At 41.3% G+C, this 497,095-nt stretch overlaps 2 protein-coding genes and 2 pseudogenes across 7 annotated transcripts; 3 read left to right on the forward strand and 1 right to left on the reverse strand.

Annotated features, from left to right (window-relative positions):
* The first annotated feature begins 2,425 nt into the window (after positions 1-2,425).
* On the forward strand, positions 2,426-419,661 carry KCNAB1 (potassium voltage-gated channel subfamily A regulatory beta subunit 1). 3 transcript variants are annotated; one of them, XM_071214579.1, is made up of 14 exons: positions 2,426-2,845; positions 290,478-290,521; positions 321,660-321,697; positions 326,603-326,682; positions 328,946-328,990; positions 332,285-332,329; positions 334,208-334,251; positions 351,905-351,991; positions 392,401-392,486; positions 393,159-393,279; positions 395,428-395,522; positions 403,069-403,189; positions 411,564-411,652; positions 417,867-419,661. In XM_071214579.1, the coding sequence occupies exons 1-14, from the start codon at positions 2,571-2,573 to the stop codon at positions 417,954-417,956; spliced, it is 1,260 nt and encodes a 419-aa protein (XP_071070680.1). In that variant the 5' UTR covers positions 2,426-2,570; the 3' UTR covers positions 417,957-419,661. The 3 variants fall into 3 exon arrangements, with proteins under 3 accessions (XP_071070680.1, XP_004454497.2, XP_004454498.2); XM_004454440.5 differs by lacking the exon at positions 2,426-2,845 and adding an exon at positions 22,101-22,534; XM_004454441.4 differs by lacking the exon at positions 2,426-2,845 and adding an exon at positions 156,043-157,854.
* Positions 158,003-210,558, forward strand: LOC139438752 (transmembrane protein 41A pseudogene; annotated as a pseudogene).
* SSR3 (signal sequence receptor subunit 3) lies at positions 396,081-436,702 on the reverse strand. Of its 4 annotated transcripts, none has more exons than XM_071214580.1 (5): positions 436,366-436,620; positions 435,042-435,168; positions 429,610-429,708; positions 425,689-425,820; positions 410,666-410,735 (listed from the first exon to the last, which is right to left on the reverse strand). In XM_071214580.1, the coding sequence occupies exons 1-5, from the start codon at positions 436,496-436,498 to the stop codon at positions 410,681-410,683; spliced, it is 546 nt and encodes a 181-aa protein (XP_071070681.1). In that variant the 5' UTR covers positions 436,499-436,620; the 3' UTR covers positions 410,666-410,680. The 4 variants fall into 4 exon arrangements, with proteins under 4 accessions (XP_071070682.1, XP_071070681.1, XP_004454494.1 ...); XM_004454437.5 differs by lacking the exon at positions 410,666-410,735 and adding an exon at positions 420,826-424,351 and having other exon boundaries at positions 436,366-436,702; XM_071214581.1 differs by lacking the exons at positions 410,666-410,735; positions 425,689-425,820 and adding an exon at positions 396,081-396,282 and having other exon boundaries at positions 436,366-436,608.
* LOC105745754 (6-phosphofructo-2-kinase/fructose-2,6-bisphosphatase 3 pseudogene) lies at positions 406,052-407,640 on the forward strand (annotated as a pseudogene).
* Positions 436,703-497,095: the final 60,393 nt, after the last annotated feature.

The raw sequence follows: 497,095 nt of genomic DNA on the forward strand, positions 1-497,095 counted from the left end.
CCATATCACTAAGAGTTGAATTTTCAATAAAATTTTACTTCTTACATTAAGTAATAATTTACGGAAATTTATAAAATCTAGTTTTGATCAATTCAATAGTAATTATCAGGATAATGCAATTCATAACAGTTTATAACATAGAAACTTAAGGATATAGAACATTTATTATATTTAATTTTTTATATTCATATTTTATTGCAGAGAATTATTTGTTAGGGTCATCTGTAAAATTTTTTCACATACACATATTTTACATCAGAATAAAATTCTGGAGGAGTAATGGACTGGAAAAATAAGTTCAGGGAGAAAAAGGTGGAATGTAAAATTTCCAACAGCTAAAGAAGAGCTGCTTTGTTCATGAATTTTTTAAATGGATGATGATAGATATCAAATAGCTTTGGGATTTCGATTCCATTGGATACATTTAAGATAGTGATGTAAGAGCTCCATTTTAAAAGAAAAATTCTTACAACATGCTGGACATTGCATCAATGCAAGCCATGGAAAAAGTAGAGGCCTGTGCCTCCTTGGTTGAGGGAGCATACGTCTCCAGTTCCATGGCAGAGACCCCTACTGACGCATCCCCAACAATATCAGACTTGAAAGTGTGACCCGAGTCTGCACTTTGGGGAGGCGGTTGCTATCATGTTGCAGGAACTCTTCAATGACTCAAGGAATGGAGGGCAATGAGAGGAGTTGGAGAAGCTGCAGGCTGCTGGTGCTGAAAGTTTCCAAGACCCCATGGCCTCAGGAAGCACAGACCCTGGCACTTGACACCAGCTGCCTCCTAGCCCTCTGATGCATATTGCCTGGTTGTCACTGATATAATTCTGGGCTACCCTGGGCACTAATATCAAACAGCCTTTACCTGAATATAGGAGAGTCCACCTGGTGTAATTTGCTGTTCCCATATTCTTGGCTTTGCTTGAGTCACAGCCATAGGGATCTCAAAGATACTGACGTGCTTTCCAAAAGAGCTTCCCATTTCTTACCTCTTCTTTCTTCCTCTTCTGCCCTTCTCAGAGCCCATAACACCTTGCTACCTCTATGATGTGTCATTTATAGTTTTGTCATAAACAGAAAAGTTTGTACACCTTCCTGAGCTCTTTACATGCCCCAGACATTTGGGTAGTTGGTTCAGGAGGGACTTAAGTGGATTAGCGGGCTGCCTGGGTCTAGTAGGCCACCAAATAGCTTTGTGGTAGCCAGCGGCGTGGGCACCGACATCATCATTACCTGAGCAAGAACAGAGGACACGTGTGGGTGGGCAGGCATGGGTCAGTCCCACGTACTTTTTTTTCCAAGGTTTATTTATTTATCTCCCCTGCCCCCTCCCCCCCCCATCGTCTGCTCTCTGTGTCCATTCGCTGTGTGTTCTTCCGTGTCCACTTGTATTCTCATCAGGCGGCACTGGGGATCTGTGTCTCTTTTTGTTGCGTCATCTTGCTGCGTCAGCTCTCCATGTGTGTGGCGCCACTCCTGGGCGGGCTGAGGTTTTGTGGGGTGGCTCTCCTTGCGCAGGGGCCAATCCTTGTGTGGGGGGCACCCTTACATGGGGGTGCCCCTGCGTGGGCCGGCCTTCCTTATGTGCAGCAGCACTGTGCGTGGGCCAGCTCACCGCATGAGCCAGGAGGCCCTGGGTATTGAACCCTTGGACCTCCTTTGTGGTAGGCAGACGCTCTATCTCTTGAGCTATATCCGCTTCCCAATCCCATGTATCTTAACTTCAGGGATCATTAACTGAACTTTCCTTCTTCCCAGGTAGTTTTCCTGTGCACTGGGCACCCTCCCACTCCACGCCCATGTACTCACAACTCCCACTGCTTTCTCCCACTCTGCTACTTTCATTCCAACTTCAGCCCTCATCTCCCGGGTTGAAGAAATCCCCCAGCCTTCCATCTCCCAGAAGTGTCAGAAAGATTAATTACAGAATTAGGACAAACTTACCAATCTTTCATTAGGAATGTAAGAATGTTTGACTTGTAATCTGTGGGTCTGGTGTCACTGGTGCACAAAAAGCTTCTGTCTCCCTAAAATTTATAAACTTAAAACAACATCTCAAGACTTATAGAAAACAAATAGCCCTCCTCTTGTACTGATATTGTTAAATTTATTTGAGGAAATTCACATTAAAACTTTTCAAACTCTAAAGGGACTCTAATTAAGAACAGTTAATGAGTCACCAGTTATCTTTTTCTGTAGCTTTAACATGACAATCAAATATAATTTACCAGACCCTAATGATCTAAGGCTCAGAATGATCATTGTTAAATAAAGCAGAAGTACTGACTTACAGAAGAAATAGCACTGAAAATGTGCACTGTGACAATGTTTTTCTTCTTTTTAATTTCTGTGTTCCAAGATCTCATAGGTAGTGGCCCACTTAAGCCTTTCCGGGGAAAGCTTAGAGATACCCTTTCATCCTAAGCCAAGCCCGGGCTCTAATTACAGCTTCGTGCAGGATAAGTTTAAGGGGGAAGTGGGAGCAGGCAGAAGCAGAAAATCAATTCAAATTACTTTGATGCCAGGGACTTGGCGTCTTCTCGGAAAGCCGGCCACTCACTTCAACGATGCTGGCCGCGCGCACCGGAGCGGCGGGCAGCCAGATCTCAGAAGAGAACGCCAGGTTAAGGAAGCAGCCTGGGCTCTCCATAGGGGCGAAAGACAGATCTCCCAAGAAAGCCTCAGAAAATGGCAAAGACAGCAGCCTCGGCCCCTCGGGGCAAACCCAGCTCCGAGCTCGGCAACTGGCCTTGCTGCGTGAGGTGGAGATGAGCTGGTACCTACAGCTGTGCGGGCTGTCGGCGGAGCAGAGCGCGGCCCACAGCCGCGGCATGCCTCACAGGTAAGCGGCACCCTCCCAGGTAAGCGGCACCCTCCCAGGTAAGCCCCGTCCTGCAGGGCTCCTGGGGGAGCGCGGTCACAGCACGCCGAGAGGGCTGCCCTGGGACCTTTCGCCTACTGCGGGCCATCTTCAGGGTCTAATTGCCTTTCAGATGATTGACACTTAAGAAGGCGTCCTCCAAGAGCAGGGACTTGGTGAAAATGGCAAATAATGACCCCTGGATTGCTATTCAGAAAACACACCTTGTAAGGAGGCCGCTGACTTTCAGTAGCTGACAGGAAGCAGGTGTTGCATTAATTTTCTGAAGTAAAAATAGGAGGAGTCCAAAGATTGCATGAAAATGCTCCCCTCCAAAACAACGGAAAAGACCCTTGCAATCCTTCTGCGCTTCCTTTACCTTGCAAACTTGGGGCCGAGGGAAGGAAATGTGTTTTGCCTGTTTAGAAGTTTACAGCTTGGTGCTGTGAGCTTGCGGAATGAAGGTTCAGTGTTGGCAACGGGGTGCACAGGGAAACACACTGGCCACTAATATGCGGGTCTGAGCCCCATGTCTGAGAAAGACCTAAACCATTAGGAGGAAAAAGCACTTAAAAAAAAAAAAAAAGAAGAGACACTTGTAAGACAAGTCCCTATAAGTTCTCTCTGTTCTTTTCTCAGCCTTGACTTCAAATAAAGCAGCATAGGGCTAATTGCACAAATCCCAGTGCTCTAAGGCAAAAAGTATTGAGTAAGGCATCTGGAGTCCTAACATTTAAGAATGCTCATTCTCTGTACTTACTACAAAAAATCTCTTAGGCATAAAAGGTACTTTTGCAAGGAAATTATAGTGAAAAGAAAGCCTAAAATAACTATTTCCATTAAATGGTAATAAACATGCATTAGAAATGAAATATGACTCCAGTGGAATGGTCAAAGTATCGAAAACCACTTTTATAGAGAATGTGTGGTAGTAAAGAATTTCTGGAAAGTATGCTGCTTATCAAAGCATCCCACTGTGCTCAGAGCTGTCCCATTTTTATATTTCTAATTCCAAAAAAACACTATAGGAAAACTTATTTAGCAATTGAATTAAATGATGCATACAAATTTGGATTATAAATGGATTCAAAATGACTGTCAAGGCAGTAACAAAATAAATATTTCCTCATTTAAGCCACTATTCAAAAATCAACATTTTACAGGGAGTACCAAATTAACCTTCTGGAGATGTTCTGTCAAACACCTTTGCTGCTCATGGCCAGAGTGATTCATGCGAATCATTTGTACAGGCTAATAGTTCACATTCAGGATAGTTCACATTCGGGATACAAGGAGGGTGGTTTCATTCAAAGGAAGCTTGAATGAGTCTGTTGCTGTGTGCCTCATATCTGTGCATCTTAAAGCCATTGTGAAAGAGCCTCCAGAAAAAGAGTAGCAAAGGAAAGACTTGATAATGGTTTCCTCCCATAATACTTTATTTACTCTAAACCAGAAACTTCTCTTGAAAGTGTCTAATACTGTATTATAAAATTCCTGCTTCATTGTCTGATGTTAGAAAAATATTTCTCAGGTAAGGGTGGTGTGTTAGTTAAGTTAACCAGATTTAGCCACCAACTTTTGGGGGACAAACCTGTCTTCATTCTTTTCTGCTTTACTTAAACAGCAACTTGTCCTATAGTCAGAGGAGATTGGATTTAAACATAATCTAGAATTATGGGTTCCATGGCAATCTGTGGAGAAATGTTAAGATCATTGCGTTGAGTCATAGTAACTTTGTATGTCCCTTGTTTAGAGTGTTGAAGAATAGTGAAGGTAGTATCTACTTTATTTTTAAAAAATTTATTTCCTCCCCCTCCCCACTGTCTGCTCTGTGTCCATTCACTGTGTGTGTTCTTCTTTGTCCAGCTTGCATTGTTGTCAGCGGCACGGGGAATCTGTGTCTCTTTTTGTTGTGTCATCTTGCTGCCTCAGCTCTGTGTGTGTGCAGGCCATGCTTTTTTCACATGGGGCGGCTCTCCTTGAGGGGCGCACTCCTTGCACATGGGGCTCCCCTATGCAGGGGACACCCCTGTGTGGCATGATACTTCTTGCGTGCATCAGCACTACATGTTGGCCAGTTCACCACACAGGTCAGGAAGCCCTGGGTTTGAAACCTGGACTCCTCATATGGTAGGCGGATGCTCTATCAGTTGAGCCAAATCCGCTTCCCTGTAGTATCTACTTTACATCATCAAAAATTAAAAATGTCTTCTCCCCTTTTGTCTGTGCAACATGATTGTTTCTAGGATGAAACTGTTATGTGCAGTTGGAACTAAGTCCATTTATAAATTAAAATTAGATGGGTTTACTGCAGAGTTCTATGTTCGTATATCTCAGAAAACTAAGGCAAGTCTTTTCATTGCCACTCCTTCTTTCTTTCCACCCCAAAGTTGAATCTACCTGCCTTACTTGAGTCCTTGAGCTTACTGGGACAATGGCAAAGACCAATGGTGCTATCCCTTCAATTCTGTCAATTACTTATAGAAAGTTTTTCTGGACTTTCAATTCCTCCACCTCCCCCCCCCCAAAGGTCATGGTCTGTGAAACATTACTTACAGGACAGAATACGAACTGTGTTGAAGACTACTTGAAAACAGTACATATTTGCTGCTGGCAAGAACTCAGTAGGTCTTTTGTTGATGGTCATTGGCAGAGAATTATGGAAGGCTCTAACTCCAATTTCCTTCTTGGGACAATAAAATTAAAGTATTTTATAACAGATGAAGTTTAGTTTAGGAGAGACTTGAGGATTATTTTATGCCCATATTCTATGGTAACTTGTATTTGAAACAATAAATGATTGTAAGAGAGCATTAGAGATAGTGAGGGATCGAGCATATATTTCAGATAGATTTCAGAAATAAAATTGCAGGAAGCAGGGCAATGAATGCACCTTAGTTTTGTGGAAAGTGGTTCTGTCCCCTTTTCTGGACTCTCATCACTGTTCATTACTAAAACTTTCCCATTGCCTCAAACAGAAGTGCCACACCCTTTATGTATTAACTCCCCATTCTCCCTGGCCTTCTCCCTGGCAACTTGTACTCTAATTTCTGTCTCTATGAGCTAGCATATTTTCTGCTCTTTTCTTTGTAGTTACCTTGGGGCTTAAATTTAACATCTTAAATCTATAACATCTTTTGCTTTCATATGGCTTCAATGCTTATACACAAATATGTTTCTATACTCCTCCATTTCCCCACCTTTATGTCATTATTGCCACAGAGAAAAGGCAATCCGTGGAGGGAACAGTGAGAGCAAAGGCACGATGTATGAAAGCAGGAAAGGGAGAGCTGCTTCTATTCAAAGGGGCCTCTGTCAGAATCTCAGAAAGGTTACTGTAGGCCAGCATCCGGAGTGTGGACAGCAGAATGGAAGAAGAGGAGACCATTTCAGAGAAGTGGTATTGGGCAGAGGCCAGGCTGGGAGAAGAGTGAGTGAGTGAGGCTATGCTCAGGAAGAGGCAATGGAGGAGAGAGGATGATAGCTGTAATCTGAAGCAGGGGAGTGTGTAATGCAAATGAGGAAGAGGATGGAGTCGAGGGCACCAAGTACAGGTGTTAGCGTTGGCAAAGGCAAGTGTTTGGTGTGACCTGGTATTGAGGGCAAGCCCTCTGAGCCCCATGGTCTGCAGGCTTGCACCAGCTACCAGCCAGGAGGCTTGGGGCAAGCCCCTTGCCTGAGAGGGGCTGTTGACTTAGGGGGCAAGAGCATAGATCTTAGAGTTAAGCTGCTGGGGGCAAGCCCTGAATCTGCCACTTAGTAGCTGTGTGACTTAGTCTCTCTGTGCCTTGATATCCTCCACTATAAAAGGTGAAGAATGATAGCACTGAAGCCATAGGTTTGCCATGGAAATCAAATGCCTGAAACAAATAAAGCTCACAGAATGGGGCCTGGTGAACAGTAAACATGCTATTACATAAAAGTCCTTTGTATATTTGCTGATATATAGTCCGTGCCCTTGTTATGATCATGAAACTATTATCAGATCAGCCACAATTAGGGAGGTTTCCCCTTTCTGGAATGTACTCACTCTGCTGTGATTCTGTAAATGTGTGAAAGAAGACCTCATTCATAAGACTGTTGTGAAAATTCCATACAGCGATGGAAAATACCTGGTGTAGATGGACACTCTGTTTCAGTAACCCCACCTTAGTCAAATGGATCAGGGCAGAGTATGGAGGGACGGAAATAAGCTGTAATGGAATACTCTCATTTTTTTAAACCAATAATTTTTCTTAGAAAATACTATTGATTAGAGTTTTTTCTTTTTCTTCTTTTTTAAAGATTTACTTTTTATTTATTTGTTTGTTTATTCATTCATTCATTCATTCATTCATTCATTCATTCATTCATTTATTTATTTCTCCCTGCCACCTTCATTGTTTTGCACTTGCTGTCTGCTTTCTGCATCCATTCACCATGCGTTCACTGGGAAGTGATCCTAGGACCTCCCAGAGTGGGAGAGAGGTGCCCAATCTCTTGCGCCACCTCGGCTTCCCAGTCTGCTGTGCTTCTCATTGTCTCTCATCTGTGTCTCTTTTTGTTGTGTCATCTTGCTGCACCAGCTATCTGCGTGGGCCAGCACCCCATGTGGGCCAGCACTCCTGTGTGGGCCAGCTCTTTGCTCTGGCCAGCTCGCCACGCCAGCCAACTTGCCTTCACCAGGAGGCCCGGGGAATTGAACCCTGGACTTCCCATATGGTGGATGGGAGCCCGTCTGCTTGAGCCACATCTGCTTCCCAGAGTTTTTTCTTATTAAAGAAAAAGCTTCTCCTTTTCTGAAAGATGATATACATTTTCTCAGAGCAGGCACATTTTCCTTAAGGCTGTAATTCTTGTAATGTTTATATAAGAAGCTGCATCGAAGCATCTTTCTAGAGATGTTGGAATACGAGGACATTTTTATATAGTTTAGTCTGATTTTAGTCATATGCCAGGAAGACAGCTTCCTAGCTCATTGTTCTGTTGCCTTATTTAATGCAAATCTTAGACCATCAAATGGGTGAGGAGCAAGAGGGTGAACCTCAGAACTGGATTTAGGAAGCCAGAGGAAGTCTCCAGCATTGCAGCAGCTCCTCTAATGAGGGGTGGGTTTGCCATGGTACCCAAAGGTGATGCCATCCTTTGACTTAAGGAAAAATGAGGCTGACTTTGTCCTGCGTGGCTGCCCCCAGGTGATGAGTAGGAAGTAGCCTATCCCTGAGCAACCCCACAGCAGAAGCCAAGTACACAGGGGCTTGCTTCTGTTTGTATCTCTGTGACTGCTATTTTAGTTACCTGGGGAAAATGAAGGCAGTTTCTCAGCTTTATATTCCTCTTAGTTGGGCTTTTGAAGGAAACCCTGAAAGTGTTTATATCTTGGTCCTTGGACCTACCTACAGGGTTCTGTCCTAATTGGTCATTTGTGATTTCTAAAGAGAGCAGCAGCTCCCGTTTCTCTCTCGCCCTGAGGTTTCTCTGCCTTTCCAGGAAACAGGTTTCTGTGATGGACACAGCATTGGTTGAGGGGCTGGAGCCATGTTTCAAATCCTATTTTGCTGTGTGTCCTTAGGTAAGGTTTTTAAAGTTCTCCAGACTCTTTTCCTTCTTCTGAAAAAATGAGAAGGCCACACAAGACGAGCCTTTGGACTCTTTTCAGCTCTGGCTTGTGTGGTGTAATACTATCACAGGCCAGAGCAAAGGGGCAGAGCGTGGTTCCCCCCTTGGCCGCTGACCTACGGAGAGCATGCAGTTGTGTTACCTCTGCAAAAAGAGAAAGGAGTTGATGCTTTGTTTTGGAGTTGTAGGGCCAGTGGAAACTTTCTCTTTGATTTTTAAAGTGCATTATTTATGGAGTAGGTGGGGTTCAGTGTTTCGAGCACCTCCTTCCCATGTATGAGGCCCTAGGTTCAATCCCTGGTTACCTCCTAAAAAAATTGGCTGACTACTGCCAGTCATGCTAGATTTTTAAAATTTCCTTTCATAGCAGGGTAAGAACTGCACAAACACCCTCTTTTGTAATGTTGCCGTTTATACGTTTTCACATATGGTATTTCATTTGCATTCATGCAGCACAGAGCACATGGTCTTACCTCCCAGCGAACGATTTCTTAAGGCAGCATGTGGGAATCACACCTTTCCCTCTCCTTTTGAGCTGCTGGCATCATGCCCTGCATTTGGATAACCAAGAGCTGGGGATGCTGGGGAGCAGCTCCGATGGAGAAGAATTCACGCACACAGGGGACTAGGGGAGGGTGCAAGGGCTGTGTGACAGAGCCCACCGCGAACTGCGCTGAGGCCCGGGGAGGCACCAGCGTGGCCTCCTCCATTAGCTGAATTTAACTCAATTTCAGAAACTGGGTTCAAGTTGGAGTTTTGGACCATTTCCCTCTCATCTGAGCTCTGAGAGGACACAAAGTTTAGGCAGTAACAGCTGTTCTGGCCTTTTCAATTTTAGCTTGTGGTTAGCACTAAATGGTGGGTGCTAATGCCCTGCTGGAGATTTTACTCTTGTATTATGTGCTGTGGCTCCGTGTGGAGGAAGAAACAACATGGCTTTTTTTGTTAGCACATTTTCTTGCTGTCTTTTTTTTTTTTAAAGATACATGTATCACACAAATTGTTATGTTAAAAAATAGAAGAGGTTCCCATATACCCCCCACCCCCCCAGCCCACTCCTCCCACATCAACAACCTCTTTCATCATTGTGGCACATTCATTGCATTTGGTGAATACATTTTGGAGCACTGCTGCACCACATGGATTATAGTTTACATTGTAGTTTACACTCTCCCCCAGTCCATCCAGTGGGTTATGGCAGGATATATAATGTCCTGCATCTGTCCCTGAAATAGCATTCAGGACATCTCCAAGTCCTGAAAATGCCCCCATATCACACCTCTTCTTCCCTCTCCCTGCCCTCACCAACTCCCATGGCCACAACAGCATTTTGAGGAGCACTTGCTCACGTTTCCGTGGCGGTGACGGTTGAAATAGTGCTTCACTTCCCCAACAGCCTTCACATTTATGTGAAATGCCATCAGGCACCGATCTTGCAGTTTTAGAGAAAACACTTCTATTCCAAGGCGAGAGCAATTGGGCATTTTGTGTGCACTGGTAACATACATTGCAACCTAATATCAAACAGAAATTTACCAAATATTTCTTTTCAAACAGAAACTTGCCAAATATTTCTTCAGTAATCAAGAAATGAAACTGGTGGTGGGGCTCCTGAATCCTGCCTATGATTAGGTTGTAGGTAAAGGCTTTTTCAAATGCAAACTCAATTGACTTTATTAAAGGTAACCCCAGCTGCTATAGGAGATAAACCCTGAAATTTCAGTGACTTGACGTACAGTTTATTTCTTACTCTTCTAAGTGTGATCTGTGGTAGGAAGTTCCAAGCAGATGGGATTCAGACTGATGATGTTACTCTCACTGCAACTTGTGGCTTCTAAGGTGGCCACGGCTCGGCTCGACAGTGACATCCAGGAAGGCTTTTTTTGGGCAAGGCCTGGAATTGGTGCCTGTGGGCAAAGGCGACATTGGCCAGAATTCAATCACATGACCACACTCAATTGCAAAGGAGGCTGGGAATTGTAGTTCAATTATGTGCCTAGAAGAAAGACAGGGGGAAAGCAAACAGCTGGCCAGTCTGCCACAGAGCAGTGGTCAGAGCAGGAAAAGGGGAGTGCTGAGGTGGAGTTGGGCTATCTCCTTTAATGGAGAGAGAAGAAAGCACTTCTTTACTCACTGCATTAATCTCTTCATTTTAAAGCCTGCCCCACTGGCCTGGCCTCTCTGTAGCTCTACAGTGTGCCAGTCTCTTTGGGCTCCCCTAGTTGTATCTCACATTCCTGTTTCACTGAGAAGGCCAATGCCCCTTCAGAAACCTGTAGGAGGTGATCTGATATCACCTTGGCAGGGACTGGGGACACTGGTAAAGTCAATAACCTTCCCCGTGCCAGTCTGTGCAGGTTCAGCTCTCATTTTGAACCTCTCAGAGTTATTTTCACAACCCTAAGAATCCCTCTGGGTGGTTGAACTGGAGCCTCCCTGCACGTGTTTTATTCCTCTCCCATTTGGTTGTGAGATGTAGATGCTGCAGTGCAGCAGGTGGGTCCTTTCCATGGTAACAGCCAGGACAGACGGTACCTCGTGAGGCAGGATCACGCACATGGAAATAAAAGTCAGAGAACACTTGTTGAGAGCCAGGAGAGCTCACCAATTCAGCCTGTTATTTCAGAATCAAGAAGGTGTGTGTTTTCAAGAGGAGCTTCAATCATGTAATCATTATACAGGCCTTTGTTTGTTTTGTTTATTAAACAGGTTTTCATTTTTTATCTTTTTTTTAAAGATACATAGATCACACAAAATGTTACATTAGAAAATATAAGAGGTTACCATATGTGCCACTCCCCATACTCCCCACTCCTCCCACATCGACAACTGTTTTCATTAGCGTGGTACACTCATTGCCTTTGATGAATACGTTTTGGAGCACTGCTATACAGCATGGAGTACAGTTTATGTTGTAGCTTACACTCTCTCCCAGTCCGTTCAGTGGGTTATGGCAGGACATATTAAGGCATCTACCGGATTCCTGAAGGCAGGTAAGCTAGTCAGTCTGTGTCCCAGTAGCAGTCACAACATGGTTTTGAATATAATAGCGATAAAGAAACCTTTAACAACCTTTCTGGCCTCTCAGATGAGGTTTTATCATGTGATCTTGAGTAGCTTCTCCTCCTCTGTGAGTCATAATCATTCAGTTAAGGTATGTGCAGATTTTTGTGTGGAATGCGGAAGAATTCAGGTAATAATTGGTTAAGAAAATTTGGGTTTGTATTTGAGATCTTTTTTTAAAAAAAATTATAAATCCCCTTTGAAAGAGTTCGCTTAAAAAAAAAAAGTCAAAGCCCAATGAGTATTATGTAGCTTAATCTTCAAATTTAATTTGATTACATCAATGGCATTAAGTAGAAAACAGACTGTCTAAAAGGGCTGTGGAATTATTTAATTACCTCAGAGACTAAGGAAGTTGTAGTCAACATAAACAATTCCACAGTGGGATACATTCAGAAGATCTGCTCTTTCTGTCTGTGAGCTGAATCATTTAAATGATGTGGTTGTCCAAACATCAGTTGCTTATTGAACAAAATATCAAATGCCTAATCTGTTTACAATATTTTAGATTCCAGATGGTCATTTATCCAAAAGAAATGACAGAGAAATATTAAGTTTAAGTGTGTTTTTAAAGGATTTTCAGTTAAATGAATTTCTGATAAAATCAACATACCGAATTAATGTAAAAAAAAAAAAAGGAAAACCATTATTTACATTCAAGGATTGCCTTTTATTACCGTATATTGAAAGTGAAAAATTTCTAACAATCAGACTGGAAAATCAAACAGAAATTCACTGCAAAGTTTGAACATGTATTATGGGACATGTGGTTGCATAAGACATAATAGTGTCTTTCCCTGAATAATAGTGGAGTCTTTTCTGGAAAGACAAAATGACAATACAGTTTTATTGGCCATGGTAAAAGTGTGATTGAAGTGCTGTGGAACAAAGAAAAAGGGACAATTCATTTTGTAAGGGAGCAGGGGAGACAAGGCAAAGCAGTGTCAGGAAAAGATAAAAAGATACACGTAAGATGTACCATTTCAGCTGGGCTTTAACAGGGAAGCACGAGGGTTTGTGGGAATGCAAACTAGTGAGAAGGTAGGCAGAGAAGGCTCAGGAGAAAGAAACTGTAGTCTGCAGCTCAAGAGCAAGTTTGACCCTACTCTAGGCTAAGAATCGGCTAGCCACCAAGCTGCTGTTAATGGGAAGAAAGAGCAAACGGGCATGATAATATTTCTAAATGGAATATAATCACAACTAGGTCTCCTATATCTAACTTTATTAAAGAATGACAACTTTCACCCAAGCAATTTCCCTCAATATCTGAAATTTTCTAATTTAAGTGTCAAAGACTTTAAAATTTTAAACGTGATGAAACAAGCTGACAACTCTAGTTTACCTTAACAAATGTCAGTTATTATGCCATGCTAAAATGTCCTCAGGGACTACTGAAGCTTACAAAATTATTTGCCTAGAAAATTAGAGGTCTCATTTTGCCATTTTATTTTTAAAAATTTGGCTTCTGGATTTTTTTTCTTACTTCATCGAAAACTTTTCTTGCTGTTGTCGGCACACCTTCTAACTGCCCTTTTCGATTAATTTGCTGTCTTTGCTCTGCTGAGGCATGGCAAATGAGAAGACCAATCTTGCTAGAATTATGACCAAAAAAGAGTAAATTATTTATTTATTTATTTTTTAAAGATTTGTTTTTTATCTATTTCTCTCCCCTTTCCCCCTACCCCCCTGTCCTGGTTGTCTGTTCTCTGTGTCTATTTGCTGCATCTTCTTCTTGTCCCCTTCTGTTGTTGTCAGCGGCACGGGAATCTGTGTCTCTTTTTGTTGTGTCATCTTGTGTCAGCTCTCCGTGTATGCGGCACCATTCCTGGGCAGGCTGCACTTTCTTTCATGCTGGGCGGCTCTCCTTATGGGGTGCACTCCTTTCACATGCGGCTCCCCTATGCAGGGGACACCCCTGCGTGGCACGGCACTCCTTGTGCACATCAGCATTGCACGTGGGCCAGCTCTACACGGGTCAAGGAGGCCCCGGGTTTGAACCGTGGACCTCCCATGTGGTAGACGGACACCCCATCCACTGGGCCAAGTCCGCTTCCCAAGAGTAAATGTTTTATGAGTTGAGGTAGTCTCCCAAGAGTTTTAAAACTTGGACTTTATGGTATTTATGTTCATTTGTTTATTCTTGGTTGTATTCTCTCTAGCAAGGTTGCTGAAAAGGTGACTGCAAGATAATTCAGTTGTTATTCATTTAAGCTAACATTTGAATCTGTTTGGAAAAAATGTCAAATGCTGAAATTGCTTCAAGTTGAAATTTATCTTGGAATAATCCCCAGGGATTTCAGAAAAGCAAACCTTGTAGAACATCATTTTTCAAAATGGGAGACTTGTACCAGATTTTATAAATTTTAAAAGAGAACATTCCATCATAAAGAAAGCAACGTGAAGCTATTCCTTCTCCTTCCACAGCAGACACACACTGATGGATTTTCAGTGGATCATTTTTTCAACAGTAGTGCCTTGGGACTGGGTCAATGGTTATACAGTGAAATACCATTTCAAGAGGCAATGCCGTATGTTTGGAGACTTAAAATATATAAATGTTTTTAACTCCATGGAGCTAGTATCGATTTCCCATTTTTCTGAGGAGCAAATGAAAACTCAGAAAGTATCCAAGTCATACAACTGGTGTGCTGAAGAGTAAAGGTTTTAATCCTATTCTTCTGAGCTTAAAGTGCATACTCTTGGAAACTTGCATTTTTTAAAAAAAGATTTGGTTTTTTAAAATTTATTTCTCTCCCCTTCGCAGCAACACCCGCCCCCCCAGTTGTCTGCTCTCTGTGTCCATTTGCTGTGTTCTTCTGTGTCCGCTTGTATTCTTGTCAGCGGCACCAAGAATCTGTGTTTCTTTTTGTCGCGTCATCTTGCTGTGTCAGCTCTGTGTGTGTGTGGCCCCACTCCTGGGCAGGCTGCGCTTTTTTCACATGGGGCAGCTCTCCTTACTGGGTGCACTCATTGCAGGTGGGGCTCCCCCACACGGGGGTCACCCCTGTATGGCACGGCACTCCTTACGTGCATCAGCACCGTGCATGGGCCAGCTTCAATATGGGTCAGGAGGCCCTGGGTTTGAACCTTGGATCTCCCATGTGGTAGGCGGATGCTCTATCCATTGAGCCAAATCTGCATTTTAGTCCAGTCCTTACAATAACTGATCACTAAATGTTGCCTATTTGCTTCCTTATTTTCAAAACAAAAAGATTTAACTAACTAATTTTTAGAAGTTCTTCCAGCTCTAATTAGACTCCTAAATAGTTCAGATTCATGTATTAAATATCTAAAAGAAGAGGTCGATTTGGTTGGATGAAATGATCCCAATAAGATCTCTCAGGAATGCATTGTATCACAAAATTGAAGCTATAAATTTTTGACCTTGTTTTTAAAGCTGAGATTTACTTTCCCTGATACCATGTCCCATCCCAGCTTCTCAGCCTTGTCTCTGACAAGTTCCAGGCATAATAATGTGTGGAAGAAGATATATGAACCCCAAGTGACTACAGATGTGTGGAAGTCTTTGCAACTTTCACTCCTGCTTTCTGAGCAGGGCTTTTAAGGAGTGATGGAGCTATTTCTTGGTAGATGAAGAACAAATAAGCTTTATCCAGGCAATCTTTCACTTCTCTTTAGAAGGGAGAGAGTCATATTTCAAGCCATCCCCTTGCATTTTACAGTCATGCAAGCCATAGTATCACAGTCATCTGAAAATTGTCTTTGGCTTTGCTGAGTCTGTCCAGATCAGCCACATATAGCCATATATGCTGAGCCCTGCCCAACGCTTGGGGGCGCAATCCACATAGACTACAATGGCGAGAGCAGCCTTTGGACTTGAGCAATGCAGTGACCCTCTGCTGCTGACAGTGTTGTAGGTATTATAACAATGACCTCTACCTATTGTGCCATTTATTCTGTGCCATGCACATCAAATATAATGCTTCCTTTACTCTTTACAACAAGCCTATGAAGCACTAGGTGAGCTGTCCACTCCAGAGCAAGAAACTTGGATTCAGAAAATGTTCATGGTCATTCCACCAGTGAGCTGTAGGGCAGTAGTCAACCCAAGTTCCTAAGTTCACAGCCTGTGCTCCTTCCACCATGCTTTCCTCCCTCTCCATGAGAATTCTGCTAAGCCAGGCCAATACAGACTGGGAAAAGAGGGGAAGGGGTTCTTGCCATCCTGCAAGCATTACTTCAAGTGGTGACTCCAGACATGTGACCACAAAACTATCCTGATCTCAAACCTTCCATGGCTCAACATTGCTCAAAACTAGAATGACATTGCAAGGATGGATACGGGCTATTACACACTTCATCAAAATCTATAAAGTAGTGTGAGGCAGGGTGTAAACTATATTGTAAATTTTATTCCATAGCTAGTAGCAATGTTCCAATATGTATTCATCAATTGTAACAAATGTACCACACTAATAAAAGATGTTGTTATTGTGGGAAAGCATGGGAAGGAGAGGGGGTGGGTCATATGGGAATCCCCTATATTTTTGATGCAACATTTATGTGATCTAAACCTTCTTTAAAGATTAAAAAAGGGAAGTGGACTTGACCCAGTGGTTAGGGCATCTTTCTACCACATGGGAGGTCCGCAGTTCAAACCCTGGGACTCCTTGACCCATGTGCAGCTGACCCATGCGCAGTGCTGATGCGCGCAAGATGTGCCCTGCCACGCAGGGGTGTCCCCCGCATAGGGGAGCCCCAAGCGCAAGGAGTGCGCCCCCGTAATGAGAGCCGCCCAGTGCGAAAGAAAGTGCAGCCTGCCCAAGAATGGCGCCACACACATGGAGAGCTGACACAACAAGATAATGCAACAAAAAGAAACACAGATTCCCGTGCCACTGACAACAACAGAAGCAGACAAAGAAGAACACGCAGCAAATAGACACAGAGAACAGACAACTGGGGTGGGGGCTTGGGGGAAAGGGGAGAGAAATAAATAAATAAATAAATAAATCTTTTAAAAATAAATAAACTTAAAATATATATATATTTATTTAAAAAAATAAAGATTAAAAAAAATTTCCCATCTCTCCCCTCTCTCCCCCCCCAAAAGACCTCAAAGCTTATATAACGAGATTGAGTTCCCAATTCCCACCCTTTCCATCTTTTTCTACCACCTCTCTCCCAGATCATGCTGTGCTCCCAACAGCCATATTTGGAGACACTTTTGGACATTGGGTTCCCAGCGGCTATTTCCTTTTCTTTAGCTTTAGGCTAAATGCCATATTTTGGCACCTTTTGGGACTTTCTGCAAAAAGAGCAAGAGCGTCACACCCACAGGAGTAAGGAAAGCTTTTGCTACAAATGCCAAAGCTCTATGTGAAAACCACAAAATTCTGGTTGTGGATGTCGGTCTGCATGAGATAGATGCGAAATGCCAGTGAAATCACAAGGGCCAGTCCAGCACACAAGGCCTTTACAGGCTGAGCAAGGGACAGCTAGACCCAGGTGCTCCCAAATCTACTTGATTTTTTCTAAATCAAGGCTATCATGTGTAAGTCTATGCCTATATTAGAAGTGTGAGAAATTGTACTTTGGGGAGGATGCTGTTTTTCTCTTATAGAGCCTGAGTGTATAGTATATTAGCAGTAGGAATAAGGAAAAGAGACAAAACAAGACTGAGGTGAAGATGCTGCTTTCTGGAAAAGGCAGCCGAGGCTGGCTCCCAGGGGCTCTCTGTCAGCGGCAGGCTACGACGTCATGGACTGTCCTTCCCCTCTCCTGTCCTATCAGGACGGTTTGGTCTTAACCCCAGAGAAAACGTGAAGGGAGGTGACGTGAAGGGGGGTGAGAAGGATTGTCTAGGAAAGTGCCAGTGAACAATAAACAGAGACTTTCAAGGTAAGATTTCTTTCTTGATTTCACACTTCTGAAAGGTGCTCTCTCCACACCCCTGCCCCTGCCCTCTACTGCTGATGTTACTACTTAATATCTCAAGGGGTCTTCCCTTACCCTCGCCCCTCTCCTCCTAAGACCAGGTTTGGGGTGTCTCCCACTGCTTACCTCTGCTTGGGCTCGTGTGGCATGCTCTGAAATTGTCTATGCTTGTCCTTCTCCTCCCCTCCACCTCCACTCCAGGGCACAGGAGATGTTTTATTCATTGAGAGAACACACACATCCTTCCCATACAGCTGGACCCCTAGGTAGCTCTGGCAGAGCTGAAGAGAAGATGACTAGGACGAGAAGAGGAGTGCCTCTGGAAGGTTCCCAGTGGGACGCCAGCTGACAGCTCACCCAGGTGCTGGCTTCTCTGTCCCAGCGTCACTGGTAGAGCACTAGTAAGCAAATACGAACAGAAGCAGGAAGAGCAAGTCCCAAACATAATCGGAATAGGAAAACTTGACCAGAACTTGGATGGTGCTCCTTGTCCAAACCCAGCTGTGCAGACTCCTCCGCTCAGCCACGGGCACAGAGTCCCGTCCTCTCACTCCACCAGCGCTGGCCTCGGCTCTCAGTTCTAGGCTGAGACGACGCTTTGATGACTGTGGCGTGGTCACAAGTGCAGCACACAGTGTTTAACACAACTCTTTAGCCGAGAACATGTTTAATCCAGGCTATAAATGTGTTTGCTATATTCCAAGAATCCTAGCAGCAATCTCATGAGCCTGGTATCTTACAGAACTAGCTAATAATTCATTGAATCCACCTGTCCCCAGTCAACACAGGAAGGCTTCTCACCTCTGTAGAATGTCTAGCCTGAGACTTTTTAAAGACTCACAGAGCCTCACACCTAGGAGAATCTTAGAGATTACCTTAGTCTAAACTAATAAAGAAACAAAGGGACAAAGAAGTCAAGATCTACCCTAGGTCACACAGTTATATATGAATGCTAATGGGTGTTGGTAAAGCCTGCCCAAGGGAGCTTCTATCTGTGGATTTTTCTGAGTCCCAAGGCCTCTTGCGCCCATTGGCAGAATGTGAACTGAAGCATTGCTTTCATCAGATGACTTGCCATTTCTCCCGCGCCCTGCCAACCCTGTGAGAGCATCCTTAAAAATTCTGAAAAGAACATGATAATTGTCATTCTAGATATACACAGAGACAGCAAGAAAGACATGAACCGTCCCCTGCAGTGGTACAGAGACATTTCTTATAGTCTTATCACATTTACTTTAAAACTATCTTAACTTGGACTAACAGCTAAAAGGACTAATATTAACAGTTCCCTTATAAATATAGTTTTTACCACCAACCTTCAAATGAGGACCTTTTATGACATTGACCGACTTTTGGAACTTTATGAAAAGAAACTCCAGTTTCCAGGCAAATATTGACTTCCTCATCCCTCTGTCCTTTCCTGGGTCTGATTCCAGAAGGCAGAGAAAGAGAGGGATGCACCAGAGAGGACTGTGCCTCATCTTTCTTGATCACTTTCCCAGCTCACCTCTGCTTCTTCCCTGGAGGAAACTCCTACTGCTTCACCCTTCAGGTGTTTAGACCCTGGAATAATCACTTTAATGATTCTCACAGTCAGATTGAACTAGTGGCTATGGTAAGTGACGGAACAATTGGTACCACTTTTCCTGAGAAATCAACTTTCTCCTTAACACCATTCCATTGCACTGTTCCTCTTCTGCCTTTTCTGGCCTTCTCTTCTTTACCAGCTCTTGTTTTTCCCTTGAGGCTCAGGGCCTTAGTTGCTGGGGTACAAACCAGGGAATCCAATGAAGGTCCCTGATCAGTTCCCCAGGAGATGCTGTGTGTCTGAAATAGAGATGGGAATTCTTTCTCGAATGCTGAAATCACTTCCCCTTTGAAGGCCTTCAACTGATTGGATGAGATGACACTCATTGCTGACAGCAAGCTCCTCAGTTGATTGTAGATGTAATTACCCATCTATGCAATCAACTCACTGATGATTAAAGTCCATGAAATTACCTGACCGAGTTGACACATTAGCCTAAACATCGCAGTCCAGTCCTTATCAATTTGGCAGTGACGCACATCACCTTAAACCATACTTAGTCTCTAAATAAAAGCAATGAAAATAAAAACAATAACAAACATCTGCCTAACAATATTCAACAGCCCTGCATACAACTGGAAGGGCACTAAATCCCTCCAGAACAGGGTGCAAGTCCTTGGGTAATATTAATTCTTAAATTTGATACCCTTAAATACTATGACATGAAACTAATGCAACTTATGTCATATGATAAGGGGAAAGGACATGGAAGAAAACAAAGTTATTTGTTTTATGTACGTATACAAACATACTCATCACAAAGCAAGGAAGAAATATTCATGACCATTATAGTCCTCATTTCTGTAACTGGTCACATGATTGAAGTTCACATTTATTACTACCTTCTTCCACTACCCATTCCATGTTCCCTTTATTGTCAGCAAGCGCCTTAGTTGGTTGTGGTTCTTTGTCTGGTGGGCAAACTTTCATTCCTGGATATTCTGGGCCATTGTTATTACTGGCTGGATTGGGTTGTTGCAATTTTCTATTGACTTTAATCACAGGGCATGGCAGTACTAAGGGAGGCCCTAGGGGATCTCCTGTATTCCAGGCGACCTTTTCTTTACCTCCATTATGTAAGTGTAGTCCTATTTCCCCTTGATAGTGAGGATCAATTACCCCAGTCAGCACAGTAATTCCCTTCTTTGCTTGTTGATTTAGGGCCAAGAGGAGCCCAAAGTGGCCAGGTGGCAGGTCTTAACTTCCAGTTCAATGGAAGAGTTGTTGTGTCTCCTGGCGGAAGCACTCCTCCTTTTGAACTAAGACCTGTACAACAGCAGAGTTTAAGGTTGCAGTGACAGGAAGCAAAAATTTTCCTAGTGGATCACTAGAGGTAATTTTGAGTGGTGCCACTCCCATTTCCACCTCTTGATTCCTGTCCTGTGAATCCTGGCTATGGGAGAAACAGCATCAGAGTTTGGACGCTGATTTAGCGCATACACAGCCTGCTGGAGAGCATCGTCCCAGTTCTGCAAGGTATTGCTGCCTAGCTGATACCATAACTGAGTCTTCAAAAGGCCATTCCACCATTCTATCCATCCAACTGCTTCAGGAAGACGGAGCACATGGTAAGACCAGTGAATTCCATGAGCAGGTGCCCATTCCCACACATCATTTGCTGTAAGGTGGGTTCTTTGATCAGAAACAATACTGTGTGGAATGTCATGGTGGTGGTAAGATATTCAGTAAGTCCACAGATAGTAGTTTTGCAAGAAGCTTTGCATGCAGAGAGGGCCAATCCATATCTATATGGGATGTAACTGCGTCTATTACAGTTATAACAAATCGCTGCCCCTTCCATGGTGGAAGTGGTCCAATGTAGTCATCCTGCCACCAGGTAGTAGGCTGATCGCCTTGAGGAATGCTGCCACATTAGGGGCTGAGTGTGGGTCTCTGCCGCTGGCAGACTGGGCCCTCAGCAATGGCTGTAGCCGAGTTGGCCTTGGTGAGGGGAAGTTCATGTTGCTGAGGCCATACATAACCTCCACCCCTTCCGCCATGGCCACTTTGTTCATGAGCCTATTGGGTAATGGCAGGAGCGTCTGGGGAGAGAGGCTGCACTGCAGTGCGTAGCGTGGGTCACCGTATCCACTTGATTATTAAAATCTTCCTCTGCTGAATCACCCTCTGGTGAGCATTCACGTGGACAGAACACAAATATTTTCATATTTTTGTCTTCTCAGAAAGTTCTATCCATATACCTTTTCCCCAGCCCTTCATTTTGGATATATGGTTTGTAAATTCTGTCTCCCATTCTATAATTTGGTTTTTTATTATGTTTACAGAGCCTTTTGCAGAGCAAATTTTTAATATTTTGATGAGATCTACACTATTAATTTTTCCTTTTATGGATTGTGCGTTTGGTATTAAGTTTAAGAACTCTTTGCTTTGCTCTAGGCCCCCAAGATTTTCTTCTACCTTTTCCAGAAGTTTTATAGGTTTACATTTTATATTTAAGTCTGTAATCCATTGTGAATTAATTTTTGTAGAAATATGAGGTTTAAATCAAGAGTTTTTTGTTTGTTTTTGCCTATGTATGTCCAATCATTCCAACACCATTTGTTGAAAAGGCTATCCTTCCTCCATTGAGTTATTTTTGCAACTCCGTCTAAAATCTTTTAGAGGAGAACAGTCATAGCTCAGTGGTTGAGTGTCTGCTTCCCACATACAAGGTCCCGGCTTTAATCCCTGGTGCCTCCTAAAAAAAATCATTTGAACGTATTTGTATGGGCCTTTTGCTTTTCACAACCACCTTATTGACATTTTCCAGCAGCATCTGAAAAAGAAAAAGGTTAATGGCTCATTCACTCAGATGAATCATGCCACCAGTAAAAAAAAATTGTTTTATTATGAGATATTTGATAACAGAGAGAGGTCTCATTATATAGTCATGAATCATCACCAAGGCCTTACGGTCCTTATGAGAACAGAAGATTTGGCTCATATCCCACCAAAATATTTCCTTTTACCTAAATAGAAAGTCATGGGAAAGACTGCCTGTGTTGTTTTTTTTTTCCCTTAGGGCCAATACACGGTTGCTTAAGTTTCACTTTGGGAACTTTAAAAGGATAAGAAAAGCAATTGGCCTTTGCGAGGCTCCTCTTTGTCCAGGCCTCAGTAGAGACGCGTAATCAACTGCTAAGCACTGCTTACTTGCATATAAAAGGGATAAGTAAGATCTACAGAAAACAACAGAAGCCAGATAACTCCAGTTAATCACAGCAAGATACAGCCAATCGTAAGGCTAAGGGCACATAATTTTGCTTGATGGTTTTTTGAAACATGCATCTGTATAAACCTGCTTGTGCAGACATCCCCAGCCCCAAGCTGGGCCTGCCGAAATCCTGTGAATCTGCTCTCAAATGTAAACGGCAAACGGCAGTGAGCAAGCCTCAGCCTCAGGCAGCCTGCTGGCCAGTTAGGCCCAGTGGAGCCGCGGAACGGAAATATCTGGAGAAGTTTTTACGTGCCCATGGAGTGTCGTTGCAGGAAACCACCAAGGCAGAGACGGGCATGGCATACAGGTACTTGTTCACTGCACAGTCATTGAACCGGGGCTCTGACCTTCAAAGGTAGTTACTATTAAAGAAATAAGGATTGAAATTTCAAAGTGAAACAGTATACAGGAAAAGTAAAAGAAAAATTAAGCACCCAGCCCTCTTCTTGGGTTGCCTTATTTTTTTCTAGCTATAAATGATCTATTGTCTATTGTCTCAAAAGGTTACATCAAAGATCGTGAAGTTCACCTGTAGAAGGGCCTAACCTTGTGCTGCTAGTAGAAATAACTTTGACTTTGAGTAGTTAGATTTAGTGGGTCAAAATGAAGAATGGGGAACTTCATCCATCTTAAGGGAATTTAAAAGCTAAAAGTAGAATTTCCTAAGGCTGCCTGAGCTCCCAAGGCTGTTATTTTCTTCTAAGTCAGAATCATGTGGTCAAATGTCTTGTAAAGTAGTTTATGAGAGCTGGCAAGTTCTTGAAATGACAGCACTTTTTATCAATGTAGCCCAAGATAAATTACTGGTTGTTCTCTAACCTTCCAATACCATCATTTATTCTGTGAAATATTAACAAAAGGGAGAAACATTTCTAGGTATGGGGTTGGACGTGTAATCTTTGTAAATTGCTCTGAGATGGGAAGTATTCTTTTTCAGAGCATTTCTTGTTGAAATATTCTATAAGGTATGCCCCTGTACCAGTGCTTCCTTGACAAACTCCTGCAGTTTTAAACATCATGGCAGGCGAGCAAAAGCTGCACAGAAGGACAAGGGCACGGAAAACTGCAGAAACAATCTGGCATTTCTAAAGAATGGTAGTCTTAGCTCAAGTCCAAATCTTCTACTTCACAGGGTAAGATTGTTTCGCGTATGCAAGACATCCCCATGATTACACTTTTCCATAATCTAAAGGTCTATTTCAGAGTAATAGCTACTGCTCTAATTTATTAGCTAATTTTATTAATAAAGCAATTTGTAATGACATGACTCCTCTCTGGAGAGCAAGGTATTTTACAGAGACTCCTTATGTAATAAAGGGCTCGTGCAGAAGAGGAAGGAGCTCTTCTAGATTTATAGGGAACAAAGGCCAGCGTGCCCCTTCATGCTTTGGAAGTGGAGCCTAAGAGGAATCCAACTACTCTTCCAAAAGAACATGTGACTCCAGGCACTGGGATGGGGGAGGAGAGGAGGAGGGACCCACATTCCTCACCCACCTTCTTATCTGAACCCCTTTTCCACAAGAAGGAGCCTTCTCCTCTCCATACCTCTCCACTTTCTCTCGCTCTCTTCTTGTTGCTTTCCTTGACCTCAGTGGTAGTAGTTACTGTGGGAATATAGACCAGGCAGAGGGGAAGATGAGCTGTTTCACTTTTTTATCTCTTGTTCTCTTTTTTTTAATTTTAAAAACAATTTATTGAACTATATTATTCATACACAAGTATACATAAACAATAAGTGTATAGTAAAAGTTGTGAGCTTACAAAACGAACATGCATAACATTATACAGGGCTCCCATACATCTCCCCACAACAAATAACTTTCATTGTTGTGAAACATTTGTAACCAATTACGAAAGAGCATTGTAAAAGTATTAGTATACTAATGATAGTCCATATCTTACATTTGGTAAGATCATACATTTTTCACCCCACCCATCCTATTATATATTTTTTGTTTATGAACTATGCAATTTCTCTAAAATGTACAGTCAATGGCATTTGGTATAATCACTGAGCTGTGCATTCATCACTTCAATCAATATTAGAACATTTTCATTAATAAAAAAAGAACACCCAACAAAAAACAAACCACTATCATACCCATATGCTAGCAATACTAATTACAAATCCTATGATGTGCTTTCATCATTTCTATTAATTTCCAAACATTTAGAAATAACTTCCTACCAATTCTGCACAAATTAAACCTCAACTTTCTATTCTCTAACCGCATTCTAGTCTCTGGTGACTTATATTCAATTTATGAACTCCAATGGGTTTGCTTATTATATTTCATTCATAATAGTGAAATCATACAATATTTGTCCTTTTGTGCCTGGCTTGCTTACTCAACATAATGTCCTCCAGTTTAATCCACGTTGTCATATGCTTCACGACTTCATTTCTTCTTAGTAATATAGCCCATTGTGTGTATATACCACAGTTTGTTTATTCACTCATCAATTGATGGACACGTGGGTTGTTTTCATCTTTTGGCAATTATGAACAATGTCACTATGAACATCGATGTGCAGATGTCTATTCATGTCACTGCTTTCAGTTTTTCTGAGTATATACCTAGTAGTGGTATTGCCAGGTCACATGGTAGATCTATAACTTCTTTAGGAACTGCCAAACAGACTTCCACAGTGGCTGTACCAGTCTATATTCCCACCAACAGTGAACAAGCATTCCCATCTCTTCACATCCTCTCCAACACTTGTAGTTTTCTCATTGTAGTGTTGATCTGCTTTTTACCCTCTTCACAAAGTCCTTCGAGGTACAGAAGAGTTTAATTTTCAGGAGGTCCCATTTACTGATTTTACTTCTGTTGCTACTGTTTTAGGTGTAAGGTTTAAGAGACCCTCACCTCCTACAATTTTGTCAGTGTTTCCCTACATTATCTTCTAGGAGTGTTATGGTCCTGGCTTTTATGTTTAGGTCTTTAGTACAATTTGAGTCGATTCTTGTATAGGGAGTGAGATAAGGGTTCTCTTTTATTCTTTTGGTTATGGATATCCATTTCTCCCAGCACCAGTTGTTGAAGAGACTGTTCTATCTCTGTGTTCTATCCACAAAAGTGGACTTGTTAGGCTTATCAAGCATTAGTTGAGCACTGGCTGATGATGCAACTGGAAAAAGACCTTGAAAAAAAGAGGGAAATGATAAAGATCAAATGGCTAGGAGACTTCAAATGAGTTTATATGGCTAAGAGGGATCGCACTTACATGCATCTCAGCAGGATCTCATAGATGGTTAAAGTAGATACAACTCCAGGTAGTGGTGCTCCTGAGGGCTATGGGGACACCCAGCTCCTACTGTCATGGCAGATGGCTCCGGAGTTTGGTGCCTTGCCAGTGGGCCCTACTTTGGAATTTGTGCTCTTTTTTTTTTTTATTGCACCGTGTGTGTGTGTGTGTGTGTGTGTGTATATATATATATATATATGATTCATTTATTTATTTCTCTCCCCTTCCCCCCTACCCCGGTTGTCTGTTCTCTGTGACTATTTGCTGTGTCTTCTTTGTCTGTTTCTGTTGTTGTCAGCAGCACGGGAATCTGTGTTTCTTTCTGTTGCGTCATCTTGTTGTGTAAGCTCTCTGTGTGTGTGGTGCCATTCCTGGGCAGGCTGCACTTTCTTTCACACTGGGCGGCTCTCCTTATGGGATGCACTCCTTGCGTGTGGGGCTCCCCTACGAGGGGACACCCCTGCGTGGCAAGGCACTCCTTATGTGTATCAGCACCGCGCATGGGCCAGCTGCACACGGGTCAAGGAGGCCCGGGGTTTGAACCGCCCTAACCCCTGGGCCAAGTTTGCCGCCTGGAATTTCTGCTCTTGAGTGTGATGGAGTTGGATTCAGATGTGACTCCTCTACACATGCCTCTCTGTCCCTTTTATTGAACCTGTGGTTGATGCTTGGGCTGGTGTATGTCCATGGTACTTGAATCTCTGGGAATGTCCATGTGCTAGCTGGGCTCTGAGCTTCAGCAGAGTTGCAACACCTACTCTACAGTTTGTTGGACTTACCCAGGTCAGCTGACAGAGAGGTGAGTATGGACAACCACCACACCAAGGAACCGAGAGAGTCTACAGCTGTGGGCAGGAGAGTCCCATCCACCAGCCATGTGGGATCGAAGTCTCCTCTCAACTGGGAGATGGAGTGGGTATTGCCATCCCAGGGTTCTCCTGATGGGGGGAATGAAATATGGATTAGAGTGGACTTACCAGTATTCTACTATAGAATTATTGTGACTCTAGCAATGGAAGAAATTGTATCATTGATGTGGAGACAGTGGCCACTGGAGTTGCTGAAGGCAGGGAGAGGGAAGAAGAGGTTTGATATGGGGGCATTTTCAGGACTTGGAGATGTCCTGAATGATATTGCAGGGATAGATGTAGGACATTATATATCCTGCCATAACCCACTGAATGGACTGTGAGAAAGTAAACTACAAGGTAAATTATAATCCATGCTGTGGAGCAGTGCTCCAAAATGCATTCATCAAATGCAATGAATGTACCACACGAATGAAAGAAGTTGATGTGGGAAAAGTGGGGGGTGGGTGGGTGAGGGTGGGGATTGGAACATATGGAAACCCCCTATATTTTTTAATGTAACAATTTGTGATCTATGTATCTTTTAAAAATAAATAAAAATATATATTTTAAAAAATTAGTTGACCATAGATGTGCCTGTTTCTGAACTATCAGTTTGGTTCAACTGATCAATGTGTCTATCTTTGTGCCAGTACTATGCTGTTTTGACCACTGTAGCTTTATATTGCACTTCAAGGTAGAGAAGTATATGAGTCCTCCAGCTTTGCTCTTCTTCTTTTAGGATGCTTTTGGTTATTCAGGACCCCTTTCCCTTATAAATAATTTGGTAACTGACTTTTCTATTTCCATGAATTAGGCTGTTGGAATTTTGATTGGTATTGCGTTGACTCTATAAATCTGTTTGGGCAGAATTGACACCTTCATAATGTTTAGTTTTCCAATCCATTAACACAAACCCTTCTTCCATCTGTGTAGGTCTTCTTCGATTTCTTTAGCAGTCTTTTAGCAGTGTTTTGCAGTTTTCTGAATACAGATCCCTTACATTCCTGGTTAAATTAATTCTTAGATACTTGAGTCCTTTTGTTGCTATTGTAAAGGGAATTTTTTTCTTGATTTCCTCCTCAGCTTGCTCATTACCAGTGTATAGAAATGCTACTGATTTTTGCATGTTGATCTTTTATCCTACCATGTTGCTGAACTCATTTATTAGTTCTCACAGCTTGTTGTAGATATTTTCGGGATTTTCTAATTAAAGGATGAGGTCACCTATGTACAGTGAGTGTTTTACTTCATCTTTTCCAATTTGGATGCCTTTATTTATTTTTCTTACTTAATTGCTCTGGCTGGAACTTGTAGCACAATGTTGAGTAACAGTGGTGAGAATAGGCATCCTTGACTTGTTCCCAATCATAAAGGGAAAACTTTCAACCTTTTCCCATTGAGTATAATGTTGGCTGTGGGTTGTTCATATATGCCTTTTATCATATTAAGGAATTTTCCTTCTATTCCTATCTTTTGAAGTGTTTTTATCAAGTAAGGATGCTAGATTTTGTTGAATGCTTTTTCTGCATCAATTGAGATGATCACATGTTTTTTTCCCTTCAATTTGTTAATGTGGTGTATTATGTGGATTGATTTTCTTATGCTGAGCAGGACTTGCATACCAGGAATAAATCTCAATTGGTCATGATGTTTAAATCTTTTGATATTCTGTTGTATTCTATTTGCAAGTGTTTTGTTGAGAATGTTTGCGTCTATGTTCATTAGAGAGGCTGGTTTGTAATTTTTTTTTCTTCTAGTGTCTTTATCTGGCTTTGGTATTAGGGTGATGTTGGCTTCATAAAATATGTTGGGTAGTTTTCCCTCCCTTTTCATTTTTTGGAAGAGTTTAAACAGGATTGGTGTTAATTCTTCTCAAATGCTTAGTAGAATTCACCCGTGAAGCCATCTGGTCCTAGACTTTTCTTCTGTTCAGAGATTTTTGACGATGGATTCAATCTCTTTAAATGTGATCGGTTTGTTAAGTTTTTGTATTCCTTATAGCATCAGTGTAGGTTGTTTGTGCATTTCTAAGAATTTGTCCATTTCATTTAGGTTGTCTAGTTTGTTGGCATACACTTTCTCATCATATTCTCTTATGATCCTTTTTATTTCTGTGGGGTCAATCACCAAGTTCCATCTTTCATTCCTGATTTTATTTCTTTGCATCTTCTCTCTCTTTTTCTTTGTTAGTCTTGCTAAGTGTTTGTTGATTTTATTGACCTTCTCAAGGAACCAGCTTTTGGTTTGTAGATTTTCTCTATAGATTTTTTGGCCTCAATTTCATTAATTTCTGCCCTGTTCTTTGCTATTTCTTTCTTTCTGTTTGCATTGGGATTGGTTTGCTGTTCTTTTTCTAGTTTCTCCAGTTGTTCAGTTAGGTCTTTGATTTAAGCTCTTTCTTCCTTTTAAATACAGTCAGTTAGGGCTATAAATTTCCCCTTCATCACTGCCTTCACTGAATCCCATAAATTTTTTAAAATTGTGTTCTCTTTCATTCATCTTGAGGTATCTACTAATTTCTCTTGCAATTTCTTCTTTGAACTACTGGATTTTTAGGAGTGTGTTGTTTAGCCTCCATATATTTTCAGAATTTCCCTTTTCCCACTTATTATTGATTTCCAACTTAATCCATTATGATCAAAGAAGGTGCTTTGTATTATTTCAATCTTCTTAAATTAATTGAGAGCTATGCTGTGGCCCAACATGTGGTCTATCCTGGAAAAAGATCCATGAGTACTTGAGAAGAAAGTAAAACCTGCTGATTTGGGGTACAATGTTCTTCATTTGTTCTGTCAGATCCAGCTCGTTTATCATATTGTTCAAGTTCTCTCTTTCCTTGTTGGTCTTCTGTCTAGTCATTCTATTGATGTGAGTGGTGTGTTGAAGTCTCCAATTATTATTGTAGAGATGTCTATTTCTCTTTTCAGTTTTGCCAGAGTTTGCTTCATGTATTTTGGAGTACTCTGGTTAGGTGCATGGGTTTGTAAAAAAATTTTTATAGCTTCCACTCTCTTGTTGTGAGACCACTTCTTTTTCCTTGTTTTCAGGCTGTACCAATCCATGGCAAAGACCTGGGTTCAAATTCGAGTTCTGCTGATTACTAGCTGTGAGACCTCCAGCAGTTACTGAACCTCTTTCTAATCTTCAGTTCCCTCATCTATAAAATGTGATCAGTAAAAGTGCCTGCTTCGGAGAGTTGTTTCAAAGAATAAATAAGGAATAGAGGGCTTGGCACAGTGCCTCCTCACCATGCGCTGACTACGTATTAGAAGTGGTGGTTGGTATTATTACTATTAGTTTTAATACTATTACTATTATGTCATCTAAGAATAAAGCAGAAGGACATCTGGTAGCACTTGCTTTCATGGCATCATGTATTCTTTTAAAGTCCTTAATAATAAGACTTTGGTCATCTAGTCCAACCTCCCAGCTCATGTCTGATTTCCACCTAGTTGTCTATAAACTCCATTCTCTTCTTCCCATCTTTTATTTATTTTTTAGCAAATCAATTTTATTGATACATAGTAATAAAGCACACAATTCATCCAAAGTGTACAATCAATGATACTGGGTATACTCACATAGTTGTGCATCATTCATCACTTCAGTCATTATTAGACCATTTTCAATTATTTCAATAATAATAATAAACAAAAAACAAAGCAGAAAATTTTTCACTTCTCAATCTTGCTATATTTCCCCTGCTGTACATAACCTTTAATATTTCCTGCAACGGTGGATTCTTTTTTATGAACTCTCTTAGTTTCTGTTTATCTGTGAATATTTTAAACCCACCATCACATGTGAAAGGCAGTTTTGCTGGATAAAGAGTTCTTGGCTGGCAGTTTTTCTCTTTCAGTACCTTAATTATATGATACCACTGCCTTCTTCCCTCCATGGTTTCTGAAGAAAAATCTGCATGAAGTCTTATTGGCCATCCCTTGTATGTGATGTTTTGCTTTTCCCTTGCTGCTTTCAGAATTTTCTCTTTATTTTTGGCATTTGGCATTCTGAATATTATGTGCCTTGGGGTTGGTCTATTTAGATTTATTCTAGTTTGAGTATGCTGTGCTTCCTGGACATGTGTATTCATGTTTTTCATGAGAGTTGGGAAACCATTATTTCCTCAAATACCCTTTTTGCCCCTTTCCCTTCCTTTCTCCATCTGGAACTCCCATAACACTTATACCGGTGTGCTTCGTGCTTCATTCAACTCCCAGAGCCCCTGCTCAATTTTTTCCACTCTTTTCTCTCTCTGTTCTTCTCTTTTTCAATTTCAGTTGTTCTTTCCTCTACATAGCTGCTTCTTTCATCCATGATTTAAAATCTGCTGCTGTCTGCCTCAATTTTTTTTTTGAGGTACCTGGGCCAGGGATTGAAGCAGGGCCTCCTATGTGGGAAGCTGGCGCTCAACCACTGAGCCACATTGGCTCCCCTGAGTTGGTTTTGCTGTTGTAGTTTGTTTATGTTCCTAGGAGGCATTGGGGAGCAACCTGGGATCTTCCATGTGGGAAACAGGCCCTTAACCATTTGAGCCATATCTGCTCCCTCTATAGTATTTTAAATCTCACTTATTGTATCTTTCATTCTCATAAGCTATGCTATTTTTCTATCCAAGAGTTCAAATTTTTCTTTGTGTTTATGCAGTGTCTTCTTAATGTCTTTTATTTCTTTTTTTTAAAGATATATTTTATTTATTTCTCTCCCTTTCTTCCCTATTGTCTGCTCTCTTGTGTCCATTTGCTGTGTGTTCTTCTGTATCTGTGTGCATTCTCGGCGGCACCGGGAATCTGTGTCTCTTTTTGTTGTGTCATCTTGCTACATCAGCTCTCTGTGTGTGTGACGCCACTCCTGGGCAGGCTGAGCTTTTTTTTGTGCAGGGAGGCTCTCCTTGTGGGGTGCACTCCACTCCTTGTGCGTAAGGCTCCCCTGTGCAGAGGACACCCCTGCCTGGCACGGCACTCCTTGCCTGTGGCAACACAGCACGTGGGCCAGCTCACCACATGGGCCAGGAGGCCCTGGGTTTGAACCCTGAACCTCCTATATGGTAGGCTGATGCTCTGTCAGTTGAGCCACATCTACTTCCCTGTCTTTTGATTTCTTTAGCCATGTTGTCCTTCAGCTCCATGATTTGATTTAAGAGATTTGTATGACCCTCACTAATTAGTTGTTTTAAGTCCTCTATCTCATTTGGAGTTTTGATTCGTTCCTTTGCCTGAGCCATATCTTCCTTTTTCTTAGTACAACTTGCAATTTTTTGCTGATATCTAGGCATCTGATTCTGATGCTGAGTTTACTCTCATGCTCAGTTTCTTTCTTGCCTAGGATTTACTGTGAAGTAGTTATGTGCTACCACTGTTCTTTGATCTTGGTTCAACTTGTTCTAGATATTTAGGATTGCCTGTGTTTAGGTGTTCAAACCAGGGCTAAGGATCCAGTAGTGGGGTGCAGGCCAGGTTCCAGGGGCCTTGAAGAGGGGAGCAGTAAAGGTACCTGATTGCCTCTATTATTTATTATTATTATTCCCTTTTTGCACACTTTTTTGTTCTGCCAGCAGATGGCACTCTTTGGCAGACCTCTCAGCTCAGACCTCAGGTGCTAGGAGGGAATGCAGTCAGAGTAACTCCTCAGGCAGGTGGGGGGTACAGAAGCAATGTCCTCAGGGCTGGCCAAGCCTCACAAACAAACAACCAGCAGGAGGCAGTAGGGAGGGTGTTTGAGAAGGCAAATTATCTTTAGCTCCCTTTATGCTCTCAGGAAAAACAATGTCCAAAGCTGCTCCACCCAGCCTGGAAGTGTGTGACCCCTCCAATGCAGCAGACCAAGTTTGCTGGCCCAAATCTGAATTTGTGGTAGACTATGTCCCTCCCTTTCCCCTTTCTTGGTGAAGAGGACCCCTGCAACCCCCTCAGTCTGCAGCCACTGCAGTCCAAAGACTGCTGTTTGCTCTGAGGGTGAGGGGATGGGTGCCAGCTACTGGTGGTGCAAATTTGCTCATGGGATTTTTCCAGCCAGCTGAGACTCCTTTTCTTTGTCCCTCTCTTATCTAGGTGATGTCTCACCTTCCCCTGGTGTTCTGATCACCACAGCAGCCTTCCAGACAGTCTCTGCTGTCCTCTAACTGTTTTTTCTGGGGGAGAGGTGAACCCTGTGCTTCTCTAATCCTCCATCTTCCAAGTTCTGTGTCAGGCTATTTCACTTCTTTAATTTGCCTCTGCATCTTTGTCACAGGATGAGAGGCATTATCATAAACTCTTGCATAAACCTTCAGAGGGCACCCTCCCCAAAAGAAAAAGTCCTGGTTTGAATATCAATGCCACATCTTTTGGTTTGTGCCAATGTTCAGAGGAAGATATGTTCTAGGCCAGTGCTTTTCAAGTTATTTTTAGGCAGAGGAACACTTTGTATTAAAACAAAACCCTCCCCTGGTTGAACGTGAGGGCCTGGAGCCCACCTGTTTGAGGGGAGCATTCATTGTGGTTACTGAGACACCCCTGCAGATCCCTGACTTGGAAGTACACGTCTGGGCCAACTCTTCATAATTCCTGGGAGCACAAGGCTCTGTGATCTTGGGAATGCCAGGGCCAGCTTGCTGAAGCAGGCTCTTCAGCAAGTGTATGTGCTGCTAAGTCACACTTAGTAAGACACGGGACTTAGGAGAATGTGGTTCCCAACTCCGAGTTTGAGGAGAGAAAAGCACAGTTTAATTGATAATTGGCCTGACGGAATATCCGAGCCTCTGCATTGTGATGAGCTTGCTGTGTTTTGCCTCCTCTCCCTGTTATACAACCCCGCCCCCTAACTGGAAGCATGTCTCCTTTCTCCACATTTCCATAGTAGTATATTGATTCTTCTTTAATTATTTTTACTTAAAATCTCTTCTTTTAAGCCCTAGATGGGGATTTTTAGGAATGAGAACTTGGGTTCTTGGCTCCTCATTTTGGTTTCTTATAAACATGGTTGTGGTTAAGTGGGAAGGTGGCTTTCATATTCTTATCTCTTTATCCTGCTTTGTTTTTCAAGACCGTGTATCTTAGTTTCCAGGCTGTGGTCACAAATACCACAAAATGGGTTGACTTAAACAGTGGGAATTTATTGGCTTATGGTTTTAATGCTGGGAGAAGTCCAAAACTGGAGCGTCAACAAGGTGACGCTTCCTCCCCGAAGACCGTGGCGCCAGCGGCAGCCCTCGGGCCTTTGGCTTTTCCGTCACATGTCAGTGGACTTGGCAGCATCCTCTCCTTTTTCCTCCAGGTTCCATTGACTTCAGACTTCTCCTCACGACTCTTTCTCCCTATGTCTGAATTTGATTTTGCTTATAAAAGACTCCAGTAATCCATGTTAAAGCCCAACCTGATTCACCCGCCAGACCTTAACTAAAAATAGCATCTTCCCGTGGTCCTATGTACAATGGGCTCACACCCACAGGAGTGGATTAAAAGTAAGAACATGTTTTTCTGGGATGCAAAATTCGACCTACTGCATCATGCTATGTAAAACGACCTCCAATCAACTGTGTCTTTTCTGTTTTATTCTCTTTGAAGGATTTTATTTCATGTGCACTGGCAAGAGAATGAACTTTAGAGTTAAACAGATCAGAGTTCAAATCCTAGCTCTCCAGGTTTGTAAACTATGTGATGTTGGGCAAGTATGATGTAAAAAATGCCTGGCACGTAGCCGGTGCTCACTAAATATAGGTGCCATTCCCACTTATCCTGTAGCTTCTGTGAATCAGTCTAAGGCGGATAAAAGCTCCCTTTAAGCTGAAACATACAAGCACTTTAGAGTATTCGCAGAAGGGAAAGAAAGAGTTTAAAAACCCTCAGTAATCCACAATCTGGTGAGAGTTTCTATGCTGAGCTTTAGCATTCTGGGAGGTCTGGAAGAGCTGGGTAAGCTGTTTTCCCTTCCTAATTTGGTCAGATGCCGTTGCAGCCTTGCAGCCTCCAGCCCAATACCAGTGGCTTGGGTCGCTCTGTCTTCTGTGAGAGCGTATTGTGTTGTGTTTCCATGGAGACTTGGTATTATTTCTAACTAAGGGTGACCAGGGGAAGAAAAAAAAATCAGTAAATATGCAAACATATGCATCGGTTAAAAAAAACCTGCTTGAACATGGTGTAAAAAAGTACCAAGTTACTGTGTAGGTCCTTCTGTTGGCTTAGAATTTTCAGCAGAAATAGAAGGTTTTTGTGGGTTAATTTTATTAGTGACTATAACACAGTCACCCAAAAGGGTGGTTCAGTCATTTCCAAGAGGCAGAAAGTTAACTGTCTCTAGTACATAGCATTGAACTCTGAGCCAGACTGTAAACACGAGATCAAACAGAGAGCCAAGTTTAAATTGTCCTGCAAGGTAGTTTTATGGGCGGAGCACAAAAATACCTAGAGTGAGTAGGAATGCAGCAAATGCCCAGCTGTGAAGCAATTTTATAATATTAACATTAGCCAGGAGGAACTCAAATGAAGTTCTACCCCAGAGGTCAGCAAACGTATCCTGTAAAAGGCAGATAGTAAATATTTTAGGTTTGCGGGCCATGTCCATCTCTGGTGCCAATATTGAATTCTAAACCTCTTATGTTTTTTATCGTAACGTTTTGTGTGATCTATTTATCTATAAAAAATAAATAAATAAAAATATTGAATTCTAGGTAATGTGAAAGCAGTCATTGACAATATGTGAATGAGTGGGTGTGACTGTTTGAACAAAACTTTATTTTTGGACACTGAAATGTGACTTTCATATAGTTTCCACAGGTCACAAATCTTCCTTTTATCTCTCCGCTCCAAACCATTAAAAAAAATGTAAAGACCATTCTTAGCTTGCAGGCTGCTCACAAACAAATGGTAGGCTAGGGAAAGGGCCCTTGTGTGCCAGGGCTCTGCTCTAGAGAGCAAAGCTTTCAGCTGCAGGAGTTAGTTATTTGTGTTTATTTTATTTACTTTATTTTTGTATTTGGTTATGTCATCGTCTTTTCGGTGTGCTGCTTCACTGCTTGGGGGCCTGCGCCTCACCGTGCAGGTCTGGGATGCCTATTTTCTTTCTTCTTCTTCTTTTTTTTTTTACCAGGAGGTCCTAGTGATGGAACCTGGGTCCTCCGTATGGTAAATGGGAACTCAATTGCTTGAGCCACAGCTGCCTTCCTGTTTATTTATTTTTAGCCATTCTTGTTTCCAGAGGTATTTAAGGTGCCCAAATGTGTACAGTTCAGAAAGATAAAAATAAATACAAAATCAGAATAATAAATTTGGCCAAGAAAGCCGAAGAGCAGGAAGATAAGACAGAACCCTGGGCTAGCGAGCAAGCTCATGCAACGTGAGACAAAGCACTTGTAGAGGAAGGCCTGGCTCTGGGCTTCCCAGCAGCGCCAAACCGCGAAGCGGGAAATGGAGCCCTTTCCTGCACTCACAGTGTCCGTGAAGTAGAGGCAGCTTTGTTGCTCAGTAACTGATCTCGAGAGTAGAAGGAAACTTCTCTTGTGGTTCTTCTTTGTGTAGTTAATAACACCGAACAATATCCTTCTAGCAAACATAGCATAGGCATTTTCCTTTGTGGTCTGCACGTTAATAGTGAGCATTGCATCAAATAATAATTCAGCGAAAGCAAGTGGTGGATAGTAGAAGAAATGGCAATTGTTTAATAGAAACAATTGGTCAATTTGAGATGATTTTCCTTTTCTAAAATTCCCCAAAAATGATCACACAGAATTAGCTATTCTTTCAACAATAACAGGGCTTGTCCAGGTTCATGGAATGGAATGATTGTTTCTCAAAAACACAAACGTGTGCTACTTGGCAACAAAGAACAATTTTCATAGCCTTTAGCTGATGGTGGGGAAAGGACAGTGAAAGCTATGGGAGAGGCAGGGGAGAGTCTTGGAATTATTGACGCGGGGTAGACCTGGGAGGTAATCTGCTCCAATTTCGGTTCTTACAGCTGAAGTAAACTGAGCCTCAGTCTTACCCTAAATTGAGTTTCCAGCTAGCAACAAAGCTGGAGCTAGAACCCTTGTCCCTTGGGTCCCAGTTTTTACCCAGTCATATTTTTTTTTTTCCTGGATTTTTTTTTAATTGACTTTGTAATAATATTACATTAAAAATATATATGTGAGGTCCCATTCAACCCCACCCCCCCGCCCCCCCCTCTCCCCCCCCCCAACAACACTCGTTCCCATCATCATGACACATCCATTGGATTTGGTAAGTACATCTTTGGGCACCTCTGCACCTCATAGACAATGGTTCACATCATGGCCCATACTCTCCCCCATTCCATCCAGTGGGCCCTGTGAGGATTTACAATGTCCGGTGATTATCTCTGAAGCACCATCCAGGGCAGCTCCATGTCCCAAAGACACCTCCACCTCTCATCTCTTCCTGCCTTTCCCCATACCCATCGTCCACCATGTCCACTTTTCCCAATCCAATGCCACCTCTTCTATGTGGACATTGGATTGGTTGTGTCCATTGCACCTCTATGTCAAGAGGAGGCTCAGATTCCACATGGATGCTGGATGCAATCCTCCCATTTTCAGTTGTAATCACTCTAGGCTCCATGGTGTGGTGGTTGTCCTTCTTCAACTCCATCTTAGCTGAGTGTGGTAAGTCCAATAGATCAGATTGTAGGTGCTGGAGTCTGTTGAGGCTCAGGACCTGGCTATCACATTGTCAGTCCAGAGATTCAAATCCCCTAAATATATCTTAAACCCCAACATTAACTGCACCTCCAGCACATTAGCATGAAAGTCTTATGAAGGGAGATCCCATCTGCGTCCAGATTCATCACACATAAACACCATTTCCAAAGAGGGGCCATCTGCCCTGGTAGTTAACCCCATCGGCCATGACCATAACTCCCATGGGTCTCTTTAGCCCTCAAAGGAACCAATATCTGGGGGTACCCAGTCATATTTATACCCCTCTATATCCCTCTTCCACACAACAACACACACACACTCACTGCCTCCTGGAGATGCCACAGACACAGTCGCACTCACTGCCATCTTCCTTTGCAGGCTCGCCTTTCACTGCTCTGCTCTGCAACCTGCCCCAGTCCCATTGCTCTGCACACTGTCTCCTCTTCTCTTCTGATCTTTCCCACCGATGAGTCTCCACTCATCATTTCTTCCCCTACCTAGAGTATTCTTACACATCCCCGCTGCTTAGCAAATCCAGCCCACACTCCCTCCCTCTTCTTCCACAGTATGGACCAGTCTTTGGTCCATTTCAGTTTGGACTGTTACTTATTTGAGTGCATTTAATGTGTGGGTGAGTGTTTGTATCTTACTCTCAAAATTATGTTGTTGCCTTGAGGATAAGTACTAAAGTTTATAGTATGCGTAATCCTCCAATGCTTTGCACTTAGAAAGTACTCAATATGTGTGTGTTGATTGACTGAGGTGCATCTATTCAGAAGCTGGGATGTAGAAAGAACGACACCAAGGAGCAGTAGGACCTTCCCTTTGTCCCACAGATAGGGCTCTCGCCTGCGGCGGCTTGCTCGGTCGGTAGAGGTGGGGTCTGGCTGCGGACGAGGGGTCGGTCCAGCTCTGGACGAGGGGTCGGTCCCGCTTGGGACGAGGGGTCGGTCCCACTTGGGACGAGGGGTCGGTCCGGCAGCAGACGAGGGATCGGTCTCACAAGGGGTTGCGCGGTTCGGCTGACGGGGTCGCCCGGCGAAGCCGGCGACAAAGGGGTCGCCCGGAGAAGCAGGCGACGAAGGGGTCGCCCGGAGAAGCAGGCGACGAACTGGGGACAAGGGAGGCCAGGCCCTTGTCGGGGGCTCTCAGGACTGGAGGGCGCACGGCAGAAGAACTACCGCGGAGACGAGGTAAACACACAGGTCCACTTTATTGAGGGAGAGGCAACAGTTTTATAGGGGCTGGGGAAGGCTGATTGGTCGAAGCCACACCCTGTTCTGATTGGTTGCCGGTGAAAGGTCAGTGGGCGGTACTGGACGGGGGAGGGGTGGTGGTTAGGGATTGGCTGTCGCTGTTGCTGGGGGAAGGGGCAGGGTTTAGGAATTGGTGGCTGCTGTTGCTGGGGTGGAGGGCAGACTTGAGTTTCCCGCCCACGCCTGGCTGTTGCTGCTGTCGGGGGAGGGAAAAGGGCAGACTGGAATTTTCTGCCCTGCGCCTGCACAGGGAGAAGGAAGAAGAAGGGTGCCGCCCCACAAGGCATCGGGTGGCGCCATCCGGGAGGAGGGGCGGCCGCGGAAGCATGGCTGCCGAGAAGGGGAGACCCGAGGGCACTCTGCGCCCATGCCGAGCTTCCTTCAGGGGTGGCGGTGAGTCCGACCAGCCACCCTATTATGGGGGCAGCGGCTTGGCTTGCCGCGGCTGCTCCCCCGCCAGGCCAGCAAACCACACTTCAGCCCGAGGGGTGACCGCACTCGCCCACAGTCTCTCCTGTATCTTAGATACAGCATGTTACTTACCGTGCTGAACTCCAGCTTTCTCATCTGCAAAATGAGCCTAATTCAATGTGTCACGTAAGTGCAAGTGCTTCGCTCTCCACCTGCCACAGGATGGGAGCTTAACAGAGTTGCCTTGTTCCACCCCTTTCCTTCACTAGTCCTAGGAATCTATTTTAGTCATTTTTTTATAGGTTGAAGGAAGAGTGTGTGATGATGTATTTTCAAAAGAGAGCCAAAGTGTCTACAAATTCAACTGGACACAATTTCTGAGCAATTTCTACCATACTCCTTTCCTTAGAAGCTTTTTACAAACTCTGTGCTTCTCTTAGATCCTCTTAGGATCCTCTTAGGATTTATTGGGAATGGGTTTTGGTTTTTATTTGTTTGTTTTTTTTCTTAAACAATAAGAATTTATTGTTTCACAGTTTGTAAAGCTGAAAGTCCTAAATCAAGAAACGGGTGAGACCATGCTTTCCCCCAGAGCAGGCAGCGTTCTGGTGGTGCTGTCCTCTCTTGCTCAGCCATCTGTCTCTCCCCTCTGGCTTTGTTTCTGACTTCTTCCAGTTTCTGGTTTCTTCTCACAGACTCCAACCAAATTTCCTCACTTTACAAACCCTCTAGTTGAACACATTAAGACCTACCCTGATTCAATTTGACAACAATTTAACTAATAATAACATCTTCCAAAAGTCCTATTTACAAATGGGTTCATTCACAGAGAAACATGGATTAGGATTTGAATGTTTAAAAAATATCAATGGTGGAAAGCAGATGTGGCTCAAGTGATAGAGCTTCCACCTACCATATGGGAGGACCTGGTTTTGATCCCTGGGGCTTCCCAGTGAAAAAGAAGAAGAGAAAGAGTGCCTACGCAGCCAGTCAGTGCCCGTGTGATGAGCCGAGTGCCTGCAAGGTGAGCAGAGTGCCCGCGTGGCGAGCCAGTGCCCACACAAGTGAGTCACGCAGCAAGATGATGATGCAACAAAAGAGAGATGAAAGGGAGAGTAAGGTGATGCACAGCATAGACCAGGAACTGAGGTGGCACAAGTGACAGGGAACCTCTTTCCACATCAGAGGTCCCCAGGATTGAATCCCAGTGAATCCTAGAGGAGAAAGACGAGAAGAAGACAAAAAGAGAAATAGATAACAGAAGATCATACAGCAAATGGACACAGAAAAAAAACAGCAGGGAGGGGGAAGAGGAAGGGAAGGAAAAAATATCCATGGTTACAGAGTGTAGAATAATGGAGAAGTGCTAACAGGACATTTGAGAGAGTATAACTTTAGTGGTCTCCCAGAAAGAAACAGAAATCGGCTAGACAGCATGGCAGCATTGGTGATGGAGAAAGGTAGACAGATTAAGAAGAAACTGAATCTACATGGCCAGGGAAGTGTAGGTATCAAAGATGACTCCAGAGTTGCTGGCTGAGGTGGGAAAATTTTGAGGAAGACCAGCTTATCAAGGTCAAAGCAACCGAGATTACTGGGAAGCTTCAGTGAAAGGACATTTCGTTTTCTTTTCACCTCATGCATGAGTTCCTATGTAATCAGAACTGCCTCATGGAGCATTGGAATAAATTGCTCTCCAAATGGTGTAATTCGAGGATAAAAACCATATTTTACTAATCTCTGAATTCTAGTTCCTGGCATTGTATCTAGAGCAAAAATGTTTGCGACAGAATGAAAACGAAAAAGACTGAAATTCTCCAGCTGGCAAGTATCTCTCCCATCAGCTTCCCACAGTGTCTGAGAATTTTCTTGGACTCAGACTTAGCATTAGTCCTCTGAGGCTGCTGTTAAATGGAAGCACTTGCCTTCCCGAGGAGGGCACCACGCTCATCTAAGCTAAAAGACAGGAGACCAAGGAGGAAAAAAGACACAGACCAGGCTTGGCCTGAAAAAAGAGAAGGTTGGAAGGATGGCTCTAGCCTAGAGCAAGGAGAAAGCCTGCGTGTCTGGGCGTGGTGCAGTGCTTCAGGTCCACTGTGCAGGGAAACAGGAATCAGGACCTAAAGGAAAGGGGACTGAAAACAAGAGGGGAATCCCACTGACCTCGTAGCTTTCTCAGACTACCTTTGGAGGCAACTGTTAACTGATAGCATTTTTATTTATCTCTAAATGAAGATTCAGTGAATAACTAGGACTTGTTTTTTTTTAATTGAGAATCTCAAGGAGTTAACTTTGAAATAGCTTTATATGGAAGTAAATAAGTTAATTCTCTCTGTAAACCTTTTCTTGGGTCTGTTGTAAGAACCTGATATCCTAAAAGGAGGATTGAAGACCAGCTTCCCTCTTTCTCTGATCCTCCCTTTCCTTATCTATACAGGAGAGAATAAAACCTCCTTCGCAAGATAGTATTATTCGTGCAAAGGGGCGTCTAGAGAGCACTCAGGAAAGAGTGTGCTTCTTGTTCTTTCTGTTTCATGATAGCATAGGGTTGAGGCAGTGTGGAAGTTTAAAATTATTTTTTTCCTAAACTAAACTGTCACCGCCTTCCCCTCTCAAAAATAGAAAAACAAACCAAAAAACAGAACCAAAAAAACACTCTTCGCTCTGCATTCCCGGGACCTGCTCTTTTCGTGGAATGCTTGGCACTTTCAGACCTGTTTGAAAAGTAGCTATGCTATGGCTGTGAAAATCAACTACCCAGAAAAAAATGCTACCTGTGCAGGGGTTGCATTTTCTAAAAAAAAAAAACAAAAACAGCCTACCTGATTTATTTTAGACTGGCCTAATTCTTGTCAGTCCCGGGCCTGTGCTAATTTGCTCTGAGCCCTCTAGCTCTGTCTCTCCTTGAGTCAACATTTCTGGAGGAATGTCTGTGACACCAAGTGGTTAAGGCTCAGAACCAGTGTGATTATTTGAAACCTGAAAGAACTGCTAGGAAGAATCTAGAAGACGTCGCAAAAGAGGTCTATTCAGAAGAAAGAGAATATGTTGGGAAGCAGTTATGGCTCAACTGATAGAGCATCCACCTACCATACGGAGGGTCCAGGGTTCTATACCCAGGACCTCCTGACCCATGTGGTGAACTGGCCCACGTGCAGTGCTGCTGCATGCAAGGAGAGCCATGCCACACAGGGGAGTTCCCCGCGTAGGGGTGCCCCATGTGCAAGGAGTGCGCCCCACAAGGAGAGCTGCCCCGCACGAAAAAAGTCAGCCCATGTGGAAGTGGCACTGTATTCACGGAGAGCTAATGCAGCAAGATGACACAACAAAAAAAGTGACAGTTTCCCGGTGCCACATGACAAGAATACCAGCAGACACAGAAGAACACACAACGAATGGACACAGAGAGCAGACAACAGGGGGGAAGGGGAAATAAATAAATAAAATAAAATCTTTAAAAAAACAAAAAAAGGAGAAGGGTGAACTTGGACATTACTGCACCTGCTTCAACTTTAAAAAAAAAAAAAAAACAGAATTTGTTTATTTCCTATTGAATGGAACAGAAGTTTTAAAACAAGTATATTTTGAAAGTGTCAATGTAGATATGAAATGCTTTAATTTAAGTAATAGTGAGAGAAGAGTGAGCTTGTATTTGAAATATTATTTGAAGATGGAAATTTAGTTTGCTTTGGAATTTCCCCTTGTGGTGTTCCAAAGTAAAGCTTGCTTTATTTAGGCAGCATAGTGAAAATATTTGGAAACTCCGGGCTTGAAAACAATGCTGGGGCATATGAACCTGCATTTTCTTGTACAGAAGCTGTTGACAGTGGTTTCATCTGAAAAAAAACCAAAACAAAACAAAACATATGAATTTTGAGACCTGATTTTCCTGACACAGGGTTAACTATAGGTCAAACAGGTTTTTACTCAAGAAAAAAAACTATTCCTGAATTTTTCTGCAGTGTCCCCTGAGTGCCACTAGGTCACGCTATTTCACAAAGAAAAGGAAGTACTTTCATTGCCCTGAAACTTAAATATGAGGAATCTTTCAACTTCATCTAGACAGTTCTAGACCAGAACTTAAATTTGAATCTATATATTTCCCTAGACTATAAAAATTAAGAAATGTCTCGTTTGATGTTACAACGGTAATTTTTTATAGTGAGTGAAAATAAGAATTTATATGGTACTTCAGCCAGAATTTTCCTGGGGTTTTAGAACCTAAACTAGTTAGGTACCTTATAGAGCAAATTTTCCATGTCCCAGACTTTCCATCACTGGCCATTCCTGAGCCACATACATCACAGATCTCTAGGGGTTGGTGGGGACAGATGAAAAGCTTGATGTCACAATATCACATTGCTTCAGAGAATGTCTGTTAGTGTATTTTGCTTCAGGTCAGTGTATTGTTGCACAGCTAAGTTGGAGATGGAGCAGATGCTCATTATCACTTACCACGGGACACCTCTCTCTACCAGGTACTGTGCCTCCCATCCAGTGATTTCTCAGTCTGCCCTTAGTTGTTTTCAACGAATTCTCCCTCAGATTTCGGATAGAGGTACTTTTTAATAAGGTGTCTGAAAAATACACCATATCTGAAGAAATGAACTTCTAATGGTGGGGAGCCAGGTAGTAGAGGAACTATTTTTCGACAAGCTATTAGTTGTCAGACCAGGTTGTTTTTTTTTTTTAAGTTCTTACTTGAAAATAATTTCAAACTGACAGAAAAGTTACAAGGATAATAAAAAGAACCCCTGTTGATGCTTTGTCCTTTAGCCTATTGTTAACATTTTGTCCCATTTGCTTTACCCTTTGCATGTGCTTTCTCTACTTTTTAAAATCTTTGAGAATAAGGTGCGTATAACACGGCCCCTTTCTTCAATACCTCTATGTCCATTTCCTGCATGTGAGGGTATTCTCTTATACAACCCTGGTACCAACTTAAGTAAAATTTACATGGATCTGATACTTTTATCTCATCTACCATCTGTATTCCGATTTTGTCATTTGACACAACATCCTTTACAGCATTGTTGTTTTTTCACTCCAGTTTCGGATCACATAGTGCATTTAGTTGTTACGTGTTTTGTTTCGTTTTTTATTCCCCTTTAGTAGTCTGGGCCAAAATTAACTTTGTACAGGGAGGAGGTCAGTGGGAAAGAGGGCTGGACCCCTGCGGCGCCTGCCTGGGTTGGAGGGGGCTGGGGCGCTGCGCAGGCTTGCAGCAAGGACTCCTGGTTACGCAGTGCCGGCAAGCGCCCTAATATCTTCCTCCGGATCGTTAGGTCCAAAGCTGAGAGAGGTGTCCAGGGATGCTGAGCTTATCAACCCACATAAACCCAGGGGCCCGTGATCATCCGCTCAGCGCATCCGCCGCGGGGCGAGGGGGAGTGGGGGGCCTGGAGGCACAGTCCCTGGCCCTGTGTGGGGAGCCCTCTGAGAACGGGCAGGAAGGCGTGCGGGGCGAGGAGCTCGGTGCTAACCTGGGCCAGGGGCAGATACCCCGCCAGGAGCGGGGCCAGGGAAGCGCCCCGGGAGGCCGGAGCCGCAGCCGAGGACAGGCTGCTGCAAGCGGGCCCGGAGCCCAGGAGCGCGTGGTCTGGGGTAGGTCCCGGCCGGCCGCGGGGCAGGGCCGGGGGAGCCGAGGGGCCCAGGCGGCCCTGGAGCCCAGGTTCTCGGAGAGTGAGACCGGAGAGTTTTAGACGACGGGGACTGGACCAAAGGCCTGTAGTCTTTTTTCCTGCTTCATCGTGGTCCTCTTAATTTGTTAAGGCAGCCTGATGGGGAAATCTCTGACAATTGTAGAGTGTGGGTGTAGAGTGTGTGGCTCCTTAAGTATCTAAGCCATTCATTGCTTTATCGTTGGGAGGGTCTGCGACAGGTCAGTGATTCATCCTGCCTCTGAAAATTCACAGCACTCTATAATTGAGCACACAGTGACAACGCATGCATTTAGAAGCTAGTCTTGGCTCTAAAAACGAGCGACGATTGCTTTCTGAGATTACCATTTTATAAGAACATATGCATAATTTTGCAAAAGCGTAACCTTCGTTGTAACGTCTTTGCAGCATTGATTAAATAATCCCCTTTCCTTTACCCCTATTTAGCCTCTTGGCATTGTTTTTATTCATGTGTTGTCTGCCTCTCCCACTGGAATGTGAACTCCAGGAAGGTAAAGACTCTATCCATATGGTTAATTGCTGTGTCTTCAGAATCTGGCATCTAGGGTAGAACTCAATAAATGCTGAATAAATGAATTATTAAACAGGAGAGTATAAATGAATTAAGCCTGTATCTACACTGGAAGACAATCTGCTGGCTTATCAGACAGTGTGGATCACTCCACTAGGCTTGTGACTCAGTCTCCCTGCTACTTCCTATCTTTATCAAAAGCATCCAAGGCATCCTCATTTGAGATCACGGTTCTTGGGGGACAGTATTGTATCCCTAGTGAACAGGTCCTTACATCTTGAATTCCAAGATGCTTTGAGGTTGCCACACAATACTTATCAAAATGTCACAACCCACTTTACTTTTTGGCGCCTCGGATCCATCTTTTTTCACTTTTCCTTCACTCAGGTACTTCGCTCAATGATGGAAGCCTCTGTATACTAAACCCTCCCCAGGAAGGTGCCCTGTGGTGCCGCTGTACTGCCATATCCACAGAGGCACGCTGGGCCATGGTTTTCATCCACATCCCTTATTTCCAGTCAGATGTGGGGCTTCCTCAGGCTGACTGACTCTAAGACCACAGAGGTAGGAAGGGCATCTGACAGCCACCGACAGGCGCTGGGCCTCCCTGCGCGGCCCTTCCCAGCCCCGGCTCCTCTTCTTTCAGCCCCGCCCCTTGTCCATCAGTCCCACTGGTTAGGTTCTGTCGTTTACTCTTTTCCTCGTCATTCTCCATTTCCAACTCACTACAAGAGTGTTTGTCATCTCATTACAACAACCAGGTGTTATCTCCCAAAAGATGGGGAACGTGTCTGGAGCGTGGGCTCTCCTCCTGGGATTCCCGGCCACCTCGCCACCCTAACTGGACTAGAGGAGTCTTTCTCTGCTCCGTCGTTGTGGGGGTCTGTGGGTTCTGGGCAGACCTTCTTGCTCTTGGTCCAGCACTGGCAGCGGGTGATTAACAGTTGCAGGGGGGCCCCTGCTGGGCCCACCAGGTCACTGTGAGGTTTCACACTTGAGTCTGGCCCCCACCTTGGCAGAGGGGAGCATTGTTAATAGGCAATGGCAATGAAGGGCCACACCTTTCCACTCCAGGAGGCCTGGTCACCCGTGGGTGCCTGGGTGAGACTCAGCAACAGTGGACCAAGTCTGGCCTTTAGGCAATACATGGATACCATCTTCCCTTTGCCCCTTCCTCACAGAGAGTTCCTCTCAAGAACCTTGCCTTTCTGATTCCCTATCTACCTGTTCGTGGTTTCTGGCTATCTGTCTGAGTTAAATATTTTCCCTATTATAGAGTGATCCAAAGCACATACTCTCAGAAGATGGAAATTCAGGTTGATGCAGCTTAATCTACTAATCCATATTTTATAATACATTGGTGGAAACTCTTTGTATGAAGCATTTTATATGACTGCTAATCACTCCCTGTTGTTTTTGGTACAACATCTATTTTTTTTTATATAACTATCTAGCTTATTACCTCCCTGATATATATATATATATATACACACACACATAGATTCTTCCTTAATTCAATAGTGAGTGATTGAGTACCCATCTTCTGCTATACACTCTTCCAGGCATTGGGGATACATCAGTGAACAAAACAGACTAAATTTCCTGCTTTCCTGCATATTTCATTCTGATGGAGGTGAGACAAAGAATAAACATCCATTTAAATACATTAAAGGTAAAACATTTCAGAAAGAATCGATCTCCTGGAGAAACACAAACCTGGGAAGGAGGAGGAGTATGTGTGTCAGGGGAAGGTGGCAATTTTAAATGAGGTAGTCAGGGAGGACCTCACTCAGAACACAGCATTTGAGCAAATCCCTGAAGGAGGTGAAAAGGAGAGTCATACAGATTCATGGGGGAAAGCGCCCAGGCAGAGGGAGCAGCATGTGCAAAGGCTTCAGGTGAGAGCACGTAAGGGGGAAGGAAGCCAAAACCGCAAGAGCAAGTGCGTGGGTGGGAGAATCACAAGAAGAGACATCAGGGAGGTAGAGGGGGCACTGCGAATTTGGGAGGTCACGCTTGACGATTCACTAGAAGGGCGCACAGGACTCAGCAAAGCTGTTAGATGCACAGTTTCCCTTCCTAACAGTGAGAGGAGGTTGGTTATAATCAGCAATGGAAGGGGCACGACCGGCAGGAGCCGGGAGAGACGAGGCAAGAAGCTTCCACTTGTCCTCTCCCCGTGAAGCTGTGTGGACAGTGCTTATTTCTCCCAGCAGTAATGGGTGCCTGCCAACCAGGGACGGGCACCGAACATTGGTGTCCAGCATTTTTTTAAATAATCGATTTTATTGAAGTGTATTCATAAACCACACAATTCACGTAACATGTACAATCAGTGGCATTTGTTATAAACACAGAGTTGTGCATTCATCCCTTCAATCAATATTAGAGCATTTTCATTACTCCAAATAAAGAAAAGAAAAAAACAAAAACCAACAGCAAAAAAATCCCTACCCCGTAGTACTCACCTCTCAATCTCTGTCCTTCCCCTGCCGTACATAACTGCTAATCGGTTTCTGTCTCTGTCATTTATTTGTATTTACATTTTGTATAGATGGAGTCAAATGATATTAGTACCTTTTTTCTAGTTTCTTTCACTTTGCATGCTTCCTTTTTTGTTTGATTTTACCACTGATGGAAGATTATTAATGTGTTACTATACACTACTGTCCATAGTTTGTTTTGGTCGTGTTTTTGCCCAATACCACCCTGATATTAACCTTTTGGATCATTAGCATACATTTGTTTTGTTTCAGAGAGAAGCCTTTTTATATAAGCACTATTGTGCAGTGTTTTCCGTGGGGATTGGCCAGGTAGACACATTTTGCTGCAAGGCTGCCTGAGTGTCCAGTCCCTTCAGAGGTCAAGCTGATATGAATGGCCCAAGGACCCACCATAAATCACAGTGTTAGCACGCACTCTCAGGCGTGGCCTTCGGCTCCAGGGTAAAAGATGATACTCGTCAGGCACAGCATTCCGAGAGGTTAGAGGTTACCTCCCAGCAGCCAGGGCAAAGGACCACATCTTTCTATGGGTAAGGTTAATCCTTTACTGCGCAGGAGCCAGACTGTGCAGGGCATTTTAGGACATTTCAAGAATGCTGGCTTCTAGTGTGGGATGGGAGCCTTAGGGGGTTATTGAGCAGTGGCGTGACATGAATTGATTTATTTTTTCCCTACTTAAAAAGTTTGTTTTTTAATTAGAGAAGTTGTAGGTTTACTAAAAATGTCATGCGGAAAGTACAGGGTTCCCATCTACACCCTCTTACAATATAGTCTTCCCTATTGTTAACACTGCATTAATGCAGTGCCTTTGTTAAGTTGATGAAACAATACTTTCATAGTTATGCTATTAACTGTAGTTCATAATTTAAATTAGGGTTCACTCTGTTGTCCAATTTTATGGTTTCATAAAATTTTTATTTGGTAATATATATATACAACCAACATTTCCCATTTTTTTTTTTTTTTTTTTTTTTAAAGATTTATTTATTTATTTAATTTCCCCCCCTCCCCTGGTTGTCTGTTCTTGGTGTCTATTTGCTGCGTCTTGTTTCTTTGTCCGCTTCTGTTGTCGTCAGCGGCACGGGAAGTGTGGGCGGCGCCATTCCTGGGCAGGCTGCTCTTTCTTTTTCACGCTGGGCGGCTTTCCTCACGGGCGCACTCCTTGCGCGTGGGGCTCCCCCACGCGGGGGACACCCTTGCGTGGCACGGCACTCCTTGCGCGCATCAGCACTGCGCATGGGCCAGCTCCACACGGGTCAAGGAGGCCCGGGGCTTGAACCGCGGACCTCCCATATGGTAGACGGACGCCCTAACCACTGGGCCAAAGTCCGTTTCCCAACATTTCCCATTTTAAACACTTCCAGGGGTGTCAAATAATTTACAATTTTGTACCACCATTCATTACTAAAACTTTTCCATCACCCCAAACAGAAACTTTGTACCAATTAAGCATTAACTCCCCATTCCCTACCCCCATCCCAGCCACTGGTAACCTGTATTCTAGTTTCTGATTGTATGAATTGGCATATTCTAATTATTTCACATAAGTGACATCATCATAAATATATGTCCTTTTGTGTCTGGCTTATTTCACTCCCCACTTTGTCTTCAAGGTTCATCTTGTTGTAGCATGCATCAGAACTTCATTCCTTTTCATGGCTAATAATATTCCACTGTATGTATATATTATGTTTTGTTTATTCATTCATCCATAAAAAGACTCTTGGGTTGCTGCCATCTCTTGGCAATTGTGAAAACTTAAATTGGCCCAACGTATGACGGGAATACAGAAGGAATTTCCACTAACTGATATTTACAACAGTTGATTATTAAAAATACTATTCAAACTCTCATCTTCTCAAGTGAAGGAAGAAAGACAATTGCTCTTATCCTATCACCTGGATAACCGAACCCAAACCAATTCAACTGAACCCAAAATGTTATTTATTCTGTGGGTCCTTTGGGGCTGTCAGAGTACTTTCTGTACTGCATCTATTTATGGACTGTAACACCTAGAAAATCACAGGACTAGAGGTAAATAGGGGTTCCTGATGACATGTTAAATTCTGGGAGGGAAGCCCTCATGCAAAATCCTAAAACTTCTCAAAATAAAAAAAGTTAAAAAGAAAGAAGTAAAAATGCATATTTATTCCTTCTACCTGCAAGTAGTAGGATCAGTGCTCTAAGCTGTTAAATAGCATTGGAATATATATCTGGTTCTGATACCTTTATATTCCATTTAACTTTAGCTCCCTCTCATTTTTTTAAACCATTTTTTCTCTCTTTCTCAGTTCACTTAGGTTTGGCATCTGGAGATTTTCCTTTCTAGATTTTAAACTTGTATTTGAATTTATTTTGTTATATTTTATCAGGAAATTCTATTTGCTTGGATGTGTGTGTCTGCATGTTTGTTTGGGGTTTTCCACATCAGTTAAATCTTTCATGTTGACCCACAGTTTGCTTTTGAAGTCAAGACAAATAGATACTATACTTAACAATCATAATGGATATAATAAAGTCAACAAAAAGAATGGAAGGACAAACAACCAAATGTTAGTAGCTATCTTTAGGTGGTAGGGATGCTGATGATTATTTCCCTTCTGCTATTCTTAACTCCCAAGAGGTGCATTACTATTACACAAGGAAGAAAAAATGTACAAAAATAAAATAAAAAATCCAACATATTTTAAGAATTTAAAATATATGGTTTTGAAGTTCTTCTTGAGATAACTTAAGATACCTAGGATCTAAAACAAAAAACAAGTATGGGGTTTCATTAGTCTGACCTATGATGAGATTTACAGATAAAGACTTGTTCTGAATTTAATCTGGAGAAGAATTTGGACCTTTGTGTAGATAAGATTTTGAAATGCATTCTATCAAAATACTTCTATTTTACAGATAATCTTGAATAACACAGAGTTTCTATATGAGATAGGACTTTTTTTTTTTTTTGCAAGAAACAGAATTCCTAAATCTAATTAGTAGTAAAGGTAAGAGGTAAGAGAAAGCATCAGAAAAGGGTAGATGTAGGGCATAAACAATGTGTACAGGACCCAGATTTCTCTTTCTCTATTTTCCTCTCTCTCTCTGCATTCGTGGACTTTCATTCTTGGTAATGGTTCTACTCTCAGCTCCGTATGGGACTTGGTGGCAGCTTCAGGCTCTCCCGTCATATCTTCAAGATGGCTACCCAAAGCTCCCAGAACTACAGCCTGCCTCATTCACTTCTAAAAGGAAACAAGGAAATTTCCCAGAAATTCTAGCTTTTCATTGATTCGTTGATGTTAACTGGCTCCCAGTCCACCGCTGAGCCACCCACTGTATGTGGGAAATGGGAGAAGCCGATGGGCTTCCACAGCAGGGGTGTGTTCCACCCTTCCCGAAGCACCTGGCTGAGAATGAAGAGACAGAAAACTCTTGGTGGTAGAAAAGGGGAATAAGGCATGATGAGGCAGCCCACATATATGGACCACACTCACTAACGATCAAACCTGGAGGAGGAGGTGTAGCACGGCCTAGTGGGTAATGAACTCATTGTAGTGAGGACTCCAGTGGATCAATCATCTAGAAATTGGGAATGAGGCTATTCAACCATTAACATATATCTGCTTCTCAAGCATTGGATTTGGTTCTTAGCTCCCTGCCTACACCCAAATCCTCTGACTCTATATGCAGGGATGTTTTCCCCTATTAATCTGCATCCCAAGTGGCTTGTGCTAATAAAATAAGCAGAGATCTTATCTCACTTAACTAAAGGTAAGAAGGAAAATACTGGCTTTAAATGCTATTTAATTTAGTTTGGGAAAGTAATGCATTTTTTAGTAAGGAACACATTAAAAACTCATAAAGTGGTTTATTTATAAAGAGGTTAGCCTCCCCCCTGCATTTGCCCCAATAAGTAAAGTTTCATCAATTACTCAGTAAGTATAATTATACAAATGCCATGTTTCATTTTGCATCTGATTACAGTTCTGCTCCTTCTGCATCCACTCTGTAAGCAAAGAGTAAGTGCACAGAACTTTATAATCTGAGATGTTAGGGATAAGTCAGTATTTATCTGCCTTCCAATTTTACAAATACGTTTTCTGAGACCTGAAGAAGTTAAGCAACCTGAGAACAGTCATGGAGCAGATTGTTAAGTTCTAGTTAAGAGCGTAACCAAAGCCTTTTGATCTACTAGTTTACTCTTTACAAAATAGAAATGTTCAAATCAGCAACGACGCACTGAGCACTGTTGTGCCCTGGGCAGTGTGCCAGTCGCAGAGCTCACAGCAGTGAAAGACTTGGTTGCTGTCTTCAAGAAGTTCCAAGAGCAGTCTAGCAGGGGTGAGAGCCATGTCAGTCAGAGTCCGGTATGATCCATGGGATATTGCTGTTTAAAACATAGTCATTATGTAGTAGAGCAAGTGATTAACGCTCTATTGAGAGTCAGGGTTGACTTCATAGAGGTGGCAGTTCATGCACAGGGTTATGAAGGATGAGTAAGAGTTCAACAAGGGACCCAAGACTGGGAGAGCACTTGATGTAGAGGGAACAGCATGTTTGGAGGCCAAGAGGAAGGAAACTGTGGTGATGGTTATAAGCACAAGTTTGAAGGAGACAGGTTTGGACTGAATACTGGTTCTAAGGCTTACTAGGTGGATGACCTTACACAATTCATTCACCTTTTCTGAATATTTGCTTTCTTCATTTGTAAAAAAAGAAGTAACAATACCTATCCCATAGGGTTATAGAGAAGATGAAATAATACAGCAACTATAAAGCATGTAACAATACAACTCAGGAGCAGGTTGCTACTCTTCTCCACCTTCCTCCTCCTCCTCTTCCTCCTCGCTCTTCCTTACTCCCCTTGGTGAGGAGAGTATTGGAAGAAGTTAAGAGGTAGGAAAGAAATAGATTATTGAGGTCTTAGGAGCTGGCCATGAAACCTTAGGTAAGAAGCAACACGATCAAATTTACACCCAAAAACGGCGTTTCTAGTAGAGCTGCGCATCCAAAACGGATGGAAAGCTACTTTGATAATAGAGGTGGCTTGAAGACATGAGTAAAGGCAATAGAATGGTAACAGAGAGGAAAGCATGGCTTAAGAGAGATTTGGGAGGTTAAATTAGCAGGAGGTATTCTGATACAGTTTTCCCCACTGTAGTCTGGTTTTCATTTCACATGCACGTCAAGAGGTTTCCCAGAAGAGAAAATGCATTGATCTAATTAGGCTCCAGGTATGTTACTCGGGCATCAGGAAGGAGGCAGAAGGGCAGAACTCTGTAGCAGCTGCAGTTGCTTTTGGCTCTTGGGTCTCTGAAGTGCTTCCACAGAATCATTTAAGGCATCCACATTTTCACTGCCATGAAAAGAAACGTCCGAGAGACATCATTGAACCATCAAATTCTTTATCTTTCTTCTAGCGTTAAAGCAGCTCCTTAAACTACTGCGTTCCTCCTCAGGCAATTATCTCTTCACCACAATTTATTAACTCTGAGTAACCTCAAATACAAGCCTCTCACGTAGTTTAAACTCTTCCTCCGAGGCTGGCCGTGTGGCCTCATTCCTGAAGTGCGCATGCGCACAGAGTGAGGCACCCGGAAACCTTCTGCTCCCCCAGCCTGCGTGGTCCAGTGCTCTACGCTTTGTGAACCTCAATTCCATCACTTTCCTTCTACTTTTAGAAAGTCTGTGACCTTTATCACATGTTTACTTTTCTTGTTTCACAGTGGTTTTAATGGTCCTTTTGTTGATGACCAGACTGAAAGATGAAGTAATTTATTTGTTCATACACACAGTAAACACACACACCTGAGAGGACTGATGTCGAGTAAAAGAATGTTCTTGTCTGACTTCTAACCTCCCAACACGTTTGTACTAGGCTCAGGTCAGAGGGGGATTCCCCTCCTTTCCCCATACCTCCTTTCCATGCTGATTTTAGCTGAACTAGTTTACGTAAAATGATTGGTTGTTGACTTAACTACAAAATGTCTATGTATGTGTGAAAATCAGCAAAGAATGATTGGAAAGGCATTTCAGCTCTTAACTGTAAAAATAACTGCGTGTTTTAACTTCCTATATAAAAAAAAAAACAAATGCTCACATGACTTTTTAGATATGGCACCATTTCGAGGTTATGTGGTCTAAATATTAAAAACATTGTAAGAGTTTACCAAGCCTCAGAGCAAACATTTAGAACGATGTGCTTGGAAAGCCTGATTTTCAGTATCGGGCACATAAAAGAAACCTTTGAAAAACTCACATTTGAAGTGCTTTTATTGCTTCAAATCATAAAGTGGCTTTCTAAACATTGCGCAGGGCCAAACTGAATGGAGTATGCCTAAATATACTATACTAATACTGAGTGTTTTTAGAAAGAAAGAACAAATAGTAGCAACAGCATGCTACCTGTTAATCTTTGTGAATTATGTGATTTTGCTGTTTCTTCTAATTTTAGGTCTATCAGTTATGCTACCAATCAACTAATAATTTTGATCACCTGCTATGGGCGAAACATTACACTAGACATTGAGGAGGGGAACTACCTCTCAATAGGAAGCCTCCCATCAGCTGCTGGCAGCCTCCTCCCTCCTGTCTTGAGAGGATAGCTGCCTTATTTTTATCGAATATTCAGCTGAGTCTTCAGTAGTCTTGAAGGAGATCACAGATGTTATTGAGGCATGGAATTTTTTTTTTTTTAATAGAAAAGGATAAAGTAGTCGCTAATTCCTCGCATAGACATGTAGTGTCTATGAAATTCCTTCAGGTCATTACTGCTGATGATTCTAAGGGAGGCCATTTGCGAGCTGGCTTTGTGACATTTTCAGTACCTATTACCCTTGGCTTAAAAAAAATTCACCAAGAACTTGACCTTGGAGCAGCTTGAGAAAGAGTCTGCCCACTCTGCTGCCCCTGAATGAGTAAAAACTGCTCTTCATCTATTTTGTTTGTTTAGCTGCTTCAGACTTAAACTAAAGGAAGCTAAAAACCCCCATTGACAGTTGTTTAGGACAGAAATAAGATCAGAAAAACAAGGAGGGCCATTCTACCAAGTCATTTATGGAATTCAACTAAAACTTAGGTGCTCTGAAGTCAGTAACTAATTGCAGAATTATAAATTAAATAATTCAGAAAATGGCTTTTAATACTTAGGCTTGGGGGTGGTTTATTCAATAGTACTTGACAATAGGCATCATACTGTGCTATCCTGTATGGTAGTCACTAGTGACGGGATTATTTAAATTATTAAATTAAAATTCAGCTCCTCAGTAGCATTAGGCTCATTTCAAGTGTTCAATGTCTATATGAAGCTGTGGCAACTGTGTTGGAAATTACAGATAATAAAACATCCCTATCATCCTGTAGAACAGCCCTGCATTAAAAGATACAATTCAAGGCAAGAATCTCAAACTCAAGAGCGTTAACATTGCCTTTACTTTTTATTTTTAAGATTAAAACGTTAGTAAAAATTCAATCTTATTTCTACATACTAGTAGTGAACAATCTGAAAAAGAAATTAAGAAATCCCATTGACAACAGTCTCAAAGAGAATACAATACTTGGGGATAAGATTAACAAAAGAAGCGTTAAGACTGGTACATTGAAAACTATAAAACATCCATGAAAGAAATTAAAGATGACTTAAATAAAATAGGCCCCAGATTGAGCTACAGATTCAACATAGTTCTAACAAAATCCCAGCTGGTTTATTCAGAGAAATTGATAAACTGATCTTGCGATTCATATGTAAATTCAAGGGACCCAGGATAGCAAAACAAAAACAAAAGCAAAAAAGCCGACCTTGAACAAAGCTGAATGACTTATACTTCCAAATTTCAAAATTTACTACAAAGCTATAGTAGTCAAGACAGTGTGGAAAAAACTGAGTAACAGGAAATAAATTCTGACGTTTATGGTCCATTGATTTTCAGCAAGGGTGCAAATTTGAAAATGCAAATCAAAACCCCAATTAGATACCACTTCACGCTCAGTAGGATGGCTCTAATATAAAAGATGAACAATAAATGGTGAGAATGTGGGGAAATTGGAACCCTCATACATTGCTGGGGGGAATATAAAATGGTGCAGCCACTGTGGAAAAGTTTAGCAATTCATCAAAATGGTAAAGTTGGAGTTAGCTTATGACTGAGCAATTCCACTCTTCGGTATATACCCAAGAGAACTGAAAACATATATGTCCATGAAAAACTTGTACACAAATGTTTATAGCATTAGTCATAATAGCTCAAAAGTAGAAAGAACCCAAAGTCCATCAACTGATGAATAGATAAATAAAACATGGTATTATATATTTATAAAATGGAATATTATTTGAAAATACTAGGAATGAAGTAATAATAGCCTACATGGAGATGAATCTTAACATTATGTTAAGTGAAAGAAGTTGGTCACGAAAAACCAAATATTGTATGACATGTCCAGAATAGGCAAACCCAGAGACAAAAGCACATCAGTGGTTGCCAGGAATTGCAGGAAAGGAAAAAATGGGAAGTGATCGTTAATGGGTATGGGGTTACTTTTGTGGGTGAAATTCTGGAATTAGACAGTGGTGGTGATTGCACAACTCTGAATGTATTAAAAAATCACTGAATTTTTTACTTTAAAAGGGTGAATTGTATGATAGGTGAACTATATCTCAATAAAACTTGTTTAATAAAATAGGGCATTGCATTATAAAATACATTTTAGAGAGATTCTTATCAAAGCTTTTAACAAAAATGGTAGCATTTAATAGGTATACAACAGTTACTGAAAAAAATTCCATCTTTTCCCCTACCAGTAAAAGTAGTACACACAATAGACCTTAGTGATACTCTGCGAAAATGACCAGGGCCAATGTGGAATTCTCACCATCTAAGGTGAACCTTTAAATTAAGAGTGCTACAGATGCCTCGATCGCTTTAACACCAGTTATTCTTCAACACTGAAATATAGTTTGAAACTTGGATTCAAATTTGCTCCTCTACTGTATCAAGTGATCAGAATAAAAGTAATGTCTATGACACTTAAGTTCTTCAAGCATTTCCTGTTCTTACTTTGCTTTCTACAGTGACCCTCTATAGTTTCTGCTTGCTTCAGATCCCTCCCATTGCTCATCTCATGGGCTTCTGCTGGGAGTTATCAATTACAGGTGCAGGGGGACAGGCATATGGGCCATGTCTGGCTGATCCTTGGCCTTCACCTGTTTTTCTACAGGGACTTGTCCAGTGGAAAAGCAGGTGATCCAGATAAGATGAGAGTGCTTTTTAAAAATTTGATTTGATCCTTTGTGGATCCCAGAACCTAAGGATGTTAAGTTTACAGCTGACACTGGCTCTTTTGCATCGCGTTAGAGAAGGCCAGCCTGAAAGTGACAAAAGATGGAGGCCAAGAGCCCTTACAACATAATCTGAGGCTCTGTGTCCAGCCATGCCTACTGTATAACATTAAAGTTCTCAGGTTATTTCAGTCTTTCCGTGCAAATGAAGCTTGTTTTCTCCTAGGAATCAAACACAATTTACTATAAAACTAGCTAGGAGAGAGTGCATTAAAGAAAAATTTTTCACCTAAACTTTTCCCGTAGACATTTTCTCACCAGGGACTATGCTATTGATTTTATCAATGATATCAGGAGCCTTCAGAATATTCAAGTTGCGGTATCTCAATGAAGAGTCAGGTTTGACAATAATGATTTTTCCATTCTTTGATCTAGAACACTTCTCAAAACATATGTATTAGATGCACATACTGTTTAAGTTCTTTCTTTTAAACATAATTCAGAGCAAGAGAATCTTTTATTTACTTTATACATATCCACAAAAGAATTCATCCATTTTCTTCCATTTTCCATGGAGGGAAAAACTGACCCAATCAAAAAGATAGAACAAAAGATATGTTTCCTATTTTGGCTTTTCTGTATTAATGACCAGAGAAAATCCCTTGTTCTTTTCATCTTGAGTTCACCATAATGGTATTAATATCCTTTTCTTCCTCTGAATCTTGATCTGGCATCCAACATTGATGTTTTACATTCAAAAGATGAATATTTCAAAGCTTTGCCGTTTCCTCCCTTCAGACATTGCCGAGGGATTTTTCCTTCCAGGAGCGGGAGGGCAGCAGGCAGGTGCCCAGGCCCCCTTCACGCCCGCACCCGCACCCGCACCGCGTAGTACCGGGCAGGGTGAGCGCCTCGACCCGCGGGACTCGGCGAGCGACGCCCGCGGCCGACCCCAATATTGCTTTTACTTTTATGACATATGTATTTTTACTTTCAGATGAACTATAGCACTTCAAAAAAATTCTACATAGATCCCTTAACTTGAGCCAGGCCAGGCGTGGGAGCAATAGTTGTTACCCATTGTCAACCTTATGGTAAATGTATCAGGGTCATTCATGGTAAGTATCGAATTTTACCACCTGACAGTGGGGTTGATTTAGTAACTTGTTACTAAAACTGTTACGGAGATGTCAGGATGTACCTAACCAAACAGCGTCTTGTGCGTGCCTTGCTATTTTTTGAGAGTAATGAGAAGCATTTTTCTGTCTTGGTGATTATATTATATGATGAGCATGTTCCTGGCCCCAGCTAACCCCTATGATTAAGGAATGAGAAATATGAGTTTTTGTCGTTCTTCATATTGAGCCAATTCCAGCCATAATTTTTTTTGGCTGGGTATCGATACTTAGATGAAGAAGCACTTTTAATTCAACTTTCATGTTGTTAATTCATTATCCTATGAAGCAGTGGCAGACTTTGTACAGAATTATCAATCATGTATAAATGTTATGTGGATACGATGGCACAAAGATTCATTTAGTGTGCACACAACCTTGATGATCTGCAAGGTGATTCATCGCTTGGTTTGCTGTTTTCCAGCTGAGGAGTTGGATGCTAATGCATACTAATGTACAAAAGTCAATGCTGGGCATTGAGCCTGCAAAGTCTTGCATATTATCTTATTCAACTCTAACTGGTTTTTAGCCCACTGGATACAGGGAGTACTGCCATTCAGAATCAATTGCCTAAATATAGTCAGGGAAAGTAGTGAAACATGAAGTATAGCTGTATGACCCCCCCTTCTGCCTGGGTACAGTTTGCCCAACACTACAGTTTAGATGTGACTAGACAAGAGAGGCAGGAAATGTAAGATGGGTGCTGGAGAAGAGAAGAGAGCATTATACTTTGCTAAGTGCTTTCACAGACATACCCCTTTGCCTCACTTTGTTCTCTGTGCAAAAATGGAAGACTTAGGGTTCAAATGAGGTAGTTCCTTGACAAGAATTCATGATCTGTTCACCTGTGTCCTATCGGCTCTGTTCCTTCCCTTGTGGCTCTGATCCCCTCTCCCAGGATGGCTCCCTCATCTGTTTGCTTGTTGTTTTTTGCTTGTTGTTTGTGCTTGTTGTCTGCTCATTGTTTGTCTTCCTTAGGAGGCAACAGGAACTGAACCCAGGACCTCCCATGTGGGAGGCTGGCGCTCAATTGCTTGAGCCACATCCACTCCCCTCTGTTTTTCATTATTTGTAGCTCTGGCCATGTCTATCACTAGGCACAAAAGGCACCTAGAGGGAGGGACCATGTTCTTATTCATCTTGTTTTCCTGGCTTCTAGCATGATGCCTGGTATAGGAGTTGTTTATTTTCCCAGCAGCAGAAAGGTGGATGTAACATAAAAGAACCATAAAGGAGTTGTCATGTTTGGCCAAGGGAGGAAAACATTATGCTTGATTTTCTTGGTTAGGGTGCTGCTCTAATCAAATTGAGAAGATGTTGTTTAGCCTCCTCTGGGTCACGCTGTCCTGAGACACAGAGTTAGATGTAGGATTCAGGTGTCCTTTTGCAATCCACTTACCACTAAGACTTTCTATTCCTTTTTATCTCTGACTCTTTAAGACATTCCGTCTCTCTTCATAGCAAGCCCAGCCAAAGGGAAAATGAATTTTTCCTCCATTCCAAGACCAGGAGTAGATTCCAAATGCCTAAAGAGGAAGAGTTGAAAAGCTGTACCAGGGTTTACACTTTTGTTCCTAGGGATGATTTCCAAAACCCTTTTGGTGTGAGAAGAGATCCTAATGAAAACAAATTATTTACAGCCTTATATTGTAAACTGGACTGTAGGCAGACAGAACTGGCTGGTTTGCTGGTTAAATTTGCAGCTGGGCACTGGCCATGGATATCGTGTGTGGTCAGTGGCATGCGTGCACAGGCCTGCATCAAAAATCTTGTTCTGTGCTCGGCTGGACATTCAAGAGAAGGGAGAGGCAGAATTTGCTAAGGCAAATTGACGGACTACAAAGAGCAGGACAGAACAGCCCTGTGGTAAGCAGGCCTTTATGTTTCACGTACTTAACAGCCCTAACAAAATCCAGTGCTGTGTTACTCCCTTGACAGCTGTCATAACTCCTTTTCAGATCTTTTTATGTTGTTTTCACCCTTCTTTTCCTAAGCAGATAACGTTTTCAATTTAATGTTTTTCTTTATAATTTTTTTATGTATACATAAATAAATATTATCAGAAATTGTTTGCGTTTGCTAGGCTGCTGGAAGCAATTTGCCACAAAATGGGTTTGCTTTTTAACAATGGGAATTTATGAGCTTACATACTTACAGTTTTGAGGCAGTGAGAATGTCCAAATCAAGGCATCAGTAAGATGACTCTTTTTCCTGAAGAGTGGATGCTGGTGATCCTTGGCTCCTCCGACACATGGCAAGACACATGGTGGCGTTTGCTGGTCTCTCCCTTCTCTTCTGGGTTTTGTTACTTTCAGCTCCTTGCTTGCATGACTTTCTTTCTTTTCCCTTTACTAATCCCATTTATAAAGGACTCCAGTAAGGGGATTAAGACCCACCCTGGGCCACGCCTTAAGTGCAGTAAGCTCATCAAAAGGTCTTAAAATAAGTTTACAACCATAGGAATGGATTAAATTTACAAACATGATTTTCTGGGATGTATACGGAAATTACGTTTTATTTATAATACTTAACCTTTACTTTTCCCTTTTTTTTTTTTTAAAGATTTATTTATTTAATCCCCCCCCTTCCCCCAGTTGTCTGTTCTCTGTGTCTGTTTGCTGCATCTTGTTTCTTTGTCCGCTTCTGTTGTCGTCAGCGGCACAGGAAGTGTGGGCAGCAACGTTCCTGGGCAGGCTGCACTTTCTTTCACGCTGGGGGGCTCCTTACGGGGTGCACTCCTTGTGCGTGGGGCTCCCCTATGCGGTGGACACCCCTGTGTGGGGCGGCACTCCTTGCGCGCATCAGCACTGCGCATGGCCCAGCTCCACACGGGTCAAGGAGGCCCGGGGTTTGAACCGTGGACCTCCCATGTGGTAGACGGACGCCCTAACCACTGGACCAAGTCTGTTTCCCTACTTTTCCTTTATGATTTCATTCCCTTTGGTTCTTCTAAGTTGTCCTTGATTTCATTTTCAGACATAAATTATCAGTTCTCACCTTCAAATGGCATTTGAGTCTTGTTTAACTGGGGACTTGCTCACTGTATTCTCATCCCCCTTCCCCCTAAATCACAGAATGGTTCCTGGAAGGTGTGGGGGGATTTTAAGGGTTGTGGTCATATGCAAAAAAGAGCCTGCTGTGACAGTGTGGACTCAGGTGGGAACCACCTGGCTTTTGGCTGGAAATCATGTCCCTCATTTCTTCCCATGTGTGGATAGTCAGTGAACAAGAGAGTATTTCCAATTCTGAGTTGGTAGTCTTTATTTTCACAGCAGATGAGAAAGACAAATTGCTTTTCCTTTAGAGGACTGTGTGTCTTGGTTCCAAAGTAGTAGTTTGTAGTCCTATCAGAGCCAATACTCCCTTTTAAAACAAATAGCTTATATTTCCCTTTAACTATTTTGAAATGAAATTCGTAGATTCTTTAACCTCCTTATACATGTGATTTCAAACAATCATTATAATGATATAACTGTAATGTAAAGGATAAATGAAAAGGAAAATAGTTTATAACAATGTAATTTGTATTTCTATAGGCTTCTAGATTCTTGAACATACTCACTGTTTTAGTTTGCTAAGCTGCTGAAAGCAGATAATATAAAATGTGCTGGCTTAATTGTGGGAATTTATTAGCATACAGTTTTGAGGCTGAGAATAATGTCGAAACGAGTCATCATCAAGGTGATTGATGCTTTCTTCCCAAAGACTTGCTGCTGGTGATCCTTGGGTCCTCTGCTACAAGGCAAGGTACATGGTGACACCTGCTGATGTCTCCCTTCTCTTCCAGGATTCATTACTTCCAGGTTTTTGCTTCTGTGACTTTCTCTTTCTTTGTCTGAATTGCGCTTTCTTGTAAAGGACTAAGACCCACACCGGGCCATGCCTTAACTGGGTAACCTTAACAAAAGGTCTTATTTACAATAGGTTTACACCCACAGGAATGGATTAGCTTTAAGAACATGATTTTCTGGGGGTACATACAGTTCCAAACCACTACACTTGCTATGAATAATTTTGGTTCTAAGAGAGTTAAGAAAACCTGAGATTCATACACACACAGACACACACACAAAGCACAGGAAAATATATACCAGAGGAATGAGGACCCAGGAGTAAAAGCTGACCAGACTTATTTGTATATAATGAGAGAAAAAGAAATGGCCTGAGCTGAAATAGACATAATTATGCCAAGACACATTGCAGAAGTAAGGAAGAAGTATGGTATCTCTGTGGTAAAAATGCTGGGCTTATTATTATTTTTTTAAATCAGTTGTGACTCTATTTTTTAAAAATTCTTTCCTTTAATAGATAAATAGATCACACAAAATGTTACTTTAAAAAACATAAGAGATTCCATATACCCCACTCCCCAACCCCCCAGGCTTATTGACTGACTGACTGATTCCCCCCCACCCCACAGCATGCTTGCTGTCTGTTCTACATGTTCATTCACTGCGTGTGGCACTGGGCATGGGCTGTCAGCTCTCCGTGAGTGCAGACCGTCAGCTTTCCGTGGGTGTGGGCCAGCTTGCCTTCACAAGGAGGTCCTGGGACGTGAACCCAGGGCCTCCCATATGGTAGACGGGAGCCCAATCAATTGACCCACAGCTGCTTCCCGCTGGGGCTTATTTTTAAGTGTCACATCAAAATAATTCTCAGTGTTATGACATAGGACAAGATAGTAATGAAGAGGCGTGTATCTCCTCTCTTGAAGTCCCCCTGTTTATCTTAATATGTAAAAAAGGCCCTGGAGTTTGTAGCCTTTGATAGGCAATAGGGAGCAGAGAATGCATTTAGAAAAAAAATAGTAATATAAGAAGTGATAAAGAATTGGCATTTATAATTACTCAAATAGTTACCTTTACCATATGTCTTTATATGAAATATTATTCAGCCATAAAGAGGAATGAAGTTCTGATACCTGTGACAACATGGATGAACCTGGAAGACACGATAGCCTCAAGAGCCATCATGTTGTTGCAGATAACAGAAGTGCATTCCTTTCTGTGGCCAATAGTGTATTTTTGTTGGGTGAAATAAGTCAGATATAAAAGGAAAAATATTGCTTGATTTCACTGATATGAAATAATTAGAATAAGCAAGGTTATAGAATGAGAATATAGAGTATAAGTCACCAGGGGATGGGACAGGGATAGGGAATGGGAAGTTAAGGCTTAAAATTGTACAGGGTTCCTATTTGGAATGATTAAAATGTTTGGTAATGTACAGTGGTGATGGTAGCACAACACTGTGAATATAATTAACAACACTGAAATACATATATCTGAATGTGGTTAAAAGGGGAAATGTTGGGTTGTATATATGTGTAACAGTTTGATATCATTGATGAATTCCAAGAAGTAATATTGGATTATGCTTGTAATCTAATCTGTACCTGGGAATGATTGAGTTACGATTAGGGCTTTAATTGGGCCACGTCATTAAGGCATTGAGTCCCCACCCCTTGGTTGGTGGGACGCACAGATAAAAGGCATGGCAAAGGACAGAGTTGAGGGCTTTTAATGTTGGAGTTTTGATTTTGGAGTTTGATGCTGAAGACTTAAACTGGAGCCCTGGGAAGTCAGCACGTAGAGGAAAGAGAAGCCAGGCCCAGGAAGGAAGGAACCTTGAAGCCAGAGTAAAGAAAGATCCAGGAAGATAGGAACCCAGGACGCCTGAACCCTCGCAGATGTGAGCAGCCAGCTTGCTCCAAATAGAATTTGGTGAGGAAAGTAACTTATGCTTTATGGCCTGGTATCTGTAAACTTCTACCCCAAATAAATACTCTTTATAAAAACCAACTTTCTGGTATTTTGCATCAGCACCCCTTTGGCTGACTAATACAATATGGTCACAGAATAAAAAAAAATGTTTAAAATCCTGGAATTTCCCTTCACAAACAGTGAACCCTGAATTAAACCACAGACTATAGTTAAGAGTACAATTAAAATTCCCCTCCCAAATGGCCTGGGCAGCCTCCTCTCTGGATTTCTTCTCTTGAGGATGGACCACACTCCTGGCCAAGGGTGGCCCAGCACGAAGGTGTAGAAGTGAAGGCTGAGCTGCCCATGCAGGTGTCCACATGGTCTGAGATACCTGTGTGGCCTGGGGTGTCCATGCAGGCTGGGATGTCCAGCTGAGATGTCATGTGGGCTGGGATGTCAGCAGGAGGAGCCTGTGAAGCTCTTTGCAGGAACCTAAAGAGTAGAGGATGGAAGAGAAGGAGAACTCCACCCACAAATGTTAGGCACGAGTTTATCCCTGACCCATACCCACTAAATGGCAGTATGTAATCACTGTGCCGATCAAATCATCTCTGCGAATTTCCAAGACACCCTGTAGGGAGCAATTGTACCACTGCTGTAAGCAAGAAGGTTAATTTCCTTTTCTAATATATAAACTGTCTCTGAAGATAACATGAAACAAACACCAGAGGTGTTTTGTTCTATGACATCAATAGAATAAAAGTGTGTAATTTCCAAAGGTGATTACCTTAAAGAAAAACTCACTGAAATGTATAGGATCTGTTATATTTGTTAAAAATAGCCAGTTTCAGTAGTTTTCTAACAACAACAAAAATGTCAGTGGCTATTGGGATTGGATTATTGGTGGTTTTTATTGTGTAAAGTAGTATGGTCTGATATATTAGTTAAGAGTCAGGAAAACTGAATTCTAGTTCTAGCATATCTATGGGAGAACTGAATGATTTCAGTGCATGACCTCTTAGATCTGTTCTGATGTCTAAAATATGAGAGGATGTTGGACAAAAATGCCCTATAAGCTTTCTTTTATAAGCTTGGAAGTCCAGGATCTGTTCTCAGCTACATGTGACATATGTTATTCATCAAATCAAAATAACCATGGATTTTAAGATGCACCTTTAATTTGTGTACCATTAAGAAAGAACTATACTGCTTATCATAATTGCAAAAGTCTACTGAATATTGAATGTAAGAAGCATTACAACTTAGAAATGTGAAAACATAAACTGAATCTTAGAATCTCTAAAACATTGTAACTCTTATCTTATATATCTAAACGTCCTTCAGAGTCTTGCAAAATACCTACCATAACCATTTACTTATTCATTCATTCAATAAATAAATATAATTATGGTGCCTATCATATATCAAGCAATATAACATGTGCATATTAAAATATCCTGAATGAAGGAATTTTCATAGCATCAACATGCCCAGTAAAGGTAGTGATGCCAACGAGAAAATAGCAAGATGTTCTCTTATGAAGACAGCAGAATCATCAAAAGCCTGGCCTCTAAAGTGAACATTTGCTCCATAAAATTTGTATTGAGAGATGGAAGTCAAGTAAACAAGAATTCACAGATCAGTTTCTTAGTCATTGAAGGACCTACATTCATTCCTCTTCCATGTTTCAATGAAAATCTTGTTAGAATCTTAATTCTATGACCCTAACAAAGATGCTTCTTCTCCTGTCATTTTTTTCTATTTTCTAGAAATAAGGCAAGAAATGAACGTTCCATGGAACCCTTTGATATTATGTCAAGTAATTTTACATGGTTTATTATTAGCTACACTGTTAATTTATGTACATTTAAGAAAACTTTCTATTATTCATTTGTATCTCGAGGCATAAATAATCCTCTAACGTTAACTTTTTATAAGGAATGATATTTCCCTGGTGCCATCATCCTGAGAGTCAGAATCTTGAATGCAACAGACAAGTGACAAAAGTAAGTGTCAGGCAGCCTCAGTAATTTTATCTCCAGGGATTATTATGCTGGGGACCTTATGAAGAGGGCAAAAGGATTAGTTGAAAGTGGGTAAGTCCATTCTGTATAATGGAAACTGTTGCAATGCTGTGCAGTAATTTTAAGCTTTGTTATATACAACAAAAAATGATGATTTGCCGTTGCTCAAGACGGAACTGGTGAAATCCCTTTGTCAGGGATGGCTAAGGGCACAGTTTCTGTTCTTGTCCTGTTTGAATTTCCCTTCTTGAGCAGTTCTTGCCATATGGGATGCTTGGGTATTTCTAATTGCTTTTTTTCTTTCAGTCTCTTCTGAAAGTTAAGCACAAAGTCCTATCAATTACATTTCCATGGAGTCCCATCTTCTCTTTATCGCCCAACACTCTTCACAAAGAAAATAGCTTACCTCTAGGTTTATAAGGCCTCAACTTCCTGCTTCCCTTAAATCCAAATGCATTGTGTTTTTTGAGTTTTCTGACCAGCTGAATCTCTTCTCCAAACTGGGATGAAGAGAGGATTTATACACGCTGCTTTCTGGGGGTCCTGAGGCACTTTCAGAGTTACGGTCCATTCTAGGATATAGCCTCAGGGTTTTTGTACCAATTATGTTGTGTTTCCCTTTTTGTGAGCCCTACAAAGATAAAAATTAACAGTTGATTAAATATGTCTTTCGAAGCCATTTCTATTAAATCTGAGCTTCAGATCATAGTCAGAAACTTAACACATGTACACATTCACACACACACACATCTACGTCATTTTCCGCTTATACCGTTTTGACCTATAAAACACATTCAGGAATATCCATTGTAACAATAAAGACTAGAGTATATGGGTTTCTCTCTGCTATAAATGTCATTGAACAGTCGTTTTCCTGAAAGATCCTAATCCATTTGGCTACATTTAAAATATAAATTTCTCCCCAGTGTTCTTTCAGCCACAGAGAAATTAGCACTGATTATAAAGCAGAGTGCTTGTAGGACGGAAAATAGGACAGGAAGAGGGAAAGAGATTTATACTTTTCACTTAATGGTAATACTTACTTTAAGCAATTTTAGATGTGCCCATTAAGGGCCAAAATGTGTAAAATGTCCTCCTTGACAGTTCTTTATGTTTATATAACATTTTCTTCTTTGAGTAAACCAGTCAAAAGCGAGCCCAACCTGCATTTTGGTGTTCTGAATGTGTATGTCCAGCTCTCCATTTTCCCCACACCTCCCTGAGACCTGAAACACTACAGAGTCTGCAGCCAAACATCTGAGAGTACATAATTAACTGTTTTCTTTGGACAGTTTCTGAAAATTCTTTTTGAAATCAATGACAAAAATGCCCAACCTTTCAGTGGATTCCATTTTGCATACTTTTCTCACAAACCAGAGTGCTCTGGGATCTTTGTATTTATTCTATCTGACCAAGTTTCAGGCAATTCCTAGCAGTCGACTGTATCTAAGGAACAGGACTGTTATTATGTTCCAGGTAAGAAGGTTCCTTAATAAGAAATCTCATTGCAAACCCTTTTCAGATGCATTTCGACTCAAGCTGGACACAATAGACTGGGATTTGTATTTCTTGGCAATATGCCCAGCACATAATATTTTTTAAAAATATACAGGAGTAAAGGAAATTTTAAGAAAGATCCGTGAACCAGGTACAAGATGAGCATTTGATGCCCACTGGATTCACACAAAAACCTGGCAATTTTCTTGTATCTGTATATATCAGAAGCTGTTATTAAACCAGATACCACAAGCAAATACACTCTAATTCCCTCTGTGGGGCTGTGCCAGGCAGTGGGACATTGGTGTTTCATAACACAGTTGTTTTTTTGTTTTTAAATGCGTTGCCCCACTATGTAATCTAAATAGCATTTTTCAAAAGGGAATTAAGGTTGAGGGTAAGTCATTATATCTTGGGGTCACCCCTCGGGCTGAAGTGTGGTTTGCTGGCCTGGCGTGGGATCAGACGCGGCAGGCCAAGCCGCTGCCCCCATAATAGGGTGGCTGGTCGGACTCACCGCCACCCCTGAAGGGAGCTCGGCATGGGCGCAGAGTGCCCTCGGGTCTCCCCTTCTCGGCAGCCATGCTTCCGCGGCCGCCCCTCCTCCCGGATGGCGCCACACGATGCCTGTGGGGCGGCACCCTTCTTCTTCTTTCTCGCTGCGCAGGCGCAGGGCGGAAAAATCCAGTCTGCCCTTTTCCCTCCCCCCGACAGCAGCAACAGCCAGGCGTGGGCGGAAAAATCCAGTCTGCCCTCCACCCCAGCAACAGCAGCCACCAATCCCTAAACCCTGCCCCTTCCCCCAGCAACAGCGACAGCCAATCCCTAACCACCACCCCTCCCCCGTCAGTACCGCCCACTGACCTTTCTCCGGCAACCAATCAGAACAGGGCGTGGCTTCGACCAATCAGCCTTCCCCAGCCCCTATAAAACTGTTGCCTCTCCCTCAATAAAGTGGACTTGCGTGTTTACCTTGTCTCCGCGGTAGTTTTTCTGCCGTGCACCCTCCAGTCATGAGAGCCCCCGACAAGGGCCTGGCCTCCCTTGTCCCCAGTTCGTCGCCTGCTTCGCCGGGTGACCCCGTCAGCCGAACTGCGCAACCCCTGTGAGACCGATCCCTCGTCTGCTGCCGGACTGACCCCTCATCCCAAGTGGGACCGACCCCTCGTCCCAAGCAGGACCAACCCCTTGTCCAAAGCTGGACCGACCCCTCGTCCGCAGCCAGACCCCACCTCTACCGACCGAGCAAGCCGCCGCATATCTAAGCCAGTGGTCAGTGATAAGTGAAGATGGGGGCCTTTTTAGGTAAGCAGAGGAAGTCATTGTGAGGGCATGACAAAGAAAAATGACCATAGGTCAAAGAACTGAGGTAGGGGCTGGGAAGTTATCAAAGCAGTAGCAGAGGCTGGGTGAAAATTAGTATGGAAATACTCTCTCCTGGTTTTACCAGCCTTGGGAAGAACTGAGGGTGCCTGATGCCTTTTATGCTAGAGCGGTCCCAACTTATCTACTAAGCCCTGCAGGCTTCACCAGTGCTCCTGGATGTATGGGTCCTTGTTGCTTCAGAAACTGGGTTTGAATATTTGTTCACTGGTAGGCCTTAAGTGTTTTCCTGCGAGGGAAACACATGTGGGGCTCATTAAAAGCACTTACCAAGTATTGCCCTGCAAAGTCTTCTTCCCTAGAAGGAAAGAAAAGCCTGGAAGATCTGAATGGTAGATGCTGAGACCTACTTCTATCAACATCTAAGAGAGGCAGACAGGACTCCTCCAAGAATTCTGTCTGTTCAGTAGAAATGGGCCCTGCACCTTTCTTACTTCGCTTCAACTGTCTTAGAAGCACAGCCCTGATTTCACTGTGGAGAGAACAGAACTGTTTTCGAGATGCCCATTGTTTCTGAGATGAGAGAGTGATAGAGGACATAGCAAGATGAAAGGAAAGAGAAAAACAGGAGAAGAGAAAGAAGAAAATTCACCCTCTGGAAGTGAAAGTCTTCTCAGTTTTCACCAATTATTTTAAAATGCTAAAACTCAAAAATGGTGATGCACTATTTGGGCAATAAGAACAACGATCATCTTGTGGTCAGTAGGGAAGAAAATGGGCGAGGTTCACCTGGGTTTTACTTCCAGCTAACCATCAACCCTCTGTGAGACTCTGAGTCAAGTCCCTTCATCTCTCTTAGGACCTCAGTTTCCCTAAGGAAACTCTAAGAACTCATCCAGCACTGACATTCTATGTAACTGAAAAAAACACAGCACACTGTACATTTGGGAGCAAAGATATTGCTCAAGTCAAGCCTCTTATATCCAATTTTACTGAACACAATTTTAGGAACCAAACACTTGGCATTTTCTCTCATTGTTCCCTTCAGGAAATAATTGGTTTTTAATGGTCTGTTCCTGGGTAGGAATTAAAAACATTATGTGGCTAACAGTGGACTGCATGCAGGGCATGTATGGAGGAGCTACTTTTCAGCAAATGAGATTTTCTTGATGAGATTTCAGCAGGAGGAGCTCTTTAGCTCTGTGACCCGCCGTCAGAGGGCTAACTAGTCAGCAGGATGAATGGTACTCAACAAAACAAAATTCTCCCAGCAGAGAATGGCCAGCTATTCTTTACCCATAAAGAAACAGGATGGGTCCTTTCCTGACATTCTGATATAGTCAGCGCAAAGTCAAAGGTATCAACAGGAAATGAAAAAGCATGTGCATGCCAAATCTCCTTTAGGTCTGTTCCTTCAAGGTGGTTAACTGCCCCTAAGTGTCAGGGGTAGGTGATGTCCCCAAGGGGTGGAGGAACTGAGATTTCATGAATGTGGTTGGATTCCCTAGCCTTGGTAACAGCAGCCCAGGGAGAGCAGAAGGCATGGGTGTGCGCTGTGGGGCTGAGTGCTGAGAGGCAGCAGGAAGCTGCAAGACTTGGGCTATGGATGAGGAGGCATCTGTCAGTGAGCTCTCATTTCTAGAAGACATGCCAACTTCTAGCTAATTTTGCCAGATGCTAGTTGTCCAAATTCTCCTCAAGTCTTCATATGGGCCCTTTTAAGGCAGCATGGTCTTCTCTGGTTGTCACATGGTTTATCAATTTACTTATCTGTTCATATTAATTTGATGGAGGGTGCAGCAAGGCTTGGAGCAGTCTCAGACAAAGGATCAGCTCATGAAGCTTCTGCTCTGTCCCAGTGGAGCTGGATTTACACATTTCAGAACCTCATTAAAGGAAAGCAGAGGGGTTTTAGGTTTTTGAGGCCCACTTGCCTCCTGTTTTCAGACCCCTTTTTCTGTGGAACTGTCTCCATTCCCTGATATGTCCTCTCTACCCTTCAAATCTCTTTTCAGCTCCTCCACAGCACGTTGGGTGAAATGTGATGACTTTATCTGTATTGTGTGTGATACTGACTTATTTTGTTTCTTCAGGGGCATCTGTATTTAAATAGGGATAATATCCATTAAACTGCAAGGGGATTTCAGGTTAAAAGTCCAGAAGTGGATTGGGGATCTTATGTAGAGTGGGTCTGAAACTGCATCCCTCATGTCAAATCAAACAGAACTCTAACCTCCAGTCACACATGGCTGGTCCTGCCTCACTAAACCCAGAAATGTCTTATACTTGCTGGGGAAACAGGCAATGCAAATTTGAACTTATGGTTCTTAATATTTTCTGTGCTAGATCTTTTTAAGAATCTGTTAAGAGCCATGGATCCCCTCCCCAGGTAAATGCAATTTGCACACACATATCCAATATGTGTTCATCAATTGTAACAAATGTACCACACTAATGAAGGATGTTGTTAATGTGGGAAAATGTGGGAGGGCTAGAGAGTGGGACATATGGGAATCCCCTATATTTTTTTATGTAACATTTATGTAATCTAAGTATCTTTTTTAAAAAATGAAACACTAGAAATCTGAGCTTAAGGAAACACTTCCATGGAAAGATTTGCCAACAGGCACCATCTCTGGTTGGTCAGGAAATTGCATGGGAAAAAGCAGTTTACAAGTCTCTCTTAAGCTCCCGCTAAGTCAAGCTGGGAAATTTTAAAGACACAGAATAAGTTGAACCAAAAATCAAGGAAGAGATGTGAAAAAAAGAAAACACTAGGCAAGAGAGAAAAATTGACTGAATAAATTCACCAACATATTGATGCCTAGACATCAGCAAAAAATTGGAAGCCATACTAGGAAACAGGAAGAGGAGGCCCAGCCAAAGGAACAAACCAAACATCCTGAAGAGATACAGGATTTAAGATAACTAATCAACAATAATCATTGACTCTCCTAAGTTAATTCGAAGAATTGAAGGAAAATATGACTAAAGAGATAAAGGATATTAAGACACTGTGTGAGGATAAAGAAAAATTTGAAAGTATTCAAGGAAAAATAACAGCTTATGGGAATGAAAGACATAATGGGTGTGATTAAAAATACATTAGAGGCTCATAAGAGCAGATTTGAATTGATCAAAGACAGAATTAGTGATTTCAATGGCAGAACATCAGAGCTGGAAAAGACAGGAGAACTGAAAGATGGAAAAACTGGAAGAGGGTCTCAGGGAATTGAATGACAACATGAAACACACAAACATACATATTGTCAGTGTCCCTGAAGGAGAAGAGAATAGAAAAAGGGCAGAAAGAATATTTGAGGAAATAATGACCAAAACTTCCCAACCCTAATGAAAGACATAAATATCAGTATTCAAGAAGGACAATGCACCCCAAACAGAATAAATCTGAATAGATCTTTTCTGACACTACTATTCAAAATGACAAATATCAGAGATAAAGAGAGGATTCTGAAAGCAGCAAGAGAAAAGCAAAGCATCACATAAAGGGAACCTCCATAATATTAGGTGCCAACCTCTCATCAGAAACCATGGAGGTGAGAAAAAGTGGTATGATGTAACTAAGGCACTGAAAGAGTACCTGCCAGCCAAGAATTCTGTGTCTGGCAAAACTGTCCTTCAAAAATGAGGGTGAGTTCAAAATCTTCACAGACAAACAAAAACTGACAGAAAGAAATAGTAAAGATCAGAGCAGAAATAAATGAAATAGAGAACATAAAATCCCAGGAGAGAATCACCAAAACCAAAAGTTGATTCTTTGAGAAGATCAACAAAATCAGCAAATCCTTAGCTAGACTGACAAAGGAAAAAAAAATGAGAAGATGCAAATAAATAAAATCAGAAATGAGAGGGAGGAATTATCAATGACTCTGCAAAAAAACTAGAAAATATAGACAAGATGGACATATTCCTAGAAAAACACAATCAACCTACACCAACCTTAGAAGAAATAGAAGACCTCAACAAACCAATCACAAGTGAAGAGACTGAAATAGTCATTAAAACCTCCCAGAGATGAAAAGCCCAGGGCCAGATGGCTTCACCAATCATTCAGTCGATCTTGCTCAAGCTCTTCCAAAAAAGTGAAAAGGAAAGAACACTATTGAGCTTAATCTATGAAGCCATCACCCTAATACCAAAACTAGATAAAGATACTATAAAAAAATAAAACTATTGATCAATATCTTTAATGAATATAGATACAAAAATCCTCAACAAAATACTTTACAAACTGAATCCAAAAGCACATTAAGATTATTTTACAACACAGTCAAGTGGGTTTTATCCCAAATATGCAGGGTGGTTCAACACAAGAAAATCAATTGGTATATTAAACTATGTTAACAAATTGAAGAAGAAAAAATAAATGATCCTCTCAATTGATGCAGAAAAGGCATTTGACAAGATACAGCATCCTTTTGTGATTGAAAACACTCTAAAAGTTAGGAATAGAAGGAAGCTTTCTCAATATGGTAAAGTACATATATGAAAAATCTACAGTTAGCATTATATTCAACAGTAAAAGACTGAAAGCTTTCCCACTGAGATCAGGAAAAAGATAAGGCTGCCCAACTGTCACCACAGTTATTCAATATTGTGCTAGAAGTTCTAGCCAGGACAATTAGGCTAGATAAAGAAATAAAATGCACCCAGATAGGAAAGGGAGAAGTAAAACTTTCACTATTCACTGATGATATGATCCAATATCTAGAAAATCTTGAAAAATCCAAAACAAACCTACTAGAACTAATAGATGAGTTCAACAAAGTGGTGAGGTACAAGATTAATATTCAAAAATCCATCATATTACTATATACTAATGATGAGCAATCTGAGAAGGAAATCAGAAAAAAAATTCCATTTATAATGGTGACTAAAAGAATCAAATATTTATGAATATACTTAACCGAAGGTGTAAAGGAACTATATTCAGAAAACTACAAAACATTGCTAAAAGAAACCGAAGAAGACTTAAATAAATGGAAGGACATTCCTTGTTCATGGACTGGAAGACTAAATATCATTAAGATACCAATTCTACCCAAGCTAATTTACAGATTCAACGCAATCCCAATAAAAATTCCAAAAGCCTTTTTTTGCAGAAATGGAAAAGCCAATTATCAAAGTTTTTTGAAAAGATAAGGGGACCTGAATAGTCAAAAATGTCTTAAAAAGAACGAAGTTACAGGACTCTCACTTCCTAACTTTAAAGCATATAACCTAGCTATAGTGGTAAAAGTAGCATGGTACTGGCATAAAGACAGATTGACCAATGGAACTGAATCAAGAACTCAGGAAAAGTTCCTCACCTCTGTGGTCATGTGATTTTTGACAAGGCTGTCAAGTCCTCCCAGTTGGGCCAGAACAGTCTGTTCAACAAATGGTGCTGGAAGAACTGGATATTCATATCCAAAGGAAAGAAAAAGGACTCCTATCTCACACCTTATATAGAAATTAAATCAAAGTGGATCAAAGGCCTAAATATAAAAGCTGACAGCCATAAAAATCCTAGAAGAAAATGTAGGAAAACATCTTCAAGATCTTATGGTAGGCAATAGTTTCTTAAACCTCACACCCAAAGCATGAGCAACAAAAGAAAAAAAAAAATAGATAAATGGGACCTCCTCTAAATTCAACACTTTTGTACCTCAAAGGACTTTGTCAAAAGGGTGAAAAGGCAGCTGACTCAATGGGAGAAAATATTTGGCAATCTCATGTCTGATAAGGGTTTAATATTCATTATATATAAAGAGATACTACAACTCAACAATAAAAAGACAAACTAAAAAAATGGGCAAGAAACTTGAAAAGACAATTGCCCAAAGAAGAAATACTAAGGGAAAAACGCATTAAAAAAATGTTCCACATCACTAACACTACAAGTGTTGGAGGTAATGTGGAGAGATAGGAACACCTATTCACTGTTCGTGGGAATGTAGAATGGTCCAGTCACTGTGGAGGACTGTTTGGCAGTTCCTAAGGAATTTGAATATAGACTGGCCATGTGACCTAGCAAAACCCATTACTAGGTCTATACCGAGAAGAACTGAAGGCAGTGACACGAACAGACATCTGCACACTGATGTTTATAGTGGCATTACTCACAATTGCCGAAATATGGAAACAACCCAGGTGTCCATCAGCTGATGAGTGGAAACCTGTTGTGTATACACACTACGGAATATTATGCCACTATAAGACATAGTTATGATGTGAAGCATATGCCAACATGGATGAACCTAGAGGACATTACGTTGAGTAAAGCAAGCCAGACACAAAAGGACAAATACAGTATGATTGCACTATTATGAACTAAATATATTGCAAACTCATAGAGTTAATAATTAAACCTAGGTCACCAGAAAATAGAATGAGGGTAGAGAATGGAAATTTGGGGGTTAATCTGTGCAGAATTGGTAAAAAGTTCTCTGTAAATCTTTGGAAGTGAATAGAAATGGTGAAAACACATCCTAGTGTTTGTAACTAGCAGAGCTATTATATGGGTATGAGTGATTAAAAGGGCAATTTCCCTCCCTCCCTCCCTTCCTTCCTCTCAGTGCCAGGTTCTATATAAGACACTTTAGTATTGACTTAGTATATTACTTGACATATGGTATATTGAACATTTACCACATCTCAGATACCCAAATAATCCTGACAATAGCCTTAATAGCGTGAAATTATTATTGTTATCATCCTTCTTTTATGACTGAGAAAACTGAGGGTTTGAAATATTAAGTAACTTGCCAGAGGTCTTCCAGTTGTGCACGGTAGAGAGCTGGAATGCCACCCCAGCTTCTCAAATACTATTCCTAATTCAATCCTCCCCACAATTCTGCAAAGTAGACCTGGGCATTTCCATTTCACAGGTAAGGAGAGAGCCTTGGGGAGGTGAAATAATCAGATGATGGTCATATAACTGGTCATGGCAAAGCCAGCTGTGGGGCTGGATTGGTCCATTGTGCCACAACAACTACCTGTGGACTCAGAGCATATTATAGAGCAAAAAAGGAGGGTACTGACCTAAACTTTTAAAAGAAGAGATGTTTATTTGGGTTTATTTAACAACTTTCTTCCCTTGGATGCTCAGTATCAGAGGGAAATGCTTGGTGTCTGGAGAGTTACTAGAAGATTTTATGACAGTTTTGTTATTCCTATGATTACCTGTTTTCTTCTTCTTTTGAATAAAGTAACACTTAAATGAATTATTCTGAAATGAAATTCCTTTTGTTACATAAATGCTTTTTGCACACCTACCATTTGCAAGGCTCTAGTTTAGACACAATGATGACTAGAGATATGAACAAAACACAGTCTATCATGTAAACAAGGCAGAATTCCAGATACCATACCGTAAGCTATAACAGAGACACAAAGTGTTTTTGTAGGTTCCGAGAAAGGAGAAGAGCAAATGTCACATGGAGAAGTTGGAAACAGAGATGGGCCTTGAAGAATGGGTAAACTACCCAGAAAGGGGAATTCTAGTCAGAGGAAACAACACAAGACAATGTTTAGAAAAGTGTGAAATGTGTCTGGGGCAGCAGCTGAGTACTCCAACTTAATAAAGAGTGGTGCACCTCTAGGTGAACACTGACAGCCAGGGTGAAGAGTTGGTGCCTTCTTTGGCAGGTGATAGGGAGCCAGTCAAAGTATCCAGGAAGGCAGTGGCTTGGTAAAGCTCTTCCTGGGGACAATCAATCAGGAACAAGGTATTGGAGTGGATAGATAGATAGAAGAGAGAGAGACAGAGAGAGAGAGAGAAGGCAGGGAATTCATCTAGGAGGCTTATCCAGAAGTCCAGTAATGAGGAAATGAGGTTATGGATGAGGGAAGTAGTCGTCGAGGTAGGTACATAAAGATCAGATATCAAAGAGTCACTGCAGAAATCTTAACTGATTAACATTGGTGACTAATTGGATGAGGGAGAGGGAAATGCAAGGAAGAGTCAAAGGTGGATCTAAAGCTTGATGAGTAGAAGAACGGTCATTAACTGACAGACAAAAGGCAATGGGAAGTGGTGGTATTTATTTGGGTAGAAAGATGTAAAATTCAACTTAGGACATCTCGAGTTTGATATCCTATAGGACAGGCACTTGAAAAAAATAGGTTTAGAACTTGGGAGAAAGATTGGAGTATATATGAAAGATTACTAAAATATGTGAAAAGTATTCCTAGGAAAGAGATTGGAGGTGCTATGCACCAAAATAATAACAGCAATTGTTTTGGGGATATGGGATTATAGTTAATTTGTATTCCTTCTATTTATTACTTTTATTGTTACTAAAAATGTTTGCCATGAACATTAATAACTTTATAATTGTATAATTGTGAGGTACGTTCTCCAAGTTTCTTAAGATCCAGGTAAGGGAAGCAGATGCGGCTCAACTGATAGAGCATCTGCCTACCATGTAGGAAGTCCAGGGTTTGATACCCAGGGCCTCCTGGCCCATGTGATGAGCTGGCCCATGTGCACTACTGCAGTGCAAAAGGAGAGCCATGACACACAGGGGTGCCCCCTGTGTAGGGGAGCCCCACATGCAAGGAGTGTGCCCTGCAAGGAAAGCCGCCCTGCATGAAAAAAGTGCAGCCTGCCCAGGAGTGGCGCCACACACAAGGAGAGCTGACGCAGCAAGATGATGCAACAAAAAGAGACACAGATTACTGGTGCTGCCTGACAAGAATGCAAGTGGACACAGAAGAACACACAGTGAATGGACAGAGAGAGCAGACAATGGGGGGATGGAGAGAGAAATAAATAAAATAAATCTTAAAAAAAAAATCCAGATAACATGGGTTTAAACCCCATTCCCTGCCTCATTGTAAATCCAATACCCTGAATATGTAAGAATTTAGGAGACCCTCATTAAATTAGTTTAGTTTGTGGATTGTCTAAACTCTCATAGGCACTGCCTCTACTGTGTACCTCATTTATCCAGAAACTTCCCCCTTCTTTTAGAGGAAGTTTCACAAAAACTATCTCACACAGGTCCTTGGTGGGTAGCAGAATTCTCTGAAGATTAGGGGAGCAGATTGAGTGGCCTTATGATCTAGCTATGCAAACAACATAACATTGACCAGGAGGGACATTTCTCTTTGTAAAGAGTCCCTCAGCTTCTTCGACAAACTCAGCTCAGTTCATGCCACTCAACTCTCCTTTCCTTCTGGGGAACGGCCACCCTCCACCCTCATTCCCCAAATCCCCATTTTCTTAAGAAAATCAATTTAGTCTTCCTTTTGTTCTGCTCCCTCTTTCCAGATTATATCCTGGGTCTTATCTTTTTTCATCCAAGTGCCCTTTATAATAAGGTATCTTCCTAAACTAAGTTTCATCTCTAAGAGGAATTTTTGTGTCAGCCTTTAATATGATTATTTCTTACTCTGCAATAATTGCTTTAAGGAATATATATTTTTAAATAGCTAAATATTGGAAGTCTTTGAGTTGGTTGAGACCATATGGGGAGAGTAAACATTGAGGGGTTGTTTTTTTTTGGGGGGGGCGGGGATATAAAACCCAGAAAGGGAGACAAGGAAACACATTTAGAGAGGTAGGAGAATCAGGATAGTATAGCATCAAAATTTCTGGAAGTGGAAAACAGTTTGATGGCTCCTCAGAAAATTAAGAATAGAATTATCATATGACCCAGCAGTCCCACTCCTAGGTACATAACCCCAAAGAACTGGAAAGCAGGAACTTGAACAGATATTTGCATACCAATGTCATAGCAGCATTATTCACAATTGCCAAAAGATGGAAGCAACCCAAGTGTCCATCAACCAATGAATGGATAAACAAAATGTAGTACGTACACACACACACACACACACACACACACACTGGAATGTTATTTAGTCATAGAAAAGAATGACATTTTTTTTTCCACCTGAGATGTCTCCCTCATCTGTTTGCTCGTTGTTGTGGTTTTTTGCTTGTTGTTTTGCTCATTGTCTGCTTGGTTTTTTGCTTGTTGTTTTTTGCTTGTTGTCTGTTTTGTTCTTTAGGAGGCACCGGAACTGAACCAGGGACCTCCCATGTGGGAGGTGGGTGCTCAACTGCTTGAGCCACATCTGCTCCCAGGAATGAAGTTTTGATACATGCCAACAACAGGGATGAATCTTGAAGACATCATTTTGAGCGAAATAAGCCAGACCTAAAAGGACAAATATTGTATGATCTCACCGATATGAAATAATTAGAATCAGCAAATTCATAGACTCAGAAATTAGAATCTAGATTTCCAGGGGCCAGAGTGGGACAGGGAATGGGGAGTTAATTCTTAATTGGCGCAGAGTTTCTGTTTGGGGTGAGAAAAGTTTTGGTAATGTATAGTGGGGATGGTAACACAACCTTGTGAATTTAAATAACGCTACTGAATCGAATACCTGAATGTGATTAAAAGGGGACATTTTAGGTGGTCCATATGCTGCTAGAACACAAATTTTAAAAGCAAAACAATCATAGGCCTACACAACACAAACAGTGAACCCTAATGTAAACTATGGACTATGACAGTACATTATAATATTCTCTCTTCAATTGTAACAATGGTACCTTGCAAATGCAAAATGTTAAAAATAAGGGTAGGCATATGTATTTTATGCTTGATCTTTCTGTAAATCTACAACTTCTCTAATAAAAAAAAATTCAGGAGGTGAGAGCTTCAAGGAGGGGTGGGAGTTAAGTCTCAAGGGATAGTGTTTCAGACGACAAAGCTGGAGACAAGGCCATTGAGGCCCCAGGATTCAGGGCAGGGGTGCTCTAGGGCCCAGACCCAGGACCCCTGTTGGGGCTGTGACACCCCTGGAAGACCTACTGCTTGTAAGAATAGGGGCACTCCAGAAGTCCCAAGCTAACCTTCTCAAAGAATGGCCTGTGTGCTGCCAGAGAGCCCAGGGCACTGGCTGGACAGCCAAGCTGATGCTCAGCTACTCACCCTCTCCTGACCCCAGGAATCACCTAAGAACAAGCCTGGCATTATGTCTTTCTGGCTGGCTGTTGCTTGCCCATTGCGCCCTGGACTCCAGCTTCTTTCACCTCAACTCCGTCTGCCCAGTGGGCTTGGATCTGTAGTAGGGCATCTGGGCTCCTGACTGTCACCTCCTAATTGTGGCAATCGCCGTATCTCCCGGTGTCTGTGTCCTTGTCTGTTTAATGACAAATAAACATAAATATACATGTCATATGGGTTATTATGAGGTTGAAATGAGAAAAATTGTAGGTGGAAGTGCTACTGGCCTGGACTGCCTGGGTTTGGCCACCACTTCTGCTCCTCATTAAAAACGTGGCCTTGAACAAGGTACTTACTTTTTTGCCTCTCAGTTCTCACTTCTATAAAATGGGGATATTACTTATACCTGTCTCGTAGGATTGTTATGAGCTTCTTTACATATAAAAACATAGAACAAATCATGGCATTTAGTAAATGCTATACATGTGCTAGCTATTATTATTATTTTCATTATTATTATTACTATTACTGCTACTATAAGTGATAATTAATGTATCGAACCACTTCTTGTCCCCCAAATGCTTCAAGTCAGTCAAAAGTATATACAATACTAAGAGCTGACTTAATAGAGAAGTAGCTCCTGCTCCTTCCAGCAACCACCTCCTGTTCCTGACTTTGTTTCCTGCCAGTTTGATTCTGCCCCTGCCAGCCCTGGTGTGGCTCAGCTTGCTGCAGCTCCAGCCTCCCACTTCCAACCAGAGAGAATCTCATATTCTCTTGGGCCTTGTCTCCTCTAGTTCTGTTTGGGGCCAGTGGGGACCCAGAGTGTGGTTTGTGAGGACAGGGAGAGAAAGCACTGGAGCTCTCAGTGCAGGGAATACAGACCTGGGGGAAATGCCTCTGTAAGGAAGGAGACACTGCTGGGTGCTTGGAGGCCAAAGAGAAGTTGCCAGTGGAGATGGAGAGATGGAAGATGCTGGCAAGAAGGAATAATTGATGGAGTGAGTGCTTGGAGTGGGCAGGAGGGGATGGGCTCAAGAACACAAGTCTTTTAGAACCAAGGTGGCTGGATTTCTAAAACAGTCTTCATAAATCAAGTGAGTTGTCTGGCTTTGCAGCCTCACATGAACAAAACACCTCTCTGGGTAGCTCCTCTCTGCCCCCACCCAAGTGACGGTAAGGTCAACTCAAAGTAAAACTGGGAGGTCTGTCAAATGTATCTTGTCTATCCACAGCCCTCTTCTCTATCTCTGCCTTCACGGGGCCCCGAGACTCCCCCGTTCTCATGCCTGACACGCAAGCCTTCAGGTTCATCCAAAATTGATGGCGGCCGACTATGTGGCAGTAGCGGACATTATTTAATATTCGCAGGACCACCATTTCTCTCTTCCCATAGGAAGAAACAAAAATGCAGGGAGTTTAGATGTAAAGCTCAAGAACACACACACAAAGTCACTGAGATGAAATCAAAAGCCACTACTCCTTGATCACAGGTCCAGAGATCTTTCCATGACTGCTAAGTGCCCACCAGCTGTCTTCCACGAGCTCATTCCCACTCCCGCTCACTTTGACAACGCTCTTCCAAGGCTTCCCTGACCTTGTTAACCCTCAGGGCTGAGAATCGTTTGCTGTTCCAGACTCCTTTCCTTGCCCTCCCAGCCACACTTCCTATTTGCATGTCAATGCCCCTGCTACTGCCACAAGCATCTCCAACTCACAGTCCCTGAATTTTCAACAGTGCCCTCCTCTTTATTTTCTTCTCTAGCCAGTCAAGGCCACAGAGTCCATCACGACAACTTCTGGGTTATACCTTCTCTATTTCCTCACCCTGTAGTTCTGCCCTCATAAATCCCTAGTACTAAACTTCAAAATTCAGAAATATCTAAATTTTCTACATGTAAGCATTGTGGAGAAAATCATTTCAACTGGGGAAGAGATGGGCCTAAAGTTCCCAACAGCCAGCCTCAGTGGGAGCCTCAGGGCTAACTGATGGCCTTTTCACTTGACCTTATCAGTTCTCTTTCGTTCACTACTTCAATTTTTCACCCTCCTTTTCAAGCTCCCTTTTTTGTGTCAAATTCCCTGGCTCCCATCTGATGACTTTGCTTTTTTCACTATAAAAAAATTAAAGACCATCTCCCTCAAAATTTGACCTTTTAATCTACAAAAATTATCTGTGTCGATTCTTGTCCTTACTCCTTTCTCTTCCCCTGCCACCACCGGATCAGCAGGCTTTCCTCCTGTTTAAAGCTAACATTCCTCTCCCAGATTGCACTGCGTCCCCATAGAATCCCAGCTCCATTTCTTTTCCCCTTGCCTCTGTGTTCCTTTCCCTTGTCTCTGCCCCCTCAGAGTATAAACCCGTATAAGTGTCTTCCATTTTACAGACAAAACAAAACCCCTTTCCTTTTGCCCTCTGCTCCCTCTACCTGCTGCTCTGTGTCTTTCTTACTTGGCCTAATGCAAAGAAAGGTCTACTTGCGCCTTCTCATTCCCATTGCACTCTGGCTTTCAACAGCCAGCACTTCGGGACATGTGTGCTTTTCTAACAGCCAAAAAAGAGGTCTCAGGTCTAGGTTTCGTGTTTGTTTTTGTGTCTTTTTCTTTTCAGGCCTTGTTTTGCTTGGCCTTTTTTAAAAAAAATTCTCTCAGTTGTCTGCTCTCTCTGTCCATTCCCTGCATGTTCTTCTGTGTTCACTTGTATTCTTGTCAGCGGCACCTGGATTCTGCGTCTCTTCTTTGCTGCATCATCTTGCTGCATCAGCTCTCAGTGTGTGTGGCGCCACTCCTGGGCAGGCTGCACTTTTTTCATGCTGACTGGCTCTCCTTACAGGGCACACTCCCTGCATGTGGGGCTCCCCTACACGGGGGACACCCCTGTGTTGAACAGCACTCCTTTCTCACATCAGCACTGTGCGTGGGCCAGCTCATCACAGGGGTCAGAGGCCCTGGTAGGTGGACGCCCTATCCATTGGGCCAAATGCACTTCCCTGCTTAGCCTTTAACCCCTCCCCCCTCTCTTTCACTCCTTGACTTTTCTGATGTTGTTTTCCTGGCTCAGCTCAGTATCTTTGACACCTTCTTTGAATTCTGTCTGGCTGACAGGTTCTCTTTCATCACCGGCCCTCTAACATCAGTACTCCTCAGAGCTCCATGCTTGGCTCTCCTTTTTCCTTTCTACGTCCCCCATGAGTCATCACACCCACAGCCTGGGTAGGTGGACTACCACTTCCAGCTCATGATTCTGAAATCCAGGTCTCTTGTCTGGTTGTCTGTTCTGAGAGCCAGATCCATATTGTTATCACTATCTGCCAATTGGATATTCCCACCTGGATGGGGCAGTCACTTCAACTCAGCAAGTTCAAAAGGAAATTAATTCTTTTACCACCCCAAAATCTGCTTCTTGAACTTGCCTCTCCCTTATTTCTTGGAAAAGAATACCATGAGGTACCAAGAGTGTCCTGCTTGACTCATTCTTTATTCCCAGCCCCTGCTCCATATGCATCCAATAAGTCATTAAGTTCCATTTATTCCACTTCCTAATGATCTCTAGAATTGAGATACATTCTCTTTATTTCTTACCTTAATAATTGCAAAGTCTGAGCTCTCTGACTTCAGTCTTCTCATTTTACTCTCCATTCCATAGTGAACCAATGATTTGAAATGCCAAAGTAATCATGCCACTCCTTTACTTAAAGTCCATCATCCATGGCTTCCCTAGCTTAGAGCTTCAAGTTTAGATTCTTTAGCACATTGTACAATGCCCTTCATTGAGCCCTCCATCTTCTTTAATGCTTAATACCTTATCAATTTCATTATTTTCATCTGAACTACATGACATTTCTCTTTTTTGCTCCTTTCATACACTGTTCTCTTTGAGAAAGAATTCCTCCCATCCCCTTGGTGAATTTCTCTTAATATTTCAAGTATATTAAGGGGATTACCTACTTTCGTAAATCTTTCCTCAGTTTCCCTAGATATTTAAGCTCAGGCATTATGCAGTCAACATTAATTCATCAAATTTTTTTATGACCTCTCATTTTTCTGATTATAAGTATATCATCATGGTAGACCATTTGTAAAAAATGAAAAAACAAAGAAAATAAAATCACCTACAATTTATCCACCCCCAAATTACCACTATTAGCATGTTGATGATTGTTTTAGTGGTTTTCACTGTTGATAAAAATTAAGAAATCATTATCATACTGTATATATTGTTCGGCAGCCATAGCCTCATTTGAGAAAATTTTCTATGCTGTTAACTATTCTTCAAATACCTGATTTTTTATTTAAAAGATTTATTCTTACAATTTCAAAAGAAATGCATGCTCATTATAAATAAAAGTTCATAATTATTATGAATAGTTTTGTGGTATATTCTTCCAGACATTTTCCTATACTTCTACTAACTTAAATACACATTTAAGATTTTATATTTATGGAATAATATACTTTACACCATTCTGCAACTTTCTTTTTAAAAATATTTAACAATGTGTCTCTGAAAAGGTAAAAAATTCTCTAATGGTGTCTCATAGCCCCACTGTCATTTCACATTTTTCTTTTCTGTTCTCTTCTATGACACTTTGAGGATTAGAAGACACGCTGTTTGCCGACATGTGGACTTAGGCTGTTATTTTTATATTAATTTGGAAGACTTTCAGACAGGCAGTTGTGACCCCTGAGAACTCCTCGCCCACAGGCGGGGGTGAGTCCTGGTGGGCCTCGGGGACAGGCCTCGCTTTGGCAGCTGGGGGCCCTTCGGTTGTTGCTGGGGTTGGCTGAGTAGGCCTCCAATCCCAAACCTAAGGCATGCTCTCTCCTCTTGCTCTATAAATGTGGAGGTGGTACTTCAGTTTATGTCGAATGTCATTTTATTCCATGATTCCATTTACCCAGCATGTTCTTAGCCTCTGCTTCTGATTAGGAACTGTGGCTTAATCTTTTTTTTTTTTTTTTTTGATGAAGGGAAGAAACTTTAGAGTTCAGCTGACGGGATGGGATCATGGGTTGAGGGGTCAAGTGCACTGGTGAATTTCTACTGCAGCCCAGTTAAACTCTTCCTTGATGAGAACCACAGGCCTCGGTCCAGTCAGACATTTCAGAGACAAGTGTTTCCTTTCCTCCCAGAAGAGAGAGTGTGTGCGTAAGCAGTGATCCATCCGCACTGCCAGAAGAAACAACAGATGGTGGGTCAGGAGCGCCACGTTCCCCTAGAAAGGACAGAACACTGTTGTGTGGTCTGTGTGTGCTATGCCATATTGCCAAACCCATTGTTTTTGATAAAGGGGTGGGGGTTGTGATGCTGGGGCTAGTAGTCCTTTGGTGCTAAGTTGTGAAATGCTTCTTTCTCCTTCTAACCTTTTTGCACCCTCCCTCCTCTATCCATTTAAATCTCTGGGACACCCACGATAGGAAGGTGTGGTTCAATGGCTGTGGTCATGAGTTCAAGGAAAGAAAAGTTTTTTTTGTCCTTCTTAGTACAAACTCACAATGACACATGCTGTTTACCTTTCAGGGACAGGTTAGGAAACATCTTTTTCCAAACTGTATAGGTAACATGGGTTCCTTCATAGGGTAAATCATAAATGAAATCTCTTCTGGATTCTGATATCAGCGCTGGTACGAATGGGCCTATTTTGACATGCACAGGATTTTGACCGAATAGCAAACCAAAAGGAATTTTTAAAAACAATTGTTAAGTTTATTTCAGAGAAATGTCTACAAATATACTAAAGAAGTTCAACTACAATTGATATCTGAGTCAAAAAACCTTAGCCCTGGGGAGACAATGAAGTCCACAGCTTCTCTTCACTATTCTTGCTGGTTGTCGTAGGTAACTTCCTAGAGTGGTTGAAAGCCCCTCTTCCTTATGCCTCTTCTCCCAGTGCCCACCCTTCCTACCTTTGTATAGCGGCAAACGACTTCCAGTGACCATCCTGTTTCTATTTTAACACTAGGGCCAGTAGATGGTGATTTTTTTTCTTATTCCCTATAAAACACAAAACCTTTAGCTTTAAATCCAATTTTACTCTTCCTATCTCAAAGTTTATGCATTCCTTATGATAGTATAAAAGCATAATAAGCTTCGAAACTTATAAAAAATTATCAATGTAGGCCACTTCTAAATACAATCAACCACTTATAAAGTACAAACATGAGTTCAAGAAAATAAGTAGCTGTTATTCATTGCATAATTAAAAATGAGACGGGGCAAATCACTAGACCTTCCTGAGCCCAAATCTTCTGTAAAACAGTGACAATAACACTGGCTGATGTCACAGGGTTGTTATGAGGACCAAATAAGATGGTGCCTATGAAGTACGAAAGCACTTTATTAATGTATTTTAGTAATGGAAATGCCTGGCAGAGAGACAATAGAAAGACACACCTCCTCCCAAATGCAGGGCAAAGACTCATAACTTGAGATTTGCGGCACTTGCTGGAGATTTGCAGAAGAGGTGGATTCACTTGTGGAAATAAACAAATACCAACTGGTGAGAGCACAGATGAGGAGCCTCCAAGTGTCAGATCAAGAACTCTCAGAAAAGCCCTCACCACAACCCTGCCCTTGCGGCAGCCGTAAAAGAGAGCTTGCACCTCGTGATTTTGTCATCTGTCACCAAGGAATCCAGTCCTTCTGAACTGAACTCCCACACCAGGACCAGTTTCCTTTATGGAACAGCAGCACTTTCGCTGTGTTGGGCTTTGAGTTTCACTGGGAAATGACGTCACAGGAATGTTTCCTCGTATGGACATTTAAATGTTCTTTCATCTTTTCTTCTTCAACTCTGCTGCTCCTATAAGTGAAAGCTGTATGTAGCACCTCATCTTTCTTACCAGTGAAATTCAGAAACTCATAGTGCAATTATAGTAAGTAAGCAAAGGTCTGCGAGAGGTTCAGTCCGGGGTTGACTCTTGTAGCTGTTGTGCATGGAGAGGTTTAAAGGAAATGACTTTTTAAAGAAAAAGTCTTTGACCCACAGATTTAAGCCTAAATGAAGAACTGCTAGATGCTGATAATGAGTTTTCTATAAATGTCAATTATGACAAGTTGGTTGATAGTGATATTCAAGTGTTCTACATTATTACTGATTTTCTGTCCCTTTGTTTTAGCAATTATTGAAAGAAAGGCAGTAAATTCTCCAAATGTAATTGTGAATTTGTTTATTTCTCCCTGCAATTCTATCAGTTTTTGCTTATGTTGTTAGTTATATAAACATATGGGTTTGTTAGGTCTCATGGTGAGTTGACTCTACAGTATAAATACACTTCTATATCCGTTGTACTATTCTTTGCTTTGAAATCTACTCTGATATTAATATAGTCAGTTCGACTTTCTTAAGATTAATATTTTGATATTCTTTTTTCTCATCTTCTTAGTTTTAATCTATTTGTGTATTATTTTAAATAAATTTCTTATAAGTAGCATATACTCAGTCTCACTTTTTAAACATGATTATTGATATGGCTGATGATCAAGTCTTTCATTTGTCTGATATCAGTGTATTTGTTTTCTATTTGTCTTCCCTGTCCTCTGGCCCTTTTTTCTCTCCTTTTGTCTTCTTTTTGGAATAAATGAGTATTTTTTTATGATTCAATTTTTTCTTCTTTGTTGGCTTATTATCTATAACTTTACTATTTTAAGTGGTTGCTTTATATTATACTTATGTTAATAAATCTTTACACAGTGAACCTTCATGTGATTTCACATGCACACTCTGATCAGTATTCAGATGAAGAATCAAGGAGAGCCCTCTGCAGAGTTCCAGAATTTACTATGCAGTCTGCCCTTTTCTAGTTGTTTGCTCTGTCAACTCTAGCTGTCTTGGCCTTCCCAGATTCTCATCTCAGTCTCCTCCATTCAGAGAAACTAACTACCAGACTCTATCTGAGTCTCCCTCTTTTCAATGTGGCCTGGAAACTTTCTAGGGCAAACCTAAGGCTCGCCTTGTTTGTTTCTGGTGTCTCAGTGATCAATGCCCCTTCTTGTCTTGCTTGGTGTCTAAGTTTTGAAAACCTTTGTTGTGTAAATTTTGTACATTTAGGAAATTGTATAAGTAGGAGATTGAATCTGTCCTTGTTACTGCATCTTGGCCAATATTAATTTGTTTTAAAACAGAACCTATACAGTCTATATTGGGGGCGGGATGGGGGTGGTAAGTGCTCTTTAAAATCCCTTCCTGGGAACCCCACCTAAGAATTTCCACTCACATCTCATTGACCATCCCTAGCTTTTGTCCAGATGTTTGCCACAGCCCCCCAAAAATACAGGTGTTCTGTTATTAAGGGAAAAAGTTTGGATATTATATAGGTACCTAACGTCTCTGCCTTAAAAGATTCAAACAAACAAAACAACAAAAAATTAAGCCTACTTAATTGAATATTTGAGTTATTTCTAATTTTTCACTATTGTAAACAGTTACAAGATTAAAATATTGACAGATACTTAATTTTTGCCTTTGTCCTTAATAGTTTCCTTATGTCTTATTCTTACAAATATGTTGAGGTTAATCGTATGTTTACTTTGAAGGATTTTGACTCTTACCATCAAATTGCCATTCCATTGGCACTATATTAATCTTTGTAGGGTTCCAGTAGTGAATATTTTCATTTTTAAAAAATCCACACATATTGTGGTAGTCTTGTGGATCCCAGAAAATTATGCTCTTAAATTGGTCCATTCCTGTGGGTGTGGGACTCTTTGATTGGACAGCTTCAGTGGGGCATAGCCAAGGGTGGATCTTGGTCCTCTTCCTGGAGTCCTTTATAAATGGGTGAGAGGAGATGGCAGAAGCAGAAATGCCCAGAAGCTGAGAGAGAAGGCCCTGGGAGCCAAAGTTGAAAGCAACAAGGCCCGGAGGAGAGGGGAGAGATGAACAGATTGCACCATGTGCCTGATTGCCCACAGCTGCAGTTTGGGGAGAAAGCATAGCCTGATGATGCCTTGATTTGGACACTTTCACAGCTTCAGAACTGTGAGGTTATAAACTAATAAATTCCCATTGTAAAAGCCAATGCATTTCCAGTATATTGCTTTGGCAGCCTTTAGCAAACTAAAACACATACACAATTTGCCAGTTTATTGAAGGAAATAAAGAATAATAACTGCTGCTTAATATGCATTTCCTGAAATACCATTGATGTTGATTTTTCCCCATTTGGATTTTATTGTGTTGATTGCCTTTGTCATTGACTATTTCTAAACACAAGTATACAAATATTCCTTATTTACTTCTAAGACTTTTTTACACACTGTGTTATAATCTAATTTCTAGAAATGTTGATCACAGGTCAATTAAGTATGTCACAGCTATTATCATCTTAGTTTATTTACCTTTAATTCTTTTTATAATAGTTTTGTTTTTTTATGAGATCTTTGGTCATGATAGGGCTTTGTCTCTTCAGTGGTTTGACAGCTGGCCGCTCACCATTTGTTGAGTCATCAATCTCACACTACTGATGAGAAAAGACATTTATTACATAAATACTTATTAAGCATCCACTTCTTTAGGAACTTCTTTAGGGGTTAGGGACATAGGTATGAACAAACATGCAAGGATTTTGCTCTCATGAAGCTGACATTCTGCTAAGAATTTGGAAGAGGAAGAAAAAACCAACAACAATTAAATGAATAAACAATAATCAAGTAATTATAAGAGCTTTGAAGACAGTATAAACAAAATGGTGTGAGAGAAATACCTGAGTGGAGGCTAAGCCACTTTAAAAAGAGAAATCAGGGAGACCTCTCTGAGGAAGTAACATTGAGATGACATTTAAATGATAAAAAAAAAAGAGTTTGAAGGAGAGAAGAAACATTCTGAGGAAGGAAAGCTATAACTGCAATGTGAACTCTGTGTATGGGACAAGCTGAAATAAGAGCAGTGTGCCTGGAGCATAATATGTGAATGACAGTGTGGCACAAGTTGAGGTCAGAGAGAGAGAGTTTAGATCTTATCCTGATGCAGAGAAGCCATCCGAAAGTTTTAAGGAGGGGAGTGACGTGGTATGATTTATCTGTTAAAAAATTGCTCTCTTTGTGTGGAAAATGGACTTTAGGGAGCCAACAGTGGATGTGGGGATATCAGATAGGAATCTATTACCTAATCTGAGTGAGAGATAGTAATGTGAGAGCAGTGGGAATGGGAGGAAATTGACAAGCCACAAAACGTTTTGAATGGATTTGGTGTGGGAGAAATGGGAAAGTGAGGAATTATTAATAACTCGTGGGCTGTATTTCCTTGAGCAACAGCATAGGAGGTGGTGCCATACATTGAGATGGAGACAACTAGGAGAGGAGCAGGTATGGGGGGTGGTGAAATGGAGGCTTGAGGGCTCTGTTCTGGACAGATCAAGTGTGCCATATCTGTTAAAGTTCCCAGTGAATTATCAAGTGGGCAGTTTGAGATATTAGTCTGAATCTCAGGTGCCAGGGTCAAGGGTAGAGATGTGGATTTGGGAGTCATCAGTGTACAAATGATATTTAAAACCTACATGAAACCATCTAAGGAAGATTGGAAGAGGAGAAGAACCACAACTTACCCCAAGGCATTCCAATGTTTAGAAATATTATAGAAGAGGAGTAATTAGCAAAGAGATTGAGAAGGAAGGCAAATGAGGTGGGTGCTGCAGTTTGAAATCATTTTATGAATCCCTAAAAAAGAAAGATTATGTTAGTGAACTAATCCATTCCTGTGGGTGTGAGACCCTTTCAATTGTACTATGTCAGTGAGGTGTGACTCAAGTTGAGTCTCTGCCCTCTTGCTGGGTCTGATAAAAACAGAGACAGAGAAAAAGGAAGCCACCATATTTGATCAAACCCAGTTTTGCCCACAGCTGAGCTGCAAAGGAGAAAAGCCCCCAAAAGTCTCAAAAAGCAGAGGCTCAGGGAGAGAGGAGCCACATGCCTGACAGCATATAGCTGAACTCAGAAAATGTAACAGCTTCTAATAAAGAAGGCCCAGAAAGAGATAAGCCCTATGCCTGGTAGCCCTCAGCTGAGCTCTGGTAGATGAAAGTTTCTGGAGGGAAGGCAGAGATTGGCAGCCATCTTGCTTCACCACATGGAAGCTGACTTTGGTGAGAAAGCATCTCTACTGATGCCTCAATTTGTATATTTCATGGCCTCAGAACTGAAATCTTTTCCCCCAAATAAATCCCCTTTTAAAAGTAAACCCATTTCTGGTACTTTGCATTGGCAGTCCTTTTGCAAACTATAACAGTAGGGGGAAAAACTAGAATAGTGTGTTGTAAACCAAATAGATGAAAGGTTTCAAGAAGTTTAGAGTGGATTACTTGGTGGAATACTCCTGAGGAGGCATATAAGATGATCATAGATGACTGGACACGGCAAGATGGAGTCTCTAGTGTGCTATGCCAGAACAGTGCAGTGACGTGGTAGGGGACAGGTGTCACACAGAAGTGGGTTGAAGAGAGAACTGGAGGTGAGGAAATGGTGACACTGAGTATAAACAATGCTGCCACATGTTTTTTTTTTTGTGGAAGGGAGTAAAGAACTTAGTCTACCTGACCTTGTTTTTCTGTATAATTGGTTGCCTGTCTATTCCTATGCTACTATCACATGTTTTCATTTACTGTAGCTCTAAAATATACTTTTAGTCAGTTGGGGCAAGTTTCACTCTATTATTTTCTTATAATGCTTTTAGCTTTTTTTCCAGCACTGATTTTTCCAGATGGAGATTAAGATAAGTTTTTCTTTTTTTTTAAAGTTAATTTTTAAAAATTTATTTCTCTCCCCTTCCACCCCGTAACACCCCCCTCCCACCCCAGTTGTCTGTTCTCTGTGTTGATTTGCTGCGTGTTCTTCTTTTGTCTGCTTTTGTTGTTGTCAGTGGCACAGGACTCTGTGTCTCTTTTTGTTGAGTCATATTGTTGTGTCAGCTCTCCGTGTGTGCAGCACCATTCCTGGGCAGGCTGAACTTTGTTTCGTGCTGGGCGACTCTCCTTACAGGGCGCACTCCTTGTGCGTAGGACTCCCCTACACGGGGGACACCCCTGCATGGCAGGGCATTCCTTGCGCACATCAGCATTGCACATGGGCCAGCTTCACATGGGTCACGGAGGTCCGGGGTTTGAACCATAGACCTCCCATGTGGTAGACGGACGCCCTATCCATTGGGCCAAGTCCACTTCCCAGATAAGTTTTTCAAGGTTTCCCCAATTTTGTTTTTGATAGATACTGTGTTAAATTTATGAATTATCTTGATAAAATTAGATTTTTACAATTTTGAGTTATTCAAGTCCAAAAACATGGCATGTCTCTTCCTTCAATGAAATTTTTATTTGTACTTTAGAAATGATTTCTTCATATAAGTCTGGTATTACTTAGTTTTCTAGGCTGCTGCAAGCAATGTACCAGAAATATGTTGGCTTTTACAATGGGGATGCCTTAGCTTACAAGCTTACAGTTCTGAGACTGAGAAAAATGTCCAAATCAAGGCATCATCAGGTGACTTTTTCTTCCTGAAGACCAGCTGCTGGCTATCCTGGACTCCTCTGTCACTTGCTAAGGCACATGGCGGCATTTGCTTCTGGGTTTCGTTGCTTTCAGCTTCTTGCTTCTGTGGTTTCCTCTCTGCTTCTTGCTTTCAAGTCTTTTTCTCATTGTCTGAATTTCATTCTCTTATAAAGGACTCCAGTAAGAGGATAAAGACCCACCCTGGGCTGCACCTTAACTGAAGCAACCTAACCAAAAGATGCTATTTATAATAGGTTCATATTCATGGGAATGGATTAGCTTTAACTTGATTTTTCTGAGGAACCTAAAGTTCAAACTGTCACAGGTATGCTTATTATTGTGCAATTATATTTTTATTGTGAAATAAATAATTTACCTTATATTTTACAACTGGATATATGTTAAGTTTATAAGAATATCATTTATTTTCCTATGTTTATTTTCAAACTTGCTTTTTTCCTTCATTCATATTCATTGTGGCAGACAATTGTATCACCTGCAAATAATCATAATTTTGCCTCTTACTTTCTAATAATTTTTCTCTGACCATATTATCTTTGCTAGAACTTTCAGATTAATATTAAATAACTGTTTTGATGAGGGCTATCTGTATCTTATTTTTTTTACTTTAATGGAGTTGTCTTTTGTATTTAAGTGTTCTTTATAATGTTGAGAGTTGATATGTCATAGATTTTTTTTACCATATAAAACCATGTGGTTGTACTTTATTACTACTTTATCAAGGTTTTTTGTTTTTTATGGATGTTGAATTCTGGAAAACTTTTCTGAATAACTAATATGTTCATTTGATCTTTTTATGTTATCAATTAATAAATTTTAAAGACTGAGCTTTGCATTACTGGGATAAACCTTACTTGGTACTCTGTAACAATCTTTCATTTTGCTGTGCATTTCAATTTGCAAACATTTTATTTGTGGTTTTTACCTCTATAGTCATAAGCGAGATTTTGAGAAGTTTTGGCATTAGTGCTGTGATAGTTTCATAAAATAAAATGGTCAACTTTTTATCGCATATGCTTTAGAACTGGGTTTGGCAAACTATGGCGTACAGATCAAATCTGGCCCACCACCAGGTTTTTAAATAAAGTTTTATTGGGAGACATTCATAACCACCCATTTTGTATTCTCTGTGGCTGCTTTTCCACTACAATGGAAGAGTTGAGTAGTTGCGATGGAGCCCTTGCCCTAGAGCAATTGAAATAGTATAGAGAGAATCTGTTTCTTGATAATCTGGAGGAGCTCACTCCTGAAACCGGAGCATGGGCTCCTTCACTTACCAATGGTGTGCTGTTGTATGACATACTTTAACTTTATTTGGACCATATGGACTATTTTCCTCAACTATAAAATGTGAATGACAATATATGGACCTAAAATAATATAATAGGGATTAAATATGTTAATGCATGCTCTAAGTACTTGCAGAGTGCTGGAAACATAACTTCTAAACTAAAAAAATAAGTCATTTTATCCTTGGACCAATTTCTTGATACTGCCTTCAAATCATAGTTCTAGGTTTGTGTAGTCCTTAACAAGCAATTTCCTGTCTTGATGATTTCTTACATTCAGTAATTTTGGTTTTCATCAGAGTATTTTTTCTAATCTGGATTCTTTAATAAATAAATGCCTTTTCAAATCTTATTGAGATTGTGAATTAAAGATTTTCTCAAGTTTATTCTGGGTCCTTTCAGCAAGTCTCTTTTATGCAAACATTTGCTTTGATTCTTCAGATCCTCTTCTCTTAAAAACTTCTGCGATATCTTATATATTGAGTGATTGTTTTCCATTCATGCTTTGAGAGGGACTTATTTTTGTTCATTCTTGGGGTTGTAATAGGTCCAGAGGAACTAATTTGGGACACTCTCCAATATTCCAGGGAAGAAAATGAGTTTGTAGTAGAAACCCAGACACCAGTGGGAGTAGGGTGAGAGGCACTGTTGTGTTAAGCTATAAGGTTGAAAGCTTCCGCCCTGTCTAAACACATTTATTTGCTATGTTTATTATTGCTTTCCTAAATCATCCGGTCAATTTCTGGTGATTACAATCACCCTATTAGAAACCACCCTCTCCAGAGAGTGTAGGGCTGAGATTTGCTGTCACACTGATTGCTGCATGGCCTCCCCTTGGCTCTAGCCTCTGCCACTTGTAACAGGTTTGGTTCAGGCTCCCATCTACTTACTTTCCAGGAGTGCAATTCTGTTTTAGGTCCCGACTCAAGGTTTGGTAGGTTCTTCTTTTAATCTGGCCTTGTGTGAAATTATATCTTACAAATATCCTCAAGTTGTTGGCATATGGAAGACAGTCTAGAACTAACATTCATTCTCTACCCCTGCACATTTGAGGGGAAATGAGGGCAAGATAAGTTGGGCAGGTTAATTGATTTTCTTAGCTTTTCAATTTTCAGGCACAAAAGAAAACATTATCAGTGAATGAGCCAATATGTACAACACCAAAATTAGGTGTCTCTTAAATACTCAGGCAATTGATAATTACATATTTGAGAGAATGTTGCAAATCACTTGTAAAGATAATCATAAGAAAGAATTCTGATTCTTCTCTTTGCCAATCAGGGATGGACAAGGGATCCCTAGAAAGGACATTTTCAAGGAGAAGGCAAAATTCCTAAGTTCATTTCTTGAGCTTAATATTTGTAGATTGAGCTATGCTGCCCTTTATATCTGTGCTCATCAAGCACTGACTCAGACAATACAAAAAAATCCACTTGGGTATGAATTTTTGGTTATTTTAATTTAAGCCAAAGAATATTGTGGATTGAATTATACCACAATTATCCCATTTCTCCACTTTGCTTTATCTGTATGGGTTAAGCCAGTGGAAGCTTCAAATGAAATTGAATTTGATGGCATTAATAAGTATAAAAATGACTTTGCATTAAAAAAATCAGAGTGAATAATAAGAAGACCTGGAATGGGACAGAATACCCTCGACAGTACCTAGGTAAATTCAGTCGTTCTTATCTTTTCTTATCTTTTCTCTCCCCTTATACATTGGTCATCAAGTCTAATTGATCATCAAGCCCAACTGGTTCTAACACCTATCTCTTCAAATTACCTCCTCCTTCCTTTCCACTCAGCTGCCATCCTTTGCCTTTGAATGCAATGGCTTCTGAATAGGTCCTTAAATGTGTAGACTCAGCCCTCCTCCCAGTCGTAACTCCTACATTGCTTGCTATAATATGGATCTGTCCTTCTCACTCCTTTACTTAAATGCTTTAATTTATTTAAGCATAAGGCCCCAAATCATTACCATTCCATCAAGTGGTCCCAAACACTTTTACATCTGGAACTTTTCCCAAGCTCTATGCTACATCCTCACCGAATGTCTTACAAATCCTGGTACACAACATACACTTCTACCTTTGTTCATTTGTACAGGCTGTCTTAAAATCAACTTCTCCCATTTTCTGCATTACCACATACCTACTTAATCTATTCCTTGTTCAAGAATCAGGTGAAATGTCATCCAGCCCCTCCAAGAGTTTGTTGCTCCCTTTCTTTTGGCTCCCGGAGCATTTTGCATATATCTTTATTTGGTGATGGTTGCTTTCCTAGAAATCCCTCCCCCTTTCTCTCATCCACAGCCCTTGGATTGTCCCATGGGTCCCTGTCTCTCCTCCCTGGTTGTTTGGCTTAGATTGCCCCACCTCAAAGCATAGGCTGGGCTCTCATGACTTAAGTGAATCAGAGTCTTATACTCTTCTGGCATTAGTGATTGGTTCAAGGATAATTTAATCCTGTCCAATCAGAGTAAACCCAGAACTCCACTGTGATGGAGACATGCATTTCTTTTCATCTGGGTTGGATGGATTTCTTGGGGAGAGGAGGTGAAGAGGATGTGGTTGGGGTATTTATGCCCCCACTCCCTCCTTGCAGGGGTTCGCCTCAGGCTGGCTGTGTCCCCTGTCCAGGGGTCGTTAGTCCTCTCATGACACCTTCTCGAATGACTCTCTCCTCCCTGGTTCTGGGAACAGCTTCCTCCTCCCTGCTGCTACTCACCCTGGGTTACTGCACTGTTCCTACACCTATGAAAATAAACCTGTTTCCAATTACCTAATTTGAGTGTGCCATCTGTTTTCTGTTGGGACTCCAAGTGATACGTATTTATTTTAGAAATTAAAAAAATTAAACCTGAACAATACAAATTGAATGCAGTTTTATACTGCTACATAAAACACTGTCATTTAAGACTGGTGAAAGAACAGCATTCATGTTACCCATATGAAAATGACTGAAACTGTAAACCATGGAAGGGAATTGCTTATAGGGCTTTTATGGTTTTATTCAAGCAGATCTTCTTATTGCAAAACCCTGGGTGGGGGGGGTGCCTTGCCAAGGGTAATTCTGAGTAAATTTAGTAATGTTTGACAATCAGAACCATTCTGCTTAGTAGGAAGGGAATGGGAGCAAATCAGGCATTTTTATTTGGGTGAAATGAGTTTGAAACTGGTACCAAGAACCATGAAGGGAAAAAGAAACTACCAAACTACTTAGTTCTTTTGGCCTTGAAATTTGTTCCTTTAGTTCCAAAGTCCTGAAATAATACCAACCAAGAGTTTGGCAGTATCAGCATGAGGGCTTGTTAGCTTTGCCTTGGAGGTTTTGTTAAGGTTGGACTATATAGTGGCCTCTAAGATTTTTTTGATGCCAGGTGGCAAAAGTACCAGTTTCCTTAGAACTGCATTGCAGCATCTTGTCTGGTTTTTGGTCAGGGCTGGGAATGTTCCCCTCTGCACTGCTAGTTTGGGAAGTGTGTTGATCATCATGACTAGCCATTCCTGAGTTTCCATTGGTCCTACCTGAACTTTTAAAAGTGCTGTTTTCATCTTTCAGTGTTTACCCCTCTCTTTTCCAAGGCCATGCTTCCCAGACTTGCTTCCCACCTTGTGAACATGGATGCTGCCTGTCTCAGCTTGGCTTTCTCTGAAGTGCAGCTGTAGTAGTGTGGAGTTAAAAATAACTACGTCTTGAGAGTCTTCTGGGCGGGGTGGGGGGGAGAGTGGAAAGTGTGTTCATTAAGAACTCTGAAATTTCCAAATGTCCCTTCTGAGTCATTAACCGGCTTGGCTAAGAACATCTCTGACAACTTGGAGAGTGAAGGAGGCGCTCCTGTGTTGTACTCTAAGTGTGTTATGAGTGTTTATGTTAATAGGGAGGGAAAAAATCGTTGCCCATGCTGATGATGAGCTGAATTCCATGCTGCGAGCATCTAGAACAAACTGTTAATTCCGGTGTACTTCAGCTGTCCAAGGATCCTGCGTCCTGACCACCTGCCCTGTTACCACAATGGGCACTAATTAGCTAGCACTCTTGCTATTTAGGGGCATGCTGTATACACAGGGCAAGCCAAAGGCTCTACAGTGAAACTCACTCATTCAAAGAATTGGAAGTGATGAACAATCAGATTTAATGAATATTTATTTTAGGTGTAGAGCTTTCAAGAATACATAGTAGCAGAAATGCATAACAGGAAGCTTTAATGGATGCTAAGTACCATCAGCTATCATTGGAAGCATTTACTCTGGATCTCTCTCATGTATCCAGAGCTAAAAGAGGAATAAGACTCAAAGATGTGTTGTTGTTGCTATTTAAAGACAGCCAAGTGGAGAGGCAGATTTGTACACAATTACATATAGAAGTTAAAGCATCACAATCAAATTGTGCAGTTTTAATGAGACACATTCAGTCTGCCTCAGTAGAAAGAGAGGCAAGAATCAGGAAAGGCTTCTGGAGGGAAGGTAGGTACTGAATTGGAATTGGATGGGATGGGCATTCTATGCAGAGGAAATGGCATGTGCAAAGCTACTGTGGAAGGGAAGTAGATTGCATTATATGTTCATGAGTATTTTGTTTGGGGTTTAGTCAGAATGGTCAGGAACGCTCTATTTTGGGGTGAGAATCCCAAATGGCTACTATATATGTAAATGTTTATACAACTTAATAAACGAATACCAATGTCAATAAAGCCATCTTCTAAGAGCAGAGGGAAAAAAAGATTGTGCAAATATTTCTTGAATTTCACTGACAGATATTCTAGTTTTGTTATTTTAAACAAAATACAGACTGCATGCATTTCAGTTAGTGCTGATACAGAGACTTTCTGGAATTTGGTTATATGAACGAACATTCCATACCAGGTTGATTATCTGCCTGGAAAATTCCACCATAGCCCAGGGGCAGAAAGAAGCAGGTTTGGGGTGTGTGTGTGTGTGTGTGTGTGTGTGTGTGTGTGTATGACAAACATGTTCATTATCGGTATGTTCCCAAACCCGCTGAATTCATTTCAAAGAGTTTATTCTCCTGATCAAGGCGAAACAACTCCTACATCTTGTTAATGACCTTCACCACACTGTAATCCTTATTCAAAAAAGGCAGAAAGAAAGATAAATTGTAGTGAAAGCAGGTGATGGAAATCAATGAGCTAATTTCATGCTAGTGGACTCGAAATTCCATATTAGAGAAAATGTTACAAGAAAGGATCTTGAAAATATTACCTTGTTATTTCTCTAAAACGGCTAATTCATCAGTGGATCTACAGATTCCCCTTCCCCCTGCAAGACATCTAGAATGGTCTAGGCTGATCAGAGATGCTCAGTAAGTATCTGTCAAGTTGTACTGAATTATTGAATTGCAATGTAAAGAAGCACAAACCGAGCCGAGCTTGCTGAGCTGAGGGGTGCTGCTCAGGAGGGTGGGGGGTGGCTCGCCAACCAGGAATGCCTCTACTTTGTTGTAGAACTTGATCCTGCTCTACGAAATCAATTGTTCCTCTGATTTACTTTGGGTACATTTCCCTTTTTCTGGAGTTTTGGGTCAAAAACCAATTGGAGACTAGATTTGAATGCATGCAGATTGCATCCTCAGTCTTTATGCTGTCCTGGATTTTCATGCCTCTTGCCTCTTTTCCCTGGACCTCTTTGCAGTGAGAAAAACTATTTGTGGGCCAGAAAATTTGGCATTCTCCCTAACTTCTCTTTGTGCTTTCTGGAGGTTAGAAGGTTAGAGAAGATGGAGATTGTGTCCTAGCCTGCATTAGAGAAAATCAGAGGCGGCTAAAATCCCAATGTTTGTCTAGAACTCTGCACTTTACAAAACACTCTCATCATTTATTCATTCACTGATACAAAAGATCTCAGGCATAAACCGAGTCCAGAGGTTGTGCTCAAATCACAGCCCAACTAAGTGGCAGCATGAAGACTGGAAGCCTTGCTTCCTGACTCCAGACTCTGTGCTCTTTCTGCTCCCCACTGTGCCCGCTGTGAGTGGGCTGTGGACTGGCCCTGGGCAAGCACCTGCATCTGGAAGCCCAATTTTCAGTCTTCCACACCTCCCACGGTGGCGTGCTGTCCTTCTGGAAACTTCCTTCCCATTTTCAAGTCCCCTTTACTTGTTATCCGCTCACAGAAGACATGGGGTAGTGAAACGAGTGGGTGGGTGCCTCAAAATATGATTTTTTCACAGGATTAGGTCCAGGTTGCACGGTTGAACGGATATGAAACGGAGATGGCAAAGATTTTAAAAGAAAAAATTCTTTTGTGAATGAGTAACAAAATCCGAGCTGCCAGCTGCTTTTGACGTCAAATGAGAGATCTGAAACAGTGCTCAATGTGAGTGTGGGCAGCAAAAAAACGGGGGGGCCGCAGTGGGGTGGGCCCCTCCTCCATCCTGAGAATAGCCTAGATCAACCAGGAACAAGAAAGTAATTATGGCAATTGAAATTTTACTTCTTAACACCTTGTTCTAACTGAGGGCTATAAATCAAAGTGGGAGAGCATGGCTAAGAGTCACGAAATGAATTACTGATTAGGAATCGTCTTCAAGGCTTGCTTACTGCATGAAGCTTTTCAGCAAATTGTTATTTTCTGATTTGTTGAGTAATTATCTGTAATGATTAATATGTGTCATATGCAAATATGCATTATTTTTAGACATTGGTCAATGCAATGGGTTAGATTTCTGGGCAATCCTTTTCTGGATATTGTCAGAAGGTGCAGATGCCTTTCAAGCCTAATGTTACTGTCTCAAGTCTCAGATCATTCCCTGGGCTAAATAACCCCAGGTGCTAGGCTAATGCACACATGCAGGATGATCAATGAATGCGTAAAAATGCATTCAAAGGGCAGCTTGCTCTTTGTTATCCTGTTACACGTCATGCAGATCAAAATATATGATGCAGTAATGGAAAAATAAGTTAATTTTTTTTTTACCCCTGGCCGGAAGATTTGCTTACCTTGATGGTTCTCATAATTCTGTGATAATTACTCAAAGGAAACAAATGACTCCAGGAAACTCAGAGGTACATTGTACAGGGACAACAGTCCCAGATGGTGTCCAGAGACTCTTGGGATTGAACTGCAAACACATGGCAGGCTGCCCAGAGGGGTTTCTTATCTGAGGTGTGGCAGGGCCAGCAGGGGTTGTTCACTGGAAGATGCTCTGAAGAGGACCTGAGCTGAAAATCAGAGGAAGAGGGAAGGCTTCTCAGGTCCCACAAGGAGGGAAACCAGACAACAGAAGTTGGTACTGATGCTGTTGAAAGCAGCTGCACAGGGCGCTGCATCCTCCATGTTTCAGGGATCCAATGATAACAGCAGTGGCTCTTTCTTCGGATGGGAAAAACATCATGACTGGCAAACATGGTTGTTTTTGAAAGGAACCGAATATCTTCCTGAGTCCAGATCCTGGTGGTAATTTATCCCAAAGATGTGGATATAGGAAACAGAGTGATGTGAAGAACAGAGGTGCTACAGTTCCATGGAAGAAGTGGTCTGTTCTTCATCTCTCTGATGGCCCCATTGCCTGGAACCCTCCAGTGTGAGCAGAGACAAGTTCTAGTCTTTCCCAGGGATATTTTCAGTGTTTCCATCTCTCTGGAGGACTTGAAAATTCTCCACATATAAAGGGATACAGTTTTAGTGATGTTTTCAGGAAATATGAAAGGTGGTATGGCAGATTTTTTTTTAATGGAATAAAAAATAAAAAGTTATTTGTCCTTCAATCTTTCAACAATCCACAGCTAATTATGTGTGGGCTCTGGGCCAGGTTTTAGAGACAGATTCAATGCATGGCAAAAGCAGACTCTGGAGTTTACTCTAGTGGGGCAGGGGTGGCAGTTAGGAAAGTGAGGGAGGGCCTTCCGGGAAGCCATGATTGGGTTGAGATCTGAAGGGTGAGCATACAGGGGAAGAGCAAAGAGAGCAGAGGGAAGAGAGGAGCAGGCTTAGATGAGAGGGAATTCGGGGAGTGCAAGGAACTGAAAGTGTGTGTCACATGGAGAGGTCAAGAGGAAGGTGGCAAGAGGTGCCACTGCCCAGGTAGACAAGAGTTTGGCCATGGGGCCTTGAAGACAATGTAGACTTTTGACTTAGTCAGTTGAGCGATAGCAATAGGGAAGTCATGCAAATCTTTTAAGAAATGGGGAGTGATGCTTCAAAATAAAATCACTCTGACTGCCATTTGGATAAAGGATTTTGTGGGGCAGGTAGGGAAGCAAGAAGATTAGGGTGAAATCAAAGCTACTTAGAAACTAAAGCCAATAAGATTTGATGAGGGACTGAGTATGGGGTGAGGCAGAGGATGCTGTCCTTCAGCAGTTCTTGTTTCTGTTAGAAGCACAAATCTCTACTTAGTTGTCTAAGTAAAAAAACTGAGAGTCATACCAGCTACTTTGCCTTTCTTGAGCCCCATATCTAATCAGTTGCAGGATCCTGCCAAGGCTACTACATACCCACATCTCTAAACAAGCCTCCAGGGAAGTGAGAGGTGTTCTACTTTCCTCCCTGAAGGATGGGGCGTTTGGGGGAAACTCTTGCCATGCATCTTGTCCTGCTTTTGTTGGGGGGGAATCTGGTAATATGTAATAAACAGCATCCTTTACTCATGTCCACACAAGATAAAAAATGGAAACCTCATTGAAAGTCAAAACTCCCAAACTTCCTCTCATTGACCCTGTTTATGGAAGAGGGAGAGATTTTGACATACCAAGGCAGGTATTTACCTCCTGCAGTTACCTCCTTAGCAGGTCCTCCATCTCAATGATTCTGGGCCTGACCACAGAACAAATAGATGCAGGAATCCACCCTGCCATATTCCTGAATGGCAACAGAATGATTTAACAAGTTCTTATAGCTCAGTCAAAGCCAAAACTTTAGTTTCTCAAAATCTTGGATCCGGTCATATTTTTCCCAGGAGAAATGAGAACTAAAGATTGAAAATTCATTCTTGTTACCTGAGGATAGTAATGGGATTAGTGTGTTTGCCCCAAACACATCAGACTGTTGTCCATTATTAGCAAGATCTTAAAATTCTGGTCTTTCTAAGAATGTATATGCTTGTTTGAAAATGTCTATTCTTCCACCTGCCTCTGTTTAAACTCTTTTTTCAATCCATCCCCTATCAGTTAATCATTCACTAATAAAAACATAATCCCCACTTCTGAGGGCTTACTCAATGACAGGCACTATTCTAAGCATGTTTCATACTTCATCTCATTTAATCTGTCCCTGAGAAGTAGGGACAATCAGCCTCCTTTTTGAGATAAAAATAGGGAGGCGTACAGAAAGTGAATAACTTGTAGAATATTGCTTAGATATTCGAGGTGAGAGTCAACACAGTTCATACTCTCAGCCTTTTCACCAAGCAAGGCATAAGTCGTGGACAGCTCATCTGTGATACAAAAATCCTACTCGATTTAATCAACATTTAATGACCACCGACTACGTGCTAGTTTCTGTACTCAGTATAATGGACAGAAAAAAAAAAAAGGATAATATTTCATTTCTTCTTTGCCAGGACTTAAAATCTCTTGGGAAGTTAAACCTAGAAGACAATGTAAAACAAGACATGTTGAGTGCTAAAGCAGAGGCAGGCAGAGGTTATGGGAGCAGAGGTGGTGGAGATGAATTCTAATTTGGGGGTTGGACAGCACTAGGGGAAGTTCAGGAGAGCGGTATCCTTTAGACCAGCAAACATTTGACACATAGTGGAGACAGGAAGACCATTCCACAGAGATGCAGCAGCTGATCAAAGGCCTGAGGTGAGAGAGTCGAAGGCCTGCTAGGAGAGTGGCCACTATGGTGACAGCACAGGCTACCTGGGCAGAGAGACTGGGCTGCGGGTGAGACTGGCTGTGGGTCCCCATAGAATGGGGAGCTGTGGAAGACTCTGAAGGAGGAGGTGACATGATCACGTTCCCTCTGTGGCAGAGTGAATGCTTTATCCATTCTTGCTCAGTAAGGATTATGTCTCCAAGAGGGTTAAACTCTGTGAAATTGCTGACATTTGACCATTTTTGACCCACAAAAATGACCATTTCACATGATTCAACCTAATATGTTTTAGGATTTTGCTTTTTGGCTATGAAAAAGACTTTCCATATCCCACTTGGCTATAAATGTGTGGCCTCCTGGCACTTAGAAATCCTCAGAGGTACTATTGGGGTCTACCAGCTATGCTGACTATCTTAGTTTAGCCAATAAGGCAATGAAATAAAATTGTATTTGTTTTAGCTGGAACTTGATTAACTCAGGACTGGTAACTCTAGCTATCATGGTGATCAGAAGCTGACTGGTTGTCAATGAAATCATAGAGATATCTAGGATTTATGGGGAGGAGGGTGCGTAGGGAGAAAAGATTAAAAATGGCTTTTGATGGCAAGAACTGCTGGCTACTCTAGACTGTACCGAAAGCCAGCATCAGCATAGACACCCCATTATTTCTAAGCAACTTTAGATGATGTGGGTTTGTGCTTACGTTTCCTCATTTATTGGGTTCTCTGGGTGTCTAATTGTGCCATGAACATTTCTCAGCATCGGGGATATGATTGGAAATAAAACAAATTTATTGGTGTACCTGGTTCTTTGTTTTTTGGCCCAAACTAGAATGAATAAGAGAAGAGTACTATCCAGAGAAATGGAGTGAATCTAGTGCTAATCCTGGGCACAGAAGCTGCAGATGGGAGAGAAAGTGTGGGATAGGGGAGAGATCTGAGGGCCTACTTAGAGCCAGACCCTGGGCTCTTGGCTCCTTATCTACTTTTAATCCTCAACACCTCTGGGCAAATTAGGTATTGCTACCCCTGTTTAACAGAGGAGGAAACTGCAAAAATGCAGCAGGTCGCCAAGCAGAAAGGCAGTAGAGCTGGGGCTAAGCCCAGAACTGTTTGTCTTCAAAGGGTAAGCTCTGTCCATCAGGATACCAGTAGGAAGGCGATTTTAAGTTTTGCATGACAAACCTGGAGGATCAAAAGCTTATTTGTTGATGAGCTTATTTTCTTTTCAACCGAGTGGAACTAGAACAGTGTAATCATAACCATTTGTTGGCAATGGCTTTGCAAGTTGTGGAAATAGAATTAGAATGTCAAGGTCAGGGGATTGGCCTCTGCTGAAGGCAGAAAAACAGCCTTTCAGACTCAAGGTAATGATGCCGCAGCATTCCTGCAAGTCAAACAGATTCCACAAGAACTACTTCATTAAGAAAAAGTACAAAGATATTGCTCAGAGTCTGCAAGGATAATGAGTGCTTGGTCCCAGTTCTGATGAATTTATGGAAGTTATAGCCCAGAAATGATGTGGATATTTATTTGAGGGACATGATATCATTACCTTGGCTTCTCTATCCCACATATGTTAAAACAAAAAAAATTTATATGGTTTAAAAACTTCAGATTATGTTGTGCTTTGAGATATACAATCAGGAAACTAGAGTAAATTATGCAAAGATTTTCATTTCCTCAGTTTTGGAAATGACTCTGCAGACCTGAGAAAAAAGAACTGATAAGTCCTTTCGTTCTCAAAAAATTTTTGTTCTTTTTAAAAGTCACTGAATTTCCACCACCGTTTGGTGTGGACAAGGAAAACCAGCAAGACTTGGGTGCCAGAGATTTTAGAGATCTTATTGCTAATTTTCTTCTCATTGCTTTAAAATACATGAGTCTGGAGCAGATTTGGCATTTATTATTGATATCAAAAGGGATCTCCAAGGGATGACAAGTCCCTGTTATTATGGATCTGGAAACAGACTAGGCATGATGCCTCCTCAAATATGAATTTAACAGTTGGGTACCAGTTACCTGGTGAAAGGCTTATCTCCAGAGGCTTGTGAACAACCTCCGATGTTGTAGGGGTGATCTTTTCATCCTAGATTCAGAAAACACCCTGCAGCCTAGCGCTGAACTCCTGGGCACACTCCCTCTCTCCGGTGAGTGATAAGCATCATTAAGAGTCCTGTCAGTCTTGATTAATTCTATGAACAATGATCAAGAGAGCCTTTTGACTTTGGGGCAAATGAAACTATGATGGACTATAAGACACAGAAGGGGTAAACATCTATTAAGAGCTTAGAGGGATTGCATAGAAATAAAAGCACTAAAGAAAGAATGAATTCCAACTGTAGATAAAAGGAAAGCACAGAGATGATCAAGTACCTTTGGGTTGTTCAATACTATAATTTTTAGGTTTCTAAATCTGAGTACTACTTAGTTACAATGTCGATTAGAGAGCTATCCATTAGTGTCTTTGTGTGAGCAAGTATAGACTATTAATCCACTGATCAGTAACTGATGCAAGGAAGAAGTTCTTTTTTATTCTTTTGACTTAGTGCTGAAATGGCTGGTCATTTCCAAGAATATAACTAATTTCGAGGAAAATGACAGAGGACATTGTTCTTGAAGATATTTAATAGGCCCAAAGAGTTTGAGTTAAAGGGGGGAAAAAGGTGCTTTGGAATATACCTGTACTCAGGATATAGTAAAGTATGACAATTCTAAGAGACTTGAAAGGACTTTGTCTCCAATTTCAGTGAGAATTGTCTTTTCTCATGATACTCTTGGCTTGGTGTGGGAGTTTAGAAATATATATATTACATGAAAGTGTGCATATGATTCTGTTTGATTCTCTTAAAAAATAGGGATGTCGGTAAGAGCCTAATTATCCCATCTTAAGAAAGAAGAAAAAGGGTGTCCACAGAAGTTTAGAGATTTTCTCCTGCTGATGCAATTGGTAAATAGAAATGCTTGAACTTGGACCCAGGTGACTCTGACACCAAAGTGCTCTTCTCTCCATGTAACAGGAGAAGAGCACCATTAGCAGGCACAGGGTTCTTCCCCAAACCCCAGCCACATCCTTCCAGGGTACCATCCCCATTCGAGCTTCTTTGACAAGCTATGCCTAAGGAAGGGACCTCTTTGGACAGAGCTTTTCTGCCTACACATGACTTTTTCCATTCCTGCCCCTCTGTCATGTCAACATTCACAAGGTCTGAAAGTGACACCAAGTCATCAACAGATATGGGCATCTGCTGCACATTTCACAGTGGAATCTTAGAGGCGTGGAGAGAGGAGGGAGGCAATGGTAGGACACAGCTTTAAACGTACATTTTTGCTGTATAAATCGAAACTAAACATAGAAATGTCTCTCCCTTAAGATTTCCTACAATAATTTATGGTACCCAAAGTGGTTGTATTCTTCCCCTTTCTTTACTAGCTTGTCCACTCACATATTTCTCTTGAGCACCTGCCCTTGCCAGGTGCTGTGCTGGTGAAAGGCAGACACGGGTCCTGCCCTTAGGTAGTGCCGGGTTCTCAGGTGACAGGGACAGGAGAGCAGAAGCTGGTGCTGGCTGGGAGGTGGTAGGTACCTACAGTCTTGGATGTCACGATTCACAAAAACCCCTTGGCCGCAGGCCCACCCTATGCTTTTGAACGTAACACCATCATTTACTTGGAGGGTCTGTGCTCCTTCCCTTGCAGGTCAGCCTTCCCCTGGGGTCTGCTGTGTTTTCCTTCTCCTCTCTAGCCTGCCCTTTCTAGGTTTCGTCATCAGAAACCCTTGCTGATGTGTTGGAGTCAAGAGGTGGGAAGGCAGGAGAGTGCCCCTCTCCTCTTTGACTTGTCCTCTGGTAGAGGGGCTCCAGAGCTCTCTGCTCGGACCTCCGATGGCTTCCAGGGTCTTTAGTGAAACAGCTTGTTAAGTTTGGGTTCCAGACTTTTTTCCCTCAGACCCAGGTCAGGGGAATGGGCCAGAGAAAAACCTCAGTCACAGACCCTATGTGATGCTCAGAATTACCTCCTCCTTCTGACCGCCAAGCTTTCTCCTTCCAGCAGGATGAGTTTTCTGTGCATGGCCATACTCCTCCTCCCAGGATGATGGGTGCCTCCTGCCAGGACTCCTGGAGAGGCAAGGGTGTGCCTGACCCTCAGCAGGGAGTCAGGGCTGGAGTTCAGGAGGCGGACACTGGGCTGTCCCCACAAGCACTGCACACTCTGCTGTGTGGGGAGGTTCTGAGGAGGACACGTGCCTTGGAGGGTGGAGCTTGAAAAATACTTAACAAGGGACAAGATTTTTCTTTCTATAGTTAGAGATAAAAGATGTGGCGTGATTGTGTTGGCTGCATGAATGGAAAGGATGACACTTATTCATGCTGAAGTGTAATCAGTGAAGGAGGATGAGGATATAAGATCATTCCCTTGTTTGAAAGGAAGAAAGCAGGGAGGTCTGGAATAAAGGGCGTATGCCGGGAAGGTACAGAAAAGACAGGCAAGGGATGAAAACAGAAAAGTACCAAAGGCCTTGTAAACTTGCTTCCAAAAATGTGATAGTTGGTATTATTGAGGAAAACATACATATTGAACACATATTTACTGAGGACTTAATTATGTTCCAGGCCTTGTGCTGAACATTCTACTTGTAAAGAGAAGAGCACAGGCTTGCTTTTTCTGACCTAAGCTTGACATCAAAGAACATAACACAAAACACGCCCTAGAGTGCGCTCCACATGCTTTTGCCACTAACCTAGGATTCACACCTTGTGCCAATGCTAGTTGACCTGGAGAAGGGCGCCTCAGCTGAGGGAAAGGGGAAGGAGGTGTTTTACTTTTTACAATTTATCAAAATTTGAGTGAGGGCACCTTATCTTTTAGTGTCAGACCTTGTGGGATAGTCTAATAATTATGAGTTCATCTCTGAGAGCGCAAAATCTTGAGGCAGGCTGGTGTCTTGGAAAGTGTATTTATTGGCCAGGCAGTCAGGGGCTCCGAGCCTGGCTTCCGGCTCTGCCACTTGCTATGTAGATTTCCTTGGACACAGCCTTCCCTGAAGACATTCATTCTTTTCTTATCTAGTTTCTCATATACAAAATTTGAAGTTTGGCTTTTAAGGTTCTATATGGCTTTATTTTGTATATATATATTATCACAATAAAATTTTAAAAAAAATAACAACATTGAACTGTACAACACAAAGAATGAGTCCTAATGTAAACTATAGACCTTAGGTAGTAATGCAATTATAGTATTTGTTCAGCAATTGTAACAATTGTACTACGCTAATGCAAATTATTAATAACAGGGAAAACTGTGTGTGTGTGTACGTGTCTGTTGTGTGCGGGGGCAGTACATGGGAACTCTGTACTTTCCGCATGAGTTTTCTGTAAATTTACAGCTGCTCTAAAAAAATAAAGTGAATAATAATAATAAACATGAGAGGCATATGAAAAAAGAGCCTCTGTATAGTACTGAAATTTCATCCTCTTTAGGGCCTTGTATTCAATCATTCATTAATTTCATAGTATTTATTGAGAGATCAATAAAGACAAGGAACTTGACTTAAAGAGTTTACCTATTAGAGGAAGAAGGCAATAAACAAGTGAACAAAAAAAATATAGATGTAAACAAGTGGGACCATGAGGTAAGAATGCCACTGGGGAGGGGTCTTGCAAGGGAGTGCAGGGAACTCCCCCCCAGCTGGGTGATGTTTACAGTATGCATTTGTTTTATGAGAATTATATAAGATTGTGCAATATATTGTATGTACATTATGGAATCAGTAAAAATGTTTATTTACTTAACAAAAAAAGCTGAGTTAAAATTATATGTGTACAGAGATCCAATTAGTTCTTTGGGTCTGTGGAAGAAACAATAATCTCCAGCCTTCCTCTATCCTATTTGCCCTTCCCGAGAGAAACTGCTTTCCATTTTTCAGATGAGCCTTTCAGTATCTCCTTGTGTTTATAGTTTTAGGCCTTAGAGTTTGTATTAGTCAGCCAAAGGGGTATTGATGCAAAATACCAGAAATCTGTTGGCTTTAATAAAAGGTATTTATTTGGGGTTACCAGGCCTAAAGCTTAAGTTACTTCCCTCACCAAAGTCTGTTGCCAAGTTTTGGAGCAAGATGGCTGCTGATGTCTGCAAGGGTTCAAGCTTCCTCTTAAGGCTCCATGGTCCCAGCTTCTTCCAACATCGGCTGTAGGCTGTGATAAGTCTCATCTCTCTCCTGGGGCTCATTTCTTTCTGGGTTCAACTGCTTTGCTCTTTCAACAAGGCCAGCTGTAAACTATCAGGTGAATGGCTTGTCTCTGTTCCCAGGGCCTCTGCCATGTCTGATGGGGTCTTCTCTTCTTCCTCATGTATCTGCTTCTCTGTGTTTTCACTTCCCAGGGCTCCAGGATCAAAACTCTAATTCATCTGTCTTGTCATTTTCTCTGTGAGTCCCTATCCTCAACATCCTACTGACATCAAAGCCTTAATCATAATTTAATCAAGTAAAAGTGAAATCTCTGAATCCAATACAATTGAATGTACCCAGAGGAACAGACCAGTTTACAAACATAATCCAATATCTATTTTTGGAATTCATAAACAATATCGAACTGCTACAGAGCTTTCTTCCCTTCCCTAGTCCTGAGTGCACAAGTGCACTGTCCCAGTTCTCCTAATACAGATTTATCTTCATTTTGATTAGAGTACTTTTGAATTATTACATGATTACACGTGGATGCAAACACTATCCATGGCTAAACTGTTACCTGTAATCACATAGTAAACTGTGATTACTCTTCCTTTCCTGCACAATTTCATTTTTCTTGGAATTAGTAATTAGCTTGTTTTTGAATCAAGCTTATTTTTCTATATATGTGCATGTATTCAACCACAAACACTCCTCCCTAAATAGTCATTTACATCAGAGGTGTTTTTACAGTCACAGTCTTAAAGCCGCATCTTCTGGACTCATCTCACCTACTCCATTCTAGACAGAGGGGTTTCTACGCCTCTGGTCCAGCTGTCATCCTGGGGATTTCCTTCACCTTGCTTCTTTGTTGGGTCCATTTCTCCATCCTATGTCTTTTTTTTTTTTTTTTGGTCTACTCTTTTTGTTGGAGTTTCCTGAAAAGGGGTTCATAGAAGGTAGAGTTTTTGAAATTTTACCTGTCTGAAAATATCTTTATTCTCTCTTCACACTTGATTGATAATTTGGTTGGATGTAGAAATCTGCTTACTGAAATCATTTGCCTTCAGAATCTGAAGGCATTGCCCCACTGTCTGCTATGTTTTAGTGTTGCTGTTGAAATGTCTGGCACCATTTTAATTTTTCATCCTTTGTACAAAATGTGTTTTTTGTTTTCTCTCTGGAAGGTTTTAAGATCTACTTCTTGGTCCTGGTAATATGAAATTTCATGTTGAATGCCCCATGTGGTGAATCTAATTTTGTCTGTTGTGCTGGGCATTCTGTGGGCATTTTCATTCTGGGAGCTCATATTATTGAGCTCAGAAGTTTTCTTAAATGATTTCATTGTTGATTTCCTCGTCTCTGTTTTAGAAGTTCTGTGATTCAAATGTGGGACCTCTTGAATGGTTTTTCTACTAGTTTTATTATTTTTTCCCCCTCCTATTTACCATTTGTCTTTATATCCTTCTAGGTGATTTTAAGATTTTATCTTGAAATTTTCTGTGGCAGTTTTCAGTTCTGCTATCCTGTTTTTAATTTCCAGAGCCCTGATTTTTGTTCTCTGCTGTTCCTTAAAAAAAAAAAAAAAAAGGTATCCTATTCTTGCTTCTTTTCATTCTTCTATATCTGTAATGATATTAACGAGAGGTTTTGTTTTTGTTTTTATTTTTATCTATTTATTTATTTTTCAACATTCTTCTCCCTACATAGTTATCTGTTCCCCAAATAATCTTTTCCTGGTAATCTCTGGTTGGTTGCTCATATTCAAAAGTAGATGACCTAAAAGATGACTGTAAACTTTGAAGATATGGGTGAGGCTTGTTGAAGGTAAGCTTAGTGTAGGTGGATCTGGGGGGGGTTGTGTGTGTGTGTGGAGAAATCTTTCATGTTAGGAATTTTAGGTCTTTCCTCCTGACTGATCATATTCCTACTTAAATTTCTTCCAGTCTCTCTCTGGAGGGTAAAGAGCTGGAAAACAGTGCCCGGAAGTCCAAGCTCACTTATACAAGTGAGCTTTCTGTATGGTAGGAGCTGGGGATTGAATCATTACGCGCAAAGGACGCGTTCTCAATCTTAATCTGCGTTCCTGAGGGTGTGAACCCATTTGTAAATAGGACTTTTTGAAGAAGTTATTATTAGTTAAGGTGGGGCTAAATTTAATTAGGGAGTCTTAATCCATATTACTATTGGGGCCTTATAAAGAGATAAATTTGGAAGCAGTCAGGGAAAGTCAGAGGAGTAAGAAGTCAGCAGAAAACAGAAAGGCAGGCGCAAGTAGAGGGCCATCACCGGGTGACGGAAGGCAGAGATGAAGCCAAGGAACTCCAAGGACCGCGGCAAGTCAGCACCGGGACCGACTTCAGGGAGGAAGCCCGGCTTCACCATTGCCTTGAATTTGAACTTCTACCTTCCGAAACCATGAGACAATAAATTCCTATTTTTAAGCCAACCAACGTGTGGTATTTGTTACAGCGGACCTGGCAAGTCAACAGTAAGGTTGTTCTCAGTTGGGCGAGGTGTCCAATCCAGGGGCCACATATTTCATCCTTTTTCTAGAATAAACCTCTGGCCTCTTTCTGAGATTGAGTGGAAAGTAGTTAGGGAGAGAACAGTTGCTCAATCAAAGAAGAAATAGGTTTTACTCCTGTCCCTTTAAAATGAAACTTTTTTTTTAAGGGAGTGGAGGAGGGACTTCTCAAATTGTTTTGGCCCCGTGCTACTTCTTTTCTACCCCGTTCATCCCCCCTCCATACGCTACCTAGTGACCCTTTTATGAGCCTTTTATGCCTCTCTGGGTAAATCAAGTTATCTGTCAGCCTTGCCCTTGCCAGCGTAGGATCCAGCTTTCTCAGGTCTGCTGTCAGTTTCCATACTTTCCACTGTGTTTTAACTTCCAAAATTTTATTATTGTGGTTTCATTTCCTTTTTTACTTGTCCTGTGTCTCTTTACTATGGATTTAGTGAGATTTCAGAAGGGAGCAAAATTCAATATGTGAGTTTAACCTGCCATCTTTACCTGTATGCCACTGTGTGAAGGCTCTGTTGCATGGCTGTGAAATGAACAGATTTATGCTTTAAATGACCATTTTTCTCTACTGTGTGGAGGGTGGGTTGGAGGAAAGTCAGAATGGAGGTGGGTGCTAGAGAAGGATGGGACCAGGGAAGGGACAGGCGAGGTAGAGAGAAAAGCATGGATGTAAGACATACCTTTCAGATACAAAAGACTTGCTGATAGACTGGATGTGAGGGAAGGGAAGGAACAAGTGTGAGGGCTACAGTTTTTATTGGAGAGATTAATGGTACTATTTACCAAGCTGGAGAAAGCTGGGAGAGAAAATTATTTCTTATTAGGGCAAATAATCATTTCATAGCTGCTCAGGGACCTTTGTAGACTGGGATCCAAAGACCATTGCACAAAGAGAAAATAATTTTAATGCTTTTATTTCCATGATACTTTATAGGTGCCTGAAGGGTGGAAGATGGAAGGGGCTGAATGTGGTGTTGGTATATTGCCAAATGTTTCTCTAAGTAAATGTTTCTGTTTTTTGTTTTTCCCCAGGTAATGAAGTGCATTATAATAGGGTTTTGGTTTAATGTAAGAACTAATCCAAGAAGCCACAGAATCTAAAGACATTCTCTCTGGTATCCTTATGAGTCTTAAAATTCCTGAGTATGCTTTTCTCATTCTCACAGTAGTTTTTAAATATCGTTTGGCTTGACTTCAATTCTTTGATTTACTTAAGAGCAAAATAACTCATTGATTTAATCCAAGTAACCAATATAATAAAAAAACTTAGCTGAAGCTACTTTTTGTACTTGCTAGTCAAAAATAAATAATTTGGTAATACTTTTATAATCTATGAACCAAATAATTTTATGGACATGGACAGTGATTTGTAAACAGTTACATACACCAACACACTAAAACAAAAACAAAAACAGAAACTACCTTTCACCATCCAATATTGTTTTCCTTACCTATTTGTCTTATTATAGTGACAATCTTAGTGAACTCTTTAACTCAAAGTTCAGTTCGGCAAATCTCTGGAGGCATTGTACAAATCTTATCAAGTTTTCATTGACTGTTCAATAGGATTATATAGTTTATAAAGAAATTACATACTTTATTTCAGAAAGCTTTATTCTGAATCATTCTGGGAGCAAATCTAGATCAGTGGTTTCTAACCTGGTGGAGCATCAGAACCACCTTCGGATGGTTAAAATGTAGATCTGGGGACTCCATTCCCGGATATACTGAATCAGATTCTCTGGTGTGAATTCCCAGACTCTGTATTAAAGTATCAACAATAGTACTTCCCAAATGATTCTGATAATCAACCAAGCTGGAAATGCAAATCATCCCTTATACCCCATCCTTTTAGCTCCTTTGAAAAAGTTTCTTTGTTCTGGAAAACATTCTCAATTTAGTGAGAAAGCAGAACATCTGGGTACAGGCTGCCCTTAGGCTCCCAGCAAAGCTCTTTCTCTTGGACACACGGCTAGTCTGAGGGCCTGCCAGCTTTACTCCTCTAAAGCAGGGGCCCAAATCTGACTGCATCACTGGGCAGGGGGGCGGGGGTGTTCAGAACACATAGATTCTGAAGCTCCAGCCCAGACCTGCTGACTCAGGGTCTCTGGGAATGGCATCCAGGAATCCGTTTTCAAAAACGCCCCCGCATTCTCCATCCTATTACTCATGATGTCACCTTCTTCATATTTTGTTTACCTTGTCACCACCTGTCTTCCCTACCACAGTGTGGGCTCCATCCTCACCAGGGTGCTCACCTCTGTCATCCTCACCTAATCTCACCTCACCTGTCTTAGTCCACTGTTTCTCCATTTCCTGGAGCATTATCTGGCACTGATTGACTGTGTAAATGAATGAATGAGGCTGTTAGCCCCGGAGCATGGACACTGCAGATATATGGCTTGACAAATAGACGTGGTAATGTAGGCAGACAATTTAGGAGGCAGTACCCAGGATAACTGGACCATTTTTAACAGGCCCAGAGAAATCTCAAAGGTACGGCTTGGCTGCTATCAAATAGCATATAGCAAAACCTGAAAAACTTTCCTCTAACTTCAGGCCCTGATTGAAGTTTGGGTAGAATTCAAATGATTCTACAACTACCTTAGAGCTTTTAGATTCATAACATACTTATTTTCAGTCATAGTTTTGCCTCTTTCAGATTAATTATTTAGACTGAAAATTTGTGATTTCTCACCAAATTTCGGGAATTGATTCTAGAAAGACATGGATAATTTTCCCAAATGGCATTGCTTTTCATGTCATTGATGCAGTGCCTGGGAACATCCTTATCTGTGTATAAAATTGTGAGAAATCAACAATATATTGAGATACGAAAATATGATGAGTGCTCAAGCTATACACCAGCTAAGTGACAACGAGGTAACTAAAAATTATCTACAATAGTACTTTATATTCCCGTTGCATAGGCCTTGATTTGAGATGGGTAGGAAATAAACTAAATATTCTTTGACTTGTAATACATATGGGAGAAAAGAGAGCAAGTCATTACTCCCATTTCTGAGATAAGATCATTGAGAAACAAAAATCTTAATTGAAAATGTTGGTTGTGGAAACTGTAACAAAAGTGGAGGATCAGGGAAGCAGATGTGGTTCAAGTGATTGGGCTTCAGCTTACCATATGGGAGGACCTGGGTTTGATCCCTGGAGCCTCCTGGTAAAAAGAAAGTGTGCCTGCATGGGGAACCAGTGCCTGGCAGTAAGCAGAGTACCTGCACAGCAAGCCGAGCATCCACATGAGTGCCCATACAGTGAGCCAAGTGCCCACACAGTGAGCTAGTTTCTGCGCAAGTGAGTCATGCAGCAAGATGATGACACAACAAATAGAGAGATAAGGCAGAGAGTCAAGGCAAGGTGCAACAGAAACCAGGAACTGAGGTGGCACAAGTGACAGGGAATCTCTCTCCGCATTAGAGGTCCCCCTGAGTCCTAGAGAAGAAAAACAAGAGAAGACAAAAAGAGAAATAGATACAGAAGATCACACAGTCAATGGACACAGACAGCAAAAACCAGCAGGGTGGGGGATAGGGGGAGGAAAAAAAGTGGAGGATCATATTTTCAGATCACTCTGTCAATCAAAGTGTTGCACTATGTTGCATGTGGAAGGCGTAATGAATTTATATTCATATTTTGTATATGGTCCTCCACTTTTTTAATCTTGAGTTTGTTATGGTTATCAGGAAAGGCTTTAAGTGCCTCTTTTCATTGTCCTTTCTTTCATGTTAAATGTAAAAATAAAGAGATGTGTCACAGCTAGGTTATTGCATCAACTCGGCCAGGTAATTGTGCCCAGGTGTTTGGTCAAGCAAGCGCTGGCCTAACTGTAATACAAGGGCATTTATGGACTCTAGTCACCATTGACTTTACTGCAGTGGTAAATCATAGATAGCTGATTACAATTATATCAATCAGGGAGATGGCCATCAGCAATGAGTGATGCTTTATCAAATCAGTTGAATGCCTTAAAAGGGGAAGTGATTCCAGCATTGAGTGAGAACTTCCCAGCTCGTCTTTGAACAGCCAACATCTCCCAAAACTCATCAAGAACTTTCACTGGACTTTCACTGCAGCCCCTGGTTGCATCCTGCCTGCGGAGCCTGGACTTGTGCATCCCCCTGTTCATGTGAGAGACACATAAAATCGCATACTGTTGACAGATATCGCTTGTTGATTCTACTTCCCTAGAGAACCCTGACTAACGCAACATGAAATCCAAGTGACAAGTTTTACTTCTACATGACTGTTAAGGAAATCCATTTTGTTGTTGTTGCTATCTGGAGTGTCTTAGCAGGGAGCCAGGAGAGTCCATCCTCAGCAAAATGGCAAAGTAGCTTAAGCTTGCCCCATTCACCACCCCTGCGGAGCTCTGTTCCTCTTCCCTCACCCCTAGGTTTCCTCCCCCAACCACCATTCCTCAGTCATGGTCACAGCTCATCAGAGGGAAGTGTCCATTTGGATTCCAGGCTTACTTGCATTCATGGTCCTCAGAGAGTCCACGCTCACCACCCTATCTGCAGCGTGAGTCCTTTTACACTTGCTCTCATTTATATCCCGCTATTTATTCCCTTCACAGCATTTGCCATAATCTGTCTGTTGGTTTTTTGTTTATTTATTATCAGTAATATTTATTTATTATTTATTATCTATTTATTATCTATTTATTATTATGAAACCTAGAATGTAGGTTTCATAAAAGGAAAGACTATGTCTTCTTCAACTATTAAATCCCCTATACCCCCAAACTAATGAAGACTTAAGTCTATCCCCTCTCAGAGATTATTTGCTTAGAAAGAGCCAGAGAAACTTTTAAAAAAAAGAAATAGCTCCTAAAGCTGCAGAAAGAATATCAGGCTGAGGGAACAAAGAAAGAAAAAGGAGAGAGAATGAGACACACACATGTGCTGATGAGGTCATTTACAATTTAAGTGAGTAATAGCAGACGTATTTAATTGTCTAAAAATATTACCTATGATAGACATGTTTTATGACTTCATGGAATTTTCTAAAATAGATTTGCCTAGCTTTGGATTCAACACAAGCCTTGGAGTTAAGGAGTTACAGTCCAACTGAGGAGAGGAATTTTCAGTCACAAAACAGTTTGACATTTCTAAGAGAGCTGGCTTCCTTCATCTGCTTCTCCTCCTTCTCCTACTCTTCCTCCCTTTTTTTCTTTAATTCCTTTCTTCTTTCTTTTCCACCCTCATTAAAATTATATCAAAGTAGTACATGCCAGTAGTAATGCTATAAAAATAATAGTACTATTAAAAAGTCAAATGGTATTTAAGGGCCCATATAACAAAATGCAGCAACTCCCTTTTCCCCAACTTCCAGTTCTTCTGACTCCCTCTTCCCAGAGACAGCCAATTTTGACTCTTTAGGTTGTTCTTTCTGGCATTTTTATAGATTACCATGCTTTTAAATAATATGTGAATAGTGCTGTCTTCTCATTCATCAATTTAAGACTTAATCTACTGAGTTTCTAATATGGTAGAGAGTATTTAACTTTCTTACATCGCCATCCTCTCTGCTTCTCCACCTCAGTATCCTCATATAATTATATTACTAATTGTGGTTAAATATGTATTCAGTGTTAACACTATTATGCTTTTGTAAATTTTACTCACAGCTGAAAACTGTAGTATTTGTGCTTCTCCAGGAGTCCAGCATTCAAGGGTAAGTCGTTCATTTGGAAGTCACAAGAAAGGGACCAGGGAAGTGATAAAAAGAAGAGAAGGCAGGAATAAAGGCTGCCTGATCAAGGGATTACCAGGATAGGCAACTGGAGATCAGTGCAGGGAATGGTATGGAACACACCCTCAGTGTCATTCCCCATGAAGGGTGAGAGAGTTGGGGGTATTTATACACCAGCTCCTATTAGTCATTTTTTGACAGCTGCTCCTAGGGTCCTTACTTCCTTAGTGCTTCCAGTTAAGCACTAAGGAATCAGTGCTGGCAGCAAGACCTTCTGAGGCTCTAGTGAAAGTCTCAGCAAAGAAATGCAAGCATTGGCAATTGGAAGTTGGCCAACACCAGCTATATAGTGCATTGCAATGATGCTTTCATACTTATTTTTTGTTTTTCCTGAAATTAATAATCGCCTTAAAATTTTTTTTTGCTTCCTTTCTCTATACCTATTGCTAATTCTTCCCACACCTTCCAATATTGTTTATACTGCAGTAATTTACAAACATCGTCACACCAAGTACTCCAACAGCTCTTGTTTTCTTGGAGACACCCCTGAGGACCTCTCTTTTTCCCTGTGGTCTGCCTGCTCTCAAGGCCTGCTACACAGATGACAGGCTTCCTGGGGCTACCTACTGCTTCATTCCAGGAATGCTCCTTATCTTTTGACTTGGACTCCCTTGTTTCCTGATCCAAGCATATTTCTCTTTCTTGGTTTACTTCTTGGTGGAGCACATTGTTCAGGGTTTAATCACCTTAAAGGACAGTTCAGTGGGAGAGTTTCTGTTGAGTCACACTCTCCCACCAGGATCGGGTACCCCATTTGCCTCTGCATTGTTGCTGTTCTGGAATGTCCTTTTCCTATCATCCAGGAGAGCCCCTTCGATACTTTCCTGTATTAGATCTTCTCTTGCTTTGTAGTCTAAGTATTTTTATTTAAGACTGAAAAACTAAAAATTTGTTTGGAAGCTCTAAGCATATGGGTAGTGCCAGTTGACTCTGAGCTTTGCTGAAGGATGAACTAACATGGAAATTCCTATCTAGGGAAACCTCCAGAGCTTGATTGTGTTTTGCTACTTTGGCTTTACTGTTCTTAATTTAAGGCTGGTGATTACCTTTCCCCAAACCCCCTTTCCTGCATGATTAGCTCTGGCCAGGAAAGAAACTTGCACAAGATTTGGAAGGCAGAAGTGAAGTAGGAGCCATTACTTTCAGAAGGTCAGATGCAGTGACATATAGATGGAGAGATACCCAGTGGGCTCCAACTTCCAGCCTCTTATCTCAACTACTAGCTGAACTGGCCAGTCATGGTCCTGAACCACCAATTGCTCAACTACAGTCCCATAGAAGCCCATAGTTTCCATGGACCTTACTATGATCTCCTATTTCACTATCCCACTCGAGCGGCCAGACATACACTTTGTCTGAAATTTTTCCACATGCTCCACAGCAGTGCTTTAAGCTATTGTGAATGTATTAGCTTCTTACTGCTGCTATAACAAATGACTACAAACATAGTGGCTTAAAACAAAACAAATACATTTTCTTACTGTTCTGGAGGTCAGAAGTCTAATATAAAGGTGTCAGCAGAGCTGCTTTCCCCCTGGAGGCTTTAGGGGAGAAATTTGGTTCCTTGACTTTTTCAGCTTCTAGAGGGGGCCTGCATTCCTTGGCTAGTGGCTCCTTCCTCCATCTTCAAAACACATGATTCCAACCTCTGGTTCTGTATTCACATCTCATTTTTTTCACTCTGCTCTTCTGGCTTCCCTCCTATAAGGACCACTGTGATTACATTTGACTCACCTGGATAATCCAGAATACTCTCTCCATCTCAAGATTCTTAACTTAATCACATCTAAGTCCCTGTTGCCATGTAAGGTAACATTCATATATTCTGAGGATTGGTACATGACTATCTTGGGGAAAGGACATTATTTTATCAGTCATGGTGAGTAATGACTTTCTCTGATCCTCCAATTCCTGCATGATTAGCGTTGGCCAAGAGAGAAACTTGCACAAGATTTGGAAGGCAGAAGTGAAGTAGGAGCCATTACTTTCAGAAGGTCAGATGCAGTGACATGCAGATGGAGAGATACCCAGTGGGCTCCAACTTCCATCCTCTTATTTCAACTACGGGCTGAACTGACCAGTCATGGTCCTGAATCACCAAATGCTTGACTACAGTTCCCATAGAAGCCTATAGCTTCCATCAACCTTACTATGATCTCCTCCAGAACATCTACTTCCTGAACTCCTCCCACATGTGTACAAGCTCTGGTACAATCCACTGGCCTTATTCAGATTCTAATAGTTTCGGGGAGCAGGTGTAGCTCAGTGGTTCAGTGTCTGCTTCCCATGTACGAGGTCCTGGGTTCAATCCCTGGTACCTCCTAAAAACAAACAAACAAAAAACCAAACAGATTCTAATAGTTTCACATGCAATCATTTGTGTATGTGTATTATTCTATGCAATTTTATAATATGCTTTATATTTTTTAAGGGAAAAACCTGTTACAATAATTTATTGGAGCTTTGAGAGGGAATAAAATCAGGTGCTTGTGTCCAATGTGCCCTCTTTATCTTAAAGTTGAATGACAGAAGCCACAACAGAGAGTTTCTTGAACTTGTGAGCAAGAGCAGAGTGTGGTCAAATTTTATTTTCCTTACTACTTTACCCACAGCCTATGTCAGCTAACAATGCTCTTTGTTGAGCTCATTGGGTTGTAAATATTATTTTTTCTTTCCTTTTGTTTTTGTCAGCACAGGGAAAGACAATCTATAACACACATCCAAACTAGGAGAATGTTTACGACCATGAGATTGCATTCTCTCTGTGTTAGGCTCCGTACCTGTGCTGAATTATAGGAGATAGGTTCTTTTAATCAAGATTGGGGAAAAAAAGATTGGACAAGAAGACTTAAAATATTTTTAAATTTTTACATTCTCTTCTTGAAGAGGAAAATTGTATTTCCTGTTTTCCACTGGTATAAAGAATTACTTAGGGAGTGGATGTGGCTCAAGAAGTTGAGTGCCTGCCTCCCACAAGGGAGGTCCCAGGTTCAGTTCAACAAGCAAAAATGATACAAGAAGACAATGAGCAAAAAAAGAGCAAACAACAGATGAGGGAGCCAACAAAAAAATTTTTTTAATTAATTAATTGAAAAATTTTAAAAAATTAATGAGCCAAGAGTAGAAGGCATAAATAGAGAGACCAGAAGGGTACATCTTTGGAAAAGTAGTTGTACCTGAATCCCCTCAAATCATGCCCATTAGTTGGGCATGCAGATGATTAAATTGTCTCAATGGGTGACTTGGACTCAACGCAGTTATGGAAAATTAGCATGGCATATTTGTACCCCAAACCAGAAGGTAGGAGTGGAGGCTGATGAGACAATCAAAACTGGACAATATCTAAACTAAGAGTCAGTGTAGATGGTAAAAGAAACCCAACATTTTATGCTCAGTCATCTATGTATATTGTGCCTCATTACAGAATGTCTTCAGGGGAGAGAAAGGAATACTATGTCAATTCTCTTTTTATGAGGCTCTTCTGAGAGACTGTGTTTATGAAATAACTGTGGTTTCATTTACTGTATTTGTCTAGGAACAGGTAGTAGAGATGATGGCAGTGATGGGCATTGAAAAACAGAAGTGATAAGAATTTTTTTTACTCTGTAGCCTTCTGTTCCCTCCTTGAGACGACTCCCTTGTCATTGTTTTTACACCTTGTTTTTTGTTCATTGTCTTTTTTTTTCTTTAGGAGACAATGGATCCGAACCTGGGAACTCCCATGTGGGAGGTGGGTGCTCAATTGCTTGAGGCACCTCTGCTCCCTGCTCATTTGTTTTAGCTCATTGTCTGCTTGTTGTTTGTTCATTGTCTTGCTCACTGTTTTTGCTCGATGTCTGCTCATTGTTTGTTTGTGGTCTTTAGAAGGCACCAGAAACTGAAATTGGGACCTTCCAAGTGGGAGGCAGGCACTGAACTGCTTGAGCCATTCCCCTCTGCAGCCTTTTATTTCAGCCTATCTGTAGAACTGATTTAAGACATCAGCACTGCATTATTGAAGAAATCTAAATGAAACCATGATGGTTTAAAATAATGAATGGAAACTTCATGAGAGGCTGATTACTACAGTGACTTAAGACTCAATTCATTCTTCTGTTTCTTAACCCTGTATCATGAAATGGTAGGTTTGAGTTGGACGGAACTCTTTTGATTATCTATGATTGCATAACAAACCACTCTCAAACTTGGTAGCTTAAAACAACAGCCATTTATTATAAATCATGAGTCTGGGAACTTTTTGTCATCTTGACCAGGCTAGGCTGATCTTGGCTCACAGGGTCATGCATCTGTGGTCAGTTGGCACATTGGTTGGAGGCCAGCTGGCTTAGAATGACTCTCTTCCATGTGGTTGCTTATCTTCCAGCAAACTAGCATGAAATTGTTCAAACAGTGGCTGCAGGTGTCTGAGATAGTGAGTGGAAATGTGCAAGGCTCATGAGGCCTATACTTGAGCAGGCATACCATCACTTCTGTTGCATTCCATTGGCCAAAGTCAATCACAAAGCCTGTCCACATTCAAGGATGTTCTTGATGGCGAAGAAAAAAATACTAACAAAATAACACAACCAACATTTTCCCATGTGTTATTTTCTTTATCTAGTAGGCATTTCTTTTCTTAGACTCCTGGCAAACTCTAACTCTGCTTTCAAATCCCAGTTCAAGCTAATTTCCTCTGCTAAACCTGCTCTGGCCCCTTTCCCCAATAGATTTGATTGCATCCTTTCACTGTGTCACCACCAACTCTCTTGCTATTGTGTTTGTAGGTACAAACCCTTAGAGTACTCTCAGTTCCTTGAGTACTGGTACTATTTCCCAACTATCTTTTGTTTTTTTTTTTTTTGCTTCAGTTTTTTTTTTTTTTTAAAGATTTATTTTTATTTATTTCTCTCCCCCACCCACCTACCCTGGTTGTCTGTTCCCTGTGTCCATTTGCTGTGTGTTCTGTGTCTGCTTGCATTCTCACTAGGCAACTCCAGGAACTGATCCTGGGACCTTCTGAATGGGAGAGAAACACTCAATCTCTTGCACCACCTCAGCTCCCTGGTCTGCTATGTCTCTTATTGCCCCTCCTCTGTGTTTTTTTTGTGTGTGTGTCATGTTGCTGCACCAGCTCTCAACGTGGGCCAGCACTCCTGCAAGGGCCAGCACTCTGCGAGGGGCAGCTCACCACACAGTCCGGCTCGCCTTCACCAGGAGACCCCAGTTATCAAACCGTAGACCTCCTATATGGTAGATGGGAGCCCAATCACTAGAGCTACATCCACTTTCCCCAACCATCTTTACATCTCCAGTTTTTTTTTTTTCTTCTGAATAATGAAATGATGGCAATTTCTGCAGTTTTGTTATTTCTCCCATCCACATTGTGTTGATGTCATCTTGGAGACACTTTTATCCATATTCATTTCTCTACCTTGAATGCTGTTCTAGTTTCCCAGCTGCTAAAACAAACATGATGTAATTGGTCGGCTGGAACAATGAGAATTTATAGCAAGGTGATCTTTTTTCCCCAAAGATTGTGGCATCCTGGAGCTGGCTGTTGGCAATCCTTGGTCCTTGGCTTTCCTGTCACATGGCAATGGACGTGGCAGCATCTTCTCCTTTCTCTTTTGTCTTCTGTTTTCCAGTTTCTGGCTGTTCCCCATGGCTTCCCTTTCTGTGTTCGATTTCCTTTGCTTATAAGGACTTCACCCTTGTTGGATTAGGGTCCATCCTCATTCAGCTTGGGCACCTCTTAACTAATAACAATTTCAAAGGTCTATTTACAAATGGGTTCATTCCCACAGGACCAGGAGTTGGGACACGTGCATTCCTTTTGTGTGCAACATGATTCAACCTCTAACAAATGCCTTAACAAAAATTAAGCTGTTTGAAAAGTTGTAATCAGTGAAACAATGAGACTATTCCTCTGCATTTTGCAGCTAGAGTTTTGAGCATTGGAGGAATTCACTTCTTGCAATGTAGCATTTCTGCTTTAATTTTTCTGTTCGGAGTAGTTTTCTTCTGCGTTTTTTTTTTGTTACGCAGTTGCAAGTGCCCAAGTTCTTAGCATTTAAAAGCACAGAAATGATTATGGTCAAATGCTTAGAACCCCCTGGCAGTTTTGCAAGATTCAGCCCTTGAAAGACCTTCCTTTAACTGGTCGATTGGCACCATGGGCAGTTGTTTCACAGTTCTGGACCTATAATGATATTTTTCTTTTGTAATAAATCTCTCTGTTTCTCAGCATTTGCCTCTTATTGCATGTTATTGAATGAATGCCTTCAGTTAAGACTCCCTGGGGTCGAGAGGGACCAGAGATGCTGTCTAATTTGATATTATTTTATTTTATAGACATGAGAATTGAGACCTACAGAGGTAAAATAACATATTCAAAGTTACACAATGACTTTAGGGTATTAGGGATAGATTTTGTACACTTGGAATAGTTCAGAAACATTCCAGAGGAAAAAACTGCCCACTCATATGGTTGTTTTTCTCTAGTTAAGTCAGGTGAAGTTCTGCGTGATAAAAATTGTCCTTTATCAGAGATGTTTCCTCTTTGAAAATACATCATTTATCTCTTGGGGCTAAGCATGGAGGGCAGCCCCTCTCTGAGCAGACCAGGAGTCCATGTGCCTACCTCTGGTCCACACGGATTAGAATTACTGACTAAATGCAGATTACTAGGCCCCATCACAGGCCTCATGAACTCTTGGGGATTTAGAACAGAAATCTACATTTTGAGCAAGTGCCGGGGGGTTCTGATACACTTCAAAGTTTGAGAATAAGCAAATATAATATAATGCCAAGCAAGTGCTTTGAAGAAAAGTAAACTGGAGTGAGGGAATGAAGGGAGGAGTATTATTTAGATGGGTTAGTTAGTGGATATGCCCTTGACCCGAGACCCAGAAAGATAAGAAGTGCTGGAGGAGATCTGTGGTAAAAGGGAGTAAGAGTAAGTGCAGAGGCTCTGACCAAGAAGGAGCTTTGCAGGTTCTAGGAGGAGAATAAAATCCAAACTTGTTACTATGTCCTGCAAGACCTTATATGATCCAGTCCTTGTCCATTGACAAGAACTATCCAATGGCCTCATCGAGCTGTGGGGCAGGTAAGGGTTGCTGGGAAATGTAACGTCTAGCTCAGCAGCAATCTATCGACACAGGCGCCACACACTGGATTGGGGAGCACAAACTTTTGGAGGAATCTCCTTTAGGAAGATTGTAGTAAGATTTCGTAAGATTTTAGTAGTAATTGGCCACCGGATTCGGCAAGGTGAAGGTCACTGATGACCTTTACAAAAGCCGTTTGAGTGGAGTCAAGGGAAAACCTTTGGAGTGGTCGACAACTTTTAGAGGATTTCTATTGTGTGTGAGTGAATAGCATGATGGTTGGGGTGATGTAGGTTCTGGGGGATGTTTTGTAAAATTGGAGGTTCTATAGCACCTTTGAATGCTATTAGGAATGATCTAATTGGAAAGGAGAAATTCACCATATAGGACAGAGGCAAGAACAAAGAATTTCAGAAGGGAAGAGTGAAAGTAATCCAGTGTACCAAGGGAGTGACTGACCTTAGAACATAACAGGGACAGAGCATCTATCTTTTAATGGGTGGGAGGCAAGTTCAAATAGCTTGGAAGTTTGGAGCCAGGATCCAAATGAGTTCTGTCTCAAAGCCTATTTTGCCTAAGACCAGCTTATGTTCAGGAAAAAGGGATTTAATTATTTATCTCCTCCTCCTCCTCCTCTTCCTATTGTGTGCCATATGGTCCTTTGCTCCCAGAACCCAGAGTTCCAGCTCATACCCTTTATTCATTCAGCAAGCTTTTAAAGCATGCTTTCTGTGCAAAGTGTGGTGTCTCTGAGTATACGATGTGGTATCTGGGTAAGGGGTTCTTATCATGAGGAGAAGCCTTCCCTCTCCCCGCTCCCAATGGAGTAGCTCTCAGGCTTCCCAGGAGGGTTGATGGTTTTGCCCATCTGGCCAGATTCCTGGAACTGTGTGTGGGAAGAGTGTCCTCTCCCATGAATGGGTGGCTTCAGGGGATGATGTAGGAAGGAGATTCCCACCCTCTCAGCTCCCCGAGCCGAAACACCCTGGAGACAGGTGGTAACAGATGCCACAACCAGACCTCCCTCCTTACCAGGGCCATCTTCAGGCTAATGGCTTCAGGCCATGGAACTAGAATTTTCCTTTAAGCACTGGTTACCTTCCTAGAAATCGGCACATAATTTGGTGGATATGTGAAAGAGAAGTCTGTTTATTTTACTATTTTCTTTTACCTGCCCAGGCTTTTCTTGAGTCTATTTCACATCATTCTTTGATGTGTAAATAATAAGTTGGAAGATACCTTGAGGAGGAGCTTTATGAAAACTATAAACTCAAATTTGACTTCCAGTGCACTGAAGAGTTTGGATTTCTGATTAACTTACTATGCAAGATGCTAAGAGACATGACCAGCAAAGAGAATACTTAGGTATACTGACAATATAAGTTTAAATAGACTTCTGTGAGATTGAAACTTCTTATAATAAGTAGTTTCTATGGCAAAATATGTTCTGCGTTCCAAACGATGGACATAAGCCAAAGTCCTGGAATACAAACCACTTGAAAGTAAGCATGCTTAATTGCATAATTGTCCTTATTACTAATATTTATGATAGTTTGCAGAAATATACAAAGGACTCTGGATGAGATGAAAGGATAATAAGGATAGGACAGATTAATATCAGATCTAAAGGTAGTATGGAGAAATGTATGACCAATAGTACTTGCCTAAAATGGGCAAAAATATTAAAATTTGAGTTTCCTGATGACCGGAGAAAAATGGGAAACATGATTAATCCCAAGATTCACAGTTCCCATAAAATGCAACCTATTTACAAACTGGAGCCTTTAAACCACTTCAAGGGAAGAACTGCTCTTGAAAGGCATAAGGGGGGCACACAACAGCATCACGTCGTCAGCCTTGTGGGCCACTCCCCTTTACAGGTCATTGCTCTGGACACTCACTTGGCCTTGTTTCTTGGCTCACATCTCTTGGTCTCTACTCTCTTGGTCCTGACCCTGATTGGACCTGATTGGTTTCCTGGTTCTCCATCCTGCACTCTCTTTGGTGGCACAATAGTTCCCTTTTGGTTTCAGTCCTCCTGGTGCTTGGCCTGGGTCCCTTGACTCTAGGTCTTCAGCACAGTCCCCTGTCTTGTTCTGACTCCCCTGTCATCATGTGGACTTCCAACCAGAGACTCATTACGAACTTCTAACTGGGTCTCATTCTTAAGGCTCTAACCCACGATTTTGGATAGTTAGACTCAAGGGAACATTTGCTTGCTCTAAAACAGTCTCCTGAGATAAATATTATTCATCCTTTTCCCTACGTTGTTTGGTTGAAAGGCAGTATTAGCATGGCATGCAATATTTTTAATGTGATCTGCTACATTTTTCAAAATGTTTTCTTTGATGATATTTGTTTGTGTTCTAATTTCTTCCTTCCACCTATAAGTGATTGAATTTGTTCTGTAAAATGATAAAGCTCAGGTTGAGTCAGGGTGGTGGCAAGCCCTCTACTTTGCATTTGTGATTTGCCATATCTATGTTAAGATGATGATATGTTCTGATATACACCTACATGCCTTGAAAGAGAAGGAAGGAAGAAAAGAAAGGAAGGAAGGAAGGAAGGAAGGAAAGAGAGAGAGGGAAGAAGATGGTCTAAGAGTAAAGAGATTGTTTTGGATATCTGGGAATATATTATAATAGTGACAGAAATATGGAAACATATTTGTCCCTCAATAAAGATGTTGTCAGGGTTTCCAGGAAAGCTGAGGGCACATCTTGTCACATTTTATAAGAAGCCCTTCTCCCATGAATTGGTGGCCTCGGGCTGATGTAGAAAGGAGATTCCAACCACATTCTGCTGGGTGGATTTATATGGACTGAAAAATTTACTGTATGTTTTAAAATATATATGCTAAGCAGCAAGAAGGAGCCTGGAATTTCCATGGGTGTGCGCCTTGAAATTAGATATTCTATAAATTGAAATTTAGGCTGCTAACTATATTTTAAACCTGTCTGTAAAGATTTATAAAGTTTGGCTGATCTAATTATATTGTAGGTGGAACCCTGCTGAGTGTCTGTCAAAATCCTTCTTAGTCAAAGTTGTATTAGAGACCCAGAGCTTGTGTTTTTCATGCACACTTCAGCGAAAATGTAGCATCTGAGAAGGAAGCTGTGACTTCTGGTTTTGACTGCTCTGGGCACCCCTGCTCTGACCCAGTCGTTAACAGTTTTAGTTTTCTCATCTCTGGCAAGTTGGGCACTTTTTCTGGGTGTGATGAGCCCCAGGAAAGGGGAAGATTGTGCGTTCTGTGCATTGCAAGTGGAAAGCACCTGACTCCTCTTACCGGAGGGCATTGTTAGGCCATACAGCCAAGGACACACAGCCTGGGACCTGGCCTGAGTGACTTCTTGTGGGAACCATGTGCCCAGGCATTGGGCAATGCGCTTTTGGATCTCTTCCCTGACAAAAGCCTTAATTCTATTCATACCTAAAGCTAAACCGCTCAACTGAAAAATGTCATCTTTTCTTTTGCCTTTTATCAGTATATTTTTCCCTGTTTTCCTGCTGAGTGGAAAGTAGAGCAATACTGTGTACATTTGATAAACCAACACTTTCATTCTTTTGTTGTTTATTCTCTTGGTGTTTCAAATTCTGCCGACATCTACAAGAGAAAGGCACAGCTAATGGCTTTGCTGTTGACAGCACTCTATTTCAAGCAGTTGAAAGACAGTATGATTTGCAATATACTTTTCCTTCCTTCAGTAAAGGAGTTACTGAGACTGTCTTCAAAGTAATTGTTCCCCAGAATTGGGCACATAATAAATTCCCTCGAATGCTCCCCATCGTAATCCCAACGTACTCAGGACAGACTCCAGTCTTAGTGCAGGAGCTTCAACGGGAACTCAAGGCAGAGAACAATCAGCAGCTTCCCAATACACGCTGTTCTCTAAGCTTTCAAGTCCTGCACAAATGAGTTATCTGAACAAGAAAGCTCACCATCAGTCACCTCACTTGTGAATTCTGTAGCTCAGCTCAACTGATGTTAAATGACCGTAAGCATTCCTTCCTGAAATAGCCAGTAATTAAGTCCTGAACTAATGAGAATCACAATCGTGCAGGGAGCAAAGCTTATATTGTGAGAAGCAGCCAAGAAAAGTTCAAATTAGCAGATTATTGAACGATTCGTGTTCTCACAAAGCACCGATGGAGCAGTAATATCTGGCCTAGCTCCTAGCACAACCATAATTAAATATTCGGGTGTTACCCAGAAGATGCATAAAAGGCAGTTTACTGCATCAGGCCTATATTTACAAAATCTGGTTTATTTCAATTGAAAGAAGCAGTTCAAGATTATCTATTATTTTTGTTTTGTTTTTTACCGTATTATCTCAGAAAATAGAGGTGTTTTCCCCCAAACACCGGTTTGGAGCAAAATGCATAGCTGATAACAAGGGAGCCACAGGACTTAATGCTACTAAACCCATGAGCAAAAAGCCAGAATCACCTTAGACCACAAATGCTCACGGCTTTGTGAAGAAGTTCAGTGATTCCCAGTCCAGGACTCCAACAGCTGCCAGTTGACATCCTTCCCTTTCTTCCAAACAACCATGTACGTAAAGAGAGGCCCAAGTTCTTAGACCTCTCTAGTTTCCATAGCACAGCTTCTGACACCAAATGAAAATATTGCAGTAACACAATCCCATTCAATTCTGATTCTAACTACCTGGAGTCAGGCCAGACCCCACAGGTTAAGGGCACTGCTCTCTAAGATTGACCTTCAGGTATCAGGCACAAGTTTGGGAGCTCAGGCCATCTACACTTCTGACCAACTGGCTACAAATTTGGGGGTTTCCATCACCCCCCTTGGATTTGATAACTTGCTAGAACAACTCACAGAACTCACTGGAAGCACTGTACGTTCGAGAATAGCTTTGTTATAATAAAAGGATACAAATAAGAAGAGGCCAAAGAAGAGGTGCTTAGGGTGGCGTCTGGGAGAGCCAAAAACAAGCTTTTGTCCTTCTCCACATAGAGTCAAGATGTATCACCCTGTCAGCACAGAGATGTATTTTCTCAGTCAAAGAAGTTCTTTGGAGCTTCAAGTGTCCTGAGTTTATATGGGGTTCCATTATGTAAACGTCATCAATAGAATCAATGGTCACGTGACTGGGATCAATCTGCAGCTCCCTCCCCTCTCCCAGCTTGGGGAGGTGGGCTGAAGTGATGTGGCTCAAGGCCTCAACCCCCTAAACCCATGGCTGGTCTTGCTGGTGTGGCCAACCACCACCAGCCCCCACCGCCCCAAGGCTTGGGCCCTCCCTGAAGAACAAAAGGCACCCTGTTACAGGAAATTCCAGAGTCAGAGTTTGCTTCCCCAAGAACTGGGACAAAGCCCAGCCAAATTTTCCATTATGTGAACTGGCAGCTTCATCATCAAACCAGGGCCTTGTTAGAAATGCAAATACTGTTAAGAAAAATAAAATGGCCACCTGCATTGGGCATTGCTTGGAGGGACCTCTTTCTGAGAAAGGATATTTCAGAAGGCAAAAACAATTGACCTGCCAGAACATTCCAAGAAAGGAAGGATGGAAGGCATCCTACAGAATTGCAGATAAGCAACACCTGGTGATAGTTTTGGTCCAGGAGAGAAGATAGCTTAGCAGAAGGACCCTACCACACGGATCAATGTACAGCTGCTCCCCACTCTGTAAGGCCCCTCTATGTAAAATGGAAACTTAACGTCAACCAATCAAAACGTTTCCTTGCCTGCTTTCCATATTTGCCCTACACAAACTTACCCTTTGCATACCCTCATTGGAGTTGCTTACCACTTTTGGTTTGGCACAGCCTAATTTGCAAACTGTTTGCTACCCAAATAAGCTTTAACAAAAATTTGTAAATGCTTCAGTTGAATTTTGACAATATTTAGACCCTACCTCAAACCTACTGAATCAGAAATTCTGGGCAAGGGAACCGGCAATCTGTGCTTTAACAAGTCATTTAGGTGATTCTGATACCTGCACAGGTTTGAGAACCATTGGTCTAAGCCAACCACGGAGGCTCAGGCCCCCTGCCCTGTGGCCAGTTTAGATGGGCCTCTGATGCAGTTCTGGTCAATGAGCTATGAAGGGAAGCAGAGGCATTTCCAGGAAAGTTTTCTCCTTCTTAAAAAGAGACAAAAGACAAGCACGACCCCTCATTTTTTCCCTGCCATTGCACATTGATGTATAAAGATACAAGGGCTGACCTCTCTGATGCCAAAGAACATTTTTATGTAACACGAAGTATTTATAAAGAGGTTGGTGAACAGCTATTACTATTTTTTTTTTTAATATTTTAAAGAAGCAGCAGCAGCAAGGAGGGTTAAATGTAGTTTATATGGAAGGTTTATTTGAAATATTCCAGCCGAGTAAGACCTTGTCCCATTGTCTGTCCTCAGTAGGACCACACCGCAGTCAGCCCAGAACTGGGCACACTAGATGTTACCTCAAGGTCAGGCACCGACCCCTGCAGTGATGGGGCCATCTGCTCCAGGCAGATCCTTGCCAAACGGTCCGTCTCCTGGAGCATTTTCCTGGGATGGCGGGAAATGCCTATATTTGGACATCATTCAGCTCATGGACCTCACTGGTCACCCATGCTAAAGCCAAGAGTTGTCTTTGCAGCTACTCAGTGGTCATTGCTCAAACCAGGAGCAGTGTTTGCAGAGCTCAACTGCTTTTCGTCAGGACTATTTGCTGTTCTTTCCAGGCTTATGCGAAGTTACATTGTGAGTCTGCAGAAGGGAGTCCCAATATTTGATATTTAGTTACAAAGCCTCATCAGGGAAAATGTGACCTTTCATTTGGTTCTATTTTCTTAACTGAGCCTTAAAGCAGATGAAGTATTGGTTGCTAAGAGCTAGACTTTGACTTCCTTTCTATTTCAGGTAGAGAGTTAACTTCATAATGGTTGATCTGATTTCACACAACCTCTTTTCCATCCTCCAATCTACTTTAACTTCAAAAAGCATTTCCTGATTTGGACTTTTGGATTGCATAATATAGTGCATATATATATATAAAGCATTGATTATTTTTTCTTTTTTAATACCAATTGTCTAGATGAAAAGGGAAACTGCAGTGAGCTTTGTTACAATGGCAGAACATGGAGATTAATTAGCAGACGCCCTCTCTTTTCCCAGCCGAGCTGAAGATGTGGCTGACACATGTGCCCCTTTCTGCACTTACACTGATTTATAGAACTTTCAGCCCATTAGTTGGAGGCAACTTTTAGCAACCTAGCCTGTCTGTCCCGGTATGCCTATTTATAGGCTACTTTGTTCCAACAAACCACTTTCATTCTACTCCTTCGTCTGAAATGTTTGGTATTGAACTGCTTCCATTATCCATGAGGGTGCAGTGAGCCAGATCTTATTTACAGTTGGAAGGCATTAATATCATTAGGGTGAAATGATTTAATGTGGCACATTAGGGATGAATGCACTAAGATTTTAGTATCATGGAAACAAATTGGATACCAGCATGAGGCAGTAAGACATGTAGCTGCCAGGGACCAAAATGTTCAAAATAAAACCACACTAAAAATGTTCGAAGCAGGTAGCATTCACCCCGAGCAAGCCCGGGCCCTGGCAGGGTCCCTATTGCCTCCTGGATAGGGTTAAGTGAGCTGACGTTTCGGGCTTTCCAAGATTTGACCTAAATGCTCTCTCTTCCCCCATCTCTCTCTAATGCCCACTATTTGCTGCACAATCCAACTTTATCACACTCCTGACTGTGGTCTATATTTGCCAGCATTTCATGCATACACGTCTTTGTTCATGCTCTGCCTTTTTTTGACACGACCTTGTCTTATCTTACAATGGGCTTCTGTGCCCTCTAACAATATCCTGCTCATTTTTCACGGCACAGACCATACATTACCTCCTTCATGCAGCCTTCCCTGATTTCCCCTCAGTCAAAACAAATACTTCTTGGCACTTAAAAAAAAATTCCCTGAACCTTTACCATATATTTCATTCTGTCCTGTGTTATAGTTGGCTATTTTTAACATATGTCTTTCTCATTAATTGCCTAAGGGGAAGATAATCTTGTTTATCTTGGAATGTTCCTTATTTCCCAGCTTAAAACAGTATCCAGCATGTGATATATATTCAGTAAATATCTGTTTCATGAATGGAAGAGTAATGTGATTTCTCTCCCATACCAAGGCCTCCCTAGAAGACGGTAGAAACACACAGGTTAAGTTGGTCTGCTGAGCTTGAATAATTTTGGTGAAATTGTTAGCATCTTTATGTTTTAGTGGATTCATTTTTAATTAAAAAAATAAAAAAGAGCTTTATATTCAGCACCAATTGTATTCCTGTTTTAATCTTAAATGCTCCCAGAAATCTGACCTTTCTCTTCTATAATATTCTTTGCTTGCCACCTTTTCAAACAATATTTCTCCACATTTTGATTAAATAGAAATTTAAAGAATGGAAGTTTCCATTCAGTTCTCTCTTAGGAAATGCTGGAAGGATGGTGGGGCCCAGCATTTATGACTGGTGCCGGTTTACACAGATCACTCAAGACTGTTCCCCCTCTGTAGGTCACTCTGAAGTACATTTAATGGGGAGGGTGGCCCTCATTTTTTGAAGCCCCCAGGCAAGTCAGACTGGCCACCCAGGGGGAGTGGCTATTCACTGTCTGGTCAGGATATTCACTGTTTCAGGTCCAAAGTTATATCAGATCAGCCTACTAAAGACATATCAGTTGGCTATGAAGATTGAGATATTTTTGCCCATGTGGGGGAAATGTAGAATTAGGCTCTTTTTTTTTCCACGTGGGCTAAATATTTTCCATGTGCCCCTCCAGATCAACTTCCTACCCATTTCTACTCTGCTTTGTGCCCCAGGAGGCCGCCTGTGGGGACCACATTCATGCACTCCTATGCCCTCTGGTTCCCAATTGGAACAGCCAACTGGCAGGAAACAGGAGGGTGGGAGGAGAGGACGTTCGGGGTATTTGTTCACTCAGCTCCTCCCTGTGGGCTGACAATGCCCCTCCCTCGAAGGCCACATTCTCTCTCAGGTGGCCCTCACCACACAGCCTCTCTCCCTGGGTTCTAGTCACCGTTCCCTTCAATTGCCCCTTCAGGCCCAGGGGTGGTAATAGAACCAGTTGTAAGAAGGCTCAATCCTTTTGGCCTTCTGATTTCTCTACACTCCCCTAGCACCTTGTGCAAATGGCTTCAGTAACTTTCAACCTGAACTTTCAATACAATTCTGACTCTAACGACCCTGATTAGTCCAGGTGCCATGGGTTAAGGGCACAGTACTCAACAGGATTGCCTTTCAGATACTAGCTATAAGTTTGGAGGTTACTGGGCCACTTGCACTTCTAACCAACTGGGTACCCACCAGATGGATGGTGACTAACTGGTGACTGGCTAGATCCAATAATTCCCTAGAACAATTTAAAGAATCCAGGGAAGTACTACACTTAATATAGTTTTATTTTAGCAAAAAATATGCAAATCAGAAGAAGCCAAAACAAGGGACTTATAGGGCAAGGTCTGGGGGGGTCTAAAGTGAAAACCTTTCATGTGAAGTCAGAAGGAATGGCCCTCTCCACACCCCCAGCACCTCAATGGGCATTATCAATCATGAACATGCTCTCAAGCTTCAGTGTCCAAGAGTTTTTACTGGGATTTCATTACATAGGCATGGCCGATGGAATCCATGCCAACATGGTAAACTCAATCTCCAGCCCATCTTTTCTCCCTAAAGGTTGGGGATTTTAGATTGATATGTCATGGCTCAAAGTTCTTAAACATAAAAGGTCTTCAACATACACTCTTCACATATGGTCTGGGGTCCCCCGTGAATAACAAAAGACACTTCTATCATAGGAAATTCCAAATATACAGAGGATATCTCAGGAGAACTAGGGACAAAGACCAACCAAGTTCTTTAATATATATACCTTGTTAATAGTCCTCGGATGGCCCATTATTGTGCCATCTTTTCCCTACCAGGACTTTTCTGAATCACTATGTCATTAAGACCAAACCTGTGTTGTTCCAAATTTGATTTTCTTTTTTATAAATCTCCTTCCCTTTGTTAGTAGTTTGGCGCCCAAGTCTTCAGTGAGACAGGTATTGGATAGTAGGTAAAAGAAGGAACTGAGTGTTTGAGGTTTCCTTCTCAATCTTCCTTGTGAAAAACTTCTCAACATTAACAAACATCCATGCAAAACAATTGAAAGATAATTTTAAAGTAAAAAGGGATTGTAGAAACCTAAAATTGGGAAGGATCTCAGAAATTGTCTGGGGCACTCAGCGCACTGGAGAGCACGCTTTGCCTACTTCATGCCCAGAGCCCGTTCTAAAGACACCTTCCACATCTACCATATTCTTATACAAAAAGAAGTTTGAAGTGACTCCTTCTTTAATTCTAAACCTTCTGCAGGCATAATAGAGCACTCTCAGTAATGTGAGCACAGCAGTTCTTTATACCGTTAGGGATTGGTGCCTTCTATAGCAGCCAAGTGCGAGAGCCATGGTTTACTGGGAGTTTCACATGACTGGCTGGTGCACTCAGATTTTTTTCTATTGGGGAGTTTGAATAGGGAATGCACAATTAGTCTCTGAAAGCAATGGAAGCAGAGATCAAGTAGCGGAGTCTCCACAATATTTAGAGCACCATACTAGGAAAGAGCAATACAGCCTGCTGAGGTGGAGGGGTGGGGGTGGTGGGGTGGTGCACAGAATGCAGGGCCACTAGAGTGAATGATCTCCCTAATTACCTGCCACTCAGTTTCAAGTAGGTCCTTTCCTGGCAATAGCCCTGGGTGGCCTTAGGATTAACTACTTTCAAATCTGAAAGAAAGAGAGGCTCTCTTCCAATAAAAGTCTCGGGATTGAGTATTATTGAACTGGCTTGGAACATATGACTATCCCCAGGCCAAGCACTGTGATCTGGGGAACAAAAAACGTTCATTGACTGGACTGGGTCACCTGCCCTCACCAGGAAGCTGGGAGTGGGCTCTATCCTACTTGAATCATAGGACTCTATTAACAGAAGAAAGAAGAAAGGATGCTGGCCAAGCCAAAAGAACTAATCCATGTGCTCATAGCATTTTTCAGTTTCTTATCCCCTGAAAGAGCCCAGCTAACACAGCTATTCTTCAGAGAAGCATATCCTCTCTTTTCTCTGTCATGTATCAGACATGTAGTCCCACGGGCACAAGGTGACTTCTTCAATGACAGCAAGCTTACCAAATCTCAAGGTGGGCAGCCTGCTCTGTTGTTGAGCCACTCATATTGTTAAAAAGTCCCTCCTTACAACTAGCTCCAATCAGTCTGTTGTCAGTTCTTCTTGGCTCTTTTTCTGTCCTATGCAACAACCTCCCAAATACCCTTCCTCCTCCACATGGCACCCTTCATCTATCAGAAGACAGTAAAGACTGATTACAAAGGAATTAAAATCAGGCATTCTTTTGTTAGAAAGAGCATATTTTCTCATTTACCTACATGTAACATTAAATAACTCACTCCTACTCAATTAAAAGAAAAAGCACCAAACCAAAAACATTAGGACTCTAAATACCCTCTCTCCCCTTCCCTGCTCCAGAAAGCTTTTATAACAAACAACCGTACTGCTATAAATAATGTGCTGTGCTGTTGAGTGAGCAGGAGCTGGGCTTAAAAAATGCGGCTAGTTGTGGAATGGCAAATCCCCTTCTGGATGCTGAACACAACCGTAGCTGGTAAAGACGGTCCAGTCTGAAAATGGAATGACTGCATTCAATTGATTTTTTTTTAAATGATGTTTCTCTTTAAAATGTCATTTAAAGAATTACAGATGGGTTAATTGATCTGTAAATGAACCTAGCACAGTAACACGTAGGTACCAGACCAAAGTATACTACCGGGATCTCCCGACTCACTGTGCTGCAGAAACAAACAATTTCAACACCACAGCAGAGCCTCCCTGCAGCGAGGGCTTTTGCCCGAGGCTCAAAACAAGAAGATTCTCAGTGGCAAAAAGACAATGTCCCAAATCTCTGGGCACCTTGCCCACCTGGACCTCCGCATTGCTCAGACTACCGAAATAGCCTTGAGTATTGTCCTCTGATAGAGAGAGGGGGGCTTCCTGATCTAATAAAATAAGACCCCTTTAATCCAGAATAGTTGATTGTTGGGGACATGGGATGCTCTTTGTATTCTTTGAGTGTCTTCCTCAAAATTTACAACTTGCTGCTTAAAGGCAAACTCGTTGATTTCCTAAACAGGCGCTTTGGGTAAATATTTAGTGAACTCAAATTTCCCACTCCCTATCAGAGCTGAGGTTTAAGCCATCCTTTGAGTTCTTGTTGCTCTCCTTTGAGTTGTCCCTTGCCCCTCACCCCCACCCCCGGTCCCTGGGTGCCCCAAGTTGTCTTGCCTGGTCTCTGGGGCACACCGCTGCACCCAGGATCTTTGAGTACAAATCATGCACCACCCCAGTGTCCAAGTCTTGCACCCTGTGACCTCCCCTGATGCCTTGGTGGTCTTGGTTTCTTTGTCATCCCATTCCACAGTGTGGGTGACTGCGAGGCTCCCCAGCACGTCATTACCTGAGCCCATTGGTGCTCTGTTATTTCTGTGCGCCATTGCAGACCCAGTGTCATGCCCAATTTGGGCCTTCTCTGGGATGCCCTTGGACTCTCCCTCAACTACTTAGAGTTACTAGTATCTCAGCCCTTTTCCCCACGCCAGTGTTCAGAGTAGCGGAGGATTCACGGACCCACATTGTTCTTTCTATCCTGTCTTGAAATTTCTCTCGAAAGTAACTTCCTGAATCTCTGACCTCTTCCTACCATAGCTGATAATAAATTCTATGTTCAGACCTCCAACCTTGCTTCTGATATGGAAAAGGAATTTTGGGGACACAAAACAGCAAACCTTCTCTCTCAGCAAAATCATGTTTTTCTCTGTTTTGTTTTATAACAGATTTATTGAGGTTTAAATTACATACCATAAAATTCAATGATTTTGGTACCTCAAAAGTTCCCTTGTGCTCATTTGCAGTTAATCCCTGCTCCCACTCCCAGTCTCAGGCAAACACTGATCTGCTTTCTGTCTCTATAAATGTGACTTTTCTAGACATTATAAAAATAGAATTACATAATATGTATCCTTTTTTTGTCTAGCTTCTTTTGCTTAGCATAATGTTTTTTGAGGATCATCCATGTTGTAGCATGTATCAGTAGTTCATTCTTTTTAACTACTGAATAAAATTCCATTATCTTTTATATATTATACATTCCATTATATTTTATTTATTTGCCATTTGATGGACATTTGGGTAGTTTCTTGGTTTTGGCCATTATGAATAATGTTATGAACATTCATGTATATGTCTTTGTATGGGCATGTGTTTCAAATCTAGAAGTGGAATAGCCGGGTTGTATGGTAAATTTGTGTTTAATTTTTTAAGCAACTGCCAAACTATTTTCCAGAGTGGTTGTACCATTTTACATTTTTACCAGCAATGTGTAGGAGTTCCAGTTTTTCCACACCCTCACCAGCTCTTGGTATTGAATGGCTTTTTAAAAAATTAATTAGTTTTATTTCTTCCTCTCCCCTTCCCCCTTGTTGTCTGCTGTGTCCATTAGCTGTGTGTTCTTCTGCATCCACTTGCATTATCCTGCAGCGCTGGGAAACCGTGTCTCTTTTTTGTTGCATCATCTTGCTGCATTAGCTCTCCATGTGTGCGGCGCCACTTCTGGGTGGGCTGCGCTTTTTTCACATGGGGCAACTCTCCTTGTGGGGAAGACTCCTTACGCGTGAGGGATTCCTGTGCGGGGATGCCCTGCATGGAATGGCACTCCTTGCCCACAGCAGCAGCATGGTGCATGGGTCAGCTTACCACATGGGTCAGGAGGCCCTGGGGATCAAACTCTGGACCCTACATATGGGAGACGGAAGCTCTATCAGTTGAGTCACATCCACTTCCCATGAATGGCTTTTTTATTATAGCAATTCTAGTGAGTGTGTAGGGATGTCTTATTGTACTTTAATTTGCATTTCCTAAATGACTGAGGTTAACCCCTTTTTGTGCAATTATTAGCCATTCTTATATCCATATTGGTGAAATTTCTACTCAGAATTTTCACCCATTTTTCCACTAGGTTGCTTACTTAATTAGGTTATATGTTCTTTACATATTCTACACACAAGTCTTTCATCAGGCATATAAATTAAAAATGATTTTTTTTAACCAGTCTGTAGCTGGTCTTTTCATTTATTTAATAATATCTTTTTTTTTTTTTAGTTTTCTCTCAACAAATCAATTTTATTGATACATAATAATAAACTCACAATTCATCCAAAGTGTACAATCAATGGTATTTGCTATAATTATATAGTTGTGCATTCATCACTTCAATAATTTTTACAGCATTTTCATTATTTCAATAATATTAATAATAAACAAAAAACAGACAAACAAACAAGTAAATTCCTTACCCTTCAATCACTCTATTTTCCCCCACTGTATGTAGCTGCTGTTTCTGGCTATTCCATCCAAAGTGTATAATCAATGGCTTTTAGTATAATCACAATGTTGTACTTTCATCATCTCAAAAATTTTAAAACAACTGCATTACTCCAAAAAGAAAGATTCCACATTCCTTAGCATTCCTTCCTCAGACCTACATAACCACTAATCTCCTTCCATCTTCATAAATTGATTTATATTTCCATTTTATAAAAATGGAATCAGACAATTTGTAATTCTGCATCTGATCTCCTTCACTTAGTATAATGTTTTTAGTTGTTTTTTTTTTGTCCTATATTAACATTTTATACTATTTATACATTTGTTTAGCTTCAAAGAAAAATGGTCTTATAGATGCAATTCTACCTATATTCATATTTCACATAATATATTTATATTTCACACATTGTAGTTAGTTCATAATAGGTCAATCATACAGAATTTGTCCTTCTGTGTCTTGCTTACTTTACTCAACATAGTGTCCTCCAGGTTCATCTGTTGATGTTTTATGGCTTCATTTCTTCTTACTACTGGGTAATATTCCATTGTGTATATATTCCACAATTTGTTTATCCATTCATCAGTTGATGGACACCTGTGTTGTTTCCAACTTTTGGCAATTGTGAATGACACTGCTATGAACATAGGTGTGCAGATGTCTGTTAGTGTTACTGCTCTCAGTTCTGGGTATAAAGCTAGCAATGGTATTGCCAGGTCCCATGGCAAATCTATATTCAACTTCCTTAGAAACTGCCAAACAGTCCTCCACAGTGACTGCACCATTCTACATTCTACCAACAGCGAATAAGTGTTTCTATCTCTCCACATCCTGTCCAACATTTACAGTTTTCTGACTTTTTAATAGCAGCCAATCTAATGGGTGTGAAATGCTATCTCATTGTAGTTTTAACTTCCATTTCCCTAATTGCTAGTGATGTTGAACATTTTTTCATGTATTTCTTCATTTGTTTTTCTTCCTTGGACAGTTGTCTTTTCAAGTCTTTTGCCCATTTTTTAATCGGATACTTTGTCTTTTTTTGTTGAGTTGTATGATCTTCTTATATATCATGGGTCAAAACGAATACAGTAAGTAATGCCTTTACAGTTATAACACTGAACATTAATGGTTTGAACTCTCCAAACAGAAGACACAGATGGATAGAATGGATTAAAAAAATATGACCCTTCTACAAGAGACTCACCTCAGATGTAAGGACACAACCAGGCTAAAGGTGAAAGGTTGGAAAAAGATATTCCATACAAATAATAACCAAAAAAGAGCTGGAGTAACAATACTAATATTGGACAAAATAAATTTTAAATGCAAAACTGTTATAAGGGATGAAGAAGGTCATTATATATTAATAAAAGGGGCAATTCTATAAGAAGAAATAACTACTCCAAATATTTACTCACAATATTTGGGGCAATATTTAGTGCCCTAAGATACATGAGGCACGCTGGCAAAGCTGAAGGGAGAAACATATCTCTACAATAATAGTTGGAAATGTCAATACATCACTCTCAGTATTGGATAGAACATCTGGACAGAGGGTAAATAAAGAAACAAAGAACTTGAATCATATGATAAATGAACTAGACCTAACAGACATCTATAGGGTGTTGTACCCCAAAACAGCAGGATATACTTTCTTTTCAAGTGCTCATGGATTCTTCTCCAAAATAGACCATATGTTGGGTCATAAGACAAGTCTTAATAAATATGAAAAGATTGAAATTACACAAAATGCTTTCTCTGATCATAATGGTACAAAGCTAGAAATCAATAATGGACTGAAAAAGGGAAAATTCATAAATACATGGAAATTAAACAACACACTCTTAAACAATCTGTGAGGCAAAGAGGAAATTGCTAGAGAATTGAGCATATATCTTGAGACAAATGAAAATGAGAACACAACATATCAAAACCTATGGAACACTGCAAAGGCAGTGCTGAGAGGGAATTTATAGTCTCAATGCTTACCCTGAAAAAGAAAGAGCCAAAACTGATGATCTAACTATATACCCAGAAGAACTAGAAAGAAAAAAAAAACAACAAACTAATTCCAAACCAAGCCAAAAGAAAGAAATAGTAAAGATCAGAGGAGGAATAAATGACATAAGAATAAAAAAACAATAGAGAGAATCAACAAAACCAAAAGTTGGTTCTTTGAGAAGATCAACAAAATTGACAAACCCTTCTCTAGACCAACAACGAAAAAAAGAGAGAAGACACAAATAAATAAAATCAGAAATGAGAGGGGGGACATTACTACTGACCCTGTAGAAATAAGAGGAATCAAAAGAGGATACTATGAACAACTGTATGTCAAAAAACTGGAAAATGTAGAAGAGATGGACAAATTCTTGGAAACATATGAACCACTTACACTGACTTTAGAAGAAATGGAAGACCTCAACAAACGAATCATAAGTGAAGAGATTTAAACAGTCATCAAAAGCCTCCTAAAGGTGAAAAGCCTGGGACTCAATGGCTTTACAGGTGAATTCTACCAATTATTCAAAGATGAACTAATACTGCTCTTGCTCAAGCTCTCCCAAAGAACTGAACAGGATGCTACTAAACTCATTCTATGAAGCCATCATCACCCTAATACCAAAACAAGATAAAGATACAAAAAAGAAAATTACAGACCAATTTCTCTAAAGAATATAGATGCAAAAATCCTCAACAAAATACTTGCAAATAGAATCCAAAGGCACATTGAAAGAATTATACACTACAATCAAGTGGGTTTTATCCCAGTTATGCAAAAGTTGTTCAACACAAGAAAATCAATTAGTGTAATAAACTTCATTGATAAATTGAAGAAGAAAAACCATATGACCCTCTCAATTGATGCAGAAAAGTCATTTGACAAAATACAGGACACTTTCTTGATAAAAACAATCTAAAAGATAGGAATAGAAGGAAGTTTTCTCAATATGGTAAAGTGCATATGTGAAGAGCCTATAGCTAACATTGTTCTCAATGGTGAAAAGACTGAAAACTTTCCCACTGAGATCAGGAAAAAGACATGGATGCCCACAGTCACCGTTATTATTTAGTATGGTGCTAGAAGTTCTAGCTAGAACAATTAGGCTAGACAAAGAAATAAAAGGCACCCAAATAGGAAAGGAAGAAGTAAAACTTGCGCTTCTCACTAATGACATGATCCTATATCTAGAAAATCTTAAAGAATCCACAACAAAGCTACTAGAATTAATAGATAAGCTCAGTAAAGTGATGGGGTACAGCATTAATACACAAAAATCAATAGCATTTCTATACACGACTGATTTGCAATCTGAGGAGGAAATCAGAAAAAAAATTTCACTTATAATAGTAACTAAAAAATCAAATATTTATGAATAAACTTAACCACAGACATAAAAGACCTGTATTCAGAAAACTACAAAACATTAATAAAAATAACTGAAGAAGACTTCAAAAAATGGAAGGACAATCTGTGTTCATGGATTAGAAGTCTAAATATCATTAAGATGTCAGTTCTACCCAAACTGATTTACAGATTCAATGCAATCCCCCCAAAATTCCAATGGCCTTTTTTTGCAGAAATGGAAAGGTCAATAATAAAATTTATTTGGAAGGGTAAGGGGCCCTGAATAGCAAAAAATGTCTTAAAAATGAAGAACAAAGTTGAAGGATGCTCACTTTCTGACTTTAAAGCATATTACTTAGCTACAGTGGTAAAAGCAGCATGGTACTGGCATAAGAACAGACAGATTGACCAATGGAACTGAAAGGAGAACTCAGAAATTGACCCTCACATCTACAGTCAAGCAATTTTTGACAAGGCTGTTAGGCCCACCCAGCTGGGCCAGAACGGTCAATTCAACAAATGGAGCTGGGAGAACTGGACAGCCATATCCAAAAGAAAGAAGACCTCTGTTTCATGTCATTTATTGATGGTTTCATCTTTACAAAATCTCCCTCTTTATTTTTAGTGATATTTCTGGTTTGAACGTCTATTTTGTCTGATAGTAATATAGCCACTTCAGCTATCTCTCTTATGTTCACTGATTGCATGATATATCTTTTTCCATACTTTCGTTTTCTCTTACATATTTTGTGTGTCTCTTATAGACAACATATAGTTGGATATTGCTTTTTAAATACAGTCTGACAATCTTTGTCTTGTCTATGGAGTGTTTAGACCATTCACATTCAATGTAATTATTGATATGTTTGATTTACATTTACTGTGCTCCTATTTGTCTTCTATATTCTTCTTTTTCCCTGTTCCTCCTTAAATGCCTTCTTTCTTTGAATTTTTTTTTTTAGTGAGTGCTCTAGAGATTACAATATCCACTTTCATCTATCACAGTCTACTTCAGATAAATTCTAACTTAATTCTGGTAAAGTGCTCTGATATAGTTCCATTCACTCTCCCTCCTTTGTACTTTTATTGTCATATATATTACATCCTTATATGTTACAATCCTAATGTAAATATTATTGCTTCACACAATATTATATCTTTTAGAGAAAAACTGAGAAGAAATGAGAAAAAATATATGTATAGAGCCTTTGGTATCAACCCACATGTTTGCCATTTCTATTGCTCTTCATTTCTTACTGCAATCCAAATTACTAACTGGTGCCATTTCCTTTCAACCTAAAGGACTTCCCTTCTTCCTTTAGTAATTTTTTTTTTTTTTTTTTTTTTAGTAAGGCAGGTATACTAACAGTGAATTCTCTTAGGCTTTTAAAAAAAATCTGGGAATGTCTTTATATTGCTTTCATTTTTGCAGGGCAGTTTTGGTTGACAGTGTTAGTTTGTTGGTTTTCTCCTTTCAGTATCTTGATTATATCATCCCACTGTTCTGGCTTCCATTGCTTATTATGAGAAGCCTGCCACAATCATATTGATGTTCTTCTAAATGTGAGGAATTGCTTTTCTCTTGTTGATTTAAAGATTTTCTTTATTTCTGTCTTTTGATTATTTGACTATGATGAGTCTAAGTGTGTACGTTTTTGTATCTATCCTACATGGGACTCCTTGACCTTAGTAAGTAGGTAGATTAATTTTTTCATAAAATTTTGAAAGTTGTCAGCCATTCTTTTTTCAAGTATTTGTTCTGTTTCACTCTCCCTTTTCCTTCTAGGATTCCCATTACATGTATGTTGATATGCTTTATATTGTCCCACAGGTCACTGAGTCTCTACTCATTTTTCTTTAATCTTTTCTTCTATCTGTTTTTCAGATTGGAAAATTTCTTTTCTTTTTCTTTTTTTTTAAGATTTATCTATTTATTTCTCTCCCCTCCTACTTCCATTGTCTGCTCTCTTGTCCATTTGCTGTGTGTTCTTCTGTGTCTGCTTGCATTCTCATTAGGCAGTTCTGGGAACCAATCCTGGAACCTTCTGGAGTGGGAGAGAGGTGATCATTCTCTTGTACCCCCTCAGCTTCCTGATCTGCTAAGTCTCTTATTGTCTTTCCTCTGTGTCTCTTTTTTGTTGTTGTTGCATCATCTTGCTGCCTCAGTTCTCCGTGTTGGCTAGCATTCCTGCGTGGGGCAGCATACCATGTGGGCTGGCACTCCACGTGGGCCAGGTTGCCATGTGGGCCAGCTTGCCTTCATCAAGAGGCCCTGGGCATTGAACCCTGAACCTCCTACATGGTAGACAGGAGCCCAATTGCTTGAGCAACATCTGCTTCCCTGGATAATTTCTATTGATCTATCTTTAAGTTGGTAGATTCTTTCCTCTGCCACTTCAAATTTGCAATTTTCCTTCTCTGTTATTGTACTCTTCAACTACTTTCCATATTCTTGTTGAGGATGTTCAATTGTTGCTTCATTTTTGTCATACTTTCCTCTAATTCTTTAATTATGTCTTCCTTTAGTTCTTTGAAAATGCTTTCAAAATCCTGGTCTGCTAAATCCAACTCAGAGAGCATTTCTATTGGCTTTTTTTTTCTTCTGAGTATGGGGTTTGTTACACATTTCTGTTTCTTTGCCTGTGTCATAATTTCTTGTTGAAAACTGGACCTTTTAGATCACATATTGTGGCAACTCCTTTTGTGATAATCCCCTCTCCCCATTATTGCTGTTTGCTTATTTCTCAATTCCTTGTTTAGTAAATTGCATAGGCTAAATTTGTGAAGTCTTTCTCTCCTTTGGTATGTGACCAAGTAAGTAAGGAATCCATCCTCTGCCGATGTCTCTGTATGTGGATTTGTGAGTGCATTCAAAGTTCAGGCCATTTTCAAGTCTGCCCCAGGTTTTATTTTCAGTCAGCTCTTTCCTTTAGTGCTCATGCTCCATCTTCAGGTTAGTCCTGGGTGTGTGAATAGGTTGGGTGCTTTGGTCTCCACTGGGCATGTTTATAGTGTCAGTCAAAGATGTTCCTACCAAACTCAGGGTAGTAGAGCTAAGCTGTTGGCTCTCCACCACTGGCTTGCCTCTGAGAAGTCCTTTCCACATATTGTCCACCATTCCAACCTGAGTGAGACTCCTTTGATCACAACAGAGAAGCTGCCAGTCCTCACAGTCTGCTCTGCCCTGGAAGAAACACCACAATGACTTGACTTGTGGGGGAGTGGAGTGGGAGCATCTTCTGACCAGAACAGCACAGATTCACTCTGTTTTTACCCACAACAGCAGATTTTTAAGCATAAATGCTTCTCAGATAGTTGTATCTCTTTGGTCAGTATCCAGAGTGCTCTAATGGTTATTTTTGTCAGCTTTGTGCAGCTTTTATCTGCTTTTTGAGGGAAAGGACTTAACAGTCTCCTCACTAGGCCTTACCAGAAGTCCTATGTCCAATATTATGATTTGTTATTAGCTATAGACATAAAGTGTCCAACTCTGAATCTCAGATCTGATCAATGACTTTTTATTCCAAAGAAGTCTTCATCTTCCCCTTTCAGTTATGAATGCTATTGATGTAATTACCGTAAGACATCATAATTTATGGGAAATGAAAGTACATTGGTTTAATGTTTTCAAAATTACCCTTACCATTTAGAGGCTGGTTCACTTTGAGCTCTCCTGGATTTAGTGTCTTTCTCTGCTCCTTGACTTCATCATAATCTCTGTGACTGGAATTCTCTTTTTTTATAACCACATCTGGGAACCAAGTTCCAATAGGATCTTGACTCTCTCCAGTCTTAGGTCTCCTAATACTGTGCCAACCAGATTTCAACATTTACCTCTGCTGATATAATGGTTCAAGTCTTTACCTACAAGAAAGGTATCCATTTAAAAAATCGGAGTGTTCTTGGTCATGAAAAAGGTAAAAATAATAATAAACTCATCATTTCTTAGGGCTTCTTATTGCCTTAATATTTCCCCCATAATTTTGCATGCTTTTTAGTTCCATCATACATATCTCATCACTACTTCTTCTTCCAAAGTTGCCCATGTGCCATCATCTTACCACCCCTGGGACAATGCTCCTCCTGGAGAGGCCTCCGGTTAGTAGGTGTTCCAGTCTCACCATGGGTGTGGTGATTGATGATCCTTTCATGTGGATTAATGATGAAAGGATGATCCTTTCATGTGGATCCAAATCATGTGGATTTCTTGTGGATCTCAGCAGGTGAGAACTGCTGGCACTTGTGCTCTGGACTAGGCCACATCTCCATACATCCTCAGGTTTCTTTGTGGTATCTTCAGTTTTTATTTCCCCTCATTAGACCAGAGAGCAAGGCTAGTTCACTGCTATTCCTAAGCTTACACCAATTAACTCACCCTTTATCACTAAGCTTACACCCAATTAACTCACCCTTTCCCCAAACTTATTGTAGTGGGTTGAATGGTGACTCCCCCTGCCCACCACCAAAAAAAAAATATGTTCATGTCCTGATCTCCAGAACCTGTGAATGTGACCTTTTTTGGGGGGGAAAAATATCTTCACAGGTATATTAATCAAGGATGTTTAGATGAAATCGCCCTGGTTACCCAGGGGGACACTAAATCCAATGACAAGTTTCCTATAAGAAACAGAAGAGAAGAGACAGGTCCTTGGAGAAGATCACCTGAAGACAGAGGCAGCGATGAGGGGATGCAGCCACGCGGAGTGAGGACTGCCACCAAAGCTGGAAGTGGCGGGAACGGGCTATCCCCTAGAGTTTTCAAAGGAAGCATGGCCCTTCAGACAAATGATTTCAGGATTCTGCCTCCAAAACTGTGAGAATATAAATTTCTATTTTTTAAAGTCACCTTGCTTGTGGTAATTTGTTATGGAAGCTCTAGGAAACTAATACACTGACGTTTTCCCAAACCTTCTCCCTATAGAGTTCAGTCAGCAGATTAAGTTTAAGCTTTGTGTTTCTTTTCAAATCATTCCCTACATTTGATTTCAGCTAAAATTCTCTCCATTTCCCAGACCCTCCTCATTCCTACTCTCTTGCCAATATTCCCAACATCTATATAGATATACATACTCTGTTGCATTACTCCCTTTTCTCACTTTATCACCATAGAACTATGTAAAATACAAATAAGAGCAAGGGCAAAGGATGAAAGCAGAGAACTGGGGAAAAACCTCAATTATTAAAACTATCCCAGAATTTTTTTTTAGGAGGTACTGGGGATGGAATCCAGGACCTTGTACAAGGGAGGCAGGGGCTCAGCCACTCATCTACAATCACTCCTCAATGAGAGTTGTTTTTTTGTGCGTGCTCGTTTGTTTATAGGAGGTACCGGGGATTGAACCCATGGCCTCATATGTGGGAAGCAGGTGCTCAACCACTTGAGCTACATCCACTCCCTTCAGAAATTTTAACATAGCTCTTCTACTTCTCTACAGCAGAGTCCCATCCAGTTTTGGCACTATCCCAGAGGTAGGTTTAACTCCATTGAGTCAAAAAAAAAATTAATAAAACACCTCTCTGCACCAGCTGTGTGATTAATTAAGAAAAATCCTGTTTCCCTAGGGAGCTCATTGCTCACATTAACTCGCTTACATTCTTGTCCCGTTAGTAGAGGCCAAAAATACGGAGTGTCAATCAGCTTTAAGGTAGCAGAGATTCATAGAGTCACTAGTACCAGAAATTCCTTCAATATTTGCTCTTCTCAGTGGGTTAGACCACTCCACGCCGGAGTCCACAGCAGGACTCCAGATCAGATCCACAGAGGATCAGAGAAACAGTGATTTAATGTGCTAGCTTCTTCTCCATGTCAGTCCGCGAAGCTCAGTGGCCATTTCCTGGATAATCCGCTCCCGAATACTGTTTGTTAAAAAGTAAGCTGAGTGTGCTTAGTATAAATCCTCTTGCATTACTGGGTGCTATGAAATAAATAAGAAAAAAGTCATCCGTCTTCCCTCCAGGGTAACTACACCTATAGGTAACTTGTCACTTCAAATCGCATTTCTTTTCTTCTGGGCATCGCTTTTTGTCTCCGTAGTACAAAAGTAAATATGTACTCACAGCAGAAAATCATGCTAGCAAAAAAAAAAAAAAGGAAATAAAAATACTTCTGTCAGCAGGTTTTACTTTATGGTTAGCTGATTCCAAACCTACATGTCTTCCTGCTTTGAAGCCTCTTATGGCCCCAGGCCGCCCTATACCTACCTGGCTGCCAGATTGAGCTTCCTAAAACACTGCATTTGTTATCCGGGACCAGAATCATTGATGAATTTACTCCCATTTTCCTCCCCCAACTGCCAGGAGCAGGGAGTCCTATTCGTACCTCATTCCAGGTCCTCCTGAACACAACCCCTGTTGGTTTGTGTGACAGTTTCACATGAAGTCTTTTAAAAAGTTAAGAGTGCTCCCAAAGTGGCCATTGTCCCCAGTATAGGTGATTCAGTCTCCCCCTTGGCTCATGCTGGTTCCTGTGTGCCCTCCCTCCTCTATGCCCTTTCCTTGCCTGGGTGCTTGTCTTGGTTTTCCAGCACTGCTATAATGAAACACCGCAACCTGGTTGGCCCAAAAAACAGGAATCTACTGGCTTGCAGTTTGGAGGAGAGACGACCAAATCAAGGTTATCAGCAGGCCATGCCTTCTCTGAAGCTCTCTGATGGTGCTGGCTGGCGATCGTTCTGTCTCTGTCACCTGATGATCTGTTTCCTTCTGTCTCCTCCTGTGGCTTGCACTTTTGTGTCCAAATTTCCTTGGTTTAGTAGGACTCCAGTCAAACTGAAATAAGGTCCACCCTGATGCAATTTGGCCTCATCTTAGTAGGATTTTTTTAAAAAGATTTATTATTATTTTTATTTATTTCTCTCTCCTTCCCCACCCCCTCCCCCAGTTGTCTGCTCTCTGTGTCCATTCACGTATGTTCTTCTGTGTCCACTTGTATTCTTGTCAGTGCCACCTGGAATCTGTGTCTCGTTTTATTGTGTCATCTTGCTGCGTCAGCTCTCCGTCTATGTGTGGTGCCACTCCTGGGCAGTCTGCACTTTTTTCGCACTGGGTGGCTCTCCTTATGGGGTGCACTCCGTACACGTGGGGCTCCCCTACGCAGGGGACACCGCTGCATGGCAAGGCACTCCTTTTGCACATCAGCACTGCACGTTGGCCAGTTCCACACGGGTCACGAGGCCCTGGGTTTGAACTGTGGACCTCCCATGTGGTAGGTGGACGCCCTATCCTTGGGCCAAATCCACTTCCCTTAATAGGATATTTGAAGATCCATTTTACAAATGAATTCACACCCACAGGACAGGGGTTTAGGACTCGAACATACCATTTGGGTAATATTATTCGCTCTACCACAGTTCTGACATATAAGACAGGAAGCTGGTCATCCCTGAATGTCTTCCTATTCTCCAACCAGATAGGGAGTTCCATGAGACAGTCTCCCTCCCTCCATCCCTCCTTCCCTTCCACAGTTCATCAAGGTAGAGTATTTGTCAATTAAGCAATTGAAAAATGCATGTTGATGATGGTGATGACTAGCAATTGCCTTAAGGACAGAGGACATGCAAAAATGAAAGACAAATGTACAAATGCAAGATGGTAGCATGGGGGTGTTGATACACCTTGAAAAATATATAACAACAACAATAACAAAACTATGCCTGGGCAAAAAAACAAAAACAAAAACAAACCAAACCAAGAAGCTATGGGCCAAAATGTTAACGATGGTTACATTGGCAGTCTGGATAAATGCAAGATCTTTTCCTTCCTTCTTCCACGTATCCCTGTTTCCTACCAGTTCTATGGCGAGGTGCTATACAAGCTTAAGAGAAATTACCTAGGCTTTCTAACTTTTTCCTATATGAACCTGTGCTATCTTTATAATAGAAAAAGTAACTTAAAATTTTATTTTGTTTCATTTTACTTACAGGAGTCAAAAGCACAGGCATTGTAAAAACTTCCGACAGTACAGTACTAGACAGAGCATAAGGTGATCACTTGCTTCCTAGGCCCCTCAAACAAAGTTTCATTTTACATGTGATGAGGAGCGGAGGGGGTCTCCCATAGCGGTTTCCCATCAACTTTCTGTGATGCATCAAAGGAAAGGACATAAATGAGAAGGAACCTCACAGGATCCTAGATCTGCTATTTTACAACTGTCTTCCTTTCCAAAAAAGGAGGAGGAAAACAGACCTTTTATTAAAGTATATTCTATATTATGCAGTAAAGAGAATGTGTCATAATGGTTTTCTTACCTTGAGACGATCGAAAAATTTGAACGGAAGTAAGTGGATTTTCACCCATTAACTTAAATTTTGAAAGACCTTAAGATTAGATATTTCTCTCAGCCCCACTGAATAAGGGTGATTTTATGTGGAAAGCTCTTCTGGAGTCTGATTCACTTCTCAGTTTTGCAAGGATGAAAAAGAATGCTTACATCACTCAGCCTATAGAATACTTAGCTTAGAGCCCACTTAATTCAGATGCTAAACACAGGCTGATTCTCTCTCTCTCTCTCTCTCTCTCTCTCTTCTCTCCCCCCCTCCCCCCTTTGGAATGAGATAATGGAGTGAAAGCCCTCAGCAGACACTTGCTCAAATATATTAGCTTCTTCCCTCTCTCATTTCCCTCCCTCCCTCCCTCCCTTCCATCCATAGTATTTTGATTTAAGTCCCATGAAATGTGAGTTTTTAACATGCCATCTTAGAAATCATCATAGTTCATCAGTTGTTCAAAGGACTTTTTCACCCTTTGCTGAAGTTGTTATGTGACGGATAATTGTTGCCAGACAGGTGTGCTCCTGATGTGGATGCCGATGTAACTGTGTATCAAGACTTGTTGAATGGATGCTCATAGCTTGGGAAAAAAGGTCCCAGAGCAATAGCTAAACAAGGTTTTTAGGAGATGCTGCATCATTGACACTTTTGATGGCACAAAAGGTGAATTGTGTGGAAAAATATAAACATATGACTCTGAATAAAACAGTGATTCAGAAACATCAAATTCTGCATGTGAACACACTTTGAGAACACCTTAACCAATTTATTTCCCTTATATGTAGTCTTGTATGTAGAAGAATGAAATTTGGAGGGAAACATGTAAGTCTAAAAAGACTCAATACATTTAAAATTAAAAATTTAAGGACAAGAAAGCATTGTGTCATAATTTAATTGCCATTCCTTTTCCTTTTTAGCGGCACATGAACGGTGTGTCTAATGGTTGATTATATATTAGATTTTATGATATATAGTAAATCTAATTGTCTTTTTTAAAAAAATTCCCTGGGAGTTAAGCTCTTTAGGAAAATCTTTTATCCCAAGACATGGTATGGAAAATATTCTGGACCATCTTGTTCTAATATATGACAATGGCAGAAATTATACTAATGGCTAATAAATTAGGAAGAACTAATGACACTTGTAAAATATAAATAAACTCTGTATCCTTGTTTTCTCCCAGCCTCTGTGTCCAGGTTCCAGATAAGCTATGACAAATTACCTACCGTGAAGAGACCTGAACACAATCATCAGAATTGTGAATATTCTATTTCTCTGCACCTGTCCCCTATACCACTATGGCACTTTATCTTGAAAGTATAAAGTGATGGGTAAATACTGGAGGCCTTTGGGATGCATCTGATATGTGAGAAGTTTCACATTAAGGAAATTGCTTATCAGTGGCTGTGGATATAGTTTGGATGTTAACTAAAGAGCTTTGATTTATTATGTTCTGGTTCTGGACCTGTGACCAGAAGTAGTGTGAGAAAATGTATATTAAAATTGCCCTCAAAGTTTTCTGGTGGGAGCTCTCTGGTGATCCAGGGAAGCAGATGGGTACACATCTGGAAATTTCTTCTATTCAGCAGTCTCTAGTATTTCCAATTTGGCCTCACTGTTTTACTTTCTCCATTATTCTGAAAGCTGTGCCTGTGCAAATGTGGGCCCATGCTAATTTCCACGGCTGGTTCAATTTATCAGAATATAATAAATTACCCCCCAAACCCACGTTTTAAGAATTTTTGACAAATAGCAAATTCTTACCCCAGCAATTCCTCTTTTAATCACAAATAATAGGCATAGAAAGTGGCTTGCCATCTGTACACTTGCATGTTTAAAATTCTTCCAATATAAGCAGATTCTTTTCTGTTTTGAATGAATCCAATTTTGCCTTGCTGCATAATTGGCTATTTCCTGGCCCTTGCTGGCTGTGGTTTCCACTGGAATATAAACCCAGGTTCTAAGTGGACTCAGCAAAAAGCATTTGGTTCGGACTTTACAAGTAAGAAATTGGATCAATCAGAAATTTGCAGGTACCTGGAAAAATATTCCTTAGACCACAGAATAAAGAATGGAGTGTTTGAAAAAGTTGACAGAAGGCATATACTCAAACGCTAAGCATGGATGACTGAATTGTTCTGAAATTTTTAGAATTTTTAAATTGAATTCCTTTCTATAACTCATAATAAGAAAAGAGTTTCTTTTACATTATATTCATAAAATGGCACTATTTAAAGCACTTCTCACAAGGAAGTCCTTGCAGTGAGGAGCAGAATGCTCAGTGGTTAAGAAACAAATTTCTGGTGGCAGCTGCCTCAAGTTAAATCCCAGCCTGGCCACTTCCCGCCTTGCTTACTTTAGTCAAATAATTTAACTTCTCTGTGTCTCATGTGTCCTCACACACTGAATGGAGTTGATAATGATGGCACCTCCCCATGGGGTTGTGTGAAGATATGAGTTCATACATGTAAAGTGTTTACACAAGTTCCTAGGCCATAGGAAGTGCTGTGTAAGTGTAACTGCTAATGCTAATTGCTGAGCTTTCCTGGGAAGATTTGAGAGGAGATTAATAACGTCTTAACAACCCTGCTTTTTATAAATTGAGATGCACCCTTAGAAATGATCAAGTGCCTATGGTGGGTGAAGCCCACTATTTCATGCAGTTCCTGCAACAATCAAAAGAGGCATGTTTTACGCTGTTTTTATCCTTGTGTGGATACTGAGGCACAGGGAGGTGAGGCTTTATGCTCAAGGGCACCCAGGAAGGGGCAGAGTAGAGCTGGGGTTCACACCCAGCTACATCTGATGCCTTACCCAGAGTCCTTCGATATTTCCGCAGAGACTCTAAGTTGAGCTTGAGGAGGTAGGGCATTGGGGTGCAAATTATGTAGCCTGTGCGCTGTTCCCACCAGCTCTGTCACCATGACCGCGGTGTGACTGAAATTCATATCCAAGATAGTGAGTAACAAATAGGGACCAGCTGAGACTTAACTGAGGAGTAAGTGATAATTTGATTATGTTCTATTGGCACCTCCTCTTCTCTCTAAAGAGCACCTTATGGAATCTAGAGTTTATAAAGCAGGTGGGGATGTTGGAAATTAAGTGATGCCTCCACCTCATCTTTCAGTCAAGAGAAAAGAGTCTTAGAGAGCTGTAGTGGCTTTCCCAAGTTCATGTGGTGAGTCACTGAACTGGGTTTGGAAACAGGTCTTTGCCTGTTGGACCAGAGTTTTCTCTCTGTTGTCCCTTTGAGGGTGTTACATGACTGCCCACTGGAGAGAACCCATCCAAGCAGCAGGAGGGAAGCAAGGAAGCCCAGGATAAAGCAGGCTCTTAGAAAGGCAGATTGGCAGAATAAGGAGATACTTTTTAAAAGAGAAAGTACTGAAAATGCCTTGAAAACCACTACTTGTCTCCAGTCACACCTAGAGGCTTTATGACTTTGCAGAAAGCTATAAATTAGTTGTGTTTGAAAGTCTTCTTTGGAGCATATTTATAATACTGGCTTAGGATGTATATAGAGTGGCACAATAATGATATTTGGCCTAATAATGATTTTTAGGAGCATGTTCTTTAGTTAGCTCCCTTGTTTTCTCTTTATCAATAATACAAGAATTACAATGAAAACAAGCTATATCTACATCTGCCCATATCTATATCTATTATCGTAATCTATGACCTATCTCTATCCATTTGTTTTATTTAAGCCTGAAATGATAACAGTGAGAAATCCTCCAAATTCTATTTTGTAACCATGAAAGGATGCATATTCCAAATCTAATTTCCCTAACTTAATTAACAGGTGGCCTGTTAGCACACATTTATTAGGAATGAACATTCTCACAGCCAACTGTTACCAGTTTCTGGGCTCCTAAGACCGACTGCTCCATTAACGCTGGAGAGGGTGAGCGTGGTTGGGGTAAGACATCAAGCTTCTGGCCGGCTGTCAGAATATCGACGGAGCGTCGGACCTGAACAGGCGCACTGCGGTCAGCAGGAGAGAGGCTTGCGCCGCGAGGGTTCTTCTGGCCTCAGTTCTTTGATCCTCTTTGAGGCATATACTAAAGACTGAAACACTTGTCTATATATAAGAGATGCTGACATGCATGTGGGCCAGTTATTCACTCCTTTTAAGTGAGCAGGCTGTGCTAAACTAGAACGTGCAGGATTTTTTCTTTTTTTGGAATCAAGTTTATCCAAGAATGTGACATCTTTACGCACACCTATTTTTCTCCCTTTTCCCTTCCCTCTCTCTTGTCTTTTTGTGGTAGTGGTGGTTTTTTGGTTTTTTGTTTTGCTTGCTTGTCTCCTCTCTCAATTATTAATAGAGTGGGAGCCTGCTATGCACAAGGTACATTGCTTGGTTCTACGGGGGATAAAGAGGTGACTCAGAGGTGCTCTGCCTTGCATGTTTTATTCGGATTAACTCATTCCCTGCTCTGAGTTTGGTTATGCTTTTAAGCATTGCTCTGTTAGTTCTTAGCAAGCTTGAGAGACTTTTCGTTAGCAGGGACCAGGTTTCCCTGACCCTCAGGGCTCCACCTCCTCCCTTAGAATTGTCAGTGCTCTGTCCTCAGTGCTCAGCCCCCTTCCCAGGCACCTCCCCTCCGCCAGTGCCCCAGCAGAGGTCTCTGCCCCCTGACTGACTCAGCCTGTGGCTGCCTGGAGATCACTGCACTCTGTCCTCACGCCCAAGCTGCTTTATTTTCCCCTTCGCAGAGCTCTTGCTTCTGATTCCTCCCACTTCTTCCTCTTCTCACTTTTTCTTCTTTCCTGATTCACAATGTTCATCTCTGATGAGCAAGCTTCATGTGAAAAAATAAAGGTTCTTAGGATGTTTCCTATCTGCCCACTCTTTGTTTATTGTAGGGAAAGAGAAGCTTCAGGAACTCCCTTCTTGCAGCTGAGGCTTTGAGGGTATCTTTGTCGACACCTTCACCCCATCTTTTGAAGATTAGACAGTGTATTTATTTTTTAAAGGGATGGAAAGGGTGTAGAGGTTAAAAGATGAGATTCCGCCATGTGATTCAAGCCTTACCTGCAGGTTATAAAATGTTCAGATTCACGTCTGGAATAAAATTCAAAATAGGCACATATTCAACTTGAAAAAAAAACATTCTTACAACCTAATTGGGTTGGGGAGAAGTGGTCAAAAGAGTTTTTTTAAAATCATGTAGACACAGGGGAAGTGTGTGTTCTCCATACACCTACTAACCCCAGGGCTGACTGCCCCTCTCCACTCCTGCTGGTGGGATTTGATCCTTGCTTCATGGCCATCCTTGTGTCAGGACTTCCTGGTGGTCTGTGAGCTCTTTGAGGATCCTGCCTCTGGTTAAGCCCTTGTTGTACCCCATCAAGAAGCAGAGTCAGGTACTTAAAGGAAACTTGGTAAAAATGTGAGGAATGAACCAAAATGAAGAACTTCTCCAGCCTCCTGCAATCCCTGCCCTACTTAACTCTAGTTAGTTATCTGTACCACTCACTAGACACGTCATGGTGGGCCTGCCAGCAGCGTTAACCAGCCCCTTTAGGACTAAAGGATTTGTCCATCCCACCCAGATCATCAATTTCTTTAGGAGCAGCACAGTGTTTTGTTTTGTTTTCTCCATCTTTCTCTCTGTTGCCTAGTACAGAGTTGGTGCTCACAGATATTGTTGATTTAAGTGCTGTTTCTTGGCAGTAGTGTCTATTGGGTCGCACATTCAGAAAATACTTGCATAAGCCGTAATTTAATTAAAAGTCAGTCTATGAGAGTGGTTCTTCTTCGATGCATTTCAAACGGAAGTATACATTTTTATCAGCCCGTTGGTGCCGCGTTTGATTCAGCCGCATTTATCGAGAAGTTGTTTTGCACCTGACATTGAACCAGGCAATGTTCCCTGCCCGGTGCAGGGCTGTCTTGCAGCCCACCTCCTTTGACCTGCCGCGCAGCACTTGACCTCGGCAGCTGCCCGCAAGGCTGAGCAGTGGTGGTCCTTCCCGATGTGAGGAGGACCTGCTGCTCCGAGGGTCGCAGCCTCCCCGTGGTGCTGGGTCACTGCCCCTCCCCCTGCAGCCAGAATAGATTTTTGCAGCAAGTTAACAGAAATGACTCCCCAAGACTGCACAGTGGCTTTTCAGGAAACTTCAAACTTAATCTGCTTGAAAATAACGGGCAAGGGGAAAGTGAACCCCGACAAGGCTAATAACAGGGCTTCCAAGCTGCATTTGAGCAAGCCAGTCCCAGAATATTCACGTGTGAATCCACTGGCAGGTGCCGTGGCAGAAGCACCCCCCACTCTGGCTTCCCCCAGTTCCAGCTGTTGGGTGGCAGCGGGATTCGGTCTCAGTCTGGGCGGAGGCCGGGTGTATTGAACAGCTCTCCCAATTTTGTTCCACTAAGAGTCTGGTGAAAGTGATCCTCGCCTGCCCGCACACAAAGGCAGGGCGCTCCTTAAAGGGACCTGCCGCCGACTCCGCCTGCAGCTGCCAAACCGAGTCAGGCGGGCTCAGCCGCCCCTCGCCTGCTTTCGCCAAAGAATGCGCGGGGAGGGGTCCTGAGGAGCCCCCACGTCCTCCCGGCGCGCGGGGGGGAGGCGCTGACCGCCCGAGTGGATGGCGACCACCGGCCCCCGGGGAGCGGCCCGCGACTAGGCGCGCACTGGGGCGCTCGGCGCGCCCGCGGAGCCTCCTGCCGGGCCGAGGGCGCTGGAGGCGCATCCTGCGGCAGCCTGCGTGGATCTGAGCCGTCGCCCAGAGCAGCCCGCGCTCGCGCGCCGCGGACCGACTCGCGGCAGTTCTGCGCGCAGTCGTGAGTGCTCGGCTCCCGGCTTCTGCAAAAGCCGCCGACTACGTGCACCGGGCCGTTTCAGCAGCCGCGATTACCGCCCAGGCGCATCCGCGAGCCCGATCCGCTCTCCAGCTGCCGGGACAACTTCAGGGCTGAGCTGCCGACTTCTCCCGTCGCCGGGACCCGGTCCTGCCCCGCGGCCACTCCTACCCCTCCGCCGGCTCTGAATCCGCTGCCAGGACTCTCCTGGCGGCCTCCCTGGGAACGGGGTTGCGAGGAGGGGTTCAGAGACGAGCAGAAGCCCCCCCAGCTGCTCAGCCTCTCGTGACTGCCTGTGCTCTGGGGTTCTGAGAGGGACCGCGCGCTGCCCGGGGAAGCAATGCAAGTCTCCATAGCCTGCACAGAGCACAATTTGAAGAGTCGGAATGGTGAGGACCGACTTCTGAGCAAGCAGAGCTCCGCCGCCCCCAATGTGGTGAACGCAGCCCGGGCCAGGTTCCGCACGGTCGCTATCATCGCGCGCAGCTTGGGGACCTTCACCCCTCAACATCACATTTCTCTCAAAGAGTCCACCGCAAAGCAGACTGGCATGAAATATAGGTATGGCTGTAAGAGTCCCTCTTCCTGTGTTTCCGTGTTCTATACAGGTGCACTGCGGGCGGTTCTTGGCTTATGAAAAGTGACTTACTCTTTGGTGGATTGCTTAATTTAGAATTCTCAGGTGTTTCTAAAATAGCTCCTTAGCAGCATGGAAAACCTCAAGGTTGGTGTATGTGTGTGTGTATTTAACATTAAAAAGAAAATGTGGCCCATTTGTTTAAATAGCCACGAACACACGCCTAGGAGCTTTATTTCCCATTCACAGAGAATGATACAACTGCCAGAAACTGGTTATCAGATTAGGGCAGTTTTTCAGCAGCAAATGTGTTTATACTATTTTATGGTACAGACTGTAGTTTCTGTGATTGTACTATCAAAAATAGTTTCCAATTTACTGCACTCTTATTTATTGTTTGAAAGACCAAGGTTACAAATGCTATGCAAAGCTTTTGAGGAAGTTTTGTTGCAAGAAGGAACACCTGTAATGGTAAATTAGATTGAACATGGCCTTGCTTTAAAGTCTAAATTACTGCTTGAGAGACTGTTGCGAAAAATGGAGAAAAAGTCAATTTTTGTAACAGTGCTAGTTTCCTCACAAATTTTTTTTAACTCCCTCTTCTTCTATGTAGTTTTCCATAGTAGGAAATCTTGCTGTTAATAGCTGAAACTCTCTTTAACAGAGAATGACTTGAATTTGATAAGTAGAAAATTTCATTATTCAATTATGTGGCTCCTATTAGATCTGCTTTGTACTGGGACTTCCTGTCTTTATTTCTTTGAACTATTGTGCTTCTTATCTCTAAAAGTGTTTAAGGATGTAGAGAAAAGAAGCTAAAGATGTAACTTCCCAAGTCTTGGTTTACCCTAGTTGCAGATATGATTTTGTCAATTATTTGCATTTAACCATCCCTCATCTTTGTTAGGAACCAGGTTTTAGGATAGAAGCAAACTGATACAATTAAAATAATACATACCTAAGACTTGGCTTTTTCCATATGGGTTCTGTGAAATAAGCATTTATGCTTATTTTTACTAAAGTTGTCCTTGAAAAAAGTTTCTTTGGAGAGTCATGGGAAAGCTTCCCATTGCAAAAAAAAAAAAGTCAAGCATGTTGTTTTGGTATATTTTTGAACCGTTAAGAAAGCCTGGGGGGTGGGGGAGGGACAAACCATAGCCAAAGCTCTGTGCTTCAATTGGATTCCAAATTCAAGCAGTCAATCTGGAAGTGTCGGCAGTGTGGATGGCTCTGCTTTTCCTGATGTTTCCATGTTGGAGATCAGGGCCACACGATGACAATCCTCTAAATGAGACTGCAGTCTGAGTGCATTGGCATTTTGCACTGCTGCTGCTGTGGCATGCACCCAGCACTGCCCTGTGAACACAGTGTTGCTCTCTGCATACAATTAATTCAGTGCTGCTGAGATGGAGAGGAGCTGCTGCCTTCCTGGGCAGGACCCCAGGAATGGCACACTCCAGGTCTAAGGCAGATCACAGAGGTAGTTTGGTTTGTAACCTCCAGCATTCTAGCAGCCTCCTGAGCTTTCTATCAGTAAACCCAGGAAAAAAAATTTTTTTAAAGTAACACCCTGATTTCTTGTGGCAGTGTCTCATAAATCCTTGTGGACCCCCTTGTGTCGGAAGAGTTTGGTCTTACGAGGGCTTTCAGAAGTCAGAAGCTTTCCATTAAGGCTTTATTGGTAATACAGCTCAGCTTAGGTTGGACAATAAATCTGTTTTCCATAAGCTCAGTACATTAGCAAGATTCATTTGGATTTCATTCATTACTGTCAACGAAGGACAGTTCTTGCCTGACAAAAAGTTCGCCATCTGGGGCTTAAGTATCCTTTGTTTATGGTGACTACCCAGGATACCTCTCATCCACTACTTTTATTCTGTATCACTCCACCTATGGCAGGCAGGTGGTTTTTGTGTGTGTGATTGTGACTTAACCACCCTCTTTTTAAATTCTATTCAGAATGACCTTTATGAAAGATATTATGCCAAATGTACACGTTCTTAGGGTTGGCAGGAGAAAGAGAGTGAAAGAGACAGAGACAGAGACAGAGAGACAGAGACAGAGAGATGGGGAGAAAGAGGGAGATTATATACTTTATAAAAAATGATAGAAATATTTTATTAATTGAATTATACTTTTTGACATTGATGTCACTTAAATATAATGTGCATCTATGGTCTATTTATTAATAATAACAAATAACAAAAATAGATAATGCTATAGCGTGGGGGAGGTACTTGGCTTGGGTATACAACCTGGAGATGGCCAAAAGGAACTGAAATGGAAAGTTAGTGACTAATTGCTGTTCTCATCCTTGAAAATGGTTTCCATGGACAGCTTAAAGTGGGACCTATGAACCCCCTAGAGGATCTAAAGTATTGTGAATTTTTAGAAGTTCAAAATTGTGAATTTTTCTGAACTTTAATCAGAATCCCAAAAGTATCAGCCACTCAAAATTTGTCAAAAACCAGGGTCATAGAGTGAAGAGGTATCCATTTATTTAGCAAATACTTAATGAAGCCTGCTATGACTGGGTACACAAGGTGCAGAAACCTGACAACGTTTGAGGCATACATTGATGTTGGAGAAATAGACCATAAATAAACAAAGAAACAAGAAACTAATAAATAGAAGCTAGAATTGTTTAGTGCAAGACATTCTTATGAAAGCTAAGGTTTGGGAATGATAATTCCTGGGCCAAATTGATTTATCCATTTTGCAACACTATCTAGCTGCTTCAGCTTCATTTTCAAGCTTAGATGGTTACATCTTGGGGTGAGTAATTTTGCCCATATCTGCCACCACTTTGCTGTACCAAGTGCTTCTTTTTAGGTTCCAACCCTGCTGTAAGGTTCTACCTAGCAACTAAGGACAACTTACAACCCTTCTGAGCAGAATGCTTTCTATTCATATCATGCCTTATGATTTTTATGACCCTACTCATATTCTCCCCTATGATTACCATCCATTAGTCAAGAACTCATGAATTGGAGTCTTAGAAGAAAGTAATATACAATTGTGCAAAAATTAGAATTCTGTAAGAATAAAATGTTCAAAGTCACTATTAAATTCACACCCAGTATGCAAGAATCTTGTGTAATATTGGCTATTGTTTCAAGACTGAAGATAAAAAACAAATACACCAGAACAATGTGATATTCAAATATTGGAGTCAGCCCAAAAGAACTAACGTGGAACTAAATTCCACCTAATATTTATCTTGGGGACTATCCCGTATGTAAATAATACAGGACTATTTAGTGTCTTAGAGTTTTATGGTTGCGCTTCATTAATGCAGAAGAATTCCTTTGTTTTAGTTTTGCTTGGGTTTTTAATCTCAGCGTTCATCACACTGGGTTAGCTTGGCATATACTTTACAATCATACATTATAGATATAGGTACGTAAATAGGAAACTTTTTCTTAAGAAGGCCACAGAATGGAAGTCAAGCCAGTTTTGCTTTGTTTGTTTGTTTGGATTTTTTTGTTTAAAGATTAATTTTATTAGGTTGGTTTATTAATATTTATTTATTTTGTTTTTTTGTTCTTATTCGAAGAAAGCTTTTAGAATGACCTGTCTACTAGTGTTTGACATGGCATCAGAGATTTTGTCATTCAAAATGAGCACATTTTAATTCCCAGCCCCCAATTCTGAAATTATTATTTTAGTTTTAAAACAATTTAAATATCAATGGATCTAGATTCACTGAGAAAAAAATGAGTGAAACATATATTCATGTCAATATAAACCTTGTGCTGTATAGTTACATAAAACATGCTTTGAAATTCTTGAGAGCATTCTTTACAAGAAGAAATATTGTCTGAGCACTAATCTTTAAATCACCTAAATCGCTTTAAAAACACCTGTTTTTTCATTTTTTCAGGTTAACCCCGTTTTACCATTTTTGTCATTATTCATCAAAAACTTGATTCAGTTTTTTTCCTCCTGGTAACACCTTGTATAACTATAGCCCGATATCAAAAGTAGTAAATTGAAATCGATACAATTCAGAATTTATTCAGATCTCACCAGTTACTCATCTATTCATTTGTGCATGTGTGTGTTTATACCTATGCATTTTTATCACCTGTGTAGATTTGTGTATCCATCACCCAAAGACTACCTCATGCCACCCATTTATACCACATCCACTCCCTCTTTCCTAATCCCCAACCCTTGGCAAGCAGTAATCTGTTCTCAATCTCCATAATTTTGTTATTTCAAGAATGTTATATAAATGGGTCACACAGTTATGTAACCTTTTGAAACCGACATTTTTCACTCATCATAATTTCCTTGATATCCCCCAAAGTTGTTGGGTATATCAATAACTTGCTCCTTTTTTATTGCTGAGTAGTATTCTATGGAATGAATGTTCCACAGATCGTTTAACCATTCATCCACTGAAGGACATTTGGGTTGTTGTCATCGTTACTGTTAACACTTATTAGATGCCTTCAGAACATGACATTGCCCCCCTCCCTCCGCCCCAGATTCCTTCAGTGGCACTCACTAGTTCAGGGGATAAAATCTAAGCTACCTAAGAAGGCACCCTGCATTCCTCATGGCGTGGCTTCTGTCCCACTCTCCTGCCTCCACTCTGTTCTCCCCTACCTCCCACCTCATGCTGTATCATAAGGAACTGCTTGAAAGAGAACTGCTTACAGCGCCCGGAAACTTGTTGTTTTATGCCTCTGTATTCCTTCACATGTTGGTCCCTCTACCCTGGAGTTCTCCTGGACCTCTTGATCAGCCAGGCAAACTCTTATGCATCTTTCAAGACCCAAAGTTTAGCATAAACTTCTCTGTGAAAGCTTCCCTGACTCCACCCCAAATAACATTCAATACTTGCTCTTTAATGCCTCAACCCTGTCTGGTTCTTCTATTATGGAAATGACCACATAATGTTGCCATTATCTATTTGTATCTTTATCTTCCTTATTAGTCTGTGAGCAGCTTGAGAGCTGGGCCTTATTCATCTTCATAATCCCAGAATCTGACCAGCACCTGAGACATAATTGTTACCCAAAACGTGCTTGGAAAAATGAATGACTACATGTGTAGGACACTATGCTAAGTGCCATGGATACTGAGCTAGGGTCACCTCTTGTATGTTTACAGTTTAATGTAGCAGGATATCTCTTTTTAAAAGGCCGCGTATGTTAAAAGATGCAAAGTATAACTATGTTGTAGTTTGAAGAAACATCATTTTAAGGGGCTATAGGAGTCAGAGAAAGTTTCCATGGAAAAGGTCAGTGAAACTTGTAGTGAGGAAGGAGAAATATGAAAATGAGCAGAGAGTAGGAGGAGGGCAGCCTGCAGCAAGGGAACAGTATGACCCAAAGACTGAGTATGGAGTACTTGGGAAATAATGGAATAAAGCATGGGATTTGCACAGGGAAGTGTGAGAGAGAATCTTGTAAAGGTCAAGAAAGATCAGATTATGGCACCTTGGAGGTCAGAGGAGCCATTTAGACATTAAATGAACACCAGTAAATGAACCATTAAGGATCTTTGAATAGGGTTTCTGGTCACAAAGTTCTGTTAAGAAAGGATTCATCTGGCAGTTCAAAAAAATCTAAGAGTTATGAATTTGAAATGAGAAATTATGTTGAATTCCATAGCACTCTCTACTTTCCCGTAGAGAATCCAGGCTACGTAGAAAAGACTCATCCCAGATGCCTTCCCATGCCACTCCTTTCGCAGCCTCTTTATTAGAGCAAACATCTCATCTACTGTTCTTTACCTCCCACGAATGGTGGGCAGATTTTGAATCAAAGCAATTGAAGTGAAAGATCAATCTTGTCAACCAATTATGTAAAAGGCACCAAGTGCATGTGTGTGTGCGCGCGCATCTGCACATGCGCATGTGGGCCTCCATATGGGGAAACGTGGGAGGAAAGAGATGGGCTGAAGAGGAGGAAGAGGAGAAAAGCCAGATCTGTGGCCGTGTTTCAAATAGAAATATTTGATTTCTGTCCCGAGAAGAGAGCAGCTTGCTTATTTAAAATGTCATATTAATTTTTTTGTAAAGAATGCCATTATCATTTCCACGGACATGCCTGGGTGTGGGCTTTCCTCTCCGCCTCAAAGCAAATTGGTGAGAATGGGGAGGTGGAGAAGCCCTTCCTAAAAACTGGTTGCTGATTCAATCTCATAGAGTTTATTCCACTTCTGCAAGGCAGCAGCCAGAAGTCTGGCATCCATGGGATGGTGAGAAAATTGTAGGAGGGGAGCCTCCCGGAAGTTGTTGGGCAAACTCTCTTCCAGTCATGGCTCTGGAAATGTGTGTGTGTGCGCACGCATGATGGAAGTCATCCAAAGTGTTTCCAGCAGCAGCTTGTCTCCCAAGAACAGTCTTCATTTTGGCTGTTGCAGTACAGGCAGGAAAAGTCTTAAACCCAAGTCCATTCAAAGACCCTTTTTCTAGATGCACTATTTTTACAGACCTTCTTTTTAAAAAACATTTCTGCAAACCTTTCGACTTGTAACAATTTGGAAGATTTTCTGAGAGAAGTAGGAAAAAACCCCATCTCATGCAAAAGGAAAATCATATTCATAAATTTTACTTTGATTTTCCAAATTGATTGATAGTCTGTCCTTAGTATACTAATTCATGAATGGTATGAGATGTGAGTTCAGTGAATCTGATCAAAATGTAGGACCCTTGATTTCTTTGAGTATTTCTAAATCCATTTAGAGGGAAAACACTTTTATGAGAAGAATCGAATTCACAGGCATCATTTCACATTTTAAGAATCTCAAAGCCACTCAGATAAATGACCGTTAGACATCATGATAAAGATGATTAGATATTGCAAATTAACCATGTTGCATGCTTAAGAAACATTTCGGTCAGTACTTCTTCACTTCTTTCAGAATTAAGGTGATAGAGTCTGAGGAGTTTAAAGAAAAAGTCTCTTAAATTTCCATTTCTATATTGGAAATTGTTAATAATATGTGATGATTAGAAATGAGTACATTAGCGGTGGGATGCCCTCTTTCAATGCTGTCTAGTTCAGACACATGATTTTATACAGAATGGTCAGGTCGCTGGTCTGAGTTACTCAGGAGCTCCGGTCTCGTGATGGCAAGGGTGGATTCATTACATGCCCTTAGCTTCTACTTTGCAGCTTCTGGGTTATACTCCGTTTTGAAACATGGGAAAGAAGCACAGTGCGTGAACCATTGCTGGTCTGAATCTGGACAATTCCTTCTCTCTATATATGCACAGTTTGCAGCTCAAGCTTTTATCTCAAGAAGAAGCGAAGCCCTGCTGTGCACTGAGAGAGCCAGACCAGTTTTCTCAGCTTCACACGGAGCTGTGAGGACCCCAAAGTGCTCGTGCAGCAGCTCTGTACTTGTACATGTTCTGAAGCAGGATATAAATTAACTTGCAGATGATACTGTGATTAGCGTCACAGTTTCAAAGAACTGGTGCCTCAGCAATCACGGACACAGATGATCAGAAGTACCACATGTCTACACTGGGTATGAAATGCTCATTTGGGCATTATTCAGTGCTGAACATGCTTAATTTTCCTCCATGCTTTTAGTGATTAGGTGGAAAGCTTGCTCCTGAAAGTCAGAATCAAACTACATTTAAAAGTCCTCTTTTGCAGGTTGATCTTCAGTGACTCAAATAAAAAAAACAAAACAGAAGCCCAACAGCGATTTTTCTTCTTGGAATCCACAGCTAGGGAGGACTCAGAGCACTCACACATGCCATCTGGTCTAACCCTCTTGAGAAATCTGTCCTGTTTTTCCAGTTTGTACCATGCGGCAACTCTTTGTAAAGCCCCTTGAAGAAATATTGTGTTGTCTCCTTTCACGACAGTCATGAAAACGTATTTGGTTCTTCCTTCTAAGGAACAGAATCATTCATCAGGCTTTGGAGTTGTCAGAGGAAGCAGGAAGGTTAGGGTTTTTATGACTCGCAGCTATTGCCCGCACCCTAACAGTCGAGTCAGAAGAGCAAATGAAGATGGAGGATTGAGGAGCAAGAAACCAAGGGCGTGGCAGTGAGGCAAGGGAGGCACAAGCATCCCAGCCTCCTGCCACCACCTGGCAAGGGGATTCCTTCCTGTTCTGGTCCTAGCACCTGTTCACCTGGCCTGACTAGTCTGCTGCTAAACTATCCAAGAGCCAAAAAACATCTCACCATTACAAAGTTCCTTCTTGCAGTTGACTCATCTCACTTAAAGCTGCCTTTGAAGCTTCTTGGCCTGTCCTCAGTTGAAATGAAAATGAGCTAGCTATAATTTTATGCCTCATAAGGCTTCTGGCACTTGGCAACCATCGCTACAACTCAGCTTCCTAATTTCCAGGATGGTACCAGTCCTTTCCTCCGAGATTTCATTTTCCGATTTCCAAATGTAATTATGATTCTGATTTAAGCCCTCTATAAGATGATTACACCTCCTTTAAGTTAACCAGCGCTCGATACACTTCTAAGTAAAGGTCCTTTTAGTACTACGTGAGAAAAACAGGATTGCCTTACAGTAGAAGCAGCCTCGATCCCCTCTTTGCATTTCATGGCCATGCTTACTGTTTTATCAGAAAAAAAATCATTTTTAATATCTCGAGAAGATCTTTGAAAACATTGCTGTAAAACATTTTTGAAAAAATTCTAACCTCTTTATTAGAATACTAGGGGATGACTGTGCTGAGACATAGCAACGCTTATGAGATCATCAGCTCCAGAGGTCAAAATGGTGACAATTGAAGTCTCTTGGGTTAAAAAATATAAAAACGTCAAATTTTATATATAGGTTTTTATGGTAGTTGAGTATCCAGATATAGAAAACTATTAGCCTGTAACATAATTTGCCTTTTGCCTTACTCTTATAGAGAAACATTTTTTGTTGTTGTTGTTTTTTAATCTAGAAAGTTTAAATATAAAGGCAACTGCACATGACTAGTAATAAGAGACATTTTCTATATTGGTTAAGAACATCTTCCAGAAGAATGCCCCTGAATGCAGGAAATTCCAAGCATCATGTTCTCCATGACAAGTTTGCATCAATTGGAAGTTCCATCTGGTTTAACAGAGCTCTTATATAAGAAAAGCAAGATTTCTCCTGAGAAACACATGCTAATAAAGCGTCTCCTTTCTGCTTTCTTTGAAATTCGTTTCCACTTTAAACTTGGTTTTTATGTTATTGGCTTTTTGTTGTTAAGATCTGACATCACAGCAACAAACTGGTTATAAAAATCAACCATGTAAATGCAAAAACTGGCAAAGAATACCTTTGATGGTTTTGGAGAAAGTAGACCTGTTGGCTCAAAACCTCTCCATTTCCTACTTCTACACACACAAGAACTTTGGCGTTACGTTGTCTTTACGTTTACTTAAAAGACTGGAAATACTTGGATAAAGTCATAGTCTTCTGATACCAGAGGGTTTTCATCAAGATGGAAAACATACCTGCTCAGCTTTAATGACGTACAGATAAAGGGACTACTGTAAAGACAGTCAAACAGAAAGAGCGGCTTGGGAAATTCATGGTCTAATACACAACTTCTCAGTCATTTCCCAGAAAGAACTTTAAGATTTCAGCTTCACTAAAAAACAATTTCTCCAGAAGCAGTCTTCTGGAAATCAGTAGGCTCTCTTCTCTTGGGGTACTTGCTTAACCCGAGAAGCAGGTGTACATGTGCCTGAAGACTCGAGATTCCACCAGATACTTCCTGAGGGGCTTCAGGAGGAATTTCTGTGGTCCTGATTCATGAGGCGATTTAAAAGGGGGTGGAGGACGTGTTCTTAAGCATCAAAGCTGGAAATCTTCTAATGTATTAGTTTCCATTGCTGCCATAACAAGTTGCCATAAACTTAGTGGTTTAAAACAATACAAATGTATTCTCTCATAGTTCTGGAGTTTAGAAGTCTAAAATCAAGGTGGCTTATGACTCCTTCCTCCATCTTTAAAGCACATCACTCCAACCTCTAGTTCCATCTTGTTTTTCTCCCTTTCATTTTGGTGCCTCCTTCTTATAAGGACTGTTGTGATTACATTGCCCACCTGGATAATCCAGTACAATCTCCCCATCTCAAAATCCTTAATGTCATCACAACTATGAAATCTCTTTACTGTGTAAGGTAACATACTCTGGGAAATAGGAGGTAGACACCTTTCATGGGCCATTATTCAGCCTGCCACACATATGTATTGCAAATATATTATGCGAGAGAGAGTAAAGGAATCCTAAAGTATCAAGTATTACATTCTCATCATTTTCTTTAGACTCTCTTACCTGGTCAGGTGAGGCAAGACACTTAAAGGAATGGGGTCATTGGAGATGCAGGGCACTGGCAATTTTCCCTATGTAAAGCTATAGCTCAGATTTTGAGTCAGAAATAAAAACTCCTATTCACAGTGTGCAACTCCAATGTGATAAAATTTAAACAGTTTAATCTTGGCTTTGGCAATTTTGGTAATGGCAGCTACTGCCTGAATCTGCTCTGCTTCCTTAGACCCCTCAATGCAGTGATTACTAAGTACCTATTTATGCTTCATTTTATTCCTAAGACATATGTGGAAATTAGAAGGTTTGGGGGGTGGACGTTAATACAATATTAATGGATTAGCCATAAAGATCAAACTGTACTGAAGATACCTGTGGTTCACAAAATATATTTATCTCCAAATTTCCTGACTGTAATCAGTGAGATATGGGATTCTAACTCATCTGAAGTACCTGGGTTGGTAGGATTCTCTAAAAGCCATCAATTTGGCCAGTTATTTTATTTTAATCATAAAGAAGCTTTATTCATACTCATAAAATGTTTCAAATGTTTTACGTCTTATGCAGTTGTTCTTGGTAAAGCATTGTCTCTTGCACTAATAGAGGAAGCTGGTTGTTCCTCAGTTCTTTGCATCCCCTTCCAAAGATGCACAGCTCCTCAATCACTGCTGAGAATGTTGGGTTTTGAAGGTTATACTTTTCATCCCAATCACTTAAATCTATATACCCTCTCTTATGCAAACAAAAACTACCATAGGGGAAAATAATGACTGTAGACCAAAGTAGACTGGGAAAAAAATTCATTGGGAATTCTGAAATCAGGACAGTTAAGAGTTAAAGTTCAACCTTGGACTGTAATTCAATCTCTCATGGTCAGACACTGTTTCCTAGAGTCTGTACAGGCCATGCTTCAGTAAGGGGGAAGTGAGAAAATGACCTTTGAGAGTCTTGCTGATTGTGAACCATGTTCTCACCTTCAACTAGAGAGCTGGGATGTAAACTGTCTTAGTTTGCCAGGCTGCTATGACAAATACCACACAACAAGGTTGGCTTAAGCTTTTATTCATTCATGGTTTTAGAGGTTAGAAGTCCAAAATCAAGACACCAGCATGGCCATGCTTTCTCCCTGAAGTCTGCATTGTTCTGGTGTTGACTTGCCACAATCCTGGGTTTCCTTGGCTTGCATCCCCGCCTCCTATCACAAAATGATCTCTCTCTCTCTCTTTGTGTCTGCCCTTCCAGTTTCCACTAGCTTTCAGCTTCTTACTGTGTGAAGTTCTCTGACTTCTGGCTTCTGGTTTCTTCTCTTTATATGGCCTCCAGTAACACGGACTAAGACCTACCCTGATTCAATTGGACTTCATCTTAACTAAAAACAACGTTTAGGTGGTCCTCTTTACCCATGAGTTCAAACCCACAGGAACACGGATTAAGAACATGTCTTTCATTGGAGCACATTATTTAACCTACCACACAAAGCAAGGTTAAGAGTGCAATGGTGGAGGAAGAAATTCTAAAACAGGATGGGAGGGTACTGCTGTAGAATCTCTCACAGAGCTGGACACCTCCACATGCATGTTCAACTCAACAGCATTATCTTTATATACACAGGACAGTGTTTTCAGCCAGCAGTATACACTGAGCTCTTCTAATAGTGCATTGAGGGCAAAAAGGGGAATATTGCCCTTTAGTCTGACTCAAGGAGAACTTTTTCCTTGGATCTAATGCAAATACAATGATGACAACTTTGGTTAATGTTGATAGCAGAAAAGAGAAATAAACAAATCGAAGTCTGCACGTTTATTCAGCTAATGAGCTCTGCCTGATTACAGGCTATTGATGGCCATTAATGAAGCAAATGTGATGAGTTTAATAAATATACTTTAATTTCATTTCTTAGTGGGAAGGCAATACTATCATGTGGCAAAACCGCTGATCAAAGTGTTTGGCCTTACTTTAACAATGGTTTCAAAAATAGAGGCATTCATAAAATATTAGTTTATCATTTTGTTTATTGGTTATTCCTACTGAGGATATGAGCCTGGTCTATAGTTATTTTGAGATGGAAATACCTTGGGGACAGGGTATCTTTACAAAAGATAAAGAATAATAATAATTATCAAAGTCTAAATGACATGCTTTGCCAGTATAATCTTACTTTAGGCTGATTGCGTCAAGCAAACATTTAGGATTGAAATAGCTTAATTATTATTTTTATCCTCGAGAAACACTCTAAAAGAGGCTGGCAATAGCATTAAACCCATTTTCAGTTAGAACAACTGAAGCACAAAAGGAGAACTTGATATATTGTGCAGCCTAATATATTGGAGTTTTGGTTTCAGTTCTAAATTCTGACAGCTCCTAGCCTACCTTTTTTCTGATAGTGGCCATATCATATGTTTATGCCAGTGGTGACTCAGTCTAGAATAAAAAGAAATCCAATCCTGGTAGACTGAATTTCTGGGTAAGTTTTATTTTACCTCATTGGCAGGAGGCAGTGGAATGGCTCAGGTGCTGACTGTCCCCATCATTACTGCGCCCAGATAATCAGGGCAGAGGCAGGGCTGGGACAGCATGTTGGCTTAGAGAACATGCTGCTGAGGAGCAGTACAGGCTGATGGAAATCTCAACACTCCATAAGTTCATTTTTGGCAATTCTAGCTATAAATCTGCACCAAGTGGGGAATATGTGGCTCTTCAGGTGTTAATAAGTAAATTTTTATCCCGCCCAAGGAGGTAACAGATATTTTGAAGGTGATTTTTTCGGCATTTACTCATCATGCATATTGAGTCCAGCAAATTCTGTTTGTATGTTTTTTAAGGTGCACACACACAAAACTTGGGGTGTAATAGAAGTGAACGGCTCAGTGGGAGCATAGCATAGTGGTTAGTACTGCAGCATACGTTTACCCAGCTTTGTCTTTCCTAGCAAATTACTTAACTTCACTGTGCTCTAGTATCTGTGAAAAAGACCTGGTAATAATATCTTACAAGGTTTTAAAAAATATTGCATTAGATAATGTATGTACAATACCACTTGTTATACATTATAATTGTTAATAGCAATACCATCAGCATAGAATGGGACAAGGAAATATGAAGAAATGAAGTTCTATGAGTATATGGTCATGTCTTTAATTTTTACTTGTTTTTGCGCCAAAATACTCATATTTTAGCACACTTAGTTCTTAGCACAGTATCTGGCATGAAGTCAGTGGCCAGTAAGGGTTTTTTGGATGGATGGATATATGAACGATCCAGTTTTCATAAGCTTCAAAGACTTGAGTGGGATTGTATTACTATATCACCCTCTTGGCTGCAATGCTTAATTTTCTACCAGACTTGTTCTCTTCAGATTCGTGATGTATCTTCTTTCCTTTGGAGGCAGGAATTCTGTCTGCTTTTGACCTTGACTGCTGAAGAGCCTGTTCCCCAGATTATTCTGCTTTAATGTTTGAAAACCATTGGTTGTGCTTGTGTATATCTACTTACACCCAGCCTTGCTCCGGAAAAGAGTTCTGGGTGGCTGCCAAAGTCGTGTAGATTACAAGTGAAAAGATCACGAAAACAACAGGATAAAGACAGGAATTAAGGTTCCCTTAACCCCTTGTCCTGTCGTCCCGTTTGTATGCCCCTGAGAAACACCTGCTGGCCTTGGTCCTGTGTGGATCCTTCAGGGTGGATACGGCAGGGAAGGGACCTAAGTCTTTGGCTTTGTTGATTTTCTGCTGAGGATGTGGGTTCCTGTGAGATGGTGATTCCTGAGTAGTCAGTCCCACAAACCTGGACAAAGAGGAGGGCAGTGGAAGCAAACTATACTCCCTGTGGTAGTAAACAGATTGAGGAGGAAAAAGAATACCTGCTTGCCAACTATCCTTTGGGGGAAATTTATTTAGGCTGATAAATATTTACAGGTTCATATCAGTCAATTAACAAACATGAGAATTCTGAAACTCCTTCAAGGACTGGGATTTTGAGTTGTGGTCAGAATGTGCTGCACGGGTGGAGCCGGCCCAGTCTCTTCCTCCTTGGCCCACGGGCACACCCTGGCCTTTTTTTCAAGGGCTGCAGCAGCCTGAGCATCCAAATTCCCCAGGGGCCCAGGCATCAGGCCCACTCAAGACCACAGCTCCAGGTCCCCCTTCCTCTGTCCCACAGAGAGCTGCAGGATGTTCTTCTGAGAAGCATGATTGGAAGGAAGGGATCTTCAGGTTTGTGTGGTGGGACGATTTTAAAGATATTAGCGTGTGTGGTTTCTCCCTGCACTTCCCCCATTTTCTTTGCTGCATTCGAGCAAGCAGCCGTGCTTTCTTATTTGCTGAAAATGTGGACAGGGGATGCTGAGTTTTGTTTCCAAAAGCCTAAGCCCATTGAAGAGAGTCAGGTTTCAGGGGAAAGGCTTAAACCGAGATTCTCCTGGTATACTGGAGGCTTTGAGTGGGAGGTGGGTGGGCTCCGGCAGCCTTGCTCCCTGATAACGCGGATGTCACTGTATCTCAAGGGGAATGACGCTGTGGTAACAGAGACTGGATCCCCCGACAGAGCTTCCCAGCTTCACTCGAGGTCTCTGCAGCCCCCTCTGTGGCTTCAGAGTGGCAGAGCTGAGGGCCGTGTGGTCTGGCACAAAGGCTGTCTCCCTGGCAACCAGTGGACATAAGACTTACGGAGGGAGGAATTCCCTGAGACCTGCGGACTGGACGATCCTGGGACCTCGGTGCAGCCCCAGCAGTATGGCAGGGCCAGGAAGGGAGGCAACAGTGTCTGAGGATAAATTTCCTGTCGGTGGGGCAGGAGGGATCCCTGAGTTGAAATTAAGTTAATTTACAGAAAATGTTTTAAATGTTGTATTTTTGCCTACCTGCCTCTGTGGCCGGCAGTTCTTACCGGCTTCCTGTGCGTTTTAGAAGGTGGGAAAGGAGGACAGGAAGGACAATCCAGCTATCACTCCAAGGTGGGAAACCAGCAATCAAAGCAAGGAGGAAGAAGATTAGGACAAATGTTCATACTACAGAGATAAGTGACGCTCCAGACTTAGCCGGGCGGAGGCTATATTGATTTGTTTTTAGTACAGAAGTTATTTTCATGAAAATAGGGGGCTTGTTTCATTTGATGATCTTTTTTTTTCTTTCATCATTTCTTTTTGTTCTGCCTTTCCATGAGAATAGAAATTATTTCTTTGGTTAAAAAAATTCCTCTTAAAAGTCCACTAATTTTCTCAAAAGAACAATTAAATGGTCTCTGGTAAGGTTAGAACAGGAGAGAATTTTTATTAAATATAAAGTTGCGTATGATAGGGCAGATTTGACTGCAAAGAGAAAGGGCTCTGAAATTGTTTTCATGCTGCTATTGCCCCTCTGATGGAGGAGAAGCCACGGAGGCTCAGCTCAGCTCTGGACTAAGGAAAGTGCAGACGGAAAATGAGGCAGAACGATGCTGTCTCAGGGAAGCCATTACCTGGCCATGTTGTTACTGAAATATCACACACAGGTGCATCTGTGATGTAGCAGGAGTTAAAGGACAGGCCTGCTCATTACAAAACTATTGTGGTTAGAGCTTTTTCCGTATTTAATTGTAATTATTTAGAATGGAGTAGGAATTGGACAGAAGAAATAGTTCCTAGCAGGGCATCATGCTCGGGTATCTGGGTTCTTAATTATCAAGGCCAGTCTGATTTTGAATGAACTGATTCATTCAGCAACCACTTCCTGAGCTCCCATTTTGTGCCAGGCACTACTGTGGGTGTTGGGATACCACAGTAAACAAAATAGAGATCTGCCTTTTTAAAGTGTACATTTTAGTACAGGGAGAGAAACAGATGAATAAACATTTAGCATATCAGGAGTATACTTGCTATGAAGATAAGCAGGGCAAGGGGTCAGAGAGTCGTGGAGCTGTGATTTAAATAGAGTGCACAGAAAAGTTTTTTGGACAACTTTTGATCATAGACTGGAAGAAAGTGAGAGAGGGAGGCTTTGGGATATCTGGGGAAGCGCAATTCAGTCTGAGGAAACAGAGAGTGCAGCGGTCCTGAGTGTGCTTACTGCGTTGAGGAACATTTAGGAGTTACGATTGGAACCAGGGAGGTAGGGGGCTGCCAGGGGCCCGAGGGGCAGGTCCTGCAGGCCGTGGTGAGGACTTAGGGTTTCCTTCTGGGTGAGATAAGAACCTGTAGCAGTTTGGTATTATTTATGAAGTCCAAAAATAGCTACTGGATTATGTTTGTAAATTGGTCTGTTCCTCTAAGTACATTAGATCGTATTGAATTCAAAGGTTTCACCCTTACTTGAGTAAATTATGATTAAGGCTTTGATTGGGCCACTTCAGTAGGAAGTCCCCACCAAGGGGGCGGGGACTCACAGAGAAAACGATAAGGCAGAGGAGTTAGCTGGAGCCCTGGGAAGTAAATACACAGAGAGACAGATAAGTGAGTCTCCATTAAACACGGCAGAGACCCCGGGAAGAGAGATGAGCAATGTGCCTGAGAGTTTACAGCTGGCCTTGTGGAGAGAGCAAACCACCTGAGCCCAGAGAGAAACAAGCCCTGGGAGAGAGACAAGACTTGTCCCAGCTTACAGCTGATATTGGAAGAAGCTGGGACCATGGAGCTTGGTTCAAGAAGCCTGAATCCTTGCAGACATTGGCAGCCACCTTGCTCCAACATGTGGCAATGGACTTTGGTGAGGGAAGTAACTTACGCTTTATGGCCTGGTAATTGTAAGCTTCTACCCCAAATAAATACCCTTTATAAAAGCCAACAGATTTCTGGTACTTTGCATCAGCACCCCTTTGGCTGACTAATACAGAGGCCCTGCAGGGTTTTGAGCTGAGGAGTGGCATGGGCTGACTTGGGCTGTGTAAGGATTGCACAAGTGTCTGGGCAGAGAAGAGAGTCTCAGGGTAATGAGGGGGATGTTGTGGTCATCTTCTTGAAGCCAGTGGTGGAATAACTCAGGAGGAAGGAACAGAAGTGGCGTGAAGTGGTCAGATTTGGGGTAGACTTGGAAAGTAAAGCCTTTGATGGGGAAGTTCACTTACCCTCAGAGCTTCTCATCTGGGGCTCTTCACTGGAGTGGTTAAGAATTGTGTTTGAATCCTGCTCTGCCACTTACACTCTCTTTGGTGCTGGGCAAGCTCGCATTAGTAAGATGAACACAATGACAGCATCTTATAGGTTTAAAGAGTGAAGTAAAGTGTTAGTTTAGCACAGCCCTGATTTTAACATTTTAAATTTATCACATTAATGTTAGGGTACATCTTACCATCAACATTTACTTGTATTGTGGTCGTGTTTCTTTTTTCTGAGTAGCTATTTTTAAGTGGATGTGGTGTCTTTCCATTGATGGAGTGTCAGAATTTAAGAAATACAGAAACATAAAAGATTGTCACATACACATTTATTAAAATTTATTAGTGTTAGCTTTCAAAATTTTTACATTATTTTTCCTTTTAGTAGGGAATTCATTTGTTTTTCCTTGCTATCTTCCCTTTCAAAGAAAAAAGCAAACAAAAAAATCCCCCTACAAATCTCAAAATCATAAAACAAATGTTTAGGAATGCTGCAAGTTTATGTCATTCATGCCTTACCTAATTCTCTCTGCTCTATACTGAGTTGCAAATAATAAATCATTTTTTTAAATTAAGAGGGAAATATTCAATCATATGAATGTTTTGTGTCCCTAACAATGGAAATCTAGATTTAGTCTGGATTGTATGCGTTTCTGATGAACAGAAGTGATATTGAGTATAAATTAGGTAGACACAGCCTTACCAGCCTCAAGCATGACTGAGGCTCTTTACTTCAGAGGCTCAGTCCTCTCTTGTTCCACAGAGCAGGGAGCAGCCTCCACGACTGACGCCGCAGAAGCTCCTAGGTCCTAGAGTCCTTGTTGTCCCTCATGTCCCCAAGTCAAGTCAACAAATCTTTGTCTTGTTTCCTACCTATTATGTCTACAGCGCTGTGGTAGGGGCTGTGTATAAAGCAAAAGGAATATGGAATACTACTTATTCTTTAAAGCACATCTCAGCTTTTACCCGTATTAGGGAAGCAAGTTTTGCCTGCTTCAAACAAGCTGAGCACAATATAAGATAATACAAAATAGACTCATCAGTAGAATTATAACCATGTATCTGATAGAATGTTATAAACCATGGATCCCAGCTCACCCATCCTTGTGGTTGACATTAAGAAAGAGGAGGTTGCTGACTTGTGCTCACTAAAGGAGGAGTGAGGGGAAGGCCTGCAGCCCCCAGTCTTGCTGTCATCTTTGTGACCCACCTGGTTGTCAAGTGTCACAAGCTAGAGAATGCAGGGGCAGAAGACGGGCTTTGCAAGTCTAGGAACTAGAGAGAAAGCTAGGTGCCTAATGTAATGTTCAGGGAATTCCCATTATTCGTCCTATACATTCTAAGTTCAGACAACCACAAGTGAAGGGGCCAGCCACACCCTGCTGGGTTGATTGTGAGTAGAACTTCAGTAGTACCAACCCTGGCACCATCTCCACCACCAACTTTCCCCAGGTTAACACAGAGAGGCCAACTGGGGAAAGGTCAAGAAATCACCTTGTGGAATTGTGTAGTAGTCTTCCTCCCTTCATTAACCCCTACAAGGAAATTCAAGGTATTTCTTGTCCCACTCCAAAGTCAAATGTTGTGGGTTGAATTGTGTCTCCCCAGGTTGTAGCTCCCATTACCTGTGAATGTGACTTTATTTGGAAGTAAAGTCTTTGCAGATGTATTAGTTAAGATGAAGTTATATTGGATTAGTGTGGACCCTAACCCAATATGAATGGTGTCCTTCTAAGAAGAGGGAAATGGGGACAACAGACACAGACACAGAGGGAAGATGGCCTTGCGAGGCAGAGATTGAAGTTCTGCTGCTACAAGCCAAGGAGAGCCAAGGGCTACCAGAAGCTGGAAGACAGGATTCTTTCCTAGAGCCTTCAGAGGGAGCATGGCCTGCTGGCAACTTGACCTTGAACTTCTAGTCTCCAGAAATGTGAAAGAATAAATTTCTGTTTTTTAAAAGCCACCCAGTTGGTAGTATGTTGCTGTGGTGGCCCTAGGAAACTAATTCACCAAGGGGATAGACTCTAAGAAAATCACTCATAAATTTCTCATACCATCCAACATCCTCAAGATCATGAATGGTGATAGGATGTCATCTGATAGCAAATGCTGGGATTGTGAAGGAAAGGACTGAAAAGAGAGGTAAGGGCATGAAGAACTATGAAGAGATACCAAGGCAGAATCCCAGTTGAAAACTGATGAGGCCAAAGAGATGAGGCTGTTGGAATTCTGGGTGACACATGGTGGCACATGTCAGAGGAGACTGTAAAGATCCACCAGTTACGGGTGGACAGGCTCATCTCACAAAGAGTCCTGCCCTCAAAGGACTGTCCACCAGCATCCACCTGCTGGTACCAAAGAAAATGAGCCAGGGCAGCAGTTAAGTCTCAGACATGGAGAGGACTGGACCTCTCCACAGGCAAAACAGTAAGGAACTTCCTTCTTTTCCTGTTGTCTTAGCCCAACACCGAAGAAGGTGCAAGGAAAAGAGAGGAGAGCTGTCTGACAGGCAGAAGTACCCCCTTTCCTTCACTCTTTTGTGTCTCTAGCATCTGGCTTAGGGCAGGGTCAGGGGTGGGAAGAGAAGAGAAAAGAAGAGGAAGGAAGGCATTTGCTAAACTGCTGCAGGGGAGCGGTATACCAGAAAGGGTTTGGCTTTTATAATGGGAATTTATTAGGCTAAAATCATACAGTTCTCAGATTGTGAAAATGTCCAAATCAAGGCATCGTCAGAAATGCTTTCTCACGAAGGTCGGCTGCTGGTGATCGTGGACTCCTGCCATGTGGCCAGGCACAATGGCGGCGTCTGCCAATCTGGGTCTCTGCCTTCTCCTCCAGGCCCACTTCCTCGCTGGGCTCAGCTGTGGGTGATCAGGCACATGAGGGCACAGTGCCAGTCCACTAGTCTCTCCCCTCTCCCCTGGGCCTTGATGCTAGTTCTACTTCAGGCTGGCTGTTCTCTCTGTGGCTTTTCTCTCTATGGGGTTCCATCTGAACTCCTGGATTCCTTCTCTCCTTTTCTCCTTTCACAGCTTTTATTCTGTGTCTGCTGCTTTCAGTTTTCTGTTTATAAAGGACTCTAGCAAGAGATCTTTCCTGGGATCTATAAAAGTTTAAAATTATCAGGGAAGGGAAATGAAGGGGAGGGGAGGGAGGGAGGAGACATGTGAATGTGAGGCTAGAATAAGCCTCAAAAGGTGTTTTAAGAAATTAGTTTCTGAAAAGTTATGAAATTGAGCCAACATAACCCCAAGGGAAGCCATCACCCAGCATAAAGGGGTGGGGGTTTCAAAATAGAAGAATTGAAAGCATTGAGTCAGAAAACCAAAACCAATGGATGTTTATCCCTAAAGAGTTGAGGCAGGAGTATGTGCTTTGGGAAGTTGGGAAAGGGGAAGGTCCGTTTTGACCAGAGAGTTACCTAAGAAGACGTCTAAGGGATGGTAGCTCAAGGTGGGTCTTGAAGGATAGGTAGTGGATGAACAGAGGGGGAGAACAGTATGAGCCTTGCAGGGTAGTACAGGGACAGGCTGGTTGGAGCAGTGGTCCAGGGAGTGTGATAAGGCTGCCTCACACACACACACACACACACACAGCCAGCCAGGACCAAGGTGCTACAAGCTCCCAGCTGGGGTATTGGGGCTCGACCAGAAAGACCGTCACTGCATATCCTCTAGCACCCAGTGGTGCGATAGGAAGGGTGCCTTAGGAAGATGTCTGGCATGCGAGAAAGAGAAGAGGCAAAGGGAATCTTAGGAAGCCATTCCAAACCCCAGGAGTGGGACTAAGGGAGCAGGAATGGAGAGAAAAGGGACCCAGCAGCATGACTGTGACTTCTTACATGCATACGTTTCTTCAGCCCCATCTATTGACTATAGTTCGTGCAAATGTGTACTTGAGTGTCGTCCTTCCATCCCCCCACCCCCCTGCCCCCAAGCACTTCAAGACTTGTTGGGTAGAGAGGTGGGGATTTGAAGCTCTGCACCCTGTTTATAGCTCTATCCAGAAGCCAAGGCTCTAACTCTTCAGCAGCAATCAACTTTGGAGCACCTCATTGGACACATATTTTACTTCTACTCATTTTCCTTCTGTTCTCTACAATTTCAATCTCTGCTCTTCCCCCCACCTCACTTGAAATTTGTTAGTAACTATGGGAACAAGATGCTTTTAGACTGGGCAGAGCTTAGTGACATGCACACTTGTAGTACTAAGTGGTTTTATGTGATGGCTGGAATTGTGGATGCCTTCATTGGATAAAGATGGGTGACAAGTACTGTGACCACATTTATGTAGAACATCACTTCTGGTAGGAGACATGGATATTAAAATTAAAACAATATACAGCTAACCTTTGCCTTGAAGAAGACAATTTCCCACAGGTTTTAAACAGTATAACAAGTGAATTATTGGAAGTACCAGAAACAGGGAAACTTTTAAAAAGGCTTAAACCCATCCAATTTTCCCAAAGTATGTGCACAAAAACCAATCATGGAAATGGCAAATATCTCATCATAGTGAGCATAGTTCTGTTTGTATTTGGGTAGCTCAATTCTACTGTAAAGAAACAGGAATATTATTGCAAGCTCCGAGGGTGCAAGTTTATTGCTCATTTGGCCCCCAGCGTTTATGGAAATTTCTCTCAGGGAAGGGGGAGTGTCAGCAGCAGACTTTGCAGACAGAAAATATCACAAACCTGGCTGCAACCTGAACCAGCACTGAAGCCTTCCCTCACTCCGTGAGCACTTTTTTCCTGCCTCCAGGTTTCCTCATTTCCTCAGCTCACCTAACATCTCCAGTTGGGTTCACTTTTCTATTTCTTAGAAAATACTATCTTAAACTTCCACATCACTGGTAGCCAACAACATTCACTCAAATCCTCACATTCACATGAAATCCAATGGAAGAATTTCAGCAAATATGACTAATAGTAGACACTGTCTGAAAAGGGCGTATGTCTTATTAATTCATGTCGCATTTGTTGGATTCAGTGTTACAATGGACTGGGAAAAATCCAATGTTTGGATTTTTCCCTCACTTTTTAGCTACTCTGTTGGCTACTATCATAAGCTGAATAATGACCCCCAAAGATATCCATAATCCCCAGAACCTGTGCATATTACCTTAGGAAAGGCAAAAGGGACTTTGCAGATGTGATCAAGTTAAGGATTTTGAGGTGGAGAGATTATCCAGGTTTGTCCGGGTGGGTCCTAAATGCCTTAGAAGAGGGAGACAGAGGGAGATTTGACCACAGAAAGATCAGGCAGAAGGTGATGTGATGATGGAAGCAGAGAGACTTGAAGATGCCATGCTGCTGGCTTTGAAGATGGAAGAAGGGGCCATGAGCCAAGGATTGCAAAGAAAGCATATAGAAGATGAAAAAGGCAAGGATATGTATTCTCTTCTACAAGGATCTAATTCTGCAAACATCTTGACTTTAGCTCAGTGAAACCGCTCTAGGATTACTGACTTCCAGAACTGTAAGAGAATAAATTTGCTTTGTTTTAATTCCCTAAATTTGTAGTAATTTGTGACAGCAGCCATAGGAAACTGATACAGCTACCTATCACCATGGTATTCCAAATGCCACCAAAATAGCACCAAGTGAAAACCAGAAACCTGGAGGGGAAAACGTCAGTATTTAAGTGCCCAGAGTACAAAGTGAAATTATTTTTTGAGCACTGTCAGATTTGAAGAGTAATGGTTTCAGCTCAAATCCTCCCCTCCTCTCCTAGTCGTCCTTTCCCATCTGGTAAGAAGTATCCTCTCTTTCTTGCCTCCGTTGTACCACTCACATGCTACTAATTTTCTGCTGTGCATTATTACTAGTTACCTGGGGTATAAATGTCTGATCTGCCAGTTCAACAGTAAACTTCTAGAGGACAGGGAACACATCTTATACTTCACCTTGATTCTTTCAACCAACATTTACTGAGTACCTGCTATATGCAAGGCACAACCCAAAGCACTGGAGGGACAAAGGTGGAAGGGAATAAGTAAATTCATGTAATATGCTAAGTGCTGTATCAAAAGTGCCGAAGGAAAATTAACATTAATTGAATTCTTACTGTGTACCAGGCCCATTGCTAAATGCTTCCATTTGGTCTCACTTAAAACTCACAACAGCCCTGTGATGCTGGGTGGGAGTATGTCCATTTTATAGGTAAGGAAACTGAGGCTCAGGAAGGAAACATCATGGTTGAGATAAAAAAAATTAAAGCTTCTATAATAAATAGTGAAAAGATGGATTTACTTTTTTGTACCACCCAACCTGCCTGGCTCTGAAGGCCAGACTCTTTTTTTTTTCCCATGAAAAAGTTTTTGTTGAAGTATATCATTCGAACATGAGCATACATAAAGAATAAGGATATAGTAAAAGTTGTGGACTTACAAAACAAACATACATATCATCATACAGGGCTCCCATACATCTCCCACCACCATCACCTTGCATTGTCGTGAAACATTTGTTACAAACTATGAAAGAGCCTCCCCAAAATATTACAGTATTGCTGCTCTCAGAGCCTCTGGCTTTGCCTCTACTTGACCATGAGCCATCAGACAAATCACTGAGCCCATCTGCCCACCTCTTCCAAAACAGGGAGCGCCTTGCTCAGTGAGGGGCCCTGGGCTTCCTCCATGGCCTGAAATCAGTAGATTAAGCACTGCTTCCCATTCTGAGAGTGTGTGTCCCAGAATTTGATAAAATATTTACCCACCTCTGTCTGATACAAAAAAGTAGAAACCATCTTTTCACTATTCATTATAGAAGCTTTAATATTTTTTTATCTCAACCATGACTATCATGTATATTGTTTCTTAACTATGGTATAAATGGACCAAATTTAAGAAAAAAACTCCTTATTACCTATTCATATGGGATAAAACCATTTTATAAAATGTATCTTAATGTCTATATTATCATATTCCTTAAAGTTACAGGTTAATCTTGCATAGAGAATTATTGATGATGAATGAAAATTTTCTTTTTAAAAATGGTTGATTATGAACATGGAGTCCTAATGTTTAGAACATATGCAAGTTTGAACCGTGGGCAAATAATAGTATATACCACAACAAAGTGTTTGTATCATGGAAGAACAATAGTATCTTAACCTACTGTATAAATAAGACAAACATTTCTCACAGGTGCTTACAGGGTCACGCACATATGCATAAATATGGATACAGGAAAGTGGATTTGGCTCAATGGATAGAGCAACCGTCTACCACATGGGAGGTCCAGGATTCAAACCCAGGGCCTCCTGACCCGTGTGGTGAAGCTGGCCCACACGCAGTGCTGATGCACACAAGGAGTACTGTGCCATGCAGGGGTGTTCCCCATGGCAAGGAGTGCACCTCCTAAGGAGAGCCACCCGGTGCAAAAAAAGTGCAGCCTGCCCAGGAGTGGTACCGCACACACGGAGAGCTGATGCAGCAAGATGATGCAACGAAAAGAGACACATATTCCCAGTGCCTCTGACAAGAATGTAAGCGGACACAGAAGAATACACAGTAAATGGACACAAAAAGCAGACAACTGGGGGGGAGGGATGGGGAGAGAAATAAAATAAAATGAAAAAATAAGTCTTAAAAAAAAATACAGACACAGCAATCTGCATCTTAATAGTGCCATAAATTGTGTAACGCAAGAAAAATAACTTACATTACATAGCACTCATATCCTACTAAGGTCCTTTCACATCTACAATCTCGTTTTTCTTGCAAGAATCCCAAACATGAAGTCGAGCAAGTGTTATCTCCCTTATGTTATAAATGATAAAACAGAGGCACATAGAAGCTCAGTGACTTTAAAAATCAACATCAACCAGCTAAGCAATAGTAAAGCCAAGTCAGCCCCTCTTCCTTGGTTGGAAGTCCAGATCGTTTTCTCAACGCCTTTGCAGAAAGCCACCACAATGGGGGTTCTGTTATAACTACATACCATATTGGTTAGGACCTGGGCTGAGATAAGATCTGAATTCAAATCCTGACTCCAGCATGTGCTATCCGTGCAGTTTTGGACAAGTCACAAAACATCTCCATACTTTGATTTTTTAAAACATATCAAATGGGAAATGACAGTACTGTGTCATTCACAGTCCACAAAACAGGCGGTACACTCAAGTGAAGTAGCCGACAGGTAACCCGGTTTAATAGGGGTTTACTAATGATAAGGGTGTAGGCACCGTTAAGGGAATTCAGTGAAAGATGGGAGAGCATCCTGGAGATAATAAATTGACTCCTGGATCTGAAGGGGTAAGGAGAGGAACAGCTACAGGAAGCTGGAGGGAGTACCGTGGATATAGGAGAGGTCCCCTGACAACAGCTCAGGGATGAACGATATTGCCAAACTGCAGCTCTAAAGAGACAGAGCTGCGAGAATAAATACCTAAATTTCACTTGCTTTTCCACCTCTGAACCCAGCTAGAAGCTAGAAGACATTCGTTCCAGTTTCCCGGCTGCTAAAACAAATACCATTCAATGGGCCAGCTTAGCAACAAGAATGCCTTGGCTCCCGGTTTCAGAGGCTAGGTTTCCTGCCTCCTGGATCTGACCTTCTGGCTGACTGGTTGGCGGTCTTCAGGTTTCCTGGCTTTTCAGCTGGGCCATGCCATAAGGGAAGTAACGTCTTAAGGAGGAGGTCTTATTTACAGTGGGTCCACGCCCATAGGACCAGGGGTGGAGACCTGAGCATGCCTTTTGTGGGAACATGATTTAGTCCAGAACAGCATGGAATTCCAAATATTAGGTCCATGAAGGTCCGCTAGCAGGTTAAAGAAAGATGGGGCAAACTGAGGATGACCATGTCCAGGACATATTATAGGGTGTCGTGATGATTATATGAGATGAAACAGGTAAAATGCTTAGTGCAAGGCCTAGAACATAAGTTCGCAGTAACAATTACTTGTTGAAATTATTGCTTTTGTTATTATTGCTGTTGATAATATCTTCAGGGAAAGATTTCTAGAAACTTGACCAGAAATTATACTAGGTTAATCTGCAACCTAGAACGATTATTCCACTCAGAGGTGGGATGGTAAATCAAACATTAGAAATCTAATTCTAGACACATCTACAGGACCAATTCATGGGCTTAGAAAAGTACATTTATCCGTTCATTTTAACATTGTCTGGTGGCAGTGTAATTAAGATTGTGCCGTGGCTTCCATTGTGTCTTGCTATTTTCAAGCATTTATAACTTAGTAATAAAATTTTCCTCTGGCTGAAACTTGGCTTACTATATCTCAATCTTCTGATGAAAACTTTTTTTATAGAGGAAAACAACCTTTCAATTGTCTTTCACTTGAGTAATGGAATAGATGTGTGCGTGCCTGTGGGTGGAGGTGTGTGTGCATCTACCCCTTAAAATATGTGGTAATAGCTTGGTGTTCTGTCATCCTTCTTCCCTATCTTGATACCATTAATCCTGCTACTAAAGGAAATGACTCAAAAAATGACTCACCTACAATCCCACCTAAAGGGGAGGGAAGAAAGAGGGAGAAAAGAAAAAAGTGGAAAAAATGGCTACAGGACATATGACTTACAATAACCTTGCAAATAATATTTTTTAAATCTGCCAGCCCACATGTTTTTTTTACAAAGCCATTTCCCATTGGAGCTGAAATACATAATACTGTGCACCCACATGCCTTCTTAGATTCACTAGATAGGAAGGCAATGATGGAGTTAGTAAATACGATGCTTATGAAACAGAGGGCCTTCCAGAATCTTGTTGAAGTGATATGCTAATTTCCAACCCATTGCTGCACTGAAATTTTAGACAGTAGTTAAATATTTAAGATACCAAAGATATATGTACCTCTGGTTATTTACAAAGCTAATCTGCATCTTCAGAACGAAAATACTGCAGGAAGAGAAGCAAACGAGGGAGAAAAGGAAGAGAATGAAAAGAATGGAAAGAGACAGGAGGCAGAAAGTGTGCTGGGTGTATTTCTTTTTTTCTGGAAGTGTTCAATCAAGCAAGAGGTGGTGAGGCTTAGAGGAAGAGAGGACAGAGGCCATTTCCCCTTCTGTACATATCCATAGCTCACAGTTATCTGTGACACACTTGAAAATATTCAGTTTTTATTTCATAGTGTCAATACTTTTAGAATCATGACTGTGAGAAATGAAGGGCCCTGAGTGGTCATCTCTTCTAATCATCACAATCTCAGATACCCAGGGGGATAAAAAGTGAGTGCCTGGGAAGCCGATGTGGCTCAAGCAATTGGGCTCCTGTCTACCATATGGGAGGTCCAGGGTTCAATTCTTGGGGCCTCCTGGCAAAGGCAAGCTGGCCCGTGTGGCAAGCTGGCCCATGCGGAGTGCTGGCCCATGTGGCAAGCTAGCCCAAGCAGATAGTAGATGCAGCAAAATGATGCAACAAAAAGAAACACAGAGGAAAGACAATAAGAGATACAATAGACTGGGAAGCTGAGGTGGCACAAGAGAATGATCACCTCTCTCCCATTCCATAAAGTCCCAGGATCGGTTTTTGGTCCACCTAAAGAGAAGACAAACAGACACAAGAAGAACTCACAAAGAATGGACACAGAGAGCAGATGAGGGTGGAGGGGGGGGAAGAAATAGATCTTTAAAAAAAAAAGTGAGTGCCTGATGTGAGCTTCCCCCAAATCTGGAGAAGTGGAGACCCCTTGCCCATTCTAAAAGGGGGCAGCTGCTCCTCAGCTTCTTGGCAGCCTTCGCCATGTTGAAATTGGGCCCCTTGTTGCCAGGTTCTCCAAATTTTCAAAAGAAGTTGGAAGTTTTCTAGGATGTCAACTCCACGAAGGCAAGGATTTTTGTCTATTTTGTTTTCAGCTGTATCCTCAGTGCCTAGAAGAGTGTAAGGCACACAGTAAGCACTCAATAAATATTTGTTGAATGAATGCATGTAGAAAAGAAAGCAAACAAGCTGGATTTTTACATCACCACTCTTGAATTTTAAGGTTGACAGAAATTTTATTTTGTCATAGTTTAATAGTGTGTGTACCAAACCAAACCCATCTCCAGAGCTAAGTGCAACTCCCCATAGGAGCTACTTTGTCCCCCTGGATGTAATCCAATTTCCATATGTTACAGAGAAGGAAACAAAGTCCCATGGTATTAATGATTGTTCAAGGATTACTCAGATGGAAATGGCAGAGCCGGTAAACCAATAAAACAATCTCCATCTTCTATTTCCCGTAACTGATAGCTTTTCCTCCTTCTCACTCTGTAATTGCTTCAAAAGCAAAAACAAAACAATAGCAGCAACAGCAAAAGACCAAGAAATTAAAATTATGAGTCAAGAAAAAGACCAAGAAAATAAAATAAAGGGACCAAAGAATAGCCAAGAGCTTTGAAGTTCAAAGGCAAATTGCAAAGGACATTGGAGTGACTTAGGAAGATACAGGAGGAACTCTTCCAGTGATTCTTACACAACCAGCCTGGCATGAAAATAAGCTCCCCTGTCTCATGGTTTGCCAGCCACAATAGTCCAGGTTATGCTGCAGTAGCAAACAACCCCCAAACCTCAGTGGCTTCAAGCCAAAGGTTTATTTCTTGCTCACACTGCATTTCCTTCTTGGGTTAGCAGAGTTTCACTCTGTACTGTCCATACTTCAAGAGCCAAACTGACAGAGCAGCTGCCTGCTTGGGCATTGTTCTTCACAGTGGCAGACTAATAAGGAGAATGTGGTCAATCGCATACTTGTTCTTAAAGTTTCTGTCCTGGAGTGATGCCCACCACTTCTGCTCGTATGCCATTGACACTTGCAAGTGACATGACATCACCTAACTTTAAAGTGGGCTTTGAATGTAGGGGACTAGAAATGCTGGTGAACAGCGCCATTCACTACCACCTACAACTTTGTGTTTACAGTTGAGATCCCTGAGAAAAGCACCATCTTCTCCTAGTGCATCCAGTTTTGGACTGATATCTTGAAAAGCACTGACTTATCTCTACATGTTTGGTTCGTAGACATAGGCTAATAAAAGGAAAATGAATTGCTTTACTAGTTAACATCTCCTATTGAACGTTCTCTCTGTCCAATGGGCTTTGGCACTGGTGGAGAAAGTTCTCCTCCCTGTCTCCACCTCATATAGGCAACACCCCTTGTTGCCAGGACCCTCTCCCCCCACCCTTCCCCAAGGCTGGAGGAGAGCAGAGGAACAACTGAAGGACAGCACAAGTGACTGACTCTGGAAAGAAGAGTGTGTTGGAACTTGGTGAGAGGAACTTTTCCCAGCCCCTTCCTTTCAGTGCACCCCTGCCCTTTTCTTCCTTCCAAATGAGACCAAATATTCACTGGAGTGGATGTATCTGTGCTAGGCAGAGTTAGGTTGCAATTGTTGAATTCCTCACCCCAAGAACGGCTGGTGTTTGGAGAAGAACACATAGTGGAAAAACCATGACGTATCAGTGATTTGCACCCACAGGAACAATTTTAAGAGCAAATATAGAGCTCTTACAATGCGCAAGAAGCATATATTGTCTGATTATGTCCTCACAACAGGCCTCTGAAGGAAATACTCTACTATCTCTATTTTACAAATGAGGAAATTGATACTCAGAAAGATTAGGTGACTTGGTCAAGGTCAAAACCCAGTGAGGAATGGATTTAATCGCATATCCAGCTCTTATCCTCTTACCTGCTGTACCACATGCTTCTTTCTCTACAGCCTATTTTCCCCTTTCCTTCTATTTTTTTCTTTGTATACACATACATTTCAGAACAAAGATTTACATGGGCTCTTCTGGGAACCCACATACCTTTTATACCTTTTATGCCATTATTTTTATAGCAAAATATATTCTGAATTCCCAACAGCCTGCTTGTAAAGAAATGTTTGGGCCCCACTCTGTTTATAAGCTGGATATTTCTTCTATTTCATTTTAAATTTCAGGTAAACAACATTTCAAAGAAACCAGAAAGAAAATCACGGTCCTCTTACAGAGACCAGAATGAAAAATAGTTGAGAAGCGTCTTTCATGCCAATTATATTCCAGGTCAGCAAGTAGGGAGAAAACCAAACGTAGTCAAAGAGGCCCTTGAAAACCCTTTAAGAAAGCGCCCCCTGGGAGGCCAACTTACCACCTCTCCGCCTGCTTTCTCTCCAGTGAGGGAGCAGGCCATGGTTTCTTGGGGGAAGACCACATGAAGTAGTTAGCTTGTGTTTAGGGACTCGAACGAGCAGTCTGTAACGTCAGGGTCACCTAAGTCCCGTGAAATGCTTACATGGAGAGACGCTCACACAGTGACGGTAACAAGGGCCAGGACCAGCTCACATGCATTCCAGAACAGTCCCTAGGTGAGAGAGATCACCAACAGAATCGTTTTAATTATTTTTTCTCTTTCACTTTCCTGACCCAGTGCGTTCCCTTGAATTTCAGATTGTTAAATGAACATTTGATGTGACTGAACTCAAAATGTATATAGTAAGGCAGCCACCTTAGAGCTTCAGAATGATTTCAAAAGCATCACATGAGCATTGTAATTCTCCTTTTCTTCACTTGCCTCTGGAACCTTTAATATTTAACAGGACCACTGGCTTCCAAGGGAATTCCCACCAGAACAGAGGAATTCCAGGGCTGCCTGAAGTGTTTCTGCACAGCTCATGCCCCTCACGTGGGGAGCCTGCTTTCTTAGCTCTTATTAGGCCTCAAGTATTTTAAGTCAAGACATCTGAAGACACAATGCTATAGAGAAAGCTGCTCTAAATTTCAAATATCTGCTTTTCTTTTATAAGAAGCTGGTGCTACTGATGTGCCAAGAGGAAGCCCCATATTCTGCATGATTTTTCCAGGAGAGATGGTGACTCTGTCCCAGTCGGTCACACCTTACTGCCTCCCGCCCTTGTCGAGAGGTCCCTCAATGGTGTTGCAGGCTTACTCACTTCTATTATTTGATTCCTAAATACTTATTAATTTTTCATGATTTGGGGCTCAGTTTTGTAGGAAATGCATTCTCCCTCCCAACATACACATTGGTTTGCGCATATAAGTGACTGATTGACAGGAAGACTTTTTAGGTAAAAGGGTAGATATTAAGGATGAATGACTGGAGTGGGTTTGAGAGAAACACTTCTACTATTCCATTGGTATTCAGGGAGGAAAACAAAAAGACCCCTGCATTCAATTCATTACACTTCTCCTCCAACCAAATATCCAAAATAAACCAAAAATAAATTTGTGTTTACTTACATATTTACAGTAGAACTTCAAGCCATTTAAAACTGTACAGATGTGTAACACTCAGTCATTTATGGACTAGGTTCCTTTGGTTCTGATGAAGCCCAGTTCCTCATTGATCACTTCCTAAATGTATCTGTCCGCCATTAAAAACAGCATTAGAGAAGTTTGTGGGCTGTTTTTTTTTTTTAACAAATCCCTTGACACTGTGTCATTCTGCAGAATGAAATCTGAATTGTTTCTTTTGTGTCGCTGAAGGTTAAGTTGCCATGTATTGTGAAATATTGAGATGAGTGCATTAGGAACATGGTGCACGGCAACTTCATATTGGATTCCTGTTATAGCCTGGGCCAAACTGGACTTTTCTTGATCCCAAATAATTTTTCCATACTTTTATAATAAGAAGAATTTGCCATCCTGGATGGCATGAGGCAGCTCTCAAGCATTCTTCATCATTCTGTGCAGGGAAGATATACATGAGGGCTGAAATGTGGGATGACTGGCCTAGTGAATCTGCCACATGTGAAGCAAGATGGAATAATTCTTGGCATATCTGCTCTTCTAAGATGTTTATCATTCAGGAACCTTGTAATACTCTGTGCTTAGTACATGCAGTGTCAAGGCCATGCTTGTATTGTCTGATATATAATTTGGCAATGGGTAATTCTACTCAGACTCCCATTTTGATTGGCTAGAATGCATCAGGAACTCATTTTGCTGCTGATTATTTGGGGATCCCCATAGTAGACTGCATGCAGAAATGACGAATTGTAACCAATTGAGTGCTGCCTCAGTGTTACGGAAGTTTATAAAGACTTAGTTCCAGAAGACCCAAGGAGACTGCTGGTTGGTTTGTAGAGCCTGGCCTAGATCCAAACAGTCTGAACCTCAGCACATATTCATTGACAGGGAGGATGTATGCATGGCTGATTGAGCAAAGGACTTTCCTAGTCCCAGCAACCACTCACTGTGCACTTATGAACACCCAGCTTTTTAGGATCACATCAAATGCATCCTTGTAAGATCTTTGTATTCTTTCAATAAATAGCCTTCTTAGTTGAAAAAAAAAAAAAAAAAAAGAAGAATTTGCATTTCTAGCCTGAAGCTCCCTTTTTCTTATCTCATGCTGTTTTTAGAACAACCTAAAAGAGAATCATTATGGAAATAGCTTTGTATCAGGTATTACAGAGAAACAAAGCTCTCATGATTTTCGCAGTGCTTCAGACATATAGGGCACTTCGCTTTTAATTTCTTCACTTATGTATTATCACTACTTCATAAGCCAAGAAATGTGACATAGAACAATTATGAAGAACTGGGGCAATTTATTCTGCATTTTTTACGTTTACTTTCATTTCCTCAGGACAGCGCATACATTTTATAGAAATACCTGAAGGAATGTGTGTGCTCTCAGGGCCTGATCAGAAACATGAATCAAAATTCATAGGAACATAGAAGTCACAATCTAGGTGCTTCTACATCAACACTTTTTTGAGCTGTATGGACCGATGTATATTTCCATTTAAATAATTCAAGTTCATCCTGTCCTTCACAACAATTTGGCTCTTATAAGCCTTTGGAAGGCCAAGCTGTATTTTCTAAAGTGCTCTATATTGCAATGCACTTTAATTAGGAAGCATAACAGATAAGTACAAAGTTATTTCATTAAGACTTCACTCTCTAATTTCCATCCATCTCCAGGAAAACATTGCCCATATATGTTTCCCATGAATCAGTGATATTTGAGTGATTTTTCTGAGGATACCCTCATTTATTTATGTATTCACTAATTTGATAAATACCATTGAGCACTTATTTTGTGCCAAGAATAACTTGCTGTCACACACCCACCTGGCACTTGGAGTTATCAAGTGTAGAATTGGTACCACATGGGAACCTGAATCCGGAGGCTACCTCTGCTTCCTGGGTCTTTGCTAGCTTTGGGATTTCCCCCAATCTCTCACAGTAATATCCACTTTGCAACGGCTTTTCATCTCAATATCATCCATTCATTCAAGCAGCATTTATTGTGCCAGGCTCTCTCCCAGGCTTACAGGATATAATGACAAATAAGAGTAGTCCATGGCCTCGGAGGCTTGGTCCAGATCCTTCAGGAATCCTGTCACTGAGAGTGTGAGCCCAGAAGGTCTTGCGTTCTTATTGGTCCCACTGTAATCATGCTTAGGGTTTCTTCAGCTCTCCCATCTCTTCATTTCTCCCCTTCTTTTCCTTCTCCAAGCAAGTGCCTATGAGGGTACAATTCCTAAAATCATAGGCAGTGAGCTTCATTCCCCTGAGTGGGCCCAAGAGTACAAGGGCTAACAGCATCCATTTACTGAGGACCCCCTATGTGCCACATAGGTGTGAAGCACTCTACGTGCATTGTCTCACTTAGTCCTTAAAATAACCATAGGAGGAAGATACTACGATTATCTCTTTATATCTTACAAATGAGGAAACTGAGGCTCAGAGTAGCTGTTCTAAGGTCTCTTAGGAAGATAAGTGTTTTTCTTAGGAAGAAAAACTTGAGTGTTTTGTCTGACTCAAGAGCCCAAACTCCTACATTTTGCAGTACTGCCAAGATTATTCTCTAGCAAGGTACAGGTCTAGTATCCATTCTCATTTACAAACTATGATATCTATTCTCACTATTTTTATTGTTATACCTTAGTAAAAAAACATATAGTTCTTACAAGTCTCTTTCAAAATAAATGTGATTCATAAGACCCTAGGAAAAAGAAGTGGATACTCTTATTTAATGCATTTCAGAAATATTTAGAAATTAGATGAAGAAAATAAATTCTCTTACTTTATTTTGAACACTTGTTCCACATTTTAAAAAATGAATTTTGTACATTTAGTTTATTTTTAAATAGTGATATTTCTACATTAAAGATTGTAACGTATCACCATAACATGAAAGCTGAGGCATATATTGCCAAATTAAGATTATGGTACTGACTACCATAGTTGATAGGACTAAGCTGAATAGTTTAATAACTTTGGCCTAATTAGGTTATTGGGTTTTGGTGGGATTTTTTTGCATTTATTTACTTTATTTATTTTTTTAATTTTTGAAGAACTTTAGATTACATAAATGTTATATAAAAAATGTAAGGGAGTCCCATCTACCCCCCATCCCTTTCCCCCCTCCCCCCCACTAACTACTTCTTTCATTAGTGTGGTGCATTTGTTACACATATTAAAGCATTGCTACTAACGATGGAAACCATGGACTGTAGTTTACATTATGGTTTACACTTTGCCCCACACGATTTTTTATGTTTTGCTAATTAGGGTTTTTTTAATAACAGTTCTTTTTTATTTTTTTATTTTTCCTTATTTCACTCTCCGACCCCCCCACTCCCCCACCCCTTGTCTGTGTCCATTTGCTGTGTGTTCTTCTGTGTCTGTTGTATTCTCATTAGTTGGTTCCGGGAACCCATCCTGGGACCTTCTGCTTCTCACTAATTAGGTTTTTGATTGCTCAAAACAGAGGTTTCCTCACACTGCCTCAAGTAAGATGAAGTTTACTGTAAGGATACTCATAAGGTCAAATGGATCTTGAATGACAAGAGTCTCATGGGACTCCAAGAAAAACAACTCTGAACAGCCAATTCTACCCTGAAGTGGATAGAAGGCAGCTCTAGAAACCTCAGAAGCAGAAGTCGGTGCATCCTTACTCCAGTGCATCTCCATTAATGTCACATTTTCCTCTAATGCCAATCACCTACTTTCTGGTATCTGCTCCCTTCTTCTTCATCACTGACTTGCTCATTCATTTCTTCTTTCCTGTAATTTTTTCCCCTATGACATTGGATCTGCTAACTCATAACTCTCTTTGCCATGGCATCTCTATGCACCTTTTCAGCTTCATCTCTATGTCATTTTATGTCTCCTAGATAAAATTTATATGCGAGCCTATCAGATTGACCTAGCTTGTAACCATTCTCTCTTTTGGGGCAGAGTTCTCAACACTATGATATGTCATGGGGGCCTTGCAAGTAGGTGGATACCTCACTGCCTGTAGAGAATTTTCCACTTCCCACTACGGTCCCAGTAGCTTTAGGAGCACACAAGAGTGGTAAAGGTGGGGAATGGGAGTCTCATGATGAAAGTCATCACTTCCTAGGGTGCTTCTTCATCAAGGCCATAAGAGGGACATTTTCCATGAGAAAGAGCTGGAGCTTGTCTGGCATGATGACTGGCATGTCTAGTATATCCTGAATACTTATTTCCATATGTGACATTCCAGTCATGCCTAGCATACTGCAATGGACAGTTGTGAAGTTTGGTTACTGCACAATTCCAATTAGTAGACTTCAAGGTAAACTATGATGTTTTTATTGACTTTTTTGGTTGAGTTCTATCAATTGCTGAAAGCAGAATTGTCTATTTCTTTAATTTTATTAATTGTTATCTAATGCATTTTGAAATTCTGTTATTAGGCATGCGCACATTTATGATTGTTCTGTCTTCCTGATTAATTAGTGCTTTTATCATTATGAATGTGAATCTTTGTTTCTGATAATATTCTTTGTCTTGAAGTCTACTTTATCTGACATTGATATAGCCACTCCAGCATTTTTTGTTTGTTTGTTTTTTCCTACAGTTTTCTTGGTAAAACTTTTTCAATACATTTACTTTAAATCTGTCTGTATCTTTAAAATTGTGTCTCTGGAAAACCATATGTATTTGCATCTTGTTTTTGATCCATTGTAAAACCTCATCCTTTTAGTTGGAGTGTTTAGTCTAGTAATATTTAATGCAATTTTTTATAATGTTTGTCCTTTCTGATTTCATTCATCTGTTATTCATTTCTGCCTTCTTTTAGTTTATTTGAAAATTTTAAAAAATAGCATTTCAGTTCATTTTGTCTTTTTAGCAATACTACTTTGCACTATTTTTAAGTGGTTGATCTTTTGAGTATAATATTTATCCTTAACTTTTCACAGTCTACTTAGAGTTAATATTTTACCACTACATAGAGAGTATAGAAACTTTGCAATTATGTAGGTGCATTTACAGCCACCATCACTGTAGCAGATATTATTGATGAATTCCAAAAAGAAATATTGGATCATGTTTGTAAACTGGTCTTTTCCTCTGGGAATATGAGATTATATTGGATTTAGAGGTTTACTTGATCAAATAATCATCTAATCAAATGATTATTTGATCAAGTAAACTTCTTGTGTCAGTAGGGTGCTGAGTACGCCATTTGGTGGGTGGAGACTCACAGATAAAAGGCATGGCAAAGGAGAGAGTTGAAGTTTTTTGATGTTGGAGTTTTGATGTTGGAGTTTGATGCTGAAGCCTTAAGCTGGAGCCCCAGGAAGGGAAGAACCCAGGAAGCCTGAACCCTCGCAGATATCGGCAGCCATCTTGCTCCAACACGTGAAATAGACTTCAGTAAGAGAAGTAACTTCTGCTTTATGTCTGGTATCTGAAAGCACCTACCCCAAATAAATATCCTTTATAAAAACCAACCAATTTCTGGTATTTTGCATCAGCACCCCTTTGGCTAATACACTCACCCTTTAGATTATGTACCTTATAAACCTTGAAAACATCTGGAGAGTCTTTGCCTTGTTGGAATGGAGGTGTTTGATATTTATGTCATTTCTCTGTCCTACAGATCTAGTATATCTGGACATCTAGTATATAAATTGTAAATGAGTTTGCTTTCTGTCTTATCCAGATTTTTTATAGTGAATTATTTTCCATGTGGGATATTATTGTGAGATTTAGACTAACTTGATTTTGCTGCACTTTGTTTTTTCTGATGGCCAGCTTGCAATCAGCTAGTCAACTTGAGTACTCCAAGAACTCAAAGGGAGTGGAACCAGAGAACAAAAAATGTAACCTTCTTGGATTTAAAGATCAAAAAAGTCAAAAGACAAAGCAAAAACAGATTTGAAATGCCTCGAGGTCAGTCAGAGTTTGTCCCCATTAATCCTCACCCTTCTCCTCTTGCCAACTTGTGTGGACATAAGGTGAAGATATTCTGAGCTGGGAAGAAGAAGAAAGTGGGAAACAAGCAAGAGAATTAGATGCTGGGAATGGGGAGCAGATCCCTTGCATATGGCCATAGGTCAAGACAGGAAAGATGCTGGAGATCACTGAACTCTTTTTACCTTTAGGGATTCAAGTGTAGAGGGAATTTGTGATCTGCTGCTTAGTTGGAGCTCTGGGAGGGAGTCACCTTGTAGATGAGCCTTATGTGCCAGTGGCATAGCTGGGGATAGGGTGTGTAGTAGAATAGCAGCAGCAGTGAGGGGTGTCTCTGACAGAACAGACCTGAAAGAGCTATGTGGAGCCTTCTTTGGTCCCAGAGAAGAGGGAAAGAGCAGCTGACTTCTCCCAGGGTCCTATGTACAGTGGGAATTTAACTGAGCGAGAGAGAGCTGAAGGATGAGGCCATCTCACTGTGGTGATGAGAACACTAGAGAAGAGCGTGGTAGGGACACGATGGAAGAACAACAGACTCCTAGCAGATGTGGACACAGAAGCCATCCTTTGATTGTCAAAGGACAACCTTTGATTGTCTTTGGTCAAGTCTACATTTCAAGGGAGTCCAGAATAGGATAGAGTAAGATGTAGATGGCAGTGCCTTTTGTCATTCAACACTGTAGCGTTTATATAAGCCCAGAGTTCATAATCAGCCCCAGGGAAAAGGAGGTGAATAGAGGAAGGAATCCTGAATGAGACAGTTCTAATTCCAAACTGACTTTGAAATCACAAAATTTCATTGACTTTCCCCAAATATAATTAGATTAAATTTTCTGAAAATGAAGCCTTGGAATCATTACAGGAAAAAATTAAAAGTTACATTTTACAAACGTGTTTGCAAACTATATCCCAGCTGGAACACTTTCATAATAAAAATGGGGAGAAACAATGAAAAGTGAGAAAATAAGATTAGGTTTGCCTGAGTTGTCATTAGAGAATCCACACTGGCAGGTTAATTCTAAATTATCACCTCTTTCCCTGCCAAACGCATCTCACTCATCCAGAATTGGCCTCAGTCTTGCCAATGTAAAGTTTCCAGAACCCACTTTTCCCATTGTAAAAATCATGGCAGGATCTGTCTGTCTCTGTCTTTCAGGCACTGCTGCTCACCATGATTTCTCAGTGATCCTTGATACCATCTAGAGTCTCTAAGCTCATAAGAGATGACTCAGAAGCCTTCCACACTGAGGCGTTTGTACAGCCACAAAGTTTGTTTTACTCTGGTGTCCCCAATTCTGGATCTCAGTTCCACTATGAACCATCTGTTTTGCCATTTTCATCATTTGATTATTTTCCTTAATGAAGAGAGATGGGCTCAAAAGGAGAGTTGAGAAGTTCTGCTCCTTGCTTTTCACCTGTGACATGACACCACCTGCCCCAAGCAGGTGCAACAAAAACCTCTGCTGAAAGAACAAGTGCTTGCAACATTGTCTTTTGGGTCCTTGAGCTTTTTCAGTTGTCTTTTAGTGTGTTTGGTAAGCCTCACCTCACTCCACAGGCCCTCTAAAGCTTCTAGCAAGAACTTTGTAGCAAGAATCCTGGCATTCCGGCTTCTCAGTAACTATTTTGGTGCTGTTCTTTTAGAGTGTGCCCTTTATCTCTTATTAAAACTGTTTAAAAAATGAGTTGTGTGCAAGACAGAGAGGCTGAACTTTCTCCTTTCTGAGTATAGCCATCATGTTAATCCAGGAAGAGTGTTATATGGACATGGGTTTGGGGCAGTGCAAGAGAAGGGGTTCCCAACCCACCTTCAACACTTCATCATTGGAAACCTGCTCTTAGGAGCCTTGAAGGAGCTGATTTGGCTTTGCAAACAAATACTTTCCAACCAGTTCTTTAAAAACATCTAAGATTCTTTTCTGACCACCTAATGGCACCCTTTATCTCATCATGGCCCTAATGGTGAGCAGAGCAGTCTGTTTGGCATGGTATTCAGGCACAGTTAGAGAAGAGTTAAGCTGAGGGAGGGAAAGAAACTGGGTAGTTATTTTGCAGCTCCCTAGTACTTAATCACCAGACAGACAGTTGTGTTGGTTCAGGAAGAAGATTTCAGCAGGACATGGCAAAGTGAGAAAAATAAGAACAATGGAGACTTTGTTTTTTTAAGATTCTCCAATCATGTAAAAGAACACTTTATTCCTTTTTAGGATAATTTTTAAAGTGTTTTATGTATAGATACATACATAAATTACATAAATGAAAGCACGTACATGATTTTTAAAGAAAAATTTAGAGCAAGTATTTTTTTCATTTTTTATGGTATTAAAAGGTTTTTATCATTTAGGAAATACTGGTAATAACAGATGGTGGTGGGTATTTTGTCTGCATGTTTATTAATCTCCTATCTTGCCAAAATAGACATTGGCAGTTTTATGTCCATTCCTTGAATTCTTTTATAATTTTTATTCTTCTTGAAATTTAAACATCCAGAAACCCATGGTGTTGATGAATACCCTGTTTTGGCAGCAGGAGATCAAGTTTTCCAAATGCTTTGTGTGTTCTGAAATCCACAATCATTAAGGGAGGGGTAAACATATATATCTACATGGAAGTTAGCAATAATCTGGAAATTCTCCTTGCTCTTGTCAGAATTTACTTGAACTCAGAAAGTCTGAGGCTAGAGTGCAACAGGACTTCACTGCAGCCTTTCTCTAATGGATCACATGCAAATACGTACTCCAACTTGGCATGTTACCCTTGCTCAGGTACACCTCCTGACAGATCTTATAGAACAAATAAGCCATGAGTAGGATGCAGGTTTTGAAATGAAAATTAGTTGGTTTAAAAAAAAAATGGAGCGGCGGACTTGGCCCAGTGGTTAGGGCGTCCGTCTACCACATGGGAGGTCCGCAGTTCAAACCCCGGGCCTCCTTGAACCGTGTGGAGCTGGCCCATGTGCAGTGCTGATGCACGCACGAGGAGAGCAGCCCAGCGCGAAAGTGCAGCCTGCCCAGGAATGGTGCCGCACACACAGAGAGCTGACACAGCAAAATGACACAACCAAAAGAAACACAGATTCCTGTGCCGCTGACAACAATAGAAGCAGACAAAGAAGACGCAGCAAATAGACACAGAGAACAGACAACCAGGGTGGGGGCGGGGAACGGGGAGAGAAATAAATAAAATAAATAAATCTTTAAAAAAAAAAATGGTTACTCATTTCTGGGCTTTATGTGTTTAAATTCTGCGTTAGAGATTGTGGACACTCCTATATTTGAATGGTATATTATAAAACTGCAGTAAGACTTTATATATGAGTCAAAAGGTCAGGCATAAGTAGTTGTGATACCGGGTTTTTCTTGATTTCATACAAGAATCCCACCCCTTCACCAAGTTTAGTCATCCAATTTCTTTTCATGAAAGGAGCTCTTCGTACTCTGTCCCTTCAAACTTCTCAACCTTACCATGTTTACCCATAGTAGATCAGCTCCCATTAGGTTAACCCTGGAATTGAACTGCATGGAATAGTTCTCCCCCTAACCCATAAGTCTGTTCCGACCAATATTTGTCACGGACCTTTACTTTACTAGCACAGCTTTTCTACAGAGACTATCCTGGCATCTGCTGTGAAAAATGTCTCCACCTGTCAAATGGGCAGGGGCCTTCCATACTCAGGTGGACTCCATACTCCCTGCGAGTGCAGCGATTTCCACCCAGTTGTCAGACCAAGGTGAGACTAAGAGGTCTGGTTTCTCTCTCAGAAAATATGGCCATTGTACCTACAAACCCATTCAGTAAAATGTTAAATCAATAATTAAATTGTGGGAGATGGTCATGAAAACTGCTTTATCCCTAGATTAATGAAAATGACAATGCCAGCTGTACATGACTTGTGACTTCCTCTGGGGAGACCTGATTCACTGGATTTTATGATGAAATATGTGTTTCTAAGCTTCCATAACCAAGTTCACTCAGAAACCTAACGGTAAAACACTTCTCAAAATTCCTTATCTTTCCCTTGATCCCTTGGCCAACCCTTTCTGTGGATGGCCTTATGTCTATGAAACTTCAAGGAGCCTTGAGGCCAGCCTGAGATGAAATGGGAATGGAGTTAAAATCTATTTTGGTACAATTCCTGCACTGCTACCCTTCCTGTGTGTCATCCCTCACTTCCTTTGCCATTTCTTACCTTATTTCTTCTCTTTTTAAATAAGGAATCAATGCACACTATTAAAAATTCTTTTCAAACAGTATAAAAAGAACACCCAGCTGCTTCCTCCTTTCTGTGAGTACACACTCTCCATCTGCCCCCAGACCTTCACCGTCCCACTGGTCTTTACCCCTTCCTCTACGAGGGCAGCCTGCACCCTTTACTTTACATGGGCGTAAACCACTTTATGCAAGCATTGAGTGTGGCACCTATTACAGGACACCTCCGTCACTCCTTATGTGGTACTAAATTATTTACATGCATACCTAGTTTCCCCTGGGCTATGAACTCCTCTGTTGAACCCTAGCTCATTGCCTCATACATAGCAAATACTAAAAAAAATATTTGCTAAAAATAAAATATGAATCTGTCAATATTCAGATAAATTCCTCTAAGTCATGGAGACATTTCCTGGGCCTCCAGGTAAGGAATAATTCTGTTAGATTTTCCGGGCTTTGGAATATGTCATTTTTGGCTCACACTATAATTCTGCAAGGAAGAGCTTTCATTTTTCTTCTCACCATCAGTATTTTACCTACTGTTGGGTGTTTTATAGGATGAACCTATTATAAAATATGAACTAATGAATCAGAACTGTATTTAGAAAAGAGCACAAATGCCTTTTTAAAAAAGTGAGATCTGTCAAAGTAGGATGCTTCAAGCTTTTTTTTTTCTCTTCCAACTTGTACTACACAGATATGAAAATTCAGTTTGATTTTGGCAGGTATTGTACATCTTATACCCTCCTATAAGATGGTAAGATATCATTTTTGTTAGATTAATTTGTGGTTGTCTTCTTGGGAGTGAAATATCAGAAATATTGGTTATAATACACGGACCTATAATTATTTGGCTTAATTTTCATAACCTAGAATATGTTTAGGAGAGATAATGCTAAAATAATGAATCAAATTAGTGTTATTGAATTAATGGCATAATCTCTGGGGAGCAACAACTGAAATTCTTTTAAACTAATCCACAGTCCATAATCCAGGACAGCAATTGGAAGAGAATTTGGAGCTTAATTCTGATGGGCCACAGACATACATGTTCAAGAAAGCCCAGATTAAGGAATTTTGATAGCTGATATTCATAGTGATGAAAAATTAGAATAATTTGTACAGATGTGATCCTGGTAAATTCCCAGTGGTAAACCTAGAGATACCTTTCAGAAATTCTAAGAGAGATTATAACTTAGCCTTCTTCTCTTGGAGAGTGTTCTCTTTGAGCAAATGCTCTACCTTGATAAGGAATTACAAGGATTGAGAAGGAAGGAAGGCCACCCACCTGGCAGTCCAGTTAGCAGAACCAGTTGTGCAGTTTGAGAGTTGATACATCACCACTCAAGCCTGCCCAGGTCTATGAGCAACATGGGATAGCCAGGGATCACAATTTCAAAATTAAAAGTTTTTATGATAAATGCATACTAGAGTATATGCTTATGAACTATATAGTCCAAGGACTAGACATGAGAGTGAGAATGCTGTTACAGTGTGATAGAATTGATATGCAAGTGAAAACCTGAGTGTCTTAAATTACTGCTATTATTGTCACCATTATTGTCCCAATTTTTCTACCTTTGCTCCCAATCTCCGTAAGTTAACATAATTCATATGACATTTAGATGCACAGAGATCACTCAGATTTTCTACTTCTGTCTTAAGGGACCATAACTTTTCCTCTGGAAATAAAGTCCCATTATTTATAAGTGAGACAAGGTAGAAATAAATTGTCATCTGAGGACACTGAAGCTGGGGGTAGGGTGGAGAGAAGAAGTTCTTGTTTTCAAAAGTAGGAGTTGGTGGCTTTAGAGCTACTTGCCATGAGAGAACTAGCGTGCTTCTTATTGGGTCTACACAGCTGGTTAATAACAGTTTAACTTGCTTTCACTTTTGTTCTTCCCACATTTCTGCTTTTTCCTTTCTTCATCTATCTTTCTCACATTCCTCCTTTTTTCTAATTTCCTCGCCTTTCTTCCCTTTTTATTTTCCTTCTTCCTCTTCCTCTCCCCTCTTGCCCTGTGAGCCAGAGTCCACTTGGCAATGAATGGTCACTGCCTTCTATATAGAAGTCCTCTTCGGAAGCCATAGTGCGTCCACAAGCAGGGTCGTCTCTGGTTATTTCACCCTATTCAAGACCTTCTAGGAATAGCATAGTGACCGTAAAGAGCACAACCGTGGAGTTGGACAGACCTGGCCTCCAACAGTGCCCTGCCCACTTACTATTTGTTATTACTGACTTTAAGTAAGCTACCTAAACCCCTAGAGAAGGGACCAGCACGGCCTATGTCAAATGGCTGTCATGAGAATTAAGTACAAGGATAGATATGTGTTCCTAGCATAGTGACGTAGGATACATTTGATAAAATATTAGTTGATTTCCTGTACTCTGTTCCACATTCAAGGTATTGTCTATTTCTCTGTTGCAAACACTGGGCAGGATGAAATAACAGATTCTTTTTTTTTTTTTTTTTTAATTTCTCTCCCCTTTCCCTTTGTGTTTATTTGCTGCGTGTTCTTCTTTGTCCCCTTCTGTTGTTGTCAGCGGCATGGGAATCTGTATTTCTTTTTGTTGTATCATCTTGTTGTGTCAGCTCTCCGTGTGTGCAGCACCATTCCTGGGCAGGCTGCACTTTCTTTCATGCTGGGAGGCTCTCCTTATGGGGCGCACTCCTTGCATGTGGGGCTCCCCTACACGGGACACCCCTGCGTGGCAGGGCACTCCTTGCGCGCATCAGCACTGCGCATGGGCCAGCTCCACAAGGGTCAAGGAGGCCCGGGGTTTGAACTGCGGACCTCCCATGGGGTAGACAGACACCCTAACCACTGGGCCAAGTCCATTTCCCAACAACAGATTCTTAGGGAGCTTACAGTCTCATCTGAAGTATGATTTATGCCAGTCAGTGATGCAAGCCACTTGATGATACATGCTGTAGAGATGAGGGAAGGTCCATCTCTCTATGCCCCTCCCCTCACTACCTGCCCCCAGAGGGGGTTTCACAAATCTGATTGATCAAGTTCCAGGATGCAAGAATTGGGCCATGATACCTGTTTGCTAGTGGGCCGGATTGCAGTGTGTTCAAAGATTCTGTGTGTGAGTGCAGAACTCTCTTTTTTACCTTTTAGACTGAAAAGCAGCAGCCCAATTTCACTTGGGAAGAGGCCTTGTCATCTTAGACTTTCATTGGCCTTTCCACCTCATTTCATTTCACTGAGCCTTCCCCAGGGTGGTATTTCAGGTTTGAGCTTACGGGGGCAAAAACAGACTCTTCAGATCTCTGGCCTTGACCATGTGCCAGTGTCTCCTTCCCATAATTCTGCTTTGGGACTGTCAGCAAACTCCTAGCTAAGAGTAAAGTGAGCATTTTGTTCACTTTAATGAGTCCTTGTCCTAAACCTTATATTGCCCTTGGCACCTCACTGGGTCATGGGGATGGGCGGACAGTATTTCACAGAGCAGGACTGGGACGCTCTGGGGTTGCCTGACCACCTCAATTCCACCAAAACCAACACTCCTAACACAGGCTGTAATTCCCAGAAGGAGATGATTTCATCAGGGGCCTGGGCTTTAGGGTCAAGAGTATGAATGGCCCATTGGTACTGGTCTACCCTAAATGATCCTTCGTTTTTACTGTAAGGGATAGGAACGTGGGCCTCAATAGTATGGCCGGAAAATAAGTGTCATATCCGGTTTTTAGCTAATATTTAATAATGCTTTGTTCCATAACCATGATTTTTTGACATCCTGGAACACACAGGCTATTTTATTTACCTCTCTTAATAAAGTTGGTGCCAACAGCCTATTACAAGTGTAACATGCTCCCCTTGGGACCCAAGGTAATAGTAATAACACTTTCCAGCCATTTAATTGCCTACAATGTGCTATTTTTTTTTTTAATCTTCACAACAACCTTGACTAGTTCACTATCCTCGTAGGCAGCACCACAATTTGCGCTCCACATCTGTGCCCCAGGTGCCTGTGTTGTTATGGCCTCATAACTCAGCCTGCTTTGATCAGCCTGTTTTAGTGGTAATCACCGGTGTCCAGTGTCTGTGTGCTGTTACTTGGCAGGTAGCAGGGCATGTGCTACTGAGTTGCCTGGTAACAGTCACATCTTGCCCCAACATGTGCACACTCTCTTGCCTTTGCACCTCTGTGGCTTCAAAGTGGCAGGTCAGGGGCCTCCCTGACCACCCAGCATAACCAGCTACCCCTGGTTTCATGAGCATTTTATCCTCATTCTTGTGGGATCTCAGAGGGTGGTGACACTGGAAGACAGGAGAATCTGGTTCATTCCTTGTCTCTTCTCAAACTAGGTGAGTGAGGGAAGCTCCTGTCACGCTTCCGTGTCTCATTTCTTTCACCTGTAACAGTAAATAATGACACCAGCTCAACTTCTCAAGGTTATCATAAAGATCAAATATGATTATGGATGTGAAAACAGTTTGTGAGTTAAAATACTGTGTATCATCATGGGTTGGAGCAAAGAGAAATTGGGGAAAGCAGCATTTCTCAGTGTTAGTCATAGAAGCATTTCGGAGGGCTTGGCAGAAGAAGTCTGCATATCTTACCACCAAGAGAGCAGCCCAAGCCTCCATCCCCTTCCTTAGGCCCAGAGGAAAAGTTCTTGACTAGAATTCAGCCCAGGTAAAAGAAAAACTACACAGAAACCGATGTATGGACGAGATGAAGAAACCAAATCCCCGAAGGACCTTTGATGTGACTCAGTTTTCCTTCTGAAAGGGAGAAAACTTGTTCATGTGGTTTTTTTCCCTCTTCTCAGTGGTAATGTTCTCTTATACACCAAACCACCATGACTGACATCTTTTTCAGGGTGTAGGAGGCTTTGAAAACTACCACAATCAGTCATTGTCTCTGGGAAGCTCCTTTCCTGAGAGTGACAGGTGCGAGGTCCTCGGCAGATCTGCTGCGGGCGACTCAGTGGCAGACGCCCCACCCCCCACCCCCGGTACCACTCGCCCCCACTTCCTGCAGGGCCGTGGGAGCACACTTAGGGTGGCTGTCCATCCTTCATTGCCCATCCCAGGCACTGCTGCCGTGGCTGCCTGTCCCATCGCCTTCTTCCTGTTTCCAGCCAGTTTGTCCTCCCTGCCACCTCGGGCAAGACAAGCTATAGTAATCAACAGCAGGAAGAATTACCACCTGCATCTCCAATGGGCCTGCTCTTACCTCAACTGATTGGCCATGTCAGCATGTGTGGGGAGAGGAGATGGCGTTATAATGCGGGTGCCTGCTCCTTTATTGCTGTTTCTTTAGTGGCCATCTTTGTTGCCAAGATAGCACTTGCATCTTCTGCTCATGCAATAGCAGGATAGTTCACTTATGTGGTTCTTCTCTCTCACTGAGGGATTAGAATCTCCAAACATCTTCTTTTTAAAAAAATTAAGGCAATCAATCAAAGAAAAATTGCTTTTATCAAATGATCATCCATGAAAAGAGACACGGAAAACATTAGTCTGAAAACATTGCATATTTTTCCATTTAGGCTTCTAGTGGTAAATGTCATCGTTTAAATACACATGTAGACTCTGATATGCAAATGCACAGCCTTCTTTTGTAATGTGAAGTCACTACATACAATAAAGATATGCATGCTAGTTTCTCTTAAAGAGTTTCATACCTACACTCATGGGCAATTCATAAGGTCAAAACCTGGTAGGAAGTCATTGACTCTCAAATGAGGGAAACATAAAATAAAAACCAAATCTAGACCATAGGTCAAGTTCCTTTGAGGCACTTAAGTTCATAAGACTGCAAAATTGGGGAGGGGGGGAATGGAAGGTCTGAGAAAAAGCAATGCCGGTGAGCTCAGTTCTCACAGGCTTAACCTTACTGAAACCAAAGACTTGTTTTTCTCAGAATTCACACTGCAATTGATGGCTGCCCCACACTGTTTAATACCAGTCCATATGCTGCAGTACCTTCGATTCTTCTTTCACATGTTGCATTCACAGCCACCTGGTCCCTGGTCTCTCAACTGCATCAGGCTGAGATTGTGGCTGATCTACCTTGCAGCTTGGGTTATGGCCCTGCAGGGTACTGCACCCACAGGCCAAGTCCAGTAAAACTTATTTTTTATTCTGCTGCAAAGAGTGTAATCAAGTGGCTTTCAAATGCTTTGACCATAACCGTAGGGGAAAAAAATACATTTTCCTCTGGGCCTCAGACCACATATACATGTGCATATATGTCATAAACCAAAGTTTCACGAATGCTAATTATCCTTATATATGGGATGCCCTCTGGTCTCTGACATTTTCTATTCTATTCCATTCCACACCATTCTATCCTCCTTAAAAAATACTGGGTGTGACCTTAAAAATTGATTTCATGACAAACTAATGGGGCACGACCAGCGTTTGAAAAATGCTGCCTAGCATATGTCAGGAGAGATTGATGCCATGCCCACTACAGAGCCATCCCCTGGCAGTTATGTCCACTGCCCTGCTTGTGCAACCCTCAGCTTCCCTGAATGCCTGACCACAGTCCCTCTCAATTATATCTTGTTCACAATAAACACATGAATTTCAAAGAAAGTGTGATGTGTGGGAAGCCAGACTTCCTTTTACTTCAACATTTCTCTTTTCTCTACATCACCACCACCATAGGTGGAATGAAAGGTAGTTCTGATTGGTAATGCTTCAGGGTCAGAGGAATAAGGAATTAAAATATTCAACTGGAAAAGTTTATGACTGGAGTTGCATTAACTGTCCTCTCAATCCAGGAGAAAGCACTCAGAGGACCAGCTCTTCACATAGGTGCCCTTAGGAACACATCCCAAATTTTAGCCATACTTTCCTGTCCTCAGGACTCCCTAGCTCCCTAGTATCTCTACACTGTAGATCTCCATTCCCTGGTGTTGCCCTCGGAGCACCTCTAAATTCACCTCCCACAGCCCCAGGGGTCTTTGTCACACAGCTGTACATTTCCCAGTCTGAGTTAGTCAGCCTGGTCTGCACCCTTGAGGAGCTTCTTAAAAATGCCTATACCACACACACACACACACACAGCCTATACCCAGAGCCTTTCACCCAAAGATTCACATTTAACTGGTCTGAGATGGGGTCTGGGTGTTGGGAATTGTTTCAGGTTCCCCAGGTGTTTCTAATGCATCATCAGGGTTGTGAAGCCCTGAGCTTGACTGACACCACTGGGGGACTTCAGGAGGAAAGGTGAAGTGGGGGGCAGGTTGGGGGAGCACTTTAGCCTCCAGGTTCGGTCTTCTTCAAGACGTCGCATCACCTTGAGGTGCCCAATGAAACCTCTATCAGATCATGAAGTGGGAGCTATGGAATCAGACACACATACTCTCCCAAAGACAAATCATTAATTCTTAGAGTCGGTGCAGTTTACATACCCATTAAGGAGGAAAACCCTTATGATGCAACATAATCTACACACGCCCCTTGATCATTAAAAAGTATTTTGTGGCCTCCCCATCCCAACTCACTTACCCAATCTCTACCTTCCAGGCTGTGAATTTACCGCCTTCTTCATAAAACGCTCTCCAATGACTAGCGAATCAAAAATCTCCCACAATGTTGAAATGGCTTCTCTGCAGTTTAGGTTGGTGTTTCTCAAACTTCAACATGTGCATGAATCACCAGGGCATTCTTGTTTAAATGCAGATTCTGCTTCAGTGGGTCTGGAGAGGGGCTCCACATTCTGCCTTCCTAACGTGCTTCCAGGTGCTGGCCATGCTGCCCATCTGTTATTTTGAGTCTTGGCCTGAGACCAGATCAGCTCCTGGCCAGGGTCTTCTCGGTGTGGTAAGCTGGCCAGAGCCAATGTACCCAGAGACCTGGGGGAGAGGGTTTGCAGCTCTGGCTACAAAAAAGCTTCACTCACAGAACTGACCTCCCAGGTCAGAGTCTTCTCAGCGTCCTCAGGCTGGGAGGGCACAGGGCTCGAGGATCTCTTGTTTGTTCTCGCTCCAGCTGCGACCCTCTCTCCCGCGGGGCCCTTGGCTGACTGACGTCATGCTGGTTCTAACAGCATTAAAACTACCGTGGTTTAGGCACCAGAATCGTTGGGGCTGGAGACTAAATAAGCCCAGGAACACTCTCCAGTGACTAGACAAAAAGCCTATTTATTTACAGTAACACCATAGCAGCTAAGTTGCTTAAATATATAAATCAAGAAATACCAAGGAGTCAAAGAAAACAAAGAACTTCTAAGTGGAAAAATGTATACTGCCTCTTTTTATTGGAGTGTGAAAATCTGCTTTGACACATTCGAATTTTTCTCCATGTTTTTAAACAGTTAGTGTCCTGGCTAAGATACCACATTATTACTTTCCTACTCAATAATTTGCTAAAACCACAGTGTCTTGAATTAATCTCATCTTCTTTGATACTCAGTCAACCAAACTCCTCTTCCTGGACTGCCTGAAGAAACCTCTTTGGAACGCAACCACTCCCCTCCTCTCAGTTCTTTCAGTGGAGCTCGTCTTGGCCAGAAAGATGCCCACCCAGAACTTCTCTTTATTAGGGAGCTCTTTATCACTGTTTCTCAGGCTTGGCTCTTTCAGGTCAACTTCCTAAAGATGCCACTTATTTGAGTATTAGGATTGTGAGGAAAAGGACCATCTCCCCTAATAAAATTAAACTCAGTCCTCAACTTCCCAGCCCTGATTCCTTCATTTTTTTCTTTTCCCTTGCCAAAAGCGATTTTCCCCTTCTGGAAGCTATCCCTAACTGTACTGACTGCTCACCCTTCACCCACAGGTTTTAGATGCTAGGTGCCCCTCTCCAAATACTTCTGTCACTTATGAAACTGCACATGGCCTACAAAACAAAAATATTTTAATTTGAGAATGCTTCATTTGAAATTTAGACTCAAGGCCATGAAAAAGCGAAAAGTTGTTTGTACTAGTACATTTGGCCGGGACAAATTACTGGAAGCGGGGTTGACAAGTTGGCCCTGGTGCTGAAGTGGTGTGCTAGCCTTTGAGTGGCTGGATGGGGGAGGTAGTTAAGGGGACAGGACAGTAGCTGCAACTGTGGTGTTTGGGGGTACCGGGGGAGAACTTGGGGCAGGACTGCTTTACCAAGTGACTCAGAAATACAGTGTTTGAATATTCCCTGTCAACCCTAATTGGAACTAGAAGCAGAGAAAATAATTTTCAAATCCAGGCTTTATATGAAAGAAGGGAGGGGAAAGAGAAAAGGAAAAAAAAAGAAAAAGGAAAGGAAAATAAAATTAATGAGGATGTCTCGTGCAGTGTACCTGAACAGCAGCTCACTACAGAGCTAACTGAATTCAAATAAATCCAATTTTACTAAGCCGAATTTTTGAGCCACCACACGGTTCTGAAGAAACAAATGGGAGGAGTGTAGGCTTAAAATTAAATTATCATTAAGCATTCATCGTTACCCTACCAGAAATGACCGCAATGTATTTGTGTTAGTTATGTCTGATGCATAAATTTTCCATGTTCATACAGTTAATTATACTGTCTAGAGTAGTTATTAGCAAGAAAGCTTATGTTACAGATACCTGAAGGGAAATAAAACAAGTCAACTACACTTTAAGCTCTACATTTCATTAGTACTGAACTGGTAGGAGAAAATAATGTCATTTGCAGTGTATGAAGTGCTGATATATATTGGTCTGTGACAAAGGTGGCCACATTAAAGTTCATTGAGAAATAAATTAGCAGGAACATAAGCTCCCCCCAAAATGAAGAGCAGCTATACTACACTAAGGAGAGAGGTGCCTGCTAGGAAAGGACACAGAATTTGTAGTTGCCCAAAATTTCAATTTAAATTGTGACATGGTCTCTTAAATGCTGTATAGTCAGGAGAAAGTGGGTATCGTAAACCTCAGGGTTGGTATGAAGATATAAGTAAACGATCTTCTAAATAATAGGTGGGGTCAACCAACGCTAGCTACAATAATCATCAAAACTTCAGCAGTCAGGCCGTGGCTTGCAGCGGGGTCCCGGGCGCCGCCCCTCGGCTCTTGCGCGGCCCCACTGCGCCACGACCTCCGCCGCCTGCCGGGCCTCCGCCTGGTTTCCACCCGCTGCGCTGTCGCCCTGCACTTGCTGCGGTTGCGACTGTCCCGCCCAGCACTGGCAGAGCTGCGGGCGCCCTCCCAGGTCCCCAGGCCCGCCTGTTCCTGCTCCTCCGTAGTGTCTACCTTTCCAAAGAGGGCTTGGCCGTCGCGGGCTCCAGCTCCCTGAACGCTTCAGCTGGTGGCTTGTTTGGACCGTGGCTGGGGCACCGCGTGCTGCTCCCTGTTCTCCGGCAGTTTCGGCAACAGCTGGCGGTCTCCTGCTTGCCTGATAAAGTGGCCTTGCCGCAGAGGAAGTGGACGGGATCAGAAACAACTTGTTTTTCTTCTTACTGGTTTTGAGACTTTTTCCCAAGACACCAAACTGGCTCTTGAACCTCCCAGCCCTGATTCTGAACCTCCCCGCTGTGCAGTTCTTCTTCTCGGTTCTTCTTTTTTTTAAAAAGAGTTATTTATTTAATCCCCCCCCCCCCCCTTCTCTGTTCTTGGTGTCTATTTGCTGCGTCTTGTTTCTTTGTCCACTTTTGTTGTCCTCAGCGGCCAGGGAAGTGTGGGCGGTGCCATTCCTGGGCAGGCTGCACTTTCTTTCCCGCTGGGCGGCTCTCCTTACGGGGCGCACTCCTTGCGCGTCGGGCTCCCCTATGCGGGGGACACCCCTGCGTGGCAGGGCACTCCTTGCGTGCATCAGCACTGCGCATGGGCCAGCTCCACACGGGTCAAGGAGACCCGGGGTCTGAACCGCGGACCTCCCATGTGGTAGACGGACGCCCCAACCACTGGGCCAAGTCCGTTTTCCTTCTCGGTTCTTCTTAGTTTGATCCCAGGCCATTTCGTCTGTGTACAGACAGGCTCCATTCTGTGAACACTTACCTTTCAAGATGCTCTTTCCTCTTGGGAACTGTCCTTAAGTTGTTGGCTGTTGTCCTAGTGACCATAATTCCTGGGACGCTCATTAAAAAATTTAGCGAGAAACAACCGCATTTGAATGAAACAAGCAACATCTAAATAGTAAAATGAAAAACACCGGGATTTGGATTTTCTGGTTGCCACATCCCTGGATTCCATTGCTTATTGAAGCAATCAATGGGTATGGTTCTCTAAAGTCCTATATTGTTTTTTAAATTACCCTAAGCAGATGATGGGACACTGTTCATCTGTGGATAGTGTCTTGTCACAGTCAAGTATGAATCGTGTTAAGTTTGCTCTCAAACCAGCCCTGGTTTAGTAGGACACTCTGAGAAATGGAGGGCTTTCTAGAAAGTCCTGTTTATGTTTTCCTGAATACCAGGGGAACGCGGGATAGCCTGTTGTCATTGTCTCTTGCCGCCTCCTGAGCTGCAATGGGAGAGGATGCTGATGGCCCTTCTCCTCTTCTGCCAAGCGACAAGCTTTGTGGCAGGGGTTCTCCTCTTATGGCCCTAGTGGGTGTTATTAGTGTAAATGATGCTGTGTGAATCCACGGCACTGACATCACTCTTCATCATCTGTTAGTCTCTCAAAGACGGTTTCTTCTGTAATTTTTTTGCTAATGACTTACCTTTTCTATAAGCCAAGGGAAACAAGCTGATGAACTGTGTGGGACTTCCACATGCAGCTGAAATGTACAATGAGCTCTTGTGATTCTGTTTGCTTTCAGACACACTGATGTTAGCATGTTTATCAAACCTCCCTATGATTACATGCCCTGACACGCTGATTGCAAACAGACTATTAAATATGGATAGAGAAAAAAAATTAAACAGTCAAATAAGGCGCCTAGGAAAAATGCTAAAGTTGGCTGTTACGAAAACATAAGTTTTTTGAAGTTATGGCCCTTACATTAATTCAACAAATGAATTTTCATGTTTTTCAGATATCTTCTCATAGATATTCATCTGGTTTTATTCTTGTCAGCATGGCACTGTCTTAAAACTTACAAATAAAGTGATAGATTAAACCCAGCTCTTTTACTGAGATAGTAAAAAAAGAACATTATTTTCTTTTTATATAGTGCGTCTGCATTTAAATTACTGCAAATCTATGCAGCATAAATACGTAAAGAAGAAAAAAAACCCCTGAAACATAAAGCCATGTATTTATCAATATTTTACCCTAAAGGTTAAAAAAATCAGTCATACACATTTTAATAAATTTAAATGACAAATAAAAATTAAGAGAAGCAATTTTAGGTTCATGCACAAGGTGAAAAGTATGATCCAATATGTGTAATGTGACAAAAGAAATTGTAGAGGCAGGAAAAACACCAACACTGAAATAATCCCAGGAGAAAGGAGGCCAATGGTCGGTCACACGTAACTCACTGAAAATGCCGTTTTCCTACCCGTGAGCCCTGGCGGCAGAGTTGGGAAGACAGTGGCTTGCTCTTTGAGGAAAGGATCGTCTTTCTGGGCTTGAGCCGGTGGTGTACCCCTCGACTCTGAGAAGACAGCTTTCTCTCATTGATCTGTTGTGGGTGTGAACCTGATGCATTAGAACAAGTCAGAGAATCAAGAGGATTGGGGCTGGTTGGGTTTCATTATAAATAACTTCTCCACCAGCGTCTTAGTTTCCTTGGGCTATGAGAACGTAGTACCACAAGTGTGAGAACGTAAACAGCAGAAATGTATTGTCTTACCATTCTGGAAGCTAGAACTGAAATCAAGGAGACAAAAGGACCGAGTTCCACCTGTACCCGGTAGGAGCGAAGCCTCCCTAGTCTCTTCCGGCTTCTGGGGTTTGTCGGCAGTCCTTGGTGCTCCCTTGCTCAGGTGCACCTGCCTCCACCTTCACGTGGCCTTCCGCCGTGTCTGTGTCCCTCTCCCCTTCCTATGAGGACACCAGTCATATTGGACTAAGGCTCACCCTGATCCATTTAGCCTCATATCAACTAATCACATCTTTAAAGACCCTGTTTCCAAATAAGGCAACTTTCCTGGGACCAGTGTTAGGGTTTGAACATATCTTTTTTGAGGAACGCAATTCAACCCATGACAACCAGTTAGCACATTAAGTACAGAAATGTATTGCTCCTATGAGATTAGTCAAAACAGCACTTAAAGAATCTGGAGGGGAGTGGATGTGGCTCAAGCAGTTGAGCACCCTCCTCCCACATAGGAGGTTCCAGGTTTGGTTCCTGGTACCTCCTGAAAAAACAAAAACAAACAACAAACAAAACAAATGAAAGAGCCAACTCAGGGAAGCTGATGTGGCTACGTGGTTGAGTGCCAGCTTCCCACATGCGACGTCCCAGGTTCAATTCCCCAGCCCCCAGCACCTCAAAAGATAGACCTTTAAAAAAGAAAGAAATTTAAAAAAAGAATCTGGAAACTTCCAGCCTTCAAGTTGTTTCCAAGACTCACATGCAAACTAATTGGGAGTGCTTGCCCATCATTTCTGAGTGGTATTTTTCTTCCAAACATTAGTTTCTAGCCCTCAAAGTGGTGACTTTTAAATTTTCTCCAAAATTCACTTATCTTTGCATACTTTAAACTAACTTGGTGCTTCTGTGAGCCTTCCATGGTGCAGTATGGACATGACAGGGCAGAACCAATGAAAGCAATTATGAGGATTCTTGTCTGTTCTTCTTTCATTCTTTTATTCTAGAAATGTTTATGGGGTATCTGCCAAGGGCCAGTCACTATTCTAGGCACTGGGGAAAGACAACAGGACGCAGGGGGTTTCTGCCCTCAAGGCACAAGCAAACAAAAATAAATAGACACATTAATACAATAAGGCAGGCTACGATCAGTGCTATGAGCGAAAAATATAAGGGTTGAGTTAGAAAATCACAAAAGGAAATCTCTTTTAGATGGTATGCTCAAGGCTGGCCTCTTTGAAGCTGTGACACTATGCTGAAGCCTAAAAACGAGGAGCTTGTCTAGAGTGGGGAAAGCTGTGGGAATAACGTAGACAGAGGCAGGGAGTTGGGGAAGAATGGACTTGGAAGATGACTCAGGAGTGTGCAGGAGAGAAAGCAGACCTGCAGTGAGCCAAGCAAGAGAGTCTAGTGATCTGACAATGGTGGTGGCAGCTGTTTCAGGACAGTGGTTAGAGTTGAGATGTATATTTAGGTAGCTGCTATTTTCCTTGTTTTACAGATGAGGAAACTTGGGCCCAGGGAGGTTAAGTAATTTGGACTGGGTTATGCATCTCCTGAACTCTTAAACACTACTTTATACTATTTTGATGATTAGAAATGGTGATCAATTCTGGAGGCACTAATTTGTACTTGTGTGGTTATTTAGGGGCACGTGAAAGAAAAATGAAAATAGAGAAATCTTGAACATCTTTTTTTAAAAGATTTATTTTATTTATTTCTCTCCCCTTCCCCCACTCCCACCCCCACCCCAGTTGTATGTTCTCTGTGTCCATTTGCTGCGTGTTCTTCTTTTTGTCCGCTTCTGTTGTTGTCAGCGGCACGGGAATCTGTGTTTCTTTGTTGTTGCTGTTGTTGTTGCGTCATCTTGCTGCATCAGCTCTCCATGTGTGCGGCACCATTCCTGGGCAGGCTGCACTTTCTTACACACTGGGCAGCTCTCCTTACAGGGCACACCCCTTGCACATGGGGCTCCCCTACGTGGGGAGCACCTCTACACGGGGGGCACCCCTGCATGGCAGGGCACTCCTTGCATGGCAGGGCACTCCTTGCATGGATCAGCACTGTGCATGGGCCAGCCCCACACAGGTCAAGGAGGTTTGAACCGCAGACCTCCCGTGTGGTAGACAGACGCCCTAACCACTGGGCCAAGTCCACTTCCCTTGAACATCTTCATGTCATTTTCTAGTCTGTGGTCAGACTACAACAGAAACCTGCCCTTCTTGCCACAGGTCAAGCACAATATTGGAAAGCAACCCATCAGTATCCAATTAAAATTCTACAGGAGGTCAGAGTAAAGCTCCCGGTCTAAAGGCCTGTTGTTTCAAGTACCTTCTAATGAGAAAAAGATAATCTGTAGCATTGTGGCAATTCTTGGTAACCTTCCACCTCTCCATTTCTACTTCAAATTCCTGCTTTCCTTCTTTGTTTTATCTTCTTTAATTTTCATTTTCTACAGAGTTCTTTTCTCTTCTCTCTAATTTATTTTTTTCCCTGCTACTTCCTTCGTATGTTTAGCCCTATTGGTATTAGCTAAAATAATTTCTGCATTTTATTCTTAGCTTAAGAGAGACTATTAAGAATTCTGTTAAACTTTTTTCAAACTATTTTGAAAATGTAGAACTACATCTTCTCAGTTTTACAGGTACCAACATTTGTGTTCATGTCTTGTTAATTTTGTATTACAATTACCTGTGTTTTCCATTATTTTATCCTGAATTTCTTTAGTTGACAGTGACCATGTCCAGATGATTAAACTTTAGTTCAGTGCTGAGTACGCATGAGTACTGATGTTTTTACTTTACACATGAATTGATCAAAAAGATCAGTTAAAGAAGGAGGGAGTGATTATTTTCCTTGTGGGAAAAATGTTTCTCAGGAAAGCAGTGCTTAGATTTTTTTTTTTTCTAGAACATTTAGAACATTTAGTTGTTCTAGAGCATTTGGTGTGGTATTTTTTGTTTTTTGGGGTTTTGGGTTTGTTTTTTTTTTTTTGGTTCTAGAGCATTTAGGTTTTTTCCCTAGAGCATTTTACTTGACAGAGAGGTTGAAAGCAAAAACGAAATTCTGAACTTCTTCCTACCCATTGCCACCTAAATGAATGAGAACTCAAAGCATTTCAGAAATCAACCCCTAAGTCTCTGAAAATGCATGGTTTGATCCACCAGAATTTGCAGGAAAGCATTGTTTGTGTAGTGTTGGAGACCCTATTTCACAAATCCTGCTTAAGTACTCAGTAAGATCTGGTTGAGTGAAAGAACTCCTAGTACTGCGGCGCCCCAGGCTCATCCAGCTGGAGGCAAGCAGGCGAGGAGGAGCCCAGCAGCTGGATTGCCCGTGTGTTAGAAGTTCTGCGAAACAGGCTTGGTGCACAGGAGGCACTGAGTGATCGAACGGAATCAAACAGGGCTGGGAGCAACTTATATGTTTGATCTTCCAGTCCAGAAAGGAAATGAAAACTTGAACTTGTCTGAAATTGCTCATTGAAAAAAAGCCTGAAGATTTTCAAGAACGCTCAGAGCAGATGGAACAATCCTTTGGTTATTCTCTTGGTTGGCATCACCAAGTGTTTCTTGCGCTGCATCAGGTGGGAAGTTAGATAAGAAAGCAAACAGGGAATCCTACTAAACAGCAGAGTCAGGGCTAAGCAAATGGCTCTGTGACAACTAAGGAAAAGTTTGACATGAGGGGAGTGCGTGGGCTTCTAGGAAAGAGGCAATGCAAATGAAGGAAACGGGCATGAACAGATGCAAGCTTTCTATCCTGCTGCATGGCGTGCTGGGCTCAAGCCGCAGTCTTTTACCATCCACCTGATATTAATTAAAGCCCAAATTAATCTCTAATTTACCACTGTGTTCTTTGCCCCTAGTTCCTTTTTACTTTTTAATCCTCAGTTGGGGTTTAACTGGTGGAGTGAATTTCTGGACTCACAGAGCAGATTTGTTCCAGCCTGCTTGGAGGTGGCTGGGCCTGGGGTAGTGGGTGATGGCAGAAGCTTCTGTCACCTATGGATTCCCTAATTTCCCCCCGGACAAATGGACAGAAGAAGCTGCGGGCTCTGAAGTGGGTAAGAACCTCACCCACCAACCCAACTACGCCAGATCTGTGACATCCTTTCTCTCTAACTGAGCTTAATTTCCCTTGTTCTGTTCCTCTTGCCATCAGGTGTGTGACTGTGATCATCTCAGGCAATTCAGGGTCTCTCCCTGCCCTTCCTCTGGACCTGGGCCTCTGTTCTGGGAGACCCACAGAGCCATGTGAGTTTAGCTGCCCTCGCTCTCACTCAGGCTGTCCCACCGGGGGGCTGCCGCAGGCTGTCTGCTGCTCTGGTAGGGGCCAGGGCACTTGCTGCTGCTCCTTGCACGGTGTGGTGGCACTGAGGAGCTCTGCAAAGCTGGCTCCAGTGCATCTGCCCAAGCCCCACGTGCAGCCGTTTCAGCTCAAGGCTCAGGGGGACTGGACTGGCGGGGTGGGGGGGGTGGGGGGGAGAGCAGTCACTGCTGCCTCCCACCCACACCTCTGTTCTCAGACACCCCAAACAAGTGTCGGCCACTAGCCTCTCCCCTGGGGCCTCCCCTAGGGAACCCATGTCAGTGTCTAGTTTCCTTCCTTCCCTCTGGCTCTCTTCCTTCCCCAAGACAAAGTCAGTTTGTCTGCAGGCTGGGAGGATCCTGGCCGTGCCTGATCACTGATTCTTCCAAAACCGTTCTTTATGCCCAGAATTCTTTCCCTCCTCTGAAGGTAAACTTCTGTGGTGTCACAGTCATTCTGAGACAAAGGATACTGCAGCTGCCACTTCTCAAATGGGACAGGATGAAGGGGTTGAGGTAGCAGGAAATACAAGTGAAAGAAGCCTCAATAAATAAGTCACCACGTCCACACAGAGTTCACACAGTTGAAAAGCCTCTCATTTTGTGTGATCTATGTATCTTTAAAAAAATAATAATAAAAAAAAATTTTTTTTTAAAGGATCTCGGAGTCCATCCACCTCAATTCCTCACCCCTGTTTGAACCTTTCTGTGGTATCTGGCACTCTCATGACAGGAATTTCTCGGGCACCTGGGACAGCCCCATCAATTGCTAGACAGCGTCATCTTGACCAAAGTCTCCTTTAACATCAGGCTCTGCCCTGGGCTCGCCCTGCACAGAGCCGCTGCATACTCGCACGGTGCTCCTGGCCGCCCAGCGCCCTGGGACCACGCTAGCAGGGAAACAGTCCCCGCTCCAGCAGCAAGGCTTTGGGCCTTCAGCCGGGTCCCAGCCAGGGAAGTGCTGCAGTCCCACCCAGCACCCAGCTGGCCCCTTCCTGCTAGCCACCCCTGCTCTTAGGGACTCCCCACCGACATCAGGTGGCCTCCCTCACACTTGGGTTCTGGCCAGAATGGATTCCCAGGGGAGCGGGGATGTCATTAAACCCTTCCTTTGGGCGCCTTCATGCTGGTGGGGTAAGCTGGTGCTTCTCAGCTAGGCCCGCCCCTCGGGGTCTAATCGAGTGGGTCCTGGCAAAAAGCTCTGTTGAAGATTGCAACGCATGCCCAGGAAAGAACAGTTTGGAGTGATGGCTAAGCCAGTCCCAGATGTGACACTAAATTAGGAGTGGAGACACCCGGCCGGTGTCTCTGTTGGCCGCAACTCTCAGCTTTCCAGCAGGTAACCTCGAGCTTGTGGTCTCCATTCTTTCACTGGCGCCCGCCCTTTTCCCTTCCTCTCCTCCCTCTCTCCTTCCTTCTGAAATATCTCCTGAGCCGCTGCTGCATGCTGGGCAGCCCGCCTCATGTCAGGCCCACAAGGATGAGGCAGTCCAGAGCCTGGCCTCAAGGCGCGCCCAGACAGTGGACATGTTACAGGCGCTGGAGGCTGTCTTGGTTGTTTTTTTTGCCGCATAACAAGTCGCACCACAACTTGGTGGCTTAAAACCACTTACCGGCTCCCAGTTTCTGGGGTTCAGGAGGCTGGGCCTGGCTGAGCCGGGTCCCCTGCTCAGCGGCGCTCGCAAGGCTGCTGCCCAGGGCTGCGGCCATCGCCAGGCCCAGAGGGGGCCGCTCCACCCCCGGCCCGCAGCTCGGTGGGCCTCAGCTCCTCGCTGGCTCTCACCCGAGTCCCTCAGCTCCCTGCCCCACGGGCACTCCGTAGGGGAACTGCCCACCCGGCGGCCTGAGGGCGGGCAAGCAAGACAGCAAGAGCCAGCAAGACGGAAGCCAGGGTCTTCGTGGAGCTTAATCTTGAGGTCACATCCCGTCACCTCACCTTTGCTGGACTCTCTTGGCTACAGGAGATCCTCTAGGTCCAGCCCACACTCAGGGGAGGGGGTTGCACGAGGCCTTGGACCCCAGGAGGCGCGATCCCTGGGGGCACTTAGAGGCTGCCTACTAAGGAGGAGCTGCCGACGATGTGTCTTTGAAAACACTTGAGCCTCAAATGGTGGGGCTTAAAACCCATACCAGCGATCCATTCCTTCAGCTGTCCTGAGGAAGGCCTGTGAGAAAACTTCAGGAGCATTAGGAAGAAGCTCCAGAGATAGAATGCAATGGTTCTTTATTCCTGTTTCCCTATTTTGTCAAAAGGCACATGTCAGTCTCTAATGCAGGAGAATTGCAATGACCTCTCGCATCCCATTTCATCAGCCCTCCCCCCCAAAAATAGAAAAGGCCAGTGCCCTTGAGGCAGGTGAAGAATCTCCAGCTGACCCTGTTTAGCTCCAGAAGAGCTAAGGTTACAACTTGTGATGTATCTTCTTGGACTCGATATGTTTTGTATTCACTTCTCCAACTACCAAACCGCCCACCCTAAGAAGAACACTAGCTCACAATATCCAAATGAAAGATTGGCATTCAAGAATCCAGCCTACTTCCCCAGCTACTCTTCATTTATAGTGTCAGATGAGAGAAAGAATGAAGACATTCCTCATTGGCTGTCTTAGGATAGCACATTTAAACTAAGGGCGAATGATATTTCAGTGTTTCTTAGACTGATTTATAGGGACTCGTTTCATTCTAAATGATGAATAATGTCTCCTACAAATGGACCCTGCAATCTGTTTAGTTTTTTTTTTTTTTTCAAGTGCATATTCATACTTGTGCCATCATTTTTAAAAGTAACAAGTACAGTTTGGAAATGTCTACATATTATATAGAGAAGGCATAATAATTGTTTTTAAAATCCACTATTTTAATTTGTATACGCTGTCGACATTGGAATGAGACCCATGTTCTTTGATTCACAGACCAAGGTAAGGGAGCCCAGCCTGCGAGATTCCTCACATTCAACATTCACTCCACTTCTAGCAAAACAATTAGCCCTGCATGTTGACCTACCTTAAAGGGCCTGACTAATTGAAACACTGCAGCAAATCCCAGGGGTGTGCGCTTAACAAAAACAAAATCAAACAAAATCATATTTGGAATGTTATTGCTAATTTTGTCAAGGAGTAAATTTATCTGGCCTTAATCAAAATTCAGTTTGGGGATATTCCACAAAATGCTCATGTTTTTCAATATTCACTTATATTGTCGCATTTAGGGGGGGTTGATTTTAAACCCACAGAGTGTCAGATATTGGTAGGTTTTTTCCCCCCATATCATTATTTCATTATTCGAAAATGCTTGGAATTTCATGCTATAGAAACTGCGACCCCAACTTAAAGATAACTGAGAAAGAAAAACTTGGAAATCTGTCTTGATATATCACTTATAGAGGGGATACGCACAAGCATGAAAACTTTTCACTCTGCAAAACCAATTTTCAGAAGCCACACATTAGGCAAGGCTAAGGTGGTGGCCACAAAGAGTAATTTAATCTCTGCCTTCATTTTTAAAATGCAGTCATTTCTTCAAGAACTCGTTTAAAGTCTATATTATTCCTTTGACTCCCCCAGGGGTGGGACATCAGCAGTCAGTGAGGCACTGGTCATACCCAAGCTGTCTGATTTTCACTCCCTAGTTTTTATAAACCCAGGAGGCTCCTATTTTCAAATTCAGAAATTAAGCAAATCTCAGCCTCCCTTTCCCTGGGATTGCTGTGCAAATAATAATCACAAAATGCCACACAAGTCAAATCTGCAATTAACTTGGGAATTTATTATCACTGGCTCTGTCAAGTACACATGAGGTTTCTAAGTAAATTTTCCTTGGTGGCTGTACAGATTCTGCAGAAGTGTCTTTTGCCAGCTTAGAAAAAAAAAAAAAAAGGCTCAAAGGGGAACACTCCTCTGAACTTTCCAGCAGTGATGAAATCCTACAGAGAAAAGACCAGGGCATAGGAGAAGGATATGATGTCAAAAGCAGGTTCCAGGAGGAATTCTTCTATCTTGTGGGCTCTGTCTTCTCTCTTCACAGCAATGGAAAGTTCCTTGAATTGCTCAGTCAATTGATAGAATGCCTCTGGTGTGCTGTGATGTGGTGGGTGTTTTATTTGAGATGATTAAATGGGGGGGGAAATCTCCCATGGCCAAATCATGAAATATGAATGTTTGCAGGAGTATATACTCACACATCACACATTCTCATTCTCTCTCTCTCTCTCACACACACACACAGACACACACACACGCAGCCTTGTTCTGAAGGATTCTGTTACCAGGCTTGCATACAAATATGCTGTTTCTAATCACAGATGTTGAAAGTTCCCATAATGAATCCTTTTACTGGTCAGAAATAAAGGCACATACTGCAATGGATGGGAAACTTCAAGTGGAGATACAGGTAGAAAAGTAAGTCATAATATTTGAGCTACAAGAGAAAACAGTCTTTTTTTAATGAGATCTTCAAGAATTTCATCTCTTGCTTTTTGTATGACCGTGCAACAGATCACAAACCTACTTATTCTGGATTGAGGGTAGTACAAGAATCTTATTGTTTTCTCTTCTATGCAATTTCACTTGCTAACAAAATATCAAAGCTTATTTAATGCTAAGAACACTGCCTGAAACTTTTAATTAATAAATTATAGGAAGTCCTAGTGCAGCGCTGTCCAACAGAAATATAATGTGAGCTTCATATGTAGTTTAAATTTTTTAGTAGTCACATTTAAAAAAGTAAAAAGAAATCGGTGAAATTAATTTTAATAATATATTTTATTTAACCCACTAGCTCCAATATGTTATCATTTCAACATGTAATCAATATAAAAATTATGAATGAATTATTTTATATTCTTTTCTTGTACTAAGTCTTCAGAATCTGATGAGTAGATCTGGTGAGTATTTTTTACTTACAGCATACCTCAATTTGGACGGTGAATTTTCATCAGAAATACTTATTTATATTTAAAGTTCCTAAAATTTAAACTTTAAAAAGCTGATACATATTTTCCAATAGTTCCAGACATATTTAAAATAACTGAACTGAGGGAAGCAGATGTGGCTCAAGCGATTGGGCTTCTGTCTACCATATGAGAGGTCTGGGGTTCAATGCCCAGGGCCTCCTGGTGTAGGCAAGCTGGCCAGCACAGCGAGCTGGCCCAGGCAGAGTGCTGGTCTGTGCAGGAGTGCTGGCCTGCGCAGGAGTGCTGGCTTGCGCGGCAAACTGGCCCAAGTGGAGGGCTGGCACAGCAAGATGATGCAACAAAAAGAAACAGAGGAGAGACAATAAGAGACACAGCAGACCAGGGAGCTGAGGTGCAAGAGATGGAGCACCTCTCTCCCACTCGGGAAGGTCCCAGGATCAGTTCCCAGTGCCACCTAAAGAGAAGACAAGCAGACACAGAGGAATGCATAGCAAATGGACACAGAGAACAGATGAGGAGACTAAATAAATGTTTAAAAAAAAAAACAAAACTGAATTGAGCATGAATTTTCAAATGCCAATTTAAATTAGTTAAAATTAACCTTAAAAATTCATTTCCTCAGTTGCACTAACCACATTCCAAATGAACAATAACCACGTGTGATTAGCAGTTACCATATTACATAGTGCAGATTTAGATCCATGAACCCTTTTCAACCTGTGAGGCCCAAGGATCTCCCTGGAGATGGATTTATTTGAAAGGATTGAAACTTTGGCAAAATAAGGCTCTAAGATTTTCCTTCATTACTTTGTATCACCCCTTCACTTAAAACAAACCTCCAACAACAATTTAAAGAAAAGCCAAGGCCAAGAAATTATTTGAAGTGATTATTTCTGACACTCCAGAGTGATATAAGCTCCATTTTTCCTATGGGGTCACATGTCAAGACATCAAGGAAGGAAAGAGAGTGAGCACTGTGCTCTGAGTCCTGCTGAGAAGAGGTCAATGGAGAAAGGGGACCTCACCAAGTACTCACCGTGTGCCATGCCCTTCCAGTCCCCTCCCTCATGTTGCCTTCTAGTCAACCACAAACCAACTTGAATCTCTGCAGTTTCCTCAGGAGTTCCTTGGGACAGTTAAGAGACTTTCGCTCAAATTAGAACACACTGCACAAGCTTAAGGAAAAGATTTTTTTAAGATTTATTTTAGTTATCCCCCCCCGCCCGTCTCATTGTTTTGCACTTGCTGCCTGCTCTCTGCATCCGTTTGCTGTGTGCTCTCTGTGTCTGCTTCTCTTCTCTTTTGGAGGCACCGGGAACCAAACCCAGGACCTCCCATGTGGTAGGCAGAAGCCCAATCGCTTGAACCACATCCGCTTCCCAGGAAATGATCATCACCAGCTATCCCTGAGGTTTGCTTGCCATTGTTTTGAGGGGAAAGCCTGAGCTGGTCTCTGAGTGAGACGTCTGACTCCTCCTCTTCCTACCTGTGTGGGCGTGGAGAAGAAAAACAGGGTTGTGTTGAGGAACAAATGAGTTAGGATTTAAAGCACCTCGAAGGGGGTCTGGGAGATGGAAAACCCTCAAGAGACAACAGAGCTTTAGACCATGGACTTTGATAAAGTTTATCAACAAAGAGCTGCCTAACCACTACGCTAAAACTGAATATTTTAAGGGCAGCACATCATACAGTGCACCCAAGAGTAATTGCTTTCTAGAAGCACCGTCCCAGTCCTGCCCGAAGGAGAGTATATATTGCCTACTGTGACCTCCATTCTCTCCGAATCAGACTGTTTGAGCCATTCTGTTGGCACTCACTAAAAAGGAATGTAGGCTAACAACTATTATACACTTATTGTTTATATATGTTTATGTATGAGTGATATATTTCAATAAATTAAAAAATAATTTAAAAGAAAGGAATGTAGGAGCGCATGTGTAGCTCAAGTGGTTGAGCGCCTGCTTCCCATGTGCAAGGTCCCAGGTTGCTTCCCCAGTACCTCCTTAAAAAAAAAGAATGCAGCCTGCTGCATGATAGAAGAAAATAGAAATTCTGCTTGTGGTCATTTGTCTCCTCTCCTGTATAAACTCGTGGCTTTTCCTTATTCTTTTCCTGTTTCTCCTCTCCTCAGCAAATTTCAACAGTACTGTATAGCATCACGGTTCTCAGGCAGTGGCTCAGGAGGGACATCAGGGGCCAAGAGTCCACGAGCCTAAGGGAATTTTTAATGACCTTACACCTTATGCATCCTTTCCCAGCACCCCTTGCCATTGACTCTTTAAGGGGTTTCAGAAGCTGAAGCCTTGTGATTAGGTAGTGATTTCCCTCTGGCTCATCAGCACAGATCAGCGGGCTTTTGCTGCTCAGATTAGAAAGATCAGTGACCTTGAACCATGATCCAGGAGGACAAAAACGTACAAGGTTGTCAGGAAAGCAGTGAACAATTTGCTTTTGTAACGCCGAGGAAATGCTCACCATGGTGGGTGTACCTCATTATGTGAACTGCTGCCATTGGAAGCCGTCAGATTATATAGAGGTTGCACATCACCATGTTATGCAATATGTAGAGTGTGTCATTATAGAGTCTATTTTAGGCAACATCCTGAGATACTGAATGCATATTTAGCTGCAAAAAACTTTCCATAGATTTGTCATAGTTCAGAAAAGTGGAAATATGACTATATTTAGAGGCAGAGGTGTTGAGGTAGAGAAGGCCCTAGAAAATCCGAGTTTGTATCCCATAATGCCTTGTACTGGCAGTGACCTTGAGCAAGTCATTTCACCCCATTGAAACATGAGTTTCCTTATCTGTAAATGAGGATCAAAATAACTACACCATGGGATTTGTGTGAGGATTAAACAAGATCATGAGCATGGTTTTTCTAGGGCTGTAAGTGCTTGATTAATATCCATTTTAAATGCATATACTTTTATTTAATCACGTGAGAAAATGTTCATTATACATTGTTAAATGGAAGAAGAGGTTTACCATATTTCATAAAGTAATCTAAATTGTGTAATTAAATATTTCCATCACTGTATCCAGCAAGAAGTTCTCCCCCAGCTCTAGATTTGCATATCTGCTGACTACTTGACATTTCTACTTGGATGTCTAATATGTGTCTCAGAATTTACATACCCAAAGGTGAGCTCCTGATCCTCCCCCCAAACCTCTCTTCCAGCCTTCCCCATGTCAGTTAACACCATTTATTCTCCCCCATCCTTCCACTCACTCAAGCCAAAACTTTGGAATCATTCTTGGTGCTTCTTGTTCTCTCCTGCTCTCCAACGAATCTCTCAGCAAACCCTATTGTCTCCGCTTTAGAACATATCCAGATTTCAGCCACTCCCACCTGCTCCCCTGCGACAGTCAGCCCAAGCCACCATCTCTGCCCTGAGTTACTGCCAAAGGCTGCCTGCCGATGCAGTGTACCAGAAATGGGCTGGCTTTTACAATAAGAATTTATTAGGTTAGAAGCTCACAGTTCTGAGGCTGTGAAAATGTCCAGGTCAAGGCTTCATCAGAGAGGCTGTCTCACCAAAGGTCGGCTGCTGGTGATGCTGGACACCTGCCACATGGCAAGGCACAGTGGCGGCTCTACCAAGCTGGTGCCTGCCTTCTCCAGGCTTCCTGTTCCCGGAGCTCAGCTGTGGGCGGTCATCACATGGCTCATCTCTCCCCTCTCCTCTGGGCCCTCTCTCTTCCATTCTCGGGGTTCCTGTGTCTCTACCACTTTTTCTCTGTGCGTCTCTGCTTTCAGTCCTCCAGTTACAAAGGACTCCATCCTGGGTCATGCCTCATTGAAGCAATCCAATCAAAGTCCCCCACCTGAATCCAGTCCAATCAAAGGGTCTGACACCCACAGGCATGGATTAGCTCCAAGAACACGATCTTTTGCAGGGTCCCCAAAAAACCTCCAGCTGTCACCCTCCTAAGTGGCCTCCTAAGCAGTCTCACTGCTGCCACCCTTACCCCATAGCCTACATGCAATCCAGAGGCAAAGCGGTCCTTCTAAACCTTGGCAGTTGATGTCACTACTCTGTGCGAATCCCCCACTGTCTCCTATTCATGCAGGGTAAAAGGCCAAGCCCTTATGATGGCCTGGCAAAACCCCACCAGACCTGACAGCCCCAGGTCCCCAGTTCTTCCTGGCCCTCATCACCCTTCCTTCCTCTACTCTGTTTCTCTGGCATTGGGAGACAAAGTGCCTGGGTTTGAATCCTTACTAGTTTCATGAACTTGAGCAAATTCGGTTTTCTCTGTAGCTCAGTTTCCTCATCTGAAAAATGGAAGTAATAAATCCATACATGTCATAGGTTGATGTGAATGAGTTACTACATGTAAACTGTGTAGAGCAGTGTGGGATATTATTGTTGTTTTTGTTGGTATTATATTTGCATTTGTTATTTATCGAATGAAAGATGGGAAAAGATTTCTTTTCCAGACCACATTTAATTATGCATCCACTGGTTCCTATGTAGAATTTTATTCTCATGCACAAATTTGGATGATTTGTTTATAGTATGGTCTTCTGTTGGTTAATTCAATAGGAACTAAAGAGTAATTTTGAGAATAGGAGCAGCCATCCCTGATAAGGGCACCTCAATTCTCAGAACTTTCTCAGACATTATCTGTGGAAGCAAATTTCCTGGCCATGGCAGTAGCAAGTCAGGATATTGCCTACTGAGCTGCCACAGAAAGAACAGTGACAATGAATTTGTGTAATTGGCACTCTGGCGTGAATGCCTGGGTGCCCAATGTGAAGTTAATTATACTAAAGCTAGAGAAACCATTGCATTGTCTCAGAAAAATAATTAATTTACCCCCAGCTCACATTTAGAATTAATAACATTATTGTGTATTAAGCAAATACACATAATTCTTTGAAGAACTTATTCAAATTCCTTAGCTTGACAACACTGGTTAAGCCTTATCAAGTTTAACCTTGAAAGTTTTAGTACTTTGGGGTTTAATTTATTAGTTCATTTGTTTTTACAATACCAACTGTATGTCCAGGCAAATCCAATTATGTTATTAATTGAAAATCTTTTCATTTAGTGTTTTAACATACTCATTTTTAAATAAGCAAATTAAATCCAATCAAGCATATTGCTTAATGCAGGAATAAGTGTTAAGATATTTGTAAATTCTACATGGAGGCAATCCTATTTATTGTTAGGGATGTGTACAAGGCAACTACGTAGAGCATAGTGCAGAATCTCAACATTAACCCGTGTTCTCTAAGACTAAGGAGAAACCCCTAGAATGTTCCAAGACAGGACTCCACAGTGCAAGATCAGACCCTTTCCATTTGAACAGTTAAACAGAAGTGACAAATTGCAAGCCCAGTGCAGTAGTTTAGGTACGATGTGGCTATATATTTGACGTTTGAACACCTCTTATTTCCAATCTACACAACACTAAACATTCTTTCAAAAATCTTTCAGCCACTACCTATTCAATTCTTGTAACTCCAGGAGATACTGCTAGGATGACATGTCCAAGACAAAGAAGTATCAGTCTGAAAGAAGCTTCAGAGGCAGTCTGTTCCATGCCTCTGGCTTTAGGCCAAATTGTCTTATTAAGAGTCCTAACTCCCCTAGTGCTCTGCCCTCTCTGAGCGATTGAGAAGTGTGTGTGTGATAAATGAGGAGTCGTTGAACACCAGGATGGAGTGTTGCATTTCAGTTAAGACCAGTGCATTTTTCATGTCAGGAATTCTCCCCTCAGACCTTTAGCTGAGCATGAAACTCAGTCCTTTGTTGAATATCAAATGATCATCAGCTCATGATAACACACATTAGGAATTAATCCAAAGGGGGTGTCTCAGCACAGAAACAGGGATGCCTCTAGGTGATTTAAAGTTGCATCCAAACATCTCCATCTGAATGGGAAAAGAGGCAATATTTAAATATCTATTTCATTTAAATATCTTTGTACTTTACTGTCAGGGAAAGGAGGGATCATGAGAGGGAAAAAAAGAAAAACAGGTAAGGTCAAAGCTAAATATCAAACCTATCCATTAGTGGTTATGATGGGGATTGCTCTTTCCAGAAAGGAAACATAACATAGTTACTTTGTAGTGGAAGGAGAGAGGATTCAGTGATTGCATTTTGAAGGCAATGAAGCAGGAATTCTGTGAGAAGGAAGATTTATGGCAACTGGCCAGGCCCAGCCGACTTCTGTCCAAAAAAACCAAGTCCCGAGTAGGGCCTTTCGGTTATTTTTATACAAGAGACAGGGTGGGGCCAGTAGAGGTTTGGGCACCAAAAAGACTGTTTGTTAGTTTTTTTAGTAGGGTTTAAGGGTTTGTTTGGATACCAGGTAAATTTGGATTAACATTCACCCCACATACCAGGTAAGCTTGAACTAACATATCACCCACATTCTGTCTGTCTGGATGTAAGTTCAAATACACATTCAGTCTATAATTTTCCTGAATATTCAAAACCTATAGAGCCTATATCACTTAATTGGCTTTCCAGAAACTAGGCAAACTTGGATACAGAATTAGATAAGTTTGAATTCATGCACAGGCCGTATTAACTTGAAAGACTGCAACATATTCTGGTTAAAGAGAGAGGAAATACAAGGCTTTTCTAAATGCTTTTGGTTCTAGAGACTAGAAGATCTCCCAGAGTCTAGGCTGCTTGGCCACAGAGTTAAGAGCAAGTTTTGGACTCACATGGTCTGAATTCAAATCTTGTTCTACCACTGACTGGCTGTAGGACCCTAGTCAATTTGCTTAACCTCCTGGCAAAATGGGCATGATGGTAAAATCATAGTGTAGAATTTGAGAGAGGTTCAGTTATTTGCATATAGAGAGGCCAGGACTCAGGAATGATTTTGAGAAGGAAAAATCGTTTATTGATGGCCGGCCGGACTCAGGAGCTTCCTGTTGCAAACCCAAGCCCTGAACAAGACTTTCGAGTTTCTTTTATACAAGGAGGAAAGGTTAAATGGTCCTTTTGTTTCAGTTCTCAATAGGCTTGAATTAGCATATATATCTTCCACATCTTAGGTAAGCTTTTAGCATGGACTTCATACATTCTAGATAAGCCTTTAACACATTTGGTTTGCATTTCCCCTGAATATTTAAAGTTTATAGACCTTGCATTGTTAAACTGTTTCCTGGGACTGGAGTCGTTGCCATGGTCACCAAGGGCAGGACTGCAGCCTCTTACCGTCTCACACCCACAGACAGCTTAGGTTATCTCTGAAGAGACAAAGAGCCTCCCACCCACAACCCACATCAATAGTCCCTACCTCATAAGATGGTTGAGATGTGTAAGTAGGGAACAGGGGTAAGGTGGTGTAGAGATTGTATCAATAACTATTTCTATTCTGCCTAGAGTAGGAGACAAATGAGTGCAAGAGACACATCTTCCTCCTGACCTAAGGAAAATGCCAATTGCCCCTGAACTTCCCTTAGCCCTACTTAATGTTAGCATTATTAAAGGCAATTTTAATCTCTCCCACTCAACCTTTCCAATACAACAAGGGGGGCTTTACACCCCCTTTCCAGTGTTCACTCTTTCTTATTCATTCAAATTCTTCAGAATTGTAATCATAGTGCTTGTATGCTTTCATATTCTGATTTTTGCTTTTCATTTACCTTTGAGTCTAGGCTCCTGCTGGGCTGTGCATTGTGCTCTTTTGTCTGCAGTGATTTGGGGGCAGCCTTGGACCAGAAAAAAATCAAATTCTTGTCAAAAAGGGCAGGAGGCTTTTCATCTTGAATTTCAATTTCCATCCCCTATTGCTCATTACCTTGCAAAACAATTGGCCCTGGCTTCAACCTTTGCAAAATGAATTAAAGTAGACAAGATCTCAACCTCCAGGAGTTTACGACCTCAAACAATACAAATGGATGCAGACCAGACGTAAGCGAAGCAAACAGATTTTGAAAAATTACAGAAATTAAATTGTTTATGCCGACTGGGACCGGTTAAAGGGTGACCTCACTTATGGCACGGAGGCAGGGTCACTGTGCACAAAGGCTGGACCAGAGGGAACGTGTTTCTCTCCTCGGCCTTCCCCTTCCTCTTTACTGAATATTTATATGCTGTTCTATACAAGGCAAAAGTGAACGAAAGAAAGTAGAAGTTCTTGACTCTCCCAGAGTTGATAAGATTGTTGTTACGGAGGCACAGACAGCAGAATATGTGCAATATGGCATTTCTGTGAATGTGGAAGATAGAAAATAGCAAACATTTATTGTCTTACAATTTCTCTTTTGAGACCACACAGTCCCTCCTCTTCCATAGTGTTAAAAATAACAGAATGAAAAGGGAGTGAACTTTGGATAATTGAGTTGAAACAACGTACAGAAGGATGGTTCTAGAGAAAGGTGGAGGAAGATCTGGCCTCGCACACTCAGTTTGCTGATTCGCCGTCTGTCTCCTCCACTGGCATGTGAGCTTCATAATAATGAAGATCTTGGCTGCCTGGTTCACCAGGAATCCCTGGCACCTAGAAGAGGGCTGAGCCACAGTAGGTATTCGGTAAACATCTGTTAAAGGATAAGAAAACAGAGGACAGACTTTTGATCTGTTAAGGTGAGGGGGTTGATAAAGTCAGGCACAGAGCATCTCAGCTCTCCCCAGCCTTAATATCCTCTAAGGTCATTTGAGGAAGAACTCCAAATCAGGAACTGGGAATTCTCAGCATCCTGTTCCTTTCACCGACAGGAGTAACACTCCAGCCAGCTGCAAAGAGGGTTGCATTGCCACCTGAGCCCACGTTTAGAGCGATAATTCAGAATCATTACCCAGTTAGAATGGGGAATCCGTATCTCTGCATCTTAATTTGTTTTAATAATGTTCAAAGAGAGAACCCACTTTGCTCACAGTGAGCTCGCATGGGTTTTCTCAGTTGTTTGTGTCTCATTTCGAATAGGGCTGCATTTGAATTTAAACCCCAGAGTTCCCAAGAATATTATTATTTAGCTAATGAAAATCAGCATAACGTCAACAGAAGGAAAGGACCTGGTCCCCTGGGTATTGCAGGAAAACTGCAAGGGAGGTAGGAAGTCAAATTGGGTCGATATGGCTAATCCCATACCCAGGCAGGTTGATTAGATTCCTGAATTTAAATGGAAAATTTGCAGAGATTTTTATAGTTCATAAAAGTCCTTCGCATGAATTATTAGTGGCTTTAACAACTCCCTTGCCCAGTTAAGTGTAGTCTCAGAGTCCTCTTATAACCTTAACACAGACTCTTTACTGATAGAAGAAATTGGTTGGACAATATGAAAAAGCAACTACAACCCCCCCGCCCCCGCCCGCAATACACACACACGTGCGGGTGCACGCTGATAATTCAAAGAGTGTAGCTGCCATTTCAGAAGCTGACAATTTCGAGAATTTCCATTTTTCTTAAAAAAATTGCCAGGTGGAAATAGCTATAGCAGCAGCATTGTGGAAACAGAAGAGGGGCCCAATAGTCAACTCTTCCTCCCCCAAGCCTCACACACTGCAAATAAAATGCAAATGGACAGAAATGCAAATGATATCTGTGGTAAATTCATTTGCAAAGCTAGGAGAAATCTTTTTTTAACTTTCTTTTCATTTTCTTTTCTTTTCCTTAAATACAAAAATCTTTCAGCGAAAAATGAACAAGATAAAATTGTTTAGCTGGTGAAGTTTTCCCTATAGGGTTGTAGCAGAAGTAGAGAGAAGTTGGTGATCGCATGCTGAAGGCTAGGATGCAGGAATTCCCTGAGAAGGAAGATTTATTATGACCGTCCAGCCCCAGCGGACTCCTGTCCAAAGAACCGAGCCCAGAGTAGGGCCTTTAGGTTACTTTTATACAAGAGACACATGGGGTGGGGCCAGGAGAGGTTTTGGCACCAAAAAGACTGTTAGTTTTTTTAGTAGGGTTTAGGGGTTTGTTTGGATACCAGGTAAGCTTGGATTAACATACCGCCCACATACCAGGTAAACTTGAATTAATACACCGCCCACATTCTGTCTGGATGTAAGTTCAAATACACATTCAGTCTATATTTTTCCTGAATATTCAAAGCCTGTAGAGCCTATACCACTTAACTGGATTTCCAAAAACTAGGCAAACTTGGATACAGAATTAGATAAATTTGAGTTCATGCACAGGCTGTATTAGGGTCACTTTACCTCCCCCAAATCCCAAGGCTCTATATCAAAGCTTCCTTTCAAGGTTTTGTTTGCAGATGTCTTTGTTGTTTACAATTAAACTTAATCTCTGATTCTGAAAACAAAGCCTCCAGGATTTGCAGCAGATCTCTGAAATGATGGGACAGGTAGGGTTGCCAAATTTAACAAATAAAAATAGAGAATGCCAGTTAAATGTGAATCATAGATGAAATGAATAATTTTTTAGTATATCAGGCTCCTATGCAATATTTGAGACATTTATATTTTTTAAAAATTTGTTTTTTCTCTGAAATTCGATTTTAACTTAAATAAGCATCCTGTATTTTATGTGGCAACCCCAGATTGCCAAAATTTCTACCTGTGTTCCCAAAATCTCAGGGAGTGCATCGGCACATTAGTCTGGACTGATGATATACCTGAAGCAGACCAGAGGGCCTTAAAATGACATTTTCACCCTTTGCTGTTGTTGTTTTGAAAGACTTTCACCCTTTGCTTTTATGCCTTTGTTGGAAAATAAAGTTTGCCTCAGGAAGCAGCATGGCAGAATGGAAAGGGCGCCCACTTGGAGCCAACAAACCCTGGGATGTAATTCCAGCTCTGACATTTACTTGCAATGTGACCTTAGACTACTTATTTCACATCTGCTAACAGGCATGATAAATACTGGTACTGCACACCTCCCAGGGTAGGTGTGAAAGTTAAAAGGGAAAATATTAAAGCCACTAACACAATGCCCAATATATAAAAGAACTCACTTTGCCCCTATTTTACCACAACTTGTCCTCTTGCAAACAAAATGCTAGAATTACCTTAGTCCCAAATTCCTTGGTAAAGTATTGATGGGTAGGTTTTCTTGCAACAGCATGCTCCTTTCTTTGGTTCTTTCTTTCTTTAATATTTTTATTGTAATGTAAAGGGCATAAATCTTCAATAAACAACTTGATAAATTTTTCCATGTGTCTACGCTCAATACAACCCCACCCAGATCACGGTTCAGAACAGTATCATGGCCTCAGAAGTTTCCCTCAAACCTCTCCCAGTCAATACCATTCCCCATTCTAGTTTCAGGGATTCATTTTCCCTGTTCTTAAAGTTCATATACATGGAATCGTATGGATGTGTCCTTTCGGGTCTGACAACTTTCACATGATATTGTACATCGAGATGCATCTGTGTCTTCTGTGCTTATCAGTAGTTTGATCTCTTTTCATTCTAATGTGATATTCCATTGTATGACTACACCACAGTTCATCCAGTCTACTGCTGATGGATATTAGAGTTGTTTCCAGCTTCTGGTTGTTACAAATAAAGACACTGAACATTTGTGTATATATCATGGTGGGTGGGTGGGGGAACATAGGCATTCATTTCTTCTGGATGCATATGAATAGAATGCTGGTCCTAGGGGATCTGTGTTCTTCCACTTTCCAACCCCAAGTGAAGCAAAAGTACAGAGCTGGCATTGTGAATCTGTAAATATGTCTGAAAAAGGAAAAATAAATAAATAAATAAGAAGGGAAGGAAAAAGTAAATAAGGAAAAAAGAAAGGAACTACTAGCCTGGCTCCTTCACCCAACCTCATCATACATAGATGGGTGCTTGAAACTTACATTTTATTGTCGTGTTACTGAATTTTGACTATGCTGCAGAAATGAATTTCAAGAGCATGTCAGGTGAATCAGGCCAGTAATTTATTAAGATAGGGAGGGAAGAGAAATGGGAGGAATTAACAGATCATGGGTCCCAAGGAGAAAGGAAGGAACTGAAAAGTGAAGAAGCAGGCTGATTTACAGACTACAATTCCCATTATAGATTATAAATGCCCAGGTTTCACTTGTGTCCCATCGTGACAGAGGAAGAACGGTGAGACAGGGTGCAGAGGGCAGGAACAGGGATCCAAAGGCGGGAGAACACATTCAGGCCTTGTGCCTGCCTTTTGAACCATTAATTATTCCACCCCTTTGCTAATGGCTGGGGAAGAGTTCCAGGTATTTGTTGTTTTGATTGATTACACCGCCGTCAATCCTCCATGAGGGTCCGTTGATAAAGTCCTTGAGGAATCCCCAGGGCTTCTCTTGGCTTCTGGAGGAAGTCTTGTTCTGGATGGCAGAATCTTGGGGAGAGCCTTCCAGCAGCCGTCTTGGGGTTACTGATGTCCATGTGGACTCTGCCAGGTTCCAGATCCACTTATTGATTCCCTATCTTACTAGCTGGCTTCAGTAGGAAGACCCCTAAATTTACAGGGGATAGTTCAACATAATTCAGAAAACAGAAACCACAGAGGATGTTCTGCCTTTTATGCTTAATCACATATAAGTGATATCTTTGATTTAATTTAAGTATAAAAAAATGTCATTTACTATAAGAAGAAGGAAAAATGATAGTTTCATCTTACAGAAAATTTGTGTTCCTCCAATCATTTGTCTTGCATCAATCTTACCAACATCTTTATCAGTTCTCGGGTTGCCTCAACTGTCATGTCATAGCACATAACTTCTTAGAAATACAGAACTAATTCACAGACAAGTCAGTTTTTAAAGGCCAAAGATATACTAAATGTCATTAGTCTTGTTTCATTTTGGAGAGAAATAAAATAAATTTTATGCAAAATACCTTGCTTCAATTTCTCAGGATAAGGCTAAAATTCTCCCTCTACATTAGGACATTAGTGCTGCTACATTTGGGCCCTTGGAAAGGAGAGGTGACATTTAGCTCGGATCCCCTCCTGCACTCATCCTCCTCTGATGGCAGCACTAAACCACACGGGCATGGGCATTCCATTACTGGAGCAGCTCGGAGCGGGAGGCTGGTGGGGCAAAATCAGGAGAAGAGGTGGAACCCACAGAAGCAAGACCGCATACAAATAAAGTTCCGAGAAGTTAAGTACATGGATATAAAGTACAATCATTTGGAAATGATTGAGAAATGTACTATTCTGCCTGAAAACATTTTTTCAGCACTGTAATAATCAGTAATGCCAAAAGCCAAGTGCCAGGATTATAAAATTTAGCCCTGGGAGGAAATATTTATACTACCACAGAGCACTAAGAGGAATCAGCACCCCGGGGCGGTATTTGTTCATTCAAAAATCGTATAGCCAGGAAGCAGATGTGGTTCAACAATTGGGCTCCCGTCTACCATATGGGAGGCCCTGGGTTCACGTCCCAGGGCCTCCTTGTGAAGGCAAGCTGGCCTGCACCCCGTGGAGAGCTGGCACAGCAAGATGACGCAAGAAAGGGAGACAAGCAGATGCAGAAGTACGCACAGCGAATGGACACAGAGAGCAGACAGCAAGCAAGCGGCAAGGGGGGAGGATAAATAAATAAAATAAATCTCTGAAAAAAACAAACCGCGTAGCAGACACTGCTGTCTGCAGAGCTGAACAAGGGGGCTGGAAAGAAGTCAAAGGATTGGTCCCTGACCTCTAGGATTGGGAGCTAAAGCCCTCCCTGAATGGTACCTCTCCTGCCTTCCCCCTTCAAGGAATCGAGGAGACTGCTTAGAGGGAGGCCTGGCCTTGGGAGGCAGCAGGTTTAGGTTCAGATCTCAAACCCGCAAATTACCAGCTCTGTGATCTTATGACCAGTAACCTCTTGAGCTTCAGTTTCCTTACCTGAAAAAGGTGGGATTGACAGTGCCCACCGTGCGGGATTGTTGTGAGAGTAAAGTCAAAGAAGAAAGTTCAATAACTGCTGCCTCCCACCCCTCACCCACTCCAAACCTCCCTATTTGTAGTTTTCTGCTAAAACGCCCTGAGCAGATCAGTGCACCATTTCTTCTCTCAAGATTGTTGTGCATCCAGATACTGTTGCTTGACTCCCTGAGAAATGATTCTATTTAAAGAAAACAGGATACCTCAGACTGTATTGAAAGGTTTTGAAAACTTACAGAAAGACAAGGATGGGGGCTCAGGGTCCATTTTTCCCCATGTGAAATAGAAACCAAGAGAACTAGGACTTGATTTAATTGCAATGTTAATCAAGTTTAGTAAAAATCAATTAACTCAGCCCTCAGTTTTCACAGTATTTTGCATATAATAAACACTCCATATAGCAAATAGTTGAATTGAATTAATGGTCAGTTTAACTCTGCATGAAATGTAAGCAGAGCCCAAGCCAATTTTCTTCATAAAAACTATCCTTACAACCAGAAGGCTCAGAAAAGAGAATGCTGAATCCACTAATCTTTACTCCTTAGAGAATATTGAAAATGGTTTCAAACTGATTTTATTGCAGTAAAGTTGTTGTAAAACTTTGTGATTGCTTCATTCATTAAGCAAATGTTCATTGAACCACTACCCAGACAAGGCTGGTTGTTGAAGATGACTTACTTGCAGCAGCCCTGTCTTGGAGGAACTCACTGGCTCTAGGGCAAGCCAGAGACACAGAGTTATTTGCAGTACAACACGACATGAAAAGGGAGATTACACACTGGATACAACACACTACTAGGGAACACAGAAAAGAGGGCAATGAAGGGGAGAGAGGAATCTCTTCATAGGGAAAAGAAAATTCTGAAAGAGTAACAAACTGACTAGTAGGCTATTAGGTGGATATTAGGTACAAAGAACAAGGATGTGGGTCCAGCAGTGTGGCCCAAGGCAAATTACTTAACTCCCTTTGCCTTGGTGAAAGCCCTAAAATGGGGGTGAAAATAGTATTGCATCATAGGGTTGGTGTCAGGATTAAGCAAGTTAATACAGACTTTCTTCAACTTGAACAGACATCAGAGCCACCTGGAAGTCTTATTGAGGCACAGATTACTAGGCCCCACTCCAAGGTTTCTGACTCTGTGGATCTGGGGTGGCCCCTAGATTTTGCCTTTCTGGCAAGTTCCCAAGAGATACTAATGCTGGTGGGCCTGTCACTGCCCTTGACAAACCACTAAGTCAATACAAGTGAGGTACTTAGGATGATTGATGTATGGCAAACACTCAGTCAAGGTGAGCTATTATTTATTAACTTTTGAACTGGGTTTAAAAGGATGAGTAGGAGTTTGGCAGGTTGAGGAAGACACTTCAGGAAGAGAAGGGCACTTTAGGCAAAAGAAATAGCAGAGATAAATTTGAGGTTGGGTATAGCCAGAACATAGGATGACTTGGAGGTACATAGCGCCAAGGTGAGGAAGGAATGTCAGAAAAGAACAGTTTGTGAAAGCCTGTGAGTGCCACAGAGACTTTAAATTATTACCTGATGAACCCTCCACATTACATTTCTTCCTTCACAGTTCTCCTCTTTATGAGACTTTGGCTACTAGGGGGTAGGTGTGAGGCATCAGCACATGCCTGGTACACAGTGAGTGCTTAATAAATGCTTGTGGGGTGAATTCATATAAAAAGAAAAGATAAGTATGTGTAAATTACAGGACCGCAGCTGATCAGAGGAAAACTTCCCAACTTGGAAAACCAACATAGGATTTCAAGGCAGCCTGAGCAGCTTAAACTGTCTCCTTTCATTATTTCATCACATCACAAAGCAATTTTATCTACTGAAAAATAATTACAGCTTGGGGGGAGGAGAGAGAATGGGGAGGAGGTGGAGAATACCACAAAAGCCTTGGAAATTTCCTAAGGGCCAGGGTATATAGAGCTGATCCCTAATGGAGAGCTTAATCTCATTTTTAATTTCTGTAAAGAATAATTTGGAGACGCTTCTGGGGAGTGAAAGTCAAGTTCAAAAGGGACCTTGCCATTGCAAAAAATGAAATGCCAAATGAAGATTACAAAAGCTGTAGTGCATTTTAAATGTTTATCTTCAATAAATCCACCCTTTTCACATAAAATATAAACTGTAAAATAATTGTGTCAGTGATGGGATAACAAAAGAGTTTTTGTTAAAAAAAAACACCACTTGTTTTTTTAGCATAAGCTAATGTTGTCAGGTTTTGCGATGAAGATCATGTCTTCTCATCTGTCCTAGGTAGCTCTAAGGCTCTGTGGGATGCCTCATTAAGAGGAACAATACACATTATAAATTTAACCTCATTCAAATATACAATTCGGTGGTGTCAATCACATTCACAATGTTGTGCCACCATCACCACCATCCATTACCAGAACTTCTCCACTGCCCCAAACAGAAACTGTACCAATTAAGCATTCATTCCCCGATTCCCGACCCCCACCCCAGCTCCTGGTAATGTGTACTCCAGCTTCTGAGTCTGTGAATTTGCATATTTGAATTATTTCATATCAGTGAGATCAAATAATATTTGTCCCTTTGTGTCTTATTTCACTCAAAATGATGTCTTCACATTTCATCCATGTTGTCTTATGTCTCAGGGCTTCATTCCTTTTTATGGCTGAATAATATTCAGGTTTATGTTCATACCACATTTTGTTTATCCATTTCATCTGTTGATGAACACTTGGGTTGCTTCCATCTTTTGGCAATTATGAATAAAGCCTTTATGATCAACATTGTGCAAATATCTATTTGAGTCCCTCCTTTCAGTTCTTTTGGATATATACTTAGAATTGGGACTGCCTGGTCACATGGTAATTCTATACTTGACTTTCTGAGGAACCGTCAAACTGTTTTGCGCAGTAGCTATACCATTTTATATACCTACTAACAATGAAAAAGTCTTCCTCTTTCTCCACATCCTCTCCAACACTTATTTTCCACTTTTTTAATGGTAGCCATTCTAGTAGGTGTGCAATGGTATCTCACTGTGGTTTTGATTTGTATTTCCCTAATGGTTAATTATGTTGAGCATCTTTTCATGTGTCTTTTGGCCATTTGCATGTCATCTTTGGAGAAATGTCTATTCAGGTCTTTGGCCATATTTTAATTGGGTTGTCTTTTTGTTGTTGAGTTGTAAGATTTCTTTATGTATTCTGGATATTAAAACCTTATTGAAGGGAGCAGGTTTAGCTCAATTGGTTGAGAGCCCGCTTCCCTTGTTTGAGGTTCTGGGTTCAATCATTAGTGCTTCTTAAAAACAAAAACAAATAAACAAAAAAACCTTATTGGATATGTGGTTTCCAAATATTTTCTCCCATTGTGTAGTTTGTCATTTTACTTTCATGATAAAGTCCTTTGATGCACAAAAGTTTTAATTTTGGGAAGCGGATGTGGCTCAAGTGATTGGGCTTCCACCTACCATATGGGAGGGCCTGGGTTTGATCCCTGGGGCCTCCTGGTAAAAAAGAAAAAGAGAAAGCATGCCTGTGTGGCAAGCCAGTACCCGTGTAGCAAGCCGACTGCCCACATGGTGAGCCAGTGCCTGTGCAAGTGAGTCACGTAGCAAGATGATGACACAACAAAAGAGAGATGAAGGGGAGAATCAAGGTGACTCTCTTCTGAGCGTAAGTTCCTCAGAAACCAGGAACTGAGGTGGCTCAAGTGACAGGGAAACTCTCTTCACATCACAGGTCCCCAGGATAGAATCCTAGTGAACCCTAGAAGAGAAAAACAAGAAGAGAGGATGAAAAGAGAAATAGATACAGATCACACAGCGAATGGACACAGACAGCAAAAACAGCAGGAGGGAGAGGGGAAAGGGAGTAAGTTCATTAAAAAAAAAAAGTTCTAATTTTGATAAGGTCCCATCTTGTGCTCTGGGTGTAAAGCCTAAGAAACCGTTGCCTAACACATGGTCCTGAAGATGCTTCTCTGTGTTTTCTTATAGGAGTTTTATTGTTTTGGTTCTAATATTTAGTCTTTAATCCATTTTCAGTTAAGTTTCATATATGGTGTGAGGTTGGGTTCATGTTCATTCTTTTACACATGGACATCTAGTTTCCCCATCACCATTTCTTGAAGAGACTATCTTTACCCATTAACTGGACTTGGCATCCTTGTCAAAACTCAGTTGGCTGTAGATGTGAGGGTTTATTTCTGAGCTCACAATTTGATTCTACTGGTTAATACATTAGTATCATGCTCTTCTGATTACTGTAGCATTTTTATAAGTTTTTAAATTGGGAAGTGTGAGTCCTCCAACTTCATTCTTCTTTCTCAAGATGGTTTTGGCTATTCAGGGCCCATTACCCTTACATATAAATATGATTGGCTTTCCACTTCTGCAAAGAAATCTGTTGGAATTGAGTGGGATTGCGTTGAATCTGTAAATTGCTTTGGATATAATTGGCATCTTAACAATATTTAGTCTTCCAATTCATGAACACAGAATGTGCTTCCATATACTTAAGTCTTCTTTGATTTATTTCAGCAATGTTTGGTAGTTTTCTGTGTACATGCCCTTTATTTTTTATTTTATTTTAATAATTCTTATCTTATTTTTTTTAGGAGGTACCAGGGAGTGAACCCAGGATATTGTACGTGAGAGGCAGGTGCTCAACCACTAACCTACATCCTCTCCTTACATGTCCTTTATGTCCTTGCTTAAATTTATTCCCAGATAGTTAATTATTTTAGTCGCTATTATAAAGGGAATTTTGTTCTTGATTTCCTCTTCAGATTGCCCGTTACTAGTGTATGTCACCTATGGTTTCAACAAGCACAGTTTTAGTGATGTGCAGGAGAGAGGAGTTAGATATTTGGTTGAGGAGTAAATGAGAAGAATGGAGGGGAAGTCTCTGAAATCAGACAACTTTCCATAAACATGGCTGGAAGAAAATGGGAGAACCTGGGGGTAGCCAAGATGTTATGGGAAGACTGAGGATACAGCTAAGGCAGGTTTGTCTAAGAATGTAAGAGATTTGGGCATAGACTTACACAGAGGAAGAGGAAGCCAAAAGGCACTAGCGATAAGAGAGAGGAGGCTGTAGAAGGAGGCCTCCAGGTGCTGGGAGGAGATGTGATGAAGGACATTAGTGGACAGAAGGAAGGATGTTCTTTTCCCATATAGGAGTATTAATCTCTTTTTCTTGCAAATAACAACCAGCACAAAATAATTGGTTTTCAGAATGAAGTAATATTGTTAAACAACATAAGGGAGGTTAATTGGCTCAGTAATTGAAGTCCAAGGATGCATCTAGGTTTTTTGTTTATTTTTTTAGGAGGTACTGGGGATAGAACCCAGGACCTCATACATGAGAAGCAGGCGCTCAACCACCGAGCTACACCTGCTCCCCTGCACCTCGTTTCAAGTGCACAAGTGCAGCTGGATTAAGGCATTAGGATTTGATCTCACTCTCATTTTCCAGCTCTGCATTCCTACGTGGCTTCACTTTTTGGCATGAAGACTCCCAAGAATGTTCTCTCTTCCCAATCACTAGAATATAAATTTTGGAACCAATATGCCTTTGCCTAGCCAATGATTCCCACCAGTACCACAGTTCATGTCCCAGGTGAGAAGTGGGATGAAGCCCTTCTAGTCATTTGAACAAAGACCACGGGTGCTCTCAAGGAAAATCAGGAAATTGCTAGCCAAAAAATGGGGAAGGATGCTGTATGGACAAAAACAACAAGTGTCCACTGACATGTCTCACAGGGAGCTGAGAATACTCTGGAGACGGGGAACACGGAGGCATCAGGGCTGCGGGCTCTGTTGTGTGTGTGAGGTAGGAGCCCTGACTTGGCAATGCCTGAGCCAGCTTTGCGGCAGCCTCCACAGCTCCGGTCACTTCCACCACACCGCCCCCTACTCCTCTTTCCCTCATTCCCTCAGAACGGAGGGGGAATGAAAGTTGACAAAGTGAAACAACAACTCATGAACTAAATGCCTAGCATGAGATGGAAAGAGGCCCCAGCAGGGACTGAAATACTGGCAGGCTTGATAGGTGAGAGGAGCAAAGAAATCCTACGCAGAGCCAGCCTGGGAAGATGGCTTTGCGAGTTCGTTACTTTTGAAAATAAAGGTCCAGTAAAGCTTTCAGAAGAACAAGCTAAGCCCATGGAAAATGCTGAGAAAAGCCGGTTTTATTCTTGGTGCATCTCCCTATATTTATAACTTATCACAACTCTTCTTCAGACAGGAATGGCTGGTCCCAATAGCGGTGCATGGAGAGAGGCGCGGCTGGGGTAAATAGTCATGGGAAAGACTCCAGGGAGGTACTCTAAGAAGGTGCTGAGGACGGGGACTTAGCCCCCCTGGCTTTCTGAACAAGGATGAGTAATGCGCATGTGGTCATGCAGAGAGGCTTATCTTCAAAACACATTTCAGGAATGAAAAGGCAAAAAAGCTGATTATGAGGAAAATGGGTTTGCTCTAACCCAGCGGTGGGAACAGACCCAGGGGAGAAGAAAAGGCTGCAAATTCAGCTCTTCAGAGTCTGAATGCCCCGGGGTTGGAAGAGGAGTGTTTACGTTTGGGTCTATAAACTGGGGCACCACGCTGGTCCCAGCGCAAGGGCTTGGGAAGATAAGAGTGGGAGCCATTGTTCTGAGCGGCTGCTCTTACCCTTAGAAGCCACACAAAGAGAGGACAGAAACCTTCAACCCCGATTTCTGAGGAGCTCTCCTGATTCCACTCATCCCAGAATTTAGCCCCTTGAATCTGGGCATTGAACTACACATGCTTTGGATGTTTCCAGAAACCCCGTTCCTTCTGGTTGGGCTCTCCATCTCTTCTCACGCCTTCTGGGCCAGCTTAAACCCTGCTGCCCCTGCTGCCCCTTCTTTGGGCATCCAAGTTCCAGGGCTCTTTCACCCCCTGTTCTGAACTCTAGTGGCACGTAACTCATTCAATACTTTAATCAGGGCCTGCTTCACTGTTTTCCTGTATATGTGCATTTACCTATCTCCCCAGTGAAGCCATAGAGCACTAAAGGGAGGGCCCTTGGTTGGTTCATTTTGGGGTCCCTAGAACCCTAAACAGTGCCTGGCAGGTACTTGATTCTCAGAGCATGTTTAGTAGTTAGATTCTTCTTTGTCCACTTGGGAACAAGAGGGCCCAGCACCAAGCCAGCCTCAGCAGAGGCCAAGAGTAGGGGACCAAGAAGAGAGGGAGGGGGGCCTAGGAAAGAAAAGGCAGAGCACCCCCCAACACCACACGTTGCCACGGGAGTCATCCCTGGAACCAAAGGGGGCTGTTTTGGCAGTTTCTGTTCCAAATTCTGAGTTGTGAGAGCTCCTGCCTGCAGGGATCACACTTCTTGTGAGATTTCCAGTCAAACACTCTCAAGGAAGGGTTTGGGAGACATTGGCTGGTTCATTTTTTCAACCTCTCTGGGGAGTACTCTGTGAGCATTCCAGGGGCAGCACTGAAAATCCTGCCCACCTGTGAGCTGTGGGTTCTGTGAGCTACCCTGTGGCCATTCATTCAGCAAATATTTACTGAGCCCCTACTACATCTGCCAGCTCTCCTCCAGGTAGTGGGAATATGGCAAAGCCAACCAATATCCCTGCCCTCAGGAAGCTTACATTTTCAGGTGGGGAAAAAACTGATAACAAATAAATAAAATGTGGACTCTCTTAGATGGTGGTAAGTGAAATAAAAGAAAAAAGAGGGGAGCGGAGTTTTTTAATAGGGTGGTGAGGAGACATCTTTGGGGAGGCGATGTAGGCCCTGAGGTGAGGGAGCAAGTCTTGTGATAACCTGCGGAGGAGTGGTAGGCTCAGGGATCAGCCTGTGCGAATGCCTGGAGGCCTGTGCCCTGCCCGTTAAGGAAAAGCAAGAAAGTCAGCGTGGAGACCACAGGAACCAAAGCGGGAATACCAGAGGAGGCGGGGAGGTGGCAGAGGGCCAGGTCCCTGAAGGCCTTGCAAGCCTTAGCGTGGAGGGAGATGGAAATTCACCAGAGGGGTTTGAGCAGAGCAGGGATGGGAGGAGACTCGTGTATAACAGGATCACTCTGGCCACTATAGAAAGGACGAGGTTAGAGGCAAGGAGACCCGCAAGAGGCTGTGAGAGCGATTTAGGAGAGAGGTGGTGGCAGCAGAGGGGGTGAGAAATAATGTGGTTCTGGACGTAGTTTGAGGGTACAGCAGATAAGATTTACTTCCACAGAGGTTGGAAGGAGAATGTCAGATGAAGAGAGGAGTCAGGGTTGATGCCAAGATTTGAGCCTGCACAACTGGGAGGGTGTGGCTGCTCTAAGTCATCTTTCCGGGAACTTCCCCCTTATGTCTCAAGATTCTTGATAAGGGGCTGTGACTCAGGCCAGGGGAGACCCCTGAATGCATTGGACGAAGTGGCTTTCTGTTTCCTCACACCTCCCCCCTCAGGCCAAGGTTTCTAAACACACCTGGCCCTTCGCCTGTCTTCCCCCTGAACTTCCATTGCCAGGGAGAGAGAAAGAGCAAAAGCGACCCCCATGCTGCAGCTGAGGCTGCTCAGCCTGTTGGGTTCATGGAGGAATACTCACCCTCAGAGTGCCCTGATTTTTTACGGATCATGTATTTAGACATGGATGAGCCTTATTTTTGGAAGGGAAACAAATGATATTTAGAATCTCTTTTACTGAGATTTAAGAAAACTAAGACCTGAGGCCTCTGTGAAAATATAATTAGCTCAGAAATAACCAGGATTAGAGACCAATCTCCAGAGCAAACAAAATCTTAGAGCACTTATCATATGAAATCCTTGCGCTAAACTGGGTGAGGGACGGGGTTGTGAGTGAAGGTGTAAATTCAAAGATGAATAAAATATCCTTAGGGAGGTTAGAATCTGGGAAGAATGGTGAAATAGCTCCCCTCCCCTCCCCTCCCCTCCCCTCCCCTCCCCTCCCCTCCCTTCCTTCCTCCCCCCACCTCCCTTTCTCCCTCCTTTTCTTCCTTCCTTCCAGAAACATTTATTCAGCATCAAATAAGGCCCAGGCATTATGAAAGGTAATTGGGATACAGACACATACCAAAGATGTAGTCCCAGCCCTGGAGGGGCCTAGACTGCCGCCGGAGTTGTCCTCTAAGTAAACTCACTGCAGTAGGAGGTGGAAGTAATCAATCTTAGAAAAGAGCGACTGGAACTGAGAGAAAATTGTATTTAATGCTGAGTCTTGGGATTGGATGATTCTGCAGAAAGGTGGGGATGGCTGAGTTGGCTGGTTAAAGGATGGGAATTTTAGCAAAAAATGGGAAGAGTGAAGGATCTATCAAAGTGCATTGTGGTTTTAGAAAAGAGCCCCAATGGCTGAGGAGATCTTAGCAACACAGGGGTGATTAAAGAGGTGGGCTGGGCCATGAGCTTAAGGGAGTGAGGTCTCCAGCATCCGAGAGAACAAGAGCATTTACTAATTCACCAAAGCTAGTGTATTAGTTTGCTAAAGGGTGCTGATTGCAAAGTACCAGAAATCTGTTGGCTTTTTAAAAGGGTATTTATTTGGGGTAAAAGCTTACAGTTCTAAGGCCCTGAAAAGTTCAATTCAAGGCACCATAGAAAGGGCTTTCTCACGAAAGCCAGCTGCTGTTGATGCTGGCGCGCTGCTGCATGGTTAAGCAAGATGGCCGCCTGTCTCTGCCAAGGTTTCCGCCTTCCCCTCCACGCTCAGGTCTCCTCCTGTGCTGCTCCATGGGCCACGCCGCTTGGGGCTTCATGCTTAAGCGAGCCTCTCTCTTACATGGCAGGATCGAACATGGCAGTTCCCTTTTTTTCCCCCGTGTCTGTCCCTGTGAGTTCATTTACATCAGACCCATCAAGGGGTTGCAGAAACTCAACCTGAGTCATGCCTCGCTGACTAGTCCAATCAAAAACCCTAAAGCAATCCTATCGAGTAATCTAGTTAAAGGCCTCTGGACTGAGTTTAATGCAATCAAAGGGCATCACACCTAGAGGGACAGATTCGTTTACAAATGTAATATTTCCTCCTTTTGGATTTATAAAATAATTTCAAACTTCCACAGCCAGTGACTATATTAATATATGTTATAACATTTTTAAAAACCCATATAATTGTACAACACAAACAGTGAGCCCTAATATAAACTATAGACTATAGTTAAATAGTATATTTATAATAATATTGTTTCATCAAGTTTAACAAAGGTACCACACTAATTTAAAATGTTAATAATAGGGAAAACTGTGTGTGAGGGGTGATATATAGGAACTCTGTATTTTCTGTATGAATTTTCTGTAAATTTTCACCTTCTCTAATGAAATATAAATTTAAAAAGTTTAGATATGGAAGGCACCTGAGACGTCGTGTAGCTAGAGATTCTCCTAGATCTGTCCTGTGTAAGGCTGGCTGTATGGGAATCACCAAAAGGTTATTATCAGTTGGTATGAGGAAGGTTACGCTATGATAACAAACATCCTCCACATCTTAAGTGGCTCATAACAGCAATGCTCCATGCTCCATGTCCATTGCAGGTAGGTAGAGGTTTTCTCATTGTGTTTATTCAGGGATCCCAAAATGGATGATGACAGTATCAGAGAGAAAAGGCAATTCTGGGTAGCCTCACTCTGACCATTCATTGCTTCAGTCAGGAAGAGACACAGGCCCCTTCCACTCACAATGCATTGGCAGAATTAGTCACACAGCCCCCCTCAACCACAAGAGAGCTGCAATAGGAAGCCCCAGAAGCAAGCAAGACAGGAAATATTTTGGTGAAGAGTGCCAATGAGTACCACAAGAAGCTTATAAAATGCTGATACCTGGACGTCACCTGTGAAGGGCCTGGGAATCTATGTTTTTTTAAACTCTCCAGGATTTGGAATAGGCAGCAAGTTTGGAAACAGAGATCCCTTTACTTTACAAATGATAAGCTGTTGTACCTAAGGCCACACAGTTATTCAGTTGAAGAGTCACAGGAGGTGCTTTATAAACTGGCTGCACTGCTATTGTCTTTTTTTTTTCCCTAAGTTAAAGAGTAAATCTTTGGATGATAGGGCAATTCTTTGAGTCTTCTTATGAAGAAAACCTCTTCATCTAGAAAATGCAGATCTTCCCAGTTTTACCCAGCCCTCTTCATTTTCAGAGACAAGCGGCTATGGGGATGAGAAGAGAAGGAACTAGGTAGCATGTAGGTCCACTTTCCTGCATTTTCTACCAGCTCAACTGCTTCACTTTTCCCAACGAGATCCTTTTCTCACTTTTTGTTTCTGGCCAGGTTGGTAAATGCCTTCTGTCTCTCAGAATATGCACTGATACAGTTAGATGAGAAATTCTGTAAATTCCCCTGAAGAGCCTGCAATAAACCTCTCATGAACTGTGTATCTCCTTAGAGATCACCCATGTAAGCATGCCAGCGTACATGAAAAGGCAGTACGTATATACAGTTCATTCAACTGGTTTAGATGTCTGTCCTGTGCCACCATGCTGTTTTGATTACTGTAGGTTTGTAAAAAGTTTTAAAATTGGAAGATGCGAGTCCTTCAGTTTCATTCTGCTTTTTCAAATAGTTTTGGCTATTCAGGACCCCTTACTCTTCCATGTAAATTTGATGATTGGCTTTTCTATTTCTGCAAAGAAGTCTGTTGGAATTTTTATTGGGATTTCATTGAAACTGTAAATCACTTTGGGTAGAATTGACATCTTACCAATATTTAGTCTTCCAATCTAAACAGAATGCACACGAATGTCCTATTTATTTAGGTCTTTAATTTGTTTTAGGAAAGAATTTTTAGTTTTCCATATAAAAATACTTTAAATTCTTGGTTAAATGTATTCCTGGATATTTTATTCTTTTAGTTGCTATTGTAAATGGACTTTTTCTTGATTTTGTCTTCAGATGGTTCATTACTAGTATAAAGAAACACTACTGATTTTTTGCAAGTTGCATTTTGTACCCTGTCACTTTGCTGAATTAATTTACTAATTCTGGTAGCCTTGTTGTGGCTTTCTCAGGATTTTCTACTTATAGGATCATGTCATCTGCAAACAGGGAGTTTTTACTTCTTTCTTTCCAGTTTGGATGTCTTTTATTTCTTTTTCTCGCCTAATTGCTCTGAGTAAAACTTCCAGAATACTTCCACTTAATCATGGTGTATAATTCTTTTAATGAACTATTGAATTAGGTTTGCTAGAATTTATTGAAGACTTGGGGGTCTATAGTCACAAAAAGTATTGGTTTGTAATGTTCTTTTCTTCTGGTACCTTTATCTGACTTTGGTAGTAGAGTGGAGATGTTGGCCTTGTAGAAGGAGTTAGAAAGTATTTTCTCTCTTCAATTTTTTTGAAGATTTTGAGCAAAATTGGTGTTAATTCTTGGAATATTTGGTAAAATTCACCAGTGAAGCCATCTGGTCCGCAGCTTTTCTTTGCTAGGAAGTTTCTAATTACTGAAGCGAATGTTCTATACATGACCGTTAGGTCTAGTTAGTTTATAGTATTGTTTCTTTATTGATCTTCTCTCTAGATGTTCTATCCATTATTGAAAGAGGTGTGTTTAAGTCTCCTGCCATTAATGTGGAACCATCTATCTCTTCCTTCAAATCTTAACATTTGCTTCATATATTTTGGGACTCCTCCATTAAGTGCATATATATTTACCATTATAATATCTTTTTGTTGAATAGACCCCTTTATCAGTATATTGTCACCATCTTCTCACCATAACAGTTTTTCACTTAAAGTCTATTTTATCTGATGTTAGTATGGCTGCCCCAGCTCTCTTTTAGTTACATTTTCATGGCATATTTTTTCCCCATCCTTTCACTTTCAGCCTACTTCTGTCTTTTAATTTAAGGTGAATTTCTTTTAGATAGCAAGTAGTTAGGTCACACTTTTGTATCCATTCTGCCCTTCTCTCCCTTTTGACTGGAAAGTTTAATTCATTTGCATTTGCTGATAATGCAGAGTTTTCTGTTGCCCTTTTGCAATTTTGTCTTTGTAAATCTTAAACATTTTTTGCCCCTCTATTCTTTCATTAATGCCTACTTTCATATTTATTTGTTTTGTGAGTGTGTGGTTTTTTGTTTGTTTGTTTGTTTGTACTGTACTATTTTGGGTCCCCTCTCATTTCCCTCTGTATATATTTTTCAGATATTTTCTTTGTAGTTACCACAGGGCTTAAGTTTAACATCCTAAATTTATAACAATTATGTTTTTTTGATACCAATTTAACTTCAATCACATGAACAAACACTGTCCTCTGTCCCTGTACCCCTTTACCTTTTGTTGTACATATTACAAATTTTATCTTTACACATTATCCAAAACCATAGATTTATCACTAATTTTTTATGCATTTGCATTTTAGACTGTAAGAAGTAAAAAATGGAGTTACGTATCAATAAATATAATACAAGATAACTGGCATTTGTAATTATCCAAATGGTTACCTTTACTGGATGTCTTTATTTCTTTATGCTGCTTTGATCCCTTATCTATTGTTCTTTCCTTTCAGTCTTCTAGGGAAGGTCTAGTGGTAATGAACTTCCTGAGCTTTTTTTTTCTTTTCAATCTGGGAATGTCTTAATCACTCCCTCATTTTTGAAAGACCATCTTGCCATATATAAAATTCTTGGCTGGCAGTTGCTTTCTTTCAGCACTTTAAATAGTTCATCTCACCGCCTTCTTGCCTCCATGGTTTCTGGTAAGAAATTGGCACTTAGTCTTACTGGGGCTCCCTTGCACATGGCATATTGCTTTTCTCTTGCGGCTTTCAGAACTCTCTCCTTTGCCCTTGGCATTTGACAGTTTGACTCCTATGTGTCTAGGCATGATTCTCTTCAAGTTTACCCAATTTAGGCTCATTGGACTTGTTAAATGTGCATATTGGTATTTCATTAAATTTGGGCATTTTTCTGCCCTTATTTCTTTGAATATTTCTTCTGCCCCTTTCTCTTTTTCTTCACTTTCTGGGACTCCCATAATGCGTATGTCAGTATGCTCATTGGTGCCCCATAGGTCTCGTAGGTGCTGTTCTTTTTTTTTTAAGGCGGTACCAGAGATTGAATCTGGGACCTTGTACATGTGAAGTGCTGTGCTCAACCACTGAGCTACATCTGCTCCAAAGGCTGTGTTCTCTTTTTTTTTATTTGCTCATCAGCCTAAATCATTTAAATGGTCCTGTCTTCAAGTTCGCTTATTCTTTCTTCTGCTAGCCCCAATGTGTTCCTCTAAGGAATTTTTCACTTCAGTTATTGTAGTCTTCAACTCCAGAATTTGTTTAGTTTCTTTTAAAAATTTCTGTCTCTTTACTGATAGTCTCATATTGCTCTTGCATGATATTCCTAATATCCTTTAGTTCTTTCTCCATGCTTTTCTTTATCTCACTGAACTTATTGTGGTTCAATTTTTCAGTCTTTTTCTGGTATGTTCAAAGACTGATTTTCTTCACTGCAGTTTTCTGAATTTTTATCTTGTTTCTTTGGATCGGCCATCATTTCCTGTTTCTTTGTTTGTTTTGTAATCTTTTGTGGGACACATTTTCATATTTTAGGCTGTTAACCCTGGGATTTAGTCCCTGAGCTGTCTGTTTCTTAAGTTTATATCCAGCTAACAATAAGGTTTCCTTAAGTACCAGGAGCTAAGACAAACAAACAAACTGGGCAACACAAAACAAAATCTCTTTTCATCTTTCACATTCTTTGCAAATTGGCTCTGCATTGGTTGGAGCTCTCTTTCAAGGTTAGTTCTCCTACCAAGAAGATTAGCCAGAGGTGAAAGTGAAGTGCATTTTCTGTATTTTCTGAGCCTGTGTCTCATCCTGGGCTTTGTGGCCTCAGGAACGCCTCCAATTACAGGAATCCAAATGTTCCCTCAACTTCCTATGAGATGGACTTTCTCCCCAACCTGGTGCTCAATTGTGTCTCCAAGCCAGTAATCCTTTATTCCCAGGCTGCTTCATATGCTGCCTTGACTGTCCACAAGCTGCTGCTAGTTGCAGACCAAGTTCTGGGAAGGCAAGCCTGAGACAAATTCCCTGGTCCACTTTTTCAGGATGCCACCCTGTATATTGACAAGGGCATACAGGCACCCAGTATGCACATAGGGGTTACTCTGCTCCCTCCAGAACATAGCCAGGGACCCACAATGGGAGCACAGGTGGCTCTACACCACACCACAGCAGGAAGGAGATGGAAGAGGGGTCAGCAAGGGTATTGTGAACTTCTCCCATTTTTAAAACTGTGTTTTCTTGATTTGGCACTTGCGCAGGTACTAGGACACTTTAACTGTTTTCTGGAGTATTGAAAATGATGACTCTGCCATTTTTCCTAGATGTTCAAAGACTCTGTGGGTGGATGGTATCCTGGAGCTTCTTATACTACCATCTTGGTCAACTGGGAGTACTTTTTGATTCTGTGGAAATTTAGTAAGCAAGTCATCATCCATAAGCTCTAACTAACCATCAGATTGGTAAGACCCCTCTGAAGTCCTTCCAAGAGCTGATCCTGCAGAACGGGAAGTTAGAAGAAATTGAATTAATGAGCAGCTTGTGTCTGGGGTAGGGAGTGCAAAATAATTCCCAGCAACATCCTCAAAACTCACCTCACCACTGGGCTGAGGACCAATTCTGCAGCTGGAATTCCTTACTTTAATAATTCGATATTTCTTTGCCCTAGAATTTTTATTTGAATATAGGTATAGTCTGCTTTGGAGGTTTTCAACAATGGTGATGATGGTTCCCACAATTTGGATCACCTTAACTTATTTTTATAGTGAATTCTCATCATAATTTGTTTAGACCTCTACTGGTATTAGCTTTGAAAGCCCTCTGTCCAGGAAAACCCCTCAGTCCGATGCAACTAGGGCAATTGGTCATCTCTGGGCCATTTTATTTCATCTAATAGCATCACTGTGCAGATAAACTCTCCCACCCCATCCTAATAGTTGACAACATTAGATTTCAGCGTCTTTCCAAGTGCTCTGCTCAAGTCAGGAAAAAATAAACCCTCAACGGTTTCTGTTCTACAAAAAGAGGCTTACAGATTTCAATATGCCAGCCAAATGAAAAAACAAAAAAATTCTCATCTCAATTCCCTTGCCAGCTTAATAGGTGACAGCAGATATGTGTGGTTTCCAACAGCCTTTTTCGTCCCTGAGCTGGTTTTGAACCTCACTGCTCTGCCACTTGGTGGATTCCAAGTTTCCAGACGTTAGCAGGGATGCCACAGTCTGTCACCATCAAGGTGCTTTGAATTTCCTGCTCTGACAACTCAACATGATGTCTTTTGAAGGGTGTTTTGTACTTGGATAATTTGTTTTCAAGAGAAGCGAGCCCCAGAATAGAAGATTTTGCTTCAGAAAATGTTGAAGGTTCGAGACAGCTTTGTATCTTATTTGAAAATTCTGGACTAAAAGCTAATAAGGTTAACTAATTTTTGTTCTGCAACTAAATAAATAAATGCGCTGACCTTTTGTTGAAAATGGGTAATGAAGAACTGAATGGTAAGTTGTTAGAAAATGGCTGAAGCACTGAGGAGTTGAAGCTGCTAAAGCATTTGCTTCACCTCTGTCTTATATAAGGTACTATAAAGTAACTAAAGGATTATATTTAACTTAACAACTTACCTCTAAAGAGAACTATTTTCCTTAATGTCCTTCTACATGATAAAAAAGAATGGGATTTTATGAAAGGCTCGTTTCACTCCAGTTTTTATTACCCTCTTCTCTCCAATTCTCAAATTCTCCTGTGTTCTAGAACCAAAAGTGGTTGTTGAAATGATCTGCTCTTAGAGGAATGCACAAAAGGAAAATGGAGTAGAAAAGGAAAAATTTACTCCCAAGGAAACAGAATTAGAATGAAAGGAGAAAATGAGATGCCAAATGAAATTAGTAGAAATAAAAGAAGGGAAATGAGGGTATTTCTAGAGGAAGGGCTGGCCCAAGTGGTAGGCAGTCAATGGGTGCCAGACTATATAGTTTGAGAAATGTTAGGACAATCTTTTTATTTTATATAGTCACTTTTGGCCCAAGAACCACAATACCAGAAATTCTACCATTTTTTCTTTTTTTTAGATTAAGGTCTGTCCTCCTCAGAAAACTTCCATTATACTGAGACCATCCATGGAATGGGATATAATGTCCAATGCCCCTCTTACATTGTGAATAGAGTTATCAAAAAGAATTTATTCTGCTAGCAGTAGCACATGGGGCACCTATGGAAGTGGGGGCACCTAGAAGGCTAAAAGTTATGGGAAAGAGTAAAAAATGCAAGAAACATTATTTTGTCCTACTTCAACATTTTTTCCAAGAGCTTATCCTGTGGGAAGGAAAAGAAAACAAAGCCTAAAATTGTTTAGATTGGGCTTTTCTCCTAACCAAACTTCTAATGAATTTAATCTCAGTAAGATTTCTGCAAATAGATCTCACCTTAATGTCTTGAATTTCCACAAGATTTTGGCTTTTTTCTGCTGATGCCAAAGTGTCAGTCAGCAGGCTTTCACACAGCTTTCTAAGTCACAGGCTTTTAGGGAGGCACCGAAGTTTGAGAAACATGTGTCTGAAGAAAGCTCAGTGACAGGAATGATGAGAGCTGTGCTACCCTGGGAATCTTGTCTTCTCCCACAAGCCACATCACTCCAAGTCTCCCCAGCACCCTCCCCTCAATTCATTAAAACGCATGGTTGGACCAAATGGCCCCAAGTGTCTTCAAGCTCCTTAAGTCTACTAGCTTAGAAAGTAGGGCTTATCAGAGGAGGAGCATGTTTGAATATGGTTCAGACAAAAGGAGGATCTGGTTGAAGAGAGCCAAAAGAAAGGCTTCTGACTTGAAGCCATAGATAGTGCCTAAAGTAAAAATTGATTATTTTACTGCATTTTTTCCAAAAAGCATGTTGAATATATTAAACATATTGGTTTAAAATGAGATAAAAAGTCAGATGTGGCACAGCTACCTGTTGTGGGAGACATAGAGGGAAAAATAAATGAGAGTAAATGAAACTTTACAGAAGAGTGTTTCAGGTAAACTCAGGAAATGAAGTTTAATTTGTGTAATAATTTAGAATATAAAGACAGCAAAGTAAATTTTTTTCATAATGTCAGAATCTTTCAGATTCATGCATCCTCATCTAATTAAGTGTACCTGTAAATTAAAATGAGCACTTTCTATTTTGCGTAATTGTTTTATTCTGCAGATTGGATCCCAATGTTTTTCAATGCAGTTTTTCTGAGTGTAAAACCATTAAATGTTGTATTGTCTCTTATAGACTTCTAAAAAGAGACCTAAAAAGATGATATGGCTCTTCCTACTATTTCCAAGCTTCCCAACAGCAGGCAGTTCAAATGATTCAACTATAATTGTCAATGTCAGTATCAAATTGTACCCAATTTAGTCAATAGACACAGGACCCTGGTTAAAGTCACCGTAACTCTGTGAGAAAATCTACCAACTCTTTTACCAAATTGAGCCCAGATCTTCCAAGGCCCTCTTACCATGTCAACAACAACCAAGTTAGTCTCAGAGTAACTGGAGGGAGATTTGTAGGAAAGAGTGAGACTCTGAAAACAGGAGTCAGGGCTACAAGGCCTAGCTTTCCTTCTGTGTCTAGTCTCCATCCTTTTCTGACTTTGGAGGATCTGAGTTTTATTTTTATTTATTTTTAAGCTAGCCAGCGTGCTGCTTGACAAGTGCTGTGAAACTACGCATTCTTTTTCCCATGGTTGAAAGGTTCTGTGTGTTCTCGGAAGAGGGCAGGGCAGGGTGGGTGCTGCCGAGGTACTGGGCATGCTGGTGATTGATGCATAGGTGAGGTCTCAGGTCCAGAACAGAGTGGAGCTGGGTAGACACCAAGGCAGTGCAGGGCAGAAAGAGCCAGGAGATGAAGGCGTTCATGGTCTAGGGATTGCCTGAAGCCAAGCCAGGACAGCTGAATTTTGACATCAAATTCCAAGAAAGGGGCACAGAGATAGAATGAGAGACGAGCCTACAGGTTAGAATCCAAATAGACATAGGGAGAGAATGGAGACCAAGAACAAGGCTTCCAGTTATGCAGAGGGTTCAAGAGAGCTCTATTGTCTCAGCTGAAAATTTAGAAACCTGCTTTTTAAATCTTTGCACCATTTAGTATTTTAAAACATTTTTATGCCTTATTTTAATGTTTTATATGTATATAATGTCTTATATGTATTCCGACATATTTATTGTTAGATTGCAGTAATTCTCATTTTTGATGCATGTTAAAATTAAAACTGATGGGAAAATTACTAGACAGACCTGGATTCACCAAATTAGGAAGAAGATACAGATTTTCTGCTTAAAAAATATATAGGTTTTTAAGAAGTAGGGAAGATCTTGAAGCCAAGCAGCTCTGAACCCTGAAAAAGGTAGTGAATGAACAGACAAAAAATGTGTGTAGAATTCTGGACTTTTTTAAAAAATCCAAAGCATTATAGGTGAAAGAAAGTTAAAATTTTTTCCTTAGTGAAGGATAGATTCTGGGCTAAGTTAGATTAATTATCTAAGTTATTGTATAGTTTAAAATCTTGTTCTAAATTTAGATCCCATCCATTAATTTTTAAAACACAGTCCTATATACACCGAGCTTGATTTTTGTGGAAAAGGCATAAATGACTCCATGGTCCGGACATCACCCTCTGTGTTCTGACCCTGGGAAAAACTTAGTCCATTGTTCATGAAGCCCCAAAGTCACCACTCTTGCCCTGGTAAGCACCAACTGAAATGCAGATGTGGTAACTGAGCCCAAAGCATGGGAAATCCCATCTAAATCCCAATCCCATCTAAAATTATTTCCTGTTTGAAACAAGATTTGAGCAAGGCCTTTAACAGGAACCAGGAGTAGATATTGGGTTCATAGCTGCGCAGGATGTGGATGTCTTGGTGTCATTATTGCAAGAACCCTTTTGAAGGAACTGAATCAGAATAGCTTGATTAGGGCACTCAACAGAGGGCTGAGACTGGCCTGTTTCTTCTGGGTCCATCATTAAGCCTTAGTCATATCCTAATATTATTGCAACACCTTGTTTTCCCCACAGTTTGCAGCTGGGGAAGTTCTAGCATGGACCCCAACCAAGGCTGCACCGCAGTGATGTACATGTAAGTTACCTAATGAGATTTCCCTGGTGAAGGCCAAAGTAGAGGAAAGCCAAGGAAATTTTTCAAATGCTATTTGAACAAATGGCCATGAAATAACTATGACCATGCACATTCTCCCTGGAGGAAAACCCCAGAACATGCCTGCCATGCCTCACATCCCATGGGCAGCTCTGCTCACAGTGCAAATTATCTCCAGCATCTGCCCACCAGCCACCGAATCCCTTGATAAAGCAGCAATAGTCGAGGTCTTAGGATCAAAGATCTTTGCACACCAGCCTCTGGCTTTAAAAAGTCTGTCCTTTCACATCAGGGGCATTAAATGAACATTAAATAATCTCAACTCTCTCTTCCTCAAGGATTTGGAAGGGCTGGCATTTGAGAGAGGCTGGTAGAGGTGATCTGACAGGTACCCTCCCCATACCCCTGAGATGTTATACCACAGCCCACATTTCCACAATTATGTGTCCCTAAGTCAAAACTGTAGCCATGTGATCTGATACTGTTAGCAAGATAATGGGCACCCAGTGCTGCAGCCTTCTCTTGGCTTAATTTGTTAAATTTTTTTTCTATCATGTATGAATGTTAATACAAGCAAATGCATTTACTCTATCTATTGGAATTACCATAGGACTTTTCTCCTACATTATCAAATGGTAAACCATCCTTATATTCCTGATATAAGTTCAGCTAGAACTGGATATATTACATAATTTATGGGACTTAGTTTGCTTATATTTTGCTTAGGATCTTCACATCTATGTTTATCAATGAGCCTGGCCAGTAATTTTTCTTTTATTATGGTGCTCTTGTCCTGTATTGATATCAAGGTTATGTTGGCCTCATAAAATGAATTGGGAATGTTTCCTCTTTTTCTAACATTTTCTGGGAGATTGTATAGGATGGGTGTTATTTCTTCCTCTAGTATTTGGTAATGAAAACTTCTAGGCCAGAAATGATCCGTGTGGGTTTTCAGGTATTAGGGAATCAGCAGATGACATTGATCCAATTTCAGGACTTGAGAGGAGTCAAAGCTGGGCTGCAGTCCCTTCAAGGGCCAGCTCACCCTTATGTCTGGGATTTAGCTCTTGAGGGTCCTGATCCAAAGTGTGGGGAGTTTACCCAGCCCCCTACCACAATTCCAGGACTCAAGTATTGTCTCCTAGCACAAGGGATGTCAAAACTGCTGGTCAGCTGATCAGCCTTCTCCCTTGAGAATGAACAGAAGCCCCAGAGCTGAAGCAGTCTTCAAGTCTGAGCTCACTGCTCTGAGTTTCCATCTTCTCCCAGATCTTGGTTTGGGAATTCTACACTGACTTGTTACCTTTCTGATGATGTCAAACAGATGCATTTTCAGTCTGCCCAACTTTTTGGTTCTTTTCAGTTGAGTAGTTTTTCTGAATTACCTGATCCACCATTATGAGCCAATGTTTTGTTTCTTCAAACAAATGAGTAAACTAGAACCTGCACATCCAAGTCAAGTCTTTCAAAGTAGATACTTTCAGGGCTCCTCGTACTTGTTCCAAAGAGACTGCCTTTGCTGAGAAACCCTCTGGATCTCCTCATTGACCTCTTCTTCAGAATCAGTAGGGCTGGAATTGACCTACATCCATACTCCCTTATTCAAACCAATTCAACAAGTATTTCTTGAGTACCTCCTGCTACCAGATACCATTCAAAATACTGAAAGTCCAGAGCTGCATAATACAGGGGTTGACAATCTGCAGAGGAGAGAGGCATCCAAATAGAAAAATTACAGCAAAATGATGGTGCTATTAAAGAGATACAGGTGCTACAGAGCAGACAGCACAACTAATTCTGTCTAGAGGAGCTGGTTAGTAGGATACATTTTAGTCTAGGCTTTAAGAAGAAGTTGAGCAGTGAAGAAAAATGCTCATTCCAGGGAAAGCACAAAGAGGAAAGAGGGACAAGTTGAGAGGCAACCGTGGCACACTGGCAAACAGGGTGACATGCCTGCGTGCAAGTACAGGTTCCAATACCACTCACTTGGTCAAGCTAACCTTCTAATTCTTAGCTATCTCTTCTGTAAAATAGGTATAATAATCCTTTCTAACTCATGAAAACAGCTTACTTAAATGAGATGTTACGTGTAACATGTATAAAACAATGTCTATTGCATAACAAGCACTCAAATACTAGGTTCTATTATTGGGGCATATGGTGTAGGCAATGGGGATGGTGAGTGGGGAAGAACAGCTTTTGTTCTCACTGATTTTAGATGGCTATTTAAAATAATCAAATCCTTCGAAGGACTAGACCTTCTTTAGTCACTACTGGGAATATTCAGAGGGTTATGTCAGATTTAGAAGGACATGGGAAGGAGTTGGAAGGTCACCCCCAAAGAGGTTTGCCCAAGGCAGGATTGTGGGAGTTAGTGTTTAGAATCCCAAGGAGTCCACTTGGAAGGGGGTGACACTCATCTGGAGGGATAAGACTGACCTTATTTCTCATTAACATTACTTTATGGTCGTCTGGATATTGTACCCCTTCGGTACATCCCATTCCTCACAACAGCCCTCACTTCCCGCTCATCTCCACTTCTGCACCTTATTCGCTGGCCCCATCCTTTCCCCACGGATGATCTCCTCCTCCCCTGGGCTGCTCAAGTCCCACCTTACTGTGGGCCCATCTGTGGCTCCTCCTTTTGCTAATCCAGCCTCCACTCCCTTCCTCGTTGCCCCCAGCAACCACAGCACACAGTTTAGCGCTTCCTTACCTCCTGCTTTCCTTTGCTGTAATAATTATTGCAAGTCACTGTTCTTGCCTGTCAACCTATAGCCCAACCTTTCTCAATGGAAGCTCGCGCTTTTGATCATTGCAGGGTACAGCAGTGGGCACATATTCTTTTCTCAGTAAGTGGCCATGACATAAATAACAGCAGCAAATACGTGACAGAAAGTGGTGAGGTCGCATTCCTGCCCCCACTCCCTCTCCTAGGGAGGGTGGAAGACAGCATGTTCAAAATAAAAGAGCTGGATCTAGTTTAGGAGTAGGTGATTAATCAATTCAGCTGCACAAATTGGAACCTGCCTTCAGTTGCCAAGTTGGAAATGGTTACCACAGCAGAACCAGGAAGAAGATGCTAAAGATAAAAAGACTTTTTCTTATCTTTAGCACCTGTTCTTCACCAGCTGAGAGTGGCACCAGGAGTTGAAGGAGAGAACACAAGCCTAGGAATGGGATGACCCAGTATGAGGCCCGACTCCTTCCTTGCATTTCCTCTCTGAAATCATTTTATTTCTGGAGTGTTAATCAGACATGCATGAAACAAGAACAGTGCCTACCCTGCCCACTTCAAATGAGAATAATGGATATACTGTGTTCAAATGAGACAGTGCCACTCAAATGCACATTTGCTATTTTAGAGACAGGATTTGGCCTGGGGAAGAAAACCCGGAAATGAACACTCTATTTTGGTTAGATTTGCCTTCTTTCCTAGAATCTTCTAGAATGAAGATCAGCAGGAGTGAGGGAGCTGGAATAAGGCAAATGTTGATTCTATCAAGTTCCCAAAAACTGGACCCACAGGATTAAGTAAAGTCTGTTTTCAAAGGTAGGGACCAGAAGTGGCAGGGGAAGTTGGGCTAAGACAGGAGCAAAAATCCTCTGAGGTGTCCTGGCCCACGAGTTACCACACAATGTGGACTGTGGGCAGGGGAGAAGTGAAAGAGACTCCACCTCAGCTGACTGTGGGACAGGAGAAGCAGCAGTTCCCATATCCACTTGTCAACGTGCTGCTTTACTGAGCACTGCGAAGACAAGCCCTGTGGGGTTAGGGGTAAAAAAAAGAATGTTTAAGGCCAGATCTCACAGAATTCAACATGTTTGCCTCTCATAGATGCTGTTAAGCTGTTCAGCCTCCTGGTTGCTACCCAGTCAATGCACCAATCTTATAACTACCAATTAATTTCCAGTCTTTGCATATTTTGTTTGCCAGCTTTATTCTGTTTTTTGCAAGTCCAAGAAAGAATGTAGTAGGAGTTCCCACTCCAGTGTTCCAAGGAACTTGGAAATGGCCCAGGATGTAAATGAATGTAATAATTATGTCAGTCATCTAGTGTTATTGAAAGCTGCTCACGGCAAAGATCAGAATATTCTTAAATAACCAAGGATGTTGATTTGTGAGCTGTTTCAAAATGTAAACTTCCATGAGTATCCTGCCATTCTATTTCACATAACATTCAGAGAGAAAGTGAAACTGCCCCAAATTAGTTTTCTTGAACTTCTTTGTTCAAAATGTTGACATATGGGCTTCAACTCTTTTATCCCAAGAGTGTTGTGATCATTTTTTCCAGATACAAATGCTCACCATACATGGTCCAATTTTCATTTATCAAGACAAATGCACTGTTCTTCTCTGTGCCCTTAATCAATAAATATGTAGCCACGTTGTAACTTGCAGTTTCAAAATCAAGCATTTTGATTTGTGAAGGCCATCAGTTCCAATTTACTATTTTTAAAAGAAAGCTGGTGTTGCAATGTTCGGTTTTTTTTTTTTCCTGCCCCTCCAAAGAAAACAATAGATTCTGGATTTACAGTAAACATTCCCAAAGCAGAATGTGGCCTGCAAATGGTGTGCATGAACATCTAAATGAGTGGGTGTGAGGGGACAGACTTGTCACTAGAGAGATTCCTTCCTTCCCACTTCATAGCTTATCTTATCATATTTAGAATATACCCACTCAATCCTGCCTAAATTTGGTACTTTTTTACAGGATAGTCAAACTCACTATCAAACTCATTTATTACTTCCAAGAAAATTTGGGACAATGTACTGATGACTAGTAATAAGAAGATGAAATAATCCAGTGAACGCAGTAGGTTCTTGTGGAAGTAACTGGCTTAGTAAACCTTGTTTTACATGAATTTGAAAGACTGAAGAACAGCCTCATTTAAGCAGAGCATGTTTGTTTATTTTTCTTCTCTAAAGCCCTGTCTAATCATCATAACGCGTTCACTGACCCAGGATGATTTTCATGTGTAATCTTGGTATAGAAGTGAACTTATTTCAAAAGTAGACTATACAAATCCAAAAAAGAAAACAGACTATCTTTTGTTCAATTTGGTTAAGAAACTACGTATATATATAAACTCAAAATGCAAAATGTAAACATCCAACCCGACAGCCGCTTTCTCAATGCGGCCAGAGGGAAGCAAGCACTTCTCACCACGTTCTGCTTTCATGAGGCCTCCTTTACCAATGAGCTCAATCACAATAAGTCATCATTAACCAGATGGATTGTTCAATATTTCCACCCATTTCTCTCTGCCTCCCCTGACCCCATGCCCTCCGCAACAACTGCAGAACCAAAAGAATATTGAGGAGAGGTTTAAATCTTTCTGACAACTATGTAATTTAATAAAGCATATGATTTCTACTGCATCAAAATTTTCTGGGTTAGCTTTATTGGCCTGGGTGTATGCATGACCAAAATATTCATTTTTTCACATTTCTAGTGACAATTAATTATTCTAAAAATGGGGTGGACAGAAGACATGGAATCACACAGGAAATTTATTCAAGTAATCTTAGGGCTGGGGAGCCTAAGGTTCAGGGGTATTCTATTTTAGGGCCTCTGGTATACCTATAACCAGTTACTTAGGTTCAGATTCACTTCATCTTAATTAGGATAGGCGAGATGTAATGACACAATCAAGCACATATGGTAGAATTATAAAACATTTGGGATGGCTGCCGGCTGCTGATCTGGTGGTATTTACTAGAATATATTTATGTGCACATGTAAAAATATTGGGCTAAAGAGCAGTAATTGCCATTCTGCCTTGAGGCAAGAGAAGTAACACACTCCAGCTACCACACTGGGCCTCCTTTGACAAAGCATTTGAGAACTGAGGGCCTTCATGGAGTCAGGCAGAACCAGGCGAGATGACCCATTTAGCACTTACTAGCAAAGTAACCTTGAGTCAGTCATTGAAACGCTGTGTCTCAGTGTTACCACCTGAAAAATGGGGGAGATACCAACTTCCAGTTGTAAACGATGTGCTTGTTACAGGTTCTTGGTACAGGAGAGAGAGAACCTGGGTACCTCCCATACAGGTGTGAACCTCTTTACTCTGCAAACTACTGAACTGTCTGTACCTTTAGTTCACACTCACTGGAAGAAAGATTTCAGACCAGTTCCCATGGAATTATCAAAGTTTTCCATGCCTTTCTCTTAACATGCCTCCTGGGGAACTGTAATGCCTTGGCTCTTAACAGCCTATGTTTCCTTCCCAATTCCTTTCTTCCAAGTATTCAAAACTCCTTTACTTTGGTCTATTCAGAATCTCACCCACACAAGAATAACAACTTCATAGGGACCTCAGGGACCCATCCCATCACAGGATAAATACTTTAAGCCAATGCATTTCCTGGTATCTGCTTTGTTCTTCATCTCCATTCTACTCATTCTTGTTCCGACATCTTGTCCTGATATGTGAGAACTGTCACACTTACTGTAAGTAAGTGTACATGGGTAAACAATTCACAGGTGTATGATTAGGTATATATGTATTTTCAGCTCCTAACTTTGAAAACAAGAAACTTTAACAAATGGTTTGTTTGTACTATAGTGGATATCTCCAGACTGTTTAGTGTACCTCAATCAGCAAAACCTCCAACTAACAAATATTTTTATTTCAATTATATGTATGTCCTATTAGACTAATACTATGGTCTTTAGAAAATACACTCAAAAACAAATTTTAAAAGGAAGAGATTAAAATGTAAATATGAGTACTTCTAAAATTTACTTTATGTGGGTGGTCTTGTGAGGCATGCGCATCCCATTTTGGAGATTGCTCTCCATAGCACTGAATGAAAGGTCAATCTGTTTTAGGACTGTGCAGTCATACTGGCCACCCAGACCTTAGGTGAGTTTTCTTGGTTGCTTTTTTCTTGCCATGAGTCTCCTGCCCACCATGCACTTTCATTAATGCCTCCCTCCCACTTCAAGTTGACTCTGTGGGCATGTGGGGGGAATATTCAGGTGACTAATTTCTTATTTAGCTTATACTAATGCTTTCCATTTTGTTTTCCTGCATGCAGAAGGTATACCAGCAGCCTGCATTTTCCCCTTGTGATAATTAATGTAAGGGGCCCCTGGAGGCTGCTTATTTGCAAGGAGCCCACAGTCTGCCCGGTGTTTCAGTCATATTCTGTGTGCTGTGTGGAATGACCACCCACAGAAATCCTGGAAAAAATTCCTTGCAAAAACTTTGCAAGCTTTCCATCCCCAAGTGCACCTGATGGTACAGTAAAGAGGTGGTGGGAAGAGGCTGGCTGTGTGTGACAGTAAAACCTAGGCCATCCTGTGGGTTTTCCAGGATCCCACTCATCAGGTCTCTCACCAGACACTGACTGGACCCTCTTGTGGGCTAAGAACTCTATGGTAGGTTATTCTCTTCAAGGAGTTTTCCAACTTCCTGTGAAGACAAAATGTGGACTAGAGAAATGAAATTACAATGCATGGCAGTTTAAGTGCAAGATGCTGGTATTGACAGGACGTGACAAAGTTGTCCAGAGGGAAGTCTTTGTGGACTTGGGAGTCAGAAAAGGCTGGGAAATCACTGTGAAGAACAGGAGTTAAGAAGGGAGAACATATGCCCGGCAGGAGAAACACTGAGGAAGTTTTAGGACCAGACAGAACATACAAGTAGGAGACAGACATGAGTGCCAATTTTTAAGGAGAGTAACAGGACTAGAGAGGAGATCTACAGGATGTCAGTGTTGGAAAGGACCACCAGGAGCACAGTCCAACCCCTGAAATGACATCCAAAACAGCTCCCATGATTATCACCACGTGCTTGCTGTGCTTATCCTTGATTACCTCCAGGGAGAGAGCACAAAATGCCTCCAAATTCATGTTTAAGACAGTCCATGGTTTGAGAGTTCTTTCTTACTAACTCCCCAGAACTTCCAGTCATTAGTGCTACTTTTCTTCTGGAGCCACAGAGAATCAAGCAATCCAACTTTTCCAATTGTTGAAGGCAGCCATGAGTCCTTTCCTTCTCCAACTTGTTCCTATGCTGAATATTCCTAGTTCTTTCAGATTGCCCCCTACCTGGTATAATGCACTATACTATCAGCACTATGTTGATACTTCATTGCCACATCCTCTTTGCACATCCCTTTGGGATAAGCAACTCCAATCCAGAGCTAAGCCCAGTGAGATACTCACCTCCTTCATTCTCCCTTCATAATTCTTCCTTCACACTTCAATATCTGTGGTCCAAGAAGGCATGAACTGTTTTGGTAGCTGTGGTAGTTTGAAGCTGTATGTACCCCCCAAAAAACATATTCTTAAATCTAATACATTCCTGTAGGTGTGAACTTATTGTATGTAGGACCTTTTGATGAAGCTACTTCAGTTAAGGTGTGATCCACCTCATTCAGGATGGTCTTAATACTCTTACTGGAGTCCTTTATAAACAGAATGCACACAGAGAGAGCGCACACAAGAGAAAGCCACAGAAGCAAGAAGCTGACAGCAATGAAATATAAAAGGAGAGACCAGCAGATACTGCCATGTGCCTTGCCACATGACAGGGTCTTCAGGAAGAAGACATCACCTTGATAATGCCTCAATTTGGACATTTTTATGGCCTCAAACTGTAAGCTAATAAATTCCCATTGTTTAAGCCAACCCATTTCATGGTATCTGCTTTAAGCAGCCTTGGAAACTAAAACAGAAGCCTGGCTACATTTCAATCAAGAGCAGACCTGTTCTTTTCAAACCTGTACTTAGACAACTGATATTTTGGGCCCCCAAAGCTAGACTCTATTTATTTCTGTTAAATTCAGTTCACTGTTTCAGCTTTTTCCAACCTGCCACCATCTTGATTCTGTCTTCTAAAATAGTAGCTATGCCTCTCAGCTCTATTTCATCCACACATTTGATCCATATGCCAGCAATGCCCCATTCAGGCCATTTAAATATAGATGCAGAGAGGTCAGTTTGGGGAAAATGTTAAAACCTCAGGTAAAGACTTTGGACCTTAAATTGGGAAAAGAAAGAGCTACTGAAGGATTCTAAGATAGTAGTTGAATTACTAAATGAGAGAGACTGGTAAAGGGATTCATAAAGATTTTGGTGTCAGGAAATATACTCAAGTTTTTAGTGTTATCTATCACTCTACTGTGATCTTGGTTAAGTCTTCTTATTTTCTAAGATTCCAATTCTTCAGTGGCAAAATGAAGATTATAAAGATCATGCTTTCCTAGTTACCTAGTTATGTGAGGATCAAATGAAGTAATTTATGTGAAAACTCTTTATAAGCTGTAAGGTCTTATAGATCTGCTCATTAGTGTTACCATGGCGTAAGTCATAGGGATGGGCTTTTACAGTTGGATGAGACCCTAGGGAACATCTCTTACCTAGTCTCCTCACTTTGAAGACAGAGAAACTGAAGCCTAAGAGGTCAAGTGCCTTGACTAAGATCATATATCTAGGTAGAGGCAGTACTAGGACCAGATTCCTGCCTCTTGACTCACAGTCCTGGGCTAGTCTTCTACATTTCACAATAACTTGTCCATTTAGAACCCTTTGCCACCTCATGGCTGTGACTCTACCTCTGTCTTCATGGCCTATCTTAATCCTGGCAACACTGCTTATGGGAACATGACTGCTCAGAAAAGATACCCAGAATCAAGAGACAGACACTCAGGATACTCAACACAACCTTCCAACAGCATTCAATACCATTCTTTTTTTTTTTTTTAATGTTACATTAAAAGAATATGAGGTCCCCATATACCTCCCAGCCCCCTCACCCCACTCCTCCCATATCAACAACCTCTTTCATCGTTGTGGCATGCATTTGGTGAATACATTTTGGAGCACTGCTGCACCACATGGATAGTGGTTTACACTGTAGTTTACACTCTCCCCCAGTCCACCCAGTGGGCCATGGCAGGACATACAATGTCCAGCATCTGTCCCTGCAGTACCACCTAGGACAACTCCAAGTCCTGAAAATGCCCCAACAGCATATCTCTTCTTCCCTCTCCCTACCCTCAGCAGCTACTGTGGCCACTTTCTCCACATCAATGCTACAATTTCTTCTATTACTAATCACAATAGTTCCATAGTAGAATATCAGTAAGTCCACTCTAATCCATACTCTATTCCTCCAGCCTGTGGACCCTGGAATGCTTATGTTCTCTCCCCCTCTATATCAAGAGGGTGCTTAGATTCCACATGGATGATGGATGCAATTCTCCTGCTTGCAGTTGTAGGCACTCTTGGCTCCCTGGTGTGCTGGTTGACCTTCTTCACTTCCCTGTTCACTGGCCAGGGTAAGTCCAATAAACGAGATGGTAGCAGTTGCAAGTCTGCTGAGGCTCTAGGCTTGGCTGTCACATGGACAGTCCAGAGATTCAGGTCCCCTGAGTATACACCAACCCCAGTGCCAACCACAAGTCCGGTAAAAGTAATAGAAGAGACATATCTGAGTCCAACTCCATCACACTCAGAAACACAAACTCCAAAGTAGTGCCAGCTGACATGGCACTGAACTCTAGAGCCATCTGCCATGACTGTAGAACCTGTGGGTCTCTGTAGCCCTCAGGAGAACCAGTACCTGGGCTTCTATCTGCTTTGGCTGCCTCTGGGACCCTGATAAATAGAGTCTGCCTTGGAATGAAAGACCACAAAATCAAATTTAAGAGGTGAGCCAATCTTATCCCTGGGAGAGTTTTCTGTCACTAAAAACAGAAAAATAAAAGCCATTCAATTGTAAAAACAGTCTGCAATCATCCACTTCAGAAGCAATATCAAATTACCGTGCCATCTTCTCAACCATAACAATTCGTTCAGGGTTTTGACCCTCCATCATCCAACTCAGTTGCCAGCGCTGCCTATTATTCTCTATACCCTGCGGAGACAATGTGATGCTCCTTGTGCGTTTACCCAGTAAGGAGGCTCTCTCTGAGGTGGTCGCTGTTCTAAGCCTCTTGGAGTCAAGATGAATCCAAAATTAATTCTTCACATGGTTCACAAATGTGAGCATTTCCTTTGTTTTCAACACCTCCTAGGGTGAAGATGGGCAGGGAGAGTTGGTTATCTGTCAATGATAAAGAAAGGAAGGGCAAAGATTACAAACTTTGATGTCAATACTTCATTTGTCAAACACACACACACACAATGTTTCCAGAGCCTGTAAAACTCTGCCATCTGCAAAGGTATCAGGAGCTGTGCCCCAGCTCCCTCCCAAGGCCATCGTCAATCAAAGGGAACTGATCTAGTTTAGATTCTGATGCTTTCTTCCCTAGCTATGCCTCCTAATTGATCTCCCTCCCTCCAATCACTGCCTCCTCCAATCCATCCTCCTCATTGCTGTCAGTATCTTTCTGAAATGCAAATTGGATGACATTTTATCCTTGCTTAAATACTCTGATAGCACAAATCACCCACAAGTTATGATTCAAATTAATTAAACATGACCCTTCTCATTCTAGTCCCAATCAGCTTCTCTAGCGTGTTCCAAGATCCAGTTCTACTCTGACCCACTGTACATCTACCAACCTTGCCCTGTACCTTTTGTGTAGACATGGCTCACTACTCTTTGGACACTTTCCTCCAGTTCTTCACTGGTAGACACTTCCTCTTCCCTCTAGTCTAGCTCAAATCCTTCCTTGCTGGAAAGCCTCTTTTAGATACCACCAAGCAGAATTCCTCACCCACTTCTTGCTCCCATTCTACCTCCTACCTACCTGACCATATACTACAAGTACTCACCATGTCATAGAATGACTCTTGTCTACTTATCATCCTCCTTGCCTCACAGCTGGACCCAATGCTATTTAAGGGCTGTTTAATAAATCCCCCATGACTGATAAGCAGAAGGAACTTATTGACCTTTAAGGTTTCCTAATAAGGAAATCTCCTTCCCAAGATGGCTATATAATTCTTGTTTGCTATTGGCCCAATCTCCAGATTTATGGGTAAGGAGGACCTAAGATTCAGCCACCACTTTTCTACACATATCTTTAATCAAATTTAGGACTTTTTATAAATATAAGTAAACAGAAAACTTCATGCAAAATAAGATATAAACAGAAGCATTATCCAGAATGTGTCTTTCAGCACTAACTGTTCCTCCTTGCCGCAGACACAGGCCACTTTTTAGATGTCAGTTGTGCTTTATCTGTCTGTGTATTCACAAATCAGACAAGTTCCAGTTGAACCACCTGTAGCTGAATTTCTCCACCAGCTCTGCATCTGATGCTCTAAGATGATTGGACCAGCTGTCAACACTGAAAATGTACTTAATGAATCACTGAATTGGGTCTTGATTGTCTTTGTTTTTTTCTCTTCCATTTTTACAGAGACCATGTGTTTTAGTTTCCCAGGCTACTTAAAGCAGATACCATGAAATGGGTTGACTTGAAGCAATGGGAATTTATTAGCTTACAGTTTGAGGCCAAGAAAATGTCTAAATCAAGGCATCATCAAGGCGATGCTTTGGTCCCAAAGACTGGCTGCCAATGATCCGGGATTTTTCTGTTTCGTGACAAGGCACGTGGCGGCATCTGCTTCTTTCTCCCTTCTCTTTTAAGTACCATTGGTTTCAGTTTTTGCTCCCATTACTCACTTGCTCTCTCTGTCCCCCACTGCTCCCCTCCGTGTGTGTGTGTGTGTGTGTGTGTGTGTGTGTGTGTTTATTCTGTTTGTAAAGGACTCTAGTAAGAGGATTAAGTCCCATTCTGGATGAGGTGGATCACAACCTAACTGAAGCAACCTCATCAAAAGATCCTACTTACAATGGGTTCACATCCACAGGAATGGATTAGACTTAAGAACATGTTTTTCTGGGTACATACAGCTTCAAACCACCACACAGTGAACTCTAAATTAAAGTGCCTCAGCTAGTAGAAGTATCTTGGTGCTGAAATGAGCTGCTTTGACTCATCAATGTCCAAATTCATTTATTTAATCCATGTAAAGGCCAGCATGAGAGTCCAAGTCCAAATTTCCATTATCTTTGCTTAATGGAATTAGCTACTAGGTTTCCCTTCACCACACCAAGGCCCCAGTCTTCCAGTGATATGCACTTTTTGTGTTTTTTGCAGAACAGCAACAAAGGCACAGAGCCAACCTTCTAAATTACATTCTTAAAAATAAATTTAAAGCTCATTCCAGAGCATGTTCCTCCCTACATCTGTAAAAGAATGACTGCTTGGCAAGGCATTATTAAGAGAAAAGGGCAAATTCTCCCTAAAGATTTTCAACCTTATCTTTCACACTAGTTTAAAAAGTGTTTGGAAAAGGAAAGAGAGAGAGAGAAGGAAGAAAATATTGTGGGTGGGAGCATATTAAGAAGTACAACAATCATAGCGTTTCCCAATCCCTTGACACTAATATTAAGTACTCCTACCAGAATCTAGTATCTCTAAATATAGAAATAATGTAGTTAAAAGTTAGTCTAAGGAATATATTTTTCTGCTCACTGAGAGAAAATAAATGGATCTGTTCCAAAGTTCACATAAGCTCTGTTCATAAACATATACTTTCTGGCCTACCAGTATTTTCACTGAAAATATTTATTTTAGGGAATTTTAATGTAATCAACATCAAACTGGTCAAAGTTCAGTAAGTTCTAAAGAATTGAATCCACATTCTTCCAACACCTACTATTTTCATGATAAACCCAAGGTATTTATTTTTACTTTGTTGTACAGAAGAGGCAATAATATGCAATTATTCACAATGTCTTTTGCTCAGCTGGTAAAGGTCGGGACCCTGGGATTTTCTGGGTTGAATAGGATCAATGAAGAATATAACCTATTAGCTTGCTTCTAGCAGTAGACTAAGTAAAATGGCATAAAAGAAGGCCAGATCCCCAAAATATCTGAGACCAGATTGCAATATTATACCTCAGAGAGACAGATCACTGCCAAGTCTAAGTAGCTGATAAAGATGATTCTTTTATGGTACCTATAGCTATGAATATTATTTCAGGAAGTGTTTTAATATTTCTGCAGGATTACACTAGGAAAGTCCAGGGTTTTCTTGTCTTCTTTTCATGAATTTTTTTGTGGTTTAAAGGTAGAATGTTCCTTCAACATACCCTGCACCTGGCTTGTGCTGTGCTCTGAGCTAAGTGTGGATGAGATGATATTTATTCCTACTATTCAGCTGTGCGTGTGGATGGGGTATGGAGGGGCATTTCTTTGTTTCCTATCATTGATCTTGTTTTTCTCTGAAGCCTCCATACTTACTGATGGCCAGAGAGGGAGCACTTAAAATAGCCCATTCAAAGCTAATCCCATCTCTTCTAATTTAAAGAGTCAAACTCTCCATCTGGGAGCTCTCTTCCTTCCTCTTTTCTTCTTCCCAAATGATGTCAGGGAGTGGGAGGAGGCTTATAAAACTTCCTGCCTGTGGGAGGGAAGCCTGGTTGCCTGCTGCCCTGCTCTCCTGGCTACACCAGGCTTGGCTGGAGTGTACTGGTCACCCTGGGACTCGAAGAGCAGGAACCCAGGTCTGAGATTCCCACAAATCTCTCTGGCCATTTTTTAAAAATAAAGATTTATTTTATTTCTCTCCACTCCACTCCCCCTCATCCCCCATCTGCTCTCTGCTCTGTGTCCATTCGCTGTGTGTTCTTCTGTGTCTCCTTGCATTCTTGTCAGCGGTACCGGGAATCTGTGTCTCTTTTTGTTGCATCATCTTGCTGCATCAGCTCTCTGTGTGTGCGGCGCCACTCCTGGGCAGTTCTCCTTGCAGGGCATACTCCTTGAGTGGGGGGCACCCCTACGTGGCACGGCACTCCTCGCGCACGGCAGCACTGCGCATGGCCAGCTCACCGCACAGGCCAGGGGGCCCTGAGTACGAACCCTGGACCTCCTATATGGTAGGCGGACACTCTATCAGTTGAGCCACGTCCACGTCCCTCTGGTCATTTTTAATCACTCCCTAACCCTCTAGAGAATTTCAGTCATGGTGGGCAGAGCGAGTGGGGAGTGTGTGGGAAAGCATTAACCTAGACACTGACTTCTTTTCCTCTCTTCCTTTCGATGTCAGAAAAGGCTTCTATTTTCCTTCCACCCTGGGGGCTCTAGACCACATGATTAGCAACTGGGTTAGATTAGGATGATCACATAATTGATCATCCAAAGTGGGATGTTTTTGATAATCATGCACCCGGCAATAGGTGTAATCAGAGCCCAACTTGGTTTAACCAAGAATTATAGTCTCCCTGTTTACATGGGACCACAATTCCTGTATCCCACTTCCAGATTCAGGGTTTTTTACTCTATGTTCCAAAGACTCTTCCAAAGTACCAAAGCACAGCAAAATAGCAAGAGGTCTCCAGTAAAAAGTCAGGCTTGCATATAGTAGATTTCTTAAAGGAAAGATCACCTGTGTGTAAGTATATGTGAACATGAGAATCTAGTCACTTAAGTGGCTATTGGTTAATAATTATTGATTGCTTCAGTAATGCAATCAGCCTGTGTTACAGCCACAGAAGAATGACATAAACAGAAGAGGAGAGTAGATTTTGGTCTGTCACCTGTTTTCTAAACCTATCTGGGGGGTGGTTGCTTAGTTGATTGTTGTTGTTTTCTGTCTCATTTAGATCCATTCAGTGTTAACTCAGGCAATCAACACATCCACTAATGTCTGAATACATAGAAAAGTCAAGGGATGAGTTGGTTCAAGGCAATGTTCTCTGTGCTCTGTGAAATTATGGAGAAAATACCCAGCACTTGAACAGTACTTGTCCAGCTGAAAGCATTATTTCTTGACTTAGTTACAAAAGGTTTCACCATCTATTCATCCATCTGTCCACTCACACCATGCATTATTCCAGAAAGTATTTAACAAATACTCACAAAGATACGTGAAATAATAATGGACCAGGGAAGCAGATGTAGCTCAAGTGATTTGGCTCCCATCTACCATATGGGGGGTCCTGGGTTTGGATCCCAGGACCTCTTGGTGAAAGTGAGCTGGCCCCCGCATGCAGAGAGCTCACCCATGTGCACAGAGATTTGGTGCAGCAAGATGACATAACAAAGGAGACACAGAGGAGGGACAATGGGAGACACAGCGAACCAGGGAGCTGAGGTGGCCCAAGCCATTGAGTGCCTCTCTCCCATATCAAAGGACTCAGGATCGGTTCCTGGGGCCTCCTAAAGAGAAGAAAAGAGAAGACAAGTAGACACAGATGGCACACAGTGAATGGACACAGAGAGCAGGCAGCAAATGCAAAAACATAATGGGGGTGGGGGAGGTAAGTAAATCTTTAAAAAATAATAATAATGGGTCAAAAGGTGAAAGAAAAACAGGGGCAGTGGTTGAAAATGGAGCCAAGAATGAGGTGTATGCACACTATAATGGCATATAAACTCATGCCCTGTGGACCAAAACTTTGGCTCCAAGTTTTTTAGAAGTCAATCAGAAAAAGCTGTTGCAAGTTACAAAAGTTAATGTCAATTAGATGCTTGCTAATTATACAACGATAATAACAGTTAATATTTACTGGGTGCTTACTTTATGTTAGGTACTGAGGTAGGCTCTTTACATTAATAATTTAAAGCACCGCTGCAGCCCCATGAAATAAGACCTAAAAAATACTCATTCTCATATTTTACACATGTGTAAACTAAGGCTTAAAGGGAATAGGTAACATACCCCAAGTCATGTGGCCAGAGGACTGGGTTGAGAGCCCTTGCTTTGTTTCTTTTTTTTTAATTAGAGAAGTTGTGAGTTTACAAAACATTCATGCATAAAATTCAGGATTCCCATGTATCACCCTATTATTAACTCCTTGCATGAGTGTTGTATATTTGTTTCAATTGATGAAAGCACATTTTTATAATTGAACTATTAATATTAACTATAATCTATAGTTTAAATCAGTTCACTGTGTTGTGCAGCTTCATGGATTTTTTTAAAAATTTTATTCTAGTACCATACACACAACCTAACATTTCCTCTTTTAACCATATTCGGGTGTGTATTTCAGTACTGTTAATTATGTTCACAATGTTGTGCTGCCATCACCACCTTCCATTACCAAAACTTTTCCATCATTCCAAATAGAAATACACATTTTAAGCCTTAATTCCCTATTTCCAATCCCCACACCAGCCCTTATTTTTTTACCACTGTGTTCACATTGCCTTAAATGCTTAGAATAAATTCACCACTTTGTTGGTTCTAAGATCTCACAATAACTTCTCCTGGAATGGTTTCTTGGTTAGGTTACTTTGGGGTGTGATATAGCAGACCCTGGACAATTCTCATTGCATCTTGTACTTTGCCTTTGCAGCGTGCAGCACAATGTAATAATAAACTTATTTGTGTAATGCTTGTCCCCTCAACCAGACTCTTAAGGACCATGAGGGCAAGGGCCGAGTCAGCCTTTTCTGTTGCCTTGTCAGCCCTTATACACAGTCAATGTGTAACAGGTATTTGTTGAATAAATGAAAGAAACCATCTACGGCTGCGTGAAGGAACTTCAGTTCAGTCTGAACATGATATTTTATATTTTCCTTCCTAGTTTTTCCTTCATTCCTACCTCTCCTGCCCACCTCTCCCACCCGATATATGCTTTACTAATACCTTAATAACTTAAGTGAAATCACTTTCTAATTTATTTTCTTGGCCTGAATTTGAGAGGGGATCCCAAAGAACAAAGGGTAAAGAAGGACTTCTTTTTCATGAAATGTTTGTGCTCATTTCTGTTCAGATACTTCTTGGTCCACCTTTTCTTTTTTTCTTTTTTGCCTTTTTTCCTGGTTTTGTACGTGTGTGTGGATGCACATAACTGGCTCCCAAGAACATTTCAACACAGCTCTTACAATATGGATGATTTGATTTTGCTACCAAGTCTGTCCTCAGTGCTCGGAAGCTAAGGCTTTTTTTCCCCTTGAGAGCCCAGGAATGATGGATTGTCTTTTCCCTACTTGCTATGGTTTATAAAGCAGCTCCTAAGACTATTAATCCCAATAGTTATAATCATGGTAATAACCGACATTTGTAAAGAACACTAAAGCTCTGCGAACCCTTTCACACACTTTATCTTCTTTGATCCTCACACCTATCCCATAAGCAGCTTAAGTCAGACACTGTGTTTATCCACAGTTCACAGATGAAGACACGGAGGCTGAGGAAGTGAAGGGAGGCGCCCAGTGTCCACCGTGCTGGTATGGTCCGAGCCTTGAACCAGAAGTCTTTGCCGCCATCTCTAATTTCACTTGAAATCTTTTTTGGTTGGAAATCCAAAATGTAAAACAATTCGATAGCTTTGCGTCCAGGTGTGTCTGTTTGGGCAGAACTCAAAAAGAAGGTGTACATCATGAAGAGGTGAACTTAAAGATTCAGGAGAGCTTGCTGGGGGTCCTGAGCTGCAGGTGTTGGACTCGTGTTCAGGTCACGGCTGAGTTTTCTGCAGTCCCCAGAGATGTGTTGTCGTGTAAACTTCAGTGAGGCCTTGAGGGTCAGCACATAGTGTGAATGGTTCAGTAACATTGCAACAGAGCCTTCGATTGTAAAACACGGTTCTAGATCAAATCGTGTCGCCCACCAGGACGTGTTCATGGCCTGGCCCCGGCGCTGTGCATGGGAATCCATTCGTAAGTAGACTGATAAAAGAAAAACAACATTAAAAGAAAAACAACTCAAAGCTTTGAGTGATTTGTGAATTGGGCAGCCCCCCATCGAGAAAGCCTTAATAATTTGAGGAAGTTTTGTTTTTCAGTTCAATAACTTTCTTTTTCTCACCTTAAAAGCAACCACACTAGCATAAAAAGTTTAGAAAATATAAATAAATATACAGAAACTTAAAACCACGCTTTATCTTACCATCTAGAAGGATCGCTATTATATACATCTGTAGTGAATTTCCTTTTAGGCATTTTTCGATGCTTTTTTTTTTGAAGATTTATTTATTTATTCATCTCTCTCCCCTTCCCCACACCACCTCCCCCCCCCGCCCCGGTTGTCTGTTCTCTGTGTCTTTTTGCTGCGTCTTCTTCTTTGTCTGCTTCTGTTGTTGTGAGTGGCACGGGAATCTGTGTTTCTTTTTGTTGCGTCATCTTGCTGTGTCAGCTCTCCGTGTGTGCGGCGCCATTCCTGGGCAGGCTGCACTTTTTTTCGAGCTGGGCGGCTCTCCTTACGGGGCGCACTCCTTGCGCATGGGGCTCCCCTACGCGGGGGACACCGCTGCGTGGCACGGCACTCTTTGCGCACATCAGCACTGCGCATGGGCCAGCTGCACATGGGTCAAGGAGGCCCGGGGTTTGAACCATGGACCTCCCATGTGGTACATGGATGCCCTAACCACTGGACCAGGTCCGCTTCCCTCTATGCATTTTTTAATACCATACTGCAAAAACTTTTACATCCTGTTGTTTATTTTTATTTAATATGGTAATACAAGCACTTTCTCATGTTCATAAAATACTTGCTTTAATACCGTTTTAAATAGCTGCATAATAATCCACCATATTGATGAATCTTAATTTTATTCTTCTGTTATTGAATATTTAATTTTCTTACTTTCACTTTTATAAGTAATTGGTACAATCCATATTTTTTTGTGTGTAAACCTAATTGCAATTCTCCAAATGTTTCTTTTAGATAGATTAGTAAAAGTAAAATTATTGGGTCTTGACTTGGGTGCTCTTGATTCAGTATATGGAAGAAGAGTAGTTTTTTGTAAAACATTAGTACATGGGTACTAGTGACAGGCAGTTTGTACTGCCCAGTAGACACACAATAAATGTCTGTTGTTTAAATGAATGGGCTTAATCCTTTTAGGAATATTTGTATTTTAAATGAGGGAATTTTACTATGAAAGCCTCTAGAACCCATAGATCTTCAGGCAGAGATATTTACAAAATTGAAGAAATCACAATTGTGGCCAACATAGGACTGTTGAGGAAGAAAGGGCTTCCAACAAGCATTCACTCAACTCAACACTGAGAAAACAGCCTCCTGGGATCAAAACAAACACTGCTCCTCTGACTTTTCCCAGCTCCCTGGTCAGTTGGTCAACGTGAGCCTGGCACAGTGATAGAAGCGAGGGAATAAAGAGAAGGGGCAACCAGGGTGTCCACAGGAAGTCCACAAGCTTGAGGGAGAAACAAATTAACAGGCCACCCACAAAATAGCTGGAGAAGGGCAGAGGTGAGGTGTGAATGAGGCAGATGTAAGTAGCTCTTCCCTGGGAAATCTCCTGGGAGGAGAGCACTTTGGAGCTGGGTCTTGAATGAGAATTTGTGAGAAAAGCGTTCCGAGCAGAAGTAAACCTGAGGCACCATTCTTCCCTTCACCCCACCCTCACACCCTTGAAGTCATGCCGGACATTTATACCTTAGTAAAATGAATTGTACTGACTTTCCTGAAGAAGAATTTGATAAAGGGAAACGAGACGGAGTCTGAGAACTAGAAGGACTTGAGGCCGGAGGTGGCAGGAGAGCGTTTCATTGAAAAAAGAAAAGGGCTACAAACACAGGAAGACGGGAGCCCAGGACAGGGCCCCTGAGCTGTGCAATTGGGAGAAGAGGCTCTGCACGTGGAATACACTGTGGCCCCAGAATCGTGCAACAAGGCAACTCGAGGTCCCAATACCAAAACCTCACCAGTGTAGGGAGCAAGGATTGGCTGCCATGAAGCTCACCTGCTCTGCATCCACCGAGCCTCAGTCCTCTTCTAAAAGTTCTCCTAGGGAAGGTTAATCCACGCTGCTTACAGCTTTGTTTGCTTTGGGCTTAGGATACAGTCTATTGGAAGCTTCTGGCCGTTTCTATCTACTCTAACTGGTAGAGAGTAGTTAAGCTGGTTGCCTGCAGGCCGGTGAGTCCGGGCTCCCGCTTCTCTTTAACCTCGGCTTGCTCTGCTCTCCGCGGCAAGCACTGCATGTGCCTCCCTTTTGCTTCTCAAACAGGTCAAACTTGTCCCCATCAGGGCTTTGCTCATGTCTCTGCCCAGAATACTCTTCCCCAAGATCTTGGCAAGTCTGACATCTTCACCTCATCCAACGTCCCTACTTAAATCCCATCTCTTCTGAGGGGCAGTCTCGGCCCACCCTACCTTTGCCATTATCCTGTTCCTCTTTTTTTTTCAGTAATTCATTGGAATTATTTATGTGTTTTCTTGTTTATAATGGGTTTCCCCACTGGAATGTAAGCCCCATGAGGTCAGGAACTGAATACATTTTATTCCTTGCCATCGCCATAGCACCCAGAACGTTGCATGCCTCACAGTGGGCTTCTAGTCGACATTTATTGGATGAATAACCCACGTTTGAGAAATGGCTTTTCAAATCTGTTTTGAACTGCCCATAGGTGTTTCAAAGTGTTCAATGGATTCAATTGTGCTGGAAATCATTTTCAACCTAACCTTCTTTCTCAGGCAGGTCTACCTCAGTTCTCTTATCTTACCTCTTGGTTTCCCAACCCAAGCCCTCCTGCTGACCCCACGCCCTGCAAGTTGTAAATGTGGCCTGTTCTGGTGGCCTCTTCTGAACCCATTACACAAGATCCGTCTTGTTAAACATCACACCTCCAACTGACAGAGCATGCAAATGACTTCTTTTCTCTCTCTCTCTTTTAAAAAGAGCAAAAAGCAGGATGAAATCAGTTCTGAACCAATGCAAGGTGTAAATTTTTTTCTGCCTTATTTTCGTAGTCTGTTGTTTTTGGCTGTGGGCTGATATGAAGAGGAACGAGACGAGTGACAGTTCAACTCCCACTGCTGCCATCACGTCAATCACAGAGAGACTGTGGGGAGGCACTGCAGGGGGTGTGGACACCTGACAGAGAAGTCAGAGCAGCAGAAACTTTCATTTTCCCCCTTCTCTATGCTTCCAAAAATGAGCCAGCCCAGGCAGAGATCCCATCCCAGGACTCAGCCCTTACCAGCCAGTTTCTTTAGGGACTAACTAACGATTTCAAAATATGAAGCAAGGACAGGTCATTCAAGTGGGTGGACCAAGGGAAGGCAGCGTGGAGAGTGGACACAGCACATGCTTCAACATCAGAAAGGATTTGACTCCTGAGTCTATCACTTACTAGATATGCATGCCCTTGGCTCCTTACTTAACCTGGCTCAACCTCCCATTCCAGGTAAAATGGGTACAAGAGCATCTGCTTTGAAAGGTGGCTGCGTGATTATGTGTAAAAGCACTTGGAATGGTGCTGGCACATGGTAGGGGTCTGTAAGTAGTTGCTATTAAGAAACAGAATTCAAATATAGGCAAAATAACTAAAAGTGTGTCTATGTTTACTACTTAAGTGAAAAACAAACAACAAAAATACTCTTCACAACATTGTGAATGTGATTAATTCCACTGAATGGAGCAGTTGAGATGGGAAAGTTTGTGTTATATATATGTTTCCACAATTTAAAAAAAGGGAACAAAAACTAAAAAGACAATGAAAAGGAAAAGCAATACATGACCCTGGACAGGATCTAATAATGGAGGAGAAAAGACTCAAAAGGACATTATTAGGACATTTTAAAAATTGGAACAAACACTATAAGCTTAGTATCAACGTTAAATTTCTTGAACTTGATGACTGTACTTAAGATGGTTACATAAGTGTGTAACCTTGTTCGTAGAAAATGTACATTTAATATACTCTGTATCCAAGGAATGTGATGTATATAATATACTCTCAAATGTTTAGAAAACCTAGATAAATAGACAAATAGACAGATGATAGATAGATAATAGATTAGATAGATGAATAATAGATACAGATACATGATAGAAAGAATGATACAGCAAATGTGGCAAAAACTTTAAAATTGGTGGATCTGGCTATCTTGTAGGGAGGGGTATGTTGAGAGTGTCTGTGTGGGCTTTGTATTATTTTTGCAACTATCCTGTAAGTTTGACATTATTTCCAAATAAAAAGCTTAAAGAAAAAGAATGCTATGACTGGCTATACTTTTCATTTTAAAAGTCCAAGGCACATTCTTTTAGATGCTAAATATCCTAGTAGATTCAAAGCTTTATTCTGTCATCCAATTAGTTATTTGATAGAATACTGTCAAAAAATTAGGCATAACTGGACTTTTTTACTAAATTAACCAGCTATGTAATTGCCATGGTGTAGACAGGACTTACTTCCCATAATTATTTCCCTTCTCATCATACAATGAAGAGGGCCAGGTACTAGAGTTGGAAATTGACTTCTTGGGAGCCACATCAACAATCATCAGGTACCCAGCTTCTACCTTGGGCACTAGTACATGGATTGCCAACACCTAAATCTCTCGTAGAATCAGTTATCTCAGTTGGCTTGAACAAAATGCCCAGTAGTGATTTAACAACTGAAGTTAATTACTTTAATTTCCTAGGATGGATTAGTTGAGGAGAGCATAAAGCAATGTTATTTCGCCATAATTCTTTATTTGCCATGTGGTGATTAATTTAATCACCTGATGTCAATTTAAAAAAAACAAAAAAAGATCTGTGTTCATAAAAATTCACCCAAGCCTGAGGTGAGGTAGCTTTGATTCAATTTTCAAGAGAATTTCAGTAAAATTTTTAATCTTAAGATGCTATAAAATATATTCCTCTGATGCCTTGCTCTTTCACAAGAGGATTTTCTTCTCTCCCCTCCTCCCTGTCATGTATCTTGAAGAAATTTCTCTGAATACAAAATAAAATGAGAAAGGAATGACACTGAGTATTTTTCTAGAATATCTTATAAATTGAATCATTTTGGGTCCAGATTCTTTATCTTAGCAAAGCACAGTTAAGATTCATCCATGTTATTGATCAAAGAATTCATTTCTATTTATTGCTGAGTAGTATTTCATTGTATAAATGTACCACAGTTTATTAATCCATTCACCATGAAGGACATGGTGTTTTAGGTGGTTATGAATAAAGGTTCAGGTTTTTTAGGTGGTTATGAATAAAGCTGCTATAAACATTTTCATACAGTTTTGTGTGAACATATGTTTGCAATTCACTTGGGTAAATACCTAGGAGCAGAATTGCTGAGTCATATAGTAAGGGTTATCTTTATAAGAAACTCTCAAATGGTCTTCCAAAGTGAGTTGTACCATTTTACATTTCCATCAGCAATGGGTGAGATCCCATTTGATCACCAGCACTTGGAATTGTATGTTTGTTTTTGTTTGGTTTGGTTTTTATTTTAGATATTCTTGTAAGTGCATAGTAGTATCTTACTGTGGTTTTAATTTTTTTACCCTATTGTCTAATGATATTTAGTATCTATAATATGCTTATTTTACATCCAGTTATTTTCTGTGATGAAGTGTCTGTTCAGTGCTTTTGGTCATTTTCTGGGGGCTATTTATTTTCTTATGTTGTACTTTAATAGTTTTTTTTTTTTACATATCATAGACATAAGTCCCTTATCAGATATATAATTTGCACTTATTTTTTCCAGTCTGTGTCTTGTCTTTCCATTCTCTGAGCAGTGTTTGTCACAGAGCAAGAGTTCTTTATTGTTATAAAGTCCAATTTATGAATTTATTTTTATGGACCATCTTTTGGTGATCTATCTAAAAACTCTTTGCCAAACCCAAGTCCAAACAGATTTTCTCTTTTATTTATTTTAGAAGTTTTAAAATTTTATATTTATAAAACCTTTAGTTCAATGGAGCATTTTGAGTTAGTTTTTGTATAATGTGTGAGGTTTGCATCAAGGATTTTACATATATATCACCCAATTGTTCTGGCACTGGTTTTGAAAAGATTATTCTTTCTTCAGAGAAGTGTCTTTGTACCTTTGTAAAAAATCAGTTGACCCTACTTGTGTGGTCACTTGTGATATTTCTGGCCTGTCTATCTTGTTCCATGTATTGTCTATTTTGTTCCTTTTATCTGAGCTTCATTCAGAACAATACCACACAGTCTTGATTACCGTAGCTTTATAATAAATCTTGAAATCAGGTAGTGTGAGTCCTACAACTTTGTTCTTCTTCTTATTGTTTTCGATAGTTCATTTCTTTTGACTTGCTCGTAAATTTTAGAATCCTTTTGTTGATATCTAAAAAAAAAAAGTTTTACTAGGATTTGAATTGGTATTATATTTAATCCATAGATCAGATTGGGAGTGACTGACCTCTTAACAATATTGAGATTTACGATCCACGAGTGTAGTGTGTCTTACCCTTTAGTTAGGTCCTCTTTCTTTCTTCAGTGTTTTGTAGTTTTCAACATACAGGTCCTGCACATATTTTGATAGATTTATAAGTAAATATTTCATTTTGCGCTATTACAAATAATATTTCAAATTTCAAGTGTTCATTATTGCCACAGAAGAATATGATTGCCTTTTGTATATTGACCTCATATCCTGCCACCAAGTTAATTCGTCTTTTAATCCTAGCAGATTTTTTTTGTAGATTCTTTGAGATTTTCTACTTAGACAATCATATTGTCCACAAGAAGAGAATTTCATTTCTTTTTTTCCAATCTGCATACTTTTTATTTCTTTTCCCTTCCTTATTGTACTAACTAGAACTGCCATTATGATATCAAATAGGACAAGTGAATTTTAATAGCCAATCTAAACACAAAAGAATTAAGTCTTATATCATTTATGACTTTGGGAATTCATGTCAGGGAGCTAAGAAAGGGCCCTCAGGCTTAGTACCATTCCTTTAGTCAATGAAATATTTATTGGCACATACCTTGTGCTAAGTGTTATCACATCAGCAACTATAAATCAAGCATGAATCCTATCACCAGATAATTTACAATTGAGGGAAAGTAAATAAGACTGAACAAAAGTTACTGTATACAACAAATAAAAGCTAAATAAAAAAAAACAAAAACAAAAAAGAAACAAAACCCCCCCACATGTTACTGTATGCAAAGGAGAAGGTGCCCAGACTAGTTAGAGATAAACAGAGAAAGAGGAGGACAGTCTGTAGAGGCAGGAGAGCAGGAAGGACACCACCAGTCACAAGGGTCTGACCTGGCGGTAGCTAAAGAGAGGTTGGGATGGAGCTGAGGGGTGGTGCAGCCGTGGGCTTGTCAGGATTTGATGACTAGATGCGGAGGCCAAAAGATAGAGGAAACAGAGAAACCTCTGGGCTTTGAGAGTGGGAGCCTTGAGGGGAAGAAGGGACCCTTAAAGAAGCCAGGAGCTCAGGGTCTGAAGTTAGTTTGAGAGAAGGAGAAAGGAAGAGTCACACATCAATGTTCAGAACTTGAGGTTCGTTCTGAAGATTCCAGTGGCCTGCAGGTGATGTAAAGTGCTGGACTGACTCAACCTGAAGTGAAAGGTCAAGGCCGAACATAAAAGAAGCTCTTAGTCATGACTTCCCCTTTAGCTTCAGGCCCAGGCTCTGAAGCTGTCCATACTAGAGGGTTGGGATTTGGCCCTCCCTGGAAATGACAGTGACCAGAGTTAACTAGAGGGACAGGGGAGAAGAAGGGGGAGAAGGGCGGGAGAGAACGCACCCTGCTTAGCAAGTTCACAAGCCCCAGTCTCCTGTAAAATTAGAAGGAACCCTAACACCTGCTGTGGTTGAAAGACAAGTTGAAGGCCACAGCTGCTGACGGCCTTCTTCCACTCAGGAGGGAGGACGAGAGCCTCATTTTACAGAGAAGGAAACTTTGATGACAGGGGTTCTTTACAAGGGGTGAATGAGCTTGAACTGAAATTTTAAAAAACACACAACATTATTCTGGTGGGACGTGTTGGTGCGGGTGTGTAGCGTGGACTTAGTAAGGGGTCCATGGTGGTCACCTGACTGGCAAAGGGGTCCGTGGAAGAAAAAAGGTGAAGAACCCCTGCTGTATGAGGTGAAATAGGATGCCTGTAGCTTCCAGGTGCAGAGCCCAGATGCAAACCCATGTCTCTCTGGTAATAGCTTGCCCTTAAAGAACATTCACCACGTACAAGGCATGATATTAAATGCTTTGAACCTCACATTTAATCCTCAAAGAATGCCATGAGCTAGTTACGATCACTGGTCTCCTAACGGACAGGGCACAGAGAGGCTCTGTAACTTCCCCAAGGCTTCAGATATAGGAAGAGGCAGAGGCACGGTGCTCCTCACCTCAGCACTGTGCACTGCCCAGTGTTTTCCAGTAAACCACAGTCTCCCAAGCCAGCACGAGTTTAACAAGTGATGGCGTTAAAACACCTGCTACGAACGGCGTGGTCACCTACGCACCCAGCACCGTGCTCGGTGCAGCCAATAGGCAGATGGCATCAGCCTCAGTCTCTGTGCTCACAGATCTCGGTCCTGAGGGGGAGACGAGCCTGTTCACAATAAATATAACATGCATGTGATACAGGGCACTCAGATGGCAGATAAAAAGGATTTGGGCACACAGAGAAAACAGGCATGAATTTTCTGTTCCTCTGTCAAGGAAAGTGAGAGGAAAACTAACATGTTTAAGCTGAAAGTGTTAACTTCTGATTAAATGCATGTTTAAGCATCACTCTGCCCCTCAGTCTCCAGCATGTTGCTGACTTTGCGTTCTAAAGGGAAAGCAAGAGATTCACTCACAGTAATGGAAATGGACACATGTGGAGCACGGAACTCCTACCTCAGACACATTTTTATTTTGTCTTTGAAAACCACGTGGCTCATTACAGTAGGAGCTAATCTTGACTCTCATCACAAAGTGGATGCCAGAGAAGCTTTTACCTTTGTCTCAACGTCAAGAATTTCAAAGAATAAATCACCACCACTAAGTGAAGAAAACTTTGAAACCTTTAGACTCTCCATTCTTACCTTGGAAAATGTCAACTACGTGCATGGTATTTTCTTAGAAAAGTGTGCCATTTGCTCCTAGGGAAGTGTGATCTTGGATAAGTTGGAAGGGGGCAAAGTGTGTTCTCCTCTTTGGGGTTCCTCTTCCTTCACCGTACCTGTTACTTCCCCCTCTCCTCTCTCAGATGTTTAGCACATTATCTCTTAATTGCACCTTCAAATTCCTCCAAATTGATCTAAGAAAAAAGTCCAACACTCCTTCATGCTAAAGTGTAAATGGCTGGTACTAGTGTAAAGGGGGGCCTTCCAAACTGGAGCAGCAGAGGGTGCCAGGGGGTACTAGTTAAAGCCATGCACCAACATGGCACATCTCTGACACAACAAACTTGCTTTAAGATTCAGGAAGGAAACATTTATATTGAAACAAGCACAGATGACTTATAACATTGAATGTGAAATGGTTAAATGAATGAGTTGTTACAAAAGTACTGCGCATGAGGCAGGCCACTTCTTGCTAAGCCCCCAAAGTCACGGGGTTGACAGGGCCTCTCCTTGGCCTTGAGTGAGGATGGGAGTCCCCTCTTCAGCAGATGAATGGGGACTTTGAAGAGCTCTGTAATGGGAGACCTTGACCTTGGAGTCCAGGAATTTATACTCAGGTAGAGATGGAATAATAGAAGCCTCAGGGTCTGAGTTTGGGAATAAATCCACCAAAACCCTTAGAAAAAAAGTTTAATTTACTAAAATTAATCTAAAAAGAAAGGGTACTGAACACATATGCTCAACAACCTTGTACACATTTTAAATCATAGCAGTGGGGTATAGTCTATTTAGTTTTGCTTTTGGAAATGTTTTAGAATTACCTTCTGTTACAGCTTGTAAAAGATGCTTATAAATCCTTATTGCCTCTTGGCAGATAAATGTATACCTAGAGACATTTTTAAAACAAACTTTATCCTTACCCTTCATCCTCATCAGAGATTCTTAATTTCTTTTTGTGCCATGAACCCCTCTATCAGATTGGTGGAAGCCTTACAGACTCCTTCTCAGAAAAAACAAATTTAAATATATAAGATAAAAGACACAGGATTACAATTATATTGAAATAAAGTTCAAAATATTTAAAAAGTAAGTCTGTAGTATTGTAATACATGTACTTCTTTATCAATATATTAAATAGCAAGCTCTAGGGGCAGATCTAACTACCATAGTTTCCAAGTGGTGATCATTATAAATGATTTTTGAGACCACTGAAGCAAAGTGATATGATAGAAAAAATATCTGTGCTTTCTATTGGCGAAGTCAAAGTATCACAGATAGTGTGAATTTTGTGGTTTCTTGCCTATATTCATAATTGCAGGAGATGTTACCTTTCAGTTACAAGTCGGTAAAAAATAATGAATTTTTTCACCATTCAAGTTCATGACTCCAAAATTATATCCCGCATGAGACAGAGGCTCTAAATTCTTCTGATTTAAGACTCTGAGTAATTGATTTCCAGCAAACTGGGTGCTTTGAATCCTTAAGACAGAAAAGGCAATGGGTAACTTTTATTTAAGTGATAAGTAGAGCTAGGTCGACATTTCTCAATCCCTACTCCCACCCCCGCAGGATCCCCAAGTTTGTGTGGCCAAATCCACACAATTTTATGTCACATCTCCATTTACCTGTCCTGGTGATCATGGAAGCATCACTCTAAATTCCTCAGATCGCCATTACTTCTCCAAATTTCCTTTGTCAGAAAAGTGCTACCTTCTCTTTTGCATCCCTTATCTATCTTTATACCCTGCTTCCAACTTTTCTAATAATTCTGGCAAATTGACTCACAATTCATCTATAATACATGCAGGATATTTGCAATATCAAATCACGCATCCACCTAAGATGGAAGTCAAGGATGAAGATCATAAGATCAGGGAAGTGGGTCTTGCAAACCAAAGGGAACCTCCTATGATAAACTACCAGAATCAGGGTTGGAGCTACCACTCTCCTTAAGAAATAAGAAAAGCAGAAAGGCATTAGCATTTATGAAACACTGCAATTATGCTAGGGTTGGTGCTCAGTCCTCCATTTATAGTTTCTCATTTAATCTTCAAAAATAAATAAGTAAATAGAGGGTGTTTTAGTTTGCTAAATGCCACCCACATGAAATACCAGAAATGGGTTGGCTTTTACAATAGGGATTTATCAAGTTAAAAGCTTACAGTTCTAAGGCTGCAAAAACAGCCAAATTGAGTTATCATCAGAGAGGCTTTCTCACCAAAGGTTGCCTGCTGGTGATCCTGAATTCCTGCCACATGGTAAAGCAAAATGGCAGCAGGTCTCTGCCTTCCACTCACGCTCACTTCCTCCCCATTCTCAGCTGTGGGCAATCAGACACATGGCTCATATCTTCCCCGCTCCTCCCGGCCTTGCTGCTTCAGCTTCAGGCTGCTCTGATGATTCCAGCCTCTGACCTCTCTCTCTCTGCCCCTCGTGGTTTCTCTTTCTGTGGCTGCGGGTGATCCCAGAGTGCGCTCTCAACATGGCAGGGTAAAATGGCGGCTCTTTCTCTCCCCTCTCCTCCATTTGCACAGGACTCCAATAAGAGGATTAAGACCTGCCCTGGGTCCCACAAGCTAATCATATGGCCCTTAACTGAAGCTAATCAAAAGATTCCATCCTCAGTGGGTTTACAGGTACAGGAGTGGTTTGCTTTAACAGCAGGATATTCTGGGGTCCACAAAAGATTCAAAGCAGGACAGTGGGCTATTATTTTCTCCTTTTATGAATGAGGAAAGAGACTTAGAAAGGCTGTGTAATCTGCCAAGTTCACACAACTTGAAAGCATTTTTCTGGCATCTCCCTCCTCCCCTCAATCCACTCCGGCCTGCTTTGTGACCCACAGAGCCACGGAACTGGCTGTCACAGGGACATCCTGAGCTTTCTTTTATGGCATGTGTAAGTAATCACTTAGCTTCCTCCCTACTAAATGTCTGTCTCCACTGCTGTGATGCCAGTTCCATGAGAACCTCAACTATCTCCAACTCCACTCTGTCCCCAAAGCCTAGCACCAGACCTGATACATAGCTGAAACTCAGAACATCTCTGTTAAATTACTTAAACTAGAGAAGTCTTTTTCTGCCATACCTCTCTAGACTTTTCTAAAATCAGATCTACAAATCAGCAGATGATTTTGTATCATTTTAGAAAACAAGTAAGACCCTAGTTCCAAATTTACAACTGACAATGACAAACATTTAAATCAAAGACTCTAAATGTCTTTCCCATTCTACTTGTTGTTACTGAAATAAAATCAAGAATGAAATAGTTTCATTGTGCTGCTTGTGAATGTCTGTCATCAAAATGCATCTCTAAATCATTTATACGCCTAGTGATTTCCAAATGAGTCATTATTCACTTACCAACAGTGATGAATGGTGTGCTCATAAGAAAATGTTATTATCATTTGTAGTCACCTTTGTGGGTGCCAAAAGGTAACTTCTCTTACAACCATCAAAGCCAACTGTCTGGCCAATGAATATACCTTCTGCTCTGGATTGTCCAAGGAAGGTCAAATGTACATTTCTTTAAAAAAAGAATTCCAAACCCCAGATCTGACTAGTAACTTCCAGATAAGGAATGAGCCACAAGAGAGTATGATTTAGAGTGATCAGAAAGATGCCTAATAGAGTGAGAGGCAGATGATATGATATACAGATATAATTATCAGAGGACTTGAAAGCCAAGTCAAACCAAACTTGTTTCTGCCAACCTGACACTGCCACCAGAGAGTCCTTTACCTATGTTTTCAGTCCATTGCTGGTGTATCAACCTTTAAATCAGGGATTTTGTCCCATGCAATGTGTTTCTTTCTTGGTAAAATGCAAGGTATATATATATATATACGCACATTTTTTAGCTAGCTATTCCACTCTTCCCAGCGGTTTAAAATTGTTAATAATGTCTAGGATACATGCATTCAGAAGCAAGGAAATTTAAAAGCACACATTTGGGCTGCTAATCTTCTGCTTTTAGCATCTTTGGTTTGGAAAGGAACCATAAGCATCAGAGTGGTGTATGACACTGTGCTTCAGTGATGCTTGATTACAATTCTTGCTATTCTGTTATTGCTTCAAAATAGAAAACAACACTCTGTCATGGAACTGAGGCTGGCCCTAAAATAAGTTCAAGCCCACATCTACCAAGTTCAGTACTGTCTTCACAAAGAAGAGAAATGGGAACTTCAAGTTCTCAAGAAGCTATATTCCTTCTCCAGATAACTGTTTATTGAAACTTTCATTTAAGATTTAGGATCCACAATTTGACTGACAATGCTAGGTGTCCCATGCCCCCATACTGATGTCATTCATTTCTAATATTAGCAGAAGAGCAGTTCAGGTTCACCTGAAAAAGAAGCTTTTATTTTCAGTTGCACAGCAGCAGATACTAAAAATGAACATGGTGAGATTTCCTTCTGGTATATATGACACACATAAAATAGGTAAGCCTGTGCAACAAAACTATTTAGAATCAAATGGGAAAGGAATTCAACCTAATTGGAAATGTGATGTGTCTACAAAATTTTTATGTAGCTTCACTTGTCCAGATGAATTATAAGGAACTATGAAAATGTATAAAGTTGTTTTGTTGCACAATGTCACACAAGATCATGAAGTGTTTGAGTAAATTCCATATGGATGGGATAAAGAAGGTTCCAAGGCATCTGTTATAGCCCAGCATGATATGTAAACTTGGCCATTAATTGGGGTTATAACACACCAACAAGCTCCTGGGTGATAATTTTAGATTCAGTAGATCAAATGCATTTAAGCTTCTGTTATCCAGCACAGCTTAAATGGATCAGAGTAGATGGACAATTGCCACATCTTCACATTTAATAGACATGAACCTGGGAAGGAGGATGCATATGTGCCTTTTGGAATCAATGAAATTGTGCTGGAATTCCAACACCCATCCACTTCCCTGAACTGTCTGCAAAGTGAATGGCTAATATGTGCTGAGAGTGTCTTAGGTGGCAGAAATCTCAAAAAGAGACTTACACCTGGGCAAGGTAAGGGCAAAATACTTATGTACCCAGCTATCTCCCAACCAAAGAAAATGCCTCTCACTTTTAAACCTTCTACTTGCATTTGTTAACCACTTCCTCTAAAAGGTGAAGATATTGAGAGAAAGAGTGAAAGGCAACAAAACCATCAAGGCTGAATTCGGGGATCCATCAATATTTTTCTGTAATTAGACTTTTCTTACATTGTACAATCTTCTAAGGCTTTTGTTCCCAAAAAGCTGGTCTAGGTGCTTAAACAGCAGTGGCAAGAAAATGGGCCATGTTTAGTACTTGCTACTTTGCAATTTGTTTTTGCTGACAATTCTCAATTTCTCAGGTTTTGTCTTACAAATGCATAGCAGAGTGATCATTATCTTTTCAAGTCAGCAGTCATAAGGAAAACAGGGCAGGTCTCTCCACTTCGGGCACTGAGAATTTGCTCAGTAAGTGCCCAGCCATATACCCTGGCCTTATTTGAGTTTGCCAGGAAAATCTCTGGACTATGAAGTCTTGGCTTGAAAACAGTCTTGCTCTGCATAGTTTTCTTCACCGAGTCCCTCTCCCTGTTGTTCGCAGAATCACTGGAAGATACTAACATTACGTTAAAGCCCTTACCTAGATCCTTTTCCTCATGACACCCAGTAGTTAAGCAAATACTTGCCTGAGAGAACCCCCCCCCCCCAGTGTATTCCCAAAGACCCCCCAGTAGCATGTATCCTTCTGTATAGTATTTATTCATTTGCTTTTCCATGTCCGTCATTGGACTGTAAGAGCCTTGAGGAGTGACAATGTTGCCTTATCCTTTCTGTATCCCCGTGTCCTTGTACGATGCCTGGAACATGGTGATCTCTTAATGAATATTTCTTGATTCATGAATGTTGACTGTCTCCATCTGAAAGACTCAGTTATTCACTTTTTAAAATTTTGCTCTTTTTGTTTCGGTTTCAATAATTTTTTTATTCTCCCCACTCTATAGCTTTTGTCTTTAGAGTCCTATACTCTAAAATCAGTAGATTTTTATACTTCAAAGGAAGTTCTGGTTGTACATCCTATAGTTTTCTACGATATTACTGAAAGAACAATTTTTTATGCAAATTATTTTCACAGGAGGCAGCCAGCTGCTTTTCTCTTACTTAGTGCTTCAAAATATCTTTCGCTTACACCTTTATGCAATGGTTTCCTCCCAGTTGGACACACTCAATTAATGTGGGAAAATTTAGCACTGTGTCTGTGAGAGGCAGAGTCAGAAAGCAGCAAAAATAAATCTGCCTTGCATTTCTCTATTGTGCAGCACTTCAGCATGCGTTATCATGTTCTGGGCCCAAAACTGTGATTCTAGAGGAATGGCACAGATATCAATCTCTCATTTTACCAAGGAAGAAATTGAACCCCAGAGAAAGGAAGTGATTTCTCCCAAGAAAACCCAGGTAGTTGTGACAATGGGACAAAACGCTGGGCCTTTCAACTCCTTGCATAGCTTTCAACTATGCTATAAAATGGAATGTGTTGTTTAGGCAGTATTTTATAGACAATAATAACAAGCAGAGGAAAGAAGTCTAATGCAAAGATGAGAGTGTTAATTACTAAGGCTGAAGATGCAAAAACTAAGAATTGAGGGAGAGCCTGGGGAAGTTGAGCCACGCTACAGTTGGAAAGGGTTTGTGTGGCTTTGTTTGGGGGAGGAAGCAGCAGGGAAACTGGATTCTCATAGGAGTCTCGGATCAGAGAGGATATGATGTGCTTTTCCACCATGTTACAATTATTTCAGCTTCGCCTCCTCACTTTGGACCCCTACCCTAATTCTACAAGGTGTCCTCACTCTGAAAGGAGAGTCTGGATCAGACAAATACTGTACAGATAAATGAATACTTGAGCTCCAGCACTCTCCCTATTTAGAAAGTGAAATATATTTCCTTACCCTCATACATATTTTGAGGTAGAGAAGGAAAAGAGGAATCATTTTTTAAAAAAAGATCTGCTATTCTTAGGATAATTTTATGTAGCTTTTTATTAAAATATGACATATTTAAGATAGGATTCTTTTTATATTTATTCTTTTAATAATTCTCATCCATTACAAGTAATATTCTATTTTAGAAGCTAGTTAGCCAGCAAATATTTATTAAAAGTTTACTGTGTGTCAGGCTCTGTTGATGAAAAATGAATGAATGGCTGGTGAAAAAGACAAATATCTTGGCCTCAAGGTACTTACCTTCTAGAAAGAGAGAGAAAGCCAATAAATATAGACATAAATGATGAAGGTAATTTAAGATTGAAAAGCTGCATTTTGTGGGGGTTATTTTGTTCTTGTGCTGAGCCTGGGAAGGTTTGGTGCTTCCTAATGCCCCAGTGGTGATGAAAGAGAGTTTCTTCCCAAGACTACAAAACTTCATCCACAGATCTGCCTGTGCCACTACTCTTCTCAAGAATAATGTCATCTGAAGTGAAATCCAATACTCCTTGCTAAATGTGTAGAGTTTCACCTAAGGAAATGATTACCATGTGTTGCTTTGTTTTTATTCTAGGAATCTTGGAAAATCAGGACTGAGAGTTTCTTGCTTGGGTCTTGGTAAGTACCTTGGGGTGTCCTGTGGGGCTGGCAGGAGGTGGGAGATTGGGGGATACCAGGGAGTGATTCAGGTGCAGGCTGGGATCTGGTCTCAGGGGAAAGGAGACTCTCTGACCAGCATTGCCCCACTTCTCCTTCCAAGCCTTTCCCTGCCCAACACAGCCCTCTCCCTTTCCAGGCCCAAGGAACCATTGTGCTCAGCATGCCTTATAAATGGAAAGAAATCTTATATTAAAGCACACCTTAGAGGATGGGACCTGGACCTGATGGCATGCATTTATATGCTCACCTCATCCCTCACTTCACCTGAATTTTTTATGTCCTTATTTTTCCTTTGCCTGATTTCCTCATTTATTTTTCTATATTGTTATGTATTTTATATACTTTTATAGTCTGCTTTAAATACTTTGGGGACAAGGTGAAGGTGCAATAACAATTTATTAATGTACTCCTCACAGAAAATATAAATTTTTAAAGAAGATAAATTGAGATGGCAGTTTTGACAGTACAGGGATGAATCTAAAATGGTCTGAGTATGAGATTTGGGAAGATATAAAGGCTTCCAGATGTGCTGCAGACACCGAAAGGGAGAGCCTTAGTGCTAGGGCCATTCAGCACAAGCAGGACTGTTAAGGTAACCCAAGAGAATCTCGATCAGGATGGTAGCTGAGAAGGTAGTGAGTAGTATTCAAATTATGGCTATGTTCTAAAGATAGAACCGGGAAGACTTTCAGATGAGTTCAATGAGAGATGTGAGAGAAAAGGGAAAGTCAAGGATTACTCCAAATTTTTAATCTGAACAACAGAGAGGATGAAATTGCCATTAAACAAGACATGGAAAAATGAGGGGAGAGAGATTTGGGAGGAGGAATACTAAAAGTTTGATTTTGTACATACTTAGTTTGAAATACCTATTAGATATCCAAGAAGAGAGGCAAATAGGCAGGTGGATATATGAATCTAGAGTTTAGAAGAGAGATCTGGCTAGATACATAAATTTGAGAGTCACTCACACATAAGTGTTTAAGCCATAAGACTGGATGAGAATACTAAGATAATGCAGAAAAAAAATAAGCACATGGTCTGAGTTCTGGGAACTCCAACATTACAAAATTGGGGAAATGAGGAAAAGTCAACAAAGAAAACTAAAGAATAAGCACCCAGTAAGGTAAGGGGGGAGGGGAAGGGAAAGAAAGCATGGAGTCCTGCAATCTAAGTGAAGAAAACATTTCAAGGAAGCTAGAGTGAAAAATTCAGTCAAATGCTACTGTTAGGTCAAGCAAGAAGATGGCCAAGAATTGACCATTGGTTTTAGCAAAATGGAGGTCATTGATGACTTTGAAAAAAAATCAGTTCATATTGGAAAGGCTAAAGCATGATTGGAGTGGGCTCCAGGGAGAATGTAAAGAGAAAAGCTGGAGGCTACTCTTTTGAAGAACATGCCTGTAAAGAAAATGGAGTGGCAGCTGGAGGGACAAGTGCATTCAGAGAGGGTGATTTTACATGGGGAAGAAATGACTGCATATTTGCAAGCTGATGGGGATAGTTCTTTCAAGAAGGGAAAAATGATGCAGGAGAAAGAGAGTGGACAATTGCTGGAATTTTTTTGTTTTTATTTTTATTTTTTCTAGGAGGGGGAAGGGATCTAGCATATAAGAAGAGGGGTAGCATGAAAGAAGGCAGAGTATATGGGCTCTGAGACTGGTAAGTGGGTTGATGAAATGGTGATTGTACATTGTAGAAGTTCTCTTCTGATTGCTTCTATATTCTCAGTGGAAATAAGAAACAAAGTCATCAGCTGTTAGTGAGGATGGGAAGAAGATGTTGGATGTTTGAGGAGAGAGAGAACATCTAGGAGACCAGAAGAGTGAATGAACTAGGGGTGTGCTTCATAGTGGCCAGATAGTACTAAGGACCTGCTTGAGATTAGAGTTGATAAGTTTGAAGTGAGCCCATCATCATGGTGGTTTGTTTTCCTCCAGCCTTCTGTGCTCAGCTATGCAGGCTCAGGTGGGGTTTTTCAAGGACATAAGATGAGAGAGACAAAAACGTTAAGAGCTTATGCAATGAAGTGACTGTAGTGATGAATCTTGAGATTAAGCTGAGTGGGGAAGAAAATGAGGGCTGGAAAAGGACCTAATAGGAGGCTGAAGGACAGTGAAAAGGGGTAGGACCCATGAATTTTATATTCCAAAATGATCAAAGGACGATCAGAGTAAGAGTATTAAGGACAATAAGCTGGAAAGTTAGTATGTGGTAGTTGGAAGGGGGATGTTTGAAATTGAGGTCTTGGAAGAGTAAGGTTATTGGTAGTGACAAAGCCTGGGGTGTGTCCATTGGGAGAGTGACCAAGGTCGGGTTGAAGACAAGATCAATGGAGGAGAGGAGGTGAAGAAACTGAAAGAGGAAGGTGCATGAAGGATCACCTTTTGGGCCATTGAAATCACAAGAAAGTATGGCAAGACCAATATTTGAGATGGTGTTAGTGAGCTGGGAGCTAAAATTTTCAAAGAGCAAAGGGAAGTGATTGGGGATGGATTAGTGACTGCAACATGAAGGACCTGATCATAGAGATTCAAAGCTGGTGGTGGGGCTTGGGAAGCGAAATTTTTCTTAACTTTTGTTAAAAGAAAATGTGGAGATCAGGGAAGGGAGGGTCACGAATGAATAAAATAAAGGGGTGACTAAGTCTTTCCCCTTTCTCTGTATTTCAAAGACAGAGGATATCTGAGTTTTTCTTGTTCTTCATAATGGTCTAACTTGGGAGGTGAGGGTGGTCTTTTTTCACCATAAGTCTAAGGTAATTTGATTTGCTTAATATATAGTTCTAAGTATGTTACCAGTTATATGTATTTGAAAGACCCTGGAGATTCATTATCAATGATCGTCTTTCCTGAGTTTCTTGAAAATGTGCTTTATGGTAAATAGTTATTCACTATTCATTCTTAAAAGAAACTACCTATAAATATAAATTAAGAAATATAAATTAAGAAAATATAAATTAAGAAATCATTGACCAATCATATCAATGAGTCAGTTATCTATGGTAGAAAATAATTTAGTCAATACATAAAAAAACTCAAACAAAAAACCCTATAACAAATTCAAGTGGCTGTGAAATGTCACATGCAAGTGAATCTTCAGCGAACACACTGAAGTCTTTCAAAAACCCATTGTGTGTGCCTAAAATTTGTACTATGCCTAGAGTTGCAGGGTGCCTAAGAGTTACCTCCTGAGAGCCTCCATGTTGCTCAAATGTGGCCACTCTCTAAGCCAAACTCAGCATGTAAATGCATTACCTTCCTCCCAGTGTGGGACAGGACTCCCTGGTGCCAAGGGATTACTACCAATCACTAAATGGTGATGCAACTAGAAAAAGACCTTGAATAAAAGGGGGAAATGGTAAAGACAAATGAGTTTATATGGCTAAGAGTCTTCAAAAAAGAGTTGGGAGGTCATCAGAGGGATCGCACTTACACGCACCTCAGAAGGATCCCAGAGACAGCCAAAGTAGATACAACCCCAGGTACTGGTGCTCCTGAGTGCTACAGAGACACACAAGTTCTACAGTTATGGCAGTTTGCTCTGGAGTTCAATGCCTTGTCAGTGGGCCCCATTTTGGAATTCGTGTTCCTGAATGTGCTGGAGTTGGACTCAGATGTGACCTTTCTACACATGCCTCTTCTGTCACTTTTATTGAACCTGTGGTTAGCACTGGGGTTGGGGTATACCCAGAAGACTTGAATCTCTGGACTGGCCATGTGCCAGCTGGGCCCTAAGCCTCAGCAGAGTTGCAACTCCTACTCTCTGGTTCATTGGACTTACCCAGGTCAGCTAACGGGGAGATGAAGATGATCAACCACCACACCAGGGAACTGAGAGTACCTACAACGCCAAGCAGGAGAATCACATCCATCAACCATGTGGGATCTAAGCCGCTTCTCCATATAGAGATGGAGTGGATATCACCATCCCAGGATCCACAGGATGAAGAATAAAGTATGGATGAAAGTGGACTTACTGGTATTCTACTATAGAACTATTGTGACTAGTAATGGAAGAAACTGTAGCATTGATGTGGAGAAAGTGGCTACGGTAGTTGCTGTGGACAGGGAGAGGGAAGAAGAGATTTGATGTGGGGGCATTTTCAGGATTTGGAGTTGTCCTAGATGATATTGCACGGACAGATGCTGGGTATTATATATCCTGCCATAACCCACTAAATGTACTGGAGGAGAGTGTAAAGTACAATGTGAACTATAATCCATGTGGTGCAGCAGTGCTCCAAGATGTATTCACCAAATGGAATGGATGTGACGCAATGATGAAGGAAGTTGTTGATATGGGAGAAGTGGGGGTAGAGTGGGGTGTGGGGTATATGGGAACCTCTCATATTTTTTTTAAAGATTTATTTTATTTATTTCTCCCCCCTTTCCCCCCACACCCCCGAGTTGTCTGATCTCTGTGTCCATTTGCTGTGTGTTCTTCCTTTTGTCCACTTCTGTTGTTGTAAGCGGCATGGGAATCTGTGTTTCTTTTTGTTGCATCATCTTGCTGCGTCAACTCTCCATGTGTGTGGCACCATTCTTAGGCAGGCTGCACTTTCTTTCGCACTGGGCAGCTCTCCTTACAGGGTGCACTCCTTGTGCGTGGGGCTCCCATACACGTGGGGCACCCCTGCATGGCACAGCACTCCTTGCGCACATCAGCACTGCACGTGGGCCAGCTCCACACGGGTCAAGGAGGGTTGAACCGCGGACCTCCCATGTGGTAGATGGATGCCCTATCCACTGGGCCAAGTCTGCTTCCCTCTCATATTTTTTAATGTAACATTTTTTGTGATCTATGTATCTTCAAAAAAATACAAAAGAAATTTTTTTTAAATAGAAAAAAAAAAAACCCAATGTGTGAGCCAGAAGCATTTTAGTCAACTTTGAAATGAGTTTGACTCAGGAGCAGCAAGTCCTGATTTGAGCTTCAACATTTTCTGTGAGTCTGAACATTTGTGATAAGACACTGAGTGAAAAATTGGAGGAAACAATGAAGTTCATGGGACTGACTGGCTTCATTCAAAACAGATTAACAAAACTTGACAGCTAGAATAAGCATTCTTCAAGAACTTTTCTCTGAGCTGCTTCTGTAAGTCAGAGGAGACAAAAATTCATAGAAAAGAATAATGCACCAGCCTTAGATAATTTGTCAGACTGTAAAGACCCTGGCTTTCAAATCCAAGCAAAGCCAGGTTTGCTTCTATAGTTTGGGATGTCAGTTCAGTCAAGGCCCATGTTCAACTGAGGCTTTGAAAGTTAAGTATTAAAACTTTCAGACAATCCAAAAACTGCAGATCTTTCATTGAAATATCCTAAAGGTCATAGTTAAAACTAACAATTCAGATTTCCCTCTCTACCAGAGAGGAGCAGGTTGGGGATTTCTTGTCCTGTCCAGCTTTCCTTTGATAAACTAAGAACATGTATAAATTGGAGCAGAAAGGTGAAATAATTTGAGGATGAACTGAAGATATTGTTAAAGGAGTATAGCTTTGCCAAGGAGAGAAGTAGATAAACAATATCAAGTGGCCAAACCCACATGTGGGTGGCTGTGGATTACCTGGTTTGTAAATGCACTGGCCACTGCATTCAAGACCTGAAGTCAAAGGAACGTATGGGAAAGGCATGAACTCTCCAGAGAATGACCCAAATCATCCCAGTTGTAGGAGGTGGGACCATCTTCTGAGAGGAAGAATGGAATTTATATAGTCATTCATTCACTCGTTCATTTCTAAGTAAACATTCATTAGGCCAAGAATTGTGCTGGCACAGGGGTTACCAAGAAGAAAACAGCATGGACCCTGTCCTCAAACTGTTCACAGGGTAGTGACAGTTAAGCATGGGAAAATAAAATGACAGCACATTAACGGAGCATACAGAAGGAACCACATGTGGCTACGGTCTTCTAGGGAATTTGGGGACAGCTTCACAGGAGCTGCTGAGTTAAGACTTGAAGGGTGCTGTCACCAAGGTGGAGAAGAGGGAAAGAAGTCAAGAACGAGGGAACAACAGGCTGGTGGGAGACCCCTGGAGTGGGAGATACTACCCCTAGTCCTGTACAATACTGCCAGTACAAAGTGTTGGGGAACAGCAAGCACAAGGCTGGCAGGAAGGCAGGGTCTGGTCCCGTGTTCCTCCAAACCTGAAGGTTCCAAGGTCCCAGCAATGCTTCTCTCCCCATCTCCTTCCACTTGCCATCATTTCCAGCAAAGCAAAGCAGCTCCACTTTTTCTTCATAGCACATTTTGAAGAAAAGGGTCCTTCTGCCCCCCCCCCCCGCCCCAAAAGAAGTAAAACACTGCTCTGAGTTATGAGGAAGCATCAAAGAACTCTGAGCAGGAGAATTATATAATCAAAGGTATTTGAATTGTTTTCTGGCAGCAATATGAGAGAGAGATTAGAAAGGGAAACTGTTGAGACTGGAGAGAGGGGAATTAATTAAGAGTCCAACGATGAGCAGTGGTGATAAAGATGTAGAGAAAGAAATGATTTAGGAGGAAGAGTAGAAAGGAACTGGTGGCCTTTGAATGCAGAACAGGAGGTGCCCCTGAGTGGAGGAGGATGCCCAGGTTCCAGGCCTGGGCATGTGGGTGGGGGGATGAAATCCCAGAGAGGGAATGCAGGAGGGCGTGGGGAGGAGGAGGAAGCAGGGAAGGAGAGCAGTGCTCAGGGCTGGTGGCCTGAGAGCCCATGAGCGGTCAGCTTCAGACAGCCAGCAGGTGCTGCTGGAGAGGGACCTGGGCTGCTGGGAAAGACTCGGGAGTTTCCAACAACAGTGAAACCACGGTTGTCATGGAGGCCGCCCGGAAACCAAGTGGACTGAGATGTTGGGAACAGGTGTACGAGGCCTGCCCTGTGGAGGGCGCCGAGCTGTATGCTCCCTGACAGCAGGGTCCGCCTCTGGTTTTCCTGCACCCCTGTGGTACCTCCAGCAGCTCCAAGTAGTAGGTGCTCAAAAATAGTTGTTGAATGCATGGATTGATACATGGGTCAGTCCCACTTAGGAACGACAAAAGGTCCCCTGAGAAATAGTGGCATTTGGCTGAGGTCAGAAACCATGACTTTTGGGGGTCCAGCCAGCCCAGTTCTATGGCTTTCTCATCAGCGCAGAAATGGAGAAGGCCACGGCGGGGACGCCCGATGGAGGCCCAGCATCAGGGCTTGTCCCAGCAAAAGGGCACAGGGACACGGAGTCCTGGCTGGGTTGGGGGTTAGAGCTGTCAGAGGAGGGGCAGGGCTCTTGCTCCTGCCATCAGAAAGAAGTGCCCGGCCACACCCTGAGGTGCGCCCCAAAGCCTCCCGTTAGGAGCAGGAGACGGGCCCCTCTGATTCATCCCGTGGGAGATGGCACTCACAGCCGGGTACCTGCACCTACAGGTGCTCGGAAAGCGCTGCCTTCACACTCTGCTGCTCACTTTGGGCGGACATGCTTCCTGGCAGGTCAGATATTTGCACAGAAGTTGTATTGCTGATTTTTAAAAACATCACTCAAGTTCATGTGGCAAGCCAAACAATCAGATATTTATAGGAAGTGATGGGAAGAGCACAAATGAGAGGATATGGGGTCCCTTACTCAGTTTTCACTGAGCACAATTTGAATCTAGTGCGGAATATCTTCATTTCAAATGGAGTTCACATAGACTGTTCGCCAGTCAGGAGTGGCATTTACGCAGCCCTGCTATTCCGGGTTTGGTGGGCTCTAAGCGGTGAAGATGAAGTCCCAGCCCATGCCTTTGGAGCACTGTTTCACAGGAACCTCAAGGCTGTAATTCCTGAGCGGTACAAAATGACTCCCTGGGTTCTGTGTTCTTTTAAGCAGCCTGTTCACACTTCATCCTTTAAGGAATGAAACCATAAAATAAAGTATTTAACACCTTAGAGAACCTACTCTGGTCTCTCAAGGAATGTTTCTTCTCAACTCCGGCTGCATTTGGAAAGTACCTGTGGAGCTTTTTAAAATGTAGGTAACCAGGCCCCACTCAAGACATTTTCGATGAGAAAGCTCCCAGGGTGGGCTCCAGGCACACGTTTTTAAAAGGCTACACCGATGATGATTCTGAGACAGCGTCAGGGTTGGTCAATATTGCTCTGGCCAGATGGCAAAATACGAGATATTTTGCCAGATGGCAAAATACGAGAACTGGAGCTGGTGAGCCCGGAGCCAGCAGCCATGATTCTTATCTACCTGGTAGCAGCTGCCCCAGATCTGGCATCTGGGAATGTCTGAGACATCCCCATCTGAAAGAGGAGAATCTGCCCAGCTCAGGGCTGGCCTCAGGGAGTCACTGACTGGGAAGGCTCCAGGCACAGGCAAGTTGAGCTGACCTTCCTTCCCCTTCAGCTCCTGTCATCTGGGTCTCAGTCTTGCCTTATACCCCTCCTTAACCAAGGGAACCTTCTAGAGCAAAGGCAAACAGTGAATCTTAAGAATAAACTGTGTAGGCTTCTTTTTAATGTGCTGCATATGTGCAGAATGTACTCCTGGCTTGTCTCCCTCTCCCTTAGAGATGCTTACTCTGCTCTAAATGTTTTGACACTTAGGAGAACAAGACATTAAATATTTAATGCGGATGGTATTTTTTTCTGACAGCCTTTGTGATTCCCATTCTTGTTGATAAGCTCTATGTAAACTAGCCACCTCACCTGTTATTATAACATAACAAGTGTTTATAAAGTGCCTCCAAGACACTGAACAACTTTGAAAGTGCAATTTCTTCCCTCACTGACTTTACCAATTTTTCTGCATAACACAAATGAGTGAACCGTTTTCAGACCGAAAGATCCACAGCATTTAAATAGCACATAAATATTAAACACATGAGAGAATTTTAGCCTTATCACTTTTCCTAGAAAGTCTAACTTGAATAAATGCCATTGTGCAGTAAGTATTAAAAATAAGCAGGCATTTGTATTTTTCCGATATTATTAAAGATAGTTCTTCCTCTTCTCCTCCCTTCATGGATAGAAGCCTTCTTAGGAATTGCTGACGGCCTGATTGTCCCCTGAACTACCACTGACTGCTGGCCATATGTCTTTGACTTTGCACATGAGAGTCCATTATGAACTAAGAGAGAGCTGAGGTAAGAGAACAGGCGGCCTGATGTTCACACATTGTCAGAATCGGGGCTCAGGGAGACTTGAGAAGAGAAAGCAGACAGTCCTCTAAAGAGGGGTCTATGTAACAACCCTGTCCCTACACACACACACGCACACATCTCATCTGCCTCGGTGCAGCCACAAAGGGATAAGTCACCCCCATTTGCGATTCCGTGATCCAAAAATGAAACCAATAGGTGCAATGCCCTATTGGGTGGAAAGGGGAGAGAGGGTGTCTGCAGGCCCAGAGGTGGACAGTTGGCTGGAACTCATGGTCTCACTAAAGAGCATCACAGTTTTGAGAGGCAGAGGCATTCCTTGCCATCACCACCCCTTTTACAGATGAGGAAAACAGAGGCAGGAGGAGGAGAAATGTCCTGCGTTTCCTGGAGGCCCCTCCACACCCTGTCTTTCACCAGCTACGCCATCCTCCCCCACCCCACCCGCCTCCAGCCTTCACAGGAGCAAGCCACCACTGTCGCCCCAGTCTCCTGGACTTCAGCTTCTTCTGGAGAACAGAGTGGCTGGTCTAGACTTGCAAGGCTCCTTTTAGCACTAGTAATCTGTGAAGTGGGCAGTGGTCAATTTCAGCATAACCTTGGGTTGGCCCATCGGTGAAACATGCCTTTTCTCTACTTTAGAACTAGAACATGTCTGAATGTTCCCGGGCATCGCTCTCCAGATTTAGGTAGGAAAACAACCAAACGAATCTCCACAGACCGAATGGGGGGCCACAATCTGTGTCCCTTGGCCACAGCCAGGCATGCTTTCCCTGGTAAGAGATTTCAAAGTGAGAATGCAGTTGAGCATAGACTTTGTGTGTGCACACATGCGTGCATGCACTCCCTGAAAGAAGCTCCTAAACCCTCCCTTTCCCTCCTCTGCACCTGCTCAGAAGACCTCATGAGGTGCCCGGAGCTCCTGTACACAGAGGCCTGAGCAAGGCATGCCCTGTCTACTTGCAAGTCTATTCATACTGTTTCCCAGAGTTTGCCCTTTGCACTCTACATTTATAAAGATTATTTTCCTAACCCCCATACAACATAAAAGCCCATCAAAGTTTCATCATTTCAATTAACAATATAATTGAGCTCCTTTTAAGAGTGAGGCAGAAATTAAAAAATCAGTTAGGGAAAGCGGATTTGGCTCAATGGATAGAGCGTCTGCCTACCATATGGGAGGTCCAAGGTTCAAATCCAGGACCTCCTGATTCCTGTGATGAGCTGGCCCATGCGCAGTGCTGATGCACACAAGGAGTGCCGTGCCCTGCAGGGGTGTCCCCCTCATAGGGGAGCCCCATGCACAAGGAGTGTGCCCCATAAGGAGAGCTACCCAGTGTGAAAGAAGCGCAGACTGCCCAGGAGTGGCGGAGAGCTGATGCAGCAAGATGACACAAGAAAACAAGACACAGATTCCAGGTGCCACTGACAAGAATACAAGCAGACACAGAAGAACACAGCGAATGGACACGGAGAGCAGACAACTGGGGAAGGGGAGAGAAATAAATAAAAAAATAAATCTTTTTTAAAAATGTAAAAAAAGAAATCAGTTGGGGTGCTGTACACCTCTGGTACACCCCGGCTAAGAGAGTGCAGGGGCACAGGACAGCCACCTCTGGGAGGGCAGCACAAATGCCAGAGGGGGGACCCCTGGGCCAACCCACTGAGGGGAGCTGTGTGGAGATCCGCACTATGCCTTAGAGGCCACAGCTGGGTGCAGTGCAGGCCCAGTCTTTTTCAGGCCTGTCAAGTTTGAATGGATCAGAAAGCTTTCAGGATAAAAAAGAACTGCTCAAATCAGCTGAAGCAACAACAGGAATGTCTAGGCTCACGTAACAGGGAAGACCACGGACAGTAGACCCCGCTGTGGCCTGATCCAGGAATCAAACTATAAGCTCTGCAAGCACAAATTTGGTTTCTCAGGTTGCCCTCAGAGTGGCAAGATGGCTGCAGCAGCTCCAAGTCTCAGAGCCCACTGTCTCCACCTGGCTTATGTATCCATCACTGAAACAATCGCTATGGGCAGCGTTAACCTTATTGACTCCAGTCAACCAAGAACCATCCCTGAAGCTGGGGAAGGTTTTAAATCTACCTAAACTGCATGCTGGGAGTAGGAAGAAGGTGGATTCCCAAGGGAAATGTGACGTGCTCTTACCTAAAGAGGGGAAATTGTTGCAGGACTTTCAACAGATGACCACTCTGAAAAGTTAGCAAGAGATCCCTGGACCCTAGAAACTCCTTCCGCCTTTATTTTAGCTTATCTGAGCCTTTTTCTTTTTTTTCAATGTTTTTGATATTCACGGCTGAAAACTAAAATTTTCCCAACCTTTTTTATAGCATGAGGTAACTCAGAATTTGGTGAGGCAACTCCTGTTTCCCTTCTGCTGCGTCAGTTTGCCTGATAGACAAAATTTTCCTCCCAGTGTAAATGTGTCACTTTGCCTCTTTCCATTTTCCCCATAATCTTGAAGGATCCAGGAGACCTGGAGTTCTTTTGCAAATAAAGGCTTCACCCTAACACCTGGATGATGAAAATATGCAAAGGAGAGGCTCCGCGAGAGCCAAGCAAAAAATATCGTCAATGTGCATTTTATATCTGACAACTAATTAAAATGAGAGGAGAAAGAGGCTACCCAACATGTAATTATAGAAAATGGGTGATGAGGTAATGAGCAGTAGCTAAATTGGAGCTGACAGTCTAACCATGGGGATTTCTTTAGGCTGAGGAGAAGGAAACAGGAAGATGAAAGGACCTGGCTCTATTTACTGTGACTCAAAACAAGCTTTTTCAGGGTGTTGCTTCCTTTCTTTCCTTATCTCTTATCTTGCCTCCCCATCCCGTGTCCCCACCTCGTGCCCCACGCTGCCTTTCCTTTGGCACTACTGAGCAGAAACTGCAGTCCAAACAGCAACATGTGGCTGTCTGTCCAAACAAGTGACAATTGTAACTGCGGCTGAAGAAACAAGGAGACAGGCTGGGAGCTGAGAGGCATTTCTGGAAGTGACCCTCTGTCCGACTGTGCTACCTGTCACACCACTCCCAAGATGAGGGAGAGGAGCGCAGCAGTCTGCCTCCCTTCCCGCTCTCCCTGGGAGGGCTGGTGGGCTGCCCTGACCCACTGCCTCAGAGCTCCTAGAGGGCAGAGACTGCGAATGCCCCTGGGTCCTTTAAAGCTCAGAATCCGGTGCTCCTTCCCCCTTTCACTCCTGGGTTCATGCACTGCCCGAAGATCTGTCAGACCCCGTGCTGGGGAAGTGGGGCAAGGGAAGAAGATACACAATGCACAGGCGCCGGCCCCCATACGCAGCCTGCATTGGTGGGGAGGAGAGGGGTAAGGTGTGGCGGCTTGAGTCCTCGGCTGGGTGAGGTACTTCCATTACATACCCCCAGAAGACACCCTGCATTTCCCCTCATGACATTTGCTAGTGGCTACTTTTTTAGTCTGCCTTGTTTCCTGTGAGGTTTCCAATTCAGAACACATTGCTTGGAACAGAGAAGGTACTCAGTATGGGATATTTACGGAATGAATGAATGAATGAGTGCCGCCCAGTGTGATCAGTCAGTGCTCTGAAAAGATACAAGGTGCTATGCGATGCGAGCTGCCTAGGCTCCACATGGGGGAGATCATGAAAGGTTGCTTGAAGGATGGGTGCCTGAGCCAAGGACTGAAGGATGAGTAGGGGTATGAGGAAACCAAGTGAAGGAGGAAAAGAGGAGAAAAGCTGTTAAACAGTGATGCAACAGAAGAGGGGAGGCAGGATAGTTATAATATAATCTATATTTTTCTATCTACCTACCTACCTATCTGTTATCTATGTATATCTATCTAAATGGGCATTTCAGGAAGAAATTGCATAGAAGCCTGTTAACATGCTCCATAGAGGGAACCATCCATGAGAGAAATGATGAGGCACGGCCCTGAAAAGATTATGAAGAGCACTGAAGCCCATGCCACAAAGCTTGGAATTTATCTGTTATACATTGGGAGTCACTGAAATATTCAATCATTTAGGAGTCACTGATCAGAGGCATTTTAGGAAGCTCAAGTTGGAGAGAAATGGGAATAGACAGGGAGGCAGGCTACCTATGACTCAAATATCCCTCACTTTTCCAGGAGATTAAATATAATAATCAGTTAATTACACACAAACTGTAAGCCCAGTGCCTCATACTGTGAGTAAAACAAGAGCCTCTACAGATACACATTGGAGTTGTGAAGCTTGACCAAATTAGCAAAATACAGATTTAAAAAGAACATAAAAAAATGTCTTTCAAGCACAAAGCATAACATGAAATAGAAGTAAGACCTAATATAGATATCATCATAGTAAATGACAAGGTTTCTGAGACTAGGCCAAGAAAAAATAAAAGTAAGTGTTCATTCCTAGATATATCCCTTAAGGGAAATGACAGAGATAAGTGGAAAATAAAGAAAAGGGCAAATATTAATCAGGAAAATATAAGCAAAAGGGGAGTGGAGGAGGTTGTAACATTAATATTAAATAATGTAGAATTCAAGGCGAAGAAAAGATGCAGTAAATGAGGGGTGACGACTAACAGAGTGTGGTTCCTGAGAAGGAGCAAAAGGGTGGCATCCAGAGTTTAGGAGGAGCAATGAGCCTTGGGGGGAAGAAGGGACCCCTTATGTAGTGACCAGAAGAGAGGAGGAAAAGATGGGTGTTATGTTCCCTTTGAAACAGACTCTGAGACGAAAATTTGAAGGCAAGTAGCGTATTTAGGGGTGATTGAAAAATCAGTAGAGGAGTGAGGAAGTGAGATTAGAAAAGGTCAACAACCAAAAGAGGGTGTGTTTACATGTCAGTTACCAGGGTGGGTAACTGGAGCTTAAAAACCACCGAGGGACTGACCGAGGGACTCTGGGACCCCAGCAGAATGCACACCCACCCAGGGCCTTTGATTCTGATACTCCTGGCCACTGTGCCCATTAGCAGAGCAGGTTCTAGAAGCCAGAGTGATTCCTTGGGCAGCTGGAAGTCCAAGGGGATACGGGTGGGACACTAATAGTATCTGCTATACTTGCGTTGGTGGATTTGTAATCAGGAATCAGAGGGAGTTACAATTTGTCCGCTTTTGTTTTCTCTGAAGCAGGAGGCAGAGTTATCTGCTGAGGTTGAAAGGAAAGGAGGCAGGAACTGAGGTTGAGAAAAACGGGACACGTTTGGAATCCACACAGTGAAAACAAGGTCGTGTGATTTTCTGCGTCGCTTGGTGTCTTTGTCATAGATGATGAGCAGTCAGTCAGATTCATCCAGATGTGATTTTTTGCCATGAAATGAAAGGAGAGTGAAACAAGGGAGTTGAGAATCTTCTAAATGGTAGATGTGTCATCTAACCATCCTAGCCTTCCTGATTAAGGAAAGAGAGGAATAGGTAGACTGGAAGAAGGTAAAGGATTTGAGGACAAAGAGTGTGGGGAGAGTAGCTGCACACAATCTGCAAAGGTAAGAAATTGTAACAGAAGGGACTAATGACCAGAAGTTCAACAAATACGTTTTAAATATGAATAAGGCACACCTCCACCCAAGTTCTCCTGAGTGCATGTTCAATTCTATTTTTTTCATGGTACCTTTGTGATCTTCTGATATTTCTACCCCATCAAAATCTTTTACCATTCCATCTAATAGTCCAGTCCTGTCTTGCATACATTTCCTTAACTGAGGTTTGTGTGTGGGAGTTGTGATACCCAGGGAGTACGAATGTAACCTCTCTGCAGTGTAATTTTAAGAAGGCTTGGCGTTTTATTTAAAGGATTAGTGCCCGCTGCATGGATCCACCAATGGAGCCACGGTAGAAGGCTGTGGATTCTCAATTACCTCTGCTTAGAGAGGGGGACACGGAAAATTGAAAGTGCGTTTATGTTTATCTTCGGACTGTAGTTTGTATTTCTGTTTGAACACAGGTGTTACAGACATGAAAAGCTGCGAGTGGAAAACCAAGGGTCGTGTAGAGTTCCTAAAGCATGCAGGAATAGTATAATGATCTAGTAGCCCAACCCTGACTGCACTTCAGTTAAGCTTTTAGAGCTCCATAATGAACGAAGCGTTCTGCATGGCGCCAGTGAGAGAAAGTCTGCCCTGACCCCATCAAACTGATATGTCTCCCTTGCACCCGACTCTTATCAGGATTGGTGGCCCTTATAATCTTGTCCCAGAAAACGAGACTGCTGATTTCTCTTTTTTTATTCTATTCTTTTTTATTTCCGCTAAGCTATTTTTACTACAGCCATTTACTGCCACTGGGAATTTTGCAGAAGGTTAATAGTACTAATAAAATGAAGGTCAAGCACCAAAGCGAGAATCATGAAAGAACAGTGTGTAACCCTTTATTTGGTCGGGACAGAAGGCTCTGCAAAACATTACAATCTCCATTTGGGGTCAAAGCCACCCTCAAGCTTCTGTGCCGAATTGTACATTGCCCTCTGGGCACAGCTCTTATTGTCTCTCCTCTTGTCACCTCTAGACCTCCCCTCTCATTGGGAGCATGCAATGAGAGTGGAATTGAGTCCATTCTACAGTGTGGAAATTCTAGAGAGGCTTCCGACATCCCGGCCTACTGCCTGGACCAGTTTACAACTCTGGCTGTCCTTACAGCCACAGGGGGAACAAACACACACACACACAAATATGCCTGGGTCCTTTTCTTCCTCAGACCAACTAAACCAGAATCTCGAGGGTGGGGCAAGGCATCTGCTTCCCAGCTGATCCTACTTAGGTCACAGTTGAAGACCACTGGCCTGGACCAGGGGCTCCAAACCGACTTCCTGTGTAGCTGAGGAAGAGCCCTGACTCCCCACAGGAGTTGCATATCAGATCATGGAGGCAACCAGGGAAGCTCTGAGCACCCGAGAGCATTTCACTTCCCAAACAGCATTCAGGAGGCATGGCCAGAGACTGGCACAGAGCAGGGTGGACTCCACTGGTGGTGATCAGGGCAAGAAGCCATTGGAGACAGAGTTTGCCTTCCATTTAGCTTCAGTTCCCAATTAAAATTCAGAATTTTGCATCATCTTTGGATGATTTCTTCTCTCCATAGCTCTCCAGGTATCTCTTCAGAATAATCCATAATGAATTTTCCTGAGCTTTGTGAAGATGGTATGCTATTAGTATTTGTACATTCTAATGTTGATTGTGGTTTTCACTGCTATCTCTGGAAAAGTCCTTTATCTTCTTGTAGTACTTCTGCTATTTCAAATATTATCCCTTTGGAAGTATATTAGTCAGCCAAAGGGATGCTGATGCAAAATACCAGAAATCAGTTGGTTTTTATAAAGGGCATTTATTTGGGTTAGAAGCTTACTGTTACCAGGCCATAAAGCATAAGTTACTTCCCTCACCAAAGTCTTTTGCCACTTGTTGGAGCAAGATGGCTGCCAACATCTGCCAGGGTTCAGGCTTCCTGGGTTCCTCCCTTCCTGGGGCTTGCCTCTTTCTGGGCTCAGCTGCTCTGTTTTCTCCACAAGGCCAGCTATAGACTATTAGGTGAACAGCTTGTTTCCCTTCCCAGGGCCTTTTCTCTTTCCTCACAACCAAACTCCTCTGTGTGCTTACTTCCCAGAGCTCCAGCTCAAGACTCCAACCTCCCTTCTCTGCCAGGCAGTTTCTCTGTGAGTCTCCACCCACCAAGGGGGCAGGGACTCCACGTCCTACTGACATTGCCCAATCAAAGCCTTAATCAGTATTGAATCAAGTAAAAGCAAAACCTCTGAATCCAATACATTCTAATATGCCCAGAGGTGAAGACCAGTTTCCAAACATAATCCAATATTTCTTTTTGGAATTCACCAAAAATATCAAACTGCTACAGAAGATAAGAAGGAAAGTGACATTTGGTAAATGTATGCTTGGTCTATACTAGGCACTTTACATACGCTATCAAAATGGTTACAAGTGTGGGCTGTGGAAGCAGGCTGCCTGGCATCACATTCCAGCTCAGGCACTCACCAGAAAAATAAATTCAAATCACAAAGTTGTAGTGAGTTTAAAATGAGATAATGTCTATAAAATGTGTAGCACAATGCCTAATACAAGGTAAATTCTCGAAAAACTTTTGGTTGGCATCATCATCATCTTCTCATTTAGTTCTCATAATAATGCTGTGAGTGGGTATCATTATCCATTTTGGAGACGTGCAAAGTTTCAAAGGGTGAGGTTATTCACCCATGGGCATACGCAATCCCAGGTGTATCTGAAAAACAGTGAACCCCTTCCTTTCAGGGTTGTTGGAAAATAAAATACTTTTAGAATGGGTTGCCTAGGACCTGGGAGATAGTTGACTGGCAAAACTGAAAACCATTCTGGGTATTAGAGAGACTGTGGTGAACAAGCCGTGTCTCATGGAACATTATCTGAAGCTCCCCACCCCACCTTCAGGAACCATGATGCATTGTACATTCCAGATCTTGGGTTAACCCGTTCTTCACCACCATTTTGTACTGTTTCCTAGTTACAAGAAGCTGTCATGCCCCGTTGTGCGTGATCCCTGGGGTTTTTGACTGGTCACAAAATGACCAAACCGGGGAGGCACTACGTGGGTATCTTTGCTCCCCCTACAAGTTCCAGCCTGTCTCAGCTGTCAGAAGGCCCACCCAACCTTATTTCCTAAAGCCGGGCCTGCTGCCAGTGAGAGGAAAAACAGATGCCATCACTGCTTTAATGGCAAATGCAAATGCTATTCTTCCATAATGACTCCCTGGTTCTGTGCCACCCTTCCAGCCATCCTCGGAATGTCCTCTCTCTGCATATATGGGTTGTGCTGGCTGGTGACCACCCAGACAAATTCATACATAAAAAAGCTACAGATGAGTTCATTCAGATTAATTCATTTCTAAATGATAATGAAAAGAAAATCAGCAGGCAATAAACAAGTTTATTGAACACTACTTCTCTGCTGATCATTACTTCTCTGCTGATTTTTAATTCACTCATTCATAACTCTTAAGAAGTACCTTGTATGTGCTATGCTTTATGTAGTCTTTGGGCATACAGAGATTTTCCCCAGAGAAGTTGGAAGTTTTGAAAATTTCTCAGGAAGGTCTCTGTCACCTGTGTTTGAGAACAAACCAGAATATTGTTGACACAGAAACTTTTTCTTTTTTTGAGGTACTGGGGTCAGGTATTGAACCCAGGACCTTATATGTGGGAAGCCTGCGCTCAACCACTGAGCTACATCAGCTCCCCTGACTTGGTTTTTTCATTTGTATCTTGTTGTTTCTTTGTTTTCAGGAGGTACCGGGAACCAAACCAGAGACCTCCCATGTGGGAAGCAGGCACTCTACTGCTTGAACCGCAGCACTCCCTGAAATCAACTTTTAAAGTCTTTTTTTTTTTTATGGCCTTGAAACTTCCTCATTTATTTTTATTTACTTCTCTCCCCTTCCCCCCTCCCGCCCACCCCCAGTTGTCTGTTCTCTGTGTCCATTTGCTGCATGTTCTTCTTTGTCCTCTTCTGTTGTTGTTAGCAGCACGGGGATCTGTGTTTCTTTTTGTTTCGTCATCTTACTGTGTCAGCTCTTCGTGTGTGTGGTGCCATTCTTGGGCAGGCCGAACTTTTTTTCCCGCTGGGTGGCTCTTCTTATGGGGCGCACTCCTTGCGCATGGAGCTCCCCTATGTAGGGACACCCCTGCGTGGTAGGGCACTCCCTGCGCGCATCAGCATTGCGCATGGGCCAGCTCCACACGGGTCAAGGAGGTCTGGGGTTTGAACCGCAGACCTCCCATGTGGTAGACGGACACCCTAACCACTGGGCCAAGTCCACCGCCCAATTTTTAGGGTCTTTGATATCTCTGGTTACCTAGATTTCTGCATACCTTCCATACAGAATAATAGCAACTTTCACTTTATCCCTATAAACTCAGGACTATGCCCTGCTGAAGCCACAGTCTGGTTGGGAATGCCAGCGTCTGAAAGCTGCCAGTAGCTGTTTTGGACTTCTCCTCTAGCTTAATTAGTTAATTTTGCAATTTCGTATGCCTTTTCAGAAAAGAATGGTTGTACACAGTTTGATTTAAATGGAATCTCCTAAGATTAAAGATGTAGCAAAATTTTTTCTTTGACATGGTACAATTCTACATATACTTTAATTACACAAATGAGAAGGTTTCTGTACCTTAATTAGAAATAAAGAGTCGGTGCCTAAAAAAAATTCTATGCATAGTTCTATAGGTGATGCAAAAATACCCCCCATTGATATAGCTATGAATTTTCCATTAAGGAAAAGGATGTTTTAGACTGAAAAAAAAAAAGCTGAAATTATTTACATTTGGTATATTAGTCAGCCAAAGGGGTGCTGATGCAAAGTATCAGAAATCTGTTGGCTTTTATAAAGGGTATTTAAAGACCATGTGGCTCAGTGGTTGAGTGCCAGCTTCCCACATATGAGGTCCCAGGTTCAATCCCTGGCCCCAGTACCTGGTTTAAAAAAATATATATATATTTACATATATATATGTATATATTTACATATATACACACACACACACAAATATAATTTTAAAAAACAAGGACTCATAAAGGGTATTTATTTGGGATAAAATATTACAGTTACAAGGCCCTAAAGAGTCCAATTCAAGGCTGCTTTCTCACCAAAATGTGTTGCCACATTTTGAAGGAAGATGGTGGGCGACCTCTGCCTGGTCTCTCCTTCCTTCTCCCTCCTAAGGCTCAGTGGGTCCAGCTTCTTCCAATCTCAGCTGTAGGCTGGCATAGGGCTCATCTCTCAGGGCTTTCCTTTTTTTTTTTTTTTTTTTATCTGTTTTTATTTGCCTTTTTTTCTTAAGATTTATTTATTTATTTATTTCTCTCCCCCACCCCCACCCCGGTTGTCTGTTCTCTGTGTCTATTTGCTGTGTCTTCTTTGTCCGCTTCTGTTGTCAGCGGCACAGGAATCTGTGTTTCTTTTGGTTGCGTCATCTTGTTGTGTCAGCTCTCCGTGTGTGTGGCGCCATTCCTGGGCAGGCTGCACTTTCTTTCCCGCTGGGCGGCTCTCCTTACAGGGCGTACTCCTTGTGTGTGGGGCTCCCCTACTCGGGGGACACCCCTGCATGGCAGGGCACTCCTTGTGTGCATCAGCACTGCGCATGGGCCAGCTCCACACGGGTCAAGGAGGCCCGGGGTTTGAACCGCGGACCTCCCATGTGGTAGATGGATGCCCTAACCACTGGGCCAAGTCCGCCACCTCTCAGGGCTTTCTGTATCAGTCTGGTATAGGGCTCGTTTCTTTCCAGGCCTTATCAGCTGCTCAGCTGCTAACTGTCAGACGAATGGGTCATCTCTCTTCCCAGGGCCACAGGATCAAATCTCTTTCCTCTTCTGTGGCTTTGGAGCTTTCTCTGTCTTCCTGTGTCTTCTTGTGTAAGTGGGCATTTATATCAGCCCACCAAGGGGGCAGGGACTCAACCCTGAGTCCTGCTCTACTGACGTGGTCGATCAAAGCCCTAATCTTAATAGGTAATATATTCAAGGCATGTCAGCTGAATCTAATTGTAAAGGGTATCACACCCAGGGGAACAGACCAATATACAGACATAATCCTTCCCTTTTTTGGGATTCATAAATAATAGCAAATTGCCACAGTGGGTATCCATCAGGCACAGATGAAATAAATTAATTCTTAGGTATAAGTCCAAGAAGCTAAAGAGAAAGATGGGAACTGGGTTAATTTGAGTATAATAGGTTTGGGAATTTCTGCTAATCTTTATGTTTTTGCTAAATGACCCTTATATATCTGTTAAGAATTTAATTTTTCTACATTTCCAAATTTCTTTGTCAAAAGTACATGAATAATTATGTATTCATACACTGAGTTGTCATTAAAGATATTTAATCCTGTTAGCAACACGAAACCCGGAGTCCAAGAAGGAGAATTTGAGAGGACTGTTGTATTTTTCATTCTTTTATGTAATGTATTATCCCTATCTTTGTTTACACTGAGAAAAAGAGTTGCTTTGCCTTGCCATAGAATTAAAATTTATTTCCTAGCAAATCTCAACAGCCCTGTGAACACCCACATTTTTAATGTACAGATGCAACAGTTATTCAAAAGTATTACTGTTTTGAGAGACCAACTCACGGAACCATCGGAAAAAAAAAAGGCCTGTACAAAGATAAAGACCTGACATGGACTTTTCAGAGATAATAGAAAGTGTAAAGGGGGTCATGATGACTTTCAAACTTTTTGACAGCTGTGTTTTTCCAGAGAGTTCTTATCCACAGTAACTTACTCTGGAAAGGCAAATAATAAATCCAGAAAAGATATGAAAGCATATTATTTGAACACATACTATGTTTCAGGTACTGTGCTAGGAGTTTGAAGGGAGAAAAAAATGGACTTCCAGCCTTAATAATAGATCCTACTTTTAGAAGGCAATATCAAAAGTATTTGCATTCATTTAAGAAAATCAGAAATTGCCCCTGAGCCCTACCATCCACAACGGATGTCTAATTTTGTTCTGGCACTATATAATTTTACCTATATTAACTGGTCTATGTATTGCTTGTAGGAATTCTTCAAAAGAAGAATATGAGTAAGGTACATTAATAAATACATGCTGATTATAAGTGAACGGAAAACTTCATTGTAAGAAATAATTTTCAACATACAAAGGTCAATACAAGAAATAAAAGGAATTTTGACCAAGAACCTTAGGACTAAATACTAAAACATAAATACTGCCTCTTTTTCATTTTCAAGAAGTGGAAAGAACTATAATTTGTTGAAACCCTTATTAGTGGATCTCTCAGTGAAGAAATGAGGACTTCTTTTTTGAAAAATAACTTTTGTTTATGATTATAAAAGTAATACACATTCATTTCAATAATATGGGCCAAAGCTTGAAAACACACAGGAGAAAATCACATTTAAGAATGCTTTGGTTTTGTTATATTTTAATTTTTCAAAATAGGCTCAAGGTGCTAAATGCATCCATTTCAGGAGTCATATCTACAAAAGGAAACTTGAAAAGATTAAGCCATGGATCTAAATTACTATGTATCATTAGTTCCAACATCTAAATGTGGAGAGAGAGTGGGTCATTGTTCCTGGGGAAGATTAATGCGCTGAGATTTTGTTCCTATGCTGTGCTCACAACAGTTCCTCTAGAAGAACGTCAACCCTTGTGAGTCTGCCTTACAGCTCAAATCTGCCTCCTCTAAAATTCACGTCACTGTCCTTCTTCCTGCATCCAGTGCTGCTCCCTTGTCTTTAAACTTTATTGATCTCATTAAATGGAAAAACAAAACAAAATGGTTCCAGGCAGGTTTGCCCTGAAACAAATCTTAAAACAAAACAGAGCTAGCAGTATCTCTTGGCAGTTCACCACATCCATCTTTAAACCTCAGAGAGAAAGAAATATCCTATATTTGTACATTCTCTGTAAGGATCACAGAGAACCCTACGTCAGTCCTACCCATTTAAACCTCAAACCTCAAAAGACATAAAAAAGGGTACGGGGTCTCTCTAGAGACTTTTCCGTGAAGCCCAGCCCAGCCAGCCGCCCGGCGCCGGGCTGACTAATCTAAGACTGAGGTCCCTCCACCCGGCCCACTGCACCCACCCTGCCCCAGGATTCCTTCAATGGTGAGCACCTCTCGCTGCTGTCCAGCTCACAGCCCTGGCATCCAAGTTCTTAGGGGTTCAGATCAAGTCACAGATGGCTCTGTGCATGAGGTTGGACATGCTGCTCCTGGGTTGACCACACACATCCTGTCCTCAGGTGGCGTTGGAAGGCCTGAGGAGCAGGCAGACAGCCCAGAGGAGTGGGGACAAGTGAATGGCATTCTGTATCCACAGACTAGCCAGTTTGGAGGCAGAAATGAATGCAATAGTTGTTGGAGGACGCGTTCAAGAGAAGGAAAAATGTAGGCCGATCCATGAAAGCAAGAAGATGCTACAGGCTTGTGGAGCAAACACTCAGCTGCACCATTTGACTGGAGCAGAGTGTTGGGGTCAGGGATGGGGCTTATCACCAGAAAGCCTCATGTGGCAATGGAGGGGACACGGCTGTGGAGACTCCACCACTGACCAACTTCTCCACTGCTTCTCTATCACTTGGCTTCTTCATCTGTAAAATCAATGGAATTGTTCAAACTGTATAGATTTGCCATAAAGATTAGAGCTGACATACGTAAAGCTCCTGCTCGAGAAGAATCTAGAAATGCACAGTGTATCCATATGGTGGGGGCTGAGAATTTCTTTCTCATCTGGGCCTAATTTCTTATTTTACTAAGTACATAGAAAATTTAAGAATGGGAAGGGTTTTAAATAATATTTAGTCATATATATATATATACACATGTTCTTTACCCATTCACAGGAATACTCCTTTTGCTTTACCTGTCTAAGAAGCCCATTTATCTTCCTTCCACATGCCCTTTACCACTTCCTTGCCTAGTTTTACTGCTATTTCAAGCTCTTTTGTAAAATGCAGGTGTGAATGCACGCCTCCAGAGCTTGAATAGCATCATTGGTGCTTGCAAGAAGAAGTAATCAAAGAAAAGGCTAAGTTGTTATCACATTTGTTAACTCTGGCCAGATGCTCATTAGCAACATACTAGAAGCCAAAAATGAAAGACCAGGCTGCAGCTTGGATCCAAAAATAAGGGCCAGGCTCTGTGGAAAACATTGACAGATGCAAAGCAGAACAAGGAAGAACGCTTTGTCTGCGTCATAAATCCGCCTCTCATCATTTGGAAAAGATGGAGGAGCCTTGAGCTGTGTCCCAGGGACCCAGATGCAGGACTGCATCCTCTTTATTTGGGCTGCACAGTTGCACAGAGCTTTGTTTAGCCTTCGAATCACCTGAGGTGCTTGTTACGTATACAGATGCCCCGGCCTCCTTGTTCAGTATACGGATGCCCCGGCCTCACCTCAGAGCTGCAGAAACAGAATCTTAGAGTGGATCTCCTAGGGGATTCTGAGTGCCCTGAAGCTTTAAGAACAAGTTATCTGAGACTGGGAATTAATGCTCGTGCTATGCTAGACACTGTGAAGAACTTACAGATCTCACTGAATCCTCACAACTCTATGAAGTAGTTATTATTATTGTTGTTGTTGTTATTATTAATTCTATCCCCAGATGTTGCTATTGCGTGGTGAGCTGCCTGATTTCCCACCTCCCTGCTCTACCTCTTCACTCTAGTGTCTCCCAGCAGGAAAGCATTTCCATTACCTGCCATTCAATTAGTAGAGGGCGCCCAAGTCAAGAAGCCGAGTTCCCATTCCTGACACCGGCCTGTACATCCCAGCACCATCTGCTGAGACTTCCCCTCAGGCCAGATGTCTAGGATTTTGCTTTCTGTATGTGTTGTTTTGATTCCCCGTCAGCATGAGAAAGATCAGGTAACTGTGCAACTTACCTATCTTATTGAAAAGAACAGTGTTCTCTCCACATGACACTGGGATTAAGAGTAGAAGTAGGGGGATCTGGAAAAGTCTGTCTGAATTTAAATCCCAGTTCCATCACTTACTAGTCATTTTGATTTTGGGGCAAATCACTTAACCTCTGAAAAATGGAGATGGCAATAGTTGAATAAAAGAATGGGAAAGGAAGTGAGGGCGTACAGAATAGGATGAAATACTAAAAACTCAGTCTGGGAAGAGTCTAGAACCAAGATTCTCAAACCTGGCTGCAATTAGAATTATCTGAGGAGCTTTTAAATATACTGATGCCAGGGTCCCATCCCCAGAGATTCTTAAGCGGTCTGGTGAGGTACCAGGTCAGTAGTAGTATTTAAATCTGCCCAGGCTATTCAAATCTGTAGATAGGTTGAAACCTCTTATCCAGGAAACTGAGTGAGAGAAACAACCGTTTGAAACATTCCTGTGTTAGAGACACTTTCCTACTAGGGTTGGGAGGGTATGCCTGTGTTTTGTTTGTTTGTTTGTTTTAGGTACTGGGGACCAGAGATTGAACCCGGGACCCCATGTGTGGGAAGCTGGCACTCAACCACTGAGCCACATCAGCATCCCTGAGTTGCTTTTTTTTGGTTTGTTTGGCTTTTGTTTGGCTTTTTGTTTTTTTAGGAGCACCAGGAACCAAAGCTGGGACCTCCCTCGTGGGAGGAGGGCGCTAAACCACTAGAACCACACCCGCACACCTTGAGCCGCATCCGTACCCCCGTGCTGTGTTTTAAAAATATTCATTAACTGATTCAGTAAACATTTCCCTAGCTCCTACTATGTGCCAGGCTCTTCTCCAGTGGTTAGGATTAAAAACTCTGATTCACCTTGATCTCTGCCCTCAGGATGGTTGCAATCTGATGGGAAAGTCATGTGTTTGAAAATAAATGATATGATTACAATAGAGCGTGGTCAGTACAATAGCAGTTTGTTCAAATCTCCAGGATAGGATGAGTTCTTCTTCCTCCAAAACCCAACCAAAGAATCACAGAGGTATACAGATGAAGGAGGCTTCAAGTCCTTTATTTTGTGTATCTCAAAATTAGAAACATGGAACAGAGACCAAAAATATTCAAATAATGTGGTAAGGCACACACTGACTAAACAGAAGAAATTTAAGAAACTGTGGTTTAGCAGCACTAGACTCTGAGGCTAAAGTTCTGAGTCCTGAAGACTAAGTAAGATTTGGACATAAGGATGTGGGAAAGGTTACATTCCTGGTGGAAGATTCAGCACCCAGTTCAGAGGGGTGAGTACAGCCAGGACGAGGCCTTGGCCGTAGAGTCTTGGGCAGGGGGCAACAGCTCAGTGCATCCTCCTCCGTGTCAGCCCTGGCCCTGGGTTTTCACTGTTTCTTGCTGGACGTTCAATTTGGGTGAATGCTCCCACTCCAGCCCCACCCCCTTGAGAGACAGCACTGTACAAATGAGGCCCTGAAAGTGTGGTTAATCTTCTCAGTGTGTTGTCTAAGTCCAATGAGATCTGGGGTTTGAATCTTTCGCCTTAAATTCTTCACTCATATAGTATAATTTAACACGTCTAAGTACATGGAAATAATGCAGATAGCTGCGTTTCCCCTCACCTACTTGGTCTACCTTAACTATATTAACCTGAACGTAGCACGAGCTTTGTTTGCAAAACTTAAAATCGTTAAGTCCATAGTAGAATGGGTCGAACTGATTCATCCGTGGACAGCAAACCCCATTTTCTCCTTGCCCTGACCTTAGTGGTCTCCTTGAAGTCTCACCTTCTCTCATAACCTACATCCATCTCATCCACAAAACCTAGGGCCTCTCCTTCAAATTAAGCCTAAAATTCAACTACTTCTCATCCTGGCTACAACCACCTTGGGCCAAGCCAGGGTCCTGCCCCACTTGGATGATTATAATAGCCTCCTAGTTGGTCGCCGCCTCCAGCCTCGGCCCCTGCGGTCTATTTTCAACACCATAGCAGGCTTCCTTTTAAAAGAATGTCAGATGGTGTCACTCCTCTATTCAAAACTCTTTTTACTGGTTTCAGCAAGGTCCTTCTTAGGAACACAAGGTCTGGTCCCCAAGACCCTCTGACCTCACCTTCTCCGCTTCAGCCACACCAGCCTCCTTGTTGTCCTAGAATGTCCCCAGCTCAGGCCTCGTCCCTCACTGTTCCCCCCGGCTGAAAGGCCCTTCTCCCAGAGAGCTGCATGGCTGACGCCTCCATTTTCTTTATGTCTTTTCTCAAAAGCTAGTTTCTCAGTGAACCTTATTTGGCCACCCTATCTAAAATTTCAAACATCCACCTCCTGACATTTTGTATATCCAAACCCTGTTTTATATAAATGACTTTCTTTAATAGTCACCAGTAAACATTAGATATTTTGTGTTTTATTTATTTATGAATTTAAGGTTAATAAATAAACACTATAAATTTTACCAGTTTTTCTTATTATTGTGTCCCTCCCTGTAAATCTTCTTCATTAGGGGAGGAATAATTATCAGTTTTACTCACTGATCGTGTAAGTACAATATCTAGCACAAGGTAGGCTCAATAATATTTGTTGCATGGAAAGAATCAGGAAGTAGTAACTGTGTCTTATAAGTATTCCAAATGCATTTCTATAGTTCCTTTTGGTGATTTAAAAATATATCCACGAAGCCCCCTCTCAATTAGAGGTGGAGTGGGCATCACCATCCCAGAATCCTCAGGATTGGAGAATGAACAATGGGCTAAAGTATTCTGCTATAGATGTATTGTGATTCTAGCAATGTAAGAACGTATGTCATTGATGTAGAGGCAGTGGTCACTGGAGATTCTGAGGGAAAAAACAGGTGTAATATGGGGGCATTTTCAGGACTTGGGAATTGTCCTGAATGACATTGCAATGATAGATACAGGCCGTTATATAGCTTGCCTTAACCTATAAAATTGTGCAGGAGAGAGCGTGAACTACAATGTAAACTATAGTCCTTGCTTAGTGGCAGTGCTTCAAAATGTGTTCAGCTGTAACAAATGCACCACACTAATGAAGGATGTTGTTAAGGTGGGCAAATGTGGTAGGGTAGGGAGCGGGGCATATGGGAATCCCCTCTAATTTTTATGTAATATTTATGTAATCTAGGAATCTTTTTTAAAAATTTTAAAAATATTAAATATATATACATATCCAAACCATAAGTAAGCCAACCTACAATCTATTTAAGCAATTTAACGAATCTGTAGCCTTAAAATAATCCAAACCCAAATTGAGAGACACTCTACAAAGTACCTGACTAGTATCCTTTAAACATGTCAAAAGCATCAAAGAAAAAGAAAGACTGAGGAACTGTCACAGATCGGAGAATAAGAAGAAATGCAACAAAACGCAATGTGGGATCCTGGGTAGGATCCTGGAACAGAATAAAAAATAGAACAGTAGTAGAAAAACTGGCAACATTCTAAAGATTTCTGTCCTTTAGTTACTAGTGCTATAACAATGTTAATATCCTAGTTTTGATAATTGCATTATGGTTATGTTAAATGATAACATTAGGGAAAGCTGGGTGAGGGGTACATGCTTTTTTGTAATTCTAAATTAGTTCAAAATAAAAATCTAGAAAAACGTCATTTTTATGAAGCCATTATTGTCTAAATATCTCTTCATACTCAAAGCAAGTTTCTTTAAATACACCTTTCCTGAATGAGTAAACAAGCAATTACCCTGTAAACCACTGACAAGTAAGCAAGAACAAAGAAAAGGCCTGTGAGTGTGTGTGTGTAGAGGTAGTTTTCTTCTTTTTATGTTTTACCAAGCATTTTTCTGTTCCACGGTGGATGTACTCCCAGGGATTCTGACAGGTGTCCCAAGCATATATTCCTTGATGCATGAAGAAGTCTGATCAGAAGACACAATAACAGTTCAACAGCTCTCTTTATACTCCGGAGCTTTTAAAAGGTCAGAAATAGCAAATGTCAGTTAAGTAAAATTATCTTCCAAGTAACATCCCGCTAATTTGAGATTTCACAGTTAAATAATCATACACCATCCCGGGTCTCAGGAAAGCGTGTTCTCATTAGAGACAGAGAAAAATGATTAAGAAAATTGTCACGGAGGGGTTTTGAGATCTAATAAGCCACCCCAGATCTTTGGCGGGGTGGAGTTACCGGAAATGAAAGCAGACACACAAACGAAGCTCCTGCTTCTGAAGCAGTGCCTCGAGCCCTGTCCCCCTGTAAGTGAGAACTCTTACCCAGGTGTGGCCGGGAGACCCTGTGCTCACTGCGCCACCCCTCCCTGGAGGCCTCGTGGTCAGGAAGAAGGACTGTCCCCTGCCCCTTCTCCAGGAGGGGGCACGGCTGGAGGGGCACCCGGAGGCCAGGAGAAGCTCTTCAATCACCTGAACTAGAAGTGTAGATGGTTGATGAGCTGCACTCATTTTTCTGTGACTCAAAATCAACATGTTTGTTTGTTTGTTTGGAATTTATCCCAGTATTTCATAGATTAATGATAGCCGGATAGGCAACCCAGTTCAATTTCACTGACAATTACCTACTAAGGACCCACACCTAGTCTAAGGTGTTCATTTTCATAAAGTTTGAAATCAGAGAACTTCTACAGAATCCAGTTTTCAACAGCCCAATTTTGGAGAATGCATTTTAGGCTATTTTCATTTCTGAACACGTATTACAATATAGGAATGTGGGCCAAACTCTTAACAAATGAATTTCCCAAAGACCCAGTTTTGTCAAGACAGGGAGAAACAAATGAGACATTTGTGCAAATACTTGTGAATGCCCCTGTGGAAAGATATCCAAAAGGTGTAAATGGGTTGTACTGTCAGCAAGAAGCTGGGGAATTTGATCCAGTCTTCATTGCTAAATGGAGACAGGCCTGTTCCCTGAGATAGGCCTATTCCCTCTGATGACATAAACACTTTTTAAAAAATCTCTTCAGCTTTAAAACACAAGTAAACCAGCAAATTCACCAAGTAAACACTGACCTCTTTTTGCTCCAAGACATAGAAGTATAGCCAATTCATGTTATTAATTACTGAATCCTTGGCTTGTCCCATATTAGCTTTTTAGCCCAAAGCAATTCCTGATAAATGAGGCAATGAATGGACTTAGGTGTAGTGTCCCTGCAAAATGCTGCCATCTGGGTTTTGTTGCTTGACAGGTACTACATCAACCCCACCTGCCATGAGGCCCCTGTCTCTAGTAAGACTATCTTTGAACAGCACATTCTACCTTCAGTGGAATGAGATCTTTCTCATCACACAAAGCCGTTTCCTGCTGTTTTGCCTTTCATGACCTCCTTGCCCAAAAGTCTTTTTGACCCCTTCAAAATTCTTAGTGCATCACAAATAAACATAGCTCGCAGAGTGCTAGTATTTATATCTATATTCTCATTCGCTGCAGTAGAATATGCCACCTTGTCCTGAAAGTTCTCAACCGTATTTTTAACATGCTGAGCTGGTGTGTTTCTGGCTAGACTAACATTTGCAAAGGCTTTTTTTATGCTCCAGACATACAGTTACTGCTGCGTCCAAAAGAAACTCTCTTATATACTCCTCTGTAGAAAGGTTTTGGTGCCCAGGCTATTTTTTTTTATCTTAACAGAGAACTGCATTTCACAGCAGATCACTTATTTTATTCTCATTAAAAAATAAAAAGCTGTCGTTTTTCAATGCCCATCTTTTCTGTATACCTGTCATGGCTGTTTTCATGATGTCACCTCTTCTATGAAGCCTTCCTTGAATGCTCCTCCCTCCAGTCTAGTTTGGACACTCCCTCCTTTATTGCCTTGTGCTGGCCTCAGTCTTAGCATTCATCAAGTAGTACTGGGAGTTCCTGGGAGAAAGGAACTGAGTCAATCACCTCACTAGCCCTAGCAACTGAGTGAAATGCCTTTGCCTGCCATGTAACAAGGGCTTAAGAAACAGAGAAAGAAGGAAACGAATGAGGTGACTGGAGACTACTGTGGCCCACTCAGTGCCTACTTCCCTCTTGTTTTAAAATCTTTGGCTGTTGTTTGTGCCTCTCTTCCCCCCTTCCCAATGCTCCTTCCAGCTGCTCCCCACTCCTACCCCCAAAACCAGGGGCAGGTCCTAGCAGAGAAGATCCTTTAGTGTCACCTCCTGGGTCTTGAGGACAGCTGAGGGGTTCCTTTTGAAAGGAAATGGGGAATATAAAATAGAGTGCCTTGTCAGAGGAAAAGGAGGGAAAACACTCACTTTCAGAACTATTGGCTTCTTTGCTAAGTAAAAGCAAGAATGGTGTGTAGCCAAAGTGGGCTTGGTAGCACTGCCTTCCTGCATACCAGCATTCGTGGTCCTATGCAAGAGGAAAAACTGCTTTCTTATGACAGGACTGCCTTTAGTGCATCTTAGTGAAGAAAAGGCATCCCTCCTCCAGAGGGGTGCAGACCTCACAGGAATATTTAATGAGAGGACAGGTGGGTCAGACTTCAGCCCCAACAAGTTTCTTTGTCCAAACACCTTTGTGACATGAACTCCATGCACAACCTACTGAGGTAGTCCCAGCATTAACGAAAAGTTCCCTCTCATTATGTATAATATTACACAAATGATTCTATGTAATATACAAATATTTTATTCTTTTCCAGGAACATGGGTGACATTTGGAGGTCAGATTTCAGATGAGGTAAGTTGCTTCTGGCTTCCACTATGCTGCTCAAAGAAAAGGCAGAGAGCGCTGTAGAGTAGGAATATTCTTCCTAGGACCCATTATAGGAAATGGTTAGGATTGACTCAAAAATTATTTTCAATTTTATCTTGCCTCACATATTTTTTCACATTTAGGCTACTAAGAATCCTTGAGGCTGTTGATCTGTGTGCAAGCTCAACAGAGAATAAACCAGTTTGGAATGAATATTTAGTCACTTTATGAAAAGATTGTTCTCTGCCGCTGTTTTGTGTGCCTAGCTCCACCTCAGGTGGCCGGCTCACCCAGGTCTGCATGGAACCTTCTCGGGTTTAGCACTGAAACCCCATGTCGTGGGAATCCTCTCAGTCCTGGACAAACTGGGACAGCTGGTCACCGTGGCTCGAGCAAGTTAACCCAATTCCCTGTCAGCTTCAGTTCCTCCTACGTAAAAAGGAATAATCGTGGTCACCTTGAAGGCCTGCTGAAGGGCTGCAGCCTGGCATGCGTGTCCGATTTTTATATAGCACTCTGTAGCAGTAGACACTCAATAAAGGGCAGCTTTAATAACTCTATGTGCCATAAAATTCCTCTAAATCATCCTTTACACATTCAGAACAGCACGGATCACAGCCATCCTCCTGTCATTGCTTTTGAGGAATACCTTCCTGGCACAGTAAGTAAGCAGGCATTGAGCGCCAATAATTCCCCTGCAGGCAGTGCCCCCGGGCACTCCCATCCTTCCTCGCCTACCTGCAACACCACTGAGGAGTGAGATGGCATACCTGAGTGGACACCCTGCCATGTACTAGTATTTGCCATTTACTAATATTGCCATTTACTACCAATTGCCACATCAGTAAAATGCCAACAATGGCACCTACTCAGCAGGATCACATTGAAGATTAATGAGAGCCTGTAATTAATAAGCCTGTAAAGTGCTTAGTCCAGTGCCTGGTACAGACCAAGCCCTTTAGAAAGGTAGCTCCTTCCTAAGGAGACACTTGGGGTAACAAGGGGTCCTCCCCACCGTTCCCAAAGGCAGTGTTTTTTTAACAGGTACGGGGATCAGAGGAAGAGCCCTCACTACATATTCTTATCTAATGCCTGTTACCAGTACTGGATGTAGGTCGCCATAAAGGACTTCCTCCAAGTTGGGCTCCATGGGAAGCAGACTCTGAGATGGAGACAAGCATGCAGGAAATTGATCAGGAAGTGCTACCATGGTCAACGCCTATGGACGCACAGTAGGAAGCAGGACTGGCTGGTGTGAAAGTTGTTCTGCATGTCATTCTCAACCATGACCTCAGCTGATCCCACAGGGAGCTTGGACGCAGAGAGGGCCCTGCAGACTTGTCCCAAGTGGGGACAAGGGGACCAGGCCTTTTGGTCCTCTGAATTGGCCAGTCGGTCATTTGGATAGTGGCTGCTCAGGAAGCTTGCCTAACCTTGACCTAAGCGATGCTCTTCGGCCAAGGGCGATTGTCAGAGGAGTCTCACAGCTGAAGGCACTTCTGGTAGCAGCACTCTCAGTAGCTAGGGAATCAGTCCTTCAGTTCTGCAGGAGGACCTGGCTGGCACATTATAGTGCCCATTCTGAGGCCCTCTGATTAACACCAGGTAGGGATGTGTGGAGAAGGCACAGAGAGCAGAGCAGCAGCTATGAAGTATGGAACAAGTAGAGAGGGAGATCTAATGTTAAGACCCCATGTATCCAGCTTGGAGAGGGAGAGACAAAATTATCTTCCCCTTTGAAAGAAAGGGGCTGACTATAAACATTTTCCCCTTAGTCTTGTGCTCTCCCCTCTTCAGTGTCTGCTCTCTGCTGCAGTGAGCCCAGCTTACCTAGATCAGAGTGTGCAGGACTAAATTCTGAAACAAATCATTTGAAAATTTCAATTCTAAAAACTGCTCAGTAAAGCTGTCATGAACTGCAACAGAGGAGCTCACCTCAGATATAGGCCAGACTGTATTAGTTTCCTCGCTGCTAAAACAAATACCATACAATGGCTTGGTTTAACTACAGAATTTTTTGGCTCGTGATTTCAGAGGCTAGAAAGCTTGCTTCCTACTGGGGTTGGTATCTTCTGTCTGCCAGCAGTCTTCGAAGTCCCCTGGCTTTTCTGTCACATGGCAATGTACATGGCAGCATCTTCTCCTTTCTCTTCCCACTTCTGGCTGCTCCTGGTGGTGTCTTTTACTCTAATCAAGTGCCATCGCTTCTAGGGACTTCAGCTGTAATGGATTAAGGCCTGCCCTCTTTCCGTTTGGACACACCTTAACTAATAACATCTTCAAATGGGTTCACACCTGCAGGATCAGGGGCTGGGACCTGAACATGCCACTTGTGGGGGGCATGATTCAATCCCCAACACAGACAAATAGTTATTGTCTTTCCAGAAAGCAGCTGTGGCCTTCCTCAGATTCCTGCAGGGAGCAGACTGCCAAGGAGGAGGGGGACACACCCAGACCATAATCGCACCAGTGGTCAAATTGCTTGATCTCTGCCATTTCTGTATGGCAAAAATGCTGGCCAATAGCCATGAGTTCACTTTCCCAGATTTCCCCTGCTTTCACTCTGGCTTCAGATGAGCTTCATTCAATGCAGGTACAAAAGTGGGTCGCCTGGGACAAGTACACCATAATGTGACAAGTGATGCAATCATCAGCTTTGCCTTGAGAGGTGGTGATTTCCCCACTCCTAGAAGAGTTCAAGCCTTTATTGAATAGCCTCTTGATACTGCAAAAAGGATTCAAACATCAAAGATAACTCCGTGTAATCCCTCCCAAAGATGTTTCTGTCTTCATTGTAAAACCGAGATAGGTGTTACTCAAAGGAACAACAATTTTTTTAAAGTAATGATGAGTGTATTATGACCTTACAAAACTTAATTTTCAGTGTTATATTTGTATTTTCTCATCTGTAAGGTGGTAGGATGGCTTTAATCACAGGTGTCAATAAACCCAACTCAAATCAGCTTAAACACTAAAGGAAGAGTTATTTTCACTCTCTTGCTAGAATTGTCTGGATCAACTCAATCAATGTGCCTTCCCCCACTCTGGCTCCATCTTCTGGCTATTCTCTTGACTCTGTACTCCTTTGTGTATCAACTTCATCCTCAAGTAGTAAGATAGCTGCATAAATTCTAGGCCTCACTTAGAACAATAATGCCAATGAAAGAGAATGTTGCTTCTAGGAATTGTGAAAACAAGGAACAATGTTCCCAGAAACATCCAACAAATCTCTCTTCACATCTCATTGACCCAAGCATGTCACATGACTCTTCTTGGTCCACTTGTTCTTAGGCCCATTAGCCCCTCCGCCCCCCTGGAGGGAGATGAGGTCAGCTTCCCCCAAGGCCTATGGGCTATATGGGGGAGCAGAACAGAATCATTCCCGTTTCATAAATGAGGAAACTAAAATTCAGAGAAGTTGAATGATTTGTCCAAGTTTATTAATCTAGTAAAGTGTTAAACTCAAGGTCAGAGCCAATCTTCCAACTTAGTATAATGATCCCTCCCCCCCCCCCCATTATTCCACATGTTCTTCTGATTTTCATATCCAATGGCTGGGAAACATCTCAGCAATCATTTAGTTCAGCCCTCCATCTAAGATTCTCCATCTTATTTTTTACATTCTCTCAGATAAGATATAGATGTGCTCATTTCCCAATAATAATCCACTAGTAGATCATGTGACATAATACAAGGATATATAAGCATAATAATTTCCAAAGCATAGGACAATCATAATGAGAAAAACTATATTTATCTTAATTTTAAGATAAAAATAAAAATTTTATCTTAATTTTATTTAGGATAAATGTCATAGCGGCAAAAATTAAATCAGTAAGAGTATTTTTGCTGCTTTTATTCTAAAGGATTTTCATAGACTCTTTTTCTAGCCTAACAGTTTTTTTGATAGGCCAATTTATAAAACAACAGAAAAAAATTTATCTTGGAAAGGCTGATGAAGCGACTTTAACCACAATCAAAAACATAATGGAAAAATCAATTGTAATTATATGTGAGGTGTGTAATTTTTCAATTGACTAAGAAGTCTTTCACTCTCTCTCTCAAAAAAAAAAGCCTTTCAGCAAAATGGAAAAAACGGCATCGGCATCGCTGCATTGTCGTTTATCCCTATCCCCCTCTAGCTATCCCTCCTAGGGTTGATTATAGCTATCCCTCCACTCCCCTGTCACACTTGCATTCAGCAGCACAAAGGGAAGGCAGGAGATGCTTTGGGGTGTGTTGATGTAAACCGGAGGCTGAACAGTGAGGAGCTGGATCCCTGGTGAGTGAGCACACTCCCTCTGTCCTCGCTGTGCATCGATTCTGCTTGATGCCCTGAGGTGGGGCTTGGGATCTTGCTGAACTATGGTAGCAGGAGCTTTATGACAGCCACGGACCTGGCTAACCTTTGGTTCATCACACAGTCTGCTGAGCCTAAAGGGAAAAAGACACAAGCTTTGGGGTCAGGAGTCACCCAGCTGCTAAAACCTATTGGCTTGGAGAAAGGAGAAGAGGAAAAGAGTCACCAGTGATATGAATGAAGCTCTTTGTCAGAGAGATTAGGATGCCGCAGAGAATGTTGGCAAACCAGGTCCTCCCAGCAGGGCGAGAAACACAAATCCTCCACTGCACTGTGTTCCTGACAGCAGATTTAATTCCAGTTTTGAAGGGAATCAACATACTGCTGGATCTATGTCTGAAAGAAAGATCTACCATACATATTCTCCTTGAGCGTCCTTTTTATTTTTCATCTTTCTTCACTTCAGCTGAGAAAAACAGGGAGGGCTTAGTGAGATCTCAGTGCTCCTAAAGGCCATTAGAGGATTCAAAGTTGCTTCCAGGCTTTGGAGAGCACTCAGTTTTTCTGACTGATGCTGCATCCTCTTGCAGGTTGCCGAGCGGCTGATGACGATCGCTTATGAAAGTGGAGTCAATCTCTTTGATACTGCAGAGGTCTATGCAGCTGGAAAGTAAGTCGGTGCCTGTTTTGTCCCTCAGGTGGAACTTTTGGAATCAGTAAAGTCTGCCCAGACCCTTTCCGACATGTAACGACAGGGTCTGCCCTTTCCCCACCCCTCAAGCGTGATGGCCCTGCTCTTCTTCCTTACCTCTACCACCATAACTTCGGGGAAACTGACCCCCTCTGTCCCTCTCTTCCTGCCTCCAGTCCCTGTCTGAGGAATGGAGTGGAGGCAAGTGGAGCCAGGAAGCTCCGTGTGAGGGGCAGAGGTGGCTGGGACCAGAGTGGAGGCCGTGGAGATCAATAAAGTTAGCTGAGTATGTGGCTGAGCAAATGAGCAGATGCCAGTATGGCTGTTCACAAGCTAATCTATTTCATAACTACATCCCACAGAAGTCCTCTACTCAAGGAAATAGGGACTTCTTTTCCTGTTTGCAAGCATATCCCTACTTTACAGGTCAGTCCCAGAGGAAAGGATGGATCTCCAAAGATGCCAAGACTACCAATACTTTTATAAAAGGGCATTTCAGGTCACATTCTGAGTAGACAGAAAGCTGTGAAAAAGGCCGTGCTTCTTTTGCTTGAGGATCCCATCTAGCTGCAACCTTCCCATGGACCCAGAAGCAGCTTTGGGCTCTAGGCAGTACTCCCTAAGTAGAACACGTGGGGCCATGTGCCCTAAGGGCCAGGCCTCGAGATCCATACCCTCCAGTCCCAGCATAACAAGCACATGTCAGAGCAGACCTGGGGCCTCCTGGCCTCCCACCAAGAACGTGGATATACGGCTCCCAGAACCAAAGTGGCTGGACAGCTGTTCCAGGACCTCTGCAATTTTCTTATGGGACTGTGGGGCATAATCTTCTGCAGGCCTAACCCACCTCTTTCCAGGTGAGAATTACACCCAAACTGCTGGCTTGCTGAACCAGGTTCATCATGGCCCAGTCTGAGTGCATGTTCCTTGCTCAGGTTTCCTCCTTTTCAAGGGCAGGTCTATATTTAAGGACTATCAAGGACATTCAGCCACCTTTGGTTTTTTTCAGTTGAGTCAAAGAGAGAATATAACATTTATAAGGACTTTCTCCCTTCCATATCCTTTCCTTTCTCTGTATTTTCTTCTTTTGTTGAACTCTCCTTAGTACCAAATGGGGTTAAGGTAGAAAAAGGGAAGCATGATTAACAAGTCATGTTATTTAGAGTCCTGTTTGTATTCTGTTGTGAAAGCTAATCAAATCTTATTAATTATTAATTGATTGTCATAGTGTAACTGACCGTGAAATGTGAGGTTGCAAAAGACAACAGTCAGAGAGACAAACAGGAGGAAAAAGAACACTGGTGTAGCATTCAGTACATGTCTATTCAGGGCATACTCCCTAACTAACCTGCACCATGGTTTATTGCCAGGCTGTACCCTCTAATAAAGGCAAAACTCTCCATTATGACAAATAATGATTAGCAACGGCTCTCATCTATAAGACCCTAATGGATAAGAGTGCTAATTCCATTCTCTCCCCACTCACAAAGCCTTTGAGAACCTACCTCCTCACAAAGTTGGTCTTCCTGGGAGGGATGTAGAAGGAAGTTTTGGTCGCCTCGAGCTTGGGTCCATCATGCTCCGGCTGAAGTAGGAAGGACAGGGAGAGGGGAGAGAAGATGTCTCAGACACAGCCTTCCATGACCCAGAGGAAGGATGCTTCTCAGTGTCTCCTTATACATTACTCCTATGACAAAATATCTGAGACAAAGTTTGTCCCTGGAACCCAGGCCATTCTCTCTGGGGGCCACTGCTTCTGTAGTGCTGGGCTTCAGGACATCTAAACCCCCACAGGGGTTCTTCTTTTATCCTACAGAATCCCCTGGGGGCAATATTTTCTGTCTCAACAGTGTGAGGCCTCGTTGTCCACCAAGTCACAATTGGAGGCCCCAGCAATTAGAAAGCGACCTTGACTTTATTGGGTCTCACCAAGCAGGGTGATATATGGGCTGAGGTGGTTCAAAAACACCAAAATGCCAAGTGGCTGCTGTTTCTTAGTATCAGGACTGCAGGCAGCTCCTGTGAGCATGTCAGATTTTGGCAGGTGCTTCTGGAATGCTCTGGAGCAGGACTCCATGGACCCAAGCAAAAACAATGGAAACTGCTTCCAGCCAAAAGCAGCTTCTACTCTGGGGATATGTGGGCACTGAGAGTTCACAGAAAGGGTGACTCTGGTGTTTGGGATTAACTTGTGCTTTTCCAAATCACTTTGTCCTAAGGTATTATCTGTTTTCCCCTCCAGGGCTGAAGTGATACTGGGGAGCATCATCAAGAAGAAAGGCTGGAGGTACTTGCATTCACCATAGTCATTTGTTTGCCTTTGAAGAGGGCTATCATTTTGCACCAGAACAGGGAAAATAAAACCCTATGACACCTGACCAAAAGCTGTCACAAAAAAATCAACTCTTGGTAAAGAAATAATTTAATGGTTTAAAAATAAATGTCAGTTGGTTCATTATCTGTGTTAAAAAAATTATTGACTAGTCATTGATCACAATGAATTGCAACAGGGTTGAGCAGAGAAGGAAGGGATGTTCATGAACTATTTGTGCATAAAAGAAAATGACATTTTCCTGGCTTCTGCTTGCCATTGTGTGATTTGGCAAAGGAAGCAAGCTGACAGGAAGCTGATAAATGATGCACACATCTTTATGTTCACTGCTCATTTTATTAATAACTCCGGATGCAAGGGAATGAAGAAGCAAGAAGTCTTTGGGATAAATACCCCAAAGCTTCATTATCTGAACATAATTAGCCAGCATCTCTCCTGTGTGCCCAGGAACCTACATCTGGGCATTTAGGAAAGTCCTTCATCTGCTCACCTTGAGGGGTGCCTCCTAGAAACCCAAGGGCTGTGCTTTCAGGTCCATGCCGTCATCTTCTCTAGTCAAAGCCAGTGGAGATGAGCCATGCCATGATATCTACACGTGGGAACCATCCTCCTCCGTTACAATGTGCATGTCGGCCACAGCAGCTACTTCTTCCCCTACATGAGTAGAGAATTAGGCAAAGCTTAGCAAAGACCACTGGAAAAGCCTGTGGGCCTCCTCTGCTCTGGAGTGTCTGCTGATGGCCAGATAACTAACGGCGTTGTAGGATTAGAGAGACAGCTGTGCAAAGGGCTTGACACCCATGCATATGTATCGAGTACATGTGCTTTTAAATTTAGTCTAGGAAGCAGGGACCTTTTCAAGGAGTACAGCTCCAGACTGATTTTATTATGCTTTTGCACACTTCATGTAAACTCCTTTTGGCAGGAGAAACTAGAAGGGCCGAACTGAGCTCCATGTTTTTTCCTAGTGGTTCACTCCTTATTCTGAGAGAATTGTCTGGTAGGCACATGGGGTCTTGCTGAAATGGAAAGCCAGACATTTTTTGAAGATGCAAACAAGTAAATATTGGTGACCTACTTCCTCTCTTCCACCACTGTAGGAGACTATAAGGGTGTTAATAGAAAACTCTATTCAACCGTAAATATGGAAAAATATTCACATCCCCACCCAGTCCTCCTCTGTGCTGAGTTGCCTTCCCACTCAGCAGGTTGGTCCATCATCCATCACTGTCCACATCGAGAGCTTGGGGATAAGTCTGTTAATAGCAGAGTGAAGTCTGTAGCCAGCTGTATGCTGCCAGAGGACACCTGAGGACGAAGCTGAAGCATCTGCACAGTAGCTCTTCTCCCCTCCACAAACACCCAGAGAACACTTAACCGTCACTTCCCATAGCCACATGGCCTATTATGTACCTCTTATAGAAAATACATTAATATACATCTTGTACAAACTGCACTTCAGTCTTGCAAATGAAAACCTAAGCTATTGTCATGCTCTGGAAAATTCATGTCAGTTCACATCCGCCTCCACAAGACTGGTGAAAAGATAAACCATAGCATCATAGCATTGAGTTGCAGAAAGTGATCTCAACTAGACAACAGCACACTTGCTTCTAGTCCCAATCCCACCACTTGCTGGCTCGGTTGCCCAGAACAAGATACTTCTCTGAGTCTCAATTTACCCACCTGTAAAATGGACAGCATAATTGCTCACAAGGTTTTGTGTTGGTAAAGTGAGATAAGGGGTGCAAAAGTACTTTGAAAGTTGTGATGTAGCATGAGAAATTATTTATATTATTATTCTCTACCCAATCAGGAAAGTTACTCTAAGAGTCTCCATGTGGGTCTGTGGGAGCATCAGGTGGCCGTCTGTCTTTGCTATTTGAACATAAATGTTAGTCTGCACACCCATATGGGCTTCCACAGAAAGCATAGTTTTGAAAAAAAGAGGTCTACGGTGATGGTTGAATAGAATGTACAGGTTTATCAAGTATGACTGCTCTGAATAATTAAGAGGGCTGTATTCATTTTTCATAATATTCCGTCCAGCCTTTTGTTGAAGTTCTGAACATATTTGCTAAAGGAGACCTGGCTTCCCTGTGGCAGATTGCTATTATAATCGGTACCATGAGGTTGATAGATGAACCTGAAAAGTGCATCCGTCGTTTTGGGGTGCATGTATCTATAGGCCTTCCACTGCAATGATTCAAATTTCCTTTCAGGGAATTGACTTCAGTGGGATTGAGTTGCTGACATTTTCTTGAAATTTTTCTTTTTTACAGCCACATTGTCAGAATTGTCACCATCATTCTCCATTGGTTATCATTAATCATTTTAGGCTTTTATACCTGAGGACCCTGAGGACTCTACAGCTGATGGAATTATAAATGCCTTCTTTCAAACACTCTTGAAATTTGGTCTTAACCTTTGAATCTCAAGTGATTTTTTTTCCTAGACCAGTTCAATTGAATTACATACCTAGAGAAACTAAACGGCACTGAGATCTCCTTCCCAATTAAAAATTATATGCCTGTAGCTCTCAAGACATAATTCTTATTCCACAATCATAATACTATGATTGTGTTTCTTGCCCTTTGGGAGTGACTTTAAGAGGGTAATAAGTATGCTGACAAGATTTCCACATCTCATTCCCTTAGGAGTCAAGTGGTAGAAACTTGAGTTAAGGATTTTAGGGTTGTTTTCTTCAAATAACATGTCCAGTTTATAGGACACTCAAAGAAAATTTTATCTCTATTTATTCTCAATATTTTTGCCTATTATATTTCTTCATCAATTTTGTCACATAGTCAGTTCCTGCCTGTGAATCTCATGGCTGGAGGGGATAATTACTCAGAGCCTGTAGAATCCATGGTTCTTGATAGAGGGTGACCGAACTCCCAGGAAAAACTGACACTCAGCACAATTATTGTTACACCAGATGCTAAATAAGTGCATTAGCTACTGTTCATTTGGGCTACTAAATCAATTCATCCTTTAGGTCATTCCACTCATCATCCTTGATGACTGTTTCTGACCCTCAAGATCTGGTTTCAAGTCCCTACTCACCAGTTTCCCTGTGTCTTTACATTTCAGTGACATGAATGGACAATTTCATCTCTTTAACAATGTATTAAAATGTGAGGTACAATAAGGACTAATTTCCAGTGCTATTATAATAACAAAACTAAGTACAATAGCTTGCCATTTGTTTAATATTTCTCTGGGTATATTTGTCTGTTTCATAAACAGGAGGTCCAGCCTGGTCATAACAACGAAACTCTACTGGGGTGGAAAGTAAGTTACATGCCCTCTCTTTTACCTCCTTTACAGAAAACAACTAGTAGTTCATGCTTTCATTCTTTTAGGAAACCATTTTATGTTTAGCATGCTAAAATTACTTGGTTTGGAGAGGGATTTATTTTCTCACTCTAAGAAAATAGCAATGGGCTTAAGATTCTATTTTAGCAAGAAGCATGGGATCACAAGTTACTAAAGGATTCGTAGAGATTTTCACATGTCAGCCTTGCTCATAGCCCCATTTCCAAAATACAGTTCAAATTTCGGAAAAAGAGAATAAGCACAAAGCATCACAGAAGAAAAGCTACCCAAACCTGCAAAAACTCTTCTACAGACTGCAAAGAGACTTCCACAGAATACAAAGATAAAAATATCTTGTCTAGCCCCACGTGTAAGTCTCTGATCATTTCTACAGAGAGCTTTGAAAGTGCTGATCAAAAGGAACATGTCATTGGAGAATAACACGGAGCTACCTGTATCACTCGCTATCAGACCAAATGAAAGAGAAGTCCTTTCTCTGTTGTGGAGATGGAGAACAAATTTCACAGAATGAATTGGCTCTGATGGGCCTGCTAGTGTTTGAACTGGTAATTACATTCTTCAGCAGGACTTAGAAGACTGGCTTTTTTTTTTTTTTTACCAACTGTAAGAAAACAGCCAGCTCTTCCATATATCAGAGCAATTGTTGGCACTGTGCTTTTCATGGCAATATAAAAGAATGCTGGGATCTTAACAAAAACGAAACAAACAGAAAAATAAGAAACCATATTTAACTCCCCATTATTTATGGAAAATAGTTAAGAAAATATAAAAAGCAGAGGCAAGTTCTTCTTTAGGAACCTTCTAATTAAAATGTATGTGTGTATTTATACACACGTACACACATATTTTATTGTTGCTTCTGAGCCTGTTAATGATGAATATGAAGACAAAAAAATTGGAATTTAGATTTTTATTTCTGCTGTAGTCTGTATAAAAAGAAAACATCATGGTACCTATGAGAATTGTAGATTTATTAATATATTGTCTCTGTTTTGATTTCAAGATGACATTGCTTGTCTTTTGCAGTGGTACTCAAAACCCTGCTTATAGTTTAGAAATAAACAGGAAATAAACATATGCAAGAACCATTATGTAGTAGAGTAGTACATGCGAAATTATCTAATATACTTGTAAATGACACAAAATCACCAACGGTGACTGGCAAACTGTTATATTTTTTAAAAGAGTCTGCCAAAGGTATTGATGTTGAAGAAACAATTCATCAATACTTTAAAATTCAGGAACCATGTTTCTTTCTAATTGGCCAGAGCTTGAGAAATGTCTGGGAAGGCAAGTGCTCGCTAAGGGTTTGTCTTCTTAGGATACTGATTTAAGAAAGTCTTGGTTCATCTAATTTTAAAGGAAAACAGTTTTAAAATTTCTTTTGAAAGTCAAAACGCACTTTCAAATATTCTTTCTTTCTCAAAAGAGCTAATGATATCGCCAACCTGGTAACCTTCCAGCAAGCTCACAAACTTATGTCAAGCCCTTTTTGCTTGGGACTGGTTAAAATAAGGTAGGAGGTTGAACCATGTGTCAAATTACACATGGTGGGCCTGGCTGAGTTGCTATTACCATGAAAGATGGTAATAACTTGGCCAAAGTCCATGGTTAATTCATCTCCTGTGGTTTCCAGAGAAAAGCGTCTCAGTGTGCCGCCCCTCAGCCTTCTCTCCCCTCAGCCTCAAGCGGTGCACAATCTGCCTAGCACGGAGTATAAAATTAGCAATGTCTAAGTAAGGACACTTATTCTTCTTTACTTTTGGAACAGGGATTAAAAAGGGGGAAAAAGCACACCCCTACTCAGTCATTTGTCTCTGTTTTTCTTGGCAGAGCTGAAACAGAAAGAGGGTTGTCAAGAAAACATATTATTGAAGGTGGGTACTGTTGCTTCCATTTTCTTTTCATTTATAGGTTGCTGATTTAAGAAAGATTTCAACCAAATAAGTTCAAAATAGGGAAAAGAAAATAAAATTGGATAAGAAAAACCAAAACCAGCCAAGTTTTTTCCTGGCTTGAATGTAGAGAATCGAAGAGCTATAGAGGGGAGAGGAGAATGCAAAAGAAAAAGGTCAAATTGTCTAGAACACATCTCATATGCATCTTCTACTAACATAAATAAAAGCTACCTTAAGACTTTTTTTAAAAGAGTTTTATTGAGATATAATTTACACACCATAAAAGTTTACCCACTTACAGTGTACAATTCACTGATTATGAGTAGATTTACGGTTTTATAACCATCACTATAATCTAATTTTAGAGTATTTTCTTTATCCCCAAAGAAACCTTGTACTCATTAGCAGTCACTCCCCATCCAACGCCACCCCACCCCTACCTCATCCTGAGCAACCACTAGTCTACTTCCTGTGCCAATAGATTTGCTTAACTGGACATTTCATATAAATGGAATCACTCAGTATATGGCCATTGTGGACTGACTTCTTTCAGTTAGTATAATGTTGTTGTTGTTTTTTTATTTCATCCATGTTTTTTAGTTTCATCCATGAATTTATTAGTACTTCACTCCTTTTTTATTGCCAAATAATAGTCCATTGTATGAATATACCACACTTAGTTCATCCATTCATCAGCTGATGTACATTTGAGTTGTTTTCATTTGGGGACTATGATAAATAATGCTGCCAGGAACATTTGTGTACGAAGTTTTGTATGGACATATATTAAGATTTATACTTTTTAAAAAGCATGTGTATGCATAGAAAAAACTGTAGAATATATACCACTGAGGAGTGGGATTGTGAATAATTTTTATTTATTATTGTCTTGTCTATATATTACAGAATATTTATCCTTAGACATTTTGCAATAAAGAAAAAATTTTAAAAGGAGTGTCATGTATTTTAACATCTTTATACTAGTTCATAAACTATTCCATTAAAAGCAAAGATTCTATAATTTTAGATTTATGATTAATTGAGACAAATAATTTTCTCCTTTTAAAAAATAATTTCACTTATGAAATACCAAAGGTCAACAAAAAATGTAAAATGTACTCTAAATCCATCATTTAAAATATATACATAGATAAAGAAGTAAGAGACCCCCTTTGCTCATCCCATTTTATCCCACAGATTGACAGTATGGTATATATTCTTTCCAACTTTTCCCTACATTTACACTGACTTAATGATCTATCCATCTAATTCTATACCTATCTATACACACTCAATTAGAAATACAAAAACATAGTTATTATAATAACATAGTCAGGCAATGCATATGTATTAACCAACATTTCATTTTTTTCTCTATTAAAATGTATCAAACACACACACATACACACTCATGTACAACCTGTAGGTTATTTCCAGCTTTTTAATATTATAAACAATTGTACAAATGATCATCCTTATATAAATGTGATAGATTCTAGAAGTGGCTTTGTTGGGTCAAAGAATAATGCATACTTTAATACAAAATTATATTCAATAAAGAATATACCAAGATTATGGGTGAGATGACTTTATTTAATTTTATTTATGCGTTTATTGATTAGTGAGTTTGAGCTTCTTTCATAAGTTTTTGCCTTTTTCTCAGTAATTAGCTCTTTGTGTTCTTAATTGTTTGCCTTGGTCTTAATAATATACAGGAGTTCTTTCTATATCAGTTATGATACCTCTTTGTCTGTTACGTGTGTTGCAAATATTTTCTTCCAGGCTGACACTTCATTGCAAACTTTTTTTTGCCATGAAACTAATCTGAAATATCTTAGACTTGTGCTAGAAAAAATAATTTCCTTATTTATTTTATTCATTTAATTTAAAATAGAGACTTTGAGAGGAAGATTTCAGAATGTATTTATACATATATTTAACAGGAATAATTATATCATTCCATTGTTTCTGAAGTGTTGCATGAGCTTGCTATTTCTCAGTAATCTTTTTTTTTACTTTAAAATTTATTTTTAATATATTCCTTTTTTATTAAGCAGTTTTATTGAGATATATTCACATACCATATGAGCTATCCAAAGTGTACAATCAATGGCTTTTAGTATAATCCCAATGTTGTGCATTCATCACCTTAAAAATTTTAGAACAATTTTCATTACTCCAGAAAGAATAACTCCAAACCCCTAAGCTGTCCTTTCCTAGCCCTTCATAACCACTAATCTAATTTCATATTTATAAATTGATTTATATTTACATCATATCAATGGAATCATACAATATGTAGCACTTTGTGTCTGGTTTCTTTCACATAGCAGAACGTGATTTTCTATCAGATATTACATCTTGTAATATTAACATGCATTTGTTTAGCTTCAAAGAAAAACAGTCTTATATATGCAATTGTACCCATATTCATATTTCACATGAGTTTTACTATACTATACAGTTCATTGTTACATTTTTTAGTCTTCCTTTTAGTAATATACATGATGTTAGACTTTCCCTTTAAGCCACTTTCATATCCACATAATGGTACTGCTGGTTATTAATACAAACATTATGTTGGACTTTCGCCTTTTCTACTTATTTCCAGAGATTAACATACATCCTTTTTACCAGTTCTGCACAAATTAACCCTCAGCTTTTCATTCCCTCCCTCATTCTATTTTCTGGTGTCCCATGCTCAAGTTATTAACTCCATGAGATTACAAAATATATTCAGTTCATAGTAGTTCATTCATGCAGTATTTGTCCTTTTGTGTCTGGCTTGCATTCACTCAACATAATGTCCTCCAGGTTCATTCATGTTGTATATGCTTTATGACTTTATCTCTTCTTACAGCTGCATAATATTCCACCGTTTGTTTATTCATTCATTGGTTGATGGACACTTGGGTTGTTTTTAACTTTTGGAAATCATGAATAATACTCAAACTATGAGCTTATCACTGCTCTCAGTTCTTCTGGGTATATACTTAGTAGTAGTATTGCCTGGTCACATGGCAGATCTATATCCAACTTCCTTAGGTACTGCCAAACAGTCCTCCATGGTGGCTGTAGCATTCTGCATTCCCACCAACAGTGAATAAGTGTTCCTATCTCTCTACATCCTCTTCAACACTTGTAGTCCTTTGTCTTTTAATAGTGGCCATTCTAATAGCTGTGAAATGATATCTCATTGTAGCTTTGATTTGTATTTCCCTAATTGCTAGGGATGTTGACCAATTTTTCATGGTTTTGTGTGGGTTTTTTTGCCATTTGTATTTCTTCTTTGGACAAATGTCTGTTCAAAACTTTTGCTCATTTTTTAATTGGGTAGTTTGTCTTTTTGTTGTTGAGTTGTTGCATCTATTTATATATCATGACTATTAAACCCTTAATGGATATGTGATTTCCAAATATTTTCTTCCATTGAGTCGGCTGCCTTTTCACCCTTTCAACAACATCCTGTGAGGTGCAAAAGAGTTTAATTCTGAGGAGGTCCCATTTATCTATTTTTCTTTATTGCTCATGCTTTGGGTGTAAGTTCCAAGGAACCATCACCTACCACAAGGTCTGTAAGATGTTTACCTATATTTTTTTCCAGTAGTTTTATGGTTGTTGCTTTTATATTTAGGTCCTTGAGCCATTTTGAGTTGATTCTTGTATAGGGAATGAAGTAGAGGTCCTCTTTCATTCTTTTGGCTATGGATATCCAGTTCTCCCTGCACCATTTGTTGAAGAGACTGTTTTGTCCTGTTAGTATGGCTTTGGCAGGTTTGTCAAAAACCAGTTGGCCACAGAGGTGAGGGTTTATTTCTGAACTCCAATTCTCTTTCACTGATTGATGTGTCTACCTTTATGCCAATACCAGGCTGTTTTGAGAACTGTGGTTTTGTAATATGTTTCAAGGTCAGACAGTGAAATTCTTCCCACATCACTCTTTTTTTTTAAGAATACTATTGGCTATTTTGGGGCACTTTCCCTTCCAGATGAATTTGGTGATTGCCTTTTCTATTTCTGTAAAGTAGGCTGTTGGAACTTTGATTGGTATTACATTGAATCTATAAATCAGTTTGGGTAGGATTGACATCTTCACGATATTTAGTCTTCCAGGCCATGAACACAGAATGTCTTTGTTTAGGTCTTCATTGATTTCTTTTAGCATTGTTTTGTGGTTTTCTGCATATAAGTACTGTACTTCTTTGGTTAAATTGATTCCTAGGTATTTGAGTCTTTTTTCCTCTGATTTCCTCCTTAGATTGTTCAATACTAGTGTACAGAAACACTTCCGATTTTGCATGTTGATCATGCATCCTGCCTCTTTGCTGAACTTGTTTATTAGCTCAAGTAGCTTTGGCTTAGACATTTCTCAGTTTTCTAAATATAGGATCATGTCATAGTGATAGTTTTACTTCCTCTTTTCCTATTTGGATGACTTTTATTTATTTTTTTCTTATCTAATTGCTCTAGCTATAACTTCTAGCACAATGTTGAATGTCAATTGTGACAGTGGGCATCCTTGTCTTATTCTCAGTCTTAAACAGAAAGCTTTCAACAATTCACCATGGAGTATGATGTTGGCTGTGGGTTTTTCATATATGCCCTTTATCATATTGAGGAATTTCCCTTCTAGTCCTATCTTTCAAAGTGTTTTTATCAAGAAAGAATGCTGGATTTTGTCAAATGCCTTTTCTGCATCAGTCAAGATGATCATGTGTTTTCTTTCCTTCAATTTGTAATGTGGTGCATTACACTAATTGATTTTGTTACATTGGACCATGCTTGCATACCAGGAATAAAACCCAATTGGTGGTAGAGTATAAGTCTTTTGATGTGTTGGTGGATTCTGTTTGCAAGTATTTTGTTTAGAATTTTTGCATCTATATTCATTAGAGAGATTGGTCTGTAGTTTTCTTTGCTTGTAGTGTCCTTGTCTGGCTTTGGTATTAGGATGATGATGGCTTCATAACATGTGTTAGGTTATTTTCCCCCCTCTTTAATATTTTGGAAGCATTTAAACAGGATTAGTGTTAATTCTTCTAGAAATGCTTGGTAGAATTCACCTGTGAAGCCATTTAGTCCTATATTTTTCTTTCTTGGGAGATTTTTTATGACTAGTACAATATCTTTAAATGTGATTGGTTTGTTAAGTTCTTGTATTTCTTGTAGCATCAGTGTAGTTTGTGCATTTCTAGGAATTTGTCCATTTCATCTAGGATATTCAGTTTGTTGGCATACAGTTTTTCATAATATCTTTTTTATGATTATTTTTATTTCTGTGGAGTTAGTCATAAATTTGCCCCTTCATTTCTGATTTTATTTATTTGCATCTTCCCTTTTTTTCTTTATAGATCTCAACCAGCTTTTGGTTTTGTTTAATTTTTCTTTTGTTTTGTTTTGTTTTGTTGTTCTCAATTTCATTTATTTCTGCTCTAATTTTTATTATTTCTTTCCTTCTCCTAGCTTTGGAAATGGTTTGCTGTTGTTTTTCTAGTTTCTCCAGTTGTTAAATTATATCTTTGAGTTTAACTCTCTCTTCTTTTTTAATATAGGCATTTTTGGCTATGAATTTTCCTCTCAGGACTGCCTGTACTGTATCCCACAAGTTTTGGTAATTTGTGCTCTCATTTTCATTCATCTTAAAATATTTACTAATTTCACTTACAATTTCTTCTTTGACTCACTGATTATTTAGAGGTGCGTTGTTTAGCCTCCACATATTTGCCAATTTACCTCTATAATTGATTTTAAATTTCATTCCATTATGATCTGAGAATGTGCTTTGTATGATTTCAGTCTTTTTATATCACATTGTGACCTAACATGTGGTCTATCCTCTGGAAATATCCATGAGCACTTGAGAAAAATGTGTAATACACTGAGTTTGGATGCAGTATTCTGTATATATCTGTTAAGTCTAATTTGTTTATCATATTGCTCAAGTTCTTGTTTCCTTGTTGATCTTCTGTCTAGTTATTCTATCTAATGATGTGATGTTGAAGTGTCCAACTATTGTTTTATAGCTGTCTGTTTCTCCCTTCAGTTTGGCCAGAGTTTGCCTCATGTGTTTTGGGCACTCTGTTAGGTGCATAGATATTTATGACTGTTATTTCTTCCTGGTGAATTTTCCCTTTTATTAATATATGTCCTTCTGTATCTCTTATAACTTTTTTGCATTTAAAGTCTGTTTTGTCTGATGTTAGTTTAGCTATCAGCACTCTTTTCTGGCTACAGTTTGTATGGAGTATCTTTTTCCAACCTTTCACTTACAGCTGATTTGTATCCCTGTGTCTAAGGCGAGTTTCTTATAGGCAGCATATGGATGGCTCATGTTTTGTTTTGTCTTTTATTTATTTCTTTTTTTTTTTTTTTAACCATTCTCTCAGACAATATCTTTTGATTGGGGAATTTATTCCATTCACATTCAGTGATATTACTATAAATGTATTATTTATTTCCACTATTTTATCCTTTGGTTTTCACCTGTCATATCTTATTTCATCTGTCTTTTTACTCTTTTGGTTATCCTTTCTGCTATTCTTTCTTCTATACTCTACTCCAAGCTTGTCTTGCCTGTCTCTTTCTTTCAGCCTCTAAGGTTTCCTCTAGTATTTCCAGCAAAGGTAGATTCTCTTTCACAAACTCTTAGTTTCTGTTTCTTTGTGAATATTTTTAACTCATCTTCATTTTGAAGGACGATTTTGCTGGATAAAGAATTTTCAGCTACCTCCTCTTGACATAGAGGTGCAACGGACACAACCAATCCAAGGTCCACAGAGAAAAGGTGGCATTGGTGTGGGAAAAGTGGCCATGGTGGCTGATGGGTATGGGGAATGGGAGGAAGAGATGAGATGTGGAGGCATTTTTGGGACTTGGAGTTGCCCTGGATGGTGCTTCAGGGACAATCACCGGACATTGTAAATCCTCCCAGGGCCCACTGGATGGAACGTGGGAGAGTATGGGCTATGATGTGAACCATTGACCATGAGGTGCAGAGATTCCCAGATATGTACTTAACAAATGCAATGGATGTGTCATGATGATGGGAGTGAGTGTTGCTGGGGGGGGGGGGGGAGTGGTGGGGTGGGGGTGGTGGGGTTGAATGGGACCTCATATTTTTTTAATGTAATATTTTTACAAAATGAATAAAATTTAAAAAAAAAAAAAGAATTCTCAGCTAGAAGTTTTACTCTTTCAGTATCCTAATTGTGTCATACCACTGTCTTCTTGCCTCCATGGTTTCTGATGAGAAATCTGCACTAAGTCTTACTGGACATCACTTGTACATGATGCTTTGCTTCTCCCTTGCTGCTCTGAGAATTTTCTCTTTATCTTTGACATTTAACATTTTGAGTATATGTGTCCTGGTGTGGGTCTATTCAGATTTATTCTGATTGGGGTATGCTGCACTTCTTGGACATGGAAGTTCATTTTTTCATGAGAGTTGGGAATGTTTCAGCTATATTTTCTCAAACACTCTTTCTGCTCCTTTTCCCTTCTCTTCTCCTTCTGGAACTCCCATGACATGTATGTTGTTATGTTTCATGTTATCATTCAACTCCTTAAGCCCTTGCTCATTTTTTTCCCATTCTTTTCTCTCTTCAATTTCAACTGTTCTGTCTTCTGTGTCACTTATTCTTTCTTTTATCATTTTGAGTCTGCTGTTGTAGTCCTCTAATGTATTTTTAATCTCACCTGTCATGTCTTTCATTCCCATGAGCTCTGTTACTTTTCTATTTAGGTTTTAAACTTTTTCTTTGTACTCTCTCTGTGTCTTCTTGATGTCCTTTATCTCTTTAGTCATGTTGTCTTTCAATTCAATAATTTGATTTTGGAAATTTTTGTGCATCTCATTGATTTGTTGTCTCAAGTCCTGTGTCTTTTCTAGGGCTTTGGGATATATTCCTTTTTCTTGGTCTGTTTCTTCCATTTTCTTAGTATGGCTTGTAATTTTTTGCTGATGTCTAGGCATCTGATTAGGATAGCGAGTTTACTGAGATGTTCAAGTTCTCTCTCTTTCATCAGGAATTAGTGGTGGCAGGCTGTGTGTTACTACTGTTCTTTGATTCTTGGTTCAATCTGTTTTGCATCTTAAGGATTGCCTCTATTAGTTGCTCAAATATGGGCTTTGGACCCAGTAATGTGTAGAAGATCCACTTCCTAAGGCCTTGGGGAGGAAGGCTATAAAGGTGGGAAAAAGCCTCTTATTTCCTTTTAATTCCCTCATGTTTGTTTCCTTGGTCTGCCAGCAAATGGTGCTCTTTGGCAGCCCTCCCATTTCAATGCTTGGTCAGAGTGTGTTTGCTGCAACACAGACCAGATCCTGCCTGGAGGCTAAGAGCCTTGTAATTCAAACTTTCTCAGAAGCAATTCTCCAACCTTTGTTGGGAGCCCCCTCCTTTTTCCTGGAGAGGAAATAATTCCATTGGCTTCTGCATCCTCAACAACCACTCCTGGCCAGTAAAGAGGGAAAATGACAGGGTTGGACCTTTTGGTCCCGGATCTGTTTATTCCCATGGTCAGCTCCCAAGGTAAATGGTGGTGTGAACCCACCTGTCCCAGAAGGGCTCATGGGACATACAGACCAAATGCGTGGTCAGAAACTGAGTCAGCCTTAGGCTGTGTTCCTTTTTTCTCCCCTTTCCTGGGGATGTAGGTCCCTGGGTCCCCTTTGGCTGTAGCTGGACCTAAAGCCTGAGAATTCAAAAGTGTCTACAGTCATACATTGGTATTTGCCTGCTTTGAAACTCATCAAATTTGGTTCTCGATGCATTTTGATGCAAAAGTTTTGTCCCAGTACTCATCGTTTGTTTGGTGCTTGATGTGAAAGCTAGAACTTGTGTCAGTTGCCTCATGACTCACTACCTTTTCCAGCTGAAACAAAGTTTCACACATTAGTCACGCTCTTGCCCCGTACACATCCCATTACAGTTGTATCTTAGCTTCTGTGGTCATTTTGTGTATTTTTTGTGGGTTTTTTTTTTCTCATCATGCATCCTAAGAAAATGAGGAGTGATAGTGCTGAGCAGAAAAGAAAATTATTTTGCAACACTTTTGAGAAAAAAGAGAAATAACAGGTAAATATAGGAGTGGAATCATAGTACGGATCTTGCTAGGGAATATGGTATGCCTAGAACAGTGGTCTCCACCATAATTAAGAACAAAGAAGTGATTTTAAAAGGCTGATGTTGCAAAGGGAGTTAAAGCAGTAACAAAGCAGAAATCCCTCGACACTCAAGGAAGTTGAAAAGCTGTTATTAATTTGGGTAAACGAGAAGCAGTTAGTGGCGATTTTGTGTTTGAAAACATGATAGATGAAAAAGCGAAAGTGTTCCAGGCCAGTCTTTTGAAAAACAAACCAGAACCAAGTGATGAGAGTGTTGAAGTTTACAAGGCCAGACATGGCTTGTTTGATCATTTTAAAAAGAGGACCAGCATCCACAGTGTCATGAGGCATGGCAAAGCAGCAAGTGCTAATAAAGAGGCTGCTGATGAATTCGTCAGTGAATTTCAAGATTAGGTAGAGGCCCAGAGTTTTATTCCCCACCAAGTTTTTAACTGTGATAAGACCAGAGTTTTTTGAGAAAAAAATGCCAAGTAGGACCTACATCACAAAAGAGGAGAAGGCATTACCAGACTACAAACCAATGAAGGACAGGCTCCCTCTATTGTGTGGGAATACTAGTGTGGACTTAAAACTCAAGCCTCTACTAGTCTATCATCGTGAAAACCCACAAGGTTTCAAGACGCATAGTCATAAAAAGCCAACTCCATGTGATGTGGCAGGCAACAGCCAAGCTTGAGTTCACGAGATAATTTTTCACCGAGTTGATAAATGAAATGTTTGGCCCCTTGGGGAAAAATGTTTGCTGGAGAAAGATTTGCTTCTGAAAGCTCTCCTACTTTTGGACAATGTGCCTGCCCACCCTCCAGGCTTGGAGAATGACTTACTAGAGGAGTTCAGCTTCATCACTGTAAGGTTTCTGTCCCCCAATATCTTCTCACCCAGCCTATGGACAGCAGGTCATTTCAAACTTCAAAAAGTTGTATGCCAAGGCACTTTTCCAGAGGTGCTTTGAGATCACCTCTGACACCCAGTTGACCCTCAAAGAATTCTGGAAGGAGCATTTCAATGTCCTGGGCTGCCATAATCTTATTGATAAGGACTGGAACTAAGTCTCTGATAGGACAATTAATTCAGAATGGAAGAATCTATGACCAGAAGCTGTGGCTCAGAGAGACTTCACAGGGTTTGAGGCTGGCCCCAAGCCTGCAGATTCAGAGCATACAGTTGTGCAGGAGATTGTATCTTTGGGCCAATCTGTGGGTCTGGAGGTCGATGCTACTGATGGTGAGGAGTTAGTGAAGGAACATCGTGAAAAGCTCAGGACTGAAGAGCTGCAGGAACCACAGAAGGAGCAGCAACAAGAGGTGGCTGAAGAGATTTCTTCAGGTGAGGAGGAGACAAGGGAGAATGTCTCCAGTTCCTTGATAAAAGAAATGAGTGCAAAATGGGCAGAAGTTCCAAACTTTGTGGAGAAGTACCATCTGGACAAAGCTCTCATAAGCAGAAATGTGAATTTATTGAACTGCCAAATAATTTCACACTGTCAAGGAATTCTGAAAAGCCAGAAGCAGTCCTCATTGGGTAAATTTTAGTGAAGGTGACAGAGTGTGTCAGAGCCTGCGGTGCACGTTGAAATAAAGCAGAAAAGAGAAAGAACACCTGAAGCGCTAGTGACCGATGTTCTGTTGGAGGGGACTCTCCTTCCAAGCCACACTCCATGTAATCTCTTCTCCTCACCTCTCTCCTCGCACTATCCCATTAGGCCATGGACACTTCTCAGTACATGTTAAGTTCTTATTTCATTTAATCTAAGTATTTCTTAATTTTTAGGTCTATTTCTCATGTAAAGTAATGATACACAACTCTATCTTTTTATATTACCTTAAAAATGTGCATTGTCTTTGGTTTAGGAATGCAGTTAAATTTATTTACATTATTCTTTATGGGAAAATTTTGTTGGTACTCATTGTTTTTGGTACACATTGTGCCTCCTGGAACCAATTAACAACGAGTACTGAGGTGCTTCTGTATAAGGTGGGTGGATGCCAACAGCTGCAGCATTTAACTCAGTTCTGCAGTTGCAATTCTTTTCCTTTGCCCCTCTCTCTTCTGGGCTGTGCCCAGCCTTCCCCTGGTGTCCTAAACCTGAAACACTTTTTACAGTTCATTTCAGCCTGTCCTCAAGCTATTTTTCTGGGAGAGAAGAGAATCCCCTGTCTTTCTAGTCTGCTATCTTCCTGGAAGTCCTAGTAAATTTTTAAAAAGACTTATTTATTTATTTGTTTATTTATTTCTCCCCACCCCTCACTGTTTGCACTTGCTGTCTACTCTCTGTGTCTGTTCACTGTGTGCTTTCTGTGTCTGTTCATCTTCTTTTAGGAGGCATGAGGAACTGAACCCAGGACCTCCCATGTGGGAGGGAGGCACCCATTTGCTTGAGCCACATCCACTCCTTGCTTGTTATGTCTCTTGTTGTATCTCCTCATTCCATCATCTTGTTGGGACATCTCATTGCGTCATCTCATTATACCATTACACCAGCTTGCTGCACCAGCCCTTTGCATCAGCTTGCTGTCTTGCTTCTCTTCTTTAGGAGGCACCAGGAACCAAACCCACGACCTCCCATGTGGGAGGCAGGCACCCAACTGCTTGAGCCACATCTTCTCCCCCTAGTTAATTTTTAATATGTTAATTTTGAGGAATATGGGCTTTGCAATCAGACCTTGGTTCAAGTTCTGATTCTTCTGTCATTTATGAGCTGAATGACCCTCTACAAGTTATTTAACCTCACTAAGCCTCAGTCTCCTCAACTATAAAACAGGGTACAAATATTCCTGTCTTACAGGGTTACTATAAAAATTAAACATAGATAATTCACATTGAGCTCAGTGCCTGTCACTTTGTAAAACCAAACGAATGTTATTTTTGTTATCATCATCATCATTGTTGTTCTTACTAGTACAACAGCTAGTCTTCATTCTGTGGCCACGGACACCCTCCACTAAGTAATTGACAGTCTGAGGCTGCTGCAATCGATGACCACATTCTACAATGAAAGAAAGTTCCCAGATGCCTTACCCAAACAGAATCCCTTCTCAGTCCCTACCATCCACTTTGTCATTGTAAAGCCAAACCCAACTGCCTCTCAAAACAGTTGCCATTTCTGCACTGAACGGTTGCCCCATGACTCGTGTCATCCACCAACGAGTTTGTCACTAAGAAATAACTGGAGTCTGCCTGTCCCATCAAGCTGAATGAACAAGACAGCAACGTGCTGCCTCAAAAGTTCTCGCATTTTTGTCTTTTTTATTCTTTTTTTTTTTAACTAACTGATTGTAAGAGAAAGACGTTCAGAAAATGGTTCACACTGGCATTCAACAAAGAAATATAAAATCAAAGCAAAAATAATGGAGAAGGTCCCCTACTTTGGTCTTCACTGAATTGAATTGCTATTATTTTCATATTACCAATGTGTGTGCCTAAGTTCAGAATTCTCTATCTTTCAAAAATTAGTTTTCTTCAGGCTTTATACAACTTAATAAAAATACCTTCAATTCCCTCTCCCTTTAAATGAGTCCGAAATTCTCTTAGGAATTTATCTCTCAGGATGGATAAACCAGTTCAGTTGAAATTCAAACTGACCCAGATTCAAATTTAACACAAAATTTCAAACTTTTGAGACGGAAGAAGATTTGGGATCATTTATTATTATGTTGCTATTGTTGTTATTTTGCAGCTCATAGTTTCAGCCAAAGACAAATGCTCAAGAGACAAATGCACAGGAGTATAAGAATCAGCTCTAAGGATATTTCTAGGAAGACTGAAATTAGGGAATTATGCAAATTTTGAAGAAAAATAAAGACATGGGTTTTTCCTATTCCCAAAATAAAGTTTGAAGAGACTTATGAATCATTAGCCTCAAGTGTCATTGGTATTTGCTCTGACATGAAGGTGACCTTATCTAATATTCGAAATTCATATGCACATTAAATTTAAGAAGCACTGTTAGAGGATAACAAATAAATATAATTCATTTAGAGCTCAGGCCACTTGTGTTCTGGGTGACCTTGGCCACCTGACTTAGTTTACAGAGCATAAAGTAAGTGTGGCTTGGACATGATGTATCTTTATTTAAACTCACATGAAAGGCCTTTTCAATGTCCTTGACTTAGGTCCATCACGTTTCCTCATATTCACAAAGAGGAAAAAGAATTTTCACTAATAGGTTTATTACATTCATTTAGAATCCCAAGGTTCTTTTAGGATCTAAAATTCTGTTTATTCATTGAACTGTTACATAAACATTCACTAGGCTCAAATTGTGTCAGTGTTAGAATTTAGCAGATCAAATTTCTGAAATGCCTAACATAAAAGAGTAGAAATAGTTCGGTATGTCAAATTGTAAGAATAAGTAATGTTTATGTGCTTTTACAATCAAAAGCTATGTCTAAGTCTATAGTTGTCTTTCAGATAAACAACAATTTTGTTATTTGATTCAAAACACAAACCTGCTGTTACTGTTTTGGGAGCAGGAGTGAGAAATAGTCCAAGAAAGCTCATTTTAATGAATGGCAAATGTTATGCCCTACTACCTGCACTTAAAAAAAAAAAGATAATTTGTGATTTTTTAATTAAGGAAGAATGTTTTTAAACAAATGGATATACTACAGAGTCCCTTTCCAGAGTATTACGTTCATAGTGAACTTAAATCACACCCAGGATAACCAGGTTTCATAATGGGAAGTGTAGCCACATATATTACTCTAAGACAGTGCAGCCTTGATAAAAAGAAGAAAATGTGTCATATTATTACTGAGAGTGTCTGCTGAAAAGAAACTGGAAAATTATATAGGGAAACAGCACATATTTTTTAAGGCAACATTTTGTTTCACTCTGAATAGGAAAGAAAATTTGTCGTAGGTGAGAAAGATGACAGCATAGCATATTTGAATAAAACTCTTGTAGAATCTCCCAACTACTGATTTCCTCATTCTTGCACATTTGCACTTGGAACACTGAACACCTGATCCACCTTTACCCATGCCAATCAGTCATAACATCTGGAATAAGTGCATTTCTTTAGACTTCTATAAAAAGGCTTAAGCTGGATTAACGTTTACCTTTTAAACAATATTGTTCCTGCTAAACTTTAAAGCTTAAAGGAAAAATGAACTCAGATTTCTCTTTTTCCTACAGTACTTGAAAATTGTTTTCTTTACATAACATAATTTATTATCCTGTGGACTTTTAAGTAATTGCCAGTTAACTTCTAGAAATCTCCTCAAGGCAGGGAGTACTTCTCCTGCCCCTCCTTATTCATCTGTCAGAGACACTGGGTCAATGCCAAGGACAGACAAACACAGAGAGCCTTCAGCAAGTGCACTCTGCTGCACTGGAGCACTTGTCTCTTAGGTTAAGATTAGCCGTGTGGCTGCCCCTCTAGAGTCAATATTCATTTTTGCAAGTCTACTTAAGCTTAAAATAAGACGTGCCCCCAAGCTAGTGCTCAACAAGCATTTGCTAAATGGAGATAGAACATAACTATTTGTGGCTTTGAAGAAAACATTCACTGAACATGTTTATCTTGCTATTTCTACATGACTAAAAGTATCCAAATAGGGAAAGACACAACTTTGTGACTCGGTGTGCACTCGTCACACAGAATGTTAAGGCCAAAAGATCATCCAGTCCCATCCTATCTATCTTTGGACAAATGAGGAAACTGAAGCTCAGGAAAGCTAAGGGATGTTCCCCAGGTCATAAAAGCTGGCCCAAATTAGGGGACTAGATCCCCAAACCCTCTGCCTCACCTGCATGTAGACTTCTACACTGAATGTCAGACTGGTCTGTCCTGCTGCCAAGAGCTCCATGTGGGTGACCGATGTGCTCCTCAAAGTTTTTCATGATCCTACCCTCACTCTGCTTTTCCCTGACTTCCCCTCTTCACCTTATTTCACAAGCCAAAAATCTAGATGTCACCCTGATCCCTCTCCCCCCATACCCTATATCCAGCACACCAGCAGGTCTTCGTATTTCTACTTGCACAATTTTTCCCTAATTTGAACACTGCTCACCAACTCAGTCCAAGCTTCTTCGGCTCCATTAGCCTCCTGGCTGGTCTCCCTTCTTGCCTTCACTTTCTCCTCTAGAGATGATTCTCCATCTAGTAGTTAGTGTGATGGGTTCAAAATGGAAATCTGATATCATGTCCCTGCTGAACTAGCCCCAGCCTCAGATGTTTCTCTATCTCGTATATAATAAAATCCAAATTCCATACCATGCATTACAAGGATGCATCTTATTGAGATTTTTGAAGTGATGGATAGTGTTTCTTAGGGATGCAAAACTTTTACTCCACTTCAGAGTCAGGGTAGGGCCCAGGAGGACCACTGCCCTGATGCAATGTCATGTCTTATATTCTCACATGAGGACCTGTGACTCTCTGCCCAAACATCAAGCAAGAATGCTTCCAGAGAAAGAATTGAGAGGTGAGAAATGTCCAGATACAACAAGCCTGGCCTATATGTTAAGCCCATGCCATTGTTTATGGGTACACTAACTACCTTGAACAATGACCCTATGCCAATGGATGCTCTCAGTGTGCACTAACTCCTTAGGCATGAAGACAGTGTACTTGCGTCTTTATATCCCCAGAGCCCAGCACAGTTTCCGAAACAAATTGGGACGTGATACACACTTGTTGCATGGAAGAGTAAATGACTTAAGTCATGGCTCAACTGTGAAATGCCTGATCATGCATTGTTACTAGAGTACTGAGTTAATTGTAGCTTCTTCTCCTAGTTACTCTTAGTCCACAGTGAGCTGTTTGGAAGAGATTGGTAGAAGGAGAGCCATCATTACAAAGGAGGACATTATTTCCAGTACTAGGCATGGGCCAAAACTGTCATTAAACACCTTCTCCCCAAAACCAGGGGTCCAGTGAAAATCTTTGACATTCTATCTTTGGCACCTCTCACTCCAAACCTTTCTGGATGTAAACACCACTGTTATAATTACCACATGACATTTCTATAGACCACTGTGCACACAAAGTGCTTGACAACTGATTTTATTTCCTCACTAGAGCAGTGATTCTGAAGGTGGTAAGTATTGTTACCCCCATTGCAGATTAGAGAACTGATTCACCAAAAAAAAAGGTAAAATAACCCAAGGGGGATCACATGACATGTTAAGGTACAGATTTCCATCTTCTTAAACCTTATTATTTCTTTGCTTGGTTATCCTGTACTCCCCTTAACTCCTCCCCACAGATAGTTGCTTCCAAAAGATGGCTCATCTCATAGTGCTTTTAAGGTAAATTTAATTTCAAGCAGACTCTTGAGATAACAGGTGCTACCCCGACCTGAACATCACTGTCTTTTAAGAGCAGGCATTAGCCCTTATTACACCTGTCTGTCCTCATCTTTTCATCCACGCTTCTTTTAACACATTGCCATCACAGACAATCCTTTCTCGATGAAAGTGAAATATTTCCGGAACTATATTCAAGCACTCCATTTTCCTGTCAGAAAGTAATTGTGGCTGGCCGATAAGCCCGTTTGAAAAATCAAATTTAAATGAGCCAAATTTAAATTTATAAGAGCTTCATTTAACATGCAATTAACTTTATGCATATAATAAAAAAAGAAAAATCTCCAGTCTTCCTGAGGAATTAAACAGGCTAATAAGGAAATGCTCTGCCTCATGGAAATGAGATGAAATGATTCTCCAACATTGTCATCTTTTCGGTTGCATAATATTATATACAATACCTTCTATTTCTGGAAAGTATTAATTTTAGTAAGATTAGTTAATTTTTCTGACTACTCACAGGAATGTGACTAAATGATTAGGGTGGAAACATAGACTTTTTGGTCCCAGAATTTTTTTTAAGCTTTCACTTTTCTCTTATATTCTCTCTTAAGTCTCTCTATATATATCTTCTTGTGTTTTTGTTTCTTCCCAAAAGATTGGGGAATAATAAAAAGGGTAGAGCTCAGCTATATTTTAGTTTCTTCAGACTTTGTTCCCACTAATAAAGTGTTTAGTAAAGCCTTCATTTGCCATCCCTTTTCTGTTGCTATTAAAATCCACATGTATATTAAAATGGGGGTAAGCAGTTATTTATTTGTGATGTATACCATTGTAATGGGTTTGTTGTGCAATAAATATATCACCATCCCATTATAAGTCCATTGAATATTTCAAAACCTAGACATTAATTTGCATGTTTCAAGGAGAAAGAAACTTAACTCTTGAAGAGAAGCTACTTTTTATTCTAAACTTTGTTTCTGGATCCTGCCACATGTGAGTCACTGTGAAAGATTTTCCAGTGGGAGTGCTATTATCATTGGGAAGGTTCTAATTCTTTTTTTGTTGGGGGCAAAGTCAGCATTTGATATATTTTTAAAATGTTCCAAGGGCCAATTACAACATCATTGTAGTCAATGTCATTTTGAAACTAATACCTTCTTAAAAAATTGTTTCTTGAAGGGATCCAAACATCAACTCTTTCTAATAGTTCTCCTATTTGGACTTTCTGGGTTTTTTCTGTTACTGCTCCAGGATTGAAGGGATCCCTCCAGAGGCTGCAGCTTGAGTATGTGGATGTTGTCTTTGCAAATCGACCAGACAGTAACACCCCCATGGAAGGTAAGTGAAGAAATTTAACTTAAAATTTTAAATTATTGATTCTAGCTTGAGGGCTTATTGCACACACAGTAGGAAATAAAAATATTCGGACTCATCTGACTGAATATGAAAAATAAAATCTTTCTGGTTGATGTCTTTCAGCCCCAGTATTTACCCTCAAAGTAAATGCTCTGCCTCCTGCATCTTCATTATTTTTTTAAGTAGTTCAAAGAAAAGGAATTGGGATTGTGGCTCCTGCTGGTTACAGACCTCACTTTTTCCAGGTTCATTTCACTTTTGTAATTTCATCAATTTAAGCAATGAAAATAATTGAAGGGGGACTTTATAACCCAGCCATCATTATTTCGAATTAAGCCCTCTGAGAGTCCTCTGATTTGATCATGGATCTAGGTCTGATTAGTTTTCTATCTGCAGTAACAAGCGCTAAGTAGCATCAGGAACTAAGCTTTTTCAGGAATGACTCCTTCAAACTGAGACTCCTCGTTGGCAATTAGCTTATTGATTCTCAAAGAGCTGCAACATTTTATCCCTTTTCCAACTGTTTGAAAACAGTAATTTAAAGGTTTTCCCTTTGGAAGTTTTTGTAATGTTCCCAAAACCAAGTTTCCTTCAATTTACATTTGTTTACGGGACCTGCCTACCATGATTGAAAAGAAGATAGTTTACAGGGACAAGGAGAAAAGAATGTTCTAGTTAATTAAGATTTACAGCCATATGAATTATCATTTGACTGAGGTGATTGAGAATGAAGATATTTGTGGAAAAGAGAAAAGGGGATGTTCTGGTCAACTTAGGTTTACAATTGATTACCAATTTTCAAAGAATTAGAATAGTGTAATCGACATAAAATTGCCTTGAAGTTAATTTCATCCTTGAAATTGCAGGTCATGATCTTGTAATAAATCATTGATTTGTGAATATTTACTTTTGCCATAGGGTATATGTAGTTATAGAAGAATAAATGATTGGGGTTGATATGAATATTTCTGTAGTTTGCATTTCTGATTTTAAAAAATAATGGAAATTCTTTTCCTTGCCATCTATCTCTTTCTCAACTACAGAGAAATGTTAAATACTCTATACACACACCTATACACATGTACATACACACAATTTATATATATAAACACCGACACAATTTTCTCCTAGAGTTTTTTTTTAAAGATTTATTTTTATTTCTTTCTCTCCCTTCCCTCCCCCCCCCCCCCAGTTGTCTGTTCTCTGCGTCCATTTGCCGCATATTCTTCTTCGTCCGCTTCTGTTGTTGTCAGCAACACGGGAATCTGTGTTTCTTTTTGTTGCATCATCTTGCTGTGTCAGCAGCGCCATTCTTGGGCAGGCTGCACTTTCTTTCGCACTGGGCGGCTCTCCTTATGGAGCGCACTCCTTGCGCGTGGGGCTCCCCTACTCAGGGACACCCCTGCGTGGCAGGGCACTCCTTGCGCACATCAGCACATCAGCTGGCACGTGGGCCAGCTCCACATGGGTCAAGGAGGCCCAGGGTTTGAACCACGGACCTCCCATGTGGTAGGCCGACACCCTATCCACTGGGCCAAGTCTGCTTCCCTCTCCTAGAGTTTTATGCTTTCTTGATTCTGGGTAAGTAAGAGCTTACTATAAAACAATATCACCACTGGAAATTCATAACTCATAATCCATAGAAACATGAAGCAAAGATTAGGTGTTTGGTAAGGCAAATCATAAACTTTTTATTAGACCAAGAAGAATTTATTGCAAGGATAATATGATGTCACACTATTCTCAGTGACACATTAAAACAGACTAAAATTGTGTAGTCAGCAAAAGTGTCAAATAAAATGTGGTTTAGCGGGAACGTCGAAAGCCTACAATTGCTTCCCATTTTAAGTGGCTAGAAACTATTTTCCTCTTTTCTTTCTCCCTCCCTTCCTTCCTTCTTCCCTTCCTTCTTCCCTTCCTTCCTTCCTTCCTTTTTTTTTTCTTTCTTTCCTTTGCAATTATACCATGTACAAGATTGCCAAACATCTCAAAGTTTTCAATGGTCCTGTTTTTGCCCACTTTGTCCAACTTATCCCTCCCTTTAATTTTAAGGGTATATTGTAGAATTCTCTCAAACAAGTAAAATTATAATTTGCATTATACCTACAGAAGAAGGAAACTCTCATTCAGGAGCTAAACTAAGTGATACTAATAAGATAATGGTGTCTCTTGTGTGAACATTGATTATGTATTTAAATTTATTAGAAAGAATTTTTAAGATATTTAATATGTACATAAATAATGTTAACATACATTGCTTGTGATGGAGTTTGTAACTGCAGCTGAGTCCGGCCTCTGCTGGAATCAGAGAAAATTTATATGTTCTCCCAATTTTTTCATATAAATTTCCACAAAGCAGAACAGGAAACTAATTTATCATGAGTCATCGTCCAATTTCAGAAGCTTAATTAAAGGCATCAGACAATGGAGATTTGCCATTGTTGGATCTTGTTGATAAAGTCAAGGAACACGGTATTTTATCGCTAAGAAGCAATCAAGTATCTTGTGTTGGAGTGAGGCCCACCCAACAGCCTGCCCATCATGGCTCCGAGGCTCCTTCCTGTGGGAGGACTTAGCAGGGGCATTCCACAGGCAATGTCTCACACAGGACTTGTTCCTGATTGAAATCACTTCCCACTGAGTGCTCCCTAGCTCTCAGAAAATGTGTTACTCAAACTTAGCATACACTTTTGTTCCAAGGTGGGCCCAGTGGAAATGCCAGAATGTGAAACCAGTCTCTGGAAACACATTCTCTGCATTTAGACTTTTCTACTTTACTGTAACAGAGCAAGTACTTATCTGTCAGGTGAAGAGAAGAAATGAGAAGTAAAGAGACAGGGATTGTCAGGTGGCCTTTTGTGGATTTGCGCCTCTAAAAATGGGGGAAATAATGTCTGAGCTTTTTCTGGGTTTCCTATTGTTATTACAATTCATTTCTACAATGATTTTGTAAATCATGTCTGTATGTCAGTGAAAGTTAGGCATAAAAAACGAAATCTACCTTAAGAGGATTATTATTAGAGTTTCTAAAAATGATACATAAGGTCAATGTTATGCAAAGTCAAAATTACCCTTGAAGAGGGAGGGGCAAGATGGCAGCAGAGTTAGGAGCTCCAAGAGTCAGCTCATGCTATGGGGTAGTCAGTAATCACCCAGAGCTCTCTAAAGCACCTGTTTGTGGGACCTAGGAGGCCAGAAGAACATCCTACAACATTCTTAAAAGAATGTAGGGAAGAGACTGCCCATTTGCAGTCTCTTCCTGATTCATGAGTAGAGCACTCCATGCCACATAGGCTAGTGCCTATCCTCCATTGGCAGCACAAGCTGTCTCAGGAGCTATTCCATGACTGGACTTGGAAGCGCCATTTCCCAAAAACAAGGAAGGAAGAAATGGTTGGGCACTGACTTTAGCTACCAATTAGTAAATTCAGCTGGCTAAAGTATAATCCTAAGAACAGCTAAAGTTTGAACCTGTCCAAGTTGGAAAGAAGCCAGTAGCCACCATTTTAATTCTGCCACTGGCATGAAAGAAAGCAGGGATGATAGAAAATCACAGTGAAGGTAAAGATGGGCTTCTTTCTTCACTGTGAAGAATTGCAGCCCTAACCTAGGCTCCAGCCCCCCTCTGGCAGGGAGAAGCTGGGAGGACATGCACCAGCCTCTCTGGGCAACTGCAGGCACTTTTGGCCAGCACACACTAAATGTCAGACACCTGGGGCTCCATCCCCACACCCCAATAGGATGGGGGGAGCTGTATTTCCTCAGCCTCTCTGGCCAACTGCAGGTGCTTTCAGTCCATACAGACTAGGCTGTTGGTGCCTGTGGTTCTGTCCCCACTCCTTAAACCAGAAAGGACAGTATTTCTTCAGCCTCTCAGGGCAACTGCAGGTGCTTTTGACCCACATAAATTAGATCCTTGGGCATTCTGGAGGGTCCATCCCCACCCCTACCAGAAGAAGAGGGGAACTGGTGCTACATCAGTTTACCTGGATAACTGCGGTCAGTTTTGACCTACACAACTTAGTTTGCTGCCCACACCTGCAGCTCCATTCCTGCCACAGGCAGGGGAGAAAGGGGCATGATGTTTCATCAGTCTCTCCAGGCAACTAAAGACAGTCTTGGCTAGCACAGCTTGGATTATTACATACAATTGCAGCTCCATCCCTACCCCTGGCAGAGGACAAAGGTGGAAGAAGCTTCATCTGTTCCTGGGGCAATGAGGAAAGCATCAGACTCCAGAGCTTATAGTACCAACTACATCCTACTATATAACCAGCAAGGGAGAAAGGGCGAGAAAGCCCTAAACTAAAGAGAGAAACTGTGCCCAGAATAAACACATGTAGTAAACCACATGCCAAGACATCAACAAATAATTAGAATCTATACTAAGAAACAGAAAGATATGGCCCAGTCAAAGGAACAAGAAAAACTCCAGATGACATAAAGGAAATGAGACAACTAATCATAGATGTTTGAACAAATCTCCTTAATAAACTCAATGAGATGGCTACAGAGATTAAGAATATAAAGAAGACACTGGGTGAGCACAGAGAAGAATTTGAAAGCATACATAGAAAAATAGCAGATTTTATGGGAATGAAAAGCATAATAAATGAAATTGAAAATACACTAAAGGCATTTAACAGCAGATTTGAGGAGGCAGAAGAAAGGATCAGTGAGCATGAAGATATGACCTCCAAAAGTGAACATACAAAAGAATGGATAATGTGGAATGGGTGTGGGAACGGTAGCCATGGTGGCTGCTGGGTGTGGGGAACGGGAGGAAGAGATGAGATGTGGAGGTGTTTTCGGGATGTGGAGTTGTCCTGGATAGTGCTTCACGGACAATTACGGGACATTATAGATCCCCCCAGGGCCCACTGGATGGAACGTGAGAGAGTCTGGGCTATGATGTGGACCATTGACTATGGGGTGCAGTGATGCTCAGAGATGAACTTATCAGGTGCAATGGATGTGTCATGATGATGGGAGAGAGTGTTGCTGTGGGGGGAGTGGGGGGCGGGAGCGGTGGGGTTGAATGGGACCTCATATTTTTCATAATGTAATTTAAAAAAAAATAAAATAATAAATAATTAAAAAAAAAAGAATGGATAAAGAAAAAAATGAAAAAAAAATTGAACAGGGTCTTAGGGAACTAAATGATGGCAAAAGATGTGCAAAAATACATATCATAGGTCCTCAGAAGGGAAAGAGAATTTCCCAAGTCTAATGAGGGACATAGATACCCATGTCTAAGAAGCACAACATACTCACATCTGAATAAATCCAAATAGACCTACTCCAAGACACTTACTAATCAGAATGTCAAATGTGAAAGACAAAGAGAGAATTCTGAGAGCAGCAAGAGAAAAGTGATGCATCACATACAAGGGATACCCCATAAGATTAAGTGTGGATTTCCCATCATAAACCATGGAGGCAGGAAGGCAGTGGTTGGATATATGTAAGATACTGCAAGAGAAAAATTGCCAGCCAATAATTTTATATCCAACAAGATTGTCTTTCAAAAATGAGGGTGAGTTTAGAGTGTTCACAAATAAAAAGAAACTAAGTTACAAACTTAATTTGTAACTAAGAGACTAGCTTTGCAAGAAATACTAAGAGGAGTGCTACAACCTGAAAGACAAGACAGGAGAGAGAGGCTTAAAGAGAGTCTAGAAATGAAGATTATATCAGTAAAAGTAACTAAAAATATAAATAGGATGGTGAAAATAAAATATGACAGATAAAATTCAAAGGACAAAATGGGTAAAGTAAGAACTGTCCCTAAAGTAATAAGATTGGATGTTAATATATTAAATGCCTCAATCAAGACACAGACTGGCAGAATGGATAAGAAAGTAAGAGCCATCTATATGCTGATTATAGGAAACTCACCTTAGACACAAGGATATAAAAATGAAAGGCTGGAAAAAGATATTCCATGCATGCAGTAACCAAAAAACGTTCGAGTAACTATACTTATATTGGATGAAATAGACTTTAAAAGAGAAAACTGTTAGTAGAGACAAGGAAAGACATTATATATTAATAAAAGAAAAAAAATAATTTTCATAAATGTATATGCACCTAACCAGGATGCCCTAAATTACAAGAGGCAAACATTGGCAAAACTGAAAAGAGAAATAGATGTCTTTACAATAATAGTTGGAGACTTAAATACATCACTGTCAGCATTGGATAGAACATCTGGGCAGAAGGTCAATGAAGAAACAGAGAACTTGAATAATATGATAAATAATAGACTAAACATAATAGATATATAATAGTGTACCCCAAAACAGTAGGATATACATTCTTCTCATGTGCACATGGATCTTTCTCCAGAATAGACCATATGTTGGGCTTCAAAGCAGATCTTAATAAATTCAATAAGATTTGGAATTATACAAAGCACTTTCTCTAATTATAATGGAATAAAGCTGGAAATCAACCACAGTTGGAAAAAGGGAAAATTCACAAATATATGGAGATTAAACAACACGTTCTTAAATAATCAGTGGGTCAAGGAAGACATTTTTGAGGGAAATCAATAAATATCTCAAGATGAATGAAAACAAAAACACAACATAGCAGAACCTATGGGATGCAGTGAAAGTGCTAGAAGTCAAATTTATCACCCTCAGTGCTTACATTAAAAAAGATAAAAGAGCTAAAATCAATGACCTAACTAGACAGCTGGAGGAACTAGACAAATAACAGCTAACTATTCCCAAAGCAAGCAGAAGGAATGAAATAACAAAGATCAGAGCAGAAATAAATGAAACTGAGAACAAAAAGAGAGAGAATTCACAAAACCGAAAGTTGATTCTTTGAGAAGATTAACAAAATCAATAAACCATTAAATAGACTGACAAAGAAAAAAGAGAGAAGACACAAATAAATAAAATAAAAAATGAAAACAAAGACATTACTACTGACCCCACAGAAATAACAGAGAACATAAGAACAATTTTATGTCACCAAACTAGACAATGTAGATGAAAAGAAAAAATTCCTAGGAATGTACAAAAATCTACAGTGATCCTGGAAGAAATAGAAGACTTCAACAAACCAATTACAAGTAAAGAAATTGAAAGTCATCAAAAAACTCCCCAAAATGAAAAGCCCAGGACCAAATGGTTTCATAGATGAGTTCTACCAAGCATTCAAAGAAGATTTAATACCAATCTTATGCAGTATTCAAAAAAAAAATTGAACAAGAAGGAATGCTACCAAACATTTTATGAAGTGAATATCACCCTAATGCCAACTCCAGATAAAGATATTACATAAAAAGAAAATTACAGACCCATTTCCCTAATAAATATGGATGCAAAAATACTTGCTAATCAAATTCAACAACACATTAAAAGAATTATTCATCTCGATCAAGTGGGTTTTATAGCAGGCATGCAGATATGGTTCAACACAAGAAAGTCAATCAGCATATTACACCACATTAATAAATCAAAGAAGAAAAATCACATGATCCTAATAATTGATGCAGAAAAGGCATTTGATTAAATACAGCATCCTTTCTCAATAAAAGTACTACAAAAGATAGAAATTGAAGGAAATTTTCTCAACATGATAAAGGCCATATAAGAAAAACCCACTCCTAACGTTGTACTCAGTAGTGAAAGACTGAAAGCTCTCCCATTAAGACCAGGAACAAGAGGATGCCCATTGTCACAACTGTTGTTCAGAGATTGTAGCGAAAGCAATCCGGCAAGAAAAAGACATAAATGGCATCCAAATTACAAAGGAAGAAGTAAAACTAACTTTTCTGATTCACAGATGATATGATTCTCTACCTAGAAAGTCCTGAAAAATCTGCAACAAAGCTGCTAGAGCTAATAAATTATTTCAGTGGAGTGGCAGGATGTGAGATTAATATGGGGTGGCAGACTTGGCCCAGTGGTTAGGGCGTCCGTCTACCACATGGGAGGTCCACGGTTCAAACCCCGGACCTCCTTGACCCGTGTGCAGTTGGCCCATGCGCAGTGCCAATGCGCACAAAGAGTGCCATGCCACACAGGAGTGTTCCCCACTTAGGGGAGCCCCACGCGCAAGGAGTGCACCCCGTATGAAAAGCCACCCAGGACGAAAGAAAGTGCAGCCTGCCCAGGAATGGTGCGGCACACACGGAGAGCTGACACAACAAGATGACACAACAACAACAAAAAAGAAACACAGATTCCGTTGCCGCTGACAACGACAGAAGTGAACAAAGAAGATGCAGCAAATAGACACAGAAAACAGACAACCAGGGTGGGTGGGGGAAGGGGAGAGAAATAAATAAATCTTTTTTAAAAAATTAATATGCAAAAATAGTAGTGTTACTATACACAGTAATGTGCAGTCTGAGGAGTAAGTTATGAAAAAAATTCCATTTATTGTAGGGAGCCACCCGCTGTGAGACCTATCTACAGCCTCCCACAACATGGCGGAGTTCACAAATCTGCCCTGTCATTTCCTTATTCTTCTCCTCCCTGCTTCTTTGTTCTCCCCCTCTCGACACTACTCAGGTGACCACAGCAATATGCATGCGCAAGGCGCGAAACTCCGCAGACCCGGTGCGAACTGTCGGCCAATCCCCTCCTTGGACGTCTGCCACCCACAAGGCCAGCCTATCACCTATGGACACGTTCCCTTCCCTCTCTATATATCCCCGTGTTTTACCCCCAATAAACGAGGCTTGATCAGAACCCTGTCTTGCCTCCATTCTTCTCTCGACTCCTGCCCCACCCTGCTTCTTCCCACAGGTCCCTGGACTCGCCCCCGCCGGCTCGGGCAATTTATAATAGTGATTAAAAGAATCAAATATTTAGGAATAACCTTAATCAAGAATGTAAAGCACTTGTATTCAGAAAACTACAATGCATTTCTAAAAAAAAATCAAAAAAGACCTAAATAAATGGAAGAACATTCATGCTCATGGATTGGAAGACTAAATATCATAAAGATATCAATCCTACCCAAATTGATAAACAGATTCAATGCAATCCTGATAAAAATTCCACATGCATTTTTTAAAGAAATGGAAAACACAATTATCGAATTTATTTGGAAGGGTAAGGGATCCCAAATAGCCAGAAACATTTTAAAAAGGAGTGAGGTTAGAGGACTCTCACTTCCAGACTTCAGGACATATTACCTAGCTACAGTGGTAAATGTATGGCATTGGCATAAAGATAGAAACATATCCATCAGTGGAACAGAACTGATAGTTCAGAAACAGACCCTCACATCCATGGTCAAGTGATTTTTGACAAGGCTGTCAAACCACCCAACTAGGGCAGAACAGTCTATTCACAAATGGTGCTGGGAGATCTGGATATCCATAGTCAAAAGAAAGAGGACTGCTATCTCACATCTTATACAAAAATCAACTCAAAATGGATCATATCTACAACCATAAAGCTCTTAGAGGAAAATGTAGGGAAACATCTTCAATACCTGGTGATGGGTGATAGATTCTTAAACTTTACACTGAAAACACCAGCAATGAAAGAAAACATAGATAAATGAGATCTCCTCAACTTAAATTCTTTCGTGATTCAAAGAACTTTGCCAAGAAGGTGAAAAAGTAGTCCACTCAATGGGAGAAAATATTCAGAAACCATATATCAAATAAGGATTTGATTTCCATTCTATATAAAGAGATCATAGAAAAATAAAAGCAAGCAATCCAATTTTTAAAATTAGCAAAAGACTTAAATAGACATTTCTCCAAAGGAGAACTACAAATGGCCAAAAAAGCACATGAAAAAATGTTCAATATCACTAACTATAGAAATATAGCTATGCAGAAATATAGAAATACAAATCAAAATGACAATGAGATGTCATTTCACACTGCATAGAATGGCCGTTATTTAAAAAATAGAAAACAATAGGTGCTGGAGAGGATGTGCAGAAATAGGAACACTCCTTCACTGTTGGTGGGAATGTAAAATGGTACAGCTTCTGTGGAAGACAGTTAGGCAGTTCCTCAGGAAGCTAAATATAGAACTGCCATATGATCCAGCAATTCCTCTACCAGGAATATATCCAGAAGAGCTGAAAACTGTGACATGAACAGACATTTGCAAACCAGTGTTCATAGCAGAGTTATTCATAATAGCCAAAAGATGGAAAAAAAACAAGTGTCCATCAACTAATGAATGGATAAACAAAATGTAGCATACAGATACTGTGGAATACTATGTTGCTCTAAGAAGAAATGAAGAGAAGCAGCTGTGGCTCAATTGATTAGACTCCTGACTACCATCTGGGAGGCCCTGGGGAGTGAACCCACAGAGAGCTGACGGCCTGCACCTGTGGAGAGCTGACAGCCCACGCCTGCGGAGAGCTGGTGCGGCAAGATGATGCAACAAAGGGAGACAAGCAGACACAGAAGAACGCGCAGCCAATTGACACAAGAGCAGACAGCAAGCAAGCCGCAAGGGTGGGGAGGGGAATAAATAAATAAAATAAATAAATTTTTAAAATTTTTTAAAAAGAAGAAATGAAATTGAAACACATATGATAATATGGATGAAACTTGAAGATATTATGTTAAATGAAATATACCATTCACCAAAGGACAAATATTGCATGTTCTCACTAATATGAGCTAAATATGAAGAATAAATGAATGGAGTTAAAACCTAGGGTAAAGTTTATTAGGAGATAAAAGGAGGACTTTGAAGGGGTACTGATGCTTAATATACATGGAAGTTTTAATTAACTTGACTGTGGAAGTGTGGAAATGCATAGAGTTGATGGGAATACATTATAGTGAGCAGAACTAACACAGCTGGTCTGAAAGTGGGACTGTGGCTGAAAAGGGTAGTCTAGGGATGTGAATGTCAATTGAAAGAAAGCTAGAAAATAATCTAGGGACTGAATAATGTAATGAACCCAGAGGTTCATGGATGGATGAGACTTGTGATTAATAATATAAATATAAGAATGTCCTTCTATGAACTAGAACAAAAGTACATCACTATTGCAAGGTGGTAAGAATGTGGAAAAGCATGGGAAAAATACAATTAATGTAACCTATGGACTATAGTTAACATCAGTACTATAATATTCTTGCATCAACGCCAAAGATGTACTGTGTTAATAATAGGGGGATGTGGAAAAAATATACCAAATATACACTATAAACCAAAGTTAGTAGAAATAGTCTGATGATATTATCTCATAAATCTGTAACATATGTTCCCACAACAATATAGTGTGTTGGTGGAGGGGTGTTGTATGGGAATTCCACACATGTCAAACGTCAAGGGTCATGTGTGTACCCACATTGGGTACCTCTAAGACACGTTTTAAACAACCTTGACTTAAATGAGATTTAAGTGAAAACTTCATTTATTTGATTTGTACCATCAAAGAATGTTAATTGGAAACATTTCTAAAATAAGACAAATTTCATCCTATTTCGTATAGCAACCAACTGAGCCAGAAAAAGATTAGCAAGCACTACCTTCTTCATAATACATTGGTATCATAATCTGATTTGATTTTTTTTTTTTTAAGTACTGGGATCCAGGGAATGAATCCAGGACCTTGCATGTGGGAAGCTGGCACTTAACCACCTAGCCACATCAGTTTCCCTGAGTTGGTTTCCTCGCTTGTTTTGCTTGTCATTTGTTTTTGTTTTTTTCAGGAGGCACTGGGAACCAAACCAGGACCTCCCACGTGGGAGGTGAGTGCTCAGCCACTTGAGCCACATCGTCTCCCCAATCTGATTCTTTTTTTTTTTAAGATTTATTTTTTATTTCTCTCCCCTTCCCCACCCGTCCTCAGTTGTCTGTTCTCTGTGTCCATTCACTGTGTGTTCTTCTGTGTCCACTTGTATTCTTGTCAGCAGCACCAGTAACTGTGTCTCTTTTTGTTGCGTCATCTTGCTGCATCAGCTCTCCATGTGTGCAGCACCACTCCTGGGCAGGCTGCACTTTTTTTGCACTGGGTGGCTCTCCTTACGGGGAGCACTCCTTACACATGGGGCTCCTCTATGCAGGGGACACCCTTGCGTGGCACAGCATTACTTGTGCACATAAGCACTGCATATGGGCCCACTTATCACACGAATCAGGAGGCCCTGGGTTTGAACCTTGGACCTCCCATGTGGTAGGCAGACGCTCTCCCTATTGAGCCAAATCCGCTTCCCAATCTGATTCATTTTTTGCCTTCCAGTCTTTCTTAGAAAATCGATAGACAGAAAGCACACTCCTTCAAAAGAATGGCTATAAATTCTAAATGCACAATCAGTGGAGAAGGGGAGGAGACACTTCATTTGCAATCTACAACACTATGGAGTATAATTAGACATCTTAGAGCTTTGGGGAGATGTTCCTGACAGCAGAAGGGAACTTGTGTACTTTTTCTGTCTTTCTTACTTATTTTTTCTGATTCACCTCATAGTAAGTCACTTTTCTCTCATAGCATCTGCCATGCCATCTGCCTCTTCTACAATATCTGGCATCCATGGCATGTTTTCCAATCCTAGAAAAAAATCAGTTCCACATCCCATTTCCCTTTTCTGATGATGTATTCATCAAAGGAGTCAGTGAGAGTTCCTTATGTCTATGGTACTCATATTCTTAATTCTCTAATTTCCATAACTATCCCCAACTTGTATTTCAAAATGTTCTCTTGAGCTCTTTAGACAAAAGGAAATTCATTCCAACCTGAGTCAGGCTGGACATGGGTAGACACAAAGCATTTGTTTGTCTGAGGAACTGCACTAGGATTTCTTGGGGGGGGGAGGCGGGGAGGCAGTGATTTTCTGTCATTCCCAAATACTAGGCTCATTTCTCCTCTACGCTCTTCTTATTGCCCACTGAGGAGGTGATTGAGCGCGTCATGAAAAGGGGCAATAAACTCTGTGTACTGCCTGCAAATAACAGTAAAAAGAGGGAACCCCTTTTAGTGTATATAGCTTCAAAAGGGAAAGAAATCCCACTAATTTTTGAGCTAAGAATATGAAGATATTTTAAACTAGATTAAATTTTAATTTTCATTTAAAAAGCACTTGGAATTAAGTCGTATTACTTTTCTTTCAAAGCTTTTTGCCAAAACTTGTAAATTTCATAGAATCCCTGAGTCATTACATACATACATTAATATTCCCATACTAATATAGTTCAAGTTATTTATTTTTTCCATGCTAGTAGGTCAGTGCAGACTTATATAAGTAACCCAGATATTTTAATTTGAAGTAAGAGAGGCAGGACCAAAGTTAGCTTCACGTAAGTCTCATAATATCATTATGTCAAACAATTCATTCCCTGGTACTTATTTTTTTCTAAGTCATATTTTCAGTGTTTCTACTTGCACTTGTCTTGTCCTCTAGGAATCTAGGGTATCCAACAACAACTCAGGAAATACCAGAAAGGAGGAATGGCAACATTGCAGCATCCCACATTTTCTCCTTTCCATTAATTCCAGGTGCACTGGTCCTAGATAGTTAGAATCAAAGTGAAGTTTTCAGAAACTAAAATGTAATGATCTAAACCTAGGAATATTATATTCCCTGAAAGATACTTCTTCTAAAAAGCATAATAAAAGAAAGAAATCCACTCTAGCAGTGCTGTATGATAGAAATAAAACGTGAGCCACATATTTAATTTAAACTTTATAGCAACCACAGCTTATAAAAGTAGAGAGGGGAAGCGGACTTGGCCCAGTGGTTAGGGCATCCATCTACCACATGGGAGGTCCGCGGTTCAAATCCTGGGCCTCCTTGACCCGTGTGGAGCTGGCCCATGCGCGTAGGGGAGCCCCACGTGCAAGGAGTGCGCCCCGTAAGGAGAGCCGCCCAGCGCGAAAGAAAGTGCAGCCTGCCCAGGAATGGCGCCACACACACGGAGAGCTGAGGCAGCAAGATGACGCAACAAAAAGAAACACAGATTCCTGGTGCCACTGATCAGGATAGAAGCGGTCACAGAAGAACACAGTGAATGGACACAGAGAACAGACAACCGGGGGGTGGGGAAGGGGAGAGAAATAAAAATAAAAATAAATAAATAAATAAATCTTTTTTTTTTTTAAAGAGAGAAGCAGGTTAGCTTAGTTTTAATAATCTATTTTAGTTAACTGAACATATCAAAAATATAATTTCAATAGATTATCAATATAAAAATTAACGAGATATTTTACCTCCTTTTTTCATACTAAGTCTTAGAAATTTGTTGTTTTTCTCGCACCTAAAGTGCCTCATAATTCAGACTAGCCACATTTCAAGTGCTTAATAGCAACATGTGGCTGCTAATGGCTACTTTATTGGACCACACAGGTCTGTAAAAGCTATTCTCAGTCTAGCAGAGCACCAAACACATAAGTACACACTCAGTATATATTTACAGAACAGGTAGAAAGATGAGTAAATAGATGTTTGAGTAATTGAGTGAATCAAGCTCTAAAGTGAAATAGATCCAAGTTCATTTTTCTCTACTTGAAAACCAATTTTTGGTTTTCTAAAATCTATGAACATTCATGTGCTGGGTCTAGTTCAGCACATTTTAAGGTGATATTAAGAAGGACAGGTTGTTGGCAAACAGTGCCAGGTACTCTTACATCCCATTTCTCCTCAGTGTAATAACAGTAGATCCAGATGAAAGGAGGGGTGAGTCTGTGGCAGCACAATGGCCCCTAAGGGCAATTTTATCAAATTATCTTAACACATTTCATTTTATGACCCTGGCTGGGATGCTCCTAGGGCCTCTGGTGTTTTCCTGGCATGAAAGGCTGGGACAGCTGAATTTTTAAGAAATTAATTTGGAGAAAATGATTTCCACATTCAAGAAGAAGATGAGCCAAACCCTGTTAAGCCTATGGCAAAAATTGGGTTTGACTTTCACTAAATCAGTTTTATTTCCACCAAAAAATCTGGCTGTTCTTTAGACCTATTCAGCTGATGTTTTATCCTTTACTAAACAACAAGTCATGTCTTAAAAGAAGAAATTCATTTCATCCATTCTAAGAAACAATCCTGAGGGGTGGATGGGTTTCATTCAAGTTCTTTTGGTCTCTGGTTTGACTTTTTAGAAAAATCTCACTTTTCTGCTTACCATGGGCCTCTCATTGGGGCAAAATTTCTGCAGGGTGGACTGTGGCATTAGACAGACACAGCTTCAATCCTGACTTTGATACCTATTAGACTCTAGACTTAGGGCAAGTTGTGATCCTCACTGAGGCTCAGTTTCTACTTGTGAAAATGGAGGTATCCCTTCAAGTGAGACCTGGATGAATTAACAATATGGGTGCAGCACCTCTCTCAGAGTAGGGGCAAACAAACATAAGCCCCCTTCTAGAATGTCCCATAAAATGAACAAACATATACAATTCCCCCTCTCTGATCTCTTCTCTAAAGTAACCATGGAAGAAGTCCAAATCTCTGAATTACAATGTGATAAAAAATAATGTAGAATTTACCAAGTTGCATGCTGAACCAAGGTCTGTGTTGGGGTCATGAAAGAATCAAGGCACAGAATTCACAATGGAATTTGTGTTTTGGCCTATTTTTCCTTTCTTGAAATTTTGTTCTGAAATCTTCTATGCCCTTAAATTGATTTAATCTGAGATTTTCCAGGGTTACTCTGTTCGGCCTAAAAAATGATCGTGTGCCAGTGACTTTATTTTCAAAGAAATCTCTAGGAAAAAACCTCAATAACAGGATTCATTTGTTTATTCAATTGATAGTCATTAAATACCCACTATGCACCAAGCACTGTTCTAGACACTAGACAGAGTGAATAAATCAGGCAAAACTTCTGCCCTTACAGAAATTATATTCTTGTGGGGGAATCAGACAATAAATTTGTAAGAAAGATACATTAGAGAGTGTATTTGTCAGCTAAAGGGGTGCTGATGCAAAACACCAGAAATCGGTTGGTTTTTATAAAGGGTATTTACTTGGGGAAGGAGCTTACAGATACCAGGCCATAAAGCATAAGTTACTTCCCTCACCAAAGTCTATTCGAAGCAAGATGCTGATGACGTCTGCGAGGGTTCAGGCTTCCTGGGTTCCTCTCTTCCTGTGTCTTGCTTTCTCTGGTTTAAAGGTTCATTTCTTCCTGGGGCTGGCTCCTCTTTCCTCTGGGAGCCTACTTCCCAGGGCTCCAGCTTAAGTCTTCAGCATCAAACTCCAACATCGAAACTACCAACATCAGAAACTCACAACTCTGTCCTTTGCCTTTTATCTGTGAGTCCCCACCCACCAAGGGGCAGGGACTCAGTGCCCTAATGACGTGGCCCAATTAAAGCCCAATCATAACTCAATCATGCCCAGGTACAGACCAGATTACAAACATAATCTAATATCTATTTTTGGAATTCATAACCGTATCAAACTGCTACGGAGAGTGATAACAGTAGGGAGAAAAAAAACAAATCCTGGAAGGGGTTTTAGATAGAGTAGCTGAGGAAAGTTTAACTGGGAAGGATGCAGGAAAGGCCAGCCTACCCTTAAATAGGAAGAGCATAGGTTTGGAGTCAGGCAGGGCCTAATTTGTTTTTTTAAAGATTTATTTATTTATTTCTCTCCCCTTCCCCCAGTTGTCTGCTCTCTGTGTCCATTCGCTGTGTGTTCCTCTGTGACCGCTTCTATCCTTATCAGTGGCACGGGAATCTGTGTTTCTTTTTGTTGCATCATCTTGCTGCCTCAGCTCTCCGTGTGGGCGGCGCCATTCCTGGGCAGGATGCACTTTCCTTCGTGCTGGGCGGCTCTCCTTACGGGGCGCACTCCTTGCAGGTGGGGCTCCCCCACGCGGGGACACCCCTGCGTGGCACGGCACTCCTTGCGCTCATCAGCTCTTGGGTGGGCCAGCTCCACACAGGTGCAGGACCTAATTTGAATCCTTGTTCTGTTTTTTACTAACGATGTGTTCGTAAGCAAATTACTTAACCACTTTTGTCCTCCATTTCCTCATCCGTAAAATGCAAGTAATAATATCTGCTCTGTAGGGTTATTGTGAGGATTAATATAATATGTATAAAATGCTTACAGTACTGTCTAGTACAAATTAACTACTCAAAAGGCTAAAGATCTTTTTTGTTGCTGTTTGTGTTTTCATAAGCCAGCTGCAAATTTGTTGCGTGGGAAATGACCTTGATGCAATGGCAGTCTCCAAGTCTATTACTTAGGTTATCCTAAGGGGTCTTGAAACACCAAGATTCAAAGAGCAAATTAAGATGCTTGAATCACATGTTTTATTAAACCAATTAAAACAAGAGGTCTTACATGGAGTCTGTCAATGCACTTAGGGTGGAGTACAATAGGTGGACAGACCTGGCTACTTAAAGTGTAGAGCACTCAGTGTTCATGTCCCGCTCTCTCTCTGCTGCGTTGGCCTTTCCATGATGCTGTGGTTATAAGGGTCAGAAGTGAAGTTTGAGCAAGAGGCCTCGGCAAAAGGAAGATGCTTAGGTCAATAACACACTTGCTTTATTGGAAAGACACAGAGACAAGTCCACCCATTAGCCTGAAGAGCAGTTACAAACTTTATTTGCATTTCTTGTAAAGAGAAATTTTGCGGTCAGACTGGGGGTCAACCATGGGTGGCCGATGCAAGAGCTCATTTGAGTCCTCATATGCTTCATGCATGTTTACTGTATCATGAATGTTTGCTGCCATCTGCAAATTCATGCATTGTGAACATTGCCTCTCGTGTGCAGCACACATATTCTGTACTTTGCTTGTATCAAATGTGACTCAGAGATTACTAACCCACTTAGCTTTACCTTACCTGTTATATGAATTCTGCTTATATCTCATAAGCTACTTGCATTTCTACCCCTTGCCTTGTATCCTTATTTGTTGCTTTCACTTTCTAGAGCATAATTGAATAGTCTTAAATAATATAGCTAAGTCTATATTACAGGAGTTCACCCACGTTCATTGTTGTTATGCTGCCTCCGATTTGCAGAACTAACAGAGGCCTCCCAACCTCTGTCTGTGGATCACTCTGCTGTCAGGAGCAGAATGCTGGTTAACAGAGTCTCTTTTTTCCAACTGGGCACCATAGAGAGAATAAGAACTTTAGAATAATTAGCTCCAAAAGAGCATACTGAGAGGTTAAGCTTGCCAAGGCTGCAGAAAGTATGTGATCAGCTGGCTTTAAAGAAAACAATATTCCAAATAACAATCTGCAGTCATCTGAAGCTGTATTTTGTTCTTTCTTCCCAAGTTTCTATGAATTTTAAAAGATTTCCAGCTATACTTCATAAAGTTCTGATTGGAAGGAGGATCCTAGAGATGGATAGGCTTTATTCCTCTATTCTCTCCTCCTTTTTTGTTTTCTTCCTTCACAGCTTCAGGAAACAGTGAAGGCAGAGGGTATTCAACCCCTATCATTGGTAAGACACAAAAGGAGAAAACACGTGGGCTGCGTATCTGGGGGGTCTACGTACCTCCTCACAACAAGTTTGTGGCTCTCCCCAAACTCAGAGGGGGTGTTTTTGTTTTCTGTTTTTAAGTTGATTTTAGTTAAGAAGAACTAAAAAGAACTGAGTCTGCTTAAGCTCACCCCAGCTATCAGGTGAAAAACAGCTGCTTAGCATTCTGGGGCTGTGGCTTTGTGATGTCTGTGAACTTCCTTCTGTGTGAGTTGTCATCTCCCTGAAAGATATCTGGAGTTGTGACAAGACTTAACTCCATATTGTGAAGGGATGTCAACTCAGCCTCAGAGGAATTCATTTCTATATCTTCCTCGTTGTGCTCCATCCCATCTGCAATGAAATATGTAAGAGCTACACAGGTAGGGCTGTGGAATTTAGCATCCTATTACTTAGCAGCATCTTACTTTGAGGGGTTACTGTCTGCTGACAAGCATTGGTTTAGTGGGATGTACAGAGCCACCTGTATTAATGCTAATCAATCAGATCACACAGTTGGGATAAGCAAATATCCTAGGTCTCTCTCCTACTTTATCTATAAAATGGAATGAGAGGGTGAAAGGGTTTGTTATCCCCCTCTTGGATATTGAATATGTGTAGTGAAGAAAGTACATTATCTGCATTCAGAGAATGAGGGTGCTCATCTTAGGTATGTGAGCTTGGTTGTTCCTTCTCAGTTTTTCATGTGTAAGGTGGGAAGAATAAGAATGCTACCTTTTCTGGCTATTTCCAAGATTGTTGAGAAAGCAAAATGAGCTTAGTGGAAATGCTTTATAAATTGTAATGCACTGTGCAAATGTTTTCAGGTTGCTATTGTTGTTATACACGTTGACACTTTTAGAAATATTCATATGCCTAAGATGTAATAAGTGAAGTAGTTTCAACCAGGAACCAAGACACAATTGAAATGACAGTTCAAAGTGGGGTGCCAAGTCACCATTTGTATATTTTCAAAGGAAATGGGCAGCACTGGTGTCACGACAATTTCTTGCCCCAACTTTTTATTTTGAGAAAGTAAAAACCAACAGAAAATTTGAAAGAATAAACACCCAATACACTTAGCCTCAATTATGTCCTCTCTTGTTTTCCCGGTCTCTCACTGTGATATTTCACCCCTAAATACTTTCTCCAGTATCTCCTGGGAGCCAGGCTTTCTTCTATTCAACCCTGATACAATCATTACAGTCAAGAAATTAAGCATTAGGGAAGCAGATATGGCTCAAGTGATAAGGCCTCTGCCTACCATATGGGAGGATCCAGGTTCGATCCCTAGGGCTTCCTGGTGAAAAAGAAGAGAAAGTGTGCCTGCATGGTGAGCCAGTGCTCATGCAGTGAGCTGAGTACCCACATGAGTGCCTGCATGGTGAGCTAAGTGCCCATGTGAGTGCCCACGTGGTGAACCAGTGCCTGCGCAAGTGAGTTATGCAGCAAGATGATGATACATCAAAAGAGAGATGAAGGAGAGGGTCAAAGTGAAGCACAGCAGAAACCAGGAGCTGAGGTGGCACAATTGACAGGGAACCTCTCTTCACACCAGAGGTCCCCAGGATCAAATCCCTCTGAATCTTAGAGGAGAAAGGTGAGAAGAGAAGACAAAAAAGAGAAATAGATACAGAAGATCACATGGTGAATGGACACAGCAAGAACAACAGTGTGGGGGGGGAGAGAGAGGGATGGTGAGGGGGAAGAGGGAAGGGAAAAATAAATCTTAAAAAAAAAAGAAATTTGGCATTAACATAATTCTATTATCAAATATATAATCCATGGTGAAATTTCCTAAATAGTCACAGTAAGATCTTTATAGGATTTATTTGTAGGGTTTGTTGTTTGTTTGTTTTTTTTTTCGGTGGGGGTCCAATATTTAATTCAGAATCCCACATTATATTTATTTATTTATTTTTGTAAAGATTGTTTTTTATTTCTCTCCCCTTCCCCCCACCTCCCGTTTGCTCTCTGTCCATTCACTGTATGTTCTTCTGTGTCCACTTGTATTCTTGTCAGCAGCACTGGGAATCTGTGTCTCTTTTTGTTGAGTCATCTTGCTGCATCAGCTCTCTCTTTGTGCGGTGCCACTCCTGGGCAGGCTGCACTTTTTTTGCATGGGGTGGCTCTCCTTGAGAGGTGCATTCCTTGTGCGTGGTGCATCCCTATGCAGGGGACACCCTGTGTGGCACAGCGCTCCTTGGGCGCATCTGCACTGCGCATGGGCCAGCTCACCACATGGGTCAGGAGGCGCATGGGTTTGAACCCTAGACCTCCCATATGGTAGGCGGACGCTCTATCAGTTGAGCCAAATCCACTTCCCACATTGAATTTAGTTGTCATATTTATTTTCTTTAATTCAAAATGGTTCTTCCACTATTTTTTTTCTTTAATGACATTGATATTTTTTAATAAAAATGCTGGCCAGTTGTTTTGAGAATGTCTCTCAATCTTGATTTGTCTAATTGTTTTCAATTATTGTGTTAAGTTTAAGCTTTTTGGCAAGAATGCAGAAGTGATATTGGGTCTTTCTCAGAGGACTGAGGAGGTCACTGTGCACTGCTATTGGTCATGTTAAGTCAATGCAGACCAACCTGGGTGGCCTCTGCCAGGTCTCTCCACTGTGACAGTACCTCTTTGATTTTATAATTAATAAACAACCTCAGTGCAATTCTTTGAGACCATGTGAGTCATCCAGTTTTAGCATTTCATGAAGGATACTATCACAATGGGGGCTGTGAAATGCTGATTTTCTAATTCTGTCAATCCTTCTGTATTTATTTGTTGCCATTCTTCTGTAAAGATGAGCTTTGCCTTTTCCTCCTCCCTCATCCTCAGTTCTGAGACTCTGGAGCCGCCTTGCTCTCTTCAAGAATATCAAGGGTTGACCATAGAGCTGTACAACACAAAGAGTAATCCCCAATGTAAACTGTGGGCTAAAACTAATAGCATAATTATAATAATATTGTTTCATCACCACCATCAAGGCACCACATTAATGCAAAATGTTAGTAATAAGGAAAAAACTTATTGTGTGTGAGGGGGAAGATTTTTGAGAACTCTATGCTTTCTTCATGATGCTTCTGTGTATGTGTGTTTTTAAGAATCAGTGGGTTGGAAGGAATCTGTTCAGGGAAGGATTAAGAAGTGAAATAAAGTTTAGTGTTATCAATATTCTATCATTGGCTTTGAAACTGAAAGCATATCTGAAAGTGAAACAAAGCCAACCCACCTAGAAATGAATGTCCTTATCTAATGAGACAAGAAAAACAAAATGGCTAAAGAATTCACATAAACAGTACAGAAAGCAAAAAGGGGAGTTTTCGAAAACAAAAAGAAAAATTGGGGAAGGAAAAAATGAGAAAATTTGTTCTCTCATCTATTTCCCCTTCCCTTCCCAAGCAAGGTCAATTCTTGTACAACCCTTTCTCAAACAGTGATGGACAAGTCTTAGTGTTAAAATCTTATTTCATTATAGCTTTTGATACAGTTGATCATTTCTTCCTTCTTGATGTGCTTTCTTTACCTCCTTCTTGGGTACTACTCATATATATCACCATAAACAAGTATACAAGGATATACTTGGGTATAAGTACAGAGGTAGAGTGGAATAGTTGGGTCCAAAACCTGGCTCACTCATTGATTCACATTCAGTTAATTTTGTGTACCTGCTATACTCCAGGCCCTGTTCTTGTTTTGATAAACAAAATGAATACAGATTCTCACCCTTGTGCAGATCTAGTAAAAGGGGGAGGGGGTGGATGAAATAAACAATTAAAATAAATAAATTATATAAAAAATAAAAAATGATGAATGTTAAAGAGAAAAGAAAAGGGAGAATAATCTTTCATTAGTGTGGTACATTTGTTAAAAATTATGAACACATATTGAAGCATTGCTACTAACCATGGTCTATAGCTTACATTATAGTTTATACTTCATACCATACAATTTTATAGGTTTTGAAAAAATGTATAATGGCCTTTACAATGTCATGTAGAACGTTCCAATGTTTCAAAAATGCCCCATGTTACACCAATTCTTCCCTTTCCCTCCCCTCAGAAATTCTGGTGGCCATTGCTTTTATATCAGTGACATAAGTTCTTCCATTGCTAGAATAATAATAGTCTACTTTAGGCCATAGTTGCATTCCCCCCTTATGTTTGCTCATTCCTCAATCGTGAGGATTTTAGGGTGGTGATGCCCACTCTGTTTCTGATTGAGAGAGTGTTTAGATCCCATGGGGGCAGATGGATAGAACTGTTTTGCTTGCAATTGTAGATACTCTCTGTTTTTTTGGGATGGGCATTATCCATCAACATCCTTTTGTTAGTTGTCCTGGGTCAATCCAATGAACTGGAGCATAGGAGTTGCAACTCTGATTAGATTCAGGGCCCAACTGGCATATGAACAGACCAAAGATTTAAGTCTCTGACACATGTATTTAACAAGTATAGTGTTAATTATAGGTTCAGATAAAAGGGGCAGAAGATCCATGTGCAGGGAAATTATAAATGAGTCTAATTCTGTTACATTGGGGAGCATATATTCCAAAGTAAGGCCCGCTGACCGGGTGCCAAATTCCTGAAATTGTCTGTTGTCTGTAGTGTCTAAATGTCTCTAGAACCCTCAGGAGCCCACTGTACTGTGGCAATCAATGAGATTCTGCTGAGATTTGCATAAGTGTAACGTCTGGAATGACCTCCCTACTCATTTTGAAATGTCTTAGCCATAAAAACTCTTTTGTATTTAATATTCCCACATTTTGGTTTCAAGGTCTTTTTCTGGATGCATTGCTAGTTAGAGCTTGGTAAAAATCCCTTAGTGCAAGGAAGGCTCATCCCTGGGAGTCATGTCCCATGCCGGGAAGATGGTATTAAGTTTGTATGCTGAGTTTGGCTTAGAGAGAGGCCACATTTGAGCAACAAGGAGGGTTTCAGGAGGTAACTCTTAGGCAATGTATAATATTAGGCTAAGTTTCAATTTCACAAGAACAAGGTTCATAAGTATAACCATCAATATCAAGGACTTGGATGCCAAGGTTTTAGGCCTGAGTCACCAGAAAGATGGAATTACCAGAAACCAACACAGGAAAATATATGGGTGGGGTTGGTGTGTGGGGGAAGATCAGGGTTTTGTTTTTAGTCCTCATGTGTTTGAGATGTTCATTTGACATCCAAGTGGAGATATAAGTAGGCAGTTGGATACTAAATTTGAAAGTCAGGAGACAGGCTTGGGCTGGGGGTATAAAATTTGGAGTTGTCTGCAAATAAATGTTATCTAAAGATTGGTAATTGATTAAGTCACCCAAGGAGTAAGTGTAGGAAGAAAAAAAAGGCATAGAAAAACAGGACAAAAGACAGCCCTAGAAATGCCAAAATTAGAAGGTTGGGATGTGGAGAAGAATACGGTACCCAAGAAGAAGGTAAAGAAAGCACATCAAGAAGGAGGAAATGGGGAAGCGGATATGGCTCAAGCAATTGGGCTCCCATCTACCATATGGGAAGTCCAGGGTTCAATTCCCAGGGCCTCCTGATGAAGGCAAGCTGGCCTGAGTGGAGAGCTGGCCCATGTGGAGAACTGGCCCACATGGTGAGCTGGACCAAGTGGAGCATTGGCCTGCAGAGGAGTGCTGACCTGTGCGGCAAGCTGGCCTAAGTGGAGAGCTGGTGCAGTAAGATGATGTAACAAAAAGAGACACAGAGAAGAGATGATAAGAGATGAAGCAGATCAGGGAGTGAGGTGGTGCAAGAGATTAAGTACCTTTCTCCCACTGTGGAAGGTCCCAGGATCAGTTCCCATTGCCACCTAAAGAGAAGACAAGCAGACACAGAAGAACGCACAGCGAATGGATGTAGAGAGCAGACAACTGTGTGTGTGTGTGTGTGTGGGGGGCGTAAATAAATACATCTTAAGAAAAAAAAAGAAGGAAGAAATGATAAACTATATCAAAAGGTACTGATGAAATAAGGTGAACACTGAAAATTGTCCATCAGTGTGAACAATGTTAACATCATCAGTCACCTTAAAAAGAGAGTTTTGGTGAGATCAGGCATTTGGAAGAGAGTGAAAGACACTTAATCTCTGAGTCTGTTTCCTCATTGGGAAAAAAAGGAAAGAAATTTCCTAATTTAAGATGATAATTTCCTAATTTAAGATGATAATGTAAAAAATATTTCTTCCCCTTTCTCTTAAAAAAAAATCACCCAATAAACAACTAGTGGTCAAGTAACAGAAATTTTATCTCTGATGAAAGTAGCAGACAATTGAAATCCTGGACCAATGTATACGAAAGTGGAAAATGACTTAGCAGAACTAAGGAAAGATTTCTTTAAGGTGACCAGTAAAAAGAGACAATTTGCACCACACAATCTCAGAGTGGTTCAGGCATTAGAGACTTCAGTGCCTTAGAAGATGGTCGTGAGACAGGAAGTAGGAACTAAGAAGTTGTTTAAAAGAGTATAAGGAGCTATTAAAGTCCCGTGTCCCCAGGCCAAGGTCCTGCCTTTTCCCTCCTATGAAAGAGTCAAGAAGTACTTTGGAGAAATTGAGCTGAGAGGCTCCAATCCCAAGGATACCAGAAACTAAGGAAGGTGGATCCAGACTGAGAAAATGGGTTACAAACCTGAAACCCCAGACCTCTTTCCTCATCACCTCCAGGTCACCAGTAGCCAGTTTTCACCTTCCCCAGGGAGAGGAAATTAACTGCTCCAGAAAAATTTCTAAGAAATACTATTATTGTGGGAAAAACCCTAGTAAGGAAAAAAAAAAGGCAAGTCCTCTAATTGGCCCTCCAGTGGGTTGCACTAACTGACAAGCATTACAAGCACTATTTTAGTATCTCACTCTTAAATATGAACAAAAACCCAAAAGTCACCTGACATTCAAATAAAGTCTCTAGTATGAAAGAAATAGATCAAACAAATAGTAAAATGAAATCAGAAATGCATAGTATAGAAAATATCCAAGAGACTATAATTATATAGTCAGTGAGGTAAGAGAAGGTATTGCATCAACAAAACAAGAACAGGATGAAAGGGAGAAAACAAGAACAACAAAGAACTAGGAAAAGACCTTTAAAAAAATAAAAAAGACCTTTAAAAAAAATACTAGAAAAAATTTTTAAACCAATAAAGATGGGCATTAAAGTTGAGGAAATGCCCCAGAAAATAGAAGGGAAAAAAGAAAACATGGACAGTAAGAATGAAAAGGTTAAAAAATTAAGATTCTGTATAGGATACCCAACATTTATTCAACTAAAAGACTTCTAAAGAGAGAATAGGAAAATTGTGGGGAGAGAGTTACCAAAGAAATAATACAAGAAAATTGAAGTATGGGGATTCATACCAAAATAAACAGCTACCTATGTTGGAAATTATTATCTTTGAGATATAATAAAGAATCTAGTGACTCCTGCTTTTTGTTATAAGCCTCTTGGCACTGACTCTTTTAAACAGTATGCATACACTACTTTGACAAAACTAAAGATAAAAACAATAACCACGCACATAACATGAATGAGATAAAAATGCCAGTGGTATGGATTGTCAATATTTAAATAAGATCATGGTTGTCAAAGTCCAGGTATAGTCTTTGGGGTTTAGAAATAAACAAGAAATTCTAGTTTTCCTACCCCATGATCCACACTCAGGTGCCAACCCATCTCTCACTGCATCTGTCCAAAAACATGCCAGTTCCACAGACCCGCCCACCACTTCCTAACCAAGCTGGACAGAGCCAGACTCCTCCCATTAATGGCCTCCAAAGTAAGCTATGCCAGATTGTCCATTTCAGGATAGGAAGAAAGCAGTTCTTTGCTATTTTATCCCTTTTTAAGTTTTGATTTATTTTATTATTTTTAAATTTTTCACAGCTATAATTTCAGACTTAAAATTTGCCAAAATAGGGGAGCAGGTATAGCTCAGTGATTGAGCACCTGCTTCCTATGTATGAGGTTCTAGGTTCAATCCCTGGCATCTCTTTAAAAAAAAATTTTTTTTTTAAATAATACGAAAGAGTCCATATTCCCTTCATCTAAATCCCCCCGAATGTGCAATATCATATATACTGTAGTATAATTATCAAAATCTAGAAATTCATACAATAATATTATATGGCCCAAAGCTCTTATCATATTTCACCAATTGCCCCGCTTATCTCCTTTACTGATCCTCCAGATCCAACTCAGTATCACATGCTGCATTTAATCATCATGTGTCTTTAGTCTCCTTTATTCTGATACAGTTCCTCAGTCTATCATAACCTTGACACTGTAGACGTCTACTGGCCATTTGTTTTATAGAATGTTCCTCAATTGTAGTTTTTCAGATATTTCCTTGTGATTAAATATAGGCAGGTGCTTTTGGCAAGAGTACCAATAAAATGACATGTGTCCTTCTAGGTATATCATATAAGGGTGTATATAATGTCTCTTCTTCCCAGTACTGATAATGTTAACTTTGACCATTGGTGAAGGTTGTGCCTGCAGTGGAGAATCCAGGTAGAGTCTGTGGTGGAAACATTTAAGAAACACTGTTTTACCATGAAAAACCTTGCTAAGTCCTTCCTTAGCAGAAGATTCTAATAGAGAAAATAAGGGAAAGGAGCCATCTATGGGTGGGAGAGGGGGAAGAACTTCAAGCATGGGAAGAAAAGCCCCAAAGAAAGAGAGGAAGGGCTCCAGACATAGGAAAACACGTGTAACAGTGAAATAGGTAAAAGGAATAGAACATGGCATATCCCAGGGCTTGCCCGCTGAGACAGGTAGGCCACCTAGCCAAAAGGGTCTTGCAATGAAATTTATCCAGCCATCACTGGGACAGCCTTAAATTTTAATACACAAATATGAAGATGCTTTGCTTTAAAATACAAGCAGGGTTAATAGCTCCTCTTTACCAGGTAACCTGCAAGGTTAAAAACTGAGAAAATCATTCCATCCCACCATGTCAAATTTAAAAGTTGCCTTTTGGTTAGTTTTCAGACATTTGATTATCAATTAGCATGGCAGAGGCAAAATGGATTTTGGTCTGCCAGTAAACTGAATTGGTTGCAGGGGTAGAGGTTTTAATAGCGTTAAGATTAAGATAGCATTTCCTTCCAGAAATCTTCCGTAAGAGAACCAGGAAGTAAGGACAGCTACTGCTCTATTAAAGAAGCAATAAAGATTGCTTTCTGTTATGGCATGAAACTGGATTTGCCAGTAGAAAATTTAAGTAATTTTTTTTTTTACTCTTATCAATCCTCCATCAAATTGCTTGCTTTATTCTTTCTTCCACAAGATAGAATTCCTTTAAAAAAAAGGTAAAAAACATGTCTCAGGAAGATGATGCACAGGCAGTTGTATAAATAACTAGCTCCAGACAGAATAATAGAATAAGAAGCTATGTATCAAGATTCAACATCCATCTGTCTGACCAATGAGGATTACATTCACACAATTTAAAAGATCAGAAATTCAAGACTTAAGTCAGATGTCTACAATGCAATAACAGATGCTCACAAGTATAAAAATAACTATTTCACTGATAATGGATATAGAAATATTAGAAGCCCTGTAGATCTGATGGGGTTTGGTTAAATTGTTTAACATCTCAATGAACAGTTGGAAAACAATTCTTTAGTGAGTGTTTTGCAGAACACATTTCTTATGACATGTCCAAGAGCCTATTTCTTCAAGTGATACAGATATTGTTACCCTTTTGTGCTTCAATTGGCATAATCCAAACGATGGGCATGAAATATAAATACAAATGAAGGACAAGAGGGAAGACTGCCATTCCTCCCCTCACCTGTCCTCAGTTCCAGGGTGGAGCCTGGGTTGTGATAAGCCACTCAACCTGTTTTTTCCCCTTGACCACTGCCCCTTGTTCATGTGAATGAAGCAACCCAATCATGGTGAATCTCACAAGTCTTGCTTGGAATGCTGAGGCAGAAGGACCCTGTTGAGTATGAACAAGAAAGCATGCAGCCACAGATGCTACTGAGAGCACCTTGAGGCCACAAGGGAAACCAACGATGGGATAGCAGAGCAGAGAGTTAGGGAAAAAGTTGGTCCTCCATATCTTGTTGGAGCAGTCGATCCTAAAGCATATGCTACCTCTGCATTATCAAAGACAAGAGCTGATAAATCTCTTTTATTATTTAAAGCCTTTCAGGGAAGCGGACTTGGCCCAATGGATAGGGTAACCACCTACCACATGGGAGGTCCAGGGTTCAAACCCCGGGCCTCCTTGACCCGTGTGGAGCTGGCCCATGCACAGTGCTGATGCGTGCAAGGAGTGCTGTGCCACACAGGGGTGTCCCCCACATAGGGGAACCCCATGCGCAAGGAGTGCACCACGTAAGGAGTGCACGCCCAGCGGGAAAGAAAGTGCAGCCTGCCCAAGAATGGCGCCACACACACGGAGAGCTGACACAGCAAGATGACGCAACAAAAAAAGACACAGATTCCCGGTGCCACTGATAAGGATATAAGCGGTCATAGAAGAACACACAGCGAATGGACACAGAGAGCAGACAACTGGGAGGGGGATAGAAATAAATAAAAAATAAAGACTTTCAGCTGAGTTTTCAAAAAACTTTCTCCATAAAAAAATCCCAACTGATGCAATTAGAGGTTAGTTATCATCATTTCTCAGTAAGAAAAAAAACACAACTCAAAGCTAAAGAGGATTACAAAATAAAAAGCTAATAATTCTCAAAGACCTTGTCTTTAGACCTTTCATATGTGATAAGCTAATGAAGAATATATCATCTATCATATCTTTCTATGTTTCGCTGATTAGATTTTACCAGAATTGACTTTTACCATAATTATTTCTCATACCTAAAAAGGGTTTCATTTAGCTCCTCTAAAATTAGAATAAATTGGTTCTATCAAACAAACCCACATGACAGGTTACTTTCCTAATTTGTCTCTGGGTACATTGTATAGATCATTCATCCTGGTACATTAACTAGAAAAATCAGGTTACCCAAAATCAGGTGTTCAAGGGAATATCATCATCTATGGAGGAATGGGCAACTGATGCCAACTTGCTTTGCGAATTTTCTAGGCCAAATAATCTTGTCCATGTTCTATTATAGAATATGTGGGATTTGATTGACCATGTATCAATATGCTAGAGTAGGCCCCAGGTGCCAACCCCAATACAGAGAAAAGATGACCTTCCAGCAAGGAAAATGTCCTTAGTTGGTATTTCATTCTCTGAGATGCTTTTGCCACCACTGACCTCTAAATCTTGTAGAATCATACCCAATACAGAACACCAGTATGACAAGGAAAAAGTATTTCCCCATCTGCTCCCTCCTCCCCAGGAAGGAGCAATCTTATACCCTTAGGCTTCCAGACCTTTATTATGTAAAGGTATCCAGTGTTGATCTGGCCTGAGAGATTCCAGAGGCCACCAGATTTAAATGGAAAAGGACCCTGACCCACTGAGCAGAGGAAAAGAAAAAAAGAAGAAAAGTGAAGGGAAGAGAAACCAGAAAGTCTATATAGGCAAGAAAGAAGAAACCATTTACAATCTTTTTTTTCTTTTAATGTCAAATAACTAGGACTAAAAAAAAAAAAAAAAAAGCACTCTATAGGAAATTTTATAAAATTTACTAAAAGACATTATAGGAGATTGAAATAAATGGAGGTATAACCCAAGTTTATGGGCAGAAAGACAATATCTTAAAGATTTTGCTAAAATTGACCCATAGATTCAATGTGATTCTAACCAAAATCCATTAGGTTTTACATATAACAATACAGAATTTTAAAAATTTGTAAGAGTAAAGGGCTAAGAACAGCCAAAAAAGACTCCTGACGAAGGGCAAAGAGGAAGGACTTAACCCTCCCTGGATACACATTATAAACCTCAGTAATTATGAAAATTACTGGCATTAGGAGAAAACTACCAATGGAATAAAATAAAACAAAAATAGACACTAGCATCAATGAAGCTTTGATCTATGGCAAAGTGGTCTGAAAGATCAGTGAAAAAACAGGGACTAGTCAATAAGAGGATGTGGAAAAAAGTGGTTATCCATTTTACATCATGAGAAATAAATGAAATCAGGTCCCTACCTTACTTCATACACAAAAACTGAGTCAAAAGAGATCAGAAACTTAAGCAACAAGAGCAGCACTTTTAAAAATTCCAGTAGAAGGAAAGAGAGGTCCTTTTTAAATTTTAACATTTTCAATTGTATGAGAGATATCTCACATGTCAGGGGAAGATCTATGTTCAAACTATAAAAGCTCCTCTGTTGTAGATGGATTGCAATAACATTGCCAAAAGAAACACCAGGATGCTAGCTTAGAGGATCACTTTCCTACAATCTAATGATGATATAACTTCCTGTTGCAGAGATGACAATATTATCCCAGTATCTAGAAAAATGGCACAACCCTGGAATTTCAGCCCACTTTTAAAAATTTGTTTCTAGCCTGTCTTGCTCCAGACAGGATTTAAGGTAATGGATTCAATTATTCTCCTTCTCTATGTTTTCAAATGACCTAGAATTCATCCCACTGTTCACAAATCCTATAGAATTCGACATATGCAATAATACCACTGTACTCTATACTCATCATGGATGCTACCTCCCATTCATTCAGGTTAACAGAAATCATCACTTTAATTAATACCATTTAGTATTAACCAAACATCAGAATCACAAACTTAAGGCTTGGAATCACCAGGATTCAGTGGGGGATGGTGGAGACCCAGTTTAAAACATGTTGAAGAAAAAGGTGCAGTTTTATGATCCATATTCTCATAATTATTTCTTGGACAGTGTCTGCAGGTAGAAATGGGTCTAGGTGAGAAGCTGGAAAGACTGGAGGTGGGTGATAAAAGAATTACTGAGAAATGATGAGGAGAGAGTAGTACTGCAAGATAAGAAAGCTCTGTCATTGCCTTAGGCAAATCACTGGGCCATTCTTACCTAAACGTAAAATGAACAATCACTCTCCTGCTCAGATTAAAGAGGACATGTCTGGTGAAGGAAGAAATAATATTAAAATTATACAGCATGACATAGCCGCCTCTCTGTCATGGTTGCTGAACAGGGAATGAGCAGAGGCCCCAAGACACCCAAACACTATTCTGGAGAGTCACAACAAGTTCAGGCTCTTCATTTTAGAGAGCTGTTCTGCAAGGCTTTCCTTAGCCAGGATCGATGAGCTTGAGCACCCACAGAATACCAGCAATAAAGATAGAACCAAATATTGGTAAGGCACACAGTGGTCCTTCAGGGATTCTATTTAAATGGTGGGAAGAAGTACTCAAGGTAGGGAGGCCAGGAAGGGGTCTGCAAAATGCTCTTCCTTCCTTATCCTCCAGAAAGGAAAGGGGGGCCCTGCATAAGTGGCAGGGCACAATCCGCTTCCTTCCAAGTGAAAGGATGAAAGGAGGTGATAAAAAGTAGACAATCAATAGATAATTAGCCTGGATTATTTTATTGCAAGGTTTTTGTTGTTTTGTTTTTTTTGTTTATTTTTATTTTGAAGGGGCAACAAATGGAAACAGTGGCTCAGACACAGAAATTTTGGTGAATGTGAATATATGAGATCCATCATTCACATTGTAAAAAGAAACATTTTCCATTTCCATATCCAGGAAAATCCCTACTTGGGTAGATTCAGGGTTCATCCAGAGAGCAGTCTCTGGAACAGTGCTGGCAGAGGAGAAGGTGTCATTTCTTAAACTGACAATCCAGAATCCAAGTTCTGAAGAAAGCTGGACCCTCCCTTTTTGATTAGCAGATTCTTTGCAAACATCTAGAGTCTATTCTTTGCTGGATCCCACATTCACCTCCCAGTAATGGCACCAGAGGTGAAATGAGAAGAGCCCAAGACACAAAATGAATGGTTGAATCTATCTGGACAGTTTTGATGTTTTTGTATGATACCAATTTGTTCAATATAAATGCTCCTCAGGTCATCAGAAATGATGAGGAATTCACTGGCTGTGTCTACACAGCCACACACTGTGTGTGTCTACACAATATCCATTTGGAACTTCAGCATTCTTGGGTTCATCTGGAGAATCCTTGTCAATTGTGGCTTTATTTCCTTGACCTTAGAAACCAACTTCCCAAGGTTCCAATTGGGTTTTATCTCATTCTCCCAAGAGATCTCAGAGCAGGTGGGGCACAATACAGTACCCGCACAATGGTTTTTAGGCAGCAAATCAATGCATTGGAAATAGCATTATGTATCCACATTTTAAGACTTTGGGTTTCTCAAGATAGGACTGGCAGACAGGACATCTGCTCAGTTTTAGAAATCGTTCAGCCATGGCCATGGCCACTGCCTTTCCTGTTCGTGGATTCTCTAATCTCCTATTGCAAGGTTTTAGGTTCTGGGATTTATTTGGTTTGAAATGGAGGTCATAAGAGTAGGTAGAGAAATGCCACAGAATTTGAACAAGTCCAAGTAAATTGTCTATCCACTTCCACCTCCACCCATTTATTTTTTCATAGTGAGGTCAGGCTAAAAATGACAAAACCTTTTTACCGGTCTTATATGTGTGAACTAGTCCCTCGCTTTGTAATTTAAGGGTACTTGCCAACTACTGTGTTTGTTCAGGACTTTTAGGCCTTAACTGAAAATGTAACTAGAAATGTTCCATTTCAATAACATATTCCACATAGAATAAGGTTCTGAAATTGCACTTGGGAAATATCAAAGTGAATTGAATATCAGTTCAAACTGTCTAGCTGGGGAAGACCAGAGTGTGGCAGAGTGGGAGAGGGTTGGGATGGGTGTGCCCCTAGGGACAGTTCTCTGAGGTTGCTGTAAGGCAGAGAGCAATGCATGGTTCCTGGAGACATAAAGCTCCATTCTTGGGTCAAAGTTTTGAACAAGGTGTAATTTCTTCAGATAGGAGAGGTCTTAGTGAACTTTGCCTTTCAAATCTCTTGTATCTGGTCTGTTCTGATCCAGAGTCATTTTGCCCTAATCCAGGTAGCCTGCTGGCTGTGAACTATCTTATGAGGATCACTCTTCCTCTAAGCTTCTGCAGGTCACATGCAGACACGAGGCTTGTTTTGCCTCTTATAACAAAGAGTCATCAGATTTGAGATCTTCCTTCAAGGAAACAAAAAGATAACTCATATTTGCCAAGTCATTCATATGCATATAGTCATGGGACTATAGCCATCGGCGCATTCAAAGGAAAGGGGTGGATATAAGCCCATGCAAGCCATTACATATTCACAGAGGCAAACACAGTCAATTAAGGGAATGCCCTGTTAATTTCTGACCCCCAATTGCACCTCCCCTTACAAAGCCTTCCAAGATAATGAATCACAGAATTTCAAAGCTAGACATGGCCTTATGATTATCTGCCGAGACCTTGTACAATTGACTTTATCTTTCTGAGCTTCGGGTTCTTTATCAGTAAAATGGGGTGTGGGGGCTAAACTATTACCCACCTGAGAACCCTGTATTTTCTGATGATTTTTCTATAAACCCACAACTGCTCTAACACAAACAATTGCTTTAAAGATTGCATATATTCTTACTTACTATTATCTGCTCTACCCCTTCACTTGGATTAAAGAAACTGAGATCCAGCAAGGTAGAGGAATGTGTACATGGTTAGTGACAGTGATGGGGCTAAAACCAAAGTCTCCTAAGTCCAGCGTGTGCTCTGTCCAGTGAATGGAGCAAGGCTCTCCTCAACAGTCGGTAACCCATTAAGGCCTGTGGCTTGGACTCCATGCTAAGTGTGAGCACACTCCGTTTGTGAGAATGAGATTTCCATTCCTGTGAGAAAAGAAGGATAGCTCTTCATCTCCAGGCACAAAGCTGAACACTTGAGAGAGGGTTCTCTACAGCCGAAAAGATAAAGGACTGATCAAAAGATCCAAGAGGAAACTTCCAAGCTACAAAGAGGCAAGATTACTAACGACCACCACTACAAGCTTTTGAAGTTAAATAAGTAAATAAACAACCCTGGAGTGAAACTTGTGCCCAGGTCTAGAACAATTTTTTTAAGTGTTTACAACAACTCCTCTGAGAAACCCACAGTCCCTGCATTATTTTAGTGCCCCTGCCTCCACCACAACCCTCATCTCTTAAAGAAGCTGATAGCGCTTAGCTTGAGCCATGTGGCATTGCTGATATGTAACCATTTTCACTTATAAAATTGGTGATTTTCTTCATTCAAGCCTTATATTTGTAAATTAACCTAGAACATGCCTTTGACTTAAACCAAAGTCAAAGTGTTTTGGAACTGTTTTTCTTTTTCTTTTTTATATTATAAAAATACTACAACACTCATTTCAAAGAAATTTGGAAAACATAAAACAAATGTACTATATATTTCACCTATAGCACAGTTTTTATTTTGTGTATTTCTTTTCAGCATTCTATAAGCACATCTGAAATATTTATAATTGTTAATGATGTTCAAGTTTTAATTGTGCCTTGAAACAAATAAATCATAGCCTGATTCGTCATCTAGAGTGAAGGGAATCTACACTGGATTATCTCTAAGGTTTCTTTTGATTTTTATCATTTTTTATTTCATCATTTATGGTCTGATTAATATGAGAACATTTTATTTGATCAAACACTATTTTCTGCATATTTGTATCTTCCGTCTCTATCATTTATTTGTTCATTCAGTATAACTACCTGCTTATAACTTTCAAAATTCTAGGGAACAATTCACATGAAAAAAGGTTTAATATGAGTAGCCATTGTTTTGCATAAGGGCTAATGTTTTAAAATTTTAAGTGCTAATTGACAAAAAGTTTTGTCCTTTTTTTTTTTTTTAAGCAGTACAGGGGATTGAAACTGGGATCCTGTATATGGGAAACCTGTGCTCAAACCACTGAGCTACATCTTCTCCCCACAAAACCTTTTCTTTTTTTACTCAAAATGAAATAGTTTAATTAAGATATTTGGTATAAAACATATTCTTAAACAGAGATGACCTGTGCTGAAAGAAAAATGCCTTTTTGTCTGTGCTAACCTGTTAGAATCCAGGTCTACTTGAGAAGTAACTTGTCACTCAGTTTGTGTTACTCTTTTAGAGTCACAAACCGGTCCATACACATCACCTCACGTCAAGTGTTGAAAGATTGCACAGGATCACATCATCCTCACTTTACAGAAAGGGAAAGGGAAATCAGAACGCACGCGCGGCGGGCCTGACGTCACGTGGTGCGGCGGCGGCGGAGCCGGGCGGCCTGCCTCAGGTCACCCCCGGCCGGCAGCCTTAGGAGAAGGCAGCTGCGCGCGCAGGAGCTGGGGAGGAGGGGATGAGCGCGAGCCGCCGCAGCCTGTGGGCCCTGGGGAGGCGTCATGAGTTAAAGAGTGATGTCTATTTCAACCCTGAAAGAAGCCTAAAGGGAGTGTTTAACAAACTCTTCCAATAGTGTAGACAGTTTTTCTCGAAAGGCCCAGGCTCACCATATGGCAAGGACCTGTGTTTTTATCGAACCCCAGAGTCTTACCAACGTGAGCGCATGTCAGAGTGACTCTGCGGACGTTCCAAGGGGTGACGAACAGCGTGAGCCATTTCAATTCGATGACGGAGCAAAAGGGGAAATGTTTATACCGACTGCCGTGGCTTACTTGAGAAAGGTATAAAGCAGTAGTTCTCAAAAGTATTGCCTAGAGGGCTTGTTGAAATGCAGGCTGCTGGGTGCCAGCCCTATAATTTGCCTTTCTAACGAGTTCCCAGGTGACGGCTGCTGGGGCTGGGCCAGGGACCACACTTTGCGAACCCTCGGTGTAGACAGGAGCATTCTAAACCCTGGCTGCCCGCCAGAAAGATCGAGGGTGAAAAAGCGGAAGCCTGGCCCTCCCCCAGAGATCCTGATCTGATAGGGCTTGGGCGGGGTCCCCACGTGGGCTGTGTTGAAAGCTCTCCGGGTGTTTTGCATGTGCAGTCAGGGTTGAGAACCACTGGAGTTACGCTTCCTGGATAAGTGGGGAATGGAGTCTGGTCAGTTGCCGTAACGTTCATCTCGGTTGCTGAATTGGATCACATTTATCTGTGTGTCTCTTCCGAGAGGCACGTGAATGCACCGCACTGTGATCTTTCTGACGTCTTTCTCCCTTCGGAGTCCATGCTCTGACCAAAATGGATTTTTGAGATGCAGGGCATCGCCATGATAACGAAGTAAAACAAAGTATGAAAGTCTTTGTACCATCGATTTTGTTTTTCTTTCAACAATGCTGCCCTCTAGTGTCTTTCAATATGAGAACTATGTAAAAACTCAACTCGGCTATCAGTACGGTTAGTTCCTGTTACGTAGCTAAACAACTTAGGGCATTTTTCTCTGAGGCTAAAAAAGAAAAAGGAACTAATTCAAAGTGCATTACATTATATTCGAATTTCTGACAACGTGAACCTCTAACGGATGGCCTCTGCTCTCCTGCAATTTCTCCCTGTTTCCTCTGCTGCTGCTTCCTGCCATGACATATCGCTTGGTGCTCTTTCCCCCTTCCACCAAGTCTTTCTCTTCAGGGTCAAAAGCCAAACAAATCAGTGAGCAAGAAATTAATCACAGTCAAAGGACCTGGGCATTGGGGTGTCTTACTAGGATGTCCCACTCTCAGAACTATTCTTTCTCACCTTTTTCTCTCTTCTCACTCCCACCTCTTTTTCACTTGATTCATTTTTTACTGAGAACAGAGTTCATCAAGCAGGAGCCCCCATATCTTCCCATGATGAGTTCTACAAACCTACCTGGGTCTGGTCCTTATCTCACTCCATCACTCTCTCCCGCTTCCTCCGGTACCCTTTCCTGTAGCATCAGTAAGCCCCCTTTTCCACAGGACTTCCAATGGCATACAGGCTTACTCTTTCATCCCCCATTTGTAAAATAAAACTTTCCTTTGACCCTATTCTCTGCTGCCCTATTTCTCTACTCTAGTCATTTCCAAACTTGTCTCTATTGGCTCCTGCTCTCTGCCAGTTCTCTTCCCCCTCTCCCCCCACCCCTTTCTCCCATCCCCACCCGTCCTTCCATCTGCTCCAGTGTGGCCTTGGTCCATCATGCCACCCCTACTGTAACTGCTCTTTTCATGGTCAGCAGTAACCTCCCTGTCACGTGGCCAAATCCAGTGGACAGTGTTGGGTGCCTGCCTGACTTGAAAGCTCAGGTGCTTTCCCTGTGGGCCCCAGCTCCTCCAAGCACCCTCTGCTCTTGAGTCTGAGACACCCCTTTCTGGCTTCCTTCCCATCCCCCTCGCTGCTGGTGACACAGCCCTGGCACAGAGTCCTCTCTCCAACCCCTGGGCTGACTCTCAGTGCCTCTTCTCTTTTCTCTCTACAGCCAGACTTACCTCTTACACTTCCACAATAACCACGATCAGTAGACAGGTAACTAACAAATAGGCCATCTCCAGCCCAGACCATGCACCATCTCAATTATTCATTCGTGTCTACTGCTCTCCTTTAGTACCTCACAGACATCTCCATTTTTCGCATGTCCAAGGTGGAACCCTTGACATTTGTCCACAAACTTGTTCCTTCCTCAGGTTCCCTCATGTCTGTAAATGATCAGACACCTGGGAGATAGTCTTGTTTTCTCCTTTTCCCTTGCTTGCCACATTCAGGCCTTCTAGGTCCTATGGATTCTTCCTCCAAAATATATTATGAACCTACCCACTTCTGTCTTCACCACCACCACTCCATTCTACCCTCATCTCCTGCCTGGAATAGTGTAATACCTTCCTAAAGATCTTCCAATTTTCTCCAGGCCACCCCTCTGGATGGGTTCTCCATAGCAGTCAGAGATATTGTTCTGAAATGTAAACTACATCCTAACATTCCTAAAAGTTAATGGCTTCCCACTGAGCGTTGAATACCATACAAATAATATGGCTTGTTTCCAACCCACTTCATCCCGATTCCTCCTCCTTCCTTACTAGGCTCCCATCCAATTGCTTCCTTCCAATTCCTAGAACTCCCTATGCTCGGTCCTCCCTCAGGGCCTGTGCACATGCCATTCCATTTGTCTGGAATGCCCTTCCGTGTGGATGGTCCCTTTTTATTTTATGTTAATTTGTATGCCTAAGCATTATTCCTCAGGGACACTTTCCTTGACCTAACTAAATAGGTCTTTCCTTTCTTGTCCTATCTCAGCCCCCTATTTGTTTTCTTCATAGCACATCGCATTTTTTTAACTACTTGCTGATGGTGTCTCCATCTTCCCCACATAACTCTCAACTCGCTGAGTCCAGGAGCTTTGTGTCTGTTTTATTCACAGCTGACTACATGACACAATGCCTGGCATTCATTAGGCTTTTGCTGGATGTGTGCTGAATAAGTGAATGAATGCACAGGAAGAGTCACAACTTCCACTTCCCCTTTACTGCTCTTGCCAAGGCCCTCGATGACCTCCATGTGAGCCAGCCACTGGACAGCGGTCCATGTTCATCTCACTGCAGAATAGAGACGGGGAGAGTCCTGGGTCAGCTTACTCTCTGTTAAAACGCTCCCACATGTTTGAGTCACCACAATACCCCCAGCAGCCAGTAGAGCAGACAAGTACTGCTGATGAATGAGCTCCCCATCTCTGAACCAAACAGGACAGGGAAGGAAAGGGAGCTGATGCAATGATGGAGAGACATGTCTAAGGAAGAACACTCCCAGGGCAGAGATTTACATAGTGGTTTTCAACTTCCAGAAACGTTTATTGTAGGCACTGATTTCCATTTGCGTAATAAAAGAAATATAATTTTTTGTATCACATGTCTTTTAAAAAGGGAGAGCGAACTTTACAGTTTTAGTTGGTAAGTAATCTGATATTTGGGATTCTTTTTCCAAGAAGGAAAAATACTTTGCATATAAACAATCAAATTCTACCTCTCTGGGGTACACAATGGTGAGTAAAATCATTCCCAGTTTCCAAACAAAGAAACCGAAGAAAATTTTAAGTGGCTTACTATGGACGCCAAACAAAGCAAGGGTGCCGAGTCCCTAACCTGGCTGCCTCATTCCAAATCCTGTCCCCATTCGTTTAGACAGTGCCTGTTCATGAGAAATAGAAATAAGAATCTATCTACCTCTACCCTACCTTGAGACAAGGTTATGATTCTCAGTTTTGAAAGATATTTTATTCTACTGTATTAATAGGACAAAGAGAGGAAGCCTAAGGCCTGCCACCCCTTGAAAATATCAAATGACCTGGTACCCTGGGTGTTTGGCTGACCTGCTTTGCAGAACATCAACCAACCCTGTCTGTGAATTTTCATCAAATTGAGCTTGAGGTTCTCCATACTTTATAGTTCTGCATCACATCAGGCTGGTGGCAAGAGCACAGCTCACCCCGACCCTCCCACCCCCTGGGGAAGGGATTCGTTTTTCTGTTTAGAGAATGTGATGTCAAGCTGAAAGAGGCTGCTGAGTGAACTGGGTGGGACTACAAGCAGGCCCGGGTGAAATCAATGGCACGGGTGTCTTAGAACACAGTTTGGTTCAAAGCAGTCAAGGACAGGGTGTGCCACTTTGGCACTGTCGCCTTGGCGATTTACTCAGCATTTAATATGTTTATTTTTCTGCTAAACACATTGTTGTTGAGTCATCTCTATTAAACAGCCACGCTGTGTGAGGCCCAGCTCTGCAAATCCGATGTACAAAGGCAGACTTTCTACCCTCATGGCCATACATTCAACAAAGTCAAAACAAATGTTTTCTCTTACTTCTCGCCTTAATGACAAGGAATCCTAGGTTCTGAAAGAAGTTAACTGCAAATTCTTTTTTCAAGTCAGGAACCATGGAGCAGTGCAAAAGAAGAACTTAAAGTGGACAATCTGTTTTTAATATCATGTAGTACTTCAGCTACAAACTGAAAATGGAATGTCCATTTACCTAAAAGTACTGTCAGCCCCTCCAAACCATCAATAATTGTCATCAGCGATATCAAAGTCATTACATTAATCACAATACTCACTGTATTAAACCTTTGAGGGGGGAAAAAAACAAAAACCAAAGCCTGCATAGCTTTGAAACATTGAGAAACTCATGAAATGCTATCTGTTTGGCCTTCCCTAGAAATTGTCCGAGCCATGACACACGTGATAAACCAAGGAATGGCGATGTACTGGGGCACCTCGCGGTGGAGCGCTATGGAGATCATGGTAACGTAAAGTCCATTTTTAAATGGCCATTGAGCACCTCATTATTATTTTTCAGTTCCCATATGGAAACTGCAAGATCTTTTGCAAAGTTTTCTCACTATCACTCTGGCACTGGAATTCTGTGATCAACTCCATAGTGATAGAAATGGATATTGGGGCTGGACCTCATCAGTTCAGAATAAAACGGAGGACCCAGATCTCTAACAGAATCATGTTTTAGCATGTTCTTTGGTGGCAAGAGGGTAAAGTGAATTTTACAACTAACGAAATATATGAACGGACTATTCTAGTTTTCTTTTAAAAATCAGATTAAATAACTACACTCTTTAAACCATGCTAATTATAGTTCATTTTTATATGTTAGTCTAAGTTTTGTTTCTCTATGAAGTTAAAAGTAATCACACTACATTCTCTTTATAATAGTCCATAATTCACACTTTGACTTCTTTGCTCTGGACTTTGCACAGTCCAAACTCCCCCAAAGAATAAGGATTCCCTGCATCTGGCACTGCTCTTAGTGAAACTGGTGTTCTTAACTTTGTTATTTGGCAGCCTATATGTTTCTTGGTTTGTAGTGATTTCACCAAAATGATATTTTCGCATATACACGAATCACAGTGAAGCCTTGCTTCTCATCAGTGTAAATTCCATTACAATCTTATTTCTCCCTAGGAAGCCTATTCTGTAGCAAGACAGTTCAACATGATCCCTCCAGTCTGTGAGCAAGCTGAGTACCACCTTTTCCAGAGAGAGAAGGTAGAAGTTCAGCTGCCGGAGCTCTACCATAAAATAGGTAATCTTCCAAAACAAATGTATCCGTTATTTTTAACAATAGGAGGATCAGTAATTTGGGGGTTGGGGGAAGTGTTGCTGAGGTGCTTTCCTAAATATCCTTAATAAACAGAGCAATAAGAGCTGTACATTCCAGAGACTGCAGAAGAATCAAATGCCTGTACTAATTCTACAGTGTGTCACTGATGAAAGCCAATCAGAGCTGTAACTTATGACTGAAGTATAATTCGTAGTCAGTAGGTGCTCAATAAATACCTGCAGAATGAAGAAAAGAACCAATGAATAAACTCATTTTTCATGGAGTGCTAGCTGTAGCCAAAGCATCTTTGAGAGGACTATGACTACCTTTCCATATGTGCATGCATCTCTCTCCCTCTCTCTATCATCTGTCTATCTACCATCTAATATCTATCAGCTATCATCTCTCTATCTACCATCTATCATCTATTTACCTACCTATCATCTTTCTATCTATCTTCTATCTTCATGCATGTATACACCTATAGCACCTACTCTGTGTCCACACTGACTTAGACATGGGAAACTCAAAAGTGATTGACATGGGAAGCGGGCTTGGCCCAGTGGTTAGGGCGTCCGTCTACCACATGGGAGGTCCGCGGTTCAAACCCCGGGCCTCCTTGACCCGTGTGGAGCTGGCCCACGTGCAGTGCTGATGTGCGCAAGGAGTGCCCTGCCACACAGGGGTGTCCCTGGTGTAGGGGAGCCCCACACACAAGGAGTGCGCCCTGTAAGGAGAGTCACCCAGCACAAAAGAAAGTGCAGCCTGCCCAGGAATGGCGCCACACATATGGAAAGCTGACACAAGATGACGCAACAAAAAGAAACACAGATTTCCATGCCTCTGACAACAACAGAAGCAGACAAAGAAGAACACGCAGCAAACAGACACAGAGAACAGACAACTGAGGGGGTGCTGGGGGTTGGGGGGGAAAGGGAGAGAAATAAATAAATCTTTAAAAAAAAGTGACTAACATGTTTGTATAAGTAGAAGTAATGATTTCAGAGAGAGGAACAAAAACAGATATACACAAGAATTTTGGACATCAGGAAAGCATGAATAAACCACATTTTCAGATGTATTTATCAGAACAGTTTCCAGAAATGACTTTCTTTCTGAGAAATAGAGGGTCACAAGAGCAGAAAAAATATTGGGTAAGGAAAGAAAAGATTAAAATTCAACAACCATTATAATAATTGTCATTATTGCTATCATTTATTGCATGTTTACTATGTATGAGGCATTGTGCTCCTGCTATGTCCCTACTACTACATGGTTACTGGGTAGATAAGCAAAGTCTTGAATTTCTGTACTCATCCCTGAGCATAAAAAGAAACACTTGAATTTTAGACATCAGAAAATCATGGATAAGCCACATTTTCAGGCTTCCTTATATGGTATCCTTCCAAGAACAGGTAATGCTGGTTTAATTGGTTTGTAAAGAATGAAAGACAGGCGGTGGACTTGGCCCAGTGGTTAGGGCGTCCGTCTACCACATGGGAGGTCCGCGGCTCAAACCCCGGGCCTCCTCGACCCGTGTGGAGCTGGCCCATGCGCAGTGCTGATGCACGCAAAGAGTGCCGTGCCACCCAGGGGTGTCCCCCGTGTAGGGGAGCCCCACGCGCAAGGAATGCACCCGTAAGGAGAGCCGCCCAGCACGAAAGAGAGTGCAGCCTGCCCAGGAATGGCGCTGCCCACACTTCCCGAGCTGCTGACAACCGAAGCGGACAAAGAAACAAGATGCAGCAAAATAGACACAGAGAACAGACAACGGGAGGGGGGGGGGGATTAAATAAATAATAAATAAATCTTTAAAAAAAAAATTTTTTTTAACGAATCAATTTTATTGAAATATATTAATAAAGCATAAATCCATCCAAAGTGTTCAATCAATGGTATTCAGTATAATCACATGGCACCCCTCTGCTTTTGATCCTAGTTTGTCCAAGCAACTTTTATTTACATTATCCAAACAGATTCTACTTTATTTTGAGTTGAAATTATCACTTTCAGAAATATGCAATAACCATTCACCCAAACACATTTTGAATAGTAAAGTTACAAGTTTCAATGTCAGGGATATCTCAAATACGTACAAGTAAATTTTTAATTTTTTTTCCTTTTCTCCAGGGGTTGGAGCCATGACGTGGTCTCCACTTGCCTGTGGTATCATCTCAGGGAAATATGGAAACGGGGTGCCTGAAAGTTCCAGGGCATCACTAAAGGTATTTTCCTCAACCTCCAAAAAAGTGGCTCTTCATCCATCAAAATGCCTGGGGATGGAAGGGAGGGCTGAGGAGGGAAGACAGTGAAGGTTCCACCACGGCCTTGGCTTCCCGGCCCGGCAGTGTGGACTTGGCCCCGCACTTTCCCCTTAGCCCTCTGGAGGTCTCTGCTCCTGGCCAGACATTAGGCAGCCTCCTTATAATTTGCCTGCGTGGGAAATTCTCCTCCCTTGGGGGCTGGGGGAAAAGTGCCCAGCGACCTGGTTGCACTTGTAAGGCTTAAATCCCAATACTGTGATTTATTCTTATGTTAAAGATGGTACCTCATTGCTTTTCTGAAACTGATGACTTTAAAATCCCTTTTCTATGTACAAGCATCTAATGTTACTTTTCTTGACAAAACAAAATTTAAGCCTTCGAGGTTTACTTTATGTGGGACAAATGGTTGAAGCTGGTCGACATTTTTTATTGTGTGTAGGGCGAATGCGGTGAGGGTGGCCTCCAGAGGCAGATACACAGCAAAGCTGTCGGCCTGGGCTCTGTGACTGGCGTTTTTAGAGATGGATTCTGGCTGCAGAGTCTTGTAGTTTAAATTCTGCTCTGAAGTATATAGTTGAGATCTTTGACATAAAATCACCTCCATTCAGGACCTCTTGATTATTAACGTATTGGGAAGAACTCCAAACATCTGTCCTTATTAATGACGTCTGTTTTTACAAACTTGAGCGAATGTGTAGCAACATTGGAATCACAAACTACCCTGTAATGTCAAAGGAGAGAGAACACAGGCATTTTTTAAAATTCAGACAAGCCAACGGCCCCAAAAGAGGAAGCCTAAGTCTGAGACAGCGTCTTTCCTCCATCTGCACTCTGACAGCGGGAGAAGGGCTCCAGCTGAGCCCCGAGTGCCAGCTCGCTAATTAGTGTGGCCGCGACCACCAGGCACGTCCCCCAATCAGAGCTGCTCAAGACTCTCTACTTTCTGCCTGTAACCATTGGGCTAAATTTGTTCGTTTGTTCTCTAAAATAATACAATACAAATATCTCCTAATGCATGTTGACATCGTCCTCTTTTTAATTTTATATTATCACCAAAATAATTATCCCAGAATATTAAATAAAGTCTTGCTCCTGAACATGGAAGATTGCTCTGCACCAAGTCTAAACACGTCAGGAAAGATAAACTAAAAGCACTTGAGGGAAGAAAATATAAAAGGAAGAAGGCAAGGAAGGAGTGGAGAAGGAAGAGAAGCATTGGAAATTGCAATTTTTCTGAGCACCTACTATGTGCCAAGCACTAGGTTGTGTTTTCATTCATCTCCTTTTGTCCCCATAAAGAAAAAAGGATACAGATGGCTTTTAGTCAATCGTAGTTAAGAATGTTGCCTTACATTTTCGCAGACTTTCTGAAAAATCTAAAACACTTCCATATATGCCAAGTATTTGTTCTCAGAATATCCCTATAATAGGGTAGACCATTTCCAGATGTAGAAACTGAAGCACAAAGAGGTTAGATGATAAATCTAAGACCATAAAACCAGAACCAGAACCTGACTTCCAGAATAATTATCTCACCCAAAGACATCTTTGTTTCCCTTTAAACTGAAGTTTGAAAAGGAGGAAAAAGTAGCCCTACTGTATTTGGCATGGATGCTTGTCTGACCTCCAGCACTGTTTGGGAAAAGCTTGGAAATGTCAGAAAAGCATTTACAGATGCGCTAACAAAAAGAGAAAGAAGAAAACAGAGATACAAAGTGGCTGAAGCGGGTAAGCCCAAAAGCAGCTCAGGAAATATTTCAATTGTTGATTTTATTATAAAGTCAACTCAACGTCTATTGAAACATGCTTAGCAATAAACATTAAGAGCTCTCGACAGGTGAAAAGCAGCTGATCATAAAGCACGCTTCTTTAGAGCTTCACAGACTCTGAAGTTTTCCTAAATTATCAGCCGAAAGTGTTTTCCACAGTAATATATATGCACTTAAGAAAGCTACTTGAGAAGTGCAACTAAAGCAAAAACAGTGAAGCCTAAATCAGGGTAACCATAGAGTAAACGAGGATGCTAATAATAAAATCTATTTTTAAAAGATAGCTAGCTAGCTACGCAAATAGATAAATAAGTTGGCCATTTTCACATCCCCCCAAAAATAGAATATACAAATGGTTGGCATTTCACATTGGCTATTGCAAGTTATGGAATAAAATAAAGATGCTAATATTTTGTGTCTGTTGTGACTATTAAAGTGTAAGTGAAGGATAAATGAAACCTTTGCCAAAAATACCCATCTAGGGCTACTTCAGAAAGTAATACTACTCAAGGAATTTTCTGGAAGGCTTCATCTGGCCACACCCTCTAACAATGACGTCGAAATCTGTCAACAGCTCTGATTCCACTGGCGAGCTGCACATGACTACTTCTTCCTATCTATTGGCTCCAACAGGATGTCTCATGGGCATCAGTCATGACTAATGGAATCTATCATCACCACCCAGAACCTGCCCTTCCTTCTTAGTAAAAAGAGCCTCCACCCATCCATCTGATCAACCCAGTCTGAAGCCAAGACATTACGTCAGGCTGCCTCCTCTCCTTCCTCACTCCTGTCCAACGAGACACCAAATCCTCCAGTTCACATCCTCTCTCCACAGTCCATTCCCTGTAAGGCACTTATTCAGACCTTTATTGTTTTTTTCCTGGTTTACTACAGTATCTTCCCATCTGCACTCTAATTTCCTCCCCTTTTCTCTACAACTCCAACACTGTGACCAATTATCTTTTTAAAAGATTCTTCTGACTGTATCACGACACTGCTTGAAGTCCTTTAATGATTTCCCAGTCATTACTTATAGGACAAAGCCCAAACTCCACAGCAATGCATTTGAGGAAATCCTCCTGCAATCTGAGTTGAGCCCACTTTTTCATTCTTGTCTCATACTGTTTCATTTTCTACCCCAATGCACTGTACTCTTTGCTGGAAATGCCCTCCTTCTCATCTTCCTGTGGAATTTCTCCTCATCCTAAAAGACAAAGTTTGGTTGTCTTCACCTCTGTAGAGCTTATCCTAACTTTGTAAAACTGAATTATTTGTACCTCCTTTATTGTCCCATAAACACTTTTACAGAAGCCTTAGAATTCTCTGGTTGCATGTGACAGAAACTCAATTTGGACTAGTTTAGTCAAAGAAGAGGAACTCTATTGGCAAGCATATTGGCGAGCACCAAGTGTGATTCTATCTGTGGACTTGAACACTCTCCTTCTCTCCCTCTGTTTCTCTCTGCATGTGGGCATCAATTTCTTCTACTGTAAATGGGACTTCTTTATGAAACCAGGAGCAAAGAAGCTGGTAGTTTCAGGCTACTGTTTTAAAGCCATGTAACCAGAGAGAAAAGAGATATTTTCCTTCCTGGCTTTGTTCTAGAGAAGACTGACCAACTTTGGGTCCTGTGCCAACCTATTAAGCCAATAGCAGTGGCCAAAGGGTAAGGTACTGCCATCAGCTCAGGTCATGTGTCTATTTTGATGGAGTCTTTTCCAGAAGGAGGCAGTACAAACATGGCTTCCAAGGAAATCAGAGAGGGGCACCCAACTACAAAGTACTTCTCAAGTTATAGATAATGATTCAGGGACACCTGTAGGGCAGAAACTGAAACGTGCTCATCTAGTTCATCACAGAGCCTGCCACATAATAGGTACTCAATAAATGTTTGTTGAATGAATGAATATGATGAGCTATAGAGAAGATCAACAAAGTCTGATCAAGAGACAAGATGTGTAGTTTTTAAACACAAAGGTGCAATAAGTTTATTTGCAGCTCTTCTCTGTTGTTAGCAAAATGTTTTAAGAAAAATTATCAAAATACATAGCCCTCTGACAAGGAAAATAGGAAACACGCTAACCTAGGTGAATGAAAGTTAGGGGGGGAAACGGATTTGGCTCAATTGATCAGGTATCTGCCTACCATATGGGAGGTCAAGGGTTCAAACCCAGGGCCTCCTGACCCATGTGGTGAAACTGGCCCACACACAGTGCTGATGCATGCAAGGAGTGCTGTGCCATGCAGGGGTATCCCCCGCATATGGGAGCCCCACATGCAAGGAGTACACCTTGTAGGAGAGCCCCTCCATGCGAAAAAAGTGCAGTCTGCACAGGAGTGGCACCACACACACAGAGAGCTGCTGACACAGCAAGATGACGCAAAAAAAACAGACACAGATTCCCGATGCCACTGACAAAATACGAGCGGACACAGAAGAACACATAGCGAATGGACACAGAAAGCAGATAACTGGGGGCGGGGTGTGGGGGGGGAGAGAAATAAATAAATAAATACATCTTTTAAAAAAAAAAAGGAAAGTTAGGGGGAAAGTGGGAAGGATGGCTCAACTACTGCAGGCGTTCACATTAAGAAACTGAGGATACACCATACTATGGCATAATCTCAGAAGAGAATGTTTTTAGTCCTAGCATTTTATTTAGAGATTTCAACCTCAGTAGTGGAGACTTACTGCTATTTTTAATCAAAGACTTTGATGTTTAAATAGAATGTTAAATTATTCTAGAAAAGTTCCAGGGTTTAAATATTGCTGACTTTGTCAATGGCTGTTTAGTTTTGCCACGGTCCAATCCAACTAGAGGCTTTGGGGTAAGTCTCACAAACTATTCCCATCTCAGTATCACCACCTGTAAAATGGGGACACCTATATAATGACCACAGCATTGGGAGAAGGCAAAGAAGTGGGCTTTGGAAAAAATTAAAGAACTTTATTACATGAAAAAGCAGTGGAGAAAAATGAATTCAACTGTTCCATGGGCAAACATCTATTGTCCTTCTACATGGTACCAGGCTCTGAGCTGGGCGCTGAGGATATGGGATGAATGAGACACAGTCTTGACCCTCAATGAATAGCTCAGGGATTTGTTTGAGAGACAGACGTGTGGAGGTGTGAATTATGAAACAATGTGGTGGAACAAGTCTACATTAGAAGAAAATACAGACATTTTGGGATCACACAGGATTGTCAGCAAAGTCACACTTCATTAAGGAGGACACAACCATGGTGGAGTGAAGGAATTGAAGAGATTAATTTTTACCCTGTGGAACTCTGGCTTCTCTGATTTCTGCCTCACCACCATAGTGGCTGAGGCCCTCTTGGGGCCAGGTGCCGTGACAGGACTAGAGATGTTGAGCCGAATAAGCCATCTCTGCCCTCCAGTTCACTTTAGAGGGAAAAACCAGCACGTAAACAAATCACTGCAGTGCAGTGGGGTAAGTGATATAATGGGATTGGAAGGGGAGATTTCAGCTTTTGATTCAAGGATTACTGCCCTCAGGGAGCTGGGTTTATTATTGTGCACAACTATGCCCACCACCAGCCTTCTTACAAAACATGCTGGCTCCCTTACATAGTTGACTCATATTTTAATTCAGCTTCATCTCCTCCCGATGCCAACAGTTCCCCATTTGTAAAGCTGCTTATTTCCAAAAGCCTTTTGTTCCCTCTGGTATGAGAAAAGCAGTTTACATACTATGCTTCTACTTCTTTTAAACCCTAACCTGCTTACATTTTCCACTGATTAAAGCAATAATGTGATTCATAGTGTGGGGGGAATGACACACTTGATGATGTTTGGTGTTTGGTACTTTCAGAAATCTGTGTCAAGCAAAGCAGTATGTTTTCTGCAAAGGCATGTGTGTGCGTGCAATTGCAACCCAGTCCTCAAACTAAAAATAAATCACATATGTTATATGGGAACTCTGTATTTGTATGCATGACTTTTCTGTAAATCTACAGGTTCTCTAATAATAATAATAAAAATGAATCATTTATAATGCCTTATGATTTCAAAATTGGAACCATTCCATCAAGTTGGTAAATAAATCAGCCATTTGTTGTTAGGTGTGTGATATATGTTGAAACTTCATGAGCTCTCATGGATATGATGAAAAGCAATTGTTCAAATGGCATTTGGCTATTAGTTTTCACCTTCTTAAAAAACATTAGAGACAGTGGAGCTCTGAAAGATGTTATGAAACTTAAGTGATGGATGATGACATGTACCCCATGGAAGGAGGCAAAAGCAAGTTCCAGGGGCTCTGAGTTATCCAGTGTCCTGCTCTGGGAAGGCAGCCTGCCCTGAAACACTGGGTTCGTTGCTCCTAACTGTCCACCTAATCACCACTGGCACCAGTTGGAGAGATGCTCCAGGCCGCCCTTCCTCCTGGAAGAAACCAAAGGTTCCCGGAGTGGAGGCTGGGAAAACTCTTGGCCACCTCCCCACAGGCAACTCCGGAGTACGGAGCCAGGCCAGAAGCCCTTGAGATGTGGGAGGCGAGCAGAATTAGGGCGGCTCGCCCTTTTCTCTCTTTCATGCCTGCAGAATCAGTCCAAAATATCATCATAAAGCCAAATGTGCGCACCCCTTCTTTGAAAATACTGTCTTAAAAGGATGGGGGAAATACTTAAAAAACAAAAACCAGTGGCCTTTTGAAATCGCACAGGGCGAGTGTCTGCCACCGACGGTCCTTCAGGAAGGTAAAGTTCAATGGTTGCAATTACGTCACAAATGCCCGCAACAGAGAAAGTCCACAGAGCCCACAAGGTATGGTTTGTGTTATTTTCACTAAAACAGGTGCTTACAGAAATTCTCTTTCTTCAGGTGTTGCTGCTTAGTGCTGGCTTTGTACGGAAGTGCCTATTGGTTCGTGTGTTTCATAGTCAAAGCAGAGCCTCTTGGGAAGTAGGGCATTGAGAAGTTCTGAAAGATTTTTCTCTTTATAGTTAAGAAATTAGGCTCACTTAAAAGTCTACAGAGGAAGAGCAGTCTCTTCTCATTGGTTTTAAAGAATGGTTTCCTGTCTTGAATTTCCTTGCCTTGTAAAATTTCAATAGCTACATAATAGGTAATGCGCATGTGAGAAATTCTTCATCCACTTTAAAAACTGAGAAATGTACTTGGTACCTATCGGTTATACCAAGTCTGCTTCTAGGAAGGAACCAAGGAAGCTAGCAATAAAGCCCCATTATAAGAAGAAAAGGAGATTAGGAGTGAATTGAAGGCTAGGAGAAAGATAGTTACAGCAAGAATGTACGATAATGGCTTCCTTTGAGCAGAAAGCCTGGCGCCCAGCTTTCTTGACGAATGGGAAACATAATAGACCTTGGTGAAATGGAAATTTGGCTTTTCCCCCCACGTTCTAAGTAAGAAACTATTTAGAAACTATCCCAATAAGAAACATCATTTCTTCCACTTAGCAGATGAAGATATAATTGCTTATATGTCAGGATTTTAACAATTTTTGTGCATACTGATTGATTGCAACAGAGACTATTAGTCAAAAATCAATCTATTTTGAACCCACAAACAAGTGATACTGTGGGGAAAGCTTCTTTGCTTGAAGACATAGGCATCCTTGCCACCACACACATCAGAGTCAGATCAAGAAGATTTGGAAGTCACTGTGAGGTTCTTACATCTTGCTGATTTTAACAACCTTTGATCCCAATCCCTTACAAGACATTAACATTTAAATGTTATTCTTATCTTCAGTGCTACCAGTGGTTGAAGGAAAGAATTGTAAGTGAAGAAGGGAGAAAACAGCAAAACAAGCTAAAAGACCTTTCCCCAATCGCTGAGCGTCTGGGCTGCACACTACCTCAGCTTGCTGTGGGTAAGAAAACTACTCAGGAGGGGGCAAAAATCCCTCCCCTGCGATCATAGGAAATACAGTTTTGTATTGTTGATCCACAACTCTGTCATGATAAAATGCCTATTGCAGGGGCAGACTGATCCTGTAGCATAAACTCTTGGTTAATACTATATAAAGCAAGTTTTCCAGGGTTCCCTGGAATTTTCTACTTGTTAAGTCAATTTTCTTACTTCCACGCCCCACCCCCCCACCACTTACAGAATCATTAAAACAAGAACCTATCAGTGAAAACGCACAGGGCCTCACCTGAACTCTCTGGGGACATCCATGACTTCTGGCTCAAGTGTCCACCCGTGTTGAAGCTGAGCCAGGGTTGGTGAGAGGCTGAGAAACAGGGCTGTACTCAAAACACAAGGCTATTGCCACACAGTCTAACCTGAAGAAGCTTTACCCTTGTACTTTCTTCAGGGACCTTTTTTTTTTCCTCTTATTTTTTCACTTTATTTTCAAAGAAGCTTTAGGTTAAAGAAAAGTCACATCACATATATAGGGGACTCCCATCTACTTCAGGGACCATTAAAATTGCTCTTCCGACATTGCAGTCACTGAAGGGTTGTGTGTGATCACAGGTAGCAATTGAAAACTGGACACCAGCACCATCCAGCATAAATATAATGCAAGCCACATAGATAACAATTAATTTTATAAAGCCCATATGAAAAAAGTAAAATGGAAATGGTGATATTAATTTTAAGAATGTATTTTATTTAGCCTAATATATCCAAAATATTTTTACCATGAAATGAATATAAAATATTATTAGTGAACTATTTTATACTTTTTTTTGCTACTAAGTCTTCAAAATCCAGAATATATTTTACACCTACAGCATCTCAGCTCAGACTAGCCATGTCTCCGGTGCTCAACAGCAACATACAGCCAGTGCCTAGTGAAGTGGGTAGTGGAGCCCTTAGATCTTCAGTTCCCTTCCGGAGCAATATTTGTCAGGCTCTGTGCTCAGCATGTTATGTTCATTGTCTGGCTTTTAATCCTCAAAGTGATCCTCTGAGATATATACTATTACTCACCCTATTTTACAGTTGCTAATAAAGATTATGTTACTTTTATACACATTCACTTTACAAATGAAGAAACAGAAGATGAGAGAATCCATGTGGTGGCTTTGAGAAAGGATTAAAATGTGTGTCGATTCTAGGGGGAAATTTTGCTAATCATTAAGAAGTAGCGGGAATTGGGACAAATCATTTACAATAATCCAATGAGATAAAAAGTGAAAGATAAGTTCTTTGCAAATAAAAACATATATTCATAGGATATTTGTTGGATCCTTGACATTTCTGAGTTTGGAAAGCAGGTGGCACAGATAACTGTCATAACAAGTTGGAAATGGGAGGCGGTTTTAGAGTGGAAAATATCATGTACTTAGGCATATGTATGAAAGTAGCTTCAAGGGTTCCTTCCAAAAAAAAGAAAAAAGAAAAATCAAGGAATGTATTTAATGTGCTTAGTTAGCATTCTTTAGCTTTAACAAGCACAGTAAAAAGTATTATTTGACCATAGGTAGGTTATTTAACCTGATCATTAATTTTCTCATCTGGAAAGTTAATATAATAATACATATTTGATAAGCTTGTTGAGTAAAGGAAAAGTATATCTGTAAGGCAAAGAATCGATCCTCAGTAAATGGTAGCAATGATGGTGATGATGATAATGATGATGATATTTCTGCAAAGATTTAGACACCTGAGATCTGAAGCTCTGCCAGCTCCTAGCTGGGGCATGTGGTCAGTGACATTTACACACAGAAACACATTTTCTGCACAGTCATAAATACCATTTTTAGGTGGTAACATGAACTCGACTTCTAAATTTATCTCTGAAAAGGATGAAAGAACATCCTCTCTCTACAGAGGAAATCTTTACAAAATGTAGACTTTCACTGGATGCTAAACATACATGAAAGACCTTTAGAGTCTGAATTTTAAATTAAAACATGCTCTTTTCTCCTCTTCTTTTCTCTATGCCCTGAGATGTCTTCTTCCTGTCTTTTTTTCCCCTCCATTCTTTGTAAACAAGTCATTTGCTTTTAACCACAGAACTCACAGAACCAAAAGGAAAATAATTTCTAGGCATATTACCTCTGATCTGCTTTTAGAAAGGGGTAGACTGGAGGGGGAGATCCCCTGGCAGGAAATAAACTACTTGAATCCATCTGTGTGCTGGCTTCCCAAGTCACACACCTGTCTAGGAGTCAACATCCATCCCTTGCTCTTCAAGAGGCCTTCTGGATATGCCTGCCAGGGGCACTCTGAATCCCCACCTCTTCCTTAGAGATGCTAATTCTCCAGAATCATCTGCAGGTGTTACTCACAGGTAGCCAGCTCTGTCTAGTGCGTTCTCGTATGCCCAGCAGTCTTGTGTGTTGCTGACATCAGGTGGTTTGGGGGCAGTAATTTACCCAGCCCCTTTTTTACCCAATAAAGTTTAAAAAAAGAAAGCATTTTCATTTGTAACAGTTTGTAGCATTGGAAGAAAAGGAATTCTGTGATTGTTGAACTGTTATAAATGCAAAGAGAAGATGAAATATTAAAAACATATTTTCTTTAAAAAAAAAAACAAACATGTTCCTTGGATCAGCAGCATCAGCATCCCCGCCAGGAGCGTGTTAGCAATGCTAGTTCTCAGGCCCCACCCGCAAACTTTTGAATCAGAAACTCGGGATGTTTCCCAAGCTCTCCAGATAATTATGATGTATGTTAAAGTTTGAGAACTACCATACTGAGAAATATTTAAGAGAGCTAATAAACTAGATTTGGCTATTAAAAGGGAATGCAGGGGCTGGCACTTCAACATCTCCTTCCTTAGATGCCCAGGACCACCCACAGGCTCAGGAACAGCACTGCAGTGAGCGCCTCCTCTGTGATGCCTTCCAGAAAAGCCTGTGGGCTGAAGTTGACCATCTTCCCCACAGTGATTGTCATGGTCGACCTCCGAGCCCAGAGGAAGATCTATATCTCTAAGAAGGTGACCCATTACCTCAACTGGAAGAGCCTCCCAAGAAGTGTGCAACATGGGGAGTATCACCTGGAAGCAGGGAAACAGTACTGCCCCTACAACTTCTGCCCTGACAATGAAGAGGCCATCAGAGTGTGGAACCAGTGTGCCGTAGCTGCCTTGAAAAATGTCAAAACATACCTGATGCAGGAAGGGAGTCAAATCATGGATTTTGATGCCACCAATATGACTAGAGAGAGGAGACAGATGGGCCTTCATTTTGCCAAAGAAAATGGCCTCAAGGTGTTTGTTTCAGAGTCTGTGTGTGACAACTCTACAATGGTAACCTCCAACAACATGGAAGTGAAAATCTCCAGCCCAGATTACAAACATGGCAACTCAGCAGAACCCATGGAAGACTTCATAAAGAGAAGCAGTTGCCATGATGCCAGCTATCAGCCCCTTGACCCAGATAAACACAACAGGGACTTGTCACTCATCAAGGTGATCAACATTTGCTGGAGGTTCTTGGTGAACAGGACCATATCCAGAGCCAAATCGTGTACTACCTGATGAACATTCACATGCAGCCCCACACCATCTACCTGTGTCTGCACAGGGAGAACAAGTACATCTAGGGGAAGACTGGAGGCAACTCTGGCCTGTCCATCAGGGGCAAGAAGTTTGGCAATTCCCTGAGCAAATTTATTGAGGAACAGAACCGGAAGGACCTCAATGTGTGGACCAGGCAACTGAAATGTACCATCCAGACAGCACAGGCCCTGAAACTTCCCTATGAATAGCAGAAGTCAACGCATTTGTGAAGAGATGACTTATGAGGAAATCAAGAAGACCTATCCTGAGGTAAACATCCTGCATGAAGAGGAAAAAGTACTATTACCACTCTCCTACCTGTGAGTCCTACCAGGACCTGGTCCAGCACCTGGAAGCAGTGATTATGGAGCTGGAGAGGCAGGAGAACATGCTGAAGATTTGCCACCATGCTGTCCTGTGGTGCCTGCTGGCCTGCTTCCTAGATAAGAGTGCAGAGGAGATGCCCTATCTGAAAAGTCCTCTTCACACAGTCTTGAAACTGATACCAGTCACTTAGGGTTGCCATGTTGAATCCATCTATTTGAATGAGAAGTCAGTGAACACACACTGGGAAAGGTCAGAGGAAGCAAAGAGGGACCTAACCCACTCACAAGACGCAATATTGACACCCCACCAGCCAGCCCCAAGCCCACCAAAAAACCTCACATGGACAGCTTTGAGAGCATGCAGCTTCTATGTCTGCTGCCCTATCCAACTGCCTGCCCCAGGAGGTGCCAACAAAGCTGCCTGGACAAAACCTGGAAGGCTCCCAGAGCAGGATTCACTCCTCCAGGAAACACCAAAGGAGATGAACCTAGTCCCATCCCATTCCCATCTCTGAAGCTTAGCTTGTGCTCCTCCATCCACCCAAAACCAAATAATCCCAATGACTTCTTCCATAGCAGGGTGGGGGTGATGTAGAAGGGGGTTCCTCCAGCAAAAGAGAACCTGTGTCTCCCACAGGGTTGCTTACTCCAGGCTTCCCAGGAGGAGGATGAATGGGTGGAGGTCAGACAAGACCCCAGGAGGGAACACCAGGTCCCTCCATTCCTTTTTCTTTTGTTTTATTGCATTATCTTGGTTCTGCCATGCTCACAGCTCAGGAGGATGCTGGCAGCAGACTCCAGAATTTAAAGGAGGGCTCAGTCCCAGTTGTGAAGTTGAAGGGATGTTGAAATCATTTACATGGCTCTTTTGTGCTCCTTGGCTTGGGATGACACCTCACAGAGAAAGGATGTGGGGGCATGGTGGTTTGCGGCTTTGGGAACTGGACTGGGATGTGGAAAGAGTAATGCTTTCTCCGGAGGAATCCTTGAACTGAGATGGCTTGTTGGCTGAGCCGTGACACACAGTTACTCAGTATCACTGTGTTCCACCACAGAAGAGGCCAAAAAGACAAAAGGAAATATTTTGCTGAAATAGGATGAGCAGGGCCTCCCTTTCATGGGGAGCTCCTCATTCCCTCTGCGTCTCCTTCTGATTTTTGGAGGCCTCTGAGGGAATTGCCCTTAGGGGGCTGCTTGCTTTTGCACTATTCAATAGAAGAATTGTTATGAGAAACTGCACCTTCTCTTAAGGACCTTAAGTGCCTGGTCTCTACTGTTGCGGGCATTGAGCTCTGACAGAATGTGGGGTGTGGGGTGTGCCCATAAGATGGGGATGCTCCGAAAGACCCCAGTCAATTGGCCAGGTATCGAGTCTTCAGATGGTCACAAGACTGACTTGGGAAGCAGCAAAGAGAAGAACAAGGGGCTGGCTTCCTTCCTTCAGGACTTTTAGATAGTGGCTGAAGCAAGACTTCATTAGATGCCACTTCCTCCAAGAGGTTGCCCATGACCTCCATTCAGGACCCAGCTCAATTCCTCAAGTTTCCTTGAGCATCTGCTGTATGCCTAGCCTGCGCTGGGTACCTTGGGGAATTCAGAAGACTAAAATGCAGTCCTTGCCTGGCCTTCATGGCACCTGCGATAGATTGCAGGGGAGGAAATGGAAGCAGAATGATGGGATTTGTGGTTAGGAATAACTCGTTTCTGCCTCTTGGTTTCTCCTTGTTGATTCCAAGTTTTGGGGGGTGAGAAGGGTGTCTTGAGGTCCAGAAGACACAATTTGGAAACTGCCCAGTAGAGCTTTCCACATGCCCCCTTAAGGGCCTTTAAAAGCTGGTGCCAAAGGTCACGTTTCTTCCTGTCTTTGCCTTTCCATCACTTATACCTCTTCCTCCCTCAGCTCAAGGAGTAGACATCTGAGGCAGGGAGTGGAAAGTGGAGGTTTAAGGAAGGCACGTTTCCCTGGCTGGGATCAAGCAGGAAGTGGGACATGCTTCAGATGCTGGCAGTCAAGTTTGTGGTTCTCATCCGGAATCGTCCAAGTGCTCCTGTCCCTACTCCACACCCCCTTAATTGGCAGTCAGCGTGGGAGGATCGCTCTCCAGACATTCCTGTACGGGTTTAGACTTGGATTATTTTTCCCCTTGTCCAGCCTCTAGAGTCTGACCAGACCCCGTTTGCATGTGTGTGAGTCTACCTGTAGGCTAGTTTTGTTTTTGTATCTGAAGGGCCTACAAATTTTTGCTCTTAAGAATGGTTTTTTTAAGTCCATTTTCAGGGAAGAAAGGCCTTATTCTGCTTCTAGTTGTCACAGCAGATTCTCTGAATATAGACTTAAAAGTCTTATACAAGGTGGGGTGCTTGGAAGGGGTGTTTCCCCCTCATCTCTGACTGCTTAATGCATCAATAAGCAAGACTTTGCCTGACATAGAACTTCAACTTGGGAAGGGCCTAGCCTAGGTGGGGAGATAGAACATAGAAAGGGATGGGAAGGTGAGATCTTGGAGAAAGGCAGCCGGCCAGCCATCTCAGGAGGCATTTGTAAGAGCTTCAGGCACCACTTCTGCTGGGATGATGGATTTTCACCTCCCACCCCCATCGAAAAAAACTTACCCAGGACCAACGTTTTTAACTTTGCATATTTGTTTTTAGGTGAGTTTCACCCCCACCCCCTTGTTCTGTCCTGAGTATAACCACAGGCAAAGCTCTTCATTTTGGGGGAAAATAAAAATGAACCATACCAATGATGTTTTCATTTGCAATAATTGAAATTTATTTTTCAAATTATTTTGATAGTAGATGTGCTATTTAACTATTTAATATATTTAGGGGGAGCCTAGAAATAGAAAGTTGTATAATGGTTTTTGTTAATTGATTTGGGGGGCCTTTTATGTGTGACTTATGACTTATCTGTGTTCTGTATATTTGTCTGAGTTACTTACCTGGGATGAAGCTATGCTAGCTTTCAAACAGGGAATATCTTTCAGAAAAGTGTGTATTTTGCAGTTGCCAAGCCAATAAAATACCTGGTTGAAATACTCTACAAAAAAAAGGGGGTGGTGGTGGTGGTGGTAATATAGGATTAGAAAAGGATGAGCCCTTAGGATACTCCCAGGTTTCTTGATAGGGAGGCCAAGTTGCTGGTGATGCCATCAAATGAGATTGGGAATGCAAGGTCAGGCTTGGTAGCAAGAAGTCTACAGTGCTGTGGGACACTGAGCAGGGAGGTCCAGCAGACATGGCCTCTAGGAGGCTGGAGAAACAGCTAGTCCCAGGCAGCTAAGGATGAGAAGTCCAGTGTAACCACAAGGAGGTTCCTGGTGACCATGGCTTTAGCAGCATGGCAAGAAGGTGACTGGGGGCTGAGGACGGGCCACCATTTAGCTAAAAGTTTAAGAAGGCTGAGGTAGTACTGGGTCTGAAGGGTTAAGGGAAGCTTATTTTAGAATGGAAATCGTTTGAGCATATTTTGTTAACAGAGATGAAGAGAATAGTAAGAGATTCAAGTCCTGGAAAGAGGGGAATCATTATTTAATCCACTCATCCACTGAAGGAAAAAAAGGCAGGAGGAGATGGATTAAGGGCAGGAATCGAGTCTGGCCTTGCACACAAACCAAACACATCCTCTGAAACTGGAGAGTGGAAAATTAAGGAATATCCCATTCAGTGGACTTTATCTTCTACATAAAGTGGGAGACAGTCATTTGCTCAGAGTGACAGGGTAGAGGATGAATTAAGGGTTTTAGGAGAAGGGTGAGGACCCAGTGGGGGTTAGGGGTAGGGGCGAGGAGGAGTTCAGGGTGGAGATGTGACTGCGCAGAAGCACCAGACCTCAGGGCTGTGATTCTCCAGCACATGCAGCTGCCCTCCTGTGGGAGCAGAAAACACAGATGCAGGATTGATGGGGACTTGCTGAAGAAGCAGAGGAAGTTGAGGGGTGAGGGGTTTGAAGGTTGTTGAGAGAGTAGTTTATATAATCAACCACAGGATGGATCTCACATTAGGATGAAAGGGAGGGCAAGAGAGGGTTAACAGGTGGGTAGAAACCAAGGAACCAGATACCCTGAGGCTACAAAGTGTCCACACAGCAGATGAGGAAGAAGTGAGTGCATGAATATGAAAAGACAAAGTGGAAACGGATTGAGATGTCTGCTGCTGACAAATGTTAGGTGTTTTCAGGAACAAAAATGTGTTCCTGAGGTGGGTAGATGAATGGAGTCCCCAGACACTGAAGCAAGATCTCAGGTAGAAGGCAGAAGCACCCTGAGCCCACATTTCCAATGCACAGATTCTGTCAAATCCCCCCACACTACAGGGGGTGCTGCTGAGGCTTTTAATCCTAAAGTGCACTGTTGATCCTCCTCAAAGAATAATACAAATGACAGCGGTAGCTGGTGTTTAAAAGGTAAACAATAATCCAAAGTGCTCTGACATCCCGACCTGGTGTTCTCTCTTCCCAGCATGGTGTCTGAGAAACGAGGGTGTGAGCTCTGTGCTCCTGGGATCATCTACTCCTGAGCAGCTCATCGAAAACCTTGGTGCCATTCAGGCAAGTACTACAGCCCTTTCCCAAACTCCAGGGAATTTCTTGGCCTTTGAAGACGTCCCCGGGCAGTCTACCGTCTCACCCAGCCTCCGATCCTCAGTGTGTCACAGCCTCCGAGTTGCCTGAGAGCCCCAGACACCTGTTGTGGAGTGGGAAGGTGGGGTGGAGGGGAAGCAGGACAAAAGAAACAGCCAGAAAATATTTATAGCGCTTGGATCCAGTAGTATCCCCTGCTTATTAACAGGTTGTGCTTCCAAAGCTCATTTCTCAAAGACGTGTGTTCTGTGAGACAGTTCATTGCAAGACCCAAACCATGTTACACTTGGCAACTGGGTTCCCAGGCCTGGCCACGGAAGCCTGCTTAATGACCTGCTTGAACTGTAATACTCATAGGACAATATAAGTACCTCATTCATTCATTTGTTCTTTCCACAAATAAGTACTGCTAACCTACAATGTGCCAAGCCCTCCTCTCTGCTCTCACAGCCCCCTGTATTTCCCTCCACATCATAGCACTTATGATAATGTAGTATAATTGTCTTCTCCCCTGCTAGACTGTAAGCTCCCTGAGGTCAGAGACCTGTGTCATTCTTGCTTCTCCAGGGACCTTCCAGTTCTAGAATATTATATGGCCCTTGGTTAACACTCAAGAAATGTTTGTTAAATGAACAAACGAACAAATCGAATAGTTGCCACACTTCAAGAGAATAGTTGCCACACTTCAAGAGAATTGAGATCAAAATTCTCTCTGTACTTTGAGCATCACTTCTCCCTAACAGCAAATTCAGGAGCACCCATCCCCACCCCTGCTAGGCAGCTAACCATTTAACAAGTGCAAAGCCTGAAGTCCCAGGCGTTGGATGTAGCCTGCAGTAGTCAGGGAAGCATGTCAGAGCAAGAAGTAGGGGAAGGTGGGAGAGAGGACAGTTCCTGGGTGTTCTAAGGAGATAGTAGGGGTTGGTTTCTGTTGGGAATACCCCTCTCCCCCAAAGGTCCCATCTAAGTCCTACGTTGGCCACCACGTGCAGAGGAACAGTCGTGGTTTCTGTTTTCCTCTCACTCGTGGGGAATAGAACTGTCTCACAGCTTCTTCCCTGTCCACTTGAACCTGAAGCAAACACATGGTCCAGTTACCTCTCCCGAAAGGAAATAGATGTGGGCAGCAGAGGCAGGGGGGAGAGGGACAAACTTGATGAAACTTAAATGTTTAAAAAAGCTTTTTGAAAAATAGTTCAAATAGTCTAAGTCAGCCACTTGCTGTTTTACCCATCTTGATGCTGAGGCCTCAGCTCTAGCGTCACCCTCCCCTCTGGCCCTGCTGTCAGGCCACAGAAAGGTGAACCTTGCCCTGATTTTATTTCCACTATCGCCCTTGTCCATACTTGGGTGGTAATGAATTCTTAAGTGAGAATTGTTTCATGTGTTTTTATATGATGATTTACAATGCAGTGGAAGAGGTGGTAACAGTCTTATCCCCAGGTGAATGACAAATAAAAAGATTCTTAGATATCTTATTAAAAAAGAAAAGCCCAGAACATCCTGGGGGACACACGGTGCTTGCCCCCTTGCCCACGTATCTCAGGGTGGGCAGGAGCACCACCCCTTCTGGCTCTCTGCTTCTAAGAACCCACACAGAGCCACAATTCCTTCTGGATCCTGCTGGTTCCTTTTGCCTGCAGGGGAATGTTCCCCCTGTTGAGTGCCACCCCCACCTTCTCATATTTTCACTTATGCTCTGGGAAAAGATCATCTACACAGTGAGATGATGGGGCGGGGAGACAGACTGTACACAAAGTACGGAAATCCAATCCCACACTTTCAATTCCACTGCTGTTTACTGAGAATTGTATGTCTGGCACCATGTTAGGAAGTGGGAGTCCTGAGGTGAGTAAGGACAGGAGGACCCGGCCCTCAAGGAGCTCATGGGCTCACTCAGAAAGAGTACACTGAAAACTCTATCCACAGATTGACCCAGCAGATCTTTACTGAGAGCCTACTATGTTCCACACACTGGAAATACTCCAAGAAACAAGAATGACACTGTCCAAACCTTCAAGCTTACCTTCCACCTAGTAAATAAGCACATAATTACACGAATGATAATATAAATTACCATGTAATTTTAGACTGTGAAAGTGCTACCACACACTTGAAGGATGTTGCAATAGACTAATCAAGAGATGGGTGTGTCTACTTAAAATAATAACCTTGCATAAGGCCCCTCTGGGACTGTTTCGGAGCTCTGGAAGATGAGGAGATAGCCTGTGAGGCGTCCAGGAAAGAGCATTCCGAGCACAAGGAAGGGCAGACACGTTGAGGTGGAGAGGCAGGCAGGGGTCGGGTCTCTCGGGGCACCACAGGCGCCAGCATTTTCCCCTGGCTGCAACAAGAGACCTTTGGAGCAGGGGTTCTTAACAAGGAGTCTGTAAGCTTGAGTTGAAATTCAAAATAACATTATTCTTGTGGGGATGTGTTGGTGGGGTGTGATAATATTTATTAAATAATACACAGTATAATGTGGACTTAGTAAAGGGTCTATGGTTGTCAACTGACTGGCAAAGGGGTCTGTGGAACAAAAAAAAGGTGAATAACCCCTGCTTTGGAGGGTTTTAAGAAAAGGAGGGACCTGCTCCTACATGAATTTTTAAACATGACTTGTGGCTGCTGAAGCAGGTCAAAGGCAGTAGTTGTTCAGGCAAGAGATGGCGGTGCCTGGGACTAGGGTGGTGGCTGTGGAGATGGGGCAAAGCGAATGGGCGCCACAGGGTTTGAAGAGACACGATGACTGGCTGAGTGCTTGGACATGGGACAAGAGGAAGAAGGAACTGAGGATTCCTATCATGCTAAGACCAGGTGATCAGTGCTATCCCAGGCAGGGTTAATACTGCCTGGGATGACACAGAGTGACTCCTGGGCTGAGCTTTAAAGGCTGTGGGAGTAGGCCAGGTAGTGAAAGAATAGGAAAGGAAATACATTTCAGAGGAAAACTGACTGAGTCATCTTCCCAAAGCATTTCCTCACTGGCGAGGTCTCTGGATGGTAGGAGGATGGGGCTTCTACGCTTATCCAGTGTCCCTGCTACCATAGGACTTACCATCCCTCCCCTTTTGTATCCCCCCAGCACGGATTATCCTACCCTAGGCAAGCTGTTATTAGGCCCCTTGATGTGATGAAGAGTAGACAGAGGCTGGGGTCCCTGGCCGTAGTGGGACTGGCTGCAGCCACAGGGAAGGATGGGAAGTATGAAATGCCAGCATTGTAAGGAAAGGAAGCTTCTACGGGGTCCCAGATGGCATGCGTAAATTGGAGCTGGCATAGACAAGCAGAGCCAGGGGAATGAAGCCATAGCCACAGGCAGCCTACCAATGCCTGCACCAATCCCCATCCTCTCCACTTCCTCCTTAAAAGGTAGAGAGAATTGCCTCTTCACCTTCCTGCTTCAGCCTTAAAACCCTTCTCAGCCTCCCCATCACCTAGTCAGAAAAGTCCAGGCTCCTCAACAGAGGAGTCAGGTCCTTCGCATCCCGGGCCCAACCTTCCCAGGTTCATGTCCCCAGCCATTCCTCTTTCTGCACCCTAATCTACAGCCACCAAGATCCATTCGAGTCCCCAGATAAAAGGGTAGTCTTCTGTCTGCAAGGTGTCTACCCACCCCAGCCTGGCAAACTCCTACTCTACCCCAAGGTCCTGATCAGTAGTGACCGAGTTCTGTGAGGACTTCCCTGATAGCCCAGCAATACCAGCCAGCCCTCCCCTGGCCCCACCATCTGTTCTAGTCAGTATAATACAAAGAAGGCAAACTGGCAGCCTGTGTGATGTACGCTGAGTCTGAACTGGCTCAAAACTTTTAAAATCAGTTGCCAATATTAAAAAGTGGGCAATTTCTCATAAAATTTTGGATGGATGGCTTTTCTTAAAAAACTTAGGCCTGGCAACCCTGGACCTCTGGACCCACAGGTCAGAGGCTACCACTTTGAGGAGGAGGCAGAGCACCTTGGCTGGGCCCGTTTCCATCCACCCATTTTATGCATGTATGTTCTCTGCTTGACCTCTGCTTTCAAGTTTGCAGCTCCTTGGTACTCTCATATTGGCCCATAATAATAAGGACAGAGATATCCACAGTTTGAGGGATAAAAAAGATTGCTGTTGCTGTACCTCACACTTAATCAAGGGAAGCTGAGCACCTTTTCATGTGTTTACTGGCCATTTGTATTTTTTTCTGAGAACTATCTGCATCTTTTGCCCAACTTTCCACCAGGCTGACAATTTTTAGATTTTCCTACGAGTTCTTTACATAGGGAGGAAATGAGTCTGTTGCATTTGGAAATGTTTTTCTCAGTCTGTCTTTCATTTATAGTAGTTTTAGTGCAGAAATTTAAAATTATGTAATCAATTCTTCTTCCATGGTTCCTGAATTTTGTGTCTTACCTAGAGAGGATTATTCAAGTCCAAGATATATATTTATGTTTTATTCAAGTATCCTCATGGTTTCTTTTTTTTTCATGTTTAGATATCAGTTCTTTCTAAAATTTATTTTGGTGTAATGAGAGTATTTCTTCCTCATGGCTAACCAGGCTATATTTTAGACACAAAACTTTCAACAAACTCTATTTCTAGATTTGAATCTCATTGTTGCAGTCTCATTTTCTTGAAAATAACACACTATTACTTTAGATGCTCTGAGACTCCAAAGCTGGTGGGAAGACAGACCTCCCCTGTGGCATCAGACAGGAAAATGTCAACTAGAACCAGAGGTTTCCCAGACTGAGCAGCTCTAAAATTCTGCCAAACCCTATGATTCCACTTAAGTGGAAACAAAGTCATCTTGTCAACATGACTGCAGTAAAGGAAGGGTGAGGCTGAAACCTCAGAGTTGGTTATCATAATTGTATTTCCCCAGCATCCACACGAGGCTAGGTTATCCTAGCAATAAAGTCTGCTATTTCACCTGTCTTATGCTGTAATATGTGTCCTTGACCCCCACACACCGTAAATGCTAGTAGCCCTGGATCATCTCGTCCTTTCTCAGGGCTTCAATTGACATGCCCATGCAAATAACACTCAAATCCTCAACTCTAGCACTCATGCGCCTATGCATTTTCAGCTGTTCACAAACCACTTTTCCTGGATATCCCACAGGCATCTTAGACTGCACATCCTACTCAAAAATTCCTTCTTATTCCCCAACTGTTTTGCATTTAGATTCCAATCTCAAAAATCTATACCAACATCCTTCTAATCACTCTGCCATCATACTCCAAAATGACTCTCAGATCCACACTCCTTTTCCACTCCCACTGCCACCATCCTAGTCAAGGCCCTTATTGTCTCTGGCATGGACTGCAATACATTTCTAACATTTTTGTCTCCTCCCAGTCTCTTCCAACTCTTCTTTCACACTACCTTCAGGTGTCTGATGGAGTCACTCCCAGCTCAGAAGACCTCAGTTCCCCACTGCCCACAGAATTAAGCCCCAACTTCATAAAATGGCCTTCTTCACTCTTTAATTCCCTTTCCCCCTATTCCTACCATCCCCAGAGTTCCACCACTCACTCTATACCTTTATCACTCGATTTCGCTGACTTGTCACTTGTCACTTGTTCACACTATCCTGTCTACCTGGAATCACCTATTAAACCCTGGTCCTCCACCATCAATTTCTGACTACCAGTCAGAATGAATCACTCCTTAGACTCTAGACCTGTGCTGCCCAATATGGTACCCACGAGCCACTTGAGTGCTTGAAAAGTGGTTTCTCTTAGCTGAGATGTGCTGTGTGCAATGCATATCAAGTAAAAAGATTCTGAACAAAAAAGAATGTAAAGTATCTTCATAATTTCATATATTGATTACATGTTGAAATGGTAATGTTTGAGATAAAATTAAATTAAAACTTTATATCGTGGATCAGCACTACTATAGATACGATTATATTGGACAGCACTACTCTAGACATTCAATATTTCTATGAGATTTCATTTATGCTTTATGTCTATACATTTATTCATTCAAGAAACAATTAGTGAACTAGACACTAGGGATAGAGTGGTGAACAAAACAAGGCTCCTGACCTCAAGGAACTTAAGTCTGGTAAATTTACAATCCAGTTTTGGTTTATAAATGTACATAAATCTAGATGACTTTGCCTTAATGTTAAGCGCAAAGAACAAATGATCAACAGTACTAACCACACCCTTTGAACATCTCCTGATCTCAGGTTCTCCCAAAGATGACATCACACGTGGTAAATGAGATCGATAACATATTGCGCAACAAGCCATTCAGCAAAAAGGACTACAGATCATAAGGCAATGCATGAGCCATGGGAGCTGCATGGTTGAAATAGCGGTCTGTACCCAATACAGAACGGTGTTACTAGCCAGTCTTTTGAGTCACTTAGCAGCCTGCTGCTCAGCCTCTAGTGTCCCCGGATTCTCTGAGGTATCTGCTGTCGCTACCACTGTGCACCTGAGTTAAGAGCACATTTGAAAACTCACAGCCCAGAAAATCCATCTATTTTCTTATCTTGGACTGGAGTCGCCTATTCTCACATTGCTCTGTACACCTCATGCTTACGCAATGGGAAGCATATGGGGGGAAAGATGTATTACATTCAGGCGTTTAGTAGCTTAAAGGCTGTACAGATATATTTTTTCAAATGAACACAATCCACAGATTCAATGTGGAGGTATAATAAATGAAAACAGAAATGGTAGAATGTCCTGCTTGGGAAAATAAGCAGAGTATAATTTTTTTTCTATTTTCACACTCATGTTAGCAAGACTTTTGTTTCACTTATCATTCAACAGCTCTTAAATTTCTGTGTATTTGTTTTTGTTACCTTTTAAATATTCACTGTTGCTTGGTTCCAAGAATGGCCCTGTACAGCAATTTATCCAGGGTATCTATTAAGATTCTAATAATGCTATGTCCATTTACACGGAGAGATGGTAAAAGGATGAATACCCCAATCTTTCACTAGACACATTCTGGGAGGTTTACCCTGCTTTAGAAACTTAGCTTTAAGTAAAATGTAATGTATCTGCAATGAAGTACTCATTTTTTACTATTTTATTAAAAACTGCTTTATACTTTTGACTGCTTATAGGTACAGCTTCTCAAAGTTTAAATATTTGAGCTTTAAAAACAAATATACACATGCTCAGTTTTGTAAGTAAACTTGTAAAGTACCCAGAAAGGCAAATGTTTGCTTTTTAATTACCACTGGGATTTTACAACATAATGTTTGCAATTTCTGAGGAATCATGAACCTAAGTGAATGATGGGCTTTTTGGAAAACGCTGTCACTACCCAGCATATGCCCGGTGAAATAACTTGCCCAATGAAAGGCAAACGGTAAAGACCTTCCTACTTCTATAATCATATTTTATGCACTAAACTTCCTGCATGAAAGCTCTTTGCATGGATTAAAGGGGCTTAGCCTTGTGCTCAAAATCTGAGATATATCTTTCCCTGCCACTACTGACTACTTACCCTCATGAATATTCAATCTGACAAAAACTGTGAGAATATATTGTGCCTGTTCCTATTTATAAGAAAGGAGGAAACATGCTTTCCTTTTTGGGGGGTGGGGTTGGGGAGAGGGTCTTTTAATTTTGTTCGGACACCCTGAGAATATACAAAATTCTAATTTAATTTCTGGCCAGCAGGTCCAATATGGAAATCACTTTGAGATTCACAGAAAAAATTAAAATCAGCTTAAAATACTCTTTTCTGCCATCATTCACAAATACCTATTTCATAGTTTAGTTCTAAATTTTAAGATGTACGTGTACAACACGTTTTGATTACTACTACCTGAATTCTATAGGGAAAATGTGTTTTGTTTAACCCAAGAATATCAGACTGATGATGGAAAAGGATCACTTTTCAGTTCAATGTGTACTCAATCCAGTGAATTACTATATGTATAAATGAGCTGAGGTGCTGTCTAACTGGAACTGCAATGTAACTTATGTGCTTGGAGTAATAAAAGCATTTTGTGCATTTAATCTCACTAGAGCTTTTATTTGATCTTTAACCATCAGGCATAGAACGTGTATGACTGTAAAATGGACAAAAGGAATCATCTAAATATTATGTTGGTAGATAAGCTGCACTAAATGATACCTAAACAGAAATGGAAATGATTAAAAAACAGGTGAATTGCATCCAAACTTTTTTCTTATAAAAGGAGAAAGTAAGTCATTGAATATATAATTTCTCATTGGGTTTTAGAAACACTTTGCACTAAGGGTAAAGCTTTTCAAACTCGTAAGAATGTGCACATTAAAACTAAGCATATCACTTAGCCCTGGGAACAGCCAGTTTTTTATATATTAATCATCTGCCATGGTACTTACACTAGATAAATACATTTTTAGTTAAATCCTCAAGAAGTTTCTAGGGATCGCTGTATTTCTTTCCTGGAAAGAATCCCGAGAGGGATTCTTCATTTTGAAGGGTAACTTGGTAGCAGTTATCCACATACTGAATCTCCCCAGGGAAATGCAAACGGGACCCTCGGCACCTGGCTTCCCAGTTCATCTTCATGAAGTGTGCTAAAGGACAGATGCCAGAGCTTCAAGGTACCTTAAAGACCTTCAACACCACCCTTCCTCACAGCCCTCCTTGGCAAATGAGGAAGCTGAGCCTAGCCCAAACTCATAGGGCTAGCTGATGGCAAAACCAAGCCCAGAACCCAAGTATTTTGTGCTCCAGTCCAGTGCCCTTTTTAGGGAGAATTTTCTTTTCCTTTTTAAGCTTTCAAGCTTTATTCAGAAATAATTGTGTGAATTTTTAAGTTAAAAAAGTCTGGGTATGAATTTAAATTCAGTAGTCAAATGAGAAAATGGTCAGAGATGCAATGAAAAATCATGGAAGCCAGTGGAAGTTAGTTCCTGACCACCTCTCTGATAATCTGAACAAAACAAAAAAACCGTCAATCTTCAATTAATTCCCTGCTTGAGAGTCCAAGGAGAGAGAGAACCCCATAGCCCATCTAGATGAAGTATCTGTAAGCGGCTTCTCTGTACACATGTACGTACATGGATATGGGTATGTATCTACCTTAGTGACTCCAGAAATAGCAGTGACTAGCACCCTCACTAAAACCATAGACATAGGGTGAGCGGGGATGCACAGCAGGCATATACTGGCAAATACGCTGGACATCATTTTTTTTTAAGATTTCTTTTTATTTATCCCCCACCCCCCGCTGTCTGTTCTCTGTGTCCATTCGCTGTGTGTTCTTTCTGTGTCTGCTTGTATTCTCATTAGGTGGCTCTGGGAACTGATCCTGGGACCTTCTGGAGTGGGAGAGAGGTGATCATTCTCTTGTACCATCTCCTGTTCTGCCAGGTCTTCTTATTGTCTTTCCTCTGTCTCTCCTGTTGCATCACCTTGCTGCACCAGCTCTTTGCATTGGCTGGCACTCCTGCATGGGGCAGCACTCCCCTGTGGCCCGGCACTCTGCATGGGCCAGCTTGCCTTCACCAGGATGTCCTGGGCATCAAACCCTGGACCTCCCACATGGTAAACAGGAGCCCAACTGCTTGAGCCATATCTGTTTCCCGACATCTGCTCTTAACTGTAAAATTTACTATGCCTGTCCCTGTCTTCCCTAGATATAAGATCAGTAAGTACAAAAACAAACATTTACGTGTGTGGGGAAATTTAAATGGTGACTAATGTAACATAGTGTAATAAAGATGATGTACTTATTCACATGGTTCAAATAAAGAAGTCTAGGGAAATTACAAATTTTAAAAATCAAAACCATGACAAAAACAAAACCTTTCATAAGAAATTTAGGTATTAATTGAACCTCCCTATTTCCGTTAACTTCAAACCCTGTTTCAAATTATCCTTTCCAAGTTGAAATAATATATCATATAGAGCAACCAATAACTTTTTACTTGTTAAAAATAATTTCAACCCAAGAAATTTTATTAAGTTGTAAATGAGGAAACTAAACATAGGGAAATGTAAATTATTCCAACACCATAAGCTTCTACTTATCATAAGGAGTTTGAAAAAAAAAAAATCACTTTAAGTCCATATTACAGAAACTCCCTTTTCTAAGACAAAAATTCTACAGTCAATTTTATTAAACTGATTCAGCACAGTATAATTCTACGGGCCACATAGCCCATTTATATAATGGGTAGCATACCAAAAAGAAGTTTCTGCAATTCACAAGAGTAAAATACTGGTAGAATAAGTCCTTAATAAAAACTGTGGAGTCATGAGTATATTTTGCCTTATAACCATATCTACAGAAATTTACCTAACAAAGAAAAAGTCAGAAGACATTATCAGGATTAAAAACAAAATGAACCATAAGAAAAATTAAGGAGTGAAAACAAATTCTGCTTATTCGTGCTCCTACAAATTATTCAGTTTACTGAGCCCAGAGACATTCTATTCAAAATATTAGACTGGCAAGTGCCTGCGTGGCGAGCCAAGTGCCCATGTGGGTGCCTGCATGGTAAGCCAGTGCCTGCGCGAGTGGCCATGTGATGAGCTGAGTGCTCAATCAGCAGGCCAAATACCTGCACAATGAACCAGTGCCTGGCGCAAATGAGTCACGCAGCAAGATGATAACAGAACAACAGACAAAGACAAAAGGGAGAGTCATGGTGAAGAGCAGCAGGGACCAGGAACTGAGGTGGCGCAACTGACAGGGAACCTCTCCACACATCAGAGGTCCCCAGGATCAAATCCCAGGGAATCCTAGAGGAGAAAGACGAAAAGACAAAAAGAGAAATAGACACCAAAGATCACACAGCAAATGGAGACAGCAAAAACAGCAGGGTAGGGGAAGGGGAGAGGAAGAAAAAATTAATATTAGGCTGATATCCCCATTTCACCACCCCGTCTCAGGTACACCGTATCACAGCGTTTTGGATTGTTTCCCCCATCTATACAGGCACTGCCATCTAGTGGCAATTTCTTCTCTGCAATTTAAAAAGATACCTGGCCCAGATTTGGTAACAAATAATAGAAACTAAAGTTTGTCAAATAATAATTCTGTCAAGGAAGCAAATGTATTCTGTATACAAACTCCATGCTACCAGTTGAACTGCTGACTGGTTATTTATCAGAAGAGAAGTTAAAAAATAAACCTCTTAGTTACCCTAACTGCTTAGCAGTAAATTTCTTCTGACTTCCCTAGCCACTACATGATATCCAGATACGGCAATCAGATAATGCATTGAAGAAAAGCAAAGAACTGCAAACTTCTAGAATCAATGATGAAACATAACATTCAACTGCAAAGGTGATCTGGGTCACCCTTGCAAATGGGCCCCTAACCTGTCTTACTTCCCTTGATGTGGCCCACCAAAACAGCCGATGGCATGGAACTAGAAGATGAACTCCTAAAGAACATTTTTAAAATAAGGTTATAAATAAGAGCTAATGTAATTAGTAACATTTGTCTTAAATTTACAAGTGAAAACTAAAGATTATGAATAAGATATTTCCTTTGAGGTACTGCCTTGTAGAAAACGTTGGATGTGGTCAAAAGCTAATAGGAAACCTATACCACCTGTGATTCCCTAACCTTTTAAGTTAAACGAGAGCTTCCCAAACTTTTTTCAAGTCAGGCCCCACACAAAAAATAGTATCTGCACACACACTGGTAAAAATAAATAGCCTGCTCTCAGCTAGACCCCCAAGGACTGAAGTGATCAATACTTTGGTCACAACAGATGGGAACCTCTGTGACACATGGTTAAATTTATGCAAGTACTAAAGGAAACACGCTGATAAGCACTAAAACCACCATTAATTCCTTTTGAGAATTCTCAGAATCCAGAAATAAGGTTATAAAAATTAGTTTGTTATTTTACATGTCAATATTCAGGAAAGAAGTTCTCTCTCTTACGTAACATTCCTCCAGTGGTGTGAGACCCTGGTCAAGGAAAACCATGATTCTGGTCTCTAATAGGTCAAACCAACGTGGCTGGGTCAAGGTGACCTCCCTGGTCACCCAGGGCTCAAGGCATACAACTGAACAGTGTGTGCTTTAATACCACAGGACAATTCTCATATGCTTAGGCTCTATTTTTAGTTATTACTTTAGCTGCCATTCTTCTTTTGGGGAGGGGGGGGACTTTTCTAAGTTTTTCCATCCCTGAGTTGGTGAAACCATGTTTTTAAATTTAATTTCTTTCAAACCACAAATTCAGAGTCTTGTAAACATGAGGCTTCTGTTCAGTCCCCCAGGGGATAGGATTCATTCTGATATTAGTTCAAAAAAAGTTACAATATTACACTTGGAACACAGAGAACCAGCTATTAACTTCTTGCTACTATTACAAATAATAACAGCTCAGCTGAGGTTACTGTGACCTCTCAAAGATCAAGGAAACAATTATTTTCTCTTCTTGTGACTATAGCACATTTCAAGACACTTTTCGTCTTTTAAGAAATGTCCTGGTACTCTGAGTTTCTCTTTCAATTCATTTAATTTCAACAATCTGTCAAAAAGAGCCAATAAACAAATACTGAATTACATTTTGTTGGATTTTTAAATCCTCAACCTCCAGGCTACACCCTGACCACCCTGCTACTTTTCCATATACCACAGGCCACCCCTAGATACAAAGTCGGGGGGATGCTGACATAGTCTACTTGGAGCCAGTAGACAGGAGGGCAATGAGTCCTGATGAAGCGCTTATGGACAAAATGTAGTTCCTGTAAGAATTTAGTGTTAAGGAAAAATTAAGAATCCAAAATTAGTTTTTCAACAAAACAAGCCCATCTCTCTTTGGAATGTAATGTCTCCCTCCTGACACTCTGTATAATCACAATGGCATGCAGCCCTATTGTCAGCAAATACAATTTCAAGACAGATGACTACAAAGAATGAGAAACATTCACAGAAAATTTGTTCCAATTTAAAAAAGGAAACATTTGAGACATAAACCTAGAACACATGAGCACAACAAACACATCTGAATTCCATTTAACCTAAAGGAGAAAAACTGACCAAAGAAAAAAGGGAGGAAGGAGAGACTTGTTTTCCTTTTTCTCAAGAGCAAGGGAAAAATAAGTCCTCCCTGTCCATCAGTGCTTTGCTGCACTTGACTTGTAAAAGCTAGAGGTTCTGAACATTTGCAGCTAATTGTCAGCCTCAGGCCCTAGGCCTTTCTGGACAAACCACTTCAGTATTCCCAGAAGAATCACGTTGAAGGGTGTCTGGTATTTTATTAAACCATAATATCCAACTGTTAAACATTTGGCTGCACATTTTTGGATAAGCCCTTTAAAAACTACTTTAACAACAGAAGATTGATCTCTTGCCCCAAAGTTCAATATAAAAGCAATTATTAAGAAATACTGTTATATTATGAAATGTGCCTATTTAACTACACTGGCTATCTACTCGACCCCAAAACCCAAAAATAACAGCAGAGACACAGGCTTAAGCCAGGAGCTAACAAAGGAAAGTTTGCTTTGGCTCCAAAATCTACCCTTGGAACTTTTAAGTAGGCAGGTATATATAATCATATATATAAAACTGCTTTGTAGTACTTGTTATTTGTCATAAGTCACCATTCATCAACTTAAAAGGATTTTAGAAATTACACCAATTTTCAGGGACAGATGCAGGACATTATATATTCTGCTATAACCCACTGAATGGACTGGGAGAGAGTGTAAACTACAATGTAAACTATAATCCATGCTGCATAGCAATGTTCCAAAATCTATTCATCAAATGCAATGAATGTGCCACACTGATGAAAGAGGTTGTTGATGTGGGAGGAATGGGTGTATATGGGAACCTCTTATATTTTTTAATGTAACATTTTGTGTGATCTATGCATCTTAAAAAAAAGATAAAAAATTAAAAAATTTTTTAAAAGCCCATATTTTAAATGTCCAGAAACTGCCTAAAGTCACAGTGCTATTTAATGTACTGACATCTGGTGCAGTTTTTCTTTCCACTAAGACAACTCAGACAAGTTAAAACCAAAATGAACCATTTCTAGGCTTCTAAAAAAGAGAATCAACCTTTGAAAGGATACACTGTGGGGTTGAAGTTCTTCAATATAAAGAAGGAAGCAACAATGACCAAGACCAGGAATAGAGTGTTGTTATAAAAGATGGAAAATGTTGTAGCTTCATAATCAGCAACTTCATTCTTCTTCCACAAGATTCTGTAAACACAGAAATACTCCAATCAAGTTTCTAAATATATTTAACTAAAAACTTTATATATCACAATAGCTTTAGTTTGCTGTAAGAAAAGTTTTTTCTTATATGCTCTGGGGCACATTATGGTTTTAATATTAAATTTAGTAAGGATTGTCCCCTTTCTTTCACTGGAAAATATATTTTACTCTCTTTATTGCTGCTGAAGAAATGAATTACTGGGTGTGTTGTTACTCCCAGGTAGACAGGACTACAGGGGAAGGAATTAACTGCAAATGGCTTGGTTTCACAAGCAGATAAATAGGTACCTTTCTCTAGGTCTTCACCTAAAACTTAAAATAAAGGTAAAATGTTATTTGTTATGATGGGTCTATATATATATATATATATATATATATTTTTTTTTTTTTTTTTTACTGTGAATTATTATCAAAAAGATAGAAGCCAGAGCTATAGAAATCAAGGACATCCCACTCTGGGGTCAGGTGGATTCCCCAAACCTAAGGCTAACATCACCAGTAACTGACACACTTTATTTGTCAAATGTTTCCATTCAAGCCAACAAGCTTGGCTGTAAAAGAGCTAAATTTAGAACATTATCACCTTACTCTCATCATTAGACATTTATGGTCTCTAATATATATGCCATTATTTCTGTGATTCTACGGTCACCATCAACTTAGTAAATTGAAGATTTACTATCAGTTTAGAGGAAGGGGAGGACATTACATTAAGTGTATTCATCAACCATAAAATGCCTTCTGAATTCAAAGTATAAATTTTAAAAACAAGGATAACAAATATAAACACTCTTCAAAACTGCAATACAGTTTCCTACACATATTAATGCCTTTTTAAAAACGTATGTGTGTGTGTGTGTTCCCATGGAAATCAAGGAAACTGTTTATACATATCTTGGATGAAAAAAAAATTCTTTTTTTTTTTTTAATGAAGATACGGCTTACAAATGAAGATATGGCTTACATCATACCATTCTAACACTGATGAAAGGAAACACGAGCCCTGTAAGAGGCATAGTCCCAACTATGGTTTAATACTAGGGAACACTCAGAATAATTGCCTCTATCTTTAAGACTTAGAAAAACAGACCCAATGAAGACAGGTTCCTTAAGTAGGCTACTAGCACGCCTTTGTTCTCGCTGATTAAATGATCCCCTCCACCAAGACACTTCTCTCAAACTTCCTTTTGTCATGGCCCAGAATGAGAACCATCGTCAAAATGGTTTTAACAAAAGAAGCGTGGCCCAATCCTTTAGGTTCCCCCAGTTTCCAATTAGACATAGTGTATACACAATCAGAACTGTCTGACAGCCTTCAGAACTTTTTCCAAGCCCACGCATTATGCCGATTATTCTGAAAACTTTAGGACTCCAAATGCCCTCACTGGCAATGGTTTTGCCTAAGTTACACGGTAGGAAATTCAGTTTGGGAGATAACTTCCCAATGAGTCATTTTTTCCAGGGAGAGCTGCCCGCAAGAAGAGAAAAGTTGAGGTCAAACTCTACAAGTGTTATACCCAAATAATGCTATTTGATAAACTATGGGTAAATCAAGAAGGAATAACACTTATACCCTGGGGCAAATGTTAATAACTATGTTTCTTCTGTGCTTATTTCTATCCTTGGATGAATGAAAGTTTTAAAGCAGTTTCAAAGTGGCATCGAGTATATACTATATATTCCAAATGATTATAGAGGAAGCTCTGAGATACACACATAGAGCCAAAGAGGGGGTGATAAGTCTTCTCTTGGATCAAATCTCTTGGAAGTAACTCATCCTCTGAGGGAGAAACATACTAGACTTCAACAGGAGTTTTCAATTCCAGTTACCAAGATTACTCATGAGTACAGGCCTAGGTACAACTGTATCAAGTGTGGCTTTTGGGAAAGAAATACTAACAGCACAAATTGTTACTGATGAAGAAAAATTTTATAATTTCTGACAATCACTCTGCATTTTATTTATCCAGGAAATCTTTACCTCACTCTACTTTGAATTACCTAATCCAGGGAATGGCAAAGAGGTTCAACTCTGATTCACTAGTAGTGACTATTTTAATGCCATGTTGAGAAGGATTTTATGCTACCGCCCAGGAGCAAGAACAAGTGTAAGATTAAACCAGGCAAGCCTGCAACGGGCAGAGAAGACCTATTTGCCATCCCTAAAATAATTAATCACTCAAAACCAGAAAACAATAACATCTAAACATTCAATACACACCCTGTTCCTTTCCAGGTGGAAAACCACTCTTTCTCAGAAGTTAGACAATTAACTGGAAATTCCTTACAAAAACAAGAGATTCCTTCTCAATAAACACAGGATTTAATCTGGCCTAATGAAGAGTTGATACAGGCATTTTGAAATTCAGATAACTGTGATGTGTACTCCAGTTTAAGAACCCTGTTTTAATGAATATTAAATTTAAGAGTTTTAAAAAGAATTCTAGATTCTCTAACCTCTATTCCTATTCAAAAACAAACAATCAGAAAACCATGCAGTCAGACTTCATTAAAACTGCTCCTTGCAAAAAGGCCTTCATTGCTGTGGTTTAAAAAATGTCTTCAGCTTTATAAAAGACTTACAAGTAATAACCACTTCAATAATGTTTTGGTGCCTTTCCAAAATCACTGTATAAGACATTGTTCACTGAGTTACTCAGTGTCCCTTAAATAAGGAACCACTTGATAAAGTCCTCCCAAGATTCAGTGCCAGGAAAGTTTCTTTTCAGAAGGACTTGCATGCTTCCCCTCAGTGGACAATTGGAGAGATGACCTAAAATGTTTCCCTGACACTTAGAAGCTCAGAGCTAAGTTCAGTGCTCAACTGCTGTAACCAACTTCTAGAGCCCTTGTTCACCTACCTTTTCTTCCTTTAAAATGATTTCTGATCTTCTAAAATTGTATTGCTTTATTTTATATGCACTTTAATACTGCAAGTCCCCCATCTTTCTGGAGTAAAGTGGGATAAAAATTTCATTCCACTAAACACCTTGTTGATACTAAAACTTAAGATCCATGAAAATGACGAGACTCAGGCTTCTATCAAACCATCTGGCAACTCTTAAACACAAGTTTACTCAATTATTCAGGGACTTCAGCTACACAAATGTCAGGTGGCAAACTGCTTATTAAGCCTTCAAAGAGCAGCTGGCAGGAAAAACTTGGGGGTGGGACTAACAAATGTGTCACAGAATTGGATGACAAGAGACAAACCTAATACTTTCCTTTTTCCCAGTCACTGCGGATAACCAATAACTGAATATCCCTCAGGAAGCCCAAACAAAAAATATTTCTACCTAGAAATGCTAGCACACAAACACAATGTAAACCCTTCCCAGAGGGGTTAGGTGGTAATATCAAGATCGCACAACTATCACATGACAGAGAATGCACTGCACAAAGCTCTGCAGACTCCTAAATCCCAGCAGAGCAGTTCAAAGTACAGATTCTCAAGTCAGATTGTCCATGTTTATATGGGCTCTGCCATACACTCATCTGCAACCTTGGACAAATTATCCAACCTTTCCATACCTCGGTTTTCTCAGGTATAAAATGGGGATGTGAACTGTGCATAAAACACACACAAAAAAAGCATCTGGTAGTAATAAGTACTCAAAAAGTTAGCTATTACTACATTCCCTACTACTTCTACAACCCCAATACTTATCTCAGATAATTCCAATACCCATTTTCTCTTAACAGAAATAAAAACTTTATTTTCTCCAAAGTACTCCTTTCTTTTGGTCCAAAAATACTATAAATAAGGAGCCAAACCTTTCATCTTTCTCCTTCCGAGACATCTTTCTATTGTCAGCTTCAGAAAGCTTTCGAGTCACTTCTTTGGAAACGGCATCCTCCCTCTTCTGTGCTACTCTGCAAGGAAAAGAAAAAAAGAACCAAGTTTCCACATGCTCCAAAGGCTATCATCACTCTCTCAGAAACATGCTGTACTCCTATTTTGTATTGTCAACTATATGACACTTTACATTTCATGAAAATAAGCTGGAAAGTTCCAAGTTTATTACTGTATTAGCCAAAAGTGAGGGAGAGTTCAAGAAGCTTCTAAGATGTGGTTTATTAGTTAGTTGGGTTTCTGCTTAAAATTAAGGGAGGATTTTCCAAAGTTTGGGTATTTAATATGGATATAAAAGTCAAATGCTACTAACACAATTTAGTTCTGAATCACTACATAACTCTTTTGCTTTAACCTTTAATTAAATGGATCAACAAATAAATTTTATAAGGTATTATCAAATGATGTAGGATTTCAATTCCAGTAAATAACAGGAAAGAAAACTAGGTTTAATAAATAAGGGAAGAATAACAGCTATCATATCTTAAAGTAATGCTTTTTAACTCCACTCCAAGGGACAATCTCACTAGAAAGAAATAAGGTCTTGACCATACCATTTTTGGTTAAATGAACCACTGATCTGTTGGTCACACCCAAAAGATAATATTGAACCAGGCAGAAAAGGTTAAAATAGTGCCATCCCCAAGAAATCAGATCAGAATCTTCAGTGATTAACCAATCAAAAAAATAAAAATTAAAAATATACTCATGAAAAAATCTTTATGTGAATTTTATCCTTTGGGGTTGCTAGAAAAAAAGAGAGGATAAAATTTAAACTATGATGAAATAGCAAAAGCCTTCCAAAGACCATGGCATTTAAGCCCAACAAGGTATACTTTCTATAATATGAGGAGAAACTGATTAACCATTGCAATATAATGAACAACTCAGCTAGTCTTTGTCCCTAGTTCCTGGGGAAGCAACCTCTGAATCTTTGGAATTTCCTGTGACAGGAGTGCCTTTGAACTTCAAGGTGGGCCCAGGATAGTTACAGGGTGGGGCCAGTCACACCTGCAGTCTTAAAGTGGGGGCTGGCCATACCAGAAAGATCAAACATGTGATTACAGGGGTGAGGCTGTGAGCCACATCATATCAGCCCACCTCCCCCATCTCTGGGAGGGGAGTGGAACTGAAGATTAAGTTAAAACACATGGACATGATCATGCCTACATGAGACCTCATATAAACTCCAGCAACAAGGAGCTTCCACAATTAAGATAAATTGCTATGCCAGGATGGTGATGCATTCTGACTTAGATGGAGAAGACAAGTTTGCATTTGAGACTTTCCCAGAACCCACCCTATGCTCTGCTTCTTTTGGCTTATTTGTGTCCTTTTACTATAATCTTAAGTACACATTTTGGCCAGCCCTGTGCCTCGTTCGAGCAAATTACAGAACTTGAGGCGGTGGTGGGAACCCCCAAATCTGAAGCCGGTTTGTAAGAAGTGCAGGTAGCCTGAGCCCCCAAACTTGGGACTGGTGCCTGAAGGACAATCTTGTAGAGGACTTCCCTTTTCCTATAAAGTCTGGCCTAACTTACCAGGTAGTTAAGAGTCAGAACTGAACTGAGTTACTGTAGTCTTTGCAGCTTATGTCAGAAGTGTGTTGGAAGTTGCTGTGTACGTTTGATACCCTTCATAATTATAACTAACCACAAGCAAAATACAACATTTACCAACACAGTCCCACTATGAAAAAATTCCACATCATATTGGGGCATATTAAAAGCAGCAAGGTATGGAACATGGAGATAGAAATCTGTTCACTGTGTTTTCAATTAATCACTCATTACTATGCTGTATTTAGTGCTGGTCAGTGTACCAAGGAAAAACTGTGGAAAATCAGGAGAGGTTCTAAAAAAAAGAAAGTTCAAGATCAGTCAAGGCATTCAACAGGATGCTTCTGGAATACAAGTTAAACACAAAGTCTGGCTGGTTTTTACCTGTATCTCCATCTTTCTCTCACTGAAGAACTGAATTAGAATTGCCATCATTAAAAAGAAAAGGTATTTTTTAGGAAGGCAATAATTTGTACACTTAGTTATCCCAAAAATTGACAACTGGAAGAAGAAAAAGTTTGTCTAAGGAAAGGAAACAGATTCTGACACCTAAAGAAAAAGGGAGCTAAGAAGAAATCTGTCTTTTTAAGAGATACTTTAGGACAATATACTTATTCATCCAAAGACCCAACATCACCTGGCTTATTATATAAAAATTGTTTTATATGCTTGTTTCATTCCTGAGACACTAGGCTCGAAAGGGCAGAAACTTATCTCTGAACCTAAGAGATGAGACACTCTTAACTGAACTTAACAACAGTTCACTTTTTTCCACAAAAGATCAAATAAAAAGAAATGGGGCTCTCTCTGCCTAGTGGAGCCCACACCAAATCTCAGTGTATTTCCACCCTCTCCCATTTCTCAGCAAGCTCTGTTCTTTTCCTCCATTTCCCAATAAATTCTTTATATATATGCATACACACACACACACCAACTATCAGAGTGTCCAGATAGAGAAATAAACTATTTCCAAGAGTTGGTTATCTTTAACTTAGCATCTTCAGAACAAATAGCCAACCCTCTGTCCGAATGACAAACCTTAAGGAAATTGGTAGTTAGGTAATTTCTCTTCTAGGTCTATAATTCTATGTTTGTTCATTTGTTTTTATATAATTCTATGTTTACCTCCTAAAAGAGGCATAACAACCTAACTGGAGATTTATTCGCAACTCAAGAAGAGGAAGCCACCTCACACCCCTCCCCACTTCACTCAGTGCCCAATGCTCTAAAACAAGACCAAAATTGCTCCAGTGAGCTGGCACTCAGCCATCTGAGATAATCCACAAAATCAACCAGATTTTTCTCTTTTTTACATCAGTATGTTAGAATCTTTCCAGAATTTTTTTAAAAATCTATTTACTTCTTAGAGGAAAAACATCTTTGCAAACTTTTCTTAAAAATATGCCACCTTTTAAACAAACTCCTAAGGGCTCTCATTCCCAAACCTCTCCAATCTTGCACATAAACATTCATTAAGTACCACACACCATGCTTAATATGTCATATGTATTATATTTAATCCTCACCACATTATGAGGTACCATTAGTATTCCCATTTTATAGTTTCTTGACGCCTAAAGAGGTAAAATGGATGCCCAAGGCCACACACTGAGGAGCAGGAGAACTGGGACTGACATCCAGACTGTCAACTCTAATGCCATCTTTCTCCTACTACCAACATCAATGCACAAACACCACCTCTCTAGGTCCTTGGGGCCTTAATCAACCTGCAAATCTTACAGATTTCAATGTCAGAAGCAGTATTTAATATTAAACCAAAACTCTGACTAGAAAAAAACTTTAAGTAAGTCATTGAAATTTTACTGAACTAAATGCACCATTAACTGCTGTAATTAATAAATGTAATAAAACGGAAGTGAAATAGAACAAGACATGGCAATTGCCCTCAACAGCCAAGTAAAGATGAGAAGATAAAAAGGACATGATTTTTATTCCAAAGAGGTGAATGAAATATGATATGCAGAACAAGTGAAAAACATATTCCAAAGGGACTCAATTCCAAAGGAATCGCAAAGAATGGGTCATGCAACGTAACCCCTTCAATAGAGATTCAAAAGGCCTCCTGCCCTAGCCCTCCTTCTGAGGGCTTCCTTATCCAGATGGTCATGCCTTACAAGACAGAGGCCGAGATGGGCTGAGGCTCTGGCATGGCATTTGGTAAAGGAGGGGATGCCAAACAGAAAAACAACAAAGATGATATGCTCACTCTGCTGCTCTACAGAACTGCAGCCACGTAACCTAATCTTCTGTGTGTCCAGATTGACAGTAGTGAAATCTGCTGAAGCCACTTTCAGCTGCTGGAGGTCATATCCTGTCCTCCTTACCATAAATTCATGTTAACTGGAATCACCTCAAAGTGTTTCTATTCCTTGACACCACAAAGAGCCTACCACAGGAACAATAAAGCAAAGGAAAGATCAAAGTTGGGAGGTATTTCTTTGGAAAAGATTCCCAGGTCTCAAAATAATGGATACGTTTTGAAGGAAAGGGACAGAGGGCACAAGTTAAATTCAGAGGATAACACAAAGGCTCAGTCAGAAAAGCTCAGGTCCTATCCTGAAAGATGAGGCTAGATTGGCAGGAAGGAGACAGACAACTCCCATTCCAGAGGCCTAGAAGAATTTGATACATTAGAAAAGAGGAGACGACAATAGATTGTTAAATTAGTGACATGATAAAAATATCAGATAAAGTTGAATTCATGCTCTTCATCCCATAAAATAAGGATGATATGTTCGCCTCACAGGGATGATGTGAGGATGTGCTTTATACAGTGCAAACATAGTTAAGGGAGGGCTCTTAACTTTTGTTTATAAGCAACTAGATGGAGACTGCTACAGCAATCCAGGCAAAAAGTAATCAGTATCCAAATTACAGAGGGAATTACGGAAATGAAAAGAACAATGTAAATATAAAATACACAGCCCTTCAAGACTCAGCAAAATTCCAAATGCCTACAGTATGCTTCCAAAGAAATGTAGCACCTAGAAGGCCACACTGAGGAAGAAGAATATCCTATTATCCCAAACCAAGTATCAGGCAAAGTGTGAATGAAATCAACATCACAGAGCCCCCTCTTCAACTTAAAACATTTCTACCTGCTCCCAAGAGGACCACTGCAAACTGAATAAATGTTACCGTCTTCCCTGAAATCTAGATTTTTGTATGTGTGCACATTTTAATCTTTATGAAACCAAAGTATAAATTGCTTATAATTAATGTATAAATTTACTGTGATGAGGCTTGGGTTTTCTCCTCCAAAGCCATCATTAAAAAATAATCTACTTATAATACTTAAGGCCACAGAATAAAGGAAATACGGTAAAACCTGACTTTTTATATACTTATAAGAAAAAATGTAATTAGACTTGAAAATGTCAGCATTTTTTATTAATAATAAAAGTAATAAAAGAATACTACTTTCACTTCCAAAAATAGTTCAAGGAAAGTCCAGAACAATTCTTCCCATAAAGTAATTTCATTTGGTTTCTGCAATGTTTATTTACTTCATGGGTTTGTTTTTCTGATAAATCCCATGATTAAGGCTACTGCTTAAGTGTTCTAATTCCACCTTCAAAACTGACTTCCACAGCAGTGTAGATTGATCACTGATCATTAACTCTGCTTGTTAGTCAAAAATTCCTCCTAGCATTAATGTATCCCTCCTCAAAAAATATATAAACATATACACACCCAAATGATCTTTAGGAAGGCATCCTATTATGTAAAAATGCAATATGTATGCATACTTTCACTTAAGAAATTATACTTACTTGTGCTTGAGAACAAATTTTACATTCTTGTATGCAAAGGCTACCAAATAAGTGCTTACTAGGGTCATCACACTATACAGAACAGCAGACTGAATAAGATCCATATGCCATATTCGCCAATATAACCCTGAATTAATGGGAAAAAAAAGAGAGAGGGGATTAGACATAGAAGAACAAAACATTTCCACCCGTTACAAAGATCTTCTTTATTAATTACAGCTAAGCCTGATGGGTTTGGGGAATTCAACAGTGTCTGAGGATCTTAAGATGTGGATTATCCAAGTTATCATATCAAGCTTTCACAGTTCAGAACACACTTGAGAAAAAACATAACTTTACTATTACTGGTCCAGATGAGATTTGTTTCTTCTAAAATGAGAACAAACTCGGATTCAACAAAATTAGTTTAGACTTCAAATTTCATTCATTAGGGTACTATTATTCTAAGTATAAGCGCTTTCAACACACGTGCAGTCCCAAACCAGAGTTTACATGCTGACGTGGCTGTTGTCTGGAATCAAAGCAGTGCTGTCCTGCCAGTGCGCAGAAGTGCGCCACATTACGTTTACTGCACGCTCGGTTTTGTAATACCAAGATAGAAAATACATCTGGATCTACACAAGGTTCAAAAATCAGTAATAACCCTGAGCTCTAAAAACGACCTTGGCCAAGTCTGCAAACCTCAGCTTTTCCATCTCAAGTAGGAATTCTAGAACAGGTCTCATTGGATCATTAAAACGTGTAAGCAAAATAGATCGCTGTCCCTGGGCATTGGCCCAACCTCTCATTTTGCAATTTAGGAAAACGATGTCTGTCAGCTGTGTAAAGCGCTTCAGCGAAGGATACACTTCTAATTCAGGTATGAGGGTTGAAATGGGAACCTCAGCCTCTCACCTAATTCATTAGTTTCTCCAAAATCTGTAGCATTAAGAACTCGTAATGCAACATTGTGTGGAGAAGAACAAACAGCAGGAGATAGGCATGAAGGTTAACACCACCAGTTCTTAACCCGGGTGTTTGAATAAAGATTTGAGGCCGCCATCCCAGAACTTGTGAATCACAATCTCCGGGGGTGGGACCAGTGAACGTGCAGACTTTTAAAAGCGCTCCAGACTTCCCAGTGTTGCCGCCCATCACTATCCCAGGCGAGGACACAGAGGCCTACTAGGGCCGCACGCTTTCCCCGAACCTCAGGGGTGGCTGGGGAAGGCGCAGGGCGAAGGCCCCTGCGCTCAGGCCTCGTGGGTCCTCCCGGCCCTGCCACGTCCCCGCCCAGACCCACGCGCCCGGCGCCCTCCTCCGCCCGCCCGCTTCCCGCGCTCACAGATGGGGATGGCAGACACGATGAAGGCGTTCCCGAAGAAAAGCGCGGAGGACTTGGCCGAGAGGTTGCGGCTGAAATCCTGCAAGAGCAAGTCCTCCTCGGACTGCTGCTTGGAGCCACCCTTGGGAGCCATGGAGAAGAAGGAGCCGAGAAGGCCGAGCCGGGCGCGAAGCCGGGTTGAGGCCTTTGGCACCGCCCTCCCCCCGCCCGGCCGCCGTATCTGCTAGTGACCCGTCAGTTTTAACGTGCGGAAGCGGTACGGGCCGTTGCGCGGAGCAAGCTTCCTCAGGATTGGCCAGTCTGCAGCCGGTTCATGTGCTTCCCTGTGTGATTGGGCGAAGGGGACAGACTTCTGGCTGTCTGGTAATACACGTGACTCGCCTACTTCGAAAAGAAGGAAGGGATTTGTAGTTTAGTCGGTGCTTTTTTTTTTTTAGTAACAAAACTTTATTAACCTTCCATCTAACAGCTGTTGGCAGACTTCCTTTCCACGTTTCCGGAACTCCAAAATAAGCAGCTTTCTAGCCCCACGTCATACGTTCATTCATTCGATGAGCTTGCGTTTAGTATTCTCGTGTGTACCCAGCACTGGGGGAGGAAAAGAAAGATAATAGCTAACACGTGTAGAGTCCCTTCTTTTTTACATCCGTTAATTAAATACTCCCAAGAATACGTTGACATGCAAATTATTGTTCCCATTTTTCACGTGAAGAACCTGATGGTGGGAGAGCTGGTCTCCAAGGCCTGGACTCTTAACAAAAATGACAGACTACTTTGTAAGAAAAATACCACACTTTTGATTTGTAGGCACTCACGTTCTCATTGATGAAGATAATTTTAACGTGTCTAACACAATTAAAAGTTACTATATATTTTTTGTACTTCCCCTGAACCCTTATAGTGGTGAGACTTCTAAAGCCATGCTAAAAGCCTAGATTTCAAAACGAATTCCTTTCGTTTCCTGACCAATTTATCAGCAAACCCGGCGATTCTGTCTCTGTGACTAGGTTTTCTACTTGCTCTATTTGTAAAGCAACACTATAAAAGAAGATATACAGAAAACTGTAAGATCAAAAGGCACAAAAATGATCAGAATATTTTTTTTAAAGAAAAAGAAAAGAATAATAATGAGGTAGAAAGATTTGTGCCTCAGAAAAATACTTAAACAATTTAAATAGGAAAGCTAAAAGTTTAAAATGTTACTTAGATTAAAACGTTAAAAAATTGAATCGATTGAAAGGAATTAGCTGAAAAAAATTAATACACTGAGTCAAGAAGAAAAACAGAATAAATGCAATTTAGATTAGAAGATAATCTAAAATGGTAGGAATTTTTATACTTTTTTCAGAGGGGTAAATTAAAGAAATATGATAAGAAATGACGCTTATGACAGAAAAGATTTTTGGTAATGGTAACAATGAAGATAATGGAGATAGCAAACTTGAAGTGCTGGAGCAGTGTTTTCTTATACCAAGTACGATCTAGTTGCTTTTGAAGAGCAGCAGGAACTAAGGATAATCTAAAAATGATATGGCATGTACAGCCATGGCACACTGGATATGCAGGGTAAAGAATGTGCTGGGGGAAAAAATAAAAGGAATAGGTAGACAATAGAGTCTATCCAAACAAAGATCTATGATGTGCCTTGCCTATTTCAATAGGGTTTAACTCTTCAAGGGAAGCAGATCAATTTGAATCTATAATAACCTGATTCTAATCTGTGAATTAAAGGGTTGACATTTCCACTATGTCATGTTACATTCAGCAGATTGGGGGAGGGGGAGTATATATATATATATATATATATATATATATATATATATCCTACAACTCTACATATATCCTACAACTTTAGTGCAATGATAAGTATTGACAGCAGGGATGTGGGTAACAGATTTCTCTTATGCACTGCTCATGGTTTTGTGGAAGAAGATCTGGCAAATTAAAAATAACTTTACCTCCCTGACAGACAATGCAAATCAAATTGCATACCCAAAATCAGTTCTCTACTTCCATCCTAAGAGAGCCTCAATTTTATTAGACTATGCACCTGCGGGCTCTTTTGCAGCTAAGGATTGCAATGTGATACAATTCTGGCCAAGGAGGTGGAAGTAGAAGAGGGGCTACTGAGAAATACTTTTTTCCTGTTAAAAAGGGACATACCCAGCAGGCTATTGCTCTATTGCTCTGTTCTCATCTTTCTTCCCCCTTTTCCTTTCTGGAATGCATGTGCAGTGCCTTTAGGCATAGCAGTCGTTTTGTGACCACTGGAACAAAAATCCATGTGCTAAGAACGGCAGACTAGGAAGATAAAAATAGTCTGGTTCCTTGAGCGACTGCACCCACTCAACCTGGATTACTGCCTGAATCCTTGTTATTTGATTATGCCACTACTTAGATCAGGGCTTTTTGTAAGCAGTAAAATTTAATTTTGATTGATATGTGTATTTAACCCAGCAATTTCACTCTGGAAATCTATAGTATTGAAAAAGCATTACCAGTTTGAGGTTGTTTATTGTTGTGTGGCAGAGCCTGACTAGATATTCACCAAGCCTATGTGTCATATACAAATGTTATGTCACTCAGATGCCCCCAGCCCACTAGCTTCCTACGCTATGCTGCTATTGTGGTGGGGCCTCTAACAACTGCTTGTCTAGGGAGTACTGGACCCTCTCCTTCATCTGCCACCATGCAGCCTGGAGTTTCTGACTTCCCTCCATTTTTGGACTTTAATACGTCCACAACGGGAGGGATCTGGTATCCTATGCAGTCACCTAAGGTGGAGTGCAGGGTAGTTAAGTACCCCCTGGAGTGAGCTTTGGCCAATGGCAGTAGATGGAAAAGATCTGGGAAAATAGATTCTCTATTCAGTAGACTTCCCAGAGGCACAGTTTCTCTAACCACACTAACCAGAGACACCTTGTGTGCCAAGTAGATACAGCTGCCAGATGACCTAGTACGTCTTTTCACAGTTCATCATAAAGCAGTAGCCAGAATGCTAATACACTATTTTGTATTACTTCACATCACATTCTTTATTCCTCACTCTCACTGCCTTGGAGTTGTACTTACCAAAAAAAAAAAAAAAAAAAAATCACTCCCACAGTCCTTTCTTCAGTCTGTACTCTAAGGAATTTCAGCAACAGACAGCCTGTTTTCCCTTCCTCCTGGGAACACATTTAAACTCCGTTTTCCAGCACTCTTAAATGTGTAACTATGTTACTGAGTTTCATTAAGTGGAGTAGGCAGAGTTTTGAATGTTCCTTACTGGCCTGCTGCATGAAATCCTCCTACATCATCCTCCACTCAGTGTTTTCCTTTACCTACTGACTGGATACCAACAATCTTGGAAAACACAGTTTGAAGCTGGTAGAATCTTTGTCGTCTTGAGTGGCCATGTAGAGCTGATATACACACACCGCTCCCCCCCTCCACACACACACAAATTGATTGGATGTCTCTGAATGAGGAAAAAAACACTCTTATTTTGTTAATCCACTCAGATTTCAGGATTTATAATTATAGCAATTAATGCTGCCTTAACCAACACAGAAATTGGCACTTTGAAATGGGTCCTATTACAACAAAAACCTAAAGTATATGGTATTGGTTTGTTGGTTGGGCAACAGGGAAACCGATATTAAAGGTGGAAATGATGGAGCCATGCTATGCAGGAACAAAGCATTTGGCAAAATTGAAGGCTGTGAGAAATGGAAAGTCAGACCAAGTGCCTACTGAGCCCAGCTCGAGAGGATGAGGATGGATAAGGGAATGTTCTAGTGTGTGTTTCTTATTGCTGACATTATTTGTCAAATTGTTAGAAGAAGGAGATAAGTTCAGGCAAGAACCATCTGTTTAGGAGCTGAAATGAAAGCCTAGAAATTAATCAGGCTTGGGAACTCTATCTAAGAAAGGGCTAACTGAGAATAAATGTATCAAAAGCACATTATGTATCCTGCCATAACCCACTGAATGGACTGGGGGAGAGTGTAAACTACACTGTAAACTATAATCCATGCGGTGCAGCAGTGCTCCAAAATGTATTCACCAAATGCAATGAATGTGCCACAATGATGAAAGAGGTTGTCCATGTGGAAGGAGTTGGGGGGGTGGGGAATATGGGAACCGCTTATATTTTTTAGTGTAACATTTTTTTGTGATGTATGCATCTTTTTTAAAAAGACAATTAAAAAATAAATTTTAAAAAAATAAATGCATTTAAATGGGAAAAAAAAAAAAGCCTAGAGTTTTTGAGGGAATTGTTTAGAAAAAAAAATCCTGGATTAAATAAGCCTTAAACCTTTTTTTTCCCTAACCTTGAAACAAGCTTTTAAAAAAAATTTGTTTTTAAATTTTTATTTGTCTTTTTTTTTAAAGATACATAGATCACAAAAATGTTACATGGAAAAATATAAGAGGCTCCCATATACCCTACACCCCACCCCACCCCACTCCTCCCACATCAACAACCTCTTTCATCATTATGCCACATTCATTGCATTTGGTGAATACATTTTGGAGCACTCCTACACCGCAGGGATTATGGTTTACATTTCAGTTTACACTCTTCCGCAGTCTGTTCAGTGGGTTATGGCAAGATATATAATGTCCTGTATCTGTCCCTGCAATATCATTAAGGACAACTCCAAGTCCCAAAAATGCCCCCATATCACACCTCTTCTTCCCTCTCCCTGCCCTCAGCAACTCCTGTGGCCACTGTCTCCACAATGATCCAATTTCTTCCATTGCTAGAACCACAATAGTTCTACAGTAGAATACCAGTAAGTCCACTCTATTCCATATTTTATTCCTCCATCCTGTGGGCCCTGGGATGGTGATGTCCACTCCACCACTAAATCGAGAGGGGGCTTAGATCCCACATGGCTGATGGATGGGATTCTCCCGCTTGCAGTTGTGGACATTCTCAGTTCCCTGGTGTGGTAGTTGACCGTCTTCAAAGTTAGGTTCCCAAACTTACATCAGTAGGAAGCAGAGTTCAAAAACTGTACCCCCCCACCCCCCAAGGAGAGCACATTCCCTAAAACTCTCCTCAGATGTGTCCATGGAGAGGAATAAATAAGAATTCCCAGGGAGTGAAGCCAGCAACCATAGAGCAAAATAGGCAAGAGGTCTTCTCCCAGAGGGCAGAATTAAAGACTAATCAAGAAACTTTCTCTGTTCATGGCATAGGAGGCCTTCACAGTACTCAAGTGGGAGTGTTTTTTTAACTGCCATGTGATAGTGACAGCTCTGTGTTTTCCAGTCTTCCTTTTCTGAACGGTGTTTTATTCCAAGTCTCCTGTCTCCACATGTACTGAGGTGTATATGTGTTGGGGGTAGTGGGGTGGTACAGAATACTTGTCTTTTTAGTTCATTGACCACCAGACTTTTAGGTCATCTCCTTTGGGGAGGGGGCAGGTGTCTTCTTTGTGTGGAAAGAAGGGTAAGCATAGATATTTGGTGGTCAAAAGAGCAGATGGGGGAAACGGACTTTGGCCCAGTGGTTAGGGCGTCCGTCTACCACATGGGAGGCCTGCGGTTCAAGCCCCGGGCCTTGACCCGTGCGGAGCTGGCCCATGCGCAGTGCTGATGCACGCAAGGAGTGCCGTGCCATGCAGGGGTGTCCCCCGCGTAGGGGAGCCCCACGCGCAAGGAGTGCACCCATAAGGAGAGCCGCCCAGCACGAAGGAGGGAGCAGCCTGCCGAGGAATGGCGCCGCCCACACTTCCCGTGCCGCTGACGACAATAGAAGCGGACAAAGAAACAAGACGCAGCAAAAAGACACAGAAAACAGACAACCGGGGGAGGGGAGGGGAATTAAATAAATAAAAATAAATCTTTAAAAAAAAAAAAAAAAAAGAGCAGACGGTGGCAGAGATGACTAGCTGGCCACCGAAGATTTGTGCTCCCCTTCTATAGGATAGAGTTGCTGCTGGCAAGTGGCTATCCAGACAATGACTGTATTTCCCAGTACCCCATCTTCTCAAGGTAGAACCATGGAACATAAGGAGACATGGTGGGTCACAATACAATGGGATACAGTACATACCACTATTAAAGAACTATTAATTAATTATGTGGGATGAATTTTTTTTTAAGATTTATTTTTTTAATCTATTTGCCCCCTGCCCCCGCCTCATGGTTTGCACTCGCTGTGTGCTCTCTGTGTCCACTCATTGTGTGCTCATCTTTTTAGGAGGCACCAGGGACTGAACCCAGGAGGGAGGCATCCAATCGCTTGAGCCACCTCTGCTCCTTGCTTGTCATGTCTCTCATTGTGTTTCCTCATTGTGTCATCTCATTGCATCATCTTGTTGTATCAGCTTGCTGGGCCAGCCCATTGCTTCAGTTCACTGTCTTGCTTATCTTCTTTAGGAGGCACTGGAAACTGAACCCAGGATTCCCATGTGGTAGGTGGGCACCCAACTGCTTGAGCTACATCCACTCCCCATGGCATGACGTTTTTATTTTTCCATCTATAATATTGGCCACTTCTATTTCTGGTTTCCTTATTAATGTGGTGATATTCATAATTAGCCCCCATTTAAAGAAATGCTCTGAGCAACTTACGGGGCCAATCAGTGGGTGTGTGGGCTTTATGCACAGCCTAGAAATGGAATCTCAAGTTGTTAGAAGCTGCAGAGATTAAATTGGGCACCTAAATTTGGCTCAAGAGAACAATAGCCACTGTTAGCTCTTCACTGGGCCCTTATGTAGAATAATATCCAGACCTGCTCTGGGGGAAAAAAAAACAAAACAAGCCTCCTCTGTTTAAAGCCCATTTGAAAAGCAAATCTCATTATGGAAATAATTCTTTCAAAAGAAAAGATGGAGCACTTATTTTAGTTTCAAAGTATAAAATAATGTTTTAAAGTAGCACCTGAGAGATTACTCACCTAAACTACTAATTTCTAGCATTTGGGTGAGATTCATTCAGTAGTTCATATATTCATTCAGCAAATATTTATTCAGAAGCTACTATGTGAAAAATACTGTACTAGAGCCTTGGAGGTATCCAAATAATAATCATAATAATTATTACAATAACTAGCATTATTGAGTGCTTGATATATGTGCAGGACTGTGGTAGTCCCTTCACATATATCATCCGATTTAATCCTACAGCAATCCCATGAGGTATGCGTTGTTATCCCCATTTGACAGATAAGGAAACTGAGGCACAGATTAGTGAACTAAGTCACTTTATATCCCATGGTCAGTGAATGGTGATGTCAAGTTATGAACCCAGACAATATGACTTGAGGATATATGCTCTTTAGCACAGATGATTTCTGGTTTCCTCTGTACCATAGGAGTCTCTTATTCTAATTTCTGCCCCCACAGGTCCAATTTGAGCCAGCCAAGGACTGTTTCTGGGGTCCTAGTTGCCATGCAGAGTCAAGTCACACTGCAGCTCTGGCCAACACATCCTTGGACAGTGGGGTCCTGCATCTAGCCCATAGGCAAGCAGGCTTAGGCTCTCCATACTAGATTCTCTGTCTCAGAGTTTGAACATAAAACCGCAGAAAAAGACACACTCAGTGGAGTGGTACAGAAACAGGGAGGCTAACAGAGAGAGGGTAGAAACCATAAACCTTAGCTCACCAGCAGACCTAAATTAGAAAAGGGAGATTACAGAGGTGCTAAGAGGGCCTCAGGGCTTCCTTACTTCTTTCTGTAGACCTAAAAGAGACCCCTGTCACCTGCAATAAGGCAAAAATACTCCTCTTAAAAGGGAAAATGGATTTCAAATACAGTAAATTAAATAATATAAACAGATTTTACATACAAATGAATGCATAATGAATAATAATAGCACCCAGCATAATTTATAAATTTATATATTGCCCCTTCCCCAAAACATTTAAGATAAAGGTAACAAGGCAATGAATAGATACAGAGGGCAAACAGCAAGTGCAAACGGCGGTGGGGGGGGGGGGATTAAATAAATCTTTTTAAAAATATGCCTACAATATAGAAAAGAAGTATAAGGTGTAGTGAAATAAAAAACCTTACCATTTCATGGATAAAGTTGATGGTAACATTATGGTGAGTATAACTAAATTGGCTGATTTATAAATGGGATTGTGGCTGGAAGTGGGTAGTCTAGGGACGTAAATGTCAATTGAAAGAAAGCTAGAATAAAACAACATGACTTTAAAATGCTGTTTGACCTAAAGTAAGGGGGAAATGGAAAGGAGAAATGAGTTTATATGGCTACGAGTTTCTAAAAAAGAGTCTGGAGGCTGGCAGAAGGATTGCCCTCATGCACAACTGAGCAGAGTCAGAGAGACAGATAAAGCAGATACAACCCCCAGATATTGGTTCCTATGAAGGCTAAAGAGACCCATGAGAGTTATGGTCATGGCCGATGGGGTTTACTACCAGGGCAGATGGCCCCTCTCTGGAAATGGTGTTTATGTGTGATGAATCTGGACTCAGATGGGATCTCCCTTCATAAGACTTTCATACTAATCTGCTGGAGGTGCAGTTAACGTTGGGGTTTAAGATATAGTTAGGGGATTTGAATTTCTGGACTGATAATGTGATAGCCAGGTCCTGAGCCTCAACAGACTCCAGCACCTACAATCTGATTTATTGGACTTACCACACTCAGCTAAGATGGAGTTGAAGAAGGACAATCACCACACCATGGAGCCTAGAGTGATTACAACTGAAAATGGGAGGATGGCAGCCAGCATCCATGTGGAATCTGAGCCTCCTCTTGACATAGAGGTGCAATGGACACAACCAATCCAATGTCCACATAGAAGAGGTGGCATTGGATTGGGAAAAGTGGACATGGTGGACGATGGGTATGGGGAAGGGCAGGAAGAGATGAGAGGTGGGGGCATATTTGGGACGTGGAGCTGCCCTGGATGGCGCCTCGGGGGTAATCACCGGACATCGTGGATCCTCACAGGGCCCACTGGATGGAATGGAGGAGAGTATGGGCCATGATGTGGACCATTGTATATGAGGTGCAGAGGTGCCCAAAGATGTACTTACCAAATCCAATGGATGTGTCATGATGATGGGAACGAGTGTTATTGGGGGGGGAGAGGGGGGGTGGGGGGGTGGGGTTGAATGGGACCTCATATATATATTTTTAATGTAATATTATTACAAAGTCAATAAAAATAAATAAATTAATTAATTAATTAAAAAAAAAAAAAAAAAAAGAAAGAAAGCTAGAGAATAGTCTAGGGAATGAATAACAGCGTGAACCCAAAGGTGATTGAGGGTTTTGGTTAATAATACAAATATAAGAACAAATGTATGTCATTATTACAAGGTAGTAAGAATATAGTGATGCATGGGAAAAGTATAATTAATGTAACTTATGGACTATAGTTAACATAAATATTGTACTGTTCTTGCATTAATGTCAAAGAAGTACTATATTAATTCTAAGAATAATAGGGGGGTATGGGATTCTTTTTGTGTGGACTAAGGAAAACATGCAAAGGTTTATTGGGCAATGACTGCACAACTCTGTGATGAAAGTGAGAGCCACTGTATGTATACTTTGGATAGACTGTACAAGGCTTGGGACTATATAACACAGTGAACCATGTGGTAAAAGATGGGCTGTGGTTAACAGTACAAATATGAAAGTGTTCTCTCATTTAAAAATACTAATACATAATGTATTAGGGGCTGTATGGTAAAAATATACCAATGTAAGCTATGGACCATAGTTAATGGTAATAGTCTGATCATGTTCTTTCATAATCTGTAAAAATGTTCCACAACAATGTAAGGTTTTGGTGGAGAGATGCTGTATGGGAGTTCTGCACAGTATACATGATTGTTTTGTAAGCTCACAACTTCTCTAATAAAAGTAAATTAGGGAGGGGATGAGGCTCAAGTGATTGAGTGCCTGCCTCCTATGTAGGAGGTCCTGGATTCAGTTACCAGTGCTTCCTAAAAACAAACAAAAAAACAAAACAACACAGAAACCAACTCAAGGGAGCTAATGTGGCTCAGCGGTTGTGAAGCAGGCTACTAAGAGGGAATTAATAGACATATCTGAAACCTGGCAGAGAGTCCACGTGGACATCAGTAACCCCCAAGATTCTGCCATCCAGAACAAAGACTTCTTCTAGAGGCAGAGAAAAGCCCCAGATATTTCCCAAGGACTGAATCATTGGGTCCTCACTGGGGGATTGATGGGTGGGGTAATCAATCAAAACAGCAGACAGCTGGAACCCCTCCCCTGTTCAAAGGGGTGGAATAATTAATAGTTTATAAAGCAGACCCCGAGGGCTGTGCGTGTGCTCCGCTCTCTTGCCTTTGGACCTGTTCCTGCCCCTCTGCCTGCTGCTCTTGCCATTTTTGTTCTGCCATGTGGTCACACAAGTAAACCTGGGCATTTATAACCTGTAACGGGGAAACTGTAACCTGTAAATCAGCCCTCTTCATCACTTTTCAACCCCTTCCTCTCTACCTGGGACCCCTGCTCTGTTATCTCCCATTTCTCTTCCCTCCCTACCTGAATAAATTACTGGCCTAACTCACCTGGTGTGCTCTTGAAATTCATTTCTGCAGCATTGCCAAGAACCTAGATAAAATCCAGTAACAGTTGGGCCCCGACTTCCTACTTACGAGTTCCCAGGTTCAATCCCTGGCCCCAGTACCTCAAAAAAAAAAATAAATAAATAAATAGGCTTACCATTTCAGAAAGAAATGTGCCTCTTACAGAGAATACTGAGGAATGTTGACCCTTTACCTTGGGCAGGCCCCCTCTTCCCACCCCCCCCCCCCACACCCACCCAGTCATATATCCTACCATTGACAGGAGATCTGTTTGCCATCTGGATAATTTTTTATAAAGATAATATCTGGAGAATTCTAAATGCATACCTTACTGTGGAATTGATTTTCAAACCAAATGAGTCATTAAAACATTTGGGGGACAAGCATTTGTCTCTGAGCTTGAAGCTATGCCAAGATAAATATTGTTTTTCTTTTGAGGAAATTACTGATATGCCCCAAGTAAATTGAGGACTTTTTCTGAAGTTGTCAGAAAAGCCTGTTTCTCTTGTGCCTTTTGGGCATTCATAAAGTCACTTACCTCTTTAGGAAAATGATACATATTTACAGAAAATATATTATCTTAATCATAGAGAGAGGCCATTATATTTTAACTCTCAAAACTCCCCCCTGGAATCTTCTAACTGCTAGATTTATCATACATGCATCACCCATGCAATACTGCAGGGCACAATAAAAACTAAGATTTACACTGGAAATAAATTTTCTTTAGTTACACATTTAACCTCAGTGCTATGGCAACAGAATGTAAGATAAACTAGGTCACGGATTTCAACAGGAATGGCTTAGATGATACAAAAGCCCACTTGTAATTCATTGCTCATCTTTTATGAGGCTTTGTTTTAAAATGCTTCCATTTCACATACCCCAGTGTTATCTAACAGCAACTCAGTAGACAAACATCGTTAGACCAGATTCTTGAATTCAGTCTCAGTATTTATTTCCCTTGGTTTATCAATTAACTAGTAGTTTCAATATCCATGCTCACAAAGGGATGAAGGGAATTCCAGATAAAGGGAAGAGTATAACCTAACAGTCTTTAGGGTATACTGTACCCTAAAGGGCACAGTATACGATTTGCAGAGGACTTTGGGGACAATCAGCACTTTGGCAACAATCAACACCAGACACAATCAGGATAAAAAGGAGGGGATGTGCATCTGTCATTGTACAGTCAATGGAATTATCAGTGGTCTCCTAGGAACCTAGCTGGAAACCGATGTCAGATGCCTAGGCTATTATTTCTATCCAGGGTAAAATGAAATGAAATCAAGTCCCAGTCTCTTTTACAGTATTTTCAGATTCCATTGTCCTTGGCCTCTGGGGAAGATAAATTTAACTATCCATATTTTTTCTTCCAACTCCAACCTTTGCTTCTGGGACCTTTCTGTACTAAATATCCTTTCCTCTTTTCCCTCTCTTTTGTACATACAGCCTGCAGGTCTTCAGAGAGGGAAAGATATGTCTGTTTAATCTGCTGTAATATAGCTGTGTGGTCTTAGGCAAATTGCTCATCTTCCCTGAACTTTACTTTCCTCTTAAGAATTAAATGAACCACACAATGTGAAGCCCTTCCACTGTGCCTGACACACCTAGTGTTGCAATGTACATACTTGCTAAATTATAGTGGAAGCAGAAAATTGATGGTGACTGAGATAGTTTTGGAGATACTTTTAGTTATTAAAGCAAAGGAATCTGCTTTGTCTTCATTTTACTTGTTCATCAAATCAGCATACGTGTATTGAGGCCTTGATACAAATAAAACTCATTTCTTCAGTCAATTGCATAAACTGTTTTCCTATTCTTCCCCAAGAATGTGACTTTTTATTCTGTTGGCTGTTTTAAAATCTGCTCTAAGTAAAGTGTATCATGGAATGGAGAAGAAAACAGAGTTTCTGCCGGGTAAAATCCTGACGTCTGTTGTTAAAAGGCAGAGGAGGTAGATCAGTAGTCTCTACTTTTGTAGGTAAAGCAACTCTTCTTTATTGAGATGTTTGAAAGTTCTTTAATCAAGAAGTGCTTTTGCCTGGGTATTACAGGAGTGAGTTTGCCTTAGTTTGACTCATCTGAGGATGAAAGGAGAAAAGAAATGTGGAGGATTGGTGATTTGGGAAGGGAGGAGGCATCTTGACACTGCCTCAAGGCAAGAAAAGTGTCTCAGAGTTTAGGGATGTGAGAGCAGCCTCCTCAAAAGACAGTGGTGGTAAAAAAAGATTCGGCAGGGATTTTAGAAATTAGATAAGTGTTAGTGCTCCATATGCTAAGGTAAAAGGCCAATTGGAGTAAGAGGAAGATAATAGAGTTTCCATGTTCTTCAAATAATCCTTGGTGTCTCCTTTCACCATGTAGGTTCCTGACACAAAGCTTTCACAGAGATCCCATTCTTTGCTAGTCTCACAGACCTTGTGAGAGCAAGTACTTTGTCGCCAAAATGGAGGAAGAGTTAGGGATCGTTGTGGGGGAGAGAATGGATGGGTTTCTCATTTGCCTGGGACTCTCCCAGTTTTAGCCCTTGTATTGCCAGCGCTGCTGGAGCAACGGACCCCAGACTAGCTGGCTCACACAGCAGAGCTGTACCGTCTCTTGTCTCGTGGTTCTGAAGGGGAGAGGTCTGGAATCCGGGTGTTGGCAGGGCCCGGATTCCTCTTAAGAGGGACACTCTTCCATGTTGCTCCCCTCGCTTCTGGGGGGTGGACATCAATCCATGGCGTTCCTTGCTTGTGGCATAGCTCAAGCTCCGCCTCAGTCATGTGGCATCTCTCCCTCTCTCTGTCTGTCTCTGTGTCCAAATTTCCTCTCCTTGTAAAGATACCAGTCATACTGGATCACAGCCTCATCTTAACTAACAACATCTTCAAAGATCCTACTTACAAATAACTTCACATTCACAGGACTGGGGCTTAGAATTTGAACATCTCTTTAATGGGAAACACAATTCAAACCATAACAGCACTGAAAGTCCCACCTCCCAGGAAGCCCCTCAGTCCCTTGCAAAACTGAATAGTTGGTACCCTGCTCACCAACCTGGAGTGGCCTTACCAGAAAATTCAAGTATTTGTGGATTCACTTCAATATACATTTTTTTTTTACTAAACAACTTCAAAACTTTCAGATTGTATGTATACGAACACTGGGTTACTCATTTACATGATCAAAAAGGCAATGAGTATTTGGTAGAGCAAATAAGAGAGGTGGGGAAAGAGTCTCTGTAGGCATAAGGAATTTTGCAAGGTCTCACTGAAAACACAGGGTAGGGGGAATGTTTTTAGGAAGCAAATAATGATGAAAATATAGAGTACTTATTTTTTACTCAATTAAAATACGTAGAGGCCTGTTTATATTCTCTTTATAATTGATATATATATATACATATATATATATTTTTTAGGGAGAGGCGGTGTTGTTTGTTTTGGATTTAGAAAATGTAACTATTTGCAAGAGACTTCCCTAGTTAATTTGCAACTATGATCCCCCAACTGAGTGCTCCCCATGGACTTAAATTTCTCAACTTTGAATTCTTCTACCAAGGTGTTGTGAAGAATGCAAATCTCATGGTTTTCACACTTCTTAATGGTCTGCTAAGAACGATCAGCTTAACATACTGGTGACAATCTCTAACCTAAAGCAGGCACTCAGCACTGTCAGGTCCTCCCCACTCTTCTGCAAACTCCCGTCTTGCCACCTCCTCTCTCTTTCCACTTACTTCACAGAGAACACAGGCGGCATTAGAAGGCTACCTCCTTGCCATCCAGCCAGCTAGAACCTCAATCTCTCCTTTTTCCTACCATAATAAAAGAAGTGCTTCTCCTTAATTTAAAGCCTCTACCAGCGCTCATTTCCACCTTACCCCCTTTCCTGGAGCCCCTACCCATCAATTTACCATTTGCCCTATCTCCTCATATCTCCAGCCCCTCCTTCTCTCTGACTCCATTCTTCAGTATCTAAACATGCTCGGCTCACACTCATCTTTAAATTGTTTTTTTATCTCATTTGTTTTCAGCCCTGGCTGCTCATTGGAACCACCTGGTGAGCTTTTTAAACATTTATAGTTTCCCTCCTCATAACAATTAAGTAAGAATTGCCAGGTGATTCTAGAGTACAAATAGGCTTAAGAAACACTGATCTAAACTAACTGTCCAAGCTACCCACATTTGTCCTCAGTCATTGTCAAACTTTTTCAAAAGGTTATTTCTATTTGTGGCCTCCTTTTACTGACCCCCTCATTCATGCCTCTGCCGTGTAATCTGGCTCTTGAGCCCTTCACTCCCCACCAAAGCATCAAGTTCACAGCTGAACTTATTGCTAAATCACACACCCATTTTTCAGTCATTATCTTATGTGACTGCGCAGCGTTTAACGCTGCTGACTTCCTTCCTGAGGCACTCTCTTTCCTTGACTCCCTGACACGGCCCTCTCCTTGCTTTCTTCCTCTCCCGCTTGTCCTTCTTATTCTCCTAGGGTTCCTCTCCCCAGACTCCATCCTTTTCTTCCCTCTATGTCCTTTTGTTGGGAAGTCCCATTCATTCCCTTGGCTTTTATTATCATGCAAAGGTTCATAACTCCCCAAAACCTCAACCGCTCTCCTAGATGTCTCTATTTCCAGCTGCCTTCTGAACATCTCACTCAGATATCCCAGTTACTGAACTCACTTCTCCCCACACTCCCCCAAACATGTTCTTTCTTCACTGTTTCCTATTTGAATTTACAGCCAGTTGCCCAAGGAGCAGGGGCATTACCCTTGACTGGCTCTCTCAAACCCCTTCCTCTTCAGAGCATATCTTTGTCCAAGTATAATTTATTCATCAAAACCTGCAGTAGCCACTTAATGCCTGACTTCTCCTTGAACAGTAAGTAATGTGCTAGGGACTCACAGGAAAGAACACGGTCATTACCCATGAGAATTTGCGAGGCTAGAGAAGATTATTGATCATTATAATAGACCCAGAAAAATACACAGGTATCTGTAAGACTCTTAATAATCTGAAAGGATGCCTTGAGCTGTAATTATTCATAGATGGCATGAGGGGAGGGACTGAAATGTTATGGATTAAAAAAATGTTAAGAGTAGCTGGATTTCCCCCAATTTCAGTTTAGCACCTTACAAATGAGTAGGTGTCCTGAGTTAATTTGAATAGAATTCTTTGGGGGAGAATAAACTGCATTTATTTTCGTTTAGAAATGCTGGCCCTAAATCTGGAAGCCCTTAAACCTAAGTATGGTCCAAAAATCTAAGCATTTTAATTCTATAAAATAGCCTGAAATACATACTCTTAATAAAAATAGACTTTGTAAATATGTTGCAAGATCTATTAGATATTTATAAATCCTATGGGCACATTAAATATTTGAAAAGATATTTTAATGTATAGTACTTAGCCTTACTTTCCCTTTCTAAAAAGAATCCTGTAGCTGTTAATTTAAGGAGGACCGTTCTTCAGCTCTCTTGTATCATATTATTAATACATAAGGCCAACGGGGCCCATATGTGTTTGTAGCTTTGGGGAAAAAAACTATCAATTTTGGGGATGACTATGCTTGTTGAAATTCTGAAATCTTTCAGATGTTGTTTTTCAAATGAACCTATGTGGGGGAGGGGAATGAAGTTCTAAAAGCTGTTTTTCTTATTCTTCTGTCAAACCACAGTTTCTGCAATCTCAAATAAGAGCCCGATACCAGTTCAAAGAGAGGCTGATTTTTCCCTAGGCCCCCATGTGGCTTTTAGAAATTCTCGGGTTAACAATTTGTCTTAGTCAAACCCCTGTCTCATTTTCCTCTGCCCATTTGCACATTTTGCATGCATACGGGATGTTGGTGTGCATATATGGCCAAGCCTTTGCATATGGAATGAGTATACTTTCAAAAACCAGTCCCACCAGCGGGCTCCAGGAGGCCTGAGCCCTTGGAGTGGGTCCAGCCGCCCGCCGCAGGTGGCGCTGCGGCTCCAGGAGGGGCGTGGATCTCACGGCTGGGATCAGGCCGCCTCTGCTCCGCGGAGCCTCTGAGCTCTTGAATGGATGGCACTGACTCCAAGCATTTACTGTTTATGGATTACTTTCACATGGCACTAACTGGAGAAAAATGCAAGACTGGTTTTCACGAATGCAGATTAATGTCTGCTCCTCTTTTATATTTTACAGTTAGGAGCAAAAAATGTGGTCTAAAGGCTAAAACTGATGTCAGTATTTGGTAATAATGAAGAATAATAGTTACCAACTTTCTAACTTGTTGTGAAAGAGGAAACAAATAACAATGGGTTAGTTATGATCTTGGGGTGAATCGATCTTTTTCATTTAGTTCCACAGAAAACCAATTGCCTAGTGAAAGTAATGATTTCTAAGGATTTAAGTCATATTACCGCCTGAGGAGCCTGCTAGCTGGGGTGGGAGTGGGTGGGGAGTGGAGTATTTTCTCTAAGAAAGGGAAAACCATTTAAATGTTAGGATAAGATAGCTGGAGAGGGTTTGTAATTTCTTATTTTGATTTCAGGTCTTTGTAATAATAAGTTAAATTTGCAATAAGCGTTGTGATCAAGAAAAAAATAACCAGCACAGGCCTCTGGTTTTGACTCTGAGCTCCAGCCACAGAACAATTAATTGTATTTGGAGTTAGAGCTGACAGCTCAGGTCAGGCCTGGAACTAAAGGACAGCGGATGACATGGCCATTCATCTTAGAAGATTCTTGTTCTATTTATCTCATGCTCCACGTTGTCTCTCACAGCCCTGCATACATAGTTGGCACTCAAATATATTTGTTTAGCTGAAGTGATTGGTTGCCAACTGGGCAAGCACAATAGGGGCAAGGAACAGGGGGGACGTGACAATACTTAATTGAACTTGTGCAGTTGGAAGAGAATTGCCTAAAAGAGTTAAAAATGACCTCTGAGGGAGGAAAAAAGGAAGAAGTGACCAGTGTTCCCCATAATGCGTCTTTTGAAGGGATGATAATGCAAATGCCTTGGATTGCACACTTTATTCTCAGACAGTGCAAAACAATGAGAAACAAATGTGATCTGAACCATCAACATGGAAGGACAATTTGAGGGTTACCATTTATGCACTTATACATGAATTCATCCCCGAGTGTGGATATTCTACCCAGTCCAAGTCAGCCCCAGCCCCTCACTGCAGCGTGGCCAGCTGGGAAACCAGGGAGTGGTTACACTCACCCACTCCCTCCCAAGTGCCTTCCTCAACATGTGGCATTTCTTAATGATTTTTTAAATTGTGATAAAATATGAATAATTTAAAATTTCCCATTTTGACCAGTTTTTTGCATACAATTCAGTGGCATTAAGTACATTCACAATGTTGTGTAACCCTCACCACTATTTTCAGAATTTTTTCTGAAACAGAAACTCTACCCATTAAGCAATAACTTGCTGCCTCTTCTTCCCCCCAGTTCCTGGTAGCCTCTCTTCTACTTTCTGTCTCTATGAATTTATCTATTCTAGTGGAATCAACATGATGTCTTCAGTGTTCATACATGTTGTTGCACGTATCATAACTTCATTCCTTTTCATGGCTGAATAATATTCTATTGTAGGAATATACTACATTTTATGTATCTGTTCATCTGTTCATGGATGCTTGAATTGCTTCTCCTTTTCGGCTATTGTGCAAATACTGCTGATTTGAAAATTGGTGTACAGGTATCTATTTGAGTCCCTGTTTTCAATTATTTTGGCTATGTAACTAGGAGTGGAATTGCTGGGTCACATGGTAATTCTATGTTTAAGTTTTTTGGATCTCATTGAATTTTTTAAAGTACCATGTTGACTTGACAATTGTTAAGACTTTGATAGAAAAACTTCAGAGGAAGCAGTTTGAAAGCAAGAGACAGTCTGTTCATTCTAATACTGAAACATCAGCAGACAATCAGATTGCTGGAAAAGGTAATAAAAGGATAACATATTTGTTTATGAGATTGTTTCTTGATAACCTGTCATCTAGAATTGTTCATAGAAAAACTCTTATGCTTAACCTATTTTCTAAATCATCAGATACCCCCACTTGGATACTGTTAGAGGATCACTAGTATGCAAGGGGTACCTGGAGCTAATAGTAGATGAGGTTGTCCAGGGAAGATGGAGAGAAGAGCAAGGATCCTGGACAGGATCTGGGACAGTTAGTGTGTACATTTTAGAGAAGTACAGAGTGGAGAGCCTTGTGTGAGACAGAAGGAACAGCCAGAAAAGATTGAAGGGAAACCAGGAGCGGATAGTGGGTGGTATAGATACCAAGAGAGACAGCAAATATAATAAATTATAGTAAATTTTAATAAATTATAGTAATGAGCTTTGTAGATTTACTTCCTGTTATAGTATTTTCTTTTGCTATTTAGCTCCTACAAGCATCAGAGGGCTATGCTTAACTGGGTGTAGTAATCCAGAACCACTTGTAACCTACACAAATGTTTCACAAATATATACATTTTGAATGTCCACCATGACCGCGCTTCCTAAACCAAATACTAAATAACATGAACTGACAGTGGGACAAAATATTTGACATCAGGTTGTACTGGAAACCTATGAATAAAAAGGATAGCCAGGACCATGTTTCTTCCTAGCCTTTTCTTTTAACACTGAGCAATCACAACTATTATATCTTCAAGTGAAAGCCTCTCCATCCCTCGGTAAATTTTACTATCTAAACAAAGACCTCTTCAAAGACCTTTATTCCTTTTGAAAGCAAAGTTTATTGGGAATGTTTCCATTATTATAAGAGTAATATAATTAAAATTCTTATTATAGAAAATACAAGAAATTATACCAAGATCCACTCTATTAACATTTTTAATTGTCTTAACACATTTAAAAGTTTTCTTTTACATATCTCTAATTGAACTCATGACCACTGAGCTACATCTACTCCCCAATAAGAGTTGGTTTTTTCATTTGCTTGTTTGTTTTTTGTTTTTAGGAGGTACTGGGGATTGAACCTGGACCCCTCATAAGTGGGAAGCTGACGCTCAACCACTGAGCCACATCAGCTCCCCTGAGTTGGTTTTTTCATTTGTTTGCCTGTTGTTTGTTTTTGTTTTTAGGGGCACAGGAACCAAACCAAACTGGGACTGCCCATGTGAGTAGCAGGCGCTCAAACCACTTGAGCAATATCCACTCCCTCTGATTACTTTTTATAATTACTTTTATATGTTGATTCCCCCATTTGAAATTGTGTAATACAGTCGGTTTCCCACTTGATTATAAAGTCTTCAAAACATTATTTTTAATGGTTTCCTTGTGCAATTTAATTAATGAACTAAACACTTGGGTTCATTTCTAATATTTACTATTATAAAGAACATATTTATTCTGAAGGCTTTTTACAATTTTTTCACAACATTGGATTTAATAGATTAAAAGATGATAAATATTTTTAAAGCTATTTATTGATTTAAATTGCCAAATTGCTTTCTGACTTGGACCTGATGGTCTTCATTAAAAGCATAAGCTTTGGAGTCAGATTTGGATTGAATCCTGGCTCCTTGAGCTGGATTAAGACTCTTAGTGGCCCTGAGCAATGAGAACAGTGTGGGGTGCCACCCGCCCCCTCACACAGGTAACTCAGAATAAATACAACACCTCACCCAAAATTTTTTTGTGAGGGAGATTAATGAAGGAACGCTTCCTTGTGATGATCGGTTTGATACTTTCGTTTTCTTTGCACATCAAATATCAAATTCTATTAAAAATTTTATTTTATTTTTTTTGGTGTCCCTAGTTTACTTGTGCCTATGGCACATGTTTGGTTCACTTGCAGAGGAATGGGACACTGAGGATCCACCATTTTGTACCTGCAAGACCTTAGCAAGTTTGTTAGTCTCTCTTAGTCTTGTTTTAAACTGAAGATAATGATACCCAATTCACTGCATTGTCTTAAGGGCCAAATCAGTTTGCATGCTTAGCGTAGTGCATGCTATTTAGCAAGCACTCAATAAATGATAATGCTGTCACTTTTAAAGAGCTATGATAGTGTGCATTCTCAAAAACAGCAAAGTTTGACAGTACTTATCATTTAAAAAATCTTTGCTTACATAATTGTTTTTAAAATCAGAGTTTCGATCTTGTTGAATGTACCTTTCTTTGCTTTCTAATGAGGTTGAACCTTTTTTCCATATGCTCGTCAATAGATTTGCTTCTAGAATTATGTGTTCTATGGGTTCAAATCCTTTCTTCCATGCCTTTGCACCCAGTTAGGCCCTTGATGGGCTCAAAAGACTTAAATAGTAACATTTACCATGGCCCATAAGAGGACACCCCCAAACTGAGCCCCTCTGGGCAGCGGCGTGTGGGTAGGATTCAGGCCTGTTTCCCTGGGGTAACATGGCTGTGCGCCACACCACTTTTCACCAGCAGCCCCGAGTGCGCGAGGGTCCCCAGCACTTCCAGGCACCATATCCCCACACAGCAGTGTCCAAAGGCCAGGAAAGCCCGTCTGCTTATAAGAGTGAGAAATTGTTTCCCCAAAGCCTCCTGGGTGATTTCTCCATCACAGCTAAGCCAAAATCTGCCACATGTCTATTCCCAAATCGAATCACTGGCGAGAGTAGTGGGACTACACTTCCAGTAACTGAGCCCATCAGAACCTACCTCCTGGACCTGAGGTCAGGCTCCACTGGACATAGGGGGTGGGGGTGGGGGGCGGGGGCCCCCTGAGAGAAGTCAGGGTTTGAGTAGGAACCTGCTTGGGGAGGGGCCGGGAAGGAGATGATGTCTGCTAGGCAAAACAGTATGTGCCCCATTAGGCGAGTGATTAGGCTCACCCCTCACACCTCTGACCTTCGGTTTCTTCCTGGGCAAACTGGAGATGTCCACCTTGTAGCACTGGGGGTAGCTTTGTTTTGTTTTGTTTTTTTTAACTGGCTATCGTGAGTTGCAAAGTAACCAGCACAGAACCTGAGCTGGGATAGGTGCTCAGAAATTGTATTTCTGCTGATTTCAATTTATCGGCATGAGCGTTCTATCTCATAACCTGTTGCCTTTCATATGGATGCAAAATTTTTCAAAGTTTATTGAGGATTTATTAATGGGGGGAGGTAGGACACCTATTGAAATTTGTAATGTTTGTGCGGTCATGTGCATTAATATTTATTTATTTCAACACTTTTAAGTTTAGTAAGTACCCCCAAATCCCTATGTGTTTCCCCTCAAGGTCACATTTTTTCTTCTAGAATTTTATGACGTGATTTGTTGCATTCAGCTCTCTTTAATTCATATGATATTTAGTATGTTTGCAGTAATATAAGGCTCTACACTGATTTTTTTCCTAAACATCTAACCAATTGCTCCAATATCATTTATTAAACATTGCTTAATGTTATGTGTGTGTGTATGTGTGTGTTTTACCACAGATTATATTCGTGTAAAATTTGGGACAAGAGACCAGAAAAATCTGTCCTAATGAAAACCAGAGGTAGGGAAGAACCACCAGGTCCCACCTCCTAGACACACATTGCAACCAAATCTATAGATATAGAACTTGGCAGTTAAATAAAACTCTTCTGTCCACCTGGCCAATTACACTTCACTCTCTCCAGTCTTGTTAGTGCACTCAGTTGATTTTCCGCAGTTTCCTTCATACTTAGTCCTCACAATGCTGATTCAGATGCAGGTGTAGTAATTCTTACCGACACTTAGAAGCTGCTGCTCTCAGAACAGTGTGCTGGAATTTCCGTGTGACTGCCCCGTGATTTTGTGCATGGCAACTTCCTTGTCATCTGTAGCAATAAATCTAGCACAAATCTGCACATCTTTTTCATGTTCAACTCCACTGCTATTAGTACACCAAGAGGCCAAGCTTCTATTTTTATAGTTATTTCTCTTCCCTCTATTCTTCAGCTCCAGCCAGACTGAACTATTTACTAGTCCTCAAACAGGCCATGCACTTACTCAGCTTGATGCATTTTGTCACCTCCCACTTCCCTTCCCTCTATCCAAATCCAAGCCAGCAATGTTCGATATATTGGGAACAACCAAAAATCCACAAAATGGTTAAATAAATTAAGATATTTAAGTTACATGTAAATTCTACAGTAACCAAAAATGAGCAAAAAGAAATAGAAATGGGAGGGGGCAGGCAGAGGAGGAGGAGAACAGGAGAGGAGGGGAGGAATGGGAAAGAAGAGGAAAAGAAGGGGAAGGAAAAGACAAGAGACGGGGAAGAGGAGGAGGAAGAGAGGAAAAAATCATGGGGCAACATGGAAAATGTTTATTAAAATATATATAAGCAAATTGTATAGGCAACATGCTTGTAAGTGGGAGTATTGGTCAGGGTTTGACCAGAGTGACAGGATGGCTACAGCCCCCAGGGCAGCTGTGGAGAGGCGCAGGCCTGGATCCTGAGATTTGTCCTTCCCAAAATATTCCTCCCCCAGCTCTGTCTCCCCCCACCCCACCCCCACCCTTTGTCTCTTTCTTTCTCTTTTCCTTATCTCATTGCTGCTTTTTTTTCCCTCTCCCCTTCCTCCCCCACCCCACCCCAGTCTGTTCTCTGTGTCTATTTGCTGCATGTTCTTTGTCTGCTTCTGTTGTTGTCAGCGGCACGGGAATCTGTTTCTTTTTGTTGTGTCATCTTGCTATGTCAGCTCTCCATGTGTGCGGCGCCATTCCTGGGCAGGCTGCACTTTCTTTCGTGCTGGGCGGCTGTCCTTACATTGCTGCTTTTTACTACTTGCCTTAATTCGCTTCAACCACAGACGGTCTTTCTCCTGGGGGGTGGGATTGGGGAATGTGCTGCCTACTGGAATCTACAACGCTGTGCTCTGGTTCTAAAGTTTAAACATCCCTAGGAGAGACTCTAACGGGTCTGAAACACGGGTGGTCTCACAGATCCACCCAAGAGCAGCCAGCATGGCCATGGGAATGGCCACCATGAGTGGTCAGACCTGGGACAAGAGCCCCACCCCTGTCATCAGGGAGGGCAGATGCTGTGCCTGGCAGTCTACTCAGAACCAACTGATTGGAGCAAAGAAGTCAGTCCCCAAAGGAAATGTGTGTGTATTGGGGCAGGGAGAAGGGAGGGGAGGATCCCAGGAGTATCAGCCAAGGTGCTGAACAAATTTTTTAAAAAGACCTTTGCAGTCTACACATTGGCATGCCAGGCATTTTGTGATTTCCTCCCAACACTGCTGCAGCCCCCTTTTTCATCACTCCATACTTCTCGTCCTATCTTAAGGACATTCTGAACTAATTAGAGCTCTGCATCTCCCGAGCTCCTCTCTGCACATGCTGTTCCTTCTTCATCTAAGCCCTCCCGTCTCCCCTGTCTCCAACTGGCTAATTCCAACTCAGGTTTCAGCTCATTTTGCAGCCATCACTACCTGCAAGGATTCCATACTTCCCTAAATCTGAGTTGAAATCCCATATGTGCTTTGAGCACTCAGGGCTCACCTCTAGCATAACACTGATCCATCAGATTGGGGCACACTCCAGCTGGTTTAGACAGAAAGGGGCACATTCCAAAGTTCAAGGTAGTTTACAGAATTTCTGGGAGACTAGAGAAATGAGTTTGGATATTCTACTGCCTGTGAGCAGCACAGCCAGAAGAAACAACCAGGCTCCCACAGAAACCCTTCAGCCAGTTCTGGACAGGAACAATAGGCCTGAAACAACTATCACCAAAGACCGAGTCCTCCACTGCCCTTCCGCCACCAGGACCTTGTGGCCATGACCTCACCATCCTTTCCTCTACCCTCCCAATCTGCTTGTCCACAGCTCTATCATAGATAGCAGCTAACAGCAAGAGATATTGGGAAACATTGTTAGCACTATAAAAAGAGGGCTGGACTAGAGCTGAATGAGCCAGTTTCCAGTATCTTCCACAGAAACTACATGGTAACGGGCATACAAATGTATGGTTGTTGTAATACTGTCTTGGCAAATAGTTTCATTTCCTGGTTGAAAACTTTTGTTCCCAGTAGGCCCCCTGGCCTCCTCCTACCCTTTCTTTTTTAGCACATGATCTTCCCTTTACTTCAAAGGATACAGAAGCCATCAAGTAAGAACCCTCAAAATTTTCTGCCTCCTTACAAATAAACTTACCTATATCCTCACCCACATTTCCCATTTTCCCAAGAAGCAATGATCAATCTCCAATCCTAGAACAGCTTCTGGATATAGTCTTTATAAGATTTCTTTTTATATCATAGATATTAAACCCTTATCAGATATGTGGTTTCCAAATACTTTTTCCCATTGAATAGGGAAAGGACCTTTTGTGATAAGGTCCTTTGATGTGCAAATGGTTTTAATTTTGATGCGGTCCCATTCATCTATTTTTCTTTTGTTGCTTATACTTTGAGCGTAAGGTCTAAGAAGCCATTGCCTAACACAAGTACCTACAGATGCTTGCCTACAGTTTTTTCTAGGAGTTTTATAATCCTGCTTCTTCTATTTAGGTCATTGATGCATTTTGAGCTAATTTTTGTATGTAGCGTGGGATAGAGGTCCTCTTTCACTCTTTTCCATAGCGATATCTGGTTCTCCCAGAACAATTTGTTAAAGGAACAATTCTTTCCCAATTGAGTGGACCTGGCAGTCTTGTCAAAAACCAATTGGCCATAGATCTGAGGGTCTATTTCTGAACTCTCAATTCGAGTCCATTGGTTTATATATCTATCCTTGTGCCCGTATTTTGCTGTTTTGACCACTGTAGCTTTGCATTAAGCATTAAAGTCAGGTAATATAAGTTCTCTATTTTCGTTATTCTTTTTCAAGCTGTTTTTGTATATTCAGGGCCTCTTACCCGTCCACATAAATTTGACAAATTGGCTTTTCCATTTCTGCAAAGTAGGCCATTGGAATTTTGGTTGGGATTGCAATGAATCTGTAAATCATTTTGGGTAGAATTGACATCTTAATGGTATTTAGTCTTCCAATCCATGAACATGGAATGTCTTTCCATTTATTTAGGTCTTCTTTGATTTCTTTTAGCAATGTTTTGTTGTTTTCTGTATACAAGTCCTTTGCATCATTGGTTAAATTTATTCCCAGATATTTGACTCTTTTAGTTGCTATTGTAAATAGAATTTTTTTCTTGATTTCCTCCTCAGATTGCTCATTTCTAGTTTATAGAAGCACTACTGATTTTTGTATGTTGAACTTGTACCCTGCCATATTGCTGAATTCATATATTAGCTCTAGTAGCTTTATCGTAGATTTTTGGAGACTTTTTATATATAGAATCATGTCATCTGCATACAGTGAATGTTTTACTCTTTTTTTTTTTCCCAATTTGGAAGCTTTTGATTTCATTTTCTTGCTTAGTTGCTCTAGCTAGAACTTCCAGCACAGTGTTGAATGGTGGTGACAGTGGGTCTGCTTTCTTATTCCAGATCTTAAAGGGTGTATTAGTCAGCCAAAGGGGTGCTGATGCAAAATATCAGAAATCTTTTGGCATTTGTAAAGGGTACTTATTTGGGGTAGAAGCTTACAGTCACAGGCCATAAAGGGTAAGTTACTTCCCTCACCAAAGTCTGTTGCACGTGTTGAAACAAGATGGCTGCTGGGATCTGCAAAGGTTCAGACTTCCTCTCCTCCTAAGGCTTCGTGGTCCCAGCTTCTTTCAATCTCAGCTGTAGGCTGGGATAAGTCTCATCTCCCTCCCAGGGCTCATTTCTCTCCAGGCTCAGCTGTTCTGCTCTCTCCACAAGGTCAGCTGTAGACTATCAGGCTCTCTTTCTTACTGGGGCCTCTGTTCTGTCTATGGAACCTCTCTATTCCTCTGTGTTCTCCTGTGTGTTTACTTCCTGGGGCTCCAGGATCAAAACTCCAACTAATTCCTCTGATGTAGTTTTCTCCGTGAGTTCCTGCCCACCAAGGGTCAGGGACTCAATGACCGAATGACATGGCCCAATCAAAGCCTTAATCATTATTTTACCAAGTAAAAGGGAAACCTCTGAATCCAATACAATCTAATATGCCCAGAGGAACAGACCAGTTCACAAACATAATCCAATATCTCTTTTTGGAAGTCATAAACAATATCAAACTGCTACAGAGGGAAAGCTTTCAGGTCTTCTCTGTTGGAGTATGATATTAGTTGTGGGTTTTTCATACATGCCCTTTATCATGTTGAGGAAGTTTCCTCCTATTCCTATTTTTCTAGCTGTTTTTATCAAGAAAGAATGCTGGCTCCTTTCCTGCATCAATTGAGATGATCATGTGGTTTTTCCCTTACTGTTGTTAATGTGGTATATTACATTTATTGATTTTCTTTGTTGGACCATCCTTGTATACCTGGAAGAAAATCTACTTGATCATGATTTATATTACTTTTAATGTGCTGTTGGACTTGATTTGCAAGTGGTGGGAGATGGACTGTGGTTAACAAACAAATATGAGAATGTTCTTTCATAAACTATAACAATATATATTAAAAATATACTAATACAGGGTGTTAATAATTGGGTGGATTGTGAGGAAGATACACCAAATGTAAGTTTTGGTCTATAGTTAGTAGTAATATTTTGACAGTGCTCTTTCATAATTTGTAACAAATATTTTATAACAATGCAAGTGTTGGTGGTGGGGTGATATATGGGAGCCCTTATGATATGCATCCTTGTTTTGTTTTGTTTTTAAAGATTTATTTATTTATTTCCCTCCTCTTCCCCCCCCACCCTGGTTATCTGTTCTCTGTGTCTATTTGCTGCATCTTCTTTGTCTGCTTCTGTTGTTGTCAGTGGCATGGGAACCTGTATTTCTTTTTGTTGCATCATCTTGTTGTGTCAGCTCTCCATGTGTGTGCGGGGCCATTCTTGGGCAGGTTGCATTTTCTTTCGCTCTGGGTGGCTTTCCTTACGGGGCGCACTCCTTGCACGTGGGGCTCCCCTACGCGGGGGGCACCCCTGCATGGCACGGCACTCCTTGCGTGCATCAGCACTGCACATGGGCCAGTTTCACACGGGTCAAGGAGGCCTGGGGTTTGAACTGTGGACCTGCCATGTGGTAGACGGACGCCCTAACCACTGGGCCAAGTCCGCCGCCTGCATACTTGTTTTGTATGTTCACAACTTTTACTGTACACTTATTGTTTATGTATGTTCATATTTGAATGATATACATCAATAAAATTTTATATAAAAAGTCTAATTCAAAAACAAAAGAGAAATTGGTCTGTAATTTTCTTGTAGTATCTTTATCTGACTTTGGTATAAGGGTGATGTTGACCTCATAGAATGAGTTAGGAAGTATTTGCTCCTGTTCAATTTTTTGGAAGAGTTTGAGCAGGATTGGTAGAATTCTTCTTGGAATGATTGCTAGTATTCATCTGTCCTGGGCTTTTCATTGTTGGGAGATTTTTGATCACTGATTCAATCTCTTTACTTAAAATTGGTCTGTTGAGATCTTCTCCTTCTTCTAAAGTCAGTATAGGTTGTTACTGTGTTTCTAGGAATTTGTCCATTTCATCTAGATTATCTAATTTGTTGGCATATTGTTGTAAATAGTATCCTTTTATGATCTTTTTTACTTCTGTGGGGTCAGTAGTTATGCCCCTCCCCCCCCATTGCTGACTTTATTTATTTGTGTCTTTTCTCTTACTTTTCTTTGTCAGTCTAGCTAAATGTTTGACAATTTTATAATACATTTTTGAAGAAACAACTTTTGGTTTGTTAACACTCTCTATTGTAATTTTATTCTCAATTTCATTTACTTTTGCTCTATTCTTTGTTATTTCTTTCCTTCTGTTTGCTTTGTTTGCTGTTCTTTTTCCAGTTCCTTCAGGTGTACACTTAGGTCTTTGATTTTAGCTAATTTCTTCTTCATTTTATTTATTTATTTATTTGTTTGTTTGTTTGTTTGTTTATTTATGTAGAGGAGGTACTGGGGATTGAGCCCAGGATCTTGTACAATGGAAGCAGGCACTCAGCCACTGAGATACACCTGCTCCCCTCTTTCTTCTTTTTTAATACAGGTATTTAGGGCTGTAAATTACCCTCTCAGCACTGCCTTTACTACATCCCATTAGTTTTTATGTTCTCATTTTCATTTGTCTCAAGATATTTAGTGATTTCCCTTGCAAGTTCTTCTTTGACCCACTGATTGTTTGAGTGTTTTGTTAAACTTCCATATATTTGTGAGTTTTTCAATTATTTTCTTTTTCCAGCTTCATTCCACTATCGTCAGAGAAGATGCTTTGTATGATTTCAATCTTCCTAAATTTATTGGGAGTAGTTTTGTGACCCAGCATGTGATCTGTCCTAGAGAACAATCCATGTGCACTTGAGAAGAATGTATATCCTGCTGTTTTGGGGTGTAAGGTTCTGTATATGTCTATTAGGTCTAGTTTGTTTATCATACTATTCAATTTCTTTGTTTCCTAACTGATTTTCTATCCTCATGTTCTATCTATTGATGAGAGTGGTGTTTTGAAGTTTCCAACTATTATTGGAGAGATGTCTATCTCTCCCTTCAGGTTTTCTGTTTGGTTGGTTGTTTGTTTGAGCTACTGGGGATTGAACCTGGGACCTCATATGTGAGAAGCTGTTGCTCAACCGCTGAGCCACATTGGCTCCCCCAAGTTGGCTTTTTCTTTTTCTTTTTTTTTGCTCATTGTTTGTTTTTGTTTTTGTTCAGGAAGCATCAGGAACTGATCCTGGGACCTCCCATGTGAGAGACAGGAGCTCAACTGCTTGAGCCACATCCACTCCATCTCCCTTTAGTTTGCTGGTATTTTGGGGCACCCTGGTTAGGTGCATAAATATTTATGATTGGTATTTCTTTCTGGTGGATCACCCCTTTTATTTATAATAGTGTCTTTCTTTGTCTCTTAATAACAGCTTTTGACTTAAAATCAATTTTCTCTGTGTTTTAGTTACTATTTGCATGGAATACCTTTTTACATCCTTTCATTTTTAACCTATTTCTATCTTTGGGTCTATCTAAGGTGAATCTCTAATAAACAATTTATAGTTGGATCATGCTTTTTTATCCATTCTGCCAATCTGTGTCTTTTGATTGACCAGTTTAATCCACGAACATTCTGTGTTACTACTGTAAAGACAGTATTATTTGATTTTTATATATCCTACCTTTTTTAAATTTTTGTCTCTCTTTTCCTCTATTGAAACTTCTTTTTCTGTATAGTTCCTCTTTTGTGATGTATCTGATTCATACCCTTCTCATCTCTGTTTCTGTATATTTTTAAGTACTTTCTTTATGGTTACCCTAGGGTTTATATTATACAACCTACACATGTAACCCATTAATTTGAAAAAATACCAACTTAGCTACAATAGCATACATATTCTGTTTCTATATTCCTCTGTTTCTACTCTTACGTTAGTTTTTGTCCCACTTTCCCACTTTATATTTTGCATGTCCATTATCAGGAAATATCCTCTTTTTATTCAATTGTATTCTAACTCTTATAGGAATTAAAGAGTAGAATTGTATATTAAGAATACAGTACTATTTGGTTTTGCATTTACACTTCTATTTATCCTTACTGAAGGTCTTCATTTCTTCACACTACCCAAGCCATTCTCTCCTGTCTTTTCCTTTCAACCTGCAGAACTCCCTTTAGTAGTTCCTGTAGGGCAGGTCTTTTGTTGATGAACTCTCTCAGTTTCTGTTTATCTGTGAATATTTTAAACTCTCCCTATTTTAGGACAGTTTTAATCAGATAAAGAATTTTGGGGTGACAGTTTTTCTCTTTCAGTGCCTTAAATATACCATACCACACCTTCTCACCTCCATGTTTTCTCATGAAAATCAGCACTTAGTCTTTTTGAGGATCCCTCATATGTGATGAATCATTTTTCTCTTGCTGCTTTCAAAATTCTCTCTTTATCTTTCACATTTGAAATTCTGATTAGTCTGTGTCTTGGATAAGGTTTATTAGGATTTATTCTGTTTGGAGTGTGTATACTTCCTGGACATGTAGATTTATGTCTTTTGTAAGAATTGGAAAGACTTTGACCATTACTTCCTCAAATATTCTTTCTTCCCCTTTTCCCTTCTCTTTTCCTTCTGGGATATCCATAATGTGTATGTTTATTTGCTTCATGCTGTCACTCAGGTCCTTGAAGCACTGCTTAATTTTTCTACTCTTCTCTATTTGTTCTTCTGACTATATGATACTGATTGTCCTGACTTCTATTTCACTAATTCTTTTGACTGTTCAAATCCCCTGTTGTTTGTTTCTAGGGTTTGTTTGTTTAGGACAGTAAAAAGAATTTATTGGGGGAAAAGAACAGAGCTTGCTGAGAAATGGGAGAGAAGGATGGAAGTGCATGCCAAGATTTGATGCAGGCCCCTCTAGGCAGAAAGAGCAGGCTTTGGCTTGTGTGGTCACTTTTTAAACTATTAATTATTCCTTCCCAGCTGTTATTGGTTACCCCACCAATGGTGGGGGCCAATGGTGAGGCCTTTTGTTTGGGGTTTTCTGGGACCAATGGAGAGGCCTGTTTGGAATTATCTGGGGCCTTGGCCCTGGAAAGAGTCTCAACTGGGACCTCAAGGTCAAGGTCAAGGTCTTGGTGAGGTCTCACAGCCATGTTGTCTGTCAGCCATGTTGTGGCTTGTCTTCTCATTCCCTGTACTAACCTGTCTTAACTCCTCCCTCAGAGAGTTCACACCCATATTCTTTTTTTTAAGAGTTACTTACTTTTCCCCCTCCTCCTCCCCCTCCCCTGCTGTTTTTTGCTGTCTGTGTCCATTTGCTGTGTCATCTTCTGTATCTATTTCTCTTTTTTTTTGTCTTCTCATCTTTCTCCTCTAGAATTCAGAAGGATTCGATCCTCAGGACCTCTGATGTGGGGAGAGGTTCCCCATCAATTGCACCACAGTTCCTGGTCTCTGCTGCACTCCACTTTGACTCTCCCCTTCATCTCTCTTTTGTTGTGTCATCATCTTGCTGCATGACTCACTTGCGTGGGCACTGGCTCACCGCGCAGGCACTGGCTCACCATGTGGGCACTTACATGGGCACTTGGCTCACACACGGGCACTCGTGCGGGTACTCAGCTCACTGCGTGGGCACTGGCTCCCTGTGCAGGCACACTTTCTCTTCTTCTTTTTCACCAGGAGGTCGCAGGGATCGAACCTGGGTCCTCCCTTATGGTAAGCAGAGGCCTTATCACTTGAGCCACATCCACTTCCTCACACCTTTATTTTTAAAGGGGTGCTGAGGGGCAATGGTTGTTCTTCTGTAGTTACTTCCTGCTTGTTAGGGCAGTAGTCGCTGCCTGCCAGGGCATAAACCTTCTGGCTATTCTATTGAGGTTGAGGGAAGATGGGTCTGGCACCCTGGCTGGAACTGGATGAAATCCCTGCATTACTAGTAAGTGTTGATTCTGTAAGAAATAAACTTAATTAGAATTTTGAAGATACATGGTTCCACTAAAAGGATATAGAAGATGGTGGTACAAGAGCCTAAAAAGGGGGCCAGCCATGACATACTGGTTCACAAGAATGAGAAAGGCCAGATGCCTATAGAAGCTGCATCCTCCCAAAATTAATGGGAAACAGCATTCTTCCTTGAGTTCTTTTATGCTGTTGGTTAACTCTAGGGAATGACTGTGGTAGACCTGCTGGTGTCAGGACAGCTAGGAGAGGTATGGGGAGGCACTGCTCTAGACATAAACTCACAAAGACAGTATAGGCAACAATAAGATAAGCACATGGCAAACAAAATAAAGGCGATACTTAAGTGAGCTGATCCTTTGTCTTATAGGCACATTCATTAATTACTTGGAAAATGAATTAAGTTTATCAGGACTTATGTCCTGGTAACATGTTCAATATCCCTCTGCATATGATTCTAGTGTATTTTTATTTTTATTTATTTTTAATTTATCCCCCCCTCCCTTTGCCACTTATGCTCACTGTCTGCTCTCTCTGTCCATTCACTGCACGTTCTTCTGTGTCTTCTTGCATTCTCTTTAACAGACACCAGGAACGAATCCTGGGGTCCTCTAATGTAGGAGAAGGGCACTCAATTGCTTGAGCCACCTCAGCCTCCTGGTTTGTTGTGTCTCTCATTGTCTTTTCCTCTTTGTCTCTTTTTTTGTTGCATCATCTTGTGTTAGCTCGCCACACAGGCTAGCTCTCCATGCAGGTCAGCTCACCTTCAACAGGAGACCCCAGGAACTGAACCCAGGACCTTCCATATAGTAGGCCCAATCACTTGAGCCACATCTGCATCCCTCTAGTGTATTTTCAATCTCTATTACTGTGCCTTTCATCTCCATAATTTCCATGTTTCCTTTTTTAAAAAAATTCTTCTCAATGCTCACACATTGTCTTCTTAATATCCTTTATCGCTTCATGAATATTTTCTTCATCTCCTTGAATTGATTTAGAAGATTTGTTTGAATTTGTTTGATTAGTTGTTCCAAATTCTGTGTCCCTTCTGAAGTTTTTAAATTTGTTTCCTTGACTGAGTCATATTTTCCTGTTTCTTAGTATGACTTGTAATTTTTTGCTGATATCTGGGCATCTGATTATTTTGATGAGTTAACTCTGAAGATCAGTTTCTCCCTCTTTCTGAGAATTTTATTTTTTATTGGCTTTGTGTTAAGCTCTTATTTGATACTTGGTCCAACTTATTTTAGACTTTTAGAGCATCCCATACTTAAACTGTTTATATTTTCTCAACTCTTCATCTGATTCTTGCCCTGGGTATATGGTACAATTTTTAAGATTGCATTTTTTTGTGTAATTGTTTCACCTCCAGGAGAAAGCTTCCTTTCTTCTGTTCTTTCTCCAGGAATCTTGATCTGTCCTGTTTTTTCCTTTGTGATTTGTTTAAATTTTCTCCCTCACTCAGTGCTCCCTCCTTACGCTTTTCAGTTCTGGGACCGACAGTCCTATCTTTCAGCAGTTTGTTTAAGCTGACCTCTCCACCTCTTTTTTATTCTGTGAGGCTTTTATGTCTCCTGTTTCATCCTTATTAGGGTATCTTGCCCCTAGGGTACCAGATGGAGTCTATCAATATAGGTGAGTCTCTCCAGAAAAGTCCAGTTTGCATTTAGGTCTTCCAGTCAACAGAAACTGGACTGAGTGAGTACACCTCTTGTCAACAGTTCCGCTGAGGGCTCTCTTTTTTATTTTATTTAAAAAATGTTTTCCCCTCTAGACCCTTTTGTATGCAGCATGATGTGGGGGCTTGTGTTCAGCCCTGGGTCTCTGTGGACATGGATCTCTGGGCCTGGGTGCGCGTGGGGTTCCATCTTGCTGCTGTGAACGGCTCTATTGTCGGCTGCCCAGTGGGGGAACCTGGGCTGTTCTGCCTCTGCGTGATTCCCAAGTTGCGTGGGACCAGGTGCGGGGGAAGAGTATGGACCAGCAGGTCCGGGACAGAAGTTTCCTACCTGCTTTTGGAGATTCTTTTTCTTTTCTATGATTCAGCATTCGTGGAGTCCTTCTCCAGTCTCTATCCTCCTCCAGAGATCTAAGAAGTTGGGATTTGTTCTTTTATTTATCTAGGCAGGAGATATAAATGGCTTAGGTTATGGTAGTGGCAAAGGAGCGGAAGAGCAGTGAAGAGATCCAGGATGTATTTGGAGGAAGCCTACCAAATGTACCGACAGACTGGATGTGGGAGAGAAAAGGAGGAATCAAAGATGACCTAACCAAGTGACTGGATGGTGGTGCATCTTCTCCAGGGTGGAAGCCTGGGGGAGGAGTGGGTTCATTTAGTGCTTGAAGGATATTTATAGGAGATGAAAGAAGTGTCTGAATAACACCACAGCGAACTGTGCCATTCTCTGAAAACATTCTGGTCACAAACTGTGCTCAAAGAAACATTCTGGGCACTCAGAGAACTGTAGTAGGACTTTGACTTGCTTCCCTGCCTTGCAAATTAGCCCTTTAGTGCTGTGCAGTGTGTGTTTGCCAGCAAAACTTACATGCTTTCATTTGATGCTAACGTTCTTGGGTTTTTTCCTTCTTTCAAGAAGAAATGTCTCTCTAAGATGAAATAAAAAATCCAGAAATTTTAAATTAGTTTAGTTTGGAACTTGCTGATATTTTTCTTCTTGTGTAAGGTCACTCTGCCCTTGCTGGCCCGTGCTAGGGAAGTGGCACGTTTCTTTCTCATCCCATACTTGTTTATTTTTATACAGTAAAGAGCAAATCCTCAACCTTAAAATTCTTTGTGCATGTGACAAATATTTTTATCTTCGTTTAAAACTTTAAGTTACATCATGTAAAAGGTAGCATGCCAGACCACTAGTTTACTAGGCTATTTCTGTGTGGAAAACAAAATTCTGTACTTGCGGAAATAATAAGCTGATTCTTCAAGTGTCTGCAGTGTCGGGCAGCCTGCTGTTTGGTTTGTGTAGCACTTTTCAATTCTTTCACCAGTGACAGCCAATACTATATAAAAGGGCTTCATAGTTAATAATGTCACCAGTCCTTTGAGGTATGCACTATTATTACCTCCATTTATATATGAGAAAACCAAGTTCAGGTGCTTGCCCAGGGTCAGTTGACTGATAAGCCGGAGAACCAAGATCAGAATTCAGGTTATCTGAGTCTAGAATTGGAGTTTTTCATGACTCCCAACCTAGTACGGTATGGAGTGAAGGCAGGCCTGTGCGGGCCAAAACCAGCCCTCCTGGGTCATGTCCCAGCTGTGTGGCCCTGGGCAGGTCCCCCTGGGCCCCGTCTTGCTACGTATCTCATGGGGTATTGTAAGAATTAAATGAGTTGATATATAGAAGACTTAATTTATGTATAAGAATTAAATGAGTTAATATATATTTAAGACTTAGAACTGTGCCTGAGTTATTTTAAGTACTACAAGAGTGTTAACTATTACTTTTTAAAAAGTATTGAGATAACTTCACATACCATAGACTTCAACCATTTTTTGTATGATTCAATGGTTTTAAATATAGTCACAGAATTGTACAACCTTCACCATAATCCATTTTAGAACATTTTCACTACCTCAAAAAGGAACCCCTACCCATTAGTGGTCATTCCCCATTTCCTCAGACCTAGGCAGCCACAAGTCTACTTTCTGAGTTTATTAATTGCCTGTTCTGGTCATTTCATATAAATGGAATCATATGATATGTAACCTTTTGTTTTCAAAGTTCTTCCATGTTTAGTATGCGTCAATATTTCATTCCTTTTTGTTGTTAAGTAATATTGCATTGTATGACTATAGCACATTTTATTTATTCAACAGTTGATGGACATTTATTTGAGTTGTTTCCAATTCTTTGCTGTTATGAATAATGCTTCTATGAGCACATTTGTGCAAGTTTTTGCATGGACGTATGTTTCCATTTCTCTTGGATATATGCTTAGACTGGAATTGCAGCTATTATTTTCCCTGCCTCTCTTTTTGTGTATTATCTCTTAATGTTCAGACATGTAATTCTCACATATAAACACATGCCTTAGGTTTTCTTCTCAATGACCTAATGAGGCAAGAATCCTTCCCATTTCACAAATGGAGAAATTGAGATGTCAGGCGATTTCTTACTGTTTCTTGGTCTGTGGCTCTGCCTATGCTGTATTTCCATTGTGCCATGCCCTCCTCTCTGCCCCTTGCCAGTCCTTTTCATTTTAGGTAAGACTTTACTTCTTGCCAAGAAACCTTGCTTGGAGTTCAAGGCTGGGCCAGGTGTTCTGGCCTCTGCTCCCATGAAGTCTGAGCATAGCTTTCGCCTCATCACATTCTCAGAAGCTACCAGACTGTAAAACCTAAGGGAGGGGGAACTGTCTTCCTCGACTTTGTCTTCTTGTGGCCAAGCGTGAGGCCTGAGCTCAAGAGGTGTTTACGGAAGTTTGGAAAGGCAGGAAGGAATCTGGCCCAGGTACACACTAGAAAGTGGCATCCCTGGTCTAACAGACTGGTAAAATCATTTCTGACACATCATGCAGCCTTTACTTGAATCTACAGAATAGAAAAACCAGGGAGGGATTATTCAGATTGGAAAAGGATTTTTGGTCTATTAAATCACTTGGCACAACTTTCTTATACATGGTGCGTGTGCCATAGTGATACCCAGGATACTTTCAGTGGTATATGAAGAACATTTTTAACTTTATAGTTCATCGCCTATTTCAAAATATATTAGAAATGAATGTAACTAGAATATCAAATCCATGATAGCACTGCTTAGAAGCAGGCTAGGGAAGCAGATGTGGCTCAAGTCATTGGGCTCCCATCTACCATATGGGAGGTCCAGGGTTTGATTCCCAGGGCCTGGGGAAGGCAAGCTGGCCCGCATGGCATGCTGGCCCAAACAGAGAACTGGCCCATGTGGAGTGCTGGCCAGTGCAGGAGTGCTGGCCCATGCAGCAAGCTGAGCAGAGAGCTGGCGCAGCAAGATGACACAACAAAAAGACACACAGAGGAGAGACAATAAGAGACACAGCAGACCAGGGAGCTGAGGTGGCGCAAGAGAGTGAGCACCTCTCTCCCATTCCAGAAGGATTGGTTCCCAGTGCTGCCTAAAGAGAAGACAAACAGACACAGAAGAACACACACTGAATGGACACAGAGAGCAGACAACGGGGGGTGGGGTGGAGGAAAAATAAATAAGTAAATCTTTAAAAAATAAAAAAGCAGGTTAAAGTCTTTTTTAATTAAGACTATTAAAAATATATATTAAGTAAATAATGGTACAGATGGAACACAGACATAGCAAATATTATATAGGTGGTTCAAGAAGATTCAGGTTTTGGATCACCATTTAAAGATATTCAAGATATGAAAAGTATGAAGTACCCTTTATAAAGCAATGCTTCTTCAGCTTCACTGGACATACAAACCACCTGGAATCTTGCTAAAATGTAGACTCTGATTCAGTAGGTCTGGACTGGAGCCTGGGATCCTGTACTACTAACAAGTGTCTGGGCCACCCTTTGAGTAGCCAAGTTATAAAGCATAAATGAAAGTATAAAGTAATAGCGATAATATTCCCTACAACCTTTGAAGTTCTCACCACTAGGCACTCTTCTAGGTGTTTTATAGATGTTAAACTTGTCAATGCTCACAACAATCTAATGAGGTAATCATTGATATCTCCTCCACTTTACAAGTGAAAATTTTAAAATCAGTTTTTTTCAAGATTTATTTATTTTATTCTTTCCCTCTCTCCTCTCCCCCCCATTGTCTGCTCTCTGTGTCCATTCACTGTGCATTCTTATAAGTCTGCTCATCTTCTCTTTAGGTGGCACTGGGAACCGATCCTGGGACATTCCAGAGTGGGAGAAAGGTGCTCAATCTCTTGCACCACCTCAGCTCCCTGGTCTGCTGCGTCTCTTATTATCTCTCCTCTGTGTCTCTTTTTGTTGTGTCCCCTTGCTGCACCAGCTCTCCGCTCAGGCCAGCACTCCTGCATGGGGCAGCACTCGGCTTGGGCCAGTTTACCACATGGGTCAGCACTCCATGTGGGGCAGCTTGCCTTTACCAGGAGGCCCCAGAAATCAAACCCTGGACCTCCCATATGGTAGGCAGGAGCCTAATCATTTGAGCCACATCCACTTACCCTAAAATCAGATTTGACTCAACTTTTAGTCACAATTTTCCACACAGTAAGACTCACAAGTGGAATGGAAGTGATTATATCTTGTCTTTATTTTCAATACTCCTATAAAATAAAATAAATCAAACTAGATGGGCCTAAACCATTGCTTAGCTTTGATCGGTGCAAGTTTTCAACATTCGTCCCATTCACATGTCTTCTCTCTCATGATGAGTGAGAAAGTAACATGGTCCAGGGCTCAAAGCCTGAAAAGTTCTCCTATTTCTCTACATTCGAAATAAAACAGCAAGAGATGCATTTCCACCCCCAAGGTTATTTGATAAAATAAAATAAAAAAAGACTTACTGAAGTCTAATTTGGAATTTAATAACCTTCTTAAAGCAGTTATCAATTTCCTATGGTAAAATATATATATATGTCCATACATATATACACACACACATATATCCATATGTATGCACACATGCACACACACATACATGCTAGTGTTCACAACAGCTTCAGCGGCCAGCACAGGGTTACATTATTGACTCCAGTTAATTCTAATTCATTTCTACATGTGTGCCCCATGAGTTAAGTGCTTTACGTTTATATGGATCTTTTTCTTTAAAGATTCCAAAGTGCCTTATAAAGAATAAATCCAAGAAAAAGTAAAACCGAAGTTTCAGAAGATCCTGTGACCCTCTGTAGTTGGGGGAGGTCTTCTATGGCAAGTGACAGATCACCAAGGTGCCTTCCCTAGAAGGCTCCGCAGATGGAACTTTATTCCTTACCTGGCTAAATAGCAGATTTCAAAAAAATCTGAGCACTTGAGGCTCAATCTGGCCTGCTCAATTTGCGTGGATTTGGTTTTTTGTTTTTGTTCTCTGCTGTTTCTGTTTTAATTGGGAATTGTCAATATAAATCTGGCTTCTCTCGAAAGAGTAAAAGACCTGGTGCCTGCCCTCGTTGCAGTCACCTGTAGCAGGAGAGTGGCTGTCCCTCTTGACTTCCTCAGAGAGGAGTCAGACTGTCTCTCTCGACTGCCTGGCCCTGTAGGCTTCTAAGTTTGGAATCCTTGGTCTATAAGCAGGGTTTATAAACAACAAACATTTGCAGGCTTCATCATTCTCCCAGGGGAAATCTGGCCAGGTGACTACATCAGAACACCGCAAAAAAAAAAGCTTCCTTTTAACAAAGTGTAGGCAGCTGGTTCACGCGAGTATTATTCATGCAGTTTGTGGAAGCCGGATGTGTCCTTGGTTTAAACAGTTTATGTTGCTCAGATATGCAAGTGAGAAATCTCCTGCTTTCCTCCCTGTTGTGAAGCAGTGGTTAGTCAGTACTCCCAGCTCATTACCTGTGAGGCTCATCTTAATCCTGGAAGGGACTCTGAGATCACCCAGTAATTTTCCTGTCTACTTTGCTGGTTAGTAGGAAGTGAACTTCCCAAAGATCATCAGGGTCAAAAGAATGAGTGCAAGTTTTGCTCTGTGGTGGGGAGAGATGATATCCAGAGAACTGAGTTACTCTTTTTATAAAAGCAAGTATTTTCTCATGCACAGTTTAGAAGGGTAGAGAACATTGCAGTCATCTGATTTTCATTCATTCACTCAATTCTTATTAAGCACCCACTCTGAGCCATGTAGTATGCTAACCGAAGATGAGTGAGACTGGGTCCCTCATCCTGGAGAAGTTCAGTTCAGAGGTCTTTAGCCAAATATTTGTACCTCAGTAGCTACCATGAGACATGATCAGTTTCTTCTTATGGGTGGCTCTCCAAAGAAGTACCCACAATACTCCACTGCTTCACTCCTCTGCCTCTGCTTTCAAACAGACACACATACATTCTGCCTTGAGAAAGATTTTCCAAAAGTCCTACTATGCCTCATGCCCAGGACACCTCTGCCAGCACAAATGCCCTTGGCAAAGGTAAAACCTCACAAGCGGCAGGGCCAAGCAGGTAACATATATGGATGAGACAAACCAAGCCGGGGCTTTGGTGAACTGCAAAAAAGCAGCCACTACCCAGGTCCTGCCACCTGTCATTAGGTGGGAACACTGGCCCAGTGCTGCCAGACGTCAAGGTTTCCGAGAGAAGCTGGACATTTGGATTTTTTTTTTTTTTTTTGTCTTCTTTTTTGAGAGTTAGGGCTTAAAAATATTTTTAAGCACAATGGAGATCATAAAACGGATTTGCAGGCAAGTTTCAGCCAAGGCGTCCCAAGACTGTGAGCCTGTGTCATTCTGACTCCAGGAGACCCAATGCCCACCCCTCTTTGGGGATTCAATATCACATCTTACCAAGAACTGGCAACCTGGAAGTTGCCTTTGCCAGGCCTCTCATGGTTTTGAAAATCCAACACAGTGAAACCTTCAGACTCTCTAGCTCTCTTCCATTGCTCTCTCTTGCGCTCTCATTCTCTTTCTCGTTCTCTTAATCTAAAAATAATTGTCTTCATTAAAAGAATGGAACTTGAACACATTCATAATGCAATGAGTTTTTCTTTAAGAGTAACCTTTGAAAAATATAAACGATTAAGACATAATTTGGTCATTCTGACACTAATCCTTAACTTTTCGTATTCAAGTCATTCTAGCTGGGAGTCAAAAACACTTTTCCCAAACCTTTGTCTTTTACTCCTGGACTTGTCTTGAGCTAAAGTGCCCCTAAGTAGCTTATCTTTCAATGCCTGCCTAAGACTGCTTTATCACTCTCAGAGCTGGCTAGAAGTACAAGCTAATTACATGAAAGTTTTGCTTTTATTTTCCATCTCCCTGTTCTCAGAGCGGCTTCCTTTTTTTCAACCACAGCCAAAAAGAAACAAGATATAGTTGAAAACACCAAGCCTCCATTGTTTTCATTTATATTCAGAGAAGATATTTTCATTCTTTAATTATTTTACTGAAGTTTCTCACCTCATTAGGACCTAGTTTATGCACAATCAATAAAATCAATTTTAATTAGTAGCCCTGGATTGTGAGCTTTGCTTAGCAACATCCTAACAGAGGCCTCAGCTTTAATAATGCTTCAGATTTCCTGCTCTTCTGGAACTGCGTTCTAAAGAGCAAAAGCAAAACGAAGAAACAAACCAATGTCTTTAACACAGCATATTTATTTAAAACATTTTAATCACCTTGGGATATTTTGACTAAGATTTGGTCTTATTCATCAGAAAAATATGTGTTGAGTATCATCAACACTGACTCACCTCTAGAAATACCATGTCCCTTAGGAATTTAAAAGTGAAACAGTTTCATCTTATGACTTCAGCCAAGGTCTTAGTAGTTAGTAACACCCAAATATGATCTAATTTCTGAGAATGAAGAAAGTGGCAATTTATGGAACCCAAGACAATAAAACAGCTGGCATATTTTAATTGCTAGCTACATGCCTAGCACCGTTCCAATCACTCTGCCTCTGCTGACTCATTTAACTCTCATTCCCATTTTCCAGGTGCTGTAGCTGAAGCATTGAGAGCCAGGGTAACTCGCCCAAAGCCACAGAGGTGATGGCAGAGCTCATTTTGGAACCTATATTCTCTGGCCCCAGAGCCCACAGCCTTAACCACTTGACGGCCTGCCTCCTGGACTTAAGGTAAAGGAAAGTGGAGGTCTGGTTAAGGTGGATGAGTTTTTTTTTCCTTACAGTTTTGCCTTGCATAGGCTTTGTTCTCTTCCTTTTGTCCCAAATTCTGCATTTGTAAATTCTAATGGTCTGCTTTAGCAGGATGTTGTGGCAACTCATTCATACATGTGCATAGGTCCTTGAGAGAAAGGCTATATAATTATTACAGAACTATTTCGAAAATAGATGAAATGTGTTCACCTGAATCTATGGCAACTGTTATTTCTCACTATGAATCAATAAATGGGCGCTGATTTTCGAACCAAGCCCTGAGGACATAGTTACCCTGGGTCCCTCCTCATGCTCTCCCAGCCCTGGGTGCTGAGGCTATGGGGCTGAAGGTCAGACAGTCCAAGGTGTGAGTCCCCCTGAGGCCGCAGGAAACTGCCCAGCCGGCAATGGCGAGGCCCCCTCGAGCCTTTTCAGACCCTCCAAAATGCTAAATGCCCTAAGAAAATGCGAAGAAACAAGAGAATGGATCGATAAATTGTGGTATATTCATGCCATGGAATACTTCTCAGCAACAACAACAACAAATGAACTAAATATGTGCACAGCTTGGATGAAACTCACAAGCATTTATGTTGAAAGAAGCTAGGCATAAAAGAATGCATATTGCATCACTTATTTGTATGAAGTTAAAGAGCAGGCAGAATCTGAGGTGGTGGGTGGCATGTGTAGAGACTGAGAAGGGGCACAGGGGAAAGACATGGAGTATGGAAAATGTCTTTATGATTAGTGCACTTTAGGCATGTTATCCCTCAATAAAAAAGAAAATAAAACACAAAGTATGTAGAAGACTATCGAGAAGGAATGTGCACAGTGGGATCAGGGACCAGCTCACAGAGGGGCTGGTATGCCAAGCTAAGGATTTTGGACTTTATTCGATAAGCCCCAGGGACCTTGCGAAGAAGTGAGGTGATCAGATTTGAGTGTTGAAAGCTCACTCAGCAGCATTCTATATAGAGGAAGGACTGGAACTGGGGCAAGCAGGGAGATGAGATAACCTTAAATACTCCTCAGTCTGGGAAAAAACTAGTTATATTTCCATCCGCTTGGTGAGTGCACACTTTCTGTAAGTACAAATTGTTCCTCCCATGAATTTGGAGGAGGAGGTGACTAAAGGACCCCCTGCCACTCTAGGCACCCCGACCGTTTAAAAACAGATTTTCGGTAGCTGCCATGGCACTGCGGCCTCAGAAAGCTTTTGGGCTCCCCAGGGAAACCCTTCCTGGCTCATTGCCTTCCTCAGCTTCTCCACTAGCCTCCCTCCCCCCAACTCCCTTCTTTGTCACAGTTTTCTCCTTTTCTTCACAGTATTTGCATGGAAGAGGATGAGGTGGTCGCTGCTGGCAGGGACCACAAGGTCATTTCCATGGGGACTGTGTATAATTTGCATATTCCCACACAGGCGTGTTGTCAAAACTCAAGTAATTTTCCATATTAAAATTAAATATTGCTGACTTGAAGGTTAGCATCTTAAAAATTGAATATAGATGATTTTAATGTAGCTGAATCATAGCGACAGATCCTTTTATCTTTCATATATTTATTTTAAGCTCTTTTCATTTTTACAATAAACAGTTTTAATATAAAACTGTTTAAAGTCTATGTCTATTTATGTACTTTAAATACAGAGACACAGGGTAATGCTGGACTCTTCTCATGTGAGTTTCTTTAGCTTTTGTCCTGCAGTTTTCATCAGACAAACTAAGTAGACACTTAAAAGCCATTAATATGAATTGGGGTTTAGGGATTTCAAATGAATGCCTTTCAGCAAATGTTTGACTCTAATTTTAAAAAATGAGTTTGTGCATGATTTACAAGAAGCCCTAAGGTACTGAGTAGCTTCTGGTACTCTCAAGGCCTTTAGCAATTCAGGTCACATAACCTATGAGCCAAAAATGTTAGAGCTGAAAGGAAAGTTAAATACCAGATAACGAAATTCACTTACTTTACAGAGCAAGGAATTGAGTTCGGTACAGGCTCAGGAGCTCAGGCTGAGGCCACACTGTGGACAGAGGTCATTCCTTTCACTTCCACAGGAGCTTTGGGTTTTTTGGATTTTTTGTTTTTTTTTTAAGTTTCCTTTGTAAAGAATTATCCTGCCGATTAGAAAGAGGAAGAAAAGGGATACTGAAAAATTCACATGTATAGATATAATAAAATGATCGTCAAGGTACGAGATTGATGATTTCCCTATGAGGACAGCCAGCCAGCCTGATGGGTGGGGTCAGCTCAGTGCACCAGGATCCAAATGACACCGTGAATCAAGGATGGCTTGCTTGCTGCCTAGATTGACAAGACTGGGAGAGAGGTTGAAAGTCAATTTAGAAATGTGGGATAACTTTTAAAAGTACAACTTAATGCAAAAAAAATCCTGGATGAACAAACAATAAGCTTTTGTAAGAAGATAAGAGCTGATCCTGCACTTGCACAACTCTGCCTCACTTACCTCACCGTAATCCTGGTCCTGGTTCCCATAAAACTTTATGTACAAAAACATGCAACTGGCCTGCAGGCCCTAGCTTGCCAATTTGGGCTTTAAAAAATATATTGCATTCAAATTTCCTTTATCTTGGAGATACCTCAGTGTAGCTCAGCGGTCAAGGGCCTGCTTTGCAGTATGAGGTCCCGGGTTCAATCCCTTGTACCTCCTAAAAAAAAAAGTCATTTTTAATTTATCTTGATTACTGAGCTTTTTGGTATCTCCTTAAATTTTGTGTCCAAGGCTTTGAGGTGGACAGGGCAAATCGTGGCTTTCTTTTACACTAGCTGATGAAGCAAGCTTAAATGTAAAGAAAAAAAAGTATGCAATCTAGTGAACGTAATGTAGATGCATGTGCATTATATTCATGTAATTACCCTTTCATATAACTACCCTAGATTTCACATAATATATTTCTATGACAGAGAGAAGAAGTATGGCACAATAGTACCCTTTGGTCCTGAGCAGAGGGGACCAAGATGGAATAACCCCCATGATCGAAGGCTCACCCAGCCAATCAGGCGCAAACCACCATCACTAATTAGATCAAGGACCGAAACCAGGCTTGCCCCAACCTCTGGCATGCCTCATCTTGGAGTTTTGTGCTATGTCTGAGGTTTATATCTCCCAAAGCTGCATGTTACAGCCACTTGGGTAGGTTTTAAGCACCTTTTATGGTTCAAAAGCAACTCAGGTTCCAAAGAAAACCATAATCAAAGATGAAGTCGGAATCTCTTCAGGAGGTCAGTAGAGAATTGTCTCGGTCGTATGATTCTTATTTACTTGTTTCCCAAACACTCTCCAGTGTCACAGAACACATCTGAAATGTTGCATCTCCTGAAAGAAAGTACAGTACAATGATTCCCTGTTCCAGGACATTATATGCTTTGGTGAGTCATTAACAGACTTTGGATGTTTCGTTTTGCTACTAAGGTGTCAACTGAGCTCATAATTATGCTTAGGTCAGCATGGCTTCCTTTCAACTGTTCTAGTACATACTCAAAGATTTCCTGATGTCCAGATCTGAGAACATCACCGATGGGGTCATCATGAAAGTGGTCACGGTTGACTTTAAAATCTGCAAACAGTTCTCAGAATAGCTAATGGGATGTTTGTGCACATTGACCTTCTCCCTACCCTCCTCCCCACCAAAATAAAAGCCAAACTGCTAATTTGGTTGGGCTGGAACTCTTTGGGCTCATCTGCACAGCCATTTATTCTGAAACAAGTTCAATGCTTGCAATAAGAATTTTAATCAGTTTATAGTACAGCTTTTGGACTAACTTGCTATCAATTGCATTGGGGTTACAGTATTCATGACAGTTTTTTCTTTCCCACTCACTTTTTACAGTACTTTACCTTTGTTGTTGATGACGATGATATAGATTCTTAAAGTAAGGTAAAGTTTCTTTCTGTATTCTACCAGCTAAACTATTTAGTAAATCACGAATTAATACATAGTACGTGGTAATTCATGAAGGAAAATTAAGTCATGGTGAATTTCCTGGAGCCAAAGAACACCCCCTTATCTTTTCTCTTGGGGGCATTTGGTTAGAACAAACCTGAGGACATGTTGGTATGCATCTGTGTGCTGTGGTTGCCAAGCACAAGAGGTGAAACTAATCTCCGATAAGTATCTTCAGGGGTACACACTTGTGCTGGACAACCCAGCACAAAATGAATGCCCTGTACTGGAAAGAACATAGCGCTCCCTTCAGTAATTTAGAGGCTTCTTTTTCTGTTTGTGGCCGCCTGTACAAGCTGGTTAGCTCAGTTGGCTGGAGCATCAAGTACCAAATGCTTCACAGGAGAGAACAAGCCTAAACTGCTCCAGGAGTGCAGAGATGGGCATGCTCAGCACAAACCCAGGGGGAGGGCGTCTGGGATGGAGGCCCCTGGGGAGCAGGAATGAGGCAGGGAGGTTGTCTGGCTAGCAGGGCCTCCCAAGACTTGAGGGCAGCCAGGGCCACTCCCAATTTTTAAGCGTTTTACGATTGTTGTATATGTTACGTGTTTGCAGTAAAATTATAAACTGAGCATCTTTTTATCCCACTGTTGTATATCTATGGTGGTTTCACTTCATCAGAGATTACCACTAACGTTTGCATTTGAGGCCTCAGTGAACAGTAGGCCCAGGCCAAATGCCTTCCTGTGATGGGGCCTGCTGGCTGCTAAACCTGTGGCCACTTCCCCACTGGTAAAACAGGATGATGCCACTGCCCCCTGCATCACCCCCATTTTGTACCAGTCAGCCCAGCAGACAGGGCCCACACTATATTTAGGACTTCTTTCTTAAGCTACACCTCAGATGGCTGTGTCCCGAGCAGGCTCTGAATAAGACGTTGAGTAAGAGAATTAAATGGTTTTTTAAACATGAGCAAGAGCTTTCTTACCATGTTCCCCTCCTAAAATGCCCCTGACTTAGCTCCCCCTAATCATACATGTTACCCACCAGTGACGTTCTAGCCAAGCACCCTGTTTTCTATGAAGTCTGTCTGTCCCAATTACTGTACTCAATTTACCGTACATGCTCAAAAGTCCTCCTGTGCTTATAGTCAGAACCGTTTACAACAGCCTGACAGTTCCACACCCCAACCCTCATTCCCGCCCTCCCCGGGGAGCCCAGCTCTTTGCAGTCAGGAAATGCTTCTTATTCTTCTTTGTATCCCACATGGAGTTGTCGCTCAATAAATGTGTGTTGATTGCATCACCTTTGTTCTGTGGAGTTCCCAGCCAGGTAGGAGACTGGAAATTAAATAAATATTTGTTATAGATGATGACAGATTTATTTTCCTGCAAATAAAAATTCATTTGAAGCACTCAAGAATAGCCTCCGTCTGCACAATTATATCTCAAGTAATCTTTACCACTTACCATACCATTGACAAAGGCAAAGTTGCCTGAGGGCAAATCTGAATTTAATTTCTGTACCACTGATCTGACATTTACATTGTAATCCCTAATCACTAATGGACTTAAATTCTAACATTGCCCAATTATGAAAACTAGATTCTAGTATCCGTCAATACAGGATGTAATCAAAAGAGACTAAAAACAACTGGAAGCAGGTAAGAACTCAGACTTTCTCCACACAATACTTATGTTTCGTTGCTTGTATTCATCACACTTCATAGTGGGCACAAATGGCAACACGGAAGGCACCAAAACTCAAACAGAATCTTCCTGGAATCAGCAATTCATATTTAAACCTATTAGTACTTCAGGGGGAGTTTCATCATTTAGTTTCCCAGGGTCCAATATTTAAAATATATATATATATATATATATATATATATATATATATATATATATAGCTACATGATCTTATTTCCGAGGGCTCTCCCTATAGGAGTGGGTAAAATATGTGCTGGATTTGACAGCTGCCCTGTTCAGTTTCCAAGTCACCCTTGTCCTGACGTGGGCCTCCCTGCCCCCCTCCCCCCAGGCCCCTGACACTATCGGGACCGGCTGGTGCTGGCCAGGGTGGGGACCCAGGCTCTAGAGGGAAGAAAGGGTCAGGAGGGCTGAGCAGACCTCAGACTCACCCCCTGTACCATGCCGCCACCCCACTGGGAACGTAATTACTCTGTTTTTCAGCCTCAACTCTCCACAAGGAGAGTTCCAGGAGGCAAAATTTAGCGGGAAACGGTCATTAAATAATTCCAGCAAGCTGGAGACCGTGAGATAAGCGTGGGGCCCTTCTCTAAACCACTCCAGGGCGCCCGGCCGCCCAGCCTGTCTGCGGCTCCTTTTCCCAGCATGGATGGTGCGGGCGAAGCTCTTGGGCGCCGGTGACGTGCTGACAGTGTCATAATTATAAAGCCATCCCAGAGGCAAGTGCACCTGCTCAGGGTGGGGAATCGGCAAGGGAAGGAGATATTTCCAAACAACTCTAACAGCTTGGCACTGCAGACTGATCATTTCGGTGGAAGAGAGTGCTGGGCCGGGCCCAGGCTGTGCATGAGAGGTTCTGCGGATTTGGCTTGCAGATGCCGTGCTGCGCAGAGCAGATCTGCTTTTAGGTTCCAGGGCTGGTTTCTCCATGTTATGTGACTGATGGCCTCTGCCATCGAAACAGGCAACAGGAGGACATTCTTTGATTCCCACAGTGGCTGGAAAAGCTGGAAGAAAGAACTTTCCTTATACAATGCCAAATGGGGGGTCAGGCAGGGCGTCAAACCCCTGGAAAGAAAAAGAACACTTCTTGAAATAAGACGTCTGCGTTGAACGGAGGCAGTGCCCCGAGGGCAGCAGCTGGATGTCAGATTTTTACTCCAAGTTGCACACTTTGCTGCCGATTGCTGCCAGCTTGTGAGGCCAAAAAAGTCTTTATGTTTGACCTCAGGCTTTACCCTAGATAGGGAGACCTTTCTCAGTGTTCATTAGCAAACTTTACAGATTTATGTAAACAAGCAAATAGAAAAAAACTATTGTCCATATACATGCTAATAGTTTAATGTGTACACTGCCAGCAATTTCATATGTACATATATGATTACGTTTATAAACCAGGACTTACCATATAGTTGTGTGATCTATTTGTTTGTTTGTTTGTTTTTATGATACCGGGGCCAGGGAATGAGCCCAAGACCTCTTTCTTGTATGTGGGAAGCTGGAGCTCAACCACTGAGTCACATGGGCTTCCCTGAGTTGGTTTTTTTCATTTGTTTGCTTGTTGTTTGTTTATTTGTTTTTAGGAGGCACCAGGGACTAACCCCAGATCACCCATGTAGGAAGCAGGTGCTCTACCACTTGAGCCACATCTGTTCCCCATGTAATCTACTTTTTAAATTTTATCAGGCATATTATATACATCTTACATTAAGAAATATATACATCTATATTTTTAAGGCTGCATAGTATTCTAAATGAATAGACATGTATGATTTACCCAACCAACCCATTATCACAGCTAGGAGTCAAGAAATGTGGGCCCTGGACTGAGCGCTACCTTAACCAGCAGTGCAACCCTTGAGTAAATTACTTGAGTCCTCAGTTTTCTTCGAATGAAACAGGGAATTAGATTATGAGCGCTGCATGATTCGTAAACCATAACATACTCTTAAGGACCAGGTTTTTGTTTTGTTTTTGTTCTGTCTCTTTGCTCTGTCCGTCGCAGTGTGGGCTGTGTCCTCAGCCTGGTCTCTTCGTGGTGATGAGCTAGATGGCTGCCAGCAGCAATGAGGGTAAAAGCCTTCCTTATTCACATCTACAAGGAACGGAAAGAGAAGAACAGCAGACTTTTGTTCATATCTCATCAGCCCAAATGGCTTGGACCTGTCCATTCCCAACTCAGTCACTCTCTTAGGACACAGGTACTGGGAAAGACTGGGAGTGATAACCTGGCTGGAAAGGAAACGGGGAGGCCACCATCACCCAGTCAGTACCACTAGAGCTAAGAGTAAATCTGTTCATTGTTAGATGGCTGCAGTTTTCTCTGACCATCATGCAAGCTCAGAAGTATAGGACCATAACCTACAAATACATTTCAAACATAACATTTATGAATACTGAATATAGCAATTAATGTATTGGATGTAAGTATGTATTTTATAGACATTTAATGAAATTTTTAATGATTTTTAATATTGCTGTTTTCTTTGTGGTTTTAGGAATATTATTTTTTTAGTCTCAAATGTTCAGATCCCTGAAAGGCTCTTAGACTCTAGGCATTGTGTACAAGGAATGAAAAGACCCAGAGGCAAGACTGGAATGTGATGGTAATTAAGGAAATCCAAAATGTGCTAAACTATTAGTGTTCTTTGCTGGAAGAAAGGCTATGTTTATGGGAGAAACAAAGTTCCTCTGTAGACTGAAAATGGGGAAGAAGATGAGTAATAATTTTCGGTATGTATCCAGCACCATCCAGGGAAATACATTTTGACCAGGAAAATCAAACTGTGGGCAGGTACCACTAGAAACCTCTTTTCCTTACTAACACATCTTTGCAGCAATGTGTCCAGCAAAAAGTCAAAAATGAACAACATCAACAAACACCAATAGCAACAACAAACAGAACTATATTTTCCTGTTTTCCTTGCAAATTGAGGCATCTATTTGACATAATTCCGGCTAATGAAACACAAGTGAAAGGCTTCTGAAGATTTCTGGATAGATTTGCTTTCCTAATACAGTTCTCTCCCTTCCTCCATATTACTTTATTCTTTTCCTCCCTGCAATGCAGATACATGGCTGGAGTTGGGGCAGCCATCTTGTGACTGCTGGGGGATCATGAGAGCAAAAGCCTCATGCAGAAAATGGTGAGGCAGAATGGCAGAGAGAGCCTGCAGTTTGATGATGTCACGTTGCTGCTGTAGCAGTTCTGGACCACCCACTTCTGGATATGGGAGAAAATGAAACACCTGTTTGATTAAGGTTCCTACTGTGGTTTCTTTTGCCTTCTACTGAACAATCCCTGATAAGTGCAGAGGGCTTTGCTTAAATGGCAGCATTTTAGTTGGGCCTAAACAAGAATAGGATTTAAACATGAATTAAGGTGGGGAAAGGACCTCCAGCCTGAGGACACTGCAGCAGGAAAGCATATGATGAAGAAGGAACAAGGGAGGGGACTAGATTATTTGTATACAAACCTGAAGGAAGAAATGCGGCTCAATGAGGGCAGCTGTTAGAGTGGCGCTGATAGATGGAAATATAATGTGAGCCAACTTTAAAGTTCCTTTCACACTGAAAAAGTAAAAACAAACGGACAAAATTAATCTTAGCAATATATTTATTCGACCTATTTTCCAACATATTATCATTTCAACATGTCATCAATGTAAACGATTGTTAATGGGATCTTTTACCTTCTAATTGTTACTCTAAGTTTTCAAAATCGATGTATATTTTACTTTACAGCCCATCTCAGTTTGGACTATCCACATTTTAGATGCTCAAGAGCCTCTAATAGTCACTGTATTACAGGTTAATAGTCACTGTAGTACCCAGTGCAGTTTTAGAGAGTCTTGAAGCTCATTTTGAAAAGTCTGAAACTTGAACTACAGAAATGGAAACAGAAACACATTTTTAATTTCTTAGAAAACCTCCACTACAGTCCAAACATTGACAGTATTGCATTTTATTTCAAAACATTGTGCGTTATTCTCTAACACCCACAAATACAGATTTCCAAGATGATGTACTTCTGTGGAACCAATCAATGATCTGAAACCCAAGGCCTGGGTATCTGCTGAGTGCTCTTAACCTCCCTCCAAACAGCATATTGGGGCTATTTTAGGAAAAAGTAGAGGCCAGTAAGAAAATAAAATCAGCTCCCACAGAAAACTGTTATCAACATGTTAGCATATTGCCTTTCTGCCTTTTTTAATGTATGAATATGCTTACATAGTGGAGATTATACTTCATTATATACTTTTTTATTCTTAACATAATTTCATAAGCATTTTTCAGTCATTAAAAATTCTTCAGAAATATCATTTTCAATGGCTACCTAATACTTTTCTTTGTGTGAATGAACTATAATTTTTTTTAACATTATCTTTATATAGACACTTATTTCAACCTACTATTACTACTGTATATAATTTGTGACAACCATCTTCATACAGAAATTTCCTTAGGATAGATTCTCAAAAGGGAAACAATCAGACCAAAAAGCCTGAATACTTTGTAATCTCTTGATACAGATTTTCCAGACTGCTTCACTGTAGATCCGAACCAATTTACACTCACCAAAATTGTGAAAGTATATATATCCCTCCACACAGTTAATAGCATTGTGAATTTACATTTTAAAAAGTAGGGGGAATGGATGTGGCTCAAGCAGTTGAGCACCTGCTTCCCATGTGGGAAGTCCCAGGTTGGGTTTCTGGTGCCTCCTTTGAAAAAACAACAACAAAAAAAAATTACAAGCAAAGAAACGAAAAACCAACTCAGGGAAGCCAATGTGGCTCAGTGGTTGAGCTCAAGCTTTCCACACATAAGGTCCCAGGTTCAATCCCCAGCCCTGGTACCTAAAAAAAAATTTAAAGATTGTAGCTTAGTGGCTGAGTGCATGCTTCACATGTGCAAGATCCTAGGTTCAATCCCCGATTTTCCCCCCACACCCAAAAAAAGTCAGTAAGGAAAGAGCATATCATGCCAAGTCAGGGAAATGGTATCTCAGTGTGGTTTAATTTCTATTAGTTGATCATGAGTTAGAATGAATATTTTTCTCCTTTATTATTATTATTTTTTAAGATTTATTTATTTATTTATCTCCCTTTCCCCTCACCCCACCCCGGTTGTCTGTTCTCTGTGTCTATTTGCTGCGTCTTCTTTGTCTTCTTCTGTTGTTGTCAGTGGCATAGGAATCTGTGTTTCCCTTTGTTGTGTCATCGTGTTGTGTCAGCTCTCCACGTGTGCGGTGCCACTCCTGGGCAGGCTGCACTTCCTTTCACGCTGGGTTGCTCTCCTTATGGGGCGCACTCCTTGCGCCTGGGGCTCCCCTACGCGGGGGACACCCCTGCGTGGCACGGCACTCCTTGCACGCATCAGCACAGCGCATGGGCCAGCTCCACACGGGTCAAGGAGGCCCGGGGTTTGAACTGCGGCCCTCCCATGTGGTAGACGGACGCCCTAACCACTGGGCCAAGTCTGCCGCCTCCCCTTTATTATTTAGTAACTGGGATCCTGATATTTGTCTTATCAATATGTATGCACTATTTATATAGTAACAATATTAGTACTTTTCCTGTGTGTTAAGTATTTTTCCAGTTTGCCTTTTAATTTTATATTTTCTTTAAAGTCAGGTTTATTGAGGTTTATTTTATGTACTGTAAAATACGTCCTTTTTAGTGTAAAGTTCAATGAATTTTCACAAATTCACACAGTCAGGTAACAACCATCACATAGAATATTTATATTTATATCAGCTCCAAAAAATTCCCCCTTCCCCTTTTTAGTCAACCCTCTTTCTTCTTTCTAGCCCCTGGCAACCACTCTCCTGGTTTCTGTTTGATTTTTCTGCCTTTTCCAGAGTGTTATTTAAATGGAATCATGCAGAATAGTGATTTTGGGTATCGCTCTTCTCAATTAGCGTAAATGTTTAAGAGCTTCATCTATGTCACTGTATATGCCAGCCAGTTGCTCCTTTTTTATTGGTAAGTAGTAGCCCATGTATGGGTATACCACATTTTGTTTATCCATTTACCAGATAAAGGCCATTTGGGTTATTTCCAGTTTGGGGGTGATAATGAATAAAGCCACTATAAATAATCACATACAAGTGTTTGTATGAACGTAAATTTTTTTTTTCCTTTGGTAAATACCTAAAGTGGGATCGTTAGGTTGTATGGTAAATGTGCATTTAGCTTCATAAGAAACTGCCAAATTATTTTCCAAAGTGGTTGTACTATTTTGTACTTGCAACAGCAATGTGTAAGTATTCTCTCATTCCACATCTTTGGCATCACTTGGTATTGCCAGTTTGGGGTTTTTTTTTTTTCTTAGTCATTCTAATAGAAATGTAATGGTATTTAATTGTGGTTTTAGTTTGCATTTCCCTAACCTAACGCAAAAAGAAATGCAAAGAAATTAACAGTTCTTGGATATTCAAATGTATTGATCTTTTCATTTATGATCTTGCTATTGATTTTTAGATTAGAAAGTTCTTTCCCAATTAAAAGTCAGAAGGAAATTCAGCTATATATTTTAATTTTATATCATTTTATCAGCTTTTTCTATTTATTTAAATAAATCTTATATTTTTAAGATTTTATTTCTAATGATTTGCTCTAAATATCTACATTTTTAATCCATGTGAAGACATATTTATTTATATATTAAGTTAGTTGTATGATGGTGGTGAGTATTCACTTTTATTCAAAAAAAAAAAAAAAAAGCTGTTCAACTTTTTCCATAACCTTTATTGACTCATCTATCCATCTGATCTCCATTTATTTATGAAGCTTCCTTTATTAAACAATAGGGTCTGTTCCTTGGCAACTAAGTCTGCTCCATTTATCTTTTTGGGTATCCATTTAACAATTATTTATTAAACTCTATGTGCTAGGAATGATTCTGGAGTCTGGGGATACAATAATGAACTGAAGAAACCCCTAATCTCTTGGACTTTACATTCTAATCAGGAGAGACAAATGATAATTGAATTATATATATATATATATTAGGAGGTACCAGGGATTGAACCTGGGGCCTCATACGTGGGAAGCAGGCATTCAAACTACTGAGCTACACCCGCTACCCTGTATAATATTTTGGGTGATAATAGAAGTTAAGAAGGAAAGTAAAGCAGGGTAAGGGGCATGCCATGTCTAGCAAGTGCCAGTTTAAATAGATGGTCAGGTCAACCACTCTGAGAAAGTGATATATAAGCAGAGACCTGAATGCAGTATGGTAGGGAGACACGGAAATAACTGGAGGAAGAGCATTCCAGGCAGAGGCTCCAGCAAATGCAAAGACTTTGGGATGGAAATGAGCATGGCATGTTGGTGGAAACAGCCAGGAAGCCATTGTGGATGAAACAAAGTAAGGAAGGGTGAGTGTAGGAGATGAGGTGAGTATAGCTCCATGAGGGCACAGGTCAGGTAGATTCTTGTAGACAATGATAGACTTTGGACTTTGCTCTAAATGAGAGTAAATTATTGGAGAGCTATTGAAGGATTTTGAGCAGAGGGATGTGTCATCTGAATTACATTTCAAAAAGATCCCTCTGGTTTAAAGGGCAAGGTGGAGTGAAGATAGAAGCAGTAGAATAATCCAAATGAAAGAGGATGATGACTTGGGCAAGGATTCTCATGTTGGAAGTGGTAAGGTGGTCATACGTGAAAATGTGGTTCTGTGATTCTGGAGGTTGCCTTGCCTTGCCCAGCGTCTAGAGGCTGCTGGCATTCCCTAGCTCGTGACCCCAGATCAGTCCAACCTAGGCTTCCATTGTCACATCTCTTTTTTGACCCTGATCCTCCTGCCTCCCTCTTCTAAAGACTCTGTGCTTACATTAGGCCCACCTGGAAAATCCAGGCTCATTTCCCCATCTCAAGATCCTTAATCATATCTGCAAAGTCCCTTTTGCCCTGTAAGGTTCCACTGTTTAGGGCATGGGCATCTTGGGGGGCATTATTCTGTGCATAACACAGAGGTGGTATTTAAAACAATAGAGATAGACTGATTTCTCTAGGAGAAGTGTAAATGGAAAAAAGAGCTTAGAGGATCAGCCTTGGGAAATTTCAATATACCACAGAATTTTTCTTTTTTAGGTACCAGGCCTGGGGATTGATCCCAGGACCTCATATGTGGGAAGCTGGCACTCAACCACTGGTCCACATCAGCTACCTGAGTTTTGTTTTGTTTTGTTTTTAAGATTTATTTTATTTATTTCTCCCCTCCCCCCGTTGTTTGAGCTCACTGTCTGCTCTCGGTGTCTGCTTGTCCTCTTTTTTTTAGGATACACTAGGAACCAAACCCAGGACCTCCCATGTGGGAGGGAGGTGCCCAATCGCTTTGAGCCACTTCTGCTCCCTGCTTCTTGTGTCTCTCATTGTGTTTCCTCATTGCATCATCTTGTTGTGCCATCTTTTTGCAGCATCTTGTTGAGTCAGCTCATTGTCTTGCTTGTCTTCTTTAGGAGGTGTCTGGAACTGAACCTGGAACCTCCCATGTGGTAAGCAGTCACCCAACTGCTTGAGCCACATCTTCCTGGTTTTTTTCATTTGTTTGCTTGTTGTTTGTTTTTTGTTTTTAGGAGGCACAAGGAACTGAACCTGGGACCTCCTATATGGGAAGCAAATTGTGATTTTATGATGTTTTCACATATGGTAGAATAAGGTCCCCTCATTATTTAAAATGTTCCTGTTATTCTGAGCTGTTTGCTTTGTTAGATTAATTTTAAATCGTTTGTTCAAGTTTCAAAAAATAAAAATTCAATTGAGGTTGTACCAAATCCATAAAATAAATTGGGGAAAATTATTATTATTATAAGATTGCCTTCTCAACTAGAAACATCTTATAATATGTAGATTCCTTTATTAAAGTCTTCTTGTATATTTCTCAAAAGTTCGCAATTTTTTAATGATGGATTTCCCCCTCATTTTTCTTCATTTCAGCTTCTAACGCTCGCTAGAAAGTTAGTGATACTGGTGGTGATATTAGGTGTAATGGAGACAAACATTTTTAAAAAAATAGGCCTGGGAGAATCCCAGCAGACTCCAGGTAAAGCTTCTCTCCTAATACTCTCTACCTCAGACCCAGCCATCACCAAGGAGTTTGGGGCACCAAGGTGCCCCTCCTTCAGCTGCTCCCTAAATCTCATGCCCAGTCCCAAGCTGTGCCATAGAGTCTGGCTGCCTTGTCACCTGATGACCGGAGCACCACTACCCCAGGATCAAATACCCTGTCCGGGAACATGGCTGGGCCAGAGGCCTTGGAGCAGAAATGGTCTTGGCACACACACCCCACCCCTAACCACACCTACACAAGCACCTTACTCCTGAGGTATCCACAAGGATTTCTCTACTCCCTGGCATTCCAATCTGGTTACAGGTGTCACCTTTTTCAAAGTTACTACAACAGCTTAGGAGAACTCACCTCAGAGAGCTAGGAAATCCTGGAGCAATTCAGAGTTAACCTGCCTCACTCCTTCAGCTGGTATCTGTGGTGATCCACCTGTGGGTCAAGAACGGAGTACCAGAGAGGGCAGGATAAATAGCCACAGATATATTATCAGGAGGACACATCCAGGCACAATCTCCTCAGTCACATACCCCATGGATTGGGACAATGAACAAGCAGTTCAGATGATGTGGAGTGACTCCAGATGTGCCAAAAGCATATCCATGAACAGTTTACAGTACCTGAGATCCAAGGAACAGAGTTTGAAAGATGCTTCCCTACCCAACTGAATGAATGAATTTGGCAAAATGATCTGTTTGTTTCTGAAAAAGTAGTACATATACATGGTAAGAAAAAAAAGAAGAAAATAAGATAACATGAATCTATGCTTCCTGCTGCAAGCTCAGCTCCAAATAAGATGTGAACACCCCCAGAGTGTGCACAAGGCAAGTCCTGGGCTCTTGGCAGGGGTAATTTGAGTTCTTTGGGTACCAGCCTGCTGTTCCTCACCTCTGGGTTCTCCTGCCCCCACCCCCCCCCCCCCCAAAACTACCAGTTGGTCTTTCTTCAGCTATTATTCCCAAAGAAGTTTTGCAGAAACAGAACAAGAAGCTAGAATTTTCCTTTCATTTAGCACTTTAAATATTTGAAATTGTACAGGATGACTCACTTCCAGGAAACTTCAAGTGTCCTGTGACACTTGTTCATTGAAGTGTTGAAAAAGACCTCCTCCAGGGTCTTATGGAAAGATGTGAGCAAGCCAACTTGTAGGAGGAGAGGACAAAATGTAACTTCAAAAGAGTGTCTTTTTCATTCCCTTGTGATTTGCAACATTGGCTTTCTCTGCCCCACTCCGATATTGTTATCTTGAGCAGAGCCTATGTGTGCTTGGCTCCAGAAAAGCCCTGCTTTCCTGCTTCCTGGTAGGAATGGACTCAGACCATCCTCCAAATTCTATTTACCAACCTTGATGTGTGTTTGTTTAATTATAAGTGAATTTGAATTCTTTAAAGGGAATATTTATTAAATGTTTACTAAAGCATCTATATTAAATGCTTTGTCATTACTCCTGTTTATCCTTCAAGGCAGACATTGTGAGGCCCATTTTACAGATGAGAAAACTTAATCTCAGAGATTAAGAATCTTGCCCAGGATCCCAAAGTAAGTATGTATACGGGTTAATCTCTGGTTCATGCAGTTTCTCTACATCTCCCTCAGTCATGCTGGGAAAAAACTGGAATATAAACATATGTTACCAGCAAAATGGAAAGATCACCAACTTTGGAATCTGGCAGACCTGGGTCTAATTCCATTCGGTTATTTCCCAGCAATGTGACCTTGGGCAATGTATTTAAACTTGTTTCTCTCATCTGTAAAATGGGAATAAAAATATTACCTACCTGATGGGATTGTCAAGGGAATATAATAAAGAGCCTGGCAACATGCTAGATTCAGGATGAATATTAGCAGTGATAGCTTTTTTAAAATTAATTTTAATCTTCAAGATGATTGTAGCAGTTTGATATTATTGGTGAATTCCAAAAAGAAATATTGGATTATGTTTGTAAACTGATCTTTTCCTCTGGGCGTATTAGATTATATTAGATTCAGAGGTTTACCTGATTAAATTTACTTAATACCTAGTAGGGTATGGCATGGCAAAGGACAGAGTTGAGGGTTTTTGATGTTGGAGTTTTGATGTTGGAGTTTGATGCCGAACCCTTAAGCTGGAGCCCCAGGAAGTTAGCACGCAGAGGAAACAGAAGCAAACCCCAGGAAGAGAGAAACCCTGAGCCCAGGAAAAAGAAGCCTGAGGAAGGGAGGAACCCAGGAAGCCTGAACCCTCACAGACATCAGCAGCCATCTTGCTCCAACATGTGGAAATAGACTTTGGTGAGGGAAGTAACTTATGCTTTATGGCCTGGTATCTATAAGCTCCTACCCCAAATAAATACCCTTTATAAAAACCAACCGATTTCTGGTATTTTACATCAGCACCCCTTTGGCTGACTAATACAATGATAAATGAGCATTTAGTATATCCAGGCCTAGGAGTTTCTAACTGCTTTAAGCATGGCATTGAAGAAACAGAAATTCATTCCTTCTACAAATGTTACTGAACACCACCTCTGTCTGAGGCACTGTTCTATGGTCTGAGGAGCCTAGAATTTACATTCTAGTGAGGAGTGGCAGGTAAGGGGGGTGGGTAGAGAGGTGGGGAGTGACATGTGACTGTAACACATAAATTAATTATATAGCATAGTAGAAGAGGATAAGTACCCTGGGTGGGATGGGGAGTAGAGGGAGTGGAGGAACAAGTTGCAGTATTATACAGAGAAGTCATGGTAGGCCTCATTGAGAAGCCTTGAAAGAGGTGAGGAAGTCAGCCAAGCAGACATCTGAGAGAAGAAAAGGTCGATTTACTACGAAGCTAGTCAAGCTCAAATTTCAAGGCCCCTACATTGCAAGGAAGCCCCGTGAGTTCTTGTATCTGGTTTTAGACTCATGATTTCATATTCTTTTTCTTAATAAGTGTCCACAAATATGCATGTTTTGGATTTTACCCTTGAGGAAAATTTCAGATAGAAGACACAGCTGGACAGATGCTCTGCAGTGAGTGCACCTGCCATGCTTCAGGACCAGCAAGGAGACCACCATGGCAAGAGCAGAGTGACCAAGAGGGTTGGGGGTGCAGATCACGTGGGGCCTTGGGGATGCTTGTAAGGACTTAGGCTTTTATAGAAAACTACTGGATGTCGCAAGCAGAGGTATGACCTGCTCTGACTTACATTTACAAGCATTGCTTTGCCTAGTGCATTGAGAGCAGATGGCTGAGCAAGGGCAGAACAAGGGAATGGTTGGGAGGCCGTGGTGGTAATCCAGAGGAGAGATGATGGCAGCTTGGGCCAGCCATGGTGGTGAGAAGTGTCTGGATTCTGCATGTATTTTGAAGGCCAGTCTAACATTATTTTCTGATGGATCACATTCAGGTTGCTGGATGAGATCACCATGGGGGTGAATATAGAGAAGGGAAGAGGACCAAGTTCTGAGACAGGAGGCATGCTGTTGCCATTTGATATTATTTATGAATTCCAAAAATAGGTATTAGATTATGTTTGTAAACTGGTCTCTTCCTCTGAGTATATTAGATTGTATTAACCTCAGAGGTTTCACTTTTACTTGATTAAATTATGATTAGGGCTTTGATTGGGTCATGTCAGTAGCCAAGGGGGTGGGGACTCACAGAGAAAACTACAAGGCAGAGGAGAGTTAAGAGTGTGTTGATGCTGGAGCCCCAGGAAGCAAATACACAGGAGAAGAACACAGAGGAATTGAGATGGCTCCATAGACACGGCAGAGGCCCTGGGAAGAGAGAGAGCCTGATAGTCTACTGTTGACCTTGTGGAGAGAGCAGAGTGGCTGAGCCGAGAAAGAATCGAGTCCTGGGATCAGAGACCAAGCCTTATGCTAACCTATAGCTGAGAATGGAAGGGGCTGGGACCACCGAGCCTTAAGAGAAAGAGGAAGGCTGAACCCTCGCAGACATAGCCCACCATCCTGCTCAATGCATGGCAATGACTTGGGGTGAGAAAGTACCTCTTATGGTACCTTGAGTTGAACTCTTTAGGGCCTGGTAGCTGTAAGCTTCTACCCCAAATAAATACCCTTTATAAAATGCAATTGATTCTTGGTGCTTTGCGTCAGCACCCCTTTGGCTGACTAATAGATATGCCAACTTTTCCACCAGAGAGTTTGGAAATACTGGTCTTATATTTGATTGAAGTAATTCTTTTAGATAAAGGCCTATAGAAGATTTAATTACTTCAAGCTTCACTTGTAATTTGATTGTACAGGTTGTTTTATTAAATTAAACATAAACTAAGGTGTGTATAAGTCTTACTCTTACTCTCTCACTCTTTGAAATTCAACTTAGGAGATGTGCTTTATTGAACTGAAGAAAAAGACCTCAGAAAAAAGAGTTCTAGTCCTAGAGTTACTACTAACGGGACCATGGGCAAGTCATTTAAACCTCGTCCTTAAATTCCTCATCATTGGG

This window comes from Dasypus novemcinctus, chromosome 4, assembly GCF_030445035.2.
Source record: "Dasypus novemcinctus isolate mDasNov1 chromosome 4, mDasNov1.1.hap2, whole genome shotgun sequence".
NCBI classification, from domain to species: Eukaryota; Metazoa; Chordata; class Mammalia; order Cingulata; family Dasypodidae; genus Dasypus; species Dasypus novemcinctus.

What these genes read in the sequence shown, in the direction of transcription:
- KCNAB1 (XM_071214579.1), top strand. Translation starts at nt 2,571, where the DNA reads ATGCTGGCCGCGCGCACCGGAGCGGCGGGCAGCCAGATCTCAGAAGAG. An exon ending in GAGGTCAGATTTCAGATGAG is followed by an intron (nt 321,698 to 326,602) that starts GTAAGTTGCTTC and finishes ATCCTCTTGCAG; the next exon opens with GTTGCCGAGCGGCTGATGAC. An exon ending in AAAACCTTGGTGCCATTCAG is followed by an intron (nt 411,653 to 417,866) that starts GCAAGTACTACA and finishes TCCTGATCTCAG; the next exon opens with GTTCTCCCAAAGATGACATC.
- SSR3 (XM_004454437.5), bottom strand. Translation starts at nt 436,498, where the DNA reads ATGGCTCCCAAGGGTGGCTCCAAGCAGCAGTCCGAGGAGGACTTGCTC. An exon ending in CGTGTCTGCCATCCCCATCT is followed by an intron (nt 435,169 to 436,365) that starts GTGAGCGCGGGA and finishes CCATTAATTCAG; the next exon opens with GGTTATATTGGCGAATATGG. An exon ending in AAGAACTTCAACCCCACAGT is followed by an intron (nt 424,352 to 425,688) that starts GTATCCTTTCAA and finishes AAATTCTTACAG; the next exon opens with GAACTACATTTTGTCCATAA.